The sequence below is a fragment of the Chrysemys picta genome, chromosome 2, assembly GCF_011386835.1.
Source record: "Chrysemys picta bellii isolate R12L10 chromosome 2, ASM1138683v2, whole genome shotgun sequence".
In the NCBI taxonomy this organism is placed as follows: domain Eukaryota; kingdom Metazoa; phylum Chordata; order Testudines; family Emydidae; genus Chrysemys; species Chrysemys picta.
This window is the reverse complement of record NC_088792.1, coordinates 232284319-232857355: the sequence shown is the minus strand read 5'-3', so window position 1 is coordinate 232857355 and position 573037 is coordinate 232284319. Positions and strand designations below refer to the sequence as shown.

Sequence of the window (573037 nt, the reverse complement as noted above, 5' to 3'; positions counted from 1 at the left end):
CCTGCCGTTTCCTGGGAGCCGCCCCAAATAAGCACTGCTGGGACCCCAGGTGAGGTACTCCTCCAGCCCTGAGCCAAAATATCGGGACAAATGGCGTCCCGACTGTACATCAGTCGGGACACGGGACAAATAACTAAATATCAGGACAGTCCCGATTTTATCGGGACATCTGATTACCCTAGGCATACTGGCAAGGCGCTGAACTACCATTCCCCATGCTTTACCAAATACGCAAACTAAGACATTCTGTAGATATAGATTATTGGAGGTCTCTGTTGTCTAGGCTAAAAAACAAATGTCAGAGTTCTGGACTGTCAAGATGTTCTATCAACTTTTTCTAGGAAAGAAGTGAGGAAAAGTGCTTATTTTTATTCAACTAAAACATGACTGTAGAAAGCTCAAAGAGTACTTAATATATGAATAAGCAATGACATCCTTTCACTATTCATGTTGAAGTCCTTGTTTTGAACAAGACACACCTTGCAATATTCTTGTCTTAGCTGAAACTGTTCTGCTATGATCCTCTAAAAGAAAACAATTATGTTGGCTGTGTCATTTTATAGCAGTTTTAGAAGGAGCTATGCCAAATATCTACACATCAAGGAATCACAGGATGCGGAGTGTTATTTCTGAAGAGAATTTAGGAGGGAGAAATACACGTTGACTTCATGTGTATCAATAGAAGAATTGACCCTCCCCCCGTTTGAACGTGATTTTGGAGAAAAACATGATTCATTATTCAGTTAGTGCATTCATTCTAGAAGGAACTCAGATTTCTTGACAATAGTATTAGCTTTGAAAGTTGAGAAGTCTCAGCAACTGCCTTCCACCAATTTACAATGTACAAAATCTGATAAAGGAGCGAATGATTTTTTTTGTCCCCTTTGCAAACAAAGCATTAAACAAGAATTCATGAGACGAATAGGCATATTCTTATGTACACATCATATGCATGGGAATGATTGAAACCTAAATGCAATGTGGAAAATATACCCTCTCAGCTTTCAGAGTAGCAGCCGTGTTAGTCTGTATCCGCAAAAAGAACAGGAGTACTTGTGGCACCTTAGAGACTAACAAATTTATAAGAGCATAAGCTTTCGTGGACTACAGCCCACTTCTTCGGATGCATACAGCTTTGATTCTTACAGTGTAAACTGCAAATCAAGTCTCACAGATCAGACTTTCCATCCTATTCAGATTCTGCCACTCTTACTCATACCGATTAACACCTGGCTCTACAAGTAGTCTGACTTTCTAAAGATGTATTCACGTAGCATTGAAAAGGATGCTACAAATGACCACCTAAATCCTGCCTCTTGTCTCTGAACCAAACTAGTGTTTTATAAGAATGGTTGGTTTTATTACTTCCAGGCAAAATTTAAAAAGATTCTAAAGAAACACCTGCATGACACCAAACACTCTGGTTTCTAATCTGCCCTAACAGGTTATGATTAAAGCTGTAGCAGGTTATTTATCACAGATCCCAGTTATCGTAGAAACGTCCCTAGAGGCTGCAATGAGCTGGACTCCTAAAGCAATTCCTCATACAATGCATTACCGCTGTGACTATTTGCTTCTAGTTCATTAAGGGTAACTGCTTCTCGTCTAAGCTACACCCTTTGCCCAAATGGAGGAATGGTCTTGTGGCCAAAGCACAATGGGGAGAAAGGTCTGGATTGTATTCTGAACTCTGTCACAACTGTCGTGTGTGCTGTAGTCACAAACCCTCTGTCTCAGTTTCCCCACCTATAAAATGGGAATAACAATATATATTTCCCTGCCTTATGAGATAGTGGGAGACTTAATTCACTGATGTTTGTAAAGTGCTCTGAGGCCATGTCTACGCTACAGAGCCACCGCTACAGTGCTGCAGCTATGCCACCATCGTGCTGTACTGTAGACACTTCCTACATCAATGGAAGGGGCTTTTCCATCAAAGCAGTTAATTTAGCTAGATAGGTGAAAGAATCCTTCCATCAACCTAGCCGTGGTCTGTACCAACAGTTTGGACAATCTACTACAGTGCTTGGTGCAACATTTTTCACAGCCTTGAGTGATGTAGCTAGGCTGATCTAATTTTTAGGTGTAGAACAGGCCTGAGATTCCTACATGGCAGGTGGTATAGAAGTGCAAAGTAGCATTATTCCCGATATGCTCTTTGCTGGACAGAGAGGGAAGCAGCCCAAAAAGAAGGGAGTCTAGAAGGCAGGAGTGGATAGTTGAGTATCTGTTGTGGGTGTTATTCCCGATATGCTCCCTGCTGGACAGAGAGGGAAGCAGCCCAAAAAGAAGGGAGTCTAGAAGGCAGGAGTGGATAGTTGGGTATCTGTTGTGGGTGGGTGATGATCATTCTTGTGAAGCCAGCTCCACCCAAAGGCAAGAGCCAAAGGAATGTGTGTGTCACTGAGCTGGGTGTATGTTTTATGAACAACATTCTGAATAAAATGGTCTACATTAGCTACAACTTGTGTCTGGACTGTCCTTCATCTGCACACTAGAGGCAAAAAATGTTTTTGGTAAAGGACATATTTCAGTAGCCATTTCAGAAATAGTGCTGATAACATTTTCAATAAAAAGAGTCATACTTTTTTTTTTTAATTTAAAGTAATTTATGAAACATTTTTCTTCCTAAAAAGGCCAATTTTTTTCCTACAAAAAATTAATTGAAAATTTTTGACCAGCTCTAGTCCTCTGAAATCAATGAGGTGACTCGAACAAAGAGAAACTACTCAAGTAAAATTTGTATGATTGGGTCCCATGAGACAAACTCTCAAAAGTTAAAAAGAAAAAGCTTTCTAATTGCTTATACGAAAATATTTGCAGACCAATTTAGGTGTTATAAAAATACTAATCTGAGGTGCATGTTTGAACTTGCACATAAAAACCTGGCTTAATTAAAAAAAAAACACAACTGGGCAAATATTTTAAAATCAAATTATTTAGATATTTAACTTTTACAACTGGATACTGTGTACTGTTACTGGCACTATTTTGAATTCAAGTAATGTTTGTAGTGCTATAAGTCGACATTACACTGTACAATGTAACCTTCAGTCTATGGGGCTCTGATGAGCAAATGCTGTAAGACCCTGGGAGCCCTTAGATAAGATGAGTTCCTGCACCAAACAGCACATAGTCTAGGGTCCCAGGCTAAGTATGTGCCTACTTTACTCACAAAGTAGCCTAACTGAACACAGTGGAAACACACACAAATAAAGTCTACTCCCATGCTTAAGTATTGTCAGGAGCAGAGTCTAAGGGCCCTATTCTGTTTCCATTTAATTCAGCGGGAAAATTCCCAATGACTTCTCTGGAAAGAGACTGAGCATCCCCTGGAAGGTGGTGATTGCTCTCAAATCCTGCTTATATCAGCATTTGCGAGGAAGCCAGTGGCACCTAGTAAATGGAGGCATTGAATGAATAATACCAGAAGGAATGTTACTGTGCACAGAGCCCCTTTTAAAGCAATAGCCTAAGTACACACTTACGTAATAGGCATTCTAGTCTCTTCAGAGAGGAGTTGTTGGTTTTTTAAACTGTCTGAATATGTTTACTGTAGACACAAACCGCTGCCTGTGTAAAGGCCTCAGTACTCTGAATACCTATCGACCTTCTGTGAATGCCTTCATGTGGCTCCAAGGAAATCATTAGTCAGTTCTGCTCTCCTGGTTTCTATAGGAAGTTATAATTTTTTTATGTTGTGAATAATAATTAAAATTCTGAATAATGGCCCCAAACTGTTATACTGAAGGAACATGATATGGCTGCAAGCCTGTTTAGAGGAAAAGCCCTGTACTGCCAAGCCCTCTGAACTGTGGATGTCATTACTACTTCTTGGAAAATTAAGGAAGCCGAATTAACTAAAGGTGTGAATTTGAAGTGTATTAGTTAGAACTTAAATTTCAAGCCCTTTTGCCCATGGGCTGTTTCTTATTCTGTGTTTGTACAGCACCTAAAACAACGGGGTCCTGGTCCGGGGCTGAGGCTCCAAAGTGCTACGATAGTACAAATAAATATAATTATAAAGTACATTAAAGCTCTGGGTGGACAGTCTAATTCACATGAATGATGATAAAACGAACCAAGGTCACTTAACTTCTGAATGATCATGTCCACACAGGGGTTTAATGCACTTTAACTGAGGCACTTTCCATTCACACCTGTAGTAAATACAGCTTAACTGTCCTGAGGCCTGGTCTACACTTAAAAGTTAGGCCAATATAAGTATGGCACTCAGAGGTGTGAAAAATTCACGTCTGAATGCCGTAGTTAAACCAACCTAACCTCGGGTGTTGATGCGGCTAGTCAACAGAAGAATTCTTCTGTTTATCTGGCTGCCACCACTCGGAGAGAGAGATTGCCTACAGTGATGGAAAAAACCCTTCCCTTGTAGGAAACGTCTACATTATGGTGCTACAGCTGCAGTGCCATAACTGTGCCTCTGTACTAGTGCCCATAATGTAGACATGGTCTTAGTGTTCCCTTGTAGCCAAGCCCTCTGTTTGTGTTGCAATACCTGAGCACTGGGGACAAATGATGAAGGCTAAGATTTTATCTGTTATTTTTAGTAAAAGTCATGGACAGGTCATGGGCAATAAACAAACATTCACAGAGCCAGTGACCTGTCCGTGACTTTACTAAAAATAACCGGGGGATGAGGGGGCAGGGCTAGGTTGGGGGAGGAATGGTATCTCATGTGGGGAGCGGGGGGACTCACAGGCCAAGCCCTCTGCCATGGCCGGGGAACAGCCCTGGCTCCAGCGGCCACAATGGGGGCACAGCCATGGAGGGCACACAACCAGGAGCAGCGCCAGGGTTTTTGGCACCCTAGGCGGAGGTCCTTCCTCGCTCCCGGTCGTCGTCGTCAATTCTGCGGCGGGGGGGTCCTTCCGCGCTCCCGGTCTTCGGGGCACTTCGGCGGTGGGTCCCGGAGCGAGTGAAGGACCCGCCGCAGAATGGGCGCAGAAGACCCGGAGCGCAGAAGGACCCCCCCCTGCCACCAACTTGCCGCCAAAGGCGGCAAAATGCCTCCCCCCCCAAATCCTGGTGCCCTAGGCAACCGCCTAGGTCGCTTAAATGGAAGCGCTGGCCCTGCACACAGCCTCCGCTCTGGAGCTGGCTGCAGCTGCAGCACAGGAGCATGGCCTTGACTGCAGCCGCCAACATGGCCCTGGGAAGCCGTGAGAGGGGTGCATGGCCCCTGCTGCAGCCCCCGCCAAGCCTGGGAGGCCGTCGGGCTGGGGCTGCAGGGTCCTGGTTCCAGCCAGCCCAAAGCCGTAGAAGTCATGGAGGTTCGGTAGAGCCACGGAATCCGTGACTGCCATGACCTCTATGACTAAATCGTAGCCTTACCAATGATAATTTGATAGCATTAACTCTGACTCACGCCTCACTTTGGTCACGTGGTGTGTATCAGTTGATTCCCCTGGAAATGAATCGTTATCTCCTCCAAAATGGGCACTGACAGAACTTGGTATGTGCAGTGCCTACCTGTAATGGTCTTGAACCCTGTATTATGGCTAAGAGCAACTTGGGTTGTTGGAATCTCGATGCACAGTCACTGATCAATTGCTGAGCAAATCAAGGCCATGGTAACTGATCACTTTGATTTGTGAATAAGAGAAACTGTGAAAGTGGCTCTTGCTGGGGGCCGGGCTAACGTCCCTCCAAGGCCAGTCTAGACATCCCGGCTTGGGCAGCACCTTGTTTTCTTGCCCAATAACAATGCTTTGTTATTAGCATAGCACTGGGCAGGACTCCTGCTAAATGAGGCATTAACTTTCCCACCCCTAGTCTATTCTAAAAGGAAACCACATCATATGCATACCATGGTAGTTGAAATGATTTCAGCAACCCCAGCCTCATGCGGGGAGGGAGGGGCCTTGGGCCAGCCCTATGTGGTGTCCTATTTTCCCTTTGGGAAATATGGTCACCCCACACAAGGGGGTTGTAAGTGCTTGAACAATCCCAGTTTCTAAAGCAATGTAGATAGCGGGGAACAAAAACTATGTGTAGACAAGTCCTAACATGGGGTGAAACTGGACCCTAACTAGGCCTGTCCAGATCTTTCTGATGGTCTAGATCAGTGGTTCTCAATTAGGAGTATGTGTACCCCTGGGGGTACTCAGAGGTCTTCTGGGGGTACATCAACTCATCTAGATAGGTCTAGTTTTACAACAAGCTACATAAAAAGCACTAGCGAAGTCGGTACAAATTAAAATTTCATACAGACAATGACTTATTTATACTGCTCTATAGACTATACACTGAAATGTAAGTACAATATTTATATTCCAACTGATGTATTTTATAATTATATAGTAAAAATGAGAAAGTAAGCACTTTTTCAGTAATAGCACTAACCACGGATATATAGTTTGCTATTTCTCATAATATTGTACTTTAAGATCTGATTAGGAAGTTTCCATGTCAGATATATTGTTCCCCTACTATTCTAAGATGGTGCCTATTCCAGATTAATGCAGTATTTTGTGGTTATGTAGATGGAAATATAACTTTCTATTTCAGATTTTAAAGTTCATGAAGCAGGCGGAAATCAGACTTATTGTTATGAAGACCATGTTTCTTGCTGTTTCAGCAATTATTTTTGTGTAGTAACAGGCATATATTGTGATTCTGATAAATCCCTCACTCCTTTGGTAAAATTCTACCTTGCTCTGTGAACACATATATATATCAACACCAAATGTTGAAAGAAATGTAGAAATTGAGAATGTAGAAATCTTCAGAAATGGCCTAACTGTGCTCTAAGCCTACAAACTATTGAATGATAGAGGATGGAAAGCTGAATTTACATTTCTTGGAGTCAGAACTAAGGCTGTTTTGATTAGGTGTGATGGAGATGCTCTTGATGAAAGAGGTGGTGATTTATAAAGATAGTACAAGATCTTTAACTCTGGATTTCTAGTATTTTTAGTGTTTGTGTTACTTAGGAATTGATTTCCTCTGCCTTAACTTCAGCGTTGCTGATTTTTTCTTCAGCAGCAGTAGCTACAGATTTTTGCTTTTCATGTTCTACATCAATGTTACATGTGCGTCCATTATATGATGGGGAAGCTGTTAGCCACGGCCCTAGCTAAAGCTGCCTAAGGAATGTATAGGTGTAAATCCTCATCGGGATCTCCCTAGAGAAGCAGGGCTATGGCCCGAGGGGTGTATTGATGCCTGAGGCAGATCTCTCTCATGTCTGGAGCCTTTCTGAGATCCCGCTCCTGCTCTGTGGACAGTTAGTGAGAGAGAATAAGAAAACCATCACCCCCTTACAGCCTGGCCTTAAATGCTAGCCTCTTCTTCTCCGCAGCCTCCTACCCCGCAGGCCCCTGCCCTTGACATCAGCGCTGAATGACAACGGGCAAAGAGCTGCCCCAATGGAGGAGCCGGCACACGCCAGCTTTTGTGGCAAGTGCTGGCCGGGGGCGAATCCGGACTGGAGCGGGACTTCGGGCCGCGCCCATCTCGGCTTGAGCAGCCCCAGGGGGCAAGTTCCCGGGCCATGCGCCCTGCTTGGGACGGGGCCCTAAGGCGGCTGCAAGCGGCGGTGATGTCCTGCCACTGAGCTGCCCGGGCTCAGCGGGACCCAACAAAGTGCGTGAGGGGAAAACGCCTCTGCAGCAGCCGCCTTCCCCGCTGGGCCTGGCCTGGAGCCGAGGGGGCGATCGAAGCGGGCCAACGTGACCCACCCCCGCCCAGGCGGGTTTAGACCAAACCCAGCCACGTTCCCCTGGGCGGGATCGCTCAGTCCGCAGCAGCGCCTGGAGAAAAGCCACTAGCCTTCAGCCCCCAGCCAGTGCCCGGGGGCTGCACCTGTAGGGAGCGGGTCCAGAGCCCGCCCCGCTGTTTGTTCCCGGCCCGTTTTCTGGCGCTGGGTCGAGTCCCTGTCAATTGCAATGTTTCCCCTCCCTGCCAGCTCCCCGCGAAGGAAGACGAGCCAGCCAGCCTCGGGTTAATTACCAACGGGGTTGTGTGGTTAGCGAGGGAAACAGCGTTACATTGACCCTCGGGTTAGATCCAGACAAGACAGGTCTAAGCTCAGTTCGCACTGGGCTCTGTCTGTCAGCGCGGGGGGCTGGCCGGGCTCTGTGCTTTCCCGACTGTCCCCATTAGCTACCTTTGCTGGGTTCGGCCCCTTCCCTGATGGGACTTAAAGGTAAGTTTCCTTCCCTAGCTACCATCAAGTGCGGTTAACAGACGGGCTAGGGGTGTAGATGGTCGTTCGAGGCAGGGACTCTGTCGTTTCCCCCGTTAAGAGCCGTTGCATATTCGTTATGTATGAAATAACCTAATACTAAATAACAAGCTGTGACTTACATGGGGAGAGTGACACGCACCCGAACAATTCTCCCCGGAACCGCGCTGCCGGGAGCAAAACCAAAATGCGCGAGGTTCCTGCGCGCTACAGTCATTCCGATGAAACTCTAGTCTTAGCATGAGGGGGTGGGCTTTCTGCTTTGCACGGGATGGATAAAAAAATAAAAAACCAAAACAAAATCCACCTGAAAATGGATCTGCCTGGGGGTCCGTTATTGTTATCCACTTGTATTCTTAGGGCTCTTGGCCATGCACGACCTGACATCATTCCGCCCGGGAGACAGTCTGTTATTTTTTGCCTTTCACCCTGCAGAATTTGTAAATAACCCTCAGCCCCATCATCTTCTAAACCTTCCGCGAACCCATCTCTGTAATAGTTGGGCTCTGCGGAGGTGTGTTCTGCTCTTTCGGGAAGATGACAGACTGTCTGTCTCTCCCCCCTCCCCCTGCTCGGGCTCTGGCTTTCTCAGGCAGGCAGGTAGATGGAAGCAATAATGTGTGAAAGTGAGCTGCTCCCCAGTGGCACTAAAGAGATGAGCTGATCTCTGGCCAATAGCTGGTGCTGGGCTGGGGTGGGGGCTGGGGGGGAGGAGATGGGTCCCCTACCGTGTCCTTTAACACCATCTGCCTTGAATTGCCCACAAGCAGACCCAGCCTCTAGTGCCCTCCCGAAGCAGGCTGCTCCGATGGGTACCACCGCGCAGGACAGAGCCCCGCGGCCCAGCTAGGGCAGCCACTGCTCCCCGGCTAACCAACAAGGGGCGAATTGGGACCATACTGGACCCTTGGACTAGAGAGAGAACCGAGGTGACCCAACTGTGTGAGTAGCATCAATTTTGCAAGCGCATCCCGGGTTTCCTACAGCTGGTCCCCCCGCCCCCCGCCTTTCCCTGCCTGCTGAGGGCTCGGGCGCTCCAGATGTTTGTTGCAGCTGTGGGGTTGTTTAAGGCGCTGCTGTGGATATGCTCAAGTGCGATGGCGCTAGGAAGCCCTAAATCAAAGGGGGAGGTGGAGGGCGGACTCGATCTCTTCTGCCTGGGTGGAGAGCGGATCCATTGCCGGTGACCTCTCCCCCGACCCCGTGTTCTTTAATTCGTGTGTCACGACCCCGGTTTGTTTCCCTTATTGGCCCCATTGATCCTGCCCATTAGGTCAGATTCATCGGCGCTGCCGGGGCTTCATCCTTCAGCCATTGTTAACTTGTTATCTGTCTATTAAAAATAAAGCCCTGGGAGAAGGAGGTTCCCCACTCCCCCTGCCCCCCCCCCACTCCTTCCCCTGCCGGTTCGGCCTCGCTTCTGCCCTGCGGAGAGGGACGGGGTCTGTAGCCCGATTACAAACTAGCTGCTCTGGGCTCTCACGCGGGACATGCCACTAGAGCTGGGGGGAGAGGGGGTATCTGCTGGGGAAGGGCCGGGGGCTGGAGCCCCCATTGCAGCGCCCAGCTCCCAATCAGGGTGGGAAGCCCGATCCACTTCCCTGAGGGCTGGCGGGCTGTGTATGGAGGAGCCCCAGCCTGGCACGGCTCCTGGTGGCGTTTGCGACCTGAGCGCAGATTCACCTGCCAGGCGGCAGCTCTTCCCCACAGATTCCCCTTTCCCTGCTCCCCAGCCCCCACCCCCGTTTCGTGTCCTTGATCTGGCTGAACAGCCTCAGGGGGTACGCGGTGGCCGGGGATGGTTGCTCTCGGTGCTGGGGCTGGGCTGTAACCTCGAGGAAATGGGGCTAGTCGCCTTTGACTAGCGACTGTTCAGTGCCCTGGGCGGTGCCACTCCGGAGTCACCCCCAATGCGGAGATCAGGCTCAGGGAGATCGGGGCCATCCCTGAGCAGGACCCCACCTTCTTTCCTCTCTTCTCCTGTCCCTTCTCCTCTGCTCCACCTCCACCTGGCTCACCGCGGCTGTTGGACAGGTAGCTTTAACAGCAGCCCCTCCCCAGCGCTAGCCAGGGCGGCCCATGGGGGAGTTGCCCGGCTGGCTGGCTGGGAGAGGCGCCCAGGCAGGCTCTGAGGGGCAGAGGAAAGCACTTAGATCAGCTGGGCCACACGCCGGGCCGGGCTGCAGGCGCTGGGTATTTCCCTTGCTCCGCAGACGGGGCGGCCTAGCAGCAGCCATGTGCCCCCATGTAGGAAGGAGCCGGAGGCCCCGGTTATAAAGTCGCTTTTTCTTCTCCCCTAGACAGAGCGCGGCTGCTGCAGCGGGCGGGGCCGCTCCGTGTAACGTGGTGTCTCCCCTTCCCCACAGGTTCCCTCCTCTCACCTGCGGCTCCAGCCATGTCCCTGTTTCTAGCCGGGGATCCTGCCTCCAAAGACCAGACTTACGCGGGAGAGATCCTCCGGACCAGCCCGGGGGACATCGCCGCCTATTACCCGCCTCTCCTGCCCCCAGCCCAGTACCTGGAGGCGCTGGGGCGCCCTCCCGACCTCTTCCACCCCCTCAAATCCCTGGGAAGGCTGCTCGCCACCTCCCCGCCTCTGGCCCCCTTCAGCTTCGCCACGATCCCGGCCTTTCTGACCCGGCCCACGGCCCTGCAGGGCGAGCGGCTCTGCAGCACCCCGTGCCCCTGGCCCTCCTTCTCCGGGCAGGCATCGCCCCGCAGCAGCCGGGCCCCGCCAGCGGGCCCCCCGGAACTGCCCAGCCAGGCTGGCGAGCTCTTTCCCGGCCCTGCCAGGAAGGGCCGAGCGGCGGCCGCGAGCCGGCCCAGCGTCCAGGCCGAGCCCTGCAGCCCATACCGCTTCAGCCAGGAGGATCTGCGCGCCGTGCTGTACGGGGCGGTGCGGGGCGCTCCGCACGCCGCCTCGGGGCTGCGGGGCCCAGCTGCCAGCCCGGGTAAGGCACCCCCCGGGCCCGTGTCAGTTACCTCGGGGGAGCGCGTCCCTATTGGCCCCGTCTCAGTTTGCTGAGTCCAACCCCCGCACGCTGCTCGGCCCTTTGCATGGACCCAAGCTCACGAGCGAGGAATCGCCTCTTGGGAGCCCGGAGCCCATCCCGGCGGCAGGGTCACACCATTCCGCTCAGCCGGACCGGGCTCCCCCCTCACTGCCCGCAGCTGTCCAGTGCAATGTGTGTGTGGTACAAACGGCTCGCTTGGGGGCTAACCAGGGGGTTCCTGTTCTGTTCGCAGGAGATGTCGAGTCTCACGCTCCGCTGCCGGACAGAGAGTCCCTCCAGTTACCCGAAGGTAGGTAGGACCCCAGGGCTCAGGTGCATTAGGACGCGCTCGGCTGAGCTCCTGATTAGATCGTCTGTATTTCTGTTTTCCTCTCGCCCTCCAGGTTTGTCCGTGTTGCAGACGCTGCACGGGGAAGTTCTGCAGCTGGGGGTGTTCTGCACCCACCTCATCCCCAGGGGCGTCCGCTTCGGCCCTTTCCAAGGCAAAGTGGTCAACACCAGCGAGATCAAGATTTACGATGACAATTCCTTGATGTGGGAGGTAGATGGGCTCACCCCTAGGACATCACACTGGCTCGGTCATTGCACCGAAAAAGGCTCTTTGACTCCTTGCTACTCGGGGTGGTGGTTTTGTCCTCAACGCCTGCAGAAACATGGAAAGAAAATAATCAAAGCCTTGATCCAGCCCCCACTATAATCTTTCCATTGACTTGAATGAGGAATCCCAAAGAGCAAGGACATGTTTGATTGTCCACATAGAGGCTTTATACGTGCAGGGATCCATGTAAATTGTGTACAAACGGGTTACACGGGGGAAGGTTTCTAACACCCAAAGTGCTAGGAAACCTGACAGGTTTCTTTCCCCATGTTTTATCCAGATTTTCGAAGATGGTCGCTTGAGCCATTTTATAGATGGGAAAGGAGCCTCGGGAAACTGGATGTCCTTAGTAAACTGTGCCCGGTTCCCAGAGGAGCAGAATTTGACAGCTATTCAGTGCCAAGGCCAAATATTTTATGAAAGCTGCAAAGAAATCTTACCCAACCAGGAGCTGCTGGTGTGGTATGGAGACTGTTATCTGCAGTTCCTGGGCATCCCCATCAGTTTGAAAGGGGCGACAGAAGGAAAGGGACCCCAGCAACAGCCAGAAGGTCAGTCCTGCACAGAGCCCTGTGGAAAGGGTTGTTCCCATTTCTCTGTGGACCGGTAGATTCTTTATCAATGCCAGTGATTATTTCGTTGTGATTATAATCACAGAGCTGCTTGTGTTCTGAATGTTTCGTTTCGCTTTTGCTTAGAACAAGACCATTTCAAGTGAGTTGCAGATTCCATTTGTGTAAGAATCTCTATTGCCTATTTCCATCTATTTTACATGAATTTCAATCTCCGGTAAATAAATTAAGCCTTTTCCAACCTTTTCAGGGGTTCTGCTTCCAATTCAGGGCGGAAACTTTCTACACGATTTAGTTTAAATAGAACCATTAGATTAAAGACAATTAAAGTTCAAGGAAAAGGACCCATCCTTCCATTCCTTTACTTATTTGTTCAAATCTTAAAATCCTGAGGCAGAAATTCCCCGGAGGTGCTGAGAAGGCTGAATATTTATGACCAGGGTAGCTACCGGCTGGGCGCAAAACTTCTCTGTTTGAAGACATTTGCAACTGACTCAGATCGCAAAACAGGGATACAAAATCAACAGCCAGCTCCCCAGACTTCACGCCATTTACTTCGGGGTAGCAGTCTTAGTTTTAATTTGCTCTCGGAATTTCTATTGTGAACAAAAGATGTAATTTAGCACATACAATTTAAGTGTTTTACAAATGGTGATTTCTGCCCGCAAAGAACGTGGAAACTAAAGTAACTCATGTTTGGGGACTATGGTCCCGTTCTTGATCTCTTTAAAATCAGTGGCAAAATTCCCCCATTGGCTATAATCGGCAAAAGAGGGCCCTGAATCAGATTTATATTTAAACATTCTGGCTCACTTGCCCACACACATTTTCATACCGTTTTGATCGTCAGTTGTAATTTTCACATTCACATTCTTCATAAAGGGGGCAGACGGTTTACACAGTAATCAGATGGTGCCAGGAAAGATGTGGTGTCAGAGAAGACGCTGTCTTGTGGGGAAGACAGGATTCCAAAGCGAATAAATAAAAGACATCAGTTTTAGGTAGCAACTCTGTATTCTATAGAAAACATGTTGCATTCATATATATCTATACATGTGTTAGAATGATACTATATGAATGTATCAGGGAGACAGAATCACTGAAGACTGGTTCAACTGACTGCAGCAATAACAAAACAAAGTGATTCTGTGGACCTCTGAGTATCTAGTAATTGTCATTCTAAGGTTGTTTAACCCTGACAAAGGATTTCATTTTAAAGCTTGACTATTTTGGATTTGTAACCATGGGAGGAATTGATATCGAAATACTTTTGTCATAGGGAGGAAACCAAGGAAATTGTTAGGATCTGTTTAAAATACAGTAGAAACTTTGAGTCTGAAAACAAAAACACACACTTGTGTAGTACATAATTGACATTACTTTTAAAACTTCAAGCAACATATGCAAATTTATTTTTAAGTGGAAAATGAAACACACATTGCCAGTACCAATATTAGTAAGTATATAACCAAACCAATGATTTATCATGGGTAGGGGGGGCTGTTTTATGTTGCAAAAGTCAGGTTTGTTTTGTCAGATATTAATGTGCAGTAGTTGTTTTACGTCGGGGTGTGCATTCAGACAGGGAATGGAGATCTCCGTTTAGAGGTAAGAGACAGAAGGGGTGAAAGCCTGACCTCACTGAAGTCAATGGCAAACGCCCAGTGATTTCAGTGGGGCCAGGATTTCATTCAAGAAATACTTGTCTGCGCCACACTCTTGTAAATATGGTAAAATGTAAGATCACAAAAAGGAAATTCGGGAAGGTGCTTAGCAGACTTCAATCTAGTTTGTAAACTCCATTGTATTTTTCTAACTATGTTGTAATTCTTGTTTACAATTATTGTAATTCTAAAAAGCTACAATTCTCCTTGGTTAGGTTCCAGCTCTGAAAGACAATGACATTTGAAACTGACAGGCTATTTACCTCCAAGTATTTAAGTGATGGCACTTTCCCTTGTGTTGCACAGAATCTGGGGAGAGTTACAAATGCGAGAGATGTGGCAAGGTATTTGCCTACAAATACTACAGAGACAAACATCTGAAATACACTCGCTGCGTAGATCAAGGAGACAGAAAATTTCCTTGCCATCTTTGCAACCGATCGTTTGAAAAGAGAGACAGACTGAGGATCCATATTCTTCATGTCCATGAGAAACACAGACCTCACAAGGTAAGGATTGCATCTGTTTTGTTTTGTTGTGTTTTGTTTCCTTCTCCAAGTTTTCCTCTGACACTCTGGGTGATGGTTCCTGTATGAAATCTAGGAGCAAAACCAAGGAATTGTCCTAGACCCCTCAATCTCAAATGACAGTTGTAAATTACAATCCCTCTAGGATGCTTAAATGCTGACATTTAAAGAACATGTACACCTTGAAAGCATATCACATGCTAGTACAATTCATACCACACCATGAAAGTACCTGCAGCTTTCCACGGGGCTCCCATTACAATGTGAACGCATCCAATGCTGGGGTAGTTTGAAATGGACAAGATCTGAAAGCGAAGTCAGTGTACAAGCAGGAGGTGCATCTGGAGAGGACTAGACAACGAAATAAACGGTGATTTTAGATACCCTGCTAGGTTTCCATGGCATGGGTACTTATTGATAAGAATAAAACATTTCACACTGTTAACATATAGAGTCCATGATGGTCAGAGTGGGACAAGCCTGACTTTGAATAGCATCCATCCTGTTATGGGAAAGAGGGTGTGTGTGTGTGAGGAGGTTAGTTGTATTTAATTTACAACCACGTATCCCTTTAAGGGTTACCATGGTTTGTAAACTGTTTTGCCGCTTTTCTCTCTGAATTCCCAGCTCTGTTCCGCTAAAACCTCCCCTCTGGAGCAGAAGGGAGATAAAGTTTGAGCTGGCACCAGCAGCTCTGAATTAAACCAATCTAGCAAGGACAGTTCTGCCGGCTAGCCCGGCAGCGAGGTGGCTGCTGCCCCAGCCGAGAAGTCCTGCTGCTCCGAAAGCCACAGGCACGCAAAGGAAAAGTAGGACGATGTTAACAGGAGTTCAAGGGTTTCTCTATGAGGCTGAGCGTTTTTCTCTTGCTGATTATATTTGTCCCAGTTAGCAAAGTCTGAGGGCTCGAGTTAGCGAGAGTGTCCGCCAGCTCACTTTCGTTCCTACATCATTCTAAACCGTCGTAGTGGTTGTCTGAACTGTTGTCATGGGATATATTATAAGGTTAATGATTTGTCTGTTTGGAGGCTGAGAGCAAGCAGCACGCAGGATTACAGAGATGATCCTACCAGGAAACAGTCCATCCTCCTTATGAATACTAGTACCGATCTGTATCATCACAGACAATTACATTTCCTGACTCAGGGGCTTCCCATGATTTCTGCGTGTTTGTATCCAATGAGACTCTAGTTGTAGCTTTGGGACTCTGCTTTCTCCTCATTTCAGCTAGATACTTTAAATAGAAAGATGTCAGAAGTTTAAATCTAAATATCTAGAATATTCTGTTATGGGAGCAAATCTATGTTGTGATATTTGGCTAGTCTCCACCAAATACCTTTCTGTAGGCATAGGCTTCTCTCAGATGCACTGGCAATGTAAAAACAAGGAATTTTCATAACTGCTCAGTCAGGATAACCTTCCGAATTTTGATGTGACACAACAGAATATGTAATATTTCAACAACCTCTTACTTTCATATGAGCTGAAATATCATCCTGACTATTTTATAGTTCCTCCTGAAATAAAGTGAACTTCCCAGTGAAGGTTGTTATAGCTAGATCAGCAATATTTCAATGTAATAACAGTACAGTAATAGTATCACACTGATTTAGAAATAGGGATTAGAGATTTAGATTAAAATGTGAGTGTATTAAATAAGTTTTGGAATGTTGTGTCATGGTCTTTCTTTCTTTCTTTCTTTCTTTCTTTCTTTCTTTCTTTCTTTCTTTCTTTCTTTCTTTCTTTCTTTCTTTCTTCTGCATTTTTCTTCTGCATGCAATTCACATTAAATGTCTAAACAGAAAGAAAGACATTTCTGTTTAGACATTTAATGTGAATTGCATGCAGAAGAAAAACATTGCAAGCCAAATCAGCAGAATGAAAAATCCATTGTGCATAGACTTTACATTCAATTAAGTGCGGGCATGTTTTTAATGCAAAGGGTATATACTGAGACCATATATTGTTTAAATTTTCTAATTTATTTTTAAAAATTACTCCGGTCATCACCAGTCCCGGTTGAGTTTATTTAATATTATGGATGAAAATTTCACTCATGCAAATCATAACTGAAAATTACGATTCATGTTGAAGTCCATGCCAGTTTTTCAATACACTTCAATAAGCTTTGAATTGGGCTCTATTCTATCACAGGCAGCTACAGAATATGCATCACATTATTCAGATTATTACTTATTTTGTTAAAAGGAAGGCAGTGATCTTTCAGTTTAACTATGTGGGTGGGAATTCTGAAGGCCAAATGCTCTTAGGATTGAGCCTTGGATAGTATAATGAAATGTATGAACAATTTTTTTTTTAAATATAAAAATGGTCTTTTTTCAAAAATGAAAATTTAAAAATATATTTTTGGATTTTTTGTGATTTTTTTTAATGACAATATTTATTACCCCATTACCATTATTGAAATGGTGGCAGAAAAATGTTCACTTACCAAAAACATGGGTTTTCGTAAACAATTTCAATACTTTTTTTATTAAAATTTAATTTAAAAATATTGAACCTTTTTGGAAAAATGTAAAATGGGTCCATTTTTAACCCCACAAAGTGGAAACAACTTAGAAATTGCCCATGCTTTTACATTTGTTTTTGACCAGCTGTAATAAATATACATTAAAACATTTTGCCACTTATGAGTTAAATTAATTGTATTAGTTAGATTTATGTGTTTGTGTGTGTATCTACACACACACACACATCTATCATTTTCAACAGTTATTGGCTTGTGCTCTGACAGGAAATCCTTAGCTGTTGTGTGTTTGTGTTAACTTTGTTTTCCTTCTAGTGCTCAGTATGTGGGAAGAGTTTTTCACAGTCCTCCAGCCTGAACAAACACATGAGGGTGCACTCCGGAGAGCGGCCCTACAAATGTGTGTACTGTAACAAGGTAAAGGAAAATCCAATCCTCTTCAGAGCTGGCTTTCTCCCATAGATTACCCATAGATTTTCAATACTGCACAGTGTGACTGGGTGCTTTTCTTTGTAGTTCTTTTTTAATTATTTTTTCTACTTCAAGTACTATGAGCCTCTTTTTATAGGTTTTTCAAACCACCCAAAGAAAAGAATCCACAAATTGGCTAAAATTATTACTTTGTTTACTTAATGAGAACTGTTTTTAAAAAAGAAAGTGGAAGTGGTGTGGGAAGGATGGTTCTCTGGCTCGGGCTCTGGACTGGTACTCAGGTTTAGTTCCACCTTTAACTACAGATTTCCTGTTTCACCTTGGGCAAGACCGTTCATCTACCTTGTGCCTCAGTTCTCCACCTGCAAAATGGAGTTAATATTAGGCCCTTACCTCACAGGAGGGAGGTATGAGGATTAAATCTATCAATGCTTGTGAGGGGCTGAGATACTATGGTAGATACCTAGATAGAAACGCATGGTTTGAACCACTTCATGGGTCCTTATTGGCTCCCCTTCAGCATCAAGTAGTAATTGAGCTTATTAGCACTACTTGATGAGTAATTGGTCTGCTCCACAGGCCTGATCCTGCTGCTCTTATTCATATGAATAATACCTACTTGAAGTCAGTGGGGCTATATGTGAGTAAAAATTACTCACATGATTAAGGTTTCAGAGTGGTAGCCGTGTTAATCTGTATCAGCAAAAACAATGAGGAGTCCTTGTGGCACCTTAGAAACTAACAAATTTGTTTGGGTATAAGCTTTCGTGGGCTAGAACCCACTTCATCAGATGCAGATGAAGTGAAAAAGTTTTGTATGAGGCATCTGTACACAGGCAGTTCTTTGAAAGAGCCAATTAGAAAACATATGCTGTGTAGCTTTGTTTAAAAACCTCAGCTTCTAATACTGCTCCTGCTCATAATCTAACCACTTCCTTCCATGGCTTGATATGACAAAGATGCAGCTAGAAGGAAGATTTGTTACTAATCAGAGCTTGGATAATACATTTTTGTGGAAAAACCCATGGAAGGAAGCTTTAGGGAGGAAATTTCTGTTCCTCTCCTATTGTTCCATCAGGATGTGTGTGGGGTTTGTGTCTCACGGAATAGGCAACTGAAATTTGGTGATCAGGGATCTCTGTATAGGCGCAGGAAGTAGGAGTGTGGGGGTTGCTGCAGCACCCACAGGTTTTATGTGGGGTCCTGGCTGCGCACGCTGGGTCCCAGCTGCTGGCCCTGTGTCTGGGGTTCCACTCCTGGCCCCGTGCCTGCTCTCTGCTGTGGCCCCAGCCTTGGCCCCTTTAGCCCTGCCCCCACTCCTGGAGGCCTGGCCCTGCTCCCGGCCTCAGCTTGGAGGGGCAGGGGGCATGGTCAGGAGTAAGTGGGCACGAGGTAAAAAGTTTGGGAATAGTTTTGCTGGCTTTCAGCACCCCCACTATAAAGAGCATTTCAGCCCCTTTGGATCTATGTGAGGTCAGGCCCCTCCACGTGCAGTTTCTCTGCTCCTAACGGCCTCCCATCCCTTATCCTGTTCTGGCAGCAGCAACTCTGTGGACCTCCTGAGAAGCTGTGTGGAAGAGATACAGTCTGGCTTTATTGCTTTTCTGCTTAACCTGTATAGGACTGGGGAGAGGAGCCCTTACCCATTCTCCCCAACTCTTTTCCCCATCCTTGACCTCCTCACAACCTGTTTGGTTCCTACCCCTTCCTCTAGGACGCCCTGGACCCAGGGCACGTCTGCCAATGGCATCTGGGAAGGGGAGGATGGTACTGTGAAGGCAACTGATAGCTCCTTCCACATGGAATGGGGACAGCTGCATGTAAAGGATCTGCTCTGGGCTGAAATGTTACATGAACATTGTTAGGACTCAGGATGCTCAGGGACAGTCTGTCCTGTCCGTGGTTTGCAGAAGTCTCAGCTAAAATACTTGATATACTTTTAATGAGAAGTTACTTTTGTATACAAATTGTTGCAAACAGGTGTAGTGGTCTGATTGTCTCCCGCTGCAGCAACGAAACTCCTTGGGGTGGGTTTTGTCTGTGTTCTGCTCTCCCAGACATTGGCACCCCAACCTCTTGTGTGAAGTGAAATTTCATCCTTAACTTGCTGTTCATGAGTACAGGTGGCAGAGCTTCTACCAGAGTGAGGGAATAGATCTTTCTGTGTAGTGTTGGACTTCTTTCAACATTGAGCTCTGGCAGTCCCAGTGAGTCTCTTGTTGGCAGATCAGACTAGGGCTATGTCTACACTACCACTTTTATCGGTATATGAGAAAAAAACACACCCCGAGCGACATAAGTTACACTGACAGAAGCACTGGTGTGGCAGGAGATGCTCTCCCACTGACATAGCTATCACCGCTCACTGGGGGATGGGAGAGCTCTCTCCTGTTGGCATCTACACAGGAGATCTTACAGCTGCGCTGCTGCATTGGTACAGTTGTGCCGCTGGACAGTCTCTAGTGTAGACAGGGCTAGAGATCACTAGTTCTCAGACTGTAGGATGCAGTTCTCCCAGGGAGTTGCCAGTAGATTTCTGAGGTGGTGCAAGTCTCTCTTCTTAATTCTCTACCATTCCAGAACATTAGTTGCTCCTCCTAAACACTCATAATTTCTCTTGCCTCCCCTAACTTACTGCTACTGCTCCAAAGTAACCTTGCTTTTTCTGGCTCAGCCAGTGCAGCTGCAGCCTTCAGATGAGGAAAGTGAGGCATGGAGAAATTCAGTAACTTGCTCAAGGTGACAGTGGAAGACTGTGGCAGAGACTGATGCAGAATTGAGGTTACCTGACACCCAGTCCTGTTTCTTAACAACAAGACCCTTTCTCTGTATAATATGTACCCCCAAGTTCCTTTGCACTCTGAGTATCAAATCAAATGACCTAGAGGTGCAGCTCTGCTTGGAAAGCAATGGCTTTTGGTGGTTAGGAGAAGAAGGGATTTGAGGGTAATGCAGCTACACTGATTTATAGCACCTGAGGAGATAGCCAATGTTTTTCTTGTGGGTGGCTGAAAGGGTAGTTATTTGTTATGTTCAGTTGATCCTGCTGGTCTGCTAGAAGTGCTCCCCTGCTGTCAGTTGCTTGTCTACATGCCCTGTTTGGAGTCGTGAGGCACTATCTGCTGTATGTTAAGGAGGACAGCTAAGATCTAATTAGAGCAGAAAACAGCAGTGGTGTCTTTTCCCACCAACCTCCATGAAGAATAGTAGTAGGGTAGGAGAATGTGTAAATGTGCTGAAGGCATGTTCTGTGAGTAAGGGAGAGAGAGCAGGGTTGGGAGCTGTTTCCTTCAAGGAAAGGAGTAAGGAATGTTGGGTGGTAGAGAAGGAACAAAATTAATTAGGCTAAGAAAAAAAAGAGACAAATGAGTTCCCTTAGTTCTGGTCCACTGAATTCCAACCCCTTATATGTGAGTACCAAAAAGGCAGCATTAGCAGTGGTAACCCAATCATTTCTTTGCTTTTATGAATTTAAATGAGACCCTTTACAAAAATAAAAACTAGATTTCTTTTGTGTGGGTTAAGTTCTTGAAAACAAATACTGGAACAAGGGAACTGGGGTAAAAAACCCCAATATCTAATAAATACACAGCTAATTAAAGACATTATTGACCTGACCCAGCCTCCTTTGACACATGGAAAATATATGCTGGTGTCTTCCAGTCAGAAATGTTTTCATTATAACCAGTGAGCCGGATTTTCTTCCCTCGCTAGTGTAAGGAGTCCACTGACTTTTGGTGGCGTTAGCTCTGATCTATGCTCACTGGAGTAGAGGACATGGGAATCAGCCCCTGAGAGTCCTGCTTCTATGGCTTCATTTCTGAATGAGCAGAATAATCTAAGGGCTGTTCCAGCAATGGAGTTTCTGTTGCCCTTCTGATGGGGAACAGGTTGACCAATGCTTCAGTATCATGCTAACCTTCCTATGTGTGTCTTCAGTGCTGGATGGGGGTGGAGTCTTTAGGAGAGATTGTTTTCTAGACAATTGTATAACCGCTTTTAAACTCTTTTCTCCCTCCCTCCATGCCGGCCACCTCTTCAGGCATTCACAGCCTCCAGCATCCTGCGCACTCACATCCGCCAGCACTCGGGAGAGAAGCCCTTCAAGTGTCGACACTGTGGCAAAGCCTTTGCCTCCCATGCGGCCCACGACAGCCACATGCGGCGCACACACAGCAAGGACAAAGGCTGCACTTGCACCGTGTGCGGCAAGAACTTCCTGGAGCAGGAGGAATTCCGATTCCATATGAAGTTCCACGCCGCTCTTTAGCCAGCAGCCCTGCGTTTGGAGCTGCGTGTAGCTGTGTGGATGTGTTTGGTGTGTACGTTTCAGAAGATGAAATTCACCCTTGTGCCAGAGAAGAGCCCAGGGCCTAGGCATCATTTACATCGCCTCATGGATGGCTTGAGTGGTGCTTTGGCCTTGTGCTGGGACCTCCACAGGGGTGCATGTCCCCTCAGATAAATGTCTTTTATGTGAGTGTGACCATGAACGTTTTTGTGCTTCCAATGTGATGTCTCCATGGACTGTCCAGAATGATGTACAGAAACTCCTTGGCTGTGTTGTTACCAGGTGCATTTTGTAAAACCAGTGTAGTCCATGTTTACTTTTGGGGCTCCGCTCCAGTTCTGAAGCTTATTTTCCCCTATTAACCGGTTATTATTTTATGAAGTGTATCTTTCCAGCCATTTTGATGCACATAAGGCGCAAGTCTATTTAAGTGAATGAGATGTGAGCTGGCTCTGACGTGTATTGCCTGTTCAAGTAGGGCACGTGTGTTTCTGGGCATTTAGTCCCTTTATTCAGTGGCATATTGGCTGAGAAAAACACTGGGGACATCCTGTTGGGGCTAGACCATTTCATGTAGGAGCAGAGTGGAGCCCACATACCCCGGGGAAGCAGCAGGAGGCAGTCTGCTTCAGGAAGGTAGCTCCCAAGCATGTAAAGAGTGCATACTTGCTAAATAGTTGTGGGTTACAGCACAGTGGCCACCCAGCTCTGCTGGCCAGTGCAGGTTGGGGATGGAGCTATGGTTTTACCTCCTTTCCATCTCTTTAGGAGAGCAGGGTGGAAGCAGGCCCTGAGCTTCCCAGATGCAATTCTGCTGGCTCTTGCATGAGTCAGTCACATAACTGGGAGAAGGCTGCATACAGCTTCTGATCTGTGCACCCACGTAAGGCATGTCTATCCAGCAACTAGACACCCCTGGCTGGCCTGTGCCAGCCAACTCCTGCTCATGGAGCTCAGGGTGCAGGGCTGTTTCATTGCTGGGTAGAGGTTTGGTCTTGGGTTGGAGCCCGAGCTCTGGGACCCTCTCATCTTGCAGGGTCCTAGAGCCTAGGCTCCAGCCCAAGCCTTGAAGTCTAACCAGCAATGAAACAGCCCTGTAGCCTGACCCCTGCAAGCCCGAGTCATCTGGCACAGGCCAGCTGCCAATTTTTCTTTGCTGTGTAGATATACCCATAAGGGCCAGGCAGTTCTTTTATGTCAGTACTTTCCCTTGCCTGTATGGCAGAGAAATGTTCTATTACCTCAGACCATGTCAAGGCAGGTAGCATCTATGAAATCCTTTACCTCTTGTGCTGTTCTGTATAGGGATCACTTGGATCCTGACACTGAAATCTGTATCCTTTTATACTTTTTCATTTTGTGTGCTTACTGCATTATTATTATGGCGTTGCTATTAGGTGCTTGGGTTGTTTGTTGTTTTTAGTGTGATTCAGGTATAACAGAGTTTCTGAAAACCCAGTTCTGCTACATTAGCAGAGTCCCCTATCTCAGTTACGGCAAAGGGCATATTGGTTTAAATATAAGGTCTGAAGTACAAGCTGGGCCCAGGAGTTCTTGATGTTGTTAGTTTTGAGATATATGCACTGAGGGTCAAATCCCACAAACTCTCTGATTGCAAAATTCCCACTGGAGTCAATGGGAGTTCCACATCCTGAGTGAGGACCTGAAGACTTGATCCTCCATTTCCTATTGATGTTGCAAATTGAGGTTTCTTCAATCCATCATTGATTTTTCTTAAGCAAAATTGAAGCCTTTGTTTATATAACTCTAAATCACCTCCAGGGGAGCTGTTGGGTGCTGTTACAAAGCCCACTTATTTAGGCAGCTAAGTATGGATTTAGGATATTTACTTCAGGTTCCTATTTTTGAAAATCTTGGCCTTGTGTGTGTGTGTTTCTTTTAGTCCTTTTCATCCCTCTTGAAACTAAAGAAGGGCCGAAACTAAAACCCGAGATCTGCTTCCTTACTACTTCTTAGGTGTGTTACAAATCTGAACCTGGATCCTGATCTGAGTTTTACCAATGGCCTGTTTTATAACCGACTGAACCAATCACCCTTGATCAAAAAGATCCCAAACTTTGGAGAGTCCAAAATCCAGATTATGCAGCCACATAAAGTGAAATCCAAAGTCCTAACAGAATTCTTTTTCTCTCTCAAACACACAGGGTGAAATCCAGTCTGGCGTAGAGGCTCAGCAAAAGGCGTATACACTAGTTATGTCCTGCTGAAGCGGGGGCGGGGTGCAGCAGCCTTGTGGTAGCCTTTTGCACCAGTCTGAATTTCACCCACAGGTTACCTGTGACTGGGAAGCTGCAATTCTTTCTTTTACTTTTTAATAAAAAACAAAGAGAATTGAAACTTTTGTTTAAAAACCTCTTCCCAGCCCAGTAAGGATTTACATGGACTTTGCACACAAATAATGGAGAAATATGGATCACATTTTGAACCGACAAACCTTGACAGTGTCCCTTTAAATATGTCACATAGCTAGAAAAATGTTGCTTGCATGTTTCATTACACTAGCCAAATAATATGTATATATTGATTTGCACTAATATTTCTATTTATTGTTGTACACTCATGGTTTTCATGGATAAAAGTCTTGCAAGGAATATTTATAAAATGATTTAATTGTAAATGAAATATTTAGGTTCAGCATTAGTGAATATGTAGGCAATCTAGTCAATACATATTGTATACATGTGTAGGGGAAAGTGGATGAAGGTTTTGTTTGTTTTGGAATATTTTGCACATATTTTGGTACCAAAGATTCTTATAGCATAGAAAGGACACATTAAGAGCCTGAGCTTCTAAGTGCTGAATTGATGAAATTCCCTCCCATGCAGACAGCCGGCACAGAGCTCATAGATTACTCAAGTCATGCTGAAGTATAGTTAGGGGGTTTATATGGGACTTCACTTGCTGGCCCTCTGCACAGAGGTGATTTTCACCCTTGTAGAGAACTCCCATTCACAAAAATGGGAGTTTTGTGTGTGAAGAGCTTTTTGGTTCAGGCCCTTAATTAACTCAGGATTCTATGAAATCATCAGCTACCTCAACAATGAACCAAATGTGTCTGATTTACTTAGAATTAGCTAGAAGTGCTGTGAAATGCATACAGATGGTTTCCTGGGTAGGTAACACTCACCATCGCACATATGTGAGGATTATTTATGGAACTGTGGTGCCTCATTGTTTGTAGTCCTTTAGTTGTATATACTTTCCTCTTGTAGAAAGTTACACTTTGTACGAAAACACAAGCCGTGGTTTTGAAACTCTGCTATAGTGCAGTTTTATCAAACTGTGAGGGGGAATGTGAGGGGTTTCACATGTGCTTCTGATTGTAGGTATCCTGTTTGTTATATTGCATTTCATGTGTTTTTATGTTAATTATTAAGAATGCTACTGTGAGATTAATGCAGAAAGCACTCAAACTAAATAAATGCTATGAGGTTCTGGCTTTCAGGAGAAGGCTGCTGAGTTTTTCCATTCGATTGGTAATACACACATTTACATTCTAAATCCTTATGCGGAAATATAAAATGAAGCAATTGATATCTTGGCAAACTCAGCTAAATGCATCTTGAGTGTAAATCACACATCCCTACATATAGCTGGAGCAACTGGGAATTAAGGGCTGGCTAGATGGCAGTTGACTTCAATGGGAGGTGAGCTGCCCAGCACTTTACAGGAATGGGCCTAAATGGATATGCATGAGTTCTGGCCACTGAATCATAGATCCAGCTCCCTCCCCCTTGTGAATACTGTGATGATCCCAGGCTTATGCTAATAAAAGCCTTTTGCCACGCCGAAATATATGTGTGGAGAATCCCAATTCTACCTGCAATTCCCATCACACAGCACCTGAAATGCAACTGTCTCTGGGATGGAGGGTGGCAACTGACCAGCGCACTAGAGTGGAGAAAAGGAAATAAAACCGCGTGGCTCTGCAGAAGACAGCAAGCGTGAAAGCAGCTTGAATTGCTCCCTGAGTCCGAGGGTGGGACAGCGCTGTCAATTCTTAGTTTCTGCCAGGGGAAATGCAAGGATTGTCAAAGTAAGCATATGCACGTGTGTTGAGGTTCCTGCAGCATAAAGCAGGAGAAAGATGAGGCTTATATTAGGGAATGCTCCTTTTACCTTCAGTAGTCTATGCATGTCCTGTTTGTGGACAATGTGCTAATGTTTCCTTCTAGAGGATTTAAATTGTAGAAGAATGTTTGCCCCTTCTGTTGAAATGCTGCCAGGGGCCTGGCAAATGAATAGTCCCAGACCGCTTAGCTGCGAATGGGATTTCATGTCCATGTATTGGGGCCAGAGGGCAGTGTGTTTGGGGAGGGGTGTGCTGCACTTTTTCATCTGGCATGTTCTCCGAAGGATTGCTTGCTGTAAATGTAGCAAGGCACTGCCATTAAAGCAGTGGTGCTGTTTGTCCAATTTAAGGGAGAATATTCATGACAAAGCTAACCGTAAAGTCTCAGGATCCTTTCTCCTGGGATTATCCCAGCTGTTAGATCCCTTTGCACCAAATGATTAAATTCCCCTGTTAGCCTTATCTGAGGTAATACGTAAAACACAGCACTTCTATCCAGCTGCCTTAACAGAAACTAGGAGGAATCTTTGGTTACCGTATGTTACATATCCATACAGATCCTAGAGGATGTTTGCAGGGAGTTCTCTGGGATCAGGATTTCACCCAAAGACTGTAGCATCCTTTTAGCTCAGGCGAAATGACCATGGGACTTGCCTTATCACACACAGCTTGTGGTGTTCTGCCAATTTTTGCCATGTCTGGGAAGAGATGTGCCTGAAAATGGGAGGGGTAAGTCAAGTCATCATGATAAATCTAACCTTTGAGAAACTAATTGATTTAAGTGCTTTGCTTTATCTGTATAAAGGTATTTTAAATGTTAAATGGGAGGTGATCTAAATAGAAACCAGAGGGGGATGGCAATCTCAGCCTTTCCTTGGGTTTCAGGGGCAGGGGAGTGTATAACCTCTGAAAAGGCACAATGTGAATGACAATAGAGAGACTACAACAATAAGATGGTCCTAAAGCTCTGCCTGACAAGTGCAACAAAACAAATGCCACTCCAGTGACATCTGCTGCCCTTTGGCTGTGTCCAGCATGTTACCAAATGTTCAAATGCTTTTTTTTCTTCTTCAAAGCACTGTCCTGTTGAATTCAGTGGGGGAATGAGTGAAAGACGTAGGCAGTTAAGTATCATGGAAAGCAGCTTAGTGAATTACAGATAATGCAGCAAACAAATATTGATTAAGCCAAACTGTTCATTAAACAAGGGAAATCATTTTACCTAGGGGGGGGCCGAGTGTGGGGTGTTCTCTCCACCTCACAGAAGTTTCTCTGCAATCTGTTTAGCCCTACAAACACTTGGAAACTTTCTCTCTTACAAACATGCTAACTATCTCTCTCTCTCTCTCTCTCTCACACACACACACATGCACACACACACACACACAAACTATATCACTCTCTCTCTCTCACACACACACACACAAACTATATCACTCTCTCTCTCTCTCACACACACACACGCACACACACACACACACACACACACACACACACAAACTATATCACTCTCTCTCTCACACACACATTCTCTCTCTCTCTCACTCGCACAAAAAATTTCACCCACCCTGCCCAGCAGCAAATACAGGGGCAGTGGGAGACATACAACTGGTTTCCTATTGCTCTGCTGGTAGAACAGCCTCAGGGCTGACAGTCCAAATCTGCATTTCCATAGAGACTTGAACAAACCATCTAAGTCCTCCATTCAGCTGTCATCCATGTACCAAAACACAAAACAATTTCTTTGGAGATCTTTCCCCCAATTCTCTCATAAGTGACCCTGGGAAAGTAAAGAGACAAGATGGGTGAGGTGATAATATCTTTTATTTGATTATCTCACCCACCTAGTCTTGCTAATATCCTGGGACCAACACAGCTACAACTACACTGCATACATGGAAAAGTAAGGCACAAAATCACTGGCCCATATTCAGGTGGAAACCCTCTAAGGAAGAGAAATCAGGCTACAGATCCAGTGGGAAATGTCCCAGGTGTTATTCTGATGCCTGATTCAAAACCTGATTAAAAGAACAGGAGTACTTGTGGCACCTTAGAGACTAACAAATTTATTAGAGCATAAGCTTTCGTGGACTACAGCCCACTTCTTCGGATGCATAGTCTGTAGTCCACGAAAGCTTATGCTCTAATAAATTTGTTAGTCTCTAAGGTGCCACAAGTACTCCTGTTCTTTTTGCGGATACAGACTAACACGGCTGCTACTCTGAAACCTGTCAAAACCTGATTGTTGCTTTTAGAACAACCAAATCCCACAGTAGCAAATAGGTACCCACTGTGTTCCTTCCACACCTGACTCCATGGCATTCCGATCACAGTGACCAGTGCAATATGGAAATGTGGATTAGATCAAATACATTCAATCTTCCCTCCCTGCTCTGCTACACCCCGCCCCCCACCCCGAGTGTTAAAAACACAGGATTGGAGAAAAAGATGTTGATCCTCTAACCCCTTCCTGATCCTGGCAGGGATTCCATAGACATTCCACTATGGAACCCCAGGCAGCACCTGGTGTAATAGTGAAAACCCAGTGTAATGGTAAAAACTCTGTCACTGTCTGGGTTGTGTCACCTTGAGTAAGCCACTTAGGCCAAGATTTTAAAAAGTGACTAGTGATGTTGGGTGTCCAATGTAAGACATCTTAAAGGGGACTGATATTCAAAGGGTAGGTGCCCAATACTTTCTGAAAAGTATTTGAGGTGAGTCAGATTGGGCACCCCCAATTTGAGGTATGCAGAATCATTTGAATATCCTGGCCTTAACTTTTCTGTTCCTCAGTAATATGGAGCAATAATACATAGTCCCTGTTTATACCAAGTTTCTTTGCACTAGTGTAGCTACATCAATTTAGTCACACTGGTAAGAACCCTGAATGTAGCTGAGTGGGAAACGGGCTTGAATTCCTGAGACTTACTCCAGACTAAATCACACAGGTGCTAGCCCCATCTTGCACCAGATCAACCCAGCTACAATGTGGGGGTCAAACCAGCATCCCTACAGACATGAACAAATCTTCAGTCTAGACAAAGCCCAGGTCTGAGAACCTTGGGCAGGGACTGTATCTGCCTATAGGTTTGTACAGCGCCTCGTACAGTGGGTCCCCTGTTCTGACTGGCAACGGTGGATATTGCTGTAATATTAAATTTTCATGCTGATCCTGTTTACCCTGCAGGGGACTAGTAGGACGTCGTTCAAGCGCATGTGAAGCCTTTGAGATTCTGGATGGAAGGTGCTAGAGAGGCACAAAATATATCATCCTCACGCTGCAAAGGGGACAGGGAGGGAAAGCCATTCTCTGTGGCCTTCAGCTGCCACAGAGGTTTGCAGACTAGCCAGCAGAGACGCAGGAGCTAGAAAAACACATTTCATGGATCAAAAAATAAAATCTAAATTAGCCTTTCAGTAGTAGAGAACATTTCCCCTGTCTATGGCAGCTGACTGGATTTATTGCCACTATTGTATTTCACTGGGCCTATTTTGAAGCATCTCTCTAGAACTAGGGTCACTGTAAACATTAAAATCAATATTAAGCCAAAGAGGAAATGACCCCGGATTATAGTCAAACAATAGATCCAATTCAAAGATATGATCTCTTAGGTGAGTTCAAGATAGCAACCCCGTGAGTGAGACTGGGCTGAACTCATTCTGAGTGTAATCCCAGTGAAGTCAATGGAGTTGCCCCGGGGTGATATTGACCCAATACATCTCTGTGATTTGCTGCACAGGGCAGCAGACAAGACACCAGACCTTTTGGCAGGGTGGTAAGCACTGTACTCGGTGTGGTTTTAAGGGAGTCTGGCCTTTGTGCCTTACCTCCTCCAATCTGCTCCCAATGCTGACTGGGGAATGATGACACTCCCTGGAGACAATGTGTTTGACCCACAGACTCTCTCTAAGTGGCTACCTGTCAGTTTCCATTTCAGCCCCACCTTACTGTTTACAGGAGTGCTGACCACTAGCTGACATATTACCTGTATTGATTCTCTAATAGCTGTCAAGGTGGAGAGAAAGACTATTCTAAGACAAGCTCTGAGCTCTTAGCTGAGTGGGATCATAAACGCCCCATTAAAGGTTTCATTCAATAACAATCTTTACTAAAGTAAATGGACATCAGTGGCCTCCCCCTCAAGCCCCCTAATGCAAGGGCCATTATAAAATGGGAAGGCAGCACTGAAGCAGACTTATTTCTGCAGTATCAGTTTCAACAACATTTTCCAACGATTCCTTTAATGAAAAGCTGATTTTTTTTCAGGGCCATGAACCACCAAGATAAGCAAACATCCATTCATCTTTTAGAGCTCGCCAGTTCTCCTTACGGCTGATTTCAGCAACCACATCTGTCAGTATGTAATTACAGTTTAGAAATGTAGCACTGGGTAAGAAAGTCAGGTAGCAGCGTTAGCTGTAGTAGTAAATATTTATATTATAGTTGCATCCAAAGACCCCAGTCAGCATTAGTGCCCCATTGTGCTGGGCACTGCCCAAACCCAGGAAAAAAGACAATCTCTGCCCTGAAGGGTTTGCATCCTTCTCTAATATGCATCCACATTAAAAATATAGACACGTGGTCAGTGCTGGCCTAACTCTGCTCCCTCTGAAATCATTTAAGCAGCCAGACCAGTGCTGAGTGCTTTTGAGCCTAGTGCATGGTGACCCTGATCCAAAACCCATTGTAGTCAATGGGCGCGTTTCCCTTGACTGCAATGAGCTTTGGGCCTTGGCTCAGCCCCACTAAGAAAATGTGTGTAAAGATTATTATATTTATAAGGCCATGTCTACACTACCACTTGTGTCGGCAAAACTTAAGTCGTTCAGGGGTGTGAAAAAAACACACCCCTGAGCAACATACGTTTTGCTGGCATACGTAATAGTGTGCACAGCGCTGTGTTGGTGGGACAGCTTCTCCCGCCGACATAGCTACCGCCACTCGTGAGGTGGTTTTATTATGTCGATGGGAGAGCTCTCTCCCGTTGGCATTGAGCAGCTACACGAGCATTCTTAGAGCGGCGCAGCTGCATCGGTACATCTGTGCTGCTATAAACACGCTAGTGTAGACATGGCCTTAGTCTGGGCTAGATTTTCCATTAGCCCCCTCTGGTGTCTGTAAGCATTAAGCTCTTTCCTTTCCTTGTCAGCTTAAAAAAGACATAAGAATCCTCTGAAGAAAACTGTATCTCAGTTACTTGTCTGAAGACCACACAGGGGAAATGTCCACAGTGAAAAAGAAAAAACCACATGGCAGATTTCGTGCCCCAAAGAGGAAATTTCCTGGAAGGGAGATATACACATTTGATTTTTTTACTCATTGACTTGCATCCCCACATCTCAGCTGTGCTTCTGCAATTGATGCGGTAGGTTTAAATAATTAAAAAATAAAGCTTGGGGCGGGTTTCACACCCAAGGAAATAGAAGAGATTCTCCTTGTTTGGTTTTCTTTGTGGAGAGTTATTGTCCCAGGATATTAGTGAGACAAGGGGGATGAGGTTATATCTTTTATTGGTGACCAACGTCTGTTGGTGAGAGAGACAAGCGTTTGAGCTACACAGAGCTCTTCTTTGGAAATTTGACTCTTTCATCAACAGACGTTGGTCCAATAAAAGATATTACGTCACCCACCTTGGTTTTCTTATAGCACAAGAAGGAAGGAGACCTTACAAAGTGCAGGTGCCAGCTAGGAAGAGCTCAGTCGGATCCTTTTAGAAGGATTGGGGGAATATGAGAGAATGAGGGGAAAGGAATCTGGCATGTGAATAAAGATTTTTTTCCCAGTGAAACTAAGCAACACATTATCAAAAAGTTGACTAAATTGTCAGGCTCAGGAATCTGCATTCTGAGATTTAACTTGGATAGAAAGTTTCTGTCCAGACTTCATTTTTACGTTCCTTTTGTATTTCTATCTATCGCATTCAGCACCTTATTCCTATGTATTTCACACAAGGGATTAACTTTCTTTTACGTGGCTTACATTCCTCTTAGCAAGTGTCTTGGTGCTGGTTAAAGCGGGTAATTCACAATGGATATTTATTCAAGAGTTCTAGCTGATCCTTTTTTGTTTGCCACCAGACTCCTTGTTGTTTTTTGTTTTTGTAACTGTAAGGAACAAGCAGTGGGTCTTCAGTGACAAAAACTGTACAGCTTTTACGGCGTTGATTGATTCAGTCTAGAGGGAACAGTTTTGGCTGGAATGTAATTATGATAAAAGGGTTCTATGGGAGCTTTAAGGAACAGAAAGTTTCTCTCATGGACGAGGAAGCATTGTTTAATTTTTGAAGCAGATTCAGAATGTAAGGATAACTAAAATAACTGTTAAAATGTTTTAAATCGCCTCAAACCATCTGTGCATTTGATCAATGGCACTTCAGTTTAATTATGTCTGTTGTGTGGATGGACTATATCTTCGTTTTCTCATTAAAAGCAATAATAAGAAAATCAAAAGTGTTATAAAGGTCTTTTAAACTTTACCCGTTTTCTCTCTTTTGAATCTGTGGTTTTGGGCTCAATCTTTTGGAAGCAAGAGAATTTTATTCATTTAGTACAAATTGTAAATTTCCAGTTCTGAAATAATATTAAAATATGTTGCATTTAAGACAGAAAAATGTTAATTTGTAGTTTTGTAATACGATTTTTTTTTACAAAAAATCAAGTGCACCTCAACTCAGCTCTATAATACTAAGATTAGACTAGACACTAATATGTAGGCTGCCCCAAAGTTATAACCAGAGTGTTAAAATCAAAGTGAAATCATTCAAAAACCCTCCTATTTGCTTCTATTTTAATCCACAGTACACTATCTGTTGCATTAATAATCCTTCACTATGTGTTACATTTAGTCAGTGTTTTGCATATATACTTGCCACTCCTACCAGATTGTAAATGAAGTTTGATTTACCTCTTGTGATATAACCAATACACATATATATTTTTTAAATCTTGGAAGATTCAGGAGGATGGTCCTGTGGTAAACCAGGCAATATTGAATTGACCCACTATTACAGAATAGAGATACTAGAACTAATAATTATTTTCATACCTGATGTTATTTCTGTCCTTGGTAGCTTTAATGTTGTAAAAGTTAATGGGTGGAATGGCGTTCACCACCATTGTGTTTTTTTTTTTCAAGAGATACTGTGGCTTTAAAAATCAGTGCCTTCGTTTATTTCCAAGCACAACTTGAAGGATGCTGAGCAGATGACTTTACAACAATGACAGATGGTTGGCACTCTTCTTGTGGGGCTGCTGATTACGATTATGTTCCCTCTAGATCCCAGTGGAGTAGTGGCTCAGTCACCAGTCACTGACTCACCCTTCCCAACCTCAGTTTTGAATTGGCATAAACTGTATTGTACCTTTCTTGACCTTTGTTGTATTTCTAAATATGGGACAGCGTCTGTTTAAGTGAAAGCAAAGGTCTCTGAAGATGCTTCCCTGGCAGCAGATCTTGTGGACAGATTAACTATTTTCTCATACTGATACTCATGATACTCATCTGCATAATTTTACCATATTAAAATTGACTGTTCACAGTCTTTCGAAGACATATTTTCAGAGATTTCTGCAAGGGGCGGAGGGGAATTGGTTGTTAAAAAAATGAAGGTCAAAGGTGAGTGTTTACAGTCATTAAGAGCTAATCAGAATTTTAATCTGCAGGTATTTCATTGGTGGTGTAATTTCGAAACCATTCAGCTTTAACACTGTTTGGCTTCCCTGAAAGAGTTAAGGCACAATTGGCAGCACAAAACAACCATTAACAGGGACAGACAAACATCCCCTGATGCTCTTTAAACTTTATATATGTAAAGTCTGAAAAGAGGGATAGTTGTTCCCCTTCACTTGCATTCAGTCAGGTCTCTTCCCCAGCTAGCAATTCAGCAGGATCCATAAGCACTGTATGTTGCCTATATACATATCAATTCCCAAAGGCCTTTAAAAAAAGCTCTTAACCTGCTATTGTAACAATTGTAATGTGCCATCCTGTAATCCCACCTTCTCCCACCTTTTGACTTGCTCTGTAAGGCTGCGAAATGAGCCAAACTTATTGCATTATGTACTATACCTGTGAAGCCAAATCCTTCACTCCTATCACATCTTCCAGTTTCTTTTTGGCTACCACTGCAAGTGTGTGGGACCCAGATAGCAATGAAAATACATGAGTAAATTAACTAATGGAGTTGGTATGAAAATAGGAAAAAATGGTCAACATATTTTCAATTTTTTCCCCATTTGAGAAAATTTTGAAATTTGAAAACATTGAGTTGGCTCAATTAACTAAGTACAGAGGGTTAAGCATGCATTTTAATAATATGTATATCACCTTTAGGACAGTGCTGTTCACAATCATTTATTTCATAAGGAGCTACCTTATTTCATCCTGCATATAATTCATAGACTGCATGTTTTCCAAAAAGCTGATGGAATTCTTGCAGGTTTCAAACTGATTTCATTCACTGTGTATCGATCTATTAGTCATATTTTCCTCAGGGTCCCTGGATACCTTAGCATGATTAAAAATTTCTTTTACCAAATGGATAGTTTAAAACAGATTTCTCTTTCTGTATTTCCCACAACTCCTGGAAACAGATTACATTGGTCATCTATGTATAGGCCTTGGCTACACTGGCGCTGTACAGCGCTGCAACTTGCTGCGCTCAGGGGTGTGAAAACGCCCCTCCCTGAGCACAGCGAGTGCAGCGCCGTAAAGCGCCAGTGTAATCAGAGCCTGCAGCGCTGCAAGCTCTTCCCCTTGGAGAGGTGGAGTACATACAGCGCTGTGAGAGAGCTCTCGCAGCGCTGGCGGCGCGACTACACTCACGCTTCACAGCGCTGCCGTGGCAGCACTGGGAAGTCCTGAGTGTAGTCAAGGCCTAAGATGAAAGCAATTAAAAGAATTATTGTTTTTGTTTTTTTTTTCAACAAAAAATCGAGAACAGCACAGGAGATTTTTAAAGGGGATCTTGAGAAATACAGTTTTCTACAGAGCAGGAATTGTGAATTGCTAACATGAGAGACAAACTGGTTTTCCTTTGCTAACCTATTTTCTGTATAAATAAAATTAGTGCATTTTTCGGACCACTGTTTTCAAGTCTGTAGTGTACATTTTGCAGCTGGAAGTGCTGATTAGAATGGAATGCTTATTCTGTTGTCTAGGCATCCTGTCACCCTGGGGCTATTGTATTATTGTCAAAGTTTCCAGGGGGTAAATTGTTATTGCATAGAAGTTAACAATTCCAAATATCAGTAAAATATCCGTTATAATAAAAAAACCACTGACTTTCTGCGCTGGTGCTCAAGAGCAGGTGAATGGCTATAGCTCGAGTAATCAATGTGCGCTGGGATCTGGGTTTGTAGGGATAGTATTCACACAGGAAGAGAAGGCTAATAATCAAACACACCCTCTCACCTGGGGCCCTATAGAGCTTGTGTATGGCAAAGTATTGCCAGAGACGTGATAGCAAAACTCTGGTAGAAGACTTGTCCACTTGAGTGATGGGAGAGGGTGGTAAAATCTGGTTTATCAATAAATGTCCCTCAGAATGAACAAAACTGATAGGAATGTAGCCAGAAGGAAGATTAATTTATCTATGAGCTAGTTTCCTCCCCACCTTCTCAGAGCTTATTATTGCCTGCACTAATAAAGCCTTGGGTCTTTTCCTGATAGATGCCTGGAATGAGAGACAATAGATTTAAAGATAATCATGACAATGACTGTGATAATGGCCTGCTCCTTAGCCTAAAGCTGATGATGGGGTTGTGTGAAAGCAGGTTGGCCCAGGCTCAGCACTTTCCTCCCTTCCTGCTGTGAGATTATCTCCACCCTCAGGAGTTTAACTTCTTGTGAGGGTCGAGCCTCCTTGACCTGCCCCATTCTGGTAAAATAATTGACATGTAAAGGTATTTAAAAAGATCTCTGTTGGCTTCAGTACAATGGACTCCTTAGAACACAATGGCCCTGACTTTTCTAGGCTGGCTGAACTGTGCTCAAGCCACATTTGAGGCTCCCCAGTCATTCAGTGGGAGGACCAGGTCTAGTCCCTGGTGCAGGATATATCTGTTTGAGGCCTGCTCTCTTTCATGTTAGCTGCCAACTGCCTCCAGTGGCTGCTCTTGTGGCCAGGCTCAGCTGGATGCAGGGGCATGCTGGTCATACCCCCCTATGCTAGTGTCTTGAGAAGAGTGGTGTGGGAGCCATCTTGGTGACCTTACATTGATGGTTTCCTCTGCCCAGGGAGAGTCCACTCACAGTTACTTAAATGGGATTATGGCAGTTTTGCAGCACCAGACAGCCAGAGAGCATCAGGGAACTGGGGCAATATAAACAGGTATATTTTGATACCCCGGTGTGAGATTACTTCAGTTAAATGGTTTTCCCACAGCCACATTGAAACAATGACAAAGCCAGGAATAAAATCCAGGGCTTCTGAATATCTGTCTGATGCCGTATTCACTGTTCCTCCCTGTGCGTGATGATAAAAAGGAGGCAACTAAGAGACTAGAAATGTCACCATATTATGAATCAGAGCAGTGGTTCTCAACCTATTGACCAGTGTGGGCCACATATGCAGCTTTCTGTATTATGTCGGCTGCATCCACACTATATATCTACTACCTCTATGGCCCTGACGATGTCACACGGGCCACAGCTGTGTGCTGATTGGGCTGCCAGTGGCCCATGGCTTGAGAACCACTGAGTTACAGTAATTTGTACTAAACCAAGGTGGAATAAGTACTGTGAACAGTTCAGTGCTGAATCTTTTACAATCGTGCATAATTTCCTCTTTGATGGGAGGTGGGCCTTGATCCAAACTGAGGGATAAAACACTTGGACTTTGTGGAGGTTTGGCATCTTAGTCTGTGTCAGGATCTGAGTGTCACTGACCCCATTTCTGTACCTTTCTTATTTAGACTTCCCTAAGAGCAGGAAGAGACTCATAGTCTGCGTCACACCGTATTGCCAATGGAGAGAACTCAGTGCTCACTCACCAGTGCATATCAATAATACCTACCCAAAATCTTGCACCATGTCTGCCTAGTGATATTTATTTTCCACAGCTTTATGTTCAAGAGCATCTAATTGTTGAATCTTTGCAGATAAATGCAAACTTAGCACAGGAAAATAATCACTAGTATTTTTTAACTCTAAACCCTAGGGTAAATTGATCAAGTTCTGTTGCTGAGGTTGAGGTCACAATGCTGTGGGCTGTCCCCAGAAGTTTCCTGGTTCTTTGCAAACCAGTGAAGGTCTAGAAAATTGGACATTTCTTGCAAACAATAGATCAACCTAATCTGCATATTTGAATATGCATTACATTGTTTGCATTATTCCCCCATTCTCTCTCCCAAAAATTCTCTTGCCCCATTCTCTCTGTCCCTACCATTTCTGCCTCTCCCTTCCCTGCTTTCTCCTCCTCTTTAGCTTCTTTCCTCCACCAATTCCCCCACTCTTGTGTCTGGCTCTCATCTCCAATGTCTCCCTCACCATAGAAACCTTGCCTTAGAGCCTGGTCCCCAGCCTGCCTGTGGCCATGGAAGTATGTCTAGAGTGACTGTCCACATAGCACCACCTCAAGCAACACAATGAGCTAGTCTGCCCAGGGAGATTGTATGGGGAGGTCAGGGGCTAATGTTCCAGGCAGGGTCTGTACTGTTCGGATCCTGCAGGTTCTTTGACCAGGGTCTAGGGTTCAGGTTGCAGAACAGACCTCCAGGCATCTCACCATAGCGCAGTAATCTAGAGTGCCTCCCCAGAGCTCCTCTTGCTATCCCAATGACCAGAGGAGGTAGGAGGAGCAGCTGTTCAGGAGAGTCCATGGCTGGGCTGTCTATGCTGGTTCTGCAGTGTAGTGGTTACGACTCCCCTCGAGGGCAGTTTCTTTCAGGCATATGGACCGAGCGCTGTGCTCAGACAGACAGTGAGGACCCCATGTGCGCCAGTGCTACATGTTATGCTGGGGCTGACTCTGGCTGTGTAATATAGGGCCACACTCTGCTCTTTCCAATGTCAATAACCCATTGATTTCATAAGAGCAAGATCAGGCCCAGAGACATTCCCTCTGAAACACGTTCCAGTAAAACAATGAGATTGTGCCTTTTCCGTCTGGGACATGGCAGTCCTGCTTCCTCATCCTTTTTAGTCAGTACTTCTTGATTTTTCAGAGACAGTTTTTGCACATACAATCCAATAGATTTGCTCCTGCTGGTTGTGTGTGTGTGCACATGCAAAACACTCATGGAATTTTAGTCTTCCTACGCTAAAAGGGATTTTGCCAGGAAAGGGAATCTTTGCATTGTAGTTGGGACTCTAGTGCATGTTGCACCCTGGACATGCCCTCCCTATCCAGTTCTATCCACTTCAATGGATGTGCTGGCTGCCAACTGGCTCCTCAGTGTGGCTGGAGTTGCACACACCTGGCTGAAACTCCCTTTGTAAAGACTTTCTGCTTCTCAGAACCTAAGGCCTCAATTCTGCCAGCAAGAAAACTGGGAGTGAATCAAGTTGAAACCCCCTTTTTTAAAAAAAATCTTAAATAGTGAAAGAATTGGCACAACTTGGTGAATACACCTTTACCTCGATATAATGCGACCCGATATAACATGAATTCGGATATAACACGGTAAAGCAGTGCTCCGGGGGAGGGCTGTGGACTCCGGTGGATCAAAGCAAGTTGAATATAACGCGGTTTCAATATAACGCGGTAAGATTTTTTGGCTCCCGAGGACAGCGTTGTATCGAGGTAGAGGTGTATTTAAACTCCCCTGAAAGATTGTAATTAGCACATATAAAGGAAAGTACATAACTGAAGAGTCTGTTCCTCAAAAGAAAGATTTTGGTCCATTCTGCTTGATTTAAGAACCATCACAAGCTTGCTGTGCCTTACACCAATTAAATTGTTTAGAGTTTGGTCTCTGTTTACTAGCCAGTTCATAGGGAAAAAAGAGGTGGTGTTTACGTTTAAACATTCATGGCCTGTAACAGCTCTTGTTTCCTGAGGAACATGCGCTGACTGCTGCTCTCCCTACACTGCTTGCACTAATGTATCAAGCAGAAGTGCATCTAACTTATGAACAGTGTCCCAAAGCCATTTTCAGCAGCCAGAAATGTTTACTGTCTTTGTGTGTGGTAGGCAAGTAGGGAGAGAATGATCTGTATTAGAGAGTTCTTCCCTTTGAGCATTGTTATCCCTATGTCCACACCTACCGTGCAGTGTCACCACCCAGGTTCTCCTGCCTTGTGAATTTTAGATGTACAAAAGTGGGGACAGTGGTAGGGACAGTGGTAGGACACAGCTAAACTGGGAAAGGAAGGGCTCTTTTGGCACAGACTGCTCCCTGATGAACAAGACATTGTCCAATAAATCTTTAGTCTTGCTCTACCCTAGTGGACGGTTTAAAATGGTGACTGCGGAAGGTGATGAATGGAAAACCACCCTGGAGATGGTTTTGTATGTAAGATAATTTTGTTTAAAAATGGTATATGACCTGCTTGTCTCATTCTTTATAGGTTCTTGCAGCCTGCCCATCACAATGGAACTTGGATATCTCTAAAAGGACAATGCTTATGCAGAATGACACTATTCTACCAATTTGTGTGCATGTGGAAGTGGAGGTGAGGAGACTGAAAACAATATGCTCAATAAAAATGGAGTGTCATTATTCACGATCTTTTTCCTGGCTTTTGTTGGATTCATACAGAGCCTTCACTATATTTTCAGTACTTTGTGTTTAAATTTTTTTTTAAATCCTAACGTGGAAGAATATAACAGAATTATATGCATATAATCACATAGCCAAAGTGGACACATATGTAGACTCATCAAAATGTATATTGAAGCTTTTTATTTAAATTTTGTAACATGTATTATCTGCCTGAGTAAATATGCATTTGAATATGTTTTGATAAGTGTACATGTTTGTATATATATACACATGCATAAAACCACACGTAATTTTGTTACATGTTAATTTATGCAAATTTTAGCACAGATTAGAACACATTTTTTACTGCCAACATAAAACCCCATGAAAATAAAGGGATGTTAATAAAAACACCATGACTGATCCTTAGTGGAGGGATACCATTATACAGAGTGATCAGTCACCTGGGGGGCTGGTTTTGTGTGAATGTATTGCTATTGAAAACGGCTGCCAGTCCTGGAGAGTAAAATTCCCTGTGTGTTTTAGCCAAAGGCCAGACTGCTTTTTGACCAATCCTGCCAGATCTGGTCACCTTTGATTGACCATTCCTGCTCCTATAATTATTTATGTGGGCAAGGTGAGAAGGTTTTGGCTCATACCAGGGCTGGCTTTAGGAAGTGTGGGGCCCAATTCGAATATTTTTGGCGAGGCCCCGGCAGGGATGACTAAAAAAAAACCCTTTCATTTCTTCCATGTATTATTTACTTTCCATAACTATATAAATAATAACAAAATTATATATTACGTACATTGCTGGCTGGAGGCAGGGCAGGGGCAGGACAGGGGCTGACTGGAGGTAGGGTCTGGCTGGAGGCAGGGCAAGGGGTGCGGGGCTGGCTGCAGGCAGGGCAGGGTGTGCGGGGCTGGCTGCGGGCAGGGCACGGGGTGCGGGGCTGGCTGGAGACGGGCTGGCTCCAGGCAGGGTGTGTGTGGCTGGCTGCAGACAGGGGCTGGCTGCAGGCAGGGCAGGGGGTGCAACAGGGACTGGCTGTGGGCAGGGCAGGGGGTGCGGGGCTGGTGCAGGCAGGGAGTGCAGCAGGGGCTGGCTGCGGGCAGAGGGTGCGGGGCTAGCTGGAGACAGGGGCTGGCTGTGGGCAGGGCAGGGGGTGTGGGGCTGGTGCGGGCAGGGGGTGCAGCAGGGGCTGGCTGCGGGCAGGGGGTGCGGGGCTGGTGCGGGCACGGGGGTGCAGCAGGGGCTGGCTGCCGCTGCGGGCAGGACAGCGGGTGAGGGGTGCGGGGCTGGTGCAGGCAGGGGGTGCAGCAGGGGCTGGCTGTGGGCAGGGCAGGGGTTGCGGGGTGCAGGGCTGGTGCGGGTAGGGGGTGCAGCAGGGGCTCGCTGTGGGCAGGGCAGGGGCTCCCCTGCTTCTACTGCACCAGCCCTTTAAATAGCTGCCAGAGCCCCGGGGAAGCAGCGGGGCCCCCGCGGCTATTCAAAGGACTGGGGCGGCAGAGACAGCTGGAGCCCCGGCTCTTTAAATAGCTGCCAGAGCTCCCTGCTACCCCAGGGCTCTGGGGGCTATTTAAAGGGCCTGGGGCTCCCCTGCTTCTACCACCACGGCCCTTTAAATAGCCGAGGGAGCCCTGGGGAAGCGGCAGGGCTCCAGCAGCTATTTAAAGGGCCCGGGCGGTAGAAGCAAGGGGAGTCCCGGACTTTTTAAATAGCCCCCAGAGCCCCGCAGTCCTACCCCAGGGCTCCAGAAGTGGGCTCTGGTGGCAATTTAAAGGGCCTGGGGCTCCAGCCCTTGCTGGGAGCCTCAGGCCCTTTAAATTGCCCCCTGAGGAAGCTGGCCGCCCCGGTACGTCGTACCAGCGGCGGCAAGGGCGCGGGGCCCGATTCAGGGGAATCGCCTGAATTGGCCTAAAGCCGGCCCTGGCTCATACATATGTACAGCATTGTCTGGGGGAGTGCAGTCTTCTCTGCACTGCCCCAAGCAATGTATCTGCACTCTGACTTGGAAGTACTGTATTCAGGGAGGAGAGGCCATTCAGTCTTCATAATCATTCAGATTTTGGCTTCTCCATAACCAAGGATCCCATTTGGGTGGGTTTTGTGATGTGGACACCTGTCTCTACCTCTTATATTGTTGAAAGAGTCTGGGACAAATCCATTTCAAGTGTTGTAGTTCTTGTACAAAAATCAGATTATCTAATTTATTTCCCAGAGGATTTCACAATACTGTTTACTTCCAATCCCTGACCACAAATATATATATTTAGAGGTAGATCCTGCAACTGGATCTGAGTGGGTGGACCCTTGGGCCTTCAGAGAGCCCCATTGACTTCCCATGGGCTCACCATGAATTGCAGGATCAGGGCCTTAGTGCCAACAAAACAATTTACCCTGCTTTTCATGCTAAATGGCATTTGCTCCAGTGCCTCCAAATGCAGAAGCCATTCACTTCTTTCCCTCTGACTGCCATGTCATATATTTCTTTATGAACACGTCCAACTTGTGTGATATTCTTTCTCCTTCAGCAGATCATTTGACTAATTATTTCTGCCTGGTAAAGGAAGTCCCAATAGAATGAAAGTATAACCTTTGAATGGCGATGTAGGCAATCCAATTGCAGCCTTCTGTGGGCCTTATTCACTTCAGTTTTGCCTCAGTTGTAAGGTTTTAAGACTATAGATGTCCTTGGCTATTTTTCATCAATAACCTGGTGCAAGTCTCCTACTGCACTTTCCTGCAATGTCTATAAGCAGAAAAAAAAAAAAAAAAAGATTTGCTCTTCCCCATACCGAAGGCAGCTTACTAGAAATTGATTTCTTGATTTTTTAATGCCTTTTAGCATAAATGCCCCCTTTACATTTCAGATTTCAAAAAGTAACAACATACATGATTGACATCTATAAGTATGTCTGTGTGCTGTACATATGCTGTTTTCAGTTATTCTATTGAACATACCTCATTTTAAGAAGTGTGACCTTGAGTTGTCATTGTTTTAGTAAACTCAGCCTGGTTAGGAAGCTTCCATTAATGTCCCAGAATTAATGCTACAGCCAATTCCCCTCAGGAGATCAGGGATAAGGGAGTTGTACTATCCTCTGGACCCTGAAATCCATTTGTTAAAATATATGCTAAGTGTGATGGATAATAACATGAAGTCGTCTCATTTCTTTTTCGGGGTGATATCATGTTAAACCAGATCTAGCTATCTTGATGTATTTATTTTCATCTCTCTTCACATTTCCAGTTCTATGGATTTTTTTTAGAAAGACATTTTTGTATACTTGAAGAAATGAACACACGGAAAAATGAAGAAAGCAAAGCACAACTAAACAAAATAAAAAACTAGATGAAATATTGAGACTGCTATCCAGAAAGCAAGAAAGGAAATATCAGTTTGCCGTGCAGGCAGTTATTCCTTGCTGTTTACTGTATGTTGACATCTGCAGACAATCTTTCTCTTTCTCTCTCTCATATAAACAGCTGTCTTATTTAGTCTTCAGTTTTCCTTCTGTCGGTCTATCTAAAAAGAAGAAGATCTGAGTATGCACAAGCTACTATGTAGCATGAATAGAATTCTATGTATTGTCCTTTTTAAGACATAAATGCTTTTGGTAGTTAAATAATCAGTCTCTTTTAATGTGGTTTTTTAATGCTGGCGATTCATGTAGGTATCTTTCAGCTTTTCCTGGTAGTGTCATAGAACATAAAGAAAGGCTTTCAATGAAAACTATTTAAGCAACATATAATTGAACCAAATATGGTTTAAAAGTTTCTGATAAAAGAACTAAAACATTTTAAATACCTATTGGCCAAATTTACTGCTCTGGTGGAACCTCATTGAAGACACTCCTGTTTATTATTAGTAGGGGTAGTAAATATTTATATTATGACAATGCCCAGAGGCATGGGATGCCCCATGGTGTTGGGCACTGTACAAACACAGATAGGAGACAACGCCTGTTCTGAAAAGGCTTACAATTTAAAGACACACACACACACACACAGACGAAAGACAAGAGGTAGGGATACAGCTAAAAGCAAATGAGTCTAGTGAAGAATTGACCCAGCTTTGTTAGTTACATAAATTGTATGGGGTTTTTTTTAAGACGACAGTTCTGCCAATCCCAAATGTTAAAAAATCATGAGTCAGGCTCACTACAAATCATGAGATTGGCTTTAAAATCATGAGATTATATATAAATAATAGCTTTGGTGTTCTTTTTATTTGCCTTCTGCTTTTTGAGCCTTTAGGGTGCACTGGGGTCATATTTTGAAGCTTTTTCCACAGACACAAGAGCTAGAAACTTAATTTTTCTTTAAGAATGAAGGCTGAAATCATCACATATCCACCTGAATCCAGGAGCTGGGGCTTTAAAGAAAACAGTAGTTATCATGGGACTCATGACACAATCATGAGAGTTGGCGACACTGGGAGTTAGGGGTAGGGGGAAGGGAGCAGGAAGAAGAATAGAGGAAGCAGAGTAGGCACAGTTATCATCTGCCTACCCATGGTCACGAGGCTGGGTTTTGTAGGCAGCATGGCAGAAGTGGAGAAGGTAGGGCTGAGGGGTCCAATAGAAGGGGGAAGGCAGGAGGGAGTGGGAGATGGAGAGTGTGAGAAGGAGTGGGAGAGAGGGAGGAAAAAGAGACAAGGGAGGCAGAGGAGAGATGCTGGAGAGAGCTGCTAGGTGGGAACAATTAAAGAGGAGCAATCAGAAAACTAAGGCAGGTTAAGTCCAGGCTACCAAAGTTCCTGACAGAGGCCAGGTAACATTAAAAACAAAGTTTAGAAAGCACATGAAGGTCTCAGGGGCTGTGCCTGGAGCCAGCTCCCTATCTCAGAGGAGAGCCAGTGAGATGGAGGCAGCCCTGTGGACCTTTGGAAGCCCTTGGAGTTGGGAGGATGAGGCATGAGGGTCAGGGATTTGCCTTCCTGCAGTCCTCACCACATGGTTGCAAGGAAAAATTTTGAAAATGTGACACCAGTGTAACCCATGTAGGGATGCCTGCCTGAGTCTGCAGACAGCCTAAGACAACAGCTCTGGATGGGTTGACATGCTCTACATATTTCAATAGAGTGATAACTCCAAGATCCACTGCACAGGGAGCCCCTGCCAACACAACCCCGACAGAGGCCTATGTGTGTGGCAGGGGATAAGTACTGGTGTACCCCCTTCCTCTTTGCTTGGGGGAAAAAGATGACCCCCAATACTCTGAAGGGAAGGAGGCTCTGCAGCTACCTTGGGAAGCATAAGGGGACACCATGCTGCTGCCTCTGCCTCTCTGGGAGGACATAGGGTGCTCCCTGCCACTGACATTCTGGATGGGGGACCTGGGTATGATGTCTGGGCAGGACTATAGGGGTGGGGTGTCATGACATGCCTAGGGCTGCAGGTTGCCTTAATCTGGCTTTATAAAATGTACATAGTTAGATTAACAGTCCTGTCTGATGAAGTGTGATTTCTACAGCTGTTGACGCCCCCTAAAACTGCTTGTTCAGATTGGACTGGCTCTTCCAAAGATGTCATGGTGCTATTAAGGCAGCCAGTAGAAGGCAGTAGTAGGTTGGAGGTTCTCTAACCCAGTCAGACACTGGGTTTTTATTGAACTAGAAAACAGTGACAGTGTAAATATTGCTAGGATAGCATGGATTAATAAAATACTATTCCCTCCAGACATGTATACATATCCTTTAGTAAAGGCTATTGTATGGCTTTGGGATAGAACTAGAGTGAGAAGATTTTTTCCCTTTTCAATGACAACCACTGCAAATAATCCAGATCTTAACCCAAATTATAAATCAGAGAGTTTTAAGGATTAGGAGAGTCATGGAATACATATGGTTGGCCAGCTATTCAAAAAAGAAACTTTATTAACTTGTTTAGAGATCAAAACCAACTTCAACTGGCCTGCTCTCCCTTGGTATCTGGACTTTCAAGCTAGACATTATGTTTCTCTGTTTTCTAGAAAAACTGTTTTATACCGAAAGCTCACTTTATTAGAAGTGATGGCCTCTACAATCAATTAGGGAAAAATATAACAAATTGATATCGATCTTTGTGGACAACTTTCCTAACAAAAAAATGCCCACATGCAAAATGTTGGGAAGGGGGCCTGGATTGACAAATTAAGGAGTGGGATTTGATCTGGAAAAGAGGACTAGCAATCTCAGTCTATTGCCCAATAAAAGAAAATGACTTTAAGATACTGTTTCAATGTTACCTCACACTAGTCAGGTTAAATATAGATAGATTGAATGTGGAGAAATTGTGGTGAAAGAGGAGATTTTGTGCATATATGGTGGACATGTCCAGTCATTGGAAAGTATTGGGACGTAATCCATAACCAGATAGCACCAACTGTTGGCTATTTATTACCAAATGATCCTTTGGTGATCCTCCTGGGGCTTCCTCGTGAAAAGGGTCTCACGAGAGGAAGCAAACACGTAATCTCTCATCTTCTAGGAGCCTCACACTGGAAAAAGAAAAATAGTCTAACCATAGGGGAATGGTTCAAAAAATACGGGCGCTTGTGGTTATGGAAAAATTTAACACACCAATTATGTGCCCAGCAAAATAGAGGACAGATAAGGCATGTCTACACTGCAATTAGACATGTGGTGGCTGGCCTGCGCTAGCTGACTTGGGCTAGCAGGGCTCAGGCAAAGGGGCTGTTTAATTGCGATGTAGATGTTCAGGTTCAGGCTGCAGCCTGAGCTCTGGGACCTTCCCATTTCACAGGGTTCTGGAGACCATTCACAATTAACAGCCCCTTAACACAAGCCCTGTGCGTCTGAGTCAGCTGGCCTGGGCCAGCCACAGGTGTCTAATTGCAGTGTAAGCATACCCACAGGTACTTAGATACTTTGGTTACATGGGTACTTAGATATTTGGTTCAATACTCAGACAATGTACATTCACCTGAAAAATCCCCCAGCATACCCATCCAATTTTTTTGAATATTAACATTTGATAAACATGCTGGTCTATTAAATATGTGTAAACAGAGAGTTCACTTAATTTAATAAAAACACTAGAAACAGCGTGCCACTAGTGGTGCAATGTTCACTCTGTAATATGGGAACACCCTGTTAAAGAGGAAGATCTGATGACTATATTCCTGTATCATGTGTCTTTAAAGAAAAGCTCACTTTTGTAATAATTGTTTTACCTGGTATTTACCTGGTAAGGATTTGTAAACCTGTTAATACTCCCTTATTAAATGAATAATCTAAAAAAACCCACCCTGCTTATTGTTGATTAGTAAATGAAGGGAGAAGTCACCGTTTTCATATTAAGCTGATTGTCAATCCTGCAAGCTGCCAGATGCTCATTGTAGCAAACAAAATGCTTCTTGCCCTATGGACGCTCATTCATACTGTCCAAAATATTTGTCACCTATAGCTAGTGGGCAGGTGTGATGCTAATGACCAGGAAATGACTTCAGCTTTTGTATATCTCGAAAGGATTCGCTTGTCTCAGGCACAACCTAGGGCTCGCAGAGTACTTGCAAGTTTTGTTTTGGCTGACATCTGCTTCTGTACATTTCACATTGTGAGTCTGGAAAAGTTTCCTAACCAGGGATACCGGATTGCATGGGAAGCAAAGAGGCAAAGATTTTGTTTGTTTTCACTTTAATGATTCTGTTGCAACAGCAAAAAGGTTATATTCCCGACCCCACCCCCCCAATCCCTCTTTGCCTTCAGACAGTGCAGACCTGTTTATCCCAAACCCTATCATCTAAACCTCCACATTATTCAAATCCCTTTCTTTGTCCCCTTCCCCAAAACAACAGCCTGAGTGCAACCCCCGCCCAGTTAGCTCCCTGCCCAGGTGCTAGCATGCAAACCCCAATGCAACCCTCTGCTCTCTCCTTGCCGCCTCTCCACAACTCCAATGGAGAGTTGCTCTTCACGTGGTTGTGTCATAGCTCTGGCCCTGCTGATGCAGCACTGGGGTGCCCAACGCCCTCTTCAGTGTGCCCTCCATGCTGCTCCCTGGGTGACCACAGGAGTTAGTGCTGGGCACATGCGCGCCAAACTGAGCAGCTGCAGGAGAAGCCTGGGTTCTAGGAAGTCTGAGGCCATCCTGTTACTGGATGGGGGATGGGGGATTGGAGTGAGAGACTCCACTCTTGATTAGCAAAACTCCCAATATACCCAAATAAAATCTGGGCCACCATGCTATTTGGCTAAATGGGCGTATGCTGTACTGTTACTAGAAATAAAGAAATACCTAGGACTTTAACTCATTTTTTCTGTAGACTCCAAGAACTTTACCAAAGTGTGTTAGCATTATCATTCATCTCCAGGTTACAAAGGGGGAAACTGAGGCACAATGTGACTGAGGGTCTGTGACTTGTAACATTGTGAGTCATAGGCAGACCCAAGAATAGCCCCTTTGCCACCTCACTCCTATTCCTTAGCCACTGGCCCACACTGCCAAACTCCTCATTATTCATCCTGCTACAATGAGCCTTGCAAAGAAGGTTTCTAACCTGTGAGATTCTGGAGCAGCTGTCCGATAGCAATGAGGGCCATAAGCCTAACTCGCTTTAAAAAGGAGTTTGATACATATGTGAACAGGATACATTTATGAACTGGATTCCATGGTTGCCTGAAATAGCAGAAGGCTGGACTTGATAATCCAGGCGCTCCCTTCCAATTCTATATGACGTCTTTGTAAACTTCTGTGACCTATGAGAGGTAGGTTAAAAACTACAGTATTCAGGAAAATGACATACGTAGATAGTGTTTTCCATCTGGAAGGATCCTAAAGCACTTTACCACCATTATAGATCACTTTAATCACTGCTGAAATGTAGCCAACACTGAGGTGACGCCCTGTAGCTGTTGAGCAGCACACAGGCTCACTACATAACCATTTAGGACAGGACGTGAACAAGAATAATACATCCACTGAACTGTTGAGGAAATGCAGGTGGATGAAATATAATTATTCAGGTTAGAATGTGACTAGAGCACTGAGGTTAATATCCTCCTTACTTACAGCTGAAGTCCACTGTAATGACAAATGGCCAGTTTTGTGTTTCATATACCATTTGTCACCATCAGCGACTTTATGCCCCCTCCCCGTAGCATGCTGGGAATGAGTTTGAATACTGATTCAGGGACTAGGCAGGAGCGCCGCCAGCTTTTCTGCTGCCCTAGGCGGCGGAAGGTCCTGCCCCGAAATGCCGCCCCCCCACAGAGGCGGCAGAAGATCCCGCCGCCGAAATACCGCCACGGTCACCGACCGCGACCGCCTAGGTCGCCTAATGGGTTGTGCCGGCCCTGGGACCAAGGTCTCTTTAGGATACCAATGCCTGTAGCACCTGTGTTTTGCCCCTGAATTCTCCTATACACCTCTGCTTATAGTATAAGATTATACCACTTGCCCCCGTGCCCTTGTGCATGCCCCTGTTTGGAAAACATGATTCTTTACCAGTGGCTTGACAGAATGGCTGTGATAAAACCTTGGAAAGATTTGTCCAGCCTGCAGGCCTTATTTTGTCCAAATACACCCCAATGTTAGCTGTTTTATTGAAGCAGGAGCTCTAATGGAATGGTCCCTAAAACAGAAATGTCACTACCCATCAGTGATACTGTACCGTGAAGCCAGCAATCTGTGGTCACTGAGGGGACCAGGGGATAGGGTTGCACTAAAGAGATGAGCAATTGATCCCTGCCACAATCCCATTAAGAGCCTTTGTTGTTCACGACCTCCAAGCCATTGTATTATTAAGGGAATTGTGATTTACCATCAAATGACTGAGAAAGCATAAAGGAGGAGGTAAGCTTGGGCCTTGTGATGATCTGGAAAGCCAGACATTAATGAAAATATCTTTCTAGGAAACATCTAGAGCTTTAATAACAGAAGGCCCAGTGAACTATTGATATGTCTACACTGCAGCTGCAAGCGATTCTCCCCGCGCCAGTAGACAGCCAAACTAGCAAGCCTCAAGCTAGCATGCTAAAAAATAGCGGCTTGGGAGGCAGCTTGGGCTCTCACGCCCACCTGACCCTCTGGGGCTGAGCTTGGGTGTCTAGCCTGAGTCTTTGGCAGAGCCACAGCGTCCACACTGCTATTTTTAATGCTCTGGCTTGCCTCAAACTAGTGTGAGGCTCCCTCCCAGCTGCAGTATAGGTGAACCCTTTGAGAACATAACATAAGAATGGCCATACTGGGTCAGAGCAAAGGTCCATCTAGCCCAGTATCCTGTTTTCTGACAGTGGCCAATGCTAGGTGCCCCAGAGGGAATGAACAGAACAGGTAATCATCAAGTTGTCCATCTCCTGTCGCCCATTCCCAGCTTCTGGCAAACAGAGGCTAGGGACACCATCCCTGCCCATCTTGTGGGTTCCAGGACTAGCTGCTCCAAGAAGCAGCCATTTAAGGTGTCAAGAAACTTTATCTCTGCATCCCTACATTAAAAATAATGTAATTGAGTTATAGTCTTTTGAATTCCCCTGCTGGCCATTACCATTGTATGTCTCTTGCAGACAATCATCATACAGAAAATGCTTGCTAGAGATCATTATCCAGACTCATTAGCTCAGGAAGTTGGGTGTGTCTCTCTTGGCATGTGAGAAATAAAGCATGGCGGATTATTGGCAGCTAACCTCAAAATCTCTTTTTATCTCAACCCAACTCCCAAAATCTGATCTGTGCATCATATACCACAAGGGATATCCACTTCCATTGGTGAGGTATGTTATGTACACTATGTCTCATGTACATTCTTCACCATCTCTGTCTATCAGCAGAACCAGATGTCACAAGAGAAAGGGATGAGGAAGAGTCTTTCACAGATGGAGAAATCTCACTGCCTCTTACTGTCTGAGGAAAGCTGGGCCAAATGGGATGAAATGATAAAAACAATTGCTATACTTTCTATAACCACAAAATGCAGAGCTATTATAAAATATAACCTGTCCTGCACCAACTCTGCTGTATTCCTCTGTATCTGTCACCTTCTCTTTTAATACTTGTGTGAGAAAATAAATTGCGTAGTTGGCAGTACAAATGATCTGTAATAAAAGCTAGTAACTGAAATATCTGGAGTAGTGGCTGTGGCTATGGTAGGCCATTTACAAAGGAAAGCTAGATCTTGAGAGGTGGGGTACTCTGTATCTAACAGATGCTCCAGGCTTGCTGAACACTTTGCTGCAACATTTCAGAGCTGCCAATAAAGAAAAGAGGAGGAGTGGGGCTGATTTGCATAAGGAAAAGACTTAGACAGAATCTAGGCTGCTAGGACAAGTATAGTGACTGGATCCTGGGTAGCAGAGGCAAGGACCACAGGTAGGATTTTCAGAAGTGCTCATCATTGTCCTATCTCTGATCCCATTGAAATCAGTAGTAAAACTCCTATTGACTTCAATGTGAGCAGAGCTATGCTGACAATCTATGGCTCCTTTAGACAAATGGCAAGATTCCAATTGACTTTGGATCAGCCCCCCAATGTTGGTAATCACCACAGAAGAGAAGGAGGGATTTAATCTGCCTCCCAATCTCCAACATTCCATTAGTAGGTTGCTTGGAACACCACACAAAGATAACCACATTGGCCTCTTAGAACCATGCTCCACCAACATAGGCAAAACTGTATAGGGAAAGTCGGCTTCAGCACACTCTTGGGTACTAGAAACAGCAGCAAAGATGACATGTTGGTAGCTCTGCATTTCAGGTTTTCTAATGGTGGTGATTAAGAGGTGACGGGTGTTGGGCTGGATTGGTTATTATATCATTAAATGCTTGGGTTTTGCTCTTAACTTTGCTGCTATGGAAAAAGTGAGTAAAAGCAAGAAAGCAAACATTATTAGAGTCTCTGTGTCTTGAAATAAAATTGCTATCCTTAGTTTGCCCTTGCACGGTTCAGCATCAGTGCTTTATCGATTGGAATTAGGAAGTTAATAAGGTTTGGGCTAATTAATCAGATGGGTAGGGACTGGAACCGCATTGCAAGGCTTAATCAAGTCATCAAAGCTCTCAAGCCATGAAGAAGGTAATTAAAGGAAAAAGATGCCTATTATGTAGCAGGCATCTAGAAAAGGACAAGAACAAGATAGAGAACCTCCATTTTCTTTTGTGCACTTTGCTGAGATAAATCAGACCAAATGACCAAGGTACAGTGCTCAGCTTCCTATCAGCAAATTAAGTTGGATGAATTTATAAATCACCTCACAGAAGGAATTCAGTCCAGCCAGACTAATTGTCAATGAAACTATGTTTATTTGTAATAGATTTATGTTTGCACTATTGGGGCCTTCAGCACAAACTGCTTCTGCTTATGACTGTTACCCCAAAGTGGTTTGATTTAGCGCAGCAGTTGTGGCTTACAAACCTAATCGAGAAAGTTATTTGCTAAGAAAATACATTGTTCAATATGTAGGCATAATTTTACGGTTGACTGTGGGTTTACTGCAACAGATTAAATATAAAATTTTCTTCCCCCCCGTCACCTCACTGAAAGTGAACATAAGTACCGCAAAAATCTTGGTGGTTTCATTAACAGACAAGTTTATAGCTGCTCCACTTGTATTTTGTAACTCCTTGTTATGGTATTAACAATAATGCAGGCTGGTTGCTGGCAAACAGACCTGTAAGAAATAACCACTAATGGCTGTGAGAGACATGGCAATGCCCTGCCACATCCTTGGGAGACTTTACTAAGTTAAGTTTAAATATCTTTGAGATCTACTTTAGCCAATTAATGGTTTATGTATTACTGTGGGATTGTATGTAACCTCTCTGGTGGGGGAGCTGTGACAGATGCGAGACATGGAAGTTCAAAGGTCTATATTGAAAATGTGCCAGACAAGAATGGATTTCCTGGGGAACACCTAGGGAGAGGTTAATGCAAATTCCCTATCTCTGGTTGTGCAAAACCCCAGACTTTTCAAGCTACGCCCTGAAGAGAGGATGGCTGTCTCCTGGTTACGTGGTCCCTGAGATGGGCAATCAAAGGTCTGAGCTATACAAAGAAATGACTGAACTGCCCAGCCTGGATTCTGGGTCTGAATATGAGACAGTTATGAACTTGTAACCACAGGGAAAACCCAGCGGTGGGTTTTGAAGGGATTACATCACCAGACCCCAAGACTGGAGTTGGGGGGACTTCTGGTAAGTTTACTAGAATGCCTATAGGGTCTTTTGTTTTTAGTATGTTTTCTCTGTAATTATTTCACCGTAATAATAAACTTATTTGCTTAGGAAGAGTTGTGTGTAACTTATCACTGTGGGCATTACACTGGCCATATTCTCCAGAGAGAAAGCAAAGCACAGAGGTTGCCCATTTAGGCCATCTCCAATTACGGGTTATGTAAGAAAATGAGGCACCAGTTGGGGAGTTACCATGGTCAATGCAGCCTATGAATTAATAGGTTTAGAATAATTCTATAAACTCTGCCACCCCAACCTAAATTCATGGTTAATAGACAAAGATCTTGAAGATGGAACTATAGCTGGGAAACTGGCAAACCATAGTCACCCTGTGTGTGACAGAAAACTTAATAGAGAGGGAACAGGATCAGAGGAGAGGGATCAGGCCCAAGTGGAGCCCCATAGCCGAGGGGAGGGAACCCACTCCTGAGAAGTGCAGAGACAGGTGAGAAAAAGTAGTGTCTCATCTGTGGCCAACAGGGTCACTTTGCCTGGGATTTCCCACTCTGCTGATTGAGTTTCAGTGCAGTGCTGGAAAGGCCAACCCCAACCTCACAGAATTAATAGGGTGGCTGACTCTCCAGAGAGAGGGAGTCAAACAGCCAGTCTGCCGATGGCATACAATGTTTATGCTGAGCCATTCACACCCTAAACTACCACCCATGTCATACTGCACCCACCTGTGTGCAGATGCATTGGATTACCAGTGGGAGTGGAAGGTGGTCATCAATGGGGAAACAGGTATTGGATGGACAGATACTGAGATTGCTAAAACTATAGTTAAGTTCTATGTCATGAAACCCCATCAAGTGATCCCCGGGTGTGAAATCTGGGTTAAAGTTCTGGGTGTAAAAGCCTTCTTTCTGATCCAGCAAACAGACAGGCCCTTCTGTCCAAAGGGGGCCCCAACCCTTGTGGAAGGAGTAGAAAGGCTTCGGCCTACTAAGGCCTCATAAGACTTTTGGGTGACTCCTTAGTCATGTTAGTGTGTGTTTAAATCTGTTTATTGTTTTTATATGTTTTCTTTGTCATGCTTGTACCTTAATAATAAATGTACTTGCTGAGAAAGAGCTGTGTGGAAACTTATAACTACTGGCAATACCCTGCTCATAGTCATGGGAGAGAAAGCACAGCAGAGATGCTGGCCTTTAGGCAGACTGGTTTGCTGGCGATATCACAAGGTAAGGCAGGAGGCTGTGCAGCCTTAACCCATCCCTGCTCCCCCGCAGTCAGAAGGGGGTGGGACAAGTGTCCCTATTCAGAGGCAGGTGATAGCTGGAGACCTGGATGGGTTCTCCTGGGCCATGGAGGAGGAACACAGGTGCAGTTACCCTGAAACTGTGACAATGGCATAAAGTAGAGTTTAATATATTTCTTTCAAATATATAATCACTGATGGATTTAATATTTAAAGATAAGCAATGTTGCTATGCAAACTTTAACAGCAAGCTGAAGAAATTTAGTTACATTTTATTGAAAAACCACAGTATAGCGACTTACTTATAACCAATGTCAATTATATGATATTATATGTATCAATATCAACAAAAGATTGAGTACAAGACATTATTTGCTTTTATAAATTATTTAATATTCTGTCTCATTCTACTGCCAAGGCCAATATTAATTTGAATTTTTGGTTAGAGATGAACATTTTTTTGTCTTCAAACAAACTACAAAAGGGCAGTTTCTGCAGAAAACAGAAAATGTAGAGGTGTATTTAAAGAAACAGGCCCAGATTTTTTTTTTTTTTTTTTTAGAATGATACAGAAGACACATTTCCACACAGGCAAGGGATTTCAATTTTCATGAGTTGTTGATATTCTTGCCCTATCATCTGCTATATTGTTTACAGAAAAGATTTTTAATTTTACACATGGCTGCAGAAGGTAGGAAAAACCTTACAGTGAAACCTTAATTATACAAATGAAAAGAGGAAGATGAAATTAATTTGGATAAACTGTGGTTCAAATAAAGTGGAGTATTTTTAATGTATATTTTGGTTTGACTAATGAAGGTTTTACTATTGTATACGAAGTATAAAGAAACCTAGGCTAGTCTTACCTGCCTTGCAAGATTCAGAGTATTTATACTAATTGTTTTTCCATTTCTTGTAAACTTTTAAGATGCAGGAAATGGGACTGGAATTAATCTCTTATTTTGCAGTAATTCCATTTTTTGTACAGTCAATCTTTCATAAGAACAAAAGAATGGCCATATTGTGTCAAACCAACAGTCCATCTAGCCCAGTACCCTGTCTCTGACAGTGGCCAGTGCCAGGTGCATCAGAGGGAATGAAAAGAACAGGGCAATTTATCAAATGATCCATCTGCTGTCATCCAGTCAGAGCCTCTGGAAGTCACAGGTTTAGTGACACACAGAGCATGGGGTTGCATCCCTGATCATCTTGGCTAATAGCCATTGATGGACCTATCCTCTGTGAACGTACCTAATTTTTTTTAACCTAGTTATACTTTTGGCCTTCACAACATCCCATGGCAATGAGTTCCACAGGTTGAATGTGCGTTATGTAAAGAAATGCTTCTTCTTATTTGTTTTAAACCTGCTGCCTATTCATTTCATTGGATGACCCCTAGTTCTTATGTTATATGATGGGATGAAAAACACTTCCTTATTCACTTTCTCCACACCTTTCTTGATTTTATAGACCTCTATCATATCCCCCCCCTTAGTCATCTCGTTTCTAAATTGAACAGTCTTAGTCATTTTAATCTCTCCTTGTATGGAAGCTGTTCCATGCCCCTAAACATTTTCATTGATGGAAATATCCCATGGTGAATTCTCTCTGAATTAAGGAAAGGGATCTAGGTAAGAATATCTACAAGACAATATTAAAAAGAAAATGGAAAGGGACAAATAATAGATGGACTATGTTTGTATCAAGTTAAGTAGTGTGCTTTGAGGAGCAGCTTAACATGTTTGCTGGATACACAGGATTGATCTCTGAAGAAGAGAAACCTATTGCCTTAATAAATAAGATCCATATATTTTGATATCCAAGCTGGACAAAGATCCTTTACATTCTGCTTGGTTTCACCCTACTGTATATCACTCATTAATCATGACTACAAGTTGCAAGCAAAAGTCTCAGCTAATAGCGTACAGTGTTTCATGCCTGGGCTTGTGAGCCTAGAGCAAATGGGGTTTGTTAAAGGAAGGCTGAGGCAGGATAACACTTGAAAAATAGTGCCTCTCATATGCTGCCCAATTAAAAAAGATCAGATCAGATGCAGACTTTTGATAAAATTGAATAGAATCATTTCTGTTCACCCTTAAAGGTTATATTAAAAGGGGGGAAATGGACTGTGCCCTTTCTTGTCTCTCTATGATGTATAAAGAAGGCCTGAAAAAGGTTATTTGCTGTAGAAATTTTTTCTCTAATTATTTTTTATAGTCTTATCTGCCCTAGAAGACTATGGTGAGTAGAGAGCTAGTGAAATAGCTGATTGGAAAACTAGTGACTCTACAAGAGTCTGAAAGCTAAGACTGAAAAGTAAAGGGTTTTTAATTAGACTGTTAAATTTTTATTTATTTATATTTTGCTAACACCTCTTGGAGAAAGGATGCATTTGTTAAACATTCATCAATTCCCCTTTTAAATTAAGGTGTTAGAACTTGCAGTAAACATCTGAGGCCCACTAGGAAAGACCAGACTTTATGATCGTCTTATTTCTAGGATTAGAGAAACAAACAAGAATGCAACTAAAAACAAAATGGGGAAATAAAACTCTTTCAGACCTTCTTTGCACAACGCGACGCAACAAAAAATGGTTACAAGCCCATTTTTTAAAATGCTTTGTAGTTTACCATTCAAGAGACTTGGAATAGGCAGCATCTCTGTTGCATGGGTACAAACGCTAGATAGTTCCTCTTAGGCCTCTACAAATGGTTTTGCTTCAGGGGTGTTTAGGGCCCAGGCAGGGATGGACACTCTCCACACTCCTATCCCCACAATAAGGCTGGAGCCTCTAGGTCAGCCCTTGAGAAGTGAATAAAGTGAGGGATATCAAGGAGGGAACATGCCAGGTTAATGGCACTGGAATATAAAATGTTTTATCTACAGCAAAGGTAGTAACAATATGAGCTTCTCTGCCACACCCTTCTCAACCGTGACTGGAAGAGATCATTCTGTAGTTCATTCTCCAGGCTCGTTCAGTCCTTGGATTTTCATAAGACTGGTACCAAAGATTCTGATGTCTTTGTGATGTGGCTATCTGGTCACCAGGGACTGGGCTGCTGCTGTTGGCTCATTTCCTATAGGTCAGAAAACAACTGTCACCTGGTGCCAGTATGGGGCAGATTCAAACTGACAATCTAGAAGTGAAAAGCTGAATAATTCATTACTAGTCCCCTGGACCATCCATTTCCAGATACATAACTAAGAGGAGAAAACATTCCCTACAGAATTTTAATACAATTCACCACACAGTGGGTGCCTTTACTAAAGCCATTTCACCCTGATTTTACTTGGTCCTCACTGAGGCAAAATTCTCAATCACTTCCATGGAAATCTTTATGGAATAAGGGCTGATTAAAAATTGAGTTAAGGACTTCAGAAATTGGGCCCTGGAATTAATTCTAAATATATATGAATGGGTGCTGCTGCATGCATTTATTCTTACCAACATATACAGTAGAGCAGACAATATATTGCAAAATCATGCCTCTCAGATCTGAAGAGAATTAATATAGCATTAAGGCAGTATTAAACATTATGAAGATGACGATCATTGGTGTTTTCTCCAAGTGCTTTCATTAGCCAGGTATGTACAAGTCTTTATAATAAAGCTGAGCAATGGTTGTTTGTTTTATGGATTAATCAAAGGCGACGTAAACCAAAACATATAAATCATGAATGTAATCATCAGTGTTTGAAATGGCAGTGTCTTTACCCAGGTGATGCATGAGCATTGGGTAAAAACTGACACCTCTCATCATTAAGGATGAGTTTATCACAGAGATCACCAATAATTCTGCAGTCCTCTTTCTCAACCAGCCATGGTGTATTAGAATGATTCGGGAGATCAGGATGTCCACAAGGATCAAAAGTGAGAAGCCAAGCTTCTTAACACAATCCCAGTGTTCTAACAAACAGAGGCAATAGCTCATTCAATAGACCTTGCCTTTATGTTTAATAAGCTAAATCAAGGATCACTATCACAACTGGGTACCTGTATATCGGTAGGATGATAAAAGAGGGGTCTTTGTCAATTGACCTCATGTGATGATTCTTATACAGATGATGCTTCAGAAACAACTAGATTGCACAGTAATGCTTAATATTGTAGTGGTATCTGTTTCATAGGATTTTTAAAATTGTAAATTTCATGATTTCAGCTATTTCAATCTGAAATTTCACGGTGTTGTAATTGTAGGGGTCCTGACCCAAAAAGGAGTTGTGGGGGGTGGGGAAGAGGGTTTGCATGGTTATTGTAGGGAGAGGGTTGTGGTACTGCTACCCTTAATTCTGTACTGCTGCTGGCAGTGGTACTTCCTTCAGAGCTGGGCAGCTGGAGAGCAGCAGCTGCTGGCCAGGAGCCCAGCTCTGAAGGCAGAGCCACCACCACCAGCAGTGCAGAAGTAAGGATGGCATGGGTATGGTATTGCCACCCTTATTTCTATGCTGCTGCCTGCAGAGCTGGGCCCTCAGTCAGCACCCGCCACTCGCCAGCCTCCCAGCTCTGAAGGCAGCAGCACAGAAGTACCGGTGGCATGGTATGGTACTGCCACCCTTCTGCGCTGCTGCTGGCAAGGTGCTGCCTTGAGAGCTGAGCACCTGGCCAATAGCCGCCGCTCTCCAGCCGCCCAGCTCTGAAGGCAGTGCAGAAGTAAGGGTGGTAATACCGCAATGCCTCTAAAATAACCTTGCGCCCCCCCTGCAACTCCCTTTTGGGTCAGGACTACCAATTTGAGAAATGCTGTCTCCTCTGTGAAATCTGTATAGTATAGGGTAAAAGCACACATAAGACCAGATTTCCCCGGTAGGAGACCAGATTTCACGGGCCATGACGTGTTTTTCATGGCTGTGAATTTGGTAGGGCCCTAGTTATGTGGGTACTGTGTGAAATCATTATTAGCAGGGTTTACCAAAGGCGCTATGGTTGCAGAGGTATTCTTGAATCTAAATAGGCAATGAATTATATTTACTTTAACCTAACAAGATATTAAACTTTACACAGTTCAAATGTTAAAGCGGTTTTGCTCATAGAGTTAAATCTTCAGTACATTCAGTGTTGACCAAATTATTCTTATTAATAAGAGGCAGTGATTCAGTTACTCATGCAAGTGACAAGCTGTTACATGATTTGATACCATCCAATCACACTCTGGGTGTGCCATCAGCATAATAGCCTTATGGCCGCTTTTCTGATCAGGATACATCCACAGGTAATACCCAAGGAGGCTTATTAACTGGGTCATTGTCTCATTTATTGTTTCAACATTTGAAGAAGTAAGTGTAATGAAGGTTGATTGTTGCCTGAGTGAATTTCAGGAAGGTAATTATGATTGTGTTTTTGGGGTAAAGTAGGACATGCTGTTTCCTCAAAGTGATTGTTTTTAGTAAAAAACTATTGTTCATATTTTTTTAACTCCTTGTTAGTAGGGAATATATCATCCTGGTGAGGCTACTGATCACATTTATGTGTGCTTCTTAGGGAGTATTACTGTAATTCAACAGGATTGTAACACAGAGACTACGTCTTTATGCATCGGTGACCAAATTCTGGCTCTTTCCTTTGGGACACTAACTAGGCAGAAACATATAATACAAAAGCAGTGTTGTTTTGCATTCTGGCCCCTACGTGACTCCAGCTGCACCGATTACTCATGCCAGAGAGTGCCATGGGAATGCGCAAATTGCCGATGGGTGAATCCACATGGACCATGTCCACTGACCACAAACACTTAGCTCAGAAACTTTCCCTTCCACAGCTCAGTATGTAAGAATCTGCTCATTTAGGGGAAGCCAGGACCGTGGCACAACTGGGGAAGCATACTTTGTAGCCTGACTATGGCTTTTCTGGGGCAGACATAGCCAAAACCAAACATTGGACTCCAGATTTCTATAACATCAAAATGACGATGATTTCCCCCACAGAGCACTCCTTTCGATTTAACACGTTACATGCCCAATACTGTAATCTCTACAGACTCAAGTAAATTACTTACTACTCACATGCATAAGAGTTTCATGATCAGGCCCTTATATACTAGTGAATGGACTTCTTCATCTCCTGGAAACTGTGTTGCCGTTGCCCTGTACTCATTCATGTGAATTCTGCTTTGTGGGGTTCCATGTGGAGCAGATAAAGCACATGACCACTGTGGTTGCAGGCTGAATCCGAATCCTGTTTATTGCAAGCTTTCTTTTATAGTTTTTCTCTACATTACATAACCCAATTAGGCTATAATCACACATCTACCGATTGGACAAGAAGGAGAATCATGTGTTTATCACATGTATAGCCCCACACCGATTGGTTCAACCGTTCCTTACATAAGGCCATGATTTGTTTACCTCATCTTATATAATCCTAGACCACCAGGGGGCCTTACATAAGGCCATGATCTATTACCTTGCAAGTGTCCCATCGTGACCCTTACCTCCTCATGGAACTTTCCATTAGGTTGGTGTAGGGATGATACATCCCCACACCTCCCCCCTTTTCCTTAAATAAGGAAACGTAATATTACGTAAATGCCCACGAAAACCATTGGGGTGTAAATAAGGATAGCCAATAAGACATGTTCTAAAGGGATCCGATGGGGTGGCCATGGACAAGCAAAAAGGGCTTCTTGGCCAGTCTGGTTCGCCCAGGTGACCCAAACATTTTGTCGTGGGTTAACAAAAGGTACAGAGTTTGGACATACAAAGACCCCTGCTCCTATAATAAGGAGTCCGAACAAACAGAAGTACAGCATTATCAGGTGTCTAGGCTGTGACAAACAACAAGTGCAAGTCCGGTGCCGCGGGGTCGTCGTCCGGCTTCTGCGTGGCGGCGTCGGGCTCTTTAGCAATTTGTGTCTTGAGCCACGGCCGGAGGGATCTTATCCGGTGGTTTTTTCCTATATGTCCTTTCAAAGTTAGATAAGCCTAGCTCCGCCATTCTTTTCAACCTATTCCGCAACTGCTCACCCTGCCCCGGGAACTCCGCCCGGAACTCTGGGGTACAAACATTATTGGTGACAGGAAAGCCGGGCTGGTTTAGCGCTCGCAATGTGTGGGACTGCGGGGGATGGCTCTTACCGGCCAAATGGGACAACTGATTCAGCATGTCCTGTAGCTGAAAGCCCTGTTTGTACATTCCCGCGTTTCTGCCCCCATTTCAACAAACGGGACAACGCGTCAGAGGGAAGCTTTTCTCCCCGCTTTTCAGCGATGGGTAATAAAAAATTATGCACCGTCTCCTCCTCTGCAGACAAAGCAGAGCCCATTTTATTAAATGCAGCCGCTCACCTGTGAGCTCACGAACGTCTCTCTCGGACGACCAGGAGCCGGTATCCTCCGGTACCTCCTGCCGCGGCTGCCACCTCCGCCTTTTCTCACCGAACACTTCAGTCGGCTGTGAGCTCACGAACGTCTCTCTCGGACGACCAGGAGCCGGTATCCTCTGGTACCTCCTGCCGCGGCTGCCACCTCCGCCTTTTCTCACCGAACGCTTCAGTCGGCTGTGAGCTCACGAACGTCTCTCTCGGACGACCAGGAGCCGGTATCCTCTGGTACCTCCTGCCTCGGCTGCCACCTCCGCCTTTTCTCACCGAACGCTTCAGTCGGCTGTGAGCTCACGAACGTCTCTCTCGGACGACCAGGAGCCGGTATCCTCCGGTACCTCCTGCCGCGGCTGCCACCTCCGCCTTTTCTCACCGAACGCTTCAGTCAGCTGTGAGCTCACGAACGTCTCTCTCGGACGACCAGGAGCCGGTATCCTCTGGTACCTCCTGCCGCGGCTGCCACCTCCGCCTTTTCTCACCGAACGCTTCAGTCGGCTGTGAGCTCACGAACGTCTCTCTCGGACGACCAGGAGCCGGTATCCTCCGGTACCTCCTGCCGCGGCTGCCACCTCCGCCTTTTCTCACCGAACGCTTCAGTCAGCTGTGAGCTCACGAACGTCTCTCTCGGACGACCAGGAGCCGGTATCCTCCGGTACCTCCTGCCGCGGCTGCCACCTCCGCCTTTTCTCACCGAACGCTTCAGTCAGCTGTGAGCTCACGAACGTCTCTCTCGGACGACCAGGAGCCGGTATCCTCCGGTATCTCCTGAGCGGCTGCCACCTCCGCCTTTTCTCACCGAACGCTTCAGTCGGCTGTGAGCTCACGAACGTCTCTCTCGGACGACCAGGAGCCGGTATCCTCCGGTACCTCCTGCCGCGGCTGCCACCTCCGCCTTTTCTCACCGAACGCTTCAGTCAGCTGTGAGCTCACGAACGTCTCTCTCGGACGACCAGGAGCCGGTATCCTCTGGTACCTCCTGCCACGGCTGCCACCTCCGCCTTTTCTCACCGAACGCTTCAGTCGGCTGTGAGCTCACGAACGTCTCTCTCGGACGACCAGGAGCCGGTATCCTCCGGTACCTCCTGCCGCGGCTGCCACCTCCGCCTTTTCTCACCGAACGCTTCAGTCAGCTGTGAGCTCACGAACGTCTCTCTCGGACGACCAGGAGCCGGTATCCTCCGGTATCTCCTGAGCGGCTGCCACCTCCGCCTTTTCTCACCGAACGCTTCAGTCGGCTGTGAGCTCACGAACGTCTCTCTCGGACGACCAGGAGCCGGTATCCTCCGGTACCTCCTGCCGCGGCTGCCACCTCCGCCTTTTCTCACCGAACACTTCAGTCGGCTGTGAGCTCACGAACGTCTCTCTCGGACGACCAGGAGCCGGTATCCTCTGGTACCTCCTGCCGCGGCTGCCACCTCCGCCTTTTCTCACCGAACGCTTCAGTCGGCTGTGAGCTCACGAACGTCTCTCTCGGACGACCAGGAGCCGGTATCCTCCGGTACCTCCTGCCGCGGCTACCACCTCCGCCTTTTCTCACCGAACGCTTCAGTCGGCTGTGAGCTCACGAACGTCTCTCTCGGACGACCAGGAGCCGGTATCCTCCGGTACCTCCTGCCGCGGCTGCCACCTCCGCCTTTTCTCACCGAACGCTTCAGTCAGCTGTGAGCTCACGAACGTCTCTCTCGGACGACCAGGAGCCGGTATCCTCTGGTACCTCCTGCCGCGGCTGCCACCTCCGCCTTTTCTCACCGAACGCTTCAGTCGGCTGTGAGCTCACGAACGTCTCTCTCGGACGACCAGGAGCCGGTATCCTCCGGTACCTCCTGCCGCGGCTGCCACCTCCGCCTTTTCTCACCGAACGCTTCAGTCAGCTGTGAGCTCACGAACGTCTCTCTCGGACGACCAGGAGCCGGTATCCTCCGGTATCTCCTGAGCGGCTGCCACCTCCGCCTTTTCTCACCGAACGCTTCAGTTGGCTGTGAGCTCACGAACGTCTCTCTCGGACGACCAGGAGCCGGTATCCTCCGGTACCTCCTGCCGCGGCTGCCACCTCCGCCTTTTCTCACCGAACGCTTCAGTCGGCTGTGAGCTCACGAACGTCTCTCTCGGACGACCAGGAGCCGGTATCCTCCGGTACCTCCTGCCGCGGCTGCCACCTCCGCCTTTTCTCACCGAACGCTTCAGTCGGCTGTGAGCTCACGAACGTCTCTCTCGGACGACCAGGAGCCGGTATCCTCCGGTACCTCCTGAGCGGCTGCCACCTCCGCCTTTTCTCACCGAACACTTCAGTCGGCTGTGCTCCAGTTGACACTGAGCTTGGCAAACCATCTAAATCTTGGTAGCCTGCCCTCTTATTCCCACAGATTCCCTTTCTCTGATGATCTCTGTGAAGAAGGCCTGTCTCCACCTTAACAGGGCACGGCTGTTTGCGCTTTTTGGTAGAAGGAGTGCTGGAAGGAGAAGAGCCAGCACTGAGAGCCTTTTCAATATCTAAATTCAATTGTTCCAGTTTCTTCATGAGAGATGACATAGAGTCTGACCTCTCAGATCCTTTTTCTGGTTGGATCTGCTTTCTCTTTGCTTAGCTTCTGAGACAACACCTGTTGGGTCTACTGTCTGAGAACATTGATCCCTGCTCCACTGGCGGCTGTGTCTAGTATGATCTCTGCTAGCTCACTCTGGGCAAAGTCCTGGCTGCCTTGATGTCCAAGCCGAATCACGTCGGGGTCACCATTTGTGGGGTTCCATGCGGAGCAGATAAAGCACACGACCACTGTGGTTGCAGGCTGAATCCGAATCCTGTTTATTGCAAGCTTTCTTTTATAGTTTTTCTCTACATTACATAACCCAATTAGGCTATAATCACACATCTACCGATTGGACAAGAAGGAGAATCATGTGTTTATCACATGTATAGCCCCACACCGATTGGTTCAACCGTTCCTTACATAAGGCCATGATTTGTTTACCTCATCTTATATAATCCTAGACCACCAGGGGGCTTACATAAGGCCATGATCTATTACCTTGCAAGTGTCCCATCGTGACCCTTACCTCCTCATGGAACTTTCCATTAGGTTGGTGTAGGGATGATACATCCCCACACTGCTTCTCACCAATCCTCATTGACAGTATTGCTCTTCATTCACATTACATAGGAAATATGCATAATGATGCCAGGGTCTTAAACAAAGGCTATTTCCACTTTTGAAAAGATGTATTTGTCTCTAAAGGTATACCTAGACTACCTGCTGGATCGCTGGGCAGCGATCGATCCAGCGGGGATCGATTTATCGCGTCTGGTCTAGACACGATAAATCGACCCCCGAGTGCTCTCCCGTCGACACCTGTACTCCAACACTGCAAGAAGTGCAGGCAGAGTCAATGGGGGAGCGGCTGCAGTCGACTCACCGCAGGGAAGACATCACGGTAAATCGATCTAAGTTCGTCGACTTCAGCTACGTTATTCAGCTTGTGTACTCACCCCAAGGATCAGGGTCCGGTTTATAGTTTGGTGTGCAGAAGGCACATATGCCACAACCATATAGGTTAAGTCCATTCAAAGGATCTGGCAGAAAAATAGTTCAAAACTTTCTGCCATAGATCTGACTGCAGGGCTGATGCTGCTGGGGTGTTAAAGGAGAGAGCTAGCAGAAATTATTCCAGATGTTTTCTATCTGTACATACTGTACATTGGATAAATAATGGATAATAAACTGAAGGAGTGATGATAAACAAATCTTACTGCATAATTATATTCAGGGCTAATTTATTGATCTAATTTTGTTTTTCCAGTATGCAACATCATTTTGTTTTATAATTGACTTTAATACCACGCAGGATATCCGTTAAGTCTGTAGTAAGACACATTTATTATATGGTGGTTACTTTTAAAAAGAAATCCTTTACCCTCTGGAATTGCTACTTATTAACCTTGGCCTAATTGTGGTCTCGAGCTGTCACTCATTTATTATTTATTGTCATGCCCTCTAACCTGCTTCTCTATCCATTTGAACAAAGCAAGGCCACCCCCACAGCTCTATCTAGCCTAAAATATGTGCAGCTTTCCAAGCTGCAGGAGGCTCTGGATGTTGGGTGGACAGCAGCCTGGTCTGTGGGGGATTTGCTTCGTCTCTTGAAAGGTAAGAAAAAGCTCTTATGCAACCTTTGCCTGCTGCGCTCTGTGTATCAAAACCTCTTACCCTGAACCTCTCTATCTTCCTGCTGGTGGGCTGTGTAGCTGGGCAGTTACCCTGCTCCTGGGATAAAAGGAGTGAGAGCAGCTGAGGGAGGCTGGCTGAGTAGTTGGCCACAGGTGTGGCTAGCTCAATCAGGGCACAGCTGGCCCTGATAAGAGGGCTGTGAGTAGGAAGCAGAGAGAGTCTCGCTCTAGCCCTAGAGTGAGTCTCGCTCTAGCCCTAGAGTGAGTCTCGCTCTAGCCCTAGAGTGAGTCTCGCTCTAGCCCTAGAGTGAGTCTCGCTCTAGCCCTAGAGTGAGAAGGACCTAACTGCCTGGGAGCACAGGGTACCTTCGGCAGAGCACTGCTGGGGAAGGGGCAGGCTGAGCTGGGATGCTCAGGCCTGGCTACCTCCCAGGCTGAGGCCTGGCAGGAAAGCCTGAGGAGGACTGGGGCTGTAGGGACACAGCTGGGTTAGAAAGCAGCAGGTCCAACCCCCCTAGCCAATGATGAATGGCCATTGCAGTCTGCAGTTTGCCCCTGAGTAAAGGGGCTAGATGAAGACTGGCAATAGCCACTGAGGCAAAGTGGGCATGGGGGGGGGCTCCCCTGAGGAAGGGAGACCCAGAGTGTGGGGGCACTGCTAGGGGGCAGCACCCCAAGGTAAGGGGTACCAGGATCTGGGAGGGACATGGAGCCAGAGGTGGTGGAGACTACAGGTCTGGTAACCAAGGGAGAGAAACCGGCCAGCAGGAGATGCTCTGAGGCTGGGCTGAGCTAATTCTCGGACTGACCAGCAGGAGATGCCGTGGCGGTGAGTGTACATTGTTACAGTCTGACATAAGTCCTGATCTGTGGGTGACAAAGACAGAAAAGGAGAGAGAGAAAGAGATGGGTTCCTTGCTTGGATGCCTTCTTGTTTAAAAAATAAATAAATAAAATAAAGAACAAAATCCTACATCTTGTGCTAAATGGTGAGGGCTCTACCAGCCTCAGCTGCTGAGGTGGGGAAGTGACTGAGTCAGCTGTTGGTCTGAGCACCATTGGGAGCCCTGGTTGACCTCTGTTGCTGGGCATTACTCGGGAACCCGATGAGCTCAGTTTCAAAGCTGTCTCAGACTGTGCTCTGTTCCTGTTGCCAAAATCAGATGAGAGAGACTCAAGAAATTAAGATAAGCTAATATCTAAATAATCTAACTTTTCAATTTTCCCTTAAGAAGGCGGGTATCTCAGGAATTCCATTTTCATGTGGCTGTTCAGTTTTTAATCACATCTCAAATATGGTTGTTATCATTTAGTCTAGATTCTTGCTTGAAAGCATGGGTCCAGCTCTGTTACCCCAATGCTGTGTGGGAATCTGAATTTCCATTTCATGGGAAATGCTGACATTTCAAAATTTGTTTTCATTTTGAATTGGAATGAAAGGCTGAATTTCAAAATTTCCCAAGATATGAAATTTTTGAAAAAAAAAATCCTTTTGGGTGAATTCTAATTTTGATCTTTTTATGTTATGTTATAAAAACTTTTCAAATAAAATGTCATTTCAAAATGACAACATTCTTTTCCAACACAATCAAAATGCTTTGTTTTGGATTTTTTTCTAAATGAAATGTTGTCAAATTTGGCATATTCCTGCAGCTAGTTTAGATTTTTGACAAAAAGTTATTTTCAGACAGAAAAATGTTCCACTGGAATATTTTTCGACCAGCGAATTTACCACTTCTCCACAGCATGTCAGCTAAAGTTACTTGCTATCTTACGCAGGTTTTTCCACATCAGAGCTAGGAAAATGTGTATTTCTACTGAGTTTCGTTATGTCAGGGGTGAAGGGATGGTTTTTGCTTCCACTTTCCTTGCAAAATAGGCAAAAGTTTTGGCTCCTGTGGATCTCAGGATGCTTACAGGAAGTGAGGGAGATGCTGCACTTTCCCCAGGCATTCTTCCTCTCCACAGTAGCATCGTTCACTGGCAGCTATGCAGAGATTTTCCCCCTCCCCCCTCCATATGGGGTTTTACAGAAGCTGAGGGGGGGATATTAGTGGTTCAATAAGAAATTCACCCAGACATGAGGGAAGCGTGCTGGGGAGAGAACTGTCTCTCCACGCCACATACTTGCAGAGTGCGCTGGGACTCTGCAGCGTGGGTGTCTCTAGAAGTAGGGAACAGAGTCACTGTTTACCCCCATCAAAAGTTTTGCACTTTTCAAGCAGATTTTGCTGCTCTCCATGTCTTTTGGCTGGGGTAGTCTGTGGGCCATGTTTGCTATAACACTAGATAGTATGCAGACAGTAGAATAGCTGAATTGTCCAGGTGTTATCTGTAATATAGAAGTACCCCACAGCTCCAATCAAGATTGGGAGCCCATTTGCTACATGCTAAACAGACACAGTCCCTGCCCCAAACAGATCAGTGCTAGTAGTACTCTTTCCCATTTGTATTAATAGTACAATAGCTAGGCCAGTGACTGGGAAGAGAGAAACTTGCAATGATCAATTAAGCCTTGTCTACACTGGCAAGTTTCTGTGCAGTAAAGCAGCTTTCTGAGTTGTAACTCCCAAGGTGTATACACTGCCAAACCGCTTAGTGCGCAGAAACTGCACAGTTGCAGTGTTGTGAAAAACCACCCTGACGAGAGGCGTACAGCTTTCTGCGCCGGGGGTACAGCGTCTCAGTGCCAGTGTAGACACCCTGATCAATTACAGCACTATGATTGGCCTTCGGAAGGTGTCCCACAATGTCTGTTCTTGTCATTGGTTTGAACTCTACTGCCCTGCCCTCTGGTGACAGCTGTCATCCCCATTGGTTAAATTCCTTGGGAATTTTGAAAGTCCCCTTCCTATTTGCTCGGTGATGCATACAATGGTCTCAGCGAATCTTTCCAGGTGGCCATGCCTGCTCCACACACCAGGCAATTCCCCACTTGGAGCAATGCTGAGTTGCTGGACCTCATCAGCATTTGAGGAGAGGAGGCTGTCCAGTCCCAGCTGCGCTCCAGCCATAGGAATTATGATACCTATGGACAGATTTCACGATGCATGACAGAAAAGGGCCATGACTGGGATGCATTGCAGTGCAGGGTCAAAGTGAAGGAGCTGTGGAATGCCTACCATAAGGTGTGGGAGGAAAACCGCCGCTCCGGTGCTGTGCCCATGAGCTGCCGGTTCTACAAAGAGTTGGACACGATACTCGGTGGTGACCCCACCGCCACTGCGAAGGCCACTGTGGATACTTTGGGGACTTGTGTGCCAGTCAAGAGTGGACCAAGCCAGGAGGAGGAAATCTTGGATGAGGATGTGGAGGGAGAGGGGTCCCAGAAGCAGAGGATGACTTGGAGGCCAGAGATGCATGCAGCCAGGAACTCTTCTCTACCCTGGAGGCAGGGCCGGCTTTAGCAAGAGCGGGGCCCGATTCCTGGGGGCGGGGCTTGCTGCGGGGCCCGATTCCTGGGGGCGGGGCTTGCTGCTGTGCCGCGGGGGGGGGGACAGACACCCGCGCCGCGGGGGGGACGGGGGGACCCGAGCCGCGCCGCGGGGGAGGACGGGGGGGGGGACCCGAGCCGCGCCGCGGGGGGGGGGGACCCGAGCTGCGCCGTGGGGGCCCCCCGAGCCGTGCCGCGCCGCGGAAGCTGCACCGGGGGGGGGACCCGAGCCGCGGGGACCGGGCCGGAGCCGGGCCGCGGGGGCCGGGCTGGAGCCAAGCCGGGCCAGAGCCGCTGGGACCTGCGGGAACGGGCCGCGCCTCCCCGAGCCCTTCTCCCGCCCCCCCCAGCGTACCTTGTGCTGCCGGCCCGCCCCTGCTTCGTCTCAGACTTCCCGCGAATCTCTGATTCGCGGGAAGCAGGGGAGGGGGCGGGGCGTTCAGGGGAGGGGAGGAGGGGCTGGGGAAGTGAGCTGGGGGCGGGGTTGATAGCTGCAGCGCGGGGCCCAATTCAGCCGAATCGGCTGAATCGGCCTAAAGCCGGCCCTGCCTGGAGGAGGCTAGTCAGTCACAGCAGTCGGATCTTGGCGAAGTGCAAATGGGAGAGGAGGCCCCAGGTAAGTGGATTTGATTTTGGGACTAGCTGAAGCGAGTTGTTGGGGGCAGGAGGGTTGCAGAAAGCAGGCTTGTGTCTGCATGATGTGCATACCACCACATGCCTAGCCTGAGTGGCGGAACAGGGTGTTGATTGATTCTCCCACTTCACGGGAATCTGCCTCAGAGATCTCCAGGAAACTCTCGTAGAGATACTGGGCAATCCACTGCTGCAGGTTCTTTGGCAGAGCAGCTTTGTTTCTTGCCTCATTAAGGGTAACTATTGCATCACTCTGCCGTCCCTGGCGGTTTGCGGGGGACCATTGCTGCACACAGGCGAGACGCAGAAGGGTCAAGCCAGAAGCTGCAGTCTTGGAGAAGACCCTCCCTTGATTCCCGTCTCAACCTCAGCAGTGAGATATCTTCTATAATGAACACAGCCTGTGGAAAATGTGGGGACAGACAGTAATGATTATAAGGCCCCTCCATCAGTGCTGGCTCTCCCCAAGAGCGACGTACCCAGTGTACAGTACGCTTCTGGAATACTGATTTTCCCTGCCCCTGCAGTTACTCACTATTTTGGGCATCTTGTGGCTCATGTGTGCTTGCCTGGGGTCAGCCAGTTAGTGACAGGTATGTGAATAGTGGCTGTGTTTTAAATCAGTGGTCTGATTTAAAGAATTGAAGGAATGGTGGGACAGCGAGAGGGGGGACTGAAAGGAGAACACGGTGTACCAGAATGAAGCCACGGAGCGGTTCTTAAATATTATGAAGCGCCAAGTAGGGTGACCAGACAGCGAGTGTGAAAAATCGGGACAGTGGGTGGGGGGTAATAGGAGCCTCTATAAGAAAGACCCAAAAATCGGGACTGTCCCTAAAAAATCGGGACATCTGGTCACCCTAGCGCCAAGTAGACACGCTTCAGGTGCTACTAGCACTGCAAACTGAGCAGCTCTGCGCCCGCCCTCCCTTGCAGCTGCTGTTGCAAAACTCTTTCCCATATGCCCCCCAGACACTGCTGCCAACACACTCTTATCAACCTCCTGGCTCCAGTCTGCACTCGCGGCATTCCACTCCTGCCTTGTCACAGTCCAGCCCTGCAGACTACCTGTACCCACTGCACTCAACACCCGTCCCTCTGCAGTTTAGCCCTGCTGAAGTACAGTACCCGTGACACTGTGCTCCAGAAAAGAAGGTTGGATATGATACTTGTATATACACAAATCTTTAACTGTCCCAGGACCCCACCTCCTCCTGGGACCCTCCATTTCCCCATCCTCCTTAGTCCTGATGTGTTTTTTTTGTTTGTTTCTCTCCCTCGGTTGTTGTTTTTTAATAAAAGAATTGTGTTGGTTTGAAAGCAATCTTTATTCCATTAATTGAAAGCAAACAGAGCCCTGCAACGCAACAGGCAATTTTCTTACACCTTCATAGTGTATCGTCTGCACCAATCACAATCAACTCCTAGCATTACAAGCACTGCACTCCCGAGCATAGCAACAAATATTAGTGGCTTTCAGCTTCAAATTGCTGCCTCAAGACATCCCTGATCCATATGGCCCCGCACTGTGCCCCTCTACTAGCCCTGGTTTTTGGCTGATCAAATTCAGCCTCTAGGCGCTGAGCCTCAGTGGTCCAGGCCTGAGTGAAGCTTTCACCATTCCCTTCACAAATATTATGGAGCATACAGCACGCGGCTATAAGCATAGGAATATTGTCATCGGCCAGGTCCAGCCTCCCATATAGGCAGTGCCAGTGGGCCTTTAAACGGCCAAGAGCACACTCAAGAGTCATTCTGCACTTGCTCAGCCTGTTGTTGAACCGCACCTTGCTGCAGTCAAGGTGTCTCGTGTATGGTTTCATAAGCCATGGCATTAAGGGGTAGGGGGGGTCTCCCAGGATCACCATGGGCATTTTGACTTCCCCTATGATGATCTTCTGGTCCAGGAAGAAAGTCCCTGCTTGCAGATTCCTGAACAGGCCAGTGGTCCAAAAGATGCATGCGGACCAGCCTGTGTTAATGTTCATGAAACGCCCACAGTGATCCACAAATGCCTGGAGAACCATTGAGAAATACCCCTTACGATTAATGTACTCGGTGGCTAGGTGGTCTGGTGCCAGAATTGGAATGTGCCTACCATCTATCGCCCCTCCGCAGTTAGGGAAACTGATGTGTGCAAAGCCATCCACAATGTCACGCATGTTGCCCACAGTCACAGTCTTTTTGAGCAGGATGCGATTAATAGCCCTGCACACTTCCATCAACACGAGTCGAATGGTCAACTTTCCCACTCCAAACTGGTTAGTGATCGATCAGTAGCAGTCTGGAGTAGCCAGCTTCCACAGTGCCATCACCATGCGTGTCTCCAACTACAGGGCAGCTCTCCTTCTTGTGTCATTGCACCGCAGGGCTGGGGCGAGCTCATCACACAGTCCCATGAACGTAGCTTTCCTCATCCGAAAGTTCTGAGCCACTGCTCATCATCCCAGATGTGCATGATGATGTGATCCACCACTCAGTACTTGTTTCCTGAGCCCAAAAGCAACGCACCTCCGTGAATGCCACAAGCAATCTCATGTTGTAGCTACTATGCGTGGTGAGATCAATGTCGCACTCCTCTTGCCTTTGTAGTTTAAGGAATAACTCCACTGCCACTCGTAATGTGTTAGTCAGAGCGAGCAACATATTGGTCAACAGTGCGGGATCCATTCCTGCTGCCCGAAAGAGGCAGAGCGTGCAGTACACAAACCATTGAAAGATGGCGCCAAATGCAGAAGGAAGCACAGGGATTACTGGGATGCAAAGCAATGCATCATGGGGCATTGGGACAGGAGCTAGGATGCCCTGCAACCCCCTCCACGCATAGGCGCTGACTCTGTGGGTGCTCCGGGGCTGAAGCAACCACGGGGAAAAATTAGCGGGTGCTTAGCACCCACCGGCAGCCAAACTCCCCCCATCCCTCCTCTCCTCCTCTTCCCCCGAGCGCGCCGCATCCTCGCTCCTCTGCCTGCCTCCCAGCACTTCCTGCCCACTGTTTGGTGGTGCTTTGGACTTTCTGGGAGGGAGGGGGAGGAGCGGGGATGTGGCATGCTCAGGAGAGGAGGGGGAGAAGAGGGGGGAAGGGTCAGGGACTTGGGGGAAGGGGTGGAATGGGGGTGGGGAGAGGACAGTGCAGGGGCAGGAAGAGGCGGGGGGAGTCGAGCACCCACCGGGCAAAGAGGAAGTCGGTGCCTATGCCTCCACCTTCCTACAACACTTAGCAGCAGAAGAGGAAGAGATGCTCTGTGGGATAGCTGCCCAGAGTGCACCGCTCCGAATACCGCTGCAAGTGCCGCAAGTGTGAACACGCTATTGTGCAGGCAGCTGACAGTGTGAACACACAACAGCGGTTTCCCTTCAGCGCTCTCTGAGCGGCGCTGTAACTGCCGGCGCTGTAACTCTGCCAGCGTAGACATACCCTTAGTCATTGACCCACTTACTTCTGCAGCTGGCTCTTTGGGGAGTAACTAAATAACAGATCCAATACTTCGATGCAACACCACTTTCCTGACATTATGAGACTTAATAAAACTCATTATCCTCCTGCTTTTGAGCTACCTTCTGGCAAGCAAAGTGTGTTAATTTACCATTGACTTTTTTAAAAATTAAGTAACTTTCAGCGGAGCCACTAGTTTCTGATAATCATAAAAGTAAAAGCAAAATTTAGAGAAAAAACAAGTGAGTGCTATTAAGCCTCAAAATAATATCGTTTCCTCCTATTACAACATTTCTTTAAATTCCTAGTAAGAGTTTGCTCTACCTTCAAATCCTTTTCTGGTCTTGGGAAGATATATATTTATAAGACCTGAGTACCTTTTCCTTATTGTGTCACATATTAAAGTAATTACAATGTATGTGTATATTTAATCTAATAAATAGCAGGTTTTATTATGTTGCATGGATTTTCAAAGGTTTTGTTAGATTTTATTATATTCAGAGCTGGTAATTTCACTTATAGCTAAAGTTGCCTGATACTTCCAATTAAAAGGCCCTGTTTTCTTTCATTATAACTTTGCCAAACTTCAACTGTTTGGGCTGAAATTTTCCATGCCTCATGTCTGCCTCAGGCTGAATATTTCTGGAAAGTTTCAGCAAAAATGGGTCAGCAAGGTCCTAGATTGTGATTAGGGAAAAACAAACATTGTTTTGCCCATGGTGAAAAAAATAACTTTACAATAATTTCACGAGACGTTCTAGAACCTCCATGCTTTGGATCAGGGATTTGACGTTTGGTAGCAGGGGTTATCCTGGTGTCAGGGATGTACCTTTGGCAATTCCTATGAAATACTGCCCAAATGTGGCCAAGTTACAGGCCTTGGAAAAATCTGTTTGCACATGCTCAGTGGAGACCTGTTAGAATTTCACAGCTAAATTTTCTGACAGCAGTGAGCATGCTGTAGCCTGAGGCTGAGCAGGAAAAACCATATAAAAATGCCATTTACCTGTCATCCTATTTTCTGAGTGCATGCAGAAGGTGAGATCCATGGCATCTGTGATATGGTGCATCCGGGGCAAACAAGTGAACAAGAGCTACAGCTAGAGATTCATATGGGGCTTCTCACTGTGGGGCCTTCAAGGAAAAATACAATGGGATTTGATGTAACAGTACTAGGTGAAGGGGCATTCAACACACATTTCTGAAGTGGAAGTTGTGGGTGTTCAGCGACCCTATGGATCAGAGCCTTTTGTCCTAGTCAAGGAAACATGTAAGCATGTCTGCTCAAGTCCCACTAACTTCTAAAGTGCATTTCATGGTAAGTTCCACTATAATTAGGGTGACCATGTGGCCTATTTTGATCGGAACCTGTCCCGGTCATCCTGACTTTTTTGGTAAAAGTGGGCGTTTGTCACTTTTGCCAAAAAATTGGGGCATGCACCCATAGCGGGGCACAGAGGAACATGTATGTGTGTGGGCAAGTGGAAACGCCAGCCCTGTGGGCTGGGGGAGACAAGGGTCCCGCAAGTAGTGATGGCAGCCGCTAGCCCTGCACGGGGGGAGGGGAGGCAGCAGGACTTGGGCAAGGAGCGATGCCAGCCCCATGCAGACTGCACTCAGACGAGAGCGTGCACGGGGGAGGCAGGGCTCAGGCCAACCCTGTGCATGGGGAGAGGTAAAAATGCCAGAAGCTGCTGGAGCCCTGTCTACATGGGAGCTCCCAGTGATGCAGCTGAACCACTGGCTGCACTACTGGGATTATTTTTCTAAAAAAAATAAAAATTTCCTAGTGTAGACAGAACTGTTATGTTTACTGATAAAGATACCAGCTTCTGCTACATGAGATAAAACTGCAGCTTTCTTGCTTCACTCAGCAGAAGAAATCCTAATGAAAATGTGATGTCTGTCTCAGTCCTGAGGTTATCCTAGTGAACAAATCTTTATACAATTAAGCAGGTCTAGTAGATTTCATCCAGTAGCAGCCTGTTCGCCATTCCTGGCTGCCACTTCCTGCAGCTCCCATTGGCAGGGAATGGTGAACCGCAGCCTCTCGGAGCTGCAGGGGGCCATGCCTGCAAAGGGTCAATGTCAGCAAAGCCCGCAATCAGATTACCCTGATGGGCTGCATGCGGCCTGTGGGCCGCAGGTTGCCCACCGCTGATGTACATAATGCCTGTATAGCAACAAATTAAACTAATCAGGAAGTTCAACAACAATATTTAAAACTATGGGCCAAATTCTTGGCTGATGTAAATCCGCATAGTTTCATTGACTTCAGTGGATCTACACCAGCTTCCACCAGCCGGGGATCTGGCCCATTACAAATTCTTGTCATTTAAATATGTGCGCTTTTCAGGACACATCTATTATTCATTACTAAACTACAGCAATTTAAAACTGAGATTTCATTGCAAACCTTGGTCTTGTATTAAAAGTATATTACAGTTAATCATGCTGCTAATGGATAGTTTGCCACTCAGTTTCTTCCCTGTCCCTCCAGTCATGCTGATCCATTCATTGATAAACATTTTATGGATATCATAGAGAAGAGATTTTCCTTCCTGGCAAATATGAGCTTTTATTTTATATACACACTGTGTTAATAAATCTACCTATCAGACTATTGCTTTTGTTCTTTTCTGCAAGAGGAAGCCTCTGCCCAAACAGTAAAAATACTTTAAATGTTATGTACATTAAAAAGATCGTTATCTAATGAGTTAGTCTGAAGTTGGCAATGAAGCTCGAATCCAACTGAGGTTAGTTCTTTTTATATGTTGTTTCTGTTTAAGGGCTATAAGAAATCACCAATCAACTCTAATTGCTCCAAACAGTCTGCATTAACTGTGATTACTCTGTTTAGTTCCCACTGTTGTTGGGGTCTTTATTTTGGCAAAGAGCCTAAGCACTTATCAGATCTTTCTAACAAAACACTGTAGCCTCAGTCCAATGCCTTAATCCTGCTGAGCTATTGTCTAGTTTCAAGTACATCCTGCATCTCCCTATGCCATCTTTGATGGATCTATGTAAATATGGATTGAAAAGCCTCAACCAAACCTTTTGTTAAGTAAATATAGAAATCTAAATAGGCACACAACAGTAAAAGCAGTTTCATTACATTTTTAAAGCTTGTGTGATATAGTCCAGCTCCATAAAATATAATTATTATGTGCCTTTTAAAAAATCTGAGTTCATAAACTTTGAATCTATGTATATAAATGTTTGTGGATCAGTGTACAGATTAAATGACTTGAATGACTCTAGCCAAGCTAGGAAAAGGACGCAGCTCTTCCTGTCAATACAAATACAAACAATGAGAAATATTCATTATTAACCCAATGAGACAAAACATTGAAACTTTATTATTTTATGGCCAAATCATGAGGTCCTTGCCCGGTTTACACTCATTACCTCACTCCTTCAAGTAAGGAAGGAGCATTAATGGAGTAAGGATCTCAGGGTTTGGAGCTTTATATTTTTGCACCAATCTAATGGCCTCACCTAACAGGCAATAAAATGACGTTGGTACAGACCTTAGTTATGAAGAAATGGAGGAACCTTTTAATTCATTCTCCATCTCACGGTTTGCTGAAGAAGCAAAACACAGGAAGTGCAAATTTATTGATATTTATGAAATATTGCATATCTGGATAATACTGGTATTTTCTACTTCTTTAAATCTTTATATTTATGAAAGAGTTCTTCTAATATCCCTGATATGCAGGTAAATGTTTTTATTCCTGTGTATAGCCCTCTGTTAAAGATTCCTTTTTTATGCTTACCTGTGGGCTTTTGTCACCTGCCCCCTTTGAATCTAGTTTAAAGCCCTCCTCACTAGGTTCACAATTTGGTGCCAGAAGATGCTCTCTTCCTTTTTATGGTCAGGTGGATCCCAGCTCTTCCCAGCAGACTTTCTTCCTGGAACAGCTTCCCAATATTCTAAAAGGCTGTATTTGCACTACTGTTTTCTTCCCTGTAAATATTACTCTGATGGCAGACTTTATGGTCCCATTATTTAGCTGGTATTTCTTGCTAATATTTTTGCATATTGAACTTCTTCATTATTATTCAACCACATCTTTCATCTGTTCAGTATTATTTTTCTGTTTTGTAGTTTTTCACTTTTCAGATTTTTTCCCCTCTTCCATTTGACTTGAGTCAGTCTCTTTCTTTCTTTGACCTTTTTTATTCTAATCAGGTGCATCTTCCATCTCCCCCAGCTTGTAAGTATATTTAGACCTATAGGGCTGCCATGGTCACGTCTGGGTTTTTGCAGAACCTGGATTAGAACCCTGAAATCTCTGATTCTATTTGTTGTTCATACCTCTTCCAGCACGATGTAAGTGAACACCCATCTAGTTACAGAATGACATTGTCTATCAGAGATGTACCTTTCACAGGCAAGACAAATGATCTATTTCTGTATCATGTTTGTCCAGTTTATCAGCTTGTGTTGGAAAGAAATGAGGGTATCACAATGTTCAAGTGAAGATGGCCTGTGGTTTCAAGGGGACCCTTCTTCCAACAGTGTCTATGACTTGCCAGCCTTTGGGTGCCAGGCTTTCGCTGCTGGAGTGGAAAAGGACCACAGTGGTTGTTAATGAAATTTGGAGGTGGTGGCAAAGCTGTTTGTAGCTGAAACCCTTTCCATAATGCTCAGAAGTGTAACCCAATGACAGATTGTTGTATTCATTTAGGCCTGTCTTACGTATCAACATGAGAGCTATTCTTGGATAGTAAGATTGCTGATTTCTTTGTGTATATAGACCATAGCCAAATACCAGTGAGTGAGTACGTAACCTGAAAGCATATTCCCCCCCCCCCACCCCGGAAGCACATCCAGCTCTATCTCAACATTTGAAAAACACTTAGTCATTTTTTCATGGAAAGTTACAACCATAATTTTATTTTATGAACCCTCCCTCTGTGGAGACTGATATACAGGGATGTGTAAGCATGCACAAGCACAAAATCACTGGGTCTCTGTGTGTCCTTCCATGGACGTGTGTGCTGGGGCAAGAAGCAGGGCAAATATCAGACGTGTTTGGTGTTATTGCCCTTTCTTCTTATTATTTATTGTTTGTATTACAGCATCATCGAGATACGCTAACCAAGGTTAGGGCCCCGTTGTACTAGGTGCTCTATAGGCATACACTAAAGCTAGTCCATGATCCAAAGAGCTTACAATTTAAATGGACAGACAAAAGAAATATGATTAGCGCAGTTTTACAGATAAGGAAAAGGGGAACACAGAAATTAAGTAACTTGCCCAAAGACATACAGGAATTCTGTGGCAGAGCCAGGAATCACACTCACCATTCCTTCTGCTCTTTTCTTCAGTTCAGGTTTCTGCAGTTGCTTGGGGATGTTTCACAGGTCGTTTAAGAAGCTCATTAGGCTCTTCTGAACTCCCCCATGTTCCCTAAAAGATCATTAAAAGTTTGTGGAAATTTTCTTTCAGAGCATAATTCCCTGGTTACTGCTCTAATTTCATGGAAAATCGCAAACCCGTGTTAGTACCTGCAGCTCACAAATGTGAAAATAACTCTACAAGTGTCATTATGTTCCTGCCTCTGATATACCCAGGTGTCTCTTTAACATGATGCAGGCATTGAGCAAGATGTTTCATGCCCTTAATAATCTATTTAATAAGTCTATGATGTGAATTTGGAAGTAGTGATTGGAATAACAGTATGTAGAAGCATAAACAATTGTAACAGATGAACATAGTATGATTGTATATTCTACTTGTATCAAAACTATAAGGAATCATTCTAAAAATTAAATATGCTTTCTTGTTATCTACAAATAGAGTACAATTAATTTAATAATTCATCCACTGAAATTTGCATTGTTTTTAGGTTATAGCAAATTTTTATATACTCTTCAGCAGTTGTTATTTAGTGCAGCTGTGGAAGATTCAAGGTGACCAGTGCATACTAAGTCTTGATAGGTACAAATAATTATTCATGGATGATAAAAAAAATTTCCAAACAGCGTCCCCCCTAAAAATGAATTTTGCACAATAGGCAATTGTAAACAAGGTTATATGTGCTTACTAAGTTATACAAACATCATATGGGCTCCAAATACTTGCTTATTATAGGTTTAACATTATGCATTGTGAGTAATCCCATTGCCTTCAATGGGTCTATTCACATTGCATAAAGTTAAGCATGTGCCCAAGCCTTTGCTGGATCGGGCCCAAGATTTGTATGCAGACACAGTACCGCAAAGAAAGGACATCTGTATAAGATGAGATTTCAACAACAAAAACATGTTATTTCAGTTGTATTCAAGGGGCATCAGAAGACTCAGGGGCATGGTAATGATTACAAAGCATATCGCCTCCTTAGTTGGTTTTGAATCCTGCCCATGTCAGCAGTGATTATCAGTGGCCCTTTGTGAAATGAGTTGGTGATATCAAAATTCCCAGTAAACAACTGTCCAGGCCACCAAAACCACCTGCCGAAATGAATATCATATTGGCAGTTCCAGCAGAGTGCTCAAGGAATTGAGTGTTCATGGAGACTGCATTTGCTTGCAGAAGCGATTCTTTTAGAGTAGAGTGGAAGTATATTCGTGATCTAGTGTGTGGAAGGATGCACTGCTGCTGTATCTTACTGTACTTGTGTGGATAAAGAGAGGACTTCATTAACTAGAGGTCAGTCTAGCATCTTTCATGGACATTCATTTAAACAAAACCCCACACAGAAAGCTCCTCTGATTGTTTACATTTTGGATGTTCTTAAAATTTAATTTAATTACACAACATTGTCTGGTGGCAGAATTGTGACATCACTGAAGTAAATTAACCTACATAATTCAGTTGACGTCAGTTCATTTGTAAATATATTCCTATGGAGTCATAAAGTTGTATTTTTCCCTGTTTTTTTTTTTTTATGGCTATGATCTCACAAGCTGTGGTTTTATTTGATAGCGATGATCTCACACATGTGAAATACCTCTGAGGGAGATCTATCAGAGCTGCAGCTGGCCAACCCCTCTCAGAATTTTGTCCTGTATTATTAAGAACATTAAAGTATATGTGCTCTTGTTTTTGGAGAAGACAATGCTGTTCCAAGTGAATATGGAGAAAAAGCTATGGAATATTGAACTAAATTTCTCTTCAACTTTTTTCTGTTTAAATTTTAGCTCAAAGATTTTAGTTCATTAAGAACAATGGTTATCAAAATTTGGTTCACTTGTTCGTTAAGCCTCCATCAAATATTTCTCAGCCCTCTGGCTGAACAGTTGTGTTCATGTAGTAGTCACGTTGAAAATGTCAAATGACCCTTCAGCCTTTACTGAGAAACATTATCTATTCAATTAATGGACCATAAAATGATTTAGGTAAAAGACAAGTCTGCAACGCCTTCAGAAATCCAAGAGGAGAAAGCTAATACTACCTAATTTCCCAAACTTCAAGGCTATAAAAGGTTTAGGAAATGTAAAATATCACTTGCACAGGATTCTGGATAACACTTTAGGAAATCAGAAACTAAAAGGGAAGGGAAAGTGCAGTATCCTATGTAGGCTAAAACACACATTAATGCATGCACTCACACATGCAATCTGATTTTTCTGGAGTGCTGCCTTTTACACACTTTCTAGCTAGCATGACTGAAGAACAAGAAGGTCAAGTGATCTGCAATCAGACATTGGTCAGTGGCTATAGGATTGAAACCAGCACCTTCGTGACTCCCACAAGCCTCTAGAGCAGGGGTCGGCAACCTTTCATAAATGGTGTGCCAAGTCTTCATTTATTCACTGTAATTTAAGGTTTCACATGCCAGTAATACATTTTAACGTTTTTAGAAGGTCTCTCTCTATAAGTCTAACTAGACCAAACCTCTTAGACTGTTTTTACTCAATGTTAATTTACTAGACTTCATAGACATTGTTCTACTACAAAATAATATAGTAGGTGTCTTTGTTGGTTTATATCAGGGATCGGCAACCTTCGGCACGTGGACCCCTGGCGGGCCGGGCTAGTTTGTTTACCTGCCGTGTCCGCAGGTTCAGCCGATCGTGGCTCCCACTGCCCGCGGTTCACTGCTCCAGGCCAATGGGGGTGGCGGGAAGCGGCGGCCAGCACATCCCTTGGCCCGCGCCACTTCCCGCCATCCCCATTGGCCTGGGACGGTGAACTGCGGCCAGTGGGAGCCACGATTGGCCGAACCTGCGGACGCGGCAGGTAAACAAACTGGCCCGGCCTGCGAGGGTGCTTACCCTGGTGAGCCGCATGCCAAAGGTTGCCGTTCCCTGGTTAATATGTACGTTTTAAAGGAAAAACACAAAAAACAGGATTTGGCTCCCATTGGCTTCAGTAGGAGATTTGCTGGAATAAGGGCTGCAGGATCGTGTCCTAAATTTCATAAACAAACAGTGATACTGAGGGCTTGGCTATACTTGTGAATTAGAGCACATTAAAGCAGCCCCAGGTGCCCTAACTCATGGTGCGTCCACACTGGCAAGGCACGCAGAGCGCCCGGACTCCGCAGCTGGAGTGCTCCTGGTTATCCATCTCGACAAGAAGCGTAATGCTTGCTGCGCCCTGGCTGGAGCGCCGCAGTGCCAGTGTGGACGTGCTGGTCTATTAATGTGCTCTGATCGGCCTCCAGAAGTGTCCCACAATGCCTGTTTTAGCCACTCTGGTCATTATTTTGAACTCTACTGCCCTGCCCTCAGGTGACCAACCATCAGACCCGCCCTTTAAATTCTCTGGGAATTTTGAAAATCCCCTTCCTGTTTGCTCAGCAAGGTGTGGAGTGCTCTCAGCAAATCTTTCCAGGTGATCATGCCTCCACACGCCAGGCGATCCCCAGTATGAAGCAATGGTGAGGTGCTGGACCTCATCAGTGTTTGGGGGAGGAAGCTGTCCAGTTCCAGCTGCGCTCCAGCCATAGTAATTATGATACCTTCAGGTAGATATCAAGGGACATGATGGAAAGGGTCCATGACCGGAATGCACTACAGTGCAGGGTTAAAGTGCAGGAGCTGCAGAATGCCTACCACAAAGCCTACGAGGCAAACCACCGCTCCGGTGTTGCCCCCGCGACCTGCTGTTTTTACAAAGAACTGGACACAATACTTGGGGGCAACCCTACCTCCACTCCGAAGACCACCATGGACACTTCAAAGCCCAGTTCAACAAGGCAGGAGGAGGAGGAAAGCAGGAGCGAGGGTGCTGAGGAGGAGGGAGACAGCCCGGCATCCCTAGGTGCAAACAGCCAGGAGCTATTTTCAAGCCAGGAGGAAGGTAGCCAGTCACAGTGGATGGTGCTTGGGGAAGGACAAACACCAGAGAAGGTGCCCGGTAAGCAACTTTTATTTTAGGAAAGAAGTTGATCAGTGCAGGCTCTTGGGGCAAGGAGGGTTAGGGCTGCATGATAACAGGCAGGAGGGTTAGGGCTGCATGATAACCGGACATACGCAAATCTGTGATTGTACTGTTCCCCACCCCACCCCCTTGCCCTTTCTGTTTCCCAAGCAGTTGTGTTTCTTTTCAATACATTAATTTTCTTTTCAATAAATGAATTTTTTGGCTTTGAAAACATTCTTTATTATTGCATTAAGTAAAAGATAGTGTAGCCCAGGAAAGCAACAGGCATTGCAAGTCAGTGCATCATAAGTAGCGCAAACAGATTCCTACAAACATTGGAACCACTACACTTCACTCCCGTGCAGGGCACCAAACATTACTGGTGGCTTTCAACCTCAAATTGCTCTCTCAAGGCATCCCTAATCCTTGCAGCCCTGTGCTGGGCCTCTCTAATAGCCCTGCTCTCTGGCTGCTCAAATTCAGCCTCCAGGTGTTGAACCTCCGAGGTCCATACCTGAGTGAATCTTTCACTCTTCCCTTCACAAATGTTATGGCAGGTATAGCATGCGGATATAACCATGGGGATGTTGTCATCAGCCAGATCCAGCTTCCCACACAGACAGCGCCAGCGGCCCTTTAAATGGCCAAAAGGACACTCCACAGCCATTCAGCACCGACTCAGCCTGTTGTTGGACCACTTCTTGCTGCTGTCAAGGCTCCCTGTGTAGCGTTTCATGAGCCATGGCATTAAAGGGTAAGTGTGGTCTCCAAGGATCACAATGGGCATTTCGACTTCCCCTATGGTGATCTTCTGGTCTGGGAAGAAAGTCTCCGTTTGCAGCTTCCTGAACAGGCCTGTGTTCCGAAAGATGCGTGTGTCATTCACCTTTCCGGACCAGCCTGCGTTAATGTCAATGAAATGCCCACGGTGATCCACAAGCGCCTGGAGAACCATAGAGAAATACCCCTTCCGATTTATGTACTCGGAGGCTAGGTGGGCTGGTGCCAGAATTGGAATATGCTTCCCATCTATCGCCCCTCCACAGTTAGGGAAACCCATTTGTGCAAAGCCAGCCACAATGTGATGCATGTTACCCAGAATCACGGTTCTTCTGAGCAGGATGTGATTAATGGCCCTGCAAACGTGCATGAACACGATTCCAAAGGTCAACTTTCCCACTCCAAACTGGTTAGCATCCGATCGGTAGCTGTTTGGAGTTGCCAGCTTCCAGATGCAATAGCCACCTGCTTCTCCACCGTCAGCTCTCAATCTCGTGTCCTTGCGCCGCAGGGTGGGGGCGAGCTCAGTACACAGTCCCATGAAAGTGGCTTTTCTTGTGCGAAAGTTCTGCAGCCACTGCTGATCATCCCAGACTTGCGTAACGATGTGATCCCACCACTCAGTGCTTGTTTCCCAAGCCCAAAAGCGGCGTTCCACTGCAGTGAGCATGTCCATGAATGCCACAAACAATCTCGTGTCATAAGCGTTATGCAAGTTGACATCATCGTCAGACTGACTGATATCACTGTCAGTTTGTAGTTTAAGGAGCAACTCGACTGCCATTCGTGACCTGCTGGTGAGACCCATCAGCATATTCCTCAGCAATCTGGGATCCATTCCCGTAGACCAAAAGGGAAGAGAGAGTGCTCAGTACAAAAAACATTGAAAGATGGCGCCAACTGTGGATGGAAGAACAGGGATTGCTGCGATGCGAAGTGATGCATCACGGGGCGTTAGGACAGAAGCCAGAATGCCCCTCCCTGCCCCGCCCCCCTTCCCACAAGGCACAGCGCCAGAATGGGAAGAGGTGCTCTGTGGGATAGCTGCCCATAATGCACAGCTCCCAATGCTGCTGCAAGTGCCGCAAATGTGGCCACGCCAGTGCGCTTGCAGCTGACAGAGTGAACACACTGCAGCGCTTTCCCTGCTGCGCTCTCCGAGGGCTGGTTTAACTTACAGCGCTCTACATCTGCAAGTGTAACTATGCCCTGAGCATCAATGGCATATAAGCATGGACGCCCTCATCAGAGTCGTTGGATTTTAGTGAATTCTGTAAGCCTATGTCTACACTTTTTCGTCATTAAATTTTTCATCGTTAAAATGTTTGTTGCTCATGGGTATGAAAAAACACCCCCTTGAACAACAAAAGTTTTAACCACGAAAAGCACCGGTGTGAACAGCGCTTTGTCGGCGGGAGCCACGTTTCGGTGACGAAGCTACTGCCCCTCATTGGAGGAGGTTTTATTTTGTTGCTGGGAGAGCTCTCTCCCAGCCATAAAGAGCAGTTACACAGCACATCTTACAACAGTGCAGCTGCAGTGGCACAGCCGCACCATTGTAAGGTGCGCAGTGTAGCCATAGCCTAAGGCTAGGTCTACACTACCCGCCTGAATCGGCAGGTAGAAATCGACCTCTCGGGGATCGATTTATGGGACGCGACAATCAATCCCCGAATCGACGCTCTTACTCCACCAGCGGAGGTGGGAGTAAGCGCCGTCGACAGGCAGCCGCAGAGGTCGATTTTGCCGCCGTCCCTACAGCGGGGTAAGTCGGCTGCGATACGTCGAATTCAGCTACGCTATTCACGTAGCTGAATTTGCGTATCTTAAATCGACCCCCCCCTGTAGTGTAGATGTAGCCTGAGACACTTGTCCTTGGCTTGTCCTGGGTAGTTTACAACGATAGGCGTAATCCATCAGTTCTCAGTAACTCACTAGCTTTCAGTTAGATATGATATATAGCGATTATATCACTTCCATTTATGAGGAGTCAGTAATGCTAATGTAATCCTTGCATGTTTTCCCTTGGGCTATCCTGCAGGAAGCACACTACTGAAAAATCTTAAGGGTACGTCTACACAAGAAATACAACAGTGCAGCTGCATCTACGCTGATGTAGCATTAGTGCAGATACTTGCTACAGCAACAGAAGGGTTTTTTCCATCACTGGAGTGAATCCACTCGAGAGGAGGGAGTTAGGTTGATGGAAGAATTCTGGCATCCTAGCAATGTCTACACTGAGGCTTGGGTTGGTTTAACTACATATCTCAAATGTGAGTTTTTCATACTCTTGAGAGAGGTAGCTATGGCGACCTAAATTTTAGGTAGATCATGCCTTAAAGAGCAGTCAGAATCAACATCAGAGAGACCTCTTTTAGCTCTCCTGTTTTCCCCTTCTTTATTTCTGTCCACTTGACTGTAGTGTCTTACCCTACTGGCAAGGCTCCATGTACATTACCACAAGCTGGATTCAAATTCTGCAGCAAGGCCACTGGGTTTTATGGCATTTGGATGTGGAAATTCTGTGGCACTTTCAAGTAAATTAAAAAAGGAAAGTATTTATTTAATTAAATGTGAAAATGAATGACATGCTCAGTATGGTGTTATTTATTTATTTTCAATGGCCAATGGGCTGCAGATTTTTGTACTGACAATATATTGTGTACTGTCATTGTAGGAAGACACCAGGGAGAACTGTGGCTTTTGATACATGGGAGGTTATAAGAGGTTCTTTGGGACAAGTGTATTAGCCAGCTGGTTCTGCTAAAATGATCATCAGTCAAATAGTTAACAGTGTTGATACTTGAATTGTTGTCTTTAGGTTCCATTCCATTTAGGTGAATGGGGCAGTTTACACTTCTCTTAGAGCTATTGTTTCAGGCTGTGTAGAGACTCAGGAAATCACCATGCATCAGAATACCTTCAGTTCACATGTGGAAGGTTTTCATCACAACCATAAGGACTATAAACTTAGGCTTTGTCTATGCTGTGTTTTTGTTTAATCCCCTGGTATAGACATGTTGCACTGGTGTAAACTAGTGTAACTAATGGGTAACCCACAGTGGTCTAAGTTCTGGTTTATGGTGCAATGCATTTGTACTAAGGGTTTGAACTAGGGTGGCTACATTTGTGTAACGCTACCAGTGCAAAAAGGGCGTGAGGAGAAAACAGTGTGGACAAGGCTTTACTTTTCGTTAAAATGGAAGTTTAAAATCTGGAGAAAATTCTACAGCCATGGAACTGTGCACTACACGGGGCCCTATTGTTTGTAATCATATTGAGTCTTGATCTGCACCTTTGCCACCTTGTGCTGCAATATTTTTAGATCTCACAAGTTCACAGCATCAGGCCTACTTAGCTCTTGAATGATTATTGGGATCATGTAGCATGTGAGGTTAGTGATTCAGTAAGTGGCACTCTTCCATCTGTCACCACTGATGAAACAATCACAGTCTGATGAGATGTAAAACCAAAGACCTAATCACTTATGATCATTAAAAACCCCAAGGTTCTTTTTCATAAGACTGTCCTGGCCAACTTCCAGATCAGGTAATTACATACAAACTACCTAAAGTCTCCTTTCAGTTTTAATTGGTTATGTTCTTTTTCACTTCCTGTCTTAGACGATTGTGTAGCATTGCTTCATACTGCATTCTCCAGAGATGGATTTTAGTGGTGTGTGAAGTGATCCGTCAATATCCCTTACCTACATTAACCAACAGGTTTGGTGTGCTTAATTAATTAATATTGCTAAAACTTTGAGATCGTTGGATGATGCAAGCTATAATTATTATTATTTATTATGTATTAATTGAACCAGTTTGTGCTATGGACCACTGGGATTCTGCAAATACTGCTTTTAAAATGAAGTATAAAATTGAGACTTTAACCACTCATGGAAATTAGAGATCCTATGAAACTTTTTGCAAGAGCTGAGATTTAATCATGGAGCCCTGATTCCAACTTGGGCTATATTTTGCCCACCTAACTCTTTGAGAAAAGTAATACTGTACAATTATTGTAGTTACCTATGCCCTCAGTAATATGGAGATTTTGCATGTACTCTGTTGATCAACAGTTCTAATAAAAGTGGTGTATGGCTGCCACCTACAGGATTTGAAGAAAACTTCTGTTCTTCTAATGAGCAAAACCACCACTAAATCAGGGCCGGGCAAACTATAGCCCGCAGGCTGGATCCGGCATGCGAGCCGCATCACATGGCTCGGCCCTGCTCCGTGCTCCGTGGGGTGCTGGGTCAGAGCTGCACCACATGGCTCCCGGAAGCCATGGCATGGCCCTGCTCCGGCTCCTACACGCTCCAATGGCCTACTCCAGCACTCCAATGGGAGCTTCAGAGGCGGTGCCTGCGGACGGGGCAGCATGTAGAGCCGCCTGGCCGCACCTCCACGTAGAAGCCAGAGAAGGGACATGCCACTGCTTCCAGGATCCATTTGAGGTAAGTGCCACTTGGAGCCTGCACCCCTGAGCCTCTCCCCATGCCCCAACCCCCTGCCCCAGCCCTGATCCAGTTTGCCCACCCCTGTTCTAAATCATAGGTGCAATCAGTGGAGGAGTGAGGGGGACATTTCCCATCCAGTTTTCAGGCAGAGTAGGGACAGCAATCTTTTCCCCCCTCCAATTTTAAGCCTGTGGAGGAGGGGAGGTAAGAGGAAGCCAGTTCCAGACCCCAGTTTAGCAGCAGGTTCAGCATTCTCCCTCCCTCCCTTGTGGGGCGGCGGCCCAACAATGGTAGAGAATTACAAGCGGCACCAGACTCAAACATGAGGGGGCACTAAAGGTAAGAATCCAGCTTCCCTCCTACTGGCTGCGTTGTGCTCTCACACATAGGGGAAGAAAGAGCCCCTATTCCCACAGGCCTGGGAGGAGGCAGGAATCTCCCGCCAGCCTTCTTCCCAATGGAGTGGGTCGGGGGAAAGATAGTGCTGGAAGGAGGATGACAAACCCCCTATTGGGGAGCCTGGACCCAAAGTAGGGAGTGGCAGTGGGGGATGCAGAGCACTGCGGGGAACACAAAGGGGCACATAACTGTGGGTGAGGGAGGGCAAGAATGCCGGGGGACACAATTTCATAGCACTTGGGAGGCAGAAAGCCCTAGGGTGGGGATACACTGAAGGGATACGGATAGCAATACGCATACACACATGTGCACAGGCCCTGTCATGTGCACGCACCCTCTCCCCCACACACTTTTATGATATAAATGTAGGAGGAGAGGGACTGTGCTATTCTGTGGAGCCAGCTGCTTGTCCCCCTCCAACTTCGGGCTAACATAAAATGACTTTCTCCTTCCTCCCCCTCCTTTGTGTGTGGGTGTGCGGCTGCATACAAAACTGTGGTGACAACTCAGAGGATTTAGAACTTCAGGGGGACGGTGTAGCTGGTATAGAACCTTTGGTATCATCTGTGTGGGCAGGGCTCTAACAGGGTGTGCCCAGGGATCTGTACAGGACAGTGAACTACTAACTGAAGGAGAAGCTATTAAACGGGGGGAAATCACAGATAGACAAAATATATATTTAAAATACTTTTAATTTGTTCTTTTCCTTTGTAGATTTAATTCTTCCATTCACACCATAAGATATGTATTTTAGGTTACGTACTAATGCCCTCCTCTGGCTAAATACTGAAATGGCTTTATTGCTGAGAAGAGAAAACATAGGGCTTCTTTTCCTGTGTGCGCGCAATCACACACACAAGTCTGTGCAGTATCACCAACCCCAAGTGCTGGAAAATCCAAAGTCAGGCCCTGCAAAAACATAAGACTGGCTTAAAAAAATTAGATTTAAAAAAAAAAGGGTTATTTTTCTTTGCCGTCTGTTTTTTGAGTCTTTAGGGTTCCCTCAAGCTGTGTTTTCAGGCTTTTCTCCACAACCCTGAGGACTAGACACTTACTCTGTTTAAAAGGAAAGCTGAGATTGTCATGGAATTGATCATTTCCAGGAGCTGGGGCTTTGTGAATGAAATGAAATAGCATGAGTCTCTCAATAAAATCACCACAGTTGGCAACTGTGTCTGTCTTATTAAAAACCCAGTCACTCAGGCTTGAAATATTGCCCCCCACCCATCGTCTTCTGCACTGGCCTGCAGAATGCCTGGTGTGCTTTGTGCCTTCCTAAACGTAGGGTGACAATACGTCCGTTTTGTCTGGGACAGTCCCCTTTATAAGCCCTGTCTGGGCCATCCTGACTTTTTTGGCATTTAGGGGGTCCCTAAATCCAGGTGCCACCTTTTCAAACTGCCTGGGGGTGCTTGATCCCCAGCTCTGCCCCAGGCCTCGCCACCACTCCACCCCTTTCCTCAAGGCCCCACCCCGCTCTGCCCCGCCTCTTCCCGCCCCTGCCCCACCCCCTCCTGCCCAGTTCCATCCCCTCCCAGAGCGTGCCGCGTCCCTGCTCCTCCCCCCTCCCTCCCAGCCTCCCTGCACACCCAGAAACAGTTGTCTGTGGCAGGAGGCGCCAGGAGGTGGTCTGCTGGTGGGCAGGAGGTGCAGGGAGCGCTGGCAGGGAGGCTGCCGGTGGGTGCTCCACATCCACCATTTCCCCCCCATTTTTCATGGAGTCAATACCTATGCACAGAGGAATGGTCGGGGGCACAAGGGGTGATGGGTCTTGGGCTGTCAGCCTTGGGTGGTGAGGCTTGGGTGTCCCCGTATGGGTGGGGGGAGTTAGGGCTAGCCCTGGGCAGTGTCCTGCTTTCACTTTGGGAAATATGGTCACCGTCTCTAAACCAGAATTCCTCCTCAAGCTCTCCTTGGGTGGGTGCAGCTGCATATCAGCCCAACACAGGGCTGCACCTAAACGGCACACCATAGCCCTAAGTGACTCCCAATTCCTGTTTTTTCATAAAATTATTTTTTAAAGTGCAATTAAAAACCTCTGCTTTGGCAAAACTTTCCACAGAGATGATTTGGCATATCTTATAATGTGGTATACAGGACTGAATTAAGGGATAGGAACTACGGGTCCATGGCTAACTTCTGGAGTCCTGGGATTTCTTCAGAATTGAAGCTTTCAATGAAAAAAAGTTTCTGTCTTTGCTGTAGTACAGAGAAGCTTGGAAATGTGAACCAAGGGTGAATGACACAGAGACGTCTGAGTCTGGAGACATCCTGAGACAGTAGCTATGTGAGGGGAACTGTTCTAGACATCTCAACGGGGGTTTGCTCTAATACCTGCTGCAGAGGCCTCTGTGTGTTGCAGGGGGCGAAGAGTGCAGGGGGCCCTGCTCACTCACCATGCAGATACATCTCAGCTGCTAGGGGAAGTACCAGGACCTGCTGCCTTTACTGGGTGGAAGGGTGACCCTGCTTCTCTGTCTCTCCTGAGGGGAAAAGGAGAAAAAACACTGCTTGTCATGCTGCTGCTTCTTAGGGGGAGGGTTCTGCTGCCACTCGTGGGGACAGAAGAGGGCCCATTGCATCTGCCCTTTCTTTTCTGCTAAGGACAAGGGGTCCTACTATCACCACTCCAAGTGAGATGGGATGCAGAAGAAGAGCCAGAAGTGGTCCCTGTGTTGTGCTGAGTCTAAGGCCCCAGAGTGCTGTCATTTTGTCCTGGTTGCACATCACCAATAACTGCCCTACAAATGGACATGCAGAATTCATCACAGCTGCACATGGGGGATAACTTTTGGGGTCTGTGTAATAAAAATCCATGTTAATAAATATACAAACTCTGAGTCTTGCAAACTAAAAACCTGATGCAAAATTAAAACTGATGTCTCCTGATTTTGTCCATTGCTAATGCTGTGCTAGAGCTCCTAACGCTGATCGCTGGGAAGACCCTGTGGAACTCTTCCCATCAGTTTTATTTCTTCCTATTCAAAACTCACCTTTGTGGTTTGCTCTGGCCTCCTTTTCACACCTTGTAAGACAGTGACTACTGGCATGAATGTGTCACAGGAGTGAATGGGTTGAATCAAGGCTAGGCTAGAATAGGGATTATTAGCACAGTGAAGAGGCTGCTTCCTTGCAAATGGATTTAGTTCAGAGCTAGTAATGGATCAGGGAATTGGGAGGTTTGTTGGGCCAGAGATCACAGGCACCAATTTCTTCATTTCCTCTGGGGTACTCGACCCCTGCTCAACCCCAGGCCCCACCTCCATTCCTCCAAGGCCTCACCCTGCCCTGCCTCTTCCCACCTCACCCCGCCTCTTCCCGCACTTGCTCCACCCCCTTCCACCCAGCGCCTCCTGCATGCCACTGAACAGCTGATCCATGGTGGGCGGGAGACACTGGGAAGGAGGGGGAGGAGCTGATCAGTGGGGCTGCTGGCAGGTGGGAGGCTCTGGGGCCCTAGGAGAGAGAGGCAGGAGCTGATTGGTGGGGCTGCCAGTGGGTGCCGAGCACACACTTTTTTTTTCCCGTGGGTGCTCCAGCCCCGGAGCATCCATGGAGTCGGCGCCTATGCCAGAGGTCATGTCTAGCAAGAGATTGGTGAGTGGGTGTGGAAAGATTTAGTACTTGAAATGATTCCCCACTTGCAACCACACTCTAGTTTGTTGCTGAAAGCTCACCTCCATCCTTGTGACCTCAACTCCAAAGAGGCCTCCTTGCCCCGAAGCAGCATTCTTCCTGCTCCTAGTCCTTGGAGGAGGAGGCAGCAAAAATCCTCAAAGCCAGTGCTGTGTTCTAGGAGCAGGTTTGGAATACTTTCTTTAAACAGTCTGTTATTCTGATATTACATTTGGTTTTGGTCATAACTTCATAAGCACGATGATCAGTAGCCTGGCCTCCTACTTAAAATGTGGAGGTGAGTCTAGAGAAAAACAAAATATGGGGATAAAATGAAAATATTAAACAAATTAATAATAATTTAAAAACAGAGCCAAATTGGGGTTTGACTCCAAAGTCACCTCTAGGCCTGGTCAGAAAATATGGGTGAGGGAGTAAAATAAGGAGATTTTAACAAAATTTCATTTCCATTTTTTGTTGAAATTTCATCTTCATCAACATTTTCTGACCAGCTCTAGAATTCTCACAGGTTTTTAAAGAGACAAGGTGGGTGAGATAATATGGGATCAACTTCTGCTGGTGAGAGAGACAAGCGTTCAAGCTACACAGAACTCTTCTTCAGGTCCCTTTCAAGCTCTGTGTAGCTCGAAAGCTTGTCTCTCTCACCAACAGAAGTTGGTCCAATAAAAGATATCACCTCACCCACCTTGTCTCTCCAATATCCTGGGACCAGCACAGCTACAACAACACTGCATATAGAGCTTTCAGTGTAGTCAGGAAGTAGAACCAAGCATACTTTAAACCACTCAAGTTTCTGGCCACCTGTTGGCAGGTATTAGAGCATCACCACATCAATTCATTATATTTTGGGCTCCAGCCATGATTGCATAATTCTTCTAACCATCTTTCAACTCCTCTGGGGCTCTAGTCTACATCCAGCTGATTGTTAAATTTAGTTCAGCTTTATCTACTGAACAGAAAAAATGCTTTTATCGTCAGAGCGGACTACAGCTACACTCTGCCCCTCCCCCCTTACATAACTTTCTATAGATAGGGTGTCTATTGCTTCTATTTGGTTATTTGTACTCAAATGGCTATGTAAATTAGTAAGCCTACTCCTGCAAGATCACTGTGCATGGAATTCCCATTAATGCTGGTGGAGTTCTACATGAGGAATCAAACCAGAAGGCTCCAGTTTTGCAAGGATCTCTGCATGGAGAGACCCCTGCACCAAGGCCAGCTGAAGTCAGTAGGGCTCCACGTTGGCACAAGTGTCCAACCACATGCTTCTGATTACAAGATTAGGCATGTGTGTGTGTGTGTATGCCAGGGAGGGCAAGGTGCTATGGGAATAGTGGATGGAGGTTTCCCTTAAACAGGAGGAGGGGGAAACCTGTGATGTCCTCCAGGCAGAACCACAGTAACATGCAGTAAATGCAACATCCAGATTCTTCAGAGGTTTCAAGTTACTAAAACTAAAACTCTGTTAATTTTTATTCCAGGCCTTGTATTGACTATCCTAATAGAACATCAGTCGTGATCCAGGAGTCCCCTATGGCTGCAGGCCTGGGCAGCATTGTCTGAGCTGGTCCTGTGAGAACTGTTTAAGATCTAAGCTCTTTCTGGCAGGGTCTGTTATTTTCTATATATTCGTACAGTACCTAGTCCAATCGGCATCCAACCTGGGTGGTCTCTCTAGGTGAAATGTAAATGTTAAATAAATAACAATGCCTACATGATCAGTTTCACAAACTTCCAAGGAACTGGGAGTTCCAGAGTAAGTATTGCAGGTTGTGCTAGTATACTCTTAGAGGCCATCCTCCATATTTCACCAAAAGGTGAAATGTGGTTTCTCAATATGTTTTTTTTACAAGAAGATGCTGAATTCCTAGATTCCTTAGAAGCTACATGTCCAATCTGGCTCCCACTGAAGTCCGGGGAAATTTGCTACTGAAGTGAATGGTAGCAGACCCAGATTGTTGTTGGGTATGTTTCTTATACACAAACTCATCACAGGCAGGCTGAGCGGTAACAGGAGAAAAAGCCAAGCAAAGATAGCTCCAATAAGTATAGAAATATTCATATACTTGAGAGTCCAGGTCCTGTGAGTTGGTATTTTGACTTTGAATTACTGTTGCCCACTTGAATAATGAGTTTTATTCAGCGGTACCAGCCCTGAAGCAATTGCTCCAGGGAAAGCCTCTCCGTTTTTGTCACTTCTATGGCATCACTCCTGGAAATCTGCAGGAGAGATGTAAAAAGTAAACACATCAATGTCATCGGACTACAGCTGGTTAAATTACTTGTTGAGAACACTATTTGTTGTATATTAACCCTCTTTCTGGGTAATAAGTATACTACTTAGTCCTAGTATAGTGCTTTTCATCCAGAGATCTCCAAGTGGCAAAGGAAGGTAATGGTCACTCTCCCCGTTTTGAAGGTGTGGCATCTGACAAACAGAGAGACTCAGGAACATGCTCAAGGTCACACAGCAGATTAGGGGCAGAGCTTATGTCTCCTGTCCTGTGCATTGGACCATGATGTCATTCACAAATAGTTTTCAAACTGATCCTGATTTCTGTATGTAGCTGTATTGTTCAAAAGGGTCTCTAAAATGTGGACAATAATACTTCCTTCCACCCCTTTTTCTTGCTTGCCTTTATAGCGTGGGATTTTCAAAAGCACCTAAGTGATTTTGAAGCACAAGGCCAGTTGATGAAAATCCCACCCTTAGACTGTAAACATTCTGGTGCAGGGACTGTCTCCTACTATGTGTTTGTACATAGCCTATCACAATGGGGCCACAATCTCAGTTGGGGATTGTAGGCATTACAGTAATACAAATAAGAGCAATAATCATGAATAACTGTTCCATTTGACTATTTGCTATGCATGGTTTCTGATTGGTTAGTGTAGTGGTGCAGGGGACCCACTCCAGCAGGGGGAGGGGCAGAAGCAGCCAGGGAGGCTATGCACACCTGCAACCAATTAAGGAGTTGGCTTGTTAGGAGCCAAATAGGAGGCAGCTGCTGGGGCAGTTCAGATATAAGGGGCTGCCCAGCAGAGCAACGGGAGGTCTCTCCCTGGCCAGCAAAGAAGGAAGGACTGGCTCTTGAGGTAAGAAAGGAGCACCCTTGACAGAGCAGTGATGGGCAGGCAGAGGGTGAGCTTTGGCTTGTATCTTCCAGGCTGCAGCCCCTGATAGAAAGGGCTAAGAAGGTGCAAGGGCCAAGGGGAAGTGGCCCAGGGAATGGAGGCAGAAGAGGGGAGTGTAGGAGGGGCAGTTGGAGGTAGCTGCTGCTAGAGGGTCCCTGGGTCAGGACCTGAGTAGTGGGTGGGCCTGGGTTGCCCCCTTACACTGCACCTGGCCGCAGAGGAGTATGGCCGATACGGACTGTAACATGCCCCTGAGGTGAGGGGCTAGACTTTGGGTTGTAGTTGGCCCCTGCGGTGGGTGCAAGCCAAAGGACTGCTGTGACACTGGCCCCCCTCCTCCCCCAGAAGGTGGTGAGAATGGAGTAGTGAGCACTGCTGGAGGGCAGTGTCCTGATGAGGATGCCACTGAGTGGGGAGCAATGTAGGTCCCAAACCAGCAGAGTAGATAACTGGTGAGACACCATGTGGAGAGGGTGCTCCACAGCTGAAAAGAGCTAATTCCCAGAGCAACCAGTGGGAGGCACCAGTGTTGGTGAGTCTTTGCTCTGTTACAGTTAGCTAAGGGCTTATTTACATAAATATTTAGTTTGTGGCTAGCTGAGATATGAATCTACTCCGCATTAGTCTGCTGTGGTGTAGCTGTCCATGTGGATCCTGATGAAGTGCATTAACAGTTAGTGCACTTTGATCTAGTCCTCTTTGAAATGGGATTAATCAAAGCACTTTAACAAACTGTTAATGTGAGGCAGCAAGTTCCAATCAGATAGCAAGTCCCTGGCAGGTTAGTGCAGGGTAGATTCACACCCCAGATTGCCATGAACTAATTGTTCATGTCGACAAACCCTACAGCACATACACCTCTACCTTGCTATAACACGACCTGATTTGTGCTGCCATGAGGTGAAACTTCTGAGACTTGTGACAACTTTCATAAATAGCCAGAGGTTATCCAAACATTTGCAAATAACAAATTTTACTCTAAAACTGTCAGCAGAATGAAGTCCGCAAGTTAATTTGCAATATCTTTTAATTTCTTCATTTTTCAGTTGCTCAATAACAGACTGTTCAAGTATTTGGCATAAACTGCAGATTCTGTGTCTAACTGGACTAGGAACAATATTTGTAACGCAATGCCATCATTTTACAGATCTGTTTAAAGAGGGCATCATTATTTCTTACCAGCCTGTAAAAAGAGGGGGGGAAAAGCAACTCGAGCTTTCTGAAATAGAGCAGATTAGTTCATTTGTTTTCCCCCAAAACAGAAATTTAAAAGACACAAACATTCATGTTTCTGAATCTCAGTGCAGCAGCATCCACAGTAAATGAAATAACAATATAAACTACTCTTTAAAATAATTAGTTTCCTGAATTTAGTGATCAGGTTGGTTATAAATTAAAATCATGATTCCTAAATCTCACTTAGGATAAACCGTACAGGAGAAGTTTTACATTCCTAGAAGGGAAACATCCGTCTAGTCTTACTTTAAATTGTTGCTGATGAGTACAGTTTAAAGTAATTTGTCCATTCATACACACATTTGGTTAGGCACAAATTAATCCAACCTGTCTTGCAACAAGATATTAACAAAATTACAGTATTAAAAAATGCTCCTCTAGGCCAATCCATTTCCCCCCACCCCAAACTTGCAAAAAAATAAAAATAAAAATCCCTGTCTTAGCTCAGATGAACTGTGTGTGATGTTTCAGCCTGAAAATGCATATTTTTCCCTAGTGTCATATCTGTGCCAAAATTTTTATTAGAAATATTATCTCAGCTTTGGTAGTTGTGGCTTCAGCACTATCAGCAATATTGAATTGAACTACTGTACTTTTTATAGTTTCAGAATGGTAGCTGTTACTCCTCGTTTTTGCTGATACAGATTATTTTGTATGTTACTGTTGGCCTGGAGAGGGCACTTGATGTACAAATGTATAGGAACACACTGTCCCTGCCTTGAAGAGTTTACAGTCTAGATCAGTGGTTCTCAAAGTTTTGTATTAGTGACCCCTTTCACACAGCAAGTCTGAGTGTGACTCCCCTTATGAATTAAAAAAAAATTAAGTATTTAACACTATTATAAATGTTAGAGGTGAAGCAGGATTTGGGGGTGGAGGCTGACGGCTCATGACCCCCAATGTAATAACCTCATGACCCTCTGAGGGTCACAACCCCCAGTTTGAGAACCCCTGGTCTAGACGGCCAAAGCCTACAATGATGTATTTATATGCTTAACATTCTGCACCTGAACAGTCCTACTGACTTCTGCTCATCCCTGTCCTCTGACTTCAGTGAGACTATTCATGTGTGTGAAGTTAAGCACATGGGTCTTTGCAGGATCAGGGCCTAAACAGACAACAGGTAGGGGAGAGAGGGTACAACGCGCTGGTATAGTGGTCAGAGTTCTGACAACTGCTGTGAGCCACATAATGCTGGCCAGTGTGCAACTGTGTGGCATTTTAATTAATGACCACACACCCCTCTCACCAGGACAGCTGCTTGGGTATCCAGAAAAAGTATCAGACATCTGAAACAGCTAACACGTAGTGATTATTTCTCATTAAAAATAATATACAGCAGCATACTTTTTTAAAGTAGAACACCTGTCTGAGAAACCCCAGACTGACAGTAAAACTGAAAGGCAGGAAGTCCCCCTCCCCCCCCAATATTACATGAAGTAAATAAAATAATTGCCTCCATCTCAATTTGCCTGCCTAGATACATTAAGACAAAGACAATCTCTCACAAGACTATTAAGGACTAGATTGTGTCTTTACAATCTGCCCTGAGCAAGAGGCAGCATGCAGTTGGGCAACCTCATGAGCAGACCAGAAAGTGAATGGTGTCTCTAAAGCCTGGTCTACACCCACAGCTGCATAGATTTAACTAAAGGTGTTATTTTATACCAATTTAGTTAGATCAGAGCAACTTTGTGTGTGGACATTTTTAATCAACTTAAACCTGTTTTTTTGGCTTAGCTTGCATCAGTAAATGTACAGACAGCAGCAAAACCAACAACCATGTTTAAAGTGTCCACACAGGGGTTGGCATCAGTTTAAATTGGTTTTTGAGTTGATTTCAGTTCAGCCGGTACAACTCCTGTGTTTAGATGAGCCTTTAGTGCCACAGTTCACTCCCTGGTTCCTCTCTTGTGCCAGCTGAGTGTTACTGGTCTATATCAGCAGCAGTCTACTTCCCCACTGCACTGGCTCAGCTTGGCTGGCATTGTGGATGAGGAGGAACCAAGATTATGCCCACTCCCTGCCCAGATATTACCTTGCCACCTTCATGGGAGGTAGAACAGTGGTTTTGTGGAGGCTGCTCTCCTCACCACATTGAAACTCATGCTGTAGGTAGTTTACACAAAGAAGTAAGGGGATGCCTTAAGGTGCCTCTGTCCCCTGCAGGGAAAAAAGTCTAAATCAATCTTGTCTCTAATGAAGTCAATAGAGCTACACTGATTTATACCAGCTAAGATTCTGGCCCAATGTTAGCAATGATGTAAAAAACTATATATTGCTAATACTGTGGCACACTGAGTGCCTTTTGTTTGATCAGGGGCCTCCATATGATGGCAACTTTGCAGCAGGTCCTAGTCTGCTTTGCAACTCATAAACAAGAGAAAAATTCATTCATTCTCCAGAACTCAGGAGAAAGATACTGAGCCTGCTCCTATGGTTTCTAATGGGAGCAGGATCAAGCCTATGATGAGCTCATAGCTCCTAATTATAGCTGCCAGACTGCATCATTATATCTGAGCAGCAGAGGAAAGAATCACAAAACACATGCAAATATATTTATAAATTCTACTTAATTCTATATGGCCTTCAAGCACAAACAAAAAAACCACAAATAGGAAACCTTTATGCTGCATATTTTACTTTTAAAAATGTGTTTTTAATATATAATTTGCAAAAATAGCTTGAAAAGAGTTACCAGCAAAATGCATCTCTTAAAACCGTGGTTTGACATATCCTGTAAAGTTGCATCTGTCATATTGCAGGACTGATGGAGCTGGGCATTAGGCACAATCGCCATAAAGTATTAGCCTGAAGTTTTAAATGACCCAGTTTTGAAAAAACAAAACAAAGTGCACACATACACACCAAATAAATGCAGCTTAAAAGTCTGAGAGTTATAAAAAGATTGTATTAAAGAAAAAAAATTAAAAGGACATTTACAAAATTTGATTTTTAAAAAAATCCTGCAATTTTTTGAAAGGCTTCAATTCAGCAGACAATGTTATTTCCCATCTCTGGGAACTTGTATGAGGATGAAATCTAAATGCAGTTTAACTGTCTGATAGATTAATTAGGAGCACAGCTCCTTTTCTATTGAAGTCAATAGACATTTTCCTAGTGAATTCCATAGGCTTGTGTACATGAGATTTGGGCATGGAATTCTGCACCACTGCACATGTGCAGAATTTATGACTTTGACAGGCAAGTAAAGGGAATCCACAAGAGCAGTCATGGAACTCTCACCACCAGTATGTTTTGGGTGCCCAGAGCAGCCAACAGAGAGGGAAATCACTGGGGCAGGACTCTGAAAGACCCAGCTGGTGGCTCCTACCCTGTGCCAGGCTCAGCTGCTAGACCTGGTGGGCTAGGGAGGACAGGACTTCCTCTTCCCCTGCATGGCATCTGGGGCTGGACCAGACCCACCCCCAGATATCTCCCCAGGCTGCAGGAAGCCCTGTAAACTCCCTCCCCTGCCCTTCTTCCTGCACCCATCACTCCTCAGCTGCAGGGGAAGGGAATTGCTGTACAGGGAGCTGCTCCCCCATCTGCCCAACCCCCAAGCATCCAGAGCCCCCCACTGAGGCTCACCCCCTGCACTCAGACCCCCCACGCTGAGCCCCAACCACCTTCACCAGGACCCCCCTGCAGAATCCCATTACTGTTGCACCCAGAACCTCCCCACAAGCCCCTGTGCATCCAGATCCCCCACTGAGCTGCCTGCACCCAGATAGCCCCACACCTAGAGCCCCCCACACTAAGCCCCTCCGCCCTTGTATCCTGCCTTGCTGAGCCTGCCGGCCCTCACCTGGCACAGGGGGTCAGGGCCCTGGGGCGTTTCTGGGGCAGGCCCAGTCCTTGCACTGTCAGGGTTGGGTGCAGCCTCACCGCCAAGTCTGTGTCCCTGGGGGCAGATGCACAGTGATCTCCCATCTCTGTGCAGCCAGTGGCCTGTTCTCCCCAATGCCATGCTGGAGCCTCCACATTTATTTGACAAATAAAATTCAGAACTTGGTAGAATTTTAAAATATTGTGCACAGAATTTAATTTTTTGTTGTAGAATGCCCTCAGGAGTAAAGGGTTGCAGCAGCACTGGTCTATATTGACCAGGCCCTCTTTCTTGTGACTTTTCTCTGGTCAAGGCTCGGACTTCTGTATCCAGTGGATTCCTGGGGGGCAACTGTTGCAGAAGTCCCTTATTTATATTTAACATATTGCAGACCCCCTCATGCACCACAACCTGCCTTATTATGCCAGTATCCACTTCTGTATGACCATATTACTGTGCAAGCTATCCAACCGATTTGGATCAGTGACCATGTCTTCTTCTCAGAAGCCATCCACAACTATGCTAACATCTGGCCACTGTCAGATACCAGGCACAGATCTGAGGCAATAAGGAGATTCAGGACTGGTCTACACTTAAGTTGACATAGCTACAGTGCCCAGGGGTGTGAAAAATACATACTCCTGAGTGCCATAGCTATGTTGACTTAACCTCCAGTGTAGATGCAGCTTGATTGACAGAAAAATGCTTCCATTGACTTAGCTACTATCACTGGGAAAGGTGGAGTTCCTACAGATGGAATAAACCCTTCTGTTGCTGTAATGTGCATCTACACTATGAGGTTATGGCAACATAACTACAGCACTATAGCAATACCACCAGAGTGCCCATAATGTAGAAATGGCCTAAGCTGCAGCTGAACTCTGGCATCCAAGACAGCCTTGTTTAGGACTTGTTTTCTAAATTTCTGACAGGTGGAATCATGTGCACCAACAAACCCAGCAAGGAGAAAATGAAGGCCCTGCAAATGCATTATAAGCAAGTCTGGGACTCAAGCCACCACTCATGGGTCATGAAGGAATAGTTGCCCTTTCTCTGAGGGTTTTGAGAGGACCATGGGTTCAGGGAGTCTACTGAGCCCCAAAAAACTGTGGCCTTTGCCAATGTCCCAGGTCCCATGTTGCTGAGGCTCCAGATGGGGGAAGCCACTGCAAATGATCAGCGCACCGGCCAGCAGGACTGAAGCAAAAATGCCAGAGTCCGCGAACATCTTCTCTCAACAACAGGGCCATTATAGGTTCTCTTTCCTTTACTTGTTGCTGGGTAACATTTTTGCTGATTGAGGTAGCCATTCTGTCTCCCATAGTTATTGTAGCAAAGCTCAAAATAGTTAATTTTTTTTATTGCATATAGGTTATCTAGATACATTGTGCAATACAAGAACTAATACATACACCCTTACAAGTGTCCATTTCTATCTCATGTGAAATTTACAGAGGCAACTGCAGTGCTTATACCACCACCAAAAATTATTGCATTTCTCCATTTCCCAAAAGCACACAGTTGCACACTAGCCAGCATTATGTGGCTCACAGCAGTTGTCAGAACTCTGACCACTCTCTCCCCTACCTGTTGTCTGTTAAGGCCCTGATCCTGCAAATTAATTAAAAGAAAAAATAGTCTTCTGATTAAAGTAGAGGGGTTCAGACACAGACTTTGTGTGACGTGGACAAGTGAAAAATCCCCTGTAAGTAAGATGCTGAATACCTGCAGTCCCTATTGTCTTCAGGAGAACAGTGCTCGGCAAATCTGCAATTCATACTGGTAACCTCTCTGGGCTCAGCATTGCAGTACCTAACTTTAGGCACCCAGGCTCCCTGTACAATGCTTGAGGAGAGTTAGGTGCCTAAGAATGGGATCTACAAAAGCTATCACACTGAACTAGGAGTTGCCTAAACTAGCCAATAGAAAATGCTGAAAAGAGGGGTGTAGCCTAACCCCCACCCCTCAAATGCAGTTAAGTGCCTAACTCAGGCCAGAGGGAGGTGCCTGGAGTTGGGTGTCTAAGCCAGGTCAGCCCTTTTTCAAGAAAAGTGGTGGCATGTGTGTGCATATGGTGCATGCAGGAGATGTCTTATTGAATCCTGGGAAGGCAGCTGAAGGCCCCTCCCCCAGCCTCAGAAGAGGAGACACTGAATCCAGGGTTCAACTGAATGTGGGGGACAACTAATGAATAAACAGGGTGGGTGTGGGGGTCACAGGGTCATAATAAGGGAACCAGAAGGGGATACCAAGCAGAGAAGCCCAGACAGTGCCCACTACTCACAGGTGTCTAGGGAGCCAGCAGACGCTGCCCAGAGGAACTCTGCCTGGATACGTGATTGAAGGGAGGAACGGAAATAGACCCCACACTCAAAGCACCTCCCTGTACAGCATCCTCCTCCTGGTTTTATATATGGCCACCTTGGCCAGTGCCAGGAGCAGATTGACGAGGAGATCTCATGACTTTGTGGGCCCACAGACAAGGTGTGCAAAGATCAGGAGGTGTGGGGGAAAAGTGCAGCCAGAACCTTAGGAGAAGGCTAAGAAAAGGCTAGAAAAGAGGCTGCAGCCTGGTGCATTGCAGGTAAATGTGTGCCAAGGTCTCTCACGCTGCAAAAGGGCAAGCATTAGGGATGGGGTGAACTGTGCCATGTACATGCTTGTGCTTACAGTTCCATGAAGGAGCTGCCAACTGATATCCCCAGCAGGCCATGGGATGAAAATGGAATACAGGCTGGCCCACCAGGGTTCCTCACCCTCCACAGCTGGTAGAAGGTCTGGTCACTTAGTGTCAGGGTGGGACATGAGGGTGAGAAAATGGGAAGTATGGACCACGAGCGTGTACAGATGTGCCCTTGGTGTGATGTGAAAATGAACTGGCTGCAGATCATACAGCCAGCTCAGATTATGTGGGGTGGGGCTAGCAGGGTGGGGGCCTGATGAAAAGATCCAGAGGACTGGGGGTGGGCAGGGAGCACCCTCTTGTGGGACCTGCTCAAGGAAAGCTTGAGAAGCAGGCAATAAGACTGCCCTCCTCTCCTTGGGTGCCTGCCAGGGGGTATGAGGGGTGGAGAGCCCCATGTGCTGAGTGACTGCCTGGGGATCCTGGTCATAGTCCAGGAGACCTCTGATCCTAGTGGTTCCTGCCAGAACCAGTCTCTGGCACACCGAGAGGGACTCCGCCACCAGCACACTGAGTTGGGGGTTGTGTAGCAGGGGCTCCACAAGGAGATCTCCCCCTTGGTGACCACCACGGACCTGGTCGCTGAGACCAGCTTCCAGGGCCAGAGGAGGTTCCGGTAGAAGACCGGTAGCTCAGAGGTCTCACAGAAGACCCCCTCGGATGGAGGAAAAAAGAGCAGCAAGTCACATTGAAGCCCTCAGAGGCGGCAGAAGAAGGCATGCGCCAACACTCTCTATGCTGGACTTCCTGACAAAAGCCAGCACGGGAGTTGCCTAAACTAGCCAATAGAAAATGCTGAAAAGAGGGTGTAGCTGCTGCCTAACCCACACCCCTCAGAGGCAGTTAAGTGCCTAACTCTGGCCAGAGGGAGGTGCCTGGAGTTAGTCTAAGTCAGGTCCACCCTTTTTCAAGAAGGATGGTGATGTATCTGTGCCATAGACGTCTCCTGCATGCAGGTGAGCCTCAGCATTTTAAAACTATCTCATTCTCTGTACTTAACTAAACAGATTTCTTTACATGTTGCGGCATGAAAAAAAAAAATGCATTTGAATAAAATCTCACTCTCCTCACAGCACATTTGTTCTTTCTGCAAGAATCCAGTTCTCTCACTTTTCCCTCTGTATCCAGGGTACTGTTATTAAAGTTGGACTGGAGACCGTTCTGAAAAAAATGTGTTTACTAGCCAAAATTAACAGCATGTGTCATTTTTAGCAGCTCCTGGCCTAACAGGTGTTCTACCAAAATATACTCAAACTGCACCACAAAACTCCATATCCTCTGATGTTAATGACTAGAATGTAACTCAGTAGTGGCTTGATCTTGTGAGGTGCTGATTAGAGCTTGCTAGGAAACAGTTTTCATATCCCATGAAAATTTCGAAGATTTCCGAATTTTTTATCCCAAATTGGGTCAAAAAGTCAATCACAATTTTTGGGGAACTGAAAATCCAAAAAACTTTTCAGTTTGGGTCAAAGTATTTTGTTTTTGATTTTTGAATTTTTTTAATTTTTAAAATAGTTAATAATATTCAATTACAATTGGATTTTGAAGCAAAATCCTTTCAAACTGGAATTTTTCATTTGGAAAATACTGCAACATTTTATTGACAATTTTCAAAAACTTTATTGAACCTTTTTTTGAGTCTAGAAATTCTTCAAAACAGACCCTTTTCCCACAGAAAACTTTTTGGTTCTGTCAAATTGGCATTTTCAAACCAAAAATACTTATTGTCAAAAAATTCTCAACCAACTGTAGTTCTGAGTATCCTTGGTACACTCAGCACCTCACAGGATTAGCTCTTGTTAAAGATAAAGGGTCATATTTGGACCCTCTTATCCAAACAGGTGTAACTGAGAGCAGAATCTGACTCCATTTTGTTTTCAAAGATTTCCCCCCCCCTCTCTCTCTGTAATGCGCAGGACAAAAAATGGCTATGGTAATTATAATGGGGTATATTACTCTTTAAGAGTAGAGAGGGCCAGAAGATCCCATTCCAGGGAGTGGGAATGAACGAAAGCTCAGGAATGGCATGGTAGCAGAAGAGAGGAAGTGGTCCTGGGGAATTAGGGGGTTGATTTGGAGGGGGGGGGGAACCCAGGACACTGTTCCTTTAAGGGCTTGGAATCAGGAGCCTTGTACTATAGGGTCGACTCCCCTCTCTCGCACCCAGGCAGGAGGAGCTCTCTGGAGTGGGGGCAGTATACAGACTGCCTTCTTACGTGGAACAAGGGAGGGTGACTGGTAATGGGCTGGAGGATTTTCTGACCCCAAGTGAAGTCACTCTGAAAACTGAAGTGGATTAGAAAGGGAGAATGGATACAAAGCAGGAAAAAAGAAGAAAAAAGAGTAGAAGCAGAATCAGATGATATCAGCAGAAAAGCAAAGAATCCAAAATGTTATAATGGTAAAATCCCTAGCCAAAGAAATAAGATTAAGTGACTTTAACCTGTGAAAGTAACTTTGACTGGATTAAAAAAAGCATGGGGTTATTGTGCAAGCTGGGAGGCTGTGAGATGGGGATCTTTTAGTTGAATGTGAAAACAAAGAGCAAGCAGATAAACTGCTAACAACTAAAATGCTAGGGAAAGTTAAAATAAGTTGTTGGCTATCAAAGTATTTGACTGAAATGAAGGGGGTAATATAAGGAGTGCTATTGGAACTAACCAGTGATGAGATAAAGTAAGTGACTAATTTAGTAAATGAGGAGGTGAAAACAAGCCATCAACAGCTGTCCTCACTTTCTCAGGTAGAGTCCCTCCTTAAATAAAAGAACACCAAGGTTTCAGAAATTCAGTACCAAGCTATATGTCTCCTCTCCTCTAAGGTGTTATAAGTGCCAATGGTATGGGCATGTAACAATTATTTGTAAAAGGAAAATGAGATGCTGTAAATGTGGGGCAGAGAATTCCTATGAAAATTCTATAGAAGGGATAGAGACCATGTGACGGGTTGGATCACAGAAACCCGCTTGGGAGCTGCCACCCGATGTGCAAAGACTACCCCTGCTTCTGTTTTCCCTGCCAGCTCAGGACTCCAGCACCCTGTCTTGCTGAGCCAGACACTCCCATCTGGCTCCAGACACAGATCCAGGGTCAGAATCTCCTGTCCCAGAGCTGCAAGTTTACCTGAAAACAGCTCGCAGTAGTGCGCTTGTCTTTAGCACTCAGATGCCCAACTCCCAATGGGGTCTAAACCCAGATAAATCCGTTTTACCCTGCATAAAGCTTATGCAGGGCAAACTCATAAATTGTTCGCCCTCTATAACACTGATAGAGAGATATGCACAGTTGTTTGCTCCCCCAGGTATTAATACATACTCTGAGTAAATTACTAAATAAAAAGTGATTTTATTAAATACAGACAGTAGGATTTAAGTGGTTCAAAGTAGTAACAGACAGAACAAAGTAAGTCACCAAGCAAAATAAAATAAAATGCGCAAATCTATGCCTAATCAAACTGAATACAGATAATCTCACCCTCAGAGATGCTTCAGTAAGCTTTTTCTCAGACTGGACACCTTCCAGGCCTGGGCACAATTCTTTCCCCTGGTACAGCTCTTGTTGCAGCTCAGGTGATAGCTAGGGGATTCTTCATGATGGCTCCTCCTCCTCTCTCTTCTCTTCCCCCCTTTATATATCTTTTGCATAAGGCCGGAACTCTTTGTCTCTCTGGGTTTCCACCCCCCCTCACTGGAAAAGCACCAGGTTAAAGATGGATTCCAGTTCAGGTGACATGATCACATGTCACTGCAAGACTTCATTACTCACTTGCCAGCACACACATATACAGGAAGACTCACAGGTAAATACAGCCATCTGCAGACAATGGGAGTCATCAAGATTCCAAACCATCATTAATGGTCCACACTTTACACAATTACAATAGGCCCTCAGAGTTACATTTTATATTTCTAGTTTTAGATACAAGAGTGGTACATTTATACAAATCAGATGATCACACTCAGTAGATTATAAGCTTTGTAATGATACCTTACAAGAGACCTTTTGCATGAGGCATACCCCAGTTACTTACATTCACTTATTACCGTATTTTCTCTAAAACTATCTCAGTTACATTATATTGACTTATTATCAAGTTTTTATAAAACCATATAGACTGCACAATGTCACAGACCAAATGTAGTAATTGCGGTGTTAATTGTAGTCCAGCATATATAATAGAAAATAATTGCAGCAAGACAAACTAAAGAGAGACAAAAGACAGGTTATTAACAATTTTTATCTTATGTGGAAGCTGTAAGGAGACTCAAAGCATCAGGATTAGGAAGAGACAATCAGCATAAGAAAAGGGGAACTGCAGACAGCCTCATTCTTAACGAATATGATAAACACTGCAGAAGGAATAGGCAATGGTATACTAGTAGTGAAAAATGAAGTTTATTGCATTTATGATGGAAGTGATAAATTGTGCAGCACAGACTGGGGGGGGGGAATAAAGAATTATAGCAAGTGCAACAGATAAATACTTGTATGTTAGCAATTTGTTACTGGACCATATTCATGCCATTTTGAATGAGGTTAATGGTGAAATATCAATAGTATGGGGATCTCAATCTTTTGTTGGAATGATCACTGTCTGATATCACATAGTTTTCATTTCCAGGATATTTTCTTTTAGCTTGACTATCTGTCAGGAAACATGGTTAGTTGAAAAGCTTGCTTTTAAAATTCTTAGGTACATTGTCTTTAGGCAAGACTGAAAACTAGGAAGAGGAGGAGGCCTTTGTACTTTCATAAGGGAAAGATTAAACTATATAGCAGTAGAGAATAAAGTAAGCCTAGAATATAATGTTGAGATCCCAATGCAGAAGAGAAATATTTCTTTAAGGATTTATAATATCTATAACCCATGTGGGAAATTAGAAAATTGGGAGCTACCAGAAACAATGGAAAATACTAAAAGACAATATTGTATGTGGTGACCTAAACAGTCATAATAAATTGTGGAGAAGTAAGACAACTGATAAAAATAGAAAATGCTTACAAAAGTTCATTGATTAAAACAATCTAGTGGTTTTAAATGATGGCACCCTTACTAGATTTAATACACCAGATGGTAGTTTTTCCTGCTTAGACCTTGAAATAACAGCAAATATTGCAAGTAAAGGCAACTGGGAAATATATAAGGTAGAAGAAATGGGCAGTGATCATTTACCTATACTTATTAGTTTCCAAGGGCAAGGTTCCAGGTTATCCAACTGGAATTTTGAGAAAGCTAATCAGAGAATTTCAGTGATAATGTAATAAAGGAATTAATAGCAGCAGCTACTGTAGCCATACCTGGGATACTGACAAAGCAAAAAATACAATGAATAGTGAAGATCTAATGAAGTACTATATAAGTGAAGTTAGTCACTAGCACAATTAGAATTATAAAATAAATCAAAGAAAGAGTTGGAGGAAGACCACCAGGTGAATAAATAGAGATATCAAGTAATCAGAAAGATACAGACAAATTAGAAAAACAAATGGAATTCAGACTGAGTAGTCACATCCCAGGTCTTGTTGTGACTGAAAATGTAGTTAGATGTTCTAATAAGAAAGCAGGAAGTTTTAGCAGAAACTTTGAGTGGTGAGTAATGATGAAAATCAAAGTGAAGCTTTCGAGCAGATTAAAAGACAATTCATTGAAGAGAGTCATGTAGTTGGGGATAAATATGAAGATACTATACTGAATGAATGATTTTGTATGTGGGAACTTGAGAAAACTCTTGATATCAGTGAGAATACAGCCCCAGGTAAAGATAATATATGTAACCAGGGCCAGCTCCAGCGGTGGGTCCTCCCTCTCTTTCTGGAAGACACAGGGCAGAGTGAGAGAATATAAACCACTAAGTATTGAGGAATTACAGCAGTTGGTGGTGGCTATAGATTATTCAGTCAAATCTGCTGCGCTGTTTTTAAAACAAACAAAAAAAGGAAATGGAGAAACTGAGGAGAAGGAAGCTGAGACCAGAGCGTTGAGCACCAGCTAGAAAGGGCTGGGACTGCTGACTTGGGCATGGTAGAAGAAGCAGGGCTAAATATGAACTTTTGTTGTATGGTTATGGACTTTATTTTGGGGATTCTCTGAGGATTGTTTGAACCATTTTTTAAAGGACTCTTAGGACTGTTTGAGTCTTATTATTAATTCAGCTCTGGGGTACTGCTAAACACAAGAGAGATTGTGTAGCATGTTTAAGGGGCCTGCAAGAGGGAGCTAACAGGGGCAGCAGGGAACATGCATAGCAGCGGTACAAGTAAAATCAATTTCTTACCGGTACGGGGGGAGGGGGCAACAGCTAAAATCGGGACAGGGAGTGAGGAGTAATAGGAGCCTATATCAGAAAAAGAGCCAAAAATCGGGACTGTCCTTCTAAAATCGGGACATCTAGTCACCCTCATCCCATGTTACCGGAGGATGGGGGTGTTCTGTCCTCCTGCTGCGCTGGAGACTTCGGGGCAGGGCTCTCCCGTGAGGAAAGGAGCAGAACCCCCAGCCCTCTTCTCTGGCGGGGCTGCTGCTGTATCTTTCCGGTACACCGTATTGGCTATAACTAGCTTGCTGGTACAGTGTACTGGAGCATAGCAGCCTACTTGCACTGCTGATGCAAAGTGACTGCTGGCCATGAGGGGTGCTCAGTAGTAAGTGGCCACCCTATTATAGTAATGAAGGTGATGTTTCAATACTAGATTTTAAAAAGATGGATTATATAGCATTGCCATAATTTGGTTTCAATAAAGTTAGGTGCCATGATGGATTACTTTCTTTGCTCAAAGGACAGGAAGTATTTTACTTTATTTTATGATACCTGTTCATAGATTCATAGACTTTAAGGTCAGAAGGGACCATTATGATCATCTGGTCTGACCCCCTGCACGCTGCAGGCCATTCTTCAACCATCTTCATTCATCCAACTATAACTGCTGAGAACGCAGCGCTTGCTGTGCTATTCCCTGAATAGTGGTGGAAATGGTAGGTGAAGCAAAGGTTAGTAGATAATAGGCAGTCTAGAATAAAACCACACATGACCATGGTTGTCAGTCCTAGTTTAGCGAGCACTTGAGACTGATGAATTCTTGCACCTAAATTACCTTCCTCTAGTGTGGTTCATCCATATACTATATGAAGCTTTTGGGTTCACAGTCATGCCTGTTATATTTAATCAGGGATAAAAGGATTTCTAGTTTCAATCTGCCATCCGCAAAAATACTCAAAAGCACTCTACCCCTCAAGAAAAACTGTATTAGCACACTCTCCTGCACTCATACAGATAATGCCTAGGATGTCCTTAATTCCTTCTCTCTGCATGCAAACCCTTTCACTGTCTTATAAATGGTTTTAAAACTCAGAACAATCTGAATCAAATGGTGAAATCAGCTGTAGTGATTAAGGCTCTTTTGGGATAAATACAGAGTTCAGTTTCTTGTCGTCATTTTTGGAACAATTAGGTCAGGACCGGAATTAATAAAGTGGGGATTGCTAAATTCAATGAGGAATAAGGGAAATGATGATTTAGAAGTTCCAACTGACATTTCTGTAAATAATTTATAATGTATTTATCAGAGCAAATGATAATGATGAATATAGAACAATAAACAATAATTTGGCTCGTTTTCCTGATATGGGGAAATGCTAGTAAGCTGTGCTATTGTTAATGCTAATTTAAAAGTAGATTATCCCACAGCTCTTTGTAATAACTCTTATTATTGCAGCAGAGATTCACTCATTGAACATGGGCATTTCTTTGACTGATTGTCTGTATCAAAGGTATAGAACTGTCCTTTACCACCCCAATACAGCAGTTTATCTGAGAACAAAGAAGTGGATCTCATTTTTCAGTCTGCAGTACCTTTTCCTTAATATACTCCTCTTTCCCCAAATCCAATCACAGCTGGATCACAGATACCATGGTGACAACCTACAAATATCTTTATTTAATATTTTATTTTTGATTATTAATAATCAATGTGGCTGTAATGCCACATCTCTGGCAGTTAGCCATCACGTAGCATGAGTCTCGTAGCATCTGCCTCTCACAGCCTGAGGGTTGGATTCAGACCTCACTGAGAACTACAGGAGCCTTTCCATTGACTTCAGTAGGTGATGGATTATGCCCTAGGAGTATTAGCTCTACATTGCTCTCAGGCAGGGGGCGTAAGAAGTCCCCAGATGATCCTGAGCCTACATCTGTAGGAGTGGGCAATGTTTCCTCTAATTTTTGACAGGCCATGTGCGCAAAAAATTTCTTCTGTGCAAATTTTTGAAGCAGAGTTCAAATTTGTGCATCATGGGGCAAATGTGCTGAAGTGAGTAAAATGCTTATACATTTAAAAAGTTTTAATTTGAAATTTGTGATAATAGTTTTACACCACGTTATTTTATAAATGTCATTTTTAAATACTTAGAAAAAGGAAATCTAACCATTCTTCATGAAGCAGAAGTTAGTTTTAAGCATTATGCTTTATGATCTTTTTATAGACAATCACGAGCATATATCAAGCACATATTAATCATAATTATTATCAGTCCATAGGCTTCTGCCCGTTGGTGTCCACTTTCACCTTTCATTCTAGACACATGTCTGAAAAGATTTTGATAAACATATAATAAAGACAATTTAATAAGTATGCCATTATGTCAATTTATATGGGTTTTGCAGATAGACATCATAAGTAAAAAAGAAAAAAGATCAATAAATGATTATCAGCCAAGAATAAGATATGTAATTACAAATGCATTTTAATTTCCTTATTGGTCAAAATGTCAGACTGCTAAACTAACCTTACTGTTTTTCCCTGCAATCTTTTTCATTTGCCCATTCAATATAAACTCTGTCCAGATCTATCAGTCCTCCATCCAGCTGGTAACTCTTAATACACATCAGCATGTCCAAATGATCTACTTGTAAACGATTCGGTAGTTTGTTTTTTAGAGTGTTCATTAAGCTAAAGCCACGCTCGCAGTCTGCACTTGATTTAGGAATGTTCCTCCAATATCCATCAACGTTGCAAGATCCTGAAACTGTTCGTTCTGGTGAGCAAATGTCACCATATCTGGGAAACTTAAAACAAATTGGCTTTTGATTCTTTCGGCTACTGCAAACTTGAAGTCATTGTACTGACTGAGTATAACAATCTCTTCAGCAAGAAAGTCTTTGTATTTTGAACATAGGGATTTGACCTGATGAATTCCAAAATTGAAGTCACACTTAACTATTGCTGCACAATCAAAAGCGGACCACTCCTGGACTTCATCCTCTGGAAACCTGTCTGCCAAATGTGCACACAAGATGTTTATGAAAGTTATTATGGAACTGGTATCAATTTCATTATTTTCTTGAGCTCATATCTAAGACTCCGTAAAACTGAATCTCCAAGGTACTGTCTTCTGATCTTGTTCGGTTTACCTCTGGCAAGGTGAAATGCTTCAAGAAGTGTAAGGCACTGTTCCTGGAGCAGCATGGATAGTGAAGCCAGCTCCGACAAAACGTCATTCAAAACTTCTAATGTTGTTCGGTATTCCATGGTATTCAGCTTTTTGTGGCAGTATTTAGAAACTGGATCACTATCTTTGTCTTGCTCAAAATACTCCAGAAGAGGATTATAGTTGTGAATAATTGCTCGAAGTGCAAAGTGCCTAGATAACCAGCGCACTTCATTGAGTGGCCTGAAAGCCACTGACTCATGTTCAGAAGCATCCACTATTTCCTGAAATTTGCATTTTCTCCTGGATGACTGACAGAACACTGTGTAGACAGTTCTCATTAAGGTTTCGATGTCTCTTATCAGCTTGACCTCTTTCCATACATTGGGAATCCACAAGTCTTCCCGGTGTGCAACGCAATGTTGCTGGACTAAGTGTGGAATATTACGTTTCAGCTGAGCCACCACGCCATTGAGTTTGCCCAACATCACAGAGGCACCATCACCATTTTCATTCGATCAAGTTGGTGTTTTTTTTATAAAACTCTTTGATTACAGACACTATTGAAACAGCATCACATTCTTGCAATCATAATAGTCCACCAAACCAAGTTTTATAGTCTGCCGAATTTATAGATCTATATTTAAAGTAGAGTATCAAGTATCTGTTAATGGATATATCAGTGCTTTCATCAACAGCTAGAGTATGAAACATTGCCAATGCTATTTCATGCATGAGGTCATTTTGGACAGCGCAGTTGATAATTTCAAGAAATTCAAAAGCATAATTTTTGCTTCTCCATCTCGCTGGTATGCACACATACTTTTCCATATGGTCATTAATATCTTGAACAGAAAGCATCAAGCTGTTTAATTTTAATAGCCAACAACACACTGTCAATAAGTACCTTGATTTTTTTTCTGGGTTTGAGCGCTTGCGTTCAAGATTAATTTGCCTGCTCTGCTTTTCAGCTGGACTTTCAAGAATCATGCTAAGCAATCCGCTCCATAAGGAAGGGTTTTTGTTTCTAAGTCTTGTTACACCATCTATATAAGACTTACTTGACAGATGATGCTTTCAGAAATCCAACTTCCATACATCGTTCCACATTCTTCCTATTGAAAATTCTCCCGAAGCTCTGGCATCTCGACAATATACACAAACCACTCCGTTATCCTCATCATATGTGAATATTTCACAAAGTTTAACAAGCATTACACTATGTGACTTCGGTGTAACCATCTCTATAGTCTCATCCAGCCATCCAGATTAAAAAAAGTTGCTGTTCTTTTATGCTTTAGATCTCTAGACAGTGACATTTTGGGTTTGATTTTTTTACCAGATTGGTTTATTTAAAATTAATACTTTTATTATATGGCTACTATTTCAATGTGCTTAACAGCGTGACTCGACAAAAGGGCAAATGGGAGATCATTCAGATCAGGATACCGGAAGTTTGTGCATAGCAAAAAAACACGGCAAAAAAACGTGGGGAAATGGTAAAACATCACGAATAAATGTATGAAGTCCAAGCCTTTGAAAGATTTCAGTCACAAAAACAACACTTACCTTTGTTCATTTCTGGGAAATCTTTGCAGTTCCTTAGCAACTATGGCCAGGCATTTTGACTTATTCTCATGTACCTGAGTTTGTACACAGCCAAATGAACAGACTACAAGGAGATGTGTGGGTCCTGACCATCCCAACGTGATCAACGTTCCATGTTCGAAATGCTGGCTGGGAGGGATACGAATGATTCATTGCCCTCCTTTTCCTCCCCCCCCCCCCCCCGCCAGCTAGTAGAATCTGGCTGTGTTGATAGATGGTGAGTGAACAATGTCAAAAGTTGCCCGTAAATGATATTTCGGCCTGGCTCCAATGTAGTATTTCATTTTTTGTGCGCGCAGTGTTTTGCCGTGTGCGCGGGGTTTAGGATCTGTATGCGCGCGCACTTGCGCACAGCTTAGAGGGAACTCTTAGAGGGAGGTGGCACTCTCCTTCTGACTATGAAGTTTACTTCTTGTGCTGTTTCTAAGGAAGTTAGGGATGTAAGGAGTTTACAACAAACATAAGAAGTTGAAATATGGCATGTTAATAGTCAGACATAACAGCACCTACACAATTGATTAAACAGAAGTGTGTTATAAACAGCTGCTGCTTTTGCCACTCACACTACAACCTAAAACAAATACATAGAACAACTATCTGACCATACCTGAGGTTCTTGGATCCCACAGTGTATGAGAATGATAGGAACCTAGATAGGTATGTAAGACGTTTTACAAGGAATTAAAAAAAAAAATTTCCACGTAATTTAAAAGTCTGATCCTGTGAACACCTGCTACTAAACGTAGTATTTACCGTGGCTGTCCCATTGAGTGTTTGCGGGAATGGCACCTAAGTTCGAATGAAGAGATATTGAATGAATTATGACAATAAATGTGTTGGAAGGACAACAGTAAATAAAGAAGACAAAAATAGCCCTTGCAGGGCATGGCTTTCCATGGAAAATGAAAGGTTCAAGTTGGCTGCATCATGAATTTCCTATTTCTTTATATTTGTATGTACAATTTATCAGTTCACATACTCATCTGGTTGATGGTGTTACGCTAATTCTTACCAGCTGATTATATGAAAATGAGGTAGGATCTGAGGCTAAAATATGGAAAGAATAAGCTAAAAATTACTTAGACAGATGTCTTCAGGTTGGCAGGGCCTGATGAAATGCATCCTAGAATACTCGAGTTGCTGACTGAGGAGATATCTGAGCCATTAGCTATTACCTTTGAAAACTCATGGAAGACAGGATAGATTCCAGTGGACTGGAAGAGGGCAAATATAGTGCCAATCTATAAAAAGGGGAATAAGAACAACCCGGGGAATTAAAGGCAAGTGAGCTTAATGTCAGTACCCAGAAAGATAATGGAGCAAATAATCAAACAATCAATTTGCAAACACCTTGAAGATAATAAGGTGATAAGTAACAGTCAACATGCATTTGTCAAGAACAAATCATGTCAAATTAACCTAATAGCTTCCTTTGACAGGGTAACAAGCCTTGTGGACAGGGAGGGAGTGACAGATGTGGTATATCTTGACTTTAGTAAGGCTTTTGATGCTGTCCCACACAACCTCCTCATAAACTAGGGAAATATAGCCTAGATTGAACTACTATAAAGTGGGTGTGTAACTGGTTAGAAAATCCTTCCCAGAGAGTAGTTTCAGTGGTTCACAGTCATGCTGGAAGGGCATAATGAGTGGGGTCCTGCAGGGATCGGACCTGGGTCCAGTTCTGTTCAATATCTTCATCAATGATTTAGATAATGGCATAAAGAATACACTTATAAAGTTTGCGGATGATACCAAGCTGGGAGGGGTTACAAGTGCTCTGGAGGATACGAGTAAAATTCAAAAGGATCTGGACAAACTGGAGAAATGGTCTGAAGTAAATAGGATGAAATTCAATAAGGACAAAGGCAAAGTACTCCACTTAGGCAGGAACAATCAATTGCACACATACAAAATGGGAAATGACTGCCTAGGAAGAAGTACTGCTGAAAGGGATCTGGGGGTCATAGTGGATCATAAACTAAATATGAATCAACAGTATAATACTGTCGCAAAAAAAGCAAACATCATTCTGGGATGTATTAACAGGAGTGTTGTAAGCAAGATCCAAGACTTAATTCTTCTGCTCTACTCTGAGCTGTTTAGGCCTCAACTGGAGTATTGTGTCCAGTTCTGGGCAGCACATTTCAGGAAAGATGTGGACAAATTGGAGAAAGTTCAGAAGAGAGCAAGAAAAAAGATTAAAGGTCTAGAAAAATTGAAAAAAATTGGGTTTGTTTAGTCTGGAGAAGAGCAGACTGAGGTGGTATATAACAGTTTTCAAGTACATAAAAGGTTGTAACAAGGAGGAAGATGAAAAATTGTTCTTGTTAACCTCTGAGGATAGGACAAGAAGCAATGGGCTTAAATTGCAGCAAGGGAGATTTAGGTTGGACATTGGGAAAAACTTCCTGTCACAGTGGTTAAGCACTGGAATACATTGCCCAGGGAGGTTGTGGAATCTCCGTCATTGGAGGCTTTTAAGAATAGGTTAGTCAAAAACCTGTCAGGAATGGCCTAGTTATTACTAGCCTTGTGTGCAAGGGACTGAACTAGATGACCTACTGAGGTCCCTTCCAGTCCTACACTTCTGATTCTATGAGTCTAGAATATTTGTAGATATTTTGTAAAGGAATGAAGTCTGTTAAAATTATCTTGATTGGTATTGCAGAAAGTGATTTTTATCATGAATTTTGAAAGAGGGAGAAGGTTGTCATTTTTGATTTAAAATATTTTGGTTAAAAACAATTCCTCCTAATCACAGTTTAGTTTTTGATCTCATACCAATATGTGAAGTTATAACAAAATGCCCAGTTTTTAAGCCTAACTGGTATATTTTCAACTGTGTATTCTCTAATACACTCTCTCAGAAACTATGCCCGTACAATGCAGATGGAAGTGTAATCTGGTCATTTGCTTGTTAATGCCCTATCTCACTGTCACACATAGGTTGAACACTTTCTTATGCCATGGCTACTAGGAATGCAATTTATCTAAATCAGTCTTGCATGCCCTTACAGTCTACTTGTGGTCAAGCAAGAAGACTCACAATTGCTAAAATTCCCCAGCTACAGAAAGATCACTGTTTATTTAAATTGCTGCTCTTAAAAATAACTAGCTCATAGCATCGGTTCTATTATTTTTGCTAGCAACATCTATCTGGCATTGACAATACTCACTGTCCATAAGCAATATATAACTAATATCCTTAATGGCTAAACTGGAATGGGCTTCTTGTTAACTATTTCTACTGCTGCCTAGCTGTCAGAACTAAATGTTACCATGCAGCATTGCTATGAGGCTAAATTCCTAAATGATTGCGTACTGTTATAGCAGCGTGGGTGAGCAGGATTCTAAAAAGGGTACAGAGAAGAGAACCGGGCAAAAGTAGAATGTGGCTTGCAATAACAATTAATTATTTAGGCTCTTTATATGTCTAAATGGGACCACTGTATAGTCAAACTTTCATTTTGTTTATCTAGTTAATATTTTAATTATATTCTAAGGACCAGATCTTCAGCTAGTGTAAACCGGCATAGTGCCAGAGAACTAAGTGGAGCTACATCAGATTACAGAATCTAAGGATCTGGCCCCTGGAGGGAGTATGTGGGTATCTGTGTGTGTTTGTATATGTTTATGTTCTTTCATTTGGAATAGATACTGTTTGTCTATCAAAATTAGGAGTAGATTGTCATATGCAGTGCTGTGAGCCAGGGGCAGTTTGTGAATGAGTCATAATTCCCTTTTTGTTACCTCACTTGCCCCAGTTTACTTACCTTCTGTGCTGGCTCAGCTGTTTTGACTGGTGCATTTGGGGACACAGCCAGACTCTGCCCATTCCTCAGCCCTTCCAGGCCACCCCTCTACCCATCTGCAAAGAATAGGGACAAGTCAATGGAGTCTTCTCTCCTGCACTGTGACCCTAGATATGAGGAGTGCTCAGGAAAGTAGGAGGAGCCTTTATGCTCCCTTACTCCCTACCCAGACATGTAGGACAAGTGACAATTTTGCCCTTAATATTTTGTAAACCTGAATCAGACTTTCTGCTCTGGGAGAATTAAACTCTCTTCATTGGTAGGTATCCTCCTCTGGATATCCTCCAGTACATCAATATCACTCTTAAAATCAAATGAGCCAGGCTTTGAACACAATTGTCCAAATTCATCCTTGGTGTAACTCGGGCCTGAATTTAACCCTATATTCTCAAGCACATAAGCTCTTTAATGATCGTCTGTGCTGTTGCATCAGAATGTTTTATTACTGATCACATTGAATTTATTTGACTCTCTTTAATTTTTGTTTCAGAAAATTGTAAAACTGTGTGTGTGTGTTTATAATAAAATTATATGCAGCGCTGATGGGCTACACTTATAGTTAAGGTTGCCTGCACTTTCCATTATGAGACCATTTTCAATTGCTTATAACTTTGCCAAACTTCTAACCATTTGAACTGAAATTTTCTATGCTGGGAGTCTTTCCCAGGCTGATAGATTTTAAGTAAAACAGTTCAATCTTTTCTTCAAACAAAGTTAGGGAAAAATGTGATGTTTGGTTCATGATCACAAACTCTTATAATCATTTCAATGAGCACCTCCATGCTTGCAACAGGGACGTGACATGTGGCAGAGCAGTTGCCATACTGTCAGGGATGTGCCCTTTGCTTTCCCAGTAAAACACCCACCTAAATTTGGCCAAATTATAAGCCTCTGAAAATTGCAATTTGCTGATGCTCAGTACAGGGTTGTTAGAAGTTAGCTGTATTATTCTCTGAAGATTCTTCACGCAGCTCCTGTGTGCTGTCTGGATTGAACATGATCCATATTTACAGAGTGATGGAGCATGCTCCAGTGCAGGGCTGCAGGAGTTTTCCTTTTTTGCTCCTTCTGCCTGTCAGGGGCTCCTGTGGCTCCAGATACAAGAATTGAGAGTAGAAAAACTCTCCTGTGTTCTCAATGCTCAGGTCCAGGAAGTACAGAGAAGAAGGAAGAAGCAACCTGAATTTAATGCAGAGGGGTGAGGAGCAGAGCAGAGGAGAGGATGGAGTCAGAAGGATTTAAAACCAGAAGAGCACACTCTTCTTCGGAACCTGGAACTGAACCCAAGTTTCCTGAGACTCAACATCCCTCTGCTGTCAGTAAATAGCCGTGAAACTCACTGGCCAAATGTACGTCATATTCACTCTAATGGATGGTTCACAAAGAGGATGACAGCCTACTACTGGAATCAGTTTCTTCATTAGTTCAAGTGACCCAGGACTGTGCTAGGGATCTAAATGTCCCAAATCTGCTGATGACCCTTGTGGGAGGTCAATATGATTTCACATGATGGAATTTCTCCTTTTTCATTTTGCTTTTTAAAAAACGTAGGAAATAGCATAAAAGCTGTGTTAAAAGAACACTAAAGTCGCAAAGTCAAGCACTAAAAAGTTAGGACAAGCCAGAATTGGGGTTGCCTATCCAACTGTGTAGACTGAGATACAATTAGATACAACAATAGGTAATAACTAAGCTTAATCACAATCAAATTTCTTCATCTATGGCCTATGTGTAAGATTTCAATTAATTTTAACTCTATGTAAAGTTTGAAGGGCCTGCTTTGTTCTTTTGCTAAGATCATTCAGGACGGAAAAAGAGTGGCACACACTAAGTTTCTTAAAGGGCTCTGTTTTTAAATTATTTTTAATTCATAAACTAATGAATTTACTTGACAATTCTCAGGAAATTCATTCTGTACCCAAAGAGTAAGTGTGGAAAATTTAGGGAGGATCCGCTGTATTTTCAATACAAAGCAAAAGAGGTTGAATCCCTTCTTTAAGTGCGAAATGGTCCTCAACTTTAACTATGGAGTCACAACAGGCACCTCCACAATATTCACACTGAGGCTAGGTCTACACTACCCGCCTGAATCGGCGGGTAGAAATCGACCTCTCGGGGATCGATTTATTGTGTCCCGATGGGACGCGACAATCGATCCCCGAATCGACGCTCTTACTCCACCAGCGGAGGTGGGAGTAAGCGCCGTCGACAGGAAGCCGCAGAGGTCGATTTTGCCACCGTCCTCACAGCGGGGTAAGTCGGCTGCAATACGTCGAATTCAGCTACGCTATTCACGTAGCTGAATTTGTGTATCTTAAATCGACTCCCCCCTGTAGTGTAGATGTAGCCTGAAGTGAATCTGGTAGGCAGGATGAGACTTTACTAGGAGAGGAATGAAAGTCCACTGCAATGTAGTGAAACCGTTCAAGACTTTTAGTGTATTATAAATGTAAGATATATTATTTATATCATTATTAATCAGCAGTGATTAGTTTTTGGCTGTTTGTCCACATATTGGTGGTAAATTGTTTGCCATTCTCCCTGCTTGTGTGAAAGCATGACTTAAATTGATCAATTTAAGGTATCAACTACAAGGCTTGGCAATAGTTAGGAACAATTTTCTCTTCCTAGAATAGAACAGCTCAATAGGCCTTTGGAAGCCAACTTCCTCTGCAACGGAGAATAGCTGCAGACCAGTTCAATTGTTTCCCCAGCTTTTTGCTTTAAAAATATTGTGGGTGGGTTATTTGGGGGGAAATTCATCTCCCGTTAAAAAACAAAAAACCCCAAACAATCTTTACATAAAGTACATCTCCCTTGTTAAGCTCTTGCTTGGGAGTATGCAGCATGTTAAGGGAATACTTCCACTAGGGTTCAAGCTTGAAATCAATGGTGTCTTTGGAAGTATGAAAAGCCAGAGTAGGAATATTTCCAAATTCCCTAGCCTCTTTCTTCCCATTCAAGCTATGCTATGGTTCCATTCATCAGTAGGTACGCATACGGTACAGCACATGGAGGGTGAAACCCTGGCCCCAGTGTAGTCAATCACAAAACTCCCGTTTATCTCAATGGGGCTAGGATTTCACCCAGGCAGTATCTCTTTTAAAGAAGCATGGACTAATATTCTGTTCGGATGTAGCTATTGGAGGTGACTCATCTCTAAGGTTCCCAGATCACTCACTTTCCCCTCTTCTTAATACAATTTATGTACATTTTGCAGGGAACACCACCTTTATGACATAGATCACTATTGATCTCATATATGGATCCCAAACAAGAGAAGCTGAATGCCTCCTTTGGGGCACTCTTAGAGAAGTCAAGAAGGGGGTCAGTGAAATGCAATTTAAAAAAAAAAAATCTTGTTGTGACTGTACAACTTTAGGCAGAAAGAATGGATGTTTTTAACTTTTCTCCCCACGCATTGGTCACTATTCCAGTTCTGCCATTAGCTGTACACTCTGCATATAATACACAGCTGTCAGGGCAGTTTTTGTTGGCAATTACCAATGTCAGTTGGAATGATGCTGCACTTCAGGATGGATTTTATGCTTTTATCTAGTTGCACGTTATATAGAGCGCACATTAGAATGATAAGAATTAATTGGCCCGCGTTTTCTGTGTGGGGTGTGCATGCGTGGAAGGGTCTTATATTCTGTTTCTCAAATTTTTTTTATAACCATTTAGATTTGTTTGAGGGCTTGGGGGCCGTTTTACCCAGTCATCAGCAGCATGGCTAAGAGAGTAAGTTGAAAGGGGAATCTTAATTCTTTTCTAATGCCAAAGTTGCCTGAAGCACATTGTGTCATTTTGAACACTTGTACGCCAGGATGGGCACATGCATAATGGGTGACTAATTCTAATGCTTGTAGTATAGGTTTTATTTCATTAGTTAACGTTGTCATAATTTTCAACATAAACTAATGAAATAAAACCTATACTATAGGGGTCTTAATTTTTTACTTTTGGGGGACAAGTTTGCCCAAATTAGCATTTGTTACCTATGAGTTTTCTCATTTTGTACATACAGCCATAACTAGGAAGGTAAAACAGGGTGAAACAATGACAGGCACAGCACATCAGAATGTTTTATTCTGTTTGAATTTGCGAATCTCTTTGCAAAGAACGGGTAATAAACCACAGCATGTGGCTACAGCATAGAAATAAGTTAGAAAAAAAATACACAATGATCAGTTTCCTCTAGCCTTGCTTCTAGTCTATGTAACATAATGCTCTGAGCTTTGTGCTGAAATGGAGACACATTTGTCAAGGTCCAGGGTTGTCTTTTAATTTGATATTTTTTGCTCTTATTTACTAAAGCATGTTGTTTATCTTTGTACAGAGGGGAAAGAATAACCTCATTTGTGCTCCTACATCTTAAAATCCTTAACCTTGGGTTTAGCTCCAGAATTGTCGTCATTTGAGAGGACAGGCAATCTCATCTTACCTTCTTCCTAGTAGATCTTTGCACTTTGTGTAGGTGGAAATAGAAAAGTGTGCCAAAAGAGAAAATATTATTTCTTTAAATCAAGCTCCCTAGTGTGGTTCTTTGACTTCATCCTCAGATTCCACATATGGTGCCTCCTGATGAGTTATGTTCCACTTCAGAAAAAAATGTTGAGTAATCCTGCAACTGTTTAAAATTGGGGCATAGTTTGGATATGCATCCAACATTTGTTACCTGAAGATTAACTAATTACCCAGTCATTGGAGTAACCCTCCCATCTCCCACAGAACTTCTCTTTCCAAAAGGCCTCCTGGCTCTCCTTCCTTCTCCGCACAAGTCTCCTTCTCCACTGACCCCAGCTCACTTTACCTAATGCTGACTTTCTGTGTGAGAGGCTGGACACCTTCTATGCCACTGATCAGGTAGCATTTTGGCAGGTCCACTTCTCTCTCCAGCACCCAAGGGAGGCATGGTAAGCCTTTGGATGTGGATAGATCCTATTAGATTATGGGATTTTTTTTTCTTGTTCCAAATGAGTTATTTTGACAAAAGGAAGATACCTCAGGGAAAGTCTGCATTTCTGGCAGGTTTCCTTGGCTGTTCTCTTTTTTACTCTTTTGAAGGGTTCCTAAAAATCAAACCTGGAAGAAGGGTGGATGATAGCTACTTATTACCTCCTTCTTGCTTTTTGATAATAAGAATTATACCTGAGCATTCATGGAGGTGTTTCACTAATTCTACTTCTTAGAACACTGACTGACAACTAGACATTGTGAGGGACATCCTGGTTTCAGAATGCATGACTTTTCTAACCCTCCCCTTTCTCTCTCCTGCTACCTGCCTGCTCATCTGCCCTATTCTGGAGGGTAGACTCACCCCAGGAGAGCACAAGCATTGGTACAACAACTGTCCTCAAATTGGATTTCCCATCAGAGTTGTGGAGGAGCAGGTTAAACTTCCACTAGATCGCCACAGGAGCCTTCCCATAAGAGATGCTGAAATTGCGCACTCTTCAAGTGTTCTAGCCATACCCACTTTCGAGCCAACACTTGGTGCACTCTGAATGCTGTAAAATGCATCTGATTCACAGGTGTGCAGGCACAAAATTGACTATTTTCTGGCCCTAATCATATGATCTGAATCAGGAAATAAAGTCTGTTGGGTACTATTCCAATTTCCCTCTTTAAAAATACATAAACACTTAACAATATAATACAGTAACTCCTCACTTAACGTAGTTATGTTGCTGAAAAATGTGACTTTAAATGAAACGATGCTAAGCGAATCCAATTTCCCCATAAGAATTAATGTAAATAGGAGGAGTTAGGTTCTAGGGAACATTTTTTAGCAGATAAAAGACACTAAAACTTTATATATATATGTGTGTGTGTGTGTGTGTGTATATATATATATATATACAAACAATTTAATACTGTACATAGCAATGATGATTGTGAAGCTTGGTTGAGGTGGTGAAGTCAGAGGGTGGAAGAGGGTGGGATATTTCCCAGGGAGTGCCTTACTGCTAAATGATGACCAAGCACTCGACTGAGCCCTCAAGGGTTAACACATTCTACAAGGCACCACAAATGGAGGGAGGGGAGACAGCATGGCAGACAGAGACACATCCTGTGTGTGTGAGAGAGAGAGAGATGTGCATTGCTCCTTTAAGTACGCCTACCTCCTTTAAGTACGCTGACTCTAAGTAAATTGCCTTTGTAAGTAGATCAGCAAGTTGAGGTAGCAGCTGCTGCTAGCAAGCTCCCTCCGTCCTGAGCCCTGTCATGTCCCCCCCCAACCACCAGCTCTATGGAGATGGGGTAAGTGGGGGGCAGGGGGAGGGGGACACCCTGATATTAGACTCCTCCCCCCCCCATCCCCACAGCAAGCAGGAGGCTCCCAGGAACAGCTCCAAGGCAGAGGGCAGGAGCAGCATGGGGCAGCGAGGGAAGGGACAGCTGAACTGCCGGCAATTGATAGCCTGCTGGGTGGCTGCTGCACAGGGAACTTAAGGGAGTGGGGAGCTGATGGGGGGGGACTGCCGGTCTACCCTGGTTCCAAGCCCCCACCAGCTAGCTCCAATGGGCTGCTCTTTCTGCAAGCAGTGGACAAAACAGGCAGCTGCCAAACAACGTTATAAGGGAGCATTGCGCAACTTTAAACAAGCATGATCTCTCATTGATCAGCAACATAACAACAAAACAATGTTAACTGGGATGACTTTAAGTGAGGTGTTACTGTAATAATAATTAATAAGCATACATCCTAATGCTACCTCTGAACCTCATTGGCTTGATAATCAGATGGCCACGTTTTGTTCTCAAAATAGCTCCTTCTGCAATGACCAGTTGAGCTGCAGAGGTGGAGCTGAGTGCTGAAATCTGAGTTTGTTGCTTCTAATGTCTTTCATTGTCAACGAATGGGAAGGCATATGTTACTCCTGTCAGCACATGAGCACTGCTGCAGCATTCTTAATGGCTTCAAGGAGACAGGCTTCTCTGTGGCTTTATGTTGATCTAATCCTCCTGGGACTGAGCCCCAGAGATGCTGGCAAAAAAACAAAAACAAAACACCCCAATCAAAGCAACAACAAAAAACTGGACTATATTTCCTAGTTAGGGTGACAAAGGGCAATAGCAATTTCAGTATTTACTGAAAGACCATCCTGTAACTTGATATTGCCTGTTTCTCCCCACCACATATCTTCCTTATTGTTTGTTAGTCCCATTTGTCATGTCATATCTAAAATTGCAAGCCCCTTGCGGGAGGAACCTTTTATACAGCTGTTTTTCTTTAGGGAGCATGTGTGAGGAATTGCAAGCCTCAAACCCCCATGTCCCCAGGCACTGCTCAGACCATGCCACCACCCAGCAGATCACCTGAACCTGTGGAGAATGGGACCAGTGAAATGCTTGTTTGCAAAGGGGCCTGTCCATGAAGCTCCTGATTGGGGAAGATGTCTAGCGCCACTGGGAAGCTCTACTTAAACCAGAAAGAGGCACAGGAAGTTATCTGAGCAGCTAGGGGAATCCTTAGCTGTGGGCTACTATGGACCCTGCCTCTTGGTTCCTGCCTCCCAGCCTGTTCCTGGTCTCTGTCCTCCTTATCACAGACCCCCATCTGTTCCCAGTTCCTGCTTTCCTATATCACTCCAGGTCCCAGGTCCCTGCTCCTACACACTACCACTGATGCTGACCCCTGGCTTGGCACCGAGCTCTGACCCCAGCTCCAGGGGCCCAACTATTAGGCCTGCCCAATCCCCACAGCATGAGCAATTTTAACACATGTCCTTAGCACAAATGTATCAGAAACAAGATAGTAACAAATACAAAAATAAACTTGGCACTTCTTATTTAGAGAAGCGTTATGCAACAACACAGTCATCAAGTTTTTCTAGCTGATAATGTAATCCTAAATTACAGGATGATCTTCCCTATAGAACAGCTAGCTACCCTATTTAATGAATCTACATAAAGGGGTTGTACCCAGTTTTAATCTTTTCTTATCTCATATAAATTCTAACTTCATTTTGATTTGGTGAAACTGTTTGGACAGTATAATGATCACACAATACATACCATTTAAAAACTCACTGTAACCACAATCTGCTTGTCCTGTGATTGGCATCATGATGCACAAAACCTTATTGGAGTTTTCCTTGGTTCACCTTCATTCAGGGAAGAGCTGAGCCAGACTTGTACATTGGACCTGAGCTTTGACTGGCTTGCTCAGCTCCATATGGGTGCTACATCTGCCTGTTCTGCATGCACGCTACGTACTTGGATATTCATGTGCAAATGGATTGCATGAATACATACCTGTGTTTAACAAATACTGAACAGGGAGTTCTGTGCACAAATCCTGTTTTTGCCAGTGAAATCTCTGTGTGTGTAACTCCCTATGCACCACTTTTAAATCTAGTCCTGTGTGTAAAAGCCTTTGATGTTTCAGCAGAAGCCCTATGCCAAGATACAGAAAATGCCCTTGATAGGATTAAATGGGTTTCTTTATTTTCAACCTTATAAGAATCTGGATTTTGACCTATGTTCATTAAATGGATAAAACTCTGCACACTCAGCGACAAGCAAGTGTATTTATAAAAGGGTTAATCTCTTTGTCAGCTGAGTTATTTTCTGGGAATCTTTTGATAAAGGCCCTAGGGCCAACACGTCTGGTGTTTATGTTCTCCCATAAGTTGTTTCCCTTTCTGTAAATGAGAAATTACATAAGCCTCAGCCCTTGATAAATATAAAACATCAGCTCTGACAGAGTCTATTTTGGGATTGCATTGCATTAAATGTGCACAGGATTTTTCAGACTCACCTACAGTATCTTACCACTTAGGGGAAAGGATATTCTTCTCTGGCATTGCTTGGATTTAAATCACGGAAAAAAAGACGTTTTTTCTAAAAAAAATCCATGTAAATGGGTGTGCCTGTGACTGATCCATGTTGGAATGTTACCTTATATTTGCTTTGAATGCGGAGAGTATCTGATTTAGCCCTGTGCTTGTTAAACAGATAAAATGCTGCACACTCAGTGACAGGCAAAGTGCATTTCTAAATGGGTTAATCTCTTTGCCAGCCGAGTTTATTTTCAGGGAATCTCCAACTCTCTCCCTCTTCTCTGGCTTTCAATTTACATTGGCCCATGTAAATCTACTGGTATAAATCAGGTCAGCTCTGAGATTAGAGGTGTGGAAGCTGGGCAAAGAGAATATAATCGGTTCCTACATGCTGATGCAATGCTAATGAGACAGTTGCAACAGTAATTTTAATCCCAAATGTCCTATGTGTTCTGCAAAAACATGTCAAGCCAACCTGCCAGGGTTTAAGATAAATCCACTAAAAGGAAGGGGGTACTTGGGCTTTGCCTTTTTGTTTAAACGTGTAGGCTTTAAAAAAAATCAGATAAAAATTCAGATGTACATATTTTTAAAAAATGTAAGAGTTAAAATAATGTAAAGTTGTTTATGCAGCAAGCTCTCCAGCTGTGAAAAAAATTAGATTCCTGCTTGAGTGCAATTTGAGAAAATTTCATTATGTTACAGCAGTGAGGGACAATTAGCCCATGAAAGCGCTCAGGGCTAGGCCAAGCCTGCTCGTACCACTGACTTCAGTGTTGAGGACCACTTTAGGATCTGGCCCTCCAGTTATCTGAGCATTTCAAATTATAATTCAGTACATGAGAGGCTTGAGGCAAGCTAGCTGGATAGCTCCATGGTACAGCTACTCTATGTGTGAATAATTAAGAACAATCATATGTTCATTTATGAGAGGAAATTCTTCCTAAGTTCTTTTTAATTCTTCCCCAAGCTGCTTTGTTATGTAAGTGTATGAGTTCCAGACTGGTATTCTCTTGAATCAGAGGGTGTTTTCTGAGGAGAGCACATCAGAGTATAGTGAAAGAAAGCAGAGTGGGTCTCTCACCAGCCTGAACTCGAACTTTAGAGTTTATTTTTAACCACATCGTGTCACACAGTCTATTTTCCTTGCCTAGTTCAGCTACTAACCTTCTACAGCAGAGTGACCCACGTATTCTGTAGTACTTTTGCATTTCCCTTTTATTTTTGGGACTTGTTAATTGTCTTCTGAATGTAATTAGATACAGTTTGGGCCAGATCCTCACCTGGTGTACATGGGCACAGCAACAATTTTTTACACCAGCAGAGGACCTGGCCATAAGGTTCAGAGCCACAACTGAGGTATCTGAAATTGTTCTTGAATCTGGCCTGTCCACTTAAAAAAGACAACCTAGCAGAAATGATAGGTTCCAGCTAGATATCTGACCTTTGCTATTGGACACTATGGCGAGGCAATGGCTGGGCCAAAAAAGTCACTGTTTCATGAAGTGGTTATGCAAGCTGAATGATGACCTTGACGTTTGGAGAGGATTTCTGGATTATATTAACAATGGCATATTGACTTGGTACAATAAATTAATGCACCTGGCTGGATGGCAGTCATTCTCATGTTATAGTAGTACTTGGAAGGTTCATGATATGCGACAGGTGGCCTGATATTTGGGGAAAACAGACATAAGTAAGGGGATTTCCTTACTGAAAACAAGTGAATGTATGTGAGTCTTGGGAGGGTGGGTTGGGTGACAGGTCAGCATTTAAAGAACATGAAGCAAGTCTTTTATTGAACCCATGAAGCAGTTTGGAAAGGCACAATGGTCAATCCAGGGAAGATCTGAAACCTTTGCAGGTATTTGGGTTACATTGGTCTTGGGGGGAGGAATGGAGTGTGTGGGTGTTTAATTAGATTAGCTTTCAGTACAGTGCTTTATGTGTTGATTCTAAAACACTTTAAAAAGTAAGGCAAGTATATTACCCTCATTTTACAGATGGGGAAACTGAGGCACAGAGAGGTGACATGACATGCCCAAGATCACACACCAAGTCAGAGTCAGGAACAGAACCCAGGTGTTCTGATTCCCAATCTAGTGTCACTGGACCATCCTGCCGTGTACAAAGCCTAACTCCACGTTGGTACTGCTGTGTATGGAGGGGACAGAGGTCTGGGAACTCATGGAGGTTCAGACTCCCTACACACTGTAGAACTTGGGGGGAGGGATAGCTTAGTGGTTTGAGCATTGGCCTGCTAAACCCAGGGTTGTGAGCTCAATCCTTGAGGGGGCCACTTAGGGATCTGGGGCAAAATCAGTATTTGGTCCTGCTAGTGAAGGTAGGGGGCTGGACTCGATGACCTTTCAGGGTCCGTTCTAGGAGATAGGATATCTCAATATATTATTATTATTATAACTCTCTTCCACTGGGGCTTCCTAAGTCCCAACATATAAAGGAGATTTTGGACAGAGATGAGATGGAGAGGAATGCAGGTGAGGCTGGTGGGCCTGGAACTGTGAGAATCGCCCTGACATTTCCACACATGGAGGGGACTGCAGGAGCCATGAACGGTAATGCAGGCCCAGACTTTAACAGTGGCTCTAGAGTTTGGCCGAGATAGGTGATGATTGGAGCCCCTGCCAGGATCCCAAATGCACAGCCTAATTCCTCCACTTGTATGCTGAGATCAGGATTTTACCCATAAGTCTTTAAAGTAAAATATAATAAAAAAGAAAATGTCAAGGCTGTATCCCCACTTTGAACTTTAGGGTACAAATGTAGGGGCCTGCATGAAAACTTCTAAGCTTAACTACCACTTAGCCCTGGTCCGCTGCCACCATTTTCAATGGATTCCCCCCTGGGAAGCCTTGAAAAACCTTCACCAATTCCCTGGTGAATACAGATCCAAACCCCTTGGATCTAAAACAAGGAGAAATTAACCATTCCCCTCTTTCCTCCCACCAACTCCTGGTGAATACAGATCCAACCCCTTGGATCTAAAACAAGGAGAAATTAACCATTCCCCTCCTTCCTCCCACCAACTCCTGGTGAATACAGATCCAACCCCTTGGATCTAAAACAAGGAGAAATTAACCATTCCCCTCCTTCCTCCCACCAACTCCTGGTGAATCAAGATCCAAACCCCTTGGATCTTAAAACAAGGAAAAAATCAATCAGGTTCTTAAAAAGAAGGCTTTTAATTAAAGAAAAAGGTAAAAATCATCTCTGTAAAATCAGTATGGAAATTAACCTTACAGGGTAATCAAACTTAAAGAGCTCAGAGGACTCCCCTCTAGTCTTAGGTTCAAAGTACAGCAAACAAAGATAAACACTCTAGTAAAAGGTACATTTACAAGTTGAGAAAACAAAGGAAAACTAACACGCCTTGCCTGGCTATTTACTTACAAGTTTGAAATAGGAAAGACTTGTTTAGAAAGATGTGGAGAACCTGGATTGATGTCTGGTCCCTCTCAGTCCGGAGAGCGAACACTCTCCCAAACAAAGAACACAAACAAAAGCCTTCCCCCCCCCCCCCCAAGATTTGAAAGTATCTTGTCCCCTTATTGGTCCTTTAGGTCAGATGCCAGCCAGGTTACCTGAGCTTCTTAACCCTTTACAGGGAAAAGGATTTTGGAGTCTCTGGCCAGGAGGGATTTTATAGTACTGTACACAGGACAGCTGTTACCCTTCCCTTTATAGTTATGACAACTTGTATGCTGAGATCAGGATTTTACCCATAAGTCTTTAAAGTAAAATATAATAAAAAAAGAAAATATTGCTAAATCTAAAAGTGATTCTCCTTTATCCCAGGTGATAGGCGCTATCAAGTGACAGCACTGACTTCAGTGGGCTTTGGATCAGGCCTTTGGAGAGGAAAGAGCTGAGTTGTATCTCTAGTCATAATAGTGAAGTCCTGAGCAGTCCTGGAATTAAGTATAGTGAAGATCATAAAGTCCTGGGCAGCCTCAGATCCATAAAAAAGGCCAATAAATAAACACTTTATTGCTCTTAAGAGTGTTTGCAAAGGCATATTCTATGGCTGACAAAACAATTTAGTCTTCTGTGAAAGGCATATGCTCCACACAGGGCTGGATTATGACATTCTGAAGCCCTAAACTCTGTCAAGTGTAAGAGGCCCCATACCATAATTTAAAAAAAAAATATTTTCACAGAAAGGACATTGAATATATAAACACGAAAACTTTATATTTGCATATATACAAAGGCAAAGTTATAAAAATAGAATAATAATCCAACTAAAACATGTCTTGCAATATGCCTGTTTGCATTATAAAATAGTTTCAAATTAACATATTTTCATCTATGATTTCTTAATTAGTAGATATGAAAAGTTTATATCTAAAGCTACACAAAAGCAGTTACAGTTACATAGACAAGCTTACTTAATGGAAGCAGTACAAGCTGCAGTATGTCTGTTTGCATATCACATTAATTTTAATACATTTAATACATTAATACAATTTAGAACATTTTCTATCATGATTTTTTTGGAGAGCAAATTCATTGATGTTCTTAAATGATAAGCTATGGAGTTTGTCACTTTCGATGCACAATGCTTAGGGCAGATAGCTTTTCTTGCAGCATTTTCTAGGCAGACATTTCTCTTAGAGTTCGCTTCTCTGTCCTCTGTCTCTCCCAGGACCACTAATTAATCTTGAGTAAACATCTTGGACACACAGAGTGACAACAAGCTATATGCGCGAAAGAGAGAGAAATAATTTACCAAAAAAAAGATTGGTAATCTCTAGACAAGCATTGAGAAAGTGAGGAAAAATTAGCTTCTATTCAGGCAAATATAATGAATATTACAGGCTTTAATAGCCTATAAATTATATGCACATAGTCTGAAATAACTTGCTCATCGAGTACTCAGAATATTTTGATATATGTGTATATCTTCCTTCACTTCTCTCAAAACCCTCTGTTTATCCTTTCATCAGCACTCTTTGATATTTACTGTGAAGGTTCCCAAAACTGACGAAGGGAAGCCAAAACAAATGTATCCTCCTCAAGTTCCACTCGACCCAAGTCCATAAGACGATCACCTGCAAACTCAATCATGTGAAGCATGGATAGCGAATGAAGCAGAAAGTGGCGTGTGCACTAAAATACACAACTGTACATATGTACAGATCAAAAGAAGAAAGAACACACTGATACTTAAGAAAACAAAGAAAAACAGGAGCGAAGGCACTATGCGACTGAGTGTGCTGGACTGTGAACAAAAGATGGCGGCCTTCCTGCTATTACTAGCCAATGGGGACACTGTACATGACGTCACTCCTAGGATGAGTCCCATATGAATATGAGTTTGGCAGGATTGCTTCACGACACTGCAGTCTCCACCTCACATTTTTCCTGATTTTATTGGCACTGAGATTGTTCATTTTTATTTTTATATATATAAAAACCAATAAAATCAGGACAGCACGGTCAGAATTTTACCAGTAGCAGCTGGCCAACAAAACGCTGCCTTAGGAGACTGATAGCAGACTTACTCCTAGAAATACTATTTTTACAAGTGCAATTATCGTCTTTTTCTCAGCCCTGGCCTCCTGCCTGTCAATAATGAACAATTAGTGAAGGGTAAGGGTAGGGCAAGGGTATTTGTATAGCCAGATATGTATATCTTTGCCATATTTGAACGAAAATGTCTATATTTAGAGAGAATCTTTTTTTCCCCATATCTTCTTTATTTATCAACCGATTTTGATAAAATTGGAAATGGAGTCAGTTTTTTCTTTTTTAGAGGCACCTCGTATTGTAAGGCCCTAAACTGTAGCTTAGTTAGTTTCTGCCTTAATCCAGCCCTGGCTCCACAGCTGTGGAGTCAAAGAGCTACAGCCTACAAACTGGCAGCTGCGGAACATGTTTTTTTGTTTTTTGTTTGTTTAAATTAAGCTCAGCTCTTTGGGTTTATTTCACAAAGAGATGTGCCTGAGCTGCACATGAACTGCAAAGCTCATGATATAGGCCTAGAGACACAACCATATATTTATCAGGCAAATGTATTTTCAATATACAACTCTACCCCGATATAACGCGACCCGATATAACACGAATTCGGATATAACATGGTAAAGCAGCGCTCCAGGGGGGCGGGGCTTCACACTCCGGTGGATCAAAGCAAGTTCGATATAACGCGGTTTCACCTACGATGTGGTAAGATTTTTTGGCTCCCGAGGACAGCGTTATATCGGGGTAGAGGTGTACTTAGAACATAAAAGTGCGCAGCAAATGTAAGTCCCCAGATTTGCAGGTCTAAGTTAGTGTGACTGACTGACTATCAATGTTGTTATTATAGGCAGTCCGAGACTTTACGATGTTCGACCTACGATGAACAGCACTTACGACATTGACACCCTGATTCGACTTACGACAATTGGTTTTGACTTTACGAATTATTGTTAATTATGGTAGCACTTAGAGATCTCAGTCATGGTCAGGGCCTTATTGCGAAATGGGCTATACAAATATAGAGGTAGTCAGAATCCCTTTCCCAAAGAGCTTCCAGTCTAAAAACTGGATCTGAGCTACATTTGCACATGCTTAGTTATTTTTTCTGTATTTGTCACTGAGGTGATGCATAGCAAACACATTGTAGACACAGAGGCCTTGAACACAAGCCCTCGCATTAATCTGAGACTTTATCTATATAGACCCAGATTAAGGCCCTGATTCAGCAAATCACTTAAGCATGAGCTTAACTTTTTAGCACATATTTAAGTCTCATAGACTTTAATGGTATGTGCTTAATTACTTTGGTGAATAGGAATGGGACTGAGTATATGCTTAAAGTTAAGCATGTGCTTAGTGCTTTGCTGAATCAGGGCCTTAACCATCAGCTCTGAATAACAAGGAATATCCAGATCTAGTCCCAGTAGCATCCAGCTCTAGCAATTGCAAGTCATACTGTTAACTGGATCCATTATATATTATAATTTTCAGTTGAACTAGGTCTTTCGGTTTCATTTTTGGAAAATTCTAAATTTCTGTGCATATTGATTTACACACCTGGATTCTTACTTAGGCTCATAACATGAACTCTTGCAAAATCTATCCTTAAACATTTACACACTTACTTCAAAAATTAGAAGGTAAAAGTAAAACAGTAGCTGCTGGGAGCTTTAATACAACTAATTATAAATCTGTACTTGTAGACCACTTGCTGAAATAGTGACATGGGACACAGGAAACATTAGGATCTGATCTGGGAGTGGCAGAACAGTACTTGATGTTCTCTTCTTTTTCCGTAAGGTGTGTGTATATATATATATATAATTTTAATTCTCTCTTGGACTATTATGTAGATAAATTCTAGGCAGTGTAGATTTTCTTTTTGTTGTGGGATAGGATTAGTGATGCAAAAAGCAATTTTTGCCATAGCCAACAGTTCATATTGAAAAAGCCAAACGTATACATTTTTTTGGTGTGCAAATCCAGCAAAACCTTGTTTCCTGAATGATGTACTGTATGGGCATAGCAAGAAAGAGCTGAGAGAGCTATTTGCAATTGCGGGGGTGGGTGGGGGGGGTGGAGAGGGGAAGTGATTTCTAAGAACATTGTCCAAAATGTAAGTGCATCTAAAATAGGTCAGACTGTGGGACATTCAGATAATTGTGCCTAATGCATTAGATTCATTATTGTCCTGGCATTTTCTGCTACTAACTTTCCCTTCATAAAATCTGCTGAGTTTCCATGACAAATTGTGGAAATATGTTGATTCCAATGAGAAGATTTTTGCTGCAATCTTGCCATCCATATTTAGAAGCAATATTGGATGGTAATTCCCCATAATAAATCCTTGCTTTTTCCTTTGTTAAGACCAACATAATCAGGGATTTTCTCATACCCCTTGGTTACTGCCTATATCACATCACATTACTTTGAGTATAGCTGGACTAGCACTGAAACAGTTTCTTTTCTGTAAGTCCATAAAGGACTGCTGGAAATCTGTCTTTAACTAGCAACCGGTCTGGTGATAATCCTTCCATAGCTTTATTTATTTTGCATTAGAACGTGGAAGCATCCAGTTATTTGCTTAGTTCTACTCTTAGTGTATTATACATTGTATTTTCCATGAAGTTTATCAAACTCAGTTGGTCTGAAGCATATAAAGACTGATAATATTTTCTGAATTAACCATATACTGTATATCCTTAGACAGTAAAAAAAATAAAATAAAAATCACACTGAGTTGAATAGTCATATTTTTATGGTATTCAAGAAGTTTGGATCTCGGGCTGCCAGGATCTTTATCATACTGGTTGCAATACTGCATTATGTAACTTATACCTCCCCTTGTTATAACAGATTTTGTCATCTCATCCTTTGTCAGTTAGGGCCAGATTCTGGCCAGCTTCTCTGGGTGAACAAGATGCGGAAGAGTACAAAGAGATTCCCTTTTCCCAATGCACTTCAGCCCAAACCTCAGTGCTCGATGCCTAAAAAAGGGTGAGCATAGGGTCATGGGTCTGAAGTATGCTATATCCTCTTCAAGGTGATGTAGTAGGAGCACTGCCTGGGAGACAGAATTCCTCCCGGAGACTTCTATGTGCTGTGCAGCCCTTCTGCCTAACTTCCAGTGCTGCTAGCCATGCATAGGGGAGAACCAGGAAAAAACAAAGCCTTCTAACCTCTTTTTCTTCACAAATTTAGGATTTCTGGCCATATCAATTTCAAAATAACATACTGTGTACAAGTGATGTTCCTTTTAGGATTAAAATCCCTATGACTTCAAAACCACCTATATTAGAAATAAATCAACAATATGATAAACCTGAAGGATATAGGATCAGCTGGAGAATATCCAGGTAAGGTAAAGAGGGGACCAATCTTGAAATCTTTACTCAGTTTTTTTTCAGTCTGAACTCCTTTTGACTTTCAGCAAGAATGTTAGCATTTGGCCTGGTATACATACATTGCAACTAAATTATAATCCGATTTAGGTTAAGTAACCATCTACAGTAAGGTTATAAAACAAACAGCCAATGATATCTAGATGGCAACAACTGCCTTCTTTCTCACTGGCCAGAATTCAGATAGCAAAAACATGGTCCCTAAATTATTCTGGGAAGATTGGTTTTAAAATATTGGGTCTGACATATTCAAAAAGACTCTCCACATTAGAACTACGGGTTCCCCCCTCGCTCTCAGATAAATTCAGTCTTGCCTCAGCTTTGCTTAAATTGCTTTCTGTGCCTTTTACAGTTGCAAAAAAGAATAAGTCTTAGAAAATGGCAAAGTACCACAAACACACCTCATACTGAATGGTGACAGTTAGCTACAGTGTACCAATAGCCATGCTTGACTTAAGAGGGAGAAATTCTACCCCAGAAGGAAATGACAAAATCTGGAGTTATAGAGACAAATTTAAAGAATTACCTGACTCATTTCCTAATTTAGTATATATGCTGATCTCAGGTATTTTGGGTGCAATTAATAAGACCACTAAGTTCCTTACTATGTTGTGCCTGAGCTAAAGCTCGTTGCAATGTGAGTGTTTCCAGTGACTTCAGTGGGCTTTGGATCAGGCCCAAATACTAGATCTTCTACATAAACGGTGCTTAGATATCACAGAGACAGGCACATTGAGAACGCCTAAATAGAAAGAAGTGCACTCATGAATTCTCTTAACATAAAGTACCAAATCCTGATCTTAAGGCAGAAGCTTGAAAAGTGAGGGCAATGGTACATTGAGAGGCACAGTAAAACACACTCAGTTCCAGAGACTTCGTTACAGGGCAGCCCATACATGGGATCTGTTGAATGTACTGGGCAGAACTATTTGCCATTCTTTCTTGCAAGAGCAACCATCTTGCTGCAATCCTTGTTGAGTTGCACATGCTGTGGGAGGCAGCATTTGCAGTTGCTGGATTAGGGGTCAGTCCTATCCCATCACTGAAACATGGTTGGTTTGTAATAAAGCATTAGACTATGAGCCCTGAGTTCAGTCCCCATCGCCACCACCTTTCTGTGTGATCTTGGACAAGATGGTAAGCTCTCACTGCCTCAGTTTGCTGTCTGAGTAAAGTTTTGTTAATGTTTGTGAGGTCCTAAGACAATACAGTGTTATGGGCCCATCTAAGCACATAGATAGAAACCACCATCATGGTGAAAAAATGCCTGGATGTTCCTTGCTACAGTCACTGTCCTGTTCAATGTGTGTATAGAGCAATAGATACTATTAGTGAAATCCTGGCCACATTGAAATCAATGGCAAAACTCCTACTGACTTCAACCAAGTCAGAATTCTACCCTGTGTGACTACTGATGGTTATTTTAACCATACTGGATCTTGTAGGACACTTATTATTATTTATTGGGCTTCTGTTATTGCCCGCAATGTTCTAGGAACTTTCCAAATATGTAACAAAGTTACAGTTCCCTGCCTCACAGAACTCACAATCTAGGGAAGACAAGCAACATAAAATCCATTTTTTTTACTTTTAAATAAGTATAATTATCTACACTGACCTTGCTCCTAACGATCATTAGTTGACAGTGTTTCACAGGAAATAGAAGTGGGCCTTGAGGAGGGCTTTGAAGGCCCGGGTCTTGGCCTTATAGACTAGTTTAGGGCAGGCATTCTATACGTGCCAAGAGTCTATTCCTCAGACTAACCAACCATTGTTTCAAAAATATTTTCCTCCAGACCATTCAATATTATTCTTTTATGTGTTTATCATTCTATTGCAGTAATATCCAAATGCCCCAATCAGGAACTGGGCCCCAGTGTACTTGGCACTGTACAAACATAGAGGAAGACACATAGCCATATCTTCTTTGTGTAGTACTGTATTGTTAGTACTGCTAAGGAGATTATTATTGAAATTGGGAGCCCCCTCTCAGTAACGCAGAGGGCTTTGATATGACTTTTCCATTCTTTTAGGATTGCTGCCGAAACTGCGGGACTGGTGGACCTCCCGCAGGCATGCCGCCGAAGGCTGCCTGACTGCCGCCCTCACAGCGACTGGCAGGCCACCCCCCGCGGCTTGCCGCCCCAGGCATGCCCTTGCTGCGCCGGTGCCTGGAGCCGCCCCTGGTCACTATCACTGAATGCTGCCATGTCTTCTCAATAAAGTTTTTACCTTAAAAAGCTTGATATTTCTGGTGCATGAACAGTCTATCCTGTACAAAAAATTAAAGGTGCAAGTGAACAATATATCCAGAAATAAGTTTACATTGGATAATCATACAGCTGTCTTTGTGCATGATCACAATGTAGAGATTCATAAATCCATTCAGAGAAGATGTAGTCTGCTTGAGTGTTTAAATTCAAATTAATGACCCATAGTAGTCTGATGTCTTTTTTTTCTATTGAAATGATTGGATTTCAAGGCTCTGGAACAATAAAAGCCCGGCACATATTTTGGGTGAAACCATGGAAACCGCATGCTCCATTTTGCTCAAAATAGAAAAGTCAAGTTTTGGAACTCTTAGTCATGAATGACCTTGATATTTGCAGCTGATGCAGCTCATTATAATTTGTATTGTCAAGTGTGTGTGTGTGTGTGTGTGTGTGTGTGTGTAACCAAGACCTTGGTCTCAAAGCTACATGATGCACTTGGTTTCTCTGCTGAGCACTCAGAGAAAGCACTTTGGAAAACTCAGGACTGGTCCCATCCTCACTTTATATGGGTGCAGAGTAGGAAATATGTATAAACCTAAGGTAAACAGAGGTACCTCTTTGCTGTGGGATGACTGGCACCTTTAGGACGTCACTGTTGACTAGGACCTTGCATAGGCCCACTGGTCTTGTGGGGCAATATTCATCTTTGTTCAGAGGCCCAGCATAAGTCTACACAATACCTAAGTTATGAGTGCTTAAGTGACACACAAGCGTTTTGCTGTCCCTCTGCACAGAGGTGAATTTCACCCTTAAATATTATTGCAAATTCTTTGAACATACTAAACATTTCAAAATGCAGCTTGATGCCTTTCTAAGATACGAGGACATAAAAACAAAGGTTTCGTCAGTTGCTACAAGCTGTATGTAAAAAGCACTCTTTTAGCATCTAATAATGGTCTGCTTGTTTTAAGTAAGTAAACGTATCTTAGCTTTTCGTTATAAAGCCATATTTTTAGCAGATCATACTTAATCACCTCTAATATAAGCATTCTCCCAGTGCTAGAACTTAATTGTTGTCTCTCCCAAAACGGACTTTTGACAGATTTGTCTGTGTGAAGATTGTCTGTGAAGATTTAGGAAGACAACACTGCACCAAGTGACTTTTGAGAGGTTTTTGTTTTGTTTTTGCAGGAAGAGTTAGGCACTTTATTTGAAAAGAATGCTTAAATTCTGCAGAAAGCAATTGGAGGTGGGTAAAAGATTTTAGTGCAGACAAAGCCTACAGTAGTGCTAATACTCTTCTTAATCTCTTTAGATTGTGGAGTCATTTGTTAAAGAACATTTAGTTCAGGGCTTAGATATACTGTAGTGTGTGGTTTAGTTTTCATTTTAAATTTTATAGCTATGCCCACTTATTTCATGCACTGAAATTTGTGACTGGCAGCTCCTGAAGTGAAGAATTCCATATCAAAAGTCCATAATAAAAGGAAGAACCTCCCCACCCCAAACCTCAGTAGTTACAGTATAACAGTACAAAGTGGGAATTAAGCCATTTTACATCTACCTCTCAGGTTTTCTGCAATGCCCATTATTGTATTAGTTATTTGTTTGTGTTATAGTACTAAAGGCACCCAACCAAGACTGGAGTCCCACTATGATAGGTACACTACACACACAGGGCATGGCTACACTTACCGGGGATCGACACTGCAGCAGTCGATGCACCGGGGGTCAAATTAGCGGGTCTAGTGAAGACCTGCTAAATAGACCACAAATCACTCTCCCATCAATGCAGCACAGTGTAGACACCGCAGTCGGTAATACATTTATTCACGTACCTGGAGTTGCGTAACTTAGGTCAACTTATCCCCGTAGTGTAGACAAGGCAACATAATAAAGAGACATTGGGATTGGGAGTGGCTGGCTCACTACAGAAGCAGCTTTTCCTCTCCTGGAATTGACACCTCCTCATCTATTATTGGGAGTGGACTACATCCACCCTGATTGAATTGGCCTTGTCAACACTGGTTCGCCACTTGTGAAGTAACTCCCTGCTCTCCATGTGTCTGTATATAATGCCTGCATCTGTAGCTTTCACTCTATGCATCCGAAGAAGTGAGGTTTTTACTCACGAAAGCTTATGCCCAAATAAATCTGTTAGTCTTTAAGGTGCCACCAGACTCTTTGTTGTTATAATAAAGAGACAGTCCCCACCCTGACCTTAGCATTTCTCAGGTAAATGATATCTGAATAGCAAGGTCCTACATGGACTTCATGAAACCTTCTGTTCATCTCCCTTCCCTCATTATAGAAGCTCTGATTCTAGTTTGTTTGTGTGTACATAACATTTTTTCTTTCTGTTCTTTCCTTTTCTCTTTAAGTCATACTCATACGTTTAAATCATGTTTTTAATATTAAGGAAGCCAGCTCCTGCTGCCCTGGAAGGTATTAGTTTCTCTGTCTTGTCCTCACCTGGGAGCAGTTCTTCCTTTCAGTGATTGACAAGAGGCACATTTTCTGGAAGTACAAATCCAGCGGTGTCATAGCAGCATGGGCAGATTAGTGGCTGCAGGGGCAGCAGTGACAGACTTGGAAAATTTTGCTTAAATATTTTCCTCTTACAGGCCTCATTCTAGGCAGGGTAATTTTTAAAAAAAATTAATTGATTTTACAAAACCATATGGAAATTCAGTTAATTCAATTTATCAAGCAAAATAGTTCAGGTTTAAGGTCAAAGTGTTCTTTTTTTTCTTATGTCGATACAAGCTTTGCCTACATTACCAGGAGGATCATAAAGGGCAACTATTAAGCAGAGTAAGAAAGCAAGCAAATTCGAGTTTGTTTGTCTTGTGATTCAATGCCTACTTGCCGCATGCTAAGGGGAAGAGAAAAGCACAGAAACTACTCAAGCCCCCAGTCCTGCAATCAACTCGGTGCAGAGTCCCATTGACTATATGGACTCCGCATGGCACCCGAATGAGCTCACTGTAGGACCCAAGTCCTAATGGGAGCAGTACAGATCTCCATATTATAATACAAATTAAGAAATGTCTTCATCTGAACCAAACTATAGTCTGTGATTCATCTTGAGTAGCATCTTCCTCCCTGACTAGTGCCACTGAAATCAATGGTCCTGCATGTGTATGAGTGAGGGTCCCAGAATCTAGCCTTTCATCATCATAAATGTACTTCTGGTAAGTTACCTTGCACATTATTATTCACAAAAAGGAAAGAAAATAGCATGTATTTAGTAACTGTGCCTTTACCACATACGCAGGGCTGTGTTCCTAATGAACAGTTCCATCTTCATATGAATGTTTAACCTGTTAATTAAAAATGAAAGAAGAGTAAATGTTTCTCAGGGTCAGATATCATAGTGATAGATAGTGCTGCCTGGGTTGTTACCTTTCCCTTACCCAATTCAATGCAGCCTACATCCTGCTCCCATTCCGCCCAGTCCCTGCCTTTTCCTGCCCACAAGGTCCTAGCACAGGGTAATGATACTGAAAAGGCAGCTGACCTCCTCCACCTTTCACTGCAGGAAGAGGTTGATCCCCTCCACATGTGAATCTGGCCCTTGTCTCTCTTACAGCACTAGCATAGCATGTTGATCACCATCCTATCTTATCCCTGCCTTTGGTGGAAGAGGTGTGTAGACTAAACAGACAAGGTGTTTTACAGATTTTTCCATCATACCTACTTGGTGCTTGGATAGTTCACATGTTTTGTCCCTTTACTGAGCTGGCTATATTTACCTAATGATGACTCTATAAACCTTTGCAACTTATTCCATTGCATTGGTTATTTCTCCCAAATGTTTTATCTATTTTTCTGTAGCTCCAAAAGACTACACATAGAAAATTGGTGTCAGTAATGGAAAATGCAATCTACTGTGCTCCAGGCTATCCCCTCCTTAGCAACATCTTCAGACAGGATTTCATCTTTTACCTCCATCTCCTGGAGCATCATACATGGCAACCGGATAAGGTAGAGTAAAGGATCCAGATTCTGATCTCTGTTACCCTGATGTAAATCCAATGGAATTCTCCTGATTCCAAGGGAGCTACTTTGCACTTACAACTGAGATCAGAATATGGCCCAAAGATTCCATTCTGGAGAAGTGGGAGGTGGGCAATACTTAATGTGGTCTTTCAGGACTACTGGAAAGCTGGGAAATTTTAAAATTCCCACTGGAAATCACAAGTAATCCTTCACGACTGCAGAGCCAAAAAGGTTTATTTGGGTCAGCAGCTGCAAGGGCTATTTCTTATTGAAATAAGCCTTCAGAATGCCTCCATCTAAAAAAATGCTTTCAGGGATAAAAGGTGAATAATGTCTTGGCATCTTATTCCCCTTATAGCATTTCTTTCCTCCCCCCCTACAAAATGATCTCAACATTTTTATTGTTATGTGCATTCCTTCTAAGATATCTGTACGTTTTATTTGATGGAGTGAGCCCAGGGTTGTAAAATATGTTATGTAGAGCAAAATATTTTCCGAAAAATCAACAAAAACCTTCTCTTGTATCTCCTGTTAAATTGGTGCATGTTTACCAGATATGAGTATTTTCTTGGCAATGTCATCTGCTTTTCTTTACACTCTATGGCTTCAAACTACATAAGAGAGCACTCTGACAGAATTATGAGTTGCTTGCTGCATTCTTTTTTATTTATCATATCTTAGGCAGAGAATTTGGTTTAAGTGCTAGAGATGTATAGTAGCTCCAGGGGTTTTGATCTGCTTTATCCTTTCAGATGCAGGGAGTGGAACTCTTATTGATTTATCTTGATATATCAGTTTTCTTTGTTTAAGCATTTTTCCCTTTTCAGTCTAGTAATAATGGGAAAACTCCATATTTCTGCACAAAATATTTAGAAACCTTTTTAACATTCTCAGATTTATTGAGCCAATTTTGGTAAATTCCATGCTAGAGGTTAATATTCTCCTCAGGAGTCTATTCTCCTATCAATATGCAGGAAATATACATTCCTTCTTCCAATGAGTCTTGAACAGTATGGTGGTCAATTATTTTATTTCTACTCACAAAATAATTTAGTTCATCATTTAAACACTGTTAGTTTTGAATGATGAAGCCCTTTAATGTTTGAATCCTGGCCTCTCTGTGTGTGCTAAGGCATTTGAGATCCTACTTAAACTTAAGCTGGCAGACCCCCGCGTAGTATATTAGATGGCTGGGGCAGCGGAATGTCCACAGCTCAGGAATTTGGTTCTCCCCTGCTTGGTCCAGCAAAGTCTGAGTTTGATGGCCCTCTGAGTATGTTGCAGTTTCTCTCAGACCTTTTCTGTAGGGAAGCTTTATGTTTTGGAAGTTGGTTTTTAGTCAATGTTTCAACTATCATAGTGTTTTGTGTTTTTAGTGGTACTATGAGTGAATCTAGGGAAACTGATATATTGTAAAAAATAACCTGAAAATGACTCCAGCAAACAAATGCTCTGTTTTGATACAGAGTTTGGGGTTTTTTAGGTCTGGGCAAACTCTCTCGTCCCCCTGCCTCCTCCAATTTGTTAAAAAATATATCAGCCTTAACTTTCTTAAAATATGTTATGTAACATGTTTAATATGTATTAAAGCTGTCCTGTTGGATGGCAAGCCAAGTAATGTTTAAGCTTGACTACGGCCATGACTCATACATCAGACTCAGGTTTACAATGTGACTACAGAATTCTTGCTCCAGGGCTGCTGAAAGCTGACACTGAAACAAAGGGAAGGTTCTCAGTTTCCAGAGAGAAAGACAGTCTTCACTGCTCTCCTTACCCATGGGCAGGTCCACACTGATCTCAGATGAGGCTTCCAATGGGCTCTTCAAACTAGCAGAGAAAGGTATAACATGCTCCAACGACTGGAAGTTGAAGCTAGATAAATTCAGACTGGAAATTGGAACAACTCACCAAGGATTGTGATGGAGTCTCTATCACTGGCAATTTTAAAATAAAGATTGGATGTTTTTCTAAAAGATCTGCACTAGGAATTATTTTGGGGAAGTTCAATGGCCTGTGTTATACAGGAGGTTAGAGTAGATTATCACAATGGTTCCTTCTGGCCTTGGAATCTATGGGTATGTCTACACTGCAATGTAAACCTGGGCTCAGACTAAAGCTTGAGCCCAAAACCCCCTTTCCCCCATTCCATCTACTAACAAATCTCTCAGACTTGGGCTTGGACCCCGCAGGGCTGGAGGTTCTGAGCCCATGTCAAGCCAGGAGGATTTGAGGCCTATTGCTTTGCAGTGTAGACACAGCCATGCCTGAATTGGGTCCTGGGAGTCCACCAAAAGTGTCCAATAATCCCATGGGTCAACTTCCTTTATCCTCTCTATCTCAACAGTCTCCAACCGACTCAACTGAAAATGGAAGCCAACCCGCTTGGCATACAGCAGCAGCTCGGTGAGTCAGTGTTAACCGTTCCATTGTCTTCTGACCACTGAGCTGCAAACCCACCATTTGAGAGCCGTCTGTGTTCGCAATGTAGACCAAAACAGAACAAGCCTTTTGTAAAGTGTATTGCTTTATGGTCCTGGGAACACAGCTAAATTTTGGTGAATCTCGGGTGCGAGGCTAGCAGAACTGTGGACTTTAGCCAGAGTACCCAGAATGACCACATGCACCAGCAGATAGCTAAAAAGTGTGTGTGAAGACCAAGAAAAGGAAAAAGGAGAAGGGGAGAGAGAGAGACCCTCAAAAGCAGGGAGGGAACAAGAGTGGGGGAGCTATGGAGATAGACAAGCCGCTAAAGTGGCTGGCTGACAGTCAGCAACAACAGGCCGCGCAGCAGCAGTTAAAACAACAGCAGTTGTTTCAGCAGATGGCCACCCATCAGCAACAGCAGGCTGCGCAACTACAACAGCAATAACAGCTTATCTGGGAGTTGGCTACTCAACAACATGAACAGCAACGACGTCTGGTCCAACAAGTGGCCACCGTCCTCCAACGGCAGGGCATCAGCACCAGCCCAAGGGCAGAGGACCCAAGTCCCAGGGTTACAGGTACCCCCTGGCCTCTTCTATCTGCCGCCTATGCACGATACTAACATCCCCTGTTCTGAATAGTGATGATAGTGGGGGACGGCCTGCAACTGGCAAGCACAACCCTCAGAAGAAGGCAGTGCTTACTGAGTAAAGGCCATGACTAGGCTGGCTAGGGAATGTGCTGATTCATTGCTCCCTTGAGACAGCCTCTGCTGACATGGCAGACCTCTGGCCAGGGCCAGCTCCAGGCACCAGCTTGTCAAGCAGGTGCTTGGGGCGGCCGCTCCGGAGAGGGGCGGCACGTCCAGGTATTCGGCGGCAATTCGGCGGATGGTCCCTCATTCCGCCTAGAAGTGAAGGACCTCCCGCCGAATTGCCGCCGCAGATCACGATCACAGCTTTTTTTTTTTTTTTTTTGGCTGCTTGAGGTGGTCAAAACCCTGGAGCCGGCCCTGCCTCTGGCCACAAGTTAAAGTTGCCCTCTCTAGTAGAATCCCCAGAGAAAGGCTTTACTGCAAACACAGTGCAAAATTCCTTCCCCTTCTTTGCAATTTGCACTTCCTAGAGCTCCTGCAAGGAAAATGAAGGACAGCATGTAATCTAATGGGTGAAAGTGATCATGAAATCATAGAGTTTGCAATTCTAAGGAAGGGTAGAAGGGAGAACAGCAAAATAGAGACAATGGATTTCAGGAAGGCAGATTTTGGTAAGCTCAGAGAGCTGATAGGTAAGGTCCCATGGGAATCAAGACTGAGGGGAAAAACAACTGAGGAGAGTTGGCAGTTTTTCAAAGGGACACTATTAAGGGCCCAAAAGCAAGCTATTCTACTGGTTAGGAAAGATAGAAAATGTGGCAAAATACCACCTTGGCTTAACCACGAGATCTTGCATGATCTAAAAAATAAAAAGGAGTCATATAAAAAATGGAAACTAGGACAGATTACACAGGATGAATATAGGCAAACAACACAGGAATGCAGGGGCAAGATTAGAAAGGCAAAGGCACAAAATGAGCTCAAACTAGCTACAGGAATAAAGGGAAACAAGAAGACTTTTTTATCAATACATTAGAAGCAAGAGGAAGACCAAAGACAGGGTAGACCCACTGCTTAGTGAAGAGGGAGAAACAGTAACAGGAAACTTGGAAATGGCAGAGATGCTTAATGACTTCTTTGTTTCGGTCTTCACTGAGAAGTCTGAAGGAATGCCTAACATAGTGAATGCTAATGGGAAGGGAGTAGGTTTAGCAGATAAAATAAAAAAAGAACAAGTTAAAAATCACTTAGAAAAGTTAGATGCCTGCAAGTCACCAGGGCCTGATGAAATGCATCCTAGAATACTCAAGGAGCTAATAGAGGAGGTATCTGAGCCTCTAGCTATTATCTTTGAAAAATCATGGGAGGCGGGAGAGATTCCAGAAGACTGGAAAAGGGCAAATATAGTGCCCATCTATAAAAAGGGAAATAAAAACAACCCAGGAAACTACAGACCAGTTAGTTTAACTTCTGTGCCAGGGAAGATAATGGAGCAAGTAATTAAGGAAATCATCTGCAAACACTTGGAAGGTGGTAAGGTGATAGGGAACAGCCAGCATGGATTTGTAAAGAACAAATCATGTCAAATCAATCTGATAGCTTTCTTTGATAGGATAACGAGTCTTGTGGATAAGGGAGAAGCTGTGGATGTGGTATACCTAGACTTTAGTAAGGCATTTGATATGGTCTCGCATGATATTCTTATCAATAAACTAGGCAAATACAATAGATGGGGCTACTATAAGGTGGGTGCATAACTGGCTGGATAACCATACTCAGAGAGTTGTTATTAATGGTTCCCAATCCTGCTGGAAAGGCATAACGAGTGGGGTTCCATAGGGGTCTGTTTTGGGACCGGCTCTGTTCAATATCTTCATTAACGACTTAGATATTGGCATAGAAAGTACGCTTATTAAGTTTGCGGATGATATCAAACTGGGAGGGATTGCAACTGCTTTGGAGGACAGGGTCATAATTCAAAATGATCTAGCCAAATTGGAGAAATGGTCTGAGTTAAACAGGTTGAAGTTTAACAAAGACAAATGCAAAGTGCTCCACTTAGGAAGGAAAAATCAGTTTCACACATACAGAATGGGAAGAGACTGTCTAGGAAGGAGTACGGCAGAAAGGGATCTAGGGGTTATAGTGGACCAGAAGCTAAATATGAATCAACAGTGTGATGCTGTTGCAAAAAAAGCAAACACGATTCTGGGATGTATTAACAGGTGTGTTGTGAGCAAGACACGAGAAGTCATTCTTCTGCTCTACTCTGCTCTGGTTAGGCCTCAGCTGGAGTATTGTGTCCAGTTCTGGGCACCGCATTTCAAGAAAGATGTGGCGAAATTGGAAAGGGTCCAGAAAAGAGCAACAAGAATGATTAAAGGTCTTGAGAACATGACCTATGAAGGAAGGCTGAAATAATTGGGTTTGTTTAGTTTGGAAAAGAGAAGACTGAGAGGGGACATGATAGCAGTTTTCAGGTATCTAAAAGGTGTCATAAGGAGGAGGGAGAAAACTTGTTCACCTTAGCCTCGAAGGATAAAACAAGAAGCAATGGGCTTAAACTGCAGCAAGGGAGGTCTAGGTTGGACATTAGGAAAAAGTTCCTAACTGTCAGGGTGGTTAAACACTGGAATAAATTGCCTAAGGAGGTTGTGGAATCTCCATCTCTGGAGATATTTAAGAGTAGGTTAGATAAATGTCTATCAGGGATGGTCTAGACAGTATTTGGTCCTGCCATGCGGGCAGGGGACTGGACTCGATGACCTCTCGAGGTCCCTTCCAGTCCTAGAATCTATGAATCTAATCTGTCAAGCACCTCCTGATATAGTAAGTAGCCATGAAATGCAGTTAATAATCACAAGAACTTCCCTTTCTGGAATGAAAACTGCCATCTACTGTTTTAGAGCCTTAAAATCCCATCGGTCCAACTGGAAATTTCTTGCATTTGAGGGTGGATTGTAACATACAACAGTGAGTACTGGTTTTAAAAAAAACAAACAAAAAGCCATTTTCCTGGAAGGCAGCTGCAATTTTCTTCCCTCCCTTCTGTCCATCAGTTTTTTTACTCTATTCATGAGGAGTACTAGCTTCTTCTGCTTTGTAATTGTGAAAAGATTGGCACCAAAAGGGGGCTTTTACATTGTGCTCTGAACATAGTTAGGTTTGGGCTCCTCTGGTCCTTTGTATAAGTGAGTTCTATAGTGTGTCTGGCTCCCCAAACGAAACTAATGAGCCATTCTCTAGCAGCAATAAGCCACACCAGGGAGTTCATTAGGAAGCTGTCCTGGTGTACGTCCCTAATGAGTGAAGTCACTTGTCCTTCAGCATTATGCTGCACAATACACTTGGGGCTTGTACCAACAGCTTATTAATGCACACCCTTTCTTGCTTATTGCTCTACTGATATTAGTCAGCAGTTGTCAAGGTAGAGAGGTGCTGCCAGGGAGAGGGCATAAATAGGGCAGCCAGGGTGTGTGCTGATTCTTTGCACTTCTTCTGTAACGTACACTGGACGAGTCCTGTTGGAAATTAAAGCAGAAACCCCAATGGAGGCAAGTGGCCAACCCATGCCATCCTTTGGGTGAACCCTCCTCCCCCCACTGCGTTGAAGTAGATCAGGCTGGCACAGGAAAGTGTTATTCACATTTCCCTATGCCAGCAAGAGTGCAACAGGCCCCTAACCTGTAATCACTGTAGTCTGACCTTAACATGGTGATGTTTCTCCAGGGAGTAGAAATTAAATTAAATTAAAACTAAAATCGTAGCTTTTAGCTCACCTGCAATATTACAGAAATTGATATTAATGATGTACAACCTGGTCCTGTGAGATGCTGCTAACCATCTGTAAATGCTATTGCCTTCACGGGATTTGAATTGGGAGAGTTTAGTATCTCACCACATCAAGCCCCAAAACAGCAGCTGGCTATGTCCTGGGCTAGGTAGCTATCTTGGAATCTGAGTAGATTGTTCCGTTAGCTTTAGGAAACACGGATTTTTATTCTCCTAATGGTAGACCCAAGTTTGTGTCCGAATAAGTTTGCAAGGAAGCAGGCAGTTCAGTAATTCAGTTACTCACCTGGAGCTACGGGAATATTGAATGTTTTCTGGGGTGCTACTGCAGAGGCTGGACATGTTTTTGTATAATAAATTGTGCAAATTTGTGCTTTCTTGTGAGCTTGGGTTCCATCATTGTGACCTCTATAATCATCTTAATTGGTAAGGTCTCTTCAAGTGAAGGCAGTGATACTGGTTTGCCACAAATGTGTTCATAACTTGGCACCAGCATATTCAGATTGACCTTTATCCATAGCAGACTGCAAACATTTCCTTCACTCAATGAAGAATGATTTTTAAGAGCTAAAACTGAACAAGGGAAGCAGGCTTTTGCAGCAACTGCTCCGATCAGGTGAGATAAGATACCTGGCTCCTAAAACAAATATTTGTATCTTGTTTTAAGACATTTTTGAGCTTTTCTCTTAGGAAGCCTTACCACCATAAAAAGAAGTGAAATTGTACCTGTTCAATGCTGTCTGCTAGTTGAGACTGAGTAGGCTACCTGTACTTTTGCAAGCTATTATAATGACTTGTTCCCATGGCCTCTCATGAAAATTATTAATTATTATTATTTATTTGTATTACTGTAATGCCTAGGAGCCCTAGTCAGGGCCCGGCCCCCTTTGGATTAGGTGCTGTACAAACACAGATGCAGAACAAAAAGATGGTCCCTAACCCAAAGAGCTTACAATCTATGTAGGGTGACCAGATGTCTCAATATCATTGGGACCGTCCCAATATTTGCCTTATATATGCAAATCTCTCCCCCCCCCCCCGAAAGTGTCCCGATTTTTCACACTTGCTATCTGGTCACTCTAAATCTATTTATAAGACAAGAAGCAACAAATGGATACAGACAGATGGGGTGGAACAAAGAAGCAATGAGACAATGCTGGGCAGCATGCTAGGCTGTGGCCTCAGTGTACCATCTGTCTAACCATTATCAATTTTTTTGTAGGCATCACAGAAAAGTTCAGTTTTAAGGAGGGACTTGAAAGAGGATAATGAGGTAGCTGTACGGATGTTTACCGGGAGCTCTTCTCAAGCGTGAGGGATAGCACAGGGGAAAGCACAAATGTACTTGTTTGAAAATTTAACAAGCGGGTGATGGGGACTAGCATCAATGGCCAATTGGAGGTGAAAATTGACATTTCAGTAGAGAATGAGAGATGATAGGTAGGGTGGGGATAGGCCTGTGAAGGGCCTTGAAAGTGAAGACTAACAACTGATTGTAATGGGTTCCCCCCCTTTGGGGTGATGCCTGGAACTGGGGTACAGTGAGCCCACCTGATCCACCAGCCTGGGCTCCCTTTCATCCTGTAATGCTGTGACAAGCTGCAGACAGGCTCCCGGTCTCATACTTTCACAGGTAGGGACACATCCAGCTGCAGAAACACACAGACACTGAAATCAGCTCTGCATGGGAAGGCTCAGCTAAGGAATAGCCCAGGTCTCAAGTGCACCCTCCCTCCCAAAGGGTAAACCCAAAATTGTACCATCTTGTGCTGCCCAGAGAACAGTACAGCGTAAGCTCATGAAATTTGCTCCCTCCTTCAATGTGGAGAGGGATATACACAGCTTTCTGCCCCAAGTTATGATTCCCACATTGTTTAGACAAAACAAAAACAAGTTAACTACAAAAGATAGATTTTAAGTGATTATAAGGGATGGCAAACAGCTCAAAGCAGATTACCAAGCAAATAAAACAAAAACACAATCTAAGCTTAATGTACTAAAAAATTGGATATGTGCAGCAAATTCTCACCCTAAATGATGTTTTAGGCAGATTGCAGAGATTCTTGAAGGCAAGCTGCACTTGCTTACAGCTTATAACTCCAGTTATTCCTTTCACAGGCTAGAAATCCCTCTAGCCTGGGTTCAACCTTTCTCCCCCAGCTCAGTCTTTTTGTTTCTCAGGCGTTTCCAGCAGCCTTCTTTCTTGGGCGGGGAATCAGTGAAGAATGAACCATGATGATGTCATTCCCCTGCCTTAAATAGTTTTTGCTTATGGTGGGAATCCTTTGTCTCCCAGTTTGATTCCCACACCTGGGCAGTGGAAAAAACACTAATGTTATCATGGAGTCCAGGACCAGATGACTTGGTCACATGGCCCTGTAGGGCCACCGCAGCCATGACTCAGAGGCTGTTTGCAGTGTCCCCAGGAAGGCTCCTCAGTGGGTGATTAGCATCTTCCAAGACCTATTTTCTCCCAAATGGCCCTTCCCAGCTAGCCATCTAGACTGATTGCATTCTGTCTAGTGGGCATTCCCCAGGCGGAAACACATTTGTAATAGATGCATAGACAATATTCATAATTTCAGATACAAAAATGATACATGCATACAAATAGGATAACCACACTGAGTAAATCATAACCCTTTTAATGATATGTCACATGCCTTTGCTTGCACAAAATGCATCATAATTATGCCATAATCATGTCATAATAATATTACTATGAAGAATATGGGGCGTAATGCCACACTTATGTTTGATACAATAGAATGATATTTGCAGGAGCATTCTGAATGGATGTGTGTGTGTGTGGGGGGTGTGTGTGATTGCATTTATCAGGGCCAGAGAAAAGGATTTTATTTATTTATTTGTTTGCATAAAGATACAAGATGATGAGAGCCTGGGTGAGAGTTTTAGTTATATGGATGGATAAGAGAGGCTGTAACTTGGAGATGTTATGCAGAAAGAATTTGCAAGATGTGAGGCCATAAGGAGAGCTCCAAGTTGAAGATAATACCCAGGTTATAGGCATGAGTGGCAGGCAGGATGGTGGTATAGTCCACAATGATCAAGAAAGGAGGGTGAGAGAGCTTGGGGTGGGGAGAAGATGAAGAGCTCTGTTTTAGCATGAGCTGATGGCTAGATATCAGAGACAGGTTGACAATAAAAGATGTATTTCAACTCATTGAGAAAAAGTTTAAGTAAAATAGATAAGTAATTTAGTGACCAGAGCCTAAAGACTAAGATTTGTGTTAGAGGAAATACAAGAAGTTTCCAAAATACAATTGAATCGTATTCCTCAAGTCCACCTACTTTGCCTGCCATTCTTTCATTGTTGTAAGGAGCATTGAACCAATTGTTTAGTTAATCAAAGCAGACATGTAATATTATGATATTCATACCATATACTCTTAATGATCTTTTTAGGATAGGGAATGGGTAAAAACAGAGTAGATTGATGCATGCTTTGTCAAATCATACCTTTAATGCAGGACTATCCAGAATTATAATAGTACAGTAAAAAGCAACAGAGAGTCCTGTGGCACCTTTAAGACTAACAGATGTATTGGAGCATAAGCTTTCGTGGGTGAATACCCACTTCGTCAGACACATGCATATTCACCCACGAAAGCTTATGCTCCAATACATCTGTTAGTCTTAAAGGTGCCACAGGACTCTCTGTTGCTTTTTACAGATCTAGACTAACACGGCTACCCCTCTGATAATAGTACAGTAGAAACTCAGAGTTACGAACACCTCGGGAATGGAGATTGTTCGTAACTCTGAACAAAACGTTATGGTTGTTCTTTCAAAAGTTTACAACTGAACATTGACTTAATACAGCTTTGAAACTTTCCTATGCAGGAGAACAATGCTGCTTTCCTTTTTTATTTTTTAAGTAGTTTATGGTTAACACAGTACCGTACTGTACTGTACTGTATTATTATTTTTTTTGTCTCTGCTGCTGTCTAATTGTGTACTTCCAGGTCCAAATGAGATGTGTGGTTGACTGGTCAGTTTGTATATCTGGTGTTCGTACCTCTGAGGTTCTACTCAGGAGCGTAGCTAGCGGGGTTCAGGGGAAGCAGCCGCTTCCCCTCAGCACATTTTTCAAAAGCAGCGCCTGCCGGGCCAGCGCTGGGCTCCTGCAGGCAAGGGGGGGCGGGCAGCACGGCCGGACTCCAGAGGAGCCATTGGGGGGGGGGGGGGCGGCCGGAGGAGAGAAGGGGCCGGCTCCTCGGCCATCGTGCCCCACGCTCAGCGCGGCCCCAATATCGCCGCGGCTGCCTCCTGCGGCGGCTCAGGGCTCGGCGGCAGAGCGCTCCGCAGCTGGCGGGTAGATCGCCTCTCCCTGGCAGCTTCCTGCTTCCCTCGGCCCAGGCAGCCTGCAGCTTCCTGCTTCCCTCGGCCCGGGCAGCCCAGCATTAGCAAGGGGCGGGGACAACATGCCAGGAAGCTGCCGGGGAGAGGGGATCTGCCTGCCAGCTGCAGAGTGCTCGGCCGCTGAGCCCTGAGCTGCCGCAGGAGACGGCCGCGGCGATGTTGGGGCCACGCTGAGTGTGGGGCGCGATGGCCGAGGAGCCGGCCTCTTCGCTCCTCCAGCCGCGCCCGCCAACCCCCCCCCCCCCAATGGCTCCTCCGGAGTCCGGCCGTGCTGCCTGCCCCCCCTTTGCTTGCAGGAGCCCAGCGCTGGCCCGGCAGGCGCCACTTTTGAAAAAAAATGTTGGGCTGCCCGGGTCGAAGGAAGTAGGAAGCTGCCGGGGAGAGGGGATCTTGCCAGCTGCTGCCCACCCCACTGCTCCGCTCCCCCCAGCCCCCGGGAGAAGCGAGCAGCGCCCGCCCCCCCCCCCCCCCGAGCCCCTCCGAGGGGGGGGGGGCCGCAGCATGGCCGCAGAGTGACCGGAGGAGCGGAGCGGCCGGAGGAGGAGCCAAGGGGGGGTGCCTTTTTTATGTTTGCTCCCCCTTCACTTAGAACCTGGCTACGCCACTGGTTCTACCGTAGTAGGGATTTAACCAAACTGAACAAACAAAAAACCTCAAAGTTTTGGAAGGGATCTAAACCCTCATGCTTCAGGGCACACAACAACCTCTAACTAAAGGGGCTTAAGAAGAAACTTTCCCTGTGATTAGGTTATTCCATAGTTGCTTTTAGCAGGGTTTCTGGGGGCCACCATCAGATACAGGACACTGGACTAGGTGCATCATCGTTTAGTCTGACATGGTATGCATGGGTGGCGGGTATCATGGGGGGGGGGGAGGCTGTGCCTTCCCAAACAGCCAGGTGCGGCCCCGCCAATGCTCTGCCCCTAGCCCCCTCCTGCTCTAGCCCACCCTTCTCCATTCCCCTGTGCAGTGGCTGGGGCTGTGCATGCTGCCTACCCACCCATCTCTCTGGAGGTGGGACCGTGCCATCCGCCCTCCTGGCACGCCTGGGCTGGGGCTGTGCCACCCGGCACTCTGTGGCTAGGGCCACACCAGGGCTGGGGGTGCTAGCCTGGGGCAGTGGCCAGTGTCCATGGTGGGGGGGGGGGAAGGGGGCTTACCTGGAAGAGGCAGGGCTGGGGGCTAGCCTCCCCCAGCTGGATGCATGCGCTGCCCATGATGATATGGCAATTTCTATATTCCTAGGAATACTTCGGAGACAAGGTGGGTGAGGTCATAGCTTTTATTGGCCCAATTTCTGTTGGTGAGAGAGAGATGCTTCCAGCCCCCACGTTGGCCCAGTACAAGATGTTGCCTCGCTAATATCCTGGGACCCACAGGGCTCCTGCTAAATGGCCTAACTCGCTCACTGGCTCCTTCAGTGATCGGTGCGCATTACCGGGGGGCATCTCTCTTCAGGGCAAACCACTCTCCTGGGCACTAGCCCAAGCAGCCCCCGCTCCCCGGAGCCCCTCCCAGGGGCAGCCGCCGCTGCCGCTAGACCCGCTCCGCCCAGGAGGCTGTCCCGGTGCGCCTGCGTGCGCTGCTCCGCTCAGTGTGTAGCGCCCGGCTCCAGGACTGCGCCGACCCGGGCCCAGCTGCTGCCCTCCCTGCCCCTTCCCCTGACGCAGCGCCCCGCCCTGAGGGGTGAGTAACAGCCTCTTTCTTCTTTATTAGTGGTACTGGGAGCCCTAATAGGATTCATCGACTCTCCTTCCTCTAGCTTCCCTCGTGCCGCGCTTCCCCCTCCTGGTATGTCTGAACGTGGTTGAGTAGGAGACATTGGGCAGGCACGCAAAATAGTATGTGGGAGTCGCTGAACATACAACACATGCAGATTGTAACTGGGAGCCACTCACCGCAGAGACATGCGAGCGTGTTATGCAAATGCAGATTATTGCACGGGAGTTGCTGCACATGCTAGCTACATGGAGATAGTGTGGGAGTCATTGAACGTGCTCTGTGTGTGTATATGCACGCATGCAGCTCACTGTGGGAACAGGCTGGAGATATGCTCGTTATTGTATGTGGATCATTGCACACGCTAAGTACATGGAAATTATTGCACGAGTTGTATGGCAGGGGCAGCTGCTGAGTTGAACTGATACCCTCCACCTCCTCACATTGAAAGGGAGAAAGTGTGGGTGTGGGGGGAGGGGGGGCATTTGTGTCTGTCTTCACTGGTTGCACAAAGCGGAGCTGAACAGAAAGACAAAAGGGGAGCTGACATATAAAGGACAGCATTTACTCTCCCAGATGGTGACACACAGAGACATATTTCACTAGCAGTACACTGATTACCATGTGTGTGCGCTATATATGAGTGTTTGCATGTATTCTGTATATGTATCGTAAGTCTATGCATATGCATGTAATCTGTGCATGCAGTCACAGTTGCATTAGCTCTTTGTGCCTGTGTAAGTACCAAGTGCATCTGTGTGTATTGTAAGGACCCTGTTTGCTTTTCAGTGTGCTGCATGTGTGCATCAGATGGGTGTCTAGAGAGAGTCGCGTTTCTGAATCTCTTTGTTTCCTGTGTCCTTTTCTTTTCCTTGTTTTGAGAAATACCGCTCACGATTTCCAAGTCTCCGTAAATTAGGAAGCTAGCCAGGCGAACTCAGTGTGGGATACAGACAGTCTGCAGTGTCCCTGATATTTGTAATTGAATATTTATTCCAGTGTGTTTATTTTTAGTACTGAAAATAAAGGAGTTGGTATGTTGACCTTTTGCTGATGCATTTGGCTGTAAATAACAGGATCTCTCTTTGAATGAGGCACATGGATATATATGTATATATGCATATTCATCTTATACAAATATCTGTACTTTTGTTTTCACAAATAACATAAACTCAGTGTGTTCAAATGTCTTGCAATTCTTCTATTTCAGTGGGAGCAATCCAGTAGGGGGTGGGAAATGGTTATAATTAGTTCCCTCAAAATAAAATGAATCTGAGTGAGTCATAATTGAGAAGTTAACTATGAGACCATTACAAGAGAGAAGGTTTAAATTGGACAGAGTCAAGGAAGTGGGTGTGGGGTGGGGGTGAGGGAGGTATACGATTGCTGGGGAAGGGTCTCAGACGTCATGCTCTTATTGTTCAGGAGCGGAGAGGGAGCTTGGCAACAGAGCCCTTCATGTCCTTTTCTAGCCTCAGGTCGGGGAGCTGCAGTTGGGAGCTAGTTCCGGGCAAAGCAGGACAAAAGCAGCTCGCTGACCTTCTGCTTGATCTCTCTGCATTACAGATTGGCAGATTTGCCATCAGGAGGTTTTAAACAGGATTCCGTGCCGACAGCCTCCCCGCTGCAGCCTGCGGATAGGAAGAGGCAAAGATGCAGATGACCAAGGGCTCTCCCTTGCCCAGGCTGGGCTGTACCTTGCACCCTGGCACTTTTTCATTGTTAAACATGGGGAATTAATCCACGTGGGAAATGTTCCAGCAGAAGGATAGAGGCACCGTCCAAGCTGTTCATAGCTCGGCTGCTAGGATGGCTCCCTAAGAAGCGCTAAGAAGGATGGAGCCACAAAGGACACCGCTAGACACGTGCTCTTATACTCTGATATGTGCCATGGTTAGTTGTGTGTTGGAGTTGGGGAAGTAAATCCACAGAGAATATGTTACACTTCCTTGGGTTTACATGATGAAATGGCAACGGAGGTTCTAACTGAACAATACAATGTGTCCGATGTTTGTTTGTTTTTTAACTTAACGCAAACCAGAGTTGCTGCCAGCATGGCGTTGCCGGCGATAAAGCAGCAGCATCCATTCTCCCCCAGAGAACAGCAGCCGGAGGATCAAGCGGAGAGCTTCAGGTCCAGAAGTTTGCCAGCTCTGAACAGGTCTGCTCCTCGGATTACCACAACACAAAGCACCCTCCTTGAGACAAAACGAAGTTTCTTGCGCAGTTTCCAAGAGAGGTCTGACCTGAGATGTGGCCTTGACACCGACAAATCAGCTCACAGTAACGGTGCTGCTGCTGCTGCTTCTGGGACTGTGTTTTCTTTCACAGCCTCCAGCTTTTCAGGGGTTGGGAGTTTCACTGAGAGGACAGACTGTAATAACTTTGCTGGCACAAGCAAAGGTGTTTCCCCAGCTTCCACGTTGCTAGCTCTCCCAGGTAGAAAGTGTCTCAGCGTGGTGTTGACAGATTCCCGTTTCTTCTTGGTGTGCATGTGCTTTCTGACCTTCATTCAGTCCTTAATGGTCTCTGGGTATCTGAGCAGTGTTATTACCACCATTGAGAGGAGGTACAGTTTGAAAAGCTCTGAGTCTGGGCTGCTGGTCAGCTGTTTTGATATTGGTAGTCTGGTGATCGTGGTGTTCATCAGTTACTTTGGGGGGCGTGGACGGAGGCCACTCTGGCTTGCTGTAGGTGGGTTTTTCATTGCTCTTGGGGCTGCACTTTTTTCTTTACCTCATTTCATCTCTCCACCATATCAGATCCAAGAATTGAACTCTTCCCTCTCTAACGAGGGCTTGTGCGTGACTGGCAATAATACCGCCAAAGACCATTTGGAGTCACCAGCCTGTGTCAAGGACTCAGGCGGAAATGATCACTCCCTCTATGTAGCTTTATTCATTTGTGCCCAAATTCTCATTGGTATGGGCTCCACACCCATCTATACCTTGGGACCAACCTACTTAGATGACAATGTCAAGAAAGAAAATGCATCACTGTACCTAGGTAAGGCATCTTAGTAAAAATAATGGTAAGCTTTTTAAAGGGACACCATTGGCTCAAAATCTAATCCTTTTCAAAACATGAATTAAAGTTAGTTCCAGGTATTATACCTGCCCTGAGTTTCCCTGCTACTTTTTGTAGTGTAATAGTGACGTTTTTTAGTGTATTTTTTCTCTCCCCTGCTGTATTGACCAATTCTCTTATATATAATCAGTTTTTGAGAAACCATGACACTGACTACACACACATGGTCTCAAATGTACAGCGGGTCTTTTTCTCTAATCTTTGTCAGTTATAGTAATTTTTGGGATTACAAATAACAATAGTCGGTAACAGTTTTTCAGAAATAAATGTTATTTTACAGTTTACAATGTTCCGTAAGAGATCTTTGATAGTAACGAAGCCTTGTATTTCAAAACTTCAGCTAACCTATCTTTACCATAGAGTCATAGCATTTTGTGGAAGAGCTGTCATATTTGAATAACATACTTTATTTTCCTAATATTTATTTATCCTTGTTTAGAAATGTGTTTTGGCACTCATCACTAAATCATCTGAAAACTTTACGTAATTTAAAAAACATTAATAAAATAATGGGAAATAATCAACCTCCATGGAAAGGTCACAAAATTAAACAACCCCCCCCCATCTCAACTGTTAAATTGATCCTTAAATCAATCAAAAACTTGACCAGAAATGCATGTCAGGCTGTGTCCTGAAGTTCTCCAACCTTAGATTTTGGTGGACAGCTGGTAGGGAGGTATTGGGTCACCCCCAGAGAACAACCAGCACCTGGCCTTTGCTAGTTTAATTCTGAGATAGCGAGAGTGACCCAAACCACTGAGCTATCCCTCCCCCCCCAGTGGATAGTAATTCCAATGATGGAAGACAGGTGATTGTTCAGATAACTGAGTCACAGACCAGTTAGGCTTTTAGAGATCATGACTAGCACTCCCAATGTGCTTATGGGGGAAGCAGTGCACTGGTTTTCAAGTTTACAGTAGTATTTTGTGTTATCCTGTATGAAATGAAACTTGCTTACATTGTACTGTATTATTTTAAAGGAAAGCAGAGGCTCTGTGAGGGATTGAGAGGACTACTAAATAGTTTTGGATGCTCATCATTACTGTTTTTGTAGAGTTGTTATTATTGACCTGAAGTTAAATTATTTTTCCTTCACGTTAACCTTCAAAGCAATAGTTCCATGGAAAATGGGCATTCATGAATGAAACATGCCTAATGAAGTGAGAAGGTATGCATGTAAGTACTGTATTCAGCAGAAATATTAGATAACATGGGGAAGGCCCCAGGATCACTATTTTTGTTCCTTTTGACCTATTCATCAGCAATTTGATTGTGCCCTGAACCATTTTTAAGCTAGTTCACTAGGCAGTGTCTTTACAAAACCCAAGGCATTTTGGGCAGTGCTGATTTTCAAAAAAGACCTAGTATGTTTTATCAGTCACAGATCATCATAGTGAAATATTGAGTAGACAACAGAGTACCTTTCCTTTCCCTCCTCCCCTCTGGTTAAGTGGTGTTGATGTGGAAATGCAAAGTAGCATGGAGTGAGCTTTCTTGGTGTTTGGAAGCGAGGTAAGCAATCAGGTCAGGATTAGTAACTATAGCTTGTAGTGGCAGAGAAAGGGATTTGAAACTTTCACGGAAAGGAGGGAGATTTCTGTGGCAAGCAAAAGAAGGACAGTCTTTGAGTCCTGGGTGAAGAGGGAAGCAAGATCAGGGTTCTGAAATTGTGTGTTAGTAGTGAAAGTTTTCTGCTTGCCCAAGTGCTCTGAGTGGAGGATATTGAAATAAAAGAAAATACAAAGAAAATCAAAGTTTTTTTTTTTGTTCTTTTTTAAATGGAGATATCCCATCTCCTAGAACTGGAAGGGACCTTGAAAGGTCATTGAGTCCAGCCCCATGCCTTCACTAGCAGGACCAAGTACAGATTTTGCCCCAGATCCCTAAGTGGCCCCCTCAAGGATTGAGCTCACAACCCTGGGTTTAGCAGGCCAATGCTCAAACCACTGAGCTATCTCTCTCTCTCTCCTCCCCTCCCCTTTTAAAAGACTGCCTTTTAAATTAACAAAGCAAAAGGGAGTTGGAGATGTATGAAGAAATGGATGTGAGCCTGGAGTTATGGGATTGATTTTGCTCTGACTTACCCTGACTGCAACATTATTGGCTTCAGATTCTTTGCTACGGATGCACAACTCATAAAAAGATGTTTTATTTAGATGCTTAAATTTGAATGTAGGTGCCTAACTTTAGGTACCCACATTTGAACAATTTAGCCAATGCATCCATCAGTATAGGGATTATGGGGAGAAAAATTTCAGTGAATACAATAAAAACACCTCTAAGATAGCTTTGCTGTTTTTTATATATATAAAAAAACACAGCTGTATATAGTCCAATATCTCAGGACTTACAAGGCTATAAGCAAGTGTTGTTTTCCATTGGAAATCTGGGTATTGCCTCTCTTCAACAGTGTAAAACTCTGGGATTGAGTAATATATTGGACTTTTAAAACTGCCACTTGTTCAGGACTGAATGTTGCACATTTGGGGCTTAGATCAGTGATATTATGTGGGTAAATGTGATATTATATTTCATCTTTTGGGAAAAAAGAAAACATTTATCGATTGATTTAAACAAATAAGGCTATTTGAGACTTGCTCAGAGGTTTGAACTCTTAGAAATCCTGATGATGAGATGGATTAATGGGCAGAAAGCAGGCAAGGTAGCTGATGGTGAAGAATAAATGCATTTATCAAATGGCTCTGTAATTTAGTCACATGGGTATTCCCCCCACATCTGTGGTATGTAATATTCAATTTTCAATTCAGTGAGGGGTCATGGGTGCTGAGAGATGTTCTGAAGAGAAAAAACAATGAGCTGATGCTTAGAAAAGTATATCTCAGTGAGGAGAGTGGGTTTTTTTAAATATCTTTCATATTTCAAAATATAAAGACATTGACATAGATAATTTAACTTGTACTCTTCTGAGTATTTTACTCAGAAAAATATTCTTAATTGAGACTTTTTGTTTACAACCATACAACTTTAAAAAAGTTCTGCAAAACCTTAGAGCTTAAAACCTCTTACAACCCTTTAAGGCTCACCCATTTTTACATTAATTGTAATTTTGTAAAGCCCCTGAAGATCACTAATCCTGATTCTACGAAAACTCACCTTATGTGGCTGTGGAAGCTATTTTATTTATTTTCTAAATTAATCCAGCTCACGGGTTGAGTGGCAATAGCATATCCTCTTAAGCGTAGGCATGCAAGCTCGGGGTGGACAGCTGTTTTAACATTCCTGGCTGGAAGTCCTGCTCTCAGAAAACACATTTGATGCTTATACATAGTCTCTTGGCTGCCTACACTTCAGCCCATCTGTCAGGATGGCACTGTGCCAATTTACAAGGCGGTATGTCATTTTTATTAAGACAAAGGTGCAAAGCAGTGATGTGTGTACTTGGGCAGTTTGCACAGTGCTGTAAATACTCTTTTCTTTCATTTTTTTTTAAAAAGTTTATTTTCTGTAACAGCAATGCTGCATTGATTCCACATGCTCCTTTACACCTGTTGACCCTTTTGTGCCAACATATGAATAGTGAGAAAGTGTAAGATGTGAAATTTGGAGGCCTTGATGTCTTTGAAAAAGCCACTGTCATGGCAGGCACCTGAGAAATAGAAGAAGAATCAAAGCAGCAGAATCCAAGACAGAAGCAGGCAATCACTGGGTTATTTGTATTCAGGTTTCAGAGTGGTAGCCATGTTAGTCTGTATCAGCAAAAACAACGAGGAGTCCTTGTGGCACTTTAGAGACTAACAAATTTATTTGGGCATAAGCAAATTCAGTACTCTATTCTCTTCCTTGTAGGTTTTGTTACTATGAGACATGTCTGCTTTCAATGGTCTGATGTATGCAAATTATCCAGTAGTGGCCAATTTCTATTCGCATTTATATCAATGGCAAACTCCCATAGATCTCAATGGGAACTGGATTGGATCTTAACTTCTTTTTTTCTTCTTTTTTGTGTGTGTGTACTCTTGGCACAGTTCCTGCAAACTGACAAATTCTAAAACTGACTTACACCTTGAGTAATTCTAATGATCCAGTGAAGGAGTACTTGGATGGCTTAACGAACCATGATTTGTGCACGCACTTGTGGCTCTTGATTATAATTTATCGCCTGAAAAGATGAGATCTTGAGCATTTGATGGGGAGAGTGTTATTAGGCACTTCAGTTGTAGAATAACTTTTGTAAAGCAGGCAACACACTATATAAAAAGAAATTGCTCATTTACACATTAAAGTATATAATATATTTACTTTGTGAGTTTCTGTATGTGTGGAAAGCTATTTTCAGTTTTTATTAAAAAAGCATTACATTAACACAGTATTTTGATAGAAGTTAAGGTTCTTTACTAAAATGACTACAGAATGAATTAGCCTTTGTATGAGACATATTACATTTTTAGATTCCAGAATGTTTTAGACGGATTATGATGGAGTACGAGGAAAAATGCATAGAACAGTTTAATTTTAGTATAGGGTAACCTCAGTTTTCAGAACATAATTACTGTTTCTGCAAGGATAAAGCGTTATGGGTGACTATCTGGAAAACTGGATAAAGCCTGTGTAAATGCACTTGATACAGATAGCTGGGATGGGAGCCAAAAGAACTTATCCTTTCCCAAGCTGTAGGAAAATAATATCTGACTGATTTAAAAAAAAGTTTGACTCCTGCCTTAGTTTCATAATGAATCTCTGGATTCACAATGTCAGCTAGGCCATCTTAATACTCTCATTTTACTTTGAAATCTTTGACCTATCAGTGTTTCATAGTTAACTATTGTGTGTGCCCATCATATATTTTTCATTAAATGCGTAAAAGTACTCTCCGTAAGATCTCTAGTTATATTTGCAAGCAGATTCATTTCCACGGGTACAGGAAAAGAGTGCAAATAGCTGCACCTGCACCAGCACCAGCACTGCCCTGCCCCTCTAATAGTTCAACTGGTGGAGGGCAGCTGTAAATCGAATCTGGGCTTCAGTGGACCAATCCACTGTTAGAAGCTCCCCAGGATAAGTGCTGAATCAGCACATCTCTTGAATGGCCTGATTCTGCTCCACTCACGTTTGAGCCTATGCCATCAGAGTTCAGGCAGCTTATGCCACTAGAGGATGGGATCTGGAGCTTGGCATTTGGCCCTTTATGTGCTGCTATTTATTTATTTATTTGTATTACCATAGCTTATATGAACCCTAGTTATGGACCAGGAGCCCATTGTGCTAGATGCTGTACAAACACATAACAAAGAGACAGTCCCCCGTCTCCCACCCAAGGAGCTTACAATCTAATAAGACAACTGACAACAGATGGATATAGACAGATGGGTGAGTTCAAGGAAACGAGACAATATTGGTCAGCATGACAAGCAGTGGTCTCTGCATGCCAGCAGCTTAGCTGTTGTCGAGTTTTTTGTAGGCATCACGGCAAAGAAGGGTTTTGAGGAGGGATTTGAAGGTGGATAATGAGGTAGCTTTGTGGGAGGCACCTCCCAAATGTGTAGGGAAGCATGGGAGAAAGCACAAAAGTGCTTGTTTGAAAATTTTAACTAGTGGACAGTGGGGACTGACATGGTGCCTGATCAGAGGTGAGCATCGGCAGCTCAGTAGTGAATGAGAGATGATAGGTACTGTACTGTGGGGAGAGGCTGAGAAAGGCCTTGAAAGTGAATATGAGAAGCTTGTGTTTGATGCAATAGAGAAGAGGAACTAGTGGAGGGATTCAAAGAGAGGGTGATGTGGTCAAAGCAGCGGTCTAGGCAAATCATTTTAGCAGCAGCATTCTGAATGGGTATGAGCGGGGTAAGATTGCATTTGTCATGTCCAGAGAGAAGTGTGTGAAGTAATGGAGGTGTGAGGTGATGAGAGTTTAGGTGAGAGTTTTAGCTGTGTGGATTTGTAAGGCAGTATCTTAAAGATGTTATGCAGAATAAATCAGCAAGATTTAGATGCAGTGTGGATGTGAGGACCTAGAGCAGGGGTCTCAAACACACGGCCAACCTGCGGAGTTATTTCCTGTGGCCTGCCAAGCTCCCCTCCCCGCCCTTCCCCCTCCCTGAGCACGCTGCATGCCCGTTCCTCCACCTACCTCCCAGAGCTTCCCACCACCAAACAGCACTTAGGACTTTCCAGGAAGGAGAGGGGGGAGGAGCGGGGACGTGGCGCCGCTCAGGAGAGGAGGCGGGGAAGAGGCGGAGCCAGGGCAGGGATTTGGGGAAGGGGTTGGAATAGGGGCAGGGAGGGGGCCAAGTTGGGGCTGGGATTTGGGGGAAGGGGTTGGAATGGGGGCGGGGGAGGGGTGGGAAGAAGTGGGGCAGGGGCGAGGCCTCATGGAAGGGGTGGAGTGGGGTTTTTTGCAGGCACAAATCAACACAGCTTCCCATTACAACACACTTTTGCTCACCCTCACTCATACTTAGCCACTCAAGTTTATGGTAAGTGGCAAGTCCTTTGCTAGTAAGCATATATTGGGCTACTGTGAAAACGCAATAAAAGTCAGTAGAAAAATCACTGTAAGATGCTATACAATTTAAGGGTGTAGAAAAAAGGTATATACACCTCTACTTCAATATAACGCTGTCCTTGGGAGCCAAATAATCTTACCGTGTTATAGGTGAAACCGCGTTATATCGAACTTGCTTTGATCCACCGGAGTGCGCAGCCCCGCCATCCCCAGAGCACTCCTTTACCGCGTTATATCCGAATTCGTGTTAAATCGGGTCGCATTATATCGGGGTAGAGGTGTATTATATGAGAAACAGTACATGACCCTGTAATTAAAAGATTACATAACACATAGTCTCAAAGGGGCAGAGAAAAAGTTGTGTGTGCAACCCTACTTTTGGCACGTGTGCTTAACTATGCAGTCTTAACATTCTCTTAGTGTAGTTTTTTTGTATGGAATGTGGTACAATTTGCAAGCAACACTGAGACTGGTTTCGTCTCAGGATATCGAACCTAATATTGATGCTCTGGTTGATGCAAAACGCTGCCAGCTAAGTGGCCAAAAATGAAATGACTGTCAAAATTAGCACTGACTTTTCGCCTTACAGTTTTAAAAAAGTTAATACAGTACATTGACTTTTAATGGCACACTATATTACTCTTCATTTTTTTTCTTTTTTGACTATACTTTTGTATCATTCTATGAAAAGGTTTCAGTGATGCGGCCCTCAGGCCAATGTACTAGTCCTCATGTAGCCCTCGTGGTGATTTGAGTTTGAGATCCCTGACCTAGAGGGAGTTTGCTGTGGTTCCTGAGAATCTTAAAGAGACCAGATCACCATTATCATTGCACAAGGTGGACAGTGCTCAGTCAATGAGACAGCTGTTCAGTATTTCTTGTTATCCTCACCATTCAGTGTGTGACACTATACTTCATTCGCTGAACACCATTTTTCTAAACCTTGCTTTGAATACAGAATTATTGATTTCCTAGGGATTTTAATAGCACTTATCACTGTAGTATCTGAGCCTCACAAACCTTAATAAAGTTATTTTTGCAACATTTCTGTGAGGCAGGGAGGGATTTCACATGCTGGAAATGAAGGCATAAGGAGATTAAGGCAATAACTTGGAAAAGTGCCCACCAATTTTGGGTGTCTCAATGATTTGGGTGCCTAATTTAACAACCCTATGACCTGAACTTTCAAAGCACCTAGCATGTTTATGGCAAGTTTGATGTTCATTCACAATCAAATGAAGTAGGAGGTGCTACATACAACAGCCTTACTTACTACACAATTCTGATTTATTCCTTGAAACCATCTTTCTTGTGGACTGAATGTTGCAGGGGTTCTGTTGGAAAAAAAAAAAAAAGTATGTGCTCATGTAATTAACGATTGTATCATAATGCATGTGTACAAGAAACCAAATTAAGTTTGCATGGGCAGCTCTAATTCTGACATTTTTTGACTTCTGAGTGCTTGATTTCACAACCTGAGTAATGTTATTTTAACCTGATTTTTTTTAATGTAAATTCCTAGGTTAAAAAATAAAACAATTCTACAGTGTACAACTTTGTCTCCCCTCCCTACGTCCCTACAGACCAGGGGTGGCCAACCTGAGCCTGAGAAGGAGCCAGAATTTACCAATGTACTTTGCCAAAGAGCTATAGTAATACATTAGGAACCCCCCCACCATCAGCTCCCCTCCTCCTCTCAGCACCTCCTGCCCACCGGCAGCTCCGCCGATGAGCGCCTCCCCGCACCTCCCAATCAGCTGTTTTGTGGTGTGCAAGAGGCGGTGTGTGTGTGTGTGTGTGTGTGTGTGTGTGTGAGGGAAGGGGTTGAGTGCGGGCAGGACCTGTGCAGAGCCAGGGGTTGAGCAGTGAGTACCCCCTGGCACATTGGAAAGTTGGCACCTGTAGTGCCAGCCCTGGAGTCAGTGCCCATACAAGGAGCCGCATATTAACTTCTGAAGAGACGCATGTGGCTCTGGAGCCACAGGTTGGCCACCCCTGATATAGACCCTCAGCAGTGTAGCACAGACCTCTACCAAAATGATCTAAAGGGGTAACATCAAAGCTGGCAGCAGGCTGTTATCCTCTATGGACCACCCACTGGAGGGCGATATGTAATGCACTGAAATAGAGGGCTACATATGCAGGAGTAGCCCCGTTTTACAGAGACCATCACTGAGTACTTAGGCCCACTGCCTCCCAGAAAGACTCTACAAAATCTAACTGTCTGGAGACTTGGGTTTGCTCTACTGGAGAGTTGGGTTCTGTTCCCAGCATGTGCAGCCTCTCTGGGGTATTCAGTAGTAAGGGTTGTGAATACACAGAGTAATTAATGTTAATCATGAGATGTAAGATTTGTATTCATGACCCTCTGCTTCCTAGACCAGTGCAAATTCTTAAGCAAAAGGGCTTTTGTTAAGAATAGCTATCCAATTTGTTTAGTCCCACCTGAAGGTTTAGTTATATAGTATGTGGTACTCAGCTGTGGGACATTGGGTGGTGCATATATACAGGGCTGTCCTTAGGCATATGCAGCATTTGCGGCTGCGTAGGGCACCAGAAAATTTGGGGCACCACAGAGACCAGGGATGGCCTTTTTGGGGTGGGTGGCCGGGGTGGGTGCCCAGGGTGGCCCGCCAAAGACGGGGCTGTGCGCTGGCCAGGCCCAATGCTCCATGCGCACCGCAGCCAGGTGACCGTGGTGCTAGTTCCTCTTCGGTCCAGCCCCTCCCCCTGGCTGCTCTCAGCTGGCCGGCCCAGGGCTCCCTTCTCCCCCCGCCCGCCTGCCCACTTGCTCCTCTGGGCCAGCCGCCCGCCAGCTGAGGGCTCCTGCCAGTGACGGGGGCAGGGAGGAGCTCTCAGTCACTGAGGCTCCGCTCAGGCCCCACCTCCTCCCCCCCAGAGGCTCGTACCACTTAGTGGGGGGAAAGAGGGAGGCTCAGCGGCAGGCCCGGGAGTTTCCGGTTGCTGTGCTGCCGCACGCCGCGGACAGCTGGGCTTCTCTGTGGCACGGCCCCGCCTCCTCCCTGTGCTCTGGCGCCCCTGCCGGGCCTGGGGCAGCACTGATAGGAGGGTGCTGCACATACAGCTCCTCTGCCCGGTACGCCTGCCTTGGCCCCGCCATTATTTGAATGCGGAGGCCGGGGAGTGTGGGCAGGGCTGTCCTTAGGCATACGCAGCTGCGTAGAGCACCAGAAAATTTGGGGCACCTCCGGAAGCAGGGATGGCTTTTTTGGGGTGGGCGGATTCTTTCCCTTCTGAATCATTAAGTTGTCCTCTACATAATATAACAGTCTTTTGGATGATCCATAGCTGTATTTGTTACTCAGTCAATATCTTGGTAGTTATGAGTAAAATATTTGGTTATTTCTTACACCTCATTAGTTGGCCCCAACATTTGTCATTCACTCTAGGCAACACATATCCACTTTGTTGATAATTCATTTAATCTTTACCTAGTGTTTCTGACAGATAGTGCCTCCCTCTACTTCTTCTTTCCTTTGTGTGTCTCTCCTGTAGCTCGTACTCATCAGTGTCCACATCCCATTTATGGAAAGCATCTTACCGAGTTTCAGCTAAACCCATTCAGTCATACTCTTAGTTATTATTACTTCTGGCTCCTCTTGTAATTTCCCATATACCTCACACCTGTGTAAAGGCGCTTAAGTTCACCTCTTCCAAAAATTCCCTGTTTGTTTCAGAGCACTTTAGTCTTTATTATTTGTACTGGAAATACATGTCATATTTTTTGGGGTGTGTGGGAGGGATTTAAATAGCCAGGAAGGTAGAAGGAGAGCTATCTTAAAGCCTCCCTGTTTTGAACCCAGGAAGTTTAATTACATATAATATAATCCAAACATAGAGAAAGCTCTTTGGCTAGATTGTGAGTTCCCTGGGGCAGGGACAGTTCTTTTATTTCTTGTTTGTTCAGAACTTAGCACTATGGAGCCCTGACTGTTGATTGGGGCCCTAGGCACTACTGTATTAATAAATAATATTCTGGAATGCATTCTAATACTTACTGTTCTAACATTAAAAATCTCTTCTCTCTACATTATAGCACATCTGTTAGTGGGGATCCAGCATCCATTGTCTTCTACTAGCTTAATTTTCATTTCACGTTTGAAGTGGGCTCACCAAAGCAAAAGCAGGGATCCCCTGCTAGCTTCAGAACTAGGGTTGCCAACTTTCTGACTGCAGAAAATGGAACATCCTTGCCATGCCCCTGCCCTGCCACTTCTCTGAGGCCCCACCCCCATTCACTCTATCCCCCCTCCCTCTTTTACTTGCTCTCCCCCACCCTCACTCATTTTTGCTGGGGCAGGGGGTTGGGGTTCCTGAGGGGGTGAGGGCTCCAGCTGGGGCTGTGGGCTCTGGGATGGGGACGAAGATGAGGAGTTTGAGGTGCGGGGGCGTTGGGGAGGGGGCTCAGGGCTGGGGCAGGGGGTTGGGTGCGGGGGCGTTGAGGGCTCTGGCTTGGGGTGCAGGTTCTGGTCTGGGGCCAGGGCTGAGGGGTTTGGGATACAGGAGGGGGCTCGGGCCAAGGGATTCGGAGTGCAGGAGGGAGTGCCGGGTGCGGGCTCTGAGAAAGAGTTTGGGTGCCGGGGGGGGGGGGGGGGGGCTCAGGGCTGGGGCAGGGGGTTGGGGTATGGGAGGGGGTTCAGAATACAGGCTCTGGGCAGTGCTTACTTCAGGCGGCTCCCGGAAGCGGCCAGCATGTCCCTGCGGCCATTAGGCGCAGGGGCTGCCAGGGAGGCTCCGCACACTGCCCTTGCCTGCAGGCGCTGCCTCTGCAGCTCCCATTGGTTGCACTTCCCGGCCAATGGGAGCTGCGGAGCTGGTGCTTGGGGTGAGGGCAGCTCGCAGAGCCTCCCTGGCTGCCCCTGTGCTTAGGGGCCCCAGGGACGTGCTGGCCGCTTCCGGGGTCTGCGGGGAGCCAGGACAGGCAGGGAGCCTATCTTAGCCCTGCTGTTCCCCCAACTGGACTTTTAATGGCCTGGTCAGCGGTGCTGACCGGAGCTGCCAGGGTCCCTTTTCGACTGGGCATTTGCCTATTCACAACTGGTGGTTGGATCCAGACTGGGTGGTTTATGAGCGCTCATACCTGCAAATTAAAGTTTCAAGGAGTAAGTCTTGTATGTAGCCAGGAATAATGCCACCAAGGACTTTAAAAAACAGTAGTGGCAAAGTAAAGCTAATACTCGCTATTTTATGGACATTCAATGTAAAAAAATGGAGAACCAGTATACTGGTTAGTTTTGATCTAGAACAGGGGTCGGCAACCTTTCAAAAGTGGTGTGCCGAGTCTTCATTTATTCACTTTAATTTAAGGTTTCTCATGCCAGTAATACATTTTTAACCTTTTTAGAAGGTCTCTTTCTATAAGTCTATAATATATAACTAAATTATTGTTGTATGTAAAGTAAATAAGGTTTCAAAATGTTTAAGAAGTTTAATTTAAAATTAAATTAAAATGCAGAGCCCCACAGACTGGTGAGCAGGACTGGGCAGTGTGAGTACCACTGAAAATCAGCTCGCATGCCACCTACCCCTGATCTAGAATGAGCTTGGGGAACTTGGTTTTATCTGGGCATTATCATTATTCCTTCTCTTTTTAGATCTGATCAACTTCTCTTTCACCCTATTTCTGTTTATATTAATATTTGAAAACTGGAGCTCCACGCAAGTCAGTTTGTGAGGTACATTAGTGTAGCTGAGATAGAGGAGATGGTGAAATAACTCTCAAGGGAACGGGGGTGGTTGCTAAACTGATACACTCTAGTGGAATAGTGTAAGCAAGGCCTCATTTCTATGTAAGAGAATGGTAGATTGGAAACCCACTATATATATTATCAGACATTTGATGCAAGTTATGCTCTCTCTATGTATATTTAAAGAGGAATGGTTAAAATAGCCACACATTTATTTTCTATAAATAAGTTTTATTAAATATAAGACAAATCAAAAGACTTACTGTTAAAAAAAATGCTTTTGTTCCATTGAGACTTCCCTTGCTGTGCATTGAACTCTTGCAGCAGCACATGAAAACGTGAATGTGAAATTCATTAGTGACTGATGTTAAGCTAGTCTACATTCAGTGTTCAGCCTGAGAACGATGGAAAAGGCAAACAAACAAAATGAAAGGTAAATTAGATTTTTAGACCACACTGTGGTCTCTTTACATTGCTCTGGTGGCATAAAGGCATAGGAATCCAGGGAGATTGCCCCTTTGGGAAATCTCCTTGACATGTGGGGTGGGGGACAGGGAAAACACATTTCCTCCCTCCTCATCCCCCACCATGAACACATGTCAAGGGGACACATTTCCTCCCACCAGTACAGGGCTGGAGGAACAGTCTTGTATTAACCTCCTGTGTAGCCCCTGGCATAGGGGCCTGGCCAGAGCACAGTGCCCTCAGCTGTTCTGCATTAGTGGAGTAGCCTACTGGTGACCAGTAAGGTTAAGTTAACTCAGAGGAGCCCGCGGGGTGCTCTAAATTGCGTTGGAGGTCAGGGAGGCCCCTGGCAGGGCTCAGAATTTAGAAGGTACAAAGGTGAATCAAACCCGTCTCTGCCCTGCCCTCTCCCCCTTTTTTTCTGCACCTCCTGAGCTACAGTGCTGAGATTTGGGGCCATAAAATCCTCTCTGTTTCCATAATTTAATTTACTAGCATCACAGGTAAGGAAAATATTTTTTTTAAATAGGATTTTTAAAATGATTGTGTCTTTCAGTTTGTTAGTTCCAGGCAATGAAATGCAAGTTTAATAGTGAATTTAAGCTGTTTGTGGTGAAAAAAAGTTCAGTAGTAGTTTATAACCCTCCTATTTCCAAACATAACATCATTTCTACTAGTGTAATGAAATATTAAGGACTGTAGATTCTGTGCACCTGATGAGCAGTTCATATAGGCTTGATTTAATGCAGCTGTCTTGCAAAAGGATCAATGAGGGTATCCCTTGGGAAATTTATTCTCTGGGGGGAATATAGATAATATTTGATATTTTTTTCAGTCTTCAATATATTGGCTTAAAATAGGAACTTCAGAAAGTGAAATTCTAGAAGTCAGAAATGTCTTTATTTCAGTAATAATGTTAATAGTGATGAAGTAATTGAAGGCAATAAATGACTTTGAGGTTGGCTGAAGCAAAGCTCTGATATTTTATAATCACAAAAGTTATTTATTGCACCTAGAATCCAGTACCATAAACAGTATTTCTGTTATATAACAAGATTAGAAAAGACAAGACATCATAACAACAGCCGTGATGCGCTTTATTTTCCCAGACTTGTCATCAAGATCTCGTTGATGACATAACTCAAGGACTGGGTTGTGCTCAGCCACCACTGATGGAGGGAGAGGGCACAGGGAACCTTGCTTCCTCTCAGAGGTGCCAGACGCAAGAGGAGTGTCCGTGCCGCTGGCTAGCCTGTGTATAGAGAGTACTGAAGAGGCAGAGGGAAGTAGTGAGGCCTTGGCTGTGCCTTTTTTCTTCACTAGTCATGGGAATTGGGTGGCCATGGAGATGAGGGGAGTGTATGCTGCTCCCCCTTTAAGGTTGGTGAAACTTTTGTGCTCTGCAGGAGGCAGCGTGAGGCATGATATTTTCTTGAGGTTGTACTGCCTTGGTAGAACTACTCACTCTACAGTGCGTTACTGAGGCTTAATGCCACAATTCAGTCCTTGTTGAATAATTATTCAATAGCAGAGCTAAAAAAGGAGTAGCCTAGAGCATGTAACCATGTTCTAAAATTGGCACCTGCACTAACTGGCACCTGCACTTACCTGGATCTCTGAGGGCTCCATATTGCTCTGGGATCCGTCATCGGCTTCAATGACTGAATACTTTCATGGAGTGGTAATTATGTTATTTTACAGAGGTGTTGCTGCTCTGCGTGTGCTCTCTTGACTGCAGGACTGTAGGGGGAGAATTTTTGTATTTCTATTTTGGCATTAATACCCACACACCCTCTTGAATTCCAGACAACAACAACTAAGAATCCATCTTGGCTGCCCTTCTCCCCCCTTCCTCAGGTTTAGTTTCCCGCCCTTTCTACTGAAAGGCGGGCAACCATGTGACGTGATCTGCCCAGTAACAACAGGGCATATAAGGGTTAGCACGTCAGAGGGAAGCTGCTGCCCATCTGAGTGGCAGAGTGCTGGACCACAGCAGTGTGTTCTACTCAGGTGCATAAGACAGAGCACCGCGCCTTAGGGTTGTGGGAGGGTTTAACACACTTGCATGCAAGGGTGAGGTGCTAGCTGCCACCCTCTCATCTGGATCTTACTTGCACCCACGACGCTGCAGGGACGGGAGGAAGAAGACTCGCCAGCATCAAGCAGAGTTACTACCTACCTGTTGCCTGAGGTCCACTCCTCACCCTGATGAGTCACCTGGTTGGTTCCGGACCCAATCTGAGTTGTGAGGTCGAGGTTTCAGACACAAGCTGCAAGAAATGGTAGAGACCTTTTAAGTCCTCCATGCCCCTCACCTGGGATCTGTCTTGGGAAGGGAGTAAACCAGAGGTGGGCAAACTTTTTGGCCTGAGGGACACATCCAGCCTGTGGGACCATCCTGCCCGGCCCTTGGGCTCCCGGCCGGGGAGGCTAGACCCTGGCCCCTCCCCAGCTGTCCCCCCTCCCCGGCAGCCTCAGCTTGCCGTGCCGCTAATGCTCTGGGTGGCAGGGCTGCGAGCTCCTGCTTGGCAGCGCGACTGTGAGAGCCACCGGCCTGCCCTGGTGCTCTAGACAGCGCAGCAGCGTGGCTGGCTCTGGCCGGGCGGCGTGGCTGCCAGTCCTGGTGCTTTGTGAACCCTTTTTGGTCACTGTCAGTATAATTATAGTGTTACCTTTACCTATTTACCTTGCTTACCTGTATTGGGAGTCCTTTATAGCATGCCCCATTTAGTTACCTTGTTTCTAATATCCATACCTGAGTTGGTTTTTATTTTGGGTGATCTTAAATCCCTGTGATAGATGTGGATAGGGAGACAAATCTCTTGACTGGTCTCTGGCCATCCTAAAACCAGTCAACGGGAGGAGAAACAAGTAGCTGGGAATGGACAATAACATCCCTATGTTTCCTTCTATGGCTGCTCTAGTGGCTGTTGGAGCACAGAAGGAAGGGAGGTATCTTTGAAGAAGTAATTTCTCTCATGCCAAAATGCTCCTGCTCTGGAGGTGAAGCCACAGGTACAGAAGAGTACAAAGCCCTGACATCCCTCTAGTCAGCTCCACACCTTTCCACTCTGCATTGCGAAGGGAGGAGGGCAAGTTAGCTTGATTAGGTGTCAATCATGGCTCAGAATTAGAATCTTTTGGGGGCCCTTTGCGAGAGGTTTTCAGGGGAATGGCTTGACCTTTTTTCCCACTGGTGTTTAGAGTCTCTCCAAACGGAAAGTGGATAGCCAGTTCACCTTGAAAAACCTACTTGAAGACTAGATGGGACAACTGCCAGTCAAACAGACTAGCATTTGTGACAATTAAAAGGAGATCAGTCCTTCTATGTGAAATGAGATCAAACTGATTGACTAGTCTTTGGGATTAACAGCCAGGGAAGCTAATGGAAAAGGGGGATGAGAAAGGCTGTTAAAGGATAATGAGTCCATTTGTTCCTTTCCAACCCAAGATTAGGATGGTAGAGGATGGTCGCCAGAGACCAATGAAGGAATACACAATATACTTCATTTGGCTTTGGCTGGGCAGCGCGGTTGCCAGTCCTGGTGCTCTGAGCGGCATGGTAAGGGGGTGGGGAGCGTGGGGGTACAGTTATGAGTCCCTCCAGATTTCCACTGACACCATTAGAATCTGGGCCATTGTAATAAGTAGTAAGATTTTAAGTAGCAAATGGAATATTTGATTTATTAATGTAAGGAAACAGAATTAGGTCATTAACCTCCCCTTTCCCCTCAAACAAAAACCCAGCATGGTTCGAATACAACTTTGGAAAAAGCTCACTGTTGTAGTTCTCTATGGTTGAAGAAATGTAGAGAAGCAGACAAACTGCAAGAATAACTGTCAAGACTAACAAAAGGACCCCATCATGGAACCATGCTTATGGGTCACTAAGTGTGAGAAGTACCCTTTTGATTGTTCATACTGTCCAAGTTGTGTGGAGGTATTGGTGGAGAAGGTGTGTCTGCAAACTGGAAGAGATAGACCTTGTACAGATACTGCATGGGTTGCTGAATACTTGTATTAGAAGTGTTGACATCAGTGAGGTTTATGTTAGAAGGTAGACATCTTCCTATATTTGACAGAAAAAAATAAACAATGGAGTAATATATCAGGAATACTATGAACTTTCCCTTTCTCTTTTAATAAAGATATTCAGCCATTTCAGCCCAATTGTGTTGTGCTGGTGGAACCTAAGCTCTGGGCCTGAGGGCTGCCCCAAGTTCCGGTTGCTAGAGTGACTCCTCTAGGCTAGACTGGCTCCAGCCTCATCCCTGGCCTGTCCAGAAACCACCCACACGCTGAGGGAGTTGGTCGCATAGAACTAGCTATTACGTCAATGAAATCTCTGGATGTTGTGGTAGGGCTATTCTTTGTTGTCTTTGTGCCCTCAGAGTGGCTGGTGAAAAAAAAATGGAGCCAGTGTCCAGCATCTGTGCTCTATTGTGAGGTTTTTTTATGCAAAAGTACTGAAAAATAATATGAAAGACAAAATTCTTCCCTTGGATATGTGCCTTGCTGCATTTTCCTCAGAAACTAAAAATAAAAAAGTTCTGTTCACATTTTTCTGACTTGCCTGTGAGTAACAGACAACTTGATGGATTTAGGTGAACCATCAGCTGATTGCTTTCTAATATGGGAGACCTGACTTGAAAAGTAAATGTGTGAGTATGATTATATGGTTCAGTTTTTTGGTACAAACTTTTGGTTATGTAGTGTATACTTGTGCTGATTTTTGTTATACATAGTGCCAAAATAGACATTAATCTTCTTATGTGGGATTGTGAAGCAAGTATTAAGAGAGCACAAGTCAGTGCCATCAGTTCAGAGCGGTTTTTTGGTAAACATACTTGGCATTTTCATCTGCCAGTTCTATAATACTTCTTAATATTCATTTTAACTAATTCCTTCTTTCCAGTTAGAGCTGCTAATGTTTCACAATAGTTGTGTTAGCTGCAATCAGGCCCTCTAAGTATTCATATTTATAACTGATACAATTGCTTTAAAAATGCCACTGGGAATCTGAGTTGTATAATTCATCATATTTCCTAATATGAAATATTTAGATAGTATAAAAACAAATAATAAAATAATTTATTCTGTACAAAATGTTTAAACTGTCTTATGGGTTATCCTAAGGGTTTCAAACAGAACGTATAACTATCTTCTTCTTAAGAAAATGTGAAGTTGGCACTAGTGCTTCATGGCATGGAGGAGTTAAATGTCTGTTTAGATATAAAACAAGTTAAAATATATTAAAGAATTCTCAATTTTTTTTAATATTGATTTGTTTGTGCTCATGAAGAGTGATAGATATGAAAACTTGCCACTTCTGAGGACTAAATTGAATGTCGCATGTAAGCAAGAAAAAGTTACTACTCAGAAGGTTAATAAATCATGGATATCTACGGGAGTGTTGCCATTGACTTCAAGGAGCGCAGGAATAGATCTGTGCAACTTTTAATTTATTTTTGTAAATTATTGTGAAAATCAGGGTCCAGACACTTCAAGGAGAGAACAGGGAGTCTGAACCTCACAGAATAATCAATTGAATCAACTGGTTGCATACAAAGTTATTGTGTATAAATATATGTCAAGTAAGGTCTTTTATGAAAGCGTGTGATGTTCTGACCTGACCTTGATGGCCATTAGGTGGTATGTATATAGTTATGAATGAATACAATGTGTAGGTAATTGTAACTAGAGTGCAACTACAGTATCACCTCACAGTAGGGTGACCATATGTCCCGTTTTGGCCAGGACAGTCCCATTTTTAGGGCCTGTCCCAGCTATCCCAACTTTTTTGACAAAACTGTGCATTTGTTCCATTTGTTCTGGCCAACTGATCACCAGTTGGCAAGATCAAATTCGACAAATGCCCAGTTTTGCCAAAAAAGTGGGGGGTGACCCTTTGTGGGGTGTGGAAGAACGTGTGGGGGGTGGAGGGTCGACTAGGAAGCCCAGCGCTGGAGGGAGGACTAGGAAGAGTTGCTGGGGGGTGGGCCTTGGGCTGGTGGATGGGAGGCAGGGAGGGCTCAGGCCATCCCTGGGGCGGGGGTGTGTGTGGTGGCAGAGGGGGCCTTGGGTGGCCCCAGGGAGGGCTGGCCCCGCGTGTGGGTGGGCAGTGGGGAGGGCTCAGGCCAGCCCGTGGGGTAGCCCATCAAAGTTAATGGAAGGACATTGAAATTGAAAAGAAAACCACAATCTTGAAAAACTAAGGAAGGAGAGGGTTTCCCCTGCTCAGTGTAACCGTGAATGACCATTGTCTGGCCTGGTCTACACTAAAAAGTTAGGTTGATCCAGCTACATTGGTTGGGCTTGTGAAAAAATCACTCTTCAGTGATGTAGTTAAGTCATCCTAACCCCCGGAGTAGATAGTGCTAGGTTGTTGGAAGAATTTTTCCGTCGACCCAGCTGCTGCCTCTTGGGGAGGTGGATTACCTATGTTGATGGGAGAACTCCTCCCATCGGTGTAGGTAGTGTCTACACTGAGGCACTACAGTGGAAAGAATGAAAAAAAATCTGCAACCCATGATAAAAGGGAAGGTCTTTGAAGTGCAGGATGTCCAGAAATGGAGGGTCAGCATCTAAGTGGGCTGCTGTCAGTGAAACACTGGATCCTGTCTGTGACAGAGGGCATGCTGGTATACTGTTAAAAGGCCCTAGATAACTTGTATTAGGGAAGGGAATATAGTTAATACAGAAGTGTAAAACCTGAGGTTGCGTCTTTATGGTTATTTGCTATGTAACTTCTATGTATTTGCTTTTTCTTCCTATTTAATGTTTGAATTTGTGATTTTTCTACTAAGTAAACTTTTTGTTTATTTGTACCCTAAGCAGGTCTCTGGTGTGCAATCTTGGTGGAGTGTGCAGCCCCAAGAGAACTGATAACTCGGGGCAGGTTTCACTCCTTGGGGGTGTAACGATGCCGCCTCTGGTGGGACATAACTGAGAGTACCAATTCAGGACAAATTGCTTAGAGCAGGGCAGTTACAGCCCAAGACTGGGGTTGCTCCACCTTTAAGGCACACCAAACCAGCCAGACAGAGAGGACTTTGGTTTTACCCCACTGGCTAACCATAAGTCATACTAGCAATTCCCTTAGACACTCCAGTTTCCCAGTATCACCACCAGTGCCACTCGTTATGGGGACAAATGGTTATGAAAACCAATACCCCAGTAAAAGAAAAAAGTTTCTATCGATTCCAAAGGACCAAGCCCCAGACCCAGGTCTATATACAAGTCAGATCTTACCCACAAATCATGCTGTTGCCAGTCCTTTAGAATCTAAAATCTAAAGGTTTATTCATAAAAGGAAAAAGATATAGATGAGATCTAGAATTGGTTAAATGGAATCAATTATATTCAGTAATGGCAAAGTTCTTGGTTCAGGCTTGTAGCAGTGATGGAATAAGCTACAGGCACAAATCAAGTCTCTGGAGTACATCCACAGCTGAGATGGGTCATTCAGTCCTTTGTTCAGAGCTTCAGTTTGTAGCAAAGCAGAGGGCAGAAGCAGGATTAAAGACAAGATGGAGGAGATGTAGCAGCCTTTTATATTCTCTACCCAGTGGAAGATCACAGCAGCAAGATGGAGTTTGGAGTCACATGGGCAAGTCACATGTCCATGCATGACTCAGTTCTTTACAGGCCGATGCCATTGTTTACATACTAGTCTGAACGTTCCCAGGAAAGCTCAGATGTGGATTGACGTCTCCCAAAGTCCATTGTTAGTTAAGTGTTTCTTGATTGGGCACTTACTGAGAGTAGTCCTTTCTCAAAAAGCTGACCAAATGCTTCACTGAGGCTACTTAGAATCAAAACACATTGAGATACAAGTACATAGCCAATATTCATAACTTCAACTACAAAAATGACACACACATACAGATAGCATAATCATAACCAGCAAATCATAACCTTTTCATAGACAACTTACATAAGAACCTTTGTACGATATTTGCTGCAAATATATAACAGTGGTTGCAACAATGATCTATATCATCACAGTTTATGTCAATAACATCACAGGGGGTGATGAATCAGAAGGGAAAAGTTTTAGTGTTTGATAGTTAAGAACTCGGGACGGATTTGGGAGACTCAGGACCTGAACGGCTATTGGGGTCACTTTGGAAGGGGTAACTAGGCAGGTGGAAGCCAGGGTGAGACCTTTGTGTTGGAAGGTTGGGTACTGGTTTCAGAGTTTTGAGCTATAGCAGCATAGCATTAAGACACCCAAAGTTACAAGGCAGGAGGTGACAGAACCCCTTACTGGTCTGTGTGATCCCCAAAATGTTACAACTGTGGGCAAATCATCTTGTGGTTTCTATACCAAGTATACATAATAGCTAGAAAGAATAAAAGTACATTGGGATTGCTAAAGATTTCATAAACCAACAAACCACTGTTAAAGCTTCAGGAAAAATATAAAACTTAAATTTCTTTTACACTTTGATAAAAGCGGATAAATGGTGTCATGTTTCCTTGTTAACAGATCTGGGTTTGGTGGCAAAAGTCTTCAGTCCTTAGTGTGTGCATTCTTACATGGCTTGAAATTCTGAGATGCACGGTTATGCTCTCTTCTTACTCTCTTTTCCCGGTTGGTTTTAACTAGCACTCATCCTGTAATAGCAAAAGCACAATGCACCCCTTTTCTGAGGCTACTGTCAGTGAAGCTCTTTGTTTGCTGTTATCTTCCCCCAGGAGACTTGGTATGTCACTCGTGGTATACTCAGTCTCTACTAGCCTACAGAGTAAGAATGCTGTCACTGTAGTGCAGACTTACCTGTTTTGACATTTTGTAAATGTTTCAGCAATGGCATTCCACAGCAGCACTTTATTAATAAAGTGCTAAATTCTGCACTGACTTACTCCCTGTGCATCACCCCTAATTTCAGTAGAGTTTCCATAGGGGGTGTTTGGTTCAGAGACAGCAGCAAGGAAACAGCCACAGCCTTTCCAGTTTTGTTTAGAGAATCATTAATGACCAGAGTGCCACCGCTTACATGGATCAGCAGTTACTCATACAAATAGTCCTATTGAAGTCATTGGGGCTACTCGTGTGAGTAAAGTTGGGGCAGAAAAATGTATGTTTTGAGCTTTATAATATTATTTTACTGTGCACATTGTCTATTGCTATACACCTTCATCAAATTTTATATAAGATTAAGAAGTTCTAAAATATGCTTACTTGAATACATCTATTTATATGCTAGAATAGCTAGTGTATATTCTCACCTAATCAATTTTGTACATCTGAGGCATAATTCAAAATACTGATCTAGGGTCATAAGGGTTTAATTTAATTATTTCTGTAACAAGGAAAAGTTTGGGCAAAAACATCTGGGTTGTCTTATTTTGATAATACTTTAAATCAGGGGTCGGCAACGTTTGGCACGCGGCTCGCCAGGGTAAGCACCCTGGCGGGCTGGGCCAGTTTTATTTACCTGCTGACGCGGCAGGTTCGGCCGATTGCGGCTCCCACTGGCCGCGGTTCGCTGTTCCAGGCCAATGGGGGTGGTGAGAAGCGGCGTGGGCGAGCGATGTGCTGGCCGCGGCTTCTTGCCGCCCCCATTGGCCTGGGACGGCGAACCGCGGCCAGTGGGGGCCGCGATCGGCCGAACCTGCCGCATCAGCAGGTAAATAAAACTGGCCCGGCCCGCCAGGATGCTTACCCTGGCGAGCCGCGTGCCGAACGTTGCCGACCCCTGCTTTAAATTTTATAGCACTAAATTTTTAAAAGCATTTGGGGCTCTTTCAAGCTGAATGTATTTGGTATTGTGCCATTAGCTTAAAAGTAGGGTAAATTAACACAACTGGTGGAATTTTGAACTACAGGATCCTCAAAATACTTACAAAAGGATCTATAAACTGTAGTGATGTAGAATATACACAGTCTAGTAATGCCCTGCAGCATTCCCCAAATTTCTGCAAGGCACACCAAGGCAGTCTTTTAGACAGCTTCCTTCTACATGTGTAGTGATGTTTTCTTCTGAAAGAGCATGGTTCTGTTTATGAAATCTGTATTTCTGACAAATTCTGGCTGTTTTTCAGTAAGAATTTGATTTCTTAAATTTCCTCTTCATTTCTCTGTAGCTATACACCATTCAATGAAATAAGTTTTCACAATTTATCCTCATACATACACTGTATAGTACGCAATACTGCATACTGAATAAGAGTGTTAGAAAAGGTGTTGTTACAGATAATGACAGTGACTGCTGCAGAGAGTGTACATGACAGTACATGCAACATTAGCTAAGTCACATCTGTCTTCAATGGTTTTTTCCACAGCTCTGAAAAGCAGCAGCTGTAGCACACATCTAATGTTAGACACACATATTTTTAACAACTGCCTGAAACCCTCACTCCGCTAGCCTTAGGATTTTTAAAACATGTGATATACTTAGCTGAATGGCTCATGTATTTATAGCACTTTTTTATGGGTGGATTTTAGTTTGATATCATATTTGGAATCATGACCTGCCTTCCTTGTGGCACATCTCCCAGAAAAAGGGGACATTTTTTATAAATTAAATGTTCATATTCTAAGAGACTTTTCATGTATTGAAAGAAATGAATAAATTACTTCCATTACTGCCACACAGGGTGGATAAAAATTGATATTTAATTTTATTTGTAATCAGATTTTTTAAATTTAAATTGGATTTTTAAAATTGAAATTAAATACGTTATTTTTTTAAAAAATAGACCTGTTTAAACTAAATTTGAAATTATTATATCCCATATTAAGGCCTAAACTTATTATAGGGCCTGATGAAATTCAGCCTAGAATACTCAAGGAGTTGACTGAGGAGATATCTGAGCCATAAGCGATTATCTTTGGAAACTCATGGAAAATGAGAGAGATTCCATAGGACTGGAAGAGGACAAATAAAGTGCCAATCTATAAAAAGGGGAATAAGGACAACCTGGGGAATTATAGACCAGTCATCTTAATTTTGGTAGCCGGAAAGATAATGGAGCAGATTATCAAGCAATCAATTTGCAAACACCTAGAAGATAATAAGGTGATAAGTAACAGTCAGCATAGATTTGTCAAGAACAAATCATGTCAAACCAACCTAATATCCTTCTTTGACAGGGTAACAAGCCTTGTGGAGAGTGGGGAAGCAGTAGATATGATATAGCTTGACTTTACTAAGGCTTTTGATACTGTCCCGCATGATCTTCTCATAAACAAACTAGGGAAATATAGCCTAGATGGAACTACTGTAAGGTGGGTGTGTAAATGATTGGAAAATCATTCCCAGAGAGTAGTTATCAGTGGTTCACAGTCAAGATGGAAGGGCATATGGAGTGGGGTCCTGCAGGGATCGGTCCTAGGTCCAGTTCTCATCTTCATAAATGATTTAGATAATGTCATAGAGAGTACACTTATGAAGTTTGCAGATGATACCAAGCTGGGAGGTGTTGTAAGTGCTTTGGAGGATAGGATTAAAATTCAAAATGATCTGGACAAACTGGAGAAATGGTTTTAAGTAAATAGGATGAAATTCAATGAGAACAAATGGTTGTTTCAAGGAGCGTGAATAGGGAGGTGGCCAAATGCATGGGTGTCATGGTGGGGGGTGGGGGTGGGGGAAGGGGTTGGTAATCAGGACATAGGACACAGGGCACCAGAATTATTCAGGGAAGATGGATGTGATGTGTTGAACCCCCGGAGTCCAGTCTGGGAGCCGTTGGAACCGCTGTGCCCCCTAACAATTCAGGCGGGTTGGCCTCTCTCACACTGCTCTGCTGATGATACCAGCCAGCATCTCCAGGTCTTGTTATCACCCGACACGATAGCAGGTGGTGTTACACACCCAACTGAATCACCTGAGTGCTTTACCTAAGTCACTTAAGGATCAACTATGGAAGCACCAGCCAATTTCCCAGCTCCCCAGCTTTGCTCCCTTTCTGGAGTATAATCCCAGAATTATACTGTCTTGCACTGCACAGGGGTCTTTATGGTGCTAACTCATTAAATTAGTTTGCTTCCCCCTCAATGTGGGGAAGTTATGCAACAAGCTGGGGTTAACCGCGTTGAGATTTTCCCACTTTACTCAAAAACACACTGATTAAGATAAAACATAAAACAAATTTATTAACTACAGCAAAATAGATTTTAAGTGATCATAAGTGATAGCAAACAGATTAAATCAGATTACCTAGCAAATAAACAAAACCACAAACTAAGCCTAATATACTGCATAGATAGGATTTGAATTAGCAATATCTCACCCTGACTGATGATTCAAGCAGGCTTTCAGATTCTTGAGGCACAGGCTGCCTTTGCTGTGCAGCCTGGGTTGCCCTCCCCAGTTCCAAGTCCTTTGTGTTCCAGAGGTTCTTCCAGGTGTTGAGTTGTGGGGAAGTGAAGACAAATCGTGATGTCACTCCCCACCTTATATAGTTTCTCCATATGGCAGGAACCCTTTGTTCCTAGCTAAGTTCCCAGCCCAGTTTATGGAAATATACAGGTACCAAAATGGAGTTCAGTGTCATGTGATCTGGCCACATGCCTTTGCATGCCTTGCTGAGTCAAAGAAGCCATTATTCATAGGCTGGCTGAAGTGTTCTCAGGTGAGGACAAACCTTTTCCAGAGTCCATTTTCTTTGCTGATGGGCCATTAGCTCTGTCTAGCTTTTCTTTATCATACCTGAAAGGCTAGTTGTGGGTGTTTCCAACTTCATATCTTTCAGTAACACATACATAGCAAAACTTCATAACTTCACATACAATGATAACACTTACAATCCAACAAGATATTAATGTTCAACAGATCAATACTTTTAGAATGATACCTCACAAGGCATACTCTGTACAAAACATCTCATAATTATATTATAGTGGTGAATATGGGGGTGCCAGGGTGTTGCTTTGGGGCACAGAGTGTCACAATGGGGTCCACTTGCCAGACTTGGGAGCTGGCATGTTTTTGGCCGATAATAAAGGGGGCAATAGGAGATGTCTTGGAATCTGGCTAGATATGGAGGGAAGGAAGCGAAGCTAATTGCTGGCATCTCCTTGTGGCAGATGTCCAGTGCAGGTACTCCATAGGGAAGGGCTACAGTGATCAGATAAAATGGATTGGTAAAAGATTTAAAGGAGGTATTAGTTAAAGAAGTGGAGACGGGGGCGGGAGGGTTGGGGCTCCTATGGCTGGTATGGCAGAGGCCAACCTCCCTGCTTCATAGCCCCCACCCCCAATCCTCATTTGAGGGTGGGGGAATGGTGAGGTCTCAGCATTGGATTTGCTAGGGACCAGGATGGGTAAGGGGGAGTGCTGATGGAAGCCCCTCCCCCGGTTTATATAGAAATTATTATGGAACTACCTGCACTGTACACTTTTCTCTGTCGGGTAAAAGAACCACACTCTGTCCCTGGGCGTTCGGTGTGAAGGAAGTGAGGGGAGTTGGGGCGGTGCCACCTCATAGACCCTCCCCTGGCTATATCTCCATGAGCTGCGAGTGTTGTCTATGGCAAAATTCTCCAGCTCCGGAATACACATCTGCAGCACATCTCAAAGAACCACAGTTACAATAAGTAACCCATTCCTTTCCGTCCTGGATGAATACTAGCTGCTGAAATTCTTCCCGTGAATATAGTGTGTAAACCCTAACTAAAGTAAGGCCCTTCCGTGAGCCACCCTCTGATGAGCATTTGTGCTTTGATACCACCTCCTTTTTAGGGATCTCACAATTGCATTTTTTCAGTCATGGTTACTAAAGGTAGGAAAGACCTCGTAAATCATCCAGTCAATTTCCCTGCAATTTAATGCCTTGATTACTGAAAGCACTTGCTTTAGGTTCATCCCTGTTCAGGACAACACTTAGGCATGTGCTTAAGTCCCACTGACTTTCATAAGACTTAAGTAGGTGCTTAAGTATTGTCCTGGATAAGGATATTTTGTTGAATCTGGGCCTAAATTAGCAGGCAGTCCTGTCCTTGCTGGGATGGACCATAAAACCTGGAGCTTGCTCCCACTTGATTTCAGTCCTGGCCCATCCTTCTCCCCTTTAGAACAATACCTACAGCTTTGTTCCAAAGGTATTTTAAAGTATAATTATCTGTTAATATAATTCCCCTTTCCCTTTTTCTCAGTTAAACAACACCAGCTTTTAAGGCAGTTTTATTACATGTACTTGTTTCGTATAATGCACATTTTGAATTGTTGTACAACAATGTGAGAAGGATGCAGAGAGAGGCAATCTAGAAATGAAATTATTATGATAATTTAATATCAGATCTATAGCCTTATTATGGAAATGTAAAACATTTTGGGCCATATTTAAAAAAAAAATCCAGTATCCCTGTTTGTGGAAGCATGTTGTGCCCACAGTTGATTTGTAGCCTCAATTTGTCCCTGCAATTCAAAGGCAGATGGCACTAATGGTGCCTGTAAAGAGGAGGCTGGGCTTTTTGAAATCTGAGCCCTTGAAAATGTTCCCCTTTGTGTAACTATCAAACAATACACTTACAATTTCCAGGAAGTTATATATGAAACATTTTACAATTTAAGTCCTGTACCTGTTCATCTATGGACATTATTTGAAAAGATAACAGTTGTCCTAACCAAAAAGAGAGAGCGATAGCATGTGATGCTGCAAATTCTTAAGTGCTCTCCTCTCGCCTCCCATTGACTCCTACATGCTGCTTGGCATGAGCAGACCCTTCATGACCAATTCTGCAAAAGATGGCTTCTGTAGGAGTTATGTGTCTCTAAGAACCTGTCTGTGATGTGATATACAAATCCCACACTGGGCCAGAAGGAGTTAAAAGGCAACACTGGGCCTAGGTAGCCCCAACCTTTCGGGCCTGCCTGGAGGAGCAGGTTAAAAGGAGCTTGGAAGCCCAGGCAAGGGATGGTGGACAGGCTGCAGAAGAGAAGAATTATCTGGGAAGCCAGACAGAAGATTGAACTTGAGAGGGGACCACAGAGCAGGTAAGGCCCCCAGGCAGTGCCTTCTCCTACTGCCATCCCATTTGAGAACCCGCAGGTCCTGCAGGGCCCTGCTCATTTGGACTTTTTGTTAAGTTATTAACTGTTTGGACTATAGGCCCCACATCCCAAACTGAGGGATCACATAAGTAGGAAGTAGCCCAGGGCGGCAGACTGTGACTCACTGCAGGGAGGACCCTGCCTGTGTTACTTCCCACAAGGCCCTGGGCTATTACCTGGTGGAGAGAGAGGGCTTAGTTCCCTCCGACTTAAAGGCAGAAGCCCAAATGCAGGTGCAGGCCCAAACACTCCAGTCCCAGGGTCAGTAACCAGGCATCTCTACCATCCCTGACAGAGAGACAAGGGGCTGGAGGCCAGGTACACTAACCTCCAGGCACCTATCACACTGTTGAATCATCATCATGTAAAGCCCAATTAGTGCTCCAAAATTATCAACACAGTGGGGGGCACCGGCACTAGAAGTGGCGGGGGAGGCAGTCGGCCATGTTCCCCCACATTTTAACAAAAGAAACATAAGCACAGAATTCATGGCCCCCACAGATATTTTCCCCCTGGCAGAATAGTAGATTCTGCCAGGGAGGCGCTGCAATTACACCTTTTGCCCATTAGGAGCTGCTGTGGTGCCAGAAGAGAGGGCAGCTGGATCACCACCGGAGCAGCCAGCTGCAGAGAGGGAGGGGGCACTTTAGCCTTGGCACACCGCCTTCCACCAAGGTTCCGGTGCCCTTGGGGGGCGGGAACCTCGGGGTTACTGTTCCTCCTCTGTAGAGAGGTTCTTTAACCTTTACAGCATCTTTCTCCCTCCCAACATCCTGGTCCTTGCAGAGCTCCTTCCACAAGGTCAGAAATCTGCAGCTATGTAGGGAGTGGGGCAAGCAGGTCTGTATTGTTTCCCGCTCAAAGTCTTATTGAAGTAAATGTATCCTGAGGCACTCATACCATGATTGGCTTTCAGATAGCATGGTGATGTCTGTGGTATAAAAAGCTGACTAGAGTAGTATAGACTAGCCTTTTGAGATGGAATGCTGAACTTTATTGGGTGTTTGAGTACCACAGAGAAAACTTAATATCTTATTCTAATAAGGAATTTTCTTTGTTTCTGAATATATTATCTTTACACTGAGGTAGTCAAATAGCTTTACTTTAAAAAAGGGGGAAAAGACAAAATACTGCAGCAATGGGGGAAAAAGTAGATGCACTAATGAATATTAATTGGTCTCTACAAATGTTAAATTTTAAGATTATGTTTAGATATCTGTTTAGAGACAGACCAGGACAACACATATGTCCAGAAGAAATATCTGTCAAGACTCATCTGCTCCACTTTGCCCGGGCTCCTGGTTTTAAGGCTAAACTGCTTTCTCTTCCCACGTGTGCTGTAGTTCATGCATCCTCAGAAAGGGTGGTTCTGAAAAGGTGAAGAAGGGCCACCCAATCTCCTAGAATTAATCCAGGTCATGAACATTTATACGTATTTTCATCAAGGATTTGAAGTAACTGAAGAGGGAATAGACTTCTGTTCTTCATCATTAAAGTTCAATTGCATAGTGTTCTTCTATAGCTTTCCTAAACACAGCTACCTGAAGTTGCATTAAAACAGTTATGACAGGCTGCTCCTGGAACACTGTGTAGGACAAGTGTTTTGGGAAGCCATTCTGTAGTTACATCATGGTCTCTGGGAAGCCGTTAGCATGGAAGGACTTCTGAGAGGAAATTGAACATACTACTTGATATTTACTATGTGATAAAAATATTTTGGAAATTTCATAAATGTTTGACTCCTAGAACAAAATATCTCCAGAAGAATATGAATACTTCTGTTTCTTATTAGTTTTGACTGGAATAATTGTATCATGAGTGAAAAGTGCAAATCAAGATATATAATAAACATTTCTGTTTTCATACAAATAGTGAAATATTTTCTGCCCAAAACCAGGGTGGATTTAATTTAAATCACTAGTCAGGAAGACTTGATTTAATCATGGATTTCTACATAAAAGTGCATTCTTGTTGGTTGTTATAACCTTAATACATAGTCTTCACAACTCAGATAGGTATAGGTTTCGTTTTTAGAAGGTACACACTATACATTTTTAAAGTGATTTATTTAGAAAATTTTTCAGATCAGTTTTATAGCTAGATCAGAAAATGAATGATTGCTTGGTTATTTCATTTACCAAAGGTAATTGAAGCAGATATTTATGAAGTCATTGGGAGGTGAGCTATCTCCAATACAACAGGTTAATCATTAATATTTGGAGGATTTTCTTGCCATGCTGTATTAGGAGGAGAACAGACATTTTAATTGTTTTGTTTAACTAAAACAGCAAAGTTATGTATTCTGGATTATTTTCTTCAACAGCAAACATACAATATTTTAAAAAAACAAGCATGTGAATTTTTGAATTTAGTTAAACATTCAAGTTTTTTAAAATCAGGTTTGTTTTTGTTAAAATTGTTTTTAACTAAAATAGGTAAAAGAAATATTAAAAAAAAAATTTAAATCGACTGTCAGCCAGGTCACCACGAGAAACTTAAAATATTGGCTTCTGCAGCTAACTCAGTCGTCTTCACCTTCATTTTCCTGTTTGTTCGTAATCTGGAAAAGAAAAACAAGCTTTCCTGCTTTTTCAGGTCCCAAACAATTTTTCAATTTTGAATGAATTAGTCCAAAGGAAGAAAATATTCTTTCTACACTGTCAGAGGAAGCTACTGCTGTTAAAAGTGAGATTATCACTTCAACAGTCTCTGAATCTAAGTGCTCAAGTGACTTCCACCAGTTCACTGGTGTGACTTTCTTTAAAACATCATCAGCAAACATATATTTCTTGAATGGTTCTTATTCCCAAACTGGGTCCCTTTTATGGCCTGCTGCCATTATAGGTTTTCCCTTCTAGTGAGAGAATGGTATAGTAGATCTCAAATCAATGACGGCTACACTCAGAAAGACCTCAAGACTTCTGGAATATGCTGCGCAAACAGTTTTTCTTTTGTTTCTACTGCCTGTCCCTCCCTTCTCACATTTATCTTCAGACTTCTCCTTGTCCAGATCTATTCCGTCCCCAACAATCTTCTATCATTGAACTTTTTGAAACTTTGCACTTTTAGAGAGAGGTAAGGGATTGACTCTGTGTACACAAATTTGCAGAGGGACAATAGGGTTGAGGTCTGTTATTTCTCATCTCTCTATATTATTTATTTATTTAAGAGCATTTTTGCTGTTAACAAGCATGTTATCTCTGGATACACAAATCTACAGTTTGAGAACTGCAAAACTAAGCATCCCTGATGGTATCTTCTAGACTGAGCACTGAGTCCCATTGGGTAGATAGAAAGATGAACCTACATAATCTATACAGAAGCCCCTGAAACCCCATAAGATTGGGTCCCTATTGCATGAACTATTGGAACTCATTAACAAACTTTCTTAAACATTACATGAATATATTGTTTCATACTATAGAATTAGAATTTATAATCCCTATTCCATGACAAGATATCTTTGAGCTATAATGTATCTTAATTAAAACTATCTTTAGATAGGTTTTTTCCCTCTAAAAGCATTTAAAAAAAATCCGATTTAAATAAAAAAAATCTGAATTTTTTTATTATTATTTTTTTAAATCGTTGATTTTCATCAACCCTGCCCAAATTGCAACTCAGACTCCTTTTCAAGGTGAATTAAAAGAGGCTGTTTCATCTCCACTGGAACAAATTCAGTATCAACATTTGTGAAACTCGCTGACATTGGCAATGAGGAGAGGAGGACACATTGTGGTCTTGTTTACAACTGTATAAAACCTGAAATGACTCCACAAACTTCAGTGGAATTACTTCAGATTTACATCAATGTAAATGAAATCACTATGTGGCCTATAAACCTCTAAGATAACTTGCCATTTTAATCTGTTCTCCTTATGTCTTCTCCAACCTAGTGGCATAGGCCTGTGTTTGTACAGTATCTAGTATTGCAGCAATTTGGGGCCCTATTGAATTAGTAATAAATAATAAATCTGGACACTAATTATATATTTTTGAAGGCAAAGAGGCAGTGGAGTGCTACACAGTAGCACCCCTTATGCTCATGTATACATCACAAGCCCCTCTACAAAGGCTAAGCAGCAGACTTGCTACATATGATTGTGTGCGTGTTTCTCTCTCTCACACACACAGAGAAAGAGGGAGAGAGAATCCTACCAGCATGGTGAGGAGTTGGAGGAAAAGCTGCTCAATGTGGAAGTGGCTAGAAATAGAAGCAGTCCTGAGGGAGGGAGCATAGATGCCAAGTTTCTATAGTTTTTGGTGGTGCCCAGAACAGGTCCAAGCAGAGTTGTCCAGTCCATAAGATGGACCGGGGCAACTGTGCTTTGGGGGGCCCTGAGCTTCAGGGGGACGCAGGGTCCAGGGCAGCCTGCGGGGCTAGCGGGGCCTCAGGCACCAGCCTGCCCTGCCATGCTCCACCCTGCCCTGCCAGCTCCCGGTGTCGCTCGGGGGAGTGGGTGGAAGCCAGAAAGAGGCGGGAAGGGGTGGAATGGGGCATGGAGGGGGTGGAGCAGGGGCGGGAAGAGACAGGGTGGGGCAGGCTGGGGCCAGGTCACTCGCTGCTGCCGGCGTCAGGCCCCCTGCTAGCTCCCCAGGCCTCCCTGGATCCCGTGTCTCCCTGAAGTGCGGGGCCCCCCAAAGCGCAGGGCCCAGGATGGTTGCCCCGGTCCATCCTATGGACGGGTTGGCTCTGAAAATATAAGACCAAACATTGGTGGAGCTGGACCCACGTTCCTGAATATTGGTGGAGTACGGGCACTACTGGGACGAAGTGGGACTGTCTTAATGTTTCCTCTGAATACTGTGTGGGTGCCTCAGTTTCCCCTATGCATTGCTTAAGTCTCCAGTGTACATAAATGGCCGACACTCTGTGCCCTGGCAACAAATGGCTGGGCCCTTCCCCCCTGCAAGGGAATAACTAAAGGTGAACAAAGAGATCAGGTGACCTCCTGGCCTGGGAAAGAGACAAAGGCCAGAAAGGAGGGGCTGGAGGGGATTTCAGTTTGGAGCTGTCTGGGGATGGGGAGTGAGTGCAGACTGAGTTGTCTGGCTCGCTGGGCCCCAGAATGGACCCGGCTGAGGGGTCCCATTCTCTGTACCTACAAGCTCTGTTTTAGACCACGTTCCTGTCATCTAATAAACCTCTGTTTTACTGGCTGGCTAAGAGTCACGTCTGACTGCAAAGTGGGGGTGCGTGCAGGACCGCTGGCTTCTCCAAGACTCTGCCTGGGCGGACTCACTGTGGGAAGTGCACGGAGGGCATATGCTGAATGCTCCAAGGTCAGACCCAGGAAGGTGAAGCTGTGTGAGCTTCTTGCCCTGAAGACAGTCTGCTCCAAGGGAGAGGAGGCTCCCCTAAGTCCTGACTGGCTTTGTGGGGAGCAGTTCCAAAGCATCACCTGGGAACTCTGTGACACGGGCCCATATAACTCGCTGGCTATGGGAGGGAGGTACCTTTATGAGACCTACTGAATCTGGTATATAAGCAAGAAATCCCAAGTGAACGGGTTAGAAAGTATCAATCACATCCTGTCTTATGCAAAATAGGGTTTAACAGGGATTGAGGTGGTGCTGGCCTTCTCCTGGGTTGAATTTCACCCTCAGTGAGGAAGCAAACTGTCTTAGATTTACTTCCCCAAGATTTTGGAGTGGCAGCTATGAGGAGTCCTTTCTGTGGAAAGGAAGGTGCAGCCCATTAGAAATGAATTGGTGAACATCACTTCAAACAAGAAAAATTACGAAGTAAGAAGTGTTTATTACTGTTATTCAGTAATACTTGCTCAGGACAAATACCCAATTTTGCTCACAGATCTGCATGGTAGTTCTCAGTTGCAGTATTTTGATCTTCACGTATGTAAGGGTTTCTCAGTAATTCAGATGTATGGAAAGCAGAATATCAACATTTATTACCATTGTTCAGTTTTGAGAGGAGAATTTTGCCCTAAGTGATTTATGTGATTCAGCAGATGGTGATTTTAATGCAACTGGTTCAACAAAGCAAAATTTGTTTTTTAAAGTATCTTTCGAGCTCAAATTTTTTTTAAAAGCAATGAGCAAAATATTGACAGTGCATGGTCTGCTAATGCAAACGGAGCAGCCCTCATGTATTCAACCATGCACAGATTTGGAGATTATAATCTGATTCAAGCCAATGATGTATCAGTCCAGTGTACTGTACATAAACCAATCACATCAGTGCATCTGAGCCAATAAGTAACATCTATGATTCAGTGATGATTTATTTATTTTTGGTTTAGAAGAGAATCGCCAATGTGAGCATGAAATGTGTTGAATTCACTGTGTAATACATTTATTTCAGCATTATGTGTGAGTTTTACACACTATATACTAGATTTCTAGCTGTTCTTTCCAGAATATATTATAGCCAAATAATTTCAGATTTATTTGAATTAACATAAGAATGGCCATACTGGATCAGACCAAAGGTCCATCTAGCCCAGTATTCCAACAGTGGCCAGAGAGAATGAACAGACTAGGTAATCATCAAGTAATCTATCCCCTGTTATCCACTCCCAGCTTCCAGGGCTGCCCAGGAGGATTCAGGGGCCCTGGGGCAAAGCATTTCGGGGGCCTCTTCCATAAAAAAAAGTTGCAATACTATAGAATACTATATTCTCGTGGGGGCCCCTGCGGGGCCCAGGGCCTGGGGCAAATTGCCCCACTCCCCCCCCCCCCCCCCCCCCCCCCCCCGGGCAGCCCTGCCATCTTCTGGAGACTAGGGACACTGAGAGCATGGAGTTGCATCCCTGACCATCTTGCTAATAGCCACTGGTGGACCTACCCTCCCTGAACTTTTTTAGTTCTGTTTTGAATCCCGTTTTAGTTTTGGCCTTCACAACATCCCCTGGCGACCATTCCCAGCTTCTTGCAAACAGAGGCTAGGGACACCATCCCTGCCCATCCTGGCTAATAGCCATTGATGGACTTATCCTCCATGAGCTTATCTAGTTCGTTTTTGAACCCTTTGTAGGTAGTATGTTGAGTTGTCTCTGACCTGCTTTTATCAGCAGATTGTTTTCACAGATCCATCCTTCACATGTGCTGTTATAGCTAAACTGTGTGTATCACAGCACTGTATACATTCACTTAGAGCTCAGTTCTACCACCCTACCTCCAGCAAGGGTGGTGAAATTGGGACTTTAATCTTTTGACATTCCTTCAGTATCTACTAGAGGCACAAAATCTAGGTTAAGGATAGGTTGGTATCAAATATAAAAGATGATCGCTATAATATTATAACAATAGTGATTTGAGTGCCTTATGTAATTTATAATCTCAATATTATTTTTAGTTCAGGATAACTTGTTAGTCAAAGGGATTTTTTTTTCTTTTGTTGTGAGCAAAATACATCAAACTGGAGATAATATTTTAATCAGTGTCATCTAGAGGCTAATGTGATGAAAATTTGCAAACAAAGTCAATAAGCAAGAGCTATCAAGAAATTTGATTATTACCTGACAATTTTCTGAATTGTAAATGTTAGTGGCACAGTTCACTACTTGAGCCTTACATATTCTCATTAGTTATACCGATTGCAGTCAGCATATTTTTCTGACCCTCATTGTTTACTCTACATTACAAACACTTTATAAAATGACCATTTCATAACTGAATTAAGGCATTCCAGTGTGAGAATTTTGAACATTTATTATTGCCTAGGTGCACGGTCTTCATTCTTGTTGCACAAAACACTGGGGGGAACTAATTCAACCATGCCTTGTCAGCTATTATTGTTTAATTAAATTTCAACTTCACATCAGCAGAAAGATTCCTGTAATATATGGATAATAATGCATGTTTCTGTTGAGAAAACTAATATTATGTGGGTTTGGATATCCAGCAGAACAAAGATCTTCCTATTAGAGTAAATGATAGGCTTTTTTTGCGAAGGTGTTAGTTTTCTTCAGTTGCATAAGTAAGAGGGGTGACAGACCATGGGGAAGGATATGGTGAAGTAAATGGTGTTTGTAAGGATCATTGTCATGGGCACTGAACTCTGCTGCTCAGATAAAGAATCGAAGACAATAGTACTTGTGGCACTTAGAGACTAACACATTTATTAGAGCATAAGCTTTTGTGGGCTACAGCCCACTTCTTCGGATGCATATAGAAGTGGGCTGTAGCCCACGAAAGCTTATGCTCTAATAAATGTGTTAGTCTCTAAAGTGCCACAAGTACTCTTGTTCTTTTTGCGGATACAGACTAACACGGCTGCTACTCTGAAAGAAGACAATAGTGATTGCAAAGTTCAAAGAATCCTGCTGGAAATGAAATGAAGTGATTTATAAATAGCTGATATTTGGGACAATTGTGAAAAGCAGAGATACAGAGTGAGCTACTCGGAGGAAGAACAGATGTGGATCAAGCGGAGGGAGAATTTATACTCAGATTTGATGGCGGTGATCTTCTCTCGTCTACATTTAAAGGCATGGGATTTTTCCAGAAGAAGGTAGATGAGAGAGTGATCTTGAAGAGAGGAAAGGGGTTTGAAGTTCAGTATCAGGAAAGAATATTGATTTCAAATGTGAAAGAAGAGGGCAGGTTTAATGATAGGTGGTGGATGTGGGGTGGGGAAGTAATTGCAGTGAATGTTGCCTGAAAAAAATGCTAAGTTCTAGCAAAACAACCTGCGAAAAGATTTAATAAAAGAATTCAGTGGCACCAGTTCACAGATGAATTCACAGTTGCACCAGCATAAAAATCAGTGTGGATCAGAATCTGTCCTGCAGTGTATGAAGTACTTGTTATGTTCAAAGTGCTTTACAAACATTAACTAATTCATCCTCATGATAACTTTGTCAGGTAGGTAGGTATCATCCTCATTTTGCAGATGGAGACACCAAAGACAGAGAGGTTATGTGATTTGCCAGAAGCCATAGAAGGAGACATTGTCAGAGCTGGATTAAAATTTAGAAGTTGTGATTCCTTGTTCATGTTCAAAACATTACTTCACACCATAACTGTTTCACAAGACACAAAGTTCGCAAGATATAAACTTCAGCACTGATAAGTGTATATTTATGTATATATTTTCAGTAAAATTGAATTCATATTCCTTATTAACACAAGATAATCTGATAAATTACAATATAGTTTGTTAAAAAAAGTGTATTGATTTAAATCAGCTATTTAAATTATGATTTAAATCACCAAGTGGAAAGCCTCAATTTAAATAATCAATTTTAATCAATTTTTCCATTTGTACTTCAGTTATTTTCTGAAGTAAGGTGCATTCTTATTGGTTAACCTAACCATTAAAACATGCTGATTTACAGCTAAATAGAGCCTTTACGCAGATTTGAGGCATCTTTTTGCTACCTAGGAGGGTACCCTGTACTCTATACATTTATTTAAGCTATTATGCATCATAATATTTTCAGATTCTTATTAATTGCACATTTTAGTTTGTTAGAAAATGGTGAATGATATTGCTTATTTACGAGATAATAATCTTTTTGCTCATGGTGTGTCATGCTGCATTAGAATGGTAACTGAAATTTAATTAAACACACAAAACAACATATATTTATTGTTGTTTTAAAAAAGAGCCCTTAATAATGTACATGACCTGTTGTGTCATATTTATAAAGCTTGACCCTGAAAGTTTTCCCCTGATTGATTCTTTATATAGAAAAGCACCCTTTAACTCAAAGTTTTTGATAGAAGATCATGGATTCACCGTATTTTTTTATATTAATGTTTTAAGAGATTATAATAAATGTAGGGTTTAACATAGTTTGTATTAAATTCAGATTTCATTTTAAACTGGTTTATTTTAAAAAGAAAAACTTATAGTTTAAATAACAAAATAACAAAATCCAATTTAAATACAAAAAATCCTTTTTTTTGATTTTTTCAAAAAACATTGATTTCATTGACCCTGTAAGAACAAAGAAATGTATTGCATATACCATACTTAATCCACTAAGTAGTAGATTTATACTTTTTTGCTGATCGACATTTATACTGTTCCCCCCTCCCCATAGGAGATAGGATATCTCCATTAATTAATTGTCATGATTGTGCTCGTTTTGGTGGCTGGTTTATTAACATGAATCTGAAATTTAGTTAAGGGACAAACTATGAACCAAGATACCTCTATTCTGTCATTTTCAGTAAAAATCACTGAATCAGTAGAATGATGCCAAGTGGATTTTCATCACACTTGGATAACCCCAACCACCCTCGCCAACAGCAAACATCAGTAGTAACACTTGTGGTACTGTTAAAATTGTGTTTATTCAAAGCAACTTCCAAATAATTTTTAAAGGACTTCTGTCACTGTGATTTAGTAACTGAGGCTGGGATTTTCAGAAGAGTCTAGGGAGCCAGACACCCAACTCCTGATGAATTTCAGTAGGAATTGGGCACCAAACTCCCTTTGGTTTCTTTGAAAACCCACCCTGAATTTTCAACAAATAATGAATTTGTGGCAAATTGATTAAAAGCTTTGATATGGTTTACAGATTATGTATGGAAATGTAGTCTCAAGATAAAAACATCCTAATATAAATAAATGAGAGGCATTTACTGTAGAGTATCTTGTGTCTCTGACGTCTGATGTAACCGAGACAAATCCCAGAAAAAATTCAAAGTACAGTTTAATAAGCAAAATATAGATGGCAAAAAGCTATGTTCTAGGGATTCCTATATTAAGTATTGTAATTTTATTTGATTGATAGCCTAATGCTGGCTAAACATGTGTGAATTTATACAGTAATGGAACTAAGGGACGTCTTCTCCTGTGCACAACTGCTCCTTTGCACTGGTAGAAAATCATCAATTCTAAGGCTTCTCTAACTTGGGTGGTTTTAACTAGCCCCCAATAAGCCTTAGAATCAGGGAGACACAAAGGGAATGTAAAGCCACCTCTGATCCTCTCTCTTGTAGACTTCTGAGACCCAGAGGAGAATACCATTTTCTTTAAGTGTTTTTGTTAGTATGGACACGTAAAGAGAAGTTTAATAAAGTTTCTGTTTGGATATCCAGTGCAGTGGTGTCAAAATGATGACCTAGAACAAGTTCATAGATTTTAGGACTAGAAGGGACTGTGATGATCACTTAATGTGACCACTTGTATAGAGTAGCCCATAGAATTTCACCAAACGATTTCTTCTCCTAGCCCATAATTGCTGGTTAAAATAGAGGATAATTTTTAGAAAGACATCCAGTTTTGATTTAAAGTGATGGAGAATCCACCATATTCCTTGATAAATTGTTCCAGTAGTTAATTCCCTACCATGTTAAGAGTGTGTACCTCATTTCTAGTCTGAATTTGTCTAGCTTCTGCTTCCAGACATTAGATTTTGTTATGCCTTTATCTGCTAAATGAAAGAGCCATCTAGTATCAGAGACTAAATATTAAATCAAATAATCTCCTAATCTAGATACTTGAGAATCAAAGTCTTCATGCCTAACTCTTCTTGTAAGAAGAGAGGAAGAAACAGAATGAACAGCCTTTATTGACAATATAGCATTTACAGAATAAATGAGAGGGTTCTTGGACAGTTTCCAAAAAGCATCCCAGAAGAATAATTAAATTATCTAATTAGTGAAATAATTATCTTTGTGGTTAATTTTTAAAGCCTTCAGTTCTCCCAGATCAGCTGTGTATGCTCTTCTGAAATATCTCAGAGGCATCCCTCTAGTAACATAAATCAATTTATCCTGAGATCAGACATTGCAAGTTAGTAACATTCTTGTTCATATTTTATTAACACATGAATGACAATCACTGTACATGGTAGTGAGCTGTAAATAAAACCCTGAATCACAGACACATTTCATAGCCAAAATAAAAGCAGACACATCTAATTAGAATAGTTTACGACCAGCTTTAATAACAGTAGTTTGGTGGCTCTTTTTTAAAGCAAGACTGTTGGTGTATAAACCATGATATTAAATAGAATTGGTTGAAAGTTTTCCAGTGGAACAGTTTTCTTTTGGGAAAACTCTGATTCAATTAAATCAAAACATTTCACAGAAACCGTATAATGTTCTCAATATTTTTGCATGAAATTATCAAAACAGTTCATTCCAATCAAGTCAAAATGTTTCTTGTAGACTTCATTGTTTATGTTTTTATGTTATAATATAATTATAAAAGTTAAAACATTTGAACTTTTATAATATAGTTGAACTGATAAGGTTGAAATGAAATATTTTTGGAACTGAGTGATCTGGGATGGAAAATGGCTCTGAATTAGGCAGAGCAGGAACTTGAATTGTTGTCTCCTACATACCAAACCACCAGGGTAGAGAGAGATGCACATACATTCCCCTTGCTCCCTGGCATGTGCAAGTTTTGGTACAATAACACACATTCCAACAAAATTCCAATTTCATGAAACATTCAAAAGGTTCCAGTATGGAACAAAACCAAATCTGTATACTTCAAAAGTTGCAGCAAAATGGAATAGTCATCCTCCGGTGAGATCGGTGTGTAACCCTGGTAGGGGTGGAAGTAAATGGTGTTGCAAAGTTGTTGAGGTGTGACAATGTTTTAAATATGGTTTCAAATATGGCTCCAGACTTACCATGGACAGGACTTTACATTTTACTTTAACAATCATTATTTAATGATTACTTATTAACACTGTCACCCCTTTATACCTCTTTGAGTGAAAAAAGGTAGGAAAGTAGTTTGTTCAACAATACACTAAATGTTGGATAATATAACTACCATGGTCAGCTGCAGGCTACTGTAAGAATGCACATTTGCTTAAAGGCAGATGTACATACAGATATGAGTAATAAACCATAATTATTGTTTCAGATGAAGAATGAAAATATAACTGCAATCAATGGGTGGGGGAGGGGGGAAGAAAGAGAAGAAGAAGAAGCAATAGAGTTAGGATAGAGTCACTCAAGCTTTCTTTAATAGTAAAAGGTAACAATAGAACTCATTTAGCTTGATCTAAAAAAAACCCCAAGCACCAATATCCTGAGTAATGGATTTAAGTATAGGGGGTCACAGTTTTGCTTTTGAAAGGAATTAATTTAAAATGTATTTGAATTTCTTCCTGCTTTTTCTAGGTTACTTTTTATTAGTGACTCCTGTCCCTCTGAGGGTAAGCAGAAGGAAACTGTATACAAAATCCTTTGACCATCAGTGACTTTCCCCCTCTGCCAGGGAATGCTTATCCTAGCTCAACCCATCCCTTACAGTTTCTCTCCTAGGCACAATGGTCCTGGTTTTTAAATAGTTTAGGTGAGTAATTGAGCATGCAAAATGTGTGTCTAACTTGCATATGCAAATTGTAGATTTGTGTACAGTTACCCAGTTTGTACATGTAGTTTCACTAGGTGCATGGCTATACTCTTAAAATCTGGTCCTTGTGCCAGTGAGAGTTGTTCGAATTCGCCAGTCTTCCTTTGAAAACCTACGGCCCTGCACCACAAAAAAGACTAAAGAAACCAAATTTTAAAATACATTCTGCTAGCACTATTTTGTCCCCACTATGGGCAGGACATATGATTGATTAAGACAGGTTTATTAAACAAGGCCCACAGTACACTTTAGGAACTGGCTGCCCTGTATTCAGTCTCCCATGGTCCTGTCATTTAGGCTGTCTGCAGCCTGCAGTGCTAGCTCAACTCCCATTATGAAATTTCCCAGTTCTCTTTTGGACTTGCTGCTCGGTGGAGCAGTTGTGGCACCAACTTTTGATCAATACTTTCTTCACACTTCTCTTGTGCTTGTCCTGTTATCTATGATCCTAACTGTTCAAATACTATGGGGCTTCAGTGGGTCTGAACTCCTCAGTTTCACTGCTGTCTGTTACTTCAGCTGTTATTTGCTGTGTGGTCTACAGCTTGACTGTGCATTGTGAGAAAAAAATACTTCCTTCTGTTTGTTTTAAACCTGCTGCCTATTAATTTCATTTGGTGGTCCCTAGTTCTTGTGTTTTGAGAAGGAGTAAATAACACTTCCTTATTTACTTTCTCCACACCAGTCATGATTTTATAGACCTCTATCATATCCCCCCCTTAGTCATCTCCTTTCCAAGCTGAAAAGTCCCAGTCTTTTTAATCTCTCCTCATACGGCAGCCATTCCGTACTCCAATCATTTTTGTTGCTCTTTCTGAACCTTTCCCAAGTCCAATATAGCTTTTTTGAGATGGGTTGACCACATCTGCACACAGTATTCAAGATGTGGGCATACCATGGATTTATATAGAGGCAATATGATATTTTCTGTCTTATTATCTATCCCTTTCTTAATGATTTTCAACATTTTGTTCATTTTTTTGATTGCTGCTGCACATTGAGTGGATGTTTTCAGAGAACTATCCATAATGACTCCAAGATCTCTTTCTTGAGTGGTAACAGCTAATTTAGACCCCATCATTTTATATGTATAGTTGCATTTATCAACATTGAATTTCATCTGACATTTTGTTGCCCAGTCACCCAGTTTTGGGAGATCCTTTTGTAGCTGTCTGCCTGGGACTTAACTATCTTGAGTAATTTTGTATCATCTATAATTTTGCCATCTCACTGTTTACCCCTTTTTCCAGATCATTTATGAATATGTTAAGTAGGACTGGGCGCAGTACAGACCCCTGGGGAACACCACTATTTACCTCTCTCCATTCTGAAAACTGATTATTTATTCCTACCCTTTGTTTCCTATCTTTTAACAGTTACCAATCCATGAGAGAACCTTCCCTCTTATCCCATGACTGCTTACTTTGCTTAGGAGCCTTTGGTGAGGGACCTTGTCAAATTTTCTGAAAATCTAAGTATACTATATCCACTGGATCCCCCTTGTCCACATGCTTGTTGACCTCCTCAAAGAATTACAGTAGATTGGTAAGGCATGATTTCCCTTTACAAAAACCGTGTTAACTATTCCCCAACAAATTATGTTCATCTATGTGTCTGACAATTTTGTTCTTTACTATAGTTTCAGCCAGTTTGCCAGGTACTGAAGTCAGGTTTACTGGCCTGTAATTGCTGGGGTCTCCTTTGGAGCCCTTTAAAAAAAATTGGCGTCACATTAGCTAGCCTCCAGTCATTTGATACAGAAGCTGATTTAAATGATAGGTTACAGATGACAATTAGTAGTCCTGCAGTTTCACATTTGAGTTCCTTCAGAACTCTTGGGTGAATACCATCTGGTCCTGGTGACTTATTACTGTTTAGTTTATCAATTTGTTTTAAAACCTCCTCTAATGACACCTCAATCTAGGACAGTTCTTCAGATTTGCCACCTAAAAAGAATGGCTCAGGTTTGGGAATCTCCCTCACATCCTCAACCGTGAAGACCGATGCAAAGAATTCATGTAGGTTCTACACAATGGCCTTATTGTCCTTGAGTGTTCCTTTATCATCTTGATCGTCCAATGACCCCACTGGTTGTTTAGCAGTCTTCCTGCTTCTGATGTACTTAAATTTCTTTTTGTTATTACGCTGTCCTCGGGAGCCAAAAAATCTTACTGCGTTATAGGTGAAACCGCGTTATATTGAACTTGCTTTGATCCGCTGGAGTGCGCAGCTCCGCCCCCCCAGAGCGCTGCTTTACCTCGTTATATCCGACTTTGTGTTATATCGGGTCGCGTTATATCAGAGTAGAGGTTTACTTTTTGAGTCTTTGGCTAGCTGTTCTTCAAATTCTTTTTTTGGCCTTCCTGATTATATTTTTACACTTCATTTTCCAGAGTCATTGCCTGGTCATTGGAAACCCAGCTATCTATGTTTCTAAAGATCAAATCGCCCATTACTAATAGCTGTCTCTTCCTAATAAGTGGAGTTCTGTCCCCCGGAGAGGTATCCTCAGTGCGAGAGGATTCCACGTCATCTGGAAGGAGGTCCCAATTATGGGATTGTTTCCCTCTGCTCCAGTTGGATGTTCTCCTTCTCTGAGGCTTTCATCCCCCTCAACAGCACAGAGGCGATCAGACAGGGGGTGGGACCATTCTACTGTGTCCCGAAAAGTCTCATCTGTGTACCTCTCTGTCTCCTTTAGTTCCTCCAGCTCAAATACCCTGGTCTCCAAAGCCCGTACATGGTTTCTGAGGGCCAGGAACTCCGTTCACCGAATGCACACATACACCACCTGCGCATAGGACAGGTAATCATACATGCTGCATTGGGTGCAATAAACTGGGCAGCCCCCACTCTGTTGCTGGACTTCTGCCTGTATTCTCTTTTTACTATTTTTTATTTTAGTTGATTCTTGTCTGCCTTATCAAGAGCAATTAAGGGAAGGAGACAATCTAATAATGTTCTTAACCTTTCTAGATTAAATTTAACAGTAAGATCGAGGTCTTTTGCATACATAACCACAAGATACTTAAAGATGGACTGTAAAGAAAAACAAAGTGGATATTTCCCCATATTTGCCGTTTTATGATGCACAATGACTCCCTTAAAGATTTTAGCCCCACATTTTTTCCTGCCTCTCATTTTATATTAGAAACTCAGATATTGCCTAGCATGGAAGTCTCTCAAGTGACTACAGAAGTGAATGGGTGACATGAGAATCAAGAGACTGAAAGCTGGGTTGTTAAGTCCAGATCTAAAGCCTGTTGAAGCAAATGGAAAGACTCCCATTGGCTTCACTTGGCTCTGGCTCAGACTGTTTGACATATTATTATTTGTATTACAATAGCTCCTAATAGCCCAAGGCATGGACCAGAATCCCACTGTGCAAGGGGCTTTATGGACACAGAACAAAGATGGTCTCTGCCCCCAAGCTAAGTAGAAGAGAAGATACAATAGATAAATACAGCCAGCCAGATGGAGGAGTACAAGGAAACAATGAGGTAATACAGGTCTGCATGAAAGGTTATTTGTTTTTGTTAACACCTATTTAACTCCAAAGACTCATAGACTAAATTTAGGAGATTCAACATTAGTTAAAGTTTGAGAGCTCACAGCAAACATCTGTGTCCTAAGACATCCTCCCTGTAATGGGACAGCAGTCTTCCACATGGTCTCTCATGGCAACTGGTATCTCTGCAGCACCATGACTCAGTTTGCGCTCTTCATGCCTCCTTAATACACTACTGTGACAAAGTGGGAATGTCCTTAATGTTTTGTCTGAATACTCTGTGTGTGCATCTGTTTCCCCTATGTGTTACTTACTCTAGATGGTGAGATAAGGGTATGTGATCCTTGCCTAGACCCCTAGAGGACAGGTGTGACTGCTGACTGGATGCCTGGGCAATGGCTGACACTCTGTATACTGGCAAATGGTGGCCGGGGCCCATCCTTTGCAAGAATCATCTGGAGGTGTTGGAGAACAAAGTGAGAGGGGGAGGCCAGATGACCTGTTTGTCCAGGAAAGAGACAAAGAAAGGAGGAGTGCAGCTGCGCATGACTGAGACTGGGCTGCTGGAAACTGGTCAGCCTGGTTTGGGACTCAGTGGGGAGAGCCCAGGGCTCTGGATTCCCCCTTTCTCCCCCTCCAAGATGGATTATGCTGTAACTTCCTGCTTTCTGTGCTAACAAGATCTGTTCTATGCTGTGTTCCAGATGACTGATAAACCCTTCTGTTTTACCTCGCTGGCTGAGAGTCACTGCTGACTGCAAAGTTGGGGCACATGACCCCTTTGGGAGGCATATAAGGCTTCCCCAAGGGTCCAATTCAGGTGGACTCACTGCGGGGAGCTCAGAGCATTGAACAGGGGTGCTGAATGCTCCGAGATCAGACCCAAGGAGGCGCTGAAGCCCAGTAGGCTTGTCCTAGTGAGAGTGTGCCCTGAGGGGAGTCACACTGCAAGAAGGTCTGACTTCATTCAGAGTGGTTCCAGAGCACTGAGCCTGTGCACTCCGTGACAGCTCCACACATGCTGCTCTCTTCAAACACCTCTCCTTAGGGGCTTCGTTTATTAATATAAATGTTCAGAACAAAATTCCAGAATAATAAAATGATAGATAGATAATAAGTAAAGTCTACAAAGTTCAATTCAATTCCCTATTTTTAACAGGCCACTCACAGCCCTTCCTAGCTGGAGTCTTCATTTCTTCTTCCCTAAAGTCTGCTGTTGGCAGCCCTTCCCAGGCTTCTGTCCTGCTTGCACTCCAAGACAGAGGTTCTTTCAGGCCCAAACCCTTCTCCCCATCAAAAACCTCCTGCAGGAACCACCTTATCTCTGTGGCTCTTTTGCAGACTTTGCCAGTTTCCTTTCCGTGTTTTCTGTTCTCCTGCTTCTACAGAGACCAGCTCTTTGTAGAAACCAGCTGATCTCTCTTATCAGGCCACATTGCAAGCTGTTAAAGAGGCACAGGTGTGCTGGGCTAGTTTCCTCTTGAATGAATAAGATGAGTGAGATTTAGCTTTCTGTGTTTGATTAGTGCAGAATGAGGAGATGTATTTATTTTTGGACTCTAGAGTCTAGAACTTATTTTAGAGTTGCTGTAACAGGGGACTTAGGCTGGTAGCCCGGTTAAGTGCATCACATTCTGGCTTCGAATTAAAGTAATCATTGCTTTTGTGAAGTTTCCCTGAAGGTTACTCGGGGATTTCAGAGTTCTTAAATCAAAGTTTTGATGTTGGCCTTAGGTTTTGGAAGTGCTTATGAACATGGCTGGGGAACTAGCTAGGCTCGGCTTTCTTTGGTTTTTAATTGCTTCTTTAATATATCATTCCCTTCAGTAATCTGAATATAGTTATTTTTGGACAACTGGCAAAGATTGTGATGTGTGCTCTTATCTTTAGAGGATTTAGAGTAATAAAGGTTTATATAATGTTGGTTAAAGACATCAGCAGTTTCTGGGCTGGATTGTGACTATCCCTGCATATGTATTCAAGGGAAGGGTGGTAGTGTGCATGAATGATCAAGGCCTCCGAAGCTCTGCAAGGTTAACGGAGATAAATGAACTGCCTGGTAGCTCGAGGGAGGAATGGGGAAATCTCCACGATGAAAGTGTTCATTTGAAATTCTAGGATTGGGAATTCAGAAGAGTTTCCTTTCCCCTCTGCAGGTGTTTTCCTGTAGAAGACAATCTGCAAAATAATGTAGATGTGGAACTCACTCTCTCTAAGAATAAGTTCGTTGTCATCTGAATGGGGCCTCTTTTAGTGAATCAGATAAAGTTAAACTATTCTGCAATATATTATTTCATACTAGTTTTCATTTTTATTTCTACATATACTTTTTGTTTTATGTAGTTAGTGATGGTTTGTGGGATTTATACACTTGTCTTAGCTTTGTGACATATTATCACAAGGGACTTTAATCAATTAAAGTAAAAATGCTCAAAATGTGTTGCTTTCAGTAACTGGGTTCTAGATAGGGTGACCAGATAGCAACTGTGAAAAAACGGGACGGGGTGTGGGGGGTAATAAGCGCCTATATAAGAAAAAGTCCCAAAAAACTGGACTGTCCCTATAAAAAAAGGGACATCTGGTCACCCTAGTTCTAGAAAACAGCAAAGCATTGGAAGCAGAGGTCAAAATTCTGCCCTCAAGTTCATCTGCATCACTCTCATTGACGTCAGAGTTATTTGCATGTATATATCTGAGAGCAAACTTTGGCCCAGAATGCTTTTCAAAGTCATAATTCCTCACATGCAGAAATATGCCTCCTAAGTTTAAGAAAGTTTGTGTTGAGAGTTCCCTTATTTGTGCATTTAACTGGATATTGACACTGCCAATCCCAGCTCAATTTTTTACACTTTTAAAATTGATTTCATGCTTCTTGGCACTATGTGGAAAATGTTGAAGTGCAATTTTGCTTGTAACGTAGGCCTTGATCCTGCAAACACACACATGCTTAACTTTACTCACATGAATCCTTCAAGTCAATGTGGTCTACACACATGCTTAAAGCTAAGGATGTGCATAAGTGTTTGCAGGAACCCCTTTGTATGGACACTCTTAAATCAGTTTAAGAATGATTAAAGCTAATTCATCTTAATTCTGTAACAAATTTAACAGTGTCCACCTAACGTCATTAGGCAGATTTAACTACATTGATTTAGGAACCCCACAAGAAATTGCACCAATATAAATAAGTAGATTTAGCAAGATATGTTTTTTTTTAAATTTAGCTCTATGGTACATACGGTTGGATTATAGCCAAATATTTATATGTAGGTATAAAAGAGAAAAGCCAGATTTTTTTGCGGGGGGGGGGGGGGGGGGAATAGTATTACATAAGAAACATAAAAACGGCCATACTGGGTCAGACCAATGGTTCAATCTAGCCTAGTTCCCTGTCTTCCGACAGTGGTCAATGTCAGGTGCTTCAGAGGGAATGAACAGAACTGGCAATCATCAAGTGATCCATCTCCTGTCATCCACTCCTAGCTTCTGGCAATCAGAGGCTAGGGACATTGAGAGCATGGGGTTACATCCCTGTCCATCTTGGCTAATAGCCACTGATGGACCTACCCTCACTGAACTTATCTAGTTGCGTTTTGAACCTCATTATAGTTTTGGCCTTCACAACATCCCCTCACAATGAGTTCCACAGGTTGATGCATGTTTTATTATTTATTATGTATTGTTTTATTTCTAGCTGAAAAGAAAGATAAAACAGACTCCCTAGAGCTGGGGTGATCGCCACAAGTTGGCCATTGCTTTCAGCTGTCAGGCTGAATGATTGAAGTGTCTGATAAAAAGTCCCTGTAAACACTAGGGATATATTTATCTTGGGGCCGCCTCTTTGGCTGTTTCAAAGTCCTGGTCGGAATCTGAGGGAGGAGCGATATCCCAAAGATATAGCACTGAATTAACACAAATTTCTTCTCTCCTTTCTTGTCTATTCTGGATATATGGACAGAAACTGGGCCAGTATGTCTTGTTTTATAAACCCAGTCTTAGCATATGGAACTATGACTGGTCATAATACTTTTTACAGTAATTCTGTATTTTTGTGGCTCAGTGAGAGACTTAAATAAAGTGGCATTGTGGTGGCAATATCTTTAGAGAACTCCACTTCTAAATAAGTAAGCTATTTTTACTTAGTTTGCTTGGACTGATTCTCCCGTCCTCAGTGACATCGTAATCATTTTCACAGGAACCAATTTTGGTGTTATAAAGTATTACCTCAATCGGAGAATAAGCAGTAGAAGCAGTTTAGAAACAACAGTTCTTTAAACCAGAGTTAGGATGCTGTCTTGGTTCAAATGATGAATTCCTAGTAATAAATTAGGAAGAGAAAATACAAGATGCAGTGTATTTCACGTGGCATCAGCCAGTCCTTGGACATATTTGCATATAAGAATTCAACATTCAGCATTCTGTAATAAATGGTAATGCTGGAACATTCATCATTAGTCCTTTAGTTTGTGCAGTAGGCTTGTACAATTCAATATGCTTTACTTGCCTGAGAACTCATGTCTTAATCCATCTTGTGCTAAGTGGTAGAAAATATTTTCTATACAAAGATCAAGGCTGCCTGCTGAAGTAGTTTAGTTGCTCCATTTATTACTTTGAGTGGAATGTCTGGTTTGATATACCTTTTAAGTCAGTGTAATGCTGATAGATTTTGAAAGGAAATGATTTAAAGATTTTAACTGTATGTTGTTATCTGAATTGTAACAATGCTCACAGCATTGTTTCTTCCTGAGGGAATAACTGAATTTGAAAAAATGTTATAAACACATAGAAATGTTTAGTGTGTGCTTAGGGAGAAAAGAAAAAAGTTAACTGAACAGGTGGAGGTGGAGGTAGGCTGGAGAGCGCAGGAGAGCGTGAGCAGGGCCTCTGCTGCGTGCTGCACCCTTTTTGGAAGCCACTCTGCCCTTGTCCCATGGGGTCTGGTCTCCATGAATATGAGGGAATGGGAAGGGGCAGGGTCTGGAAGCAGCTGCTATGCCTGCAGTGCTCCCCTAGCCACCTCTGCTCTGAGCTTAATTAAAATCCATTATTCACCTGCATCAGCCTTTGGGAGGGAGGTGTTGCATAGCCATGTTCATTGTAAGGGTATCTGGGTATAGATTCTCCTGTGGAAAATATCTGTTTTCTGGTGTGACCATAGTGAAGCCCTGGATGGACTCACTCTTTATTAAAATGGGGGGAAGGGATCGCTTAGTGGTTTGAGCATCGGTCTGCTAAACCCAGGGTTGTGAGTTCAATCCTTGAGGGGGCCATTTAGGGATCTAGGGCAAAAATCTGTCTGGGGATTGGTCCTGCCTTGAGCAGCAGGTTGGACTAGATGGCCTCCTGAGGCCTCTTCCATCTGTGATATTCTATGAATCTAAGAAAAATGATCTTCAGAAGTATTTTTATGAGCTTCAGGGGTCATAATCTTTGGTCATAGTGATATAGCAGCATACCTATAGTATGTGGGGGAACTCCATCATAGGCAAGGGAATCATCCCAAATATGCCTCTAGGGGTACGTCTATACTTACCTCCAGGTTCGGCGGTAAGCAATCGGTCTTCTGGGATCGATTTATCGCGACTTGTCTAGACGCGATAAATCGATCCCGGAAGTGCTCACCGTCGACACCAGTACTCCTGCTCCGCGAGAGGAGTACGCGGAGTCGACGGGGGAGCCTGCCTGCCACGTGTGGACCCACGGTAAGTGCCTTGTAGTTCGAACTAAGATACTTTGACTTCAGCTACGTTATTCATGTAGCTGAAGTTGTGTATCTTAGTTTGAACTGGGGGGTTAGTGTGGACCAGCCCTAAGTGGATGATGAAGTTTTAACAATGGGCTCTCATGAGCCCCTTAGAGACCCCTCCAGTACATTATTATCCCAGCCATGTCAATGGGATTACCCGTGTATATAGCTTGCTGCTGTAAGGGGAACAGCATCTGCATCCCCATGTCTGTCTCCTCCGCTATGAACAGTCCTGGTTGAAAAATATCAGACAAAAAACAATTTCACATCAGACCATGCAGTTTTATTGAAACTGAAATGTTTCATGGGAACATGTCAATTTTGCTGAAATTTTAGATGGGAAGGGGGGAAAAGTCAAAACAAATCATTGCAATATTCTCATTTCATTACAATAATGTAGAAATGTTTCATTTTGATAAGATAAAAATGACTTTTGTTTGAAGTTTATTATTTTGCTTAATTTAGTTTCAATGTCTACCTTTAAAGTATTATTTGTAATATTGTAATTATATATTTAATATAATACATGAAGATATTTAATATTGTATTTTGACATCAAAACAGAGTTTTTGCCTTATTGAAATTAAACAGCTCAATAGTTCTGTATAGAAAATTTTCAGAATTTTTGTTTCACAAGAAATTTTAGCTTTTCATTTCAATTTGGAATGAAAAAAATTTGAAATGTTGGAATTTCCTTTGTAATAGAAATTTTGTTTTCCAACCAGCTCCAGTTACGAGTATGCTGCCATGTTACTGTGTGCTTTATTAATTCCAGTCTTATAGACAATTGTCTCCAGAAGCAAAGTTTTAATCAGGGAAGCATGGACTTCACATTGGCACCATTTAAAAGTGAATATATTACACATATATCCATAAAGAACAGATGATATTATTTTCGATTAATATCCTTCTCCCACATTTCCAGCTAATTATTCACATACAGGCCAAATTGTGAATGGCCCATTACAGTTGGCCCATGGTATACATAATTGCAGTACTTGTGCACAGAGGCTACTCCATGCTAACAACTCCTGAGGCAGAAGCCACCAGAAAAGGGGTAAGGCAATGCCCCCATCCCCCTCAGCAATGGCTCAGACTCCTAAAGAGTGATGCAGGGGGCATGCTTTCTCTGTGCATCAGGGAGCTCTGGGAGTCATTATACTTCTCTGAGCATAGTGTGACTCCATACAACTTCAAACAGAGGGCAATACATAACTGCCATCATCATACCCTAAATAGAAAAGGCAGCTAATTTTTGGTAGATGAAATTTTTGATTTTAGTGAGAGCTGTGCAGAAGACATTATAAAAAGTAGATGAGTTATGTAGTCAACATAATGGAGAGTGGCTCCACAAATGGCTTCCGCATTATGCCTTTTCAAGATGGTCTACTCTTTGGAAAAGAACTTTAATCTCTATTTGTGTAATACACAGATTCAAAACTAGCTCTTTTACCACAGGGAAGGAGATAATATTATTATTTTATAACATAGGTATTTAGTTGGTGACTTGAGAAGTTTAAAGATAACCCGCAAATATAAACAACTATAAAGATTAGAGTTTTGAGGCTAAGAGACACATTCAATACATAATTAATTTAAATTTTAAAAACTCTAAATATTGTAATATTCTTCTCTGTAATGCTGGATGCTCCCCTTCCAAGAAATATTTCAGTGTGCATGCTGTGACTTTACACAAGCCACAGGACCCTGTGGGAGCAAAGAGGCAGCCTTCAGAGGTTAGGTAAATCCGAATATTCTGCAAAAACAAATAACTTGTAGGTTTTATTTAAAAATGAAAACTGTCCCAAATTGCTTATTTTTGCAGAAAGTGTGGATTTACCTAATCTCTGTAGGCCAAGTCCATGTTCCCAAGGAGTTCTATGTAGTGCAGATGGTAGTGAAGGGACAGTCTTCTCAACTTTCTTTGTATACTACTTATACTACTTATATAATAGTGCTACCATGTTCCCAGAACTGTTGGATCTCTCTCTAGCAGAGATGGGCTGGGAAGGCACAGCTCAAATAACAATTTGGAATATCATTAGCATTAAACTATGGTTCAGGTTTTGGATTAGAGGCAAAATCAGGGCTAGGGTTTGGATTAGATAGTGCCAAATTCTCATGCGTGAATTTTGGTCCACAAAGGGACCAGAAATCTCATGAATCTGAAACACGGCTACCTTTTGGGTTTTTTTTTTGATTGATGCTGAATCAAAACCATAAGTGTAGATTCAGATCCAGGGGCTCAGATTTGAAACCCCAGAAATTCTAAGGGTTCAGATTGGAAATACTGGTTTCTGTCCATCTCTAATCTCTGCTGATCAGGGTATCGAAAATAATGTCTGCTAAGGAAATATTAACAAGTCTCGTTACAGAGTTATATATATATTCACCATTCTAAAACCCAAGAGATATCCTTGGAAACCTGCTAAAGTTGATTTCTCTACCTTTTCTTTCTCGAACAAATTTTCATTGCTGGATAGTGGAAAATCTTAGGGTTTCTATAAGATGACCTTGACAATAGCATTAAGAGGCCATCTCCAAAAAACATGATCTTGTATATCCTGTAGCTGGACCTTTTTTAGTGCTGTGCAAATGATGAAGTCTTGGAGGCAACTGCTGATGTTATTGCCAGAATTATAGCCTGGTTGGTGATATCTTTGTCTACTTTTTTTGAGCTTCTCAGGGTTAGCCATCCAATTTGTTTTCATAAAGGTATTTTTTTAATACACAGATATTCTATCAGGAATAGGAAATCTGTGAAGAGCATACATATTTCATTTTTGCACTTGTTCCCTGGTAAAAAATTGTTTTTTTTTAATTAAATTATTTGTTTATTTTTCTATCTAAAGTGAAGACCTCACTCCGGTTGAATCAAGAAACCTCCCCCGTCAAGCTGTGCACCATTGCAACCCTCCCTGGCCATGGACAGCTGGATGGGATTGCAGTAAAAGGCCATCACAGCTCCTTCTAGCTTGATGTTGAAATATATGTTGTTCACAGCAGCACATTATTTAGAGCTTCACCTTTAGAATCGGTCAGAAAATTTCATGTGGGAATTTTCCAATTTGTCCAAATCAAAACATTTTGCTGCGATGGTTCAATTTCAATGCCTGGTTTTCTGCCAGCTTGCCTGCCTGGCCCCTTGGCACCCCACTTGCTGGACTGCCTTGGAGGCAGGGACTGGAGGGCTTCCAGGATCTTCTATTTTGGGGCAGCTCGCCAGGTAGACTGCCTCAGAGGTGGAGTTCCATTCCCTTTCATGGAGAATTTCAAAATTTTAGATTTTTTTTTCCAAATCAGAAGGTGCAAGAACCTTGTAGTAGACAATTATGGAATAACCTGCCTACTAGGCAGGTTTCTTCCTCACCCCCATCAGTTAGTAATTGGCTTATATCCTGAAGCATGAAGGCGTATCTCTTATTTAAAAGGCGCAGGCTGTTTGATGCATCTTGCCAGTAAAATATATTTAGAGGAGCTTGGAACTTGTACAGTATACGGTAACTCGAAAATACATTTGAAATTTTAGGCAGCATTCCCATCTCTAATGGAATGTAGGGTACATTGTTATTTTTATCTCTACTGTACACTATTTCTGCTTACGATTAAACCTTCTTCAGAGTTACTAAGCATACACAATACAACTCCACTTCAGTGTGCTGTATGTAGCTGTATTTCAGTGATGGAATTGGAGCTGGGCAAACACTGCAAAAATATTTTCCTTAAATACTACACTCTTGAATGTTCAAATGAGTTTACTCTGGCTATTCTTGCACTCCTTTCGTGTTTGCTTTCTGAGAATTTTTGAGGTGCAAGGTTTACTCCCATAAATGGTTGTCTAATTTCAACAGAAGCATTTGTGGAAATGGAATTTTAAATGTACTCATATGAAAGTGTCTGCATGTTCATGCAGTCAGGGAAGAGAAACAATCTTAGCTTGTGAGGTTCTTGTCCCATTATCATGATATTGAGTGCTTTCATATGCCACAGTGCCAAGTGATGTTTCTAACCAGTTGCAACTAAACAACCCATCTCAAATGTCTAAGCGAGTACGCTATACTTTCAGAGAACTGTTTGCAGTCAATCCAAAGGGGCAAAAAGGTTGAAGAAATATAAATAATGAATAAATTTGATGAAACCATTGTACTATTGCAGAAAAAGGGGCTCAATTCATTGCATAAATTATTCAGAGTGAATTATTTGTTAGGCTCTTGTTGATATTTACTGAATGGGGCAAATTCTGCTAATTTCTGGAGTTATTCCATTGACTTTAATGGGTTACAAATTCTAGTTTATGGTCTAATTAAGAGAGATTAAACAAGTGAGTGTGACAACTGGAGAGAAGAAGGAGAGAGAAGAAAGGAATTAATAGGTTTATTGCAGATGAAGATTGAGGACTGCTGTTAGTCTCTCACTTTCATGAGCTTTAAATTCATTCACTTAAAAAAAGAACATGAATGGGAAAAGTGTACATCATCATCAAAAATGCTGTTCTGTTTAATTAGAATATTGCAGGTAATATAAAGCCCGATAGACCAATGAGATAACATGGGCTATGTAGAATTAAGTCTGATGGTAACAGTTACATATTTATTTATTTATTTATTTATTTATTCAAGGATCAAACAAATGAGCAATGTGTCAGCAAGAAATTGCTTAGTATTTAGAACAAGATGTAGTATTTAATAGCTTCAAGAACACTGTATGTTTCTAAAATGCCAAATCAGTTTGGAGAGATTAAAAGCCTTCTGGGCATGTCATGATCTCTTTGTGAGACTCAAAGCATTACATAGTCCAAGTTGTAAGTAACAAGAAATTTGGCAAAGTATAATTATTTTTAATCAGGGTTCCATAAATAATAAGGATGTTCTGTTTAAAGAAAAGCAGTTAAGAACCCTAATAAGTCTATTTAATCAATTTGCAGTGTAAAAGCATTCCTGTCTTCTGTATAGACAGTACTTAGCTGGAGGGCTAAATTCTGCTGTTGGCCCTATAATGAGGATCTCAGATAAACAGGCTTCTTTTTTTCCACAAGAATGTGCTCTTTCATCACTGACATCTTTCAAATCATAAGATGAAAACATACAAGTTAGTTGGATTTAAACAAGCATATTTGGTAACCTTTTTGTATTTTTTTGACCTGTGAGATGATATTTGAATTTGGGACTCTCTGTGAATAGGTGATGTGCTATATGAATAAGCTATTGAGTCAGACATGTTTATTGTAGGAGAAGCTAGTAGCATAACCTGTAGTTAAGGTTACCTAACCCTTTCCATTATAAGACCCTGTTTTTCACTTGCTTGTTACTTTGCCAAACTTTAACTGTTTGGATTAAAACTTTCTATATCTGGTGTCTGCATTGGGATTCATTTTTTCTGGACAGCTTCAGCATCCAAACTGTACAGGGGATGAGTCAGGGTTCCCATGGAAAATAGTTTGTGATCTTGTAATTGAGGACTATATCATAATGCATATGTGCAAGAGAGCCAAATTAAGGTTGCATGGGCAAGTTTAATTCTGACATTTCAAAATTTTTGAGTTTTTGACTTTGTAACCTTAATATTCTTTTATTACAGTTTTTAATGAAAATGTAGCTATTAGTATGATTATTTGATTATGTATTTCCTTATGCTATTTTATATTTATCTGGTCACAATTGGCTATATTTTTGTACTTGTATTTTAAACTTTGTAAAATGTTAATACAAAGGAAATAAAAAAAAATACAAGAAACATTTTCAAAATGTTTTCAAAATCAAATATCTAACTGAAATACTCTACACAAACATGCATAATCTGATCTGAAAGAAATAGAAAACAAAGCTTTCTCACATTTTACTTATCTATCAACCCCAATGTCCAGTGTGTAATCCCACCCTTTGAAGATTATAGAAGCTGTTATTTTGAAGGCTTTTGGGTGCCAAAACTCCCTCCGTAAAAGGCATATAACCTATATTCTATATCAGTGGATGTCCTCTCCTAAGCCCAATGAAACATGTAGACCTGGCTCCTTGGCACTAACAGAATGGAAACTGAACATTTAAACATGCTCCGGTTAAAATGTTTTGATAAAATTTTCTGATCTTCTTCTGAAATCCAGAAGGAACTCAGTTTCTGGTGAAGATAAACATTCTACTTGAAACAAGATCTTTCACTGCCTTCCACTTGACATCATGCAGTTCCAAGAAAGTGAAGTGTCATGCCTAAGATGTTAGAAGAATGATTAAGTACTAGCTCAAAAGGATAAGACCTTCCAGAAAATGAGACCAATTTTTGTTCTCTATGGCAGGCACAGAAGTCTCAAAGTCTCTAAAGCTGGCATATTTGAATGGGTCTAGTTCTGATATAAATAGACTGGATAAATAGAAAGCTCAGATATAAATCTTATAATTAAGATATGCTCTACAAGATACATAGCAACAACATGCTGTCACGGAGTCCCCGGGCGATGCTCTAGAACTGCTCCCCACAAAGCCAGTCAGGCCTTTGGGGAGCCTCCTCTCCCTTGGAGCAGACTGTTTTCAGGGCAAGAAGCTCACACGGCTTCACCTTCCTGGGTCTGACCTTGGAGCATTCAGCATATGCCCCTCCGTGTGCTTCCCACAGTGAGTCTGCCCAGGCGGGGTCCTGGGGAAGCCAGAGAGTCCTGCACCCCCGCTTCGGAGTCAGACGTGACTCTTAGCCAGCCAGTAAAACAGAGGTTTATTAGATGACAGGAACACGGTCTAAAACAGAGCTTGTAGATACAGAGAACGGGACCCCTCAGCCGGGTCCATTCTGGGGCCCAGTGAGCCAGACAACCCCGTTTGCACTCATTCCTCGTCCCCAGCCAGCTCTAAACTGAAACCCCCTCCAGCCCCTCCTTTCTGGCCTTTGTCTCTTTCCCGGGCCAGGAGGTCACCTGATCTCTTTGTTCACCTTTAGCTATTGCCTTGCAGGGGGGAAGGGCCCCAGCCATTTGTTGCCAGGATACAGAGTGTCGGCCATTTATGCACACTGGAGACTTAAGAAATGCATAGGGGAAACTGAGGCACCCACACAGTATTCAGGGGAAACATTAAGAACAGTCCCACTTCGTCACACATGCACATCTCATGTAGAAACCTGCAAGACCAAATTTTCATTAAGAAAGTTAAAGTGTGATTTCTTGGATCCTGAAAGCTTCTGTGTCCTACTAATTCTCTTTCTCTATCTTCCCTACCTGATGTTGTTCTACTACTGAATGGTAGTGTGGCCTAGGGGGAATAGAGTACAGGACTGGAATTCATAAGATATGGATTCTCTTCCTGGCTCTGACACTGACTGGCCTGTTGGATGACTTGACATTCTGTACCTCAGTGTTCTCTTCTGTAAGATGGGGACAATGGTACTGACCTCCTTTGTAAAGCACTTTTGTGATCTACTGATGAAAAGTGCTATTATTTATTATTAATTCCCAGGAGCTCTCCAGATCCAAAACAGTGTCACCTCATCTACCTGGTGGAGGACAAATTACCTAGCAGTCATCTAGATTGGTGGATGAGTATAGTATGAGATTTATATATAAGGAATAAAACTGTCCTATACCAAAGGAGTACTTTTAAATAAAACATAATCCTGTATGAATACATCATTTAAATGTAAGTTGCCTAACTATATCGAATATACACAATATTATTCTTAAGCACTACATGTTGAAACTAAGTACTAAGTCCCAGATCCACAAAGATATTTATATGCCTAACTTCCATTGAAATCAATGGAAATTAGGAGCCTATACTTTTGCAGGTCTGGGTTTAATTCCATGCATACATTTTGTCAATTATAGACATGTAAGTTGGGTGCAATTTTCTTGCTGAAAATTTCACCCATCTGTGAACATAATGGAATGAATATTGTCCAGTTGTCTAATGTGACGAAGGACTGCACCTACAGCATTGCAAAACTTGCTTTTGAATGTGGAGTGTCACAAGCTAACACCCTGGGCTCTAGATTCAAAAGGACTGTAGGTATGGTGGCACTGAGCATTACCATGCCTAGCTGTTAGGTGCTTAGAAAATCACTGGGATTCACAAAGCCTGAGTTTGGTGCATAGACTCCCCATACAGTTAATGGGGAGAGAGCAGCACCTCAGAATAGGATTAAAAAAGCTAGCATGCTAGGTGGCTCCTTGCATAAACTAGCCAATGGGAGATGCTAAAGTGAGGGGTATGGCTAAGTCCTGCTCCTATCTTGGAGAGCGGTGCTTAAATCTGGGCTGCTGGGAGGCCCCGCATTCCGCATGGGATTCTCAGCTGCAAACCCTCTCTTGGCATTAGGTGTCCATGCCATTTTAGCAAGAAGGCTGGCAGGAGATGTGGAGGAGGACCTCCCTCAGAACTTTTAGCCCAGTGGTTAAGGTACTCATCTGGATGCTGGAGACTTCTGGTTCAAGTCCCTCTCTGCACCTGATGAGACAAAGGGATTTGAACTGGGATCTGAACCCCTGGGCTAAAGGATAGTCTGATGTGGGGAATCCCTCAGTCTTTCCTGTTGAACCTGTTCCATTGTGGATAACTAATGAAAGGATATTGGGCGAGAGAAGAGAGAGTGAGAGAGTGCATGCAAGCATGAGAATGAGTCAATAGTCTGATGGTTGGAGCACTCACTTGAGAGGTGACAGCTCCCAGTTCAAATGCCTTCTCCCCATGAGGTGGAGGGGGTGGTCTCCCACATCCAATGTGAGTACCCTAACCACTGAGCTAAAAGTTATAAGGGAAGTGCTCCTTCTCTCCTCCCACCAGCTGCTGCTTTGGGTACTCTTGCCCATAGGGGCCCCATCCGGTGGGCAAGCTCTGAACACACATTCCACATTGGGTCTGGCAGGCGGGATAGACAGAAGGACACCTATCTTCTCCTGGTTCATGCATTACACTGGGGCTTAGGCATCCAAACTTCTGCCTACACGCCCAGAGGAAGAACCGTAGGTGCCTAGGCAACTTTTACTGCAAAAATGTAGTCGCTGGGCATTTTTAGGCCCCTACAGGTTTTGGAAGTGGCTGAGTGAGTGTTTTGTGAATTGTAGTGCGGCCTGATTCTGGAATTTAGACACCCTAAGTGGCAGATAAGTGCCTATGTCCTGTAGTGAATCAATCCCCAATCAATTTCCTATTCTGCAGCATATTTTTTAAATATAAAGAATTATTGAAAAGCATGTTTATTATTAATGTACGACTGAGCATAATTTGATGTATTTTTTTTCTCTTGTATTTTTGTAGCCATCATGTATGTAATGGGAGCACTTGGTCCTGCCGCAGGATATTTACTAGGAGGAGTCCTTATTGGTTTTTACGTTGATCCTAGAACGACTGTTTATATTGACCAGAGTGACCCTCGATTCATTGGAAACTGGTAAGAATCAACTGTTTTTCAAAACTGCACTATGAGTTATCAGTGGCACAGGTAACTTGGGAAATACGAGATATCTAGACTGCCTGTTGAAATATTTACAAAGGAAGCCAGGAGAGAGAAAGTAGCTAACAGTGACTGGATTGCCGAAATGTTTGCTATTGATAGACACAAACACATACTATTAAATGGATACAATGACACCACCTTCCTACTGCTGCAGGACTCCTTTTGATTGGTGCACTGCATATGGTACAGGAAAGGTAGGATGAAATACCAATAGTATGCAGCACAGCAGCAGCAGACCTAGAGCTCTGGGTCACTGCTCTCACACCGAGGCAGGATCATGTGGCGATCCAGAGCAGTGCTCTGCCCAGGGAAAAAGTAGTTGGATTACTTCAAAACATGCCAACCCCATGTGCTCTTTTAAATTGTGCAGACCTGAGTAAAATAGGTATTTTTGTATTAGAAAATCATATTGAATAATTTCTTTGTATATTAAAATTAATTTTACATTTAAAACTGTGCTAAAAACATTCTCCAACCATTACGTACTGTACTGTTACACCTCTCAACTCTTGTATCTCATGTGACTGAGGGTATGTCTACACTAGAGCTGGAAGGTGTAAATTCCAACTCAAGGAGACATATGTGTGCTATCTGTAACAGAGCTAGAGCACTAAAAATAGAAGTCTAGCTGCAGCAGCATGAGCGGGTAGCTGACCCGAATATGGAGAGGATTGTACTAGAGGCAGCTAGCCCCTCCTGCTACTCGCACCACTGGGACTACACTCTATCGTTAGCAAGCTTGCTCAATCCGAGGTAGTGCAGGTATGTCTCCTCAAGCTGGACTTTACACCTTCTAGCTCTAGTATAGACATACTCGTAGTTTGTGACTGGCAGGAGCTCACAGAGCTAAAGATACAAATCATTAAAATCATTCGCCAACAATTGGTGGGCACTTAGCTGCTGCTGAGGTTTAACAGTCGTCATGGTTATGGAATATCTCTGGGCACATAATGACTTGGTGAGCATGTGGAATTTGCTTGGAGATGCCAGCTTGAGCAGCAGGTCCTGAAGCGAGTGTATCAGGCTTTGGCTGGCCTTCCCAAAGCAGCTCATAAATCTGACTTGAAATTGCCATGAAAGCCTCAAATAGGTGGTCTTTGAAGATTTCATAGTCCATTTTCTCACCTGGGAGTGTACACTTTGCATCTGAGCCACTGGTTTCCTTGCTGGTTGAGTTCAGTAGATACTGCAGTATCCTTGAATCATTTTGTTGGTTTATATAAGTTAGAGATGAAGTGGCATGCCTATGGTTCACTGTTGCCAGACCCTTGATGCAATTCCTCTCTGATGCTCAACTCCAACTTGGAGATAAGGTGGAACATTCCTTCTGGCTCAGGTCAAAGCTTCAGCCAATGGATCAACATCTCTCAAATGTCCTCAGCATCAGTCTTGGACTTCCTGAGGCCTATTCTCACTACAAACACTATGTCACCATTTCCAGTAGGCCAAACCAAGTTTGAGCTGCGGTACAACCTGGTTAATACTTTCCACTAAATGACTGCAGCCATATCTTGGGTGTGTATATACCTAATTCCAATGACCCCTTCCTCCACAAATTAGTCTTGAAAATATTCCTTCTCTGGAATGTACTAAAGCCTTTAGCAGATCCATTCAGGTTTTTTGTTTTGTTAGTTTAAATCCCGTGAAACAGTGTTCAAGATAATGATCTTTAAATGGCTGTTAGACTGAAATCCATACTCTTGAGTGCTATGTCAGTCATTCAACTGTGTGACCTTGGGCTTAACCAGTCTGTCTTAGTTTAACTATCTACTTACCTCACAGAGGTATTCTCTGGGTTAATTTTGTGTTAGAAAAGTGCTTTGAGATCGTTGAGTAAAAGGCATAAGTATAAGTGCAAAATATGTTTAATTCTTAGCAATTCTTTAGGGCATGTTGAAGCTTATTTGGCCAGAGACATGTCAGAAATGATAGCCAGCCTCAGATTAGTACTTGTCAAATGATTTGCTTGTACTGTATAGTTTTCCAAAGTGGGGCATCATGCATCTACATTAGGCTTACATGTATTATGAAATCTGCTTTTGAGTCGAATGGAGATTTACTCTGTCTGCCCTGTAGGTGTATATTTTTAAAGAGAAGTTTCTATATTAGATTTCTGTGTTATCTGTTTGTTAAGAGGTGTCTTTTCCCCAACTATATGCAAGAAAGGTTTTTTTCTTATTAATGTTGCATTCCATGCCAGTTGCACTGGAATGTTGTTAATATCCGTTCTCCTTTTTTTCTATAACAGTTTTTTCATTTCCTATTTCTATTCTGAAACATCCCTAGAACATTTTGGTTTCCAATATTAGGATCTGTCAGAATTACTTACTCCGGAGAAGAGAGATATTTTCATAGGGAAATAATTTAATAGGCTCTCATTCTTCCAATCATTTTACCTGCAGAGATGGGGATATTTTGTTATGTCTTTTGTGTTACCATTTTGATGTTAAAAGGAACTGACATGTAGGGTAAATATTACATCTATCAGCAGGTATGCTCAAGTCATCCACTGGTGGGGAGGCTTAATGGCTTAAAATATTCAGTTATGAGAGTTCCATACAAGCCACTTGTTGGAAGCATGAACAATAGAGCAAAGAGATATTATAATTATAGAATATGAATTGCTGGTAAGAAATGTTCCACCTAACAGCCATAGCATGGGCAGCAGCACTGAAATGTGTTCCATATTACTTCACCAATGTGCCTTAATTCTGATTGGTACCTCTTTGGGCAAGAATGTGTTTCTTTCTACATGCCCATTCATTATTTGGTTGATCTGATGAGACTGTCAAAACATGTACCATTTGTGATGATGAAATTGGACTAGGTCACCAAAAAACCATCAGATGGTCACTACTGTTTAGTGCCAGATTTGAACCAAAAATGACATAGAAGTAAAAGGCCAATCCCATATGATCCACCTACTCCCCCCAAGATCTGCCTAAATCAGTACATAATCCTTAATATATACTGGTAGACTGGAAATGGAAATCTATCTCGATCTGTTCGTGGTATTGCAGATTAGCTGTATTTCACCCCTTAAATACTGATTCAGGAATATTCCTATTCAGGACCAGAGGCTGGTCTTTGAACTTCCACTTCACAAGCTTCTTCACATTTGATTATGTTCAAATAAACTGCTGTTCTGAAGTGTTTACTGAAGTAATACGCTTTCCAACTTATCCACTGTGGAGAAACACTATTGAAAAAGTAGATGACAAATTATTATGAGAATCTGTAAAAAAAAACGTGGCCAGCTATTAATAGGCAATTGTATGGTATTTCTGATCTATTCACTTTTTACCAAGCTTTCTGTTTCCATTAATGATTCTCTAAAATTTTGCCTCTTAAAATTTCTTAAAATTTTGCCTCTTAAAAATATGCCCACTTGTCGTAATTTGTTTCACAATCCAGTCCAGCTAATCAAATAGCTTCTGCAGTATTCATAAAATCTGACCCTGATTCTTTTTTCTGTCTCGAACAATATGTGTTTGGTTCTTGATTGTGAACCACTAAAATCAATAGGTGTTTAAAAACGGACTTTAATGGTGTAGAATCATGTCCTTGTTCCCTTGGCACATTCGTTAGCCCACTTGCAGGGAGATCCAGAAATGTAGCCATTCATGCCACTAACATCTATTTTATGGGAGTCCAGAAATTTCCCCCCAGGAGGGGAGTGTCATTTGGGCAGGTTTTATTTGACTGATTTCATCTCAAAATTCTAAGCATATTGCAGTCCTTATTTCAGAGGTTTGATTTTTTTTCCCCAAAATAGCGATACATTTTAAGATAAGGTTGAAGTTTAAGGATAGTCACATTTGGGACCCGGCAGCCTCAACCGTCTCCCTTGAAGTAATGCACTGTCGCTGATTCTCTTTCTTTGCTTGTGTTAGAACTATGAAGTGCCTAAATTCACTTGTCACAGAAACCCAGGGGAAAATTATATTAATAATCAAAATAATAATAAGTATGAAGATAATATTGCAGAGTAAATGTAACTGTAGGGAGCAAGTATTGGTTGCTGTGGGTTCGTTTTTTTATTGAAAAAACTACAACTCTTCCTTCCTTCCTTCCTTCCTTCCTTCCTTCCTTCCTTCCAAACATATATTATGCAGAAATGCAATTTGGTTTAGACATTATGAGGTCAACTGAATCCAGTAAGAGCCCTTCTGAGGACATCTACTGTTCTAACTCTTCATCTGAATTTCAATAGAAATTCATTTTGCTCAGCTTATTGAATTCTGGGTTGTTTTAATGCATCTTTGTAAACTGCATTGAATAAGTTTTATCTTCTAATGCTGCCTTTCATTGTCCCACACAAAAAGTTGAAATGAATTTCTCCTGCTCTGTCTGGTTCTTTCCTAGCTTCCATTCCTTTTGTTTTGAGACCCTAGTACTTGTTCAGATGCCTTTTGAGGTGTCCCCCCATCTTTATCCTTCAAAACACTAAAAAGTCCTCTCTCTCCTATGTTCTAATTAATATAAATGCCATTTGCCTGTTCATTCCTCATTGTTAATATTGAAACTCCTTATCTCTTTTGTCTGTTGTCCAGTTCTTTGATATCTATCATGTAAGGCAGTGTACAAGATTACATACAGTGCTGCAGTTGTGACATCTCCAGCACTTAGGCTAGGTCTACACTACCCGCCTGAATCGGCAGGTAGAAATCGACCTCTCGGGGATCGATTTATCGCGTCCCGTTGGGACGCGACAATCGATCCCCGAATCGACGCTCTTACTCCACCAGCGGAGGTGGGAGTAAGCGCCGTCGACAGAAAGCTGCAGAAGTCGATTTTGCTGCCGTCCTCACAGCGGGGTAAGTCGGCTGCGATACGTCGAATTCAGCTACGCTATTCACGTAGCTGAATTTGCGTATCTTAAATCGACTCCCCCCTGTAGTGTAGATGTACCCTGAGTATGTTGCCCATAGATAACTGGTGCCTCCCCATTGACCCCCTTGATCAATGCTTTGTGTTTTGGTGGGTATGTCTACACTACAGCTGGAACTAAGTAGGTAGATGCACTAGCATTGCTCAAGCTAGCGCACTAAAAATAGCAGCGTAGCCAGGGGTAGCAGCTTGGGTTAGCTGCCTGCATATGTAGCCAGGGATCTGGCAGGTTCATATTCAGGCAGTTACCCCAAGCTGCGCCTGTGCTACCCCAGCTATGCTACTATTTTTAGTGTGCTAGCTCAAGCAAAGTTAGCACGTGTCTGGGAACTCATGCAGGGAGCATGTTCCCAGCTGCATGTAGACATACCCTGAGATCCTAAAAGGAATTGTTACCATATTTCTATGTACTGTACTAATTTATTCCCTGTGGGATAGTGCCTACTAATCCTCCTAAAACTCCCATTTCTAATTCAAACTTCTCTATGTATCTGTCAGCTAAAAGGAGCGAGTTTCTGTTTACTTACTATCAAAACTATGTTACCAAAACTTGCCATCACTTCATTTTGCCTAGCCATTATGAAAGCTACCTGCACAATTTTCTAGTGCCTGGCTTGTTCTAGATCTAACCACTCTTGATCCCATTTTGCATGGCACACAAATCATCACACATATGTGTATGTCAGATTAGGTCCCATTTAAAATTATATCCCGTATTTCTCTTTTCATTGCGAAAAGGGGATCGAATGCTGTTTCCTTTACTCATGTAAATAGTCCTGTTGACTTTTGTGACTATTTTCCCATATGTAGTGTATAATATTTGGTTCAGTGTCTTTATGTGATAGGTGCTGGGTCTCTAGGTGCAGGTGATGACAAAGATGTGAAATTCAGCCCTACAACCAGTGATTTGAAGTCCAGGGGCCTGACTCTCCTCTCACACTTTTATGCTGCTGTAACACCATTGATTTCAGTGGATCTGCTCTTCATTTACATCCATGTAAGAGGGATCAGAATCGGGACCAAAGACTTCAGTGCTTTTTTGAGACCCATGTTTTCAGTAGGTTGGAGCAGTTCTGTGGGGAAAATTATGGAGTCCTTTCTTAGGGCTGGACTTCTTTACGGAAACACCCAGGTAGGGGACAAGCAACTTCACAATCCCCACCCCCCACACCCCGAATAAACCAGGGGTCCACAAACTCTTTCCCCTTACTGCAAATCTCTTGAGATGAGGAAAGACCTCAAGAGCTGATCCTATATTCCCGGCTCTGGTGCCATATGGCTACCAGTGTGGGATTCACCATCTGGCACCTGTCCCTAAAATCCCTTTTTGATGAAGATTCCCTGCATGGAGGGAGATCCTGGAGAAAGTTAATAAAGCTTATGGGCTCTAGGCAGTGGCAGGGCTTATAGAGTGGCAGGCAGGGGGGTGACATCCTCCCCTCCCCCCGACCATTGACCTTTAGTTGTATTTGTGGTACCTTTTCAAGCTAGTAGGTATAGCTGAAAGTGGCACTACTGAGGACCATTGTCCCTCTTGGTTCTGCCACTGCTCAAAACCTGGCTCCACTACTGGCTCCAGGGAGGATGATCTGCATTCCTGCAGCCATTGACCTCCGTCCTACACACTTCTGATCCCCAGCCCTGCAAGACGCCTTCAGTGTGATCCAGGAGAATGAGGCTGTGCTTTTCTATAAATGCTTGATCATACCTTCTGCCTATGGGAAAGTAGAGATCCATCTGAGCATAAGGGGACCCTGGGCTCGGGTCTTCAAAGGTCCATTTTTTAATCTGGCAAATTCCCATTAATTTCAGTGGGAATTTGCCTGAGTTTGAGCTAAGTAAACTGAATAAAGACCATTTCCTCAGTATTTAGTACAGTATTGTTGAAACTGAATGATGGTGGTGTTCTTAATAGATGCTCCCTTTGATTTCATTTTGCATTCAGTACCCCAGAAGAAGCTTTGTGTTGACTCTTCTGTTAATATTTGTACTGGTTTTCCAAACATTAGCACGAAATATGGTTTTCTGTCTAGTTACAGAAAGTGATAGCCACATAGTGTTCTTTGCTATTTTTGTTCCACATAATGCATTAGCTCTCAACTGTTACTCGTATTTCCTCACTTTAGGTGGAGTGGATTCCTCCTTTGTGCCATTGCAATGCTCCTTGTTATATTCCCAATGTTTACTTTCCCAAAAAAGCTCCCTCCTCGACAGAAAAAGAAGAAGAAAAAGAAAATTAGCTCTGATGACATTTCAAGTGATGATGATGTCATGAAAGAGAAAACAAACAGCAAACGACAAGTGGATAGTTCAATTCCTGCTTCTATGGGATTTGGAAAGAATGTTAAAGGTAAAGTGTATATATGTTTTTTAAAGAATCACATGTACAATAGGGTTTAAGTTCATACACAGGGCTATATTCTGGACCTGCATGAATTTAACTGAGGGCAGAATTTGGCCATATTATACTTGTTGATATTAAAAAGAGATGGATATTCATATGAGGAGAAAAGTTTTAATAGATGGTCTGTTCTTCTAATTATAAAGTACAGTTATGATTGGCATACTGAATGCCGAATGCACAGTAATATGAATGCCTTTTCCTTAAATTTATCACAGTGTGTTTAGTATTTAGCTGCAGAAAGGTAACATATTTGCTTTGTTTTAACAAATGTCTTCTGTGCTTCTACAGCTTTTTAACTTGCGTAAACAATATCTGTCTATCTTATTTATTTACTTTACTTACTTATATGACCTCCATTATCATAGTATCTGAGTGTGTCACAATCTTTAATGTAAATATAGACATCTTCACTGAAGCCATATTATTCTCATTGGAATAAAGTGCTCCTCTTACTTGTTATAGTCTGTCAAAAATAGGGAAAGGAATCCTTGCTCATCATCTTTTCTTATCTTGGGGCAATAAATTGTGGAATATGATATTATTCCATATAAATTTTCTGCCAGTTCGATGTGAAGTTTCTATGTGTCTACTTTCAGAGTGCTACGTTTCTGTCAGGTTCTGAAATCAGGAAATAATAATAATACGTGCTAAAGCAAAGAGATCCACCGGTAATTATACTAGACTTACATTTTATTCAATAACACTATTACTGTAAAGTCTAACCTTTGTTGAAATGTAACCGGAAGAAAGGCAATAGTGTCACTTTTAAAAAAATGAGTGAATTTAGAGCTCATGAAAGAGAGATTGATAGCATAGGGTTAAGTAAGGCATAACATGGAATGGTACAGGACAAGATTTCTGCTACAGTTCTGTGAATCTATCTGGGTCTTTATACTCTTGCTGTTCTAATTTTGGGTACCCGTGAAGTGGCTGTTAAGTGTGCTAAGTTTGTGGCAGTTTTTTGACTAGCACAATGGGAACTATGAAGAGACTATGAAAGCTCCTGTCATTGTGCCATTAGACAGAATTTGAACTCCAGACTCTAAGGGTATGCCTGCACAGCAGTTAAACACCCAGGGCTGGTCCATGTCAGCTGACCTGCGCCAGCTGCAGGTGGAGCCTGAGCCTGAACATGTACACTGCAGTTTTATAGCCCCGGAGCCCAGTCTTGCGAGCCCGAGTCAGCTGACCTGGGCCAGCTGCAGTTGTTTAATTGCTGTGTAGACAGAGCCTAGATGTTTAGTTAGCACTGGACTGAATGTTACAATTGCTCTTAGTGTTGGTGACAATCCTGAATTTTGATCACATATTTATTAATAATCTGTTCTTTTAACCATTTCTTTTGGCTATTAGACAATGGGTTAACCATACTAGTGGTATTCTCTAATAATTGTAAGGAGCATCCGCCCACATACGTAATACCTTTCTTTGCAAGGCATTTGCTGTCTCTCAGATGCATATAGTTATAGCAGCTGCAAGTCCTGTTAGTCTCTGTGGAAAATTGATAAAATAATGGAAAGTCAAAAGGGCCATAATTGTGTTGTGTGCTGGTTGTCTTGGCAGCAAATAACTGGGTCATTACCAGATGTGCATAGCAAACAAGACAGATGTACAAGGTCCCATTCTTTAGGATTTCCCTCATTTTGTGTCTCAATCAGAGGTGAATAGTGATGACACAATGGTGCATTCAGAGGGGCTCAAAAGATAATGGATTCAGAGCCAAATAATTGGATGTAGTTACTTCTCTAGAGACTGCTATCTGCACAGCACTAGTGGCTTTTATTAGGTAAAATCGTTTTCACAAGTCAATATAGTCAGTTGGATTTCTTTCTTCAGGCACTAGGGGCATGCCATTGGCAGAAGTAATTCTGAGCTTTCTGGGGAGGTCCAGAGTGTGTCACTAGCTCGGGGGAGGTCTGGGAAACATGAGCACATTTCCTGTTGAACGTCTTCTTCATCAGCATGACATGCCCAAGTCTCTCAAACTGCATAATATTTTAAGATGAAGGGCCTGTTGTGTTTGTACAGGCAGCTGGTCACAATAAGGAAGAAAAACAAATACTTTTTTAGAGAGATCCTTCTAGATACTTACTGTGAAGAAATAACAACTAGTAGTTTCATATTTCCTTCTGTTTCATATACTCATCCTAACTACATATAACAATAGTACATACTGTATAGGGACCAATTCACAATTTTTTTTTCACTGAAAACATTAGTAAGTCACCTCAGTATTGGCCATTGCATTAAAACTTTTCCGTTTCACCACAGGAGAGATTCACCATGTGGAACAGTTAAGAACTGCACTGTATTTTGGACGTCAGAAAGATGTTAAACAAGTTGAGATTGCTCAAGGAAGAGAGATTTGCCTTAAATCATGATAGCTTTTCAAACAGGATGCAGCTCACTGAAGGACAGCAGGCCTGAATGAGGAATTCATCACCATTTAAGCGCTGCTGGGGTTAATGCGAGGTTTAAGTGGAGCTTATGCAATGCTGAGCCCCTTCCTCAAGCCTTTGAATTAGGGCGAATTTCACCCATAGTGGGAAAAAATAACAAACTTACAATTATACAAGCCCTTTCTCATTGTATCAGAGAAGTAACACCTAGCAGTTTCTTCTATTATACCCTTTCCCACCAAATAAGTATTTTTGTTCCAGAAATCTGAGCTATATCATTTTAAAATAGGGAGGTAATGATATTTTAAAAATGGTTTAGAACAGAAGTGTGGCCAGTAAGAATAGACTGAGTCACTAATCTCCATATTTAGGGGGACGTGCGGCCACCTAGCAAGAGATTTTGCCAACCCATCTGTAATGCTAATTAAATGCTTCTGATGAGGATAACAGTGTTCTGTACAATCTGCAGACCTGAAATTTAGTCGGTACTATAACAGTGACAGTGCATCTTAGAAGTGTGGAAATTTTGATCAGCCTCTCTCTAATTATTTTGGCCCAATTCCAAAAAGGGGCTCAGGTGTTACAGTGCTCAAAGTTGCAATGCCTGAGTTTTAGGCAGGTGCCCACCCAGTGGAATCCATACACCCAATGTTAGGCCCCTAGGCTGTATATATAGTGCATTGGAAGAGATAGGCACCTAGGAATGGGATCCTACAAAATCCAGCATGCTGAGTGGGGAGTAGCCTAAACTAGCCAACAGCAGATGCAGGGGAGAGGAGTGTACCCTAAGCCTTGTAAATCTGATGGCATTAGGTGCCTAAATCCAAGCTGCAGGGAGGCGACTGTCTCCACTTGGGATCCATAGTCGGGAACATTCTTCGAGTCAGGTGCCTAACCCATTCCTTGTAAAAACGGTGGCAGCACACATCTAAATCCACACAAAATGGCCAAGGGTGGGGAAGCAGGTGGCCTCCCATACAGCCTTTAGCTCAGTGGCTAGGGAACTCACCCAGGATATGAGAGACCTTTATTCAATTCCTTCCTCTACCTGATGAGGAGAAGGGATTTGAACATAGGTTTCATAGCTCTCAGGTGAGTGCCTTAATATATGGCTTATGGGATATTCTGATGGGAGGGGGTCTGTCTATCTCTCTTGAAGCCATTCCACTTTGTATAAAAAATATGCATTGGACCAGAGAGACAGTATGAATCTATAGTCCAGTGCTTAGGGCACTCACCTCTGAGAGATTGCCTACTGGATCGGGCCCTGCAGGCAAGATAGGTGTGGGAAAGCTGATCTTCATGTGGTTTGAGGTACCTGCTGAGGCTTAGGTGTGAAGTAGGCACTCCGTGCCTAAACTGAGGCATTGTGCACAGGCCCAGCAGCATAAATGTAGGTGCTCAGGGGACTTTAACATTAAAAAATGTAAGCACCAGGGGATTTTAGGAGTCTCCATAACTAGATAGTAGCGGAGCAGGGGTTTTAAGAGTTTCAATGGCACCTAAATGACGGAATTAGGAGCAGAAGTCCTTTTGTGAATCTAAGCACTTGCAAGCAAAAAAAAAAAAAAAAACCAAAAGAACCCAAAACAACCAAAACACAACCCCAAAAACTGTAAAGGACAAACACAATTTAAACTCTTGAGGAGAAGTCCAAGCCAAACTCAGGAGAAGAAAAAAAAAAGGAATGGAGAAAAGAGAAAATTGGGTATAACATATGAAGGAAAATAGAGAGCACTGCACAGTGTAAATATCTTGGGCCAGAGCAGGTGTATAATATATAAACCAAGGTTTGATCCCATAAGTGCTGATAAATCATGAACACAAACAGATGGACTCACAGTTTTCCTTTTACTATGTAGGTTGCATAGTTTCATAACATGGCACTGTGCCTGCATACCCTTCAGCAATTACCTCAGCTAAGCATACTGTTCAATTAGATTAATTAACCTGCAGCTGGCATGGTATAGAAGATAAATACTGTACTGAGTTTAAACATGCTATAAACTCTTCAGGTACATCAATTAAGTGCATTTATATAATAATCTCTGCTTTTCTTTCTAAATTGTATATTTTAAATAGAAATGGGCCTGGATCCAGACAGTCCTGAACTTTGGAGTTTACACATCTCCCAGTCCTCTATTTCATACTGTTTCCAATCACTTTTGCACAAGAGAATGGCAGCATGCTGATAGTCCATTATATGTGAGGACACAAGCAGAAGTTTCAGAACTGCCAGGTTAGATCTTGCTAGAGCCAGACTTCAGTCCTGCACCTAGAAAGAGTTCAATTTCATTTTCTATAATGGGCAAATATTACTCAGCAAAAGTCGGAAGACAAGGGAGGAACACACTACTGGCTCATTGCCTGAGGTCTTCTACTAAAATAGCAAATGTTAGGAATTCAATAGACACTTGGACTGGAAGTCAGGAGATCTGGGTTCTATTCCTGGTTCTGCCACTGTCCTGTTCTTGGGCGCATGACTTCACCTCTCTATGCTTCTGTTTCTATTCCCATCCTTGATCTGTCTTGCTTTGAAGTGTTTACAATCTAAATAGACAAGGACTGTGCCCCATAATATGTTTGTACAGTGCCTAACACAATGGGGCCCTATCTTGATTGGAGCCTCTAGTTGTTATGGCAATACAAATAAATAATAAAATTTACTCCAAACCTCCGCATGCAATATTATGGTTTATTCAGCTGTCTGGCTGCTCCCCAAGTGCATTAAGACCTTTCCCGAAAATCCTTACGAGAGCTAGTTTAAATGATTGCACTGATATAGAACAGATAATGAAACACATGGCAAAGAATAATTGTAGAATTTAATACTTGCGTTTAATATACCCAGTCACAGTACTAACATGTGTCTGACATAATAAGGTGCGACCTTAGCCAATGTTAGGTTTTTTCCATTTATATAAATATTAGGGATCAGGCCATCCCAAACGTGAATGGGGGACAAGAAACTCCAAATGAAATCTCAGACATTATTTTCAAATTGTCCCAGGGGGAATGGTGACAGAGGTTGTCTCTGTAAAATTGAATGGAATTTGGCCCCCTAATACCAGAGATATGGGCATATCCACAGGGAAATCTACAGAGTGGCCCTCTGACTATGTTCCTGTATACCTTAAAAAGGGATTTCCTGTGGCCTGCAAGGAGATAATGCTGTAAAGGGAACACTCTACTCTCTTGGTCATCTGGCTCAGTTATGTTAGAGTTGGGTCCCCTCTGCTCTGTACTGCCCAGGAATAGGGATAAAAGAAATATTGCAGTTAAGAAAAACTGTGATTAACTTGGAATGAAATTACTGAAGTAGTTTAAATTTCTTTCCCATTCTTGTTTACCATGATTTAGGAACTTCTCTAGGGTAGTATTTACAACTGCTTTTCCATGACAGTTAGTCAAGCAGTGGTCTGACACATCAATTACAGAAAATGAAATGCTGATTATAATATAGACAGATAGATATGCTCAAAACTCAGGAAGAGAAAAATCACCAGTGGACTATCAGACTAGTCCAGGAAGGCTAGTTCTAATTTATATTTAGTTACTTATTGGTGTTATTCAAGAAATAGGCTCTCTCTCACAGTTATGGCAGTGAGTTAATGTGCAAATGTACAGCTGAGTTATTACATATTAGATACTCCTGGGGGAATTCTGTGCTACTGTGTGTGCATAATTAATGAGCTGCGCATATTTTTATTTTTTTACGCAGAAAAAAGCTTCTGCTGAAATGCTGCTGCAGTGCCACCTTTTGCCCACCAAAAGGTGTTCTGGTTTAAGAACAGCAGCAGCTTCCAGCAGAAAATAACTTCTTCCATTCTACCTTTTGCCTCCCAGAGGGCGTTGTGGTACTAGAACAAAGCAGCAGTTCCTCGCCAGCTAGGGAAGAGAAAGAGCTGCCTTCTTCATAGCGAGCCAGGTTAGGACACAGGAGTTATGAGGAGACAGACAGCATGGGATGCTGGGGGGGTCAGACAGGGACTCATAAGGGCTAGTGGGGGAGGACAGACTGGGGCAGGGGCTGAATGGGAGTGGAGGCAAAGGGCCCCAGGGTGAGGGAGGTGCAGGGCCACATGGTGATGAGGGAAGGGGTACAGAGCTACATAGGGACAGGAGAGTGGCTTGGTGGGGGCACAGAGACACACGGGGACAGGGGGAGGTGCAGGGCCACATGAGGATGGGAGAAGTGGGTGTCTGAGTGGGGGTGGAGGGACACATGGACAGGGGGTGCAAGGACACATGGGGGTGCAGGAACACTTGGGGACAGGGGCAGATGTGCCTGACTGAATGGGATAGGGTAGGGGTCAGCCAGGGTCTCCATGGGGGAAGCTTCCTAACAATCCCTCCCTGCCCCCCCCCCAAATCCTGTTCCATCCTTTTTCCACCCATACTCAACAACCCTCCAAATTGACACCCAGGTTCAGGGTGGATTTAAATCACTAGTCAGGAAGACTCAATTTAATCATGGATTTCTACATAAAAGTGCATTCTTGTTGGTTGTTATAACCTTAATACATAGTCTTCACAACTCAGAGATAGATGTAGGTTTCATTTTTAGAAGGTACACTACATTTTTAAAGTGATTTATTTTGAAAACTTTTCGGATTAGTTTTACAGCTATATCAGAAAATGAATGATTGTTTGGTTATTTCATTTACCAAAGGTAATTGAAGCAGATATTTGTGAAGTCATTGGGAGGTGAACCATCTCATTAATATTTGGAGGATTTTCTTGCCATGCTGTATTAGGAGGAGAGCATCACCAGACAGACATTTAAATTGTTTTATTTAACTATAACAACAACGTTATGTATTCTGGATATTTTTCTTCAACAGCAAACATATAATATTTTAACAAAATATGCATATGAATTTTTGAATTTAGTTAAACATTCAAGTATTTTAAAATCAGGTTTGTTTTTGTTTAACTATTTTAGTTAAAAACAATTTTAATGAAATGTTAAAAAAACAAAAATTAAATCGACTATGTCAGCCAGGTCAACATGAGAAACTTAAAATATTGGCTTCTGCAGCTAACTCAGTCGTCTTCACCTTCATTCACCTATTCGTTCATAATCTGGAAAAGAAAAACAAGCTTTCCTGCTTTTTCAGGTCCCAAACGATTTCTCAATTTGGAATGAATTAGTCCAAAGGAAGAAAATGTTCTTTCTACACCGTCAGAAGAACCTACTGCTGTTAAAAGTGAGATTATCACTTCAACAGTCTCTGAATCCAAGTGCTTCAGTGACTTCCACCAGTTTACTGGTATGACTTTCTTTAAAACATCATCAACAAACACATTTCTTGAATGGTTCACCCTTAGCTCTGAAGTTTATTATAGTTGGCATTATGGAGAGATGATTGCTGGATGTCCATGTCATAGCCAACTCCTCTTCTTCAGCAGTTAAGGTTTGACCCTGGTACCAAGTATTGAGAGAATATTTGCAAGAAAATGAGCTGGAGATAGGGCTTGTCCCATTCTTTTTTTTAATGCTTGTAATTTAACTCTGTCATTGCATATTTCTCTTTTTAAGATCTCACTCAGTTCCTTCCACATTTCAACAGCATCAAAAATAAAACAGTATTTCCCTGCGTTTTGTTTAAGGCTACAGAAATAGACTTCAGGTTACTCAGCGTGTGTTCAACATTTCTTTTAAACCCAATGTTGAGAACTTTGGCTGTGATAGTGCCATCTATTTTTTCACGATTTTGTTCACAAATTTTCATCAGATTAGGCCAGTTCTTGATATAGTGTTCAAAACAGTCCACTACTGAGTTCCATTGCACGTCTTGTGGGAGAGTTAGCTTGCTTCCTCCCACTTTTTTCAGTGCAGCTGCTGCAAAGTGGTTGTTACGGAAGTATTTTGCAATTTCAACAACATTAGCCTTTATTTCTGGAACACTGAAGTCTTTGGCTAGGAGGTGCATCAGATGAGCACTGCTACCGTATGTTATTAGCTCGGGACTCTCTTCTCTCTCTCTTCTAAATTTCTTCTCATCTTGGATACATATGCAGCATTATCTGTGATCAAGCTGCATACTAGACATTTGAATATTTTTTCACAGTTTGTTATAGCTTTTACTTTTACTTCTTGTAATTATTCTGCTGTGTGTGCATTTTCTGATCTATTAATTGTTTCTGTAAGGAAGACATTCCCTTCTTCTGTTGTCACACAAGCAGATACAACAGGATCATTTGTGGCACCTTAGAGACTAACAAATTTATTAGAGCATAAGCTTTCGTGGACTACAGCCCACTTCTTCGGATGCATATAGAATGGAACATATATTGAGGAGATATATATACACACATACAGAGAGCATAAACAGGTGGGAGTTGTCTTACCAACTCTGAGAGGCCAATTAATTAAGAGAAAAAAAACTTTTGAAGTGATAAGTGTGTGACACAGTCTCTCAGCATAGTCTGTGTGATATGTAGATTGTAATGGATTTTTTACCTTTAGTCCTTTTGGTATGATGTCCATCTGCTTGCATTTGGAAAGGAAGATGATGTCTGTCTGTTTCTGTACGAGTTTTTTCATGAGGTTGATGGATTTCCATTCCATACGGCTAAATGCATTAGTCTCTAAGGTGCCACAAGTACTCCTGTTCTTCTTTTTGCGGATACAGACTAACATGGCTGTTACTCTGAAACCTGTCATTATGCAAGGCACTGCATTTAGCCGTATGGAATGGAAATCCATCAACCTCATGAAAAAACTCGTACAGATACAGACAGACATCATCTTCCTTTCCAAATGCAAGCAGATGGACATCATACCAAAAGGACTAAAGGTAAAAAATCCATTACAATCTACATATCACACAGACTATGCTGAGAGACTGTGTCACACACTTATCACTTCAAAAGTTTTTTTTCTCTTAATTAATTGGCCTCTCAGAGTTGGTAAGACAACTCCCACCTGTTTATGCTCTCTGTATGTGTGTATATATATCTCCTCAATATATATTCCATTCTATATGCATCCGAAGAAGTGGGCTGTAGTCCACGAAAGCTTATGCTCTAATAAATTTGTTAGTCTCTAAGGTGCCACAAGTACTCCTGTTCTTCTTTTTGCGGATACAGACTAACACGGCTGTTACTCTGAAATAGGATCATTGTGGACATTGCTTCACCCATCAAGATTCAGGTTAACAATTTCACTCTTTAGATCTTTTGCACACTGTTCAATTTCTCTTTCATACACTTTATCCAGCAATTTGCCTGCGACATCTGCTCTGTTGGGTGGACTGTATCCTAGTCTTAATGACTGAACCATGTTAATGAAGTGTGGGTTCTCAGTCATACGGAAAGGAGAGTTTGTTGCATAAACAAACCGGGCAATATTTTCATCAATTACCTCTTTTTTGTAATCTGCTGGTTCTTATCTTATTTTTTTGCTACAGGTGATATACTGGCTATGTGACATACATGATGTGATTGAAACACTATCATTGGCAGATAACTCTGAAAATATAGAAAATGATGGTGATCTTGATGGTGGATTGTCTTCAGAATCCTGTTGAGGATGGATTTTCCTAAACAAAATAAGTCAATGCAGTTATTTAATTATTATTACCATACTGCTCATTTAGTATTACTCATTGTATTCACTGACAGTAGTACTTAAAAGGTGAAATTGTAAAAGGAAGATCTGCCTATTTCAGCTATTTATTTTTTATCACAACTGTATCTAAAATGATAGTACCATAGAGTAACAACTCTTTTTTTTGCTCAAACTTGAGAATTCAAGAATAGTCCAGAAGGAAGACAAGCAGTCCTTAAGAAAGAAGTATGAAATAAAAAAGTTTACCAACCTGAAGATCCTGCGTGTTCAGACATGTTTCTTTTATCATCTTCAATGCAGCTTCCTCCTGAGAAGAAACACTTCATGATGTTGTTTCATTCGGGCAACCAGGCCTTGCATTTGTTCGTTGCACTGTTTGCATTTTGCACGCATGCCTGTCTTACCCACAGGTAGAGGAACTTTATTAAAATATTCCCAAACTGGGTTTCTTTTACGGCCTGCTGCCATTATAGGTTTTCTCTTTTAGTGAGAGAATGGTATAGCAGGTCTCAAATCAATGAAGGCTACACTCAGAAAGACCTCAAGACTTCTGGAATATGCTGCTCAAACAGTTTTACTTTTGTTTCTACTGCCTGTCCCTCCCTTCTCACATTTATCTCCAGACTTCTTCTCCTTGTCCAGTTCTATTCCGCCCCCAACAATCTTCTATTCATTGAACTTTTTGAAACTTTGCACTTTTAGAGAGAGGTAAGGGATTGACTCTGTGTACACAAATTTGCAGAGGGACAATAGGGTTGGGATCTGTTATTTCTCAACTCTATATATTATTTATTTAAGCATTTTTGCTGTTAACAAGCATGTTATCTCTGGAGACACAAATCTACAGTTTGAGAACTGCAAAACTAAGCATCTTGGATAGTATCTTCTAGAACAGGGGTCGGCAACATTCGGCACGCGGCTTGCCAGGGTAAGCACCCTGGCGGGCCGGGCCAGTTTTATTTACCTGCTGACACGGCAGGTTCGGCCGATTGCGGCCCCCACTGGCCGCGGTTTGCCGTCGGGCCAATGGGGGTGGCAAGAAGCGGCGCGGGCGAGCCATGTGCTGGCCGCGGCTTCTCGCCGCCCCCATTGGCCCAGGACAGCGAACCGCGGCCAGTGGGGGCCGTGATCGGCCGAACCTGCCGCGTCAGCAGGTAAATAAAACTGGCCCGGCCCGCCAGGGTGTTTACCCTGGCGAGCCACATGCCGAACGTTGCCGACCCCTGTTCTAGACTAAGCACTGAGTTCCATTGGGTAGATAGAAAGATTAACCTAAATAATCTATACAGACGCCCCTGTAGCCCCATAAGATTGGGTCCCTAATGCATGAACTCATTTTGGAACTCATTTACAAAATTTTCTTAAACATTACATGAATATATTGTCTCATACTATAGAATTAGAATTTATAATCCCTGTTCCATGATGAGATATCTTTGAACTATATGTATCTTTAGATATATTTTTTCTTCAAAAAGCATTTTATCAAAAAAATCTGATTTAAATAAAAAAAATCTGATTTTTTTTTAAATCATTGATTTTAATCCACCCGGCCCAGGTTCCTTCCCAGCAATTTACTTCCCTCTCCCTCAGCTGCTCCGTCACCCCCTGAGTCCCCCAAGCCTTTGCACTACTTCTGAGGGGTGCGGGAAATACAGTTCTTTATTGTAGTTTAAATGAATTATTACTCAGAGTTTTGTATTAATATGCCTACTAAGGAATCTATTTGTCAAAAAACATTTCCTGAATCTGTATAGTTACAGACATACTTGCTGATGGGTATTTTAAAATAAATGACAAAAAATAATTGTAATTTGTGTAATTATATTGTGTTATTTTGACAAATGAAATATGCAGAATTTAAAAATATTGTGCGCAAAACTGTTAATTTTTTGTTGCGGAATTTTTAATTTTTGTGTGCAGAATTCCCCCAGGAGTAAATAGAGTAGCTTGTATGTATTGATGTTATAAGGGTGAATTTTTTTACAAGTAATGTAACTGATAGAGATTTATTTTGTTTTCTTCCACATCCTCTTTTTACATGGTTAGAGAATGAAAGGGCATCCTTAGAAAATGACAAAATGGTGGAAGACTGCAAGTTCTTGTTAAACAACAGTCTTCTTATATTTGTGCCATTGATGTGCATTATGCAAAAATAAGTGCTAATATTTTTGTTGTAATAAGAAACAACAGTAGGATTTCAAAAGGTTTAATGACATCTCTGAAGCAAAAGACTGGGCCTGTGATAAGCTGTTGATTGCCACAAACCTTACAAAAATAAAGATAATAGTTGAAATATTGGACACTTGGATATTGTAAAGACTTTAAGGATCCATTATTTTATACCCACAATTCCAACATATTGTCTAATCTTAAATAATTATTATGACTGTCAAATTTAGCTATTTTCAATTTTTTTGCTTACTGTACCCATTTTATGTAGTTTTTTATTCATAATGTAATTAAACTTTATAAAGCTTCTGCCAGACAGAGTTTTGTTTTTGTCATGTTAGGATAGTAGTGAAAACCTAATTTTGGATGTGCATTTTATTTCCATAGTGGCTTTGTTTAATTTGCACTAACTTTGTCCTCTGTGCTAGAGAACTGTAGTTCAATTTCCAGAGAACTGTGGCTCATACTGATATTAAGTTATATATCTGGAGCCTGAGGCTGTTAGGAGGTGACTTGTATTGTGTAATGTCCAGAAAAAAATCTCTCTGTTTCAAGCCAATAATTTGGAATAATCAAATTAGAGTTTGCCTCCGAAGAATCTATCACAGGTTTTATAGGACACCTAATGCATGGTACAGGACATTTAGAGTTTTACTTAGCTCTATGTAGACATGCAACCCAAAAGGATATATTCAATAAAGCTGCTAGTTTTTAATTAATAATGAACTTTAACATATTAAATTGAACTCTCAGTAACCTGAGAGATGTAACTAAAAATGTATTCAAATTAAAACCCCAGATCAGAAGTCCAGCACAAAATACCAATTTAGTATCTCTATAATGAGCTATACCAAAATCCTGAATCCAAACACTCCTGAAACTGAGTTTCACCATGTAGATTGGACTATGAACTTTGCCAAGTGTTGTGAGATTTGGATTTGGCATTTTATAGAGATACTGTGATTCAATCCTGGGTCCAGAGTTCAGCTTCAACTGCTTGATTTCATCTTATTTCTAGAGATAATACTTAGAACAGTCCTTTTATTATGATGATAAACTATGGTGGCCATTGTTCTGGAAGTTAGAATGAACAGAATATAGTCAATGTTTTGGCCAGCATTCACTCTGTTGTGAACTATTGTTCACTGCTAATTATTGTATCATTTTCCTTCCAAGTCACTACTGAAAACCAAATTCCTCTCTCTCTTTCTCTCTCTGAAGGGATTGTTCATGAAATTACAAATGGATCATGGAGAATGCCAAAGATTGCTATACTGAATTCTCAACTTTGAGGGAGGTTGGCCTAGGAGATATGGACTAGCCAGTCACAGTCTCCATCTTCTCTACCCTTTCTGTGTTGCTTTGTAAGGCTGCCTTCTCAAAGAAGAGAAAAGCACAGGGGGTGGCCCTGCCAGCAGGCAGCAGTGTGACTCTGTGGGGGTGACCTGTCAATCTAGGGTTTTCTACTGTGCTCATCCCCACAGCAGCTGCTCACTACATATGTTTAAAAACCCCAAATAGGCAAACTGAAATCCAGTTTCCAGTGGCAATAAAATCAGCCAGGGCTTTCCCTGCCTCCTCTTCTCCAGTCTCATGCTCCCAGCAGCAGAAGTCTACTGCTTTGGGAGGCTGCCGGCTGCATATTTTGGGGGGCGGTTATGGCTGCGTGGTTGCAGTTGGGGTGCACTGGTGCCTGTTCTGCTTCTCTTCCTTATTAATCCATGTTTTGAGGGGAAATTAGTTTCTTGGTTCTCCACCTTATCTCAGGGGTACCCTTTGTACTGTTCCCCTCCACCAGCCCAACAGTAGCGGTTCTCTTCAAAGCTAGGCTGCCCCTGGGAGCCTCGACCCTCTGCTGTGATATCTGAGGCCCTTCAAAAATTGTTTTAAAAAATTGGCCGAGTTAGGGCTATAATTAACATTGACAGCTCCCCAGCCCCTTTAAAAATCACCCCACAGACTGAGGGATGGGAGATACACTAGGAGTTAATGCTATTGTAGTGAATTGGATATTTTTCTCTTAAATTTCCTTCTGAATGTATGATAAACTTGTATTTTTATGTCTTGAATCTGTAATATAGCTGTCACAAGATTTTAGAAGTGTTTCCTTTTCGTCCTTGTCATTCTAATTTGATTTCCAAAAATGTTTATTGATATATTTTTGGCATTGTCATGAAACTGTAACACCATCTCCTTACATTTGGATCAATATCTTATCTTCCTGCCCCAATGTCACCTTATTTCTTTCTGTTTTGACATTGCAATATCATAAATGTTCAATAACAGTGATGCAGGCTTAACTGCCTTGTCTAGTCTAGAACACTTATGTTTCAAAATAAATGAAAGCTTCTTAGCACAATTTATGGATTAATTCTTTCCACCAAATTTTATATTTAAAGTTTAATACTTTTCTTTGTAAAGCTCACAAGAAAACATTTGAAACTGGATCAAAATGATAAATCCTCCCATCTATAATTGATTTACTAGAATTTTGGAGGACTAGAAGAGATTAAAATTGGATGCAGACAGACATGCTGATTTGCAGCCTGACCACTTTTGAAATGACAAGGGCCTAAATCTGTCTTGCTTTGCTCATACAAGTAAGCCAACTGAAGTCAACTGAGCAAGGAGAGCAGGATTTGACCTTAGAGTACTAAACCCCACAGCAAGTGCTTTATAACAAGCATACAACTCAACTGTTCAGCACCTCTGTAATATGTTCAATCTAGAGCTCATTAAAGTGTACAGTGGAGCACAACTCTCCAGCTCACAAATAGGACACAAGATACAGATCTTGGAGTCATCATGGATAGTTCTCCGAAGACGTCCGCGCTGTGTGCAGCGGCAGTCAAAAAAGCAAACAGGATGTTAGGAATCATTCAAAAAGCGATAGAGAATAAGACGGACAATATTTTATTGCCCTTATATAAATCCATGGTATGCCCACATCTTGAATACTGCGTACAGATGTGGTCTCCTCATCTCAAAAAAGATATACTGGCATTAGAAAAGGTTCAGAGAAGGGCAACTAAAATGATTAGAGGTTTGGAACGGGTCCCATATGAGGAGAGATTAAAGAGGCTAGGACTTTTCAGCTTGGAAAAGAGGAGACTAAGGGGGGATATGATAGAGGTATATAAAATCATGAGTGGTGTGGAGAAAGTGAATAAGGAAAAGTTATTTACTTGTTCCCATAATATAAGAACTAGGGGCCACCAAATTAAATTAATGGGCAGCAGATTTAAAACAAATAAAAGGAAGTTCTTCTTCACACAGTGCACAGTCAACCTGTGGAACTCCTTGCCTGAGGAGGTTGTGAAGGCTAGGACTATAACAGTGTTTAAAAGAGAACTGGATAAATTCATGGAGGTTAAGTCCATTAATGGCTATTAGCCAGGATGGGTAAGGAATGGTGTCCCTAGCCTCTGTCAGAGGGTGGGGATGGATGGCAGGAGAGAGATCACTTGATCATTACCTGTTAGGTTCAGTCCCAATGGGGCACCTGGCATTGGCCACTGTCGGTAGACAGGATACTGGGCTGGATGGACCTTTGGGCTGACCCAGTATGGCCATTCTTATGTTCTTATGACACTGCCAGTGGGAACAGGAAAGGGGAGCTGGAGGATTCCAGGTGGCTGTGGTTCCCAGTACGACCTGAAGGAAGGAGGTGGCGTGCAGGAAACTCTGTACAAGCCTGGGACCCAGCATCAGGCTTTTTCTCTCTGGCTCTCTGGCAGGAGGTGGTGAGGGTATCTGAACTGGGGATAGCCCACGGCTGGGCTCTGGGGGCAAGGGTGTCTTGGTTGGGGGGGGGGGGTCTGAAGCTTGGCTCTGGGGGAGAGGGGATGTGGGTGTCTGGGCTGCGGGGGACGCAACTGGGTTTTTAGGAAAAGTGGTGCAGGTGTCTGGGCTGTGGGGGGGCACTCCACAGCAGGATTCTGGGGTGTGTGTATGCAGGTGTCTGGGCTGGGAGGGCCCTGCCGTTGGGCTCTGGGGAGGGAGGGGTGTGGATGCTGGGCTCTGGGGAGGGAGGGGTGTGGGTGTCTGGGCTGGGAGGGCCCTGCCGCTGGGGTCTGGGGGTGAGGGGATCTGGGTATCTGGGCCAGGGGTGGGCGTGGCTGGGCTCTGGAGGGAGGGGACAGAGAAATAGGAAATGGGTTGTCATAGGAGTTTTTTTAACTTTCTAATCCTGGGAAATCTTTTTTTGTTGTCTGTATTGTTACAGCTGTAGTTGCCAGCAGGTATTTTGAAATAAATTACCAAAATAATTGAACCTGGCGTGATTACATTGTGCTATTTTGATAAATAAAATTTGCAGAATTTTAACATTTTGTGCACAGAATTTTTAATTTTTTGGCACAGAATTACCCCAGGAGTATGTTATGTGCTTTCAGTCTTAACAGGTTTTTTTCTTTTTTTCCTTCTGGGACTTTTATATGTGGTTTATTGATACAACTAATTAATATTTTGTAACTTTCAGTATGTTAGATCTACATGCGTTATTAATAAATATGGCTAAATATTATATCCTACTCGATTATGGCATTATCATCAATGGATCCCAAATACAATTTTTTAAAACTTTGTTTATTTAGGCAAAATTACAATAAAATGTTAACATACTACAAGTGGTAGATTGATTTATGTGGACTATCTTGATAATGTAGAGTGCAAGAAACAATCTTATTGGTACAGAAACATCAGAATTTTGTATCTTCAGAAGTGAAAGATACAGTAAAGAAATTCTGAAATAACTGAAAACTATTCCTGCTTTTTTGCTATTTCAGCACTACCATCCAAAGCCTCTATTCCTGCAAGCAGATGTGCTATAATGGACTCCTATGCCTATGCAGGGCTGGAGTAGGGGCCTAGACAGGTACATTCAGATAGCAGAAGAACAAAGGGAAATATTTCCAATCCAAACTGTAGATGCTCTTTTCTTTTCTTTTTCACTTAGCAAATATGGCTGAATGTTAAGAAACCATTATTTACAGTCCATCTCAAAGAAAGTCAATTTGTTTTGTTTTCCATTCATTATTTATAACATTATATTATTTGTCGTTTTTGTCATTTTGTAGAGCTTCCAAGAGCAGCTGTCAGGATCTTAAGCAACATGACATTCCTTTTTGTGAGTTTGTCATACACAGCTGAGAGTGCCATTGTTACCGCTTTTATTACCTTCATTCCCAAGTTCATCGAGTCACAGTTTGGCATACCAGCTTCCAATGCCAGCATCTACACTGGTAAGGCATTGCCTTTAGCACAACATTGAAAGGCTTATCATTTTCTGACCACTGAAACAAAAGCAATAGAGGAAAAAAATAAAACTCACTTTAAACTGATAATCTTACCAGCTAAATAATGTCTAACTTTACTTTTTCGGTTCATAATTCCAGTAGTTCTGTGGGTGTTTGCTATGTTTGTTTAATAAAACGTGAACCAAATGTTGTTGTTTTTGTTTTATACAAGTGAAGAACTTGCCATTTTTTTAGGTTATATTAAAGTTTTATTGTGAGGGGAAAATATATGGGGAAATACCATCACACTCATAGACCTTAGGGTCAGAAGTGACCATCATGATCACATGCAAGGTACAGAGAATCTGCCATTAGTTTAAAAGGACTTATAAGTTCTTATATTGTTTAATATTAATTTCTTAAAAGCTAGTTTTACTTTGTACTCCTCAACCTTTACAATATCCCTCCCCTCCTTTCTCTCCAGTGACCAAATGACTTGTCTATGCCCTACTCATTCATCTTCCACCTTGACTATTGCAATCTCCTCCTCGTTTATTTATTTATAACAGCCTTGCCACAATCCAGCCCATCCACAATGCTGCTGCCAGAATCATCTCTCTCATCACTTAAATTATGTACCCACCCTCTTGGAGAGATTTCACCAGCTCACCATTGCAACGTGCATCCAGTTCAAACTTTTGTCCATGCTTTAAAAGTCCTACCTTATACAGCCCTATACGGTAATTTGTTCCATGGGGGCAGACCCCCATGCACTTACATGAAGCCTGACTAATTTCACTGGGGCTCTGTGTGGGTGCAAGGGGCCCCCTACGCAGAATAATTTACAGAATTGGGCACCATGTGTTGGCCCTGCTCTCTTGACTCTGCTGATGAAAGCAGCCTTTGCTACTCCTCTCATTTCCTTCTCTCACAAACATCTTCATGCTTCCTCGTCTTCTGAGCCGCTTTCTGCATTCCCATGCATGGAATGACCTCCTCAAACCTGTTCACCAGCCCACCTCCCTCTCCTTGTTCAAATCCCTCCTAAAAACTCACATCTTTCATCTCACCTTTGAGAACCAAGGGAGAGAAACACAACATTTTAAAAAATAATACAAAACTATCAAGATCATTCTGCCCTGAGTAACGGACCCGTTACATACCTCCCTGTGTAACAAAGCCCCTGGTTGGGCCCATCTATGGGGATTGAACCCCAGAAACTCTGGGGCTAAATGCATGACTTTCCTCTGTTTGAGTGAAAACAGCTGGCCCAGTAACTTGGAGGCAGAAACACACTCATAAAACTCTTATGTTATTCAGCCACCAGAGGGAGACAAAGGTCCATGCTGGTATAATATGGATTACACTTGCCTTTTCCCTCTGTTTTTGTTGGTAATTCACCCTGCCACCTTTGACACCACTATTAAATTGTAAGCCTTTCAGGGTAGCGGCCATATCTTTGAAAGGCATCCACTGCTATTTTTGGTACTTAGAAATATCGAAGAAATAATAAAACAAGCAATAATAAGCCTTGATCTTTCCCTGCATGGCCTATTTTGAACTTCTTTGAATATGCACCATTTTAGAAGGAAAACCATTCCAGCTTTTCACTTTCAGTATCTTTTCATTTCTGTAGTCAGAAACATTAATTCTCTTAAAGGTATTCTCTTTTCCCATTTTTCCTGGTTCTGAAGCAGTTCAAGCGTGTCTGTTGCTGTACAACATACATTAAAAATTCCATAGTTCTTGAGATGCACAATGACCCAATGAAACTCATAGTCACAAATTATTATTGAAGCAAGGAGTTTAGCAAGATTAAAAACAGGGATGAATATTTATATGATAGAATATCCAGTTACATTAAATAAGATTAAAAAAATGGGAGGGAAATAAATCCACATGCTTCAGGACATGTCAACCATTAACTGAGAATGGTAGGAAAAATCTTCCTCTATAGGCAAGCTATTCCATAATTGCCAACTTCAAGGTTTTTTCCCCCCCATCTGTCACTGAGGCACATGTTACTGGCCACCATCAGAGACAGGATACTGAACTAGATGGACCACTCATCTGATCTGGCGTGGCAATTCCTATCTTACTGGGAGGCAATGTGACAACAAATCTCTGGCCATTATTCGAATACTCCAAACTTCAAAATGGAGTCACTTCCCCACCTCCTAGCCCCGGCTATGCCCCAGCGCGTGAGTGAAGTACCAATGGACTAGGCATGCATGATCACTCCAGAAGAGAAGAGAGAACTGTAGAAGGAGAGAAAACTGTATGGTTGCATGGATCCAGGAAAGGAGAGGAAGCAGTGTGAGATGGAGAGACAGGGAGAAAGAGGATCTGAGTTGGAACCTTGGGTGTCTATCTAGTCCAGGGTCGGTGGAAAAAAAAGAGCAGTCTTTCTGGGATCCTGATCAGGACAGTGGGAAGTAGCAGCAATGCGAGTTTTCTGTGGAAGCCTGTGGAGCGGGGAGAGACATCCTGTGCAGGACATGAAATTAATTATATCATACAGATGCTTGCAGTGATGTTGTAGTTGTGTTGGTTCCAGGATACGAGAGACACAAGGTAGGTAGCTTTTGAGCTTCACAGAGCTCTTCTTCAGGTCTCTTGAAGAGTCACTAGGTTAGTTGAAGAAGAGATCTGGGTAGCTCAGAAACTTATCCTTTCTACCAACAGAAGTTGGTCCAATGAAAGATATTACTTACTTTGGCTCTCATATAAAATATAATGGCAGTTATGATTTATGGGACGCTAATTCCCGCTGATGGTTCTAGTGGTTACACAAACTAGGAGTTTTGCTCTCATGATTTATGGCATCACTGGTAGTTTTGATGGAATTATTGACCCAAAACTCACATTAGAGTCTGTATACACACAAGAACGAGTGCCAATAAAACATTCATGTGAGACAAAACACGCAAAGGTTGGAAAATTCCAAAAAGTTAGGATTAGATTGAGCCTTTGCTGTATCCTGAGTATGGAGCAGTGTATAGCTGCACTGCCCCAGAGAAGATCCTGAGGGAGTAATTGTGACTCTCAAAAAATCACAGTTCCCCCCTCTATTGCCCACTTACTACTGTGGCAGGTGGGTAATTTCCTACAGTTATTTAGTAACATTTAATTTTTCTAGAGTTCTTTTGAAGGAAAAAGAAGATTTGGAGGTAGCCAGTGTACTCAGTGACACCAGTGGAGCTTGTAAATTACTTGTACTGTTAGTTTACAAGCTCTTCTAGCTTCAGTTGCAGGGTAATTTGTAAATTCTTTGAACCAAAATATCTACACTTCAGATGTGCACTTAACTAGCTGTACATATATGCTCAGTGCTTCTATCTTTGTGTGGCCAGCTGGAGACCTACTGAGATTTTGCACAGTGAATTTTCAATTGGCAATTTACAAACAGCCATCTCTTTGCTAAATTTCATTCAATTTCTTTTCTCAAACAAAGCAAAGGCATTAGTCTTCAGTGAGGATTAAATCCATGCAAGAATTCAAGTTTTGAACTTGAGTTTCCTTTGCTGTAGTCTTTTTTATTAAAAAAAAAAAAAAGTGGTTAGAATTTTTTAAATGCGAAAAGTTTAATTTTTCTACCCACAGTGAACTACAAAACCCAAAACACCTAAAGCTCTTAAACTTTCTAAAAACAAACAACAAGAAGTTGACTTCAGGGCAGAGGCTAAACTTGGAAAATTTCAGCTCAAAAGAGAAAATGATTCAGTAGATTATAAAAGTGTGTGAAGAAAGAGGGTTATATTTTGCAATCTACACTCTTTTGCATTCACTAGTAACTTCTACTGTTCCTAAATATAGTAATATACAGTAAACTGGTTCTACTTCTTTTCTAGAAAAAGTGCAGTGTACAACTTACACAGAATTGATTTTTAAAATCTCTTTGCTACTCCTTTTGGAAATGCAATGCTGGGAGCAAATATTGCAGGTTTCTGCAAGCAGACTGTTAGTAGCTGTTATCATCTTTTCTCCTGTGGGAAAGCTTCAAGTACTGCAGCATTCTGACAACAGCAAAAAGGGCAGAGCCCAAAAATTACTGACTGAAAACTGATCTTAGGTACTATATACAGCATAATATTTTGTGCGCACACAAAAAATCCTGTATGCCAAATCATCATTGTAAAATAAAGCAAAGTGCAGTACAATGGCTTACTATCAAATCTCAGTTTTGTTCCATTATATGACTTTGAAAGTGAAAAATGAATACCTCAATTAGTTGTATATGCTTTGCTTTGGAAGCTCCTCTGGAAGAGCCATTGTAGTAGTGACTATGTTGTTTTGATAGTTTATTACCTTCCATTTCACATACACTGTATGAAAAAAAATATAAGTATCAAGTTCTGCTTTGCACAGGGGGCAAAATTGCATTCCAAGCCCCATGATATACTGAGTGAATGTATGCTGCTGCAGGCTTCCCTCTGTGCTACCAACTAGCTGCAGGTCAGCGTGTTCCTGTCCCCTTCCCTTAAGGGTGAATTTTTTGTGCTCCTTGAGTGCACGGTTTTCAATTGTTCCCTAGTTCTTGCCCGAGTGGGATGAATGTGGAGGGGGTGGGGGGAGGGGAGACAAACATTCTCCTTATCCCCTCAGCTCCTGTTCTAAGGACAATCTGGCCCAGAATGGATGGGAGAGCAGCACAGCTTTCTGTAATAACTGAAAACCAAGCCAGAAAGAGGTAGTGAGGTCACTGAATGCAAAGGATGGGTCAGAAGGAGGTATCTGGAAGAATGAAGGTAAATTATAGGGAGTGGGGAAGGAGAATAAAATAGCGTGAGGGGATTTTTGCAGAAAGTTGGGAAGAGCAACAAGATGGACAATACACAGGGCCAGATCCTGACTTGCTGTAAATTGATATAGCTGAGGACCGATGCTTAAAGAGCGTTCCAAATTGTCCTGCTCTTCAATCTTGTGCTTGTGCCCTACCTCAGAACAGTTACTGCCTGGTGGATTCATAGATTCATAGATTCTAGGATTGGAAGGGACCTCGAGAGGTCATCGAGTCCAGTCCCCTGCCCTCATGGCAGGACCAAATACTGTCTAGACCATCCCTGATAGACATTTATCTAACCTACTCTTAAATATCTCCAGAGATGGCGATTCCACAACCTCCCTAGGCAATTTATTCCAATGTTTAACCACAGTTAGGAACTTTTTCCTAATGTCCAACCTAAACCTCCCTTGCTGCAGTTTAAGCCCATTGCTTCTTGTTCCCTTAGCGGCTAAGATGAACAAGTTTTCTCCCACCTCCTTATGACACCCTTTTAGATACCTGAAAACTGCTATCATGTCCCCTCTCAGTCTTCTCTTTTCCAAACTAAACAGACTCAATTCTTTCAGCCTTCCTTCATAGGTCATGTTCTCTAGACCTTTAATCATTCTTGTTGCTCTTCTCTGGACCCTCTCCAATTTCTCCACATCTTTCTTGAAATGCGATGCCCAGAACTGGAAACAATACTCCAGCTGAGGCCTAACCAGCGCAGAGTGGAGCAGAAGAATGACTTCTCGTGTCTTGCTTACAACACACTTGTTTATGCATCCCAGAATCACGTTTGCTTTTTTTGCAACAGCATCACACTGTTGACTCATATTTAGCTTGTGGTCCTCTATAACCCCTAGATCCCTTTCTGCCATACTCCTTCCTAAACAGTCTCTTCCCATTCTGTATGTGTGAAACTGATTGTTCCTTCCTAAGTGGAGCACTTTGCATTTGTCTTTATTAAACTTCATCCTGTTTACCTCAGACCATTTCTCCAGTTTGTCCAGATCATTTTGAATTTTGACCCTATCCTCCAAAGCAGTTGCCATCCCTCCCAGTTTGGTATCATCTGCAAACTTAATAAGCATACTTTCTATGCCAATATCTAAGTCGTCGATGAAGATATTGAACGGAGCCGGTCCCAAAACAGCCCCCTGCGGAACCCCATGCGTTATACCTTTCCAGCAGGATTGGGAACCATTAATAACTACTCTCTGAGTACGGTTATCCAGCCAGTTATGCACTCACCTTATAGTAGCCCCATCTAAGTTGTATTTGCCTAGTTTATCGATAAGAATATCATGCGAGACCATATCAAATGCCTTACTAATATCATGCAAGATCGTATCAAATGCCTTACTACAGTTAATCAAGTTAACATTTTGCTATTTGTCCTTTTGATAAATATTGAGAGAGAAAATGTTCAGAATGGGTAAAAAAGTTGGAATTATGTCCTTCTCGCATTCATATCCAATTGTTTATTCTCCTGGGAGTTAACAGCTCTGAAGTTGTTCCCTCAGAAGAGACATTCTTTTAGAAAGAATTAAAAATATTAACGCCCACTCTGTTGGGAGATTGAGAGATCTTTCTAATTCCACACAGAATTATTATTAAGATCTTAGGTTCACAGTTGGTGTAGTAATTATGGTGGCATTGCTTGTAACATTTATTAACAGTTATTTTCACATTTCCAACCTCATACTTGTTACAGAGATTGTCTTCTGCAAATGTTTGTGGGTAAAGCAGGGGAAGGTTCTGTTACAATTGCAGCTATATTATAATATGTTTTTCAGTAGACTTTTGTTTTACATGTCCCATCATTAAAAAAAAAAAAAACGCCTATCATGATTTTTTCAGCCCCCTTTCACTGGATGCAACTGTCTGAAAGCTTCTAAATTCACATTTGATGCTGAATGAATCTCCCTGAGCAAGACCATCACTTAAAGATGTACAATAAGAAGCAATGGGCAGTGAGAGCCAGGAGAAGCTAGGAAAAACAGGAACTTTGTACAGTTTAGCAACTCCACAGGGCACTGGGAGATAGGGCTAGCCTGTGGCCCCACTACAACACTACCAATTGATGTTCGTAGCAGCAAAGTCACAGTTCTTATCCATAAACATGTCAGGGCTTAAAGTTTATTGTGCTCTAAATTTTAAGTGCCAAGTCTTTCAAGTGGTGGAATGCTAAGGGCCAGATTTGGATACCTTCATTCACAGTGAGTCTTCAAGGAGTCCTGTTAAAATCAAGGGGACCACTCATGAGACATGGTAATGCTCAACATGAGTAAAGATATCAGAATCTGGGTATCAGCTGGTTAGCATCTATGACCATAAAAGTTTACAGAGCTCCTAGAAAAAAGACTCATTAGGCTGTTAGAACGAGGTAGGCTTATGAAGTTTGGTCCTGCCCTGAAGGTTTGGATTAGTACATATACTTCACTGGGACTCATCATAGGAGTAAGAAAAGCAGGATTTACCCCAACATTTGAACTAATTTCATCAGAATTTCACTAATTAAACTGGATCAATCTGCATTCCTTGTGATGTTCTGGGGACTACCCAGAGCAGTAAGGGGTCCTGTCATCGCCTGCCTTGTAACCTTTGGGGTCTTTGTGCTGTGCAGCTATGTTTTGATTCCCTGCCACCAGTAGCCAGCCCACTCTGAAATAAATACAAATCAATATTTCTGCTTGTATATGCAATTTTTCTTTTTCTGCTGCCGGGAAAATCATAAAGAAGCTTTTATTAATCCTTTGACATCAGTCCCAGAGCGCTAAAAATTCTGACTCAGTTTGCTGGTAGTGAATTAGTCAACGAGGGCCATATTGTGGAATTTGTCATAATCTAATTAGTGGGTGAAACCAATATTTATTTTCTATTCTCTCTCCACAGTTCCTGTTTTAACCTTACATCTCACTTTCTTCCAAACAGGTGTGATTATTGTCCCAAGTGCTGGGGTTGGCATTGTGTTAGGTGGCTACATTATTAAAAAGCTCAAACTTGGTGCAAGAGAGTCTGCGAAGCTGGCTATGATTTGCAGCGGTGTGTCTTTGCTGTGCTTTTCAACGCTTTTCATTGTTGGATGTGACAGCATTAATCTAGGGGGCATAAATATCCCATACACAACGGGGTAAGTGTCTTTGAATCAATGATTGCAATGCCAGCTATTTGCAAAAGCCTGCTAGAAATCTAGCTATTTTATTTAATTTAAAAATGAGCTATTTTTGAAGTCTATTCATCAAACAAGACCTTGGTGAACACAGTCAGATAAATACATGGTTTAACTGTATGGCCAACATTCTTTTATTTTATAGCTGATTGACAATGAAAGCCTATGAAACACTCATTTGGGTGGCCTAGGTATTCTTGGTCGTGCCTGAGCCTGAAGGGGATAGATGGTTGAACTTATTTTGCCTGATATCAAACCAATTCAAGTATCTTGGGTTTGGAAGTTCAGTTTTGAGCTTCAGCACTAGTGGGTTTGTGTTCCACTCGGAGACACCATGAAGAAAGCAGAGTAGGAGGAGAGAAAACTATTCAATAAAAAAATGGGGTAAAAGAGGGGACAGAGAATAGACCACATGCAAAACAGAAAGGGGGAATGTGAGAAAAGGAAGAAAGAACAAAATAGAAAAAAATTCAAATAAGAAAATAAATCCTGGGTCCCATCTTCTTGTGGTGTTATGTATCTGCTTTGTACTTCACTGCCAGCAGAATCTAGCCATGGAGCCGGGGAAATCAGCCCCTGAAGAAGCAGCCAAATGCAGGGGGATCCTCCATAGTTGTAAAGCTGGCCTGTTGTTTCCTAAGCCACAGCCCTCCTTGATTCTGACTCAGATAGGTAGGGGCCAGTGCTGAGGGTCAGGCTGTAGAGTGAAATGATCTTGGGGGGGTGCCATCGTGTCATACTGCCTGGCTGAAGAAGCAGGAAATGGGGACAGAAACAACAGGTACATTATTTAGCAAGGAAGGGGTTGCATAAGTTATCTATCTTTAGCTGAAATGCTGTGACACCCGCTGGCAGTAAAATGAAGAAATACAAGTGAACGAAAAACTGCCTTGTTCTAAATCTTTCAGATGAAATGTAACTAACCAGCTCCTTCTTCATTTTAGAAGTAAGTATTATGGCCCCGCTGTCACAAACAAGAGAACTGAGGGCTTGTCCACATGAGTATGTTGCTCTGGTTTAACTTAAATTGTTTTTTTAATTGATGTAGTTAAACCAGTGCAAACCCCTGTGTGGACACTCTTATTTCAGTTTTAAGAACAGCTTGTAGCAGTTTCGCCTAAACTGATTCCTAATTTACTTCAATTAAACGGAAATAAGCCTTCTCCGCTGGCTTTAACTAAAGAGGTTTAAAGTAACACCTTTAGTCAAACCCACGCAACTTTCTCATTTAGACATGGTGGTTGGCATATTAAAAGCTGAATCCTTGAAAGTACTGATTGCTGTCAACTCCCATTGAAATCAAAATGAAAAAAGAAGTCACTGGGACTTCATCAGTGTCAGTGGAAGTGGAAGGTGCTCAGCACGTTGCAGGAGTGGGCCCTGTGTGAATTACTTAAAGCCACATAGTAAGTCAGTTGATATACAGATTAATAAAACAAGCAGTGCTGAGCCCCACATTCATCTTTACAACCTGGTCATCGGCGTGATAAACTTCTCCCAGATTCGTTCAGTTGTTCTCATTTGATCTAGCTTTAAACCATTTCATTAATAAGAAACTCTTACTCAGACATCAAAGAATGCCAGCATTTAAAAAAAACATATACACATTTTCTAAAGGAAATTTTTCATTTTGAGGATACCAAAAATAGATATAGCCTTCTCCAAAGTTAAGCTTGTAATAGATCCCAGTTACTAGCTCTGTGTTTCATTTTCGTAAGCAAATGCAGAATCTGTTTATAACTATTTCTTTTTGTAGTCGAAAGTCACATCAAAGTAATTTCCTTTTTTCTTGCTTGGGCATAATCCACCCATCCAATAGAAAGGAGAGTGAATAGCTGTGTCTAGTTAGCATAAAAAACCAAACACAGCTCTCAAAATTCAGGAAAGCAGGTAATGATATTTCATAATGTAAATGTGCCTATACCAGGCATGTTCTAAATTGCGGACAGTTATTGGACCGGGAAGCTCAGGTAGATTAAATATGTTTGCAAAGATTTTCTGTAATTTTACATTGGACACAGGTAGTTTTGCATTTGCCAATTTGTCATTGCTTGCTTGGGTTATCAGTAAGATTCAGGGCAATTCTGTATTTCACATTCAGCATCTTAAACGATGCAGTTGAATGACTCTAGCCTTGCCTCTAATGACAATCTGACATATGTAACATTTAAATGTAACATGAGGGCTCTTCCGCCAGCATTGTAAATTAGGCATGCTCTTGTGCAGCCCTTTTTTGCACCAGGCTGGGCAGTTCTGAATTAGGGAGCTGGCTCCCTGCAGCTCCCACTCAGATGTAGAGGAGAAACAGGAGAGTAAAATTCTGCCTACCAGAAAAACTGAATATAAGGAGCATGAAATACTTGAAAGAAAAAGCTCAACCATGTATTTGATACATGCACCCTGAGATTTTTTTGGATGGAAGCCAGATACACAACAATTTGAAATGGAGAAAGATGCAAAAGATGTCATGAGGTCCTGAGCTGCAGTATCTACAATATACTTCTTGACCCACTGGAGCAGTTTAAGAATTAATTGCTGAGAACGATAATTAATTTGGTCATATAAGCCAAACCAAATAAATAAAACCTGGAGACAAAGGGAATACATGATGAACAGATCTGCTTTTTAGCCACAGTGCACACCTGTGAAATCCTTTGCCATTGCAAAGCATAACAACAATCAGAGCCAGCTTTAGGTTTTTTTGCCGCCCCAAGAAAAAAATTTTTGGCTGCCCCCCATCCCAGCCCTGGGCTCCTAGCTGCACCCCCCCTGCCGCCCAAACCCTGGGCTCTCCCCCACCACCCGCACCCCCCTGCTGCCCCAGCTCTGGGCTCCCCCCTACCCCCCACCATTGCCTTCCCCCCCACACCTCCTGCTGCCCCAGCCCTGGGCTCTGCCTCCCACCTGCACCCTCCTTCTGCCGCAGGCCTGGGTCACTGGTAACTCGCTCCCAGGACAGGTCATTCAGAGGAATTTTTGATGTGCACAGAACACAGACAGGTTTGGTTCCCATATGGTTACAAAACTGCAGTAAAGTGGAACAATTTTCAGCTTGTGTGATTGGAGGATATCTGGATGCATATTATAAGATTGTCCTCCATAAATGAGGAAAAGTTGAGGTGCCTTTATTATTCTTTTGTTCCACTCTTTCTTTCTATGGGGAATTTGCCAATGCACTGTCTTCCTTTTAAACAAACAGACAAACAAACCAAAAAAAAAGGCAATGGCTGTTGAAAATAGCAATTCCAGTCCTAATAACCACTGGGAAGCATTTCTTGCTCCATTTTATCCTACTTTTTCTACAGCAAGTTACAGTGGATCAGTATATTTGATTTGAGAGAAATGAAGTAACAGCTGCCCAAACTGAGCTTGAGCACTCCTGAATTTTGAGGTGTTCAAATCTGGAAGGCAGGTGCTGGGGAGGGGGCCTGTGGCTCCGCAGGGAAGCACGGCAGCATGTATGCAGCAGCGTGTCTGACACGCTGATCTGAGTGGCACGGTAAGGGGGTTGGGGGGTTGGAGAAGGGGTGTGGGGTTCTGGGGGGGCAGTCAAGGGACAAGGAGCAGGGAGGGTTGCATGGGGCGGAGGTTCGGGGGGACAGTCAGGGGCAGGGAGAATGGGGGGTTAGATGGGTCAGGGGTTCGGGGGGGCAGTCAGGGGACAGGCAGCGGTTGGATAGGCATGGGAGTCCCAGGGGTTTGTCAGGGGACAGGTAGGGGGTTGGGTCCTGGGGGGAAGTTGAGGGGGTCTCAGGAGGGGGCAGTTGGGGACAAGGAGAAGGGAGGCTTAGATAGGGAGTGGGGTCCTGGGAGGGGGCAATCAGCGGACAAGGACCAGTGGGGCTTAGATAGGGGGTGGGGTCCTGGGGGGCAGTTGGGGCAGGGGGAGGGGGTGATCAGGGGACAGGGAGCAGGAGGGGTTGGATGGGTTGAGGTTTCTGTGGGGGGCAGTCGGAGGGAGTGGATGGTGGCAGGATGGGGCTACCCTCCCTCCCCGTGGAGTGTCCTATTTTTTAAATGTTAAAATATGGTATCCCTGCCCTTCCGAGTGCAGCTCTCCATTCACAGCAGGCTGCAGCATGAGGTCTCAGCTTCCTCCCTCCCTCCCCCTCTTTCCTGTTGGTAGTGGCCAAGGGAATGCTGGGAAATGTAGTTCTTTCCCTGCGCCAGGGCTGGCTCTATAGGCAGGGAGCTAACCAAGGAACTACAGCTCCCAGGGCCCCCTGCTGGTTCTCAGCTCCCATGCTGGATCCCTGCCGCCCCTGCAAATGGGCTGCCCCAAGTACGTGCTTGCTTTGCTGGTGCCTAGAGCCGCCCCTGATAACAATGATAGTGCTCAGCATTTTAGGGCTGAAACTTGCAAGGTTCTGAGTAGTCCTATGAGGTGCTGAGCACCCTCAGCTCCAACTGACTGCAGTGGGGGTGAAAGGAGCTCAGCCCCTTGCAGATGTGCACAGCATCTCACAGAATCAAACCAATAGTACACTCCATAGGAAGATCTCAAAACCCTTTACAAATATTTATGTTTTAAGCTTTGCCACACCCCTGTGAGGAAGGCAGAAGTGAGAGCATATGAACTGCAGTAGTCTCTGTCCTTAGATATCTGGAATATTTGAAGATGTTGTGTAATAAAGAGGAAAAAACAATTGCTAAGAGCAGATTGTACTCCTCAAATCCATGCATGGAGGGGCCCTACTGCACATAGGCCTCACCCTCCCACTCAGAAAGGGGAGGTGCCCCATAGCGCAATCCCACCCCTATGTGGAACCTCACGGGGAGTCCGCTGTGGGGTCAGAAATTGTGGCAGATGGGAAGAGGGTGAGCACTGGGCAGGTCTGTGATCTGATTCAGGCTGAACACAGACCTCTTCCAGACTGCTCTAGCGAAAGCCGTTTTTGTGTTTCGTGAACATTAAACTGTCTTACCTGAAAATAATCAAAATAGCTGCAAAGAGACTCTTCTTTTATTTGTGGCAATGAATGAAAAGGCTGATGCCTTTTCTTGTCCGTTCAGTGTACAGGGAGAGAGAATAGCCAGGGTAGGCTTCCAGGGTGCTTATCAGCAACCAAAGTCCCTGTATTAGTTTAATTCCGTCCCCTCTTTTTATGATATGTAAAATGATACAAAACTGGCTGGTTTTGGTTATACTCTTCTACTGTCCTGGAGCAGTTAAAGTTATTGTAGATAAATTGAAAGATATAATTGGTTTATTGGATTTTGGGGACAAATAATACACAACAAAATCTCAACTTCCCATCCCCAGCATCAGGTTTTGCTATTGTTATGTCTGTCTCAATCCAGTCAACCAATCAAAACTGAGTGGATCAGAACAACAAAAAATGAACCTAGATAAAAACCACATAATTCCTAGCTTCAGTCTCCAACTCTAGCTGCAACTGACTGCCACATGACAAGGTTTCAACACCAGTGGTTCTCAACCTTTTCAGACTACTGTACCCCTTTCAGGAGTCGATTTGTCTTGTGTACCCCCAAGTTTCACCTCACTTAAAAATTACTTGCTTACAAAATCAGAAATAAAAATACAAAAGTGTCACAGCACACTGTTATTGCAAAATTGCTTATTTTCTCATTTTGACCTTATAATTATAAAATAAATTGATTGGAATATAAATGTTGTACTTACATTTCAGTGTATAGTATATAGTATAGTATAGAGCAGTATAAACATGTCATTGTCTTTATGAAATTTTAGTTTGTACTGACTTCGCTAGTGCTTTTTATGTAGCCTGTTGTAAAACTAGGCAAATATCTAGATGAGTTGATGTACCCCCTGGAAGACCTCTATGAACCCCCAGGGATACACGTATCCCTGGTTGAGAACTACTGTTGTACACCTTAAAGGTTCAGTATCTAAACCCAGCCTTTCCCCCGCTTTTCTCCTTGCTCTTTGCCATTTCAAAAGAACGCTTGGTAGTTTGGCTATGAGAGAATCATGATGTACAAGGAAGAAGCATCGAAGAAGCCAGTCATGTAACATCCTTCTGTGTAAATGGATTACTCAAACATTTCTCAAAACCACAATTTTCCCAGCATGATCTTGGCACCTTTTAAACAGTGGATCCAATTTATTCATTATTTTGGGATGATGGTTAGTTTAATCATGACAGAAATGTCTTTGCTATGTAGCCAAGGCTTCTCCTTTTCACTTTTTATCCCAGTTTTTAGATTGAAGACTTTTTAGGCTGTAAACTCATTGGGGCAGGAACTATGTTTTCTTTGTGCTTGGAACCTCCTTAGTACATTATATGTGCTACTGCAATCTAAGTAAATAAAAATGAAACCACATACAAATCCATTTGCTGTTTAGGAGATAACATAATGCTTTCCTATATTTTGGATTTATCTGTGGATTACTTCAATTGTAAACTTTGTGGGCCATCTTGTGGGGGTTGAGGGTGTGCGTGTGTGCGCATTGCCTAACACAAAGGAGTTCCAATGCCTGATTGTGTATCCCTCAGTATGAATAAATAATAAGAGGCCCCACAACTCTTAAAACTCTAGACTCTACAACTTCCTTCTCCCCTCTTACTATTCCCTCCCATAGACTAATAGTTGGAGAGAAAAAAAATCAAAACTAAAATCCTTGTTAGAAAGTAGATTCCCCTTTATCATTAGTCTGTCTAAAGCTCTTCTCCTGATTAATTCTGCCAGAATTATATAAGTGGAAACGAGATATAGAACAGTCCTTTGAGAGGTTAACTAATGCAATTTATCAAATGGAATTCTGGGATTTATCTCTGGTGTGTACATGTCTCAAACTTGCAGCTAATCATATTAATGAAAGGAGCAGAGGAGTAATTTGTAACTGAAAGACAAATTCAGGAAATGCTGTTATTTTTGACCAAATTTTAAAATGTGCATGTGCCAGACTTCATTGGCAGTTTAAGGCCTCTAGTTGCGGGTGGGATACTGGGAAGAATTTAGGTTATTGGATTGATGCACAGCCATAACAGCCTAAACCAGTAGAGTTGACCACTCCTCAGACATAGTGTCCAACAACAGTCGGAATGAATTGAGTATTTTCATCCAACAGCTTTCTGGAAACAGCTCAGCTTCAAGAAAACAAAATAATCCCCAGTAAGGGAGGGATGGTTGAGGAGACCTGCAGAAATACAGCATCTCCTGATATTCTACAAGTCTGCAATATTTGGAGGCAGCATGTGAGATGGAGATAGGGTGTGCACAGATGAATCAGCACCAAAGAGATCTCTGCCTCCAGTGCAGCCCTGAGTTGCTCCCTTGGTGTTTCAGTATTGGAAAGGCAAGTTAACACTGAGGGAGGGTTGAAGGTAAAAAAGATATAGACATGAACACCGTATGCATCTCCCCTAGCAAGCCTGTCAAGCAGATAGAGTGACCTGATGCTGTGCTATAGAGGGTGAGTGTGTGATGGAATGGAGAAGTGAGAACTTCTTTATGCAGCCAGATGTTGAGGGGTCAAGTCGAAAAACCCACCGTAATTTGTTGAGGTAGGTCAATTAATGTAAATGGGGGAGATTCAGACTTTTGTATCTTCAGGGCAGTTCCTCCTCTCACATCATCATTTTAAAGTTACAGGCAGTAACCCAGAGATAAAACACTGTAATATTATCATAGGTCAGGGCAACTGCTCAGCTGCGGGGGTCTGAGTCTGAGGGAAGTCCAGATACACATGAGCTGGGTGGATGGGGGAGTACAGTGACCCCTCCCCCCCGCTTCCTGCCCCCATTGCTCCTCAGCTGCGGGGAGGAGGAGGAGGGGTCACTGTACAGGGACCTGCTCCCCCATCCACCCAGCCTGTATGTCTTTTCAAATAAATCTGTCTAGCAAAAAAATTAAATCATTATATCTTATACTTACTCATTAATAAGGAAGAGCGGAGTAAGCGTCTGTTCCTTTTATTCTCTTAGCTCTTCCAAGAAGTGTCTTATTTAAATTGATATGACAAAGGCTTTTTATAATAAAGACTCTTTTTTTTAAAACTTTGTTTCTCTATATCAGCAACCTTTCAGAAGTGGTGTGCCAAGTCTTCATTTATTCACTCTAATTTAAAGTTTTGCGTGCCAGTAATACATTTTAACATTTTTAGAAGGTCTCTTTCTATAAGTCTATAATATATAACTAAACTATTGTTGTATGTAAAGTAAATAAGGTTTTTAAAATGTTTAAGAAGCTTCATTTAAAATTAAATTAAAATGCAGAGCCCCACCGCCCCCTGACCGGTGGCCAGGACCCGGGCAGTGTGAGTGCCACTGAAAATCAGCTCACGTGCCGCCTTCGGCAGGCGTGCCATAGGTTGCCTACCCCTGCTCTATACTCACTGTTTATAATCCTATTTCCACCTTTGCTTTCATTCAGTGATTTCTGGTACTCATCTCTGAAAGCTAATCCCATTTTGTAATTTCTTCATATCACACACCATGCCCTCATCTTACATTACACACATGTTGTTGACACAATTGCAGCACCTTGTAATGCAAAATAACATTGTTGCATTGACTGATGACCTTCTCTTGACATTGATGAAGACCAGGTGTTAATGTTGATATTATTAGATCTCCCAGCTGCTTTCATTCCAGTCAGTGATGAAGTGTTGACATGATTGCAGTCTGCACTCTTCAGTGGCTTTGTGCCTTTGTCGCTGACAGCTCCCAGAGGATAGTGTTGGGCCCTTGCTCTTCTACTTGGAGAGTTCCAATAGACTACCACAATGATCATCTCTGTTTTTTCTTCCTAAGACAGTTAATAACTAGATGTGGGTTGAAGTGTTTTTCAATATGCTGGTGACACCCAGTTTTATAGCTATATCTTGCCCAACGCAGAATGTGGCCAAGTGTCTTTCCCAGTGTCTGGGTGAGAATGAGTCATGGATGACTTAGACTCAGTCTGGATAAGACAGGTGATTATGGTGGTTGGGGGAGCAACTGGATGAGTTGAAGGAGGCTATATCAGCGCCCACTCTGATTGAAAGTATTTGGCCATCAAGTGTAACCACAGTTGACATTTTGGTGGGGTCTACATCTAAATAATCCAACAGCAGCATTGACTTGGACTGCTTTTTCTGTCTCCATCTGGCTGAGAGGCTGTGACCTTTCCTTTCGGATGTGGGCTGTGCTATTGCCATCTGCTCCTCGATCACCTCTAGAATGGGCTGCAACAATGGACTCTATGGGACTACATCTTAAATCCATTCAGACACTGAAACTGATGCACAGTGGGATAGCTTGCTTGTTCAGTGTAATCTCCTGCCATGAGCACGTGATGCCAGTGCTCTGGGATCTGCTGGCTGCCTATTGGCTTCAGGGTGGAATTTAAGGTGTTGGTTCTGACATTTAAAGATCTAAATGGCCTAGGACCTGCCTATCAGAGATTGTCTCTATCCCTGTGCCATTCTGCTGCAGCCAAGATTGGCTGGGGCTTCTTTGGCAGATAAGAGATGTTGCTGCTGGCACAAAGCTCTCTGTGTGTTCCTCTGTTCTGGCATCCACTCCCCTCCCACTCAACCCCACCAACCCAAAACTATCTGTTGACCTTCAGGGCATACAGCAAAATCCTTTGTTTAAGAGAGGTTTTTAGGGAGGGCTAAGGCAGTTGAGGCTTTTTTGGGAACGTGCTGGATTGGGAGATTAAGATTTCCATGGAGTATTGTGTCCAGTTCTGGGTGCACATTTCAGGAAAGATGTGGACAAATTGGAGAAAGTCCAAAAAGCAACAACATTGATTAAAGGTCTAGAAAACATGATCTATGAGGGAAGACTGAAAAAATTGGGCTTGTTTAGTTTGGAGAGGAGAAGACTGAAAGGGGACATGATAACAGTTTTCAAGTACATAAAAGGTTGTTACAAGGAGGAGGGAGAAAAATTGTTCTTCTTAACCTCTGAGGATAGGACAAGAAGCTTAAAGGCTTAAATTGCAGCAAGGGCAGTTTAGGTTGGACATTAGGAAAAAAATTCCTAACTGTCAGAGTGGTTAAGCACTAGAATAAATTGCCTAGTGAGGTTGTGGAATTTCCATCATTGGGGATTTTTAAGAGCAGGTTGGACAAACACCTGTCAGGGATGGTTTAGATAATACTTAGTACTGCCTTGAGTGCAGGGGACTGGACTAGATGACCCTTCCAGTTCTATGATTCTATGGCATACTGCAGTACAAAATATAAATAATCATGATGGTTTGTGACTGGTGGGTGGAATCTGGAAGGAGATGTGCTCTTTCAGTTTTGTAATGATTTTTTCATTGCCATTTTCAATTAAAGTCACTGATGCCTAGAGACCAGGATTAGCATGCTTTTATGTTACTCACATCCAAATAAGTAACTAGTGTCCATGCAACCTTTCTAATACTAAAACAACTACAGGAGAGTCGAAAGGGGTAGTTTCTCTGCACATACTTGTTTAACATGCTGTTCTAATGTAATCTATTTTTCCTCTCCTCAGTCCTACACTTACTATGGCACACAGAAATCTGACAGGTAGCTGTAATGTCAACTGTGGATGCAAAATTCATGAGTACGAGCCTGTCTGTGGATCAGATGGAATAACATACTTCAATCCGTGTCTGGCTGGCTGCATCAATGGTGGAAATCATAGCACAGGGGTGAGTGTATAACAAACCCATCAAAAATGATGTAAATCTATACTGTGGGGCCAAAGATCAGCAGATCTGGGCTGGAGTGGATAGGTACAGAAAGGGGGAGTGTACCAGATCCAAGGCACGCTTCTTCCTAGCTTCAGAGAATCTTACCCACAAGTGCCCCGTGTACATGAATTTCTCCATGTTTCAAGATGGTATGAACACCAACTGTCCATGGTATCATCCCAGCCTTCAGCAATGTGGGAATTTTGAGCATAAGTTAACACTAACTATATCCGCAAAAAGAACAGGAGTACTTGTGGCACCTTAGAGACTAACAAATTTATTAGAGCATAAGCTTTCGTGGACTACAGCCCACTTCTTCGGATGCATATAGAGTGGAATAAATATTGAGGAGATATATATACACACATACAGAGAGCATAAACAGGTGGGAGTTGTCTTACCAACTCTGAGAGGCCAATTAAGTAAGAGGAAAAAAAACTTTTGAAGTCATAATCAAGATAGCCCAGTACAGACAGTTTGATTATGACTTCAAAAGTTTTTTTTCTCTTACTTAATTGGCCTCTCAGAGTTGGTAAGACAACTCCCACCTGTTTATGCTCTCTGTATGTGTGTATATATATCTCCTCAATATTTATTCCACTCTATATGCATCCGAAGAAGTGGGCTGTAGTCCACGAAAGCTTATGCTCTAATAAATTTGTTAGTCTCTAAGGTGCCACAAGTACTCCTGTTCTTTTTGCAAATATAAACTAACACGGCTGCTACTCTGAAACTAACTATATCAACATTAACCGAGTGAACTACCTTCAACAAAATGGATGATTTGGAAATGACCATGGGACCATGGCACTTGTAGGAATTGTATTCCACCGTGGCAGGGTGGCAGGGAGGCTGGGTTTGCAGCACAAGCACAGAGAGTCTGCATAGATGGCCTAGGCCTCTGCTCATGTTCTACATTCACTGGGTTGTAGAAGCTGAATGCTTCTTTGGGGGTTGCCTGGTCACAGATTGAAAAATACAAAGGAAACTTGGTGACTGGAAACTTAGTTTCTGGGCCAGTGCACAGGAGAACTGGTGAGGAGTAGAATCTGTCCCTGTTGTCAACAGAATGCTTTGGGCTGCCAAAAACCCAAGGCTTTGGAATTCATTCAGTATTACACACAGAAGAGAACGTAAGACCAAACATTTCTATAAAGTATTGTCTGTTAAAGCGGAATAAAGAGAAAAGATAGGAAATAGTATGAAACAATGTTGCCTTGCTTTCAGCATCTAGAAACCACATTCATTACATGTCACACTTTTGCCTTACACATTTATGCCCAATCAGTGAAACATGAGAACTGTCAGTCCCAGGACGATAATTTGATATTTTGTTTTGACAGAACAGTTCTGAAGTTGAAGGTCCATATAATCATTGCATCCAATGCAGATAAAATTGAAAGCTTCCTTTTACAAGATATTGCGAGGTGGAGGGGAAACAACTTTTTGGTAACCAACTACTATAGGCACGATTCACAATAGCCACTATATGTGTAATTAACTTTAGGCACATTCTTAAGTCACATTGGTTTCAGTGGGTCTTAAGTATATGGTTAAGTGCTTTGCTGAATACAGTTCATAGTTCTGACCTTTGCTGCTTTTCACATACTATTAAAATAGACCTGTTAATTCACTTAATCATGAGGAACTTTGAGAATGCTTACCTCTCATCATGAATTTCAAGTGGGTTAAACAAGCTATTCACTGCAATAAATGATACTAAGAAAATGTCCATTATGACATCAAGTTTATGTGAAAAAAGTAGTATATGATCATGTAATTAAAGACTGTATAATAATGCATACACACAAGGGGGCTAAATTAAGGTTGTACAGTCATCCTTAATTCTGGCATTTCCTAACTTTTGATTACTTTATTTTGCAACCTTAACAATATTCTTTTAACATAGGTGTGTGTGTGTGTGTGTGTGTGTGTGTGTGTGTGTGTAAAATTCCCTGTTTTTGAAGAAAGTTATTCCATCCTTCCATAGTGACACCCACATGGATCATCAGCAGAGCTGAAAACTTTAGATCCATCAAAAAGACCTCTGCCACTCAGAGATGACTCATGTCTGCTGATACTAGGAGGGCACAATGTAAAGGAAGGGGCATGTGACTGCCCCACATAGCGCCTCTCGGAGGAACCTTCCAGCCCCACCTCCTGAGTCAGAGCAGCCAATCCCGCCAGCTCTTGGAGGGCTAGGGCCACAGGAGTGGGACACATATGACTCTGGGCCAGTCCCCCCTCCCCCGCATCTGGCCTGGGGCTGCCACACTCCTCTTGCCAGAATTCTTGCCTGCTGGGGGGCACTCTTTCCTCCTCCCGTTGTGCCTCCCCCCAGTACATTTTCGGCTTGCTCAGCCTGGGTGGGGAGCAGAGGGGGCGGTATGGAGTCGCTTCGCATGCCAGCTGATAGTGGCCACTCCTCTGTGCAGCATGGAGAGCCCGGCTGGGGGTGGCAGCAGCCTGCCCCCTCAGCAACCCGCCCAGGTCTGGCTACCAGGAACAAAGGCCGAGCGAGCCGGAGCGTCCCCATCCTCCGCACAATCAAGGCTCTGGAGGGGAATGTGTTCCAGTGGGCAGACTTCTGCGCATTCCCCCACAAACTTGACCTCTTCTACTTCATCTCCTCCAATCTGTCCCTGACCTGTCACTTTCCTGATGCTGACTCCTTGTCCAAGCCCCATTCTCCTTGCCACATAGTACCCTTCTCCTCTCCTCAGGCTTTTCATCTCATCCTGCTCTCCTTGACAGACAGTTTTATTTCCCCTCTCCCCCCTCTACTTCACCCTGTACTCGCTCCCAGTTCTAATCTCCCTCTTCGGTCTTCCTCCTCCCGTCTCTTTGCATCTTCCCCTCCCTAGCTCCTTGTCCAAGTCTCTTTTCCCATACACTCCCTGTACTCCTCAGCTCCTTGTCAGATCTGTTTCCACCCTCCCACCCCCCGCTGGTTCCTCATCCCAGTCTCCAACCTCCTCCAGCTCAGCATTCACTTTCAGTATCCTTTTTCATTTCCCTGACCAGCTCCCAGTCCCAGACTCTCTGCTTTCATTTCCAGTGCCTAGCCCCAGCCCGAAGTAGCCAGAGCAACCATGACAGGGAAAGCCCAGCATTACCTCTGTAGTCCTCGGCTGGAGACTGCTCAGTCGCTCTATGGGGAAGGCACATGTGTAATCTGGTCAAGGAAGGTGTGAGGGGATGGACCATGCTGAATGAAGACGTACTCTTCGGAGATTTTTCAACTGTGATTTTGAACTGCAAACTGTGATATTTCAAAGCTTTATCACTTGGTGAGATGAGGGTGGATTTTTACAGGGAGGCCAGAAGACATACCCCTCACACAAAGGCCACATCCCTGCCAAATTTTAAATTCCATCTTCGAAAGAATGGGGACACTAGAACTGTTCAGAGAAAAGACCACAGGAATGTTTAATGTGGGCAACACATATTTTTCCCTCGCCTCATTCTCAGAAACGGCTAAACCAATTTGGCTGAGAGTTGCCAAAAAATCCAGCCTGAAGCAGACAGCATGGGAAGTTTCAGTACAAAGGGTTAAAGTTTGGCAATGTTATAAGTGACTTATGGGAAGTGTCAAGCAAACTTAATAATAGGAGCATTATCCCCAGCCCTGCCTAAAACTAGGATAATCTCTTAAGCACAGAACTCCTTTTTAAGTGGTAGTTCTTCACTACAGCTATGTGGTAAATATTGCACATTGTCTTGGTTGAAGGGGCAAAAATCTTAATTGCAATATTTTATGTTTCTCCTCTTTGCTTTTCTCAGGTAAGAAATTATACTGAATGTGCCTGTGTCCAAAGCCGCCAAGTTATCACTCCACCAACTGTGGGCCAGCGCGGTCAGCTCAGGGTGGTTATTGTCAAAACATACCTGAATGAGAATGGCTATGCTGTTTCTGGGAAGTGTGATCGGACCTGCAGTACACTTATCCCATTCCTAATATTTCTGTTCATAGTTACCCTTATAACAGCATGTGCCCAGCCATCGGCAATCATAGTGACACTCAGGTAAGAATCTAGCTGTATACCTATCTAGATACATATATTATACCTATCAGTACAGTGTTTGTATCACATAAGAGAGACTGTTGGCCAGACCCACAGCAGGTGTAAAGCAGTGCAACTCTATTAAAGTCAACCGAGTTATGCCCATTTACACTTGTTAAGGATTTGATCCCTTTTACCATAACTCCTTGCTTAATGTAGCTATGTTCCTGAAAAATGCGACTTTAAGCGAAACGATGTTAAGCGAATCCAGTTTCCCCATAAGAATGACTGTAAATGGGGGGGTTTAGGTTCCAGGGACATTTTTTTCACCAGACAAAATTATAGTATACACACACACATAGTATACATTTTAAACAAACAATTTAATACTGTACACAGCAATTATGATTGTGAAGCTTGGTTGAGGTGGTGACGTCAGAGGGTGGAAGAGGGTGGGATATTTCCCAGGGAATGCCTTACTGCTAAATGCACTCGGCTGAGCCCTCAAGGGTTAACACATTGTTGTTAGTGTAGCCTCACATTCTACAAGGCAGCACAAATGGAGGGAGGGGAGACAGCATGGCAGACAGACATACCCTGTTTGTGAGAGAGAGAGAGATGCGCATTGCCCCTTTAAGTACGCTGACACCACTCTAGTACATTGCCTTTTTAAGTAGATCAGCAAGTTGAGACAGCAGCTGCTGCCAGTAAGCTCCTTCCGTCCTGATACCTGTCGTTAGGGTGACCAGACGTCCTGATTTTATCGGGACTGTCCCGATATTTGCTTATTTGTCCCGCGTCCCGACCTACCTTCGGTTGGACGCGAATTGTCCCGATAGTTTGCCTCCTTCCCCCATTGGATCCCTCCCCAAATCCCCGCCCTGGCCCCGCCTCTTCCCCAAGCACGCCGCATTCCTCCTCCTCTCCCCTCCCTCCCAGGCTTGCGCTGATCAGCTGTATGGCGGCGCAAGCGCTGGAGGGAGGGGGGAGGTGGAGGCGGAGCGGAGGCATGCTGGTGCGGGGGGGGGCGGGGCGTGGAGATCCGGCGGCCATTTTTTTTTCCGCTGGAGGGAGGGGGGAAGTGGAGACAAAGCAGAGGCATGCTGGTGCGGGGGTGAGGGAGAGGGGGGAAGGGCGTGGAGCTCCGGCGGCTGTTTTTTTTCCTTTTTTTGTTTTTTGCTCTGCCCCCGGCTTTTTTTTTTTTGCTCTGCCCTTTCCCCCCTCACCGCCGCGTCCCGATATTTCACCTGTGTGATCTGGTCACCCTACCTGTCATGCCCCCCCCCACTCTAAGGAGATAGGGTAAGAGGGGGGCAGGAGCAGGGGGGACACCCTGACATTAGCTCCCCTCTTCCCTCCCCCCACAGCAAGCAGGAGGCTCCTGGGAGCAGCTGCAAGGCAGAGGGCAGGAGCAGCACATGGCAATGAGGGGAGGGACAGCTGAACTGTCCCTTCCGGCAGCCCTGAGCTCAGGGCGGTGGGGTTGGGCGGGCTGGCACTCAGGGCGGTTCGGCTGGGGCTCCTCCAGCTGCAGTGGGTGGGTAGGGGGGCCTCAGGGCTTCAGCAGGTGAGGGGGGTGTAAGGGGTGGGGTAGGGGCAGGGCCTCAGATGGAAGGGGCAGGGCTGGGGGGACTAATCTCCCCAAAAAGGGGGTTCATGCACCACTCATGCCTCTGCCCTACAATAACTAGATATCATGGCGAGGGGGATATCAGATTTTATGGTCCGTGGTGCATTTTTCATGGCTGTGAATTTGATAGGGCGCTACCTATAAAATGATGATGTATATACCTTGTGAGACAAGAAATGTCCAGCAGACACAGCACAAAGAGAAAAATGTAAAAAAACCAAAACCAAAACTCAAACTGGTTAGATTTTTCAGGTCTGGCGCAGGAAAAAATCTTAATATTTGGCTCATCTAGATGTCAGCCCAGAATGGATATTGTTCAAAATATCAAGAGGAGCTTGTACTCATCTATTTGTCTATTAATTTCTTGAAACTTTTAACTCAGCCCTACATTATACCTTTTCCTGGGTCTGCCTCCCCCTGCAAGAGCTTTGAATGGTATCAAGTAATTATTGTCTTGATTAAAAGGATGTGTATTTAAAATATCATTTTCTGTAAAGAAACTTAAATCAGAGTTTTAAAGAAAGCGAAGTCTTCCTCTAACCGTGGGATGCAGGTCACTTGCTAGGATCATCTGGCTATATCTCACTTAATCACTTCCCTGCCATTTCAGGGGACTTAGGCATTGGTGCATCTCAGTCTCTGCATGTGGTACACACAGTTTAGTCTCCTGAGGGCTGTAATTGTTTGGTTTAATTCTGGTTGTTGGGCTTAGTATGGGGTTGGCTGGGTGATATTTAGGGGCCTGTGGTACACAGGAGGTTAGACTCCATAGATGATCTGATGGGCCCTTCTGGCCTTAAACTCTATGAAAAACCATGATGTGGTCTTATATTAACACAGACATAGTGTTGGTAGACCAATATTTCAGTTTTAGAAACAGAGAAGAGGGAGAAATTGAAGGAACGCAAATTTTTTTAGCATGTTTTGCAAAGCTCATGCCTACTTTCAACAGATCCTAGGGACAGAAAGAATTAGTGTTAAACACAGTGAGGGTTAATGCAGTGTCAGGTATGGTGCTATATTATCAGTATGTGTTTCTCCTAGTGACTGAAATTAAAATTGTCCTGGTAAGTATTTACAAACTGTTCAAAGTTACAGTCCAGCTACATTTACACATGTACATGTCAGCTTCCATGAGACATCGTCAACGGAATGAAGAATGTGGGAAAATAGAAGGCAGCTTCCCTGTGACCAAATGCCTCTTCTTCTCTCATCCCAAACATGAAATATTAGAAACCAAAGCCTAAATTAAGCCTCTCATATTTACAGTTTAATCTCAGGCTTCTTGTTGATAAGGCCCTCTGTTAAGCACCCAAAAGTTTACTTTCCTAACTGTACAATCTGGGTCTTCAGATTTTAGAAGCTTGCCAGAAGAAGCTATCTTGTCAGATGTCTAGTTGGACCAGAACTAACGGTAGAATGGACTTGCTTGCATTATTTTCTTGTAGTTCTCACAGGAACTTAGACGTGCAGACATGAAATCAATTAAAAATAATCATTTTAATAAGTTAATAAAAGCAATCTTTTTCGGACATCAGAACGTTACACTATAATGTCAGAATACCAAGATGAAGTTTGGACCTTTTTTATTTCACTCAAACCAGTTTTCCCCACCCCAATTGTGACTATAGCTCTTCTACATGGACTTAAATAGAGGCACATCTTACCGCCATGCTGGCAGGACTACTCAGTAACTTGAGAACCCCATATCTATTACCCAATTGAGTCAGTATAAGGCGGTCTGGTAGCATTACCCATCATTAAGATTACCCCACTGTTCCTATTACGCTGTCCTCACTGAGCATGCCCCATCCCTTTACAGTTATATGTGACTGGACTTCTTAGTATACCATCCCCACAGACTGACTGAAAGTGCTTCCCTCAGCCCAGGCCTATGGGGCTGAGAGAAGGGATCCTGTCTCTGCTATGCTCTCAGTGACACTCCCCCCACACTCCGTTGTACTCATACAGCACGGAGAAAGAAGCTGTTTGACTCAAATGCAGAGGGAACAAGAGTTAGAACAGGAGGGTTGGATGGGGAGAGTAGATTGGGACAAGGAAGCTTGGGAGGGGAGGTAGAGACTAGATGCTGGTGGGGAAGGAGTGGAGAAGGAAACTGAGACTGGGAGTTGTGGGGAGGCTGAGACGTGGACTGGTAGATGGTAGAGGAGAAAGGTGGGCTGTCTGGGTAAGGAGACTAGGATTGGGAGCTGGGGCGGGAATTGAGGGGAGACTGGCAATCAGTGGGTAGAGGTGGAAACTGAGATTGAAGGAGTTGGAGAAGAGACTGCGACTGGCTGGGTAAGTAGACAGGGACTGGGAATACATGGGACATGGGGAAGGAGATGGGGGCAGGGGAGGGAAGGGAGACCTGATGAGGAGCCAGGGATGGGGGAAGAATCGCGACTGGATGGGCAAAGAGGCTGGAATTCTGAGCCAATTGGGGAACATAGATGTGTGTGGGGGGGGCAGTGACTGGAGGCTGGGGGGAGATACACAGATTGAGAGATGAGGGAAATGGGGGCTGATTAGGCAAGGAAACTAGGAATAAGGCGCTGGTGGTGCAGTGGGGACTGGGAATAGCTGGGCAAGCATGCTGAGGGTGAATGGGGGATGGCTGGGTAAGGACACTGGGGCCAAGTAGCTGGGGGAGTGGTTTTGGGATGGGGAATGGCTGGGAAAGGAGCATGGGAGCAGGATGTGGGGAAAGACTGGGACTGTTTGTTTAGAAGGGTGAGGCTATGACTTGCTGGGACTTGGATGAGAAGAAGGAGGTGGAGACTTGGAGTGGCTAGGTGAGAAGAATGGATCTAGGATAGAGAACTGGGGTGGGGCAGAGACAGGATTGGGACAGGAGAGTAAAGGTCAAGCTTGGAGGATTGGGCAGAAGAGTCTGTGCCCACTAAATCCCATTTCCCTCCAGCGCCAGGAATGGAACCCAGGATTCTTGAGTCGCATCATTCCTCTGCTATCAGCAAATAGCTGTGAAACCCACCGGCAACATGTCCTAGCCCCCTCTTGTGCTGGGCCACACAGGAAGACAACCTATCGGTTACTCCATGCGCTCAAGTGGCAGAGTCGATGTGGTGGATTTAGCAGTTGCAGTCCTCCTGATGAGACATATGGTCATCAGTATGGTGCCACATGATGGAATTTCTGTATTTTCAGCTTGCTTTTTAAAAACCTAGGACAGCATATGCCTGCTCTCTCTCTCTCTCTCTCTCTCTCACACACGCACAGCATGTTAAAAGAACATTATTAAGTTGGTTTCAGAGTAGCAGCCGTGTTAGTCTGTATCCGCAAAAAGAACAGGAGTACTTGTGGCACCTTAGAGACTAACAAATTTATTAGAGCATAAGCTTTCGTGGACTACAGCCCACTTCAAGTTAAGCACTTAAAAATTAGGAAATGCCAGAATTAAAGTTGTCTGTATAAGCTTAATTCAGCACTCGCGCATGTATGTTGCAACACAGACTTTAATTACATGATCACATACTACTTCTGCCACAGGCTTGAGTAGACTCTGCCTGGAGGTGTGAGTGTACATGGACTGGAACTGGGCTCCACTGTTGCAGAGCGTCCTCTGCCCCCCGCCCAGTCCAGCTTCTTCCTTCTGAAGTGATCAGGAGATGCAGCCAGAACGTCAACAGAAGATTCTGGAAGAGGGGCTGGGCGGGCGCATAGGGAAGTGAATGAGCCAGGAGATTGCCGGAAGAGAAAGGATGGTTAAGGCAATTGAACGCGTCCTTGGAACTGGGAGTGTCTCCCTGCCACAGCACTCCTAGGTGATGCTAGTATTGCCAAGCTCAAGGGATCAAAGTCAGAACCCTGGCCCCCAACAGATCAAAATTGATGTGTTGGACCCCCTCAGAGATTTTTTAAAAGAACGATTATACTGTGTTTTTCATTTTTCATATGGTTTTTGCCCTCACCTGCCCATCCCCAGTGTGACAATTAATGTTGCCCATTCTCCCAAGTTTGTTGGGTAAGGTGATTTTGGCTCCTGCTGCAGGAGCTAGCACCATGTACATCTGCCCAGTAATGCGTTCTGCTCCCTTCTAGCCACCCATAACCTATGAGTTCATGCCCATAGCCCCCAACCTCTCTGTTCTGTCTCCGCTTCAGTATACCCTTCCCTCCCGTCTGCTTCTCCTGGGGTCTTCACCCTCCTCTCTCAGGTCTGGGGGTGGTGGTGGGCTGCAGTGGGGTTCCCTCGCCTCCATCCATGCTGGGAGGCAGTTGCAGGAGCTCGTCATCCCCTTTTGCCCCTTCCCAGGCTGGGTGTTGCAGGGAGGGAGACAGCAAAGATGCATCATCCTGTCCCTGTTGCTCATAGGAGTGAAGCTGCCCAGAGCTGCTGGGCTCTTTAGCTCCCCACTGCTCTCCTGTGAGAATAGGTTGCTGTGGGGGCGTTGGAGTGTGAACTCTGCCTATTCTGTCCTAGGAATCCTAGGAAGTGGCTAAGTGGGGTGGGCAGCCAAGCAGAAGACTCAGAGTCACTAAAGGGCTGGAGCAGCTTCTGTCATCACTAGATTGGCTCCAGCCAAAAACTTGACACGCATAAACAACTTACTAGAATTGGCAACTCTGAAGTCACATGTGCCAAAGTTCTCAGAGGTGGCCACCAAAAGCCAGAGTCACAAAGGAACTTAGGCACCTAACTCCCACTGTTGGATTTAGGCACCACTGACAGTCACAAAATCCCTGCTCAGCTGCTGCCCAACTCAGGAGGCGACTAAATTCCTTACGTGTTTAAATTATCACTTTAAAAGTTCTCTAGGACTTAAGTTTCTGCCACTGGGCATGTGTAGGGCTCCCTCAGGCAGGCCCCAGGATGCCAGTCCCATGCCTAAGACCCGGCAGGACTCTCAAACTAGGCATGGCCCTGCCCGCACTATCTTGCCTGCAGGATCAAATCCAGCACAGCTCACTCCATGCAATGCGTTGCAGGGGGCAGTGGCCTCCCTTACAACCGTTAGCCCATTGCTAGTGCACTCCCCGTCAATGCTTCTTTGTGCCTGATTACGCAAAGGGATTTGAACAGGGGTCTCCCATCTCTCACATGCATGCCCTCACCCATGGGCTGTGGGATATTTTGATGGGGTGCTCTCTCAGGTCTCCTGTTGAAACTGTTCTGAGGTGCATAATTAATGAGCGAATGATTCTGTAGTCCTCTGGGGAGGGAACACACTGGAGAGGTGAGAGATGGCTGTTCAAAGCTTTTCACCTCATCAAGAGAGGAATAGAACCTGGGGCGTCCACATTCCAAGAAAGTGCCTTAACCACTGGGATAAAAGTTATCCTCCCCCCCCCACCAAACCTTTGCATGGCGTTAGGTGTGTACTGCTGCCTTTCTTACAAGAAATGGTGCTTAGGTGCCTAACTCCAGGCTCAGGTTCATGACTGTGAATCTCAAGGAGTGCTATGTGCAGGGGCGGTGGAACAGGGCGGGGGTAGGGGGCCATGGCCCCTCCCATTTTTGAGGCCTGTCCCCTCCACTTTTTGCCAGGGCCCCCGCCCCGCCTCTTTCCCCCAAGGTCCTGCCTCCCCAGGCCAGGCTGAAAGCTGTGGGTAGCCCAGGCCCCTCCACCTGCCTGGGGTGGGGGTGGGGCTAAGAGTAATCCCTGGCCTATGTCCCTGCCCCCCCAGGGCCCTGGCCCAGGGCCGGTGGAGGGTCCGCAGCTCCTCACAGCTACCCAGGTGGCTCTTACCATGGCCGGGCTGCAGCTCTAAAACCCTGCCGGCTGGCTGGAGCTGGGGCGGGGTAAGAGCTGCATGGGAAGCTGTGGGGAGCAACGGATCCTCCACCTGCCCTGGGCAGGGGCCTGGAGTGGGGTGGGGATATGAGTCGGGGACTGCACTCACACACACATACCCCCGGCAGGTGGAGGGGTCCCTGTCCCAGTCCGGCTTCCAGGGGGGGCGGGGACTTGGGTGGGAAGAGGCGGGGCTGGGGTGTCGCCATGGAGGGAGACCCTGCTCCCCTCCCCACACTTTTGGGAAGGCTCGGCTGCCTCTGCATAGGTGCCTCCTTCCAGCCTGGAGTTAGGCACTTAAAGCTCTTTGAGGGGCAGGGCGCAGGACCCGTTTGCTTGGTGTCTCTTGTTGGCTAGCTTAGCCAGCTCCCCACTTGGTGGAGTGGCTTTTGTGAATACCATTCTTGGTCTCTCTCACTCGCTCCCTGTTCATTGTATAGGTAGCCTGAGTGCCAAACTCAGGGTTATGAAGTGCACTGAGTGGTCAGCTGCCTAAGTGTTAGGTGTTACAATGCGCTGCAGTACAAGACCTCAGTGCCCTTAGTTAATCAAGGCCTAATTGTGTGTTCTGCATTTTTTTGATCCCTTATTTGAGACCCTGGGGGGGTCTGATCTGCAGAAATGCTGAGCACTCAGCGCTTCAGCTGAAATCAGTGGGAGCTATGCTTTGAACATATGACATGTTATAAGTACGCTGAAAAATCAGGCCCTAGGAGTCTGGGCCTCAAAAATAGTGGCTACTTTTCACCTTTATATATATCGATGGCTCGACTCCCCATTTGTAAAATGGGGCTAATAGCTGCTCATCTCATTGCGTTGAACGCCATAGAAATGGCCATGAGGAAATGAACACTTCGGTTTTCAGAGCAGGGTTTGAATAGTGTGCAGTAAATAAGGCATTGGTTGCGGGGCGGGGGAGAGGACACACATTGACTAACAAGGAGAAAAGAGAACATTGCACAGCTCTCATTAAGTGAGCATGACAGAGCCTGTGTAATGAAGGATGCTGGGGTCCTGTGGAATAAAAAGCGTATGTGACTGTTGCACTCACAAGAGAATGTCAGGGTTAGATTTCCCTGCACTTTGTCCATCTGAGGATTGACGGTCTGCTCAAGCAGTCAAAGGGGACAGTTCTGGTGGCAGCAGCTGAGTTTACTGTGTGCTGAAAGGACTCAGTGGCAGTGGGACTCATGTTAGTTGTGCATGTTCATTTTTAGATACTAAGTTTAACAAAACGTCAGTTTTAAAACTGTCTCTGGCATGGGACGGTAAAAGAGTTATGTAATTAAAGACTGCGTCATAATGTATATGCACAAGAGACCCCAATTAAGATTACACAGGGTACCTTAATTCTGGCATTTCCTACGTATTTGGCTCTTGTCTTTACAAACGTAGTGTTCTTTTGAGAGAGAGAGAGAGAGAGAGAGATAGTGTGTGTGTGTGCACATGCACATGTGCAAAATATATAGTAAATGTGTGGCTACACTGGGCTGTTATTTAACCTGTCAGACTATGTGAAGACTTGGCTAATTGTCCTAATTTATAGTATTTCAAAATATTTAAACAGTCTAGAGGGAAATTCTGTGGTTTACTGTAATTATATATAAGCGATGCCACAGATACATTGCTGCTTTGTAGTCTGATATTTTAAAGACCTGATCCTTTTCCCACTGAAGCCAATAGAAAAGCTCTCATTGGCTTCAGTGGTGTTGGATTAGGGCCTTGGTCAATCTGTTGTATGCTTCTACTGGTACGTTTCCTGACCTAGCTTAGTTATGCACTCACTGAGAAAAGTTCCATTGATTAGATTGTCTGGGAAGAATTACCAGAAACCATGAGCTACTGTATAATTGTGTTGAGGACCTTCCTAACAGCTATGGGCTAAATTCTGCAGTCCTTATTCAATCCTTACTCAAGACTCCCATTCAGGTTTATGAGATTTTTTTTCCTGGCTAAGGACAGCACAGTTTGGCTCTTTGTTACTATCAATAGGTTTTATCCTCATTACCAAATAAACTGAAGAAATTTTAGCTGATGTTTATTACAGCTGGAGAAGACCAGGACAGTACAGCCAAAACATTCTAAAAAGATTATTTGTTGAGACTGTCTCTTCAGAAGATATTCTCTTTCCCTGCTAGGTCTGTGGAAGATGGCGAGCGGCCTTTTGCACTAGGAATGCAATTTGTTTTATTACGAACTCTTGGTAAGTCCTATAGCAATTGTAAGCACTAACAGCTCCCTGAACAACACTATTTGCAAAATCCTCACAAAATTCTCCATAAATATTCTATAAAGCAGTGAAATTCCACCAGTGAATAGCAGTATGGGCCCAAAATCACCATTTAACCTAGCAACAGAGAGGTTATTTGATGTTTATGTTTTGTTACTATTTTTTTTTTACACCACATTAGTTTATACAAACCACATTGTACTGTAGTGGCCAACCAGCACCATGGAGACAAAGACACCCAGAGTGACAGAAAATAAGCAACTGGATTTTACACCATTTTTAGCCGCAGTTTTCTACCAGCAGTTTTAAGCTCTGATCCCTTCAACACTTCCCTAAAGAAGCAGTTTTAGTCTGAAACAGATTATAGTGGATATATTTTTAATTGGGAATTTCCGTGGGAATTTCAACAGCTCCCTTTGTTGAGCAGCCTTTTCTTTGTGTTACTTGGTCCCTAGCCTTTCCTAGATAATTTTATTAGCTAAATAGTGCAGCTGGTTGAAACTTTTCCACCAAAACTTTTTTTTTATATGAAAAGTAGCCTTTTTTTCTATGCAAAAATGTTCACAGAAAAGTCAGTTAATTTTTGAATGGTAAACATTTTTTGAGAAATTATTTTTCATTGAAAAACTGGAAAAATTCCATTCACGTAAAATGGGGGGAGGGGAAGCAAAGCTTTTTGTTTATTTTGAATCCCTTCTCTTCCCCTACCAAAGAAAATACCATTTTCTGGCCTGTTCTACCGAATAATTTCCAGTATTAGCTCTTGGAGAATTGTCGTTGGGACCCAGGGTGAATGGCTTCATTTTTTCTCTCTGTGCTGTTGCTTCCTTTGCAGTACATTATTCAAAACTTTTCAGGCAAAACAGGCATTAAAATTCCATAGTCCTTATTTGTCTGTTGCACTATTTACACGTGAAGGCTCCGTATGTATCCCTAGAGCTGAGTAGAAAATAGTTTTCCCATCCCACAAGACTTTTAGAGGTTTTGAAAGCTTTACCATCTGAATCAGGTCATACTGTTAAAATCTTGTACATTTTCACAAACCAAAAATCTCCCCCAAAATTTGGATCAGGTGAATGAAAATGTTGTATTTAGATTTTGACTTTTATTCACATTTTATTTCTGATAGATTAACTTACATTTCAAAACAAAAAGTAATTTCAAACTGAAAAATGAAACTTTTTGTTTTAAAAATATCAAGCCAGGATGTATTGACAATTTCAAAATGTTTGTTTGTGAAATGTGAAATTTGTTGAAAGTGACCCTTTAACACAAGATGTTTTGGTTTTGATGAATCAGCATTTCCCAATGAAAAAACATGTGTCGAAAGCATTCCTGGACACCTCTATTTACTACATTAAGAACCACAACCCCATTTTCTGCATTGTCCATAGGGTTGCCAATTTTGGTTGGATATATGCCTGGAGATTTCATCACATGACATACTCATCAATTAAAGATTAATCTTTAATTCCTGGAGACTCCAGGCCAATCCTGGAGGATTGGCAACCCTAATTGGCCATCCCAGCAGTGAAAGCTTCTGATTTCATGTGCTCTTCCACACAAACAGCTGTCTATGAATATCAAACAATGCAGCTCACCCTATAGACCCAGTCCAGATTTTAATATTTTTCCTAAATGGAATTTGTCATGAGATTTTTTTTTAAACTGGTATTTTTGTTTTCTTCAGACACTAAAAAATTGCCTTCCCAGAAACCAGTTCTCCTCTTTCTAAGACAAGACACGTTTGTATTTTAATGACTAATTCCTAATTAGTCTTCTTCAAAGCAGAAAGAAAGCTTGTTAGGTTATTATTTACACAAAGATATTCCTATCAAGCTTCTGAAGTAGTCAGAACTTGCCTATCCAAAGCACTTTAGGTGTACAGATACTGCAAAAATGTGAATAGTGCAGTAATGGTTATTTATAATGAAGAATGAGAGGAGAAGGCCGGTTCATTCCATCTAATCACTAACGGCGCAATTTTGTTTGAAGAGGATTGTTATGACCTGTTGTAAAATGTGAATCACGTTTCTAGGACAAAGAATGAGCACTTAAACTGGACCAACTGCACTGGTAGCAGCCTGGTGAAATTGAAGCCTGTTTCCATGGAAGAGAATCTCTCTTCAAAGGGACAATTTGAAAATAATAATTCTGTTCTATGTCATTTTTCATAAGGGCAGCTACTTGTGTTTCATGCTTTAATATTTTGCTCAGTTCTACTGGGTAATTCCTGTAAGGAATCTTACGGTATTAAGGCCTTACTGCTTTCACATTGTTCACGTTTCCTAAAAGATGCTATTTGCATGGTTTTAGGGGTAAAATGTAATTTTGGGAAGATCAGTGGGCCAATCTTCCAGTTGTGACAATTTCGAGAACACAGGGGAGCAGAAATCATACCAACATTCCCTGGCCATGCCTCTGCTAGGCTGTGGCATGGCATACCCTTGTTTGCATGCAGGAACCAAAAAGCTTCTATAAGACATCATTCACACTATTAATGTGAATGTTACATGTCAGGTTCTCAAATAAAAACAGTTAGGAGCCCAAGCAGAATAGAAGGTCATAAATAGTTTCTCCCCTTAGGAGGCAAAGAGCCTCACACATTTGTGAAGAAATTGCTTGCAGGGAAGTATTCAGACTAATGCAATTATTATTTTTTATTGGGTGAGTGCCATTGTGTTGCAGCTGAACAAACTGAAACATGGTCTCTCTCAAAGGGTCAAGGGCCTGATCCAGTATCCATCAAAGTCAGTGGAGCCATTGACTTCGATAGGAGTGGGATTGAGGTGTCACCGTCTAACAAAAGAAATCTATGGTAGACAACCATTAAGTGCAGGAGCACTGGCTAACCATAAGATGGAGATGCCGTGGTGAAGATGGTAACATCTGCATAGTGAAAATATATTTTTTAAAAGATTGGGCTCCATATTTTATCACTAGAAGTGGGACATGGAGGCTAACTGATGGGTCTTGTGGGGAAAAAAAAATTCCATCATGATACACAGTGGCCATGACTAAAGAGCCATGTAAACTTAGGGTGTGGCTGCACTGCACCATAAAGCTTGGGTATTGCATCGTACCTAGTTTCTTAAAGTTTTCTAAGCATTCACCACTAATTATTATGTTTTGTTACTACAGCTTACATTCCTACTCCAATTTATTTTGGGGCTGTTATTGACACCACGTGCATGCTTTGGCAACAGGATTGTGGTGTGCAAGGATCTTGTTGGGAATACGATGTAACTTCATTTCGCTTCGTTTACTTTGGATTGGCAGCTGGTCTCAAATTTGTGGGATTCTTTTTTATTTTTCTGGCCTGGTATTCCATTAAATATAAAGAAGATCAGCTGCAGAGGCAAAGATGGAGGGCCTCACCTGTAAACACAGTGAGCGAGATGGTTGGCAATGCTGGACCTCAACAAAACTATGCACGGACTAGATCCTGCCCTACTTTCAGTGCTCGAGGGGAGCACACTGAAGACGTCTGTCTGGCACAAGGAATGAATTACATAGCACAGACATATCCTGGCCCCTTTTCAGAAGCAATAAATTCCTCAACTGAAAATGCATTGGAGGAAGTCACTGCTGAAATATAGACCCCAGGTTTGAAAATGTAAAATTCAGTTTTGTTGGTTGATTTAAATATGGCGCCTTGTGAAACACCCGTGCCTTCTTTTTTAATCTACACGTCACATGATAAACCAACAAAACTTAAAGCAAACATCAATAGCATAACTTGAGGGCTGGATACCTCAAAATGACCCAAGTTCTTATTTCGCCCCTCCAGATAATGGAGTTTTAAAAAATATGTGTTTGTAATTACTTCAGGTGTGTCCATTAAATGTCCATGCTCTGATCTAGTGTCAAAATAAGGGTGAGGTATTCTAAATGGTGGAAATTAATGGAAGGGTGACAGAAATGCATCTCATTGATTCCAAGACTTTAAGAAAATGTTTAAAGGGATCATCAATTTTGCATCCACTAATCGGTTCATAGAGGTGAGTAATTACTGTGAGTTCTGCTACAAAGCACAACTGAGCGTGTCTAAACTATGCAACTTATCTGGATAATTGTTGATGCAGCATGTTAATTTTGCTTTCAAAGTCTTTAATCCAACTGAACTTGGAATGGGGCTATTTTAAGACAGATATAAGATTTAAAAATGGACATAACTGTTTAAAGTACTGTTGATAACATATTAAGCCATATAAAAGTTATATAGCAGGTAAAGTTTTCAAATTCTAAGACATGGTATCCTTGTCCTATTAAAATGTACATTTATTTTAATTTGATAGGATGTAGTATTATTCAGTGTAGTACACAGGGTATGAAAGTATAACTCAGTGTGAAAATCTACAGTATTAATTTGTAATAACATTAAGACATGATAATCAACCCCATAGAGACTATAACAAGTAGATGCATATTTCTGTAACTACCTATGCAGTTATCCACTATAGGTGGCTACTACTTTACTAACTTCAAATCCATACTTTTCTCAGAAAACACAGTATCCAGGTTTAGTTTGCCAGGAACTGCTTGGCTGTCCTTAGGAAATGCTTGGCTGTCCTTTGCAAATGCATGCAGATCTTTTTAAACAAATTGTTCTGGTTTTCCACTAAGTGAAAATACCCAAAGAGTTTGGGTAGCTGCATTTTGGGACTGCACTGCTACCATTTCACCCAGACCTCAAACTGAATGCAAAGGGGAGTTTGCTCCATGTCTGGCCCCCCATCTTCATTTAAAGCTCTCTGTGAGGTGTCGGGGAAATGGAAGAGTCAGCTGACCTCTTCCAGCAGCAGATCTAGGCACAGAAGGCACCTCCGTTCAAGGACCCACACGGCATGTTCTGGCATTTGATTATTCAAAATGTTTTAGTGAGTTTTCCCACTTGATTGAGTCTTCAAGAGACTGTTTGATTTTTATCTGCTTCCTGTACTAATTCCTCATCCACAGTCTTAAACTGGGGGCAATACAACTGGCTGTTGCTGACATTTAGTGATCTGTCAGGTGGAAGGTTATGATAAGAAGCCAGTGTTGTATTCTATTTGCAGGTGCATGTCTCAGAGCCTTTGAGAATAGAGGAGGGGATCGTGTCCTTTGTGAAATTTGGTTGGTGAGAAGCATGCGGGTAGAAGCCATGACACATAGGCCTGGTCCACACTAACCCCCCACTTCGAACTAAGATACGCAACTTCAGCTACGTGAATAACGTAGCTGAAGTCGAAGTACCTTAGTTCGAACTTACCGTGGGTCCAGACGCATTAGGCAGGCTCCCCCGTCGACTCCGCGTACTCCTCTCGCGGAGCAGGAGTACCGGCATCGATGGCGAGCACTTCTGGGATCGATTCCAGAAGATCAATTGCTTACCGCCGGACCCGGAGGTAAGTATAGACCTACCCATACAGTAGAAAGAATTATTTCTCAATAGATATAAACAATTTTGATGAGGGTTTAGGAATTTCAGAGAAATTTTTTTAAAAGTTACAACTAGAACAAATTGACTAAGTCAGATAGGGCCAAATCCTGTTTTAATTAACGTTAATGGCAAAATTTCCATGGGCTTCAGTAGTCTCAGGATTTGGTCTGTAGAGTATAGATTTTCCTCTCTTGCCAGCTTCCTCCTTCTCTGACTGGCATTTGAAGTTACTCACCATGCTGGCCTCAGATTGTGGTTGAAATGTTGACTCCATTTATTCCAGAATGTCTTGATTAGTTTATATGACTGTTGTGCCTCTTATGACGATCTCTGTGGCAGAAAATGTACAGAAAACTGTTACATCGCTCATTATGTAAGTATCAGTGACTTTAATTAGCAGTGCAGTACTAGGAACCTAGGATATAGAACTGGAAGAGACCTCCTGGGTCATCAAGTCCAGTCTCCTGCTATTGCAGGCATCATCATAATATAATCCCATTCATAAATTTATCAAACTCCATATTTAAACCTAGTTAGGATTCTTACCCCACTACTGTTATCAAACCTCACTCCTCTGGTGGTTAGAAACCTTGTGCTTTCCAGCATAAATGGATTCATGGCCAGTTTATACCCATTTGTTCTTGTGCCCTTTAGGTCAGATAGCTCTTCTCCCTTTAATTCACCTCTTGTTATTCTTTGGATATTAACATTTATTTTGAGCCTAATTTAATTTTTAGAATAGTTCAGACTACAAATAAGGTATATGTTTTTAACAGTGAGGGTAATTAACAACTTACCTAGGGATGTGGTGGATTTGCTGCCACTAGAAGTCTTTACATCAAGACGGATGGCTTTCTAAAAGATGTGCTGTAGCTCAACCAAAAGTTATGGGCTTGATGCAGGAGCCACTTGGTGAAATTCTCTGGCCTGTGTTATACAGGAAGTCAGACTAGATGATCAAAATGGTCCCTTCTGGCCTTAGAATCTATGAGTCTTGATTAATTTAATAGCATAGGGTCAGATCCAGCCAAGAATGTGTTCTTCAGTATTCAAAATTACAAATCTTCAATATGCTGTTGGAGCACGGTGTAGCGTCCTCTCTGCTCCCACTGACGTCAGTGAGCACAGAGGCTGGGCAGCACCTTGCAAATGGTACTGGGCTCCTTGCCAGGGTAAAACTGGGGTGAGGCAATGGTGAACCAGGCCCAAGGTCTCCTATTGTAGAGTTTTGAGGGTCAGACCTTCAGCTGTTGTAAGGTGATGTAGCTCCATTGAAGTCATTTACATCAGCCTATTATTATTAAAGAGGATACTGTAACCTCCACAAGCTGGAAACTTAAGAAAATTAAAGTGTTTAAAAACCAGCTGAATAAGTGGGAGTCAAAGTAACATTATTGGGTTCTTACTTAGAGTTTGTATGCTATTTCCTCTCCAGTTTGTAATAGTGTCTTTATAATTTGACACAGAATATTTTCCTCCCAAGTTTAGCCTTGTCCATTTCCAAGAGTTTATTTATTTCTAATGGAGTTAGGGGGAGTCATTTTAACTCTGATCTGCTACTTTGTGCACCAGCATTGCAAATAATAAATTCAAGCCTATTCACATCAGGTAGGCAGAACTCCCACTGTGGGAGATTTGCCTGAGAGGAATGCAGGATTGGTTTCCATGTTCCCGAAGTGTATCTGATTTAACCCTACCGGGTTACAACACTTAAGGTACGTTACCTGTTGGGCTTGAACTGCTTAACATCGTCCCTTTAAAATGTTCAGAATTGGACAGTCCACTTCATTGGCTTCATTCTTCAATAGGGAATTAGTGTTTTTTATGCCATACAGCAATTTGTAATGGTTAAATATAAACATTTCCATAGAATAGATTGTACACATACAGGTAGACAGCCAACATTTCTGTAAATATGTACTGCGGCTAACTGTAGTCAGTAAGATGAATCATCATATTGCAAACATCTACAAGCCTCTCATTATACATATAAGCTGTTTTCTGTTAATTTACAGGTCACCTTATAAATGAAGATGGGTCTGACCGTCAAAGTTCAGACCTCAGTCCAAACTGTCCCAAAATGTGAGGGTTATTGAATTTAGGCTCTTTAGTTCAGGCTTATCTCTACCTTTAAGATCATTGTATAATCCGTTGTTTATATTGTATTATTATTTTTCCCACACTTCAAACAACTTGTCACCAGATTTCCTCCCACAAGCTACTGTTCATGTGATGGGATGGGTAAAAAGCCTCTGTGTTCGAGTATGCCTGAAAAAAGAAGTGTCCAAAATGTTTTTCGTTCTAGGAAGAATGAAGACCCTTCTGTCTAACATCCTTGATCTGCTCTGGATGAATAGCTAAAGCATGCCATGGTGCTAGTTGTTATCGAAGTATTTTATGATGCATGTTCACCATGACTTACCTGGCATTCAAAAAATTTCATTTATGTAACGGCATGTGCTTTCATTTTGAAAATCTGGAAATGTTCCTGCAAAGATCATAATTACCAGTGGGCCAAATCCTACGGGCTTTACTTAGTTTTTCAGTGGGAATATTGCTTGCACTACGGGATTTGGTCTCGCATTAACAGCGAAAGTACTAATGTAAAACTATATAACCTGTAGAAACTCAGTGTATGACTAATTTCCAGTAGAACATTATCTGTTTTAATATATCTTTATGGAATACTGCTAAACAGCTGTTCAAAGTAAGGTTTCAATGAATTAAAAGATTGGGCCAAATTCTGGGGATCCCTAACTCAGCAAAATTCCTACTGCAGTCAATGAGAATTTAAACTAAAGTTAAGGTACCTGAATTTGTCCCATTAATAATATTCCTCTATAAAATACCAAAATGAAGAGCCAAAGTCAAGGGCCCAATTCAGCCAGTTGAAATTCACTCCAGGTATTTTGTGATTTGTTTCTATGGAGACAGAATTTGAACTTTGAAAGGTAATACCTTTTCTGTCTTACTGTATATGGACTTAACTGGGCTAGGAGATCAAAGGGGATCATTGAGCTGACGTATCAAGATGTGCGCCTGAGAGCAAGGCAACAGAAATGTTACCTCCTAGAAGAAAATTTTTTTAAAAACAAAAATTATCGCAGGGCTGTATTAAACCAAAAAGTTGCACAGAAACTTATAAACTCAGTTTTCGTGCAGAAATGCAAGTTGAAATCACTGTTATAGTGGGCATTCCTCATAAAGGTCTGCTCCTCTCTCCACTGGAGTAAATGGGAGTTTTGCCATTGACTTCAATAGGAGCTGACCCAAAATGCATACCTCCCCCCACCCCAAAAAAATCTAGGTAGTGGTTTAGGAGCATGGAATGGGCACACTGGCCTGTAATTGTTTAGTTTAACAGTGTTATATTGAATAAACTGGTGTTAGGTCATTTGTAGTGTGTGTGTGTGAGAGAGTGTGTGGGTAGTGTGCTTGTGGTAAAAGAGAGGGACTAATTGTTAGGTGCATTTGTTTTTGCATACCTTAAGGTCCTTTTATTGATATTTCTCAGTAGAACTTAGAATAATATTCATGATCTATAACACACTGTGGTTAATGACATTTATTGTCAACATCTATTGTAAACATGTGTTTACAAGCAAACCCTTGAATACTTGATATTTGAAAATAAAAATAGCATATCAAGCGTGTTTTCTTTATGACAAAAAAAATCTTTGTGTGTGTGTGTGTAAGTTGGTGTGCAGGGCTGTGCACATCAGTTGATTATGGAAGATCTGGATTCAGTTAAGGCCCACTTGTATGCATATTGCAGTCAATGCAGAGCCTTCCATTGATTTCAGTGGGCACTGGGATCAGCCTCTTAGGGCCAAATCCTGATCACACTGAAATCAATGACAAAATATCCATTGCCTTCAATAGACTGGGCCCAAAGGAATTGTCACGAACAGTGAAGATGATTATTACAGTGCAACATTTTGCTTGGGGGGCGTGGGAGGGGGAACGGAGAAAAAAAAGCTTTTTTTGAAACATACCGTAACATACATCTAGCAATTGGTTGGCATATATTTATATTTTTAAAAAATAACCATTTTGTGACAAATCCACTACATTTATAAGGACAATTTAGCCTGAAAGTTACGATCAGCCAGCTCTTCATACAGCCTTTGTCTGGTTATGAGGTTAATGCCCACTAAACTGAAACTTTGGACTACTTAGATGTTTTAAGAGGGAAACGGTTGACTATTCCTGAACGCAAAAGTCTTTGCTTTAAGGGATATTAGAGCCCAAATTAAAGAATAAAGATGAAACCCCACCAATATAGGCCTACATATAAGCACAGATATAAGTGACGATTGTCATTAGTTGGCAATACATGTATGGAAATCCTGTTCAGAGCCAGACTGACCCACACAGACCTTCCAGATCAGAAAAAGAGCTGTATGCTGTGCAAACTGTATTTCCCCTCACCAGCTTCAGAATCGAGCCCTCACACTGGAGGAACTTCCACAAAAGGGGTAAAAATTCTTCAAATACTGCTGGAACTTGGCTCCTTGATATGACACTGCCCCTTTGTTCGGTGTTTGCTAAATGGCCCAAAACATTTCCATGAATTCTTGTTGATTCAGGGCTTGATTCTGTCACCCTTGAGAAGTATCTTATTTCCCCTGATTTCAGTGAGAACTTACAAAGTCAGGTGCTACTGAAAGTGAGCAAGGGGGGCAGAATCATGCTTCCAGCCAGCAAGGGGTAGTAAGTAGATTCAGCCTCACGTGCGCACGGTGGAAGCAAATTAAGTAAAAAATTAATAGTTTTAATTGCACAGAGGCAGCAGAAAACGATGAATCAATATTCAGAGGTCACTTTCCATTTCAGTTGCAAAGTAAGAGTCCTGCAGTTTTTAAATATATATAAAGAATAGAAAGAAAAAAAAATCCACATGGATCCCTTGCACGTTACTAAAACTGTCCTGTAGATTTTTACTATCTGGCACTATCAAGGGCATGGTTGTGACTTTAAAAATCAGTAAGGTGGGATGATCTTGGCAAAGGCTGAGAGCACTCCAGCAATGTATGCTGAGCAATCCACTCTCTGGCAGGAGTGAGAGTGTACTGCTCTAGAGTGACATCTACTGGTTGATCAAGAGTAGTTTAACTAAGCTCCTATAAAAGATAGGTCCACCCTCATCACCAAAGAAACATCATTGTGCAAGAATAGCATAAAGGAAAGGTGAGGCTACCAGCAAAACTCCTTCTTCACGATGGCATGATGTGCTCCATGCTCCTTAAACGACCCATTCCCAGCCTTGACCAGGATGGAGCCTGAAATGAAGGTTACTCTACGTGGGGTAGAGACAAATGTAAATTATAGGAGGACATCACTGGAATGGGTGGGGAAAAAGAGAGGACACAAAGGGGCTTGATTCTGCAAACCTTTATGCCTGTGGGCAACCATTAATCATGCCGTTTGTCTCCTTTACCTCAACGGGAGTAAGGGTTTACTGCATTGGGCACTAGCTACTTTGCAGCATCTCCAGGAGGGAAGATATAGTCACAATCACCACGAATAATTTGTAACTACGTTTTCTAAGTTTTTTCTCCATTTGTGGCTGGATTCTTAAGACAGTACATGTAATTAAATTAGAATGATTTTTAAAAGGCAATTTTACTATGAAAACGTGATGATGTGGACTTCTCTGAAGCAGGTAGAGTAAAACACCTTTTATTTCAAGAAATATTGCTTCTAGACTTCCCTGAAGCCAGAATTGTTCTATAAAAGTATCACAGAAATATTGTACAAGATTTAAAAAAACCACAGTTTTTATCCTAATAACTAGAAATCTATTTACAAATAGCATCATTCATGACCATAAATACGTTTGTTCTGTCATTCAGCCCATGGCACATACATCAGATACATTGCGAGTTAATTTTAACATATTCACAGAGTCCATCATAGAGACTGCTTCTTAAAATTATTAAAATCCTACTAAAAGAATCTGCTTTTAAAATAGTTCAACTTAAACACTTAAAGCAAAAGAACATAATTTTAACCTGCAGTGCTTGCAATAGACTAAAAAACCCACTAAGCTAAATAACATATAACATAAGGAACTTTAGTGTGAATTGGACATGGTGGAAATACATCTGTATGAGGTGATTCTTTTTATTTTATTTATTTTCTACCTATGTAAAAAAAAAACAAACCTAAAATAGATATTAAGTTACCAACAGTACAGATTTTCAAAGTCAATTTTGTATTATTCTTTAAAAAAATTAAATGTTTGGTAAAATCCAGGAAAAAAACAAAACAAAACTTTAGAACACATTACAACAACAAAATAGGTCTAGCCTACTATTCTGACCACATATGCCTTTTGTATCTAAAATATGTAACTCTAATATGATTTTACCATTCCCTTTAATGCCTTTAAAAAAACATTTTAAAGTCCCAAATTGATCACAATAAATTCTGAAAATATCAAGATATTGTCCAGACTAATAAAATCAAAAATGGCGACAAAGCATATTCTACTCATAGAAACCTCTGTAAGGATATCATCAAAAAAATCTAGAAAAATTCATGGATTTTTAATACTGATGGTATCAATATGTAGGGAAAGAAGCCAATTTTTTAAAATCCTCATACAGTGAGCATTCATTAGCTATACCTTTCTGAAAATAAATTTCTGAAAGTCAAGGCAACAAAACATGCAATATTTTCTGCTAAAATAATATTCGACCAATCTGTTTTCACAATCCATGCTGAATATCTCTTTCCTGTCAACCCATGTTATTATTTCACAATTACATGAAACAATGAGCAAATTAAGAACATGTAAAGGATCAGATTAATAAATGGTCTGGGAGACAGATTACAAAAGTGCAATATCATTTTACTCAAAAGTGTGACAAGTAATTCCAGTGGTTAAAAATAATTTATCAAAAATACATTATGCAGATAGCATGGGTGGACTGAGACATTCATTTACGTGGGACCTTTTGGAAACAGAAAAAGTAACTCAAAGGAAACTTTAAGGAAATCATTACTAGTCTAGGAAATGTGTGCATCACTGCACTATAAAGTTAACACTGTTTCTTTTTAATACTGTGGGAACCTAGTTTCTCAATTATGGAAAATTAGTGTGCAAGTATGTGTATGTGTATATATGAAATAAACACACACACACACACACACACAGTTTTGAGCTCATTTCAGCTGCAAAATGTATCTGCAATAAACATGGAATGTCAGTTGTCGTGATTACCATTACTAGTTTACTGATCAAAAATAAAGAGAACCATATATGGTTTACAAATTGATTTAATCCAAGGAGAGGGGAGATGAGGCACTGCCTTCTACATTTAGGATTTGTGAAGTCTCTCCTTCAAAGTTATGTTCCATCTTTTCCAACATAGTCTCCATTTTCTGAGCCCTAATAGCTGGATCCCTGATGGAGACATTTACAGCTTGATGAACAGTGGGTTCATCAGAACTTACAGGAAGGTATATCTGATCTTCAAAAATATCCTCCACTGGGTCACTGTCCTGGTGAGAGTCTTTCTGAAGAATGCTAACTGTCTGTAGAATGAAGCTATGCCTGGACTCCAGCTCTGTCAAACCATTTCCACTTAAATCCATTTCAAAACTGTCTAACTCTTTATTCTCCAACCACTTTTCAGCTTGTTGATTTCTCCAGTGTGCAGAATTCAAACTACTTTTCTCAGGAATATCATTATTTAATTCAAGTTTCCTCACTTGATTTAAAATTACAGTGCTCAAAGCTAGGGCTGCCAAGTCAGTTGGCACGATAGGCTGCAGCTCTTCTGCAATCAGACCACTTGAGTCTTCGTCTGACTCAGCAGAGGTCAGGCCCCCCCAGGTAAATGGTATAGGTGATTCATCCACGTACCCATTGTTTTGAGCAGTTTTAGTTTTGTCTGTTTTATTTTGCTCATAGTAACTGTTCAGCAGTGCAAACATTCTATCTAGATCCTTCAAGTAATTAGTCCAGTCATCCAGACTAAGTCTATAGTTGTATCTGTATTCGTACAAACTTTCATTCACACTGTATAAATCTTCCAGTCCTTGCCAGTCGATGTCCTCAGTGAAATTTGGCAGTTTAGCCTTCCCATCCATCCCATAATTGTCCCCTGTTAAAAGAAAGAAAGAGGTCTGATGGGAACCACCACCTTAGAAAAGCATGTAAAGCGTCCACATACATTTCTTTGCTGTTCAAAGTATTTAAAAGCAGTAACCATTCCTAACATACTTGGCTAATGAGTATTGCACTCCACATTTTCCATCGTATCAGTAACTTGGCCCTAAAGGCTAAATACTGATCTCATGTGTGCACACATGACTCCTGCTGAGCAGAAAGATACACATTCTGCCTTCAGCTACTCCCGTGTACCCACAATGAAGTCAGTAGGAGAGCATGGGTGTAACTAAGAACAGACTCTGGCCCAGAGGGAACTTCGTGCATACAGCCAAGGCCAAATCTGCCCCCACCAAACCTCCCAGGATACTACAGATAGAGACAGAGAAATTGATCCAATAGACAAGCAATCCATTGGTCTTTCACAAGTCCTTTTAAAAAAATTACCTACACTGGAATGGGAATAAACAAAGCAACAATAAAATATAAATGGTAGGTCAATCCTGCAAGCCCTCAGTGAGCAGATCTTCCCTGAAGCGAATGGGAATTTGATGCATGGATATTTGGTGCATCTTGTAAGAGCTACCACTTCACACTGGTTGTCTGAATTCTTCCTTCAGATAAACAAGAGGAAATTCTCTTTAATGAACAGCAGCTATAGATACGCTTGGAAGGATGCAATTTTTTTAAAAAAATCTGTAAATGTCCATTTCACCACCCACTCCCACACATACACACTGATGAAAAAAATACTAATCAAAATTCACAGAGAGGCAATGTAATGAAAATACACTTTGAGACCTTATTAGAGATTGATTCAAGGATATTTGCGTTGTATATTTTGACATGTGAGGTTGATAGTTTGTGCTTTAAGTGTTATAAAACTTTAACTTTTAGACTCTCAAAGACTATAGTCTTTAAATAATGATTGGATTGTACCCCCTCCCCTCGTAATTTCCCTCAACTGTGAACATTTAAAAGCAATAAAAATTGAAAAAAACCCATAAACATCAATATTATTCATCCATATTATTAAAAAATAGAATTCTGCCGAGGCAAGTTATAAGGGATTTTTTTTTAATTTTATTTTTTAAGCATGAATCTCAGTTGACAAAGGGCACACAGATGAAAAGGCTTTGTAAAAACTCCTCAGGCGAATTCAGTTATAGGACTAAGCAATTTTAAACCAGTAATTCATTTTGTGAAAAAGTATGCAGCATATAATTTTAGTGGGGCAGCAGTTTAAAGTTGTTTTTATTTAAAATCTATATTGCAATGTCTCCTTTTTTTGGTTTGTTTTTTAAATCAAAGGGCAAGTCTACACTGAAAATGCTGCAGTGAAGACACTACTAGGCTGATGTGAGAGCTTCTCCTGGTGGCATAGTTAATCTATCTCTGCAAGCGGTGGTAACTATGTTGATGGGAGAAGCCCTTCTGTTGATATAGCACTGTCTACACCAGGGGTTAGGTTGGTATTACTGTGTCGCTCAGTGGTGTGGATTTTTCACATCCCTGAGCAATGTGGTTATACAGATGTAAATTTATGGTGTAGACCTGATCTAAGAGGATGCTTTGGCCAGTAATATAGGTCTGATGCTGCAATCCTTAGACAGAAAACCATGAACATCCACAGAACCTTGCCTGGGCATGGAGTTTCGTCACAAGCCCATAAACAGCAAGTCAGCTAGATTTTGTGTTAGCTCATCCAAGAAAAAAAAAAAAGACAAAACATTAAGGAAACCTATCTCTGAAAGTATTTGACGTGATCAAAGTTCCCAAAACATGTATATGCTGTAAAATATATTACCCAAAGTGAGTGTAAAGGCGCATGAAATTTGTTTTATAACATGTAGCATCCCTTACTGATGGGAACCTCTAACTCATTATATTTGCTACAAATGCTCTGTTCAGCTCAATGGTTTAGCCCAGAAGAAAGAATACAGAAAAAGATAAAACAGACAATGGAAAATTCTTCCAAGGAAAGCAATGGAAATGCCCTCACTGGCAAATTCCAAACAAAATTTAATAATGAATGACTGAAGATGGCTTACAGAAACTCTGATCCTACCACACTGCGGGTGGGATGGACTAGATAACATTTTAGAAGTTCATTACAACAACATATATAATCCAGTAGTTTTATTTAATTGTTTTAATCCACACTGGATCCTCCATGCTGCTAATGGACCCTTAGTCAATTTATTTCTTCTACTTTAACTTGCCCTCTCTGTTATTCACAAGGCTAAAGTTGGTATGTTATTTGTGGTGCCAGCTCCTTATGGATGGTTCCCCGTTCCTTATTCAGAGACTAAAATTATTTTAAAATATATCAATATAAGATTCAATTTTTAGAAATTCCATCAAATTAATATATTTAATATGTTAATATTTAAATGCCTAAGCACTTAATTATTAATTAATTAATTAATTAATTAATTGGGTTTTGACTGGCTATACATGACAAAGTAAGTCTCAGGTCACCCCAAGTGAGACACCCTTGTGACCAGATTGTTCTGAAGGAGTTGGGACATGCCACTCTAACACAAAGCTTTATTCTTGTGCAATTTGCTGTGGAATGTCATGTCCCCAGACCCACTTCCATATTGTGGATGATGCTCTGATAAGTAAGTGATTTTTGAATGGCTGTACATGACAAAATAAATCTCAGCTCACCCCAACTGACACGTCCCCGTGACTGTTGTACTCTTTTGAAGTAGTTGGGATATTGCCCCTACCTGACCCAAGCTTCTGTTCCTGTGCAACATGCTGCATCATGTCACGCCCCCACTGCATTTCCATGTTGTACATAGGGCTTGAATAAGGAGCTGGGTTTTGATTTGTTGGATATGACAAAAGTAGTTTCAGATCACTACAAGTGGCATGGCTCTGTGACCATCAGATTTTTCTGAGGGAGCTGGACATGCCAACTCCCTGGACCAAATTGTTGGTTCTTGCCCAATATGATTCTTCACATCCCCCACCCCCAACTGCCACATTGAACATAGGCCTTGAATAACAAGCTGGGTTTTGACTGGGGATGTGACAAAATACATATTAGGTCACCCCAATTGACATGTCCCTTTGACTGCTATTTCATTGTGAAGAGATGAGGATATTCCACTTCCAGTGGTGAATATTTAGTTCTGGTCTGACAAATACATTACCCCAACTTGTGTGTGTTCTTTGTTAGTAAACATACAATCATGCATGTACAAATTATCAAAAGTCAATATTCAGCCAACTTTTTGCAAATCCAGCTGCAATGTTTTAACAGAGATTATATGATAGTCTCAAATTAAGAAGCCTTTAGGAACTTTGGTTTGTCGTTAGATGAATTAAGAAAAGGGAAAATGAGTAAATGTATTGAAATTTGTTACTGATATAAATCATTTGTTATGATTAGTATGGTGTCTTTTGCTCATTATACAACAAAAATATGAAGACACTACTTGGGCACAGTTGGCTTCCCAGTAACAAGGCCCGCTCAGAACACAAACAGAGCTGTTTCACTTGGGCAGTTCAGAGATCCACAGCCAGGGTTGCCCAGAAATGGGGGCAAGTGGGGCAATTTGCCCCGGGCCCCACAGGGGCCCCCACGAGAGTTTTTCAGGGGCCTTGGAGCGGGGTCCTTCACTTGTTCTGGGGGCCTGGGCCTTCAGTGGCAATTCGGCGGCAGGGGGTCCTTCCGCTCCAGGACCCGCTGCTGAAGTGTCCTGAAGACCCATAGCGGGGGTCCTTCCGCCCTGGGACCCGCTGCTGAAGTGCCGGGTCTTCGGTGGCAATTCGGTGGCAGGGGCCCCCCGCCGCCAGGAGCCACCGCCGAAGACCCCAGGCCTCCTGAATCCTCTAGGTGGCCCTGTGCACAGCCCAGCCATACAACCTTCAAAGAGAATAAACAAGCAACAGACAGAATGAACACAACACTCACCTAGTCCCTCTAACTGCAAGCATAGGATCCATTGCTGCTACATCCTCTAAAAGTCCCATTTGCTGCTTCTGTTACCTTGCTAAAGGGTGTGTAAGTATTCATGGGGGAAGGGGACCATAATTATTTCCAAAGAAAAAGTTTAAAGTCAGGGAGTTCCATGTCTCAGCTACATCAGAACAGTTTAACAGTGTGACCTGAGACATATTTGTGTAGGTTATAGGAATAGATATTTGTTTAGGCAAGGTACAGGCATAAGTTAAGGCAGTAAAGCAATAAGCATACAGGTCTGAGGCCTGTAAGACAATAGCTTAGCTAAACAAGGCATAAGGCCCAAAGGCATTAGCATAAGCAGCTAACAAGAAGTAACTCTAGATCATAAGATATCACAAGATATAATGCTGTACTGACTAAACTGCTGACGGGTAACCACAAGATAGTAGTTTATACCAGTTTGGGATATTTTAAGTTAGGAACATCAGCAGATGTCTGACCACAAGAGTGCCATGGTAACTAATTGACGTATATGTTAATAAGCTTGAGGTAAAAGCCCTAATAATTTATGGGCGAAGGGCACCCCAACATTAGTAGCAGGAGAAACTACAAATAAGGAAAAGGGGCTGAAACTCCTATGGAATATGCATTAGGTATAGTGGTGTCAGAGTAACACATTATAAAAGTCGTATCCCAGCCTGCGTGCCTTGGGAGATGTAACTCTTAGGAGATGCCAGGATGACAAGCACTGGTGATGGTGAGGATGATGATGAGGATAACTAACGCTTCAGGTCCTTTTGCAAGGGATGGTGAGAGCATATGGATGTTCAGACGCACATTCTGTATTATCTCTATCTACCTTGCTGGGTTAGAGTATTTGTAACTTGCTAACTGAAAACAAAAGGTTTTTCCTAATTGTGAGTGTTGCAACTGTGCATGTTGGGGTTCCCAACTAAACTTTAATTTTAATAACCCTGGGCCTGATCTTGGGACAAGAACCTACGAAACCTCAGTGTGTTAACTGGGAATTCTTAAGTAGTCAATATAAATTAATACACGATCAATAGATTAGGTAACATTTGCCACGTAGAGCCAGTAAATATCCAGCTCCTTATTCAAGCCCTACATACAATATGGAAGTAGACATGTGCCAGCGATATGACATGTGACAGCATATTGCTCAAGAACAAAGCTTCAGACTGGCGACTGCTCCTTCGGAACAGTCTAACGGTCATGGGGACAAGTCAAGTCATCTGGGAGGGACCCGAAACATATTTTGTCACATACAGCAAGTCAAAACCCAGCTCCTTATTCAAACCCTGCCATGCAATACTAAAGTGGGGGCAGATGCATGGCAATGTATTTCGCAGGAACAAAGCCTCAGGTCAGCTGGTGGCATATTCTGACTACTTTAGAAGAGTAGTCACAGAGTCACACAAGTTCACAGAGACTTGTTACTTGGGGTGACTCGAGACATATTTGTCATATTCAGCCACTCAAAATCCAGCTCCTTATTAGAATGCCATCCACAATATAGAAGTGGGGTCACACTTCACAGCATATTGCACAACAATGAAGCTTCGGGTCAGAGAGTGCAATGTCCTAGCTTCTTCAAAAGAGTACAATAGTCACAGCGATGTGTCAGTTGGGGTGACGCAAGGCACATTATGTCATATACAAGCAGTCAAAATCCAGCTGTATATTCAAACTCCATATACAAAATGGAAGTCTGGCCAGGATGTCACAACTCACAGCATATCACTCAAGAATGAAGCTTCAGATCAGTAAGTGGCGTGTCCCTGCTCCTTCAGAACAGTGTAGTCATCACAAGGACTTGTAATTTGGGGTAACCTGAGGACATGTTTTGTCAGAGACAGCCGGTCAAAACCCAGCTTCTTATTTGATTATTCAATTAATAAATAAATTAACAAATTAGAAATTTACATTTTTATCACATTCAATCACATTCATTTGATGACATTTCTAAACATTTCATCTTACGTGGATGTATTTTTCAATAACTTTGGTTTCTGAATAAGAAACTGGGAAAACATAACCAGTTTCAGCCTGATCTCATATTCTCATGTTTCACATAGGCCAGAGGAGACTGGACATAGCTACCTATTCCTTCACAGCTTTTACTCTTTGCTTTACTGCTGGCTTTGAGAGTTTGTGAGAAGAAGCATAGTCCACCACACTGTGGCAGTGTCAAGAGATGAAAGTCTGGCTCATGAGGTTCTTTGTTTGCTAATTTGGGACTTGAGCCTACTCCATTGGAGTCAAGGAGAGTTTGGGCATTGACTCCTGCAATGGGAAGTGCTTGAATCTTACACATACATTGGCCTTCCCTCACTTAACATAACTACATAAAAATGGAAATATTTTAACTTTTCTAATAGTATCTTCTAAAAATATATCCTTTCCTTACAAATTGATGTGCTAGCTCCTATTTTAACACTCCCACCCCCAGTGCTCATTTGTCTCCATTGTCCTATGTTTCAATTTAGTAGCCCTACCACCAACTGGCAAATTCCTTACAACAGAAAATCCCCTCTCTCTGGACTGGCTGTGTTTACTGGTTCTGGTGAGTGAGCAGGGGAAGAGTAAAGTTGTGTTATTCTTCTTTCTGAAAGAGATGTAATGAAATCAACCACAATGAAAGAAACATTGAATGGTCATGTGAGAGCCATCCGTATAAAGCAAAATAAAGTGACAATGATTTTCTGCCTGCAAAAAAGTACATTATAAAGGATTCAAAGAAGAAAGCTAATTTATTTCTTAAAGAAAAAAAGGCATGTGGCACAGCTTAACATTTTACTTATCAAGCATCACTGATGAACTAAAAGCATCTATTAAAATGATCAGGTGAACAAACAGAACTAAGCTGTTATAATAAAGTTCCAAGAGCAACTTTTTTTTTCCAGAATGCAGGAACTAAGTTCTGATACTCAACACATTTTCCTGCAATGTTACAATCAATGATGTCCAAAGCCAAGGTGTAGACAATGGGCTGGCAAGAACCTGAATTTCATAAAGAAACACGTCAAATATTCTGAAGATCACAACAAGGTAACTCTGTGTAAATTAGCAATTCTTGTAATACTTCCCCATCCTAAAATGATTGACCTGATCCTACCCATGAACATAAGTATTACATTTCAACTTCAACCTAAAGCCTAACAGGAGTTGCGACATACAATGCTATAAATAGTGCCAAAATTCGGAGGAAGGATTAATATCTAGCTAAGCTGCCCTGCTTGAGAAACATTGCGATAGCCAGTCTTGGCTGAGTCTGACATGAACGTTTGTTTATAACCAGGGCCGCCGAGAACGGGTTCGGGCCCTGGTGAAAAATTTTTTTCGGGCTCCCCCAGCAAGGATGGACCGGCTAAACAGGGCCGACGAGAGGAGTGGGGGGAAGCAGGGCCCCTTCCGGACCACCAGGCCCCGGTAATTTGTACTGGCTTCCCCCCCCTCCCCGCCTCGTTGGCCCTGTTTATAATATAAAACATTCAAAACAATTTCAGTAAAAACTGTCATTTGGTGGTTGGAAGAAGCTCAAAGACAAATGCTGGGGGGTTATTGAGGGGTTTTGGTCAAATTCTGAGGGAAAACCCTGCACAAAGCAAATGCATTATACAGCAACTTTTCTAAATGCAAAATATGCCAATGTTTTTGATGTTACAGATCATACTCATTGGTTATTATTATTATAAGGGGCAAATCCTGCCTCCCTCCTTCCATCCATAGAGGGACCTGTATTCTGCTGCACAGACAGGAGCAGGATGCCTGGTGACCCACACCCATGGATGGTATGGAGGCCAACTCCACGGAGCTCCTTGCATTAGATCTAGTAAGCTAGAGACAGGACAGTAAATGCTCATATACCTGGATCCACCAGCCATAGGAACTGCAAGGATTCTATCATCCTCAGGGCTGAAGTAGTAACCATACAGCCCAGGCAAGAGTATGTGGATATTTTTAACCAGGGCCATCACCGAACCCCTTCTGCGGCACATAGCTTGGTTATTCAGACTGTGCACTAGAGGCAGGATTTGCCCAAGATGTTCAAACTCTCTCCCAGGGTGCCCTGGAGATTTATATTTATTGACAGTATTAATCAAGTGTTAAATTTTAACTCTGTCATTCTCCGTTGGTAAGGCATGGAAGAAAAATGTGCCTGAAAATTATACACCGGATTCTCTGTTGCATCCACCTTATACTGAGCATAGTAGCAAAGAGGCTTAAGGGAGCCTGTCAGAGCTCCCTATTTCCTTTCCTGGCCCTGAGTACAGATTAAAGCATCCAGAGGGCTGCTTTAAAATATGCCTGATGGCTACGGTCCCCTAGGGATCATACACCAGCTGGGGATTGTTGGAGCACATTGTATTCTGGCCACACACCTGACACACCTCCTGCACTAGGCATTGAGGGGAAGGAGAGATGGAAGACAGACATCCTCAGCAAGAGATTTGAAGAAGGTTTCTGCTCTCTTTGCACTGCTTGAGTGGTACAAAGAGAATTGAGTGGGGCATGAATCTGGTCCCTTATCTTATAGGCATAACTGCCATCAAACTAAGGAAGTATTTGGAAACGCCAGTGTTCTTCTATCAAATCTTTGTATAGATGGATAAATAGTTATATTAACACCCCCACACACAAAGGTCTATGTCAGTGAATGGCTGTGACCATACTTCACAGAAGTTGCCATCTTCGTTGTGAACCAATTAACTGTAAGGAAGACATGTTTTCAATAGGAAAACCACTCAACTGTGAATGCTCTTAGGCAAGTTTGGACATATTTTAATTCCAGGAGTAAATGCAGGTGTTGGGGGTGGGGTGGTGGTTGTTGTTTTTTTATTTTAATTCAACTCACTGTTTGTTTCCTGTAAGCAAATGTAATCTGGAGTTGTAGATAAAGATAGGCCGAGTCAGGGACCCTTCTATCTAATGTTCTGGTTCACTGCTAAGTGGCATGCCCCACTTGGATAGTGCAGTGTGGCAATAGCCACGCTTCCCACCTGTAAGTGGAAATGCATCCTCCTATTCCCTTCAGAATCCTCCAGACAAAACCCTAGAAACCGGACTTTGTGCTTGGGGCATGAATTTCATCTCTAGAGTAGCTCAAGGCAAAAAACATCCATTGACAGCAAATCTGTACCTCACTCTCCCAGCTCACACCATACAGTGTATCAGTTTAGTTCATATCCCACATTATACCCCACTTCACCGGCTACTGAAACTAGGCCAGCAAAAACTCTCTTGGTTTGTTAGTGTATTAACAGATATGATTATGAGAACATCAGCCTGCTGGTTAAATGTGCCCCTTTTGGGGATTTCTGAAAAAGGATAAGAAACAAAACCCAACAATAAGAAGCTCACTGAGCACTTATAGGCCTACAAAATTGCAACATTGTAGACACAGCGATCTATTTTCCCATGAACATTCTGGGGACTTTCTTGTGGGGAAAAGAGGTTAGATGAGGTAATAAGAGGGAGGCACCATTAATGAAAGTTACCCTTAAAACTCTCCAAGGCATCAACTTAAATACAGACACTACAATAATTACAATTTTACTATGCTGTTATAGTAGGACAACTGTCATTTTGTCAGGGATCTAACTGCCAAATGCCATACTATTCTGAGTGATATATAGAGAAACAAATTGATATAATGAAAATCCCATTGCCAACTAGCCAAACAAGTCTCATTTCAGGGCCATGATGGCAGCAGAAGCTGTTTAATGGCTTTAACAGCAGCCAGGAAGTGCAACTTTTTTTAATATATAAGAAAAACAGAATAACTTATACCACAGTTAACCAATAGGGAAGACAATATTCTCATTTCCTAGAATTGACTGCATGCTGATTGGGTGAGTTATTTCAGATGCTGTAACCCACAACTCAAGAATGAACTTGAGAGGTTTCATAAATTGAGATAAAAGTGTACAGGAAAAACAGAAAAATGTTTCCCCCTGCAATAAATCAAATCTTGTTAAAAATAAACACAGAGAAGGAAAATAGGGAAAAATTGTATCTGATTAATATGGAAGTGCTTTTGTTTTTAAAGTATTTTGCATTTTATCAGATAAACAGGATAAGACCCAATGTAGAAAAATGCTGCTAAGGCTACATACATAAGCACACATTTTGGGATTCTCTTCTAAAACTTTACTCAAACTGTTATTCATGGCTGAGATTCCTTGACGCTTCCTAAGGAATTTGGATACTCACATCCCATTAAGAATAATGGCAAATGGGCATCAAAATCCCGAGGCAGCTTGGAAAGTCTCAGTCTATGTGTATAGTTCATGGTTACTCTGGGCAGCTATTTATGTAGAGTCAAGATCTGCCCTTCAATGCACATGTGTGGCATAGAGGTCCTATAATAGGTTCTTCCTGAATGCATCCAAGGGTAGAAATGGGCATGCAGTGTTCATGCTCTACATAGGCATTAAACAAACTGTGCGGACATATATGCCTGCAGCCACAACACAGCTAATATGGTTGTACTGGCCATAAATCAACACATTTAGTTGTGTGTTAAATTCTGAACTAAAGTATTTAAAATATCAATACATCTAAGCTGAGCTACTAAGCAGGCTCACATAATACCCAAGCAATATTTTAAGAGACTCACAACAGCATGGAGTTACATCCTTTTTAATTCTGCACAGTTTTGGTACATGAAGAATAGATTCCTCTCAGAGAGTCCTTTAAAAGATTACTAAGAAATGGTTAAGGTTTCTTTTATAAATGTCACATATTCACAGGGTCTGAATCAAAACTTTGGACACAAATACCTTTGACCTTTGGGAAACTCTGTCTGGACCTGCGCTTTACAGGTCAGTATTATTTTAATTGTGCTACACCTATTACTCTTCCCAATAGAATAATTTTAAATGACCTGGTGAGTCAGTGGCTAGAATGATTTCACTACTAGACTTTATGACAAGATGTAATATGATATATGGTGCCATATTATATGCAGCCCTACAACATAAAAATGCCATCTCTGTTAGATATAAAGTTAAAGGTAGCAAAAAAAATGCTTGCAAGAAAGTCTTCATATGAGAGATTAAAAAGTATCGTTTTACTTAAAAAAATAAAACCAACAAAATCCAAGAATCTCATTCTCCCTTTGTAGTAAATAACTGTTTCCCATCAGGCTTTAGCAGGAGATGCTCAAAACTGTGAAATAACACGAGATTTCACAGAACAGCTCATCATATCCTCAGTCATGAAACTACACAATTGGGGAAAATACAAACTTGGCTCTACAGGGAAACAGCTGCTTAAATTAGAGATTTATAAAACATCAAGATGTGATTATTTTAATTGTTTCCTGACTGCTGTGTTTGATACACAGAGCTAACAATCACACACTCTTTGCTCTCCCCATAAAATGGACAATTTATACAACTGTAGTCTCCTGAGGCCCAATTATGCCCTCACAACTGGTGTAAATTTTGTGTAATCCCAACAAAGTGAATGAAGCTGCAAAGGTGTAAAATTGATGGAAAATGAGAACAGAACCAAGTCCAAATATCCTGGATCATTTTCTACCATTAATTCTACACTTAACCTGAAGAGTGTACAGTGCTGCAGATACCAATACAGTGATGTTATGATTTCAGCTTTCTCAATGTCTCTGTCCCTTTTTCTACTCTCTCCCTGGATCTGTTTTCCCCACTCGCAGCAGTGAGTGGTGTGCATACAGTATGCTTACCTACAGCAACCCCACCCCTATTTCATCTAGTAGGGGCCTCATCCAATGCCCATTGAAGTTAGCGGGAATATAGCTATTGACTTCAATGAGTGCTTACTCAGGCCCTTGGAGTATATATAAATCAGAGGTTATATTTAAACACATTTGTTTTACATTTACAAAGCCACTGTATAGTCTTCTTAAATTAAAAAACAAACAAACAAACAGTTTGTTCTTTTTACATAGATTCCCAATATAAGCATATAAGAAATACAGGCATGGACTAATTACAGTGAGCTGCATGAAGTCTTGCCATGACAATGAGCTAAGTTAAATGCAGAATGGCAGATCTAATAACCAATGGCCAAGTTCAGTGGAGAATATTGTTAGAAAATGCATGCACCAAAAGCTATGTTGTTTGCAACATAGCAGGATACAGACATTAGTTGAAATGGACTGGATCATGCAATTATTTGGAAAGAAGCTGCTGAGGAGAATAAAAAAGTGTGGATACCTGTGTGGATCATAGCTTCCTCCATCTTTATTTCCTGATATAGGAAAATACAAGAGTAACTTTTGTTAGTGCTTAGAACTTGTAAAAACCATTCACAATGTAGTTTCCATGCACAGCATCTAATCCTAAAAAGAAATGTATTGTGTTAAATATAGACAGAGCTGCAGTCCAACAAAAGTTTCCTGAAAGATGTGTTCAAAGAATTGAAAAAAGTCCCACAAAAATCAGATTAGAAATTATAAATTAAGAGAATTTTTATGGAAAAAAGAGAGAAAAATAAAGAAGCAATGGCATAAAATATGAAGAGAATATTCCTGTAAAAGCACACTTTAATGTCACCCAAAATGAAATGCAACAAATTCCAGATAAGTGAAGTATAAATATCACTTAATATTTTTTTTTAATTCAGAAAAATTTGTAAAGGACTGCTCATATCTTGCTCTCCTTAAAAACAGAGGGGACATCTGTCCATTAAAAGTCTGCAACATACATTCTCGGTTGCAATGTAGAGTTTGCAGTTACTCACTCCTTGATGGGGATGCGATTGGGAAGCAAAGACTAACAAAATTAATCCTGCAGGAGAGAATGGAAACAAAGTCCTACAAAGCTATCTAGAATGGAATTAAGCAGCACTAGCATGTTCTTCTATTATTTTTTAGTGTAATGGCTTGGTCACCTTCCTGCCCAATACTTTGTAATGTCCATGTATAGTAACCCAACATATCTGCAGTGAAACATATCTGCAATGCACTAATAATGCTGTATGCACAATTAACTGCAAGGTTTTCAGAGAGAGAGAGAGAGAGAGAGAGAGAGAGAGAGAGAGAGAGAGAGAGAGAGAGAGAGAGAGAGAGAGATGTAACTGATCCACTTAGTAATTAAGAAAACAAAAGACACCCTAATAAAAACATACATGAATAGTGCTTTCTTTCAGATTTTTTCTTTTTTACCTGTTTCAAGTCCCTTAGGTCGTGGATTGCACTGCTTGTAACCTTGACAACTTCTCAATTCCATTAGCTGTATATGTAATTGATTCAAAATGCCTCTTTCCACTGTGTGTACTGTATTTGTCAGCTGGGCATCAGAAAAAAAGAAATATTTGTTAACAAGAGTGCAAACACACAAAATATTAGTGCTGAAGAGTTTGTAACAGAAATGGGTTTACCTGATAGGGATCAGTGTTCATATCAAAATATTCCAAGAATCCGGTTGCAAACTCACAGAAGAGAAAATTGTGTGTCTCATTAATTGTTCGCAAACACCAGTAGGTGTTGTTGTTTGAACTTGTGCAAGCACAGAAAGACCCCACTGTAATTGGGAGAAAATGATTAGCTTTAGATATAAAATAATAAACATTGCTTTTCTGTTAGTAAAACTTTTATTGATTTTAATCACTTTATTTTTCTGAAAAGTTCTTTAGTTTTAAAATTAAACCATTAAATTCTATTCAGAAACACAAATATTTCCTAAATTATTTAAATACAAAAACATATATGAAAACACATCTGCGTTTTAAATAACAGGAGACATGAAATCCTGTGGATAACAGGCAAAATTCTGCCCAGCCTGACACATGATGTAAATCTGACTTCTCTGGGGTGAATAGGCTGTAAGCCTTTAAAAAAAAAGTTCTTGTCCTCAGTTGCTCATGCAGATTGAGATTCAATGGAGTTGTTTAGAATATAAGTCAGGGTAAAATTTGCACCGATGTTCTAAAAGTAATCTTAACCTCATTGAACATATGGGATACAAGTTTCACAGAAAATTCCACCCACAGGGTGCTATTCTGCACTCCTCTAGAAGCTAGACAGGAAATAATGGAACTTTTATTTCTCTTTTCAGGATAATAAAACAGCATAATTAGAAGTCCTCTGAAATATTTAGACATCTTGAGCTACAAGAAGAGGAACAAAATCAAATTAGATGGTAATAAATAAGCACAGGAACATGTCTTTTTTGTGTTTTGTGTTTCTACTATCTTAATGGAGGCCTCTAGGTATTTATATTGAAGTATAAATAAATAATAACTACAAGTGCAGCACTTCATTAATTTCTTTACACGGCAATTACTTATTTGTGTGCATTTTGTGTCAGGAAGATAAGTGCCTGCTTTCCAAAATAATGCCTTCGTTGACTGTCCTATCTGGAAATTATCACATGAGACAGGAGGATGAACCTCGTTAAAATCTGCATGTGGAGATAAGGAATACTCACAGTTCCAGAATGGTGCTGTCTGCCAGTGGTTATTATCATGGGTAAAGCACGTAAGTCCAGGAAGGCTGCATTCATCTCCTTTCTTCTGGCGCCTCTTTCCCTTTCTCTCCTTCTTTCTCCTGCGGTTCTCTTTGAATAGCTGAAGTTTGCTGTCCACCTCCTGTGCTGCTTCTCTGTTCAGAGGGGAAGCAATTAGTAGTTCACATAGACTAATTTCTATTTGTTTCATAAGAGCTTTAACAATTATGTTTATTTGAGTTTTTAAAAGGCTGAATGCTTGAAACTATGTACCAGAGAGGGAGTCTAATTAAGGGTGGTCTTTTTCTCTCTTTCTCTCTCTCCCCCCTCTATCTCTTAACATTGTGAGAAGATGCGCTCATCACAAGTAAATCGGATAGATGCTGTATCAAGTACAGGAAGTAAAGGTAATAGTACCCAACTAAAGATCATCAAGTCAGTCAGTCCCCAGGATGATTGATTTCATCGGGATTTGTGCCATTGTTTTTAATTTCCCAGTGCCCGTCCTGAGCTACTGAGGGTTCAAGTTGGGCAGCTAGTCAAAAGTTTCCACCTTCTGGTACCCACCAGCCATTTTGGACTGTGGCTCATCACTGATATTTCACAGTTACTAAAAAGCAAAATAAAACAAGTGCCCAGCTGATAGCAAAGGGAAAAGCGACACTTACTTGAATGGATGAAGGTGGCTCTTCAGTTTCTCTCGGGCCTTCACCCCTTTCTCTTTGTTGTAATAGCTACAGATAATATTAAAAACATCAGCTTTTCATGACTGGATAAAACTTAATTCATTTTCTACAGTCAAAGCAAAAAAAATATTACACCATCTGTTTTATGTTCTGCACTTAAAAATAGATACTATTATTGTTTTAGTTGAATGTACAGTCTGTTTTATTTCACTAGCAGGAATGACTTACATGAGCACATGCTATATCAAAATTATTAATAGAGATGAGTCGAAATATATAACCAGAATCCAAACACACCTAATGCTAAAATACAGATCTGGATCTTAATTCATTCATGATGGCTCCTACCTGTAGAATGGGTTAAAGCAAAATCCTGGATCCAAATCTTGAGGAATTTAGGCTCTGGAGCCAAACTCTGCAGCTTGAATCCATTTCTTGATATTAATGTTAAATCTTTCCCACTGTATAAAAGCTCATGAGTTCATAAAGTAAATCAGGGAGGAAAACAGAGCGGCAGGTAAATTTTTCTTACCTCTGTTTGCTACAATCACATTCATCAGGTTTTCTTCTTTTTAGGTGTCCTCTCACTTCCCTTAAATTCTTAATTTTATCTTGGAGAGCTTCAATCTGCAAAGCACATTTATATGCAGAGTTACACTGTGATGACATCAGAGTTCAGAATCTTTATTAAGAATAGATTTTGAAATCCCTCTAACCTCCTTATCAATGTAGGCCTTGTGGTCCTTCCAGGCTCTGGATGATTGGTATAGTTCCCTCTCACAGTGAATGGTGTCATTTGGAAGAATAAAACACCTATAAATGCAAATATATTGGGAATCATTTAACAGAACAGCGGAGAGAGATCAATAACTTTCCTTGTGCACATCCACCTCTTCCCCTTCTTCCAACGTCTCTTCCTGTTCTCTCCTCCCCATAAAGTTTTCCAGTTGTACTCCGCCCTCTGGTAAGTAATAAAATAGACCAGTGGTGGCCAAACTTACTGACCCTCCGAGCAGCAGACTATAGTTTTCGGACGTTTAAGAGCTGGGTGCACCTTGGAGCTTCTCCCCAGTGTCAAGGTCGTGGGGCTAGGGGCTAAAGCCCCGAGCGTCGGCAGGTGCCTCCCATGGGGCTGAAGTCTCTAGACCCCCCCCTCCCTGATGGGCAGAAACCCCTAGCTCCCCCCCCCCCCAGTCTGGTAGGTGGGGAATGGGAGGGGTGCTTAGGGGGGGTCCGTGAGTGGACTTTAACTGTGAAAGAGCCGCATGTGGCTCGGGTGCCGTAATTTGGCTGCCCCTGATTTAGACTCAACAATGGCAGCCAGGGATGTGTGTTGGTTTAGTCCCAAATCATTGCCTCCATTTGTTTTCTCTCTAACATGGAGAAAACTCCCCCTTGGCATGGGCTCTGTGCCTGCTATGTTAAGATGCAATAACATTAACATGTTGGGGATTCTCAGTCCAATCAGAAACAAAACCAAAGTATAAAACTCCATCAAATTCTTAATCTCCCTTTAACCAGAATTGCCATTGCTTGTACAGCCACCAGCTGCAGAGAGGTAGGTTTTTTCCTCATGATCTTGGCACACTGCCATGAATCCCCATCTATGAGCAGACAATGGGACATGATTGTCCAAAGCAATGAGTAATGACTCATCAATTTGCTGTGTGACAGAAGAAAGTTCCAGTGGTAAATAATGTGAACAGTTATGTGCTAAAGTATCTGTAACTATGAACGAAATAAATGGATTAAAGACAGCTATTCAGGATAGCGGTTCTAACAAGAGAAAACAACAGTGAGAAGGCCAAGACTGACTTAACTGAGAATATCCAGTGTTGCTGTAACTGTATTGGTCCCAGGATGTTAGAGAGAGAAAGTGGGTGAGGTAATATCTTTTATTGGACCAACTTCCGTTGGTGAGAGAGACAAGTTTTTGAGCTACACAGAGCTCTTTTTCCGGTGACCTGAAGAAGAGCTCTGCTTAGGTCGAAAGCTTTTCCCTCTCACCAACAAAAGTTGGTCCAATAAAAGATTTCACCTCCCCCACCTTGTCTCTTTTACCGAGATTAGACTGAGAGATAAACATCTGCATACTGTTTTCCCAAAGTTTCCCTTACTGACGTTCTCACACAACTTCCATAACTGTGCATTTCTGACACTCTATGGACACACCCTTCACCTGCCCTGCTTCAATTTGACTCTCTTATGCCTCTGCTCCAGAAGAAAATGGAAAGTCATAGACCCATAGGAGTTAGAGATGGAAAAGGTGTACAGAGTCTCCTATTCTAACCCCTGTCATTGCAAGTGAGTTGTCAATTATAGAGCTAGTTGGAAATTTTCTGATAAAACATTCTTTCATTGGAAAGTACTGATTTGTTTAACCCAAAACTGTTTGTGGAAAAGAATCAGTTCTGATGAATCTCCAGATTTGAAAAAATGTTTCGTTTTCTGGTTTGGAAATGTTAGTTAATTTATATTAAAAAGGTTAAAAAATATAGATTGTCAAAATTGAAATGAACTATTATGAAATTATCTAAATGAAATGCTTTGATTGACCTGGTCCTTTTTTTTTGGATTATTGGTTTGCAAAAATTTTTGAGATTTTCACTTTTTGTTCTGATTTGAGATGGGAAATTTTTTAAAATCTCAAAAACTCTTGCAGGATGGGAAAACTATTTACTGTCCATCTCTACTCAATTGTACATAGGTTTAATTTGTTTTATTTGAGTGTCTGGTGCCAAGTCTGTACATTAATACAAACAGCCAGGAAAGTTGGAATCGCTAGGCCCAATTCTGCCCTCACTTACAGAGGTACAACTCATCCCACTGGCTTGACCTGTGTAAGAGAGGGCAAAATTATAAAATCATTATTTTATTATATTATTGTGTTGTGTTATATAAACTGTAAAATACTGAAAAGCACAAAGAAAAGGATAAAGAAGAAAATTCAAATGTGGGAGAAAATTTACTTTAAGAAAAACGATATAAAGCATTCATACTTGTGTGTCACTCTGACAGAATCAGGTTGGCCAACAGCATTGGTGCCATCAGCTATCATTTCTTCTTCTTCACCATCACCACCATCATTACTGTCTTCTGAATCCTCCTCATTTTCAGTATCATGACGCTTACTAATACTTTTGGACTGTGACACTTGTAGTTCCTCCTCCTCCAGGTTTATGTCAAATATTTCACCTTCAAATTCCACAGACAAGGACCGAGTTTGGCGAGTATGAACAAATCGGGGTTTATATTCTGCATCAGAAGAGGAAAACATATTCATGCTTATAGATATACAAAAATGGATTTCATAAACAGGCAGCAAATTTCAAAGGGCAAGAAGGATGGACTTGTAACAAGGCACAAACTTGGAGATCTCAGATCTATTTCTGGCTTTGCAAAGACTTCCTTGATGATCTTTGGCAAATTAAGGACCAAATTTGAAGAGGTGGCCTCTTATTTTGGGTGCCATAACTTTTATGTACTCAACTTTATACATCCAGGGCCTGATTTTCAGACATGTTGAGCAACCAAATTGGCAACTGAAATCAATGGGAACTGTGGGAGCTCAGATCTTCTGAGAATCAGGGTGCAGGGGTCCAAAAATCACTTCTTTAAGAGATGGCGGCCCTTTTTCCTTTCAAAGTTAGACATCAAAGGGACAAGATTCAGTTACATAGCCGAGATGGCTTTTCAAGGTATAAGCATATCATGGCTCTCTGATATTTTATTGCATTGCAGAGCTAGAAATGACAAGATTTTTCCACTCTCATGGGGATTCAGCACTCATTTCTACCCCTGCAAGGGCCTGAGACTCCGGACTTAGAAATGGCACAACTTTAAATATAGAAATGTATAGAAATACAAAAGTTTTTATGGGTTGCTGCAAGTCCTGTACAGGTGGACTCATGATAACTAAGACATCTGGCTTTAAAGATGGAGATATTAAAAAAAAAGTCCCAAATAACATGTTAAATACCTTCTCAAACATTGTTAAGGTGTTTTTGTTTGGTTAGTTTTTTACTGTTAGACAAAATGGAATGCATGATGGTATAAAAGTTTATTTGGACTGACCTGGGATGACCGCCACAACTCACTTGTTTTCCTATTTGTGAGCAATGTAGCTATCCCACATTCATGTTGATAAAACCTATAATGTTACATCATACCATGGTGCATTTCACCCCCGACCTCCCAAAACCCACCCAACCACACCCATACTGAGCAATGTATTAATTCAGACATGAGTAAGTTTGTAAGATCAATGGGAATGGGGGAAATTTTTCCTGTAAATTTCAAAAGTGCTGAGCACACTGCTATTACTCAGTAGATAACAACACATTTGAAATGGGAGAAAGAGACACCATCTTTTGTAACAAAACTCTGATGGCATTTAATTATACATCTGTTAAAAGTCCAGTGCTAGTGTGTTATGGGATGAGATGGAATAGGTAAAATATTTCAACACTCAAAATCCATGTCTGATATGCAACACTCTATGTAAAATGACTGGTGTCATTAAAAGTTCTCAGTTAATTTGTAGTATAACATAGGATGAAATGATTCCTGGAGAGTTCTGAAAAGGTATGGAGTGACAGATACTGCAGATCATATCACAAGCTTTCTCTGAGACAACTACACGGAACCTCTCTGCAAGAATCTTTTGGAAGCATTGATAGTGAGCCTCATTTAACATTTCTTTCAAATGACATAATCCTCCTGAACTATTTCAGTGGATACCTGCTGTCAGCTCTAAAAAAGTGTCCTACTCAGTCAGTGAAGACGTACACCTTTCAGAAGAGAAAACCAGTTACAAAGTCTCTCTGATGTAAAAACCTATTGTCTATAGTGAAGGAATAAGGCAAAGATTTGCAGGGTGAACTGAAATAGACCCTTGCAAGGCTACAAACTCCTCCCATGCTCTCTATTAATCAAATGACTGATATGGAAAGTTTGGAAAATATTTCAATCTTATTACTAAGTAGTCTGAAAAACTGGGGCCTGAGCTGCCCTTACACTGTGCCCCACGATCACCAGGCCCTTCAGATTGTATGCTGCTTGGATGGAACTCAGAGGGGATTTGAAGAAAGAGGTTAGGTTGGGACAGAGGATGAAGAAATGCTCCTTTCTGTAGTGCCAGAGCTTGCTCTGCTCACAGATTTCCATACAGATACTGGGAGGCAATAAAGCTCACAGCTCAATACTTCCACTGGGTCCACTTCATGGCTGTTACTGAGCGGCCAATGGCAGCACAGCTCCTGATGGAAGGGGCACCAGCAGAATAGAAGCAATCTCTGCAGTACAACTCCTAGCTTGACTGTCTCTATAGAAAAGCTCCTGGTTCTCAGAAATTGGAAATGGCACCGACTTCAAAACCTGTGCCCTTCTGACTCCCTACACCCCAAGTTCTCCCAACAGAGGATGGTTGAAGGAAACTTCACAAATTGGATCTCAGAGAGATTTTGCCCTGACCTGGCCCCTCCCAGGTGTTTTTCTGTGGGAAGATGTGAGGTAGCTTCAGGTCTGAATTGGAAATAATCACATTTCCAGTCTCTTGCCAGCTTTGTTTATTAGTGAGAAAAGAGGGGATAAAGTGAAAAAGGAGGCAAAATAATTTTCATGCATTGGAAGACAACCTGTAAGCTGCAGGAAAGGACTGCAACAACGATTGCTATAGAGATAGCCTGGAAAGTCAAGGATTTGTATTGTAACAAATCCATGGCCATCTAGGGCTTCACAGCTGTCACTATGGCCAGTTGTAACTTTACTTTGATAGTGGGGACAGAATTTGGATCTTACTGCTCCAAAAACAGAGCTTTCCGGGAGATGCTCCAGTAGCTGATTGCTTATGACATACAGATGATTCTGATTCTAGCCAGCAAGAGTCAATTCTAATGGAGTTCATTAGAGTATAACATTATTAAACACAAGAAACTATGTTAATGCAACACTTAGGTTGACCAACTAGAGACCCCGAAGTCAGAAAATGCCTAAGTTATGGCTGAATGCACAGCCGTAACTTCTGTCCTCTGAAGAATGTTACAGGCTTTAATTATATCATCACAGGCTATACCTGAAATAATATAATATAGTATCATAATTTTTCTGCAACATCATATATACGTGCAGCCTCTTGTAATTTTTGTAAAATGTTTGTATGTTTACACGAAATTTCATGTAAATTCCATAACCCACAATGCTGTCTAGACCCAGTGGAATACACTCTGTACTTAACTCAGGCTAACTTAACCCAGCTGCTCTTGGCAAAAGTGTTAGAACAGAAAACACACCAAACATGAGAAGTTTAAGCATTTGATTGAAAATGCTGATTCAGTGAAGAAACAGAATATATATTTTTGTTAAGCCCTTTACATGGCTTTTGTAAAAGGAAATCATATCTCACCAGTTTATTATAACTCTATGAGGGGGTCAACAAACATGGAGGCAAGGGTGATCCAGTGGAGATAGTCTACTTGGACTTTCAGAAAGTTTTTGACAAGGTTCCTCACCAAATGCTCTTAAGCAAACTAAGCACTCATAGGTAAGTATGAGAATAAGGAAGGTCCTCCCATGGATCAGTAACTTGTTAAAAGACAGGAAACAAAGGGTAGGAATGAATGGTTTTCAGAATGGAGAGAGGAAATAGCGGTGTCCCCTGGGGATCTGCACTGGGACCAGTGTTCAACATTTTCATAAATGATCTGGAAAAAAGAGTGAACAGTGAGGTGGCAAAGTTTGCAGATGATACAAAATGACTCAAATTACCATATATACTCGTTCATTAGCCCGTTCGTTTATAAGCCGACCCCCCAAGATGGATAGGTAAAAATAGCAAAAACTGTATGATCCTTTCAGAAGCCGACCCTATATTTCAGGGGTTGGCAAACTTTGGCTCCTGGCCCATTAGGGTAAGCTGCTAGCGGGCCTGGACGTTTTGTTTACCTGGAGCATTCACAGGCCCGGAGCCCCTCAGCTCCCAGTGTCCATGGTTTGCTGTTCCCAGCCAATGGGAGCTGCAGGAAGTGGAGCGCTACTTTCCGCAGCTCCCATTGGCTGGGAACGGCGAACCGCAGCCACAGGGAGCTGAGGGGCTCCATGCTTGCAGACGCTTCAGGTAAACAAAATGACAATGTATTAGATATTCAATTCAATGATTCCATAGAGTTTAAAATCATCAAATTTTGGTGTAGACCCTTTTATAAGCCAACCCCCGCTCTTTGATGCGTCACTTTTTTGCCAAAAATATTCGGCTTAATGAACGCGTATATATGGTAGTTAAATCCAAAGCTGATTGAAAAGAGTTACAAAGGGATCTCACAAAACTGGGTGATGGGGCAACAAAATGACCAATGAAATTCAGTGTTGATTAATGTAAAATAATGCACATTGGATAACATAATTCCCAACTATACATACAAAATGATGGGTTCTAAATTAATTGTTACCGCTCAAGAAAGAGATCTTGGAGTCATTGTGGATAGTTCTCTGAAAACATCCACTCAATGTGCAGTAGCAGTCCAAAAAGCTTTTGGATGTTAGGAACCAATAGGAAAGGGATAGATAAGAAGACAGTAAATATCATAATGCCACTGTCTCAATTCATGGTACACCCACACCTGGAATACTGCAAGCATTTCTGGTCACTCCATCTTAAAAAAAGATACATTAGAATTGGAAAAGGTACAGAGAAGGGCAACAAAATATTATTAAGGGTATGGAACACCTTCCATATGAGGAGAAATTAAAAAGCCGGGGACGATTCAGCTTAGACAAGAGATGACTAAGGGGGGATATGATAGAGGTCTATAAAATCGTGAATGGTGTGGAGAAAGTGTTATTTATTCCTTCATATAACACCAAGAACCAGTGGTCTCCCAATGAAATTAATAGACAGAAGGTTCAAAACAAACAAAAGGAAGTACTACTTCACACAACACACAGTTGCCCTGTGGAACTTGTTGCCGGGGGTGTTGTGAAGGCCAAAACTATAACTAAATTAAAAAAAGAATTAGGTAAGTCCATGGAGGATAGGTTCATCAATGGCTATTAGCCAAGATGGTCAGAGATGCAACTCCATGCTCCAGGTGTTCCTAAGCCTCTGACTGCCAGATAGGACTGGATGACAGGGACCACTTGGTAATTGCCATGTTCTGTTCATGTCCTTTGAAGCATCTGGCATTTGCCATTGTTAAAAGACAGGATACGGGGCTAGATGGACAATTGATCTGATCCAGTATTGTCACTCTATATTCTCATATTAATTTACACCTGTTTTTTAAAGTTGGTATGTTTTCTGTCTTTAACACAGAAAATTAAGCACTGGTATTTTAAAACTTGATGGCAGTTTCCCTTTACATCACACTCCACTAGAGGGCACTAGATTCTAACTCATTAAGTTACAAGCAGGCTGTTTTACTGGCACTTGAAAACTTCAGCTGAGTAGGCTTTCGCTTTGACAGCAATCAGAATGCTTTAATGTTTGAGATGCAAAAAAACAAAAAAAAAGCTTACTGCAAATATCCGAACATGTTAACGGAATATTAGTAATGAAAGAAAATGCTCCGCTGGCTACTATGTCTATAATAATTACCTAAAAAGAAGAACAGGAGTACTTATGCATCCGAAGAAGTGGGCTGTAGTCCACGAAAGCTTATGCTCTAATAAATTTGTTAGTCTCTAAGGTGCCACAAGTACTCCTGTTCTTCTTTTTGCGGATACAGACTAACACGGCTGCTACTCTGAAACCTGTCAATAATTACCTAGATTGTGTAATTTACTCTGCAGGTTCTATCTCCAACCCATACAATAGGTGGCACCAAAACATCATCATTGCTACAAACTGGCCTAAATAACATTGATTATTGTGATAACAGCTTCTGGTAGCTTTTGATTTTTTTTTAAAGCAGTAATTACTCAAGTACCGACTACGAACTACATGTGCATTCATCATATATCCAGGTGAAAACAACTCCTTGCTGGTAAAACACCGCTCAATTAACCCATTGCCCCCATTCCTGAGTATCTTAGAGCTCTGAGATCACCTACTTTGGGCACTGGGGTTTCTCATGAACTGTCTTTGATTTTTTCTCTGGGTCCTGCTGGTTTGGTAATCAGCATCTGCACAGATGCATTCTTTGTCTTTATTGCTGTATCCCTGGGAGTGTATGCTTCGCGTTCTCTTTCTGATGGTGAACATGTCGCTGGATCCCTTACACTTGTGAATTCGAAGCTTGCCAGAAGAATCCTCAATGCACTGCCACTTCTGTGAGAGGAAAAATAAAGATGATTTCCCAATGCAATTCCAAGCTCTGTCTATTTCGGATTCTTTTTGTAGCACATAACGGGCAATGCCTTTGAAGGCTAAACAATTCTATAAATGAAGATTTGAGGAGGAAAACATTGTAAGGATTAAGTTCACTCACATTCTCTCGTCCTAGGCAAACATGAACTTGAATGAAATCACTGGAAATCTGCATAAAAAAATACAACCCAGCCAAAAAAGATATATAAATCAAGGGAATCTAGACTAAACACATCTTTGAAAAGAGCAAGTAAAAAGCCTTAATTTACTGAGCCACAGAGTACAGCTGCCAGGGCTGTTTTCACCAACCCTCCCTCCCCCCTTTTTTCTTTGAAAATACAAACTTTGTTTCTTTGTTCTGTGACTTGGAGTTTCTAACATGAATCAGGGAAAAAATGTAGATGAGGGAGAAAGAGATGAGATCAGGTCAATTAGAGGGTTCCATGAAAAAGGGACAAATTCTGATTTGATTTATGTCAATGCATGAAACTATTAACTCACTCCCTTAACAGAGGCCAGTGTCATGACCCGCATCCTTCAGTGTGTCCACTCAAAATCCTGCAGTCACAGGACACAAACATTGCTGTCTCCACATGTTTTATGTGCAAGGACAGAGGAAAAAGCAAGTGTATTACATCCCCAGTCATGCTCTAATAGACCATACCATGTTTGGCATACCATAGTATGCCAAACATGTGCAGAATAGGTCATATACAGCCTGTTGGAGAAGGGAGGGGAAGACCCTTGGGGTAGACAGAGTGTGAGCATGGACGTTCTCATCTGGATGCCTCTGCCTTGCTGTTTATACCAGCCTTGAGGGGGAAAGCAATTTGGTCTGGAAGGGAATTGCTGAGACAAGCTTTGCACATGTTGTGAGTATCATAGTGAAGAAGAAGGAATTAGAGAAAGCAGAATTCCTTCCAACTGGTCTGCACAATGTCTGTCTGGTTCTAGTGCCAACAGCCCCGAATCCAAGTGGAAGATTCCACCTGGATTTTTGCACAGGGTTCCACTGTTTTCTCATTTGGATATTAGAAAGCAGTTGGGCTTTTACTTCCTTTACACACCATATAAGTCTTAAAATGCCATAATCAAGAAAGATATTTAAAACTCTTAGCCCACTTCTTTCAGGAGACACACAACTACACTGCCACAGGTTGCCTTATTTTAATCATCTTACCATGGTAAATTTTTAATCATGTACCATTTGCTTAAAACCGTGGCCAAAGGACTGAGAGCTGCCCTGCTATGGACTGGCAGTGCTCTGGACACAGTCAATGGCAAAGTGAATTTATGGAAACAATCTATATCAATATAATCCCCTTTATGTCAATATAACTGAAGCTACACTAGGGTCTTGCACTGATTTAACAATATCTGTTTCTAAACTGACAGAGTTAAATCAGTACAAACTGTGTGTAGGCAGGCCCTTCAGTCAAAATGTTCACAAGCTTTAGTACCTAATGTTAAATATCTAAATGCATAGTGAGGTACCTAAATAAAATCGGCCTGATTTTCAGAGCTGCTGAACATCTTCAGCATCTTAAAAACAAAAAAATGAAACAGACCACTTCAGTTAGGTTCTTTGATAGGCATTTGAGTGTTTAATTCAGTGTGTGAAAATTGTGGCCTTAATACATCTCTATCAGAAACATGGGGACAATACTGTGAGGATTGATTAGCAGAATCTTATACAGAGCTTCGAACATGTTATGATTACTACTAATACATACTCTTGAATCCTTGCATACTTCATACACTGCATTAACATTAAAGTTATTTTCTGCTTGTTTTGTAATGCCTGAACTTCTCCGCCAACAGTGGTCCTCCATGTGTTTCTAAGAGTCCTGGGGATTCCCTCAGAGTGATGTATTCTTACTGGGAACTATCCTTCTGGCAAAATGAGAGCTGGGTGCAGTTCCTCCTGGAATCCTTCAGTCCCACTCCCACAGCAGAGCCACCCAAATTTTTTCCTTCCATCAAATAATGGCTGCTCTGCTCTTTTTCTGAGGTGTTCTCATGGTGGTTGAAGGGTGAAGGAAATAGCTTGAAAGTGAAACTTAAATACCTGACTAGTATCATATTGTGACACTGCTGTGGTCAGGACACAACTAAAACAACTCCTGAAATGAACTTCATATATGTCCCAGAAAAACAATAGCCATACAGTTTACAGCAATGTAAAAGAGAAAAAAGAAGTTAAATCAAATATTCTTTAATACGCTATATATAACCATAGCCAACTTTGCTAATAAAAGCTCAATGCCTGAAGTCACTTGCAGCTTAGTTTAATAACGGCAGCACATCTTTATTCACTTATGTTTTCAAATACTGATTATGAATCACAGCACTGGGACAGCTCATTCCAGTTTTATGTGTCATGAGATGAGCTAATGATCCTATGTCCAATAAGAAAATCATCTCTTCTATATATTTACCTTACTTTGACCGATCCAGTTACAGTAAGTTATATCTGAAAGACAAAAAGCCTGTCCATATTTCCTTGTCTTCTAAAACATTACAATTGTGTGGACACTTTCATAGAAATCCCTACTGAGAGGGGTTTACAAGAGCCAAAATCATTTGCATTTACATCTCAAGGTTAACTTCTAAATGGTTCCTATGACAGTAGAAGAGTGTGGCCATCATTATAGATATTTACAGGATTGCACCAGAGGAGTTTTTGTATCTATTCGATATAAACACACATTAAAAAACACAGCTCTATTTTTTAATACTATTTAAAAATGTAGTACTCTTTAAAAATTCTGAGTAATTATTTGTTTCCCCCTAAGATCAAATATAGCAGCAGCTGTAATTCTTACTTCCTCCATTGGAGGTTGTTTCAATGCTCTAGTAAGTCTTTTCCACCTCTTAATAGGATCTAATTTTTTTTAGACTGCCTATGCATGGATTTAATTGATAAATACTCTTGGATGAAATATGTATGAAATGTATTTCATAGCTTCCCTTGAATGGTTTTGTTCATAAAAAGGTTATCTAAGTGTGAAATAGTTTAGAATTTTACAATGGAATTTTCTTACTATCAGTGATTTCAAATCCATGACAGAATAGTTATGAACTGACCATATGTTATAGTCTAGAAAACTATAATGGTCTCTTCTGGTCTTAAGATCTATACAATGCATGAATGAGCAGAAAAAGAAAGCTATGATCAATGTATTGCCCTCAGTCCTCTACCTTTCCCCCAACTGAACACCAAGATGTCCGTTTCCCTGGCTTCACAACCTCAAACTAGGTCTCTGGATCCCCAATCTCTCAATCAAGGTTACATCAAAGACAAAATGTTGGCACATGCACAAATGAAACATTCATTTGATAACCTTAAAGTTGTATATGTTTTCTTATTTTTCCATGTTTATTTCCTTCTCTCTTTCTCATTCTTTTAATTTAATGCTTTTCTATTCCCCCTTACAGCTTTCTTTTCTCTTCCTCAACTACAGTTCTCTACTTTTTTCATTCTCTTCTCCCTTCATTTATTCCTCATCTCACCTACCTTCTCTGATCTCTTTCCTACTTTCACCCATCTTTACTCCTTTCATATTTTCCCCTCTTTCTAGTTTCCCCCCTGCCCTTCAACTTAACCACTGAAGTGAATGCAGAGGAGAAAGTGATATTCTGCACCATCCCACTATGGATGGAGTCCTGAGACTTTATGGAATCTTTAAACACAGGACACATCTTCAGATACATCAATTTCAAGGGAGCAATGCCCATTTACATCAGCTAGGAAACTGACCCATACTCTCTACATGGAGCTGAGATGCCTTGGTTTACAATTGTGTGTTGCTGGTGCCTCTGCAGAGCGGTCTCCTCCACATGGCTAGAAGATGCAGTGGCAACTTAGCGCTGAATTTTGCTAATAAGCAGCAGTCACTTGGCTCTGCTCAGGAGCTGAAATTCAGCTGCATGACAACAGATGCACAGGCCTCAGTGGGAACGCTGGTGCTGGCGTTACAGTTAAAGAGCAATAAAAAAACTGAGCATTAAATCTTGTCCTCAGATGACTTCACTAGCAGTTATAAGTTTGCATTTGAGGGCAAAATTGGTCCCTGATTGGGTAAATTGAAAGGCATAGGGGACCAGATGCACTAACTAAAAAGCGGCTGTAAGTACATGATTCTTTAACTTTATATTAGTGCTGGCCTAGTTCCAATCTTAACTTACACCCTCTGTTAACAAGACAGACAACTGTGAATGAATTAACAACAGTGTTTGTTCCTGGGCTTTGAATTTCCAAATTCTTATTGGTCTGTACCACAACCTCAACATTAAGTTATATGTCTTTATTCAATATAATTCAGGCACAAAATATATATAGACACTCAGGCTGAGTCACTGTGGTTTACTGCACAATAAATACTTCTTAAGTGGGGTATTTAAAATGAACATTGTTTACCTAATCGACCGTGACAGCTCTGAGGGAGTTGCTGCAGCCTATCACATAGGGAGGAAATTAGACAATTTGTGAAAGGTGTCTTAGCAGTAGGCATGCTCAGAGTTTTATGAAAGGCAATTACTGCACATTTGCACTAGACACTTTAATGTTAAATATATAGTCAAGTTTTATAACCAAGCTATAAACCCTTGAAAAACAGGCAACCGGAACTATAACACAGCTACAATGCTTTTACAGGTGCTGTCCAATTTCTGTAATGTTCCCTTTAATAAGCAACTTTGAATATCGCTTTCAGGCTGGAGGTATTCAAGTAAGGGGCGGGAAAGAGTGCATTTGAAAGCAACTTTAAGATCACACTCCCTTCATCTTCCTCTTATACATGGATGATTTAGTATTGATGATGATTAATATAAAATGATATGGGTAGAAATATTGTAGTGAACTATAGCTGTGTATCCTTTTTTCTCTGCTGGACAGACTCAGAAGTGGTTTTATCTCACAGGTGCTATAGTACTAATAGCTAAGGGAGTTTTTATTTTAGCTCAAGTGGTGACAGATTGTGCTACTGGAGTAAGAAGATCTGAGCTCCATTTCAGCTTTCACCATGAAATTCCAAGTGGTCATGGTGTGCAGAGTACTGCCAACTGTACTGTACTTAGCTGGCAATAATATATAGTACAAACCAGCCCCGTTTTAGTCTGCTGAACTGAACTAGAACACTGAAAAATCAGGTTCAGCAGATATTGTAAATTCTTAGGGGTAGGACCCACCTCTTCCTATGAATTTCCATAATGGAAACAAGGACTCTGATCTTCACTGAGGTGTCTGGGCACGACTGGTATACAAATATTAATTTGCATTGTGATGTTTTGCCACTATACAAATATTGCACACAAGGAGAAAATGGGTGCAACTGTCCCCAAGACATCCTGTGTCAATAGAGCACAGGGAAGACAAATTTGGGATTGCCAATCTTACGGACAAAGCTTCCCAGTTTCCTACATTACTAGTTAGAATGGTATCACTGTTAGACACTAACTTATAAAGTTAAAATTCACCTGGTTGCCTATTATAGATCATATAGTAAATCAGATCACTCACAGTTCTGAAGCCCACTGACTCAGGAACATTGAAATACAGTAATCTATAATACTAATGTTGCAAATTTCTTCTGTTGATCTGTATCACAGCTTGAGTGTTCATAACGGTGTGGAAATTCACTTATTTTGTATTTCTTAAATATTATTTATTGTAGGCTAAAAAGAAATCAACAGATTTTAAATAATTTTTAAGCTTGTTTTTTTATCTTACATTTATGAATAATCTCTAAGAAATGAGTGTCAGATCTGTTCTTTTATTAAAAATATTTTCCCTCCATCATATATGTGCGTCCTGATTTATTATTGTAGGGTTGCTCACAAGTGACAGGCTACAGGCCCTGATATTTTTATTTACTTTGATGGGGGGCAGAAGTATTGAAGCAGTGAATTGACGGGGGGAAAAACCCTACAGAAATAACATGACCTGAAATTTGCAAACAGTTATGTGATGAAAAGGTGGGTAAATTTTAGGCTAGCAAACCTTGACAGTGTCAGTTAGAAAATGGAAAGAAGGGAAAAAAAGCCCTGGAAGTTTTCAGGAAACTGTTAAATTACACACTGGATTTACTGGATAGACTGACATGCAACTTTGTATTAAAGACACTTTAAAATATGATTCGCAGAAGACTTAGGGACATTTAAAATTGTACAATAAAAATGATCCACTATTTATCACAGCAAAGTATACAAGAAATGCATGGATGGTATTGTTCAAAAAGCTGAACTTCAATCCATTTTTTAACACCAAAAAAGGGTAACTATTTGAGAAAACTTAGCTTCCAAAATATAGAGTTAAAGAATAGATATTCTACGGTCAGGCTGGATAGATGAGGAAATCACATTTATTTGCCAGTTTTTCCATTAAGGATATTTACTTTCCCACTGACAGTTTAAAGCTTACTTTAATTTGGAAGAAAGTCAATAGTGGAAGCATATGCACTTAGGTCGCATGTTGAGTGTTAATGGACCTCAAATAACATACGTCACCTAAGTAACCATCTCTACTGGATCTTCTATATATTCTTGCCAGCACTTAAGACTCAACATCATCAGTAAGACTCTTCTCTGATCTTCTATCAAATGTGTGCTGAATAACCTAAAAGGAATGCTTCAAGTTCAGGCTTAAAGCCAAATCTTCCCACAGATGCACCTAAATAGCACCCACTGACATGCAGAGATAGAATTTGCCCATTAAGTTATAACAGCAATGCCAATAATAATGATATTCCTAATGGGTCAAAGGATTCTTAAGACTTAAAGCCACGCTAGACTTTGGGGTCAAACACATCCAACAGAAGGTTGAATTTAGACCACAGTGTATTGGACATGCAAGAGTCCTTGGAAAGGAGGACCACCACAATTGCTGGAACTATGGAAAAAGCGTAAAGCTAAATTCATGCATAATCTATGGTTTTTTGCCCTAGAATATATAAATCCTGAATTGATGTGGTAAACAGAATAAATATGATTCAGAAAGGTGACATTCATTCTGATAGTGTGGTATTAGGGGTTGCTGATAAACTGCATAACATAAATAAGCCAGAGATACAGTTTCTTTGAAGGGCAACATCGAAGGCAAGAAAGGTGATATTACTGAAATGTAAGTATTCCCTGACATGGACAAAAATAAATGTGTGCACTTAATTAGAAGGAATTGTCAAATGTGGAAAAACTGCATTCTGTTTAAATGAAAAGCTATGTATCTATTGTTAAAATATGCTATTTTTTCATGATTTGAAGGATTACCTCTAATGATAAAGTTTTCCTTATCATCACTTTTGGTTGGCATGTTATATACAGGATGGTGTTTCAACAAGGGAGGGACAATTCATGATGATTCTTAGGAATCACTAGGTGACTCATCTGCACCTCTGTTTCTGTCAGCTAGGTGGGATTCTGGGTACCAAGACAGTTGGGTGAAGGAGCAGGGGCAGGCTGGAGTAAGGAACAGATGAAAAAGCACCCACAAGGTCCAGTTCAGCAAAGCACTTATGTATGAGCTTAACTTTAGGTTTGTTTGTAGCCCCATTGAAGGCAACAAGATTGCTCAGATGCTTAAAGCATGTGATTAAGTGCATGGCTGAATCAGGATCCCCAAAAGGGTGGCAATGGGGAGCAGGTGGAGAAGCAGTGCTGGGCTGATATGGTTGTAGTAGCAGGAGGAAGCCACCACATACCAAGACCAGTGGTTACCATTTTAGATAGCCACTAATCCAAAATCTGACCTGTGTAAGGATGAATCAGGAAAATATGCCTGGATTTGTGCACAAATCAGAGCCAGACTGTGTATTCATCAGATTCCTAATTTTAACCCTGTAATTGCCACTAACATATTTGTATTTGTATCTCTCTTTTGAGCAAAAAGAAATTAAAGCAACATTGACAAAATAAGATGATTACGCAGTAAACCAAACTGGCAACAGTTACTGGTATCTATTTTTAGTAACTTCTTTCAAAAATTATTTTTTAGAGCAGACAGAACATGGATCATTTATTTGGAGAATGACAAGCCAAGACAGCAGGCACTATTCATCATCAATGCCTTATTATTGCTGGAATTGTTGGGAAGTTGCACTGAAATCAATAGGTTTAGTGAGTGATGTTATTATGCTCTATTATAATTTTAGCTGAGTTTTAGTGGGTGCCTGGGATCTAGCCGTCATTTCTGGCTAGCCATCTGACACTTCTATTGAGCTCTTACCGGCTTATGTGTTTTTATTCATACTCTGCAGCTGGCCATAAAGTTGACCTTTACAAATGTATGGTCTGAGGGATATTTATTTTATGAGAACATAGATACTTGAGCCAAACCAGACTACACCTAACAAGCTACATTCTAATTTCCTCTACAATATTATCTGTAGGTTGATTGATGGCAGCAGTCCTTTTAGCATTACAAACAGACAAGTCTTTGATTTGATATTGATATAACATGAAGCAAAATAAAATGAAATTCTGTCATTTGAAAGCCTAATGTAAAAGTATACATGAGGTATACATAAAATGCATGTATAGACAACATAAAATGCTTTTTGGTTTAAGGCCAGAAGAGTCTTAGAAACTTACTACAAAACTCATGTCTGGATTCAGCGGCATCTCTCTAGTGACTATCAATGAAGACTTGTATGACTATGAAAATGTTCTAGCTTACCCTAACTTAATTTCATTATAGAGGCCTTAAGCCCATTTTATAAACCAGAACCAAACCTGCAATATTACTTTAGGGCAGTTCCAACCTATAAATACTCAAGAGAAAATACAACATTTTGCATCTCCCAATGACAGGTGTGTTATAAAGGACTACAGTCAAGGCTGCTGAGTGATGGCTAGGGCTATCATTTTGTCACAGAGGTCACCATGATTCCAGAGACCTCCGTGACTTGAGCCCCCAGCTCCTGGTGGCAAAGAACTATGGGGGCTGATCTCCCAGTTGCAGCGGGGGACAGGGGTGCCCTGGAGCTCCCAGCTGCAACGGGCAACAGGGGTGCTCCACAGCTCCTGACTGTGGCGGGAGCCCCAGAGCATGGAACCACTGTAGGCGGTGAGAAGACCCCAAGCTCCTGGCTGCTGCGGCCAGTGCAGCCCCCGTGAATTCCTAGCCGCCGCGGGTGGTGGGGGTGCTCCGCAGCTCCCAGCCACCATGGGCCACTGGGGTGCCCCAGAGCTCCAAGCCACTGCGGACAGTGGGGAGACCCTACAGCTCCGAACCAAGCCCCCTGGGTGGTGTGAGGACCCCGCAGCTCTCCATTTTGTCATGCATATTTTTAATAAAAGTCACGGACAGGTCACGGGCTTCCATGATTTTTTCTTTATTGCCTGTGACCTGTCCGTGACTTTTACTAAAAATATGCGTGACAAAATCTTAGCCTTACTTATGGCATTATACCTACTAGCTTGAACGTACATGTGACACAAACAAATGTTTGCAGTTGCACCATCTTCTCCATTCTGGCTCAGTTCATTTTAACTGGCAGCAGATTGACACTTTACAAGTGCAGGATTCTTGCAAGTTTCAATCCTCTGCTGTCCACAAGACCAGAGCTGGAAGGTAGTGTGTTGCAGATGGTAGAAGATGTAGGCCCATAAAATAAACAAGCCCAGTGCTGGGTTTGGTGTTGTTGGGTCACCCAACACAGGAGTTGGAACTCAAACATCACAATCCTCACTTTGGAGAGTGTGGCAGGGCAGGGATGAAACCCCTTGAATGCCCTGCTAAAATGCTGGCGAAGCCCTGCTTTCGGGCAGAGAGGCCAGGGGCAGAGGCTTAAAGCAGCCAGCAGGGAGCCCAGCTGCGGGCCCTAACGAGGGTTGGCTCGCTGCAATAGACTGAGCTAAGCAGCGACAGCTGGGCTGAAGGCTGGGAGGGCTATAAAAGCCCTGAACAAAACTCAGTGAGGAGGCTAGCCTGGGAGGGGACAGGAGGCTACAGCTCTGTCTCCTCACCACAGGAAGGGAGCCTCAAGGGCCAAGGGACCCTGGAACGGGTTAGAGAGGGGATAATTGTTGGGGAATAAAGGGGACTGCACGGTGGCACTGTAAAATAAAGCACAGGGTGAAACACCAGAAGAAGGCGTGAGAACTCTTATTTTACCAGCCTAAGCACAGGGCACCGGGCGAGAAGGCAGAAACCTGTGCGGACCCTGTGACACTGGGGGCTTGTCCAGGACCTCCTAGCCATTGCTGTTTGTGGCTGCCAGCATGGAGGAGACCCTAATGTGGCTGGTGAACACAGTGCAGGAAATGCAACAGTCCCAACAGATGCAGCGGCAGGCCCTGATGACATGGCAGGCAGACCAACAGAGGGCACTCCAGGAGTTCATCCGGGAGTAGTCGACAGCCCAACAACAGATCCTCCAGAAAATGGTGAGTCCACCAGCAGGGGATGGTACCAGGACGCCGGGGTGGGGGCTCTGCAAGATGGGCCCTGCAGATGACCCTGATGCGTTTCTAGGGACTTTTAAATGGGTGGCTATGGCAGCCGGCTGGGAGAGGGAGACCTGGGCCCTGTGGTTAGCTCCGTACCTGGGAGGAGAAGCCCAGGCTGCATTTATGACTTTGGGTGACGCCCAAGCCAGGGACTACGATGCGGTAAAGGCCACGATACTGGACGGCATGGGACTCTCAACAGAGAGATATCGCCAGCGGTTCCAGGCGGCCCGCTGGACGGAGGGTCTGCGGCCCAGGGCGTTCGTCCAGAAATTGATGGATTGGGCCATCCACTGGCTGAGGCCTACTGCCCAGACGATGGAAGAGGTCATGGACCAGATGATCTTAGAACAGTTCCTCTTGGGGCTACCGGACCCGGTATGGGTCCGAAGACATCAGCCAGCCCACGTGGCTGATGCGGTCCGGTTAACGGAGGAATATGTGGAAGCTGAGGGGCCCCAGTGGGTGGTGAAACCGGACAAGGGAGTAGGACCGGGGAAAAGCCCGCAGGACGCTACACCCGAGAGGGGGCTGGACCCGGGGCCCACCTGCAACAGAGAAGTGACATGTTGGCCGTGTGGATGCCCAGGCCATAAAAAGCAGGATTGCCCACAGATGGAATGTGGACTGGCTGACTCTTGTGAGTGGATGGGGGGGCAGAGGAAGGCAGGGAAACACCCCTGGGAGGGGGTGGTGGACTCCGCCTCTACCCGCTCGCTGATGCGGAAGGGTCTGGTGAGGCCCCACTGGGTGATTCCAGGGGCAAAGGTGGCCCTACGGTGCGTCCATGGGGACACCCGGGGCTACCCGTTGGCCCGGGTGCCTATGGAGGTGCAGGGGCGCTTCCGGTGGCAGCGGGTAGGGGTAGTACGGAAATTACCATACCCAGTCCTATTGGGAGGTGACTGGGGACCCCTGTCAGGCAAAACCCGGAGTCGGGGTGGGGAGCCTGAGGTGGGGGCCACCGAGCACCCAAGGGAAGGGGTAAAGGGGGGGTAAGGAGACGCCTGAACCCCCAAAGGTGAAAGAACCTCCTCGCCCGGAGATGGGGGAACAAGAGGCTGCTAACAAGAAAACTCCTAGATGACAAGGCCAAGAGCTTATAGAGTGCTGGTAATGCAGCAACAAAAGACCGTTGGGGGAGGGGTGCCAGGAGTGTAGCCCTCGGGGATCCAAGGAAGGCCAGGACCAAGGGGCCAGGGAACAGAGCCCAGAGGTAGGGTACGTAGGCCACGAGCCACAGGTGGAAGAAGAATGCGGACTCTGTCGGGCCTAGGGGCATAGAGGGGAGGCCTGTCCCTTCCGTGGATGTGGGGGGATGGCTGGTAACCCTGGAGGGTCCGCCAGAACCCACAGTGGGGGTGCAGGAGCTCCCGCCGGGGGGCGGATTTATCCGGCAGAGGAGGGGCAGGGACAGATGGAGCCTGGTGGCTTCTTGAAGGGGGGAGATATGTGGCAGGGCAGGGGTGAAACCCCTTGAATGCCCTGCTAAAATGCTGGCTAAGCCCTGCGTTCGGGCAGAGAGGCTGGAGCAGAGGCTCAAAGCAGCCAGCAGGGAGCCCAGCTGCGGGCCCTAACGAGGGCTGGCTCGCTCCAATAGACTGAGCTAAGCAGCAACAGCTGGGCTGAAGGCTGGGAAGGCTATAAAAGCCCTGAACAAAACTCAGTGAGGAGGCTAGCCTGGTAGGGGACAGGAGGCTACAGCTCTATCTCCTCACCACAGGAAGGGAGCCTCAAGGGCCAAGGGACCCTGGAACGGGTTAGAGAGGGGATAACTGTTGGGGGATAAAGGGGACTGCACAGTGGCACTGTAAAATAAAGCACAGGGGTGAAACACCAGAAGAAGGCGTGAGAACTCTTATTTTACCAGCCTAAGCACAGGGCACCAGGCGAGAAGGTAGAAACCTGTGCAGACCCTGTGACAGAGAGGCTGAATTTTTGTGTGTCAGGAGGAGATTTAAATATAAAATTTTATCTCTGAAATTTTTGACTTGGAGAGTGCATGTTTAATAGTGGATCGGATACTGAATTTAACAGTGGATTTGATAGTGCAGTGGAGACAGGTGTGACCTCAGTTAATGGTATCCTGGTGGACAATTTAAATCCCATGAGTCAAATTAGCTCTGGGGGTAAAATTTATTGGTGAAGTGCCATAAGTTACAAGGGAGACAGAATGAAGTGTAAATGATGCAGTATTTAAACTTGTACTCATTTGGTAGGTGTCCAAAGGGAGATGATGGGAAGACCCTATTAATTGATTTCAGTTGAAATTACATAGGTGGATCTGAAGGCAGAATACGTGCTGTGGGGTTAAAATAAAGTTAATCTAGGGAGAGGTTTGTTCAGGCAACAGTTAACCTTCAATTTGGTATTGATGATGTAAGGTTTTCTATTATACAATTGTAATATTTTAATATTCTGTCATAGATCTGTACTGTTATTGCATTACATACCTATGACTGAAAGTAAATTTTTTATGCACAAATGTATGTGTCAGATATTTCCAATTTTAAACGCAAACACTAGTGGATGGTGTTTTATATATAAATACTCTCTCAATTACTGGAGCTAGCAAACAGGGGAGTTCTGAAAGGGAGATGTACAGGTGAAGAAAGAGAAACTACATGACCCTTAGCGTGAGTTTGAAGTCTGTTGGCTTGTTTAGTGTATGCTTGCCTTATTAAAGTTTATAGTGTGGTCTGTTTTGCGGGCTGTGTGATGACCAAGCAGCCTGGTAGGCGAGGCAGAGACCTAACTAATGAGGCTATAGCCTGCTCTTCACTGATCCCTTCAGGATCCCTCGATAAGGGGGCAGGGCTAACTCAGGGAGAACAGGGGTTTAAAGAGCCAGCTCCTAAGCTACCCGAAGAGCTAGTGAAGAGGGGAGTATTGTGATGGAGTTTAGAGACTGAGTGTAAGAGGCAGTTACACCTAACAAATATACTCTCCCCCCAAAACCCTCCAATCACCCCGCAAAGCAAAAATAATTCAGGCAGAAGTCCAGCAGCAGAGCAGGGGCTATCCAGTTTATTGCACTCAACGCAGCAGGTACTGCCTTGAGGGCATGTAGCATATGTGTGCATATATGGCCCTCAGCGATTGAGTATGGGCTCTTAAGGCCAGAGTTGCTGAACTGGATTAGCTAAGGGAGACAGAGGTACACAGAGGACACTGTCAGGGACACAGGAAAGCAGTGCCACCCCCAGTCTAATAGCCTTTATGCTGTTGAGGAGGATGAAAGTCTCAGGGAAGGAGCACATCAAGCTGGAGCAGAGGGAAAAGATTTCATAGTTGAGACCCTCCTTCCAGATGTCATGGTACCCTCACACTGATGATACGTCTCTGGGAGAGGGGACCCCAGTTATTAGGAAGAGACAGGTAATAGTAATGTGAGATTTGATTATTAAAAATATAAATAAGTTTGTGATGACCAGGAGAACTGCATGATAAATTGCCTACTGGGTGCAAAAGTTGTGGACTTCTCAAGACATCTAGACAGACGTATGTGCAATTCTGGGAAGGAGCTGGTGGTTGTGGTACATGTAGGTACCAATGACACAGGAAAGGTAGAAGAGAGGTCCTGGAGGCCAAATGTAGGTTCCTATATCAGAGACTAAAATTCCGAACCTCCATGGTAGCATTCTCTAAAATGTTTCCAGTTCCACGCACAAGACCAGTTAGACAAGCAGAATTGCAGAGTCTCAACACATTGATGAGACAATGGTGTTGGGAGGAGGGATTTAGGTTTATTAGGAACTGGGGAACCTATATAGGAAGGATGGACTTCACCTAAACTAAAATGGAATCAGAATGCTGGTATATAAAATTAAAAAATTCACAGGAGTTTTTAAACTAAGGGCTGGGGGAAAGACAACAGGTATGGAGGAGCACACAGTTCAGACACATCCTCTAGGGAAGCATTTATTAGATCGGATACTCTATAGCCTAATAAAGAGGAGAGACTAGAAGTTGATAAACTACAGGTAAAAATGGAAGAGAAACTGTCAAACAAAAAAGAATCCCATTCAATTACATCACATGAAGGCTATCAATATTGAAAATTTTTTATAAGTGCTTGTATACAAATGCTAGAAATCTAAATGCTAAGATGGGTGAACTTGAGTGTCTGGTATTAAATGAGGATATTGATGTAATAGGCTCCACAGAAACTTGATGATAATCAATGGGACACAGTAACACCAGAGTAGAAAATATACAGGAATGACAGAATAGGTCACTGGGAGGAGTGGCACTATATATGAAAGAAAGCATAGCATCAAATAAAGTAAAAATCTTAAATGAATCAAACTGTACTGTAGAATCTCTATGGATAGAAATTCTGTGCTTGAACAATAAGAGTATAGCAGTAGGAATATATTATCAACACTCATCAAGATGGTGATGGTGACTGTGAAATGCTCAGGGAGATTAGAGAGGCTACAAAAACAGAAAATCCAATAATAATGGGGGATTTCAACTATCCCCATACTGACTGGGTATATGTCACCTCAGGACAGGATGCAGGTATAACATCTAGACACTAAGTGACTGCTTCACTTAGTGAGCAGCTAGTCCTGGAACCCACAAGGGGAGAGGCGATTTTTGATTTAATCCTGAATGGAGCACAGGATCTGATGAAAGAGGTGAATCTAGATGAACTGCTCAGTAATAACTGTAATATAATTAAATTTAACATCCGTGTGTGTGTGTGTGTGTGTGTGTGTGTGTGTGTGTGTGTGTGTGTGTGTGTGTGTTTGTTTATGTGTGGGAAATACCAAAGAAACCTACCACAGTAGGATTTAACTTCAAAAAGGGGAACTACACAAAAATGAGGAAGCTAGTTACATAGGGGGCTGGAACAATATGTAGAGTGAGGTGCTGAGAGCCATTGAACCAAACTATAAACCCAGTATATGATGGAAACCACTTCAAGCCAGGCAGTGGGCAGCACAGAACCCCTAGTTCCAGCACCTATGTAGTTACATAGAAATTAAAAGGAACAGTCACAAAAGTGACTGTAAGCTTCATGAAAACTATTTAAAAGCACCATAATAGAGGCTCAAACTAAATGTATACCCCAAATACATTTGGTAAAAGGACCAAAAAATGCCAATATGGCTAAACAGCAGGGTAAAAGAGGCTGTTAGAGGCAAAAAGGCATCCTTTAAAAATTGGAAGTCAAATCCTACCGAGGAAAACAGAAAGGAGCATAAACTCTGGCAAGTAAAGAGCAAAAGTATAATTAGGCAGGCTGAAAAATAATTTGACAAGCATCTAGCAAAAGACACAAAAACCAACAGCAATTTTTTTTAATTATGTCAGAAGCAGGAAGCCTACTAACAGTCAGTGCTTCCACTGGATGATCAAGGTGCTAAAGGAGCACTCAGAGAAGACAAGGCTGTTGCAATGAAGCTAAGGGAATTCTTTGCACTGGTCTTCACTGCAGAGGAGGTGATGGAGGTTCCCACATCTGAGTCATTCTTTTTAGGTGACAAATCTGAGAAACCATCCCAAATAGAGGTGTCAGTAGATGAGGTTTTGGAATCAATTGAATAAGAAGTTACCGGAACCAGATATTCCCCCAAGAGTTCTGCAAGAATTCAAATATGAAATTGCAGAACTACTAACTGTGGTATGTGACATATTGGTTAAATCAACCTCTGTATCAGATGACAGCTAATGTAATGCTAATTTTTCAAACAAAGGTTCCAGACGCGATGTTGGCAATTACAGACGATAAGCCTAACTTCAGTAGCAGGAAAACAGTATGGAGCAGAATTATCTGAGACATATATGAACATGGTATGTTAGGGAAGAGTCAATATGGTTTTTGTAAAGGGAAATCATACCTCATTAATCTATTAGAATTCCTTGAGGGTATCAAAAAGCATGAGGACAGGGGTCATACAGTTGATATAGTGTACTTGGACTTTTAGAAAGCCTTTGACAAGGTCCCTCACCAAAGGCTCTTAAGCAAAGTAAGCAGTCATGGCATAAGAGGGAACATCCTCTCATGGATCAATAACTGGTTAAAAGACAGGAAACAAAGAGTAGGAATAAATGGTTAGTTTTCAGAATGGAGAGAGGTAAATAGCAGGGTCCCCCAAGGATCTGGGCTGGAACCTGTGCTGTTCAACATATTCCTAAATTATCTGGAAAAGTGCGTAAACAGTGAGGTGGCAAAGTTTGAAGACAATACTATATTACCCAAGATAGTTAAGTCCAAAGCAGACCATGAAGAGTTACAAAGGAATCTCACAAAACTGGGTGACTGGTCAGCAAAATAGCAGATAAAATTCAACATTGATAAATGTAAATAAATGCACACTGGAAAAAATAATCCCAATTATACATTCAAAATGATGGGATATGACAGAGCTCCAGAATATGAATGGTGTGGAGAAAATGACTAGGGAATTATTTACCCTTTCACAGGGGTTTCTAAACGAAATCAATAGGCAGCAGGTTTAAAACAAACATAAGGAACATAAAGAAGTACTTCTTTACACAACGCACAGTCAACTAGTTGCCAGGGAATGTTCTGAAGGCCAAAAGTATAACTGGATTCAAAAAAGTATTAGTACATTCATGGGGGATAGGTCCCTCAATGGCTATTAGCCCAGATATTTAGGGACGCAACCCCATGCTTGAGTTGTCTCAACTTCTGGCTGCCAGAAGCTGTGACTGGATGATGGGAGATGGATCATTTGATAAATTCCCCTGTTCTGTTTATTCCATCTGAAGCATCTGGCACTAGCTCCTGATGGACGACAGGATACTGGGCTAGACAGAGCATTGGTCTGACTCAATACAGCCATTCTTGTGTTCTTATGGAATTACTGTAGTAAAATAGTCATTGGAAATATTCACCACTGACAAAGAAAACTTCAAGCCACTACAATGAAAAAAAACCCCAGAGTCCTAATCAATGCTCATTTACTGGGTTCAACTCCACTATAATCATAGGCTTTCACCCAGTTAAGCCAGAGACAAATTTAGCTCAAACTATATAAAGAGGAAATATACAGCCTCAGATTCTCTGTGGTGTCTAGCTTCTGGTGGGCACAGCAGATATGGGGGCTTTCAGGGAGTCAGGTAATGCACCCTGACTCTCTGGCTGTTTCTATCATGGCAATACCCTAAAGAACCATCCACCAGCTGGGTACAGCAGGAGCACAGCATATTCTTCTCATGCCACCTTTCTGCCCCCTATGTTTGGTTTGTGGGGAAGGGGCAGGTAAGGTGCCTGCTACCCCAGTTCTGTAATTATTGGATTCTCTCCCACGCTGGCAGAGGGAATATGGGCAGTTTCCACAGTTCAAGCTGTGCAAAGGGAGCAGTGCGGCCAGAGAACTTGGCCCATGGTATTGATATATTGGCCTGGATCTGGACCAAAAACTCTGGATCTGACCAACCAAATAAGTTAGGTGGGGAGAGTGTGGCAAAGGTTGGAGTCTGAACTTTAATCAGTCTCTGAATTTCACAGCAGGCCTCTAGCTCACTTATAAGCAAAAGAAAAACCAGCATCTGAACATCCCAAACTGTGAAGGAGAGGAGAAAGGGTTTAAAATCCAATAGAGAGATATATTAAATATGTGCAAAATTTGGAAACTATGCACCCTTGTGGTCAGTCATGCATGTAACTGGCTTTGTGTAAGTGACCACATCCAATTTGTGTGTACTTACCATTTGGATACATGTTAGTATATGCTCTCAATTACATGTACCTAACTTTGAAAACCAGCCACTTTTTGCTGTAAGCAGAATTATTATTAAGGAATGCATTTAGTATTTCATCCTGGTTCTTTTTGTTCTATATATGCAATATGGACAAGTTAACTCTGCTGTGGAGACCTGGGATCAAATTTGTCCCTGGTATTACTATACAGATGTCAACTGAGTTACCATAGGAATGATTTGGCTCATTAACTTTAGCTTAGGCCGTGGGTTCCTGAAGGCTGTAGAAATGTCACGGCAAATGTTAGCCTATTATTTTTCTATCTGATTTATTTGTGCTGATATCCTTAAAAATGTAAACCAATCATTAGGACTGAAAGTTTGTCATTGATTTTTCCCAAAGATCTTTGGTTACAAACAGACCCTCATATAGCAGCTCCGGGCTGGCTTTTGGGCTCCATGAACCCATGGCTAAAGAATCCTTGCTTATTCAAAGGAGCCCAAACCAATCCCAGCTGTGGGAGGCAGCATTACATGCCATTGGTATTGCAAGCTCCCTTCTAGCCTAGTGCCTGCAACCAATGAGATATCTGATCAAAAGAAGGGCAGCTAGATGGCTTACTCCAGTGGATTAGGGATAGGACTGAGAGCAAGGGATCCTAATGTTGCAGTTCTGACACTCGATCAACTCACTTAATCTTACCTTTTCCACATGTGTATTACAAAAGTTATTACAAAATCATAGTTTCGCATAAGATGTAACAAGCACATGACATAATTGCAAGGAAAATAGTTTGGTATTTTAAAACTCAACACTTTAGTGTTCAAAGGTCTAAATGAGACCATTGATCTCTCCGTTTTTGTAGAAATGTTCAGCTTGCCCCCACCTGTTTTAATCACAGTTTGCAATGGCAATAGTTTGACACTTGAAAACCTTGCCTTTCAAGGAGACTGATATATTGTGTATATTCTTTCAAAAGTGGCTGTATAAAACATGGGTGAGGTGAGAACTGTGGCAAAGGACTCTCTTGATGGTTTGCCAGTCAAAACATATTCCAGACCAATCTGGGATTAACTGAGATGTACTGTAACAGTGTGTTTCAATGAATGGCAAGAATAAAGGCATGAGTGGATTATTTTTCAGTGTATGAACTATGATGAGTGCCATCCTGTTTGTTTTAAAGAACTCTACCTGCTTTGGATAAAGCACCACAGGTGGCTACAGACTGAAACTGGAAATTAAGCACAGCAGCGCTTTGTACTCTCATTCAAAACAGTTTGCTAATATTTCTTTTAAAAGCAATTATTATAATTAGCTAGAATGCTATAACTGGGCTTCTGAGGGAAACCTACAAATGTATTTTCAATGTTTATTATTAATAGGGAATATTCTTGTAAAACTCCATTCAATACATTCAGAATTCTACACATCACAAGAGACACCCCTCCTCCATATCATCACTAAATATATTGAGTTAATTCAGAATCAATTAAATATATATATTTTTTAATTCTTTAACCCAGCTCCCATTTTTTTTTAAACACTAGTGAACGGCTGCTGGTGCAAGTGTACTATTTGATATCTAGCTACCTGCTCCATCTAGCACAATGTGGACAGATGACCAAGTTTCCGCTTTACAAATGTTTACGATAGGTATGTGCGCCAGCTGCTGATGTTGCCTTCACTCTATGTGGCAATAGCTTAGCTGGTGGGGTTATATTAGCAAACTGGTAGTATAAATGAATGCACAAAGGATAAAATCCTTTGAGTAGACACTGATCTGCCCGTAGGTCTGTCCAAAATTGCAATAAACAACTGAGAAGAAGACCTAAAAGACTTGGTATGCTCCAGATAGAAAGCTAGAGCCCTTCTCACTTCACCAAATGTAGTCTCTCCTCATCTCTATGAGCCTGAAGTTTCAGAAAGAAAATTGGTATGTAGATTGCCTGGCTAACAGGAAACCTTAAGATGAACCTTATGCCTATGGAAAACTGTACAGGGAGGGTTTAATACTAGGGCTTTTAACTCTCCCGTCCTTCTGGCAAGGTAATGACCACTAGAATTGCTACCTTAATAAAGAAATGCACCAGAGAGCAAGTTGCAAGGAGTTCAAAGGGTGGTCCCATCAATCTTGCCAGGACCAAGATCAGACCCCAAGGAGGGATAGGATCTTGCACATGTGCATACAATGTTGAGGAAACCCTTCAGGTGTCTGGTGACGATGGGGGTTGGAGAAAAGGGATCTACTATCTACTGAGATGTGGAAGGCTGAAATAGCTGCCAAAGGCACTGTTATAGAGCTAATAGCCAAACTCTGTTTTAGATAGAGAAGATAATCCAGTACGAGATCCAGGGGTGCCCACTTTGGAGATACACCTTTCTGATGGGACCAATGTTGAAGCACTTCCACTTAGCCAGGCAAGTGCTCCTACTGGAAGGTTTTCTGCTATTCATAAGCACTTTCTGAATGTCCTTTAAACAGGATCTTTCAAATGGTGTTAACCACGAAGCAGCCATGCTGTCAGATGGAGGGCTCTGAGGCTGGGATGAAGCAGGCAACTGTGGTCCTGGGAAATGATGTCTGGATCCAACAGGAGAGACAGTGGAGGCCTGTAGGGTTGAGTACCAGTGCTGATAAGGCCATGCTGGTGCTATAAGGATGAGGCAAGCATGATCTTCTTTGACTTCGAATAAGAACTTGGGTTGCAAAGAAACTGGAGGGAATTCTTCCAGGATAGGAAAAAAGCATTAATCAGCGAGCCTGGGCTGAGACCTCCCCAAGAACAGACCTGATGGCATTTTCTCACCAACTTGTAAGAGTTTTCATGCATTTCCTCTGCCTGAATGCCAAGCACAGAGGCCACCCTTCTCAAAAGATCTTGATGAGCTCAGTGATCCTCTGGCAGTGGAAAATCACTTGGTGGCTCAATAGCTTCATCGGAAGAAGAGGGAGAGGACACCACAGGCTTTTGAAGTGGTGGCTGATCTATGTCTTGCTGCAGAGAAGCTGCCTGAGTGACTTCTGGCTGGTTGGTACGGACCGCACTACTGGGAACCAGAGAATGATACCCTCCCGTGCCGAAGCCACCAAAGTGCTCTCAAAGATAGTGAACAAGAGGGTTGAGGGGAAGGATACCCCCAGTGTCCAGGATGGCCACTGACATGGGCCTGGGAAATATTTGGGAAATATAGTCACCCTATATTTAATGTAATGCACCAAGACATTTTTATACTTTCTTACTTATAGAGACATTAGGCAAATGCGGTCTCTTTAACCTATTTCCGATAAACCTCATGCAGTATGTCACCACATCATTCCCAGAAATACATTCCATTAGGGTGTATACAGTTCTGGAATCATTTGTTGCTCACCTGTCCTGGTTGCTCACAAGCTGTCTGGTATCTCGCTTGCTGGCATAATTCTTTTACTCTCTCATATTTTGGTAAATGGTTAGACTGTTGGGCATTTTTGTTGGGTTCCTCCTTCTTGCGCAGAAATTTGCTTTCAAAAGGGAAAAAGAGTTAAATTTTTTTGTAGGCAATGCACTCAAATGTTGAAGGGGATACATTTCATTTAAAAAGTGATGATATTCAAGATTTAGCATCTGGTGGCCATCTTCTACAACAGTAATTCTCAAACCGTGGGTCGCGACCCCATTTTAATGGGGTTGCCAGGGCTGGTGTTAGACTTCAGCGCTGGATGGTTGGGTTCAGGTTACAGGAGCTTTGGCCCCCCTGTCCAGGGTGGCAGGGCTTGGGCAGGCTCAGGCTTCGGACCCCCTCCTGGGGTCGTGTGGTAATTTTTATTGTCAGAAGGGCGAAGCGGTGCAATGAAGTTTGAGAACCCCTGTTCTAAGTTAAAAACATTCATGTGCTTGTGAGATATAGCAACAGGAGCTTTTGCAGTAAAGGAATGGTCCAAGTGACATACTGGAAACCTACACCAGCAGTCATTGCTTCTCTTTAGGAATTATTAGTGTAGTCATACCCACAAGTTTATTTTCACAGACTGCCATGTCATAAGTGCCATAAAAGGAATTATTGTAATACTTTTACTCAGAGAATTTTCACAGTAATAAAGGGCAAGGCAATGTAAATGATAAATTGTGTGAGAAAATGTTGAACAGCTATATTTATGAATCTCATTTACATATGGACCATTCCTTTACTTAAATCAAAAGGAGAAGGATTTCTAACTGAGGTGAAAACTATAAAATTATCTGATAGAAGAATGTTGCACCATCACATCAACAGCAGAACTTGGAGAAGAGTGTTGGAATGGGAAGGGAAAATCAGCCAGGTGACCAAGTGAACGGCCGTGGGTCTGAAGTTAAAGAACAAATCTAGGCAAGTGGAAGGGATGGGCCAGTAAAGTTGCTGTGGAAAGCACCCACTCAAATCTCTTATGAAACCGCTAAGAAGAAGAGCCACCGGTTGCACAGCTTGCACTGGGGAACAAAGAAACCCTGTCAGTGTACTTGCAGACTTTACAGCCTAGCTGACCACTAAAAAGAGAAGAGAGCAAGCACAAGCAAGCTTGCCATCAGGCAAGTTTCCCAAAACGTTCTCAGCTTTAATAATTACCCTCTTTCCACCAGAAATGTATCACGCCAAATTTTGGTCTTCTTGTTTGTTCGAAACCTGAAAGCAAAATAATAATATTTACTGCTGGCATCTGTGACTGTTTTTGAATAGTAGCGGTAGTGTTAACAATTTATTTGTTTTTAAATGATCTCTTGGCTCATGTATACGTGCAATTTTATAAATGTGCTATTTAAAACAGTTTTGAAATGTGAAAGCTGTGGTCATTGGGTTTGACATAGCTTATTTTGCCACAATTTCTTTTCCATTCAGCTGTTGATTTACTCAGGTGTTTGCTGCTGAATTGGCTTTGAGAAATGGCAATGACCTACCTGTTTCCTGGCTTTTCGAGGTCCAGAAGTTTTAGGACAGACTTGCCATCCATATCTGGAGGTGCGTCAAGTCCTGCAATATCCAGAACTGTTGGAGCAAGGTCAATATTCAGCACTATCTGAGGCACTCTGCAAATTAATAGAAAAGGTCAGAATTGTATCATGTGTAGGGTGACCAGATGTCCCGTTTTTAAAGGGACAGTCCCGTTTTTGGGGACTTTTTCTTATATAAGCGCCTATTACCCCCCACTCCCTGTCCCGTTTTTTCACAGTTGCTATCTGGTTACCCTAATCTTGTGTAAGATATGTAACCCTTCACATTCTTTCAGAATTAGAATAATAATAAATGTGTATGAGTTCTTTGAAGATGAAAAGCTCTATATAAGTGCTAAGTGCAGAAGTTCCTTCTAGAGGGCTGTGACTTTGAAAATGACAGACCAATATCATTGGATACTGTCATAAAGGGCATCTGAGCAAGGTACAGTTAAATAAGGAGTTGAAACAGGCATGTTATAACTCCCATCTCACTCATAATAAATCCATTCTGCTAAGCCAGAAGAGAAGCAATAGCTGTCCTCATTTTAACCTAACTTCTTTTTAAAAATAAAGGACAAAACCTAACTATCCAGGGCTATAAATAATACAATTTTCTATTACATATTTTAACAGACATGCTTTTGTTCTTCTAAGGCAGTGTCCTGCATTAACAGAGTATTCTTTATGAAAGGAAACCGGACACTTAGAGTGACCATCAGATGTGCTTAGAAACATTTCAAATGAAGTACAGCAGCTGTGCTGCAGACATAGGAGAACGTACACTGATCCCGGCTCTACACTTGGCCCACGAATAAAGAAAGGAACTCGAATATCAAAGTCATATGGCATTGACTTTCCCTTGACCAGTCCAAACTGCCCAATATGGTAACCATGGTCAGCAGTGTAAATGATGTAGGTATTCTCCAGTTCTCCCGTCTCCACAAGCATATGGTATAACTGAAAGATAGCATAGGAAAAACTCAGAATCAAATATTGCAAAACATTTTTTACATAATTATAGTTTTTCTCATTTAAACCTGGTGGGCCAAATGTAACATTGGGGAAACTATTGAAACTAACAGTTATACCAAGGATGAATTTGGCACATCATGCCCTTAGCATGCTGTAGAAAACTGAACAAAATGTTTTGCTACTCACCCACTAGCTCTACATCTTGACATATGAGAGTCTGCTTCAGGGGGGGATTTCAGAAAGTTTACTTTGGCAATTTATGGTGCTATTTGACTTGTGTCCCCATTACCCACAAATCTCTATATAATCATTGTAATACACTGCTTGGTGAGTTACTAGCTCTACAACGGATGCATTCTCGGATTTGCTCGAATGTGTTGTTAGTTTGTAAGTGTCTCCTTCCCTTCAGTTAAGGGCTTAGAAAGAAGCTGTACGTTTTATTGCTACTAGATGTTAAGGGAGTCCCCTCCTTTAGCACCAGTGAAAAGGCCTTTGGTCATGTAGAGGGGTTTTGGAACAAAAGGTCAACAGTTTTATTCCTAACACCTCATGTGCTATATTATATGTAGTTAGCTGTCCTCTGTATTATCTATATGCTCACAAACACTAACAGTCTAACACCTGATTTTTGGTCTGTACTTCAGTGAACCCAGATGCCCAGAACTTAGTTGAAGGATGAACTGTGAAGGAAATAGGGTGGAGCAGAGGTAATGTCTGAGTGTATGTACATAGGTGACATAGCCCTCTACAGATGAGGAACTTGAATATTTCTTTATATATTTGCTCTATTGGCTGACAGTGAGAAACTGATCCTTTAGCTTACTGGACACATGTTAATTTTTCCCCTTTAAAAAGCCACTTATTCTACTACCAGTTAAAAAAGTGGACAAAACAGCTGCGTAGCATTACCAGTCAGAGAATTTGTAGTAACTTGTATTTTCACAGGTAGATTTGGGTTCCCTATCACTGGGGTTGTCAGGCATCTGGTTTTCAACTGGAATGCCCAGTCGAAAAGGGACCCTGGCGGCTCTGGTCAGCACTGCTGACCAGGCCATTAAAAGTCCAGTCTGCAGTGCAGCAGGGACCTGAGACTAAGGCAGGCTCCCTACCTGCCCTGGTTCTGCGCTGCCTCCGGAAGCAGCTGCCAGGTCCCTGCGGCCCCTAAGCACTGGGGCAGCCAGGGACTAGGAGGCTCCGTGTGCTGCCCCACCCTCAGTGTCGGCTCTGCAGCTTCCGTTAGCTGGGAACCATGACCAATTGGAACTGCGGCGGGTGGCAGTTGCAGGCATGAAGGCAGCATGCATCACTCAGTCACCTGGCTGCCCATGAGCCTAAAGGTCACAGGGACCTGGCAGCTACTTCCTTGGAGCTGCGGTAAGCGCAGATGGGACCCCGCACCCCAAGCCCAGAGCCTCCTCCTGCACCCCAAACCCCTCATCCCCAGCCTCACCCCAGAGCCCACACCCCCTCCTGCACACCAAACACCTCAGCCCCAGCCTAGAGCCTGCACCCCCGACCCCAGAGGTCGGGCAGGGCAGGGGTGTTCGGTTTTGTGTGATTAGAAAGTTGGCAACCCTACCTATCACTTTAGGAATATAAACATGATTTTCTTCTCACTTACATGGGGTAAATCACAAATGATTCCACTGAAGTCAATGGAATTCACCAGCATAAGGTGAGTAGAAATGAGAGAGGAATCAGACTTGGTATACAAGTTAGAAAACTGTGTAATAAAACAATTTATCCTTGACATTTTCAGCTGCTCACCCTTTCCATGGAGTCATCAACTGACATCAATGTCTGAAGCCTTTTGCGCTGTAGGACATTTGTAAATTCCATGTGGATAGGCAGCATAGGCCCAGTGTACTGCATGATCCAGTGTTTATCCATGTTTGGTGCGTAGTTATAGCTTGGAGTTCTGCAAAAAGAAAGGAGGGAATTTGCAGAATTTCACATAATATCATAGAAATTACAGGAAAAAAGGAATTGATCAGTGATCCATCTAATCCGTACCCTGTTTCTGATATAGTAAGCAACAATCCTTTACAGCATGGTGGAAGGAAGGCTGTAGTGGACCGTTATAAAATAACCTGCCTTTAGGGGGACATTTCTTCCTAATACCCATCAGTTAGTGTTAGTAAATGCTTATGCTTCAGGGCATAAAACAATCCCTTTAAATCTATATCTATACAAATATATACATACATACACACAGGTGTGTATATGTGTGTCTGTGCATTCTCATTTATAACAACTATAGGTAAAATCCCTTAAGTAATTTAGGAGCTTAATCATATTTTCAAAAGTGGGTTAGGAACCTAAGACCCACTGACTTTCAATGAGAAGTAGGCCCTTAAGTCACTTTTGAAAATGAGTTACATTTGAAAATGTTATCCCATTTCTCTAATTTGATCTCATCTTACTTCTTATGAGTCATTTGTTCATAGTACACACTCAGAGCTGGGTTTAATTGAGCAGGGTCACAAGTTCTGTTCTGCAGTGGGCCAGGACTAGTTTAGCCATATTTGTAGGTCAAAGAGGAGGATTAGCACAGCTGTGCAAGGTAGCTTCTTGCACAAAGATTCTAACATGTACCTGGAGTTCTCTCTTACTTCCATGACCTCTAAAAGTCTAACATCTTTAAAAAGGTTCATATCACAATGACAAAAAACCCATGTAATCAGGCACCTTCACATTGCACAAGCTAAAGTCAGCAAACTAAAGGATGAAATTCAGAGGTCAAAGAGGATTATTCTTCCAGTACTGTAGTATTAAGGGAGGTTGCTAGTGTGCCTCACAAGAAGAATTTATCCCTTAATTAATCAACTTACAATTAAGCTGACAACAAAGACATTTTCCCACTGGGACAGGGACACATTAATTTTTCTTGCTTCATTAGAATAGCAGCAACTGTAGTTTTTGATGTCCCCCAAAGAACTGACGTGCTTATTTGTTTCATCATCTCACTACCTCACTACCATCATCAAATAAAGGCATGTTCAGGAAAAGTGCACATGCTTTGAGTTCTATCCTAACCAGTACGGTAGATACATTTGCAATTATTACCTATAATGAAAAAATATATTTATTTATATGTGGGCTAAATCCTGCAGGGTTTGTCTCTAAAGTATCATACACACCTATAGCAATAATTAGGTGAGCTATAGCATCAATACAATAAGAATCATAAAAAGATCCTAGCATGGAATCTAAAAAATTATCTTGGTCAAATCCCATACTACAGAATCAAAAGCATGATTTCTCAAAGTTCCTACAAATGTCAAGAAACAGACAGAAACTGTTTGGCGGGTGATGGCATGTAAAATTTAAAAGTGTAAGAGGGAAATCACAGAAACACAAATATTCCATCTGAAATAAATCACTGTTAAGGAATGTATGGAAAAAATTAAATATGCACTATCCAGTGCGTCAGAGCAGCTCATTAGTCCCATTAGCCCTATTTTATATACAACAAACTCATCTGCCTCTTAAAAGTTAAAAACAGAAACAAAACAAAATCCGTGTACAAGTAATTCTACCAACATGTTAATCACTGCTCCTGTTGAGTTCAGTCCTCTTTCCCTATGCTGATGCAGTAATTTGCAAGACTTGGGCCTTAATTTATATTTTAAAATATTTACCCTTTGTTTTTCTTTTCCTTATTTCTTATTATAACATTTTATTATATTACATATTTCATTATATAATCTTGAATCAATCCATCATTACATTGAAAAAAATGCATGTGATGTGAAACCAAATTAATTTTATATCAGTTACACATACTGAATACATATGGGCATATTTTTACTAGTTTAAATATATGATGCAAATAACTATTACATGTTTAATATACCTAAGTTGGCAGGTTTTTTTAAACCATACATTACACATACAGCACATATGTAAAACATCAGAAAAAAGATTGCATGTGTAGATTTTTCCTCCCTCTCCTTCCATATCTCTATCAATCTGTAGAGAACAACTATTTTTGGCACCACGCCAACTCTTTAGCTAGAGATTCAGATAAATGAACCACACTCCCTTCCATCAATTCTGACAGTTTTAGGGAGAAATGACACTGCGACTAAGTTCTTTAAAGAGAGAGAAATACAAATAACTCTCTCTGTACTACAGAAATATATACTGTAGAGAGAGATACAGTCATTAGCAGGCATTTTTCACATATTAAATAAAGCATGATGTTAGTGTCTGTTCACATCAAGTATAATAAAAATCATATTAGAATGAAAGCCCTGGTGAAGAAAGTCGTCCCAGTGTATATATAGTTTGAAGAAATGAGCAATTTCCCACACTGCCCAACCAGTGTTCCAGAGCAATTTTGATCTGGAGTGGTCAGAAGATAGTTTATTCTCCATGGCTTGTTTCTTAGTTTCTCTATGGAATGGATACCAATTTGAAACACTGCATGGTCTAGATAATATTTAGTCCTGCCATGAGTGCAGGGGACTGGACTAGATGACCTCTTGAGGTCCCTTCCAGTCCTGTGATTCTGTGTAATTTGGGAGCTATCCAAAAGAAGAAGGTGTTTTCTCATGGTCTCTATTATCTTTTTTTAAACATGTCAAATACACCCATCACCCTGTCCCTGGTTTAACCCATATAGAAGTTAAAATGATCTGTTGTTTGTTGATCGGCTATGTATGAGTCCAGACAAGAGTGACCTTGAAATGAGCAACTGCCCGATGTCCCACTCTGGGACAGTACCAAAAGGAAAGCACAGAGCCACTCAAGCATAGCTTTGCCGAGGCCAACAGGCAAGCAAGCAAAATCTCCTTCAGTGGTGTCAAAGATTGTGACAAATCTAAAACATTTAAGATGCCTGACTATTGCCCATTGATTACCAGCCAAAAAATCCAGCTCTGTCTCCATGCCATAAGCAGGTCGAATGCAAGGCTCAAAGGAATCAAAGAAATCAGTGGATTTTAGACACCTGAATTGCTTCACAATAATACTCTCAATAACCTTACCCAAAAAGGGAAGATTAGAAACATTGTAACTTATGGCAAGATAATGACATTCATGAAGTTTAGAATTATTAGATCTCAGTTCAACACTGAGGGCTGGAATCAACGATGGCCAAAAAAATGGAGGGGATAATAAATTGTCTTTAATTGGTTAATTTTACTGAGTGTTCACAAATATTCCACCCATTGTAGGGCGATGTAAAATGGTGGAGTGCCCTGAGTGGGAACCTAGAGCTACATATGAGTACTCTGGCACAGCAGGTAATGTAGTTATAGCCTATTTCACTTTGAACATGAAGCTTTAGTAGATGGTGGGAATTCTAAGTTTTTCTTGTCTCTTCATTATATATGTTCCCTCTTCTTTTAAAATCCCTGTTTAGTGTTTCTCCATCAGCCACCAGTATTGTATATTTCACAGAATGCCAATTCTCATGCTGTTCCACAAATTATCTAGAAGATGAATTCACCTCATTTTGTAACCACCTCCTGTTTCACCCAGAGATTAAAAATACATTTTGAAAGTGTTTATGAAAGGTTTTAACTGTACCACTAATCCCTGGAGCGCTGCTGTTAAAGAGTATCCATTATAAGCAGGATGCTTCTGACAGTGGATCTGGGAACAGGAGACTTAAAGCCAACCTCAGCAGCTGGCTCGCCTTCTTGGCCACACAACAGGCTGTCATTGCACTGCTGACTTAACTGTAGCTTGGAGTCATCTTATCACTCAGCAGCGAGCAAACATATTCTTTATGTTATTATGTATTATAATGGAAAAATTCACAAATACTGCAAATACTAGCACAGCACTGCAGACTTAATATCTCTGCTATTTAATAGACCCTATTTAATTAGATACAGCGATCAAAAACTGATATTTACTCTCTACTTCATACACATATGTAACTGGACTAGGAGTACTGCACACGTGGACTGAAGAGACAATGGACAGACACTCTGTAAACATACCTGAATTGTTATAAATGGCCGCCAATTAAAATGTAGGAGCAATTAGTTTATATTAGACCATTACTGCATCCATTTAAAAGCTTAACTGTTTGATTTGACCCTCAAATCACACAGCTGGAAGTCCAAAGGGACATAAGGGACAACTGCACCCAAAAGTTTGAGCCTACATTTAATTGTGGAAGCAAAATTGTGCTTGCAATATTGTAGGCCAGTTTAATACACAGCACCTTGAAATGTATTGCTTAGCAAAATTCTCTGAGGACATGGATTAACAAACCTTCACATTACTTTACTTACGATTAACCAATGGAAAAACAGAGAGGAAAAGCAGACATCTATTTTTAAACAAAAAATGTTGCCCCACGTCAGGAAAAACGCTAACCCCATCATAAAGACAACAAAAACTCACTATTTAAGGCCCTGATCTTACAAATGCTTAACCACATGAGTAAGCATACACGAGTAGTCCTGTTGAATGTGCACATTTCCAAAGTCCTTAAATTAGCACCATCATCATCTGGGCCTCCAACTGCATAGCCTATTTAGATTGCAATCTCCTCATGAAAGGTATAAATATATATAGCTTTACAGTAGCTGCAATCAATATGGAAATTGCACATATAGTATACATACTGTGAGTTAAAGGTTAAACATCCATTTGGCTGCAGTTTGGGGTGGGAGGGGAAAAGAGAGTTATATGAGTTAATAAAACAGTCTATTTACAGCATTGATACATTTTCCTCTTACTCCTGATTTAGTCCTGTCAAGGTTTTATTTTTAAATCTATAATTTGTTATCTAACCATCAATACAAATAAAAAAAGTAACTTAAAAATAGATTGAGGGGAAAGGAAATATATATTTTAACTTGTGACATGAATATGGGCCTATCTATAAAGTGATTTACTGCACAGCAGGGCCAAGTGTGAATCCACAGTGCGCCGGCTGCACTTTGGTACTTTCATTGAACTTCAGCAATGTCCACCTGGCACTGGTAGCACTAGCCACAAGCAGACTGAGCAACTGCTTAGGGCCCCAAACAGCTCCCGGTGCCCCGATTTAGTGTAAACCCAATTCCCCCTTATTGAATGTGGGGGGAACAAGAGAATTAGCATGTGTTGTGTTGGTATATTTTCTGGTTTGTGGAAATAATGCAATTAGTATTTTTTAGGGGAGGGATAAGTGGCAAGGGGGAGGCAAAATTATTCCTGCTTAGGACCTCCGAAGGGCTAGCACCACCTCTGCTACATGATGAGTTACTACACAGCGAGCTGGTGAGTTGTAGATTTACATTCAGGCTTGCTGCACAGTAACTCTCCATCTAGACAAGCTTTATGAGATACCTAAGTAACTATATAACCTTATATTTCTGAACTTTGTGCAGCCTTCCCTCTTTTCCTATTACCCATTTTTGGTTGCTCTCATTTATTGTATCTTCTTGTATATTTAGATTCTAAGTTCTTTCAGGCAGGGAATGGTTTTATTCAGTTTCTGAGGTGCCATAGGGTTGACAGTAGGGCTGGCGATTCATTGCAGTTAACTCATGTGAGTAACTCAAAAAATTATTTGCGATTAATCACACTTTTAATTTCACTGTTAAACAATAAAATACCAATTGAAATTTATTAAATATTTTTGGATTTTTTTTTACATTTTCAAATATATTGATTTCTATTACAACACAGAATACAGTGAACATTGCTCACTTTATATTATTATTTTAGATTACAAATGTTTGAACTGTAAAAATGATAAAAGAAATAGTATTTTTCAATTCACCTCGTACAAGCACTGTAGTGCAATCTCTTTATCGTGAAAGTGCAATTTACAAATGTAGATTTTTTTTGATTACATAACTTCATTCAATAACAAAACAATGTAAAACTTTAGAGCCTACAAGTCCACTCAGTCCTACTTCTTGTTCAGCCAATTGCTAAGAGTAACAAGTTTGTTTACATTTACGGGAGATAATGCTGCCCATTTCTAATTTACAATATCATCTGAAAGTGAGAACAGGTATTCACATGGCACTTTTGTAGCTGGGATTGCAAGGTATTTATGTGCCAGATATGCCAAACATTTGTATGCCCCTACATGCTTCGGCCACCATTCCAGAGGACATGCTTCCATGCTGATGACGCTTGTTAAAAAAAAAAGTCAATTAAATTTGTGACAGAACTCCTTGGGGGAGAATTGTACGTCCCCTGCTTTGTTTTACCCGCATTCTGCCATATATTTCATGTTATAGCAGTCTCAGATGATGACCCAGCACGTGTTGTTCATTTTAAGAACACTTTCACTGCAGATTTGACAAAATGCAAAGAAGGTACCAATGTGAGATTTCTAAAGATAGCTACAGGTTTAAGAATCTGAAGTGCCGTCCAAAATCTGAGAGGGATGAGGCATGGATCATGCTTTCAGAAATATTAAAAGAGAAACACTCTGATTTGGAAACTACAGAATACGAACCACCAAAGATAAAATCAGCCTTCTGCTGGTGCCATCTGATTCAGATGATGAAAATGAATGTGGTCAGTCTGCACTGCTTTGGATCATTATCGAGCAGAACCCGTCATCGGCATGGACGCATGTCCTCTGGAATGGTGGTTGAAGCATGAAGGGACATATGAATCTTTAGCGCATCTGGCACATAAATATCTTGCGACACCGGCCACAACAGTGTCATGGGAACACCTGTTCTCACTTTCAAGTGACATTGTAAACAAGAAGCAGGCAACATTATCTCCTGCAAATGTAAACAAACTTGTTTGTCTGAGTGATTGGCTGAACAAGCAGTAGGACTGAGTGGACCTATAGGCTCTAAAGGTTTACATTGTTTTATTTTTGAGTGCAGTTATTTTTTTGTACATAATTCTACATTTGTAAGTTCAACTTTCATGATAAAGAGATTGCACTACAGTAATTGGATTAGGTGAATTGAAAAATACTATTTCTTTTGTTTTTTACAGTGCAAACATTTGTAATAAAAAATAATAATATAAAGTGGGCACTGTACACTTTGTATTCTGCGTTGTAATTGAAATCAATATATTTGAAAATGTAGAAAACACCAAAAATATTTAAATAAATGATATTCTATTCTTTTTTAACGGTGTGATTAATCAAGATTATTTTTTTTAATCACCCGATTAATCGCAATTAATTTTTTAAAATCACTTTACCCTAGTTGCCAGGTGTCCGGTTTTTGACCCGAAAGTCTAGTCAAAAGGGAACCTGTACAGTGTCTGGTCAGATGTACTGACCAGACACCAAAAGTATGGTCACTGCAGGGGGTGAGAGGGTGGGGATGGGCCAGGTCATCAAACTGCAGCAGCCCCTGCTCAGCCGGGACTGCCTCCTAACCGCATCTCGTGGACAGGCAGGCTCCGTGTCAGGGGCTGCAGTTCTCATCTCAGCCCCAGAGCAGAGTGAGGCCAGCTGGTGACAGGAGGGAGGTGGAGAGGATGGAATGACAAGGAAGGAGGAGAGGGGAGAGTGGAGAGTGACAGGGGAGGAGTGGCAAGGAGCAAGCAAGGGGCAGGGCTTTGGGGGAAGAGATGGAGCAGGGGAAGGTTCCAGCACTCCTGCTGTAGTGTCCAGTTTTCAGAAATTAGAAAGTTGGCAACCCTAGTGCCTAACAAAGTTTTAATTGCTCAATAAATAATTATAAACGTTACAGATACTGCTGGAAATAGAAAAACATCTTCTTAAATCGCCCAGATGCATCAGACATCGAGTACATTAAGTTCCAGATTCTATCAGTGATTGAACCTCCTTTCACAGGATATACAGCAGGAACATCAAATGAAGGACATAAGAGAATCTTTAATACACATAGATATTTCAAGGGCAGGAAAGAAGTTGGACATTTAGCATTGCTACCATTCTTTCAAACTACAACGGGGGAAAACAAGCTATCTCCCCTCAATGGGGGGATAAGATGATAAGAGCTGGTGCATTGTGCCCTAATTTCTGTTATGCACTTTTATTACATTAACAAGTTACTTGACAATGATGAACAACAAACAACAGATTTACATGCACATAAGCAGCATGACCAACCTTGAAAACCTCCCCTAAAACAGAGCTGGGGTGAATACTAGCCTTCTCAATGGCAAAACGATGCCAGCAAACTAGTCTCAACTTTCATGACATTGCCAATATGGAGCTATGGTTGGCAACATACAGCACTCTTCTATATTTGGCCAGCTGGTGATAAGGGTCAATACAGCTACAACTAAAATGTATACCTCATAATTCATTATTTATTTTTATTATGGTAGTGCCTAGAGGCTTCAACCGAGAAAAGTGCTAGAATTCCATGTACAGTTGCCATATAGACACTGCCCTTAGTGAACTGGAGGCCAAGGTTCGGGTAAATTAAAAGTCTGAAACAGACTCTTGACTCCAGAGTTAGCATTCATCTGAATTTGCATTTCCTTAGTCCATCTCCAGTTTCATTTGTCCCCTCTTGCTTCCTCTTTTAAAAACGGGAAAATTTACTTAGCTGGGTGTATGAAGTCTGAAAGTTTGATTGCCAAAGCTTAACATAACCTGAGTGTGACAATATGCCCCATATTCTTCATAGAGATATTGTTTAATATGAATATGGAATAACTAAGATATGTTTTATGCAAGATGGATCATGTATCACTGGAAAGGTTATGATGTACTGACTATGATTATCTTATTTGTATGTATGTATCATTTCTGTATCTGAAGTTAGGAATACATAACAATTACAACTGTTTTTACATCTGGGGAACACCCACCAGATGAATGCCATCAGTTTGGATGGGCCATTAGGGAGAGCAATAGGACTCTGAAGATGATAATCTCCCACCTTCTTGAGAAGCTTCCTGGGTTATTGCTTTGACACTGCCGGGTCATTTGATCATGTCACCTGGTACTGAACCGCATCTTGGCCTACTTGTATTTTTCCACTAATAGGGAGTAGGGACCAAACTGGAAAACAAAGCATTCCCACCATACGTAAATCCTATTTAAGGCAGGGAAGTGAGTTAATCTAAGTCATCGGTTCTTCACTGAATCCCCGCCCAAGTTGACTGCTGAAAACACCCAAGGCTGATCTGGGGAAGAAAGGACTGGACCCAGGCTAGAAGGTGTCTGGCCTGTGAAAGGAATATCTGAAGTTCTAAGCTGCAAGCAAGAGCAGTTTGTCTACAAGAAACTCTGCAACCTGCTTAAAACAGCATTTAGGCTGAGAAATTATTACTTGTAGCCAGTTTCTTCAGTGTATTAAGTTTAGTTTGCATGTTTGTTTTATTTGCTCAGTAATCTACTTTGATCATAGAATCATAGAATCATAGAATATCAGAGTTGGAAGGGACCTCAAGAGGTCATCTAGTCCAACCCCCTGCTCAAAGCAGGACCAATTCCCAGCTAAATCATCCCAGCCAGGGCTTTGTCAAGCCGGGCCTTAAAAACCTCCAAGGAAGGAGACTCCACCACCTCCCTAGGTAACGCATTCCAGTGTTTCACCACCCTCCTAGTGAAATAGTTTTTCCTGATATCCAACCTGGACCTCCCCCACCGCAACTTGAGACCATTGCTCCTTGTTCTGTCATCTGCCACCACTGAGAACAGCCGAGCTCCATCCTTTTTGGAACCCCCCTTCAGGTAGTTGAAGGCTGCTATCAAATCCCCCCTCATTCTTCTCTTCTGGAGACTAAACAATCCCAGTTCTCTCAGCCTCTCCTCATAAGTCATGTGCTCCAGACCCCTAATCATTTTTGTTGCCCTCCGCTGGACTCTTTCCAATTTTTCCACATCCTTCTTGTAGTGTGGGGCCCAAAACTGGACACAGTATTCCAGATGAGGCCTCACCAATGTCGAATAAAGGGGAACGATCACGTTCCTCGATCTGCTGGCAATGCCCCTACTTATACAGCCCAAAATGCCGTTAGCCTTCTTGGCAACAAGAGCACACTGTTGACTCATATCCAGCTTCTCGTCCACTGTGACCCCTAGGTCCTTTTCAGCAGAACTGCTACCTAGCCATTCGGTCCCTAGTCTGTAGCAGTGCATGGGATTCTTCCGTCCTAAGTGCAGGACTCTGCACTTGTCCTTGTTGAACCTCATCAAGTTTTTTTCTGCCCAATCCTCTAATTTGTCTAGGTCCCTCTGTATCCGATCCCTACCCTCTAGTGTATCTACCACGCCTCCTAGTTTAGTGTCATCTGCAAACTTGCTGAGAGTGCAGTCCACACCATCCTCCAGATCATTAATAAAGATATTAAACAAAACCGGCCCCAGGACCGACCCTTGGGACACTCCACTTGAAACCGGCTGCCAACTAGACATGGAGCCATTGATCACTACCCGTTGAGCCCGGCGATCTAGCCAGCTTTCTATCCACCTTACAGTCCATTCATCCAGCCCATACTTCTTTAACTTGGTGGCAAGAATACTGTGGGAGACAGTATCAAAAGCTTTGCTAAAGTCAAGAAATAACACATCCACTGCTTTCCCCTCATCCACAGAGCCAGTTATCTCATCATAGAAGGCAATTAGGTTAGTCAGGCACGACTTCCCCTTCGTGAATCCATGCTGACTGTTCCTGATCACTTTCCTTTCCTCTAAATGTTTCATAATTGATTCCTTGAGGACCTGCTCCATAATTTTTCCAGGGACTGAGGTGAGGCTGACTGGCCTGTAGTTCCCCGGATCCTCCTTCTTCCCTTTTTTAAAGATGGGCACTACATTAGCCTTTTTCCAGTCATCTGGGACCTCCCCCGATCGCCATGAGTTTTCAAAAATAATGGCTAATGGCTCTGCAATCTCACCTGCCAACTCCTTTAGCACCCTCGGATGCAGCGCATCCGGCCCCATGGACTTGTGCACGTCCAGTTTTTCTAAATAGTCCCGAACCACTTCTTTCTCCACAGAGGGCTGGTCACCTTCTCCCCATGCTGTACTGCCCAGTGCAGCAATCTGGGAGCTGACCTTGTGCGTGAAGACAGAGGCAAAAAAATCATTGAGTACATTAGCTTTTTCCATATCCTCGGTCACTAGGTTGCCTCCCTCATTCAGTAAGGGGCCCACGCTTTCCTTGATTTTCTTCTTGTTGCTAACATACCTGAAGAAACCCTTCTTGTTACTCTTAACATCTCTTGCTAACTGCAACTCCAAGTGTGATTTGGCCTTCCTGATTTCACTCCTGCACGCCTGAGCAATATTTTTATACTCCTCCCTGGTCATTTGTCCAATCTTCCACTTCTTATAAGCCTCTTTTTTGCGTTTAAGATCAGCAAGGATTTCACTGTTTAGCCAAGCTGGTCGCCTGCCATATTTACTATTCTTTCTACACATCGGGATGGTTTGTTCCTGCAACCTCAATAAGGATTCTTTAAAATACAGCCAGCTCTCCTGGACCCCTTTGCCCTTCATGTTATTCTCCCAGGGGATCCTGCCCATCTGTTCCCTGAGGGAGTCAAAGTCTGCTTTTCTGAAGTCCAGGGTCCATATTCTGCTGCTCTCCTTTCTTCCTTGTGTCAGGATCCTGAACTCGACCATCTCATGGTCACTGCCTCCCAGGTTCCCATCCACTTTTGCTTCCCCTACTAGTTCTTCCCTGTTTGTGAGCAGCAGGTCAAGAAAAGCTTTTCCCCTAGTTGGTTCCTCCAGCACTTGCACCAGGAAATTGTCCCCTACGCTTTCCAAAAATTTCCTGGATTGCCTGTGCCCCGCTGTATTGCTCTCCCAGCAGATATCAGGGTGATTAAAGTCTCCCATGAGAACCAGGGCCTGCGATCTAGCAACTTCTGCTAGTTGCCAGAGGAAAGCCTCGTCCACCTCATCCCCCTGGTCTGGTGGTCTATAGCAGACTCCAACCACGACATCACCCTTGTTGCTCCCACTTCTCAACTTTATCCAGAGACTCTCAGGTTTTTCTGCAGTATCATACTGGAGCTCTGAGCAGTCATACTCCTCTCTTACATACAACGCAACTCCCCCACCTTTTCTGCCCTGCCTGTCCTTCCTGAACAGTTTATATCCATCCATGACAGTACTCCAGTCATGTGAGTTATCCCACCAAGTCTCTGTTATTCCAATCACATCATAGTTCCCTGACTGTGCCAGGACTTCCAGTTCTCCCTGCTTGTTTCCCAGGCTTCTTGCATTTGTGTATAGGCACTTAAGATAACTCAATGATCGTCCCTCTTTCTCAGCATGAGACAGGAGTCCTCCCCTCTTGCGCTCTCCTGCTTGTGCTTCCTCCCAGGATCCCATTTCCCCACTTACCTCAGGGCTTTGGTCTCCTTCCCCCGGTGAACCTAGTTTAAAGCCCTCCTCACTAGGTTAGCCAGCCTGCTGGCGAAGATGCTCTTCCCTCTCTTCGTTAGGTGGAGCCCGTCTCTGCCTAGCACTCCTTCTTCTTGGAACACCATCCCATGGTCGAAGAATCCAAAGCCTTCTCTCCGACACCACCTGCGTAGCCATTCGTTGACTTCCACGATTCGACGGTCTCTACCCCGGCCTTTTCCTTGCACAGGGAGGATGGACGAGAACACCACTTGCGCCTCAAACTCCTTTATCCTTCTTCCCAGAGCCACGTAGTCTGCAGTGATCCGCTCAAGGTCATTCTTGGCAGTATCATTGGTGCCCATGTGGAGAAGCAGAAAGGGGTAGCGATCCGAGGGCTTGATGAGTCTCGGCAGTCTCTCCGTCACATCGTGTATCCTAGCTCCAGGCAAGCAGCAGATCTGCTTGCTATCCTTTATAATCATTTAAAATCAATCTTTTGTAGTTAATAAACTTGTTTTTGTTTTCTAGAAACCAGTTTGTGCAATTCATAACTGGAGGGCAAAAAGCTGTGCATACCTTTCTCCACATTGAGGGCAGGGGAGATTTTCATGAGTTACGCTGTACAGATCTCTGTGCAGTGCAAGACAATACAATTTTGGGTTTACACTCCAGAGGGGGTGTGCACTTGAGTGCTGGGCAATTCCCGTGCTGAATCCTCCCACGCAGAGCTGATCTCAGTGTCTATGTTTTTCTGCAGCTGGGTTGGTACCTTCCTGTGCGTGCGCTAGAGGAGGCTCGAGGGCTTAGCTTAGCAGGACAGGGTGAGGGAGCCCAGGCTGGTGGAATAGGCGGTCTCAGTGGCACCCCAGTACTTCAGGTGGCACCCTGGAAGGTGGGGGGTACCCATCACACTGAGTTCCTTAGCATACAGCATAGAGAAGTTTATACCCATTGAACATAATTGCCTTTTTACTTTAGAAAGTCTTGTTTCTGCTGCAAGAGGGCTAGAGAGTTATGGAGATAAATAAACAAACCCCAACCATTAAATTTATGTCAACATTCTTACTTCAACTCCTATTTTTAAATGATGTTTCTAGTGAACTAGATGATCACGTTATTCATGTCTAGGTCATCAGTTCAAATAGGCCTCAGAGCAATAGTGACAAAAGCCATTGAAATCTGAACATAAGAACAGCCATACTGGGTCAGACCAAAGGTTCATCTAGCTCAGTATCCTGTCTTCTGACAGTGGCCAATGCCAGGTGCCCCAGAGGGAATGAACAGAACAGGGTAACCATCAAGTGATCCATCCTCTGTCCCCCATTACCTGCTTCTGGCAAACCAGAGGCTAGGAACACTATCCCTGCCCATCCTGGCTAATAGCCATTGAGGGACCTATCCTCCATGAATTTATCTAGTTCTTTTTTGAACCCTGTTATAGTCTTGGCCTTCAGAACATCCTCTGGCAAAGAGTTCCACAGGTTGACTCGACGTTGTGTGAAGTAATTTTGTGATCCCATTCTAGCTTCTAGTGGATAAGAGCCCACATTACAAAAAAGACCGCCATAATTGGCAGGTTGTTGACAGTCTCAGCAGACATATCAATGACTGAATGGGCAAGGAGAATGAACCATTGTCTCACATCTAGACCTAGATCACACCTGAAGGTCAACATCTGAGGCATGTTGTGGGGAAACTTATATTGCTTCTTTTCATGCTGCACTCATATTGTGAATAAACTTCAGCACCTTACACTTTTAAAAAATAAAGTCTGAAAATCCTAAAAACATCTGCTTTGGATACCACTTCGCTTTTCTGAAACCATTAATGTCATTCTTGGGGTACTAATTGATTTCTTACAGTTACAGACAACCATAGAGTCTGGCAGTGGTCCTCCTGTCAGGCTGGAGATTTTTTATTCAGCACAACATGAAATGTTCTGGATTTCCATTTCTGACATTCTTCGGTAATGTGGATTTTAACTTCTAAAGTTTGTTTACATCATATAATTTAATTTTCTTTCAGAAGTGCTATAAATATCTCAGGCCTAATTCACAGTTGCTCTAAGACTACTCTATGCAGCAGGGTAAAAGGGACTTAAAGTGCCAGAGAAGCGTACGGTGGCCTTACTTTAACTAAGAATTTAGACTTTCATGGGAGTATTCTCTAAGTCAGAGCCTTAATGCTAGGTGGTGCCATGGAATAGGATTCCACTTTAACTGACAGAGCCATCTCTTGTATTTGTAAATTTCATATTTAAATATAGTATTTCCTAAATCTAACGACCCAGCTTCCCAACAGTTGACATCCATTGTGCCAGCAGAATCACATATTCCCACATTAGTGTATTTCATCTTTTCCAATACTAATTTATTCCCTGGAAACAATTTTTTGAGCATAGCTGGATGGATGTGGCAGTATGATATATTTTCAGAAAAGACCACCAGCCCAACATGGTGATAGATAAACAACAGCCAACACTCCAGGAATTCTTTTAACTCTGCAGACATTGTATGGATGAGGAAAAATTCCAAGAGCCCAGAGATGGTGTTCTTCATACTTATAAAAAAGATTTCATCCTTTACTGAATCTAATATGAGAGAGTTTGATTTTCACTTTAAATTGAAGATGATGGAGTTAACAAGTGAACATTTGCACTAAGGATTCACAGCAAACATTTCAGTCTTGCTTGTCTTTTTAAGTGTTTTCATTCAATGTGTGAGCATTCATTCGTATGGTGGCAGTGGAAGGAGGGGGCTGTGAAATGACAGCTATGTGCCAGTCCATCTTTTTTGTTTGGCATTATTACCATATATATTTTTGACAAGAAAGGATTAAAAAACAATATGGGAATTTCTACCTGTGCGCATTTGACTTTCTTCTTTCAATCAAGTAGGTGAGGACACAAAAGAAAAAAACAAATATGAAATCAAAAAGGAATGGAAATATTGCTACGGCAGCTATGCTGCAGCTCATACATGTGACCCCATAGCTCATTCCCAATCAAACATACCTCCATTTTTTTAAACAGCTAATATTTTAAACAACAAACAGTACAGACTCTCTACCAGCAATGAACTGATACATAATTTAAGGGCATGTGTAAGCTACTGTCTTATTAAACAGAATCTCCTCTTGCATGTGGCTGGTCGACTTAATTCTTGGTCTCTAGGAATAACCTTCCAGCTCAGTTTGCAAAGCCAGCAAGCAGTTTTTGACCTGGTTTCCCTTCTTTTCTGGAGATAAGCATTACAGTAACACGATATCACAACTACATTTTAAAAACAAAATTGAAGGTCAGATGGCTGTAACCCAAGGTCAGACAAAAGTGATCCAAATGATGCTTGACCACCAAGGAAGAAAACCCAAGGGTTAAACGTTCAAGTTACACTAACCCAGGCAGGAGGGATTTTATTGCTCTTGCACTGTTTTCACAGGGACAGCCACATATTTGTGTGAGACACTTAACTTCTTTCTTTTAGTCAGAACATGTTGCTAATGCTTTTGCTATAGAAACCAGCTATTTAGTAGCTTCATGCACCCAAATTGGCAGTTTGTCTTCAATTTGTCTCACTTCTTTGTCTGCTGACTGAACTCTTAACCTGCCCGGTCATTCACAAGAAATACAAAACAATCCACCCAAGTCTCTCTCTCGTGGCAGCTAGAGAAGGAACACTTTACAACAAAGATGCCAGGAAATCCAGGCCACCAAGGTAGACAGGAAGAGACACACCTGATTCACGCTTTCTGGCTTCCAAAACAAGCATTTTAGCAGATTAAAGCTATTTTGATTTCATAGTTTTCTAGTCTATACAGATAATAGGAAGAGTAGGTGGCACAAATACTCACAGCAAATCAAATTTTCAAATGGACAACCACGATCCACAGCTTCACCTATTCAGATAGCTCATGTAACATTTCTAATGGCATTACAAAACAAAATAGGGTTTTTTATGTTCCTCTTCTGTTAAACCCGTGGGGACTTATTTACTTCATTGATTCCACCAATGCAAGCAAGAGGAACCCAGACTCCAAACACAAGCAGTCATAAAGTCTTCAGAAACAGAATAAAGCAGCACTACCTGCAAGGACAGATCCTAAAATGTCCAGGGACAGGAAGGACAAGACCAACAGGGACATGTGCTGATGTAGTGCCTCTCTTCTGAACAGAATCCCTAGGGCAAAACTAACAGTATCACCTCCTAGCCTCCCCTAAAATGAATCCCAGTTATAGCCAAGAGTGAAAATTATACTCCTCTTTGCCAAAGGGTAGAGAGACTCTGCCCCATTAACTTGTGAACAATTTCTTATTGTATCTTCAGAACACAGAAGGACAGCACCAATTCCAAACCCAATATCTATAACTCTTCTCAAGAACTGGTTTCCCGTTAAAGTGCATACTTAACAACTGAACTTACAATACCGGTACTTGTGAAAGCAGGTAGGAATTAGCCCATTGCCTAATATAGCCATGAACATTTGTGCTTGGTTTGCACTACTGACAAATGTGAGACTGTATGTGTGATGGGATGTTCACCCCACACAACGCAGAGCAGGTTAAATACGGATAATTAACATGATTGGTGTCAAGTATCAGGGGGTAGCTGTGTTAGTCTGTATCTACAAAAACAACAAGGAGTCTGGTGGCACTTTAAAGACTAACAGATTTATTTGGGCATAAGCTTTCGTGAGTAAAAACCTCACTTCTTCGGATGCATAGAGTGAAAGTTCCCAACATGATTGGCTGCAGCTAGGGAAGAGCCAGAGATTGAAAGGCTGACTGAAGGTGGAGCCCAGCTGAAGAGGAACAGAAGGGGCTGGTATAAAGCCAAGAAATTGGCAGCAGATAGGAGCTGCAGGGGAAATAGCCTGCAGTTACTTACTGGGATGAAAACAACAAGGAGTCTGGTGGCACCTTAAAGACTAACAGATTTATTTGGGCATAAGCTTTCGTGGGTAAAAACCTCACTTCTTCGGATGCATAGAGTGAAAGTTACAGATGCAGGCATTATATACTGACACATGGAGAGCAGGGAGTTACTTCGCAAGTGGAGAACCAGTGTTGACAGGGCCAATTCAATCAGGATGGATGTAGTCCACTCCCAATAATAGATGAGGAGGTGTTAATTCCAGGAGAGGAAAAGCTGCTTCTGTAATGAGCCAGCCACTCCCAGTCCCTATTCAAACCCAGATTAATGGTGTTGAATTTGCAAATGAATTTTAGTTCTGCTGTTTCTCTTTGAAGTCTGTTTCTGAAGTTTTTTTGTTCAATGATAGTGACTTTTAAATCTGTAATAGAATGACCAGGGAGATTGACGTGTTCACTTACTGGCTTATGTATGTTACCATTCCTGATGTCCGATTTGTGTCCATTTATTCTTTTGCGGAGGGACTGTCCGATTTGGCCAATGTACATGGCAGAGGGGCATTGCTGGCACATGATGGCATATATAACATTAGTGGATGTGCAGGTGACTGAGCCCTTGATGGTGTGGCTGACGTGGTTGGGTCCTCTGATGGTGTCGCCAGAGTAGATATGGGGACAGAGTAGGCAACAAGGTTTGCTACAGGGATTGGTTCCTGGGTTGGTGTTTCTGTGGTGTGGTGTGTAGTTGCTGGTGAGTATTTGCTTCAGGTTGGGGGGTTGTCTGTAAGCGAGGACTGGCCTGCCTCCCAAGGTCTGTGAAAGTGAGGGATCATTTTCCAGGATAGGTTGTAGATCGTGGATAATGCGCTGGAGAGGTTTTAGCTGGGGGCTGTATGTGATGGCCAGTGGTGTTCTGTTATTGTCCTTGTTGGGCCTGTCCTGTAGTAGGTGATTTCTGGTTACCCATCTTGCTCTGTCAATCTGTTTCCTCACTTCCGCAGGTGGGTATTGTAGTTTTACGAATGCTTGATAAAGATCTTGTAGGTGTTTGTCTCTGTCTGAGGGGTTGGAGCAAATTCGGTTGTATCTTAGGGCTTGGCTGTAGACAATGGATCATGTGATGAGTCTTGGATGGAAGCTGGAGGCATGTAGGTACGTATAGCGGTCAGTAGGTTTCCGGTATAGGGTGGTGTTTATGTGACCATCACTTATTTGCACTGTAGTGTCCAGGAAGTGGATTACCGGGATGAGGGAGTTTGGGCTGGAAACCCAGAGACAGGGGAACAAGAACATGCAGGAAAGAATGCAGGGAAAGATCACAGGGTCTGGGAGAAAGTAGACCACGGTGATAGACCAGGGGTTGGCAACCTTTCAGAAGTGGTGTGCCGAGTCTTCATTTATTTACTCTAATTTAAGGTTTTGCGTGTCAGTAATACATTTTAATATTTTTAGAAGGTCTCTTTCTAGAAGTCTATAATATATAATTAAACTATTGTTGTATGTAAAGCAAATAAGGTTTTTCAAATGTTTAAGAAGCTTCGTTTAAAATTAAATTAAAATGCAGAGTACCCAGACTGGTGGCCACGACTAGACATAGGCTAAAGCCAGTGCGCCCCTCCCCCATCCCCCGCCACAAAGCCAGGAGCTGATGCCAGCGCCACCTCAAACCCCCGAAGCCAGGAGCAGTGCAGGGCTGAAGCCGGCAAACCTCCCCCCACCCCAAGCCAGGAGCTGGGAGCCCCAGTGCCCCCCTTCCCCCAAAAGCTGGGAGCCACACTGGGAGCCCGCCCTTGCCTGTACACAGCCCCTAGCTATGCCCTGCCTGCACCCTGAGCTACTCCCCTACCTGTACACAGCCTACCCCCCGCCTGCACCCTGAGCTACTCCCCTACCTGTACACAGCCTACCCCCTGCCTGCACCCTGAGCTACTCCCCTGCCTGTGCACAGCCCCTAGCTACCCCCTGCCTGCACCCTGAGCTACTCCCCTGCCTGTACACAGCCTACCCCTGCCTGCACCCTGAGCTACTCCCCTGCCTGTGCACAGCCCCTAGCTAACCCCTGCCTGCACCCTGAGCTACTCCCTTTCCTGTACACAGCCCCCTGCTATCCCCTCTCTGCACCCTGAGGTACCCCCTGCCTGCACACTGAGCTACTCCCCTGCCCACACTCAGCCCCTAGCTATCCCTTGCCTGCACCCTGAGCTACCCCCCTGGCTACACCCTGAGCTATTCCCCTGCCCACACACAGCCCCAGCTACCCCCTCCCAGCACCCTGAGCTACTCCCCTGTCCACACACAGCCCCAGCTACCCCCTACCTGCACCCTGAGCAATTTTCAAACTTTTTGAACTAAACCCCCTCTTTGAGTTATATTTTTGGTTGCATCCCCCCATAGCCCAGACAGGCTGGGTGGCCTCCTGAGTGAGTCAGGGTGTGGAGGTGGCGCTTGCTCTCTCCCTGGACCCCACTGTGTGGAGCTGGCTCAAGCCCCACCAGCTCTTGCCCCCTCCTCCCCCCAAATAGAAGTAAAAGTATGCCTATGCCCAGAGCCCCAAGTTCCCTGTCCCCGCTGGGCCCTGGCATTTTTATAGCATGTTGAGGGGGGCCTCAGCAAGGAACCTCTGGACTAGATGACCTCCTGAGGTTTCTTCCAACCCTAATCTTCTATGAGTCTAAGTTGGTCCACATGATCATGAATGAAAGGGCAGAAGGTAATTGGTACAATTCCTGTTCTTCACACAGTCAAAAGAATCTGTGTAATCCATATCTAGGGGGTTAGAACAGGAGAATTCCAGTCAGAACTCCTCCTATGTTATAATCTAAAATAAAAATAGATTGGATTTGGATCTGCTGCTGCCTATCACCTACTTGCACGCATTGAAAATATACCTGTAGAACAACACAAAAAAAGGGACGTTGTACCTGTGGCCTCATTTCTTCAGATAAATGCTAAACCTTTTAATCAATAATTTATTGGACCCAAAGCCAGTAGGGACAGACATTAGAACAGTACAACCACCTTACAAAAATAATAAGCAGCATGTTATTTAAAAACAGAGACTAACAGGCTGCTTGGGAACCAGGCTGTTGCTGTTCTGTAAGCAAGCCTGGTGTGAACATCTGCACGAAAGCTGCGGAAGGACACTGCCACAACTAACATATTCAGTTAACCAGCTCTCAGGAAAACTATGTCCTCTAGAGGAACATGAAGGAAGTAATATCTTTGCAGCAGGGTCTCACAGTGTCTACTTGTTTCAACATAGAAGCTGCCTTCACAAAATGGCAAAGAGCCTTGTACTTCTCTAATAAAGAGCTCTTAGTCTTACACTTCCCCAGAGAAAAGAGTTCCTCACTATTGTAAAAGTTGGCATTGTCCATCCCTAAAGGAACAAGCACAGTCCAACATACAGTTGGACTAAAAAGGAATTATATTTGCTACTCACTACAGATCCCTCAATGTATGTTCCTGCAGTGTCTCCATGAAAAACAATAAGCAACAATACAAATACCCAGAGTTGGCAGAATCCAAATTTTACTTACATGTGCTGCGAAGCATTTGGATAGAGCTCTGAAAATTGTGGTGCAGAATCCTCAGGGCCATGAGGGGCAGCATGGCTGATAACCATCATTATGGGCCTATGGGGATACATTCTCTTAGACATTTTGAAGTAATTAATGCTCTCATTAGTGATTAAGTCTGTGAAGTAGTCCTGTAACATATATTTAACACAAAATAAAAATTACAAAGTGCATCATTAATCAGATCACAGTATTATGTTATACCAAATAATCATTAGCGCTTAGATCAGGAAGTAAAAACGTACCTTCAAAGAGGCACATGATCATAAAGAACACAGGACACACCAGGCATTAATTACTTTCTTAGGAAGGCATATTAGATGGGAGTGTATTTTGCAAAACTCTCTTACCCATAAAACAGGTTGTATTAACTGAATATGATTACCAGACTTGGCAACATAGTGTTTTCCAGCACATAAAATAGAGCCGATATATACTACTTAAATTTTGTTGATAAAGCTCTTTGACAAAACATAATGATACCAAAGTGCAAGAAACCACCCATACCTAATATCATTTCATATTTACATCTAAGTCCTTATTGTGTACTTTCTTCAAAATATAGATTTGCCTCTGTGCGACCTGGGAGAAGTCTACAACACTGAACATATTAAAAAAATATGGTTGCCTAGGAATGTCTTTTTCAAAGAAATTGCATTCAAACATATAAATATAGGGAGCACTTGAATTCCTGCAGGGTCTGTTATTTTAATTGTACAACATAAAGAATTGCAGCTGCTGAGGTTAAGGTTGTTACTTGCTAATAAACTTGTTTAACCCGCAGCCAAGGTGGCAAATGGGAAAGGGAGGAAATGGAAAGAAGAAAAAAAGATGAAAACTTAAATTAAACCACCTGCCACCTCTAAGCATGCTTTGTTGGCCTGGAGGTCTAGTGTGAGTTTCATTGAGAAAGTTCTGAGATGATGTTTGCAATTTCAAGCACTTTCAGGCATGACTAATCACATGTTGTGGATTCAAGACCCTAAACAGCTGCAAAAGCAGTGCCTGAGGGACTGGATCTGTGTCCCTCGCATGTCAGTGTTAGGACAAGCCAACCAGCTGTAATCTCTCTCTCTCTCTCTCTCTCTCTCCCTCCCTCTCCCCTCATCCCCCTCTCTCTCACACAGCAGATAAAGTAGTCTAGAGATGTTAATGCTCCTGTAATGATGTGGAGGAGACTGACTTCTTATTTATAGGAACTATGATGATCTGGTCACCTACCAGGGCACCAGTGTTTTGGCAGTTTTTGATATCTGTCTGGTAAAATGAAATACCCGCAGAGGAGGTCATTGAATGGGTTATTGCTCTCAATTTTCTTCCTGTTTTCCTAAACATTATACATTCTTGCTATACACAGAAAATGTGGAAGGAATTTATAACTAACTAGTATTCTTTATTTTTTATTTTACACTTTTTATCAGTGTCATGTAATTTCTACAGGTGGGGAAACCAGAAACAGCTCTTGTGAGCTTCCAATGAAATCTCATTACATGGGTCAGAAACTACAGCTGCAACATCTGTATCATCCTGCACGAGCTCCATTCTGAGGAAATTCCAGCTTGCATAAAGTGATTTGGAAACTACAGCATTTCCAGTGCTACACGCTTCTGAGAAATCTTACTGCAGTGGGCAGGTCACCTTGGCATACATTCCAAATGTTGTCAGGAGTGCAAACAAAGTCTGAAGTTTTCTAACTCTTGTTTTTGCACTTATCTATTCTCATTCTCATATCTGGAGCCTGACACCACAGACACACTATTCCCTGCCCCCCCCACACACACCCAGTATAATGGAAAACAGCACCAGATAAGCTTTGCTTAATATTTGCTTAACTGGCAATACTCAGCTGTACCATCATCTTAACATAAGAGATCAGCAACACAAGACACAATATTTTCTTCTAGAAAGGCCTTTATTCTTTTTTCTTACATGGAGCCACCCATTTCTGAGAGAGAGAGAGACCAGATTAAAGACACTTTGTAGCTTTTTATCCATTCTACAATGGCACCTTTAAATTTGAGAAACTGATCTCAAATTATCCGATTCTATGACTGTGAGAAAATGACATGGGTGTAATCAATCAAAGGTGAAGTCATCTGATGCAGTGTAAATGTGTCTGGACATTACCTTTGCATAATCAAATCCATGTTTCTCTTTGTAGCCATTGTGACAAACGGTGTAATTATAGAAGCGAGAGTTCTTGATTAATCCAACCCACTCTCTCCACCCAGGAGGGATGTAGCTGCCATTGTATTCATTGAGGTATTTCCCAAAAAAAGCTGTGAAGGAGAAAAAAGGCACATATAATCAGGGGAATTTTGGCTTTTCGCTCTGAATTTTCTAGTTCAACTCAAAAGCATAAATATGTGAATGAAGGGTCCTATTTTACTGTGGACCACATCAACATAAAAATGTGTTCGTATGAGTCAAGATGTTGCATGTCTGAAATTCAGATAAAACCACCCATATTAATAGTTTCATATTTTTTTAAATTAAAATTAGGTGTTTCCCAGACCCTGTTGCCAACTCTCCTGATTTTAGATGTTTTTCTTAAGCTCCAATTCCTGGAGTCATGTGATCATATGAGACTCTCACTTTTCATTTAAAGTGAATAAGTTTCTAGCCATCATGGTTGTAGAGAAAAGTTTGAAAATGGACTATATGATCAAAACCCAGAAGGTAAATTAAAAAACCCAACATTTTTTAGAATCTCATGAGTAAGCCAAATTTCACGTTGTTTAGGATTTGGCTCATGATTTTTGAATGTTTGTAGTTGGCCATACTGCTACACTTCCTGGGTAGATACAGGATTTGGGGACATTGGTCTATGGCAGGACTCATAGCAATCCCTTGGAACTGATGGTCAAAACCGCAAGACACTGCCTTTGGGAAAGAAAATGCTCCTTAGACAAGCCTAGTTTGAGAAGGCCAGTCTGCTACTACAGGTTCTGTGAGGCAGAAGTGAAGGAGATGAGAGGATCAAGGAAGCAGGCTCTAGGTCTGCTGCTACTAAGAGTGACATGCAATAACATGGACAGTTCTTTCCCTGGGAGTTGCTCCTGATCTATTGCCAGAAGCCAGCTCCTTCATCCAGAGCTGGTAACTCTCAGAAGTCAGGCCCATTCATTTGCTATTTCTTCCTTCACCCCCACATCCCAAGTGACTGCAGGTCCTCATACTAGTTCCCAGAGGAGAATGAAGGGTTTGGGATTCCTTCAGTAGATGCACTTTCTGTAGTCTACCTCATCAACAGTCAGAAATGAGGGGCTTCCCTGGGCGCACAAAGCTAGACTCCTTTGAGGGTGAGTGACCGAGAGGACATTTCCCTTCCCACAGGCAGAGTCCCTATGCTGGTAAATTGCCTATAGTTCTCCGGTGTTGTTCTGAATTGTAACTCAGATACGACAAATCCTGTTTTTAACCAGGAAATGGAAGCAGCTAGGGAAACACCAAATTCAATCTGAACAAAAAGCACGTGTGGGAAGGTTTACAAAACAATTCCCAGTGGAGGGTGGGGAAGGTTACCATGCCAGCTTCACCATTTGAATTTGAAAGTGCCAGAAAAAGGGGAAAATATCAGAAGGTTCAGTTTGATCTCACTTGGCGTGTGCAGGGGTACCTGGGCTGGGTGCACTGTCAGTGTGGCAAGTGGGAGCCAGACTCAAAATTTCCCCACAGCCTTCCAGGGATCCCTTATCCCTCCCTTCCAGGGTGCAGAGGGGTCACCCTGGCAATGCACTTCACTGCTCTGTAACCAGTGGTGTCTGTTTTTCCTCTGACGCCTTCATTTTATGTCAAACTTCAAAACAAATAGACAAAAATAAATAAAAACAACAGAACAAAAACACCTTCATTGAACATCCCATTTTAAAATTTAAGAATGGCAAGGTTTCATTTTAATAGTTTGACAGCCCTGGAGACTCATGTCCTAATTATCTTCAGAAGAATGGGTTAACGCTGATCTGAGTTGCTGACCTATGCAAATGGCGGTGTGATTTCCATTTGCAACAGAGTGCAATAGACTGCACCACAGATTGTCAGTGTAGACAGGACTAAGGAAGTTGCCCCAAGGAACTTTGGGATACATCCAGAAAACTTCCGGGACCCAAGTCAAGATGGGGCCATGTGCACACAGGAAAGGAATAGGGCTTAACATGCGCTCGGGCCCTGCAGGGTCCTGTGGCCCTAGGTTCAAGTCCTAGGTTAACACAATTGGTGTGTGGAAACAAGGGGGTTAGGGGCTCTAGCCCAGGCTTAATTTGCTGTGTAGACATACTCTTTAAGGCATCATTCCTAATCCTTTAATCATTTGTGTGGCTCTTGTCTAAAACCTCTCCAATTTATCAATATCCTTCCTGAATTCTAAGCACCAGAAATGGACACAGCATTCCAGCAGCACTCATGCTAGTGCTAAACATAGAGGTAAAATAACTCACTACTCCTACTTGAAATTCCCCTGTTTATGCATCCAAGGATTGCATTAGCCCTCTTGAAGCCCTCTTGGCCACAGCCACATAATGATCAGCTGATTATCCACCTGGACCCCCAAATCTTTTTTCAGAGTCACAGCTTCCCATGATAGAGTCCCTCCATCATGTAGGTATGGCCTACATTCTTTGTTCCTAGATGTACACATACAGATGTTTACATATTAAAACACATATTGCTTTTTGCACCCAGTTTACCAAGCGACCCAGATCGCTCTGTATCAGTGACATATCCTCTTAAATTATTTACCACTTCCCCAATTTTTGTGTCATTTGCAAACTTTTTCAGTGATGATTTTATGTTTTCTTCCAGCTCATTAATAATTACGTGAAATTGAACAAGGCCAAGAACTGATCCCTGCAGGACCTCACTAGAAATACACCTATTTGATATTATTCCTTGTTTACAATTACATTGACACCTATCAGTTATCCTCCTTTTCATCCATTTAATGTGTGCTATGTTCATTTTATATCTTTCTAGTTTTTTAATCAAAATGTGATTATAAATTCAAATGCCTTACAGAAGTATATTACATCAACACTATTACCTTCATCAGCCAAACTTGTAATCTCATCAAAAAAAGACATCAAGTTAGTTTGACTGGATCTATTTTCCATAAACCCCATTCTGATTGGCATTAATTTTATTACCCTCCTTTAATTCTTTATTAATCAAGTCCTGTATCAGCTGTTCCATTATCTTGCCTGGGATCTATGTCAGACTGACAGGTCTATAATTACCCAGGTGAGCCTGTTTACCCTTTTAAAATATTGGCACAACTTTAGCTTTCTTCCAATCTTCTGGAACTTCCCTGGTGTTCCAAAACTTATTACACAATCAACATTAATGTTTCAGCGAGCTCCTCAGCCCACTCTTTTAAAACTCTTGGATGCAAGTTATCCATATCTGCTGATTTAAATATGTCTAACTTTAGTAGCTGCTGTTTAACATCTTCCTGAGATAATAGTGGAAAAGAAAGAATGTTATCATTTGATATGATTACATCATCTGTTTTTCCCCAGAATAGAAATATTTATGGAACAGTTCTGCCTTTTCTGCATTATTATTGATAATTCTATAATTTACAACTGGTAATAGACCAATACAATTGTCAGAATTCTTTTTATTCCCAATATACTTTAACAATGCCTCCTTATTGTCCATACACTTTACTGGTCATAGATTTCTCCTTCTATCCCTTTGCTTCCCGTGTCAATTTTTGATATTTCCTAGATTCTAATTTATATTCATTACTATCTAATTCCCCTTTCTTCAATTTGTTATATTATATTATATTATATTATATTATATTATATTATATTATATTATATAATAGAAAGAAAGAAAGAAAGAAAGAAAGATACATTACAGATGTCCCAATTTTATAGGGACAGTCCCGATTTTTGGGTCTTTTTCTTATATAGGCTCCTATTACCCCCCACCCCCGTCCCGATTTTTCACACTTGCTGTCTGGTCATTGTATCTTGGCCATTTAGTAAAGTGTCATATATCATTCACATTTGTCTGACGAAATTCCTCCTCCCAAGTGATTTGGCTCATAGTTGTTTTCAGCTTTGTGAAATTGGCTCTTTTAAAGCATCAATATATATATATATATCACTGGTCTGGACTTTATTCTGTTTGCACATTAAAATGTGATCAAGTCATGATCACTTGTACCTAAGTTACCATTAATTGCTAGTTCTGTAATCAGTTCCTCTTTATATTTGATGACGTTTAATACAGAATTCCGTCATATTGGATGCAACACTTTTTGATTAATATGATCCATCCAGTTTACATGCCTGCCAAGTGTCATTCATCTGGAGTGACAGTCACACATTTGCCTTGATGCCACTATCATGCCAGCTGGAATTTCACTCATAAGTAAGGCTGCAAATCATTCACGGCGGTCACAAAAGTCATGGTGTCCGTGACTCACCATGACCTCCATGAATTTTGCAGCGCTGGTGCAGCTGACCTCAGGACCACCCCCAGCAGCTGGGGAAGCCCATGGGCCAGCCGCACCGGATGCTGCTCTGGCAGTTCCAGGCAGCTTGTCCCCTGTGCTGCCCTAGAGCAGCGGTCTGGGACCAGCGGTGGTGGGGCCCCAGGTTGCCCCCCACCCGGACCAGTGGTGGCGGCGGGCCTGGGTTGCCCCCGGCGGGAACGGCAGCAGTGGCGGGACCATGGGCTGCTCCCCACAGCAGCGGCAGGGGGCCCCAAGCCACCCCCCCCTCCAGTGGCAGGGGGCCCCAGGCACTCCCCCCTTCAGCAGCAGGTGGCCTCTGGCTCCCCCCCAGCTGCAGCGGGGCCCCAGGCTCCTCCCCCCTCCAGCAGCAGTCTTCAGGAGTGCCCCACTCCCAGTAGGTAAGATTTAGTCACGGGTATTTTTAGTAAAAGTCATGGACATGTCACGGGCCATGACTTTTTGTTTATTGCCCGTGACCTGTCCGTGACTTTTACTAAATATACCCGTGACTAAAACGTAGCCTTACTCATAAGCAAGTAGACAGTCAAGCAAGATTTTCTGTCAACTCCTCCTCCTCCCAGCTACTGGAGCCTATCCTGGGACTACTTAGTAGATAGCCATGTCTTCCTCCTCTTCCCCTCTCACTGCTCCCCCTGTGACTCTTAGGGCAGCACTGTGAGGCAGGAAGTGGGGTGGAATAGAATCATAGAATATCAGTGTTGGAAGGGACCTCAGGAGGTCATCTAGTCCAACCCCCGGCTCAAAGCAGGACCAATCCCCAACTAAATCATCCCAGACAGGGCTTTGTCAAGCCGGGCCTTAAACTCCTCTTAAAAACCACTGCAGTCGTGCTGAGAATCTACATATTTCACCCGCAGGAGGTAGCTAAGATGCGACTCTCTCACAGGACTAGAGGGGTTACAAAGAAACTTAGGGAGAGAAAGGACTGATGGGGAGAAATATGGAGGAGGCGGCAGAAACACTGTTGGAAGAGAAGTCATAGGGAAGGGCCAAATAGTGGGCAAAGAGAGAGACAACAGTAAAGAAAAAAAAAGAGAGATAGGAGAGAGACTGGAACAAAGAGAGGGAAAACACTACGGAGACATGTAAAATAAATGGTAATCTTGTGGCTAAAGCACAGGACTGTAGTCAGGAGTACTGGTTTCCATTCCCAGCTCTGCCACCGATTCACTGAGTGACCGTGGGAAAGTAATGTCACTTCCCATATCTCAGTTTCCCATCTGTAAAAGGAGCATAATACTAACCTGCTTCCCATATAGATCAGAGAACCTTCAGATCCTGGGATCAAAGTATTGTCATTAAACTGTTATGACAGGTGGGGCTGGTACCATCGCCTATAATTAAGGCTGTCTGACACTTCCATTATAAGGCCCCCTGTTTCAGTTGCTTACAATTTTGCCAAACTTTAACCATTTGGGCTGAAATTTTCCATTCTGTCTGCCTCTGGCTGGGTTTTTTTGTGGGGGAGTGGTGGTAGCTTTCTGATTATTTTTAATTTCAGCTAAAATAGTTGGGTGTTTTCCAGTGGGGGCACTGGGCAGGGCAGGGCAGGGGACGTAGGTAGCAAACAGCCAGGGAAATGCGGGGCAGGGAGTTGGGGAAGGGGATCACCCAAAACGGGAGGGCAGCAAACTGCAAGGGAAGAGGGGAACCACATGAGATTGGGGAAAGCAGTGAGCTGCAAAGGAGAGGGGGACCACCTGAGACTGGGGTGATGGTGGGGGTGGAAAACCATGGGCAGGCAAGGGGAGGAGGAGAAGGTGGCCCAACAGCCCAGTACAAACTAAGGAGAAGTGTGTGTGTGGGGGGGAGGGGGGGAACAACCCAAGAGGGACATGTACCCACATGTGCTTGTAAAAGCGAGTCTACAATAACAATCCCAGGATGGGTGGAGGCAGGCATCCAAGCCAGCCAGCAGATGGTCATCAGCAGGAGAAGCAGTGTGTGTGTGGGTCCATGCTGCTCCCCCACCTCTGCAGCAGCAACAAGGCAGAAGCTCAACAGCAGCAGTGACAGCAGCAATGACAGCCCAGCCCATAGAGCCACAGGTGCGTAGGACTGAGGCAGGGGATTGCAGGAAGAGAAAGGAGGATCTCATGATTAAGGCAATTGAATGCTGCCCTGGACAATTAGATCCTATCTCTGCCTATGCGATGCTAGGCAAATCACAAACTGAATTTTTCGCAGGTGATCATTAATTGTGGGTGCCTCTTTTTCTGGGTTCCCTACTTTAGGAACCCTGCTTGTCCAAACCTCTTTACCCAGCCATTCCCAAGCCCCTCCCCACCCACCTCCTGATCCAACCTGTCTCTTCCCCACCCTGACCTCCAGTAACCCCCCTGCCCACATTCTCGGTTCCGACTGGCTTCCCTGGGCTACTTGAGACCCTGGGGTCTGCTTTGCAGAAGTGCTGAGCATTCACATTCAATGGGAGCTGTGCTTTGAACACATGAAGTGCTACATAATGATAAATTCTCTGAAAAATCAGGCCCTAGATATTTCAAATTGGGCGGCGCAGGCCGAGGGATGTGCTGGCTGCGGATTCCCGCCGCCCCCATTGGCCCGGGACGGCGAACCGCGGCCAGTGGGGGCTGCGATCGGCCGAACCTGCCGCGTCAGCAGGTAAATAAACTGGCCCGGCCCGCTAGGGTGCATACCCTGGCGAGCCGCGTGCCGAACGTTGCCGACCCCTGGAATAGACTATAGCCTCAGGCAATGCACATATTTAGAAGCAGCTCAGCAAAGCTATGGGGCTTAGGAAGCCATTTCTATCTGTAATGAATAAAACAGATTATGGCTCAATGGGTAAAAAGTCTCATTAAAAAGCAATGCAATTTTCAGGGGACATCTTTTCACTATTATATGTAATGGCAGCAAAGATAAATGCAGATTTTTGCATTTTAATAAGACAGGTTTTATCTGCATTTTGGCAGTTTTGCTAACTGTTCCCAGGAGACAGTGTTATTTTTAATGACATGTATAGTAGTTTGCTACATTGGAATAACTGCAGTCTGTGTGACAATGTTCAATTAAGTTTATGCAAATAATGACATGGCAAGGTGAGCAGTTATCTGGATATCCTTATGGCTTTGGAATGTTTTTGTCACAGCAAAAGATAAACATTTGGCAAAGTGCAAGCATCTAGTATAAATGCACTCCTTAAAGCTTGTCATTGATTTTTACTTTTCTCCCTAACAATTAGCTAAAGGTCTTGAACTGGATTGGGGCCTAAAATAATGATATCTAAGGGGTTGCCCAGGTGCAAGCCTTGGGAGAATTTGACCCAGGAATTTTGTGGATTCTGAGGGCGAGATTTTCATAATTTACTAAGATTCACCTTCTTGCAATATCAAATATATTTTATATAGATCTTTTTCCAACTTCTTTCTTATATCAGACTATTTTGAAGACACTGTACCACAGAATTAGTCATGCCACTACCATCTGTGTTAGTGGGTGTCATATAGCTAGACAGTGTAAATGCACTGCAGACACATTCCTAGTTTTTCCATAGACCACAGGACATCTATTGCATACAGGCTGCATGCATGCAGGCTGCATCAACCCATTGATGTTTGCAGGGACATTTCTGACTTTAACAAAAACAACCCCCACCTCCCCCAAAAAAACAACCAATAAAAAAACCCACCACACCTCTAAAAAGACATAGTACAGTAAGGTTTACTCCCCGTGACCCAGACAACTGTTTTAGGTAGACAGCCCACTTCCTTTAACAAAACTAGCTATGAGGAAACCATTTACTGGAGTTGCAAAGAACTGTTTGTATGAGATTTCAGTCCAGACGCAGAATGATTCAATGCTTTTGGGGACAGAGCCCAACACAACTGAAAGGCCAGTACTATTCCAGTCAACTCCTCCTCACTTTCTTCCCATTAACCTAACAACAATTTTAAAACTGAAAACTTTTGTTTTTTTTCTCTCCAGAGGTTTTTTTCCTGGTTACAACACTACTTTGCAACAATATAGTACCTCTATCAAATCACAAACAACAATTAAGGTTCATAACACCGCTGAAGAATATTATAAGCGGTATTCCACTTATGCATATGGGGAAATTGAGGCACAAAAATGAGTTTAACCTACAGCTTGCCCAAAGTCACAAAGGAAGTCTGTGACAGTGCCAGAAATAGTACTCAGATTCTTAGTTCCCAGTTCTGTAACTTAACCATAGTACCATATTTCCTTATGATTAACTCAAGTTTTCTATTTTTACAGCTTTGGGGGTATTTCCTAGTATCTGTCAGTGTTATCATTGTAACCATAAAAATATTTAGGGTTTAATAACTATAACTTGAAACACAGGTTGTTAACCCAGTCTTTCTATACATAAACAAAATGCCTTTATTATAGGCCAGGCTGGTAGCACCACCCATTTTTTAGGGTTGCACAGTCCTTCCCATTATAAGACTCTTTTCAGTGGCTTATAACTTTGCCACACTTCAGTTGTTTGGGCTGAAATTTTATATGTCATTGTCTGCCTCAAGTGGAATTTTTCAGCCCAAACCATAGCCATTTCCAAAAACAAGGCTAGGTTTTTACCATGTTAAACATTCCAGTGAGTTTTTCTTTGAAAAGCCCTAGCACCCCCATTCTTTGGAGCAGGGCCTTGAAATTTGTAAAGGGGGGTGATCTTTCTGTCAGGGATGTGTTTTTTGCTGTCCCTGCAAAAATCTATCCTAATCTGGCCTAGTTACAAGCCTTTGAAAAACATCAGTTTGCCCATGCTCAGTTGAGACTTCTTGGATTCCCTGAAAATCCTGTCAGAACTGAGCATGTTCCAGCCTGGGGTTGAGCCGGTCTTTCCCTGCAATGGCAGCTCAGGGCTGTGCCAAGTCAGCACCAGAACTGAGAGCAGGAGCCTCTCTCTCTTCTGGTCTCAGTGATCTACCCCCTAATGACCCAGGCAGCGTGGAGGCAGACATGCAAAACCCGTGAAAAAAATGCAGAAATTGGGCTTGTTTTTGGCTTAATTGGCTTGTGAGTTCTTGTTGGCTAGTTTTGGGCTTGTAGCTTGTTGTTGCTTCTTTTTGATCAGCTCCTGGCAAGCAGGGGCGCGGGAGGGGGGAAGAGACAGAGGTGCACAGCTGGCCCACCACAGTCCCAGATTGCTTGCCAGGGGGAATCTAGTCACATAGGGTGTTGGGTTCTTAGGGACTGGCTTGTTTTGGCCTTGTTTTGAAATGGGATTAGCTTGATTTTTGGCGTATTGTGAAAATCGGGGTGCTTATTTACTGTGTGAAAGTTGGCAACTGTGTGTGGAGGAGGAAAGCTACCTGATTCTAATGCAGATGGGACAACACATAGACCTGGGGAGAAGACATGGGGAAGTAGACTGGAACAAGGAACTTGGGAGGGGATGGAAGTTGGGACTGGAGGCTGGCAAAAGGGGGAGAGGGAAACTGGGACTGGGAGCCCAGGGAAGAGGCTGGGACAAGGAGTGAAGAAGCAGTGGGAGGAGACACTGAGATTCAAGGAGCCCAGGGAGGGAGATTGGGACTGGAAGCCAGCTGGAACAGGGAATGTGGGCAGGGAGGTTACTGGAGGTCAGGTTTGGGGAGAGACAGGTTGGATCAGGAGGTGGGTGGGGAGGGGCCTGGGAATGGTTGGGTAAAGAGATTTGGACAAGCAGGGTTTACTTCATGGGGGAGAGGGAGCAGGGGAAGAGACACTAGGACTTGATAGGCAAGGAAATTGGAACTGTGTGAGAAGCATGAGGAATGGAGAATGGACTGCCTAGGTGAGAAGAATGGGACTGAGATGAGGAGACAGGAGTGGCAAAGAACAGGACAGGTAGGAGGGGACAGGGCAGAAGGGATCAAACTTGGGGGGGGGGAATAGGTAGAAGGGTCTGTCTCCACTAGAGCATACTCCTAGAGCCTGGAATGGAATCGAAGATTGTTGAATCTCACCATTTCTCTGCTGGCAGCAAATATCCATGAAGTCCCCTCTAGTACTGGTTGACACAGAGCCTGACAACCTGCTACTGCTATCCAATATTCCTTTATCTTAAGTAGTAGGGGTCCGTGATAGATCTAAATGTTCCAACCCTGCTGATGAACCACGTGGGTGACAATATGATGCCACATGATGGATTTTCTGTTTTTTCCGATTTTTTTAAAGCTTGGAAATTACACACACAAATAGCATATGATCATGTAATCAAAGACTGTATCATAATGCATACATACATACAAGGGAGGCAAATTAAGGTTGCCCAGGGAACCCGAGCTTTTACCTCACAAGGGAGTCTGCTATTGCTATCAATTTTACATGGAAGGCATTCAGGTACTTTTAGTGATTAGTGGCAGTACAGAACCCTAAATTAGCTAGCTAGCTAGCAAATACTTTAAAAACACTAAGCAGTTTTTCAGGTGGATGTGGTAAAGGCTTGTGAAACAGATCAGATGTGGATTACTAATCCATAAATCAGGAAATGTTTCTAGCACTTAATCCAGAATCTGAAAGCAGTGCTACAGAGCAGACTTTAGCATCTAAGGGTATGTCTTCACTACCGGCCAGATCGGCGGGCAGCAATCGAGCCAGCGGGGATCGATTTATCACATCTAGTCTAGATAAATCGATCCCCGAGTACTCTCCCCTCTACTCCAGTACTCCAGCTCGGCGAGAGGCGCAGGCGGAGTCAACGGGGGAGCGGCAGCAGTCGACTCACTGTAGTGAAGACACCACGGTAAGTCGATCTAAGTATGTCGACTTCAGCTACGTTATTCACGTAGCTGAAGTTGCGTAACTTAGATCGATCCCCTCCCCCCCCCGGCCTAAGACCCATACACAGCAGAAAAACAAAGGGCCTAATCCTGCCACCCTTACTCATGTTGAGCAGTACTTTACTTCACTAGTAATCTTACTGAAATCAACTGAACTTTTCAGAGTAAAGTAATAGACCAAAAGAGGATAAAAATGCTTGGTCAGTTTTGTATTTTAAACAAGATCAAGGAACTCTGCAGGACTGCCAGCTTTGCCAGAGAGAGTTGTATTGGGGGGGAAGGGGGTGATGAAGGGGAAGCAAATTGATTTTAGGATGTTAAATGCAGCAGTGCTAGGAGAATTGGTATAAAGAGACATTCATTCTCTCACTGTATGCTTTAAAAGTAATCAATTCCTGTGCCTAACCTGTTAATGGAGACAAACTTCTTTGCTGCCAGATACATTGTAAAGATATCTACTTCTTTGGTCTTATAAAGGAGAGTCTTTATGGTCAAACAATACGACTGGACAAACTGCACCCTGATACCTTGCGCAGCTCCTGTATCTTTATAAAAGAGTCAGGCCAGAGCCTTACAGACTTATTCTTAAGGATCGATGATGCATATATGAACTGGAGGTTTTACATCAAGCTGAAGCATAGATGAGAGGGATAAGAAGAGTTCTTTGCAGATAGAAAAGGGAGCGCTTGACTACGGAAAACTACCAAGAATTTACAAGAAAACTATTAAATCTTATTGCTGCTCACCAGAACAATTCTTAAATTAGGGATTCTCAAACTGGGGGTCAGGACCCCTCAAAGGGTCATGAAGTTATTACCTGGGGCGTTGTGAGCTGTCAGCCTCCACCCTAAACCCCGCTTTGCCTCCAGCATTTATAATGGTGTTAAATATATTTAAAAAGTGTTTTTAATTTAGAAGGTGGGGGTCGCACTCAGATGCTTGCTATGTGAAAGGGGTCACCAGTACAAAAGTTTGAGAACCACTGCCTTAAATACATTCAGTTTCAGAAAATGAAAGTGAAGATTACCCCATATTAAAGTTTAAATTCTCATCTTCATCTTGTTTCACTCCCACCATACGCATCTTCACTCCTAGGAGGTCTTTGGTACCAGTTTCCACAGTGGCCCAAATATCTTCCCTCATAACTGCTTCTCCACAACTGGGCCTTAATACTGACCATAATCATGGCAAGGGATGCTGGCTCAGCATCACAGTGCCATGACGATGCACGTCTCTCACCTAGGTGTAACTGCTCAACAGCCTAGTCCTCACATGAGACATCCAGATATGAAAATATGCTTCCCAGTACAAGTGGGATTCCTTATTCAGTCTTAGGCGGTAAAACTGGCTAAGCCATTACAAATAGGCAGTGCCACCCTCACTCATGACACACACCTTTTCCCTGCTCCAACACTGAGCCACTGCTTTGCTCCTTAAACCTAGTTCGAGACCACATTTGCCAGTTACTGTATACCCCCCATAATGTCCACCATCTTTTGCTTTAGCAAAGAGCTGGAATTGTCTCTTACCTGTCCGATAGCCAGTGTTGTTGAGATACACTGCAAAGGTACGTGGTTCATGTGTTGCCTGCCAGGAAGGAGAAGAGCAGTTTTCATTGTTGGTGTATATGTTGTGGTTGTGAACGTATTTCCCTGTCAGCATGGAGGACCGAGATGGGCAGCACATTGGGGTGGTTACAAAGGCATTGATGAAGGTAGCACCTCCATTCTCCATGATCCTTCTAGTCTTATTCATCACCTGCAAGGATCCTGAAATAAAGAATAACTGATTTTACTATACCATTGCTAAGAAAAATCTAAAAATACATTTATATCGTGTCACCTGATTTTTAAGTATACAAATGTATAATTACATTTGCCTTCTGTTGTTGGCTTGGAACATTTCATTGGCTAGCTCTAATTTTAAAGGAAAAGTAAACATTTTAGATCATGTCACCAAAAACACTTTGCAAAATTCTAGGAAGTTTGAGCTCTTTTCTTGCTCAGTCACAAAATACAAGTGTAGACTAATCTGATAGGCAGATTCACAAGCCAGCATCCGGTTGAACATTATTGTGCAAAGATAGATGGTGCCATAGAACACATCAACAAAAGATAAGTAAAATAGGTACCATTCTAAGAATTAATAAGCTCTATTTGACATTGAAGACTCTCAATGAAATTCTCTCCTTTAAGGGATAAGAAATTTTAATATTTGCCCCAATTCTAACTAATTTTTAATTTGATTTAGAACTTGATCCTGCAGCCCTTTACTCATGTGAATACTCCTAACTCATGCAAGTTGATTCCCACTGAAGCCTGGGACTTCTCAAACATGCACTATTTATAAATGGCTATTTGACTTCTCAAAAGGATTAAAAAAATATTGTTTTACTGCAATACATGCAAAACAAATAAACCCTTACAATAATTAGCGGAGCATTAGGCTTCAATAGCTTTTGCAGACACCCAGCCAACAGTGATTTAATTATACATTTATCAAGTAGCAGGCAAAGCACAGAGTTATTTTTTAAAAATCACACTAAAAAGAGACCACATGCATTGACAATAACCTCACTGGGTGAAATCTGTCCCCGTGCAGAGGAGCTGCACACAGGCCTCTGCAATACCTCAGTCCTGTGTTCTGAGTCAGTTTAGCATTTGTGGTTGAATCAGCAAAATAATTTTTGATAGCAGTCCCAACCAAACTCGTGTTCATTATGATCATATCATTATGCATAGGTCTAGCCTAAGGACTTGGACATGGTTATCTTAATTTTATTTTTTTAACCCTTTGAAGCTCAACAAACTCATGTTACAGAAAAAGATGAGGACGGTAGGTAGGATCTTCAGGTGTACAGCAGCCTCTTGCTGTGAAATGGTGAGCCTGGTTGCTTGTGCTGGGGTCTGTGAGTACTTGCTGATAGCTACCAAAGTTTTGCAATGGTCAGTTGTCCAACAAGCCAGGAACTTGGGGGAAAGTGGGGGGCAGGGATGGCAATAGGCAACCGTCACTGAGCGGTTTTGTACTTTTACAGCTTTGGGGATTTTCAGAAGTGGATTTTAGCTTCTCCTGTTATATTTTAGTTTACTTTGCACAGCTGACAGCACTTTGCTTACAGTCAGTTTTACTGTTCCCCTGTTCTTCTGTATGGGTCTATCACAGAGCAACAGGAAGAAGCAAAATATTTAAAAACCATGAAAAATGGGCTTGTAAAGTCACAAAATTGCCAGGAAGGCTCAGGGCCAGGTGTAGTCTTCGGCATTTTGCGAAGCCCGAGCTCGTAAGCTGGAAAAGTATGCCCCCTGGCTGACACCCTGAGAGCGAAGGGCTATGAGGTGCAGATGGACGCCCTGACTGTCAGAGCCCTGGGCGCCTGGGACCCCTGCAACGAGTGTGTGCTGCGGACCTGCAGGATCGGTCGTCGCTACGCACATCTCATGCGGCGCCTCATGGTCTCAGACATCATCGGATGGTCCAGGGACATCTACATCGAGCACATCACCGGCCACCAACAGTACCAGGAGGCGTGAGCCAGAGTGACATCATTTTCCCACTACGAGAAAGGGACCAAGTGACCTTCTCCGTTGGATTATATGAACTGGAACCATAAACTCCCTAAACATTAAATCTCACCAAATGAGGGTCAATCCAGCCTCATCATCATATCCACTCATTATACTCCACACCCGAACATAGCCACTTTATGAACTTCATACCCTCATATCTCAATGTCTGTACTTTGACCCATCAACCTTTTACCCCCAATCGAGGATATTGCAGATTATGTATTCCTCATGCCACTTTATCTTAAACCAAACTTTGCACCCTCGATAATCTGTATGTTATTCCCTGATAACCAGAAACTTCTATGCTCAAACTTTGTTCACTATTTTTTTTTACATCATCTTAATAAAATTTTTAAATCTGAAATTATCTTTAATTATTTTTTGGACTGTCAATTAATCACAGTTAATTCACATGATTAACTAAAAAAAGTAATCACGTTTAAAAAAATTAATCGAGATTAATCACACTGTTAAACAATAGAACACCAATTGAAATTTATTAAATATTTTTGGATGTTTTTCTACATTTTCAAATATATTGATTTATATTACAACACAGAATACAAAGTGTACAGTGCTCACTTTATATTGTTATTTTTATTACAAATATTTGCACTGTAAAAATGATAAAAAAAGAACTAGTATTTTTCAATTCACCTCATATAAATACTGTGGTGCAATCTCTTTATTGTGAAAGTGTAATTTACAAATGTAGATTTTTTTTTGTTACATAACTACACTCAAAAACAAAACAATGTAAAACTTTAGCACCTACAAGGCCAATCAGTCCTATTTCTTGTTCAGACAATCGCTAAGACAAACAAGTTTGTTTATATTTATGATAGATACTGTTGCCTGCTTCTTATTTACAATGTCACCTGAAAGCGAGAACAGGCATTCGTATGGCACTTATGTAGCCGGTGTTGCAATGTATTTACGTGCTAGATATGCTAAACATTCGGATGCCCCTTCATGCTTCAGCCACAATTCCAGAGGATATGCTTCCATGCTGATAATGCTCACTAAAAAAATAATATGTTAATTAAATTTGTGACTGAACTCCTTAGGGGAGAACTGTATGTCTCCTGTTCTGTTTTACCCACATTCTGCCAAATATTTCATGGTATAGCAGTCTCGGATGATGACCCAGCACGTGTTTGTTTTAAGAACACTTTCACAGCAGATTTGACAAAACGCAAAGAAGGTACCAACGTGAGATTTCTAAAGATAGCTACAGCACTCGACCCAAGGTTTAAGAATCTGAGGTGCCGTCCAAAATCTTCAGAAGTCTTAAAAGAGCAACACTCAAATGCGAAAACTACAGAACATGAAGCACCAAAAAAGAAAATCAACCTTCTGCTGGCGGCATCTGACTCAGATGATGAAAATGAACATTCATCCGTCCTCTCTGCTTTGGATCATTATCACACAGAACCCATCAGCAGCATGGATGCATGTTCTCAGGAATGGTGCTTGAAGCATTAAGGGACATATGTATCTTTAGCGCAGCATGCACGTAAATATCTTGTGAGAACGGCTACAATAGTGTCATACGAATGCCTGTTCTCACTTTCATATGACACTTTAAACAAGAAGCAGGCAGCATTATCTCCTGCAAATTGTAACCAAACTTGTGTGTCTGAGCAATTTCTGAAGTAGGACTGAGTGGACTTGTAAGCTCTCAAGTTTTACATTGTTTTATTTTTGGATGCAGTTTTTTTTTTGTACATAATTCTACATTTGTAAGTTCAACTTTAATGATAAAGAGATTGCACTATAGTACTTGTAGTAGGTGAATTGAAAAATACAATTTCTTTTGTTTTTTACAGTGCAAATATTTGTAATCAAAATAAATAAAACGTGAGCACTAGACACTGTTCTGTATTGTAATTTAAATCAATATATTTTAAAATGTAGAAAATATCTAAAATATTTAAATAAATGGTATTCTATTATTGTTTAACAGCGCAATTAATATTTTTAATCGCGCAATTAATCGTGATTAATTTTTTTGATTGCTTGACAGCCCTAATTATTTTTAAACAATTTAGTAGATTTCAGGTTAACTAGTTACCCCAAACACTGATTTGTTGTTTTTTGTGGGGTTGACATATTAGTTTTAGCAACTGAAATTTGACTTAGTCTTTTGCATCAAATTTCCTTTTTTTTTTGTTAAAGTGGGAGACTGAAAATGAGGTATTGGTGTTTTTAACTCAGTGGGAGTAGGGTTGACAACCCTCCCAGATTGGCCAGGAGTCTCCCAGAATGGGCCTCAATCTCCCGGCTACTGAAGCCAATCTGGGAGATTTAAGCTCCTAAAAGTCCAGTGGCCCGTGCAGTGGGGCTAAGGTAGGCTCCCTACCTACCCTGGCCCCGCGCGGCTCCCAGGAAGCAACCGGCATGTCTGGCTCAAAGGCGCAGGAACCGTGGCCATGGGAGCTGCAGGGGTGGTGCCTGCAGGCAGAGGCAGCACGCAAAGCCGCCTGGCCAGGCCGCCCCTGAGCCTAGGAGCCAGTCACTTTCCAGGAGCCGCCCGAGGTAAGTGCCACCCAGCTGGAGCCACATCCCTTCCTGAACCCCGAACCTCCTGCCCCAGGCTCAAGCCGGAGCCCCCTCTCTCTCCCTGCCCTCCGAACCCCTCGGCCCCAAACCCCAGTCCAGAGTCCGCACTCCCTCCCACACCACAACCTCCGGCCCCAGAAAATGAATGAGGGTGGAGGAGAGTGAGCGACGGAGGGAGGGGGGATGGAGTGATGGGGCAGGGCCTCAGAGAAGGGGCAGGGCAGGGGCATGGCCTTGGGGAAGGGGCAGGGCAGAAGGTGGGGCAATGGTGTTTGGGTTTGTGCGATTAGACAGTTGGCAACCCTATGTGGGAGCCCTTACATCTCTCCTTTGAGTAGTCTGGTCTGCCATAATACTTGTATATGTGACCTTTGCAGATGCACACTTTGCAGGATTCGGCCCATGGTGAGTAGTGTTCATTACCCTTTCACAGATGCTCTTTTCACCCTGCAAACTTGTATAGAAATGTGTATAGGAAAATATTCAACTAAATATAGCAAATAGCAGGGATTTAAAGATACAGAATTTTTTGAAAGTAACTGCTCATTTCTGCTGCTGCTACTACTGCTGCCACAATACATTACTGTCAATGGAAAGGCTCCCTTTCACTTGAATGAGAGTTGGAGCTGGCTCTTAGTTATTTTATTTATTCCACCAGGTATGCACTTTACGAAACTGATGCTAATAGATTTACCCCACTGGAAATCAACACTTCAAAGGCAAGTTAGGCTGCATCCTTTTCACATGAAAGGGGACTGATGGTCCCTTACTAAAACTCAGTACGTTGTTTATTTTTTGTTTTTTGTTTTTGTCTAGCTCCCAGTACCAAAAGTAAGCGAAAGTGTCAATGGGAAATCAGGACCCTGACACTCAGTCCCCAGGAACAATGGGGAGAGGCCAATGCTCCAGGTCAGCTTGATTGACAGGGCGGGCAGGCTAATCAGGGAGTCGGGAGGCTGGGGGGTCCCGTCCTCTGTGGGAGCTGGAATTGCCTCGGTCAGACAGAGTGGGGTTGAGCTAAGGAGAGAGCAGGGGCCCGAGCTGTGCTGGGAGCAGAGGCATAGAGAGCAGACCTGTGCCGGGAGAAGGGCTGTAGCAACCAGAGCCAGAGGGGCCAGAAAAGCAGCCCAGGTAGCAGGTCAGTGCTGGGAGCAGAGTCACAGAAGCAGCCCGGAGAGCGGACCTGCGCTAGGAGGAGAACTGTAGCAACCAGAGCCAGAGGGGCCAGAGAAGCGGCCCAGGGAGCTAGAGGCAGAGGAGCAGCAGCAGTGCTGGGGCAGAGTGGAGCTGGGGCTGGGGCTGGGGCTGGAGCAGTCCGGAGCTGGGTGTGGTGGCAGCTGGGGAGAGCGAGGAGGACCCTGGGCAGTGGGCCCAGCGCAGGGAGATGCCCCCAGCCAAGAGGCTCTGCAGGACAGACTTGGAGGGGGATTGTAACCCCTCTGGGGCAGGGGCGACGCTGGGAAGAAGGGTCCTGCCACCTAGAGCCTGAGGGCATTTGGCCACCGCTAGAGCAAGTGTCTGACCTGCAGCATCCCTGCAGCACAGATAGGGCTTGACAAGGAGGCCTGGGACTGTGAGGAACAGACTGTGATCTTCCCTTACATTCCAGAGACGCCGATTGTGATGTCCCCGTGCCACAGAGCAGACCCTGTGGATAGGATCCCACTGATCATTACATACAGTTCAAAGCAAATACAATTTATTAAACAGCAATCAATTTAAAAAAATAAGGAAAAAATGGGGAAGGTTAAAGGAAAATACACAACCCCACTCTGTATTCTTCTGTATTTTCAAGCTCTCAGTGGCCCAGCTTAGAAGATGCTATTTCTCATATGTGAAAAATAATACATCTTTGTTCCCCATTCATAAAAGCAGATTAATTTTGATTTCAAGAATAGGTCATTATGTTTATTTTGTGTGTGTGTGGGGGGGGATGAAATAAAGCCACAGTATTTCCCTCTTCCCACTATACAGGTATCAATTTGCACACACTATAACCACAGTTCCCAATCTGTGGGTCACAACCCCAAATCTGGTACCTACAAAGATGTTTTCCATCAACTGGAAATCCCAATGAGATTTTATGAGTCCCATATCCTTTGTGACATTATACATTGTATAATGTATTGTTGTACTGGGGGTGGAGTGAACCTGTGTGTTACAGCCATTCATTCATTCAGGATAAATATAAAAAAGCTATCGAGCACATTTATGGAATAGATAGCTGGACTCCACCCCCCAAAACATAGGCCACATGCAATGCTGCACAGGAATCTGAGCTATCTGGGTGGAGGGGTTTGATTGCAGGCTGAATGCAAATGGAGGGGACTGTTTGAGGGAAATTGTGAGATTGAATTGGCAGAAACACCATGAAGAAAGACAGAGAAGGCAGCTAAGAAGAAGTCCCAGAGACAGCCAGAGAAGCACTCGGGTAGCCTGACTCCGAAAAAAAAAAAACAGTGAGAGAGTTTGGGTAGAGTGCTGGCTGGAAAGAGGCTTGGAATTGTGAGCAAAGAAACTGTCTCCTGGTGTTTGATTCCTACTGTGTTCGGGGTAACAGGACTTCCTTGTACATTCCTTGTAAAATACACAAAGTTGCATCAAAGAAACAGCGGACTCCATCAATTTCTCCTAATTGAAATAAGCAATTCGCAAGGCCCTGAATATTGGCTAGCTGCATGGGTCACAAGGGGTAACATTATTATGCACTATCGTGCACTCCGTGGTACTTCCCAGCTTTCTGCAAATTATGTTCTGGATTTTACTTCACTGTTCTGCATAACTCTAGGACAGAGGGGCAGAGAATTTTACATATTTTGCTTCAATGATTCTACACTCAGAAGGCAAACACCTTCTATTACAAAGTATGTGATTTGCATAGTTATCCAATATATTGTGCTCAAAATAGAACAGAGAATCATTGATGTTGGAATACTAAAAGAGTTTGTTTCATTCCATAAGTCTTAGACCCTCCTGATGCCATGGCATAAGCAACTCTAAATATTTTAAAGGGTGTGAAACTCAGCTTTGCCCACGTGGGGTCATAAACAGAAAAATGATGACTCATATGTAGAAAATAATGTATCTTTAAACCTTTCAAATAAGCAGAATGATCTATTGTTGAAACTGCAAAATAATATGACGTGTCTTGGGGCCAAATCCTGGTTCACTGTGCAAAGGGTATGTAAATTTCCTGTGTATGGGAAAACTATGCAGGGATTGTGGAGAACAGAACATTCCTTCAATCCAGTGGTAAGGCATATGTACAAGCAGGTTGTGGTGGTTTCATCATGGGCCTGCAACACCAGCCACAGCCCTCTGTGAATCCCTAAGCAAGTTTCTGAGTCAGCAGTTCCAGTATGTGAACAGAGAGATTTACTACATCCTTGCTACTCTCCCAGCATACCTACAATCCCCTCTCCATGGTCTTGTGAAGACAGCTGCCAGGAAGCACTGTTCTGTGTGCACTTTCTTTTCTACATGGCCTCTACAGCCTGGCCCAGTGCCCAGTGGAAATGGGCCCCTGTTTAGCCATAGAAGGAAGGCCAGGGCTTGACCCTTGTACAGAAATTTCCAAAATGTCTGTAACTAAAAGAAACAAATCTACATAATAGCTCTAGAATCTCTTAGACTAATAATGTAGGATTGTTTATAACCACTGGATGGCCATTTATTACGCTGCATGGTTAAATAAACCAGTGATTAGAGAAGACACAAATAAAATAGATTAGACAGACAGCTCTAAGGGCTCAATGGGAAAACTCACTATGCCCAATGACAGGATTAGCCCTAAAATAAGAAATATGAATTTATTATTTGTGAACTAACAGCCCAAAAAGTTGTACAGTCATTATCAAATCATAACAAATACAAAAATGCCCATAAAATATGCCAAGAAGATGATCTTGAAGAAGTCCATATAAATATTTTAAACATTTCCCCCCCCCCTCAGAAAATTCTGAAAAAATCATTTCCTACATGTTGTCCAAGTTGTGATCAAATATTGCATATACACGGGACAACTAAACTGGCCTCCTTTCCTGTACTTCACATGGTATGAAAATAGCTTGACTTTAAACATATTTAAATATTACATATAAATAATATAAGCTTGTGATCTGAAAGTAGGTCAAGTTTGCATGTGTGTGTAATATATCAGATCATATACTATATATGACAAAAAAATATATAGCTTTTTATCCATCTGGTACCATGCAATAGGTAACAATAGCTTCAACTTTTTAAAGAGTTATATAAAAGCAGATTGTCAGAACTAACTTAAATATTATGAATTGAATTGCTTGTTTTTTTTTAAACTGTTTTTGGTCCTATATGTTTTTACATACTGTATTCCTCCCAACCTCCTAGGTTAACATGGCTGACTGTTAGGTACTTATCCCCTAAACTGGAATTAGTTGAGTTAAATCAGGTGAGCAATAAAATGTATAATACAATTTTTAACAATATAATTTCCAAATCCGTGAACCATGTCTAATAACATTGCAGAACAGGCACATTTTTTAATATAATTATCATGTATATAGCAGAAGTTACTGAAATACATGTGTAAAGGAAACTGAATAGCAAATAACATAATTATGTCTCACCAAGCTCCACATCTTGGTCATCTGTTAGTACGAGAATAATGTTGGGTCTGATATTTTTTCGCTCCTGCTGCACACGTCCTCTGAACCTTGGGGATTTGACAGTAGTACAGAGACTTCTTAGCAAGCCAGTACTGAGCACAGTCAAAAGGAGTGCAAAGCAATAATACTTCATTGTAGTTTCAATATCACAAGCAAAATAATTGTCCCAAAATGTCTGTTCCTTAGTTTTCAAGATCTGTGGAGAGAAAAAGATTAAAACTGAAATGCTGCCAAAACAGTGAATAAACTTGCAAAAATGTTTGGAGAAAGGCGATATTCAGAAGTCAAAACTAGCAAATATAGAGTAGTGTGACAGTAACTCACATAGATTAATGGTAGCTTTATACTAAGTCATCTTCTGAGAATACACTTGGACATTTTGCAACTTCACTTTTCATTTTACTTTTGCTCCAAGTTAGTCTATGGACTGCATTTTGTATTCATACAACTTCCAATGTACACCTCACACTTCACCTCCCATTCTTTTTTTTTTTTTTTTTTTTTTTTTTTTTAAACAGCACGGTGTTCCTTAAGTACAGTACCTGGGTATAGTAATGAATTGCTATGATGCACAGCTGTTCAGAACATCTGTAGGAGGAGCCCTAAAAGAAGGTAAAAGCAGAAGACATGTTAGTCAAAGACCTCTCAACTTATTGTGCTCTGAATTAACTTTGGAATTGCACATCAGAGCTTTTCTTTCGTCCACTAAACAAGAAAAATAGAAGAAATCTACATTCACCATTGCTTACATAATAGCATATCTTCCTTGTTGGTTAGACTGCACCTTTGTGTTTAGAGGTGAAATATATAATCTTGTCACTGACATATGTCTTTTACAACGTTTATAATCACCCTGTGAAACTCTCAGAATAAGAAGTGTTAATTTCAGCTGGATGGCACACCTGGAAAGCAATAGAATTATTTTAGGTTAACTCACCTGCATGAGGTATTAAACACTCATGAAGCAGACAGAACAGCATGGCTGTCATTTGTAATCTGCATTGTATCACTACACTGAAAAGTCATCTTTCTACTGACAGAGATCTCATATTAAGTGACGTCCGGACAATCTTACCCAGCATTGTGAAAGCACATAACTGTCTCTCATCAATCAACGATGGAACTGAGTGCATCATCTATAATGCACAGTACCTCCTGCAAACCCTTCTCCTCAATACTCCCTTTTCAGATTCAGCTCAGTATGCCTCTCAGAACCCCCCTCTCGGTGCTTGTCAGTCAAACAGCCTTGCTATTGTAAGACTTGATGCAAGCACAGAAGTTTTGCTTTGCTGCAGCAGATCTAAACCTGCAATTGAAAATGATTGATTGGTCTTGGGACTAAAGGTTAGCCACTTACACTTCAACATTTTTTGCATGACTGACTGAAGCCCTGTGAAAACATCACATTACACAATATGGGAAAAAAGCTTGGAGTAATGCCATCTCACTTTAGGGCATTAACTTGCTGAAAGCATTTTTTTTTAAATTTTTTATTTAGGGTCCACAGATAAACTGCAGAAGCCTCATAATTTTTTTTTTTTAAAAACAAGTCACATGGGAAAGTCTGCATGGGAATTGGCCTGCACCAGCCTTAATTAGAACGGAGCACTATTCCTCAGAAGGTCAGCACTCTCACACCTGAGACTTCATATTTAAACATGCAGCATTAGCTAGAAGCAGACAAACACCTAATTTAATGGGCGCAATCCATAACAAGAGAAAAAGGGGCCCAGCACTCATCTAAAAATACAACAAAAGGTGATATACATCTTGTGCGGGAGAACTTGACACAGACTGCTAGAAAAAGGATACTGTGCTTGTTTTCACACACACCTATTATTTTAAGCTTCACAAGATACCCGATAAACAGTTTCATACTGCTCACTCTGCAGGTTGTAATGACACCAGAGGAGTGTGAATGTCTTTCAAACAAAAATCCAAGTGTCTGTTGCAGAGTAATCCTGTCTTCCATTGTCTGTTCACCAACAAACATTCTGGTCTATGATTGACGTTAGGGCACTGCAAACCCAAAACGCAGGGATCGGCATTTAGTGTTAAATACCATTTCAGTGATTACACGACACTCAGATAAGTAGACTGAAAGTCTGTAATTAGGCTGGAGTGACGTTTAAAAATACTTCAGTTTTCACATATTTGTTCCAACTCACAGAAAAGCTGACAAAGAACAGGATCACTGGAGAAATAAGCATTTTTCTGACAGACACCACAGGCTTTTGATGCAAAAGCAAAAATATAGTTTCCCTAACTGTCTGATCATTAAATAGCAAAACTTTGACTCACCTCACAAAGCCCAAAAAGATGTGTGAAGTGAGAGTCAATGTTTAGTTTCTTATATCAGTTGTACTGTACAGCAAACTTTTTCAGACAATGTTGACCCAGAAAGTGCAGTCATCCTGACTGCACTGAGCAAACATTGGCACCAACATGTTTGAATAATCCCCCGCAGTATGAACTGCGAGTTCCTGACAATTACACCTCAGTGCTAATAAAATTTAGAACAGTCCAAACCAACATTACCAGCTATTCTTCAGCTTGTTTGGGCTCCACTAGTCAGTCAGTGAGGTAAAAAAAAATTCTTTAGCCTTAATTTATATTTTATTAACCAAACATCCTTGTTAGACAATTCTTTTCTAGAAATAAAAGTATGGCATTACTTTCCAACTATTTAATTTCTTTTTCTCTTGATAAGGGAGGACAAATAACTGAATTGATCTAAAACTTTAAAAAAATAGCTTAATTTTATTTTTAAGTGACTCTTGTGCAAAAGCACAGAAATACAATCGTTGATTACTCAGAGCGCTGAATAACGGGTATCCCCCCCCCCTTTTTTTTTTGCACAGACAATTCTTTATTCAAAAGTGACCTTTAAAACCTTCCATCCTCTCACAGGCTGGTTTCCAGCTCCAGAAGGCAATGAAGTACAGAAGAAAACAGACAAAATGCAGAGCTTGATAGAGGAGACAAGGATGCAATGTTTGTGTTGGATACTCTTTCAGAGCCTACAAGTGTCCTTAGAGACATAGCAGTTTGTCTTGAAAAAGTCAAAAATAGGAGAGGTTTTTAAGAGAGATCTTTTTTCTTTACACATGGCAAGTAAACTTAAATCATTGTGCAATATCCAAAAGTCAAAACCCGACTACAAGTTCCCTTTCTCCAGACAGGTAAATGAGAACATTGATTGTAACTTAGATACATGCTATATGGAAAGTTTAAATATTTTTATCAGCAGAACATACATAATGACAACTGAAATCTCAGGAAAATGGAAAACAAGAGCAAAAGAAAATTCAAAAAGACCATCTTTCCTCATTTGGATGTAATTTTTAGTTCAGTGTCACACTTTTTTTTTTTTCATTTGAACATTAGGTCTTAGCTTGAGTTCATCCTTCTGGTGTGACAAAAATGAAAACTTAGCACTTCTGCTGGCATCCATATTGGTATTCTCAGAAGACAGGCTATGACTGACGGACATGGAGAATGAACTGCTCCTCATGCAACCCTTGAGATAATTCCTCCAGGGGAAGCTTAAACTACATCAATGTAGCAGCGGGAGGAGACAGCATTGCCACGGTTTGTGCTATGGGTAAAGAAGGCTTCCCTCTCCAGGGCTGTCAGTTGGACAACTTCGCTGGAAGGGATGAAGGGAGGAAAGGATAATGACTTTACAAGCAATTCTCACATTTCACATTTTGGCCAAAATTGTCAAGAGCGACTAGTGATTTTGGTGTCCCCACTTTTTAGTGCCTGACTCAATATACCATAGGGGAGGGCTGATTTTCAGAAAGAGCGGAGCACTTTCCCTCTGAAAATTGGACTCCTTTACAATGTCTCAAGTTGGGCACCCAAAAACTGAGGAACCATATATCACTAGTCAATTTCATAGCCTTTATCAATACCAGTACTATCCTGGAAATGTTTTGGTTTTTTGATTTCTATCATATTTCTTTATAGTACTCCCTTGCAAACAGTATGAATAAAACTCTGGCTAGAATTCTCTAGTTTAAATGCCACTTTTCATACACTTTGTATAATATCAATTACCCACTAAATATTCCTAAGTTTCTTTCTTCATTGTATACTTTAGAGGCCTAATGGCAACTCTGCAACCAGAGTCCTGGAGACGAGACCTCGAAACATCATGAGTCCCCAACCTGCCTTTTTCCAGCAGAGGGAACCTGGCTTACTTGTATGGATCACTCATATGTCCCTAAATCTAAAGTCAGGCTTGAAGATAGTGAGCTAAGAAGCTGTGTGAGTGCCGCTGTGTATGATCATGTCACCCTCCAATGGCTTTTCCACAGACATGATAACGGAGCAACTTCTACCAACTAAGTGGGGAATCTCCCGTATCACTGGTGGTATATCCTGTGGTAATGGAGCATTAGAACAAGGATTGCAGTCCTGGCTCTCCAGATATGTGTGCTCTTTCTAATAATTGTCTGTTGGCTACAGCATGTAAATTAGTTACAATAGGAATCCTAATGCAAGAAGCTTCTGCCCTCCTTATGTACTGGATGGTTTTGTGATTAAGAGTTCTATTCCCATCTTTGCCACAAAATCCCATTGGACAAATCAGTCTCTCTGTATTTTAATTTCCCTGTCTGCAAAAGTGGGCTAATTAAATATTGGTACTGTAAATGCATGTTGTGAACCTTAATTAACATTTCTAAGGTGCTTTGATACCCCATGATGGAAGGTACTATGAAAAAGCAAAGCAAGTTTTATTATTAGTAGTAAGGATACTAAGGATTCCAATATTAAAGAAAATATAATAACCACCCATGGCATAACCGTGATGGCCTCACCATAGCCTATATTACAGGCTGCTTTATCTCCACTACAAGATAGGCCACCCTTAATGAATGGAGAGGAGGAGAAAACCAAAACACAATCCCAGAAGAATTAGCCTCATAGGACGCTCCAGATGAAAACAAACCAACACCACTCACTATGAGAAAACAGTCCTTCTTGACCACAAGTATGGTGATCAGTATAACTCTCTGGATGTTAGTGAGGATCAGCTAACTCAACAGTAGCTAAGTTTAACAACCTTGAAAGGAATTTGACCCCCAAGCCCCAGCTTTCTCAGTTTCAATAATACCAGAGCCTTCCTGACAGAAAAGAAGAAGAAAGAGGGCAAGAAGAGAAATCTGGCTGTTTATGAGGAAGCAGGTATGGGGATGCTAACAGTGTTTTATAACTGCCTGCAGGGGCCACTCAAATTGGCTGGTGGGGCTTCCAGTCTGCCAGGCCCTGAATGACAAGTCTCACACCAAAATCTGACAGACCTGGATGTATGGAAAAGAGAACATCCCCACTAGCACCAACGTGGTGATGGCTTGTCCAACCAGTCTCCGAGTGGAGGCTAGACTCCATGCTTCCCACCTATCACTTTCAGTCATTTGCTTTAAAGAAAATGGAAAAACCCAACAATGAAATATTTGTACTGACTAATTCTGTAGTACTTAATTATGCACAGTACTAATTTAAGTCAATGCAGAGAAGCTCCAGCATGGGGTAGAAGAGGTCTAATTCATCCCTCGACAGACACACACAGCTTCTATTAATCTTTAATGTGAACATCAACGGGAGATGAGACTCCTTTGTCTTAGCATTTAACACAATTTGATTTATAACAGGTACATTGTTAAGGACTTTGCCTGGATCATTAAATTGTTAATCATACAAGTATAAAATTATATAACAAAAGGTCATGTGAGGCTGTATGTTAAATTTGCATCAAACCAGCATGGTAGTTTAGAAGACTTTACTCTTTTCAAAACATGTTGCCTTGATGGGCTGTAAGATTGTACAGCAGTAATAAAAATAAGAAGTCTGCATTCCAGTGTTATATTCAAATACTTCAGTTAAAATGCTGACAGAGATTACTATTATGAGTTAAGTAGTGTTAATACCTTTCTCAAGTCCTACACTTAAATCTGCTCCTTAAAACAAAACAAACAAACAAAAACCACAGCAATCCCTTACAGGCTATCAGGCATAACTGAGTAAAGCAGCATTTCAATTTCCTGTGGGATATCAAGCCTGAAGCCATGGAAAATACTTTTACAGTACAACAAAATCAGGAAACAGCAGGATCCACTGCCTTCTCTTAAAGGTTAATCCACTAATCTTACTTGTAAAGCACAGGATTTATAGCAAACACAAAGTATGTAGTTGCTATCTAGGTCTAGCCTCTATCTATTTGATATATGATATATTTTGTCAGTCAATCAAAGTTATCTGCTCACCTTCAAAATATAATCTATCCATTATTATGATGTTTTATCAGGCTAGGTTAATAGATCTGCTAATTATAATTTAAAGTAATTGCAGGCTCAGAGATTCATAACCTACATTTTAACATAGTAATTTCACAAACAACTACAGACAGGAGATTGCCACTAACCTATTTGAAAAAGGAAAAAGCCTGGATTCATTTGAAAGTACACACATTTTGTAATCCACTTCTTTAATTGTGTACAAGATAAAAAGTATCTTTATTAGGAGAAAATTTCCAGGAGCTCTACCATAGTAATCATGGGGCTTGCCAAATTTCAATGAAAATTCTTAAAATGCATAGTTGTATGAGAAATCAACTTGCTTAGCAAAAAAAAAAAAAAAAAATAGAACTAGAGTTGAATCAATCCTTAAAAAATTCAAAACAAATCAAGCTTTATATTTTATATTAACTATACATGACATGAAACAATAGTTTAAGGGAAAGTTCTAGCATATCTATCACAAGCAAAGTGCCTTTTTGTTAAGTTACAAACTTCTATTAACTCAATTTCCTACATTTATTTTCTCACCATCTAATTTACTTTATTTTAAAACGTCATATTTCAACACAAACAAGAAGTTCACTTGTCATACAAAGGAGGCTGATATAATTAAGCAGATGATGTGCCCCACAAGAAAAATCAGCCATTCATGAAAGCTGGTCACCAGAGGCCATTTCAAACAATGCATATTTCAAAGTAATCTAAAGTAATCCCTTCTCTCTACTGATTTGGTTTCCAGGCAGTCTTAAGCACATGTGTGCAGAAAACAGGAGGCTTATTAAAACCTGATGTTATATTGGAAGTTATAATGCAATAGGCTTATGATTGAATTCCCTGTCTGTGAGCCTTCAAAGAGGAAAAAAAATTAGTTAAATTTATATGCTTATTGAATTTATGAGCACCATGATATATGTAGTTTATTAGCATTTGCTAAATAATTAAGAGAAAGAAAAGTAATTAGCTATGCACTAGGTTTTAAACAGACTTCTAATATCAGATTTTGTTCTTTTAAAAAAAGTTAATTATATCTTGACTTTCCAGCTACAAGCTAGCGTAACTGGCAAAACACTCCAAATATTTTTCAACTATAAACAGTGATCTTTGTTTATGAAGGAATTTAGGTAATTTTAGAATTCCTTTTTAAAAACCACATATCTTTTCTATAACTCTGCTCTGTTCAACAGAGGGGGACATTATTAAAACATACTGTACAATAACATACTGAGGATTCAGTGATCCAGTAAGTTGTCTTGAGTCAGATCATATCACAGCATTGAACAACAGGGACACAGTTTTTATATTTTAAGGAGAACTGGGGTACATTTAAGTATAACCTGCATGACTTGGAAATTGTGCAGAAATATATTTTAAATATGTTCTTTCCCTTAGAAAATAAAATAAAGGACACCTTAAATTCACAACGCTTGATATTTAGATTGGTCTCAATATATTCCTTCAAAGAACTGCATCTCTGATCTGAGGACTTTTTAAAAAAAATAATTGCCAAACACTTTGCTTTTTGTATACAAATGTACATGGTTATTTACTAGTAGCTTAATTTGAATATACACAAAACATCTTGTTTAGTACAAAATGCACACATATTTATGGTATTATATACACACTAGACACACAATAAGCAGAATATGCTGACATCTATATTGTAATGTATGTTTAGACACACAACATATATACATGCCCATAAGAGACTGTATTTTATTTATTTAAACATATAGTAGCACTTCTTGTACTTTTGAAAAAGCACCTCATATGTACACCTAGATGTAATGTATAAGGATGGGATTTTCAGAAGGGCCTAAGGGATTTCAGTGGGAGCTGGGCATCTAACTCCATTAGCTGCTTTTGAAAATCCCACCCTTATACGTTATAATTAATACATCAAATTAATTTTTAATATATATATATATATATATAGACATAGCATTTGTGCAGGTCTATAACTATGAATATACACACACTTGATACATTATAGAGTATCTAGGGCAGGGGTTCCCAAACTTGGTTCGCAGCTTGTTCAGGGTAAGCCCCTGGCGGGCCGTGAGACACTTTGTTTACCTGAGCGTCCACAGGTACGGCTGCTCACAGCTCCCATTGGCCACGGTTCACCGTTCCCGGCCAATGAGAGCTGCGGAAAGTGGCACAGGCCGAGCCACCACTTGCGGCCCGCCAGGGGCTTACCCTGAACAAGCCGTGAACCAAGTTTGGGAACCCCTGATCTAGGGCATCCACTGACTTTCTTTGTGGCTTCCCAATTTAAGGCCCAATCCTGAAAACCTGTGCTCATGCGAGTAGTTCCATTAAAATTCAAATTAATTGGTAATCCCAATCAATTCAAATTGAATTTAATGGGACTATTAGTCTGAATAAGAGAGTGCAGAATCAGGCTCTTAACGAACTTCCTCTTAAGCAGGATCTTCCTTATCAAGGAGCCTTCCAATTCTAACATGCACACCTCAACGTACATAAGAACATTATGAAGAGAACAAGAGGTGCATGAAGTTCCTATCTGATCAGTCCTGCAATATAGAGAAATCAGCATCCTAATAATAGTAAACAGACAGTCAGAGCAAACAAAACAATCGGTTACAGAAAACAGATGCTTCATATCCTTTTCCATAAAGCCCAGTCAGTGAGGAAGGTGCACTGACTCAAAGGATGGCTGATCATATCACCAGGTGTATCAATGTCATTTTTAATTGCTCTTTTTATATTATGGAGGCCCCAGGCATTCTCTCAGCCTCCTCAGCTACATCACCAATAGGGGTTCAAAGGTAAATCAGCATCCCAGAAAGCAAAGGACTTTTATCCACCTTAACAATAATTCTTCCAACCCCCCAGCGATGGTATTATCCTACAATCCCCGTTCCCAACATTAAAGCCATGCTCACAGCACACACCTGCAAACGCTTGGAGGGGATTCTTAAGAGTGACCTGTAACTGACCCACCACTAGGAAACTTACAATATCATCTCCACTGTGCCCATAGTCCAATGCCAGAAGGAATGGCATTCCAAAACTGCCTGCCACATCACAGCAGGTGAAAAAATAATATACATCACTCCTGTATTAATATTTAAAGGGATGCTCAGCTGCTTTTAGATCACGTTTTCAGACTTGGTGTCTAAAGTTGGACACTTAAATCCATATTTAGGACCTGATCCTACAAACACCTATGCTCATGCTTAACTATGCAAGTGAATAGTCCCCAAGTCAACAGGACTTGAATTTGGGGGAGGAGTAGGAGGGAGGGTAGGATTTTTTCTTAAATTGGAACTGAATTGGAATTCTTACGAAGGGGGATACTTTCTTGAATCAGGACCTCTATGAATATTGTAAAATGAGTTACCATCACTATTTGCAGCAAAAGCAAATTATATGTAAATATTGGGATTGTGAATTTCCATAAACCAGATTCTAAAAAGTTAGGCTCATCCAGTCAGGGAACAGAAATACCCTGTTCGGCTTACCTGTCAAAACAAAACTAGTCAGCACAATGTGAATTCTGAATATCAAATACTCAAAGAGCTGCTTGCATACAATCTACACACTGAGGTCTAAGAGACTGATTTACTGAAATCAATCCATTAATGATTTTGAATCACAAATGAATTTGAGACCCTCACAACTGACTAGTACACATATATGCCGCCCCCCCTGCACTTTGAAAGTGGAAATACCTGCATGTGTACTTTAAGAACAGTGATAGTATTATTGCAGGTATTTGCTCCTCCAAAGTGTAGGTGCCCGTATGCGCATGTGCAATTTTACAAATGTACAGGCTGAAGCAGCACACAGGACATTTGGCTCAATAAGTTCATACGTGCATATGTTTATTTCCAGTGCTCTTGCTTATTAGGAGAAGCTCCAATACAACAAAAAAGAGATTTGATTTTATGACATCTTTAAAGATAGTTAATTGTAGGCCTGTGGGTGAGCCAACTTTCTACTAAGATGCCTAATAGAGCATCAGGCTGAATTTATTTTGTTAGCAACTATGGAATAGGAAAGCAATTTTATGCTCAAGTACCTGATTATGCATTATGAATGGAGCTTGGAGACCAGTGCCAAGAATGAAAATTGTTAACCATTAGGGGCAGCCTTTTAAATAATACAGTACAGGCCAGAGATGGGCAGGGCCAAATTCATCAAAAAAACACTCCCAGCTAATTGGAGTCAAAGAGGCAAGGGGCAAAATTTTATAATCATGCTGCTTTTGACTAACCCAGCTAGATCTTCAAGAGATATGGCCTCCCCTTTGAGCTGTCTCCCCATTTATGACGATCAGCGTCAGGACACCTTAATGTATGGTTCTACTATGTAAAAAAATTTGAAGCTAACTGAACTGTCATTACAAATATCACGTCTTACACTGCCACAACTCCCTTGTCTGGATGGACAATTTGCCACATAGGTCCCTGTACTCTTGGTTAATCAAATAGCATTACAAGGCTTTTATTTTAGTCCTATCTACTTTGGTGTTCATTTAAAGGGCTCTTACTCTTAGGGATGAGTGAACTGGAAGTGAGTAAAATAAGAACCTGCTGAACTTTTGCCCCAAACTCAAACCAGACCTGAATTTAACTTGACAACAATATTGCTGATCAATATTGCCCCTTTGTGTCCTTATACTCCCCTGTCAGTCTGCCTGTATCCACCCGTTGTTTTGCGAGTAAGCTCTTTAGGGCAGGGACTGTCTTTTGTTCTGTGTTTGTACAGCGCCTAGCACAATGGGGTCTTGGTCTATAACTCGGGCTTCTAAGCAGTATGATCATACAAAATGGTTATTTATTATTATTATTATTATTATAAAAGAATGAATAATGCATTTCAAAAGAATTTGGTTAACTCTTCCCCATCATGATTTTTCCACCTTGGTTCCTCCCAGGTTCAGAAATATGAAATTACATTAGAAATGCTATTTTTGCCATGTTTATGGTCTTGCTAGAAGCAAGAATTTAGTGATAGACAAATAGGCTAATATTTGTAGTTCTATGACATTTACATTATGGTGAGTCCTAATACTCGGATTAGACTTGGATCATCAAACAACATTTGAGTGCAATGCCTCCTTCATTACCTCAAGACTTGGGATCCTCTCCCTTTGACTATGGAATTCCCACTCCCCTCCCTTGTCACTGCTTATAGTTGTACAAAAAGACAAGGTTATTTCCCAAAATAAAAAATGGTTAAACGCAAAAGGTCATATTCTACTCTCTGTTGTGCTGGAATGACTCTGGACTTAGACCATTGAAATTGATGGAACACGTCCCATTGACTTCAGTGGTTGTTGGATCAGGCCCTTATACAATTGAGAGCTGAATTCGGTTCAAACCATCTTTGCCTTTGCTATTAATAAACCTGGAGGAGTTAAAGTACTCAGGATTTGAAAAAGAAAATTAACTGTGAATAGAGAAAAGAAGAGTATTTGAAATCTTCCTCTCCCTGACTAACATGTAAATGTAAGGAGCACAGCTGGAATGGAACAAATTATCTGATTGGTTGTTGATGAGTCACATGGGTATAAATGCTTCACATTTACCACACTGAATGCTCATAATATAGGAGCTAATTCATTTGCCATGAATACGTTTCTGTGTATGGTGCTCTTTAAAATAAACAAGCAAATATGACTAATTTATCAGGATTTAAATGACTGTTTTTCTAATGGGACCCTCCACCCTCAGGTGGTTAATTTTAAAGTGAAGTCTCCTTGTAGGCAACCTAAATGCAATGTTCCACGAGTTCTATTTTACTCAGTGAAACTGTTATTTCTTTCAATTATGGATTTTCATATTTAGTAGCACTATTGAAAAGTTTCAGTTGCCTTTGGAAATACCACTCAAGCTGCTTTATTGGTTTGCGAGCAGATTGCAGACTTCTAGGGTCAATTCTGGAGACAAGAAATAAGTATTTGCCAAGGATCTCTCACTGAATGAGAAAAATCAGGTTTCAGAGTAGCAGCCGTGTTAGTCTGTATCCGCAAAAAGAAGAACAGGATGCATATGCATCCGAAGAAGTGGGCTGTAGTCCACGAAAGCTTATGCTCTAATAAATTTGTTAGTCTCTAAGGTGCCACAAGTACTCCTGTTCTTCTTTTTGAGAAAAATCAGAAGTTTAATATTTAATGTTCTAATTAAAACATTTGTTTTTGTTTACTTTGTAACCCTTCAAATCCATACAGGAGGAGTTAGTGTCCTGGCAGTAGGTCATTAAGCACTGAACTGGGACCCAGGAGAACGGGATTATTTTCCTGCCCACTCCACTGGCCTGCTGAATGGCCTCAAGCAAGTCACTTCACCTCTGGGATTCAGCTTCCGCACTAGCTGAAGGGGGATAATGAGTGTTGCCTCTTTTGTAAAGTGCTGTGATATCTACAGCTGAAGAGGGTGACATAGGAGCCAGGTATAATTGTTATCTGCACCTACATGTTCAACTCATTTGCCAAACGTGTGTATTTCTAAATCTCAGTTGGTGAATTTTAACACCATTTTCTAACCATAATAAAGGGACTTATTTGTAAGAATGCAGTGCCTAGGAACCACAGTCATGGAACAGGGCCCTACTGCGCTAGGCACTGTACTCTCACGGGCAGGAGTCTCCTGGAGGCAAAGGGAAAATCATAACCAGGCCTAGTTGTGTAGTTACCTTATTTACACCACAATGACTATTACATAAATTTCTATTACTTCCAAAGCCAGGATAGAAGCTGATGGTACTTGAAGATGTCATTATGATCAGACCATACCAGAAGACACTGTTTCCATGATAGCTAATGGACTTCTCAGGCCTTGTCTAGAGCAGGATTTGAAAGGTGTTAGCTAATGTGTTCCTGCAGAATCTTCTCCATGGCAGGAATCACTCTTGAAGGCAGCCGTGCCCAAGGGTAAATTCTGGTAGCATATCTCCATTAAGGCCAAGCTGACAGGGGGACAGAGCTGTGGTACCTCCATGCAATATGCCCTAGCAACCCATAAATCCCCAGGGATCATGAAGTTTTAGGGATCGTTTAATGGGATGGAAACATTATCCCCCTGACAAGAACAATCAGGGGGAAACTCTGCAAGGGGATCTTGACAAAATTGTTCTCCTCTTTATTGCCCTCCCATGGGTTTTGCTATTTGAAGAGGTAGCCAACACTGAATATTAGTACCCAAAATCTCTGGACTGAAAGGGTCCTGTATTCTTGTGCAGTTCCACGCTGCCGTGTGTAGGAAATTATAACAATTTACTACACAGCAAAAGCCCAAGCAATAGTCCAAACTTCCCACTATGTGTCAAACAAAGAGAGCATACAGAAATGAAATGTTAACTACATTAACTAAATACTCCAAACCACCTTAATACTCTCTTCAAAAGCACAGTTCTTCTAGGAGACCTACATAGCCTAAGCCCCCACCTCCCAGAAGCACAAGACAATGATCATGCAAGCAACAAGACATGCACTTTAATTAGGCAGTCAGACACCAGCTTTTGTTCCATCCTCTTCCCCATCTTATTTTCTATTTAGACTGCAAGCTTCTAGGGGCAGCAACCTCATCTTCTTCTCAGTTGATAAACTATCTACCAGACTTTTGGGCTTATATAAATATTATAATTAAAACACCCAAACACTTCAGTAAACATAGAATAAGAATGGATTTGAAATCAAACATGCATTATGTTTACTTGTCACATGATACCAGCTTATTTTTCCATAATCTCCGATACTACATACTTCATTTACCTTTATTGCCAAACTGTTGTATCGACATTGCCAACTGTTTGTAAAAATCCTTCATGTTTTCACTGACAATGTATTGTTTTCTCCCTTCAGGTTTTCATATAATATTGAGATACACATGCGATTTTCTATGGAACAGACTTGGAAAACAGGTTTATTAAAACCCCTGAGCAATAGCAATGCTTTCTATGTTCTCAATGTAAAGTTTATGAATCTGCAAATGAAACGCTCCAGTGTTTTAAATAACACTCATAACCACCTGGGTTATAGCAGTATAGTTGTAATGAGATACTCACTGCTCACCAAAGGAAACTACTGTAGTTTATACTTGAATAAGAACAAAATCCCCAAACTATAAATGCATAAATTTGCTCCACACACACACACACACACACAAATGGAAAAGTAGGTTCTGCCAGGAAATTGTACTTGATAAACCAACAGTTCTGGGCATTTTATGAATGAAGATATGAATAAAAAAACCTAGATAATACAGAATAGAGCAAGTCACAAATTATCACCCTAATTGGTAATCCATATTTCCCATTCATTCTAATTACTCTAATGGTTAAGGATATGTATGTCTATTTATTGCAAATATTGTTTCCTAGCTTTTACAGTTTACAAATTCAAAGACTTAAAACAAATGGTATAATTTGTCAAATTAAGTCTGTGGGTCTTATTTCCACATTGAACATTTAATATTCTGCCCATTATCCCAATACCCCAAATATATCTCCAATTGTAATAATCAAATGATACGGGCTTTAGTTTACATGTGAGGGCACCAAAGAGCAGTTGCTAATTAGTTTTTCTTTTAGTGTGAAATTACTTAAGACAAAGGCAACTGATTGACCAGCACAGAACATATGTATCTCCTAGACAGTATGAAAAATGCCACAAATTAGCATCTACTACATGCCTGAAGTTTATTGCTTAAAAGACAATCCTTATGCCATATGTTAGGGGAATAACCAGTGGTAAAGGACTTTTGGGCCTATATTTGTTTCTTCCTCTGGAAGATCTATGATGGCTAATAATAGTACTACAATCTCTTATATACCATCTTCTATCCAAGGGCCTCAAAACACATAAAATATTAAGTGATTTAATTTCATCCCTGTGAAGTAAATACTATCACCCCATTTTACAATAGGGAAACTGAGACACAGAAAGTTAAGTGACTTGCCCAAAGACACACAGAAACTCTAGAACACAGCCAAGAAGAGAAGCCACAGATTGTATCTTAACAACAGCTGGACAGAGCACTTTCAACAAAATGCTTTTTTGTTGACATATGATGTTTCGTTGAAGCTGAAACATTTTATGGAGATGTATTAATTCTGACAAAGTTTTTGACTGGAAAGTTTCCGAGGTCCAGAAATCCTGCCACTTCCTGAAAGACGCGAACAGAAAACCCAACCTTCTTGATCTGAAAATTGATGTTGCAATACAATTGTGTCATGAAAACATTCGAAAGATTTTGTTTTCATTCCAATGTGGAAAACAAAATTTGAAGTTGTTGTGGAATGGACTTGTGGTCCTCTGGCCAGCTCCAATCTTAATGAAAATAAAAGTGCAGATCTTGGAGTCATGCTGTATATAATGACAGAGACTTTAACTACAAGGCCTTCATTATATCCCAAAATACTATTGAGGATGCTTTGCTACAGACCATGAACCTGGCACCATTAATGGTCACCAAAGTAAGCCTCCTCAAAGATATTTCTATCTCATTTCCATCCATCCACCCTTACATCTCAGCTTGTCTAACATCTCCCCTTGCATATCCGGATGTAAATTTTTCATTTTATGTGTTTTCTGAGCACATTTGATTAAGGAATAATTAAGAACAATAAACATGGAACTCTATAATGCCATATTAAGGGACTTTGCAAAGTAAAACTGTGGTTTAATATTCTGCCCTTACATATTGCAGGAATCTATGACCTACATTATTTCTGGCAATATTTGTGGCAATTTAGAGGCTGTATAAAGAAACTGCCAATACAGTGGAGAGAATTATACCAGCCAAGATAAAAGCAACTATGATGCAGCATCTGTACCATTACACTGGCACTAGAGGCGAAGCACACTAAATTGTCCATTAGCATCTTGTGTTAGGACTGTTTATATTGTCTAGTGTGAGATACATCTGTGCAATAAGAATAATGGCTACAGGCAGCACTGAAGCTTTATTTGAGCAACATGCGTGCCTATGCCATACATATACATACCTAACAAGAGAGCATTTTCTCATGTTTGTTTGATTTTTGCACACATCACATTTCCTCAACTCTTACTCATGCTACTAACTCAGTAATGCAAAAATATCTGGTTGATGTTGCAACATTCATGTTACAGTTCTTTAGCAAATTCAACGTGTAGTGATCACACACTTTCGATTAAAATATCCCATAAGATTATCTGAGCATTTTACTCCTGTGAAGATCTAGTGTATTCATCATCTATGGGGTATTTAATATGAATGACTGCTGTAGCAATGTTGGCTATAATTAATTATGCATGACATCACTTGTAACAAGTACAACATATTTATCTCAAAAAACTGTAAAATTAGCACAATTACACTAGTATATCAGATAGCAAATATTGTTTCAGCAATTATCCTAGCTCTTTGTTCATAGGTTCCTAGACTCCAAGTTCTCATGGAAAAAAACCCCTCACAACTTGTATGTGCTCCAAAAAAAACGCACTTGCTGGCATGTGAAAGATTTAGCAGCAGCTCCCATCTGTTGGAGATACATTCAATTATAGAATTGCTATAGAACAGATACTGGTAAAAGGCATTTAATAATCCTTTCATGACAAGAATAATTCCTGAATCCCACAAAATATATTGGGGCCTGATTCTCATTTCCACTAAGTCTCTGTTCCATTGCTCTAGCAGCATAAAGTGCTTGCCAGAGTAGTAGAAAGGAGCCTTAATGGAAATGAGGATCAGGCCCAGTATATTTTGTGGGATTCAGGAACCAGTCTCATGATGAGAAAAAGGTTTACAAAATACCTTTTACCTCTATCTGTTCTATATCCGTAATGGATGGAAACCCCAACAGATGGAGACTTTTACCATCTAACTATCAGAGTTCTGTAATGATTATTAGGGTATCAAAACAGTTGCACTGACATTGATGTATTTTGCAATGACTAATCCTAATTACATAGCATCATACAATATTAGTAATTATGGCTTTCACAGCTCCTTATTAACCAGCCTTTTAAGAAATAATTTGACACTAGACTATTTGACGCTTACATTATTAAATGTTTGGGTTTATTCTTTCACAAGTGCTTCCAAAATTCAGCAGTTTTTCTCTGATGGGGAGTGATTATACATTTAGCAAGTACCTACTTCCTTCCGCCAACAAAATTGAATCATGCAAGCAAACAAAAGCCTTCAGCAATAAGCAATGTTCATCAGCAAGTGATTCTTCAAAGAGTGTTCTTTCAGATTATAATCGCTACCACCAAGGCAATAAATGGGACAGCTTCCTAAATGTGCGATTGCTTCCTTCCCATTCTTGCAGGTTCATTATTATGTTGGCAGCAAAGGACAAAAAAAGCAACACCAATAAAAGCCCACCACCATTTAAGTCAGGACAGAAGTCTCTAGCTGTCCATTTTCATTCTTGGTGTAAATCCTTTGATTTTTAATCTCATATTATAGTCTGCTGTAAAATGGTGCTTTTAAGAGATCCTGTATTTTATATGATACTATATCAATTATTTCACAAATCCTACATAGCTATAATAAAGCAAGCATTTTGCTGAGTATGGAGTAGACTGCTTACATCAGGAAATGGGCCCAATCCTGCGACACACTGAGCTACTTTTGCAAGGTGCCAAATGCCTTCAACTCTTATTGACTTCAGGATCATCTCCAATATGAAGGCAAAAATAACAAAGCAGTTTCTTTAAAAGGAGAACAACACTTAAATCTTTTAGATGCCGAGGCACACCTACAAATCCATAATGTCTGACTGGAGATGGTAAATCCTTTCACAACTGTAATGCATCTTTTCACACAGCAACTAAAGCTAGAGTTAACTCAATGGGCATCACTGGTAAATCGGGGCTAGATTGTGAAATGCAGTTACAGAGCAACTTCTGTGACTCTTCTGCCTTAGGGAGGCAGAGCACTTCCCAGGGCACTGAGGGGGATGCAATCTGCTACATGTATTTAAACAGTGTAGCATATTCCCTGCAGCACATATATGGTGAGTGGTGAATAATGGAGCCGTGCTCCCGCATAGGTAGCAACTTGGGAACATCCTGGCATTCCCCAGAAGAGTATAAAAAGCCTTTACATGGGCCATGCAAGAAGCAGACCCTTCAACAGTCCCAGGTTTTGCGGGACTGTCCTGCTTTGACCTCCCCAATCCCCACTGTTCCACTTGAGGCAGAACATTTCCTGCATTCACAGCCTCCCAAGAGTCCAAAAGGAGCAGTTTGCCTCCGGGCCTCCATTTGAGAGCGCTCCCAAACTGGATGGCTTTGCATGGCTTTGCAGCACCACTCAGGTTTAGCCTGGTTGCCCCTCCATCTTTGGAAGCCCAAATCTGAGTGGTGTTGCCACCCCCTGCGCTAAATTGCAACACCACTCAATCAAAATTTGGCCTGTCTACCCCTCAATCTCTAGAGGGGCAGACAGGCCAAACCTGATTATGATCTAGAGGGGCAGACAGGCCAAACCTGAGTGGCTCTGAGCCCCACTCCAGCCACCAGAAATGTTGGGAAGTATGTAAAATGGGTGAAGCTTCCTGCTTCTTCCTCTCTGCAGTGCCTGCTTTTGTAAGGGCCAGCAGGAATCGAACCCTTAGTGAAGAATATAAATTCATAATGTATAAAGAACATAAATTCAAGTCAATAGATACGTAAAAATGTTAATACAAGCATTAAAGCAGTGATAAATATTGAGAGCATTTTAAAGTAACTTTTTTACTTGAAGCTTTACTAGACAAACTGGATTAAAAAAAAATCATTCTGCTCAACAGTGAAATAGGCTCTTCCCCCTCAAAAATAAGCAGCATTCTTTATGAAATGATGCAGAGAGTTCGTTGGAAGGTTATTTTGTGATTATAGGTATCTGAATTGTCTCTCCTGCCTCATATAATGAAAAATTGCATTTAACTGCTCGGCTCACAGAGTACTTGAATGGAAAAAGCAGAAGCATCATTAATATTTATCCTTTTCGCCTACCCCCTAATATGCATGCTCCCTTTTGGAGTCTCAAGAAATCCAGCAATTATCACATCAAAGGTCATCAGTCGGCTACTGAAACTTCAATTCTCAGCTGAAGAGCTGCTGCTGAGAACTCTTCAAATCACGCCAGCAATCTTTTTTTATTCCCCCTCCTGTGATTCTTGTTGGTTTTATTTAATCAGCTTAGGAGACCTCCCTTAGTTTTCCTGTGATGATAGACATTATACTAGACATCAAAAAGATTTTTATACCATTATTTTGTTTATACCTGGGGAATAAGAGAATGACTGTTTAATCATTCTGCACATTAGGTCCAGTCTGAAATAGTATTAAGGACCATAATTATTTTCTGCTCTGGCCTCCCAAAAGTGAGTTTTGTTAAATTCTAAACTCCATCCTACTCCCAGTGAAGTCAGTGGCAAGACTCTCATCAAGTTTGACAGCAGCAGTAACACTAAGGATGAAGGAAATCATAACAGAAATGTTCATTTATGAGTGTTCCTGTTATTATATTAGCAGAAACAGGCAAGGGGACTGATGACTGGAATGAAGAAAGACTTCCACTATTGCCAGTTCCAGGCATCCAAAATCATGAATCAAGCCCCCAAAATATTCAGGAAATTGGATTAAAAATATTAAATGCTGGGTTCTTTTTATCTGCCTTTAGGTTTTGGAGCCTTTACATAGTTTCAAGCTTTTCAGCAGCCACAAAGGTAGAAAAGTAAGATTCTCACAATTGCATGATGCCAGGAAATTAGGGTCTAAGAAAAACACCAAATATGATGATACTCCTCATCAAATTAAGAGCGTTGACAACACTGGAAGTCTAGATTCTTTAGTTCTGAAGCAGACAGATTTCCGATGACGCACCATGAGAGGAGCATGATATTTTCCAGACAGGACAATGCTACAGAATAAGGCCATATCTACACTACAAAGTTTGGTTGACGCAAGTTGCATCAGCCTAATCGCCAAAGTTAGTAGGCCACTCATGCATGCAGGTGGCTTGGCTGCTTCCATCAGCTGTATACTCATTAGGAGCAAGTGTGTCAATACAAAGGCTGGTGCACAAGGGGTAGGTATCCCCATGTGCCAAATACTGCTGTCCGACTCTATAATTTTGGGAAAATTTTTGCAATGTGTTTTAGGATAGAAATGATGTTCCTAAGGATATCTGGGTGCTAGTGGTCAAGTTCCCAGCATGCAACTTTCTCCATCCCATGGTGCCATCCATCTCCCATCATTTTCACACCTTTTAAAAATATCTTACAAACCTGTGCAGCAGTTTTTGGTGTCTGCCATCTCTGACAGAAGCAGGAAGCCTACAGAGTACTATTTTCATAAGCATTGAAAACATAGGACCCATGATCCTCCTGTATTTACAGATCTGCAGGAAGGACTGCAACAACCAGGGACATGATGATTTCTTCAATGACGAATTGCTAAGGGACATAGTGAAAAACAATTTAAAGTTGTTGGTGGCATTCACAGAGCAGTTGCAGATGGTGGAGTGTTGTTTCTGGGCCTGAAAAACAAGCAGTGACTGGTGGTATTGCATCGTATTGCACCAGCTAGCAGTTGGGAGAGGACTGCAGAGTATCTTCATGGAAGTTTCATCAAGATCTCTCAGAAGGATACAAGGGACATCCCTCTGTATACAAAACAGAGTGCTTTGCCTGGCCACCCCTGCCCAACACCACAGGGGAATGAAAAGCAGATATGAACTCTGCCTCAGTTTGCTGTACGAGAAGAGATAGTAGTGCACGTAAAACAATGACAAGACCTTGGGGATGGGCCAAGTGCCATCTTTAAATGTAAGCAAATTTAAGGGAAAAAAAAACACATGCACCTGAGGTCTCTTGAGGCTTGTCCATGCTCGGCTGGTGGGACTGGCAAGACCGTGGTGGAGTCTCAAACAGGTCTTGGCATGTGGCATGGCTGAACCCCCCAGTGTCTCCCCTCTCCTCCTCACTGATCACAGTAGGGGGCTCTGTTTCGGGCTCCTCCAAGGTATCCATGGGGTCTCGTGGGGTCTCCATCAAGTATGACAGGCAGCTCATTGTAACAGTGGCAGGTCTGCGGCTCAGCACCAGATCAATTGTTGGCCTCTCTGGCCCTGTGGGATGCCTGCCACATTTCCTTTGCTTCTGATCCCTGTTGTACCCCTTTACCTGCATACTCCATGCAATCCCTTAATAGATGTCCACATTTCTATGACTGGTCCACTGCTGTGCCTGCCCAACCTCTTTTCCCCACAGGCTCAGGAGATCCAATGACTCCTGTTTACTCCTGACAGGAGTGCATCTAGTGCAGGGGTGTCAAACTCAATTGCACAGGGGGCCAAAACTCAAAACTCGCGGGCCGAACAGTATAACCATTTATTTAACAGACTAAATATTTATGTTTTTTAACCATTAATATGAACCAAAATACAGGATATCATTCCAAAATAAATACATTTCAACTTAAAATATTTTGCTCTTCATAAAAAAATATCCTGTCAATACAATACATTCAAAATCTGTACATGCTGGAATATTAAAAAATCTGAAAATATAAATAAAAAATTGAATTTAAAGCAAAAGTATAATCATAACAAATCATAACATTCCATTTTCTTGTCCTATTTAGTCAGAGCCTGATACTTGGAGTCTTTTCTTTGCAACAAGTTCGTTTATGTTTGGGGTTAGGTTCTGTGTTGTGAAGATTCTCAGGATCGATTGCAGGTGTTCATCAGTGAGGCGACTCCTGTGTGACGTTTTGTTAATTTTCATCACAGAGAACAGCTGCTCGCACAGATATGTGCTGCCAAACATGGACAGGATTCGAGCCGCATGTTGGCGGAGCTGCGGCATCGCTTCAGGAATGAAGCGAGTGAACTGTGCTGGCCCCGCAGTGTCGTACTTTGCCTTCAGTGTCCCGTTACATTGCAGTTCTATCAGCTCCATCTGCATTTCTACAGGTGCGGTTTCCACATCGACTGCAAATGGGTTGCGAAGCAGCTCGAAGTTACTTTTCTGTGCCTCAAAGTCACTGAAGCGCCGTGCGAACTCAGTGCGCAGCGCGCTGAGTTTTTCAGCAAAGGTGGCATTTGGGAAAACTGTGGCACTTTCTTGGTTCCGTATTACTTGGCAACAGGGAAAGTGAGACAAGTTGCATTGGTGCATTTGTGTCTCCCATAAGCGCAGCTTCACTTGAAATGCCTTCACTGCATCATGCATATCGGTTATTATGTGCTCCCGTCCCTGGAGTTGAAGGTTTAAAGTGCTAAGATGCGACGTTATGTCAGCCAGGAACGCCAACTCACATTTCCACTTTTCATCCCGCAGAACTGTGCAGTCTTTCCCCTTACTGTCCATGAACTGGCAGATTTCCTCTCGCAGCTCAAAGTGTCTTTTGAGAACTTTTCCCCGACTTAGCCACCGGACCTCCGTATGATATGGCATATCGCCAAACTCGCTATCTATTTCCCGCAGAAAAGACTGGAATTGGCGGTGATTTAAACCGTGGGCTCTGATAAAGTTGACGGTTTGTGTTACAGTGTTCATCACATGATCCATTTTTAGGACTTTAGCACTCAGCGATTCCTGGTGTATGATGCAGTGATACACTGTCAACTCACCGGCACAGTTCTCCTCCCGCATCTTTGAGCGCATCCTTCCCACCAGTCCATTTTTTTCACCACACATAGCAGGTGCGCCATCTGTTGTAAGTCCAACGAGTTTTTCCCACGGCAGTTTCATGTCGGTTACACTTTGAAATACATTTCCAAAGATGTCTTCTCCTTTCGTTGTCCCGTGCATCGATTTAATATCCAGTATTTCCTCTGTTACGCACAAATTGGAATCCACACCACGGATAAATATCGCCAGCTGTGCAGTGTCAGTCGCGTCAGTAGTTTCATCCACGGCAAGGGAGTATGCAACAAAATCTTTTGCTCTTTCAGTCAACTGTGTTTTCAAATCAGTCGCCATCTCACAAACCCGATTAGCAACAGTGTTTCTGCTGAGGCTTACATTTGCAAACGCTCGCGTTTTATCTGGACAAAGGACGTCGCACACTTTCATCATACAATTCTTTACGAATTCCCCCTCGGTAAACGGCCGTCCTGATTTGGCGATCTCTTCGGCCACAATGAAACTTGCTTTCACAGCAGCTTCACTTTGTGATTTTGCTTTGGTGAAAAACGTCTGCTGGGATGTCAAATTCTTCTTCAACTCCTCTACCTTTTGTAGCTTCTGTCCTGCGCTCAGGTTTTTGAATTTGTTCTCATGTTTCGTCTCGTAGTGCCGTCTTAGGTTATACTCCTTCATTACAGCGATATTACTCCCGCAAAGGAGACACACTGGTTTACCTGCAATTTCAGTAAACATATACTCATTCTCCCACCGGCTTTGAAAGCCTCGGTTTTCAGAATCAATTTTTCTCTTGGCCATTGTTGGGGTCTAGCTTTGATTTGATATTAGCGTTGTATACATCAACAGACCGCGAACTTGAACCGCGGCTTGCCGTTGGCGGCAATTGCACTGCATCATGGGATTTGTAGTGTGTGTTATTGGGGCGTCATATCACAGGGCCATTAAAAACAGATATATAAAACGATTTCGCGGGCCGGATATAATTGTATGGCGGGCCGGATGTGGCCCGCGGGCCTTGAGTTTGACACATGTGATCTAGTGTATGGAGTTGGTCTGGTCAGTTGCACACAAGGAAGAGATGCTAGGTGCGCTTGCCAAGGTGGGAAATTTGAAAGAGGCATTTCAAAAATATGCTGGATGTTTTAAAACGTGTGACCCTGGGCAGTGGATTTTACAATTGTGACTAGAGTGGTCACTGTTGCAAAGAATGAGGCATTGTGTGATACCAGCTGGAGGATTGTTAAGGTCAACATAGGTCATATAGCGTCTACATTCACTACATCACCCTCAGCAGGTCGACCATGGCTCCATGCTGTTCAGCGAGGTGGTATAATTGCGTCTCTGCAGCGGGCAGATGATGTCAGTCAGACAAATTTGAGTGTAGACACATGCATAAACAGGTTGATGCAAAGTGACTTATATCAACCTAGCTTTGTAGTGTAGATCAGTCCTAAGAGACCAAACCATCATTAAATTCTGACTTTTTCAACTCTCATACTTTGCACAACAAATTTTTTTGGATATCCAGGAAACCTACTGGTAATCAAAATGTGACCTTTTCTGTGTCCTATACATTGCTAAGTTAGGGTAGGTGAACTTTACTAGGCAACATGGTGGTGTCCAGTCATGAAAATAATTAACAAATTATCAGAGGGTTCAACTGCAGTTTATCTGACATGTCATTTCTTTTCTATTGCTATTTCTGGCTATGATCATATAGTTAAGGCATGCAGGCAATTCCCACTGGCTAAAAAAATCCCTTCTTCCCTCACATTTGAATTTGACAGAACTGGGAGTTTGCCTGCACACTGCCATTAGGCAATGCCCAATAGTTTCATGCAGCTTATTGATATTGAATTGTGTTCAGTATGCTCCCTAATGTCTTCATTAAAGATACACAGTAAGAGTGTGGAATACTCATATGTACTCTCTGCACTGAATTAAGCCAGGTACATCCTGCTGACCCAGGGTCTACATTCTGAGTGGAATTATGAATTCCTAGCTCTCTTTCCCTCTCACAATAAACTAATTTGATATATGCCAGGATGAGGGAACTCACGGAGGTTTGTGTAAACATGACTAAGCCAGAGTTTCATCCCTCCTCATTGGCTCCCTTGCTTAACTCATATGGCCCAGGCTCATCCCTTATCTTAGGCCAGGTTCTGAGTGGGAATGCCCAGGGGCTTCTCACTTCACTCAACTCCAAACATCTTCAATGGTAGCTCAGCTGGGTTCCTGCTGCAGTAGGGTAGAGGAAGACTGGGTAGACTTGTTCCTTCCCCCACACTCATCTGACAGTATTTTCTAAGTCAGTTCCCTCATTCAGCAGCAGCATGACTGGAAACCCTGCTCCTCCTGCTACCATTTAACTGGCCATTGCATTATTAGAGGGCTAACAATGCCCAAGAATGCAGTGTGCTAAGGAGTGCAGTTCTGGAGGCACAAATTCGTATAATTGCTAGGGGTAGCTTTCACTATCACACTGCTGCTTTCCCTGCTCTGTAGATAAGCAGAAGGGTTCAGACTCTGCAGGATTTCCAGACTAGAACCTTCCACAGCCACTACGTTCACTAGAAATACTTTTTTTTTTAAGTGTACAAATACAAGTAGCTTGAAATGTAAAATATTGATTTGTTCAGATAGTTAGTGACTGAAAGTCCTGTTTGGTTTCAGAACAGGATTATCCTCATTATGCTGTATAGAGCATAGTAAAGTGTTTTATGTTGACGGTTTGGCGTGAATGCATCATATCATCCTCTGGGAAACAGACTTTTCAGTCATTTTAAATTGATCTTACAAAGCACAGAAACGAGCACATTGTTGCAGTTAGCTGATGGCAAATGAGATGTATTCTCTTGTGTTATGACCAATACATTTGACTATGGGCAGCACATTATCACAACTTAGCTCCCTACTTCATTATTATACATCTTTTTGGAACCCTACCACTTGCTGATGTGAGCTTGTGACTCTGACTGCTTAAGCAGTAAGGACCTGGAAGGGAGACCATTAAAATACAGACAGGTACTACAAGAAGAGGCACTGGTGCTGAACACAATAGCATAAGAGTGTATGTTGCTGAAGTTGCTATCATATACCCAAGAGAAAACAGAGGTTCCCACCACATGTGGTCATCCAAGGTATACCTATGCTGTGATAAAAGACTCGTAGCACAGTTGCAGCTGGCCTGGGTCAGCTGATTGGGGCTCACAAGGCGCAGGCTGTGGGGCTATAAAATTTCAGTGTAAACATTCAGGCTCAGGCTGGAACCTGGGCTCTGAGATCCCATGAGTGGCGTGAGTCTCACAGCCTGGCTCCAGATATGCCCATCCTTCATAATCCTGCATCATTCCCAAAAGCTTGCCAAACAGCATGTTCAGCAGCCAGAGCTCAGATTTGTTAACCTGCTGAACACGCAGTTTGGCAAGCTTTTGGGAATGATGCAGGATTATGAAGGATGGGGTTGGAGGCTGCAGAATGGCAGAGATGGAGTCTTGCCCTCTTGGAAGAATGAATTCATTTTTTTTATGGGGGAGTAAATGGAGCTGAAGAATTGGATATCTGGAATTTTAAATTTTTTTGTAGGTGCTTATATTTTAAGTGATGTAATATGCCTACACTTTAGTATGGGCAAAAGATGAATAAAAAAATAAATACCTTTAGCACCTTCCACTGGACATAATAGTCTTCACTTCTTGCCCTAAGCTGAATTATGTATTGTGGGACCATGTGTGTCAATAAACCCACTGCATTCCATCCCCTAGAGAAGACTTCATTTCAGTGCTGAATGAAATAATCCTCAAATAGCTCTTATCTACCTTAGAGATTGAGGCTTAATAGGTTACTATTTGCATAGCATTGAGATTGTTAGATAAGAGCTGCCATAGAAATGCTAAAGTATTCCTAATCTATCGATATCTTTCTCCAGTACAATTTAGTAGTTTTCTGCCCTCTGATTTTCTTATGTTTCAATCTGCCCAAGAACCCTAGTTCTCCAGGAAATGTCCATGCTGGTAGGGACACATGAAATTCATTTATTTGTAAGCCAACATGATTATTTAGAGCCTGATCTTGAACTCTTTGAAGCAAGGTTGTTCAAAATAAAATACAAAAATGCATGTACAACTGTAGAAAAGTGAGGAAACATCCCAATATATTATTGTCTAGAATTCTCCTCACTCCCAATTTCTTTTACTTTAAAGTATCAAGGGCAATCATTCATCCCAACTAAACTTCAGCAAACAATAGTCTGTTCCAAAATTCATCTTTCACATATGGAAACTTTATATACTGCAACTATAGCAGCTTTGCCAGCCCTTATACATTAATAAAACACACACAAAAAATAAAAATAAACGGAGATTAGGTTTTCAGTAGCATTCTAGGAAGAAAATGTCTAATGCAAAGTTTTACAGGATAATCACATATAAAACACCATGTACATGAGTCTTTCGCAATGTAGTTTCCAATAGCTATTAATTCATGAGCTGAGCATCAGTCCAGGATGAGTATTCAAATAGTCATCATGATGTAAAGTATTATTTAGAAGCAATATTACATATCCTTATAATAAATCTCTTAATGACAACTTAAAGCCTCTCCCCTAATGAACCAATCTATCAAGAGTGGTTTGGGTTTTTCAGAACACTCCAACAGTTATGGCGGAAGTCAGTGGAAATACTCACTTGCATCAGGCTCACAAGACCAGTCCTCTAGAGATGAATGCTGAATCAATATGTGGAATCTCAATTCTAATCTTAGACATGCAGGAGCAGTTATTGTAGAATCAGTTACACTGATTGTACCTCTATTCATACACAAAGTACCTACTAATTAAGTGGTGAGACAGAAAGAGCTCTAAAACCAAAAGAAAGAAAAATATCAAGCCCCTCTGTTCTTAACTGTCAATCAGTTTTGCAGAAAAACAAGACTAGAACCCCATTATGAAAGGCAAGAATTTTCTCACTTGGGGATGAAATTCACTCCTGTACAGAGAGCCAAGCACAAGTCCTATTTTGAGGACTTAACAGTCTTGAGCTAGCCTTATATACAAGGAGGGATTTTTGACAACTTCTGAAGGTGCAGAGTGCCACAGTTCAAGGCAATTGCACATGTATGCATGGGGGGCCTCCATAGTCCACCAAGGGCACCCAGTCCAAGCTTCCAGCTCCTCAGACATCATCTCTCTTGGATAGAAACCTGCATCTCTCCCCCACACGCTGGCACTGATTCTCCTCCATTGTCTCCCTACTGATGCTGCCTCTCCCAGTCCACTCTCTTGCTCCTGGTCTACAGGCAGTTGAGTTTCCAAGTGTGTTTTATCCTTCTCCATCTGCAGTTTCTCCAGCTCTGTCAATCTGCCCACAATTCTTATTGCAGTGGTGCCACTGATCCCAATGGTTGCTGCCTCTGTCAGCTTCTCCCTAGCCTCCCTCCAGACAGTTGGCTCCAAGATTTCTAGTCTCTCTTTTTGCTATTTCCAAAGAGACTGAGATTTTCTCTGTGCTGTCACCTTCTATAGTACTGGTTTTCACTGCTGTTGGCACTTATGGCAATTCAAGCTGTTTTGGGTCTCACACAGGTTGTCAACATATATGTCAATGCAGGGCTACTCTCCTATATTCCCCTTCCATGGACCCTCAAGGACACCCACTCTAGGCTCCCAGCTCCTCAACCGTCACCTCTTGTGGGCAGAGACCCACACCTCTTCCCTTCCTCCCCAGGGTTTTTCCAGGCTGCACAGTTCCCTGCCTACACTGTGATAATCCGAACATGCCCAACTGCCTAAATAGGTCAGCATCTGCCCTTCATTCTCTCCAAAAGCTATGAACAGCTGTAACTGCCAACAGTTATGATACTATACAGCCTTTTATAAGCAAGCATATTTATTTTTAAGGTGAAAGCATTACAGAGAAAACAAAAACAATAAAAGAACATACACACATGTTGATAAGCTTACCAGAGATCACCCTTCCCCCAAGGGCTCTGGTTGGTGTCAGTCCTTCAAACCCCACCATGGGTTTTGTGATTAGAAGTTCACAACAGCCTTAGATCACAAGCAACACAACCATGAGTAGTTCAGTTTTTCCTTTATATAGTTTTGGCCTTTGATCTTGGCCTGATGTAACAGGCGATCAGACGACAGAGGTATCCTCCTCAGGGCATAGCTTAAAAGCCTGGGTTATTCCATAACTGGATGTGAGGAATTTGCATTCACAGCCTCCTAGAATTTCCCCAGGCAAACCATTTGATCCTGTTTGTCCCAAAAGTCATTCTTGTCTGACATTGTTCAATACGGTCCTTAGATCAATCAGGCCCACAGTAATACACAACCTTCACATTTAATACTATGGACTCAAAAGATACTTAAACTTAATTCAGTACTTTTTTTAAAGGATATTGCCAGAAATTGCCATATCTGTCAATCTGCTCTCAAATTTACAGAGTAAAGGCTTCAAACAATCTTAGGAGATGCTCAGCACCACACAGGGCTAGGCCTCAAACTTCTGTTTTTAATATTGTCATTTGGGATGGAGGGAGAGAGAACTGTGTGGTGCTTAGTTGAAGTTGCTTATTACTAGGTTTTAAACCTTTGTCCAGCAGCCTTAGTACCTGAATGTCAAGGATTCTTAATAAGAACCATAGCAGAGAGATCGGTATATGTAAGTAAAGTATGCAAATGTAGCCATACACAAAAGATTCAGTTACATTTGAGGCCACCTAGCAGAATAGGAGCCAAGATCAGCTCTTATACATATAATGTACCACTCATAAAAGTTTTGATGCAATCAGTGTTCATTTCATACATACGCATGCACCTACATCATTTCTTACACAGTGTTTTATTTTAGAGATGGGTGGATTGGCATAATTTCTGAGCTATTCCCCATCTCATCCCATCCTCAAGAATATATCAAAAAGGCACAAGACCTAAAGAAATATATGATGTACTAAAACAAGCTGTGTCATACACAGAAAAGAATCTCTTTAGATTTGTCAGTGATTATATTTCCTTTTTCAATACACAAGATATTTGATTCATTATTGCAATAAAGTGAGCCTGGACTGTATATTTATACATTATTTTCTTTCCTCAATACAATTATATATCAGTTCTGCCAAGCCTTTTATATTTATTTCCTAGTTAAGCAAGAAAAAACAAGCTATTATGACTCTCTAATGCATTTTGCAGTGGGAGGGGGGTGGTTATATGTTGATGTTCAAGAACACTGCCATAAATCAGAAATGTAATTATTTATGCAGATGGGGGATGCGTAATACCTTATAAAGAATGGCATCCAGACAAAATGTAACTACTACTCTGTGAAAATATTATCTTATTAACCCCTTTTCCCTGTGCCATTACAAGCAGTGACAGGTTCCCCTGAGCCACTGCAAGGGGAGGACAGCCACAAATTGTCCTGAGCCTTCTGGTTTCCTTCCCTCTAGGACCAAATTTCCACTCCAACCTCAGCTTCTTCTCCTTCCTCTCCCCGGTCAGCTGTTCTACAAAGAGCTGTGTTGTCTCTTAGGCCTGGTCCCCACTAACCCCCCACTTTGGACTAAGGTACGCAAATTCAGCTACGTTAATAACGTAGCTGAATTCGAAGTACCTAGGTCCGAACTTACCGCGGGTCCAGACGCGGCACGGAGGCTCCTCCGTCGATGCCGCGTACTCCTCTCGGCGAGCTGGAGTACCGGCGTCGACGGCAAGCACTTCCAGGATCGATCCGGGATCGATTTATCGCGTCTTAACTAGACACGATAATCGATCCCAGAACATCGATTGCCTGCCGCCAGACCCTCCGGTAAGTGAAGACGTACCCCTAGATTGTTGGTGAAGAGCTAGAGGGGGAAGCTCATCTGGGACCCGCAGTTCACAGGTACTCTCCCTTTATATCTGCCATGCAAGAGGAGAAATTAGAGGGAGTTCCAATCTTCCGCCTTTCACAGCTTGTGTATGAAGACAATAAGGTAGTAAGAGTGCAGACTGGGAGAGAAGGGAAGGGAAAAGGAGAAATAAAACTCGGGGAGAATTTGACAAGTAGTGAAGACGGAGTAGGAGAGAAAGAGGCCAAAAAGACAAGTGGAAAAAAGAGCAAGTTTGTATGTAGACAGAGCCTTTCACTGATTTAATTTTGAGTGGGAAAAGGAAGAAAAAGGAAAAGTTGAGAGTCTGTGCAGGCAACTTATGCTTACTGGAGTCTTGGTCTTGAATCTTCTCCTGTGGTGAATAATTTTGGCAGCAGCCCAGGTGTACAGTTGCCAACTTTGGTTGGATGAATTCCTGGAGGTTTCATCACATGACATTATCTTTAATTAAAGCTTAATATTTAATTCCTGGAGACTCCAAGACAATCCTGGAGGGTTAGCAACCCTATTCAGTGAAACTCCCCTATACTCCAGTGAAGCTGAGATAGCTTAACATGTGCAGACACAAACTTTTATAAAACAGTGACTGGATAAGCCACATGTATGCATGCATATACAGTCCAATGAAACAGATGTGGGAGAAGAGTTTCTGGGTTCTCCTTTGAATTGGTGTTGTATTTTCCCTAGTGCAATAAGGATTAAAAAACTTGAGGTAGAATTAGTAGTCACTCTATTTATGCATAAACTTTGTGAGTGAGAGAGAGAGACTTTGCTCCATTCTCTCTTCCTTTTGTTAGCCAGCAAATTTCTCTCTACTTACCTCTACTCCTCTCTACAAAGTGCATTAAGTGTCCTCTCTTCTACTTCCTTAACTCATCCCAAAATTTGGGGGTCTATTTTAGCATGGGGAAGTGCATCTACAGAGTAGCCCTGGCAAACTGGACTTTCTGTTGTCTGACTTGTGTGCTAAGGTTTGAGCCTTGGCCACATTGCTGGAGTTTTATACCTTAGGCAACAGCTATATTTTGCAACATTTAAAAAACTTCTGATGTTTTGTATTATTCTGCCTTCAATTACTCACATCTCTCTCATTGGCACAGAAACCAGCATATGTTTTCCCATTCCTTTCTGGAGATTCACAGAATCATAGATGTTATAGAAAAGATCTACTAGACCATCCTGTTTTATCTGGTTGCCAACGCAGTAACTGCTCTCTCCTAAACTTTTCAGATTGTTTGGTTCACCCTGATTTTGAAAGCTATAAGGTTTCCAGCACTGTGTTTGGGAAATCCTCCTCTCTTTTTCCACTGTGATCCCATGTTTCAGCTACTTGCTAGTTTCTATGGCATGTGCGTGTGTGAGACTCTAAAAAATAAATAAATCAATAAATAAATCTATGCTAGTTTCTAGTCCTCTGCTAGCTTCCATGGAATCTTCATAGGAGGCTGCTGGTGTGTCTCCCCAGCCCAGGAAGGACTGACTCCACACCCAGAGGCTGGAACACCCTGTTACACAAGCACTAAGGAGCATGACACATCCACATATAGGGAGTCTGGCATCCAGTCAGTGTGGATGAGCAAATCTGGTTCATGAAAGGACAGGAAATGTGAGCTAGCTCATGACATCAGGGCTCAAAAGCCCGTTGGGCATTGTGACACGCAGATAAAAAACTGCTGCTCTAATAACATGTCAGTTGCTAAAATGTAAACTATTGTGCTCCTAGAGACTTTGATGAGAACACATCCTTCCTTCTGAATACACATCATTGCTAGGACATGCAGGGAGAACCAAATTCTGCTCATTAATGATTGACATCCACCCTTTATAGAAGGCTGTAGAGCCTCCGTCTGAGGATCTGAACACATTTTACAAACATTAATGATTATGTCCCACAACAGCATAATATGGATACTAAACCTTAGTGCCATTAAGTGACTTGCCTAAGGTCACACAACAAGCCTGACATATCTAGGAAAACAATATATTATTGGGCAATTATGCTGAACTCCAATCCTAAACTTTAGCCATTTGACAAGTCTTCCTTTCTTAGGACAGGAATACAAGAGAAGATTTCAGATGTAAGATTAGGACAGTTCTGTTGTTATTTTGTTCTAAATGGAATTGTAAGTGAAGTTCAGTTTGCCATTCCCAAACATTTTCATTTCTTGCTTGAATTAAAAGAAAAGCTGGAGGTATTTTTAGAGAGAGAGAGTGAACTTTCCAATTCATTCTATGATCAATAAGAAGTCTACTGGTTAGGTAAAGTCAGCTTCAAAATTGCTTGCTGTTTAGCTACAGGCATAAAAAGTCCTTTGAGGGGTCTGAGTTAAATGAAGCTATAGATTTGAAGCTAGGTGTTAATAATTCCCTCTGCTGTATGTTCAAAGGCATAGAGCCTCTCAGGCAGATGCTGCCATTTGCCAGCTTCATGGAATGAATGCTAAAAACATCCTGATCTACTCTTAAACAGAGAAACAACTTGTCATGACTTGCACTGTCAGTGTCTGAAAACATGCGACCTTTGCCACAAGTGACTAGCACATAATAACCCAAAGGTATGTTAAATGAGTTTAACGCAGAGCTAGTCTGACACCAACATTAATTCAGGTCTTGCGGATTTGGTAGAATCATGATTTTTTTGGGTAGCTCAGAGCAGGTCAAACACCTCATTTTACAGAAGCAACTTCGAGTTCACACATCTAAGGGAAATACTCATTATTTAAATTAACATTGGCAAGTTACATATAGGCATATACAAGAAATTCTAACTCACTCACGTAGTTACATTTTAGCCTACTTTCCCCTTATAGTTTTGGCTGCACAAGTTATTCTATACTTCACTAAACTGTTGTGTAGCTTTGATGGCACCTGTAAATCCCACAATACAGAACTGGCTGTATTTCTAGGATGGTGAAGTGATTCCTGAGGTAATTTATACAGATCAATAATATGACTTTCTAAACTTATTTCTTTCTTGATATTTATAACATGTAAATGCAGCAAAAAGAAAATGTCAGTGGTTTCATTGCCTCCAAAACATAATACAGTGTACACAAATCAAAGTATTTAGTTTTAAACCACTGCAATATACTCATCAGGAAAAACACTTAAAATGTGGCATTCCTGTGAAAAGTGGGCATTTCAAATGGCTCCTTCTTACTCAAATCTGCTCCCTGAAAACAGTAAGAATCAGAACTACTTACTTTAATAGCAAAAATAAGTTTTTAAAACGTTTTACTCTTGTTAGTCCTGTAATGCTAATACAGCTAGAAGAGAACAAGCTGGATTTTAGTCCATCTTGTGTATTAACTAAACTGTTTGACGTTCCAGTCTGATACACTTAAACAAAGCCACCAAAGGCAAGGGGATTGCACAGATATCTCTGTGGGCATAAAGTAAAGATAATGGCGTCGCATAGGGGAAACTGAGTGCCTAAATTAGCTTGCAGTACCTTTAATACAGGAGGTGTGCAAGATGGAAGCTCAGTTTGACTCTCAGAGCCTTGGCAAAGTTTGCAAGGCCTCCATTTAGAGGATACATCTGTGTACTTGTAAACTGAGCATATTTGACATGGAAGTTGATGAAACACAACAAACAGGGAACTCCACACAGTGACTTTTTCAGAGTAGATCCATATTTTAATAATAATAATGATAATAAAAAACCCACCAAAGAGTAACAGAACAGCTCAGTAAGCCTGGAGTTCTTTCTGGGGCAAAAAAAGATTGTCTCCTCCCTCTCATCTTCTCCTTTCCTTGTGCCCCACTGAACTCTTGGACCCTCTTTATCCCTTCCCTCTCCCACTGGAATTCACTTCTTCCCATTCTGAGACATATTCCCTGCACCCCTCCTCAAGCCAACAGCTAGCTCTCTGCTGCTCTCCCATTCCAACAGTCTGTCAAGTCTTTAGCTCTGCACCACATCCCCTTGATGCTTTCTGACCCGAATGGGTTGAGATACAGCCTGTATACTGGGAAAGAGGTTTCCCGCAAGGTGTTAGGCAGGTCATTTCTGGACTTTCTCATCCCAAGAGCTAGCCCATCTCTCTTTCTCCCTCCCACACCACCTCCTAGCAGCCATGGAAAGCCTGAGTACTTGCCAGTTCTTAAAGCGTCAAACACTTATCTTGTTTCCTACAGATTAAAAATTCGTGCAAATGATCAAGCCAAGTACATTGAGTATAAGGGCCTTCTGCCAACATCAATTCAGTGCAGATCAGAAAAACATAACCCCTCAAGAATATCAGGTATAGTCTCAACATAAGGTTCTACAAACACCCACCTTCCTTGCTTTGATATGGTGCGTGGTCACTAATTGTAATGTTAATAAGTCAATCCAAAAGGTGGCCCAAATACAATATCTGCTTTCTAATAGTTTCCCCCAATCATGTCCTTTTTTGGTTCTAGGCACATTAGCAATAGTTATTTGTAGTTCTGCATTTTCACTAACAGGTGGTGCTCATAGTTTCTTCCTACGTTTCTGTTTAGTTCAGGAAACACATTATGGGGAGGGTCTATTTAAATGGAAGGTACCGTTAGGGTTGCCAGGTGTCTGGTTTTCGACCGGAACACAGGTCAAAAAGGGACCCAGGCAGCTCCGGTCAGCACCACTGACCAGGCCATTAAAAGTCCAGTTGGCAACGCAGCAGAGCTGGCAGGCTCCCTACCCAGCTCCCAGGAAGGGACCAGCATGACTCGCTGGATCCTAGGTAGAGGGGCGGCCAGGGGGGCTTGGCATGCTGCCCCCACCCACAGGCACCACCCCAAGTGCCAGCTCCGCAGCTCCCATTGGCTGGGAACCACGGCCAACAGGAGCTGTGGGGGCAATGCCTATGGGCGGGGATGGTGCACCGAGTCCCCCCGGCTGCCTCTCCGCCTACGAGCCAGAGGGACGTCATTGTTTCCTGGGAGCTGCCTGAGGTCAGCAGCTCTGGGAGCTCGCCCCCAAAACTCCCTTATGCACCCCAACTCCCCGTCCTAGCCCTGAGCCTCCTCCCGCACTCCAAACCTCTTGACCCCAACCTCACCCCAGAGCCTGCACCCCCAGCTGGAGCCCTCAGCCCTTCCTGTACCCCCTGGCCCCAGCCCAGTGAAAATGAGCGAGTGAATGAGGGTGGGGGAGAGCGAGCGACAGAGAGAGGGGGGATAGAGTGAGTGGGGTGTGGGGCCTCAGCGAAGAGACAGAGCGGGGGCCTCGAGGTTTGGTTTTCTGCAATTAGAAAGTTGGCAACCCTAGGTACCGTTAATATTAACAAAATGTTTGTGAAAGAATCTAAAGAAGCCTGTGAAGGATGCTTTCATTCCAGTAACACTTGAAGTGTCATCACATCTTTATTTGCTTTCAATTAGCCACATGGTTGAACCTACTCATGGTTCTGGCTGTTTATAAATATAGAGATAATAGTTATCAAGTCTTGCTTTGTTAATCAACAGTTACATTTTATTGCTGTAATAATCTTACTTTACAATTGTACAGCCCCTTTCATCCCAAAGAGTACTGTGCAAGCTACAGGCCTGGTGATATGAGGTGCTAAGCATGCCTTTTCTGGGAGTTATGGGTGCTCTGTGGCCTGAAAGACCAGGCCCTATATCTAAACAGTACCAAAGCCATCCCAAGGGTTGATGGAGGCAGTCTGATATCTATCCAAGGTTTTTATATAATCCCCATTATCATAGGGTCTGAGGTGCTTCCTAGTTGTTAGTATAGTCATCCACACAATACCCTTGTGAGGTTGCAGAATACTATTACCCCTAGGCACAGAGAGGCTAAGTGCTCAAGAAGACACAGGAACCCTGTGGTGAAGGGAATTGAACCCTGCTCTCTCAAGTCATATGCTTGTGTCCTAACCACTGGACCATCCTTCCTCTCAGTAGTATACCACAAAGTACAGACTGAGGGGCACATGGGGGAGGGGGTGTCACTAACTTGGTTAATTGGTATTACAGATCATCTCTCTTAATACACACATTTCAACAATGAATAGACCCGCAAATCTAGCTGTAAATCCTATCCTCTTAACCTTCAAATGAAAAAGTAAGAGCAGACTGTGGTTGATTTTTCCCCAAAAGGAATGTTTTCCTCACTTCCAACATTTTTTCAGGTGAGGGACTGTACTTTAAACTGCATACAAAGGGATTGTATATCTGACATCCAAAACTCAGACCTCCCAAACTGTCTAATACCTCATCTTGATGCAGAAAACAGTCCATTTCCCTCTTAGGGAACAAAAGACTGACAACCTGGTGTGACAAGGAGCAAAGCAATGTTGTTCCAGATGCTGAATTCTAAGGGAGCTACATATATGACAAGATTTCTTTATTCACTCTTTTCGGACCCAATTCAGTAAAATGTTTAATTATTGAAATCAATAATACACGAGCACATACTTCAAGTAGGACAGGTCTTTAAGGGCTTTCCCAAATGCAAATGGATTTATGTGATTTACTGGACCAGGACCATACACCACTTTCCCCAACCACCAAACAACATCCCCAGGGCCGGTGCTACCATTTAGGCAACCTAGGCGGTTGCCTAGGGCGCCAAGATTTGGGGGCGCCAAAAAGCGGTGCCCACAATTTTTTTTTACAGCGTTCCTACGGCCCCTCCCCGAGCGCGCGGTCGCCGCTCCACTTCTCCCGCCTCCCAGGCTTGCAGTGCTAATCAGCTGTTTGGCGCCGCAAGCCTGGAAGGGGAGGAGAATTAGAGTGGGGGCGGCATGCTCGGGGAGAAGGTGGAGCAGAGGTGAGCTGGGGTGGGGAGCTGCCGCAGGGCTGGGGGGGGGGGGAGGGCAAGGTGGAAGTTTCGCCTAGGGCGCAAAACTTCCTTGCACCGGCCCTGCAAAACTTCCTTGCACTGGGCCTGAACATCCCCCAAGCAGACGTGTTAGTTTTGGTTGAGCTAACCTTACACACCTATTTATAACAAAAACATTACTTACCATAACGGGGTAAACTGCTTCCTGAACACCCCCTTGTGACCACAGGCCATTCTGCAGCACCCTGCTTCGGTTTCCCTTCTCTTTAGGGCCCCTTAAGAACTGCACACCCTCAGTCCAAAGGTAATTTAAACACTCCCATTCTAGGGTCCAATTTATTCAGTCCTCTGGGTACACACTGGCCCTCCACACCCCAACCTCAGTTCAGTTTCTCTCGATCCCTTAGAGAGCTCCCTCCTTCCCAGAACTGGGTCCCAATTCAGTCACCACTCCAAGGCTCTACCTGGCTGGAGCTCACTCTTCTGACTCTGAGTTCCAAACTCTCCTGGTGTTAAGGCATGAGGAAGATCCTAGCAGGCTACTCCCAGCCCTCCTACCGGGGGCAACTCCCCTGGTCTCTATAGACTTCACCACACCTTCACCTTTCCCTCCCGAAGCTTCCTGCTGTTCTTATAGGGCTCACCTGTTCTCCATTACATGAGCTTTATTTCCCCCACCTGGGGAGGTGAGTTAAACTTGTCACAGGTGAACTGCGGCCCATTTCCCTTAGGTAACCAGCAACCCTCTGACACCTTTTGAACTTTACTGTGTCTGAACAATTATGTGTGTAGGATGCGGTTATTGTTTTGGGCTTGACTGTTTTTTCATTCTGGTTTTAATACAGAAACTGGGAAAGGTATTTCATTTTCAGGATTTTTTTCCCCATGCCCTGAATGTATCGTTCTAATCCTAATGATGTTGTAGGGTTCCTTCCTTATATGACATTTTGAATTTTTGCCAAAAAAACAAAAGCAAAAAAACCCCCCAAAAAACAAACAAAAACACACAAACTTTTGGATCAAGTTTCTGGCGGTAGAAACGTGGCTGGAAAACAAACAAAGAAACAAAAAACTGCATTCTTCTTACACACTGATTCAAATGGTAATATGGAAGAGGCTGTAGGGAAAATGGACACAGGCAATCCTCTTGCAAAATCCATTTCTTCAAGCATTCTCTAAAATCTATTTTAAAAGTGTTTATATCTGACCACATCTATTTTTAATTTTGATGCCACTTCATAGCAGCAATTCCCTACCAAGGCACAATAATGCAGCTGATACTGGCTGGGCAGGAAGTGACTTAGCTAATATGGTACTTACAACATAAATACAGGAAAAGATTCATAAATAGTTCCAAGAGACTCACATTTAGAATCCTTCATCTTGAAATCATGACTTAACTATCATTAGAGCTAAACGTCAAGCACCAGATTTTCAAAAAAGTCTGAGTATAACAAAGCATGCAAAAATGTGCACATTTGGATGCATAAATTACACGCACAATTACAGTGAGTTTACATGCACATTCAACTAGGAGCAATTATTACTGCATGCATAATTTCTGTGCACTAATGCAAACATATTTCTGAAAAATATGGCCTCAAGTGTTAAATTCTGCTTATAGTAGTTAATTGATGTTGGTTGTTGGAACATCAGTGGGTAACGTATCAGAAAATCTAACTTGGAGACTAAAGTATTATTAATAAATTATACACATTAGAGACATAATATTTAAGACTCAGGTAAAAAACTCTCTTCCTCTTTGTTGGCACATTCCACTTGTTTCAACTGTAGCTTAAATGATAACGCTTCATTTCATAATAAACTTTCTGAAGACATTCCTGATGTCCTGCATGAATATGGATTACATTTGTGCATACCTCATACTGAGCATATGAGTTAGTTTCTTTATAAGAGTTACCATGACCTTAAATCTGTGGGAAAACAAGCACTTTCTTGAAATGTTTCTCACCACTAATAAATTATAGTTAATGATGGGTGAATCTTAAAAGATTCAGGTCAGATAAGCACTGTAAATTCAGATGTTTATCCAAAAACGCTCTAAAAATGTAAACTTTTTGGATCTGCAGAAATGGGCTAGAAGCCATCCAATAAGACACCTTCAAGCTATTTATGGTATTTTTTGCTTCTGGTCAGGTTAGAAACATCATGAAAACTATCATTCATGTTATTTTGTAACTTCTCTTCTGGACAGAACTAAGAAGTGTAGAAGTTCACACACAAAAAAAGTTAAGAGTTTTCAGATTTCAAAAAGAACTTGGTTTAAGTTTGTCTCAAGTTTTGAGAAGATTTGAGACAGCCTGTTCTTTGATCCAAACTGGTCATCCATCTCTTATTATCAGAGGGGTAGCCGTGTTAGTCTGAATCTGTAAAAAGCAACAGAGGGTCCTGTGGCACCTTTAAGACTAACAGAAGTATTGGAGCATAAGCTTTCGTGGGTGAATGCCCACTTCATCAGTTGCGTCTGATGAAGTGGGCATTCACCCACGAAAGCTTATGCTCCAATACTTCTGTTAGTCTTAAAGGTGCCACAGGACCCTCCATCTCTTATTAGACACTGACCCAAAAAGCAGAACCTGAAATTCTGGATTCATATCTTTAAATCTCAGGTCTGTCTCTACTAATTATTGATTGATAAGGTTTCACCTGCCTTTGTCTTTCGGGTATTATAAAGTGCTTTCATCGCTGTGATCAACAATGAGTAGTTTTCGTTATTGCCCAGATAATGAGTGAAAGCAATATAGGTAAATCTATATGGACGAGAATGGTTAAACCCCTTCTTGCATAAGAACAGTTCTGCTTTAAGAAAGGACAAGATGCCATGTTTGTTATTTGGCAGGTGACAGAGAAGTGGCTAGAGTACAAAAAGGATAGCTTCTGGGCTTCTGTAGACCTGGAAAAGGCATACAGTAAAGTGGACAGAAGTATGCTCACACCACTGCTGAGAAAATATGGAGAGGATTTAATAACTATGCTGAATGAACTACGTAGATAATCTAAAACAGTGATCTGAACATATTTCGCGGTGACAAGCCCCTCTGAATTGGAAGTCGGACTGCATCCAGAGTCAGCCCTCAGTCCATTGCTGTTTATCATATTGATGGACTACATCAGCAGGAACTACCCAATGGGAAAAGGTGAGAAGCTGTTATATGCAGCTGACATAGCGTCCCCAAAAGAAGACCTGGAGGAAATAGTAAACCAGTGGTGTGATCAACTAAGCAGGCATGGGATGAAAATGAACATGACTAATATTGAGGTCATGTGGGTCAGTAGAGGTGCGACAGGGAAACTGCATGCAGAGATTAACGGAGTATGACTATACCAGACTGACCAGTTCAAGTGCCTTGGTGGCTGGGTTATGAGAGATGACAAACTTGAAAGTGAGATACAGCCCAAACTGGGGAGTGTTAGAAGAGTGTGGAATAACATCTCCTGAGTTGTGTATGACAAGCATATCCCACTGAGACTGAAAGGCCAGAGCAAAGAGACAGCAGGTTCAATGCCTACAGGTGTTTAAAGTGAGATGTCTTAGCGCAATAAAGACAGTTATGCAAAGGGAGAGATTGTGAAATGAGAGCATTATGACAGAAGTCAAAATTAGCAATGTGGCTGACAAAATGCAGGAAGTACAATTTCGCTGGGTTGGACACAGAGGATGAAGGAAGAGGACCTAGGGAAAGTAGCATGACAGAAAAGGGTGGTTGGAAACAGACCCTGAGGAAATCCGAGGAAGTGATGGATTACATCAAAGAAAATAGTAAGCAGGTCAACCTTAGTGCTACTTCGGACAGGTGAAGATGGCAGATGCTTGCATGATGATCCAACCCCAGGTGATGGGGGAGGGGAGGAGAAACAGGAGAAGATGTAGTATATGGGGGAGACTATTTAAATAAAACACACACACAACCACTGTCAAAAACAAAAGCCTCTCCAGTTGTTGTGGAGCAGCCCTTATGATATTCTATTATGGAAGCCATCTCACTGTTTAAAAATAATGATATATTCATAGGAAAATGATGATGATGATGATGACGACGAAATACTTTGCACTCTAATGGTAACTAAGGACAATGTCAAACAGCAGCTACTAAAGCTAGATATTTTATCAGCAGAGCTGAATAACTTGCATCCAAGAGTTTTAAAAGAACTGATCAAGGAGCTCTCTGAACTACTAATGTTGATTTTCTGTAAGTCTTGGAACACTAGGGAAGTTTCAGAGGATTGAAAGAAAGCTAATGTTGTGCTTATATTTAAAGAGGGCAAATCGAGGTAATTATAGGCCTGTCAGCATGACATTGATCCCTATGAAAATAATGGAATGGCTGATACGGGACTTGGTTAATAAAAGAATTAAAGGAGGGTAATGAAATTAATGCCATTCAGCTTGGAAGACAGATCTTGTCATACTGACATGATTTTTGTTTTTATGAGATTACAGATTTTGTTGTTAAGGCAATAGTGTTGATGTAATAATTTCTGTAAGGCATTTGACATGGTGACACATGCCATTTTGATTAAGAAACCAGAATGATACAAAATCAACATGTCACACATTAAATGAATTAAAAACTGGCAAACTGATAGGTCTCAAAACATAACATTTATTGGGGGAGGGATAGCTCAGTGGTTTGAGCATTGGCCTGCTAAACCCAGGGTGGTGAGTTCAATCCTTGAGGGGGCCACTTGGGGATCTGGAGCAAAATCAGTACTTGGTCCTGCTAGTGAAGGCAGGGGGCTGGACTTGATGACCTTTCAAGGTCCCTTCCAATTCTAGGAGATAGGATATCTCCATTTATTATTATTAACAGTAAACAAGGAATCACTGAATGAGTGTGTTTCTAGTGGGGTTCCATAGGGACTAGTTTCTTTGCCCTATGCTATTTAACATTTTTATCAGTATCCTGAATGAAAACAAAAATCATTACTGATAAAGTTTGTAGATGACAGAAAGATTAGGGGAGTATTAAATAATGAAGAGGACAGGTCACTGATACAAGACAATCTGGATCGTTTGGTACATTGGGTGCAAGCAAACAACATGTGTTTCAATGTGGTCAACTGTAAAGTCAAACATCTAGGAATAAAGAATGTTGGTCATACTTATGGGATGGGGGACTCTATCCTGAGGAGCAGAGACTCTGAAAAGGACTAGTAGATTATAGTGGGTAATCAGCTGAACTTGCGCTCCCAGTGTGATGCTGTGGCCAAAAGGGCTATTTTGATCCTTTGATGCAGAAACAAAGGAACCTTGAGTAGGAGTACAGAAGTTATATTTCCTCTATTTGTCACTGGTGTGACCCATACTGGAATACTGTGTCCAAAATTCCAGAAGGATATTGATAAATTGGAGAAGGTTAAGAGAACAGCTACAAGAGTGATTAAAGGATTGAGAAACTTGCTTTATAAGGATAGACTCAAGGGGTATATCTACACAGCCTGCGGCAGCAAGCCTCCCAGCTCAATCTGTTGAATTTAACAAAGAAAAGATTAAGGGTGACTTGATCAGAGTCTGTAAGTACCTACATGTGGAAAAGAACTTTGATAATAGATGGGTCTTCAGTTTAGAAGACAACTGTATAACATGATCCGATGGCTGGAAGGTGAAGCTAGACAAAGTTGGATTAGAAATAAGGTGCAACATTTTAACTGTGAGGGTAGCTAGCCATTGGAATAATTTACCAAAGGTTTTGGTGGGCTCTCTATCACTGGAAATTTTAACGTCAAGAGATATGCTCTAGTTCAAACAGGAATTAATTCAGGGACAGACTAGATTATCAATGTAGTCCCTTCTGACCTCATTATATATGAATCTATAGATATATATTTTAAGCACTGCTATTGAAAAATAAAAATTAAAGAAAAATACCATAAAACCTGTCCCATCAATTTTAATGGAGCAGCCAACAAGTCATTCCATTATGCACGACATCGCTATTGTGGGGGGCGTGGGGAATCAACCAAGTGCATGATCTGATTGTCTGAATAGTCTTATGTTCTTTATAATTATCATGAAATGCTGTCTAAGGAACCAGCAATCAAATTTACTGAAAAAAATACATGGTTAATGCTTAAAATATAAATGGGCTGCAAACCAGATCTCCATCCAAACCCCCTTGAACTTTGGGAGGTTCAAGAAACAGATCTGAAAGTTGAGCTTGAGCCTATTGCTGTAACAAACAGTGGCGAGACAGAAGAACTAAAGATAAGGTTAGTGAATAAATGCACTCACTAGCTTTATCCCTCTGCAAATATTGGACTTAAATACAATTGAGGTCTCACGTAAAGTACATTTGATTCCTCCTAACTGCCTTTCATTACTAGTGATGTCTCAATTTTAGACATACATTTATTTCTAACCCTCATAAACTTGCTATTATCTCACATATATTTGAATGATTATTTCTGGTGAAATAATTTGCATGTAAATAAGGTGACAGGAAATGTTATTGATGCTGAAGAAATGAATCTCAGAGCATGTTAAGCTTGTTGCATTATATCTTGTGATTTCCATTGTATGACACAGGCCCAAAATGTGTTCTGCATTTTGACTTTGGGAGGTTGAGAAATAAGATTTGATAGTCTCTCCCTAGTTCCTTAATGCACATTTTCCCACATCACAAAACCACCAGGAAATTTGCTGTACTAGGCAGAATCTGCCTCACAGTCATCCAGGACTTGAAATAGACAATACTGCAAATCTTGTCTAAGTTGCATTGGCAGAGCTATAGGAGACAGCTCATGTAGCACTTGCCTGCACTATAGCCAGCTGCATGCAGTGATATTACCTTCTTGCTTTCATGATCACTGACTTCACAGAAACTAGAAAAAACCAACCATTACTTTTGTTTGGTATACATCTTTCCTTTCAGAAAAAAATTCCCTTTTATCTTGCCATGACTATCCTTGGCCTTCAAAAATGAAATATGTCTTTTCCATAAGGACTAGAGAGGCATACATTTTGGTCACATGCTATTTTTGAACAAAAGAAATAATTTTGTGATGTCTTGAAAATAATGTTAATAGTAGCAAAATATGGATTGCTCAGCTATCTTGTGTAATCATTTACTGATTCACTATAGCATTAAGGGTCCTTGAGAATTAAACTTTAAACCTTTAAAGTTTGACAGGATGGAACCTACAGATGATTTACTACAGTTTAATTATTGACCTAGCTTAATACCTAGGCTATGCTGCAAATGCTTGTGGCATGGATGGTTTAATTAATTACTGGTTAAGTGTTTAATTTCTGTACCTTTGAAGATTTTCTGCTGCTAATGTGACCTGGTTAATTTTCATAGCATTAATAGAAGTCTTTATGTCTTGTCCAGTGCATTTATTACATTCAAGACCTGAAAAGAGGGAAAAATGAGTTAATATTGTAAGCTGCTGTGTATCATACATTTTAATTATCTCACAAGCCCCGTTCATAAGGAACTTAAACTAGCTTTTGCAGAACCAGTCATGCTCAATTACCCTGATGTACCAGGGCCTAAATTAGTAAATTGCCATTGTTAAAATAATCAAAGTGATAGAATTTACAATAATGATGAATGTTTCTTCACTTTCTGATGCTGATATCTTCATTTCTAAAGTACATATCAATGCATAGCTACATTTTCTTTGCCTTGAGCCACATCATCAGATTGGACTTCCAGTTGAGAAAAGTCATTAAGGCAGATCTCATTGAGAATCACGAGAGCCATTCATCAGTAGATATTAACTCCGTGGCAATTATTTGTAAATATTATTTTGATAATTCAGTTTTCAATAGACAGTAGAATTTTGCTAATGTACATACTTTAGGATTCATACAGTGATAGTATTCTCTATATATTTCTCAGATAAAATTTACCATAATAGCAATGAGCTGTTGTGAGGTCTCAGGCAGTATTACTAAGACAATTATTTTTACTAACTCTACTACAATGAGTATTAGTGCATGATAAATTATAAATAATTATATAATCTTTAGTTGTGAAAATAAAAGTCCTATGGAAAAATCACACAGAAAAGTCCCACAGAAATAACAGAATTATATCCCTACTGTTTTAGGTTTTTTGGACCATCCTTTATAGTTTAATAGAAAGTTATATCCTTGTTGTATAATTCTAAAGAATGGTTCCAAATACCTGTACACAAAGATATAAATTTCTATTGCTCTAATAGCCTACAGAATGCATATCTATGGAATCCTTTTAAATTTCGATACTAACTTAAATTCTTTTTGAATCTCTAGGATCTTTCTATAGGTTAATCTTTGGTTTTTGTTTTTGTTTTTTTTATAGTTGTCAATTCATTTACTTGATAATTTCCAAAATTTAATAATTTGCAATGTGTCTAGCTCTCATTAGTGCTAACTAGTACATATTGTTTTTAGACATCTCAGATACAGCAACCAATTGCAGTTTTTCTTTAACTGTGTGCTACGTGGACTGATTCTTTACACCAGAGCTAAATTCATCATCTGTCTTCTTCCTGTGGTAAGCAACAATCAATACATATCTATTTTCCCTTTGTGGACTACTGAAAGGTCCAAAAGATCCTCATTAGGAAAGCTGTGGTTAACTGCATAGATCATAGCACTGTGAATAATACAACCATGTGGGAACATTACTTCATGTGCAGTTAGTTACATGAGACAAGAAAACCTAGGAACAAGAAGCCAAACTCCCAATGGAAATTGGGGGGTTTCCAATTTTTGATGCAAAGAAGGGGAAAAAATCTGAGATAATTTGAAATCAGGTGTCCTGAAGCACGTACAGCTGTAATATATTGCCATGAAATGAAATGTAGTCTGAGCTTCTCTAATGCAGAACAGGTCAGCACAGTGGCACATACAGAGCTTGGCTGATGACTCATCATGTCAGCTAATCAAAAAGGATCATGAATTTTAAAGTGCTGGCTTTTATGTAGCCAAGATTGTGAAGGTTGGGATAAATTTGAATGAGAAGTTGCCAATATTTGGGAACTTAAATTACTTTATAGTTGTTGTGCTAAAAATAAGCACTTGGAAAACTGCATTTTTGAAATCTTACCTTATGAAAGAAAGAAATATTGTGATTTTTTCACTCTTCCACAGCTCAGTCTTTTCTTACTGTAATAAATATTTGAAAACACAAAAATATTGAAATATTTTGAGCAATAAGTTAAAAGTCTTACACGGAAAAAAAGATAGCATTAGCTAGTTTCTGTATTATTATTATTCGGAATGTATTCCAACACAGTAAGAATATTGTGCTCAGTGAAGGATTTAACCCTGTACTATAGAAATCAATGGGAGTTTTGCTATTAATTTCAATGAGAAAAGGTTTCAGTCTTAAGTGCAAATGCATTGCCAACGTAGTTTGCTTAATTTACCAGCAGGTCTCTGTTTTACACCCCAACTCCCTTCTTGGGAGGGATATGTTGATAGTACTCCATGTCTGTAGGTGGAAGTGGCTTCCTAAATCTGTTAGTGCAGGTGCAAAACAGAAACACAACAGGATTTATTTAGATTCTAACCATAAAGTTTAGGGCTAAGCCCTTTTCCCAGTAAAGAAAAAATAAATTGCATATGCTGTTAAGTTTTCAAGTAGGTAGTGGCTGTGAAAATCTGCAAAGGCTCCATCTTAAGAGACTAAAGTACAGAACCTTGAAAGGGTAAGAGATATATATGACAAAAAGTATAGAGTTATAAAGTAATCAGAGGGAAAGATTTAAAAATGTCCAGCTTTATTTCTGCATTCTTTTTCTCAGGTTTCTAATATTTTTGTATTTTCTGCCCAGGGCCGCCCAGAGGATTCAGGGGGCCTGGGGCAAAGCAAATTTGGGGGCCCCTTCCATAAAAAAAGTTGCAATACCATAGAATACTATATTCTCGTGAGGGCCTGGAGCAAATTGCCCCACTTGCCCCCCCCCCTTTGGGCAGCCCTGTTTCTGGCTATAACCTTCTAGTTTAAGTAAGAAAATGCTAATGTGATATTTAAGATAATCAGAGCAACAGGGTAGATTTGTGATTTCTATTCATTAAGCACATTCAAACATTTTGCTCCCCATTAAGGTTATACATTGGTATAGGCAGCCATTGAAGATTATCTATCTGCTTTTCCCTGTGAATACCCTTAATACTGTGCTCTCTTGATCCATCATGCTGGGCCAAGATTTCAGGAAATCCAGTACTGCTTCCAAAAGTCAATCACAGCAGTCATCATTTATGGTGCACAAAATGCCACATTATATCCAGGCATAGGTGAACTGGTTGGCTAAAATAAGGACTCACTCAAACCTCTGCCCAAAACTTAAACATAAAAGTGTGGTTACATTGCCTAACCACTTGTTCCTCATTGCTTTTGCGTGTTCTGTTGAAAAATGAGTTTACAATGATAGTACCTTGCTTTGATATTTTTGTAGACCCTTTATTACCAACTCATTTGAAGAAAGATAGCCAAACTATCTAGTTTTCATTCTGTATCATCAGAATGCAAAAGGGACATTTAAAACTAGATGGGACAAAGCAACACTAAATGCACTGAAAGGAGCAATCCTTCACTGACAGGGGAGCTGACTAGCCAATGTGCTGGGTAATTTTCATCTCTAATTTCTAGCTGAGGAGAAATCCTCAAGGGACATAAAGCCAATTTAGCCACCTCTACCCTAGATCCTCATGTCCTAAACCAGGTGGAGGGATGTGTGGGTTGGGGCCAGGGCACACTATGTCCTCTGTTGACCCTGATCAGTACAATGGTCCCTTGGGAGGCATCACAAGATAAAGCAGTCCTTAGGCTGATCTAACATCCACCTGCAGCTGGTTCAGTGCCTACCCAAAAACAGAATCAGGGGAGGGGAAAGGTGGTCTTTCAGCTACCTGACTGGAGCTGCACCAAGCTCTGCTCCATCACAGCTGAGGAGACAGGCCACAATTCCCATTTAGTAGACAGAGAAACAGAGGCATAGATAGGTTGAATGATTTGCACATGGTCACCCAATATTAAAGACAGAGCTCTGAAGAGAACTGAATTGTTGGTCTCTAATCCCTGGTCAGTGGAAGATTCTCTTTCCCATACAGCTTGATTTACAACATTTTATGTAGCATTTTTTCCTCAACAAAAACTGTGGTGTAGCTAATGGTCAGAATGAAACAGGTCAAAGCTGGTGCCATTCTGCTGAGTATGTTACCTAGTCACAATCTGAAGTACATGCAAAGGATCAGCCAGTATATGCAAAGAGACAGAAAGTCACAACATGAGAGAACTGGGAAGGTTGTGCAAGTGTTATTCCCCCAATTTTGAAAAATAAATAAGGGCTGCCTATATTTTGAGAGAGTTGCTTATTGTAGTTACACTTCTAGGTGGATGGTCATCTTAAGGGCCAGATTTTTCCCTCAGCAACATAAGTGCAAATCCCCTTGAAATCAAGAGGAGTTGCACGAGTACCAGAAAATTGATTTTGGCCTCAAACTTGCTATTAAAGGAGTATTTTTTTCTATTATTATTGTTGTTGTTGTTGTTATGGGAAACAAATTGGATGAAGTACTTTGGGAAGGAAATTGCTTTACAAAGGCCAGGAATGTAAAAGCAGAGAAAATAATGAAAAATTGGTAATGAAAAAGAGCAGTTAGAAAAGTGGATAATGCAGAGGGAGGATAGCTAAAAAGCAGCCCCCACACATCTTCCATGTTCACATTAAAAAAGGTTGACTGTACACATATGGCAGCAGGCACATTTCCTTCCCTACTTAGGTTTCCCATGTTTTTCCTGGAGAGGGATTAATTATTTCTTATCTTCTGTCCTGATTACCACTGTATTCCATATGCTGACTAATGCCACACAGATGAATAAAAAAGACGAAGTCAAAAAGCAGCAACAGCAACACGAGAGTAGTGAAACATTGATATTACAGACATTTTTGACCGCAAACAAAAAATAAAAACAGTGAGCTAGTGCTGAAAAGAGATAGTAAAAGAAGTTATTAGTAGGGTTACCATATTTCAGCGAGCAAAAAAGAGGACGGGAGGAGCCCCGCCCTAGCCCCGCCCCTGCCCCTCCCACTTCCCGCCCCCCCCTGACCTCCCAACCCTCCCCCCGTTCCTTGTCCCCTGACTACCCCCTCCTGGGACCCCTGCCCCTAACTGCCCCCCAGGACTATCTAAGCCTCCCTGCCTCTTGTCCCCTGACTGCCCCAACCTTTATCCACACCCCCACCCCCAGACAGACCCCTGGGACTCCCACGCCCCATCCAACCACTCCCCACCCCCTGACAGCCCCCCCCCCCCAGAACTCCCAACCCATCTAAACCCCTCTGCTCCCTGTCCCCTGACTGCTCCGATCCCTCTCCGCACTCCTGCCCCCTGACAGCCCACCCCAGAACTCCCAACCCATCTAAACCCCTCTGCTCCCTGTCCCCTGACTGCTCCGATCCCTCTCCCCACCCCTGCCCCCTGACAGCTCCCCCCCAGAACTCCCAGCCCCCTACCCCCCCCCCCACTCCTTGTCCCCTGACTGCCCCCTCCTGGGACCCCTGCTCCTAACTGCCCTCCAGAACCCCACCCCCTACCTAAGACTCCCTGTTCCTTGTCCCCTAACTGCCCCCTCCTAAGACCCCCCCCAACTGCCCACCAGGACCCTACCCCCTACCTGTACCCTGACTGCCCAAAACTTTCTCCACTCCCCCCAAAAAGCCCCCCCCCGTTTCTTGACTGCCCCCTCCAGAACCTCCCTGCCCCTTCTCCTGCCCCCCCTTACCCTGCTGCTCAGAACAGGGTGTTGGGCTCTGTGCGAGCCGGACACATGGCTAAGCTCCCCAGCACAACAAAACCCGGTCCCTGGCCCTGCACAACAAAACCCGGTCCCTGGTCCGGACCGGGTTGCAGGGGAGAGCTGCCCTTGTATCAGCACAAAGTGCTCTCGCTCCCGTTTTGCTACGCTGCATGGCAGAAACCGCTCCCAGTTGCAAAAGGGGAGGGCTGCACTTTGTGCTGATACACTTGCTCAGAATGCAGGGCGGAGCTCCTCTCCAGCTGCTCCGGAGTCCAGCCCGGGACTTTCCTGCAGCCCTCCCAGCCGCTCGCTCTGCTGTGCCGGGGGAGGGGGAAATCCCGGACATTGTGAGTGCTTTACAAATTCCCCCCGGACGCTATTTTTAGCACAAAAAGGAGGACATATCCGGGTAAATCCGGACGAATGGTAACCCTAGTTATTAGACACTATATACACATGAGAATTTAGGGCCTCATCTAATGCCCATTGAAGTCAATTAGAATCTTTCCATTGACTTAAGTGGGCGTTAGACTGAGCTCTTAGAGAGTTTCCATAAATCTGTTTTCTACTTCCACATGTACATTATAGTACACCAACAGAAGAACAAAGGGGCTGATCAAGATAGAACATTAACAGAGCTAGTGATTCCACACTGCAGGTGTTTTGTGAAATTTGTTCTCGGATTTCCTTTAGGGGCTGCTACCGCTGCTGGGCTTCACTTTGCTTCTTCAGTTTCTGTTCCCTGCTTCACTCTTTAGTTCCTGTATACAATACAGGGAATCTGGTACAAACAATGCTCCAGTTTGTAGCGCAGACAGGAATTTTAAAAGTGTTGCACACAACATATGGGAATGCAGGGCCTAAAGAGTAATTGTAGGATAGCTGAGCCTTAAGCAGCTGTCACATATTTGGTCTGGGATGAGCAGGTCTTCAGCACCTGCTGGCTCATCTACTGCTGCTTTAGAGTATAGTCCTTGCTGTACCATATAAACAAACAATAAGACACGGGATGGTATGTTATGTGCAAGGATATCACCACACCTGGGACAGACTGTGATGTTGAATCCTCTTAATTATCCAAGAAGTGGCAAGATCCTAGCATGATCTATAAGGGGTTGTAATGATCTTATCTGATCTCATATGAGAACTATAGTTGAGATACCTCCAAGAAAAACCCAAGGAGCTGCAGGAGATATTGTTGGTGATTCATTAGCGGGGCAGTTGTTTCATCTCTGAATCAGTGCTGAATTAATGTATTCAGCGCGGTCCCGGAAGTGAAGTCTTTCATATGGGATGAGAATCCAAGACCTATGTTTTCCTTACAGATTTAACTGGAAGTTATTCCTCATTACTTCCTATAAACAGTTCTGTATGGAGTGTGCTGGTGCACAACAGCTTCATATTCCACCCCAGAGATGTTTCATTGGAGTGAAACTGTTCTTGTATATTCAGTTGTGTAAAGTGCTTGGATATTTTTTTGGGGGAGAGGGTTTAAAGATTCTATAAATATAACTTCTTATTGCAAACACAACACAATCATTTATATGGAAACATTTTAGTAGTAAACTTTGCAAATACCAGCGACGGGAGAGGCGAGTCCAACTCCACTGTTTTTTGCCAACATCTTATGGACATTAGTGCTCTCACCTTTGTTACCGCTTATGGAGCAGCACCGGTGTAAGTAAAAGTGGAAAATTTAAGCAAAAAAGACTAGTGCAGGCAAGGCCAATAGATCAGCCCTACAAATCAATCAGAGCTTTACTTCTATTTGTAAATAATAAAGAATGTCTGTGATTAAAATTGACGTGTTATGCTTCATGGGATTTCCAGAACTCTCATAACTCAGGGGAAAAGGCTCAGTAGAATATTATCTAGTTGACTCACTTGTCATGCTTGCTTTTCCTCATTAGGAAAACTGTAAAAATTAAGTCAGCTCCTTCAACGGAATGTTCAGCAGTGGGAATAGAAATACAGCACCAATCTAATAAAGTGTCAGCTCATTTTTATTCATGAAATGCATGTTAAAAACTGTTAATAAGTGTCATCCTTAGGAGGGATGAGAAGCTTTTTAGTGTTAGCAACAACAAGCAAAATCCTGCATTCCTTACTCAGGTAAAACTCATCAACTTCAGGCAAAGTGCCCATTAACTCTACTGGGAGCTTTGCCTGAGTAAAGAATGCAGGATTTGACATTATGTGATCAGCATTTCAATTTCATATTGTTTAGAAAGGAAGTATTCTGACAGGAGACTATCACCAAAACTAAAAAACATCTTTTTTCTAGATCAAAAACCTTTGATCATTGTATTTTCCCTCATGATTTGTGGATTTGACTGAAAAACTGCCATATCATTTGACCTGGAGGATCTGGATCCTCCACTTGGAAGACTTTGATAGCCTGACACGTCAATATATTGTTGCACTGTACAAATGCATTGGCACAAGGCTTCAAGTTTGCTTCCAATTGCTTTGCTAGCTACTGACAAAACCAGAAACTGCTGTCCTGTTCACAAAGCCCACATTCTGCTTTCTGTTACAGTGTAAAAAAAAAGTTAGTCCAGATTTGCTCTGGTATAAGTGAGAGCAGAATTTAAGTGGTAGGCAAGAGGAATAGGACACACCCTCAAAAGCCAACTCAGTTCATGTGATCAGTCAGCCCCTTTATTATTCAACTTCCATTTTTACCAAACTACGCCAGATTCTGAAACCTTACTCAGATTCAGTAGAACTTTGCTTTATAAGTCCTCCATCACCATTCCAGTGGAATTAATCACAGTGTAAGGGACTACTCAGTGATCATACGGGCAGCAGAATCTGACAGACATTTATTTTCTGATTCATGCCCATTTATACCAGTGTGGCTACTCAATCTATAAAGCATTCTTAAATGCATTTCTTTTATGCAAATGTGGGGAAGGAAACAAACAATTTGAATTTAAAAATATATTTATCTCAGTTTGGGGTGGGGAAGGTTGGGTCCCAACTAAAAAATATGGAAAAGAAAATAGTTTTGAAGTAAACTCAAGGTAAACAAGAAGAGAGGGGAGAACAGGAAATTCTTTAGATGTGACTTGATGGAAGTTAATAAGCCCCTAAGTATGTGTGTGCTTTCTCAGTTGATAAAATATCAGCATCTCTATCTGCCTCGCTGTTCTGGCAGATCTGTTTTTTCAACAGCCAAGTAAAGTTTGTTGTTTAGTGAAAGACACTAACTAGAGGAAATGATACTTTAGAAAGGAAAAAACAGAGATTTAATAATGCAGGGTTTCCTAAGTTTCAGCATATACTTAAAACAAGAAAGCCATTGTGGTTTGCAACCTGCCTGTTCTGATTTCCCCACTTTCCCTCGCAACATAAAGATTTCATTCACAGTAGCATAAAAATCAGTGCATCAAACAGCATTATAAACAGAAAGACAGTCTAGCAGCAATTTAAAACATTTGAGAGGCAAAGAAAACTACTGACTGGGAAGTTTGCCTCTCTGATTTAAAAGTAGCACATTTTGTGTGTGAACTAAAAAGGTTAATTATAAATAATGAGAAGGCTATTTCACTATAGTATTAGAATGTCACTATCTTTTAATGCTAATTAATGGAAATGGGTAAATATCCCATATGCAATGTTGTTTGTAGTTATGTTAATCCCAGGATATTAGAGACACAAGGTGGGTGAGATAATACCTTTTATTGGACCAACTGCTGTTGGTGAGAGAGACAAGCTTTCAACCTGAAGAACAGCTCTGTGTAAGCTCAAAAGCTTCTCTCTCTCACCAGCTGAAGTTGGTCCAATAAAAGATATTACCTCACCCTCTTAAATATCCCATAGACACATCAGACAGCTCTGCCTTCTATTAAGAGTTTACAGTACCATTAAGTCAGAACTGCTAGAAGGAGTTTAATCATATTTACAATAGTTATTTTCCATAGGCTGAAATGTGACCAAATGGCAGCATGAATGTGAATGGAAAAGATACTTCTCCCATGACATTCTTCTCAGTGCTTTGGAAAATCTTATTGGGTGGTTTCAGACTTTAGATGTGAAAAAATAAAGGAAAATCCACAAGGAGTTATTTCTGAAATTGAAAACATACTTTAAACTGATTTTCCTATGCATTTATTTTGTTTAGATTAATTAAGACTTCTGCTTTATGTTAACACAAAAATAGTTAACATTTGTAACATATTTACTGAGGTTTAAACAGTTATGTAATGGCTTTGTATCTATTACATTGTTAACCTTAAGCAAATCTGTTTTAATAATCAACTGAAATTTTGTTTTTAACATACAATAAGTGGTTATCAGTCTAATGAGATACATATTTAGGAGCATTATTATGTTCCCCAGTAAAAAATTGATTTTCCTTTAGCTTTACTAAAACTTACCAAAGTTTATAGATCTGGATTAGCTATGTTCCATAATTTGTCCCAACACTGCCACATTTCATCAGCCTCTCTCATTACTATTTACAAAGTACGTAGTGGGGATCCAATGAAGGTTTGGCTTATAATCAGAAGAGAAAAAATCCCAAGCTAAAATAATTCCAAAAAGCTAAAACTAGTATACATTTTCCCAACTTTGGGCATATAAATATTTAAGGATTGTTGTTATTGTTGTTCTGGTAGTGAATGTGCACTTCACTTTTTACAACATAATGGTAAAATGACTTCATACACTAACATTCAACTTTTCCACATCCTGCCCATTTACAGGCAGCAAAGGCTGGACTACCCTGTGGAGTTGAAAGCAAGAGTTATATTAGCCCACTGACAAGAAGTTCCTTAATATTTCAGGATTCTTTCTTTTTTACAACCCATGCTCTTCTGCTTTCTTTTGTCTAACCTTTAGTTGATGCGCTGCAAAGTCTTCCTCTGGTCTGCAGGCTGTAACACTGTTAACAGCTCCCTTCCCTTGAAATTTTGTTGGTGATTGTTAACCCCACCATGATGCCAGAAAACACACACACAATATCTCTGGCTAAAATCTTGTTCTTCTGGCACATGATGTATGACTTGGTGGAACATGTATGCTGGTCGTATAATTTCACATTGTATCTAAACTACCATTGTCAAAATTCTAGAGCTCGGTATCCAACACTTAATGTAAGTTGTTTGAAAATAAGCCTATTTTACTTTGTTCCTCATTTTATCCCAGCCATTTCAGGATGACTTGAGACCCCTGCCTCCCAACTGGCAACGATTTCTAGAAACGAATAAAATGGAATAAGTCACAAAAAACCTGACATACTCAGATAGATCAGCCTCTCTCTCAAAAGGTACTTCTATGGCCCCCATCACCCTAATATCCGAGCCCCTCACAATCTTACATGTAATTACACTCAATACCCCTGTAAAGTATGGGACTGAAGAAGAGGGAGACTAAGTGACTTGCCCGTGGTCACAGAGTGAGTCTATGACACAGCAGGGAATTAGCACTTGGTCCCTTACTGCTAGTACCCTAATCGCTAGGCCAGAAGATGGAGGAATTTAGCTAAACTGATGCAACTTAGTTTAAAACTGATCTAGTTAAAGCAGTGCAAATCCCTAGTGTAGATGCACTTATACTGGCTTAACCCTCACTTAAAATCAGTTCTAGCTTGCCTCAGTAAGTTACGGAATTTATCTAAACCTATTTAAGTAAGTGTTAAGCCAGTGTTAGTGATTTAGGGGGGTTGCATTGGCTTACAGTGATTTTAAGTCTTTTCAGCATACATAAGGTCAGCCTCAGAAATAGTGACAACTGAAGAAAAAGGATACAGCATCTATAGTTACAGTAAAAGTGAACTGCACAGCAAGCAGCTAAGCAAACTGTGTTGGCCACTATTATTCATGTATTAGATGCCACCGAGAAGATATAAAAAGATGGAAAATAAGTGAAAAAGAAGCTATGCAATAAATTAAGAACAGATAAATACTGTGTTGGGAACTACTGAATAAGGACATACTTCCTGGCCAGTCAATTCAGTGAAAAGGTCAAAAACAACGTGAGAGTGATTGCTTTTTTCCAGAGATAAAGCTTATATCGTGCAGTTAGTATGAGTGTTTGAAATTTTGAAATAAATATCACAAACAAACCAATCCTAAAATATTTGTGCAATTCTCCTTCTCTCCCCAACCCGTCACTTTTTATTACTCAGGGAAATGAAGCTCAGATGTGGAATGTGGTTTTCAGTGACGACTGTTTTTTACCCAATATTCTAAATGGGGTGAAAAATGCACAAGGAGGTCAAATCAATTGCACAGGGTCACACAGAGAAATCAGCACTTTATCTCAGATTAAAACCCAGGATGCTCCTGGCTCATTCTCTTTAACCTCTTGGGTCTCAAACAATCATTCTCCGGAGCACAGTGATTCCCATATTTGCCTTGAAATAAAGAGAAAGGAGAACTTAAAAACTGTGTTTTCTAAGACAACACCAGCTGCTGGTAGGATTGGTATGTTCTTAAGTAAAGCTTGGCAGAGAATAAATTGACAGACAGTTGATGCCATTCATAAAGTTTTTAATTTCAGCCAACAAGGAGCTTTTGGGGGGAAAGCAGAATAGATATGTGCTGACTCAACCAGGTGAAAATCAGCAAATTGACTCACTGGAAAAATCAAATTACCTAGACTAATCGTTAAATTAGTGGGTAAAAAATTCTTAAAAGGAGCTATGTACCAAATTAATAAATCCAAGCTATACTGGTTAACCCTTTAGTCAGAGGTAGAGGGAAGGTAATTAAAAGGCAGCTAAAAATAACCTCCTTCTATATAAATGCTAGTAACATATATTCATGTATACATTCATTACATTATTTTAAATTAAGGATATTAGAACAATAAAGGCATAGAAGAACCAACTTTTCTGAGGCTTAAAATACCATGACACAGAATTTGCCAAAGGAACAGGCACCATGCAATAGGGGGAAAGGGAAACACTGCCAATGCTAATGATGGGTGGTACTAAATGTGCAGAAACAAATGGTATAACATGAAGAGCTGTGTGAAGCTCTGTGATAATGTATAGCATCAGAGGTTCACTTTGAATTTCAGATCTAAATGATCCTGAAAATGCCTAACTGTGGTTGAGGTTAATTTGAAACTTACCCCAGGTAATTCAAGGGTCATAAAACTCAGCTAAAGGAGTCTCAAAAACTTTTTGGTGGACTTGACTCAATTTTTAGGTTTGTAACAAAACCAAATAAATCTCACTTGGCTTTGGCCTCCATGGTTACAAACATTTTGCATAGTTCTATGTTCAGGCTGAAAGCAACGAAGCAGTTTGAAAAAAAAGGACAACAAAGGTGGTTGTCGCTAGCAGGTGAACGCTGCTAGAGAGCTATAGGGCAGTTAGAGGAAGTCAGTCATGATGCATGAACTAATTTTACAGAAATACATGGCCTGGAGCTTCACATTTAGGAGAATTAACTATTTAGTGTTAGATTAGGAAAGATTACACAAGATTGGAAAGAAAGTGACAAATGTCTAGATATACAGCAGGGTTGTTTTCATATATTGCTTTATAAGTATCCTGCATAAATCTAAGAAGGATGCCAAGCATAACTTTATTTGAAGCACAATAACTTTAACTGAAGATTGGGAGGATCCAGTGCTACCATCTTTAGAACAGAGGAAGCAGCTTTCTTTTAAAAAAAATAATCTAATGTAATGTTTCTACAAAGAGCCTGACTGACAGGCCAGGAAACTGAAGTCTTCTCTTACAGAACATGTACAGCATAGGCGGCAGCAGAGTGCTTCTCCCCAAACTTCTCCCCACTATCTTATAAGTGTCTCTCAATCTTCATCAACTGGGGTAAAAGGCTAACCTCAGCCTCTCTAATGATATTTTTAACAAAGGGTGCCAGTTAGTGTTAATTGTGTTACTGTGATTTATGATGGCAGAAAGAGGAGGTGGCTTAATAAAAATAAGAACTAACCCAAAATGAAATATGGGGTTAAGAAGTGGTTGGTTATTTCCCCCTGCGGCACACTCACCTCTTCCCATTGCTTCTGGGCTTATCTCATAGTGACATTCCAAAGCATACAGTTGTCTGTGGCATTGCAAATGAAGGTGCCTCAGAATGCAAAATTAAGGGTATACTACTCTAATGGCAGAGGGAGGGTCACATGTGGGCCTGTTTCCCTGAAGAGGGTTGCAGTTGAGGACAGAGCAAGGAGTCTTCCCCTCAAAGAGTGTTGTATTTAGCGGTGCAAATATTTCTCTCTACAGATTTCTCCAATGTGGAGCTCTTCCAGATGCCCCTTGAAAACAGCTGCTGCAGCCAAGGAAAGGTGGAAACATGCACTGTTACAATACCAGAGTGCTCCACTCTATATGTAAACAATTAATAGATACTGCGCCAGTAGATGGTGCTCAAGAATATGTAGCATAGTTCCTGGGTTTTGTAGGATCAATACAATTAGTTGTTGTTCACTGCAAATGTGCAGATCTTCACATCAGCTCTTCATACCCACAACGAAGGAGCAGAGGAAAGTAGAGGCTGGGAAGGAGGCAGTTAACAGTTCAGGTAAACAGATTACCTTTTGTTTCTGAGATTTACTCATCAATGGTTACTGCGGATCTACAGTAGGATGAAATGGCCTAGAGGAGAAAGGCTCTGTATTCCATTACCAATCCCACAAGCCATTCTGTCCCCTAGAGAGAGCCAATGTAACTATTTTGATTTAAGGAAAGATGACTGCCATATCTGGAAAAATGAACACGGATGATGGAAAATATTCTATTTTAAACTGGGGAAGCTGAAGTTGCAATATTTCCTGCTTAACCTCAATCAAGAAAAAAGGACAACAGAGGCCAAAGTGGTTAAGCAGAGAATAGAACTGTACAGAACACCCCTGAAACCAGCTAAATACACATTTCTGCTTGCTTTCATTAGAAATCTTTTGTAGCATTTTGTGCTTTCATTTGAAGCTTTCCTCCAACACCACAAAACAGTGACAAAGTACTAGATTAGGAGAGCCACAGGGTAAAAATCTTAGAGGAGGACAGTTCACATACTGTATACAGCAAGAGAAAGGGCGAGAGAGAAGGGAACTAATGCCTCCTGGGCTTTTCTAATTTTACCAGTCCCTGGTGTGCTAGCGGCATCCCAACATGTCCTTCCATCCCATCTGTCCAACTGCCATGATAGGCTGCACAGTCCCCTGAAATTACATGGTTTCAGCCTCAAAAGATTTTAGTTTTATATGAAACTCCAAAAAGGGAAGCAACAGTTTTCTTCCAGCTCTCATAAAAAGGAAACCAAAAGTAAAAGTGGGTTCTCAGGTTTGAGAAACTTGTCCCTCCCCACCAACCCTAGCCGTGGCTTGGCGAAACTTAGCATTTTCACTTTTGCAGCACGAACTCTCCACCCCCACAAGAGACACTAGAATGTAGAGATGGGTCAATCAAAGAATCCATAGTGCCATTTGGCTATACAACAATAAGCTCAGGATTTGCTCCTGTCAGGAGATAGCAGCAGAGCCTGAGCTGATTCGCTTGTGGCTGGTCTAGGCGAGAGGTACAGGAAAAGCACTGATCACCAGTGACCTGAGACACTGATGGATGGAGATAATTTATTCTCTTCTCAAGCTTGCAGTGGAAGCAGGGCCGGCTCCAGGCACCAGCAAAGAAAGCAGGTGCTTGGGATGGCCAATGGAAAGGGGCAGCACGTCCGGGTCTTCGGCAGCAATTCGGTGGCGGGTCCCTTGGTGCCTCTTGGAGCGAAGGACCCACTGCTGAATTGTCGTCGAAGAATGAAGCGGCCTGGTAGAGCTGCCACCGAAGTGCTGCCGATCGCGGCTTTATCTTTTTTTTTTTCCCCGCTTCATCGCTTGGGGCGGCAAAAAAGCTGGAGCCGGCCCTGAGTGGAAGGGATAGAGGCAAAAACACCCCTTTGTTGGAAGGGGAAGAGTAAAGCCTACCCCTCAGGTGACTCCAGTGCTCCCACCCAAGATTCTCTATTCCTCTAAGGGAAAATAATAAACAACCACTTCCCACACACCTGTAGCAAAGGGAAGACCCCCAACACCAGTTTCCCAGTTGAATGTGCAATGGGTGAAGACTTCAGCATGCTCTGAAACCTTCTGCCTTCCCAGCCTAGATGCCCCTTTCCCTTGTATCCCTAGAGCTGTCTTATGGCTGACATTTTTCTGCATACACCTACTCTGGCTGTGGCTGTTCTACTCGCCTGTATCCTGCTGCAATAGGTCTGAAAACAGTCCTTCTCCCAGCCCTTTAACTGTAGGACTGAGAGATACCCCAGAATGAATCTGACCATTAGATACAAGATGAGTGAGTGGGCTAGCCACTCATTTCCTGAAGATACTGAAAATCAGGGAAGTGGAAAGGGTACTCTGCCCTGGAAGTAACACAAAGTCAGGGAAGAAACTTGGTCTTTCATGAGATGGGATCATATGGGAAGGGGGCTGGAGGGAGGTGGGATCAGACTGATATTTAAGCCAGATGATATTCAGAACCAGATGTCCAAATATCATCTAAACAGCAGAATCAACAAGCTAAGTATGTAACCAATATGCTGCATTCCATCCAAATAACCATCAATACTAGGGCAAAGCCCAGTTTGTATTTAAAAAAAAATCTTCCTGGAAGAGTCTTGTGTTTCTTAGGTTGTTCTGCCACCTACAATTCATATTCCTACTTTGCCAGTTCTAGCAGTTCCTTGTCTATCCATTCAGGTTTGTTTATGGTGCCCAGCACCATGGTGTCAGAGCACAAGTTGCAAAGAAAGCTGTCTCCCGCATGTGAGTTTTGCTTTTCAAGTTTACAGTTCCATTATTTCAGTGGAGTTGAGGGAGATCATGATAATGCAAGGTGAAACTGTCCCTCCGGCAACTAAGACCAACTGCATAGAGGGCTTTGAAGATGACGATTGACATTGGAAGCTAATATTTAATACCATGTTCAAGTCAATAATGTGGGTGGAACACGGGAGTGATGTGTTCCCCTGTGTTGCCCAGTAGACAAGCTACTATACTCTGGATCAACTGCAACTTTTCTATGGGGGATGGTTTCCCATCTAGAGATTAAGGAATCTCTATAAACAAGCTCAGGTCACAAATACAAATGGATCACCACAACTAATTCAAAATCCAAAAGGACAGCACACAATCTTATTGACAGCTATAGAAGGAAAAATGGCATTTTTGGCAGGTGTGGCTAGTTGGGTACCTAGAAGTAATGAGTAGTCCACACCAACACTAAGGCTGTTGAAAGTTGACAAACTCAGGGCAGGTGCCCTCAATGTAGAGTGATGTTATATTGTTATATATAAATGCTTTCTTCTTTCCACCAGCATGGGGATTGGCTCACCCTTGGCAGTAGCAACATTCCAGCTGTCAGGGGTTCGGTTCAGAATTGTGTGCTGTAATACACTAAAGTTTCCAGTATCTATTACAGCAGCCTCAACAGCTGTGTGCGATCTGCACTAAGTATTTAGTTAACAGTTTTGTTTAAACTATGTTTATTGAATCTACTCTAAAAGAGAACAGGTGAAAAATCAAAAGTGTGCTAGTTTCATTTAAGAATATCATTGCAGATCTCACTCTCCCCATGCAGAAAGGTGGGGAGGGGTCAAGTGCCTCCACAACAGCATTCCCCCATCCCTACAATCAACTCCATGAATCCATTGATGCATGCACAGGGAGTGATGGGGCAGAGGTAGGAAGAATGCACATAGTCCCCTCCACCCCATGCCCTGTGACAATCAGGGAAAACAGTTAATCCTCCATGCTTAAATGCGGGGGAGAGAGACACTATCAGAGAACAGAGCCACAGTGGGCTCAGCACCTCCATATGGATGGTCCTGTGCCCCCAAAGATTCCTGGGGATTCAGAGGATTTGAAGGCCACAACCTCTTTTTCTCTCAGGAGGCAGATGGACGCAATCCCTGGTGCACCAAATGAAAGAATGCAAGAGAAGATCTCCAAAAAGGAACCTCAAAGAGTTACCTGGCAGCTATAAGTATAGCACAAAATTACAATCTGCTCCACAAGATTCTGTTTACACTGCAAGATAGGACTCTCTAAAATGTATTGAGGGACAGCTGCATTGTAAGTAGGTGCCCTGATGTGTTGCAGTGGTGCAGACAAGCTCTACATTCAAAATGCAGGTAGAGGTTTGTTTATATGAAGAGAAGGAATTGAAGGACACAATGGGAATGGAAGATGGTAAACTGGAGGAAAACTTAAAAGGCACGCTTACTTTTTGTGGCTTTTGGGGGGCTTTTTTTTTTTGGTCTCCCGCTCATGCTCCTGAATGAAGCTACCTGTTATTTGTTTGTGGAGTCTGGTGTCCACAGAACACATATTCTGACTTTTCTCCTCCACCTCCCGCTATTTTCCCCTCCCCCACCGCAGGCACACTCCCAAGGAGCCTCTCTGTACCAGTGAGACAGGGATCAAGAGTCTTCAGTATCACTGTGAACTGGACTCTGAATTCACACAGCAACAGAGAAGAGGAAGCCTTAGCCTAGGAGTCTGCATGCCAGCTATAGGCTCAAATTTACAGTGAGATAAGAATGTTGACTTTCTACTGATACGGTACTAAGATAAAAGGAACTAGCATAATGCCTGGCAGATAAACAGAATCTGAGTTTTCTTCAGAACATTTTTATTGCTCTAACCATGGTAATCCACTCCCTCGAATCCCTCATTCTGGTGACCAAGCAGATATTGATACAATCTCAGTTAATACATTGACTCCAAATGTAAACAAGATCATAAGAATCCAGGGTATATTTTACCATCTATTATGTTAGCTATAGATTAAAGAATTCATATATTAGAGCTAATCTATTATCTTTAATAGAAATAATGGAGAATGACAACAATTAAGAAAAGTCTCTGATAAAATGGACTACAATGATTGATTTAAATTTTTTTATAAAAACATCAATACTCTAGGAATACTTTGAAATCTAACATTTTTGTTTTATGAAGTCCTTGGAAAAACTGAAAGTGAAGAGGCATTCTGTACTTATTTTGTATGTTCAGTTTATTATGGACTGCTGTTCTCTAATTCTGGACTGGTATGCCTCCCACGCAGCCAAATTAGTGGGAGGCAATCCTCAAAAGGTTTGGAACAGCTAAATCATGAAACATATGATATTGAACCTTTCAGCATCTTTTTTCTCCATCTTCCATTCTCCCTTTCCTTCCCCCAAGTCAAATATTCCCCTCCCCCCAGGATTTCTTCCTTCCCTTAACCCCAGCAACTCCCTATATGTGACCTGCAAGATCTTTGATCTCCTTATATTTCTCCTCATCTTCCACCCCCCCACCCAGTAAGCACCAGTGCTTAATTTGTAATGAAAGAGGAGCTGGGGCTCCAGCAATTTTTTTTACATTCATAACTGATGCAGCAAGCCGAGAGGTGCCGGGGCTCAGCCTTGTTAAGCTCTGGCACAAATTAAGCACAGGTAAGCACTGTACCTTTGGGGATACTCTATCAGGTGGCAGCATACTTTACTATAATACAGTCAAATAATTTAGTATAAATGAAGTAGGCCCTAGATACTGCAATTATATCTGCCATCACAAACCCCTGTAGAGTCCCTTTGACTTGGATGAAGCTCCTAACAGGTGCACTGGTCTGAACTAATAGATTCAGTTGCAGGATCAGGGCCTTAATGTTGTAAACAACTAAGTCTTTTCATTGATCATTTGAAAGTAGGAAAAGTGACTGAATTCATCTCCAATTATTTTCTAAAATGGTTTAACCAGCTCTTCTCCTAATCTTTTAAATGCAATAGAGTCTCAGTAAATGCTATAAAAAGTTGAACGCTTATCCTGTGGAAGGTGAAGACGACAGATTCAAGCAACCGGTAAGCACTATTTCAAAGCCGTTTAGAGCAAGTTAATGCTCACCCCCATTTACTCATCATCCCTTGCTTGCAGGTTAACTTTAAAACCCAAAGGCCCCATTCATCTTCCTGTTACACTCAACCTTATACTCAGCTGAAAGACATTATATTCTAATAATTAAAGGTGCTTTTGCAAAGCAGCAAGTCAATGTACAGTTCTGCTTCACTTTTTCTTCTTTTTAATAATTTCTCTTCAGAGTTCATTTAAAGGGATAGGAGCGGTATACAGACACTTCAATATTCTGAGTCACAATGGAGCAATTCTCTCCATGAAACTAGATATTTTTTCTATGAAACTACACACATTTATCCCCTTACTCATCATGTTTGTCCATGCTTGAGACTCCATCCTCATTACAAGGCTCTGTTGTTACACACAGCTCTACAGTGTGGTGGCTGTCTGTTGCAATAAAACATTAAAAAGCCTATAGTATTCTTAGAAAATTTTTCAGAAATGCCACAGGGTTTGATCACAATGAAAGAGGGCAAAAGCCATTTTAAAAAATATATTTGCAAATTGCAGATACAGTATTGCCAATCCCAAGCATTCAAAAATGATGAGATTGGCTTAAAAGTGATAAGGCTTTATTTGTTTTTAAAATATATTTTGGGTTCTATTTACTTGCCTTGCACTTTCTGAAACTTTAGGTTGCAGTAACTTCATTTTTTCAAGTTTTTCTCTGCAACCATGAGGGCTAGATTTTTTTTTAAAATGAGCTCAGATTCTCATGTAACCTCTTGATCCCGATAGTTGGGGCTTAAAGAACAACACTAAATATCAGGAGACTTGTACTAAAATTGCAAGTACTGCAATTGGTAATACTACAGACATTTACATTCATAGGCTCACTAACACTTTTTTCTCTTTTTCAATGAAAATAGCTGAAAGCAGTGCATGTGCTGTAATAATGATCAGCTTCAAACACTGAAATTACAATATTGGAACATAGCATTGGCCCATTTTTGAGGAGGTTCTTGAGGAAAGCAACCTTCCTAATTCCCCACATGCCCATTCTCCAGAACCAAGTACTCACCATTCATGTACCAAAGTGCTCCCATTCTTCTCCATAGGCAAGGCACCCCAGCTGAACTTCATCTCTCCATGATGCACTGCAGCCACACAACTGCCATGTTTCACTGTGGTGCATCATGGGAAATGTAGTCCTACCAGGGAGTTCTTCCTATAGAGAACTGGAGTGTGAGGCACCAGAATGACAACTCCCACAAATCACCAGAATTGAAGTTTTTCAGTTTTCAGGTGTTCAGCTTTTCAATTAAAAAATTTAAAGTTCCATGGAAAATTGGATATTTCTAATAATTCCTCTGATATTTGGGTCCAAAAAGCAACTAGTCAACCAAATCCACAGTACAGCCCTGATTCTCTCTGACACAGCTCTACCTCAGAGCATGTAAACCTAGTTTTCAGGAAAATTACTGTGTCTCAAATTTTTAGTGTCACAACATGATGATGTTTTCCCATAGCCATCTCTACCTTTAGCTCTTTTACTTTTTATCCCTCAAACCATGCTCTTTTGCTAATAAACTTATTTTGATTTCTTATAAATCATCAGTACCATGTAATTTCAGTGAAGTGTATGCTTCTGGAAAGCTGACAGGCTGGAATGTTTCATTATCTCTGCGAAGGCAGCAAACCTAATACTTTTTTATGAGGGTCCAGTGAGAGGGTCTGGTCCCTGCAGCAGCATGATTTGGGGGCGAATTTGGGACTGGCAGGGTACTAAGTTCAACCTGCAAGAATAACCAGGTTGTGGAAAAGCCAGGGTGAGGCTTGTGAGCTGCTGGCAGGCTGTTGGGATTGGAGTTCTGGACCAAAACTGCACAGCTATAAGACACCCAGGGTTACAAGTACAGCGTTTTGTATCCGCGGATATCCGCAGACTATTTTTGTGGATTGCAGCGCGGATGCGGATACAAATTTTGTATCGACACAGAGCTCTGTGGCACACACTCACCCGAATGGAGCGGCTGTCATCCAGCTTGCAGGCTCCAGCTCAACTCTCTGAATCCCGCAGCAGCATGCTGGGCATTCTGGGAGTTGTAGTCCCCAGCTTGCTCAAAGGGAGGAGGTAAACAACAACTCCCAGAAGGGAGTGAGCCAAGCACCATTTTGAAGGTGAAGTTGTTCTTTAAATGAGCAGGTAGCAATGGCTGCATGCATTAAAGCCGCCGCAACCGCATAGAGGTGTTAGAGTTACCAATTTTCTGATTGCAGAAAACTGAACACCCTTGTCCGCCCCTTACCCTACCCCTAGACTCACCTCTGCCCTGCCTGTTCTCCAGGGCCCCACGCACTCCATCCCCATTCCTCAGTCACTTGTTTTCCCCCACCCCCTCTCTCTCACTCATTTTCATTGGGCTGGGGCAGGGTGTGGAGGGGGTGAGGGCTCTGGCTGGGGTTGCGGGCTCTGAGGTGGGGCCGGGGATGAGGGGTTTGAGGTGTGGGGGGGGCTCCAGGCTGGGGCAGGGGGTTGGGTGCAGGAGGGGTGAGGGCTCCAGCTGGGGATGAGTGATTTGGCATGCAGGAGGAGGCTCTGAGTTGGGGCCAAGGGGTTCAGAGGGTGAAAGGAGGTTGGGCACAGAAGGGGGTGAGGGGTGCAGGCTTCAGGCAGCGCTTCTCTCAGGCGGTACCCGGAAGCAGTGGCATGTCCTCCCCCTGCCCGGCTTCTATGTGGAGGTGCAGCCAGGCGGCGCTGCACGCTGCCCTACCTGCTGGCATCAGGGGGAGGGATAGCTCAGTGGTTTGAGCATTGGCCTGCTAAACCCAGGGTTGTGAGTTCAATCCTTGAGGGGGCCACTTGGGGATCTGGGGCAAAATCAGTACTTGGTCCTGCTAGTGAAGGCAGGGGGCTGGACTCGATGACCTTTCAAGGTCCCTTCCAGTTCTAGGAGATGGGATATCTCCATTAATAATCACCCCCACAGCTCCCATTGGCCGAATGGGAGCTGTGGAGCTGGTGCTTGGGGCGGGGGCAGCGCATGTAGGAGCCGGAGGAGGGGACATGATGCTGCTTCCGGAAGCCGCACAGAGCTAAGGCGAAGGCAGGCAGGGAGCTTGAATGACCACCCTGATTTTGGGGAACTACAGATATTGAGAGTAATTTCGGCCTTTGTACAAATAGGATCACTTTTCTAGGCCTTTTAGTTGTGAAGATAGCTATTCATAGTGTTATGCATCTTCAAGGATAACAGGTGGTAAGTTGGGCACTCTCTCATAATACAAGAACCTAGGGAGACTCAAAATAAAAAAGAAAACTAATGAGGAATTTTTGAACATGAACACTCTTCCGTGAGATATTGAGGCAAACACCTTCACAGAAAAGTCCACTAATTTAGTTCTTTTTGCTTCACCATAGACTTGTCACTGAATTCCCATTCCCTGTTTAATTTTGCAGCTCTCAGGGCAGTCAGAGTGAAGTCCTCAACTGTTACCACATCGATTTACCTCTCCTCTCAAATGAATCCCTAAATGTCATGGTTTTATATATTTTTAAAAAGCTATGAAAATCACAAAATCCGTGACTCCCATGACATCTATGACAAGAGTGAAACCTTGTATGCATAAAGATAAACCCTGTCATAACATTTAAAACTCGTCATACTCCCTGGATAGTACTATAAAATTGAATGCACTGTGTAATGTACAGAATACTAGATAATAATCATTCAGAATTCTCTGTAATAAAATGATATAGTCAGAATAGAATTAGCAAATCATTCAAAAATCATTCTTTCCATAGCTGCCTAACTTCCTATGAGTGTGGGTTTATAATGTCTTCCACATTTGGAAATAATGTCTCAGCATCACAAAATTTTAAATAGTTTGCTTTTATCGGTCCCTGCCTGCACTGAGAACTGTGATTATAACTCTCACACCAATACTTGCCATGTATATCCCTTTCCTACTAATGCTGTCCTATTTAGCCTGTTTTTTTTAAAGTATTTACACACCACTTGAAAAAATACCAACTTTTTAAAAAAATGTGAATTTACACCAAGCATATTTAAGCTTCTCTCTCTGAAACTGAGTCACGCCAGAGAAAGCTCAAGGAAGGCATGCCAGTATGAAACTTCAACTGCTGCGGCTTATGACCTGAACAAGCTTACCCACCTTGATTATAAAGTGCTAAAAAGAGGAAGCCCCTGACAACTAACAAGATGGCACATAATTAAGACAACCCACAGCAAAACACATTCTGGCTGGAAAAGAAAGTTCTTGGGCTCTGACTTTTGCTTGCAGCACTGGGTAAAAAAAAAAAAAAAAAGATACTTAGGGAAAACAACTACAAAGTCAGTCTGTATCTGACCCAGTGTTCACTGAGGAGGAACATGGAAAAAAAATCCGATTTCATTTAGAGTAAATCTCCCATATCACAAGAACAACTGGTAATACAGACATGCCTGGTATGTTCAACGTTCTACCAAGCAAACTAGCAGCAACAAAAATGCAGTTTTCATGCAGCAATTTTTAGATCTTTTTTGTACCTCTGGAATTTCTGACCTTGTGTGTCTATTGGTAGATCTGTTGGGGGCACAGCAGTTGTATTGGTCCAACTCTTTTTTCAGATTATTTTTAACTCACTATGAGGGACATCTTTGTGAGCTCTGAACACTTTTACAGCTGTTGGGATGCTAATGGGAACTTCATGTGTACCCAGCACAAGTGCTCTCAAGAAGAAAACAAATGTCAAACTGAGGTATGTGGAAGTCGCCATAAATATGTCTTTGAATGTTTACCATCTGGAACAGTAGATTACATTTTGACAAGAAGCTGGACTACCCTGTGGGCATTGTCTTTTAAACAGCCCCATCATTACAAGGGAAGGGAAAACATGATTTAATGTCCCCACTTTCTTCATAAGCTTTTCTGATGATGTTGGGCAAACTATTTTTCAATAGTAAAATAATAAAAAAGATGGACGTATATTTATCCAAACATTTTCTTAAAAGATTAGATCTGATGACCCATCTGACAGAAATCCATGGAGAAGGCAGCCTTATAATTAGACTGTGACAGCAGAATGTGCAGTGCAATTCACATTCCTGAAACTGCTGCACCTTGTCTTTGTTAGCAGGCTAAGCCATATCTTCATGGACAGAAGCTGTCTTAAGGGACTTCACATCAACCAAAAACGGGTAGAATAAAGTGAAGAAATCAAGTTTAAAGTTAAAGTAGTTTATTCCTTGTATAGAAGGTTTTAACACAAGCCTAGTTTGGTATTTTGTTTAAAAAAAAACAAAAACCCTGCAAAAGTTTCCACTGCTCATTAGAAAGAAAAACTGGGCTGAGTGAAAAATCAATATGCTCCAATTTCTTCACTCAACCCCACTCAGGTTATGCTGTCTTATTAGGCTTTAGCTAATACTCTCTTTAAAATTGCTGTGGGTCATTTATGAGGATACAGTCTTATTAAAGAATGTGTTTGAAAATACAAGCTGAGAACAATCTGTAAAGCAGCCAAACAGCCTGTTTAAAAAAAAAAAAAAAAAAAAAGTTGGTTTGAGGCAAAAATATATGTGCAACTTGAAACATGGTTTTATGGGCATCGTTACACAGTTGAGTGCCAAAATCACAAAGCACCAGCCATAAATCCCCTTGCTCAGCCTACTAAACGGATCTTATTTCAGAACAGATTACATACAGAATATCTCACCTGTATATGGTGAGGACAGTGTTAGATTTCTTTCACAAATGGGAGAAACCAATCATTCATGAGCACCACAGGTGTGAGAGAGTTACTGTATGGAAGATCTGTTATAGTGGCAAAAGGTAACATATAATTTAGTTACTCTTTAAGGGAAGCCTTTTTAAAGGATTTATTTTAAAAGAAGCCACTTCAGCCTTCAGTACCTGTCAAAATAGAGAGACTAGAGGAATAAACTGGGAAGATTAATTCTAAAATATCCAGAATCTAATTTGTGATCACTTTTTAGGCTTTTTATTTAATTTGGTGGCTTTTTTCTCCCCAGATACCAGTGAAATTAATAGTCATTAAATGAAAGTGACAGTAAGTACTTACAGTGACTAATTTCTAATTAAATTTCTGCCTCTCTTCATGCCTAACGGTAAAAATCCCTTTACATTTAATTAACACTTCAGATAGCCTGTTTAGAATCTATAAATATAGGCGGCCTTTAATGATCCGTTATAGTGATGCTACTTAGTTTTCAGTGACTTGTAAAACTTTCACAAACAGATCTGCAAATGAATTACATCCATCTGCTCTGCTGCAGCTGCAAGCGCTGTATTACATTGTATTCTCTCACTTCCTCCTTTTTCTGCTTCTTTCCTAACTTTAAATCCATGTGTAAGCCGAGCTAACTATACTCCAATCATCAGGAGCCCAGCCAGGTCTCTATAAAGGAGTCTTCAAACTTTACAGACATATCAAATGTACTTTCAAAACATTTTGGTTCCTTTCACAATGAGGCAGAGACAGTCTACGCTGCCTAAAAGCAGTTAAGCATCTTGTCAGAATCTCAGAAAAACCATGCTAGGATTTTTTCCCCCAATACTTTTCACTAATTCATTAATGTAAACATAGAAATGAAACTACTATTACAGCACTGGGGATCTCTCATTTACTGAAGGTTCTTAGCACATGTGAGAGAGCGAGGGGGAGACATTAAGTAGTAGATACACTGCTCCAAAAGAGATTTTCTAATCTACACCTTCAAAAGCGTGACCTTAAATGCATTAAGAGTGTTAGTTCTATGAAGACAGCCAAGCATCAAGCTATGTTCGCAGTTATCTGTCAGCCATACAATAGCTGCATTGATAAGGCAGCAGCAACTGGCTTTGACAAGTGTGCTGTGCTAGCATTCCATTCAAAACTATGGGGGGGGGGGAGGCATTAAATGTCTTTTACTTTACCTGAACAAACTGCTTTTCTTTTAGCTGCTGAAAATGAATCCTCCCTCTTCTCCCAAAAGCTAAATAGCTCTTCTTTTGCTTGCAACTCACACTTGCAGAAGACCACACAGCTCCAGCAAGGCAGCCTCCGTTCCCTAATCCCCACTCGAATGTGATGACACACACTAACCCCAACCATCTGTTGAAACACGTCCTCAAGCACTCAGCACAGTGGTGTGTCAAGACGGGCTGCCCAATCCAATCGCTGGGGCTGGGTGTCTCTTAAGGAGCTGGAGGCAGAGACAAGGACAGAAACTGTAGCTCTGAGAAATCTTAGCAAAGTAACCTGAGATTTTGGGAGAGAAAAGGGCGGCTATAAAGTAGAAGTGGGAGGTGCTGGTGGGAAGGTAGAGGGAGTGGATTGTTCTGGTGGCCAGTTGTGTTATTTCTCACAACTCCTTGTATTCCCAAGGGACCATTGGGACCCTCACAGTAGGATGCACAGAAGCACAACAGCGACAGTAAAATCTTTTTATTGCCGGTCTATTGAGGGCAATCTCCTCTGAGACACACTTTCCTAAAAAGAGATAAAAGATGCAGCTTGAGATCCTGATAAAGTGTTAATGTGGGAGTCGTTTGCACGGAAATGTGACATTTGCATCTTGAAATCCAAACTCCCACCTTCCCATGATTACACTGTGGCTGCCTCTAGCATTCCAAGGGAAAAGAAGGGAGAGGCAGCTAAAAAGCATAACGTTTTTATACAGCATAGAGGTCTGCACTGTTTACCACAAGTCTATACTTCTCAATATTAAATGTCGATATGTGGATTTCTATTAATCTTAAACAGCACATTTTCAAGGGCTAAAAGTTGGTTACTCCTATTATTTTCAAAATTGTCTTCTTGAACATGCAAAGTTTTTGTAACGATTAAAACTAACAGAAATGTCTCTTCATTCTGTGATTAAAAGCACATTCCAAATAACTCATGGACTACTTTCCTTTAAAGTTTTATTTTCCAGATTCTGATCAAACCAGGACAGTATCGTTTCCCCCTTCTATTCCGGCTGACTCTCCCACCCCTCTCTCACACTCACTCTTTCAAATGGAGATGTCCTCAGAAATTTTAATTCTACAGAGATAATTTCCCTTACATGTAAGCATTCTATATCCAGTACATGCAAGTTCTCAGGCATCGGGATTTGGGATATCTGGGTTCTGTTCCTGGCTGTGACCTTGTGCCAATTTCTGTGCCTCAGTTTCCTATCTATAAAATGGGGTAGTGATACTTCTTTACTTCACCGGGATGCCTTAAGGATAAATTCATTAATTTATGTGAGAAACTCAGATACTACTGATAAGTGCCCCAGAAAAGCCTATACAACAAATAAATGCTTCCTTCCTTGTTCACTGAAATAGGATGGTGAGAGAGAGAGAAAAACAAAACAAAAAACCACCCAAGGATTCTTTACTTTGTTACCAAGTGCCTGACTTGCAGTTTGCATTAAATCTACATTTCACATTATGACAGATGTTGCATTTCTTTGAACTGGGAAAGGAAAAGCTAAAAGGAGAAGTGTCATTCTGGCATTAAAGGTTATTCCAAAAAGTGCTAAAATCCAATGTGTAGAACGGTTTGCAACTGTAAACAGTTTTAATACACTCTGCACAGCCATCTAAAAGAGAATATCTTAAAGCCCAGAAAGGTTGATTTGGTTTGCTTGTTCTTTAATACCATGGGCACGTTGTTGGAGGCTATTTTAGAATCAGTAGTAGGGGAAAAAAATGAAACATTTTATAAAACATGAGGTTAGTGAGTTATATGAGTGTGCTCAGTTAATAGTTGCCATAGTTGACCTGTAGAAAAAAAGAAAAGAAAAGAAGCACTAGAGAGTCCTGATTGCATTTGTTCAAGTTCTTCCCAGAAGTGATTATATGGTGTCTGTTTCAGCCTATTAAATTGAAACTGCCTTCACAGATGTTGGGTATTCACTAAAACACAACTCCTTAATCTGCTAAATCCAGAAAAACAAGCAACAGAAAAATATTTTCAACAATGCTAAGTGGCAAGGCAGGGATGAAACTACTGTCCCCTTGGGTATCATAAGATTTTAAACAGTGACAATTATTGCTTCAAGGCAGGTTTTTTTTTTTTTTTTTATCCTACCAGACTGAGGTCTGGAAAGAGTCTGGATAACTTTGTAGATTCAGAAAACCCTGGAGGCATTATTAAACTAGTTTGTGTTCTCTTTAACAATATTTTGAGTACAAAAGAAAGAACCTGCAAAAGTGCTGAATAATAATTTTACCAGTATTGTATTAGTAATGCAGAATGTATTAAAAATGCAGAACAGTCAGATGTGGAACATCAAAGACACAAAAACAATTATATATCATCTTAGATTCTGAATCTTTGCATAAATCATTGATCATCTGAGGACTTGCTCTATTCTATGTCTGCCATATGAGAAGTAACTAAATGTTGATATTTTAAGCTAGCTTTAGTTAAAATTGTTATATTTCATTCTAGCAATATGAAAGGCAATTATGTACAATAAAAGCATTTTGATATAATGCTTATGTACCCACGTGGACACCCTCATTATATGTGTGTGTACATATACATATGGTAGGTATCTTACACACATACTTGGACCTAATTCTGTTATCATTTCTTTATATCAGTCTAAATCAGGTGTATCTCCACTGATGGCAATGACGTTACAACAGTGTAAAAGTGGCATGAGATCATAAAGAGGACTCACAATTGTGTATTTTACACACACAAACACACAACAGTCTTCAAAGAGCTTTTTCTCTAACAAAACTTGAATTACAAACTTTCACCTCCAAAAACAAAGTTAGTTACAACCTTTAAGCATTATGCATGATCATGTTTTCAAATAAAAAACTGCTGCTGATTTTGTAGGATAACGTAACTGCTTCTCCTGTGACTGAAGCTAGATTTAGTTTGCAGTAGAAGTGACTGTTTATATCAACTAGACTTTTCCATTATTTTCCCTGTACCCCAACTACCATCTGCAAAGAATTTAGGTTTTAAAAGTGAAATTAAAGCTTCACTGAAAGAACTGTACCTGAAATATTGTTAAAATAATGCATCAGAAAACACATTCTCAGGTTGACTCTCAAAACAGTGAACTCCTTGCAGTGTCAGACTGACCCCACTCGGATAAGACTTGTAACAAAGTGAATAATGCACTGTTGTAAGTAACTCAAGACAGTACTAATATGCAAGATTAATTGTAGGTAACTGTGATATTGAAAAATAGTCACTCCTGTTTTATTCCCACAGTTAACATGTCTCTTCACTTATTAGCTCCAAGTAGTCTCCATGGTAACCAACCAGCCCTTGTAAGTCAGTGCAATGAGCTTCACTCATCTTTGTCTAGACTCGTCCCCTCCACAGATGGCATTGGCAGTTCAGTTTTGTATATGCATGTACACACACACACACACACACACACACACAAAAGTTAAATGTAATTTATGGTAAGCTTACAGTTTTAAACTCTCAAAAGTAACAGAATGCAACCTTCATGGTACTTACAGAGACTTTAATTCATCCATACTAACAGGCACGAGACCCACTCTTGCCTTCACTGTATCCCCATAACTCCTGTTGGAGTCAATTAGACTTCTACATGCATATATAAGGATAGAACTGGTTCCCCTGTTTATTAAATTACAGCTAAAACGCCATGGATAGATAATCCAGGTATTACCTGGGTCAAATTCTGGCTTCAGACATGTATACACACACACACTCCTGTTGAAATCAATGGGAGATGCATGCATGTATCCAAGAGTAGAGTGTGCCCATTCAGTAAGTCTTGGTCCCCATGTGTACTATGGGAAAGTTAAAGTTCCTAAAAACTTCAGCCAAGATTTTAAAAGATTAGGTACCTAAAGTTGGGCTGCTAATTTTTGATTATTTCAAAATCATGAAGCACACAGTAGCTCCTACTGACGTCAACAGGAACTGCAGGTGCTCAGTACCTTTGAATAATCAGGCCACTTTTACTTTAATCCATATTTAGAAACCAGTTTTGAAAATTCTGGCACACACACACACACATTTTGTATGAGAGGTGTGTATGTGTGTGTGCACACCCCCCCCATACAAAAATAAATAAGTTAAAAGAATGCTATTAAGGTTAGACAATCAAGAATTCAGTTTAGGAATTGCCAGAATTAAAATTACTTCTCAGTACAAAGGATGGCTGGTACTAACATAGTTGATTTTTTTAATGTAGTTTCTTAGGATTTATGTTTTGTTCTGCATTCTTCTTCAAAAATAGAAAAAGAAAGGAAAATTATAAAAAATAACTAGTTATATTAAGTGCAACTATAACTGGTCTTCAGGGTTGGAATGTTAGAAACAGACCTTGGGTAGATGGAAAAGTGGGCAGAGTGCAGGTGAGGTGGTCAAAAGTTCATAATAAGGTCAATTTATCACAGGGCTCTGCAATTTATCAAAAGATTGCCACCACTACCACCCCCACACAGACGAAGGTCAAAGGAGAATTGCAGTGGTTGTCAATCCCAAATTTGTGTTGCTTCACTTGCATCATCTGCACATTTTTTTCTTAGTTATTGCTTTTCCCTCTAGCAACTGATTGCTTAGTAATTTATTTTCAAATAAACCAATACTATACAAAAAACTAATTAAACAAGAGTACCTCTCACATAAAACTGTTTAATGGATGTCTTAGTCAAAGTGAAGAAAACCCGCCAAACAACCAACCAAAAAAATCACTTATTTTTCATGTCATCCTTAAGAAACAGAAAAAGCTAGCAAGACGTTTTTCCAGACTAGGGACTAACATGAAGATTTAATGTACTTGAGAAACTGTGGTTCTTTTCCCCATTGCTGTCAGTTGGCCAAGAATCCCAACCCCAGCCCAGTAAACAAGTGATCAGTGAGAGTCTGAGGAGAGCTCACTCCGCCTGACACTTAAAAGGGCAGAGGCAAATGGAGGAAGGAAAATCAACAGTCTTAAAGCAGTCAGCACTAGATTCGTGATTCCATGGTCACTAGTATAGAAAGTGCTTAGGGGAGAGGATATGTGAGTCCTACAATGCTTTAAACTGTGAGAACTCAGTGAGCTATGGGCTCTCATAATTTGTACTGACTTCATATTTTTGGACCCCACTCAATTTCATTACAGCAAAATTTTGAGGTAAACCATCCAAAACTTATAGCAAAATTGAAAATATGCCAGCAACTTAGTTAGAAGACAAAATGTCTGGGTTGGCTTTTAGTGTTAAATATTAGCAAACTGGGGACAAATAATCATCTTTAAGTCTCTCCATCTTACATAGTTCTCATCACTCATCCTCTCCCTCCCAGGTCCAAACCTTGTAATGGCACACACACACACACACAAAATTCAAAACAACAACAAAAAAAGTGAAGGGCAAGAATGATTGATAAGTTAAACTCACCAGACTCTGTAAAAACTTTCATTATGAAGGTTCAGCCTGACCATTTCCCCGTGAGACTGCCTCTAATATTACATATAATCAAGGTACTACTTGCCTAAGAAAACAATAAGATCACCAATGTTGCTCTGGACAGAGCGTGGGAATACACACAGTTTCACATACGGATTCATTTTTTCCCTAGAAGTTCAAGGAAGTAACAGTTGTCCTTTTATTTTTACAGTGACAATTGATCACCAACATCCCATAACACTTCAAGAAAGTATTAGTTAACCCCTTTGCAATCTCATCTAGAGCCAGATTGTGAGAGGCCCTTGCAAGGGTGTATGGGAGCGGAGGCCGCACAGAAAGACTTCACCCTCTACAACTGCACAAGCCTCTTTTCTTAGGCTTTTGGGGAAGCACAGGGATTGCTCATTATTACTCCTGCTCCCACCTCCACCCATGAACTACCTGAAAAGGGGGCACATGTATCATAGGGAGTATTATCTGCACACTTCCAATGTGGAAGGAGCAAGACCAGGAGAGAAAGTGCCTGCCGGAGCCAAAATTTCCCTGGTGCTCTCTCTGGGGCAATGGGAACCACCTCCTATAGAGGGAGATGACATAAATGCCAAGATCCATCCCCAAATGTGCAAGTATAGACAGGGCCCTCTGTACTAGCAATTCTGAGGCTAAAGGCCCTTTGTTGCTAGTCCCCATACAAATAGGAACCAAGTCACATGGCAAATTCAGGAAGCAAACAGTAACAGCACGGAAATGTGAACTGCCCAATGTACCTTAAATGGCCAACTGAAATGGAGATGGTCAGGCATTTTTTTGAGAAACATTTTTAGTTGAAAAATGCTGATTCATCAGAACTGAAATGCTTTGCAGAAACACATCAGCTTCTATGGGAAGGTTTCTCAGGCCCAGGATGGAATTTCTGGTCAGAAAGTGGGGAAAAACCCACCTCTCCAAAATAGCCTGCTCTGTCTGTTTCAGATCAGAGACTTGAATCCAGTTTTGCTATGACCTAGCTGCCTACCCTAACCACCAGGCTATAGAGTGAATCTCTCTTGCCCACAATATATTTATTTATACAAAAGCAAACAGCTCCAACAGGAGTGATTGAGCGAGAAGCACTCACACTAATTATTGACCACTAGTTAGGCCATTCCCCTTGGATGTGGGAGACCTAAGTTCAAGTACCTCCTCTGACTGATTTAGAAGCACTCTGGGATAGGTGGGTTGTAGTCTCTCTCTCTCTCCTTTCCTCATGAACATTTTTGAAAGGTCTGTTTTTGGTTCTTATAGAGAATAAAACCAAATGTTGAAACCTCAAAATATTTCTCAAAATAGAACTCTTGTTTTCTGGTCAGTCATACTCTGAGACCTAAAGATGACAATTTAAATGTATCCGATTAGCTGTTTGTTTCTGGTAAAAAGAGATAATGCACTTCTCCCATAAACCCAAAATATTTACTATGCTTTCTTAGGCCTCTATAGCTCTGTATTTCTTGACTCCATTGCCAAAACCTCCAGTTTACTTCCTGCAAACTCCCACAACTCACTTCTGTGTTGTCACTACAAAAATCTGCAAAAACAGAAAAAATGAAAATGTAGGGAGAGTGTAAAAATAATATCAGCATAAATAAGGCAGGGACTCCAGAGTTGATTGGATTATTTGATAACTAGTCAATAAAGCCTCCATTTTAAAATTGAAATTAAGCTCCCATAGAATTTCCTGACTGCTGAACTAGAGTATCCCAGAAACATAATAATTGCCAGGGTGGATAAGATCAGCTGTCCATGCAGCCCAGTATCCTTCCTCCAATGGTGGCCAGTACCATGTGCTTCAGAAGAAGGTGGACAAAACCCTGCACTAGGCAGTCGTGTAATAATCTGCCCATAGAGAATATTTCTTCCTAACCTCCCTCAGTCATAGGTTGGTTTAGGCTCTGAAGCATGTTTTCTGATCTTGTTTAAAAAATCCTTATTATTGTAACTCTAGCTATGCTCGTTACCCATCTAACTGTTCAATCCAGTTTTGAATCCCATTAAACTATTAGCTTTGATATTGTATCAGTGAGTTCCATGAATTAATTGTACATTGTATGGAAAAGTATTTCTTTTTATTAGTTTCAAATTTTCTGCCAGTCACTTTAATTGAATGTCAGAGAAGTGCCAGGTCTGCATTCGCTATACCATTCAGTATTCTGTGTATTTTTATCATGTCCTCATTTATTTGCCACCTCTTTCCAGTAAACATCATATATTATATACAAAGTTGAACTGATATCCTTATCCTGGGTAGCTTCTTGCTGAGCAGCATTAAGTCACTTTGCACCAGGGGTTGGCTGTAGCCAGAGTCCAACAGACTCTGGGGTTTTCCTATTAACCCAAATGGGAAATGTAAACTTGGGGGTATTCACTGGACACCTGCTGGAAGTCGCCATGATTACACTGCATGTTGGGACAGTCCCAAGGTATGAGTGGAAAGCCCCAGCCACTGCCTGGAAGTAACTTTTGCAACAAATATCATCCTGCTCCGACCAGCTAGTTGTCAATGTCCAGAGGCCTTTCTGGAGGGTGCTCAGGGAAACCTTCCTTCTCTTCTCCCCTTCAACTCTTCCTGTTCTGTGAAAGCAAAATCCATTATAGTGTCTATAACTGGGCCATGGTAGTCTATTTCCTGGCTCTTCTTGTGTCTAGCCTAATCCAGACCCTCCTTTCATGGCTCATGCAGGTCTATGCAACCATTATTTACTATTAACACCAACCTAATGACAGAGTGTGTCCCCAGGTGTTTCACACCTGGGAGAGAATTTTAAAGGAACTGCAGTGAGAAGTTGTACTACTTGGTTTATAGTTCTATTTTAGGAATAGGTCAGAGGGAGCAAGAGATAGTCCATGTGGTTTGCAGATCACTCTTCCTTTCTCTCCCTCCCTCCATTATACCTGCAACTGGGGGGAGGATGAAGCCAGACAACTGTCTGGTGTTTTGGGGATAGTGCAAAAGGCATGATTTCCTACCATCCCACTTCTGATTTTTGCATGGCTGGTTTGTCCTTGTTCGAAGGCTGCTCACAGAGCTGACCAGGGGATAACCATTTGGTTTTGCAGCAACTTTCAAGATTTTAAAATGTCTTTTGGTTCCACATTGTAACAAAACCAAAACTTTTGAACATTTTCACAGAAATGGAATTGTGTCCAAGGGTCTGTTTTTGAATGGAGAGCCTCAGGCTTTTGATTCAGGAAGAAGTGTGGAAATGTCAGTCAATGAATCCTAGCGGTTAGGGCACTGGCCTGGAATGTGGGAGATCCAGGTTCAAGTCCCTGCTCTGCTTGATTCAAAGCAGCATTCTTCCATCCCTGATTACTCCTACTCACATGTAGAACTGACCAAGAGACTTGAACCTAGGTCCCTGACCAGTTCCCCAGTCACCAGGCCATAGAATGAAACCGTCTCTTTCTCCCACCCCCATCCTGTTTCAATGAAACAGCTATTTCAATTAAATAAAATGTCATTGGAAATGTTCCAACCAGCCATAGCTGTGCACACTGCACAGTTAACTCCAGCCCTAGACCAGCTTTGTGATTAATGGGGATCCAAGTTCTCTTTCACACACACTTAACACAATTCAGACCATGAGATGCTCCCCTGGTCCGACTACAAAATGGCAATAAAAAAGTAACAAGTTATTGTCCTCCTCCTGGAGTTGGAGATAGGATGTGCTTGTGAGATGCAGGCTTTCCATGGACAAAGGAACACCAAAATATAGGCACCGTTAGTGGGCACTTGCTTTGTGGTTACTTAAGGTCAACCCTGCCTATGAACACTTCTGTAACTCCCACTTGGGGTAGAGTTTTTGGTGCTGACAGAAGCAGATAGACCAAGAATCAGGATTAGTGTCTCTGGAGAGCAGTTCATATTTGTTTCTAGAGAGCTTCAAGCAGAGTGACCTTTCCCTTAAATAAGATACAGAAACAGCATCAATGGGCTCCCAATGCTTGTGCTGCTCATAAAGCCAGGAATATATTGTGGTAGGGAGGGCTCTGAAATTTCCTCTCTTTGCGGCATTAAGAAAGGTAACATGGTGCCACTACTTCACAGTAAGAAGAAGAACAGGAGGACTTGTGGCACCTTAGAGACTAACAAATTTATTAGAGCATAAGCTTTCGTGGACTATAGCCCACTTCTAGCATTCTTGCCTGATAAATGCATGCGAAGGTTCTCTGAGAAGCAGATGGAAAGCAGCTGCATGTAGATATCCACTGAGATCATGGCCTTGTTAAGAAACCAAATCTTGCAGATGTTAAAATTTCTACTTTACCTTCTGAATAAAATCCACATAGGAATTCTATTTTAAATATACCCAGCTCGTTGTTTGTTACAGAGACCCTCCTTTTTTGTAATAGCAGATGAAGTTTCAATGAAGAAAAACATGAATGACACTGACAGAAACACTTGAAATAATCCCAAGTTATTGATCTAGCATCATGCTATTATGGCCCTAATCCCACAGTCACACCAGATAGGCAGAACCTTACTGAAATCGATCAGGTTCCCCATAGACACAAACATCCACTCGCCTGACTCTAGCTGCAGAACCTGGACCCATGTGTGCATGTAGCTGTTGATCCATCAGCAGCACCCAGGACATAGTAAGAAGATAACTTTTCAAAAGCCGTATCACACCAGCAATAATAACGATGTGCTACTAAACAAAATGTTAATGTTAACTACAGATCATGCTACATAGACAGCCCTGAAAATCCTGTTTTCCCCCTCTTTACAAAAGTAACAAACCAAACAAAAGTAATGGAGTTTATTGGCTATTTTGGAAGTGGCTTAGACTGAGGATCTGATCTGTCTCTTTCACGGGCTTAAGGAAACCAGTGGCAAGACATTTGCCCATTGAATGAGAGTTGTCATTAACTTATCCTTTAGTCATTTTAATAACATGTTTTTCCATTATAAATCAAGTACATTTTCTTTGAAATAAAGAGAAGTAGCCCGTTAAAATACAATTTTGTTGATTTTGAAGGAGTTAAGACTGTTTGGTGTAGATTTTCCTCCCATGCCACTGCCTTTCTTGAAATTAGCACAACCTAAAGCAGCTTGCGTGAACTCTTTCTTATGCTAAACAGACCTTGTTAGTTTAATGAACAAAAGCTTTGATTGTAAATGTAAATATGTGTGAGAATCTAGAGTCAAAGTACTTGGTGGCTTTTTTTTTGAATGACTTGGATCGGTGCAGGTTTCCAAATAAAGATTTTAATTGCATCCACTTGCACCGATTACAATATCAAAGCACAGAAGTTATAAAAACAGAAGGTTCATGCACAATGGTTATTTCACTGTCTGTTTTGAAAACAGACTAAACTCAGTTATAACGATCATTTCTCTAAAGCACTTTAAAGATGATCAGTAACAGAACGGTCTGTGGTTTTTAACTCAAAACGCAACATAAAATCACTCTAGCCTAGCATCCAAATTTTGCTCTTGTTAACATTCACAACACAATGGAATTTCAATGGAAAGTACATGTATTTAATTAAGGGCAGAATTTAAATAATGTTATAAATACAATTTTAATACCTAGTTCCAGAATTTAAATAATGTTATAAATACAGTTTTAATACCTAGTTCCAAATGTTTCAGTGCTCATAAGATGTGGTTTCTGTGGGATGACACCCATCACATTAACTTACATTTTGATGGAATAACAGCGTTTAGTACTTACACAGTGCAGGACCACACTAATTCACACTGATGACCAAGAAACCCATCACAGATCACCAAGGTTTGCAAATTAATGAATAAGGGGAAATCTTCAAAGGCATGGAAGGGAATTAGGTGCTATCTCCCATTGATTATCAATGAGAGCCCTTTGTGCTCTTGAAAAATCTGCCCTTAAGTGAACTAAAGTAATTAAAACAAACAAAGATTCTACATCACAATATGTATTTTGATCATTTATTTTAACAATTGTAATTATGTTGTATTTATATTTTATAATTTCCTGATATAAGATATAGTATGTTTATTGTATAAATAAATGATGTCTCAACCTTTGATGAGAAGTGGGAAAGAACATATTTTTTTTGTTCCAAAAGTGGATGAATGAGGTTCTACTGTAGTGCTTTACAATTTCAAGGAGCTTTGAAAACGTTACGTAAAAAATATTGTACATCCAGGCCCCATTCCCACAAAAAGAACCAGGCAAGTGGACCATGCTGCCTGCTTGGAGCCTCATTGACTTTAATGGGGCTCAGCACAGGCACAAGGGTTCACTCATGCAGTTCTCTTTACAGGATTAGGGCGTTATCTCCTTCATCCAAGATCTGAAAGCTCTTACAAAGGTGAGTATTGTTCTCATTTTACAGATGGGGAAAATAGTTAAGCTAAGCAACCTGACAAGTTCACACAGCAAGCTATTGGGAGGGTCAGGAGAACTCTCAGTCATATACTTAGTTTATAGGAATACTAGTCTTTCTATAACTTGTGTTGATTTAACGCCTTGTTTCCCCCCCCCCCCCCCGTTCCTTATCAAAGACCCAATTCTGTCTCCCTTACTCATGCTGAGTAGTTCCACTGAAATCAACGGGACTACTCATGGAGTAAAGAGCTGCTCAAGGTGAAGAAATAGAGCATAATCAGATCTCAAATCAGCATACTATGTACATTTCAGCCACAATCTCTAATAAAGTGGCCAACTTTTGTACTCAGATACATGATTTGTGTTGCTGCACTTCTGAGGATTTACAGGGAATTTCAGCTTCAGATATGTTTAAACTGGCTGTTTTACTGAAATCTCATTTCTGTCCAGTCCCGTTCTCAGGTTTACATTGGTGTATAGAAGCTCCTAATGTCTGACAGATGGAGACTTGGAGAAGAAGGAGATGGACAGAGATGGAAAGTGTGGGAAAGGAGATATTTGCTCTAGTATTCCCACCAAAAGCCGGACCTAAGAGGTGCTGAATGCCCCTCAATTCCCAATGTATGTGTGTCAGAGAGAGAGAGAGAGAGAGAAAGAGAGAGAAAATTGGGTCCAGAGATGTTACTATATGTTAAAAAATGGTGCGAGGAGACCAAGAATAACAATGTGTGATTTTTTCAGCCATGTTTAAAATGGGATAATAAAAGTGGGGAAGGATGAGGACATTCATCTCAGACTCTATCTCCACCAATCAGTAGTGGGGATTAAACAGAGAGTGACATGTAACACACACTTGAGGATAACTCACTCAGGCACTAAATACACTTTTTAGGAGCTGAAACCCCCAAATGGTAATCGTAAGTTACAAACTGCATCAGCTGCAATCTTTTCTCATGTCCACTACTGCTTTCTTCCTTCTGGCCTTACGTTCAAAAGAGTTAAAGGGGCAGATTCTCAATTCATGTTCAGGACATTTACACTGCTCAGGTGATACAAAGGGGCCAGATTCTAGCCTCAAAGACCAGCAGGGAATTCCGCGGGCCCAGGAGAACTCCTTGAATGCATACAGCTGGCAGAGGTGGGTTCTGCACTAGCTCTCCCTCCAGCATAGGGGGTGTTTCAGGGCCAGGAAGGCCCTGCCTATCTTCCAGTGGCACAAGGTCTATTAAATCTTCTCTGTCAGTTGCACAAGTTAGAGCAGCCCCTCAGCAGCTCTGATACACCATAAGGCTGACAAACCCTCAAAATCAAGAAGCTTTATTCCTCGACACCACCAACCACAACATGATTTGTGCCCTGAGTAGAACTCTGCCATGGGGAGAGAATCTGACCCAATGTGTTTAAAGAGTAAAATACTCCCCTGGAATCCTTGTCACCTCCTGGTTTTATTTTTCAGTGTTTCAATGTTCTTGTCACTGTCGTCTCTGCCTTTCAATCCCCTAACTCCTATAATTGAACCCGAGGGGTAGTTTAAATGGCTGTGAACATCTTTGAGGGGATTATGCTTTTTAATCATGCTTATATGATGAATATTTGAGGCTATGTATTCATTGTGTAATCAGTGATAAAAATTTAAATCCTCCAAAAATGTTAGCCAATTTAAAGCACCAAGGATTCAGTTAAGGGCATTAAGGGATTAGAAATTAGAGATAAAGGTAGCCAAGGGGCAAATTCAAAGTCATTATAAAACCCTGGTAAAAACGAAACATTCTCTATGGTTTTAAAACAGAATTGAAAACTAGATGCTTTTCCCAGGAAAAAGTGGGCATTTTATCAAGCTTCTATCTTTATCTAGCTGCCTTTGAAACTGCTCTAGATTCCATAAGAGTTTCACTGCATGTTCTGTATTAGTGCTGCCCTGAGGAAAATACTCATAGTTTTTCTCCCTGGCCATCCCTGAGACAATCAGCAGTTTCTACTATCCCATGTGGAGAGCAGCAAAACATGGTAGATAAGGCACAGAACTGCAGCAGAGGTGAGGGGAAGAGAATGGTTACATGAAACACAGCTGGCCCTCACACACAGCAAATGCCACTCTGTGTGGTAGGTACCCTGCAGCTTTGGGTGGGGCAGAGCTGGGGAGCAGCCTTTTCCATACAATTTTCCCCTGCTTCCAGCAACAGCTCCCTCCCATGTGTTGCTTTTCTCCTTTTAATCATATAAGAAGAAAGTAAAGATATTTTCCCCAAAGTATATTTATGTTCTCTTCTTAAATGCACCCTGACTTAGTCCTAAAATGCTGAATAAACTTTATCAGGGAGACGAGGGGGGACACATCTGTCTACTCTAAAGTAGAGAATTTGGAGTAACTTAAGCACCTGTAGAACTGAGAAGTGTGGGACTTAAAACAAATCAGATGTGCTCACACACCAATTAAAGAGCAGAATTTAAGAGTTAATCCGTTTTAACTATTTTCATACCCTAGGGCCATACGTCTCAAATGCCTTAAGTACACAGATCTATATTTGGACAGATAAATAAGTGGCCTGATTTTCAAGAGTGCTGAGCACTGCAATTGCTATTGATTTCAATACATCTATTGATTACTTCAGTGGGAGCTGCAGCTGCACAGCGAAGCAAGGTCTTGGCCCTGATGAGCTTAAAGTCTAATTCTGGATGTGATACAAAAAATAGTCAGGGAAGGGATGGGGTATGGAAGGGTGGCAATAACATGGTTACTTGGTTTATGCATGTGAATTTCTTGAGGGTTCATTAAAAAGGATGATGACTTTTTTCCAGTAATTGACCTGTTTCTTTAAAGCATCATGGAAATAGTGAGTCTTAAGGGGAGGTAGCTTAATGAAGACAGGGCATTAGCTTTGCACAACAGAACAGGAAGGGTATTCTATGTGCAGGGACAGCATGGAAAAAGGCATAGAGACTCTTGGGAGAGTAATAGGCCAACAGAACAGTGAGACTAGCTTCAGTGCCAGAACAGGGCAAGAAGGTGGATAGGAGGAGACTGCACTTAAAAGTAGTTAGCACTTTTGCAATAACTACATTCACTGTAGCAGTACTCAATGTTAGAGGGGAAAATTCTGCTCTCAGCATACAGCCAATAAAGTTATTTTGCATTTATGCCAGGGTCACAGAGCAGGATTTGACTCACAATCTCCAGGGCACATCTGCCATTTGGTTACAATATTTTTAACATAAGTTGCCAGAAGCTGTGTTAGGAAATCCAATAGAAGCATATACACACACACACATGCCCCGCTCCCAAATGCCCCCTTCCCCATTATTGCCATATTGAACAAAAGAATTATATTAAGAATTACTTAGTATTAAATATCCCTACAATATTTGCAATGATTATACAGTAAATAGAAATACTTGGACACATAGTTAATTTCCTGGCCACTCATAAAATGACATCCTCTTCCTTCTTGTCAATTTCACACACCGCTCTGTATGTTCAGAGCTAGTGGCTTGCATTTCCCCACCATTGTAATAGCTGTTCTCTCTTCTAGCTACCAAAGCCTCACATTCTGTAACCTTTGCCCTTTCATTCAATCAGAGCCAAAACGCTACCTTTAGAAAGCTAGCATACCAGAGAAAATGGAAGTATGAGGCTGTGTAACCAAATGTGCTATTATCGTGCCCTGTTTGTGATTGAGGTTTATTTATTAGAAGCTTGTTTTGAGAATTTTTAATCCATTCAAAATATTATAGGTTTAACATTTTTCTAAAGCAACCACAGCTTTTGAAGGTCTGGGTTCTACTCAACAGCACAATGCCTTTAAAACTGAACCCTTCTCCCATTGTGGAAACTCAAGGAAAGTAAATATGTAAAGAAAAAATAAATTTACCTGCATTTGCTTTGTAGTCTCCCTGCTATTATTATGAATTACTCAGAATGATCTTTCTGTCCAAAAAATCAGCTTTTCGCCTGACACAAGATAACTTCACCTTCTTTTTGATCCTACAAAAGAAGCCATGTGGAAATGATTGAGAGTGACGTCACAAATTCAGCATTATGATTTAAATTCAGGATCAAGCAGGAGGAGGGGGGGAGGAACTACATACATCCATGATTGCTGTGTTTGAGTCTTTCATATGCAAGCTTAAAAAAGACATCCCCGCTATGAAAACCTGAAGAGCACCATGTGTTCTTTAATAAGAACAGCTGTTTGTCCTGGTGTCTTAGGCCAAACATTCTCTTCCTTCTCTGGCTTTACTTTTGTGCTAAGCACTTTTTGGTTACTATTCTCTGTACCATAGGTGACTGCTGTCTTTTAGAAGGAAAAGCATGTATATATGTACATGCAGCACCTGGAGATCAGGTACCCTTAAAGTATCTCAGGTTGGGCACCCAAAACATTTGAAGCACCCCAAATCACTAGTCGCTCCTGAAAATCTTGGCCCAGGTTATTCATAATTATAGTATATATTTATAAAATGCTTTGAGGATGATCATTTAAAAAATATGGAGAAATTGGAGAGGACGCAGAAAAGAGCCACAAAAAATGATTGGAGGGCTAGAGAAAATACCTTGCAGTGAGAGACTTAGGGTACGTATGTCTACACTGCAAAAAAAAAAAAAAAAAGACCTGCAGCAGGAAGCCTCAGGGTACATCTACACAGGCATAAAAGACCAAGGGAGTGGCTGTGGAGCCTGACCTCTGGTACCCTCCACACTCCCAGACCCCCTCACTCCCAGGCTCCAGCCAGAGCCCGGATGTCTATACAGCAATTATTCAGCCCCACGAGCCCAAGTCAGCCCAAACAGTCTGACCCGGGCCTGCTGCAGGTTTTTTATCCTTGTGTAGACATACCTTCAGAGCCAGATCAACTAACTCAGGCTCACGCTACAGAACCACAAAAAAACAGTGTAGACATTCGGGCTTGGCTGGAGTCTGTACCCTGAAACCCAATGAGGAGGATAGGTGTTAAAGATGAGGTCCAGCGCAAACCCAAATGTCTACACTGTTATTTTTGCCCCCATTAGCCTGAATCAGTTGACCCGGCTCTGAGACTCACTGCCAGGGGTCTTTTTTTTTTGGCAGTGCAGACGTACCCTTAAAGAGCTCAATCTGATTAGTTTATTAACCCAATTGAGAGGTGATTTGGTTACAGTATATAAGTACTTTCATGGCCAGAACACATCAGGTACTAAAGAGCTCTTTTAATTTAGCAAAGAAAGGCTCAACATGAACCAATGGCAGGAAGATGAAACCAGACAAATTTAAATCAGAAATAAGACACACATTTTTCACAGTGAGGGTCATTAACCACTGGAACTAAGTACCAATGGAAATGATGACTTCTCCATCTCTTGGAGTCTTCAGATCAAGACCAGATGCCTGCTTAGACGATATGCTTTAGTCAGACAAGTTACTGGGCTCAATATAGGGTAATTCAGTGAAGTATACTGTGTTATACAGGTCAGACTAGATGATCTAATGATTCCTTCTGGCCTTAAACTCTATGTATCTATGACAAGCAGCAATAGTTCTTTGAAAGTTTTGTTTCTAGGTGCAATAGCTCTCGATATGTAGCTAAAGCAAAAAGAGGAGAAGTTACCCTGTAACTTGTTAGTATAGAACCCAATGGCAATGAAAGAAGGGTGGTGAGGCAAGAAATGGTAATAGTTAGTAATAGTTAGTTATGAGAAGCCATCTAGAGACACTATACTGACTAGCTGCGGTAAGAGCAAAAATGGCTTAGTACAGAGGGGGCTCAATCCTTCGGGTCCTTAAGTGGCATGGAGATAGATGTGTAGGGGAAATATGTATACACTCAACAGGGACACAGCCCACAACCACACTATGGCCCTCCTACAGAAAAGCATTTAAGCACATACTTAAACCCATCTCTTTTCAGTAAAGCTTGCTTAACATTAAACATCTGTTTTGCTGACTAGGGAACAGGGATGGGCTGCTGGGTTAGGGCCTACATAGGCACTGTGCTCAGCATGGTGAGCCAGCCATTTCTGGAGGCATGTGTTGGAGGTTAGAGTCTGGTGTGGGAACCTCTCTCCCTCCTCCCAACCCTGACGCGGAAATGAAGAGGGCACCAGCTCTTCTTTTCTTGAGGGCGAAAAAAAATTCTGAGCAGTTTGATCTCCAATCTCATAGCGTAGTGAGTAGCTGCCCACTTTGCTGAATAACCCCCACCTCACTCCAGCCCTACACAGGACTGGGTCTAGAACCCTGAAGACAGGGAGGAGAGCCTGAAGTCATGAGGCCTGCAGAAGATAAATGTACCTACTACCAGAAGTACAGCAGAAAGAACAGTATAGGGGGGAGGGGGAGGGAATGATAGCATTCTGCTGAAGCTGGGAGAGAAACGTGGCTCTAGAACAGGGGTGGCCAACCTGTGGCTCTGGAGCCACATGTGGCTCTTCAGAAGTTAATATGTGGCTCCTTGTATAGGCACCAACTCCGGGACTGGAGCTACAGGCGCCAACTTTCCAATGTGCCGGGAGGTGCTCACTGATCAACCCCTAGCTCTGTCCCCACTCCACCCCTTCCCGCGCCCTCCCCTGAGCCTGCCGTGCCCTCGCTCCCCCCCCCAGAGCCTCCTGCACACCACGAAACAGCTGATCAGTATGTGCAGGGAAGGAGGGGGAGGTGCTGACTGGCGGGGCTGCCAGTGGGTGGGAGGTGCTGGGAGTGGAGTAGGGTGGGGAGCTTTTGGGAGGAGGGCTGCTGACATATTACTGTGGCTCTTTGGCAATGTACATTGGTAAATTCTGGCTCCTTCTCACGCTCAGGTTGGCCACCCCTGCTCTAGAAGCATGAAGGGGCAAAGAAGAGAGAGAGAAAACAATAAGCCTAAAATAAAATAGAAGAGAAATTGGTTTGAATGTACCATAGAACTTTTGAGGCTCTAGGCATCCCAGTGTTTTCCCTGCTGCTTTACAAAGCTGTGAATTGCACATTTATAACACAGTAGCTGGTCCAAAAAGCAAGTTCAGAGCCATTTTCTTCATATGAATTCAGTTAGAAAATCTAATATAAAAACATGGATATATGAAGATCTCCCCCCTCTCCGAAAGGCTTCTAGTCTTCACAGAATCCCAGATTGATCCCTGGTTTTCTCTCCCCTCATCCAACATACAGATTGCAGCAGCTTCTGTGGAGCCAGGCAGCTCAGCTTCATACCCACAACCCCTCCCTTTTCTCTTGCATAGAACATGCCTGTGACAATAAGGAACATAGAAGTGAACAGTTTATCCACTTCAACCCCTTAGTGAACGTAATGCTAGAGGATGGGAATATTTATAATCCACCCTCCTTTTGTCATTAGGCATTTGAAGTGAGAAGACAGCAAAGAATTTCCCTGAGAATAGCCATGTGCAAGTATCCAAAAGCCATTTTTTTGGTGTAAGGGGAAAAAAAGGTATCTTTCACCGCCAATAAATAATAAATGAGTCCTAAACTCTTCCTTAGCACTAAATACATCTCAATGCTGTGGAAACATTTCATTTGATAGTAATTTCAAGGACAATCTATCCCCTGCTGCTTGTAGTCTTCACTAACAAAACAAAACAAAATTAAGATAAGAACATTAAGTCCCAAGGGTGGCTGGCTCATTTCAATATTTAAGCCTTTCTTCACTCCTCCATCAACATTCATGTCAATATCTTAATAAGGGAAGGAAAGCAATTTACATACCAGAAAACACATGTCCCCAAACTCAGGAAGTTGTCCATGAAACAGAAATAATAGCTACATCTTTTTGCAGAAGAAAAGGACAGAGTAGGTGCATAGTGTGTGGCTCACAACTCGCTCCAAAGTTAGGTTGCAGGGTGGACACAAATGTGTTATTACCACTTCCAGCTGGAGAGAAAAACCCAAGCTGAAAATCTGTAAGATTATTTTAATGAATGTCTTCACACTCATGGCTGCAACTACATGAACAAACTTCTTATCAGCACTGCATCACCAGTGCAGCTTCACAAAGGGCGGTGCAACTCCCTGAGTATCATACTTCAGCTTCCACCATTGCTACTACCAGTGGTGATTTATGGCTCTGAAGTTTGCTAATGCAGACAAGACCATTTACTGGAAATAGTCCCATCTGACAGCAAATATTTGCTATATATTAATCGTACAATGAGAGACTATTTTAAGGATCAGATTGCAAGGTGTATCTAAAGTGTGAGCCATTTCTTTGTTACTGTTTTAAATTTTACACTTCAATCTAAATTTCCAAATACAGACATTTCCACATAATTATAAAAATTAAACAAAAAACTTTTTGTATTTTAAACCTCTCAGTCTCTTCAGTTTTTCTAGTAAACAGGAGTGATCACAAAAACATATGGTTTTTGATACAAGTATGAAAGCTTTATCAAAGACCATAGCATTATTTCAATGATTATGTATCACTGATTTTATGTATCTATTAAGTAAACTGATTCTCTACATTAATTGCGCTACATAAAATTAAATTAGATGGTAAAAGTTTCCATCTATGTTTAATAACACAGGCAAGCTATTTTACAGTACTTTCCCTTGATAATCCAATTTTACATACAGTCTAATGCAAGAAGTGTTTGTAAACATAATGGCCCACATCCTTAACTGGTATGAACTGGTATAGTTCCATTGATTTCAGTGGTGCTATGCCAATTTACAGCAGCTAAGGATCTGGTTCAGTACCTTAAAATGAATCTCGAACGGCATTCCTTATTGAGAAAATAGGTATGTGGTTTAAGCAAGGAGTATTGAGTAAAGCTGAATAATCTCCTTCATGAGTTATTTCTTTGTAGGTGACAGGAAACTGTCTCCACCACAGCATTTCCCTGGGCATGTGGGGTTTTGTGCCCCAGGCATAAGAACAGCGATACGGGGTCAGACCAATGGTCCATCTAGCCCAGTATCCTGTCTTCCGACAGTGGCCAATGCCAGGGGCTTCAGAGGGAATGAACAGAAGAGGCAATCATCAAGTGATCCATCCCATCATCCACTTCCAGCTTCTGGCAGTCAGAGGCTAGGGACACCTAGAGCATGGGGCTGCATCCCTGACCATCTTGGCTAAAAAGCCATTGATGGACCTATCCTCCATGAATGTATCTAATTCTTTTTTGAACCCCGTCATATTTTGGCCTTCACAACTTCCCTGGGCAACAAGTTCCACAGGTTGACTATTCGTTGTGTGAAGTACTCCTTTCTTTTGTTTGTTTTAAACCTGCTGCCAATTAATTTCATTGGGTGACCCCTGGGTCTTGTATTATCTGAAGGAGTAAATAACACTTCCTTATTCACTTTCTTCATACCACTCATGATTTTATAGACCTCTATCATATTCCCCCTTAGTCATCTCTTTTCCAAGCTGAAAAATGCCTATCTTCCAGTGGCACAAGGTCTATTAATCTATCCTCACATGGAAATTGTTCTATACCGTTAATCATTTTTGTTTCCCTTCTCTGTACCTTTTCCATTTCTAATGTATCTTTTTTGAGATGGGGCAACCACATCTGCATGCAGTATTCAAGGTGTGGGCATGCTATGGATTTGTATAGTGGCATTTGATATTTTCTGTGTTATTATCTATCCCTTTCCTAATGGTTCCTAACATTCTGTGAACTTTGACTGCCGCTGCATATTGAGTGGATGTTTTCAGAAAAGACTTGTTTTCCATGAAGACTCCAAGATCTTTCTGGAGTGGCAGCAACTAATTTAGACCCCCATCATTTTTTATGTACAGTTGGGATTATGTTTTCCAATGTGCATTACTTTGTATTTATTAACACTGAATTTCATCTGTAATTATTTTGCCCAGTTACCCAGTTTTGTGAGATCCCTTTGTAACTCTTCGCTGTCTGCTTTGGACTTGAGTAATTTTGTATCGTCTGCAAATTTTGCCACCTCACTGTTTACCCCTTTTTCCAGATCATAATATGCTGTACAGCACTGGTCCCAGTACAGATTCCTGGGGGACACCACTATTCACCTCTCTCCATTCTGAAAACTGACTATTCCTACCCTTTGTTTCCTGTCTTTTAACAAGTTACTGATCCATGGGAGGACCTTCCCTCTTATCACATGAATGCTTAGGTCCCTTTGGTGAGGGACCTTGTCAAATATCAGAGGGGTAGCTGTGTTAGTCTGTATCCACAAAAACAATGAGGAGTCCGGTGGCACCTTAAAGACTAACAGATTTATTTGGGCACAAGCTTTCATGGGTAAAAAACCCCACTTCTTCAGATGCATGGAGTGAAAATTACAGATGCAGGCAGAAATATACTGCCACACAAGAGATCCACTTCCTGGACAGTACAGTGCAAATAAGTGATGATCACATAAACACCACCTACTGACTGCTATACTTACCTACATGCCTCCAGCTTCCATCCAGGACACATCACACGATCCATTGTCTGGGGAAGCGAGGAAACAGATTGACTTCATGTGTCAGTATATCATAGAATCATAGAATACCAGGGTTGGAAGGGACCTCAGGAGGTCATCTAGTCCAACCCCCTGCTCAAAGCAGGACCAATCCCCAACTAAATCATCCCAGCCAGGGCTTCGTCAAGCCTGACCTATATTTATGACTGCATCTGTAATTTTCACTCCATGCATCTGAAGAAGTGGGATTTTACCCACAAAAGCTTATGACCAAATAAATCGGTTAGTCTTTAAGGTGCCACCAGACTCCGCATTGTTTTTGTGGACCTGGTCAAAGGCTTTCTGAAAGTTCAAGTACATTATATCCACTGGATCACCCTTGTCTGCATGTTTGTTTGACCCCTTCAAAGAATTCTAATATATTGGTGAGGCATGATTTCTCTTTATAAAAGCTATGTTGACTCCACCAACAAACCATATTCATTTATGTGTCAGATAATTCTGTTCTTTACTATAGTTTCAACCAATTTGCCTCGTACTGAAGTTAGGTTTATGAACCTGTAATTGCCAGGATCGGGAACATTTTTAAAAAATTGGTGTCACATTAGCTATCCTCCAGTCATCCTGTACAGAAGTTGATTAAAGTGATGGGTTACATAGTACAGTTAATTGTTCTGCAATTTCATATTTGTGTTCCTTCAGAACTCTTGCGTGAATCATGCATTGTGCTGGTAACTTGTTACTCTTTAATTTATCAATTTGTTCCCAAACCTCCTCTACTGACATCTCAGTCTGGGACAGTTCATCGTATTTGTCACCTAAAAAGAATGACTCAGGTGTGGGAATCTCCCTCACATCCTCTGTAGTGGCAGAGGCAGAGAGTTTGGCCCCTTAAACATGAAGATTTCTGCCTTAGTCCAGGGACATCTGTGCATCCATGCATTTGCATTGCCACCAGTGGTCCCATCTCTCCAGAGCCTAAACCTGGCCTTCCCTAACCATCCTACTAGGGATTTCACTGGCTACTGCTCATGGAACTTAAGTCTTACCACTGTGTGGGGGTTGAATTTGACCCACATATTATTCCAAAACCGATTAATGGCAAATAAATAAAAGAGGGCCTATTCATGCATTCCTTCCTCAAGCAAGTGACTTCAATGGCATATTTGCTTGAGTAAGGACATCTGGGCTGGGCTGGGCTACTACTTTTGATAAAGAAACAGGCAATTTGCAATATATTCTATCCTAGGATTACACACGAAAAAGCTATATTAAAAGAACCATACGGTTGCAAAGTCAAGCACTAAAAAAAAAAATAATGTCAGGAAACATCAGAATTAAGGTTGCCATTAATCATGTGCACTTAATGATGTAGGGTTCCTGTTGACAAAAATAGAAAAAAAAGTGGGCCCCTAATGAGATTAAACGGGCAACTTCCATTGTGACATTTCTAGCTTTTGAGTAACTGACCTTGCAATTTAATGTCTTTTAATATTTTTGTATATAATTTCCTAAGGTTTTTTTAACAAGCAAAGGGAACAAGCAAATTTCATTCTGTAAAAGCATATTGACCTCACACATGGGTCATCATCAGCAGGTTAGGGACATTTGAATCCACAGCACAAATCTCTACCATTTGAGCTAAGAGAGTAACAGCAGCAGTACTAGGCTATTATCCTCTCTGTTCCCTAGCCAGTAAAGGGAGAAGGGACACATTTTCCAGAGGAGTTCACGGATATTTTCTAGACGGCACAAGAAAGTTGAGATTCAGGAATCTTGGGTTCTGTTTCAAGTCCTAGAGTGCTCTAGTGGTTATAAACCCTTCTGCCTCCATCCCCCAGGCTCCCTTTGCTTCCATCAACCCCCTCCCTACACAACTCTAGTCTGCCCTCCCTGCCCAGCTCCTGTTACTCTTCCCTCCAGCTGTAAGGTTGTAGGTATTTTTGTTATGCTTATTGACACTTAGTGGCCAATGTGAGGAAAGCTATTTACTGTTAGGATATGTCTACACTAGAATAAAAGACCCATGACATGGCCATGGATGGCCCGGGTCAGCTAACTTGGGCTTGTGGGGCTAAAAATTGCTGTGTAGATGTTCGGGCTTGGGTTGGAGACTGGGCTCTGGGACCTCCCCCTTTGCAGGGCCCCAGAGCTCAGACTCCAGCATGGGCCCAAACATCTACACAACATTTTTACAGACCCCCAGACCAAGTCAGCTGACTTGAGTCAGCCGCAGGTGTTTAATTGCTGTGTAGACACAGCCTTAGAAGTTCCAAGTCTGTATGTACTGAGCATGCTCCAGGGGGCAGGTGTGTGTATATAAGTTTTTCCAAAGATGGAGGTTAATTTGTTTTCTATGTAAACCTGTACTGGAATAAAAGATCTCCTTTTTCAGTTCCAGTCTGTTTTGGGCTCCATATACTATCCCCCCAGATACCTCATCTGATCCCCCTCTGTTCCTGTCCTGTATCCTTCCGATGTCCTACTGTACCCTACTGCTCCTCAACTCTCTGAATTTCAGTCAGGCTGTGTCTGCCTCTTTCTCACAGATGGCATGCCAGCAGGAGAGGCAACCCTGTTTTCAAATCTGCCATCTGAGGTCACAAAAATGTATAGCTGCCAGGTAGGGCAACTGCATGGAACGTCCTGCTCAGCCTCCGCAGCCCTGAGATGGAGCATGCTCAGCCCAGTGTGCATGGAGGAAGAGTATGGAGATGCAGCATGCTCTCATTGCAGATGAAATCTTCAAACAATAATTCTGCCACGGCCTCTATCAAACTTCTACTGAGCATGAGCCAACTGAAGTCTTCAGAAGCTTATAATTTGGCCAAATTTGGGATATTTCAGCGATGGCAAAAAACATGCCATTTGACCTCAAGGCAAACCTTTGCTAAATTTCAAGTCCCAGATCCAAAGCTTCTCAGTGAAACAATTGTAAGAATTTTTTTTTAACATGAGCAAAATATGTTTTTCCCTAACCTGAGAAATGGCTGATCTATTTTAGCAGAAGCTTCCTCCAAAAGAATTCAGCCCGAGATGGACCCTCAAAATGGAAATTTTCAGCCTCAATGATTAAAAATTGGCAAAGTTAAATGCCACTGAAAGCAGGGCCTTATAATAGAAAGTGTAAGGCAACTTTCATGATAGGCATTGCTACTAATATCACCTATATAAGGGGATTGGCACCTTTACAATTTGATGGAGAAACCATCAGTCAGAATGTCCAAATATTTTACTAAACCCACTCCCTCTTTCCCCCAAGTTGTCTATGTGCTGTAAATAAAAGTCCTGTGTAATATATCTTGTCTATTACAAAGAAAGAAAGAAATGATTCATCTATGCATAATAGATTAATTGGTGTTAATTCATAGCTACTCAGAAAGAAGGGACAGTAGCTTCTTCCATTCAACTTGCTGCGCCTGGAATCAACAAGATGCATGGTAACTTCACTGCTCAGTTCTTGTATCCCACCATCCTAATCCCAAACTATTTTGGGCCAGATCACGGCCCATCCTGTGTGCCAGTGGAAGGAAGTAGAGGGTGTATAAGGCACGCTTTAGCTCCCTTGTGCCATATCACTGCTCCCTATGTGGGTGGGAAGCAGGCTCTACAGAGCAGCTACATCCTTCAGTCACATGGGAGGAAGGATGGTCCAGTGGTTAGACTTGACTCCATTCCCCCCAAACACACCAGGTTGTGGAGTTTCACTGACACACTGTGGAGCGTACATGGTGACAAGTTCAGATTCCCTCCCCAGAGCAACTGGATACAGATTCCCTGAGTAAAAAAATCTCCCTTCGGGATTGCTCAAGGGACAGCTCAACAGTGTGTTGTCCCTTGTTGTTGGCTAGATTGTCAAATTCTTTTAAGGCAGGGACATTATCTGAATTTGTCTAAAGTGCTTTTCTATGGTGTTGACAACCAGCAGCTCTCATTGACTTCAACTGGAGCTGCAGGTTTTCACCGCTCTTGAACCATGCCTTCTATAAAAATGACTACTGATGAAGACAGATATGGGCTCTCTGAACTAATTCGTTACGGGTTGACTTGAAAAACAATTGTTTACTGTGCATCTTAAGAGCCTGTAAACAAAGCAGAAAATTCTTTCCCCATTTGATAAACCCTGAATTATTTCCTGTGGTTTTAATTCCAGGGGCCTAAATTAAACACACCCACACACACATATACACCCACCCACACGCACCCCTACCTTTTTGGCTTGGTCACCTCATTTTGTGACCTATTGATATCAACAATAAATTCATCAAGGATGTCTGTGTAGCACTGGAATACCGAGCATACTAGTTAATTCAAGGTCCTTCTGATGGCTGGCTGCTTACTCTGCATTAGTAGAGAATAAATTCTATTGTCATACATAATCAATGGCTATGTAGAGAAGTGGGATTTAAAAAAAAAAGGATGTTTAAAATACAGAAGAAATTCTCAGATTAAACCAATTTTAATCTTTTCAGGATCCTGCTGATGCCACAAAATAATATAAGCTCAGCATCTCCAAAACTCTTTTGGAGGCACATATACAAAAATGAGTGGCCCAATTTTCAATCACACCATTGCTTGCTAGGAAACAGGCATTAGGTAACATTTATTGCCTTTCCAGTGCAGGTGGGAAACGGAGAGCAATGATCACCTCAGAATCTACTTCACTATTCATGACATGATGAATGTCCAGTTTGGGGGGGACAGATTGTCTGAGTGCTCAGTACATCTTGTGTGCTGGTGGTTGCCAAGCATTTGGTTTTGAAAAGAGTGAAATCTGTGAAGAGAAAAGTTATCATCACCCTTACTTGAAGAAAACCTCCCCTCACCCCCAATTTATTTATTTGTGTATGTGTGAGAGGGAAAGAAAAATAATTTATAAAAAGAAACATTTTGCCTCCTTTCCTCAAATTGTGCAACTAATATTTTCTGAGTTTTTGAAAAGTACATTTAAAAAATTCAAGTACTAGAAGCTTTTCAGTGTGTAGATTGTTTGAGCAACTGAAGTATTGTTATATTGTATCTTATAATTGATAGTTGATTCCTCGTGTTAGTTTTGTAGGTAAGTATTACATACACACCCATACAATGGAGGGCTATGGCATAAGGTTTTTATTGACATACGTTTGAGATGACTACATTATTCAGATGCTATGGTGATGTACACCATATAAGACATTAAAATACCTATGAGTAGTAAAGCAATGATTGAGTTTTGCACATCATCTCAAAGGAGAGCTAACAAAAATTGTATACATTTCACACCATGGTAAATACAGAATATAAGACTTTTTTAAAAGTTTGAGAGTTTTAAAAAATTTTATTGGTAATTTTTGGTATCCATCTGTAACTCTGGATTGCCATAATTACTATAGACCCCATGCTTAGAAAAAAAATGAAACATCTGTGAAATATTGGACCTTTTAAAATTTAGGCCAACCCTAGTAGTTTTTGTTAAAAATGCACTGTGTTTAGACCAAAGGGTAAGTTGTATCAGGCAGATGGTTCATAAAGATTAGCCAGTAAATTCAGTAGGGAATTTCTGATTTAATTTCAAAATCAACCTATAAGGCCTAGTTATTGGGAATTATTTTAGTCTTCCCAGGCTTTGACTGCCTATTGAAAAGACCACTGCACATAGCAGAATTATTCTTTACATCATAATATTACATAGCCAAACTCAGTAGCAGTATGAGCTTGCATGAGGGTGGGAAACTTAGCTGTGGTCACAAAACATTTTATTGTAAAAGAAAGCGGTTGGATGTTCCTACTAATTTAAAACCCACATGAGGAGTGTTCATGTCCTATGTCACAATAAAATAAGTCAGACATTTGGAAAGAAATGGTTTTCCTTCCTCTGTTAGTTTACCTGATGAGCATGTGCTAGAACAGAGAACTCAAGTACGCACATTCCAGACCAGAGCTAGGACTCGTTGGCTTTTATAATGGGAGTACTGGGTACTAGTAAGATGCCATGCCAAATGCACATTTCTAATTCCACACTAAAGGCTCAGTTACACTGGCTGCAGTGCACAGGACTCTCATGTTCCAGTACATATTTTCAGGAGGCAGAGATAAGATGCCTCCTAGCACTTTGGTGTACAAGGTGGAGGGAGAGGGAGGCCAACCCATGCCAGCAGCTATGGTAACCAGCCCCAAGTGACATATCTTGGGTGGAATGGGAGTGTTGCCATAGACCCATCCGGGCTGCATTGGGTAAAAAAGGCTACACTTCAAGATGTAGCCAAGACTACCTCACACTTCCCCAATGCCTTGGACCTATTATGCCATACACAAGGCTGCCCTGGCTTTACCACTCAAAACACATAATTTAGCCTCAAATGTATCTCATATAGTGGCAACATAACCCACCTCACAATCCTACAATGGGTTTTACCTATTATCCCATTGGTTGGATTATGTAATTGATTAAATTTATCCAATTCCTCTCTCCACAGAAGTTTCTCCATCATGACAGAGGGGTGGCTGGCCCAACCCCCAAGCACCAGATTGCAAAGCCACTCACTCAAGTAGGTGAAATGCCTTCAGTCTGCACACACACCTGCATTAGTGAAAACCAAAAACAACCTGCCTCCAACCCCCTGGATTTGGGCCCTAGACACATGTCCCATTTGCCTAAGCATTAATCCAGTCCTGCCTGTATCTCTCTTCTACCTCATTCTGCAGAGAATGCTAGGGGCTTCATCACCAGCTGCCTCGGCAGTTGCTCTTCACCTAATTCTAGGGCAGAGATGCCCCAGAGTGCGCTACAGAGGTACTCCAGGTTTTCCAGCAGTGCAATGATTTGAAAGTGTCTCAGCCAAAGGACATTGCAGAGGAAGCAGTGGGACCACCCTGCACATTCAAGGTTCCACTGCTGCACAATTGCCCCTAACAGATTCTCACTACGATATCAGGGGAACTGGATTTTGGACTGGCCCATCTAAATGGCAGGAGAAGGGAATGGGTCTGCTGAGTGCCATCTGAAGATCACAATGAGAATTGTGAGTCAGTAAACTGCCCTTTGATGATTACGCTAGGGAATGGCCAGGTAAAAAGTCACCTTAGAAGATGGCTAAAGGAATGCAGGAAGCCTGGGACATGTTGGTGGAAACAGAAGATATGGAGAAGGAGGATCCCATTCCATTAAAAATAAATCCAAAATTGAGCCCCCAAATCCCTTAGGTTCATGAAAAGTTTTGTAGAACCACAGCAGTGAATTTTTTGTTTGTAACTAAATCTGACGTGAATTTTGGGGACAGCACTGTGACATGGTCTTGTAAACGAGATAATAGGGCAAATTATATACAAAACCTGCTACACTCCCCTGCCTACCTATCAGCTTGACCGTTTACTATGTACAGGACAGAATCCTGTCTTTTCAGAAAGCATTCTGAAGAACTTAACTCAGGGTCATTGTATTTAAAGTCTGAATGTAAGTCTTTTTAATAACTAAAAGTCAGGGTTTCAAAAGAAATACATATAATTGCTTGGCATACAAATAGTTATATGTAAGACAAACAACCAAACAAAGCATTTGTTTAAAAAGTTGTTGAAATATTTAAATAACTTTTAAAATATGGCTATTGGTAAGAATGTCAGTGTCATCCTTCCTATACAGGCTTTCCCACTCCAGCTGCTTCTTATACACTGCAGATTCCTGGGACAAAAATGGTTTGAAATATCTGCATCACACTTTTGCAATTTCAGCTGGACATTTACACTTCTCTGTTTAGCACACACATACATTTATACACTAATCTCTGATCTTCTCCAGAGATCATTGCCTGGTCCACAGTGTGGCCTGAAGTGTAACGTATAACACCTGAACCATCAGAGACTGAAATGGGATGGTAATTTCTCTCGGTCATCAAACATGTTTGCCCTAGCAGTAGAGCTATTCAAAAAGTTTTCAGATTGTCAAAAATAGTTTCTCACACTTTCAAGCTAATGCTCCTCTCCGGAATTGAATCAGCAGGATTCCTTCTGATTGTGGCCAGCATTGGCACCTGGGCTGGTTCCTCTGGCTGTAACCTAGAGAACATCCCTCCTCACTTCTCTGGCTCCAGCCAAGAACTGACTTGCTGACAGCAGACAGCTTCTTTTATTTCAGCCCTCTGGGCCTTGACTGGATGTTGCTTCTGGCTGCTGGAGGTGCAGATTTCACTGGTTCCCAAAATGGCTGCTCTATTCCGCTTGGAGAACTGTTTCCTGTGGCAAGGTCCTGCAGGGAAACGAGGCATCCAACAGGGGGCTGCAAAGGCCTGGTACACTCTGTCATAGGATGCTTTCATATTCATTCACTATATTTTAGGTTCTTATATGGACTCCATTGCTATAGAATTTGAGCACATCACAATCTTATCATATTTATTCTTAACACTCCTGTGGAGTATGAAGTACTATTATTTCCATTTTACAGGGGGGAAATTGAGGCACAGAGAGACTAAGACCCAGATCCTCAAATTTATTTATGCGCTTAACTTCCACTGGAATCAAGGAGAGATAGGTGCCTAAATATCTGTGAGGATCTGGGCCTAAGTGACTTACCTAAGTCTGTCCCAGGCTAGTGCCCTAACCCTTGGACAATCCTTTCTTTCTGTATATGACTACATAAATCCAGGGTGCAAAATTTATTCTAATAATATATTATTCACATATAACTTACATTTCTTTTATTCCAGCTGAGATATTTTACATTGTGTTCAAGACATGAACTGAGAAAGAATTGCAACTGGAGAAAAAATAATTTAGAAACCTTTTGTTAGGGGTTTACTAATGGACTGCAATTTAGCAATCCCCAGTATAGAAAAAATTAAAGATGGTGAGTAAAATTTGTAGAAGTGCCTAAATCACATAGGAGCCTAAGTCCATTGTTCTTCAAAGCCCACCCAAGTTACTTAGGATTTTTTTTTAAATTAGATATCTGTTCAAATGATTAAGCTGGGCAACTAGAATCAGATGCACAAGCTAGAAACCAGGTGTTACACACCTTAGAAGATGCATACAGAAGAAAGCTAAGCCTCTGCAAACTCTAAAAGTAAAAAATCCTAAATAAATAGTGCCTAACTTGTGGAAAGAAAACCAGAAATTTGGGAAAACCAAGAAAGATCTTGAAATATATTCATGTCTAGTGAAGAGGAAAATAATCCAGTTGCTTTTGCAGAAAATACATTGTCAACAGAGTAGCGTTACACAGAAAAGTTTTCAAATTCCCAAGCAAGCAATCTTTGGGTATGTGCCATCTCATCAGGAATAATAGGGCAGGGAAAACAGGACAGAAACTAAAAGCAGTTGCCAGGTAGAAGGAAGGTACAGTGTGTGGCAGACAGAAGCTTGGTAATAGTGACTGTAATATAAAAATTTAACACCCTTGGGTGTGGGGAAATACCAAAGAAGCCCACCATAGAAGCATTTAACTTCAGAGAGGGGAACTATACAAAAATGAGGAAGCTAGTTAAATGGTAATTAAAAGGAAAAGTTACAAGAGTAAAATACCTGCAAGCTGCATGGAAACTTTTTAAGAACACTATAATAGAGGCTCAAATTAAATGTATACCCCGAATTAAAAAGACTAATAAGAGGATCAAAACCCTGCCACTATGGCTAAACAACAAAGTAAAAGAGGTAGTTAGAAGCAAAAAGGCATCCTTGAAATATTGGAAGTCAAATCCTACTGAAGAAAATAGAAAGGAGCATAAATTCTGGCAAATCAAATGTAACAGTATAATTACGCAGGCCGAAAAAAGAATTTGAAGAGCAACTAGCAAAAGATTCAAAAACTAACAGCAATTTTTTTTAAGTACATCAGAAGCAGGAAGCCAAACAATCAGTGGACGATCGAGGTGCTAAAGGAGGACTCAAAGAAGACAAGGCCATTGTGGAGAAGCTAAATAGCCTAACTTCAGTACCAGGCATATTGGTTGAACCTATAATAAAGAACAGAATTTTGATCAGACACATAGATGAACATGATTCGTTGGTGGAGTCAACATGGTTTTTGTAAAGGGAAATCATGCCTCACCAAGCTATTAGAATTATTTGAGATGATCAAACAAACATGCGGACAAGGGTGATCCAATGGATATCATAGAATCATAGACTATCAGGGTTGGAAGAGACCTCAGGAGGTCATCTAGTTCAACCCCCTGCTCAAAGCAGGACCTAAGCCCCAAGTAAATCATCCCAGTCAGGGCTTTGTCAAGCCTGACCTTAAAAACCTCTAAGGAAGGAGATTCCACCACCTCCCTAGGTAACCCATTCCACTGCTTCACCCCCCTCCTAGTGAAAAAGTTTTTCCTAATATCCAACCTAAAACTCCCCCACTGCAACTTGAGACCATTACTCCTTGTTCTGTCATCTGCTACCACTGAGAACAGTCTAGATCCATCCTCTTTGGAACCCTCTTTCAGGTAGTTGAAAGCAGCTATCAAATCCCACCTCATTCTTCTCTTCTGCAGACTAAACAATCCCAGTTCCCTCAGACTCTCCTCATAAGTCATGTGCTCCAGCCCCCTAATCATTTTTGTTGCCCTCTGCTAGACACTTTCCAATTTTTCCACATCCTTCTTGTAGTGTGGGGCCCAAAACTGGACACAGTACTCCAGATGAGGCCTCACCAATGCCAAATAGAGGGGAGCGATGACGTCTCTTGGTCTGCTGGCAATGCTCCTACTTATACAGACCAAAATGCCATTAGCCTTCTTGGCAACAAGGGCACACTGTTGACTCATATCCAGCTTCTCATCCACTGTAACCCGTAGATCCTTTTCTGCAGAACTGCTGCCTAGCCAATCAGTCCCTAGTCTGTAGCAGTGCATGGGATTCTTCCGTCCTAAGTACAGGACTCTGCACTTGTCCTTGTTGAACCTTATCAGATTTCTTTTGGTCCAATTCTCTAATTTGTCTAGGTCCCTCTGCATCCTATCCCTTCCTTCCAGTGTAACTACCACTCCTCCCAGTTTAGTGTCATCCGGAAACTTGCTGAGGGTGCAATCCACGCCACCCTCCATATCATTAATGAAGATATTGAACAAAACTGGCCCCAGGACCGACCCTTGGGGCATTCCGCTTGATACCGGCTGCCAACTAGACATGGAGCCATTGATCACTACCCATTGAGCCCGATGATCTAGCCAGCTTTCTATCCACTTTATAGTCCATTCATTCAGCCCATACTTCTTTAACTTGCTGGCAAGAATACTGTGGGAAACCGTATCTAAAGCTTTGCAACAGTCAAGGAATAACATGTCCACTGCTTTCCCCTCATCCACAGAACCAGTTATCTCATCATAGAAGGCAATTAGGTTAGTCAGGCATGACTTCCCCTTGGTGAATCCATGCTGACTGTTCCTGATCACTTTCCTCTCCTCTAAGTACTTCAAAATTGATTCCTTGAGGACCTGCTCCATGATTTTTCCAGGGACTGAGGTGAGGCTGACTGGCTTGTAGTTCCCTGGATCCTCCTTCTTCCCTTTTTTAAAGATATAGTGTACTTGGATTTTTATAAAGCCTTTGACAAGGTCCCTCACCAAAGGCTCTTAAGCAAAGAAAGCAGTCATGGGATAAGAGAGATCAGTAACTGGTTACAAGACAGGAAACAAAAGGTAGGAATAGATGGTCAGTTTCAGAATAGAGAGGTAAATAGTGGTCTGAACTGGGACCAGTGCTTTTCAACATATTCATAAATGATCTGGAAAAACAGGTGGCAAAAGTTTTCAGATGATACAAATTTACTGAAGGTAATTAAGTCCAAAGCAGACAGCGAAGAGTTACAAAGGGATCTCACAAAACTGGGTAACTGGGCAACAAAATGGCAGATGAAATTCAATGTTAATAAATGCAAAGTAATGCACATTGGAAAAAATAATTCCAACGATATACACAAAATGATGGAGTCTAAACTAATTATTACCATTAAAGAAAGATCTTGGAGTCATTGTGTTCTCTGAAAATGTCCACTCAATGTGCAGTGTCAGTCAAAAAAAGCTAACAGAATTTTAGGAACTATTAGGTAAGAGATAGATAATAAGACAGAAAATATTATAATGCCACTATATAAATCCATGGTACTCCCATACCTTGAATACTTCATGTAGTTCTGATTGCCCCATCTCAAAAAAGACACATTAGAAATGGAAAAGGTACAGAGCAAAAGATTATTAAGGATGTCGAACAGCAGGGGGGATGGGTGGAGAAGAGAAGGTATTCATGAATACCTCCCTCTGTCTGGGGAGGTATTCATTAATTTGGCAATCCGAAGTTTCAATGGCCAGCACAAACACAAACAGCAGAGAACCCAGTCTTTAGCTTGTGCCTAGACTGAATCTCTATGAAAGGGAGTTATCTGTGATTACAGATGCTGTCGGGGATTTGTATAGTATTTTAATTCACTTGCTGAAAGTAATACTTATTATAAATTATTCTGCGGTAACAAGTAAGTAGTTCCAATCAAAGCCTACTCTATAGGTTCACACAAATCACTGGCTTTGTAGCTAACATTGATGAATTTCATAGCATTATTTGCTAGGTCGCAATCTTTGAAAAACAATTTGATCAGTTTCATTTTATAGACACCATGCCTGCAATCTGCCAGATTTTAGTGAGTTTATCTGTTACACTGGTCTGCAATTTCTAACCACAACAGGCATTTTCTCTGTTTTTTAAATCAATATTATTGAGGTTTTTGTTCATTGGTAGAAGATTTTCTGTACTGAAGTAGTTAAAGAAAGCTTTTAACAGGTGCTGTGATAATTGTTCCTTCAAGCAAAGATGTAATTCATATGATAATCTGTCATCATCTGCCATTTTGCCCTTTCTCTCTGATTTTTAATGCTATATTGATCTCAGCTGCCATAATTGGCCTCTTCAAACAATTCACTTTCCTCTGCTCCAAGAAAGGGGAATTGTAGGTTTTGTTTCCTTTAGCCCCTTTCATTAACTTGTATACCCTCAATATAAATTTGAAACTACAGGAGAGCTCTTAGTAATCCATGCCATGGAATTTTGCTTTCATGCAAAATCCAAAAGGTTGAAGCTACAGTTTTGGAGGCCACATAAAATAGATATACAGTTAATTTGAGTGTGATCTTGCAAACTCTATTCAATCAGATAGTCCTTACTCACATGAGTAGTATCATAACAGTCAGCTAAACCAATTGAGGGAATGAAGATTGCATAAAGAGGCCTGACAATCACTTTATTTTCTTTTTCATTGTTGTTTTAAGAGCATTCAATGATTTCATAGTTATAGATGCCAATCCCCATATTTCAGCACCCCCCAAAAATTATGTGTTTACATGTAAAACACCCTGACACTTTTGTGAGTACTATTATATACTTTTCTATTGTCTCCTACACACAGTAGCTGAATTTACAAGATGTATGGTGCTATGTGACCCCCATCATCCCTATGTATCTGCAAACAGAACTAAGAACTATAAGGTTACTAAGAATGTGGTTAATGGTCTGAAGTCAAATCTTTTCTCACACCAGACTCAGCAAGAAATCTGTTGGGTTTTTAAGTATATGGATATGAGAGGGGGAAGAATTTTATGTCACCTAAAAGTTACTATACACTACAAAGTGTGGCTGATTCCAGGATTAAGATTGCAATTGCATAATCAGATATACTAAAACTAATGCTACATTTCCAGGATTTCAATAGAGGATTAGAGTTATAAAGAAGAGATGCAGTCCCCAACTTCAGGCACATCATTTACAGCAATAGAGAACAGGAAAATAATTACTGAAGCAGCCAGTTGGTTGAAATGAGGAAATACTGAGTAAGCAATTATCAGTTTGTAATCACTCTGACCATTACCCTCTTCTATAGTCTCCTTTAAAGCACATCTTTTGCACCTGGCACTTCAGTGAAATGGCAGCTGAAAGAGGACACTAGGACATGTCCATAATAGGTTGCTCCCCTGCCTTCAAGGAGCAAGTGGTCATTTCAATGGCTGCAGATGTTAATGTAAGAATGGTCACTCATAGGTACTATTCTTCATTGGTAATTCTAGAGTCCTCGTTTGTAGTCAACAGCTTGAGCTCTTTAATTCATGACACAGTCTTTATGTTAAAAGGTCTCAGGAAAGCTTTGATAGCTTCTGCTTCAGATGTTGTCAGCAGATTGTGAAAATACTGTGTTGATATAGAAGGCCATGTAGAATTCCTATATTTATTTACAGTAAAGGCCCTCATTATTCTTTTCTGATGCTCTCTGTATAAATTGATATGCATGTCAGATCTTTAGCTTGCTGAATTCTATAACACACACAAAAATTTGTGTTATAACTGGTTCTCATTAAGCTATTAAATGGGATACTAAAAGGTAGCTTAAAATCAGGTGCATTTAATAAAACTCTATTTGAATTGGCACACATGCTGTTCCCATGTGTTTTTCAGTTAGCTAGTGTTGCAAGTTTATCATATATATTACCTCTGGTTAAATGTTACTTCACTCCAATAAAAATAGGCATCATTCACAATTTCTAACAAATGCTGTTACAGTAAATCCATGGCCAGATCCATTAGCTAAATGTTTGACACACCCACTACATTTACTGTATTTTGGAAAGTTATTTCTGCTTCTCGATTAGATATGGGTTTGGAGAAAGAAAAAAGAAGTCTAGAAAGGGGTTTTCTGTAGAGGATACATTTTCACTTTTAACCAAAACACAGCAGTACACTGATTATTCACCACAGCTAGCCCTACTTATTAAAACAGGGAGGATCCTTTTAAATAAATCATTAGGAAAGTGTTTATATGACAGAGTCCGCATCTAAAAAAACATGTCTCATGTTCAGACTGGACTTCAATAGGAAGGAAACATTTTACAGGTTGTGAATGGAAAATCCTTTTGGGAAAAGATAGATAGGACACTTCCATGGAAAGACTTATTATCTCCTTAGAAGTCTTGTGCCATGAGAACCTGCCCTCTAATAGGGGAGAAAAGACTGTCGCTCTGTCCAGAGCTAGCCAGTGCAGCCTCTTCGACTGATCAATCTGAATCATGCAAGATTGAAATAAGGCAGATCGGACCCTGACTTAGGCAAACAAACAAAGATCCCAAAACAAATTCCTACTGCAGCAAGGCAGTGTGACATACACTGCTCCCAAACTACCAAGCAGGCCCAGGCAATTAAAGTTGAATGGATACCAAATTTATAAGACATTTTTATATCCTTGGATATTACTGATTTGTTGATATATGAACAGTGTTTTAAAAGAGATTAATTTCAGACCACTTCTGCTCACATTCGTGATCATGCAAGCCACTTCTCCTCCCATTTGTGATCCTTTGGCAGCTTCTGCACTTCCTTTTGTCGAAGAGCAATATTAGGAAAGTATTTAATGTAGGTATCTCTTTTAATGCAATTTAGCAGCAGGAAACAAAAAGGACCAGGTATCCTGTGACCAACCAGCTCTCTGGACCACCACCAAGATCACCATGGAACACAATCTGGCAATCTCCACTTTACAGCAATACCAAGGAAAAATAGAAACAGAATTCTTCCTTTCATTACTAAGATTATGACATTCAAATAAAGCTTTACAATTAAGTTCCTTATTTGGAAAAGACACTGATATTTTAATTAATAGTCATGTCCATAATAAGAGAGATTTATGCCCGTAAATGCCTCAGCAGATGTTTTTCATTGTAATGGCAGAGAAGCAGTATCTTTTTACATTACTGTTTTCTTTCTTTAAACTGAAGTCAGACCGGAGGTCACTGCAGATTTTTTTGTGAGGAAAGTGGACACACATACAGTAAACACAGCAAACTTGACTGTGAAAAATAAATCAGAAATCCCACAAAACAGGATGAACTCAGATTTTCTGAGTAATGCAAGCATTTGGAAATAAAAGCCAGCTGAAGTTGTAATTTTCTTTTGAAGTGAGCTTTCTCAATGAGGAAAGGAACTTGTTTGGCTCAAGAGGGGTGTGGTAGCACTCTCAACTCCTGAAGTATTTTGGAAAGCTTAATAAAACCTAAAAATCCCCATCCAAACCCAAAGGAAAACATACAAACAAAATATTTGATTCACAAACTAGCCTCTAAAATGTCAACTTGTTCCATAGGTCTCCACCTGCCAAGGATGAAATCTGGGACAAGATCCAGAGGAACATCAAAATCCTTGCCTTACACAGGAGAACTCCCATGAACTGTCAGATTTGCCCCAAAATTAGAGACAAAGAAATAGTAAAATGCATAGCTAGAAAGGAAGTAGGATTAACAATTTTTAATATTAATGTAATCCACGGGAACCAAAAGGTGACTAAATTCATTTTATAACTGATCATATGGTGATAACTTTTGGTCTGATTAGAATTGTACCAGTATTTCATAGGTGAGAGGTACTAAATCCATTACCAGTCCTCTAAACCATCCAGTCTTGCATGGGTTTAATTTGTATAATAATCCAAATTCAGCAATGACATAAAATACATGTCAAGTGTAAATGAGTATTAAAACGGATTACAAAGTTGTGTGATTTACACTGATTTGCCGTTTTGTGAGTGTGCAAAAGCGATTGGGTATTCAGTGGGGAAAAAATTCAGTCCTGGCATAAATCAATGAAAGTCACTTCTGATGAATACCAAACTGAATTAGGGCTCAGAAGTGTTAGAGATGGTGCAGGCTTAAGCAGTATGTGAGGGGAGGTAGAGGAGAGAAGAGAGCATATAAAACAAACCATTCCTTATAGTTCTTTTTCTGTCATACCATTCCATTTCTTCAGAATGCAAATTACATTTTTTTCCATCTCTACTGGATGATACATTGGTACAAACTGACACAACTTTAAGACACAAGGCCATTTCTTTGAGAGACAAGGCCATTTTACACCTGATATGTAACTTAAACTACTATTTACAGCAATTCTGAATTTAGCCCAGAAACTTCTATGAGAGAGCCACCTGCTTATTCCAAGCTGCTTTGAGTGAATTTGGCTGCGTATCTCCATTTGAAACACATGGAGTAACACCAGGATGAAGTGAGCCAAATGTACTCAGTGTTCTACAACCAGTTTCCTGCAGCAGTCTATTGATTCAAAGTGATAAAACTGTGGTAACCCAGAACTCCCAGTCCACATGAAATAGAGGTTCTATAATTTGTACAGTAAATTTGAGTCAAGTAATAGACAGTTAAGACAAAAGGCTGATAAATATGATTCAACTGACCCTTGCAATGTTTATCATTACACTGTGTTAGACTGCATTAGACCAGCAAACAATGGAGTGTGGTATCACACAACGTGCTCCAGATTATCTAAGTAGTTCTAAGAGGCAAGAGGGAGTAATGCAAAAGTTCCTCAAATTGTCACCAAGCATTTTAAAGTTATAATTTGTTAGGTGTTGACCACAGTGATTTATTTATGTCCTGTATGTGCGCTGCTGAGGCCCTCAGAGCAAAATTAGAACGGTGGGGTTTATTGTTATTTTTGCTCTGGGTTCTTTCAGATGGGATGCTTGCTGCCAATTTTAGAAAAGGCTTCTACATATTGCAGTTAACATAAATGTGTTGCTTCTCCACAATGAACCACTGATACTGCTACCAAAAGCTAAAATACAAGACTTTCATCTAGTTGTGATACATTAGTATATTGGATCCACATATTAATCAGAATTTTCTCTGACTAGATTTTATTCGATGAGCCAGAGCAGCAAGTGACTGAATTCAAGATCAAGTTTTTACTTCCAATTACAGGAAAATACCATTCTGTATGCATTGTACAAATCTTTTACTGCATATTTTACACCCTTGGTTTACCCTTTTACAATCAGTGGCTACTAAATTGGATTTAATATTACTTTTAAATGAAATGACAGAATTTCTAAAAATGGTGTTGCATCTCAGAAAGTTAAATGGATATTTGTAAGTGTAAATTTAATGCCTTTTATGCATCTATAACCCATATGCCTAGTACTACTGCATTTGACTTTGTTTCTTCAGGGGAAGGGTAGAAAAGAAAATCAGTGGGTAAGAAACACGGATCTTGTGTCTCTGCACATGTGCCACAGAAAGCAAGGCAGAGAAATTCAGTTAGAAAGATCCAGAAACTTCCAGAACAGGGTGTGGTAGTTATCAGATATCCTCAGTAGCTGTTCTGAGGCTGTACAGGAAGTTTACTTTGTAGGCACTCCCCCTAACATGTCACATCCCAAGATCCCATTCTAAGAGCTGAGATAATTAGAGCAAAAAGGTTGGGGGATGGGGCTATAAAGGAGTTTAAAATCAACTCTGTGGACTCAGTGACTGATCAATCCCAGACTAAGAATTTTGTCTGCTGGGAGGGCTGGGTTCCAGTACCACTTTGGATATGTAATTAGTAAGTAAGTCCTCTGTTAGATTAATGTGTGGTCCACCCACTGTGGTGTGTTTTATGGATCTAGAGGGAGAGCTTGGGTGGGGGATACTCCTTATTCATTACTCTTGGGTTATACCGCCCTCCCCATGGAATTTGGAAGCTGTCACTGTTTTTGCTGTAGCTCCAGTGGCCTGAGCTTCTCCTTTCAGCTCAGGCCACCAGATTTTCTGCCTCAGGTGGTGGAACAAGTTGACAGTTCAGTTTCTCCTGACCATTTCAGTTTAAAATATTTATTTGTATTCATCTTTTGTGCAATTGCAACTTACAAGCTTCTTCTTCCTCTTTCCTCCAGAATGGGTAAATAGCAGCCTGCTGGTTTCAACCACCTGGATCTGCCCCTGCAGCATCTCCCTTTCAGACTCCTCTGCTCCCACTCAGGCATGGCAGACCACCTGGCTTAAATCTATGTGGCGCTTCCTATATGAGGCAGCACTTACAGGCTCTATGAAAGGTAATGATGTCCTCTCTGTTCCCAGTCTGCTGACCTTTGCAAAGCTGGGTATGGGGTTCAGAGATAGACCAGCATGTTGGGTCCAACTCGGCAAAAAGCCACAACTCCAACACAGAAAAGCCCCCTTGCTGCTTTCCCCTCTCCCCCTTCCTCATAGCTGGATCCTCTCCACCTACTTGCCCCCCTCTTCCCTGCTGGGCTCCCTCTGCTCCAGAGCTCACAGACTGACACAGAGCCTGCTTGCCCATGAAATGCAAGTAGGAGGTGGCCCCAGCTGAGCAGGAGCTAGCGTGGGTTGATGACCTGGCACCTCCCCACAACCCACGGTAACTGGACTTTGTGTCCATTCTTTACATCTGACTGTACGCTTCCTGGACCCTTTTTCAACTGGACTTTCTGGTTGAAAACCTGGCACCTGGCAACCCCCAAGTGGTACTAGGTTGCGCCTACAGTACTTCCTTGGGTGCTAGCCAGTCTGAAGGAGCAGGCAGGCAGACATTCAGGGACATCTAGCATGCTAGTTCCACAATTGAGGTATGCATACCTCTCCTCCATTGCATTGTCCACAGGCCGGGATGAATAGCATACTGCCTAGAGACTCAGATTCCAAGGCCAGAAGGGACCATTGTGATTACCTAGTCTGACCTCCTGTACTACAAAGGCCAAAGAACTTCCCTAAAATTTCTAGAGCAGATCTTTTTGAAAAACATCCAATCTCACTTTAAAAACTGCCCGTGATGGAGAATCCACCATGACCCTTGATAAATTGTTCCAATGGTTAATTACCCTCACTGTTAATTTTTTTTTTTTTTTTACAGGAACTCCTTCATTCAGACAAGGAACACCTGAAATTAACAATCTGGGCATCAGAAGAGAATGTAATTCAGCATGATTTTTCCACTAACCTCTAATGCAGCTTGGTATCCAAACTGAACTCAACCAGGATATTTCTTTCATTGGTCTGGTCAAATTTACATTTCTGGTGAGGGGGAAACAGAAACCGCTTTGTGGCAGGAACTGTCTCTTTGGTTGTGCAGTTCCCAGCACAATGGGGCCTTAACTTCTAGATGCTATGCTGCTAAAAATATTATAATAATCCCAAAGTTCGAGTGATCTTGCTACACCATAGATTCTCCAGGAGATCTGGTTGGAGTAATAAAACCAAGCACTTTAGAAATGTGGGTACCAGCCATAACAGCATTTTGTAGACAGACATATAGGATCCTTCTTTTGAATATCAGGTGCCAAGTTTAAGCACAATGATAAATTAGACAAGCCTATGGCTGGCCTTTCCAGTTGCCATTATCTCTGAAAGGCAAGTTTTGGAAGTAGTTCCCATGACCATACATTTTCTTTCTGTTAGCGTCTTCTTTCCAAATTCAACCCACCCTGGTAAATGCCCACAATATAAATTATTTATTTCTCTAAAGGGATACTTAGACATCTGTTTGTCTTATGATTAATTTAATACATTATATCAAGTTGTCTTAATGCTAACAAATGCTTGCTGGCATGTTTCTACAGTTGTGGACGAGCTCTTCTGGTGGCTTGAGCTGAAGGGAGCCTCCAGCAGCAACACTGGTCTGCCTCTGAATTCTGCAGGTGGTAGGCATTAGCCTAGGAATAATGAATTTGGAGAGAAACTGCTAACAGAGAATTATCAGGTTAGAAATTTCTAAATTTCTAGAGGCCACAGTGTCAGTGGAATTTACATGTAACTATAAGCAAACTGTTTTGAACTGGGATTCTCTCCGTTAGAGAGAATGGGGCAGAACTTAGTGAGGTGAGGGTTTGTGAATTCTTTCCCGATTTAGCTGGGCTTATGGGAAAACGATGGTGCTTTATAAAGTGACAGCCTTAAAGAGGAAATGGATATTTTATATGTGGAGGAGCTGACTTGGGCTTGTGGGGCTCAGATTAAAGGTCTGTTTAATTTTGATGTAGGCATTAGGGCTTCGGCTGCAGCCTGATCTCTAGGACCCTTCCCCCTCATAGTATCCTAGAGCCCAGGTACAAACTCAAACCCAAATGTCTGCACTGCCCCGTGGACTCAAATCAGCTGTCATGGGCCAGCTGCAGGTGTCTAATTGCAATGTAGACATTCACTTAAAAACCTCCTTCTTAGGTTAAGAACAAAAAGAATTCTAAGTGTATTGGTACCTTAGTAGATGGAAATGATTAAATAAAAATGCAGAAAAGGCACAAATATTCAATAAATCTTTCTGTTCTGTATTTGGAGAAAAAAGATGATGTAGTCATATTATACACTCTTTATATTCTGCTAATATCTCAGAAGGATGTTAAACAGCAGCTACTAAAATTAGACATTTTAAAATCAGCAGTTCCAGTTAACTTGCATTAAGAGCTTTAAAAGAGCTGGCTGAGAAGCTTGCTGGATGATTAATTTTTATTCAATAAGTTTTGGAATACCAGGGAAGTTCCAGAAGACTGGAAGAAAACTAACATTGTGACAATATTTAAAAAGGATGATTTAGGTAATTATAGGCCTGTCAGTCTCATGTCAATTGTAGGCTAGATAATGGAGCGGTTGATACAGGACTTTATTAATATTAAATGGAGGGTAATGTAATTGATGCCAATCGACATGGGTTTAAGGGAAATAGATCCTTTTTTATATATATATTTTTTTTATGGGATTACAAGTTTAGTTGATAAAGATAATATAAGTAATATACTTAGATTTCTGTAAAGCATTTGATTTGGTACCACATGACATCCTTCTAGATTTTTAAAATCAAAATATTAAATTAACATGCGACATATTAAATGGATTAAAAGCTTACTAACTGATACATTTCCAAACGTAATTGTAAATGGGTGTATTACCAGGGCGTAGGCAGTCAGGCTTAGTGATCAGAGCAGTGGCAGTCAGAAGCCAGGAACAGCACTAAAGATCAGATCAAGAGTCAGGAAATGAGGATTACAACCAACTGTCAGAGCTGGGGTCAGGAGTCTAAGAGCAAGCGGAAAGGTAGCGCCATTGCTACAGCTGGTAAGGGAGTCCATCTTGCTGCATGGAAACTTCCGGGAATTCCTCCTGGGGTAAATAGGATGCCTGGGGGAAGCTGTCAGTCTGTCCTACCAAGGCAGTACTACCAGTGGTGGTATAACCACAGGGTCTATGTGGTAATGCATGCAACTTTACCATGGCTGCTGGGTAATGGCTTAGAAATGTCGGCCATCTTGCAGAAATGAGTTCCAGTCCCATCCCTGCAGAACCTCACAAATAGGGATCATCATCATCAAATGCATGTGTTTCTAGTGGTGTCCAACAGGGATCAGTTCTTGGCTCTATGCCATTGGTACTCAGACCTCAGTTCAGGAGTCAAATTAGCAATCAACATTACCCAAAAGAGTCACAGTTGTGTGAATTCATTGTTTCATTTACTATAGTACTATTACTCATATTTAAACAGTATGACTGGGAAAATATTTCATTTTTTAATATATATTCTCACATCAAATAAGTTAGTAACTTAGTGCAAGTTGATAACTTAATTGGTTAATATCATAGTAAAAACATCCTAATTGTATGATTTAATTATTAACCAGTGTTTTTAATATTGTGGTGCAATGAACCGCAGGAGACACATTAAAGAGCCACTTGTTGCTTGCGAGCCTCAGGCTGAGTATCACTGCTCTATGCTATTTAACATTTTTATTACTGACCAAGAGGAAAACAAAATAATTGAAAGTTTGCAGATGATGCAAAAATTGGGGAGTGGTAAACAGTCTCTCCTGGTGAAGCTGTTCCACTGAGGATAAATAAAGAAACAGTGATTGGAATGAGAGGACTGGACCCAGGGTCTCCCATCTCCCAGGTGGTTGCCCTAAGCACTGAACTACAGACTAACTCACTCTTGCTTTCTCTCTGGCCCAATGAATGTTCCACTTTGGTTAAATACTTAAATAGTCATGTTCATATCCTTTCTTCATCTCCTGTGGAGAGGGGGAATTGAATCTGGCTCTCCCACATCTCAGGCAGCTGGTCTAATGAGTGGGCTAAAAGTTATAAAGTGGGCAGCATCACCACCTGGATGTTTCATTCATGTACACTTTGAGAAGTGGACTGAAAACCAGAAGGCACTGTCAATTTGTCGTCATTGCAAAACACTGTCTTCTGCACCACTGTGGCAAATTATAGAATAAACAGTTTAAAATCTATACCTCCCTTGGGTTATTAAAGTAGGGCATATATAGGTTTCCAAAGACCACCATAAATGTAAACAAACACATAATAACTCATCACTATCACTAATTGAAAAACTGGTTGCCATGTGTTATGAATGTCTTTTGGCAACTGCTGCAGATTAATCAGAGTGAAATGAGGATAAATATTTTCCCATTTGGCAAACACACCCTTCTTAGCTTTCTCTCTCCCCCGCCATGGTCATGTCATTTTTCTGAGAACAGAGGAGCAGTAGTAGGGGTATAAACTTTTTAATGGAAAAACTTGCATCTACTTTAGAGCATACTCACCAAAATAAGGTTAAAAAGGTTACATTTGAATAAAGTCAGGACATTTCAAAACCATCTATAAACACTACATGGCATTTTGTTGTTCCTGCCTAGACGGGGTTGGAGGGGAAGCACTGGGTTGTGACTGTTAGATAACCTTCTTGATTCAGACAGACCAGGATAAAACATGCACTGTACAAATCATGAGCTTTTAGCTCATTAGAGTCTTGTGCATAAGCCTTGTTTTACAAGCATATTCAAATAAAGCATTTCCATTGTCAGTACTTGGTTGAGAGCTTTTGCACTGTAGCCCAGATTCTCTGGAAGCTCCACACATTCTTCACCTCTGTGCCATAGAATAACACTGGTCTACAATTTTTGAGAAGTAGTCTGCTTCAGAGATAAAATGTGATATTTATTATGTATTTTGATGTGCTGAATTCAAATATGACAATTAAAACAACTGATTGGCTACTGTTTCTAAAATATAAGTTTTTACATTTTATGTCTATGTATATTGTGTAGATAGTAGAGTTTTAATCATAAATTGTAAACCTAGGTCTTCATGTGTTTATGGTTACTTTACATGATAATATTTCACTTGTCCTGTTTATGTAACACTTTAAAAATCAGCAAAAGGGTTATATAAATAAAATTTATTATGAAACAAAAGGCAAAAAACTATTCTGTACATAGTTTAGTCCTATTCAGTGTCTACTCGGCGCTTCTTGGCTTGTCTCTTGTATTCATTAAATGGAGCATCTCTTGTCACTGCCCAGCAATAGTCTGCAAGCATTGATGGGCTCCATTTCCCTGATAGCGTTTCTCTATTGTTGCAATGTCCTGGTGAAATCATTCGCCATGCTTGTCGCTCACTGCTCCGCAGTTCGGTGGAAAAAAATCTAGATGAGAGTGCAAAAAATGTATCTTTAGTGACATGTTGCAACCAAGGCTTTTGTATGCCTTGAGGAGGTTTTCCACCAACAACCTGTAGTTGTCTGCCTTGTTGTTTCCAAGAAAATTTATTGCCACAAACTGGAAGGCTTTCCATGCCGTCTTCTCCTTGCCACGCAGTGCATGGTCAAATGCATCATCTCGAAGAAGTTCACGAATCTGAGGACCAACAAAGACACCTTCCTTTATCTTAGCTTCATTTAACCTTGGAAATTTTCCATGGAGGTACTTGAAAGCTGCTTGTGTTTTGTCAATGGCCTTGACAAAGTTCTTCATCAGGCCCAGCTTGATGTGTAAGGGTGGTAACAAAATCTTCCTTGATTTAACAAGTGGTGGATGCTGAACACTTTTCCTCCCAGGTTCCAATGACTGTCAGAGTGGCCAATCTTTCTTGATGTAATGGGAATCTCTTGCACGACTATCCCATTCGCAGAGAAAACAGCAGTACTTTGTGTATCCAGTCTGCAGACCAAGCAAGAGAGCAACAACCTTCAAATCGCCACAAAGCTGTCACTGATGTTGGTCATAGTTTATGCACCTCAAAAGCTGTTTCATGTTGCACTGCTCTACAGCCAAAATGCTTCTGAAATAAATGTAGTCAAACTTTACTAATTCTGGGTCACTGAGAATGAAAATGATGCTTAAAATTGTTGATTGGCTCAACTTTTCAAGATATGCTATTGGGTCAGTATATACGACCCTTGACTTGGGAATGGCGGAGGATAAGTGAGTTATAAAGGGAAGGGATCTCAATTTAAACCAGAAATGACTAAAATACATCTTTGACTGGATCTATGAATAAATCTATGACTGGGTTTGGACAGTACTTGCTTTTTAGACAAAACAATGAATGATGCAATCTGAAGCTGGTATTGCGTCATACATGATATGAATTGCATCGAGTCATGGATGATGCAATCATAACTAAGCTTACATCACTCTGCTGAACAAATTGCCCTATATCAGCTCTAGAAATCATACAGTGTCGTGCTCTTATTTGTCAGTGTTTGCAAAATCAAAGGGACACGTTTCTGTTTAGCCAAAGTGAGCAGAGATGCCTCGTACTTGTGTGAACAGTGCAGATAACTTCTGCTACGTTTGAGGTGAACTGACTTTTGTATCACAAAAGTGCAGTATAACCACTATGGTTAAGAAAGCCTATCACCTTTATTTTGGCTGCAAAATTGGAGATCCGGACAAGAGGTGGGCCCCACACATGCTGCAACACTTGTGCAACAAATCTTCGCCAGTGGTTGAACAGGAAAAGGAAATCTATGCCTTTTGCAGTGCCAATAATTTGGAGAGAGCCAACAGATCATACCAGCAATTGTTACTGCTGCATGGTGCCTCCAGTTGGGAAAGGTGTGTCAAAGAAAAAAAAGTGGACTGTGAATTATCCAAACATTCCATCAGCTATACGCCCAGTCCCCCACAGAGAAGGACTGCCGGTTCCTGATGCACTAGAATCATTCTCACTTGAGTCAGACGAGGAAGAGGAACAGGATGAAACTTCTGGTCCTGAACCATCAATGTCACAGGACCCACATTTTCTCCCATCCTCCTCCTCTGAACCACACCTCATAACACAAGGTGAACTGAATGACCTTGTCAGGGATTTGGAACTACCCAAGAGTAAGGCAGAGCTGTTGGGCTCCAGACTACAGCAGTAGAATCTCCTGGTAGGTGATGTTAGGGTTTCCATGTTTCGTGACCGTCAAAAGGATCTTGTCCCATTCTTCTTCATGGAAGGTGAACTTGTAGCATGCAACAACATCGATGGTGTGATGGCAGCCCTCAACATCGTTCACGATCCAGATGAGTGGAGACTGTTCATTGATTCATCGAAGACGAGTCTTAAAGCTATTTTACTGCATAATGGCAATGTTTTGCCATCAATTCCAGTTGGTCATGCAGTCCATATGATGGAAACCTATGAGAACATGAAACAACTTTTGAGGTGCATGACCAACATCAGTGGTAGCTTTGTGGTGATTCAGGACCAGAAGTTTCATCCTCTTCTTCTTCCTCGCCTGACTCAAGTGAGAATGATTCTGGTGCATCAGGAACCGGCAGTCCTTCTCCGTGGGGTACTGGGCATATAGCTGATGGAATGTTTGGATAATGCACAGTCCACTTTTTCTTCTTTGACACACCTTTCCCAACTGGAGGCACCATGCAGAAGTAACAATTACTGGTATGATCTGTTGGCTCTCTCCAAATCATTGGTACTGCAAAAGGCATAGATTTCCTTTTCCTGTTCAACCACTGGTGAAGATTTGTTGCACAAGTGTTGCAGCATGTGTGGGGCCCACCTCTTGTCCGGATCTCCAATTTTGCAGCCAAAATAAAGGTGATAGGCTTTCTTAACCATAGTGGTTATACTGCACTTTTGTGATGCAAAAGTCAGTTCACCACAAACATAGCAGAAGTTATCTGCACTGTTCACACAAGTACGAGGCATCTCTGCTCCCTTTGGCTAAACAGAAACGTGTCCCTTTGATTTTGCAAACACTGACAAATAAGAGCATGACACTGTATGATTTCTAGAGCTGATATAGGGCAATTTGTTCAGCAGAGTGATGTAAGCTTAGTTATGATTGCATCATCCATGACTCGATGCAATTCATATCATGTATGACGCAATACCAGCTTCAGATTGCATCATTCATTGTTTTGTCTAAAAAGCAAGTACTGTCCAAACCCAGTCATAGATTTATTCATAGATCCAGTCAAAGATGTATTTTAGTCATTTCTGGTTTAAATTGAGATCCCTTCCCTTTATAACTCACTTATCCTCCGCCATTCCCAAGTCAAGGGTCGTATATACTGACCCAATAGCATATCTTGAAAAGTTGAGCCAATCAACAATTTTAAGCATCATTTTCATTCTCAGTGACCCAGAATTAGTAAAGTTTGACTACATTTATTTCAGAAGCATTTTGGCTGTAGAGCAGTGTAATCTAAGCATTTGCACAGATTCACACCACCAATGATAATCATAATGAGAAAAACACTGCTTTGTGCCCATAAACAGCCCATCCATGTGTTTTGGTGTGGAGTAGGTTGTTATATTCAATGAACACATACTTTCCATTGTGCCAGGCTTGCAGGCACTGTGAAGAGCTAGCCATAAATAGACAGCCTTGATAGCCAACTCATGATATGGTAGCAATAAAGAATTTGTTTTACAGTACACCAACAGGCCCCAATCTGGACTGGAGCCCAATTATGCTAGATGCAGTGCAAAGACACATTTTGGAGACCAACTCTGGGATTCCTGTTCCTCAAACAAGCGCAGGTAAAATAAACCGGTATATCTTTGATAAGCTTATTTAATTTTTTGGAGGGGGGCTTATCTACACCAGAGAAACTAAGCATATTAAGCTTTGTGAGGTCTATGCGGCACATCCATTACACACAAAAATAGTGCCAACTGTGCACAGGGGTTCATACTACTACTTGGATCAGACTTGCTTTGAGTAAGGCTAATCACTGGGACATCCTCCTCCACCATGCTGACCTCCAAACACCGCAGTAAAACTGACTATTGGAAAATAGGAATAAAGTTACAGGATCTAGACCTGGATATGTTATAAAATTGGACTGTCTCTAATTTATAATAGGACAGGAATTGTGGATGGAATAACCCCAACAGTACAAATAGTCGTCTTATTACTATATCATGCTGCATCATGGTGCAGATCACTGCTTAGTCGAGATGGTATGTCTGGTCAACTTCTATGTTTTTACTACACAAGGGTCCAGTTTGTTGCAAGCTGTACAAATAACCCATTTGTGCCTGATTGCCCCAGCAATCAATTTCAAAGCAATCTACTTCATTGTATTTTTTCAGAGGTCTTCCTATCAGCTAGTCCGAAGCCAGTGTGAACAATCTAGGGAGCTGAAGAAATCCAGGCCTAGGTGAACTGGATCATTCAGAACATCTCAGCATATGATCAAGTTTCCAAGCACTTAAGTTGACATGAAGTGCCAAGATGTGTCATGAAAAGATGAACGGGTGAGACAACATGGACTGAAGTACTAGCAATATACACATGGCATCCTTTACAGCCAATTTAAACAGCAACATTCTCCAGAATTAAGGTGTAAAATAAAACAGCACCTAGAAAAGACTGAGGTGATGCTGGTACAAAAGGGAAGTGCTTTGCAGAACTTGCTTCCTTTACAATGTTCCTAACCATCAATAGTTAGGTCAGTCTGCAGTGCTGGGAGTCTTTTTGGACAACTCCTTGCTCGTGTATGCCCAACTAGCCCAAGGCAGCAAAAAATAAAAACATACAATAAACCCTCTTCTAACTGCAACTAGTAAGGAGATGGCTGCTATCCTATCAAAACAGACCTGGCAATGGCATTTGTGATTGCAACTCCTTATGTCTTTGAACAAAGCCACACACCCTGAAAAACCTCCAAGGAGTAAGAAAATACAGCAGCCTATCTGTTTAGTAATCGATACTGTGAACACATCAACTCAGTGCTGTGTTGCTAAACTGGTTTCACATTGAATGCAGATTCCACTTGAAGGTCTCTGTCCTGATATTCAAATCCCTCTGTAGCATTGCTCATTACTGCATGAGAAATTACCTCCCTCAACAGCTAGTTTCCACTGGAACAACTGGATTGTCAACCAATATGGGGAGGCTTTCACATACAGGAAGCAGAATTAGAAGTGGCTGAAACTGGTTTCTTTTTTGTGTGGAAAGTTTAGATTACATTTTTAGTATATTTTTATTACATTTTGGACAAATTTGGGGTTTCTTTAAAATGAAAAACATTCTAAATAAGATGTTCATTATGAATTTTATTCTGCTCCAGTGGGAGAAATGAATCTCATGCTTTCTTACTTTTTCCTTTACTGGAAAAAGGGAGGATGTAAGGAAGGGATACAAAGTGAGATGAACTGGAGGGACAAAGGCTCCATTTCCCCCCGCCCCCCAGCTCTGCTGGGGGAAAAATATTAAAACATTACTTGCTCTCTTAAGCAAGAGAAAGTAAATTAAAAACTGAGAGAATGTTACTCTTCAAAGTGAAATTATTAAGTTCCTCACTTTTTAAACTGCCCCTCAACTTTACAGGGGAAAAAAAGTGGGTAAGTGGTATAAAACAATCAAAATTTTAGAGAAAGTGGATATTTCTCCTCAATTTCAAAACAAAAAAATTCTTAAATACCAAATTAAATACTTAAATTCAACCAAATTGGTTGAAACTATAGTAAAGAACAGAATTGTCAAACATATAGATCAACATAATTTGTTAGGGAAAAGTCAACATGGCTTTTGTAAAGGGAAATCATGCCTCACCAATCTACTAGAATTCTTTGAGGGGGGTCAACAAGCATGTGGACAAGGAGGATTCAGTGGATATAGTGTACTTAAATTTTCAGAAAGCCTTTGACAAGGTCCCTCACCAAAGGCTCTTAAGCAAAGTAAGCTGTCATGGGGTAAGGTCCTCTCATGGATTGGTAACTGGTTAAAAGATAGGAAACAAAAGGTAGGAATAAATGGTTAGTTTTCAGAATAGAGAGAGGTAAATAGTCGTGTCCCCAAGGGGTCTGTACTGGGACCAATACCATTCAACATATTCATAAATGATCTGGAAAAAGGGTAAACAGTGAGGTGGCAAAATTTGCAGATGATACAAAACTAAGTCCCAGGCAGACTGTGAAGAGCTACAAAAGGATCTCACAAAACTGGATGACTGGGCAACAAAATGGCAGATGAAATGCAATGTTGATAAATGCAAAGTAATGCACATTGGAAAACATAATCCCAACTATACATATAAAATGATGGGTCTAAATTAGCTGTTACCACTTGTAGTGGGGTGGACACCCGCTCCTGCCTGTCAGGGCTTGAAAGCAGCCCTGCAGAGGGCTACAGCTCTAAAAGCTGGGCTGATCGGGGAAGTGGCCGCAGCTGGGCCATGCCCCAATCAGGCCACAGCTGGTCTGTATAAAAAGCCTGGGAGCCAGAGGCCAAAGAGTCTCTCTCTGCACTCAGAGAGAGAAGGGCCTGGCTGCAGGGAGCTAGACACAAGGTACCTATAGTGGAGCAGGGCTGGGGAGCTCCACCCTGGATAGCCCCAGGCTGTGGCCTAGTAGGAGGCCAAGGGGTACTGGGGGTTGCAGAGGGTAGCCCATGGGTAGGCCAAGGCAGCAGGTCCAAACCCAACCTTACCTGTGATGAGTGGCCTATATTGCAGTCTGCACCAGGGGGTGGGAGCTAGGTGGTGACTGGCAGTGGCCTTATTCTGAGGTGAGGTAGGGATAGTGGGTGGGGGTTCCCCGGTGAGGGGAGACCCTAGTACTGAGGGGTGTACTACCAGAGGGCAGCACCCCAGATAAAAGGGCACTGGGGTCTGGGAGGGACACGGGAGGCCAGAGGACAGGCGGATCACTGGCCTGCAGAGGGTGCTCCAGGATGCTGGAAGAGCTAATTCCCAGAAGTCACTAGCAGGAGGCGCTGCAGGGGTTAGTCTGCTCCTCTACACCACTCAAGAAAGAGATCTTGGAATCATTGTGGATAGTTCTCTGAAAACATCCACTCAATGTGAAGCGGCAATCAAAAAAGTGAACAGAATGTTGGGAATTATTAAGAAAAGGACAGATAATAAGGGCTGGCCTACACTAGGGAATCGATCTAAGATATGTCTACTTCAGCTACGCTATTCTTGTAGCTGAAGTTGCATATCTTAGATCGACTTACCTCCCATCCTCACGGCGCAGGATCGACGGTGGCGGCTCCCCCATCGACTCCGCTTCCGCCTCTCGCTCTGGTGGAGTTCCGGAGTCGACGGGGAGAGCGTTCAGGGATTGATTTATCGCAACTAGATGAGATAGATCGATCGCTACCCGCCGATCCGGCAGGTGGTGCGGACATACCCTAAGACAGAAAATATCGTATTGCCTCTATATAAATCCATGGCATGCCCACATCTTGAATATTGTGTGCAGATATGGTCACCCCATCTCAAAAAAATATATTGGAATTAGAAAAGGTTCAGAAAAGGGCAACAAAAATGATTAGGGTTATGGTTATGGAACAGTTTCTGTATGAGGAGAGATTAATAAGACTGTCTTTTCAGCTTGGAAAAGAGATGACTAAGGGGGGGGATATGATAGAGGTCTATAAAATTATGACTGGTGTGGAGTGTTATTTACTCCTTCTCATAACACTAGATATAGGGGTCACCAAATGAAATTAATAGGCAGGTTTAAAACAAACAAAAGGAAGTATTTTTTCATAGAACGCATAGTCAATCTGTGGAACTCTTTGTCAGAGGATGTTGTGAAGGCCAAGACTATAACAGGGTTCACAAAAGAACTAGATAAATTCCTGGAGGATAAGTCCATCAATGGCTATTAGCCAGGATGGGCAGGGATGGTATCCCTAGCCTCTGTTTGTCGGAAGCTGGGAATGAGTGACAGGGCATGGATCGCTTGATGATTATCTGTTTTGTTCATTCCCTCTGGGGCACCTGGCATTGGCCACTGTTGGAAGATAGTATAGTGGGCTAGATGGATCTTTGGTCTGACTAAATATGGCCATTCTTATGTTCTTATGAGTGAAGTTGGGGGGTGGGGGGCAGGGAAGGCATTGCCCTCCCAAGTTGCAAGCCTCAGGCAGGCACAGAATTTGCCAATCCCCCTCCACCAGGCAGCCTCATTGGCTTGACTGGAGCTGCCCCCCAAATTCAAAAGTCAAACTATGCCTATGGAGTAAATCTGTGATTAGATGTTATCATACTGGATAGAGCTATTTTTTTCTCTCTGTCAGAATCACCTTGCCAGAAGGGTTAGAATGAGCCATTAGGCTCTGCCTATAGTAAGGGCAGCGTGAAGGCTGTACCTTGTGCTGGGTGCAGCTTACTCCTTCCTGTGTGCTTGGCACCTATCCTGACTGGTGAGTGGAAGGTGTAAGTGAGGGGGCAAAGCCATGCCCCACCCCTTTCCATTCTCCCCTTCCTGCATCTTGGCTTGCATGGGGAAGCAACAAGAAAGTAATTCCTTCTCCTTTCTCCTTCCCACAGCAGGAACCACTATCTGAGCAGCCATTGCAGATTAAATGAGAGAGATTAAGGGTGGGGCTTACTTTCCTTTATGCCCTGTGTGGCCGGATAAGGGCTAGGGACAACCTGACTTTGGTGAATGGGGCCTGATCCTGCAAACCTTTGCTCATGTTGTTTACCATACAAGTTGTTCTGTTAGACAAGGGGTTTGCAGGATAGGTCTCTAAAGATCTTTACCATACAAGTTGTTCTGTTAGACAAGGGGTTTGCAGGATAGGTCTCTAAAGATGAAAGTGATGAGAAATAATTTTCCCAATTACTTATTGGTGCTTTAGTTAAATACTGTTGAGCCAGCTATATTATGACTGTGTGGAAACAATAATTTCATGAATATAGGCATTTTATTTTGGTTTCTGAACTGTTCCCGAGCCATTCCTGATTTCTGTGGATGCATTCAGTATTTGCCAGACAGGTTATTTGTCAAACTGTGGGGTTGCGTGCAAACTGTTCACTTGACTATTCACCACCATTGGTACAGGATTAGTCATATGATGTTTTTTCTGCTCCCACACTTGGATGACACGCTATTCACCATGAAAAGCTGAGTAGTGAATAACTGTGAATACTACATTTCTGGTACAAATGTGAGGAGCTTTCAAGACTCAAACACTTTGAACATTTGAAATATTCAACAAGAACAAATACTGGGCCAGACTCTGCCATCCTTAGTCATACTGAGTTATAAATTACTCTCCAAGTCATTCAGTTTAATGCTATGGGACTACTTCCATAGTGAGGTACTACTCAAGGTAAGAGTGGTAGAATTATCTCATGATGAATAGCAGCAAGTAGAACTCATGTAGTTTATCGACAAATGTATTTGTGGCTCAGTTTTTCCATTCTGTAACCAAATCTAATCTGTAATATGCTTTGGCTCTCAGCAAGGGTTACTTGGTTACTGAAACAGATTCCTTATTGCATATGGAGCATGGAACTGATCAATTTAGATTAATAAAATATTGACAAATATAGTACAGATGTAAAGTTAAACTAGGTCTGTTCCCTTTTTCAAGTTAGAAGTTATATAAAACAGCATATATCTCAAAATTCCATAATACTGATGAGCAACGGTGCTAAAATCTTTTTTAGATTAAAAGACACTGCATTAAGAATAATGTTTTGCAAGTGTATGTTATATGTAGCATAAGCAATAATAAAATTTACAAGGTATAAGCAGCTTTAAACCAAACACGCATCCTATTGTCAAAAAGCCCAGCTGATCAACAATTATTAGAAATATTTTATCCTCCATGTGTGAGTAGTAAAGGAAATTTAACTTTTTTTTCTCTACTTGTGCACTTTGAGAACTGCCCACTTTAATAGGAGGAGACAGAAGAGTTGAATCTCTTAAGTACAGGCAAAAGATAAAGAGCAGGCGCTGTTGTGAAATATACGTCAAATCTTGGCAGAAAACACAGCTGGGCCCCCTTCAGTCTAGTCTGTTAACTATCCTCACTGGGTTGAAATCCAGTCCTTTCCTACAAGCACTGAGCTTTTGTAATGTTCTCCCGACCCACAGTTGGCTGCCTTGCTCACTAAATGCTTGCATATGCATAAACAGAACAAGGCATCCTTTCCCTGTATGCCCCCTGAAAGCCTCAAAAGCTGAAGTAAACGGTAGCCTTTCAAGAAGGGTCTTAATTAGCACCCATTGTTCCTTGTCTGGGAGTCCAGGCAGAAAGGCCCTATGATTTGAAAAAGAAGATCACAGCAGGAATCTAACTTTGCAATTGAATCAATCTGCAAACTCCACAGGACTTGTACACTGAAAAATAGGAAGGACTAGATTAGGGCATTAATTATAGTGGTTCATTCACAGTGCTACAGTTAAGGGTCGGTCAGCATTTTCCTTTTATATTTTTTAAAAGGAAAACAGAATCATAAAAATTCACTAGAGACTGAGACCAGACATACAAGTCTAGGCATAAGAGTGAAATCCAGTGTTAAGTCTACACATCAACTTTAACCTGTAGTGTCTCCACCACAGATAATTATTTGTGAAGACTCCTGAATTGGTTAAAAAAAAAAAGAGAGCATTTCAGGATGAATGATGATTTATTCTTTTGCTTTGGTGGGAGTTGATCAGATTGAGCGCAGACCCTGTACTTGGGATTTTGTGTACATAAGTATATGAGTATCCCATCTGTTCAACATCTTCACTATACATGTTCAGAGGAAGCATACAGTGATAGCTGTGGACACTATAGATTCTAGCATGCAGTGCTCCTCCTTGATTGGAATGCACGAATTAAGACAGTATTTCATGCTGGGGGCTAGTTTCTCAACTCATTATTAAGGATGAGTTGTTGTAGCCGTGTCGGTCCCAGGATATTAGAGAGACAAGGTGCGTGAGGTAATATCTTGTATTTCAAGGGTTCTCAAACTTCATTGCATCGCAACCCCCTTCCGACAACAAAAATTACTACAGGACCCCAGGATGGGGGACTGAAGCCTGAGCCTGCCCAAGCCCCGCCAAAGCCAAAGCCCACCTCCCCAGGTCAGGGGACCAAAGCCGAAACCCAAGGGTTTCAGCTCCAGGCAGGGGGCCTGTAACCTGAGCCCTGCTGCCCAGGGCTGAAGCCCTCGGGCTTGGGCTTTGGCCCCGGGCCCCAGCAAGTCTAAGCCAGACTTGGCGACCCCATTAAAATGGGGTCATGACCCACTTTGGGGCCCTGACCCACAGTTTGAGAACCACTGTTGTATTGGACCAATTTCTGTTGATGAGAGAGAAAAGTTTCAGGCTTACATAGAGCTCTGCTTCAGGTGTGGGAAATTCACTCATAATGTCACTGATAAATATTAAGGATGTGGACAGTTACAGGCTGCATTATAGAACCCCTGTGTGGTTCTTTGCTATCCATGGGTGGAACCTCTCAGATCATGCTCTAGCCATTCTCATGATGGGGGGGGGAGCAAAGGAAGGGGCGAGGGAACTTATTTAATCATATTTATCAAACTCCCCTGCAAGAACTCTATTTCCCCTCCCCCTCTATTTCAAAAAGATGGAAGATATGCACTCTGTGTGCCAAGGTAAATTATGCTGTAGCAAATACCTCATTTATCGCAGTAGTTATCAGCAGGCAGTCATCTATCAAAATACGGGAAGGGGACAATAAAGCAACATTATAGCTATATATAGAAGGAAAAATGTGCATCTGTATAGTTTACAGGAGAAGCAAGCATGTAGAAATGAAACATTAAAAAAAGAATGAAAATCAATTCTGTTTGGTAGCTCTTCCAAGCTATTTTATACCAGCATCATTGTTTTCTGGACATATTCTAGAATGTTGTAAATACAACTCATTCACTAAAATTTTTTTTTATAGTTACTAGAGCTGGTCAGAAAATGGATATTTTTTCCTGTGAAAAACATTGACTTTTGATGAAAAAGTAGAAAACCAGACGTTTTCAGCCAAACCTCCCCCCCCAATTTTTGATTTGGAAATGCTGCCATGGTGCCTCGTGGAGTTGTAATTCAGGTGACTCATGCCTAAGGCTATGTTTCAGTCATGGGTATTTTTAGTAAAAGTCATGGACAGGTCACGGGTAATAAAAAAATAAATAAATAATGGCACATGGCACGGGACCCCCACTGGTGCTGGGGGAGGGGGGTTGGCAGGGCCGGCAGGCTCCCTATTTGACTCTGTGCCTCCCCCCAGCAACAGCAGCGTTTGGGTGTGGGAGGGGGCAGGGGCACGGGCGGCGCTTACCTGAGGAGCTTCCTGGAAGAGGCGACATCCCCCTCGCTCAGCTGCTAGGTGGAGGCATGGCCAGGCAGCTCTGCAGTGCACACTGCCTCTGCCTGCAGGCACTGCCCCCACAACTCCCATTGGCCCACCTCACCGTGTCCCATGCCCCAATCCCCTCACCCTCCCACACCTAAACTCTGCTGCTGCTGGGCGGGTGGAGGGAAACGGGACACGTGGTGGCCCAAGACTGCCCCAGCAGTGGCCAGGGTGACTGGCACGGGGGCTGCCTGAGCTGCCCCAGAGCCAGGCACGCTAGCCGCTGCAGAAGTCATGGAGGTCATGGAAAGTCATGGAATCCATGACTTCTGTTACCTCTGTGACAAACTCGCAGCCTTACTCATGCCCCTTCCTCCTCTTCAGGCCAGGATCCCCTTGGTCTCCCCTCCCATACACCACAGTCTTCCCTCTTGCTGAGTTACTGGTGCTTCATGGGAGTCCCTGATTGTGATGCATCATGGGAGATGCCGTCTGGCTGGGACTCCCAGCCAATATAGGGAAATGGGGCTCCCAGCCAATATAGGGAAATGGGGTCAAAAGGCACCCAAACTGCAACCCACATGTGGCACCACGATAGCATTTCCAAATCAAACTTTCACCTGTTCAGTTTTTCAATGAAAAAGCAACATTTTCCATGGATAGCAGACGCTTTTCACAAAAGGTGGTTGGAAAAAAAACAGTTCTCTATCAAAACCCACTGTTGACGGAAATTTTTCAGCCAGCCCTCATAATGACCCTTGGAAAAGTATGCTTTACATCATGAATTGAATTTGCTGAGACTTTCCATACTTTCAACATAAAAGTAGCTCTTTTCTTTCTGTTTTATTTTAATTCAGTAGAGTTTTCCTATCAGATTGTCCAAAATTAGAGGAAATAACTTAATACTCCTAACTTTCCCTTAGGAGAAAAAGGGTTAAGGAGCTTTTCATCTTTCTGAAGTCTCTTTTACTGCACAGGTCAACACACAGTTTTACAAGTGAGGGACACATTTACCTAGTTGCCATGGTGAAAGAACACACAGGGAAAATTGGTCATATAGCATTTAGTTTGGCATTTAGAGAGGTAACATACAAGAAATCCTGCCACGAAGAAGGTCCATGTTGCCAACCTTTTGTACCTTTAAGAATCATTGTTTTGCTATGGGTGTTTAAATAGAGTAATGGACTGTAAATCAATTACACCAGTCTTTCTCTTAAGAAAACCAGTAACAAATTCTATAAATATATCTGACAAATTAATAAAAGGATTTACTCCCTTCCATTAGTGAAACAGTAAGTGTGTTTGTAATGTACTGAAAATGGACATTGCTGCAATTTTCAACATAAATATTTTAAAAGAAATAACTGACTCAGAGCTAAATAATTACTTGAAAAAATAATCACAGGTATTTAACATCTGAGCTTTGAACCACTATTTTCACTGGCGTGATCCCTGGCAATAGCAATTTACAGAAATTGCCAAAATTGTAGAACACACACCTTTTTTTTAAAAAAAAACACTTGCTTCTTTCTAAACTTTTTAAGAAAACCTATGTAAAAAAAATCCCATCTTGTCATCAGGGGTTAACTCCTGCATGAACAGCGGACACTATAGGATAATTGCCTTCTAATAACTGCCTGCACTATGTGTAAATTAAAAGATTGGCCTGGAAAGCGCAAGAGTACTCACATGATGAAACAGCAGTGATCAGTTCCAGTTAAAGAGAGACCAACAGCTGGCTGCTGATTAGCTTGCCACTAGAAATTAAAAATAATTGAAGATGTGTTAATTCCAAATGCTTTTCAATTTATCACTGGTAAAGCTGGGAAAATTAAAATATATGTTGCTAGATATGGAGAAAAAGAGTATACATGTGCAAATTCTATAGAATTCAATTTGTGTTGTGCTCCCTTCCATGAATTGAACCCTGCAATCTAGGTGACAAGGCATGGAAGTGACTCCCCTCCTGAAATTCATGAACTCTCTTCTCCAATAGAAGCTCTCCACAGGCAGCTCCTTCCAACAAGCTCCAATAATCCAGTCTTAGTTTAGATATTTTGGGGGAAGACCTTGCTTGGCTAGTGATACTTTGCAGTGTGCACAAAGGGACAAAAATGCAGCCGACTGGCTTAAATTAGAGCAGCCCTCACATTACTCTATCCCATTGCAGTAGAACCAGTCAGCACAGAACTTTAAGCCACCTCATTTTCATACCCATCACTCAACTGGAGAGATAATCCCATATATGCTCCAGCTGTTACTCTAATTTCTGACAGTTAAAATGTCACTCACAAGCTGAGTTTGGTCACTGCCATAACTTTTCCTTTCAGCTCCTCCTTCCAGCTACTATGGGCCCAAGACTTCTATCTCCTCCCAACTTCTTACTGCTTCCTCTACCAGCTCTGCTTCCCTCATTGTGTCTCTCAGTGTAGCTAGTAGGGCAAGAAGTGGGGAATATTAGGTGGCAAACTCTACTCTTTCTGGGCCCGGAGAACAGGATGTTCCCAGAAATGGTCATGGTGTGAGGGAGACAGGAATAGAGGTGATTTAAGACACTCAGGAAGAGAAGGGACTGAGTGAGAGAAGTGATGAGGGGGAGACCACGCCATTGCAGCAGGAGACTCCGTGGGAAAGGTGGAGGGAGGAAGGACCAGGTGGCAGGCAAAGGGATAATGATGAAGGAAATACGCAATAGGAGACTGAGTGGGATAGGCAGAGAACAGGAAAGAAAGAAAACACTGCAGAGAAAATTGGGGACAGGATGGTCTTGTGGACAATGCATAGGGCTGACAGCCAGGATTCCTGGATTTCATTCCCAGCTCTGTCACTATATAACCTTGAGAAAACTGTGTCCCATCTATACCTCAGTTACATGTCTGTAAAATGGAATAATATTATTGGCCTACATCCCAGATAAGTGATATTACCTCAAGATCCTGAGATGGAAGTTTTAGCATTTCTTTATTATTAGATAAGAGGCCACAGGCTGGATCAAAAAAGGCCATTTACTTTACCTGCAAAAGTGACACCTGGAAAGCCTGGCAGTTATGACTTTATCAGCTCTACTTTATATACCCAACTGTGCATCTCTCAAGGACCTTTCCACAATCCTAGACTTCCCTACATAATCCAGGAATAGGGTATTTAGGGGATAATGTGACAAGTTATCCATGTGGAGCCATGGCAGGATCAGGTTAATATTTCTAGTACCACTTTTTAACAATAAATACATATGATAGCACTGAGTACAAAAAAGAATGTGATATGTAATATTAAATACAAAACTACCTTTTACTATGATACTGGGGGGCATAGATCAGCATTCATGTCACGCTCCCAGTCAGTACCCAGCAAGGGCTGGGGAAGCTAATGATCCAACCAGTGGATCAAATTCGGTGATGAATCTTGGTCACGTGCCACCTGAGGTACTTTGACCATACGCTAAGAAGACTATGACATTCTGGTAGAACAAAATATTATTTCTAGCCAGCTAACTATTTTTAACATAGAAGTGATGAGTCCTATTTTTGTCACAGACATGGGTGCTGCTCAAACTGTGTCTGAAATGGGTCTGTGCAAGACCAAGGAGAGAGATAACAAAGCTGATATTCCTATTTTACTGTATTACATTCACTGAAGGGAGAGAGAGAACATGGGGATTTAAAGGTAATATTTAGTCAACACTGGATTCATGAGAAGCAGCAATGAGAATTAGAAAAAGGGAGTTATAGCAGTAATGGTGAACTCCTTATTAATATGTGTAGATAGGCTCATATGCAATACTGACTTTAGTGCATTATGTTCCAAGTGCTGGCCTCAGAGGCATTTGTAGTGTTAAAGGTTATGTGGTCAAGAGGAGGAAGGTAACTAAGAACACCACAAGAATCAGTACTGAACTCATATTTACCACCATGTACTGTACATAAAATAACATAGAAGAGAAGCATATCACATAACCCAGGGTTACATGATCACTCAAAGACAGACCCTATCATAATGTATACACACAGAAGGCAACATTAAGGTTGCTCTTGGAAACTGTCTAAGCCTCCTGGCTTTTGTGCACTTAATCCTTCAACCTAGGCTCAAGAGTTCATTTTCTTGTCCCTAATAAATGCATCGGCATAAACACTTCTTATCCAAGTATGATACAACTAGATAACTTGTTCTAATATAACAAAGATTAGAAAAAGAATCCTAAACTCAAATTGTGCCTCAAAACAAATATGAAAAGGCTGCTAGATCTGGTTTACACTGTAAAAATTTCAGTACTCTCAATTTTTTCATTATTTACCCTGAAATAAATGAGAGGGGAGACAAAGAAAGCATTTTAACTCTGCTAACATGGTATCCAGGCAAAGGGACAGATTCTCAAAGAATCTGTCAGAGGCAGGGCCGACGAGGAGGTGGGGGTGGGGGGGGAGCTGGTACAAATTACCAGGGCCCAGTGGTCCGGAAGGGGGCCCGGGGCCCAGCTTCCCCAGCTTCCTCCCCCTCTCATCGGCCCTGTTTAGCCGGTCCGCCCTTGCTGGGGGGCCCGAAAATTTTTTTCCACCGGGGCCCAAACCCGCTCTCGGCGGCCCTGGTTAGAGGAACATGTATTTCAGGTGTTTAAGTTATGACAAATTAACATTGGGCCCACAGTGCAAACAAGGCATTAATAGGAATGGACATGCCTCTAAGGAGGGAATAAAAAACTTGCCTGGTTATATTTTTAAAATCAAGAGTTTACTTTTGGTAATGCTGCTTCTGTATTTTTACATCTGGATTTGCAGTGTGTCAATCTTCATAGCATTTAGATACCAAATAATAAGTAAAATCTCTGAATTTTTCTGGGAGATCAGCATCCTCTGCTTCACTCTTGGTAGAGTATTGAGTGCTAAGTAAGATGCTCATCTGGATAAACAAAATCTTCAATATCTGACAGTTAAATGTTCTGATGAAAATATGTTTATTTGTATATTTAAAAGTAAAGCTGTCCCAAATTCAGCACTTGCATTCCAGGGTGATTTGGCCTACTTTCTCATCACTTCTATTCACAGCGGTTTGCACAACAGCTATCTCCAAAATTTCAATTTTTCACAAATGCGAGGACTTGAATAAACTCCACCAAAGTTTGCCTAGTTTCAAGCTGAAGCCATGCAAAACTAGTAGGTTTTATATTGTTTCCACACAAAACAATAAATCCTTCCTTGGCACCAGAAAGAGGTTCACTAAAAAGTTCATGGACTTCATTTGCAAATCTAGCCTTCAATGTAACAGACAAATGTTAGGATCACATCCTTATTCCTATCAGTTTCTCAAGCCAACCATGGTTTGGCTCGGTCAATGTTTGAAAGAAAGACCTCCAAGGAACACCTACTGTGTGTACATAGTAGAGGAAGTGGTGTTGGTATTCAGCCAGTAGCCCTTTTCCCTTTGAGTTAATAATGCCCCTGTACTGGAGCAATGGCCTTTTGGAAAACTGCCTTTCAGATGAAGTGTAAAACCAGTACCCAGACAACTTTTGGTCTTTAATCCCATTACTCTTTGTTGTTGGAACTCTGGGACAGGGAAGGTATCTGAAAATACCAGTCAGGTGGCAGATGGGAAAAAGGTAGGAGGATTTACTTGAACAATCATGCAGACAGGAGCAGTCTGTGCATGTTTGGGAAGAAAGTCTGAGGATAGGAACAGCAGGGGAGGAGAAGATGGGGAATAGTACACCCACACATTGGGTGGTGAGGGATCAGGAGAAAAAGCAAGTGTTGGAGTTGGGGCAGAGGCTTTGGGATGAAAGACATTGTATATGGCTAAGTTTTTATTTTTATTTGACAGATCTCAAAAGTAGTTGTCAATGGGAAATCATCAAATGAGGGTGTTTCTAATGGAGTTCCTCAGGGATTGTTACTAGCTTTGGTGCTACTCAGCATTTTCATTTAAGATCTAGAAGTAAATATAAAATCACTGCTGATAAAATTAGCAGATGACAAAGATTGACAGAGTTGTAAATAATTATAAGGACCACGGCAGTCAGAGAGAGCGATCTGGATCATTTGGTAAGCTGGGCCCATTCAATCACAATGTATTTTAATACAGCCAAATGCAATTATACATCTAGGAGCAAAGAATGCAGACCTTACCTGCAAAATGGAAGACTGTATTCTGGAAAGGAGTGACTCAAAGGGATCTAGGGGTCATAATGGACAAGCAACTGAACACGAGTGATGTGGGGAAAAGGAGCTAATGCAATCCTTGGATGTATAAACAGGAGAGTAGTGAGTAGGAGTAGGGAGGTGATTTTTACCTTGTATACAGCATTGGTGAGACTGATACCAGAATATTGTGTACAGTTCTGGTGTCCACATTTTTAAAAGGATATTAAAAAATTGGAGAGGGTGTAGAAAAGAGCCATAAAAATGGTTCCAGGGATGGAGAAAGACCTTACAATGAGAGAGTTAAATAATTCAATCACTTTAGCTTATCTAAAAGAAGATTGAGTAGTGACTTGAATAGTCCAGCAGAGAAATGCGTAACAAGAACCCATGGCTAAAAGCTAAAGCCGGACATATTGAAATTAGGCACACATTTTTAATAGTGAGAGTGTTTAACCATTGGAACAAATTACCAAGGGACATGGTGGATTCTTCATCTCTTGATGTCTTCAACTAAAGACTGGATGCCTTTCTGGAAGATATACTTTAGCCAAACACAAGTTACGCTTTAGTTAAACACCAGTTATTGGGCTCAGTACAGGGTAACAGTGTGAAATTTAAGGCCCTGTGATACACAGGCGGCCAGACTAGATCCTTTAATGGTCTCTTTTGGCCTTAACTCTATGAATTATTAATACTATTACGACTACAATTATTATTAAAGGTCCTTATGCGAAACTGTTAAACTACCTCACCCTCATATCCCCTTATTTTTTTCATTCATATTAGCCACATAATCTAGAGAAATAGTTTTATTAGACATATCACTTAATCAAAGTTGTGTATTTGTCTGCACAGCAGAACTATCAAAAAGTAGTGTCTTGCTCCCGGCATAAACTGTTAAATGCATTTGAAAATAAAATTTTATGTTTCAATGAGCATTTCTGAGCCTATTCTTGATCATTCCTCATCTTCCTATACAGTGACATTAATTGCAACACTAGCAGTATGTATTAGTCCTTGAATGACACTGCATCCTTTGAAGCTAAGCCAGTAGACAAAGGCATCATCATGGTTGTGGGTAGCCTGGCAGCAAACACTGCATGCTTCTCATGAGAATTTTTCTTAGAAACCTGAAAAGCCATAGGAAGCATTTGAAAGTGATGGGGAGGCAATACTAAAAACTTGGCAAAGTTCTCTTTTTTATACTTCAATTCTGCTCTTCAAGATATCCTTCTATTAGACAATGCAGGCTTCAGACTTCACTCTCTATTATCAGAAAACTCTGTCGCCTAATCTGTATAGACAGCAGACAGGGGAAAGTCGAGGAGTTTCTATGGAGATAGGAATTGGGGAGGAAGTGCATTTTCTCTTGATTCATCCAGTCTTCCTGATCTTATAAGGGGTCATTATAATCATTTATCTCTCCCTCTGCAGAAAAGATGACATCCCTGGGAGCAGTCACAAGGCAGGGTTATGCTTGGTCTTGAATTAGGATATTTGATACAGCTTCACCAAACCTAAAATTGCAAAGGAAAATTCATACAATGTTTTGTTCTTATACAATACGTCCAGTATATAATATATAGAAGGCATGCATCTGCCCTGGTCACTGACTTGATATAAACTGCTTTCTACTAATAGGAAGCTATAAAATTCATTAATAGCTTATATTCAGTAACAACATTTCTTAAAGGCACAATGATATAATATATTACCATGTGTTTTTCAGTAAATCCAGGCAGTTTACAGCAGACACTCAGAAAGAAGGTATAGACTATGAGGCTGCCTTAATAAATTGGACATAAGAGCACACCATACAGATATTGCCCAAATGATCATTTGTCAACTCTGGGAAAAGTTTAGTGAAATTCCACACAAGCCTGTTTGGCTCCTGACAGCAGCTACTGACAATGGGGGCACTTATATGCTTGGCCCCTCTACATTTCTCTTGGAGGAGAAATGTATCACTAGGAAGTGAGATGGGGGCAGAGAAGGGACAGCTCTAAGACTGGATTAAAAAAAACAAAAACAAAAAATCCCTCTGGTGTGGTTGCTGTCACTTTGTGTTGGTCTGGAGATGCTCCTTCACCCGTATAAGGTATCATTTGAGGGGGGAAGGGAGGGGAGGACTTACCATCTCTTTTTGTGAAGGTTTTTTTAGAATTATCTGCCTTTATTTTATGTCATAGCAGGACCCATTTTGACATCTACTTTTGTAATAATTTTGCTGGGCAACTCTTATTTACTAACTCAAGGGATTGTTGTATGGAACTATATTTACCAATTTATAGTATTTTTGTGAAGGGATTTTTGTTCATTTTTTGTTTAAAAAATACTAGGGAACTAGACAATATGTTTTTACAGATTCTGTGGCAACATCTAAAGGACAAGGAGAAATTCTCTTGTCCTTCCATCCCCACTGTATTCTCCCTCAACAACAGGAGAGCACATAATACTGTACGTGACTGTATATGAGACTGACAAGTTATCTGTCCTTTCCTCATGAACTCCATCATTGTCCAGGCAATCCACAGTCTGGTTTTATTACCTTGGGCAGATTTGCAAGCACGTTTTGATACATTCAAATCTATTTTTGATTTGTTTAACAACAAGAAAGGTTCTGTAGAAGAAAATGTGAACGGTTTGATTTTTTTGGGTGCACAGGGGGGGGGGGGGGCTACATCATTGCAAATACTAACCTAAAGCACTGAAACTCTCACTGGAGTTTAATGAATAGTAAGAACTGACCATCATAAGGCAGAGTTACTAAAATGAAAACAAAAACAAAAAAACCCTAAATCATGTCTTCAGGGGTTACTTGGAAATCTGGAAGAAGTGAAATTATGTGACTCTTAAAAACTTCTAAGATTAGAGCAACAAAATTATAAATGCTGATAACCTGAGAATTGCAACATCATTTAGCATTATCTTTACCAGCATAATTTGTAATCTGTCTTTAGGTACATTTTAACTGTTTTCTCATTTCTGACAGAGCAGGAGTAGAGTTGTGAAATAGTGTCAAGAAAGTTCAAAATAACTAGATTTTTTTAAAAATACATTTTCCTGATTTAATTTCTTTAGCTCAGTTTGATAGAAAAACATTATAAATTGTGGAGAAGTCAATTTAAACCAGTTGGAATTAACACTTGGTGTTATTTTCAATTAAGTTGATATTACTTTGTTATATGGAGATATTCATATTAATTGATTTCAATGATGAACCTTCACATAAGAGAAGGCTGGTGTGTATGATTCTGACGATGTACTATTGTGATTATTGGTTCCTGTGACACACAGGCACAATGGTGTTTTACCACTTTGTAACCATCTCTTGTCAGGCCTGACATACTCACTACACCTAAACACACTGTTGCCATAATCTGTGTCTAACAAGGTGTTATGTAAAGTATCACCTACAAACTGGTAACACACTGGTCCCTAAGATCATGGTGTGGTGTATTTGTGGGGTGTGCACAAAAGACTTTTCTATAGATTTATGCTGGCAATATATGACTACAATGTATTTAAACCAAGCATATTAGGGAGAGTTGATAAACAGGTGTTCTCCAGACAAAGAAAAGAGGTCAACACCTCAAACCAGGTGTAGCCAAATTCAATGGGCTATTCATTTGTATTGAAAGTTGCAGGAAGAGATCATTCACATTGTAAAAATCACCAGTGGGGCAGAAGACAGTATGGAGTCTACACTAGACAGCATGGTGTCACACCCAGCAGGGAAAAGAAGCTTTGTTTGGGCTTACTTGTCAAATACTACATTGCAAAGGTTTACTGGACTCTAAATGAAAGGGGAGAAAACCCCATAATTATCCATTACTGGGCAGATATAATAGACCAGAGCTCTTGTACATCTGAGGAAAAGTGGATCCTTCAACCAAGAAGTCTCTGGGAACTGAATATAGGTGAGAAACCTACTTAGGCAAAGATTGTAACTTGTTAAAGTTAAGTTTTTAGTCTTAAAAGCATATTTTCACTTGTGGTTGTTAGTAACCATTTTTATCCTCACTTCTTTGCACTTGGTATCACTTAAGCCTATGACTTTGTTTAATGAACTTGTTTTACTTTTACTGTAAATCAATTCAGTGCTGTGATTAAAATAAGAGTGTTTATCAAATTCCAGTTGAAGTAATGAACTGCATGTGTTGACTCTTTAAAGAAGCAATGAACTTAACTTCTTTGAGTGTTCCAGGAGAGGGCTGGACACTGCAGAGAGATGTCTCTGGAGAACTTGGAATCTGCAGTGCACTGTAGGTTACCTACAGGGTAAGAAAGACAGACAGACTTGTGTGGCAGGGAGCTGACATATAGTCTAGTCTAATGTCCAGCAAAGCTCACTCTTGCTGAAGCAGAGGGGTAACACAGTGGCAAACAGTTTTGGGTGTCCTGAACAGCACATCACAAGTGATATTATCATTAAGTATGGCCCTCTTAGCCCACCAATGTGTTTATTATTTATGTTGCAGCATCACCCAATAGCCCTACTAAGGATAATGTTTCTAGTTCTAAGTGCTGTATTGACTTGAGACGCTGTCCCTTTCCTAAAGAATTTACAATAAAAATAGATTAAACCAAACCAATTGAAAAGATAGGTAAAAGCTAAATATCAAGTTATACATGTCTTTTCAGATGTAATTTTTAAAAGTCCAATCAACCTATCCTTCCTTTCCTGCTGAGCAGATGTCCTGGACAACTTGCACCCCCATTGCCCAGGTGCCCAACAGTACAACGTACAGAAAACAGATTCAGGTCCATAATTACAATGAGAACACACACACACCAAGTATTCAGATGGTGACTGAGTTACTAGACGCCGAACAGATCAAATGGAAATCTGTGCTGGCAACTCCAGCTGCTCTCCCCACTTTCTAGAGAGCAAGGCTTCTTCCTTCACTATGGTGTATCCCAGGGAAGACTGCTAACCCCCACTAGGATTCTGGTGGATGGACAGCCTTCCTCTAGTATTCCTCAGGAAGACACCAGGCAGGGCAGCTATCGCATAAAATCCTGTTTGTCTTCTTCCCTCACACACACTACATTAGGAATCAGCAAAAAGCCACTCCCTGCTGCTGCCATGGAGAAGTTAATTTGTTTATTTGTCTTAATGACAGGCACAAAAAGTTAACCGAGAAAATTAGTCAAAATGGCTGGTGGCAATCCTTCAGATCACTTGGGAAAGACTTGGTCAATCAGGGAACCAGAAGTAATAATCCATGTCTTACAAACACACACAACCAATCAACTCAGCTCGTAAATTGACAAAAAATGTCCCACACCAACATTTGTCACAACACTTCTGTCAGTATCCTAATAGCAAAATATTGTCAGGAAAATATGAAGTCTGTAGTAAAATTGCTTTGATTTGACCAGGTAATTTTTAACAAAAAGACTCTTACAAAAACCTCACCTTTCTCTAGTAACTTATTGACAGTAAACATCTGAAGGAATATAAAATACTTCAGACTTGAATTAATAGGCATACACTTGGATACAGAGACATGAAAGATGAAGTTGGGGCTGGATTGCTTTGGTGGCTTCAACTTACACTAGGGATCTGATTCTGTGGTGTGTCAAAAGATTTCAACATCCATTGAAGGAAATGGGATTTGAGGATGCTCAGCACCACATAGGCCCTTACTGTTATTCTCAGAAATCATTAGCTCATCCTCATTAGCTAAAATTGATAGTGTGAGTACAGTCAGGCTCTATGCACCCATAGAAAGTTCTAAGGCAATAGAATCTCTGAATAGACTATATTCAGAGTGAAACTAATAGTAGTCCCTAGAGATCTCGGCTTCAATGAAAATGACCTCAGAGGATGCAGCAGTAACAAACTTCAAAGAATTGTGGCAGCCATAAAAAATTCCACTTCACCATGGAAATATTTCCAGAAGATACCTGCATCTGGACTCTGGCCCACAGTGCAACAGGATTTAATAAAGGCTATCAAAACTGGCACACAGACCTGTTCCTAGACAGAGGCTATATATTTAAGAACTATGCAAAATATTATGTATTATGCATGTGACTAAGTCCTTTAGAAAAGAAAATCCCTGGGACTGTGTTAAATTAAATAGGATTATGATTTTCACTAATCTGCATCCAATGTGACCATACAAGGGTATTAGTTGGTAATATTTAATACTTAAGGAATTAGACAGCTGGTCACTGCTGTTATAGAGCTAAATTCAGTGACTGTTTAGACATGAAAATGTTAAATATTCCATGGTTAAAGAGGTAATGTGATTTATAATGTCTGAATTAAATGTTTGTTTCATACTCTGGCAAATTCAATGAATTTAAGTACAAGGAAATTGCTTATGCATAGGTGAAAATGTGAAGATCGTTAAAAGAGGAAAACTCAAAGGAAACACTTACGAATATAAAACACATGGAAAATGTCTAGGGTGGGGCTTTCAAAAGCACTCAGCATTGGCCTAACTCTGCTCCTTCTGAAGTCACTTGTCAAACTCATATCGACTTCCATGAGAGTAGAGTTAGACCAACACTAAGTGAGCTTTCAAAAGTCCCACCTCTAGTGCCTTATAGTCTTTTCAAATGACATAGAAAAAGATTTACATAGATAACCTCCTAATTGAGCAAGATCTCTAAACCTGGACACAAATGGGACAACATTAAGCCAGCATTTATGTACCCACATTGTGGTATCTTAAATACCACTGTTGACCCTAGTAACTGCAATCAGACAAACTGTGGTAAGTTTGTAGTATGTAAAACATTGACACTTTAATGGCAACCTCTGTAGGGGCAGATAGCTAACTCACAGTTGAGATTTGCAGTATTGTCGAAGCCATGTTGGTTCCAGGATCTTAGAGAGACAAGATGGGTGAAGTCATGTCTTTTATTGGACCAACAAAGTTGAAATGATCAGTTTTAGACCCTGCCCCTGCACGGACTCATGCACATGCTTAAACATGGTAGCAGTCCTATTTAATTACAAAAAATCAGAAGTGCAATATAAAATCTATTACTATTAAATATAATTACAAAGAAGAGTAAGATCCTAATTCAAAGACCACTGAAGTCAATGGAAAGATTCCTATTCAGTTCAATTGATTTGAGAGATTTTTCGGTGTCTTTGCAGATAATTGTTCTTAATTAATGTGTTCAATAATTAGATTTAATATTCAGAATCTTTCCTTCTGTTATTTTTAAAGAACTTTGCCATTATCAAGGTTATCAACTCTCATTCTTTTGTTTTACTAATTGTACAGCACATAGGTATGTGTATAACTTTACCAATAGTTAAAATAATTGCTTTCTAACCTAAAGAACTTACAATCACTTTGCTGGGAATGAGATTTCACTCTGAAAATTATTTTTATAAAAATGGAAACTTTTTAGTCAACTGTCCTGCTCCCTGATAATATTCAGAACTATATCTGCTTCTTTGAGGGACAAAAAATAAGTTTTAAATACTTTTCCCAAAGCGTTGCAGAACCAGTACAGCTGAAAAAGAAACACAGCCTCAATATTAATAATTAAACTTCAAATACTAGCCAAATTCTTGCCTCCGTGACATCTGTGGAAACCCCACTGAAGACAATTGTGCAAGTGTAACTGAGGACTTCACCGTTTCACTTTATGAATATACACAAGGTCATAATTTGGCCTGCAGAATTTTTATTAATGATGATAAGAGTGTGAAATATGATCACATGACTCTCAGATCCCAGGCAGAGCATATGCAGGGATGATGGAACACTCCTTGCTTGTAAATTACATGTGGTATGGAAATCATTCACGGACACATGCATGGAACCACCATGATGCCACTTAGAGACTCCTTTAAAATTAAAACTGTACTTAACATAGTACCACAAAAAAACCCAGCTACTCAGTCATGCTAATATTCTCACCTCAGTAGTTGGGCATTTAATACAAAACACACACATAAATGGAAACCATGAGGCCTGCACAACCATAACTGTTTGAGATGAAGAGTTCTTGAAGTAGAACCTGACTTCTTTCTAGCTCAGAGTTACATGTATGACCATAACATTGTGTGCCAGAACATAGCTATGCTCACTGTAGTAAATAGTAAGATACTTGATAACTCTACACTGGACTTTTCATTATAAACAGCAACCTGCCGTATTTTGTTGAATTATAAATAACCAAATGGTAAACTACGCTTCACTTAAACTGAATCAGTGAATGCCTTTCATTTTGAATCCATCAGTTTCTCGCTTTATGTTTTAAAATACGTAGATAACCCTAAGAAAAAGGCCAAATCTCCAGGTACACCAGAGCAGCATTTAGCCCTCCTGAAGGGAGAGGACATCAAGGCAGCTTTCCATCCATTAATCCTGGGAGCATCCAGTGGCTTGCTCTATCCCCATCATAACTAAGTCTATTGCATTGGCTTGTAATGGCCTGATAGCAACTATTACATTGGTGGGGACTGGCAGAGTGCAGTATGCTGCGGGAATGGAGGGTGGCCACTGGCAGGGGAGAACTGTCAAGCTGACTCCGCCAGTTATACACCAGCCAAAGATTCTCTCATGAAGGAGGAATCCCCAGTTACCCAATTAAAGAAGTTTGGAGTCCCCTCTGCACTACTGCAGCATCACAAAGGGATATAGTGGGGCTAAGGATCTGGGCAAAATGAAGATTATTATTGAAATTTTAGAAAATATTTCATTTTTAAAAAATAAACTGTGCTCAGAACAGAGAACTTGGGTAACTCAAGGTGTTTTTGATCTCTAATGTACCTACTTTTAAAAAAGCGTCCTTTTTTAAACACACGTATAATATGTTCAACATTTTCCATCAGGAGATATCTACAAACAGAAAATCAAATTTACATAAGAATGAGCTCCACTTCTGCTCCCACTTAAGTGAATAGCAGTTTTGTCATTGATTTCAATGGAATAAGGAATGGGGCCATAATTGTATGTCTCTGTGTAGTAACTTTTGAAAAACAGTATTTTAGCTGTGCCCATGTTGCATTTACACCATTTTTTGCATTTAACTAAAAAGCTTTTCCTAGAATGGCAGAACAGATATTGTAAAATGAAAACGGGGCAAGCTCAGGACTGGGCTTCAGAGGAGAAACATGGTATCAGCAAAAACTGGTGCACAATGTTTTCTGCTCTCCTCATAAAGGGAACGGAATACAAAGAAACAGTTGATACACATGTTAATATAGAAATTTACACTGAACATTAAAAAGGCCAATAATCATATGAGAGTCTAGTTCTCATTAGTGATTACTAATACCGTACAAAAGACCAAAGGCTAACTTCATCCTTGGTGTAACTCCATTGACCTTTAGTCACAGATCTGGTTAGAACAAATTATAAACCACATTGGCAAGTGTGTCTGCCCAAGAGATGTAGAGTCAGATTGATACCTGTCAAGGCTGAATCCCCACTCTGTCACTTTGAGTACAGAAGGTGGTGGCCCACAAGGATTTTCAAAATTAATACTTGCCACTCCAGGGTTGTATTACACTCCCAAGGTTACAGCTTCTTTCTGACCGTGGCTCGGTAAACGCTGCCACCACCCAAATGCAAAAAACAAAACAAAACAAAAAAACCACCTTTGAACCAAGGGAGGTACCCTCAAGCCCTTTTATCCCCCCCGGGGAAGAGCTGAGAAAGAAAACAAAGGAAATTAGCTATGACTACCAGCTAAACAACATTCACAAACCTCTTAGGACACCAAAAATCCAATCCTGTTCTTAAAAAAGGTACATTTTATTAGAAACAAAAAGGAAGAAAATACATCTGGAACTTAGGCTTTTGCTAGATTTTAAAAGAGCAATTCCAAAAATCAAGTACTAAGAATAGCTTTCTTGGGGTCCAGGTTAAAAGTTACGAGCAAACAAAAGCATCTGGGGTTAGCACAGAGGAGATCTACAAGCCTAAATAAAGAAATAAACCTGATCACATCTATTTAAACATTCCTAATTTCCTTACATATTTAGGGGGTTTCAAATCAGTAATTCTAGGTACAATCTGATGATTTCTCAGACCTGGCTTAAAGCTGCTTATAGCGTAGTCATAGCCCTGACTTTGCTCTGTTCCCCCCTCTCCGGAGAACAACCACAGACACAAAGGGGAAGCGTCCTTCCCAATTTTAAAAGGTTCTAGCCTTCCCATTGGCTCTTTTGGTCAGGTGCCTCTTTTGTTTACCTGGGGGACTTTTTTAACCCTTTACAGGTAAAGCAAGCAGAGAACAGCTACCAAGAGGGATTTTACAGCTAACTGACTGGCTGGGTGTCCATAAAAGTGAGCTACTTTCTGCCTCCTTCATTTATTACATGCGCTCCCCCGCCCCCCCAAATCATAGATGGTGCTGGCCAGCCTGGTTCAAGTCGGGTCCACACCGGCTGGGATTTTTTTCCTAGAGGTTTAGGAAACAGAGTTAATATGATACATGCATCTCTAATTTTAATAATATTTACATGAAGAACCAAACAGTACTTTTTACATTTTAAGAACTACAATGACATAGAATGCAGGGACATTTTTACCCAGCTGATTCTGGGAAACCTTCCTGGGATAGTGCATCAGACACTTTGTTAGAGGCTTCTGAAATGTGTTGTATCTTAAAATCAAAGTCTTGAAGAGAGAAACTCCACCAAAGAAGTTTTTTGTTAGTCTCTTTGACTGTGTGAAGCCACTTCAGTGCAGCATGGTAAGTCTGCAGGTGGAACCGCCGTCCCCAAATGTATGGGCGTAGCTTCTCCAGAGCATACACAATGGCGTAACATTGTTTTTCTGAGACTGACCAGTGGCTTTCCCTCTCAGAAAGTTTTTTGGTGAGAAACGCAGCAGGATGGAATTGTTGATCTGGTCCTTCCTGCATTAAAACTGCTCCTACACCATGCTCGGATGCATCTGTGGTTATGAAGAACGGTTGGTCGAAATCTGAGGCCCTCAGTACAGAGTCAGACTAAGGGCCTCCTTAAGCTGGTTAAAGGCTGTCCGACATTTTTCAGTCCACTGAATGGCATTTGGCTGGTTTTTTCCTGGTCAGGTCTATCAGTGGGTGGCAATTTGGCTGTAGTGTGGTACAAGTCGTCGGTAATACCTGGCCAAGCCCAAGAAGGATTGGATTTGCTTCTTTGACTTAGGGACAGGCCAATTTTGGATAGCATTTACCTTAGCCTGTAGGGAGTTGCTAGTACCTTGACCCACCCTGTTTAGGCCTATTTGACACTTTTTGACTTTAACGGTTAATCCTGCCTCCCTTACACGCTGGAAGACAGCTTGGAGGTGCTCCACGTTCTGCCTATGAATCTGAGAATATAGCCACATCGTCAAGGTAGGCAACTGCAAATTTCCCAAATCCAGCCAGAAGGTTATCTACCACTTTCTGGAAGGTGGCGGGTGCATTTTGCAGTCTGAAAGGGAGCACATTATATTCATACAATCCTACATGGGTGATGAAGGCTGACCTTTCCTTGGCTGCAGCACTTGCAGTACTTGCCAGTACTTCTTAGTGAAGTCAAAGGTGGAGATGAACTGGGCACATCCCAGTTTCTCCAATAGCTCATCTGTGCGTGGCATTGGATAGTTTTCTGGGTGAGTTACAGCATTTAGCTTATGGTAGTCCTCACAAAAGTGGATTTCTCCATCTGGTTTGGGAACCAGAACCACTGGAGAGGCCCATGCACTCTCAGAGGGGTGGATTACACCCATCTGTAACATGTCCTTGATCTCCCTTTCTACTGAGGTTTTGGCTTGAGGAGCCATCCGGCAGGGTTGGGCTCTAATTGGGCGAGCATCACCTGTGTCAATGGAGTGGTACGCCCGTTCTGTCCATCCTGAAGTGGCTGAAAACATTGGCGCGAAGCTGGTGCACAGCTCCTGGATTTGCTGTCACTGCTTATGCCCAAGGGTCATGGAAAGGCTCACCTCTTCTACGCCACTGTTGCTTTTTCCTTCATAGTAGACTTCAGGCCACTCAGCGTCGTCTCTCTCCTGGGCTGTAAACTGGAGAACCTTGATTTCTCGGGAATAAAAGGGCTTTAGAGAATTAACATGGTATATTTTAGGTTTTAGGGTAGGGTCTGGGAACACTATGAGGTAATTAACAGCTCCCAGGCGGTCTTGGACCATAAATGGCCCCTCCCACAATGCTTTCATCTTATTGGTCTGGAGTGCTTTCAGGACCATTACTTGGTCACCTACTCTGAATGAACGTTCTCTGGCATGTTTATCATACCAGGCCTTTTGCTCTTGTTGAGCATCCTGTAGGTTTTCTCGAGCAAGGGCTAGAGAGTTCTTGAGGGTGTTTTGCAGGTTGGTTACAAAGTCCAAAGTGTTAGTTCCTGGAGAAGATGTAACCCCCTCCCATTGCCATTTCACCAACTGTAATGGCCCCTTAACTTCGTGGCCATAAATGAGTTTAAAGGGTGAAAATCCCAAACTGGGATGTTGTACAGCCCTATAGGCAAAGAGCAACTGCTGCAACACTAGGTTCCAATCATTGGAGTGTTCATTCATGAATTTACATATCATGGCCCCCAAAGTCCCATTAAACTTCTCCACTAGGCCATTTGTTTGATGGTGGTAAAGGGTGGCAATGAAGTGGTTCACCCCAGGAGCTTCCCAAAGACGTTTCATGGTCCCTGCCAGGAAGTTAGTTCCTGAATGCTTAAGGATGTCGGAGGGCTAACCTACCCTGGCAAAAATGTCTGTTAATGCCTGGCTCACGCTTTTAGCCCTGGTGTTGCTTAGAGCTACTGCTTCCGGCCACCGGGTGGCAAAATCATGAAGGCCAGTATGTATAGCTTTCCTCTGGGTGTCTTCTTAGGGAAAGGACCCAGAATATCCACAGCTACCCACTGAAATGGAACCTCAGTGATGGGAGTGGCTGGAGAGGGGCCTTGACCTGGTCTTGAGGCTTTCCCACCCTCTGGCACACCTCACAAGACTGGACATAGGTAGAAACGTCCTTGCCCATTCCCTCCCAGTGGAATGACTTCCCCAAACGGGTTTTGGTCCTGTTCACCCCAGCATGGCCACTAGGGTGATCATGCGCTAAGCTCAAGAGCTTTTCCCTATACTTAGTTGGAACTACCAACTGTTTCTGAGGATGCCAGTCCTCCTTGTGCCCACCAGAAAGGGTTTCCTTGTATAAGAATCCTCCTCCTAGAACAAACCTGGACCTAATAGAAAGGCTGAGAGGTGGTGGGTTGCTCTGTCCTGCTGTCCAAGCTCCCTTGAGTTTCTCATTCGCTTCCTGCTCTGCCTGAAACTGCTCCCTTGATGCTGGAGACATGAGTTCCTCGCTGGGTTGTGGACTTGGGCTTGATCCCACTGGAAGCGATGCAGGTGATGGGGTTGTTTCCTGTGAATTGCTCTCTGCTGGTGCACTAGGTGGTATTTCAGGCTCCGGTTGAGCCTCTTGTGCTGGTTTAGCTGCTGCTGCAGGTGCAGGTGCAGGCTTTGTGGCGCCCTTTGGTGCTGGCTCCCCGACTCCGGTGGGGTTGCAGGCACAGGCTCTGGTGCTGACTGCTCCGCCAGTTCCGATTCTTGGGATGGTTCTGGCTGGGTTTCAGGAACTGGATTTACACCTGCTGCCATAGACTGTGGTTGGAGTCTCTTTCACCACCTCTGGCTGGGTTCCTGTAGGAGACTCAGGAATGGCGTTAGGTGTGGAAGCCTGTTTAGCCTGGCTGCAAGTGACCATAAAAGGGAGCTCCCCCACTTCATTTATCACAATACCCTTATTTACTTTGATTAGTATTTTACTCTGCAGACAATCATGTTGGAATCAAAGGGGTTGCTTTGAAGAATAAGGTACCACTTGAAGTAAACAGGGGTGTCAGAATCTGGCCTTTTACAGGGGAGTTTATTTTTTATCATTACTCTGGTAATAATGTTATTATGGGATTCCCTAATTAAAATATTGTCTGTCAATGACCTCCAGAAGAAATTTGATCAATCAAGTATAAAGCTCTCTTATCTAAGCATCTAATGTATTGCAAACCTGGAATGAAATTTAAAAACTTTGATTTTTCTGTCTTGTATGTCATTACTAGTAAAAGATTTTGCAGGCCACAATCCATCCTCAGTTATAAATGTTCAGTTGAAGGTAATAGAGGACAGCATTTGTCCCTACAATTAGAATTTAACCTTTCCTTTGTTGGTATACAGGCCAGAATAGAATTCAACTCATTGTCTCAATGCCATGTTGATTTTTTGGTGCTTTTTTTTATCACTCAAACTAGCACATAAAACTGTCTGTATACATGCAGGAAACCCATCTCTTAAAAAGCTGCCATTTTTAAATGGTCATTTTTCTGACCTCAACCTTATTTTACAATATGAGGTTCTCTCTTATAGCTGTGAATTCCCAGTTTTCTGAAAGTGGTTTTACATCCAAGTAAGTGTCTTGTGTTTCTTAGATTTTGTTAGCATTCAAAGTCCAGAGCTGAATCACAGCAGATCTGCAGGCACAATATTTATCATGCAAAATTATGCTGAGAAACCACAATGTAGAACATATTTTAAAACATTTGTTCTTTTGCTGAGTGGATGTGACCACTTGCAGGTGTCCTATAGAAGGCAATTATTTGTATGTCTGTCCACAGAACAACAGCTGAGGGGGCTTCAAATAAGTGAGTCTAATCACAAATCATTTCTGGACAGTCAGGCATGGTTTCATTGAGCAATATCCTTTGGTAGAACTTTTTCAGATCACAGTGCTCTGACCTTTTCCACTCTAAAACTAAATCAGGTTCCCAGTGTTCAAATCTGATCTTGATTTACCTAGCTATCTAGCCCTAAGGCCACAGCGCATCCATCCAATTCCCCAGCAAAAAGAGAAAGTTATCAGAGAAAGCTAGCAGAAATATTTATGCAAGAATTAAATCATCATCAGCGAATACTTGCAATTAAACTGATAAATTACTGCTGAATTATTCAATTAAATGTGCACAGAAAAAAGTTACAAAGACTAAATTTCTTAACTTTTGTCTATTTCTTTGTAGGTAAGCTACTGTTGGCTTTTCCCCGACTTAGAGGAAGAAGGGATAAAATACTGTGACAAAGTTCCTCCTCTATCTTGGTGGGTCCTGCGCTTATTGGCGGATTTTCTTGCCTCAGAGATTCACCATGTGGGTTGGGGAACAGCCCAGAGACCTTCCCCTCTGGAAGAACCCACAGTCCAGGTCAATTGGGAGGTTTGGGGGGAACCCGAGCCCCCCCTCTACTCCGGGTTCCAGCCCAGGGCCCTGTAGACTGCAGCTGTCTATAGTGCCTCCTGTAACAGCTGCATGACAGCTACAACTCCCTGGGTTACTTCCCCATGGCCTCCTCCAAACACCTTCCTCCTGGTGTCTGATAACGCTTGTGCTCCTCAGTCCTCCAGCAGCACACCCTCTCACTCTCAGCTCCTTGTGCCTCTTGCTTCCAGCTCCTCACACTCGCACCACAAACTGACGTGAGCTCCTTTTTAAAACCCAGGTGCCCTGATTAGCTTGCCTTAATTGATTCTAGCAGTTTCTTCTTAATTGGCTCCAGGTGTCCTAATTAGCCTGCCTGTCTTAACTGGTTCTAGCAGGTTCCTGATTACTCTAGTGCAGCCCCTGCTCTGGTCACTCAAAGAACAGAAAACTACTCATCCAGTGACCAGTATATTTGCCCTCTACCAGACTCCTGTACCCCACTGGTCTGGGTCTGTCACAATACATATTTGATTTTCAGAGCAGACATTCATTGAACCAGGTTTCTGAACATCTTAATGTGTGGCAGAAAAAAGTCATCCTAAGAAGAAAAATGCAGTATCATCATCAAACCAAAAACTAATTGCTAAAAAACACTCTTCCTAATCATCTCTCTAGCCCCCAAAATAAACTTTTCTTACATAAAGCTAAATCTCCCATAGAGGAATAATGTACCTCTGCCTCATGAATAAAAGCAAAAATAATGTATCATCATTACAGTATCAAATTAGAAGTGTTAATTGCCCATATTTACAATGACTTAATAATCGCCCATTATGGCAGCCGCAGGAAGTTGAGACAGCGTCAGGCCACAACTATTCTTGGCGTCAGACAAGCATAGAATCAACATTAAAGATATATTAAGGCTATTTAATGCATCTCTGCTGATACTGGATTGACCTCCATTCCACTCTTACTAGCTTTTTGTCTAGTCTAGCTTTAAATATCCCAAGTGATTGGAGATGTCACCAGTTTGCCTTGGGAAATTAAAGACTAATGGATCTCACTGACAGTGACATTTTCTTGATATTCTGCCGAAATTTCCCCTTAGTTCCTTTTAATTCTGATAGCTAATGTCTCTCTCCCTTGGTGTGAAGGATGTAGGACAGGGTTTCTCAAACAGAGGTTGCCGCTCTTGTAGGGAAAGCCCCTGGCAGGCCGGGCCAGTTTGTTTACCTGCCCCGTCCGCAGGTCCGGCCAATCGCGGCTCCTACTGGCCGCAGATCGCTGCTCCAGGCCAATGGGGGCTGCTGGAAGTGGCGACCAGTAAGTCCCTCGGCCTGCGTCGCTTCCAGCAGCTCCCATTGGCCCAGAGCAGCGATCCACAGCCAGTGGGAGCTGCTATTGGCCGGATCTGCAGACGGGGCAGGTAAACAAACCAGCCCAGCCCGCCAGGGGCTTTCCCTACACAAGCGGCGACCCCTGTTTGAGAAAACCTGATGTAGGAGATGTCTCTAATATTTTATTAATATTATATGTTCCATCTGTCTATTGGATTGTAATTGTGTTTATTATAATATTTCCAGGGATTAATTCAATGGCCACATAGTCAGGAAGCTACCCAGTGAGATGGACAATAGCTCAGATAAGAGATCCTGAATATGCACCCAGGACTATTAACTGTGATGTTCTACCCCTACCTCCCGATGGACTGCATAAACGGGTTGGACCAGATTCAGGACATACAGGCAAAGAACTATGGGACTGATAAAATGTCTTCCCCTGAAGCAGAGTGGAGCAGAGACACAGGGACTGTGGAAAAGGAGACTGAACCCTGTCCCAGAAGTGTGGGGTGTCTGGATAAGTGAGGTTTAACTAATCTTTAGGTAAGACATATGAATGCAAACTGTTGTGTTAAAAACCCTTTGTCTGTTATGCTTTGAGATTAAACAATAATTGGTTCACAAATTCATGCACTGGTAACATCTCCAAAGGTCAGACATGTAGGTCTCAAACCCAGTCAGGCCTACTGAGGAATCACAGATGGGTACACATGGTTCTATATCTTTGGACCCAGCCTGAGAATGGGAGAATTGTGGGATTCTACCTTGAGAGAGGTGAAGGCACAGCGTGTATCACCTGAGGGAGGTGCACTTGGAGAAACTAGACTATGGTCAAAGGTGCAGATAGCTCTGAACCATGACACTTGGAATGTACACCTTTTATATATTTGTAGATGCTTGGGTACTAAGATTAGCATAGATACAACAATACTAGATTAGTGATGTAGGTCAGCAGGGACTAGTGCTTAGTATATTTTTAAACTGAAGCACATACACAGTTTACTATTCAATTTGCTGTCAGTTTGAAGGAATCTGCAATGGATAATAGTTATTGGAAAGGGTTAACTAGGGTATATGGGGGTGGGGGATACTTGTTTTACAAATGTATCGGGATGTAGAGATTTACTTGGTCATCATTTTTAAAATCACTTTTGCTTCCTATATTCACACTGAACTAATATACTCTGCATCATCACAAATATCCTAAAATACTTCTGAAAGACTGCTGCTTTATCTACTTGAATTGCGATCCTGTGTAACTGACAAGGTTTCAAGGTTGCTATGCTGATGCCTGTCCTGTAAAAAAACACCATGTGCTATTAATTAAGTATTGTTGGAAACTGGACAGCTAAATTATGATCTCCCTATGTGTGTTGGTACCTTTGTTAGATATTTAATTTTCTCTTTGTCTGCCCTTGGAATTATCAGTCTTTTAGTAACCTCCAAACCTAAATTTTGGGTGCCTGGCTCATCCACAGTTTTCTGATTCTCTCAAGGAGATATTTTTTGGTTGGCTATTTGTGATCTAAGAATTAAGCACCAGATCTTTTATATTAAAAAATTGTAGCTGGTTTTGGTATTCCTTCCAAAATGTCTTTAATTTGGCTTCATGTACTTTCCTTTTCAGAATCATATCACCATCACTTGCCTCCCTATGACTGTGAATTCCAATCCTACCTGAATGGTCTAGTGACACTAGGGACAGCATGCGTTGTTAGTATCAGCTAGCCTGTTCTGTTAGTTGGTGCTGCTGCAAGCAATTCCTTCAGATGATGCATGATTTCTGTATTGATATCTAACATTCTACCTATAACTGTGATATACATGGATGATGTCATGCAACCACTGTAATACTTGTAGAATGAAGATTGCTGTACTATAGAAGAAAAATCATAGAAATATAGGACTGGAAGGGACCTGGATAGGTCATCTAGTCCACTCCCCTGCACTGAGGAGAACTAAGTGTTATATAGTCCATTCCTGACAGGTGTTTGTCTAACCTGTTCTTAAAAATCTCCAGTGATGGATTTTCCACAACCTCCCTAGGTAATTTGTTACAGTGCTTAACCACCCTGACAGTTAGGAATTTTTTCCTAATATCCAACCGAAACCTCCCTTGCTGCAATTTAAGCCCGTTACTACTTGTCCTGTCCTCAGTGAGTAGGTAGAACAATTTATCACCCTCCTCTTCATAACAATCTTTTATGTACTTGAAGACTCCCATCATTTCTTCTGTCTTCTCTTCTGCAGACTAAACAAACCCAACTTTTTCCTCATAGGTCATGTTTTCTAGACCTTTAATCATTTTTGTTGCTCTCCTCTGGACTTTCTCCAATTTGTTCACATCTTTCCTGAACTGTGGTGCCCAAAACTGGACACAATTCTCCAGTTGAGGAGTAATCAGTGCTGAGTAAAGTGGAAGAATTACTTCTCATGTCTTGCTTACAACACTCCTGCTTATGCATCCCAAAATGATATTCGCTTTTTTTGAAATCGGGCTGGTTCTATTAAATAGCTTCATCAATTATTTAGATAATGGCATAGAAAGTACTCATACAAAGTTTACAGATGATACCAAGCTGGGAGGGGTGCAAGTGATCTGGAGGATAGGATTAAAATTCAAAATGATCTGCACAAACTGGAGAAATGGTCTGAAGTAAATCAGATGAAATTCAATAAGGATAAATGCAAAGTACACCACTTAAGAAGGAACAATCAGTTGCACATATACAAAATGGGAAATGACTGCTTAGGAAGGAGTACAGTAGAAACTCAGAGTTATGAACACCAGAGTTACGAATTGACCAGTCAACCACACACCTCATTTGGAACCGAAAGTGCGCAATCAGGCAGCAGCAGAGGGAAAAAAGAAAACAAATACAGTACAGTACTGTGTTAAATGTTAATTACTAAAAAAAAAAGGGAAAGTTTAAACAAGATTTGATAAGGTAAGGAAACTGTTTCTGTGCTTGTTTCATTTAAATTAAAATAGTTAAAAGAAACATTTTTCTTCTGTATAATAAAGTTCCAGGCTCTGCCAACTTGAAGACATCTAACTTGTCTAAGTAATTCTTAACTTGTTCTTTTTCTGTTTTAGCCTCAGATCCTACCCCATTTACTGATGTTCACTATGTTAGTCATCTGATCATTGCATACCTTTTTGGTGTACTTAAAAACAACACTCCGTTACATATATCATCAACATTGGCTATAAATTTGGGATATTTCAAGAAGTATATCAGCCATTACATTGAATTCAGAGTCATCAGAAATCAAAGAGCAGGAAGTATAAATTAATGATTATTAGTATTTATGCACATATCCAGATAGAAAAATGGAAAAACCATAGCAAAATAATCAATAAAGAAGAAATCTATTTAATAGCATCCTTAAACTGGTATGTTTACAGTTGTACTATTTAAATTAATTTTATGCTAAAATCATTATAGAAAACGTGGTTAGGGTAGAATTAACATGGAGAGCAATCTGAAACCATAATGGGGTGGTGTATGTTGAAATAATTAGTTTGCATACATCACAGAAAGGAGGCAAACCAGAAAAATCAGAGATTATTAAAATTACTCTCTAGATTCTTACTTTATGAAAAGTCTACTGCCAGAGTTTAACTGTTTAGGTAAGACTTTTTTTCTAATCATTTAATAGAATGAGATAGAATTAAGTTGATTCCACCAAGCTCTGCTTTGCTCAGATAAGGGCTGTGTAAGGTGGCTTTGGCAAAAAAACAAACAAAATAAACCCCGCTTGATATAGTGTTAGATTATGGTCAGACTTGGAACGACTATGTAAGATTTCATAATGAGATGCACGGTGTATATATGTGACTTAGTAATTGTGAGCCAAAATTCAGGAAGACAGATTCTTTTTTGAGATTTTTTTGTATACATAATATTACAGAAGAGGATTTTTTCTTAAAGTGAATATTAGAATTCATGACAACTACCACTTTGACAGGAGTAAAAAGCGCAGCCTTTAGTTTATCCACAAAACAGTTTACAGAAGAGGCAGTAGCAGTAGGCTTTCTCACATTGCTCCACTAAACTTTCACTTTGTTGACCAGTAGAGTCACATTTAAGGATAGTTCAGAATCCAGGTCACCTCAGTCATTAGCACTTCTGCTGATGCTGCCAGTTGTGGTGGTAATGTGAACACCTGTTCACAAGGACCAGAACTGAGACCTACTCATTTTACACAAGTTTTTTCCATAGTGTGAGCCGTATCTTGAGAGCGACCACATCCCTCCTATTCATGATTGTTGGCCCACTTCCCCTCCCACTGATGACTGAATAATATCCTTGTAACAGCTACAGCCATTGAGTTCATGGAAGAGTCATATTAGCAAAGTATTTAAGGTAGTTAAAAGCTTCTTTTAATTCAGTTTACCAGCTGGATTCCAGACAAGCCAGCATCATGTGACTAACCAACTCTCTGCTAATTACTGGTGCCCTGCAACCTACAGCCCAGGGCTTGGGAACCACTGACATAGACCCAATAGACATTAGATAGTAAGGGCATTCAGTCACCACCAGCCAGTCCTGTAACCCAGATGCCAGAGGAAATGCAAAGAAAGGAGTGCAATGAAGATTTAAAGGAACAATGGAAAGTCTGGTAAACACTGAAAATTGACTTTAGAATTGCTCTGTGCTGAATAATCTGCTGTTGGGACTGCAGCTACGGAGTTCATTCTCTCAAAACATGCAAGTAACATTTGTTTCACTGTTTCAGTCGAAGACTTTTTTTTTTTAAGTTTCAAATCTTTATAGCAGTTTTAGTTTTTTGTTCGCCCATGGGATCACTTGCAAACAAAATTATATCTCAAACACTGATCAGCTTAAGTTGAGGTTGTAAATATCTACTGGTTACTTAGTTGAAAAAAACCAAACAGCGCTGCAGCTATGAAAACAAATTTCTCTCTCTTAAAAAAATGAATAAAAATGCCCCCGTTTTAAATTATGTTTTCACTTAGGTAATTGATAGAGAGGTAAAAAGCTTACAGTAACTCAATTATGGCATAGTTCTTGCACGGGAATTTCCTTAAGAATCATTTAAAAGCTTAAAAATTGCTCAGTGACACCGGTTTGGTGAAGCTGACAAATTGTGCTGTCTCCAGCAGAAATTGCAAGCAGCACAGTGATAGACCTCACTCTTCCTCAGACCATCCCCTCCCCCAAGGGATTGCCTACCTCCTCGTCCTCATTCCAGACTCCTGGCTCCCTCTTCTGATTCCATGCTTCTAATTCCCTCCTATCTTGGGAAGAAAGCTGTCTAGTCAGGAGGGACTGCAAAATGGAAATTTGGTGCCAACAGTTTCTATGACACAAGATGAAGACCCTTTCTCATGAACACACACTCCCTGTGAGAATGTGTCATCTCCTCAGGAATAAGAAGGGGAAAGCATATCAGGAGGTAAGAAAACCTTCCCACCTGGAAGAGAAGGAGATGCGGAAAGGCACTTACAGAATGGCCACTTTTGAGTTCCAGTTTGTCTCTGACACATTTAAAGGGCCAGCCCAGAAAAGCATGCTAGGAAATGGGTTCCTTTAATGGGGCAACCTCATCCTGAGAAGACAGATTGCACCACTATAGCACCTCATTGTAGATACTACCTATGCCAACAGGAGGGGTTCTCTCATAGCTGAAGTTAATCCACCTATCCAAGAGGTGGTAGCCAGGTCGATAGAAGAATTTATCCTTCAACCTAGCACTGTCTACTCCAGGGATGGGCAAAATTTTTGGCCTGAGGGCCACATCGGGTTTCGTAAATTGTATGGTGGGCTGGTTAGGGGAGGGGGTCGCGGGCCAGCTCCCACCTACTATCTGCCCCCTCCCCCGGGACTCCTGCCCCATCCAACCCCCCATTCCCTGATGGCCAGGGCCGGCTCCAGGCACCAGCTTGCCAAGCAGGTGCTTGGGGCAGCCACTCCGGACAGGGGCGGCAGGTCCAACTATTCGGCGGCAATTCAGCGGACGGTCCCTCACTCCCACTCGGAGCCAAGGACCTCCTGCCGAATTGCCGCCGCAGATCACGATCGCGGCTTTTTTTTTTTTTTTTTTGCGCCACTTGGGGCGGCCAAAACCCTGGAGTCGGCCCTGCTGATGGCCCCTTTAGGACCCCTGCTCCATCCACACACCCCCACTCCCTGTCCAACCCCTCCTCTCATTCCTGACTGCCCCCCCAGGACCCCTGCCCCATCCAACCACTCCTTCTCCCTGTCCCCTGACTGCCCCCAGAACTCCTGCCCCGCCTGCCCCCTGCCGCCCCATCTAACCCCCCCTCCTTCCTGACTGCTCCCCCGGGACCCCTGCTCCCATTCAACCCCTGTTCCCTCCCGACCCCTAGCCACACCCCCGCCCCCTGACCACGCAGCACAGAGACCGGGTCAGGCCCCAGGAGCTCACAGCCCCGCTGCCCAGAGCATTGTGCCTGTAGCAGAGTGAGCGAGCTGAGGCTGCGGGGGAGGGAGGACAGCAGGGGAGGGGCCAGTGGTAGCCACCTGGGCCAGGAGCTCGGGGGCCAGGCAGGATGATCCCGCGGGCCACATCCGGCCCGCAGTTTACCCACCTCTGGTCTACTCGGTGACTTAGGTCAGCTTCACTACGTTGGTCAGGGGTGTGGATTTTTTACACCTCGGAGCGCGGAAGCTGAGTCAATTAAATTTTCTATTGTAGACCAGACTCATATGGACCTGGCAATTCTAAATAAAGGTATTGCTTCAGTGTGTTATATACCACCACACTCGCCTACTAATTTTCACAATCCTGCTTGTGTCCCCCTGTGGTTTCCTGCCTGTCATCCCCCCATTATGACTACAGTGTATGGACAATATTGCGTTTAAAAGCTCCCACTGAGAGCCACACAGTTTATAAACTCAATGGGCCCATATACTTCTAGAACACCTTTTCTGATGTACCTCAAGTTTTCCAGAAAAAAAAAATCCTACCCTGTCTGTAAAATTTCAGATAATGTTTTCATTTGGGTGAAATTGTTGGGGATCAAAATGGTTTTCTCTTAGAAGTGGCTGCACTCTTAGATCTCCATAATATCTGTAATCTCAAAGGAATCCTTCAGGATGACAAAACTGTCAGGTCTCATGAAGTTTAAGGCCTACCACCCTCTGTGGTGTTCCTTAAACAAAAAAACACACACATGGGAGTCTGATATTGTTGGTTTGAGGGTTTTTAAAAAAAATACGATGAGATTCTTCATCTTACACGAGAGAAGTGAAATTTTCAGAAAGTTAAAGATATCTGAGTTACTATTGAAATGCTACACTAGTGATAGAATGAATGCTTCTCTAGGCTATTCAGTATTACAACTAAACCATAAAAGCCATAAATGTTTAGAAAATACGTTTTTACAAATAGCTTAGATTGCTGTTCCGACTGTAAATCCCATACCACTCTTGATATTTTATTTCAGCCACTGGGAAGAAAATATTCATGAAAGGAATCACAGACATTAGCTGCACTGCAAGCATTTTCAATTCATTATTTACAATTAATATCCTGCTATATGTAGACTTATAAAAGTGCCTTCTCTTTGTTCCACTGTTTATGGTAATGATGTGCCAGACTGCCAGCAAAACTGAAACTTAAGGATGTTGTTTTTAGAGTTTCTAGTGGAGACCATTTGAATAAAATAATAAAACAAAACAATAATAATAGTATCAGAGGGGTAGCTGTGTTAGTCTGGATCTGTAAAAAGCAACAGAGTCCTGAGGCACCTCACAGACTAACAGACGTATTGGAGCATAAGCTTTCGTGGGTGAATACCCACTACCTAATAATAGTGGATCTTTTTGGGAGATTCCATTTCAGGTATACATTTATACAAAGTAATCAAGAGACATTTTAGATTTATAAATGGTTAAAATGAACCACAGTGCCCATTGCAAAATTTCAGAACAGCATAGTCCCCAAGTTTCATTGGGGTAGAGGGTGTCAGCTATGCTCACCCCTTTTCAAAGTATGACCTGATCTATTGGAGAATGCAAATAGTCAAATAGTTGAAACCACTTGAAGCACTTCTTTGAGTATTTTAAAGCCTTGAGTTATGGTAGAAATTTATAAACCTTTGAGTACCTTGCCAGTAGATTTTGTAATCACTGTGAGCCCATGTGCTATGCTAGCCAAATTTGTATCTTCTGTGAGCCTTAACTTTCCTTCATTAATAATTGTATCTCCTCTTGCTACTGAGAAAACTTTAGAATAAGTAATGAATAATAAAATATCATTTTTAAAAATCTAAATCATAGCCGGGCTTTCTAATCTATCCTTCATGCCCAATGGTATTTCTAAGTACCTACATTGTCTATTCTTTCCTTTTTAGTGTCAGCAATCTCCTTTAGAAAGCTTTCCAACGTATATTTTATGATTCCATGTCTCTGAGTTCAAAAGAACTTCACATACCATATTCTTTAATGCTGCTTATTTTACCAAAATACATCTATTAGTTTTTGCAAAGTAGCTCCCTGCTGTCACTTGTGAAGTACTTCCCTTCTGAAGATACCTACAATCTTCTCTTTAATTTCTGATATGGAAATCTGGGGTTAGATCTGAATCTGATAAGTACGTCAGTTTTATACTAGTTTTGACTTGGTTTAAAACATTCAAATAGTTCATCTGACACTGTTGGGGGAAATGGCTTATTTTTCTTTCTCTGCCTTAATGTTGACAGACCACTGATGGATAACAGTGGCAAATGCTTCCATCTATATTATTTTTTATTTATTTTAAGTATATGATTTTGATTTGGATCTGATGACAGCCGCCTCCAGTCAGTCACCCCCTCTTTCCCAACACCAGCACCTGCTGTAGTGCAGCTATGTTACTCTTCCTGATCTTGTACCAGCTCTTTCATGTGACTCTGAAACATATGTGGAATTGGCAGAATGCCACATAGATTTAAAAACCCTTTCTTTGCCCAGCTCAGAGAAGCCATCCCTGGAAAAAAGTGCTGGAAAAAATGTTAAGAGCCCGACAGATTTCCATTTTCATTTCAACCAATGTGCTATAAGTCCATTAATTCAACAGTGATTGAAAGGAGAATAAAATACTTCTAAGTCAATATCCTGATAGTTGAGTCCACTTGGATTTCAGTTGTATCATCCCAGATCCCAGTGATGGGCACAAGAAAGAGCTGGGGAATAAGTGAATGAAACAGATCCTTAAGTCCTATACCCAGGCTAATGAGACAGATGCTGTCTTAACACAGCAAGTCTTTTCCTTACTAGTCATTAGGGGAAAGACTGGGTTTCTGCCAGTGGTAATCTTTCCTTCCATAAATCTTATAAAGCCGCTCTTAATACTTTATTTTTCAGTACCAGCCTGATCATCTTCTCACTGTGATTTAGCAGAAACCACCACATGCTGCCAAATAATCCTATACAATTATAGGATTTATGGGGTGCTAAAACAGCCTATAGGCAAGGATATCAAAGAAAAAGAGCAGCTCAGTTATTTTTCAGCTTGCAGTTTTTCAGAGGAAATCGTCAACATGGTAACAGTTTATTACTAAATCTAAAGAATTTACATATTTACCAGGGGCAACCTGCTGGATATGACAGAGCACATTGTTAGACACAAGTGAGAGAGAGGGTTTATGATCCTTGGTTAATTCATTCATTTTTGAAGCGACTTAGGCAATTCATGAAGAGACACTCACAGCCTGTTGATCAGGAGACAGGCATTCAGCCTGCTTCCCTCTCTCCCTGCTATAAGATGGGAGGCGTGGGGTGGGGGGGGGGTGAGAGGATAAAAAAGAGTTTTAGTAATTTCAGACTTGTTAGCTATAATTAGAGAGTAGTGGACTGGGAAAAAGGCCAGTGGAACTATTGAACCTAGTTTTTCCAAGAGCACTTGGGATATGTGGGGTATTAAATAATGAAAGTCTAAACTCCTTCTAAGAATAAAATAAGGATTGAAAAATGTTTGCTGGGTGAGTTAAAATTACTTTAAGATGGGAATAGGATCTGCCGCTTCACCCCAATATTCTTCTCAGCCAATTTTGCAGATTACAAATATGACACAGCAGAATTTCCAAATGAGTTTAACTGGTTTTATAGCTTCTCCTCCACATTCTTCCACAGAAAAATTTCTCCTAGTAGAAATAAACTACAGATGCTTACTTTGCAGACTTTGTACACTAGGACTGAGGTTTTCCATTATTTGCTCTACAGTATTGTTATTAAAATGAACATAGATACCAGTATTAACAGTATGTAATATGTGTTATGCCTTGGTTATTGTAACCTCCTCCTCTCTGGCCTTCCACCTCCTTCCACGGTCCCATGGAGGATATCGAGAATGTATCAGCTAAAGTCTACTTCTTTGCGTGAACATCATCGTATACCTCATTGAATCCCTCCACTCTTTTCCAATTTTCTATCAAACCAAACTTAAGACTGTCCTCCTCGACTTCAAGGATCTGCACTATGCTGCGCTGTCAATGGTACAGGCATGCTCTTCTCTCTTGCCACATGAACCCCATTTTTTCTCTGAATAATACCAGTCTTGCCTATTTCCATGCCCTCTCCAATGCTACTCCTACACTTGGAATAAACCTCCCTACCCAGTGCACCAATTCCTAACTGTGCCTGAAAGCTCTCACAAATACTATGGCATCAACATTCCCATTTTTATTTTATTAACAAGTCCATCCACTCCTAGTCTTTAACCGTTACTTTCCCCTTTTCATCATTATAAACTATGGGAATCCCATTGATGCCAATGCGAGTTTTACCATCGCTTCAGCGGGAGCAGGGTTAGGACAATGTTGAGTGTCTTTAAAAAATCTCACTTGTGTATGTGCTGTGGAACCACATTCTGGACTATAAATGAAAGTGTGTTTGTCCTAGTCATTTCTTCCTGTGCAATAGCACTGACCATCTTACTGTGAGTACCATTGTCTGAGGAATAATTCATGTTCTTTGTATTGGTATTTGCACTCTCATCAGATAGTACATAGCAATTTGCAGGTATAAAGTAGATTGTAAACATAACCTAAATAATGAAACAGTCTTTCACATGGCCAGGCTACATATTTAATGTAAAACTAAGTCTTTAGGAACAAACACATATCTCCAAAACAAACATACAGACACAAATGTAACTCTAGAACAACGCTATTGAAATCAAGGCATTATGCGACAATCAGTATTCCAGAAAGCCCCTGTCTTGTACTACCTGGCTTAGCTAACAAACTTACAGTACCCATTTTTCTTTCTCTCTCATACAGTGCAGAGAGTGGTTTTATTCTATATAAACCTACATAGGTTATGGAACAAACATACACAAACAGATTTCATTGACTTCAATGGAGTCAGGGATGAATTTGGTCCACTGTGTTTAGGGAAAAAGAAGGAAGATGCTAAACAAAGGGAGGGGAAAGAGGAAACATAACAAGGCAAGTGAGCTGCTGTAAAGGGAGTTAGAAGGAGCAAAGAGAAGGCACTCAGAATCTGGTATAATATTAATGCATCTGATGCCATACTGAAAACAAACAGTACAGTAATGGAAGAATAGGTATATTTGGCATAGGTATATTTGTAAAAGATGTGATAAATAGAGATGAACAAATAATTGATTTTTCAGTTTGTCAAATTTGACCCAAATTCGCAAATAGTTTTGGTATCCCTCAAAAATGCATTATTTGTCAAAGTAATTCACTCAGCTCTAATGGTAAAGACTATGGCTAAAATTTTCAAAAGGACTTAAGTGAGTTGAGAGCCCAAGTCCTATTTTGAGGCGTGACTTTCTATGAAATGTGGGTTCCTAACTTAGTGCTGCAGTCAATTTAAAAGAAAAGGGACTTTGGCTTCTATGTCACTAGGACACTTTTGAAAATTTTGGCTAAGAGCCTTCAATTCTTTATGATAGGTATTAGTTGAATGCAATGATAATTTTTAGGTGACTGGTAACTGCACTTTATACAGTGAAAATCCATGTACAGTGTATATTTTTATATTTTTGCTAAAAAAGTAAAAACAAAATAAACACTCCTCCACCTAACTCCCCCCCATACCACACTTAAATTTTTTTTTAAAGGACTGTACATCCAAAATTAAGGTTACGTGTAAATTCTGTGTTTGCATCTTTATGTTCCTTTTTACATTACAGTGAGCAGGCAATTTTGCATTTGGGGATCTGCAGTTTTGCAAGGAAGTTGACCCAAAGTTCTCAAAAGTGATATATTTTGTCTTTGTGAGTCACACAGAGCTTAGCCAGGGGAAGCAGTGCAACTTCAGTTACTTCATCCACAAAACTCTTTTTTTAGCCCTGCTAACGCCCTCCTTTTGTTTTGAATGGTTTGGCAGACATCAGGAAAAAAAGGAATTGTAGGCTCCCTTCTGAAATATATCCTCTTTCTTCTTTGCTGCTATAGCACTGCCCCATCACTCATATTAAAGAAAATTGCGATGACTGTACTTCTGGCTTGCTTACTGCACTGGGATTTCCTGGGTGATATTCAGTTGGCATTGCTGGCTGCTTCCATAATGCAGTAGGCCAAAGAAAAAAAATCACCTCGCATTTTAGATCACCAGCTTTGCTGGATTGGGACCGTAGTACTCATAAGCTAGCAGAAACAAAGCTTAAGAGATTAAAGGGACTTCTGACTCTGGACATCCATTCAGAAGTGTCAGATTGCCTCTTACTGTCCTAACAGCCAATACTGAACCAATGGTGTGGATGGAGAAGTCTGGACAATACTTAGTAGAAATGCCAGCTTTTGCTAACAAGGAAAATAATGTAGCCTCTCTATGCTATTCCAACTTGTCCAATATAATTGTGATTAAGTAAACTGATTAACAAACTCCCAATCAATTGAGGATCAGATACATTACCGAAGGTTGTATTTTGCCAGCAGTCAGTTTTCATCATTCTGCTAGTACCTTAGCCCCAGACTGCATAATTCAAAGCCTGCTGGATAGGCTCATCCAATTTATCTGAAGGTTACAAATATCCCCCATATGATGTATATGACATATAAAATAGATTATTCTGTAAAATTTAGGATTAGCTGTTAGGAACCTAGAGTTTTAACAAAACTAATTATTCTTTTTCAGAAAACAGTTATTCAGAAACAAGGCAAATATCTATCTGAGTATAGGTGCTTCTGGAAGGATGATTGATGAGTAAGGAAGTTCCCATGGGCACCTCTGGTTCTAATTTCCTATAAAATGTAAGAATATGAGCTATGGACTTGGATGAAGACTATGGTTCTGAATGCCATCCGAATTATTGACAAATTTATCAGGGTCGTATAAAGCCCTTAAGATAAGCGTTCAACAGCAGAACAAGGGTGATGCAGGAAAATGTAGCCTCTAACAGAACAAGAGGCATTATAGAATGAAAGTTGTGACTTTTTTCAGCAAATGAATAGCAAAAAAATTAAATAGTCAGAGAGGGAAGTGTTAACTTAATCTGTTAAGAGACAATAAAACGTGGACCAATGGCCGCAGAGATAACAGAATAAAAGAGGAAATTAATGTTGTCAATATCATGGACTTCTCGGCTGTATAACATTAAAAATAAGTAGTGTATGTTACATTGGTCCAGACCCTACCACCACTTCGTCTCCCTGTATTCATGAACTGCTATTATTCCGGTGTATGGAAAAAGGAGTGAGAGGTGGAGAGAGGATGTTGGCACCCTCTATTGGGGACCACATCACTTGCACTCTGCAGGGCTCAGGTCCACAGGGCTGTGCTCACTGTGCCTCACTGTGCATAAGGTTTGTGAGGGCAGGGAAGGCAGAGGATTAGTGACTGCACAGAGCCTTTGGCCAGGGCTCTCATAGCATTTGTGGAAGGAAACAGCAAAATATGTGCATCAGCTATGTAGCACTGAACCTACTATGGTAACTAATGGGAGTCAGCCTAGGAAAGAGCAGGTTCTTTTCCCCCATATTGGACCTATATTGATATCTTCGGTGCCTTGCTCAGGTGGGCTACTTGGGCTGTGCACAGGAATGATTATTTGGTCCATAAAAAGGGAGAGAAATGAATATGTAGAATTAGGTATGAACAGTTAAGTTTGGATCAAGAGTTGCATGTACATGTTCCCAGAGTTTTTGGATGTTCAGGTGCTGTTTTGTTTTGCCTCCTTATAAAGACATGGTCTTAACTATGAAGTTCAGGTCTGGAACCCAATGCCAGCCTCCCTAAAGTAATACCGATAATATTATATTGCCATTATGTAAATCAGCGGTAGCTCTCTCAGCTCAGATTTGGTGTTCAGTTCTGGTCACCCTATCTCAGAAACAAAAGAGGTTCAGAGAGGTATGATGAGAGTGACTATAGGCATGGAAAAACTTTCTAATGGAGAGAGATTGAAAAGACGGGGGCTATTTACTTTAGAGAAGAGATGAATAAGAGGATATAGATATATAATGAATGGTGTAGAGAACATGTTTCAGGAACTGCTATTCATCCTCTCTCATTATACAAGAACTAGAGGACATTCAATGAAAAAGTGGAAAGACAGCAAATTTAAAACCAACAAGAAATACTTTCCCACATAAAACACTACTAGTCTGTGGAATTAATTGCCACAAGATATCATTGAGGCCAGGAGCTTAGCAAGATTCAAAAAAGAAGTGAATAATTTAAATGGATAACAAGAATATCCAGAGTTATGCTAGTAAGGATTAAAAAACAAAACACCAACCAAACAAAAAAAACTAACCCTCACACTTCAGGACATAAACCAGCTTCTATCTTATTGGGGTTAGGAAGAAACTTCCCCAGAAAGGTATTCCAAATCTGCCTATTGCAAGGTTCTGGTAGCTTCCTCTAAAGCATCAGGTATTGGCCACTGCCAGAGATAGGACAGTAGACTAGATGAAGCACTAGTATGGTCTGGCATGGCACTTCTTCCTAAATTCAAAAGCATTTGGATCAAGGGTTTTGCTTTGCGCCCGTCAGGCAATTTGCATTTCACTCTCTCTCTCTCTGGCCAGGCTGGAAATATGCTGAGAACAGCTTCTTTTTTGTGTGGCATTTCAATGATTCTGAGTCTGGTCTCAGTCAGGACCACAAGGTGCTTTGGTATGTGAACCTGAAAAATATTGGCCCAAATTCTCTGCTGGCATAACTCCATTTTCTTCAGTGTTGTGCCTATAGAGAATTTGCCTCATTCATTTATTTATATTTTTAAGTTCTGCAAAAGACTTAGTTTAAATTTTGGATGGTGATTTAGATCAGTTGTTGTTTGAGGAGGTTCAGGACAGTTCTTATTTTATCCAAACCAGTTTGCCCATCATAATGCACACAGCTCCTCAATTTTCATCCATTCAGCTGCCCAGAGGTCATTTCTTTGCTCTTACGTGATTTAATGTACTCTAGTGCTGGAGTCCTCCAGCTTTCTAACCACAGGTTATAAGGTCCACTTTTTTGGCAGGCTTCATTCTAAATGACCAACATTCTACAAAATATTGTTTGATCAGTATTTCATCCGATATTTTTAAAACTGAGAGTTTCCTGCTCACTTGCTCACTCAGCGGCAGCAAGGGACTTTTCATGCAAGCTCAGACTGTGCGACTCTGAGCCAGACTAAGCAAAGTAAATGTCTCTCTTATGGATTGGTTTTGGCTAAATTCCAAAAGGAGAAGACATTAAAACTATATCTTTAGTTTGGGATTTCCCAGAACCACCAGAATCAAAGGAAGGAGTGACCTTCCCATGCTTTCAGATCTTATACTTTCTTTTTCAGGTGAAGTGAGGGGTAGAGATGGGACAGACTGCAGAAAAAGAAATATGGATGTTTCTAAATGTAGGAGATCCCTAATTTACCTGCAGTTATCTTTTGTGGCTGTATAGGCGGTGCACACCAGTGACACATTAGTTTGAGCTGAGCAAATTATTTTATGCTAATAAATCACTTGGCACATTTTGCCTTCCTTGATCATGAATTATCCACAAATGAGGCCTGGTTATAAATGAGTTAGTTCATTAATCACAATTGTTCAGTGAATAGATGGGGCACATACACCTCAGTGACTGGTTTGTTTTCAAGCTGGTAGCTTGTAAACACTATTTATTTGCACTGGTTGATCATGTGATAATGTTTCTGTTTCCTTGATTCACTAACCTTTTCTGAACAGGAAAAGTTCTTGTTATTTTGTCTGGAAAATATCCATGAACCTTCATGATTGTACAGTAAATGTATTGTAGGTAAAAAGAAAAAACTTTAAAACAGAAGTGGAAATAGTCATGATTTTTTGTTTTGTTTTCTGAGTTCACCATTCAACTAAGTTTAGTTAGCTGATTGGAATTAGAGAAGCTGAATTCAGAAAACAGTCCAGCAATCTGATTTGATCTCAGAGATGTACAAAGTTATGCTGTTTCAGTTTGGAATGCAGTTGCAAAATAAATCCTTGCATTTCATATTGTACTATCCCTTTGCGTAACTTAAGAGTTCCTTTTCTGCTCCTCTGTTTGACATCAGTGAAATCCCAAAGAAAGAATAGTAACAACCTTTTCAAGGTACTCTTTTTGGGGGTTGGCCCATAGGAGGGGGGAAAACAACACTGACAACAGTTCACTCCTCAAAGAAGGTAAATGATTTAAACAGTTTTCTTCCTTTTTTCTCTTCATGCTGTGTAGCACTAAATGTATATAATTAGAAGAATGTAATAATTAGTGAGGAATAAAAGGATAATTTCAGCCTTACTCAAGCACCTTCTGTGCCACCCCTTATGAGTCATATCTACTTCAACGAGGGATTCTTATGGAAAGAAAAAGAGAACGGGACCATACTATTGTGGATGCGTGATTGTGAAAACACTCTCACCTAAAAGGGCAAATTTTAATTAAAATCTTCACTATTTATGCAAGAACTGAATTACTCTTGTCACAGGCACCAGCTATTAGTTATGATCCTGCAGACAAAGAAGACATCAAGTGCCACTTGAAAATATAAAGCCAAGAGACTACAGAAAGCAAAAAGGGATATTAAATATTCCAAAGAGAATGTTGTTAAAAAAGGGAATTATTCACACAGTTATAACCCATCCTCCCCACCCCAAGGTAGAAACTGAATCCACCTGTAAATCCTCCCTCAAATAAGTTAGCTAGGAAAGGCACCTGGTCTCACCAATGCTGTCATTCTGCTAATAAAAGAGACTCTCCGCTATGGAGCTTGCAAGCCAGTACTCTGAAAAGTCTGTCTATATATATGGAAAAACCTGAGAATGGCCAAGAGTCTGGCACAAAGCAAATTATGTAAATAAGGAAAACTTAAGAAATAAAAGGACCATGGATCAAGCATACAACAGTTCTGGAGGAAAAAGATGTAGTCAGAGGTGCATATAAAAGAAAGGAAGATAAAAACAGAATTAGATTAGGAGTGTGATTCTCTGATTTCAGCTATACCAAAGAGTAACTCTACACTGTTGTGAGATCAGAATCAAACTCCTGCTTTTTCAGGCTAACAACTATGATAGTAAAGGCGATATGGCAGATAGTTCTATTTGTTATTGATATTAGTAATGGACAGTTATGGATGGACAGAAAGTTATCACAGTTGTATTTAAACAACATATCAGAGAGGTTAAACTAGTGAAAAAATATTCACTCGGGTTGTCATGAAGACTCTAGCTAGGGGAGATACCCTGCTGTGATTTTGGGAAACACATGTTGCCAAGTTCAAGAACCATGTTCATGACTGTGTCTCAGGTGATAGTTCAACAGAGCAGCCAGCTAATTTTTCACCTAAAAGCTTGTGTAACTACTTTTCTAAAAGTAGGTGAGGGATATCTCTTGTATATTGAAGGTCAGCACTTTATCCTTTCCCCAGGAAGGACAGTTGTCTCTGCCACAGACTGCAGAGGAGGGTCAGATTTGATATAGAGTGTACCTTCCATACAGCAAGTGCAAGTGGACTGTGACTGAATGTTACAGGAATGTTTATGTATAAATCAGTCAGAATGAATTTTATTGGTTTCTAAACTCATCTGATTAGGAAATTTCAAGATCTTAGAAATAACTAGCTGACCACAACCTTCTTGTATATAATCAGACAGGCTTATTTTGTACTGTGCGAGTAATACAAGAGGACTAACTGATCATAACATTTTTAATATCTGCTCTGTAGTGTCATAGTAAGTATCAGTTCTCAAGGAATCTAGATTAGAGAACAACAATCAATGACACTATAAAAGTGAGGAAGAAGAAAGGTAGGTGTATGTCAACAAAGAACAAAGAAAAGATTGTTTTATTAGGGTTTTCCCCAAACTATTGTTATTTGTACTCCAGCAGTAAGTAGAGGCCTCAATTGGGATCAAGACCCTATTCATATTTCCTGCTACTTCCTTTCTGCCTCTTCTTTCACATACCTGTCCTTTAAGGGTGTGAAAAACCCATAAATATCTACTGCTCCAGAATGACTTGTGAATATACTTATAGTATATTCATAGTAACCAAATCTTCAACTGAGTATCTGAAGCAGTGCCATGAGAAATAGTTCTATTAGAAAATAACACAGAAAACCATAGGAACTGCAATTAAAGTCCTTTATACATACATAAAATACTGTTTGTTACTTCAAATAGCAACACACACATTTTTTCTATAAGCAGCAACAACTTTTATTTTGATGCCAAGACATTTTTCTCAAGATTTAACAGAGGAAATAGGTTCAGTTGAAATTGCCTTAGTGTCTAAAGATCCTAACAATTTGCAAAGTACCTTTATGGTGCAGAGCCATATGATCAAAGATGTGTTTTCTGAGAAGTAACTGACTCTAAAATTCTTGTGTGAACCACAATTATTTGCATTGCTTATGAATTTTTGTTACTCTTACTTTTTCTTTCTTTTGAAAGTCAATAATAATGCTTATGAAAAGGGCCAAATTAACAGGCCTGGAAACTGAAATGTTGTGTTATCCATAGAACAAGGACAGTACAAGCCTCCACACACTGCTTCACCAGTTTACCTCAAACCTGACCCCCAGGTCACTAACCTATACTGCCTCCATCTGGTTTCAGAGTCAAATATCTTGGTGTTAGGAATGTTAGTCCTAAAATCCTTAACATTTGGAGCAATTTGGCAGGGGCTGCAACTCATTCCTCAGCCAAGAATGCTTGTCTGCCAATTGGCAAGGTTGTTCACAGCCTTGGGGGTCTTATTGGAGTCATCTCTGCTCCTTGATTACTGTGCCAGTAATGCTTTTTCTCAGCCTGAACTGCCAAAATATTATATCTTTTCCTCTCAGATGCAAACACCTCTCTCACATCTCTATGTTGGACTACTCAGCAAGTTCGCAGATGACACTAAGCTGGGGGGAGAGATAGATATGCTGAAGGGTAGAGATAGGGTCCAGAGTGACCTAGATAAATTGGAGGATTGGGCCAAAAGAAATCTGATGAGGTTCAACAAGGATAAGTGCAGAGTCCTGCACTTAGGAAGGAAGAATCCCATGCACCGCTACAGGCTGGGGAATGACTGACTAAGCAGCCATTCTGCAGAAAAGGACCTGGGGATTACAGTGGACGAAAAGCTGGATATCAGTCAGCAGTGTGCCCTTGTTGCCAAGAAGGTCAATGTCATATTGAGCTGTATTAGTAGGAGCATAGCCAGCAAATCGAGGGAAGTGATTATTCCCCTCTATTCGGCACTGGTGAAGTCACACCTGGAGTATTGCATACAGGTTTGGTCCCCCCACTACAGAAGGGATGTGGACAAATTGGACAGAGTCCAGCGGAGGGCAACAAAAATGATTAGGGGCCTGGGACACATGACTTACGAGGAGAGGCTGAGGGAACTGGGGTTATTTAGTTTGCAGAAGAGAAGAGTGAGGGGGGATTTGATAGCAGCCTTCAACTACCTGAAGGGGGGGTTCCAAAGAGGATGGAGCTCGGCTGTTCTCAGTGGTGGCAAATGACAGAACAAGAAGCAATGGTCTCAAGTTTCAGTGGGGGAGGTGTAGGTTGGATATTAGGAAACACTATTCACTAGGAGGGTGGTGAAGCACTGGAATGGGTTACCTATGGAGGTGGTGGAATCTCCATTCTTAGAGGTTTTTAAGGCCCGGCTTGACAAAGCCCTGGCTAGGATGATTTAGTTGGTGTTGGTCCTAAGCAGGGGATTGGACTAGATGATCTTTCTTCCAACCATAATCTTCTATGATTCTACAAGTCACTACTGAGGCTACTGTTGAGGGATATCAGGATTCTTCAGGTAAGCTGCCTACCTTCTAGTATAGGTAGGACAGAGAATTAAAAAGCACATCATAATGTTGCTCCTTGCTCCACATTATCCCCCAATTCATGTTTGATTCAATTCAAGGGTCTTAGTCATTAGTGTTAATGTCCTAGGTTGTTTAGGACTCAGCTATCAAGAAGATAGAGGAGGTTGTGGAATCTCCATCATTGAAGAGTTTTAAGAGCAGGTTAGACAAACACCTGTCAGGGATGGTTTAGAAAATACTTAGTCCTGCCTTGAGCGCAGGGGACTGGACTAGAAGACCTCTCGAGGTCCCTTCCAGTCTTACAATTCTTTGATTCTATAAGATTGCTTCTTTCCCAAAAGCTGCAATCATTGGGAACTGTCAATTCTTAGTCCTCAGGGTTCAATGTGTGTGCGCGCGAGGAGGAGTTTCACAGTATCAGACCTTGAATATTGGAATTCCCTTCTGCTAGTTGTCTATCAAAGTCAGAGCCTTGCTACATTTAGGGCATGATACAAGACATCTTTGTTCAGACTGACTTCTTTAAGGTTATTGGACTCCCTTTGGCAACCGGTCCCCTGGCTGGCTAACCCTTGACTCTGCTTTTTAAAAAGGAATACATGTGAAACAAATAAATGAATGTATTTGAAGTGTGCTTATTGGATAATCATATTTGGTTTGAAACTTTATGAAGGTTAATATCTGTAACCCTATTAGAAAAGGAAACTTAGTAAATATTTGCCAAGTCAATAATCAGCAGGGTCATAGAGCTTCTTCAGACCTGGGGCTGCGGCAGGGTCACAGAGCTCCTCCAAATTTAAATTCCTGTGCATTTCCCTGGCTCCAGTTGAAGTCAATAACAAAACTTTCAATGAGTTAAATGGTGCCAAATCAGGTACATTTTGAAAGGGTACCATAAACATATTGTCAGCATAATTAAACCAACCTCTGTTGAAGCAGAAGTTAATGTCAAGGTGCCAATACGAAAGAGTTACATTTTTATTAAAAGAGGTAGCCAAAAGCTTTCTTGGATACTCTACGTTCTCATGTCAAAATACTTAAGCAAACTCTGCATTTTATGTATTTATTTATTATTAGTTACTAATTTCCCTCTCCAGTTCCTCCCTTTACTTAAACAGTAATATTTAGCTCTTATATTGCATTTGCCATCCTTAGATTTATGCACACCTTCTCTATCCAATGACTGCCATGCTTGTAAACTAGCTTGCCTGTGGCACACAGAGTTTAGCCCGGTAGGAATGAAACAACTAAAATACTCACAATCCCAGAAAGACTACTTCATCTCCCCATTCTTTACAGGAAGGGCCGATCAGATGCATCTGGAATTGCCCCTTGAAGTTACTGCCAAATACTATTTAATGAACGTTGCTGAAATGGTTGGCAACCTCCCCTCTGGAAACTGAAATAAATATTACCTCTTTTGATCCACTGGCCTTATTTTAGCACTCTTCCTGGCAACACAAACACTGGTGCCATCTCACAGGAGGTCTCTCATGATTTCTCACCTAGAGTCAAAGTCCTTAGTTAACAGTGGTTGGCTGGGATAAAACATTCATCAACTACTGGGCTACAAATCTAAGCTAATAGGATGTATGGAATACATATCACTCAGCATGGTGGTCTCCATAAAAGAAGCAACAGATACTATATATAAAAGAAGTTTGCTTTTCATATTATATACGTATATTTATAGCAACTCATGGATCTCTCTCATCTGAATAAAGTTTGGTTTTCCACAGTGCCATTCATAGTCAAGTTATCACCAAGTGCTTTATAAAAACTACTGAATTAACTGTGGTTACTGCAAAGGTTGAAGGCAAACAGAAACTCTATTGTATGACCTCATTAACAGCTTGTGCATAACCTTGAATATTATAACTTGCTTTAGTAAGAGAGGGAATGTTGGCCAAGCCACTGGATTTATTCCATAATCTTTCTGAAAAAGTGCAATGTGATCTTCAGTTACCAGCTGGAGAGCCAACAGGGGTGGGCAGAAGGGACCTTGATTAAACTTTTTATGCATAAGACAACACATCTAATGCAGAGAGATTCTCCATCCACAGAGCACAGACTCATTTCTTTAAGTAAAGGCTGGGATGATCTCCACTGGTGAAATTGAAACCAATTTTACACCCAATTTAACCATAAGTATTTTTTAACTGCCTTCAAAAAACAACCACCAGCTGGTTTCAAACTGCATTACTTACATTATCTGGCAAAATAGTCTGACAAGATCAAGTGACGGAACTCTATTACAAATTAATCTCAGTGTTGTACTATAAAACAATATGTTTGTCCCCATTTGTAAGTGTATATGAATAATACGTCAAGAGTTCGTGGCATGAGTTATATATGTTGAGAATGTGAACAGAGAATATCAATAAACTACCCATGCTTTACAAAAACAAAACAAATTTTCCTGGTTCTCCACTGCCAATAACATGACTAGGCAGCATTCAGCTAGTCAGATGAACCAATAGCTAATTGGTCTGTCAGGAAGACAGATTCATCATCCAGAAACCAATCTGTTAAATCAGATGGAGACTAATCCACTGGATAAGAAGACAGTCAGCTAGCCAACAGAGAGAAATATCAGCCAAAAGCCAATTTGGGCCCAGTACTAAAGCAGTGGGACTACTCACAGTAGGAAGCACTCTGCTTAGTAGTATGTTTTACAGAATCAGGCCCTTCATAAGGAAATCAAATAAATGAACAAGAAGCCAGTAGATTAAACATTCTTCTGGACTGTGATCCAATTGTTACTTATAGCCCAATTTAGCAAGGTATTTATGTTGCAGCTGAGGTACTGTTATCTGTGGGTAATTTACAGAGTCTGTTTATTTTATGAATAGTATTGTTAAACATTTGCCCAGAGTTTGGAAAGGAGGCTCTTTTGTTTAATGTAACATACATTTGAAAATATAAACATATACCCCCCCTCCCCAGCTGTTCCACTGCCTGTTGCACATATTGTACAAGCTAGAGCAGTCAATCACATTTCTATGTTGACACAGCCAATTCACTACAACCAGACCCTGAGCCTTCAATATCCCAAATTGGTTTAGAAAGATGACAACTCACTTCACCAGTAATTAATTTTTATTTCTTATATTGACTGAGATCTAGCACTGTAAAACCATTACTAATTCGCAGAACATTTCTGGGTGCCTTGTGAGGGCTTGGGTTATAGATTATTATTATTATTTTTTACAGAGACACTCAAAGATTCTAAAATATATACAAAATATAACCAAACTGACAAAAATGTCAGGAACTCTCCTACCCAACCAAGAAGAAAGAATCTCCCCACTCAGCAGAAATAAATAGATTGGGATTTGGTGACTTGATGGTCAGTAAATTTGGGCTCTCTTGGAATCACCAATGTTTGTGCCTGACTAAATAACCATTCAATTTTGTTTGTTTCTAACACTCCTCAGAGGAGTAGTTATTTCACAGACCTCTCAGTAGTCATGAAGTGTTTGTGTATCCAGTAAATAGATGCATGTTAAGTACTTGCCTTGAAATCTGAAGATGTAAAATGCTACCGCATTGTCCTCTGTGACCTCCCAAATATGAAGAACAATGCAAACTGGCAATATTTGTCTAGAGAACCTGATCCTCAATTGGTGTAATCAGCTCCTCTGAGTGGAGCTACACTGATTTACACAAGCTAAGGATCTAGCCCCTGTAGCCTACACAATAGTAGACATTTTTGCACAGTATACAGACTATATATGAGCCATGTATAGTGCTCACTTCTTATAGTCAAGTATCATTATTATTACTGCATGTGTTTCTGGAAGATCCTTAAAGAAACACTCTAGCAAGGTTCAGTGCAAAAAGAGTGCTATTTGCATCTCTCTCTATATAAATTTTTAACAATATATATTCACACCACAAAGTACTCCCTCTTTTCCTTTCTAGACTCAGGCTGCCTTGTTAATCTCTTATGAAAATGTGTCCAGTTTTATTTTAGAGTTTATTTTGTCCATCTATTTTTACTTTTAAAAATATTGACCTATAATTTAAACTTTTATGGGATCAGGGAGGGGGGGGGAAGAAGAAAATATTATAAAATACAGTTTTGTGTATGTGTATGCATGACACATACACAAGTTACCATAATATACTAATTTACTAATGTCCTAGCAAATAAAATCTTTCATTTTGTCAAAACTGGTCTCGTACAGTGATGGTATGTTATTTTCATACTGTACTGAAGTTATTTGTATGTGTCAAATTTACATATTCCTAAAGATGTGTGTTGGGTGTTAATGCCACAAACCTATAAATCACACTGGAATATTAAGAAGAATAGAGGACTTTCCCAAACATTTCCCCTGGGCTTTTGGTTGTGACACATTTCTCTCTCACTAAATTTGTTAGTCTCTAAGGTGCCACAAGTCCTCCATTTCTCTCTCACTGTAAATTCCCCTAAGGGATGCCTCCAGAGACACCAACGTAGGAAAAGCAAAACTTGGTTCCCTAGTGTAGCTGCCAATGCTTACAGTGGGGAGTTGGTATAAGTAGTTGTACCACACCCTTAACTTCTCACTGCTGCCAATTGAAAAAGGGTGGCTTGGGGTGAGAAGCTGGGGAAGGTTGGAATATTCAATGAAAACTGAAAAGCTAAATGGAGCAGTGTTTTCCTAATGTCCAAACTAAACCACCGTTGCTGCAATTTAAGCCCATTGCTTTTTGTCGCATCCTCAGAGGTTAAGGAGAATATTTCCCCCCCCCCTCCTCCTTGTAACAACCTTTTATGTACTTGAAAACTTATGTCCCCTCTCAGTCTTCTTTTCTCCAGATTAAACAAACCTAATTTTTTTCAATCTTCCCTCATAGGCCATGTTTTCTAGACCTTTAATCATTTTTGTTGCTGTTCTCTGGATTTTCTCCAGTTTGTCCACATCTTTCCTGAAATGTGGCACCCAGAACTGGAAACAATACTCCAGTTGAGGCCTAGTCATAGAATCATAGACTTTAAGGTCAGAAGGGACCATTAGGATCATCTAGTCTGACCTCCTGCATAACGCAGGCTACAGAATCAGCGTGTAGTAGAGCAGAAGAATGACTTCTTGTGTCTTGCTTACAATATTCCTTCTAATACCCAGACTGATGCTTGCTTTTTTTGCAACAGAGTTACGCTGTTGACTCATATTTAGCTTGTGATCCACTATGACCCCCAGGTCCTTTTCTGTAGTATACCTTCTTAGAGACTCATTTCCTATTTTGTAGGTGTGCAACTGATTGTTCCTTCCTAAATGGAGTACTTTGCATTTGTCCTTATTGCCTTTCATCTTATTTTCTTCGGAGCATTTCTCCAGTTTGTCCAGATCATTTTGAATTTTAATCCTATCCTTCAAAGCACTTGCAACCCCTCCCAGCTTGAAATTCTTTTCTTCTCTACTACTTTTAATCCTTTCAGTTTGGCACATACAGATTTTTCCTATACTTTGAATGGAGATGAAATCAAGTGTTTTAAACAACATTGTTGGCATCTTTTAGTCTGTGATAGACAGCGGGAATTGCAGCCTATGATGTAGATGGTTTGCAATGTCTCATGTGACTGACTAGTCCAATCCGAGATTTGCATGATATTTAGCAGTTATTGCAAATGTTTGTATCTTGGTTGGGAGCTGCTTGCTTCCTATGGGCTCTTTTCTCTTCAAGCTGTAGGAGCCAGCTTCTCTCATGGACTTTGATACCCTAATGGAGACGATGGCGCCACTTGTTATGATCATTTGCCAAGATTTCCCATTGATCAGGATCAATTCCAAATTCCTTCATATCTCGCTTGCATGTGTCTTTATAGCAAAGCTGGGACATCCTGTTGTTCTTGTTCCCTCTGATAGCTCCCCGTATAGCATGTGCCTGGGTATGCATCCATCTTCCAAACTACTCAGATGGCCCAGCCAGCGCAGTCATCTTTGCTGGAGCAGGGCGGTCACACTTGGTAAATTTGCCCTTTGAAGAACCTTTCCGTTGGTGACTTTATCCTGCCATTTGGTGTTGACGATTGCATCTGGTAAACCAATGGCTTCTGCAGGACCTCCACTAGATATAAAAGTTTACCACATTAACTAGTGGCTGTCCTTTCAGACCCCATCATTTTTAAAAAAATGACTGAAAAGCTTTTTGATTGAATAAAAGAACAGTTTAAATCAGTGTACTAAATACTGGTTCTAATGTCTTTACACTTTACATCCAGTATATTGTCACTGTTTTAATGAGACATTGTCAAGGATCGGAGGTCCACAACCTCAATGCATATTTCTACCACAAGCGTAAAGCTTATCTGTGCAGGAGTCAGAGCTTTTGGGGGGCCTGGTCCCACACGGTGGATTGAACTCAAACAGGAACTAAGACCCATCACGAATCTCACCACCTTCCTCTCCACAGGTAAGGTGCACTTCTTTGACCTGCCTTCTCTAATATTAACACATAGCAGCATGTACATATTGTAAACCAACCATTTTACTGCACACACAATTCCCCCTCTGGGGAGATGATGAGAGAAAGAATATGCCACACATATAACAGATCTTAGCCATATCACTTAACTGGAAGACATTCGGACAGTATGATAATGAGGGCAGTAAAAGAACCTGTATAGAACAGAAATACCTCCATGATAATAAAAGCAGTCAGTACTCCAAAACATCAGATGCTATAATCTTAAAACCCAAGCTCTTCAGCTAGGCAAACTAACCTGAATGACTTCCTCTGACTACCCAATCACCATGCTTTGTTATGACCTTAGAAAGGACTGAACTGTATCAGTTTCAGGCCCCTGCAGCCTGCAGGGTTTGCCAGAAAGGACAAAGGGACAAATTATGGTGAAAAAACATTTTTGGGATTATCAGATTGACAGTCTTGAACTAATGATGCCTCAAAACTTTCATACTGTGGTTTACGTATCAAACATATTGTGTGCATGGGATTCTGTCACTAAGAAGTAACTATTAATGCATACTCAAAGGACCAGCCCTTATTTGACATAGGGGAGCCCTGTGCCAGTCTAAATGACCCTGAAGATACTTTGTAGCTTTGTTGGGGACACACAACTCCCTTAAAACTCTTAGTGGCATGTACAAACTCTTCCCAATGTTTAAAAACCGACAATAAACTCCAGCTGCTGATGCTCGTAGATGCCCAAACATAGTAGTATGTAAAGTTTAATCTCCATATTTTTTAATGCTTTACTGTTCAGAAGAGATCGATGAAACATTTGAGAGCTGCAGATGCACAGCCTCTTTGAAAATCAGGTCATTCACGTAGGTGCCTAATTATGCAGCTTAGCACCTAACTTTAGACACCAATATTTGAAAATTTCATTATGCAAAGTCATTCAGAAGATGTAAAAAAGAGCTGCAATTTGGCAGTGAAGATGGGAAGAAAAGAGTTAACTTGAGAGCCTGTCTGGGATTTTTCTAAAGTACTCCCTCTTGCTTTTCCATAAGAATGCTTTGCTCTTCAGATCGTGTTTGCACTCCAACATTACAAGGATTCCTGACTTTGACTTTTCTTCCTGCTTTGAGCACTGGTATTAATGACCATCCTGCTATCCCTTGACATCTTTAGGGAAATATTTCCTGGCTGTCTACTGAACAATAAAATGTGTAAACACTGAAAATAAACTCCATCTGCTAATGCTCTTCGACACCCAGCAACATGGCAGCAAGTAATGTTAATGACTTTTCAATCTCCATCTTTTCTTTACATACCATAGCTCACCTCCCTCCATTGGTACTTGTTTACATTGAAGGCAGCTTGATTTAATATAAATTGTAGCCATTTGGTAGTCTGGGGAAGTTTTACGGGGAGAAAGGGTGTGTACAGCTTTTATAATATGCATATAGGGTGATCAGATGTCCTGATTTTATAGGGACAGTCCAGATATTTGGGGCTTTTTCTTACATAGGCACCAATTACCCCCCACCCCTTGTCCCGATTTTTCACATTTGCTATCTGGTCACCCTATATGCATATCTAAAGTAAACGAACCCCAGCAAGTCTAGAGAAGCTGTGCAATGATGAAATGCCCATTCTACAGCTGCAAAGTGAATATAAAATGATTCCCCCAGCTACAAGCAGACTGTATTCCGGTTCTCATGGCCAGAAACGTACTGTACTGGTTGACCTTCCTAAAGCTGACCTGAAATCATCATGTTTCACAGATAACATATCAGATATCACTGCTCTACAGCCAAAATGCTTCTGAAATAAATGCTTCTGAAATAAACTTTACTAATTCTGGGTCACTGAGAACGAAAATGATGCTTAAAATTGTTGATTGGCTCTAGTTTTCAAGATATGCTATCGGGTCAGTACATATGACCCTTGACTTGGGAATGGCGGAGGATAAGTGAGTTATAAAGGGAAGGGATCTCAATTTAAACCAGAAATGACTAAAATACATCTTAGACTGGATCTATGAATAAATCTATGACTGGGTTTGGACAGTACTTGCTTTTTAGGCAAAACAATGAATGATGCAATCTGAAGCTGGTATTGCATCATACATGATATGAATTGCATCATGTTATTCCTAGAAGTCCTGGATGATGCAATCATAACGAAGCTTACATCACTCTGCTGAACAAATTGCCCTATATCAGCTCTAGAAATCATACAGTGTCGTGCTCTCTTATTCGTCAGTGTTTGATTTTGCAAAGGGACACATTTCTGTTTAGCCAAAGTGAGCAGAGATGCCTCGTACTTGTGTGAACAGTGCAGATAACTTCTGCTATGTTTGTGGTGAAGTGACTTTTGCATCACAAAAGCACAGTATAACCACTATGGTTAAGAAAGCCTATCATCTTTATTTTGGCTGCAAAATTGGAGATCAGGACAAGAGGTGGGCCCCACACATATGCTGCAACACTTGTGCAACAAATCTTCGCCAGTGGTTGAACAGGAAAGGGAAATCTATGCCTTTTGCAGTGCCAATGATTTGGAGAGAGCCAACAGATCATACCAGCAATTGTTACTTCTGCATGGTGCCTCCAGTTGGGAAAGGTGTGTCAAAGAAGAAAAAGTGGACTGTGCATTATCCAAGCATTCCATCAGCTATACGCCCAGTACCCCACGGAGAAGGACTGCCGGTTCCTGATGCACCAGAATCATTCTCACTTGAGTCAGGCGAGGAAGAAGAAGAGGATGAAACTTCTGGTCCTGAACCATCAATGTCACAGGACCCACATTTTCTGCCATCCTCCTCCTCTGAACCACACCTCATAACACAAGGTGAACTGAATGACCTTGTCAGGGATTTGGAACTACCCAAGAGTAAGGCAGAGCTGTTGGGCTCCAAACTACAGCAGTGGAATCTCCTGGCAGGTGATGTTAGGGTTTCCATGTTCTGTGACTGTCAAAAGGATCTTGTCCCATTCTTCTTCATGGAAGGTGATCTTGTAGCCTGCAACAACATCGATGCTGTGATGGCAGCCCTCAACATCGTTCACGATCCAGATGAGTGGAGACTGTTCATTGATTCATCCAAGACGAGTCTTAAAGCTGTTTTACTGCATAATGGCAATGTTTTGCCATCAATTCCAGTTGGTCATGCAGTCCATATGAAGGAAACCTCTGACAACATGAAACAACTTTTGAGGTGCATAAACTATGACCAACATCAGTGGCAGCTTTGTGGTGATTTGAAGGTTGTTGCTCTCTTGCTTGGTCTGCAGACTGGATACACAAAGTACTGCTGTTTTCTCTGCGAATGGGATAGTCGTGCAAGAGATTCCCACTACATCAAGAAAGATTGGCCACTTTGACAGTCATTGGAGCCTGGGAGGAAAAGTATTCAGCATCCACCAATTGTTGAATCAAGGAAGATTTTGTTACCACCCTTACACATCAAGCTGGGTCTGATGAAGAACTTTGTCAAGGCCATTGACAAAACACAAGCAGCTTTCAAGTACCTCCGTGGAAAATTTCCAAGGTTAAGTGAAGCTAAGATAAAGGAAGGTGTCTTTGTTGGTCCTCAGATTCGTGAACTTCTTCGAGATGATGCATTTGTCCATGCACTGTGTGGCAAGGAAAAGACGGCATGGAAAGCCTTCCAGTTAGTGGCAATAAATTTTCTCGGAATCAACAAGGCAGACAACTACAGGTTGTTGGTGGAAAACCTGCTCAAGGCATACAAAAGCCTTGGTTGCAACATGTCACTAAAGATACATTTTTTGCACTCTCATCTAGATTTTTTTCCACCGAACTGCGGAGCAGTGAGCGACGAGCACAGCGAGTGATTTCACCAGGACATTGCAACAATGGAGTAACACTATCAGGGCAAATGGAGCCCATCAATGCTTGCAGACTATTGCTGGACAGTGACAAGAGATGCTCCATTTAATGAATACAAGAGACAAGCCAAGAAGCGTTGAGTAGACACTGAATAGGACTAAACTATGTACATAATAGCTTTTTTCCTTTTGTTTCATAATAAATTTTATTTATATATCCCTTTTGCTGATTTTTAAAGTGTTACATAAACAGGACAGGTGAAATATTATCATGTAAAGCAATCATAAACACACGAAAAGACCTAGGTTTACAATTTATGATTAAAACTCTACTATCTACACAATATACATAGACATAAAATGTAAAAACTTAAATATCTTAGAAACAGTAGCCAATCAGTTGTTTTAATTGTCATATTTGAATTCAGCACATCAAAATACATAATAAATAGCACATTTTATCTCTGAAGCAGACGACTTCTCAAAAATTGTAGACCAATGTGTTAGGGCTTGTCTACATTTAAAACACTACAGCTCTAGTGCTTCAGAATAGACACTACCTATGCCAACTGGAGGGATTTTCCAGTTGGCATAAGTATTCCACCTCCACGAGGGGCGGTAGCCAGGTCAATAGAAGACTTCTGTCAATCTAGCACTGTCTACACAGGGACTTTGGTCACCTTAACTACACTGCTCAGGGATGTGCATTTTTCACACCCCTGATCCTCAGAGTTAACCAACCTACTTTTCTAGTGTAGACCAGGCCTAAGTTTCACACCACTCCTTACTTACCTATGCCCCTAAGAGGACTAATGATTATACATCACTTGGAAGATATGCACAGACTCTGTGATCACTGTAAATAGATGAAGCTGGTCAGGAATTTCATCAAAATATGTCAATTTGACAGAACCAAAACCTTTCATGGAAATGTATTGGTTTTGATGGAATTACTCATCAAAACAAGGGAGAGGGAGGGAGTTAAGGAACTCATCTGGGATGTGGGATACCCAGATCAAATAATAAATAATAAATAAATAAATAAATAAATAAACAACAAACAACAATAATAATAATAATAATAAAATAAAAAAATCTAAAGCTCTAGTTTTTTGTTCTGCACTAGTACAAAACAAAATTTTCAAAACCTCAATTTTTTTCCCAAAATGGAACTACTGTTTTCTAGCCAGGCCTATTAATATGTAAAAGAAATGTAAATCTACTGTTTATTTTTACATATGGATGGAAAATTAAGGTATCCCAGAAAGCAATGTTGAAAGATGCTGACATTTTAACAGTGACCGCTGTATTTGTAAAAATATTGGGATAAGTCTGTTGAACATACACTATGCAAAATCTGTTTTGAAAAATAATTTTAGAAATAAGTCAAAAGCACTTAAACCAACTTAAATTAAGGTTTTGGCAACAGTTATTCTTCTTGCCTTTAAAAGACCACAGACACTTTATTGCAAACTTTACAATATGAAATATATTTTATCTGAATCTGTTTGTCGTGTATGTTTGTTTACATTCTGGATTTTCTTTCCCATTACTGCTGATTACCAAGGGATCTATGTGCAAACTGAAACTCTTTTCTTATAAATTCACCCATCTTTCCTCCTGCTTTATCTGATCATTCTGCCATAATCTAATTTTGTTATACCAGAATTGTCACTAAAGTGAGTTGCCATTGTAAAAACTAGATTGTGAATGAATCAGTTAAAGGAACAAAATGATTTTAAATTGAGTAAATTATTATTTATAAACAACTCAAATATTCTGATAATCACCAAATTAGAGAAAACATACAGAACTGTATGAGATAGTTTACTGACGTTTCAGTCATATATTTTATTTCAAAGTTTGTTAGACTGGAGAAATTTGTTAAGGTTCATGCAACTCAGAATTTATAGGATTGCTGTTGTCTCACACAAGAGTTTGATGTAACTACATCATGCACACTGAAGAGATCACTAATCAGAAAGGAAGACGAGAGGGTGGGTGAGACTAGAACTGACTGGAATTCCCCCCCCCCCCCATGAAAATTTCAACTTTTCATTGAAAAAACAAAAAATTCTCAGTTTTTGGCAAACTGAAAACTGAAAATTTTTTGGCTTGGTGTTTTTGGTTTTCTCACGAAAGACTGGATATTTTCAAGGATATTAGACACTTTCCATGAATATTTTTGCTTAGTGGAAAACCCAATTTCCTTCAAAAAGAAAGTTTCTACAAAATGTTTTGACCAGCTTTAGGTGAGCCTAGGAGAGATGGATGTCTATTAATTATTCTCTAGGAGCTCCATCCTGTTCTCACTTCAGTCTAAATTACTAACTGAGGCATGTTCTTAATTGGGAAGAGAGAGCATATTTTTCACATCATTAGGAAATAAACTGTTCTGAAAATGATGTAATGGCATCAGCATTGCCTGTATAAGGTATATTCCCTTGAGAAGTTACTTGCAAGAATTATGACATCCAAGATGTCAGCACTGGTTTAGATGCAAGTAAAATGAACAAAATGCATGATGTACAGTACCAGTCATTATCTCTATGTTTGGATATTTGGATGAAATGTGCTGCTTTAATGTGGGCAGAATTTCTATCTAGAAAGTTTATTTTCTTAAAGAAAAAGGAGCATAAATCTGTGTTCTCTGTTTCACATCCTTCTTAAGGACTGATGAATTGGCACTGCAGATGTCATGTACAAGCCAGAAAGGGAAGTGGATACAATCACCTCATCAGGGCAAAGCTGTCTTTGAAGTACAAAGTACAAATGTGGAAAAGAATAAATACATTTTGGTTAAAAAGTGATGTAACCTGTTGAAGTCCCTAAGGCATAATGTGCAAGTCCAACAGCATGCAGTCTCTATATAGTAGGAAGTTAGAATATTTTTCTGAAGAAAGTCAGACTTGCTGCACAAGATGAATTTCCTAGCAGCATGTGACATACCCTCAGAGCTACTCTATTTGATCATCAGTTCCCTTTCAGATCTTTTAATGGTCTGGAGAAGTTAAAAGCTAGAAGTGAAGTCATAGCTACTTGAAAGCTGATGGGTTCCCTCACCTACCCAGGAAAGAATAGGGCCATACCTATCTCTCTTTCAGGCCCTTGCCTGAAAGTTATCCCCCTGACACGGGCCTACTCCCTTGAGTCTCCACCCTGCAAAAAGAGCATACCCTTTCTTTTAAACCACTGCTGAATCACATGACAGGCAGGCAGTCCTTAAGATGGCTGTTTCACCCTGATGCACCACTCAAGGCTCCACAGGGCATTAAATGACAATGAAAGAGCAAAATACCAGACAAAGCTGTTGTTATGAAGCATTGGCTAGTTATAAATTGGGGAAAAACAGAACAGAACAACCCCTACACACTCTGGAAGGGTTTTTTTAAATCAAAAATTTATTTTCCAGTGAATCGTATTTCAACGAGATGCCCCTTATTTTTTCACAGTGGCCATGAATGTTTTGTAGAATGTAGCATATCAATAATATTTAGGATGAAGTTTGAGTTATAGCATTCTTTAGCCCAATAATGCTCTTTAGACCTACTGTTTGTGGGCTATTAGAAGCAAATCTAAGTATTGAAGTTAATTTCTTACAAAATAGCTGCTAGTTGAATGTGTCGACTTAATTTTCTCATTGATTTTATTGGAAGGCAGTCAAAGGCTGGCAGGATGAAGGGCTCCATAAACTGGGTTGCATACAACTTGAAGAGATAAATGTATTCTATTTCTACATCCCTCAGCATATTTGGAAAATATTCTATCATCTTTCATGCATTTTGATTACTATACACACTCACAGAATTCATCAGTCTAAAGATGACAGGGCAAGTTGCTAGAGCAGTTAACATCTTGCTTTTCTGCCAGTACAGAGCTCCAGAGAAACTACTGAGCTACTGAACCCCACAAAAAATTCCCATGCTCTGTTAGTATTGATGTCTGTGCAAGTATTTACCTGAATTCATGAATTCTGCCCACCAGGTTTTGTGTGGATTGAAATATCTTCTATACAAATTTGAGAGTGGATGGGCTAACTAAGAAAAAAAAACCCTTCCTTCAGAGCCCTATCCTTTGTCTAATGGGATTTACCTTACAGTGGCCAAGATCACGCTCCCCAGATCAATACCTGCTTCTGCCTATGCAGAAAGGAGGTTGTCAGCCATCCTAGGATCTTACAGATGACTTTCAGAGAACTCTATGTCAGGAGGGGAACTGCATTAACTTTCCTGCTGAGAGCTACCTTTCTTACAGAATGTCCTTCAGTGACATATATATCATGAAATATATAACTCACTTGGATACTATACAGAATAGTAGAATCCTAGCAGTTAAAGATGGAAAAGACTTAGACCTTTATCTTGTCCATCCTTTTGCCAATGGAGAATATTCACTGCAGTTTTTTTCTTGAGGGCTTTGTTCAGTCTTATTTTAAGAAACTCAGGAACCATGGCTTCCACAGCTCCTCTTAGGGGATGTTTACAGAGGTTACTAGACCTCAGAATTAGTAATGTTCCTAATATTCAGTATAAAATGTGCACTTATTTAAAACAAATAACTACATATAGTTCATGAATGCTGGTTAATGTATTTTTATTTTTCATAAATTTATAATCATAACCATTTACAGTACTAAATATATATAACAAACACGGTGGCAATATGATATTTCCATTAGCCTTTGAAGTTTGCTGTTTTCTAAGACTAATCATTTACATTTTTCCAGTTTTGTCCATTATTTATGCCTCACTCTAATTATAATTAGTGTAAGATATAGAATGGCGTAGGACCGTATAAATCCATAAATGTATAGAGTGTTTAGAAGTTCCAGTTATCCTGGGCTAGTTCCTGAACTGAGAAACCTATTCTGAGGAAAATTCAGTCTAGAAAATAGAGCAAAGAGAGATAGGGAGGCAAGCAGGCAGATAAAAGGAAGAAGCCTACCATACAACTTTCTGCTCTATCTTTGGGTGGGAAGCTCTTGAAAAGAAAAAACAAATTAGGATCCTTGCTTTATAACTTATTAACAGCATCTTCTACTGGTCTTTTTAGTCCATTAAAAGTATTGTCATCTTATATAGTAGAGTTCCTCTGTGGTTACAAGGCTCAGAGTAACACCTAGTTAACACAAAAAGAGTTTAGGGTTCAAGGTCTAATGAAAGAACTGCAGGAAGATGTTCCTGTGCTAAAATTTAGCTCAAGAAGATCATCAGAGGATGTGTAAAGGCAGAGATGATATTGTGTCTAATGCAGTCAAATATGGACTGGACAAAGTAGACACTTCATTGGCATACAAACTTGTATTAGCAAGAGCATACACTAGATGACTTTAACAGATCTTTACATCTTTTGTTTCTGCGATTTTGTGAGTGAGCAGTGGTGGAGAAAATGAAAGACATCCTACTCTTCCAAGCATACTGGAAAGCTCTAATCTGCATTACAGCCCAAACTATGATATATTTAATAGAAATTAGAGACTAGTAGCTGGATTCTGGGGTTTGCCAAGTTCACTTTGTTCCACCTGGATTTAGAGCAGCTGGAGATTTGCACTGGAGAATCTTCCCTGTGTAGGGGGAATCTCTGTCAGTGTAAATCTGGAGGAGGCTTTCATTGATCCTGTGTTGGAACCACCCTTACTTGGCAGAGGCAAAGGGAGGGAGGATACTGGGGCAGGGATGGGACATGTCAGGGGAGAATAGGGGAGGGAAGTGGTGTGGCAGAGCAAGGCTTCACTATTCCTTAGCCTCCACCATCATAAACCTGACACCTTTTTTACACTTAATCCTCTCATCATTTGTTCCAGCTCCACGGGGCAACTGGCCACAGGAAGAATTAAATTTCTTGGCATCAAGCACATGCTTGGTTAGTGAAATCAAGTAACCTAAATATTGGACAAGATCCATTTTGCGCTCAACAAAATATGGTTATATCCAAAATAAACTTATGAATGTCATTAATTTTCTATGCTTTCATTTTGCGTGATTTCCCCTGACTTCCTGTGAAAACTACAACTTCTGGTTGCTGTTGATCAGTGCAAGAGGGTATGTAAAATGACCCAATATTGTGAGACGTAAGAGTTTGAGGAAAACTTTGAGCAGTACTCAGGAAATATACACAAATTAACGTTTGTGAGCATTTTCCTATCAATGTGACTTACTGGAGATATAATTACATTGGTGTCTACAGTGGAAGGGTGGGTCTCTATGGAGTTAAGACAGGATTGCACTATATACCCTGTTTGCTATGAAGATGATATGCAAAGACCCTCTGAACAAAATTGTGCCTAAAACCTTTATTCCCACATGCAACTGCACTTTATAAATAGATGTCTTTTACCCAAGCAAAATCTACTGTAGGAATATCAACATTTTAATTGTTTTTCAATAAAGATGTATACATCTTCCAAAAATGACCAGAAATAACTTAAAATGGACAACAAAAAATAATTGCATTCTTTCTTGGTAACCATTATATCTCCTTCCCAAACTTCTCATTTACAGTAAATGACTATATATAATAATTATTGGGCCAAATTCCTCCTTGGCATAACTCAGCTAAGGCAACGGAGTTACACTAAGAATGAATTTGGACCATCCTCCACTAATTGAAGAAAAGGTTACTGGATTTCCCATCCAGAGGTTTCAAAAAATACTTTTTATCTTCAGGGGCTCCTCTAAAATTACATACTACCATTTAATGTTTAGTCATATACCCTGTATAGTAATCATAGTTTTAATTGCTGCTATTCATCAGTAAAGTGGATGCAAAAAAAATGCCAAAAATCATCAAGAGGTTCAGGTCTCAGATTTTTTTTTTTTTTTTTTTTTGAGAAAAGTGAAAGGAAAAACAGGACTTTGCTCCTCACAATGCAAACATTATGGATTTCTCAGCTATGCAGCTTTTACTCATTCCCTACTCCCCACTTCCCTTTCTCCGGTGAGAACCTATGTACTGTACCATTCAAATAGTTTTTCAACAGAGCTCTGTTTCTTAGCCAACACAGCAAAAGACCAAATGATTCTGGGAAATGCCATTCGATGATATATTTCTGTAAATCGAAAACTACTTCAGAGGAAAAAAATTTGAAGGTAATAACCAAATGACTGTGCCAATGTTATTTTTTTTTACCTTTCTCTCTGATTTTTAAGCAGCTGTCAGTTGTATGTACTGTATCTCTGAATGAATTCACAGGCATGTGTTATACTTGTTAACAGAATTTTAGACATCTTATTTTCTTAGCTAGTAGCTCTTTGTATGCTGCAATAATGTATGTTTTGTAATATGTTACAAAACATGTATTATGCAGTAATATTTCCCAGAGGGATCTGTAAAAGAGTGAACGTATGTCTAACAAAGTTTAATATGCCATGCTATGACAAAGTGGAGAGGGATTTTGAGACCCTAGTTTCAAACACTGATTGTTTAACAGGTTCAGTAAAAACTCTTCACACCTCAGTAATCATTAGACATTCTGGTTATCATTCATTTCCAGTTTGGCAGGAATGGGCAATGCAGCTATACATATTACATATTTGTATGTATGTATATATATATATATATATATATACGCCCACACACACATATATAAAATGAATGATCGCCCAATTCATAAAGCTTCATGCAGGTTAATTTGCTGGATGTAGCCCTTAGGCTCTACAACAAGGTTTTAAAGAAAATGTTTATCTTACCAAATTATTGACTTTGTAGGTCTCAATATTTTTATCTTCCTACAATGTAATTTCATGGTGAGATAAATTTATCTCTGCACAATTTTCCTTTTAAATGGCTGTAACTGTAAGTAAGAAACCACATACAAGAAACTGTTCAATAAAAACGTTTAAAATGTCTGACTTTTTAAAATAACATTAAAAAAGACATTGTTCTTAGTGAGTCCCAAATTCAAATTACATTTCACAGTCCAAGAAAATATTAAGAAGCTGCCAAATTTGTCCACATAAATCCCAAAGATTGCATCTATTTTCATGATGTATATTGAGGAAAGAGAGAAACCATATTTACCTTACTAGTAGAGCATGTAGACTAATAGTCTGGTTTTTAACTTGTTCAAAGGAGCAAGTTTTTTTTCAGAGCTATAAGAATGAGAAAATCTGTAAATAGGGGATTGCCAGCTGAGGTCAGGGTAAATTCCTGTCCCACTTGTATAATATTGAACAATTAGACAGTTTTAGTATGAGATCCCCTCTCCCCTTTTCCCAGAGCACATGGTATAGACAAGACTAAATTAAATACCGGATGATCCATCTATCTCAGTATTCTGTGTCCAAACAGCAGTTAGATGCTTCAGAGGAAGGTACTTATTGTGGGAGGAATGGAAGGGTAATGTGTTGCTAAGCCCAGGCAAACTAACTAAACAATGTGCGAAAGGCCATTCTTCTTGCACTATTCCTGATGCAGCAAAAACAATGCGGCACCATGAAAAACTGAGTTTGGAAGATT

At 41.9% G+C, this 573037-nt stretch overlaps 3 protein-coding genes and 2 long non-coding RNA genes across 11 annotated transcripts; 3 read left to right on the top strand and 2 right to left on the bottom strand.

Annotated features, from left to right (window-relative positions):
- The first annotated feature begins 10289 nt into the window (after nucleotides 1-10289).
- Nucleotides 10290-25297, top strand: PRDM14 (PR/SET domain 14). Its single transcript, XM_065585729.1, has 7 exons — nucleotides 10290-11157; nucleotides 11453-11509; nucleotides 11604-11761; nucleotides 12099-12369; nucleotides 14361-14563; nucleotides 17385-17486; nucleotides 21544-25297. The coding sequence occupies exons 1-7, from the start codon at nucleotides 10602-10604 to the stop codon at nucleotides 21769-21771; spliced, it is 1575 nt and encodes a 524-aa protein (XP_065441801.1). The 5' UTR covers nucleotides 10290-10601; the 3' UTR covers nucleotides 21772-25297.
- A 103887-nt stretch (nucleotides 25298-129184) lies between these two features.
- On the bottom strand, nucleotides 129185-153695 carry LOC122172668 (uncharacterized). The gene is made up of 4 exons (XR_006173179.2): nucleotides 153452-153695; nucleotides 149938-150218; nucleotides 149460-149557; nucleotides 129185-130715 (listed from the first exon to the last, which is right to left on the bottom strand). It is a non-coding gene; the product is annotated as an uncharacterized LOC122172668 (long non-coding RNA).
- Nucleotides 153696-153843: 148 nt separating this feature from the next.
- SLCO5A1 (solute carrier organic anion transporter family member 5A1) lies at nucleotides 153844-282672 on the top strand. Of its 2 annotated transcripts, none has more exons than XM_005309787.3 (10): nucleotides 153844-153977; nucleotides 155577-157016; nucleotides 216523-216655; nucleotides 223738-223961; nucleotides 241241-241405; nucleotides 249102-249300; nucleotides 259776-259935; nucleotides 263761-264002; nucleotides 273506-273570; nucleotides 276739-282672. In XM_005309787.3, exons 2-10 carry the CDS (start codon nucleotides 155978-155980, stop codon nucleotides 277194-277196), a joined length of 2685 nt encoding a protein of 894 aa, XP_005309844.2. In that variant the 5' UTR covers nucleotides 153844-153977; nucleotides 155577-155977; the 3' UTR covers nucleotides 277197-282672. The 2 variants fall into 2 exon arrangements, with proteins under 2 accessions (XP_005309844.2, XP_023958587.2); XM_024102819.3 differs by having other exon boundaries at nucleotides 153976-154082.
- A 2013-nt stretch (nucleotides 282673-284685) lies between these two features.
- Nucleotides 284686-453590, bottom strand: SULF1 (sulfatase 1). Of its 6 annotated transcripts, XM_065582119.1 has the most exons (23): nucleotides 453258-453589; nucleotides 428808-428866; nucleotides 427025-427121; nucleotides 382759-382818; nucleotides 382178-382412; nucleotides 372969-373208; nucleotides 360337-360488; nucleotides 358171-358340; nucleotides 337311-337461; nucleotides 335353-335528; nucleotides 334536-334664; nucleotides 334207-334263; nucleotides 332995-333124; nucleotides 311243-311459; nucleotides 305197-305452; nucleotides 302914-303010; nucleotides 302730-302824; nucleotides 302180-302245; nucleotides 301494-301666; nucleotides 300445-300587; nucleotides 300230-300353; nucleotides 299280-299313; nucleotides 284686-287133 (listed from the first exon to the last, which is right to left on the bottom strand). In XM_065582119.1, exons 5-23 carry the CDS (start codon nucleotides 382347-382349, stop codon nucleotides 287103-287105), a joined length of 2613 nt encoding a protein of 870 aa, XP_065438191.1. In that variant the 5' UTR covers nucleotides 382350-382412; nucleotides 382759-382818; nucleotides 427025-427121; nucleotides 428808-428866; nucleotides 453258-453589; the 3' UTR covers nucleotides 284686-287102. The 6 variants fall into 6 exon arrangements, with proteins under 6 accessions (XP_065438191.1, XP_023958575.2, XP_005309851.2 ...); XM_024102807.3 differs by lacking the exon at nucleotides 299280-299313 and having other exon boundaries at nucleotides 453258-453590; XM_005309794.5 differs by lacking the exons at nucleotides 427025-427121; nucleotides 428808-428866; nucleotides 453258-453589 and adding an exon at nucleotides 383292-383542.
- A 40081-nt stretch (nucleotides 453591-493671) lies between these two features.
- On the top strand, nucleotides 493672-499496 carry LOC122174260 (uncharacterized). The gene is made up of 3 exons (XR_006175858.2): nucleotides 493672-493752; nucleotides 494084-494242; nucleotides 495061-499496. It is a non-coding gene; the product is annotated as an uncharacterized LOC122174260 (long non-coding RNA).
- The last annotated feature ends 73541 nt before the right edge of the window (nucleotides 499497-573037 follow it).

Bases quoted from the DNA above. Each gene is read 5' to 3' on its own strand.
- SLCO5A1 (XM_005309787.3), top strand. From the start codon at position 155,978: ATGGCAACGGAGGTTCTAACTGAACAATACAATGTGTCCGATGTTTGT. The intron at 223,962-241,240 runs GTAAAGTGTATA...GTCATTTTGTAG, and splicing joins ATTTGGAAAGAATGTTAAAG to AGCTTCCAAGAGCAGCTGTC. The intron at 264,003-273,505 runs GTAAGAATCTAG...TTTCCCTGCTAG, and splicing joins GCAATCATAGTGACACTCAG to GTCTGTGGAAGATGGCGAGC.
- PRDM14 (XM_065585729.1), top strand. From the start codon at position 10,602: ATGTCCCTGTTTCTAGCCGGGGATCCTGCCTCCAAAGACCAGACTTAC. The intron at 11,510-11,603 runs GTAGGTAGGACC...CTCGCCCTCCAG, and splicing joins GTCCCTCCAGTTACCCGAAG to GTTTGTCCGTGTTGCAGACG. The intron at 12,370-14,360 runs GTCAGTCCTGCA...TGTGTTGCACAG, and splicing joins ACCCCAGCAACAGCCAGAAG to AATCTGGGGAGAGTTACAAA.
- SULF1 (XM_024102805.3), bottom strand. From the start codon at position 383,324: ATGAGAGACAGTTATGTGCTTTCACAATGCTGG. The intron at 305,453-311,242 runs GTAGGTGATCTC...CTTCTGATGCAG, and splicing joins GAGAAACCCCAGTGCCCAAA to AATATAAACCCCGATTTGTT. The intron at 301,667-302,179 runs GTAAGTGTCGCT...CCCTCTGAACAG, and splicing joins AGCCACCTTCATCCATTCAA to AGAAGCAGCACAGGAGGTGG.